Genomic DNA, 554,720 nt, shown 5'->3' on the forward strand with positions numbered 1-554,720 from the left:
TAAATGACATTATGAATTAGCTCACCGAGGGGCACACAAGGGCTGGACTCAGCGAGCTGCTCCATTTGAGGCAAGGTATCCCTTGCTTACAGTGAAAAAGAGAGAAAGAAGTGGCCCCTGAGCCAGCAGAGAAGCAGGGAAGGCTGAGAACTACGGGCAGAACGTGACACTGAGGCTCCTACAAAGCAGACCCACGTTTGGAACAACCACAGCCAGGAGCCGCCGTGACGTCACGGATTGTACCAGAGTTTATTGCAAAGAAATTCACCACAGAATAAAAAGTAAAAATAAAAAAGAACCAAACACAGAACAGATTCCCGCAGCGTTATGAGACGTGTGAGGTAAGCTACCTGTTCACCTCCACCACAGAACAGCTCCAGAGCCTAAACCGAGCCCTAAAGGCCTTTTGTTATTGCGCTAGGATAGTATGGAGGATGAATGCCCCATCCAGCTTCGAAAGGAATTAGAAGCTTTCCAGTTTGCATTGCTAACAAAGTGTTTTCAGGAGCAGGCTGCAGTAGCACAGACCTTGCACCCCGTCCTACAGAGTGCAGCCAGCTGCAGAGAAGCATCACCCCAGGAGCAGTTTGTGCCCAGTGCTCTGAGAGCAGCACCGAGCATACCGACAGCGTGGATATATACAGATACGGCCATCCAGAAACACACACACACACACACACACTCATACCTATAAAACTAAAGAAAAATCAGTACATACAATGTATAAAAACGTATGAATGTGCTCAAAAACGCACAAAACCCGCTTTTATTTTCATACTTCAGAAATGCTCGATGGTTTGTACGCACGGTTCTCACTACTGCTATCCATCCGCTTCATCAGACCGGGACTGGAACTCAGAGGAGATGGTTGCAGGTCCCTCCCATTCCATGCCAGCAGCCCAGGGGATGGGCACAGAGCAGGAGGAAGGCTTCCTGCCATGCATCCTCTGTCATTTGCTCTCCCAAGGATTGGGGGTTGCAAGTGTCCGAATGTTGAGACACCGGATAGGAGCTCGTCGTGTAACACAGTTTTCTGTGCAAAAGGAGTTGAACTGTCAAGACCAATCCTCAAGTACAGTATAAGCCTACAGGCAAGACACAGAATAGAAAGTAGCAGCATATTCAATAGGGGAAAAAAAAAAGTCAGCTGCAATGGGAAACCACAACGGTGGGTTAGGATTTGTCATACAAGTACGATTTCTCATCATTACTAGAAAAATAATTCACATATACACCCCCGTGCAGTGTTTACTTCCTGCCCCTCTAGGCTTGCACCCTTCATAAGGTAATAGGAGAACACTCACAAGGGGCATTCTTTACAAATTCCTTACAATTGATCTCATCTGCTGACTGCTACAGCAAGCCAAGGAGAGGCAGAGGCAAGAGCAGAACGGGTGGGAGGGTAAATTACTTGTGCACTAAGATCCGACTGCAATTGAAAATCAACTGTCCAGATGATTCTGCACTCGCTGTCAAAACTGACAGTGCTCGGCTACAGGTTCAGTGAGGGAGTGAATTAACCTCGTTTTGCAATGTAGAAATTAGCTGGGAGAGTTAACCTGAGGGGAACACTGAAGATCAGATATCAGAGTGAAATAAACTGCTCTATCGATTTCGGTTTGCTAACCACATCATAACCCCTGGTGGGACCTGGATAAACAGTTTGAGGTGTGGGAGGGAAGAAAGAGGAGAGTAGGGTTGGCATTTATAGGATTAGGGTAAGAAACAAGTGTCCAATTAGAATTAAACATTATGTAGAGTGTATGTCAATCAGTGCTTTTAAATGGTATTTGTAGCAACTGTAAAGAAACAAAGTGGAAGGGATGGAGCACACTTACAGCAATTATTGCGAGCAGTAAGAAAAGCAAGAACAATGGTCTGTTATCCAGGCCAGTCTTGTGCCACTTGTTCACCTTCAGGGAGTTAAAGGTTTAAGTGTTTTTCTTCGTCGTTTATGGGATTGTAGTGAACAGGGGATTCATACAGTGAAGGCAGAGCACATCACTCAGTTACCTGCTCCCTGTCTCTTCCCTAAGTACTACCTGATACACACAAGGATTCTGCTGAAGGGAAGCCAGCATTATACAGACCAAATCTCCTTTATGGGCCAGAAACGTACCAGACAACATGAGATTTTGCAGCTAACAACAACAAGTAATTGTCATTGCAAATCCTGGTTTTCTTCCATAAAAAGATAAAGTCGTGTACAGCGTAGATCATTTATCTTCCAGTCCCTGTGGTGTTCTGAAGCAGAGAGGCTGATCAGAACACACCAACGTCTGCAGCTCTCACTCAGTGGCATGAGTTTTAGCTCCTCCGTGTTCCTGCTCTGTAAAACAGAAACCTGCTCCCTTCCTCTGCTGTTCAGCCTCCTCTGTCTTTTCCGAGTGTAGCACTGAAGCAAGAGAGAAAGAGACTGAGCAATGACAGCCCCCACCCTCCTCTTCCGTGGTCTGTTTCCTGGGTCCAGTGGTATCCAGCCAAATCCAAGCAGCTTTTTTTGATGTAGATTCCATTTCCTCTCAGTTTAAGAAACAAAACAAAACAAAACCTCTACCCATACTTTTCCTCTCCTTAGAAATCAAAGGAATTCTCTGCATTCTTTTCCTCAGCCAATGGAAAAAGAAAACAAACAAAGGGTAGTTATACAATCCATATTTACAGGACAAACCGATTAGTGAACAAATAACAACAGCCAAAAAACGAGAGGCACAATCCTAACCTAGAACATAAAAGCAGTGTTCAAAAACAAAGTGGAGATTCCTTCTGAAGTTCCAACCACGGATTAGTGTTTGTCTGTGCAAACAGTTGCTAAAACTATTTCTGACTGGCAGTCAGCTGATTCCTTTATACAATGGTATTGAGAGAACAGTGGCTGTGCCGGCTGCCTGTAAGAGTTTCTGCCGGTGTGTTTTCATTTAGCGGCGTGTCTGGAGGGACAAGAAAGGTGCTGCTGTCAGCAGAGTCTTCCAGCTCCACTGGAGAAGGACCAACTGAGGGAGGAAGGGACCCCTCTGTGAGCTGCGGGGATACATCACAGTTTCCTATTGACGGAGGACCGCTTTGCACAGTCTGAGACAGAACTCCATCTGGAAAGGAAGAAGAAAAGCAGAATCAGAAGGTGACGTGTATCATTCCACATCACCAAATACATTTACTCTCTATGTTTCTGAAAGCTCTGAGTTTTCCCCGGCTTTGAGTTAACCCACAGATACAACGCTGCAAAGGAGGAGAATGATGTCGTGAAAATAAAGCAGTGATACATAAATAAGACTGATTAGTGTGAGTATCTAACTGATCTCCTGAGATATGCTGCTATAAAATCCCAGAGTGGAATGACTCCAGTATGCTAATATCACAGCTGCAAAACTGAAAAGCAGCGGGTGAATCATTAAAAAGTGGTATTTTTGGTCATTTTTTTTTGGCTGTGGGTGGGGGCGAGCGGGGAGTAGGGAAAAGGATGGATGTATTTTGTTCAGAATTTCCTGTACTTGGCATTTGTTCTGTTCCTCGTACCCGTCTGTACAAACCTACCTCCAGAAGAGCGTAGAAGGTATCGGCATGATGGAAACTACATCATCCACCAACTTAAATACTTCAGACTAGTAAGATCTAAGAGCTATGCTGCTTGAAGCATGGATCCCACTTCTAACTTAGGTGATCCACACTTCCCAGGGAGAAGAAACAAAGAAGCTGAATGATGCTTTTAACTCATATCTCTTCCATCATGGAAACAGGACATAGTATTCTAAGATACTTTCCCACCACTATTACTAAAATATATTATTACAGATTGGAAAAAAAAAAACAACAAAATCACCTACCCTCTAACCAAAACTTAAAAAGAAAAGAGAAGTTACTGCCCACGTACCTGGAGTGGAACAAAGGATGCTGTCTGGATTGACAGAAGCCTCATATGGAGGAGGTGGGTCATCTGGATGCTGAATGTCTGGATACTTGTAAGCAGTATAGGGTGGTGGTGGATCATGGAAGTGAAATGCCCCACCTTCCCCATCATCTGAAAGATGTAGTGGAGTAAGGCCAGTACCAAAACCATCCGGACCATAATCAAAACCAGGCATTCTGCGGCCCAAGTTGAAGTGGTGCACTATTTCAAGAGAAGAAAAAGAAAGAAATGAGTTGATAACCGTGTTCTCTTTTTCAGGTTAAGACATATCAACACCTTTTCCACTTTTCACAGCCAAGGAACTTGTGTTTCCTGAAGACCTAGAAAGTCCAAATTACCCATGTGGGTCATCTCATTGCAGCTGCACTACAAGGCCAAAGCCACCTGCTCCCAGGCTGTCTGTCCTGCACCACAGATACACCTGAATCTAAACTCTTCCAATTAAAGAGATCGTTCACACACAGAAGATCCTTCAGATTTGGCCTGCATATAAACTGAATTAAATCGAATATAAACTCTTCTACAGTTGGCTAAAAAGTTACTCCAATGTGAGAGTTATCCTGAAGCAACTTCACACTACACACACGTACAGACCGAGGCCTGTTACCAACACAAGGTACTTACAATTTGCTCCAATCAAAGACTCTATGCGCTCTCTCCGCCTCTGGCGCAACCGATGGACCATGAAGAGCAGCAGAGAGAGGATGAGGAAGGATGAGATGCAGCTCACTATCAGGCGCATTCCACCAGCCATCGAGTCAAACAGACTGTTCCCATCTGTTACATAAAATATGAAAAAAAAAAAGACTGTTACTTATGTTCAGGACTCATTCTTCTTGATGTTCTTTTTGTCAGTAACAGAGAGCAACGCAGAGCGGAGATTCATTAGCCTGATTTAACACTTCTCCACATCTCAAAAATGGGAAAAAAAAAATGATGAATCATTAGGTGATTTATTATCTACATCCAAATGCGCTACTCAACAAAATGCTGAAGGCTTCAAGTGTCTGAAAAAGGGAAAACCAAGAGATCAACATCATCAGCTTGTCCCCATGGTGTGGCTGATGGTCTTGTACTAAAGAAAACAGCAGCCCTGGAAGCCAGGGGAAAGGCCCGAGAACTGGCACAACTACACTGCGTTTCTACACAGCTTCAGAGCACTTAGACTTTGGTCTTTCATCAAACAAGATCTCTGAACATTTTCATGATCACCAAGATGTAGTCATTCAAATTGCATTTGCTGTAGGTAGCACGCTTATCAAAATTAAATGATAGGAACTAAAAATACCTTCAGCAGATGAATCAACACGAAAGCAACCTTTCAGAAACTCAAGAGATTAAGATGAACAGGAATTAGATACTGTCCTAAAATCACAGAAAACAAGTGACAGGACACAAAACAGATCCACAAACTTATACCCTCACTACACAGTTTCACACTGCGAAAGCTGCTGATAGCAAACTAGCACTGATCTGTAACTGCCAGGCACAGGAGAGATTTTACAGTTCAACTAATCACACTTAAGTAGCCCTCAAGTACACAAGCACTCTACACAAAGACAATAGACAAAAATGACTGCACTGGGCTCTTGGCACAGTTTCCTGTTAAGGAGCTCAGAATGAGGAGCACAACAAGGCTGGATGTGGCTCAGCAGCTGCACACCCCAGCCACTAGGATTATACAGGAACATGACCTGCAGCAGGGATGAGCTCTGTCCCCAGCCACTGCAAGGCCAGGTCCCAGTCCCTTTCCTTTCTTGCATCCAGCACAGCTGCAGGAGCTCTCTCTACAATACTTCTCTTTCTACCGACAGCAGCAAAGATCTATCAGAGATTGTTTACAGAAGAACACTAAAACCCTCACTAAACCTGTAAATACTGATTTGTTACAAATGCTAGCAATAGAAAAATACACCATATTTACACACTGTTAGAAGTACAAGGGTTAATGGGTTGTTATTTATCACCTGACAAGTTCTTGGCCCCTGGTATCTCACTTAATAGCACACTATGCATGAAACACCAACACAATACTCTCTCAAACCTGGCTGTGCCACAAAGAAACCTTTACATGGTAGAATTTTTTAGCAGCTCCACTGTCAGGGCTTCAGGTGATGCCATCACACACCAGCAGCAACCACTCAGCACACCATCCTGAACAGCACAGACCTGAGGCTGCTCCTCCTCCATTATATGGCAATGCTGACTCTGTGACCACCAGCAGTTAGTTCCAACAGCTGCCTTACATAAACATGACTTTGGTAAAACATACATGCAATGAAGCGTGATGCAATTTTTTGGCTACAAAACCTGGCACTGCCTCTTCAGGCCAGCTGAAACTGCAAACCCTGCACCTTCTGGGGAGTCCAGGCCTCTTCCATACTGCTCACAGCCTCTGACAGCTCCTACCCCTCAACCTGTTTGGCTGGATAAGCTAATGTCAAATGAAGCCCTAGATTAAAATAAAAGTAAAGAGACAAGACCCAGTTCGCACAGAACAAGACAAGTCATCACTGAGATTTTCAACCTACATACACAGAAATAGATTATTGCATGAAGGCTGTCTCACACTCAGGACAGCAGCAGCATCCAGTAACTGTACCAGTTTAGTCCTAGAGAAGCTTCTGCACCAGCAGTTCCTGCAAGTACTTTGCTTCTTTTAATACTGATTCACAAGTGAAAGTTCCAGGTTTGTACAAACAAGAGCCTCACATCCAAGAAGAGGCAATGGACTTCAATTTCAGCATTAGTACACAGAAGATTTTCCTGCGCTATTTATCTCAACTAAATGAGAAGCATCTTTCAAGATAGTACAGCTGGGATTACTCAGCTTACTCCTACCACTGAAATATTCCCCTACTACCAAGTACTTGAATAACATTCTTTATCCACTTGTAATCGTCACTCACCCACTCACACAACAAGAGCTGATTACCTGCCAACTCAACAGCAAGATTTATTTCCCCCCAGTCTCTCCTTGGGTGAATAATTCACTTACTGTTGATTAGTAGAACAGCTTTCTTTCCTTTGTAACAAAGCTTAGAGAAGATATATGTAAGAACCGGACAAAGACAAATACGTGCTGACTAAAGAAAGTAATTCATTAATTTTTGTCAGCTGGAATAGTCCTTTATAAACACTGAGAAAGAAAACTGGAATGCTTAATTTCAAAATTTCAGTCTTTATCATTAGTTGAAGTCAATTTATTACGGAGGAAGTCAGAGAACTGCTTGATGCTGCTGCTCTCAAAAACGGAGTTACTAAAAAAAAAATAAACCAACAAAAAAACCCACCAGCGGAGCATAATGAAACAGTCTTATTTAGCATCAGCATAGGAAGAAGAGCTTAAGGATCAGAAAGGATGTGGCAAAATACACCCTTTAAATCAGTATTCATGAAATAATTAGGACCCAAAGCACAAGCAGAGATTAAAGAACACGGCACTAGGTTATCCCAGGTCATCTTATCCTGATGCTTTGCTGACACTGATCCTGAGGACAGAGAAAAAAAGTGAAGACAATCTTAATTCTGCTGATAAGAGTGGGAGGAGGACTACTGTTTTTTCCCCACTTTTTCCTCAACCAACTAGCAACACTAGTTAGGAACATCTGTTAAACTCAGCCTTCAGAATGGATGTAAATGACAGCAAGGAGGGGCCAGCTGGCCTTTTATCGTCAACTTGTGCAGATTAGACAGACAAGAACAAATGTGAACTTGGATGCCAATAAGCACTCCTTTTTTGTAATGATTGAAACAGAGGTTTGTGATGGAAAGACCTGACCTGTGTTTTCCACAATGGAAGGATCTGAACAACAGTTTATTGAAGGACTCAGATAAGAAGAGGACCAGGAAATCATAGTGGCTGAGGTTTGAAGGGGTCTCTGGGGATTATCTATCCCGAGCTCCTGCTCAAGCAGCCTGAGTTGGAGCAGGCTGCTCACAACTGTGTCCATTAGGACTTTGAATAGCCTCCCCACGTGATGACTCCACAACAGATCCATTCCAAGGTTTGACTACCTTCACAGTAAGTGGCAAATAAGATCACAATTCCTTTTTGCAAGTTCCTTTTCACAAAAGTAACACCCCAAAACCTACACCCCCAAAGGGCAACTGACAAAGCAGTATTCCTAAGACTTTACTGATCCAGAACAAGAAGCTGCAGTGAGATGCCAAATCCAATAAGTAAGGTTGCATGTCCTCATGGTTGACATTATTTATAGACTATGCAGCCTATGTGAATCCTGCATTCAAACTTCCACATGAATAAATGGTTGTGTCTGGAAAAGGACAATTAATGCCCAAAAGAAAAGTCTTTTCTTTTCATGACAGCTAAGTATCACGAACAACCAAGAAGCTCCACTAGAAATCCATACATCCTCCATGGAGAAGACGAGCTCCTCCTGAAGAAAGTATCAAGGATGACTAATTATTTTCTAGCAAGAGAGTGAAGCTTTTCATATCCTATGATTTGGGATTTTTCCACAGATGGGGATGGTACCCAGCAGTGTGGAAGCATTGGAAGGATGCATAATTTCAAAGCTATACCCAAAGGCAACCAAGATGAGCAGGAATTTCACTTGATAAAACCACAGCAAAGCCTTACCTGGGTCTAAACATGTGAATTTGCAGCACTCTTTAGGATCTTTGCGATACTGCTGACATCCCTGCGGCCGCTCGCACAAAGCAGCCACACACATTTCTGGTTCACCATTATGACATGTGCAGCTCAAGCAGGGATCATCCCCTTTTGGAGTGAAATAGTAGCCTTCGTCAACAATGTTGTCCTTGATATCAACACACGTCTGGCCTAGAACAGAAATGCACATCAATACCCACAACAACACACGTCTGGCCTAGAAAAGAAATGCACATCAATACCCAAGTGTCTGTGAGCCTGCCAGAGGTCCAGCTTGATCTATTACAAAACATGACTTGTAAATGCAAGCAGATCATCAGTTAAAAGCCAAACTTTGGCATTAAAACAACTTTTGAAAGAGTGGGGAAGATAAATGGATTGTCTGGAGATGTGCGGGGATGATTTACTGCTCAAAATTGACAAAGTGAATGTTAAGTATTTAATGGAATTGACACGCTTTCAGGTGTCCTCTTCAGGACACAGAGAAAAGCAAGCAGTCTGAGAAGGACAAGCTTCAATGTCACGTCTCCTGCAACTCCCTCCCAGCCTCCTGGTACCTAAATCAGCTGAATCTTCTCTGGACCAAATCTGCAGATTCAACAGATCAGGCCTAAAAAGGGAGCCAAGCAAAATTAACTCCCTTGCCTTTAGCCGCATTATCATCCCTGCACAGCAAGGCAGCAAGTGGGCTTTAGCCCACTGTCCATTCCTCCACGGACTTAAAAGGGAGGTATCAAAACCAGAGAGAAGCAACACAGACTGCCATGGGGTCCTACAGCTGAATTTGCTTCATTCAAAAATAAACCATAACTACGTGTTTATTCATTTTTAGGTGATGCTGATAATGTAAAAGTGATATTTACTAATAAAAAAACCCCATATCCTAGCTGCTTATCAGTAACTTTTTAATGAAAAGCTACACCATGGCTGACAATCACCCATTATGATGCCCCTATTTAAAGTAAAATCTTACTTATTTTTTTTCCTCCTTTTTAATTTACTGGGCAAAAGTCAGAAAAGATAACAAAGAGATTTCTCCATATTTGTTATACGCGTATTTAAGCACACGAGACAGTTAACACTAAACCAACTTACTCCTTTTGCAGAGGAATGACGATTTCTCATAGCAGTTTTCAGCATACCAGCTGTGTAAACCATGGTGCCGAAGGGTAGGAAAATGGAAACATTGAAGCTGGGCACAAAGAACGTTTTCATTTTCAGACATAGCCGTACCAAAGATAGGGTCAGGGGGTAAAAATACTTCCGAAGAGCCTAGAACAAGATGCATTGGTATAAGCAGCCTGGGGGTAAGCAAAGCTTCAGAAAAGCTTTGTAATGTCACTCATTTCATGCACACCAACACTTTACAGGGCTACTGTCCTCAGCTTTAGCTTCCATTAGCAGCACTCCTCTGGGGGAAGGCAAAGAGTGGGGAGGGAAAGGGTGACTCACACAGAAGAGGCTGCTGTTTTCAAAGAGCCATGCAATTCTGCCATTCTGCAGTGGTAGGAGTGATGTTCTGTTATCTCTACAAATGCTTCCCTCCAGAGTCTCGTGGTGGTTGCCTGCCAGTTTGGATCTTCTAAGGGGAAACGGAGCAGGGACCAGTACACCTTAAGGTGTGCACAAATGCTTGTGGAGCAAGAACCCACACCAACTTTGTACCCATACCACATGCTGCTCATTCAGAGTGTAGTGCTCAACAGAGCTAAACAAAGAACACAGCTGTGATGCTGCTGCACAGAGGTATGTGCTGTCTGGTCCTTTCAACTCATGCAACTAAGTTATTTCTCCCAAACCAGGGCATGAAAAATGTTGTAAAGGCGCTGTACAACTTTAAAATTTTGGCTTCTGACCAGTGCCTTATTGTTACATTAACTGGTTATTTACTGCTAAATCAAATTGGTATTCAAAGTTCTGGAGATTCATGTGAGACCAAGATACAATCATGAACATTAGTCTATGCGATAGGTCTTCAGAAGCCTCCTTTCCAAACCCATGTGCTTAAACATTGACTCCAGCTCCTGCAGTTGTTCAATTAGGCAGTTATGTCATATGATGGTCCTTTCCAACATTTAGTCAGATGACTTTTAATGCAATTAGGCTCCTCCATCATTTTTTGAGGGTTTAAGTTCTGTATTTCCCAAGAGTGGATTAAAATTTTCAAGCTTCAGAACCCTAAATCACTTTGGAAACAGATACTAGAAATTCACTGCCTTACTAAAAGTCCAAGTAAAAGGAACTTAAATAAAACCTTCCAGAAGCTACTGAACACTACTTCGTGCTTTATTTCATATAGGTATTACTTTAGTATATAAATGACTAAATGGCACTGAGAAGGTTTAAATTTATATAATGCATCAAGTAAAATACAACTTATAATATAAACAGGTATCATGATTTTCTGTAATTTATGTCTCCCTGGTCATAAACACTCTGTCGGTAGATGGCAGTGCAGTCAACGTTCTGAAGAGCAAAGGAAGGTCCTTTTGAAGAGAATCAGTTTTTTTTCCTAGGAGTTCATAGGCGAAGCCTACCTGTATAAGCAGTTTTGTCCAGACTAGGAATCACTAACCCTTTAGAGAAAAAGCTGGAACCTCCCCTCGCCATCCCTCTGATGCTGAGAGGCACCTTTATGTGCTTTACTTGAAGGAACTAACAAAAATGTTCCTGCCTGCACGAGAAGGAGCAGTTTCCTCTGAATATTCAATCAAATCCTTTTAGGTAAATGACAAAAGAAATCAATACTTTTGTGCACAGCAGCGCAGTGAAATAGCATCATCAATGGAAAGCTATGCAGGGTTCAACCACTCCTTGTGCATCAAAAGTAGTATTTTTCAACATCCAACTGCTTTCCAGAATTCTGCTCATAATTATGTACCTATACATAATGGACAGTTATTGTTGCAGATTTTCCATTAGCGTAAGTTGTATATGAGAAGAAAACTACCCTGATCCGTCTTCAAACGCTACACTGGAGTTCACAGTGCTGATACTTCAAATACTGTCTTTTCACTTTCCATTTTCCATGACCTATACCAGCACAGCAGCTGGACATTCAGTTCTGCACACAGGAGTTTATATATATAAAGATATTGTGATAAACTAATCACTTAACTGAATTAATTAAAAACAAAAGGTATAAAAACATATTTGCATTTGCAGCAGAGGGGACTGCTTCTTTTGCAACTGAAAAAGGTCAGCCAGTATTCAACACTTCTGTTTCGATACTGTAAAGCAAAGCAGTTTCCCTGCAGCATTTCAAAGTCATCAGTGAAAGAGATTACTTTGTTCCTGCAGAAAATATCCATGCTTTAAGATAGCTTCCATGAACCATTCAGCTCAGTAATAATTGTAGAGGCCTACCTTTGTAAGCTACTTCCCAGTGACCTTCTAGAGAGTGATTTCGGTTGGTGATCACATATTGATATCCAACCCAGAACCTACAAAAAAATTAAATTCTATTCTAAAGATACAAGCCAAAAAACATACTGAGAAATTAAAAAACACCGCACAGAACCTAATGATGCCTTCATAATTAAGAAATAACTTGTTAAACATTCTGATGATCTTTACCTTAAAATCTGAGCTGGTAAGTTTGCAAAGTAAAGAGATAACACTAAATAAAGGCATGTGATAGTTTTCCATGTTCACAAATAGTTTATGATGCCTTCAATTTCCATGCATAAACAACACGCTATTCTGTCATTATGACAGCACTGCAGTATTCTGAACCCAAAAACACTCACAGGCAAAAAATACATAAATAAATGGTTTGCTGTGAAATACCAGAATAAAATATCCCAAGTCACCAAAGCACGGTCCTTACAACTCAGAATGGCACTTTATGCCATTCTCATCTCAAACCTGTAGTCTTTGTCAGAAATACTGATACTTAATGAAAACAAAAACCACGTTGAAAGCTTTAAAGAATTATTATTTCTGTACAATGCAGTGCAGCAGTAAATCAATGTAAAATTCATCTTCCCTGTGGTAGTTCAAGATTACTAATAAGTTGCTGAGACAGCCCGAAAAAAGACTATGGTGAATTGTAGCCTATTAATCTACTAAGGTTATTTAAAACACAAAACCCAGAGATGGCCACTGCCACCTCTCATCATGCTCTTGCAGGGTTATTAACCTGAAATCAGTGCTACTGTTAGATTTGCTAGACAAACATAACTACCAGTAATTATACCCCACAGAAACTGTTCACATGTGAGATCTCTGCTCCCTCCTTCACACTCACCTACGTTGGTCCTTCCTGACAAATGTCTTTTCTTCCAAGTCCCACTCCTGTGCCAGGATAAACCTTAGCTCCTGGTCTGCAGTGAAGGTGGCAAGGGATCCGTTCACTCGCTGACATGTCTGCACGGCGTCCCAGTAGTTCTCCCCATTTAAATAGACTCTGTAACAGCTGGCTGTGCCCTCGTAGTGATGCCACCCTGTTGGGCACTTTCCTAGGAAACATGAAGAATAGAAGGGAAAGCATTCCCCCCACATTAGGATCTTCAAGGTAATACATCCTAGTCAGTTTACGACAATACAATGTGTAATCACTTGCACATGTATACCCAACATACTGCCCATACTTCACCTCACCAGTAGGAGATGCACGCACTACAGATCATGGGCGACTTCCTTTACTAATGTTTTTCATACAGGGATTTCTCATAAATGGACCAAAAAATTCCTAGTGATGTTTCATTGCACTGCCACAGCCTTTAAATTAAGACTGATGATCTACTAAGGAAGCTTTTCCCTGAACAGCTTTAAAACTCAATCAGTTTGATCAATCCAAGTCAAAACAAGCAACAAGAAGCAGGAAGCATAAGCCAGAAGTAGCTAACTTGATGACTGCATCCTTCTATTAGGTGGTTTAGCAACAAGCCCAGATTGCTTTGAAGTTTTCAGCCTTCTTTTAAGGAACAGTCTCAGTAGAATTCACCTGCTCAGCTCAGTCTACCACTGAAGATGATGGGGGTTCTGGGGTGATGGTTGTTTGCCTTGGAAAACTGTCACTGCAAAGTGGGTCTTTAGGAATCAAGAAAGTGATTGTATGAACTGCTGCTTCTGATTTCTCTCAATTCCCTCACAAGGGAATATGCAAGAAAAGCCTTCAGGCATTTGTAGACGAGACAGACCCATGGGCTTTTATAGCTGGCATTCTTGGAGGTGACTGTTAACTAATAAAATCACAGAAGCAAGCTGATGAAATTTAAAACAGACATGAAATATGATATTAGAACTTGCATTTGCAGTATTAATATTGCATGACACCTAAGTAAGGTACTTTAAATTCACAAACTGTTTCACGTTTACTGCAAGCTTAAGGACTCCCTTCAGAAACAGTGATCTTTATCATCAAATCATGACACACATTTAGATTTGAATCCCTTTCAGTGTCCTTCCTCAGTCTCCATTTCTATTTAAGAAGCAATGGGATTGTTTCAGATCTAATGCTCATGCCACTAGGATGGAACTGAATGCAATATCAATCAAACCGCAGATATTGCTGTATTGGTTTCTAAATTGCTTTATTGTTCTCCACAAATGTGACTAACAAGTTAGCTATTGGAATCCACAATGTATCAAAATACCTATTTTAAAAAGCTTCTCCTCTCCTTCCCCCATCCTAAAAAATTATCAACACTGAGGTGAGCTTTTATTTTATTAATCACTTGACTTCTCCAGAATCCTGCCATGCCTTCTTCTCTGTATGTTCCCTTCTTAGCCTGCCCCACCCATTCCTCCAAAGCTCAATCAATGCTGTATCACTCCCAAATCACTGGATGATCCATGGAGCACAAAGAGAACAAGATAAGAGAAAGCATCAAGAAAGACTTAGGATGTTTAGAGCCTGAAGAGATTCGGGGACATCAGTTGCTATGAGCTCTCATTAGCCAGGATGACAGTAGAAGAATATTTCTAAGTATTTAGATAAGGCCAGTACCAAGATGCAGACAGCAACGCTAGCAGCGATGCACAAAAGAGGGCAAGATGTTATTGGAGTGGTATTTTGGAAGATTCCCAACCGATAGATGGAAGTTAGACAGAGAAACCTATTCAGGCACCACACTCTTCCTCGACAGACCTTCTCTTCAGAGATGCAAGTGAAGAATTTCCTCAAGTCCCTCTCTTCCTCAAGAATACTATTCCTCCTAAAAAGGTTACGAAACTCACAACATCTGAGATGCATTTAGTTTATCTAAAAATATCGTCAAAATGACTTCAATCAAAAGCAATTGATTTTGGCTTCCTGTTGCACAAAAACAAAAGTACAGAGGAAGCTGAGTATTTTGCATCTATCAGTCTGCTGTATGAGCCATGCATCATAACAGCACACATATAAATGAAATGTACAAAACCCTTCAAAAGTACTGAACATGAACTAAAAATGGTCAACTTTCTATGCAAGAGAAAACCTATTAATTTTCTTTTAAGAAAAAATTAGTCTGAGTTTTTAAACTAATTAACAGAAAGATGGGCCAGATTTCCCAGGCTGCAACTTACTGCTAAATCGGACAGGCTGTGCCACATTGACGGTGTGAAAGCGGGTCGTCTCCCCTCCTCTCCCTCGATTATGCCTGGAGTCCACATTCTCCTTCCCGTGGTAAGTGCGCTGGTCTCCTGTCAATCCTAAGGACAAGAAGGAACAGTCAGTACCAGTGAAAGACGGAACACAAAGCAGAGCTGATTTTACCGTGCTTTCTCTGGGTTTTAATTCAAGACAAATTTTAATTCAAGACGTGATAAGTAATAGGTAGGTAAGCAAAGATGACAGATCTCTGTAGTAACAGGCTGGCCATTTCACAGGGGACATAACTGAAATACTCACAGCTGAAAAGAACCACCACTACATTACATGAGTCCTGCAAAGATAAATATTTTGGCAGATTTGCAACAACTGCAGTTTTGCACAGATCTTCACACTGGTCCTTTTGGTTGCTGCAGCAAATGCACTATTCCCAGTGCATTTTGTCTGCCCTCGTTTGCAGAACTCCCCTCTCTGCAGCTGCGCACTCAAAGACACAGACAGCTTTTTCAATCTATTTTCCAACATATTCTCTGAGATCTAGGACAAAATTAACATCAGGAAAGGACATCTCTCCTCAGCCAGGAGAACAAGGTGTTTCATTCCTTCTCAACCTTCTAAAGCAAACATTTTCTCATTATTTCTGAAACAAAAAATGAACAGGCCCTAAGCTGGGTGTCAGGGCTTGTGAATGGGCTCGTGAGACAAATGGACTCAGGAGCTCAGCAAAACACAATGCAAGCTGAAATTGCACAGAGGACCAGGGCATTGCAGGAGCAAATGAGCACATGGGTGAGGTGCTGTCACTGCCTCAGCCAGCAAAATTAACAAGTCCAAAGGTGGTACAGCTGGAAGTGTCAGGGGAGAAGCCTTTGAGAAAGACTGAGGTGAACACAAGGTTTAATGTGGAAATAAGGAATTAACCTGAAAACAGATAAATGAAGAATCTGAGAATGTAAGCACCGAAACACCTATTTGTATGTCACCTAATACTACCAGCTGCTATTTGAGCTAACAGAGCATCACAAAGAGCCGTGCAGATGTATTTCTTATAAAAAGAATCAGCTTACTTCCTTTTAAAGCTGATTAGCTCTACGTACCCAGCTACGGTCCCAAATAAAAAGCAGTAACATGCTTCTTTAACAGGTTTATCTGTTTGAAATATGTTAAAAACGACTCAAATCAAACTTTCTCCTTTCAAAGCTTTGAATAGCAAGAGATCCACAGCAATTTGCTGATAATTTAAACACAGTTGGAGGCTGCTTGTTGTGTTACCCAGGTGACAGACCTCGAGAAGATCCACCATCAGACAATGCACTCCTTGGGACAAACTGCTGATGAAAGCCTAGGAAGAGCAGAATAGCTCTGCAATCATCTGGCACCAGCACACTGAGTTTTCCCCATGTTAATGGGATAAGCAAGGGATATTTGATTATCACGTTACCCAAGGAATTACATGCCCATGGAGATCACCCGTTAAGAAATGGCTGTGTGTAATGAACTCACATGGCCTTACAGGAATAAAGTTGTAATCCCAATACTCAATATTAGAACATGCTATTTATCACAGGAAAGGAATTAGTGCCAAGGAATTCAGTTAGCATACACTTCAAAGGGCACAAAATGGTAAAGTAATTCAACAATGTGGACTGATGATTATTTTTATTAAAGGCCTATCTATTTTTAGTTTTAGGATTGGACTGCTGTTAATCCCAGTGTAAATACTGCTGCTGAAACATTATGATCTTCAAAGTGATATTAAGACATTAAAAAAGCAAATATTTAATTAACATTATTTTTAAAGTCTTAATATAATTAACGTAGATTGCTGTATCGAGGATGAACCGAGCTTAGCATGGGAAGCCTTATTTTCCCATGGCATTAAATGGTAACATGTAAAGCAAAGGAACCAAACACAAGAAGCGTTAGTCCCCTTTCTGAAGTGCAAGCAGATGCAACACCATATGGCTGACCCTTCACAGCTAAACAGAACGCCCACAAGTACTTAACAATTTAACTCTGCCAGGAATAAAAGAGGAGTTCACAGGTTTTAATATGCAAGATTAAGAAAGGGTTACTTGGGTTAACATCTTAAGCTGACACAATTTATGGCAGATGCCTTGAAAAACAGCTCCACACCTCACACAAAGTGAGCTCAACCAAACATCAGGCAAGAAGGAGACCATGGCTTCTTCCCCAGTGCTTGCTAACACGATGTGCCCGTACCAGCAGCCCTGCCACTGAAACAAGGCAGAGCTCTGGAGGCACACAGCACCACAAGTCATCCTTCATGCCCAGCGCTGTCAGTTGCTTAATAATTCGGAGCTCTTCAAATATAAAATTGCTCCTATTTGACCTGAATTTCCTGTCTCTGAGAAAAGCAAGATGACAAGTTTTTCCAGGGCAATAAAGAAACACCACGCTAACAAGCCTGCAAATTACTCAGCTGTCTTGAAAAGCAGTTGCAGATTCAGATGGCAAAGGTGTAATTGGACCAGTTTGCTATTGCACTGCTGCAATACGCAACAGAATCATTTTCTGTGCGCTCTGCTGTTCCTGTTCCCTTTGATATCTTTAGAAGGAATAGTGCCATGAGCTAAGCTTTCAGATAACAGCCTAAGCCAGAAGACCACAGCCTATGTTTCATCAGTGTCTGAAAAAGAAAACATGAATTTTTAGTGCTTATGTGCACAGTTAATATTCTGAAAGCTATTAATTTAGGACAGACGAGCTGCTTCCCAAATGCTCTCTTTTCTAGATACTAAAGAAACACATGAGATAGCAGCAATAGCAGTATCTTCCCTAGCCAAGACAATAGCTTTATGTTATGGCTATTCCAGAAAAGGGATTTGCACAGTAGTAAGTGGACAAGGACAGAAATTGGTTCAGGGGAAGACTCATGAGACAGTTTCCCTTTTCCCCTTGCAAAGCACTGCATGCGGGACAGGAACATCCTCCAAAGTGCTTCCAAATGGATCCGGCCATGATTAGCATTCATGCAACTCCTTCCAATTTACAAACAGTCGCTAATTCACTCTAGCATGTTTACAGGCTGAGTAATACACCATCAGGAAAGTTGCTCAACATGTCTGATTACACGACTGTTTTCAGCTGTTTCAAACTTGAAGCTACCTATTTAGAAGGAAAGCTTGCCATGACGGATGGCTCCTACCACATTTTATGGTAGTAAACTAATTCAGATCTCAATCAATACCACTCAGTTTTTCAGAACAAAAGTGAAGAATTTAGAAGAGCAAAGTATTTTGCTTATACTCTACCTTTTAAGTGAACAAGACTTGGCACTTCTGACTGCAAACACAGCCCTGAGAACTCACAGAGAAAGCTCTATCTCATGCACACAAGTTTTGTTATTCCTCTTGGGAGCAGGAGAACACAGAAGGTCAAATGCCACCAGGTTATGTCAAAAACAAATAGGGGCTGGTCCGTTATTCCAAGTTAAGTCGTCCAGTTCTCCACATACATCCACAGAGGTTGCCCTACAGCATTTACCCACAGGAGCCTCCTTAGGTGCAGTGAGGGATGAACATGCCCTCCAGCAGCAGGGAACACTCCTCTTCTGTACCTCTCAGTGTCTCTGTTGCTCAGACCACGTGAAAAGATACAAAAAGCCAAGCAGCACAGAAGGAACGTGTGCTGAGAACACACAAAAGTGAGCTGACAGGAGCTGAGCCAGGACCAGGCTGGAACAGAGGCATGCCAGGCAGCGCTGCAGGGGGGAGCAAACACAGTGCTCAATGGCAAACACCTCTTAGGGGAGCTGGAAGGGAAGCTACAAGCTATCATACAGACCCAAGACTGCTTTGTACAGGAAAAAAAGAGCAGACAAGAGACTGACTGTCAGGAGCCTGAAGTATTAAAAGAAGTATGTGTAGGGTCAGGACTCACGCAGGGGCGAACCCTGGGATTTGGGAAGCTGCGCTGTTTCCCAGAGCTCCTGTGCCACAGCAAACAAGTCACTCCAGCCAAGCACTTCATGAGGACAGATGTATCATTAAGACAGGTCTGGTCTGCAGCTGCAATTAAATGCAACAGAACTTCACTTGAAGCAAAGGGCATGCTGCCTAGCACTAGGCACCCGGGAAGACAGACTTCTAACATTTCCTTTTGGACCCTCAAAACACTAGACCTGGAATCTTTGCATTTCCATCACGAACAGGGAATTCCAGCATATCACTCCATTCACAGTACGTAAAAATGAAATATGAAAACTACCTTGTTCGCTAGGCCTCAAACCTTCTCTCCAATATATTACCTACCGAACCTTTAGAAAGCTTTTAGTTCAATCTCGTAATTCAAGAGGTGAGGGAGCTTCAGGATTAAATCCAATTTCACATCTAAAGACTTGGAAATGTAGTTCAGATGTCCACAGGTCTGGCAGCTCCACTCTTTGCTTTATCAGTAGTGCCAGGCTGGGAAATAGATGAAACAACCCAGCATCCTGCTGTACTGAGCACCAAACCCATGGAGTGCTCTGATAGTAAGGAGCTCAAACACCACAAGGGAAAGGAAAAATGAAGCATCCTGTAGGAGATAGCACAGCTTCAGAAAAGGTGTGCAATTGATCAGGGACTATTTGTCATTATTTAGCCTTTTTAAAAGGTAGGTGGGTAAAGGAGATGTACTAAGAAGCACATAAATGCCAACAATGTAAAGATCTCAGTACAGAGTAGTTCATAATTCATGAACAAACACTTCAATTAAGGAAGGAAATGAAAGACTAACCAACGGAAATGCTTTTCCCAATATATCATTAAGCAAAGAAGCATAGGGTTGGAATACTTTTGGAAGGAGTGTTGAAGCTTCCTGGCCATGAGGTAAACTGAAAGTCAGGTGATAATTTGTGGAATAAAATACACTGTATGAGTTACCTCAGCTGGAAACATCTTCCTTCCCCTAAAACTTTTGGCTGTGTATTTTGTATACATGTGGTCTGACAAAAAAAAAGGTCATTTAATATACTTACTCAGATTGTCTATGAATGAACATCTTATCTCCTCGTATTCTGGAGAAGATGTTAAAAGGAATGATCCTAACAAAGAAGTATTAGGGTATGGGATGTCTCCTGTACTTAAGACAACACACAATCACCGAACAATTTTATTACTGGATCATTCTCTGAATTCAGTAGGAAATTCATTACTAACATGAAAGAAATCAGACTGAAAAACTGTGAATAGTGCCAAATAACTTTCAATGGCCTTATATTAAATCACTGCAAATAGCAAAATGACAAAGTAGTCATTGAAACACACCCTCATCAGAGCCGCAAAAATCTAACTCACCACCAACGATGTTTCCTGAGTTGCTCATGTTGAAGGGTGCCATTTAAAGCCCAAAGGCTGAAAAGTGAAACGCTCTGCAATCAGACTCAGAGCCTTTCCTTGCAAACTTTCTCTTAATGCTTCAGAGAGATTTCATTCCTTTTAATTTGAAGATGTTTTAACTCTCCAAGTTTCACAAGCCCGAGTGGCTTCACTAACTTGTTCTTATAGTGTTTGGTCTGCCTTTATTGAAATTAAGAACCTTAATTACTAAGGATTTAAATTTAGCTGAATCATCTCACAATTACTCATTTGAATCAAAAGGTATTTTCTAAATTTAAAGCTGCATCATCTCTTGTTAATTCAGTGGCCTAAGAAGAAAGTTATCACTCCTGAGCATGATACTGCGCTACTATTATTAGTTGCTTTAGTTTCCCATTCAACGTCTCAGCAGTCGGTCTGTCCTGTGACTGCTTATTTTCCTCAGCCTAAGAAATACATGCTCTTCCAAGCTTAACTTGGCCTCAGCAGAATTACTTAAATTCATTTTGTCCTTCATATTCCAACACACCATTCACATGCACAGCAGCACACACACTAGTCCATACTCTTGGCAGTTCACACAGCATATGCCCTTCAACGCCCATTTCAGCTCACAATGCTATCCCACTGCATTTCTGTCACAGGTATAATAGAGTTTTATGACCTACACCAGTAGTTCCCGTTCCTCTGGTTTGCTGGCTGCCTCCTTGCATTACTGTGCAAATATCTCAGTTCTTGCCACACCCAGCTTGCTGGCTCCTTTAACTTCCAACAGCCTTTTCCACCAATTACTTATCCAATTAATCTTTTCATCAAGAGAAGCACTTTCCTTCTCCATGCTTTCTATCATCTCCCCCCCTAATACACCCTATGTCACTTACTCTCCTCTTTCTTGAGTCTTTGGACTCAAGTTCCTTTCCTTGAGTCTTTGAACTCAACCTGGCCACTCAACAAGGAAGAAGAAACTCTTACAAATACATCAACAGTAAGAGAAGAACTAAGGAGAATCTCCACTCTTTACTGGATGAGGCTGGGAATATGACCACCGTGGATAAGGAAAAGGTGGAGGTTCTGAATGCCTTCGTTATGCTTGCCTTTAAAGGTCAGACCAGTTACCCTCAGGGTACTCCACTCTCAGACCTGGTAGTCTCAGCTGGGGAGCAAACGAAACCCCCCACAGTTCAGGAGGAAACAGTCAGAGACCTACTGCTCCAACTGGACTGCCACAAGTCCATGGGGCCAGATGAGATCCACCCAAGAGTGCTGAGGGAACTGGTGGAGGTGATAGCCAAGCTGCCTTCCATCATCTGTCAGCTCCCCTTGGTGACTGGTGGGGTCCCAGAAGACTGGAGGCTTGCCAATGTGGCTCCCATCTACAAGAAGGGTTGTAAGGAGGACCTGTAGAACTACAGGCCTGTTAGCATGACCTCAGTGCCAGGGAAGGTTATGGAAGCCTTGAAGGAGATCACGCGGCACGTGCAGGACAACTAGGGGATCAGGCCCAGCCAGCACGGGTCGTGCTTGACCAACCTGATCTCCTTCTATGATCATATGACCCATCTGGTGGACAAAGGAAAGGCTGTTGATGCAGTCTACGTAGACTTCAGCAAAGCCTTTGACACTGTCTCCCACAGTATTCTCCTGCAGAAGCTGGCAGCCCGTAGTTTGGATAGGTACACTCTTGGCAGGGTAAGGAACTGTCTGGAGGGCCGGGTCCAGAGAGTGGTGGTGAATGGAGTTAAATCCAGCTGGTGACCAGTCACGAGTGGTGTTCCCCAGGGGTCGGTGCTGGGGCCTGTCCTCTTCATTATCTTTATTGATGACCTGGATGAGGGCATTGAGTGCACCCTCAGTAAGTCTCTGTGTCAGGCCAGACAGTTCAATGAGACCTACACCCCAACCAAAGGCTGAGTCCATCCTTTGAGCAATTGCACTTCTATCACATCCTTGCCCTAGCCTTGCACCAAAACACTCTTCAAAGATCCATCAATGAGTCGTCATGTTCCCACTGCAAACGTCATGCAACAGCTTAAGATTGCTGACTGATACTGCAGGCAATACATCATTTTGTACTGAAGGAATATTTCAGTATCAGTGCTTTTTGAGTAAATCCAAACATTAATATGACTTTCTAACCAAGCTATTGACTTTCATTGACCTCCAGAATTTGTAGATACCCAGCTCTTCATATTTGATCAAAAATAGCAAAGGAAGAGGAAGAATAACAGCACAACTATAAAAGCATCTGCCTTTAAGGACATCCACATCCTGAATAACAGCCTCAAACAGAAGCTGCATTAATGACATGGCTTAATTTTCAGAAACTAGGAAGTTCCTCTCCACACCCCCTGCAAACATACTGCTCATAGGCAGGCGAAGGCACCGAGCACATTCTTTTAATTATTTGTGAGCAACACACAGTGGGGAGAAGACTAACAAGTGTGCAGCTTCAAACACTGAGTGTTACATTTACTTTACTATTTTCACCTAAAAAAAAAAAAACAACTATTTAGAACAGCTTGTTCCTGTAAAATACCGATGTTACTATTTGGTAGCAACTAAAATAGCTTAAAACTCAGAATGATGACAGACAGACTGAATGCTGTGATATGAATGTGATTCTCTACCACACAAATTAAGTACCTCAAAGGCAAAGAGCTTCATAAAACAGTTGTTGAACACAGCTTTGCCATGCTGTAGAGGGAAGAGTTATGAACTGTACCACAGGTAAATTCTAAGCTATGTTATCAGATCACTGCATTACTGTTGTCACGAAATAAATAAATAAGATAGGTCCTTTCACTTTTAAGATACATAGAAAAAGAATCACATTGACCAGTGTGTAAAGAACAAAAATGAGAATGCTCGTATTTGTGATTCTATGTTCACTTATGTTATTATTACTTTTTTTAATAACAAAACTAAAGGCAGCTCACTATCTGGCAGCTTCAGCAGAGAACAGTTGCTGGCAATAGGCCCCTGAGAACATACATGAGCTCATAAAGAGTAAATACAACAGTTTGTTTGGCAGATCAAAGTTCTCCACTTAAGCACATGAAGTGTAATCGGAACAGGTAGCAATAAAATAAGCTCTTTACCTAGTCCAGCAATGTCACTAAGTACAGTCTGAGTGATGCACTCACGCAACCCAAACTGTAATTCAGAACTTAACCTCAGGCTTACATGTCATTTCAGTTTAATTGCAACATGATTTTTCCCTGCGAAGAAAGTCTTTTTCAGACTTGAAACCCTCCTCAGTGCCAGCACACCTACAGGCTGTCAGCACCAAAGTATGATGCAGCCAACTGAAAAAAATGTTTGTAGAGTAAGCCACACAAAAAAACAAGGCGGTGTTGGGATGAGCAGCCTTACCTGGACAGTCAACTTCATCGCTCTCGTCCTCACAGGTGGGCCATCCATCACACTGCCAGGTGGAAGGGATGCACTGGATGGTACCACTCCGACACGCAAACTGCCCTGGGGTGCAGCGGAGCTCTGCAAAAGAAGAAAAGTTGTGGTTTGTTTCAAACGTAATATATTCTCCTAAGTCTAAATCTACAAAAAATTGGTCACCGTGTCATGTATTGCTGAAGTGTAACAGGCTGAAGTTCTGGATAACTCGGTCTGCTAAATGCTGCCTAGCTTCTGATTACTTCCATATTTTCAACTGGATGTTTGCAGATCTAATAGACAGGACGGCCTGCTTCCAGGGCTTGTGAGACAATTCTTACACACAGCATAGTAAAACTTTCCTAATGAAAAATAGACATAAGATCTATCTGGCAGATTTCTGGCTTGTGCAGTCACAGACACTTCAATTCAGCCCTATGAAACACAGAGCTCTGATTTACCAGTTGCTTCTGCCTCACCCACAAAGAATATGGATATCAATGAGAGGTAAGCTTTCAACTTATGAAATACTAACAAGAATACAAATTCATCTTGTTAGAACAACATATTCTCTTAAGTTTCTAAAATAGGTTTTCAAGACAATTACACCATAGTGTGTCTCATTTCTGCTCCTTTCACATACCTGCAGATAAGCTGGTGTCTCTAACACAAGAGAAGGAAGGGAAATCCACAGTAGCAAAGCCTTCCCAAGCCCAGCTCCAGACTGAGAAGTGAGAGCAGTGGGACCCCAAAGCAGTCAAGGGCAGCGTTCCCCACTTGCATCATATGGGGCACTAAGATATCTTGCTCACTTCTCTGAGAACTGAGGTATAATAAAAATATGCTATGGCAGCTTTTAAGCGCTACCATTACACAACAAATTCATAACACAATTTCCTCTCCAATCATTACATACACCAGGACCCACCCAGACATGCACAACTGTCCAACTCAATTTAAAGCCCTATCACAAAAGTATTCATAAAACCATTTCCATATTGCTGAACTTGTTTTCACTTTCAAGCTTAAGCTCTATTGTAGAATTCACAACTATCAGCACATCCTTCAAAAGAAACTGTCACTATCTGCAAACATGCAATGCCTGCTGCAACAACAGCACTGTCTACTTGCCATCATTATTCTGTCAGTCCTAATTAGCATTATAAGAAGTATGATTTTTCAAAGCTTTTTTATGCATATATACCAATTCTATCTATCAAATGTCAGAACCTAATAACTCAGCTTAAATTTGTGTCCCTCAGTATCTTTCAGGAATATCTCACCTTCACTGCTCCATCATGGCACATCCTTCTGCACTGCTATAAGATATTGACAGCCTGCTGTCCTAGAGCACATCCTCTTAACATCTCATCTACTTGGAACACAGTCAGGTCACAAAATCACTGACAACTCCAGCAGACTCCAAGCAGCACAGCTCAATCACAGAATCATAGAGTGGCTTAAGTGGGAAGGGAACATAAAGCCCACCCAGTTCTAACCCCCCCTCAGCTCTGACTGCCCAGGTGCCATCCATGGCCTCAAACACCTCCAGGGATGGGGCATTCCAGCCTCTCCAGGCAGGCCTCATCTCCCCAAGTGAAAAGCTTCCCCTAACATCTAATCTAAATCTCAAACTCCTCCAGTTTAAATTTGTTCCCCCTTATACTATCACTAGGATGACAACTTGTTTTCCCACATTTGTGCAGCATCAGCACGGAACGTCAGGTTTCTTAAAGTTCATTTATGATCATTCTAAGCAATGAGTCTCTGGCAGATGTTTTCCCCATACAAGACTGCTTTCTGCCCAGCTGCAGATCTCCATTACACTACTTGTAAAGAGAACTTCTGGTCTCTGCACAGATCCATACATGCCACCAGTGCTCTAAGTACAATTATACAAAGCTGGGTCAGGTAAATAATGACACTCCTGAAATCACGGGCATTAAAATAGCCACCTACATGCCATAACGTTGTTGCTTCCTGTGTTACAGACACTCCTCTATGAACAATGTGTATACATGGGGTGTACAAACATGTTTATGAAGGCAGGGCCCAGTGCAAAATGAAAAGCTCTGTGTTCTGAAAACGCTGTCAATATCACTTCCTGCGCTCCTAGCCCTGACCCCACATCTCCCTGCATTATTCAAGCACCCAATTCACTGTGAGGTCTCTGGAAGAGTTTCCTCTAAATCACTTTTGCTTCCTTCTATTTGTTGCCTGCTGTGGTTCAACACGAAGACAAACAAGATGCAGTCATTGAGGAAATCCAACCACCTCTCACATTTACCAAATGGGCTCATCCTCCAGCTGGACCTACCTGGCACCTCCTTGGCCACCAATTCCAAAGGCTGGTTCTCTCCAGCCTAAGCCCTTACTGCTGTCAGAGTACCAGGAGCACAGCAGCACTCTGCATCCTGCAACATCCCTGTTCAGGACATGTATTAGTACCAGCAAACAAAAACCACAACACATTGCAACCTTCCAGCTTTCTCAACTTATTTTATTTGGCATTTGTTGGGAAGAAGGGAAGCAAGAGCACAATGGAAACATCAGCACCCATAGTTCTCTACACAGTACAAACTGACAGGCTTTGTATCAGCTCTACAAGCTTAACATACAGCACAGTACTATGTTCCTGTTGAGCAAAGGCCACAAATGCCAATACCAAGTTTTGGGGATGCATCATCAGATAATGCAGTGCACCCACTGGAGTCACTCACCCAAGAGAAGTCCTACCAAAGCTTATGCTTCTACAGAAAACTTTTCTTCCTGTAAAGCTGTTCCCAATTCCGTCCCAAATTCCAGCACAGCTGCACAGGTTTCATGAAGCGAGCACCTTTTCTCCATTATAAAACAATGCAGGAAGTCCTCCCAGGTCCAATTATCCATTTAATCTGAATAACTGAGAATGTTTTCCTTCTGGGGCCTGTGCATAGGCAAGTCCTGGTGCATGGCTCCTGCAGCATACTGCCCTGGGCCCTGTGCTAACTGCAGCCTGTGTTTTCTGCTTCAAATCTTCCAGAGGTGCATTTGGACAAGCATGTCTCCTATTTTCATTTTAAATTGAACTGATTTCTTACTCATCTCTCCCCTTTTCCATGCAGAAAGCACAGGGACAGCCAGTTACTCAACAGAAGTGTTTAACTGAAGGTAAGGCTGAGAGGATCTAAATTCAGAACCCACATTTACTTTTCCACATAGTAAATCTCATTGAGAGCTTCCAATATCAAATCAAGACCGTAACGGGCACAAGAAACAAGCTGATGATTCAATACAAGTTCACCTTGCTAGTTCACATTTCTGAATGAATTCGATGAGGTCGCTTTAAACCAGCAAGCTTCAGATCAAATCGGATGGCATCTGTCCACATTCATTTCAAACTGTGTCAGCTACAGCTTGTCATCCGCCACCACTGCCAGCCCTGAGCGTGGCATGAGGACCTCAACCCAGCTGCCATGAGGACAGCCTGCATGATGGCTTTCAGAATCTAAATTCCAACCAAGACACTGATGTCTACAAGATCCACTGAAAAAGGGAACACCTGAAAGCAGAATCTCCAAGCCAGAAACGTGCCACTGACACACTCCCTCACTTTTAAGCCATGCATTCCTAATGAGGACCCAACACCCATGAGCGGTGCAGGAATCCACAGCCTTGGCAGCTCCCAACTGAAGAGGTGAGCACATCTATGAAGCAATGCAGCAGGGGAGCTACTGCTCTGAACCAAAGTCCAAAAACATACCACTCATTTCAGGAGAAAGCTCTGACACAAAGATTAAACTCTGACTGCAGTCACTGATGACGTGGGACTGAGTTCTTCTGGTTGCTATGACTTAATTTCTCATTAATTTAGAAGTTCATCAGCCAGTAAAGTCTGATACATTAAGATACTCTTTTGGCAGCCAACACTATAGATGGAAGCCAGCTTTTAGTGTTTACACTGCTAGCATTTGAAGCTGTTTCATTCTGAAGACAAAGAAATGCCACTCTTCATCTCCTATGTTAATTGTTCTTGTCTGCTGTGATTCATTTGTATGGAAATTAAAATTTGATTAAATGCACCAAAGCCAGCGTTTAATGTTATTTCTATTGTAAACTATTACTGTAACTGAAAAGACAAGCTCACATTCAAAGTCATGTACTTGAAACTGTAATGAACAATGGAAGCTGTGTGTACTTCACGCACATCGCTTATTTTGCTCAGGTTTCTCAAGACTGGACCTGGCAGATCCTCTGCCATAACATTTGTTTACAGACTGAAGGAAAACAAAACTGCTTCCTGCTTTCTCAATGTCAGAGTTGCTCGTTGCATCAAACCAGATGAATCAACCTGCAGGAAAATATTCTGAAGAGGCAATTACTGTTATTGAAAGCTGATTAAGCAGTAAGGACAACACTACCTACAAGTACTTGGGCCAGGAGCTCTTCTTATTCAGATTTTATTCAACTTGTCCAACAGGTCTTACTTATGTTTTATAAGAGCAAATCTACGCGCTTTAGATCTGTACCTACACGTTCCACTATCATTTTATACACATTTAAGAACAAATATATTAAAATTGAAAATGTTTGGGTTTTTTTTTTCTTATGACTGATTCTGTGTATCCCAATCCACACTAAGCTTTATCAGCACAATTAGTTCATGGCACCTCTCATCAGAGCCGAGTACAATCAGTACCTGTTAACTCCAGCACCTCAAAATCAGAGATCCCAAAGCTCCTTGTTCCTACTAAGTGGTACTGTAAGTGGCAATAAATAAATAATACACATTACAGGCATTCCAATTCTCTGCATGACCTCAGCATGTAGTATCGTGAAGTAATTAAAACTGTGACAGCGCTCCAGCTGAAAACTGTAAATTCTAATGAATAACTAATGAACATTCTGTATTACTCAGGGTTCTGTCACACTGAGTTATGCTAAATGACCTTAAAAATCCATCACAAGATTTCACACTGCGTTCAGGAACGTTAGCAGCCCACTTCCCCTCATCCCCTCCAGACCCATCGATGCTATACCTACACCTGTGTGAGCTTGGAACTGACCCAGTTTCCTCCTGCTCACAAGTGTTGTTCACTCCGATTCATTGTCTGCTCTTTGTCTGCAGGGTAGATTCAATGCCAGTAAGGATTAAAAGAAAAAAAGCACACAAAGCAACACCTTAGGCAGTGCAAGAGACCCGGCACTCAGCCAATGCAACATCGGAACGTCTTGAGTGGGAACCCAGGCCGTGATTCCCTAGACTGAGAAAATACAGACTTTGTGTTTTATCACTGTGGACACTTATTCCTAATACTGACACAGAAAGGGGGGAAAAAAGACGTAATTCTCAGTTCCTCAGTACTGCTAAAACCCAAAAGAAAACAAAGCTTGCTACTTGAACTTTGCTAAAAGACTGTGAATTATGCAATGCAGCACTACAGACTGAAAACTGCTTTATTTTCCTAACAGTGATGATAGCAGCTAAGTAACAGGCTTGCTTTTTATTTTTTTCTTTTTGCCCAAGAAACTGTTATATTATGATAATAAGCAGATTAGCAGAAGGGGAGAGCAAGATACAGCTCTGGCACAAAGTATCACTCGCAACAAAGCCGAAACCACAGGGCCTCAAGAACTTTTAATATGGTTCAGAATTAAAGTCTACGTTTCCATTACCCTAACAACCTCTTTCAGGACTTCAGCTGTTTTATGAAGACTTAATGTTTAGTACAACAGCACCAAGCAACCTATGCCAGTGCAGCACCAAAGCCTGCTCGCACACCCTCTATTTTCCATCCAGCTGGGGTAATTGTGTGGTCTAACTTCCATAGGGCCTTGGCCTGCTGCTCCACCAGCCTGTGTTTGTTGGAATACCCCTTAGAAGAGATGCAGAGCAGCTAAGGATACCCAAGCACTGTGTGCCATTGCCTGGGTGGGAGCTGCCTACCAGAACTACCCACAGGAAGGCAGACATGTCAGATTAGTGCCTCTCCTCCAACCCGCTGCATCCTCAGGATTAGAGAAGAACACAAACTACAAAGCCTTTCTGCAGGAAGAGCTAAGGTACAATACCTACACTTACGCAAAGCCTTATTTTCCTTTAACAAGGCTCACCAGGGAAAGAATCTGTATTCCCTGGGGCAAAATAAACTGTGAGCATTAAAAAAGAAAAAAATCCAGCAAGAAAACAGTTACTGAGAGAAATAAGACTTTACCATAGAGGAACGGAAAACTTCAATCCACAATCCTACATGAACAACATGAGTATTTTCTTTAGATCAAGTTTCAACAAGCAGAGCATTCAGATGACATGTGATAAGATCAATTCAAGAACTATCAGAGCAATCAAGGCTAATTTGTAACCACCCTTAAACTCAAAGTAGGGACTGCCAGACTGCAAAGATACTAGGAAGCAATTCCATTTACTTCCAACAAGACAACACATGTTCCCACCTCGAAGGAAAAACAAAACAAAAGCTAATGTCAGTTTGCCCCAGTACAGGATTCATACCCCCAAACTTACAGCAATCCAAACAAATGCAAAGAAAACACATCATTTCAGGTCAAGAATGCATTAAGGGTTCCTTGCTGCAATAACCTTTAATGCCAAGCAAGTAGGTAACAAAATCTTACCTATGAAGACGGGCATTTTTAATGACACTGCTCCCCAAAAACTAACCCCATTTATTAATTTTAAACCAAAAGAACAGGCTTTTTGCAGAGCCTTCAAAGTTATGGCCTCAATCACCAAGGGAAAACGGGAGATTCTACATACACACGAGCACTATTCAAATGCAACTCACTACAAAAACCTCCAGCTCCTGCTTTGTTTCTCTCTGCATGTCTTGCACAGGACTTGATGCGAGTGTCTAGAACACTTAAAAGCAAAAATTTGATACACAGAAACATTCTGACCTCAGATACTGAAAACACATTCTATCCTTTGCAAAGTAGCTGCTGCAGTAGCTGCTGTGCACCCGGGCAAATGGTCGTGCTTTGAATAGCATTCCATGGCTCCAGCAGAGCCCAGCATGGCAGGAATGCAGTCTGTCTTGGTCACCATCGCATCTGTCCACACCATGTGTGATGCCACATTCCCCCATTCTGCAATAAAACAAGTACCTGGGCAAGGGTTTCTTATATCAAAACATGAGGTTTAATTACCCACATCCCACTTGATTGGGCTCAGGAAGCCACAGATGGGCACTGATACAGTACAGCATCCTTGCACAGCTCCATATTCCCACTTCGCTCACCTCCCCTCTCCAACTCTACGAAAATAGGACCAAAAACCTCAGCAAGCTGAAGGACAGAAAAGCAGGGAACGTCCTAAGTCAGATATTCACATAACTCACCCACATTTCCATGCACTAGTCAATAAACACAGTGGAAACCAAATATAATGCTTAGATCAACCAGATTTAATTTTAATTAACTAGGAAGCTGAATGCTATTTTGTTTAGCTTTACTTAATGAGGCAACTATCAATTCCTATTAAGCTTAAGAAAATTTGTATTTTTCCATAATTTAAATGGTGGGCATCAAACACTGACTATAACTTCCTCAGCAGCTCCATATAATGAATACCATTAAAACATCATTCATCAAATACAGAATGAGAGGACTGACCCTTTAGTGCAAAGCTGAAATTAAACGTTTCACAGGAAACCACAACACGGGGAATGCAGATTCAAGTCTCATCCCAACTCACGTATTTAAGTCACTCAATTGCTGGAGTTCTGCTGCAGCTCATCAATGCCAGCCAAAGGAGCTGAGAGTTCTCATCAACCTCAATGAGTTCTCCACCAACCGCACAGTGAGTGCAATGTATGGGTTTGTGTCTGCCATGCACAGACATTCCAGGATACACAAACCCACCCAGGGCAGCCAACAGCCCCATGGTAGTGCCAGGCACCAACCCACACTTGGCACCGAGGAAGAATTGCTGGCCCTGGCATCAGAACAGTCTTGGAAACTGGCAAACAGTTCCCTATAACTACAGCGTATGGGAAACACATGCACAATACTGTACTTGGGCAGGAATCATATGCTGCAGCTGCAAAACAAGCAACCACCCTGCCAGCCAGCATTACCTAAGGAAGCTGTGTTTGGAGGCTCTGCCACAAGAACCACAAGAAGCTTTCCTCTGGGAGCTGCCTGTGTTCCCCTGCTCCTGTTGGAGCCAGGAAAGTGGGCTGCCCAATTTCTCACACCTTCCAGGCTGGTTTGCCAGCATTCACTGGGGGATTTCACCTCTTTCACTCTCAGTACCTGAAGTTCTGAGCTCTTCAAACCAGCTGTGTCAATCCCCAGCTCTTAAAAAGGTCTGAGGGCCCTCCCACAACCACCGAGCCTGTAGCAGCACTTCTCCACGCCTTGCTCTACTCCTGAACCCACTGTGGGGACACAGAAGTCACGTCTGTCAGAGTCCCCTTCTGCTCTACTGCTTCTGAGAATCCAAGCCATGCACACAAAGCGCTGTCTGCCTGCAGGCCCCTTGCTCCTCCTTACTGCACAGGCACAGCTAGCAGCAAGTCTACACGCACCCCCAGTTTGCTTTACAATTAGGGATGACCAATTTCACAGCATCACAGCTGCTGTTCATACTGTCAGCCTTGCCCCCTCACTGACAGTGGCTGCAAGGAAGAGCTTTTAAATCCAACAGCCTCACTTACAGCAAGAAACAGCAGAACAGCAAGACACTGGGAAAAGAGAACAGTAATATACAGCAGGAGGAGGAATAAAACAACAACTGGTAGATTGAAAAATGAGAGGCTGAGCAGGGGGCAGGCCTGCGTGCAGCAGCGCTGACTGAGGAGATGCAATGAAAACCTTCTGCCTTGCACCAAGCCCTTGCATGGGAGCTCAGCTGAATGCAAACAGCGACTGCAGCTAGCAGCAGCATGGAAGCGAACAAACATTACTCACCGCAGCTTTCTCCAAGGTAAAGACAGGGAACAAAAAGCAAAATCAGAGCTTCTACTTGCTAGATGATGCAATCTCTTTAGGAAAGAGGAACTCTGTCTTGGCCACATTTTATGACTGATCTATTTGGGTCTTCAACTGAACCAAATAATACAACAGAATTAATCAAGAACAAACAAATTCAATCCCAGCATACAAGTTTTACTGGGGGCCTTTTCAGACTCCTAATTAAGGAGCTCTGTTAGGAGCTACACCTTTAGATCAACAAGAAGGAGCTGGCAGTACAAACACCAGTCTCAAGGCCCCAGCACTGCTCCTGGACAACCCTGCAAAGCTCCAGCCATGCACACCAAGCACCACAGCAAGATGTGCCGACTCTAAGCCAAGGCTGTGGGGTGTTCGATCAGACACCTCACAATGGCCTAAACAGATAAGCTACACTCAATTTTTAGGACCCAAACTCAGGTATAACAGAATTAGTTCCTCTAGCCAGCTCTGTGGTGGAGAAAAAAGCTCCAAGAAGAACTCAATTGGCTTTTAGCTGCCTGGTAAATGCTGTAACAAGAAAGCCCAACGACCTACATTGACAAGCCTCTGTACTGAACCACTATTACAAAATCCAATAGAAAGCCTGACCATGTATAAGTGTTTTCCATTAGCAAGCAGCATTATCTTGTTAAATATGAAAACATGCTATTGTCTTCAGCAATGTTCTTACTTAATCCACTAAACAACATTCTCCAGTGTGTCGTGCTGATCACTTCAGACTGTTTAAGTTCCCAATATTACGTAAGGACCCCCAAACCTTCGCTGTGCACTTGTGTAATGGGATGTTGACAGAAACAGGAACTTTCTACACATCCTCAAACTGTACAGCAAAACCAAATTCCTGGTTTCCATCTCCGATGCTTTTTAGACAATAGAAAGAAATGCATGAGCCATGCATAAACCCCATTTAGTTCCAGTCCAGTGTGACCCTGTTAAAACATTGCTGAAATATTTCTTCACATAAAAACAACAGCTCTCAGCCGGCGAGTTCGATAACCTGAAGCAGATGTTGCGAGGCGTCCTAAGAAAGACATGAAGCCCAACCCTAACATGGCAAATAGCTCAAAAAACGAGTGTCTGATCACTGGATACAGCCCAGTTAGTGCATGTTTAAAAGAAATATTCAGGTAGCCGTTCCCTGTACACCCACATAGCTGCAAAGTTCTGACACACTGAGCTCCAGTGCACACGAGTAGCTTCCAAACTTCAGGATAAATGCTCTACTAATAAATAAAATAATAAAAAAGATATTTTCAATAATGCATTAAGGAGGAAGCTTTTCACACAGAGGGTGGTGATGCACTGGAACAGGTTGCCCAAGGAGGCTGTGGATGCCCCATCCCTGGAGGCATTCAAGGCCAGGCTGGATGTGGCTCTGGGTAGCCTGGTCTGGTTGTTGGCAATCCTGCCCATGGCAATGGGGTTGAAAGTACAAGATCTTTGAGGTCCTTTTCAACTCAGGCCATAATACAATTAAAAGGAAGCTACTGATCAAAATAAGCAGTTTGTGGTCAAAAAGCAGGGAAAAGAGAGAAAATTTGGGACAAATTCAAGCTGAGGTATATATGAGGCAAAAAATGACCATTAAAAGCCCAGTGGCTAAGAAAAACGTAGCTGCCCATGGTATCTTCAGGAATCCACATCTCCACAGCCAGGGCTGATGTCACGGCCCGTTGGACGCACCCGAGGTTGTTAGTGATGGTAGCTGTGTAAAGCAGACTTCTGTAATCAACACAGAAAAATTGGCAAAACAAAGAGAAAAGGAAATAGAAATGTTACTCTCCCAGTCTACTAAAAACTATCTCACCCTAAATGCAGGAAAAAAAAAATAAGTCCATGTAAAATCACTGCCTTTCAGCTTGCCTGAAAAGATACTACAGTTGAGGAGGCTTAAAAGAAGGTTTTATTTATCTGAAGAGCACAGCAAGAACACGGATACAAAGCTAGTGTCAAATTAACATGGAAGTACAAAGAGGAGCCTGATTCACTGGGACTGAATTGTGAAGGGACTACACATTCATCTCAGAGTACATAAAGCCTCACATCACTCTGCAGCACTCATTTGATAGCTCCAAGTGCAGATTTAAGTTAAGCAAGCTGCAGGCATCCTTTGTAAACCAGGAAGACAGTTGCTACAATACACAGGTTTAAAGAAGCAGAAAGAAAAACAAACACAACCAGGAAAATAAACTCTAAGTCCAAATGCTATTACAACCCTCCTCTGAGGAAACCCATGCACCTGCCCACAAGAGACAAGGGACACTTCATTGCCATTCTCCCTGTTTAAAATGGGAAATTCAGTTCTATGCACAGTCTGCACACACATGAACGTGATCTCCCATTTGCACATTTTATCTCAGGATAAGCCCCTACGATACTTAAGTTACTCAACAGATGACCTGTTGGAGACAGTACGTGAAGTAAATTAAAAGCAAACCTTGGCAAAGGAAAAGAGGGCACAAAGCAGCCCCTGAGCTGCAGGCTGCCCCTAGGGCACAGGAAGCCATCACCATGGACAGCTCTGGCTGTGGGTAAACAGGATGGGCGTCCCAAAAAGAGCTCCTCAAACAGCACTGAACTCCAGATGCCATCCTGCACAAGGCTGGTTACGCCACAAGGAGGTGAGCTAAGGCTCCTTACTTTACGTGCGGTTCCACATGTAACCATACACATGGTTCAGGCAATGCACGTGGAGCTGCTGTGCAGTAATCCCAATGCTACAGCTTCCAAAACCAGCATTGTACAACCTGAGATGATGACAGCTGGGAGATGTTTACAAACAAAGTATTTCCAGCAGCCTAGCCAGGAGACCACAGATCTTTAAAGTCAATACATTAGTGCAATAGTGAAAAATACTCAAAGAGAAACACTCAAGACAAAGCTTGTCTTTTACCACCAAGCACTGGGTGCTAACAAGAATCTGATACCATACGACAGTAACGCCTGCTCTGACACCATATGAAAAGTACCATTTTCCAACATCTAAAAGGCTGCAATGCTCAATTCCACGCCAGAGAGGTGAGGGTCAATCCTCCTCCCTGGGAGAGGACACAAACCTCTGCTGAGTGCTTCCAACTGGTAGCTCGACCACCCCCAGCACCCAGTGTCAGCCATAAGGAACAGTGCCTGTCATGGAGCTGACAGTGCATCCTGACCAACAGAAAGGCCTTTAGCTGCAAAAACACCAGCTAGGCTAGCAGCTTTTTTGGCTACTTAAGTGCACGTCATAAGCCCTAACATACACACTGCTCTGCCAAAGAAACAAGATAAAACAATGCAAGTCACACACACAGCAGTTTCAACATCCAACTTTGTTATTTCAGTCGGACTGCCTACACTGACCCAATTGTGCTTCAGCTGTACCGAGAACTTGCTTGAACACAGTTCACTAACAGTGTCACGTTTTATTAGTTTGGGTCACCAGAGTTATTTTTAAGGGCAATAACGAGGGGATTTCAAAGTTACGAGAGGAATGCCAACGTTCTCACCATCATACTGACAAAGAGTGAGCAGCAGCCAGGGGGAAGCTCACCGTGCCACAGAAAACAGCTTCCAAACCTGTGGAGGCAGCCTCACATTGGGGCTATAGATCCTCGTGGCTCTGAGCAAATTGAACATCCAAAGAGAAACGAGTGAACAACACAGCTCAAGAAGTCACTTTCTGCCAACAAACACGAATAATTTCTAGAAAGTTAATTGTCTTCATGCTTTAAAGCCCCGTGCCCAGCAGCTACCAAGAAAATCCTGTAGCTCCACCACTTCCCTGCAAGAAGCAAACACACAGAACAGGGGACACAATGTGGTAAGAACTGAGATGCAACAGGGCTTTTCCCTCTTTGAACGATGACTTTGAGAGGCAGTTTGGGGCTCTCCGCATACGTTTCTGTGTCACCAAATGCACAGGGGGCTGCTGCTGGGGCTCAGGCAGGACAGCAGCACCTGACACCCCCGGCACTCCGCTGGATAAAGGGTTACATGCATTTCCAGCGAGGCTTTCAAAGCCTCAGCCACCTGCGGGGCACCGTGGGCCCCACTCCCCTGCAGCGCAGCCCGAAGGTGTGGGCGGGCCTGGCCCCGCAGCCCTACAGCACTACAGCCCTACAGCACTACAGCCCTACAGCACTACAGCCCTACAGCACTACAGCCCTACAGCACTACAGCCCTACAGCACTACAGCCCTACAGCACTACAGCCCTACAGCACTACAGCCCTACAGCACTACAGCCCTACAGCACTACAGCCCTACAGCACTACAGCCCTACAGCACTACAGCCCCACAGCACTACAGCCCTACAGCCCCACAGCCCCACAGCACTACAGCCCTACAGCCCTACAGCACTACAGCACTACAGCACTACAGCACTACAGCACTACAGCCCCACAGCCCTACAGCACTACAGCCCTACAGCACTACAGCCCCGCAGCCGAGGCGCAGCCCAGGCCCGAGGAGCGGTGCAGGCCCCGTGCCCGTGTCCCCCCTCCGCCCCTACCTGGCCGCAGCGGCTCGGTGATGCTCAGCACCAGGAGGAAGAGGAGGAGGAAGGTGCCGCTGTCCGCTTTGGGCACCATTTATCCTCCGTTCATCCTCCCCCGGCGCAGCGCCACAAACCCGCGGGGAGCGAAGCGCGGGGCGACGCTTGGCGGGAGGAGGAGGCGGAGGGACCGCCGCCGGCCGATCCCGTCCGCACCGAGCTCTTCCCCGCCCCGTCCGCCGCCGCCCCCGGGCGGGAGCCAGCGGCCCTGGCTGCGGCGGCGGCTGCGGGCGCGGGGGGCAGAGCGGGGGTCGGGCGGCGCCACGCTGCGGGCCGCTCGCCTGGCTCCGGCGACGCACAAGATGGCGGCCGCGCCTCCCCGCCGCCTTCCCCCGCGCCGCCACGCCCCTCTCCCACCGGCGCGGCTATCGACCAATCAGCGGCGAGGTGGGCAGGGCATAACGTCCTACTCCGGGTGAACCCCGCCCCGGGGCCGGAGGGTGGCGGGCGCGCCGTCGGGGCCTGGAGCGGGCCGGGGGTGTGAGGGGGCTGTGTGAGGACCAGGCTTTGATCCGAGCTGGTGTGGGGTATTTTTCCTAATATTTTATGAAACGGCGGGAAAATCAGGCGTGCAAAGAGCTGAGATTTAATTTAAACACTCAACTCGATGTTTTCCACGTGTAGGTTCCAAGGTCACCAATACGAGGCTTTAAGTGCCCCCTCTGCCATCACAGCACCCCCCTCCCGCACCCCCCTCCTGCTGCCCCTCTCTCTAACTGCACCCGGCCCTTCCCCTTGTGCTGCTCCTGCCCGCGCACAGCCAAAGGAAAGTAGCGCTCAGAGGAAATAAAGCCCAGCCGGTAACAACCCAGGTGGGTTTTCGTCTTGGGTCTGGCTGTATGAGGGGCTATTTTGGCTAAGAGTTGTGGCAGCTCCATTACAGGTATGAAGGGTGCACGACTGCAGGAAGCAGAGCCCTGACATCAAAGCGGTGCTGCAGGAACAGCCTGGCTGCAAAGCCCTTCCCAGAGCCAGCTGTAGAGCATTTCCCTGCCAATAAGTTACAGCTCTGACAAATGCCCTTCAATCCATCAGAACCTGATTTCAGGTTCACTCACTCGAGGGAAGGCACAGGACCAGCACCATCCCGTGCCTCAAGGTAGTTTATGCAATAGGCTTTTAAGCACGGATTGCACAACGCCAGACTAACAATTCTCAGACACAGCTCTATCTGTGCTGTTCCATGAGCCAGCTACAAGCACAGCTCCTCAGAAATTCCAGGATGCATCCGGCCACCATTGCTGAGCACTGAAATGCTCCTGCATGAGCATCACCCATCAAGCAGGGCCTGCGAGTAGAGGCAACCAATGGTTGCATTGGCTTGCACTGAATGAAGCAGAAACTTCAGGAATTAATAATTAGCATGAAGCCATTCTGCAGCAGGGACATGGCTGCAGGCAGAGCAGCGCGGAGCCTTTAGCACAGCCCAGCACTTGCACAGATGTGAGCACCTCAAAGGGACGAGCAGATTGTGGAAACATTGTGAAAGAAATACATTTTACCTAAAAGCTTCAGCGCTGCTTACCCAGGTTGGTCCTTAGGGGATATCACTGAAAACATGGGCACATCAGTAAATAGATGTTCTTTATTTTCATCCATCAGCATCTGAGAATAGGTTACTTGTTTCTTCTTTTTGCCTGAAGAAAAAAACCTGAGCCCTTGGTTACTTTCAGACTTAAAAAAACAAAGCAAAACCTATTCATTCCATGCACTCACGAACCCCAGCGACGCCGTATCGCTCAATTTATTCTCACAAGTTGTGCTATAAAAGTCACTCGGAAAGGTCACAGCCAGGGACAGGTGCTGTGGAAGTGGCAGTGGAAACCACACAGGAGGAAGCTCTCCTCCAAGGCAAACAGGGCACCAAACAGCCTCGGCCCTACAGGAATCCGCAGGCAGTGCTCAAAGAGCTGCATAAATATTTCCATGGATATTCCCTGCAGAGAATGTCATGCGATCGTGGCAAAGCTCCGGACTGCCAAGTGTTACACAGGCTGCCCAGTGTTCCCCAGGCTGCCCTGTGCCCAGGCGTGGTGCAAGCAGTGTACTCAGCTGGCTGTGCCTTCCTGCCAGCAGGGCTCAGCTCACACTCATAGCTCAGTTTGTACTGCAACAACCACAACTCAGAATGGTTAAAACTGCTCTTCATCTTCCTGGCTAATTATAAAAAATAGCCAAAAGTTTCAAAGAAAGGAGGGGGGGGGGGGGGGGGGGGAAGGTGGAATGACAAGCAAAAGTCCCAGTCTGGAGGTCAGAACGTTCGTCAGCATGACATTGGTGGGCTGTGCAGGACTGTCCCTAGCCACTGCGTTGTTCTCATCATGAAGGCTTTGAAGCCATACCCTTGGGAACTGAAAAATTACGTTTGAAAAAGCAGAAACCAACATAAAGCAAAAAGCCCCAGAGACTGATTATACAGGGAAGCAATCAGCGCACATCACCATCCTCCCATCAGTTCTGAAAAAGTGATGTGAGCTTTTCTCAAAGTACAGCAGAAGCTGGCAGTCAAAATGCAACTCAGTGAGTAAGGGTTTAAGAAAATAACAGCTGCCAAGCCCACAGGAAGCAGCCAATCATCAGAGCCATGAAATAGAGAAGCTGAGAGAAAACCAAGGAATGAAAGTTAAGGGAAAGCACCAAGCAAATAGAAATAAACAGTAATTGAATGCAGCCACTGTGAAAACAATACAAACAAACAGGCAGCATCCCTTGCTCCCCAGCACCTTTAGGAGTTCCTTCATGTAGTACTTAATCCTGCGTGCCTCTTGAGATACAACTGTGAACAATGAAACAGCTCCGGAAAGGTTTCAAAACACTCTTGCTGCAATAACAAACTCAGATGCACTGTTGTGCTTGAACATAAAGCCAAGCAGCATGAATTGAGCATTGGTCCATTCAATGAAAGCATCTAAAAAACTTCACCTATCAATAAGTATTTTGAAAACTCATGATAATCAGCAAGAAATGCTTAGATTTCCATCTATTGGGTAAAGAAGGAAACCTTCAGCATTAGAGATTCACAGAATCATTAAGGTTGGAACCACTAATCTTAGTTCACATCAACCCGTCACCACCACCAAACCATGTCCCTTAAATTCAGTTGCTTAAGAAAATTTACCAATAGTTTAATGCCTTCATGAAGGCCTTTCTTGTGAACATCATTATGAATGAATCCTTCTCCATTTTAGCTTGTGGGGGAAAAAAATCTAAAACTGGCAAACCGAAGAGGAAGACACCTCTGAAATATCACTGAAAGGTTTCAGCCTGAGCACACTGCGCTGGAAGTCTCCCATAGCAGTGAAATTAACCTGCTGCAACTGGTTCTAAAGCAATGTGGCCATAAAGATAGTTGACAACAGAATGCCTCAGGACTTCCTGGACTGATTTCTCCCTAAGGAAACAGATGGAACGTTTGCACCATCTATCAAGCATCAAAACATCTGAGATCGTTGCGGTATTAGGAAGGAAACTGTACATCTGTATGGAGCTGGGGGTAAAGCTAGACTTCCTGGAGCACCTCAAGATGACAGAAGGTGTGAAAGAGAACTTTGCTCATTTTAAGTTCCAGCAGTTGGCTTCTGCCACCAAGCATTGCCATGACTTACACTTAGCTAACAGGGACCTGAAATACGGGAATAACCTTCCCAATGAACATTTAAACATCAAGATGTCAGACTTGGCTTTTCCAAACTCTCAGGATGAAAATGGAAGATCTATTTTCAGCAAAACCCTCTGTGGGCACATGCAGTCCTTGAAGGGCTGCATGACATTCCTTGTGACCCCAGGATTCCTGACATCTGGAGCCTGGGTGTCATTCTGTATACAATGGTCTATGTATTAATGCCCTTTAAAGATTCTAATGTCAGCAAAATTATGTGTACTAAGAAATAATACAAGATTGACTTCCCTGCATCAAAATACCTCACCAAGGAGTGTGAAGACCTCGTTTTCTACACGCTTCAGCCCGACATATCTCAGGAGTTGTCTGTAAATGAAGTTTTGAGATACTTATGGTTCCAGACTCCAAAGTCCAAAATCCCTGCCCTCTCTGTCCACTTCACAAGAGGGTGAGTGTTCCCAAAGTCTGCAGAGGAATAGCCTGAACATGATCAGCAAGCCAGACTTCCTTCTGCAGGATGGAAAGGTGAGGAGAAGGAAATGACATTCTCTTAAAAACTGGTCCAGCTTGTGAAAGAATTTCCTTACTGTCAGTGACAGAGCACTAGAACAGTCTGCTCAGAGAGGTGGTGGAGACGCCCTCTCTAGAGATACTCAAGTCTCACTAGGACATGTCCCTGTGCAATCCACTGTAGGGAAACTCCTTTAGCTGGGGGGTTGTACTCTATGATGTCTAGAGGTCCCTTCCAACCCCTACAGTTCTGTGACTCTTTGATATCCTCTCTTCTGCAAAGCATGAGACCAAAAAAGTTTGACAAGGAAGAGTAAAATTCAGTTCAACCTTTTAGGAAGGCTTAACATATTTTATAAATAGACATATTTGTATAGAAATGTATTTAAATGCATGGCCATCTGAAAAAAAAAGAGATATTTTAAAAATTATCACTGCTTTAGCTAACAGTCCAGACTTTTCTTTGCCATTGCAGGAAGCATCCTTACGGTACAGCAGCCCTGTGTAACATATCCATGCAGTCCAAAGGGAAGTTATACCACAGAAAGAGACACTTGTCTTCCATAAAGCACATCACAAGCTATTTCAGCTACATAGTCTAGGTCTGGTCCCAGATCTAATAACTGCTGGCTTCCACTCCGTCAGCTGAATCTAGATACCTCTTACTACTGATAGTTCAAAACATCCATGTTGCAGACAGCTGAGCATGTGCTGTTCACTATTGTCTCGCTGATGACAAGAATATTTAGAAGAAATCAGATGCCTTCCTTCTTTTAGGAAGCTGTAGTAAATTGTCTGTGATTGATGTAGTATCTTGAGATACTGGTGTCTGAGATACTGTCCTAGACTGTGGGGTGGTTGTGGGTGTTTGGGGCCCATTTGCTGGTGTCTTGTAACCAGGAGTTCCTGTGTGGGCTGGAGAAGGAGTATAGCTGGCTCGCAGGGCTTTGTCGGTGTATTTACTTGTAGTCCTGTTTACTAGCCGTTGCAAAGCTGGTGACATCGCTGGGCTTAGTCCTTTTGGAGTGAGGCTGGAATAGAAAAGAGAGTTTTAAAAGATTTTACAGTAAAATTGTTGTGTTTATCAGAAATCCTATCATCAATGCTCCCATGGGAGGACTTGATGTCCACTTCCACCACTGACCCAATCCAGGTGCGCTACTTGGAGTAGCACCAGGCAGAGCAGTAATGCTCACAAGAGGTAGTACCAGGAACAGCCACCATGCACCTTCCCTTGGTAAGCAAGTTTTTTTATGCCTAAAAATATTTAGCTTGACTGCATCTCACCCCGCTTCCAGCACTTTCCCTATTCCTCCCTTTTTGCACATATTGATTTAAACCTCATCAGAAAATACCCATCCCCAATTCCTCCATCACAAAAGAAGTCTCACCTGGCCAAGTTTTCTGTGACTTTTCGAAGTGCCTCCTGCTTCTTTGCTCGGTTTTTAGCTGCCACTTCATTGGCCATTTTGAGTCCTAACCTCTCACGACGTCCAGGCTCCAGGATCTATGAACACATCACACACTTTACTTGCCAAAGCACTAGGTATGAGCACTGTATAAATGAAACAAAACACTTCCAATGGTTGGATTGCAGCTGACAATGATCTAAACTGGGGAGGAGTGGGATCAGCCCACTCTTCTGCTATATAAAAGCAAGAGAGGACACAGAGAGATTTTCAACTTGTCTTTGCAAGTAACAAATATGGTAGAACCAGTTCAGTCAAGGAAGCAGCCATTATATCTGGCATTTCCTCCTGCTGTCTCTCATAGACAAACAATGTCACCTGTGTCTTGCCTAGCTGGGCCCATGGCCAGCCAACTCTCAGGCAAACAAAGGCATTGCTAAACAGCAGGAAAACCAGACAACAACTTTGAAGTCCAACAAAACAGAGGCACAGAAAATTACACTTAAACTAAGAATCTAAGACAAGTCATGTTCAATGATACCAGCAGGAAACAGGCTGCACAGAGGTCCAAGTGCCATTAACAAAGTCAGAGTACCTTTTCAGCCTTTAAGTAATACAGCTGCCTCAGACTTGGGAAATATTATTTCTACCCATTCCTATGTTAAAATCAGGGAAACCAGGCATCCCTTCAGCTTTCTCCAAAAGCTTTGTTTAGGCCTATCATCAAACTACGAGTCTCACTGTCGCCAACTGTGTATTGCACCTCAGATATCTGCACTAAGTAGCTTTTATGTGGAGCCATGTCCATCTCCACCCTCCCAGCAGAACATAGACTATTAGTCTCAAGGACTGGGAATGCAGCCCAGAGATGTGTCACACATCCCGCAGCAATGTTAATCTATTAGTTACTCACTTGTCTTTCCCTTCTTAGTCTATGCCCCTCCACCCCCAAAGAACGACATGTGGACTCCTGTGAAATACCTTGAAGGCTGGTCCAGGTGTGCGATCCACATACGGTGTTTCTGATCCATCTAGACGTAAAGGGGTGGTTTCTATTTCACCCCATGTCATAAAAGGAGACTCATTCACACCTGCAAACAAATTTAGAAAGTCATATTCATGCAAGATATTTAATTATTTGGTCAGCACAAAAAAAGAACCACAAAACTCACCCACAGAGAACCATATTATGAAATGCAGCAAACTCAAGACACAAATGAGCCCTTCTACTGCAGAGGAAATCACAGCCCACGTTGAAAAGTAACATGTTGTTTCCATTACAAAGACATGACCTTAAACACCAGGTACTGCTCGTGGCTGCGTCATCCTCCAGCTTACAAAGCCCAACCTGATCCTCCCATGTGTTTATTTTTCCATTTGGTATGCTTTTACTTAGTCAAACTTTCATTTTCTAATTCTACAAAACCAGTTTTCCCCTTTGATACTGTATGAAAATTCTTTCAATATATGAAACTATTTAAAAGCAAGGAAATGATAGAGGACTTAAAATATGGAATAACCAAATGTCTGTGTCACACAATGACTACACCCTGCCTAACAGCTACAGCCACAGAACAGATCCTAAGATTAAGTCACTGGCTAGAAAATCTGGCTGTCCAGTGTTTGGACAAGGCATTTTCACTGAAGAAAAGAGGTGCATTCCATATGCCACCTACAGGCTTCTCAGAGGAAAAGCCTCACTACATTCACATTTTAAGAGTGATAAAAAAAAGACAGGGAAAACCATGCTGGTGAGAAACAGCTACAGATTCAGATACCACATCTGAACTAGAAGAAAAATAGTCAGGGTGTTCTAACTGAAAGCATCCTGAAGCTAATGCATCTGAACAAAATGAAACTGTAACACATAAGCAGAATCAGATGGAAATAGGAAAACAACGGTAGAAAAATCTCTTACCAGGGGCAGGAGAGGGAGTAGCCACAAATCCATACCCATTCACTTTTGGAGACTCCTGGGGTATCAGCTCTTTCCCATCTGGCCCTACTTTCCCCTGTTTGTACTGAAATAATAAAAGACACTGTCATTCATCATCTTCTAGAGAAAGATGCCAGCCATCTGTATGCAGCATACACACGTCATCAACAATTCTGTTGTTTCAAAGGCCTTTGATCAGAAGCAACAAAATTTACCAACCTGAGCATTGAGGGCTGCTGCTTGCTGGAGCTGTGATTTACTCACAGCTTGGCTAAACGGATCTTTCACAAAACGAGTGTTCCGATGGACAACTTCCCTGGGCTTCTTAAATGTGTCCTCCTCATCAGGTACACCTTGAAATGCAGAAAGTCTTTGTGAAAGGGCTCAGCTACAACACGATATAGCTTTCTATAGCAATCAAGTGATCAATAAAACAAAGCAGTGCTCTTTGAGCAGAAGCAACAAATGACTGAAGATAATAAGTGCTTATGAATAAGATGAAACAAACCAGAAATATTTATGGCTCCTGAAAACAAATGCTTGTGTAATATATTCAGTAATCACGTTTGGTAACAGAACATGATCCAGCTTTGCAATCAGAGGCAATGAAGCAAGATCTCAAGAATGGTGCAGAATGGGTGGAGAAGACTCTAACAGCCGCACATCTCTGAGCTCCACAGAATAAAGAGTGCAGTAACACCAGTAAGAGCTGTCATGTCAGAAGGGGGATAAACACTGTCTGGAGTCAACCCACCTAGACAGATCACTCTCCCAAGAGACGTGTATGCCTTACCTGTTGGGTAATACATGAGGGTGTTTCTAGCTGTGTACTCCCAGGTCTCCAGTCCAGCTTTCACATTCTCCAGAGCTTGCTGCTCTGCTGAAGGAAGTGCCAGGTTTTCATTTCGTCTCTGAAAGGACAAGAGAAAAAAAACATAGGACTGAAAATGTACTCTTGCAGTCTTTTCATCCAGCATATACCACTTGGAACAGCTGAATCATCAGCCCAGCTACAAGTCCTCATATACTTAGCACCTGCAGAGCATGAGCTCCCTCCCTCTGGCAGCTGGCACTTGAGAAACCATTCTGTGCCCATAGGTGAGCTTACAAAACTCTGTATGAGCTCCTGTATTAAATCAAGTGAGCATAACAGACTTCAATTCTCACAAAGGTTACATATATCACTTTGTTACACCTTGTGACAACACTCATGATGATTCAAACAATCTTTGCTTTTCTCCATCTATTAATCAAAATTAAATGGAATGCTTCATTGTGAAAAAAAAAAGGAATAGCAAGATCTATCATATATCTCATACAAAGGCAGTCTACAAGACTGAAGTGAGTTGTCTTGAAAGAATCTATCATTCTAGCCTTACAGAAAATGTATTAACTGATACAAGCAGTGAGAAAAGAGCAAAAGATTTTTTTATACTATTAATCAGAGTGTTTTCAAACTTTTCCATAAGAATACAGCATTTGGCAGAGTCTGAAAACAGATGGTAAGAAGATATACCATTGAATTAAACAGAGAAGAAATACAGTAAAATGGCATTTCCCTCTTGTGTCATTTTGGAAGTGCAGAGAAACACTTGAGCCATTTCCCTACCTGGGCATACTCCTCTTCTGCACTGTACAGCCAAGCATGCTTGACTTTCTCCTTCTCCTTGGCCACTTCCATGATCTGCTCAAATGAAGCATTATCTTCACTCGTGTGTTTTGCTAAGAAGCTGTCCAGATTGGGAAGAGCATCTTTATCATCTTTTTCCGCTTCTCCTAACGAGAGGAGGGAACAAAATTGACAAAGGTTAATACCTTCCTTTCTGTAAGAGACCTATACACAAGTCTTAGTTCCTTCTGTGTGCTATCCCTCAACTGACTCACTAATAATTAAACTTAATGGGGAAAATAAGTGTAAACATGGAAAACGGTACAATAATTTTTTTAGTAAACATAACCAACTTTCAAAGAAATGCTTTCATGGCATTTATAGCTATTCATGTTAAAGGGAAAATGCACAAGTGTCCAGATGCTAACAGACATTTTCAGCATGCCACATGAGTATCTAAGCCTCTGCTACCTTTCCTTACTGATCCTAATTTCAGGTGACATGAGAAAAATTTACTGTTTTCAAAAAAATTCAATGCATGAGGAACTCATAGTGCCTTAAAGAGATCTATAACTGAGAATTCGCTGTTTCAGACTGATTACTTTCACTTATTAGAAGGTTATGAGAAACTGCTTAAACATTGAATAAATACCCCAAATCTTCACCTTCCCAGGAGACAGAGTTCAGAAGCATATTTTCGTGCTGCTGAGAAATTTAGTGACAGAAACATTATTCTCCTACCTTCCTCTGCAGCTCGTGTTCCAGCTCTGGATTTATTCCCCAGAGGGAGACCACCTGGATGCACTTCTGGGGTTTCAAATGTGGCTGGAGTCACATCTGTGACAAAAGGAAAAAGGTCTGCATGGTTACCAGAGCAATGAACTGAACATTTGCCATGACATTCTGCATCACAGTACAGATCATACACCAAACATGAATCGCAGAAGACAAATCACGATTAGAATAAAATCCATTAAAAAGTTGTGAAAAGACTATAAAACACTCGTTTTGAGATGGTGCCATCAACGAACAGCATCTCTCATCTAAGGCATTTTCACAAGAGAGACACAGCTGGACGTATTTGCTGCAGCGGTGTGAGCTTCACAACCACAACACAGCTCAGTGGTGACAACCACTGGATGGGAGGAAAGGAACTCACGGTGTGACATGTGCCACCAGAAAGCTGCTTATAAAACGCTGCCATAGTAATTCCCACACAATGTAAATCCACCGGTATGACATTAGATAAGAGTAGCAACGTTAAATACAAAACTTTTTACCTTAAAAACCAAACAAAAAACAAACAAACAACACACAAATAAGTAAAAAGCTGAAGACCGTTTCTCTTGCATAACCCACGGTATAAAAAATAACTAAGCACAACGTGTTGGGTTGGTTTTGGTAGAAATAGTCTATAATATCAGTTTAAAGATTAAAACAGCCACAGTAGATGGTTCTTACACGGCACAGGGGTGTCCCGCGATGATCTGCCCAAAGAGGAGCCAAATTTAATAGCGATTTGCCTCATTTTCTCCAAGTCACCATTCTCCTCAGCTTCCAGATACTCCTTTTGTGCCCGTAACTTCTCCACGTCGGGAAAGAAATCGCGCTGAATAATGTTCTCTAAGCTCTGCAAACATAAAGCGGTAAGGACGTGTCAGGACCCCTCTGTGCGCCCCGGCCGTTCGGCACAGACCGGGCCGCGAGAGGCCGCGGTAACAGAGAGCGGGCCGACCCGGGCCCGCCGCCCACCTCGATGTAGGCATCCTCATCCAGGATCTTCTTCGGACGCTTCGCGGCCGGTCGGACGGCCTCCCTGCTCCTGACCACGGCGCCGGTCTCGGCGGCAACGGGCACTAAGGCTCCCGGGGAAGGCGCAGGAACAGCCGCCATGACGCCCTGAGCCTCCGCAGCCGCCGTTGCGGACGCGACGCGACGTGACGTCACAATAACGCGACGCGGAGAGTTGGAGCGCCCCTTCCGGGAGAGGCGCAGGGAATGGCGGTCAGCGCGCCCCCTTGCGGACGGGAGGAGCGGAGCGGGCCCGGTGCCCGGGGAACGGCGACACCGGAGTCGTAGCGGAGCCTGGGGGGCACGGGTGGGATTCGGAAGGTCGGTAGGTGTGTGTGTGGTGAAGGACGCGGGTCGGCATTGCTTGGGGCGAGGCACCTCGTCCTGCGGGCCCCAAAGTGATGCTGGAAGCCACGGAGCGCTGAGTGCGGCCTGCAATGGCAGCGTGTTCACAAAGCAGAGGGAACACAAACACCAGCAGCACCAGCCCGGGGCAGCCCGGCCGTGAGTCACACGCATGGCACAGGCACTGACCCCACGCTGCCTTTTGGCTCTGTGCACACTTCAGCATCTCGGGGCCGTGCCATGTGCACAGGGCTCAGCACAGAGCTCAGGTTGAGGAGGAGCCCTGCCTGCATTCACCCATCCCGCTCTCTGAACCGCAGAAGCCCCGGCCCTGCTGCCCCCTCCCGCAGGCTGTTAGCAGCTCTCCTTGGGTGGCTCCGTGCTGCCCTGAAGGACCAGCGCTGAGGCCGATGCTCTCTTCTGGTGCCTCCACTTGGCTCGACGGTTCTTAAACCAGACCTGGAGGGTGTCAAATGAGAAAAGAACATCTGCGTTATGTTGGCTGGGTAGGTGTACCCTTGGGCTGTGCAGAGCAGCTCTGGGATATCATAGAATCATAGGAAGACTTGGTGGGACATCAAAGATCATCTAGTTACAACCCACCAGCTGCAGGCAAGGTTGCCACCACTAAATCAAATTGCCCAAGGCCCCATCCAGCCTGGGCAACCTCCTCCTGGGGTTACAGTGAGCAGTGGGGAGAAAGCTTCACCCAGCACCTCACCTCCACCCTCTCCTCCTTCAGGTGGATGCGGTTGGCCAAGTGCTCCCTGGTGATGACGTCCGGGTATTGATTCTGGTGGAACAGTGTTTCCAAGGCCTGCAGCTGCTCCTCTGTGAATATGGTGCGATGGCGGCGTGTCCGACGCTGGATCTGCTGGAAGGCCTGCAGCTCCCTGGGGCTGCCCTGGGGGCTCTTGCAGCCTCTGACCGCCGAGTGGAGCAGTCGCATGGGCCAAGGGAACCGGCTGTCTGTAAGGAGTGGGACAGTCAGCTCCGTGCAGATGAGCGGCTGAAATACAGTGGCATCAAGCGATGTCTGCATCCGCACTCACTGTGTGGATGGAGTGCAGCTTGTATGGGTGAAAGATGCACAGTCACAGTGCAAGCAGAAGGGCTCAGAGTGTCACTTGGGAAGAAGCATATGGGTGGGGAGCACTAGTGTTGGTTTCTTTGTTCACTTACCAGTGATGCTGTGGACAAGCTCCAGAAAATGACTTGGAAACTTACAGCGTGGCTAGGAGTTGTTTTTCCATCATAACATGGAGTATTTCTGAGCTTTCGGGATGCTTTTGAACCACAGATTAAGGCTTTCTATTTTTTTTTCTTTTATTTTCTTTTGCTAAATGCATCCATTTTGTTCCCACCTTTCCCTGAAAGGACAAGCAAGGCTCCCAAGAGCAGGTGGTGCAAAGGAGCACTGTCAGCATAACCATGGGGCCCATACTGTGCAGAGCTCCCACCCTGAAGTGCCACCCTGTGTGCTTTACCGTAATCCAGCCATGCTTGGTAACAAGGAGCACCTGCTGATTTAAAACCCTGGTGAAGGTGCCAGCTCCCAGAAGCCCTGCTAACAGCAGACCCAGCAACTCCTCATAGAGCACTGTCACCCAGCACACAAACTGCACCGCGCAGAACCCCAGTCACTCACCCAGCCAACCTGGAGGGTCCTGCAGAGGTCGTGTGCCCGTGTGGGAGCAGCAGCAGCAGCTACAAGCCACACCTTCCAGCTCTTCCTCCTCTTCCTCCTCCTCCTCCTGCAGGGCAATGCCCTCCAGCTCGCACAGCCCCTTAGGAGCACAGTCCAGGATGCTCCGGAGGCAGAGTGGGACCAGAACCTGGGGGGTCCTCTCTGCTGGGCTGGCGAGGATGTTCTCAATGCTGAACGAGCACTGCACAGCTGTCCTGCCTGAGCTGGCATCCAGTGTGGGCTCTGCGGACATCCTTGGCTGGGCCAGTGGTGGTAGAAGCTCACACTGAGCAGGGTCTGCTCTCTGCAGGGTCTCGCAGCGTTATGGAGACCTGAAAGCAGAGCAGTGAGGCTGCCCAGAATCCCTGCCTTGTCCCAGAGTTTCAAGTAATGGTCATTCTGGCAGCAGAGTTTTTATTTTATACACACACGCACTTTTCCTCCCTCTAACCTGGCTGCTTTATGCCTAAAGCCACCCTATATATATATAGAGAGAGAGATATAATCCCTTTGGAAAGAAAACCATAAACCCCCTTGTGAATAAAATAAATTCTAACTAATCTTGGCGGCTTTGTGAAGGGTTAGTGTGGATCTAAGATTTAGCTAATCCCACAAAAATGACTCAAGAAGGAAATCTGATTTCTCCATCTCAGGTGTAGATTTGAGGTGGTTATGATCTCCATTGTGCTGGAGCCTCGGGTGCAGGGCAGGGGGAGGACAGCCATCCCCAGCACAGAAATGGACTGGAGGATTAACTCCTTACAAGAAGCAAATTATCCCTTTCTCTGGCCGAATGAAAGCTTTCCCATCAAAAGAGAGCTGTCATATCATACAATATGAGAGAGAAGAGAGCTCAGCTTAATAAGAAGTCATTTTTAATGAGAGCACAGCCTTTGCCTGCACCAGAACTCTGCAAAAGTTGACTTATTTTCTGCAGAAAGCAGAGAAATTGTATTTCCCTCCTTCTTCTTTCCTGCACCTCCACTGCCATAATCAGAACAGTGATGCAGATTTACATCCAGCACACTCTCTGTAGGGATTCAGATTCCTTAATAGATTAGATGATGGTCTCTCACAGCATGTTGGTGGCCTGGCTTGGTGGTACAGTTGAGTGGCACATCTCAGTGGCATGCAAGCACTTCTCTCACAGCTGCCCGTGGGGAGGCATGTTGGACGTGTCCTTGTCCTTTGCTTAAACCCAGAGTCTCTTGCCCTCAGAGCTGTGCAAGCCAAGGTCAGCAGTGAGGCATAGGAAACCCACCTGCTGAATGGTACTGCTCAGTGAGTGCAGGCAGGGCGGTGTGGTGCCAGTGACACAGGAGTGAGAGCTGTGAACCTCCCGCACACCGAATGTCTGTAGTTCTTCTTCCATCCCTCTATAGCTTCTCTTTTGGCTGTTGAATCTGTAACATAAATTATAACCATTCAATACAAAGGGAAAAGTCCCTTGTCTCCTGCTGCTGCCAGCCCCCACCTCCCAGCCCTGGCATGAGGACACTGTGGGGCCAGGTCCTGTTTCCTAAATCAGGCTCATTCTGCTGTACTAATCATATGGCTGAAGCAGATTAATCCCCATTCCCCATCCTTCACAAAGGGCCTTTCCCCGCTCGCTGCCCATCCCTGCCTCCCACCACACTCACACAGCCTATTAGTGCCTCCGCTGATTGCTTTTCTTTTTCATCTCTCCCATACCTTTCAGTTCAGAAAATGGACCGGTAATGCTTCTTTTATCAGAGAATTATGGGATTTAGGATCCAGATCTTACAAAGGAGACTTTTGATACCTGCTGTAATCAATCCCGATCTGCAGACACCTCTCTGCTCCCTGTTACTGGAGAGGAATAAAGGAAGGGATTACCAGTGTTGTGTTTACGGCTGCTGAGGGCGATAGGATCGCGGGGCCATTTCGTATTAGAAAAGGAAGGGAAAATAAAACAAGAAGGACAAAAAAAAATGCAGACAAGGGAGGACAATATAGATATAGATAAGAAGAAAACAGGCTCTTATCATTTCCTTATTGGTTAAGGAGATTCCGAAGCCATTATAGAAGATTAGCAAAAAATAAAATAAAATAAAAAATAATAAAAAAAAAGGTTAATCTGCTTTAACCGTTCGTTTGTCAAAAGTGAATTTATAGGGTTTGAAAATCCTAGGGTGAAACAGGAGAACCCCCCCGTTCCCTGCAGGCAGGGGCTGCAGGCTGGAGTTCCGCCGCTCACCGCTAGGGGGCGCTGCGGCGCGGCTGCGTGTCCGCTTCTCCGCCCGCTCCGCCGCTGGCCGCGCCATGGGTGCCGAGCGGGAGGCGCGGGCCTGCGCCGCGCTGTACGGAGCTGCGGGGCGGTGCGGGCCGAACCCCGCCGCGCTGCGCTGTTTGCGCTGCCTGCAGCAGTTCGCGGGGTGAGCGGGGCCGGGCCGGGCGGCTGGGGATGCGGGTTGGGGTACGGCGCTGCGGGGGGAAGGGAAGCCCCGAGTGGGGGGCTTTGAGCCGGATGGTGGGATGGGGGTGGGAGCTTCTCCCCGCGTTGGCAATGCGGGCTGCGGGTGGGAGAGATGGGAACGTCGCAACCACGTGGAGCTGCGGCGCCCCTTGGCAAGTTCAAGTCGGGTCAGGGTATCCCCACCCCAACAAGCTGGGGCATCCGCAATGCAGCCCCAAAGGAGGCGAGGCACCCCTCGCCCAACCCATCCCCAGCTGCATTAAACTAGGGCACCCCCAGAACAACCCCCCTGCAGCCCGGCTATCCCCACCTCAGCCCCTTTTGAGCTTAGGCTCTCCAGCTCTAACAAGTTGAGATGCACCCATGCTAAGCTGCTTTCCACCAAGGTGCTCCCACACTACATCAGACCGCTGCACCCCACCTCGTCCCCATCCCATTGCAGGAGCGCGGCCAAGCGGTGCCGGGACAAGCACCTGGAGGAGGCCCTGCAGCTGGCACAGACCCTGGGCAAAGAGCTGCAGGTGCTGGGCGAGATGGAGGTGCGGCCACTGCTGCGCTGTGTCCTGGCCTTCCAGCTGGAGGCTGCAGGCAGCTCCAGTGCCTTCCAGAAGCTGGAACAGGTCTGTAATGCTCCCCTACAAGTGATCCTTATGGTGCTGCTGGAGCTAAGTGGGGTCTCTCAGCAGATTGTGACCCAGCTGGCCGTGGGCAAGGAGGCTGTGCTGGCACAGGAGGTGGGCACGCTGCTGGCCGGGCTGGCACTGCACAGAGAGGTGAGAACACCATAGGTGCCACCATGCCCTGAGTGCCCTGCCTTTGGGGGCATAATGGAAGGGAGCTGGTTACAGGAGCTTTGGAAGAGATTTTCCCCCATACATACATTGTGTAGGGTGCGAAGGGTGCCTCTCCTTCTGCCCCCCAGGTGCTGTCCCCTGAGGACCTTCAAGCAGGTCAGTTGCTGCTCTTTGACCCCTTCCCCATCCCTAGGAGGGACAAGGGTGACACTGTCCCTCTGCCTGCAGTGTGCATGTTCATAGAGAAGAGCAGACTGGGCCGGCACTACTGGCAGCAGAACATGGCCTTGCTGCTGCAGCGCCTGGCTCACACCCTGGGCTACGTGTTGCAGGGACAACCAGCACCAAGTGGCACCTGGGGCTGCCTGGCTGTCAAGGTTGGAGCCTGATTTGGGGAACCATGCGTGGTCTCCGGAGGTGAGCAGTGCTGGAGGCCATCCTCACCATCCTCTCCATTCCTCCAGGCCTGCCTCCAGCTCTTCCAAACGCTGCCAAAGGATGTAGCCCCACTGGTATGGAGTGCAGCAGCAAAGAATGAAGCCCTGCAGCACATCCTGGGGCTGCTGCTGGAGGCAGTGGCAGGGAAGGTACATACAGTCCTGCTACTGCATGGGCAGCACTGCCCTCCACTGCTGCTTTTCATGCCCCCAATAGAACGTTACAGCATCAGAGGGATGCTCTGTAGTTGCCCATGTAATGCATAGAGGCTAGAGATGTGCATTTGTTTTCTGTGTCCAGGCCCTGAACAAGGATGTGCGACTGCTGGCAGGCACAGCACTCAGCATGCTGCTGAACACAGCCCCACAGCCTGGGAGTGGGGCCAGCGCTGCACTCACCCTCTTCCAGCTCATGGACAGAGGTGTGTGCTACGCCAGCGCTGGGAAGAGCCTCACCAAAGGAGCTGAAAGGGGACAGGACACTCACCGTCAGTCAGAGTTCTGCCTCAGGGGCCTCCCAGGTGGATGGATAGTGGGGTCTGGGTCTCTGTCCCATTTAATGCAGTCATTTCCCAGCAGGTGCAGGGGAGCTGAGAGTTGGGGAGCTGGCAGTGGAGGCTCACAGCATCCCAGAGTCAGATGGGCTGGAGAGGCTGGTGCTGAGCAGGGGGCTGCTGACATGCTGCCACTCAGACATCCTCTGCTTCCAGCTGGAGGGCAGCACCTGCCAGGTATGAGGGCTTATTCCAGGGTCAGAGCCCCTCACCCAGCAGTAAGAGTCTGGAGTAAAGTCATTCCTAACATAGCAACCTACTCTGCATCACACAGCAAAAGCTGAGCTGCTCTCCCAGCCCTGAGGGCTGCTTGGCAGGCACAGAAAGCTCACATGGATACCAAATTCTCTCCTGTTCTGTACTGAGGTTTTTTTCTCCCTGGAAGTCCCCATCTGTCTGCTTGCTGACCACTGTGCTCCTGCAGGCCTGCTTGCTGCTGGACGTGCTCTTCCCCACTGTGTGCACTCTGAGCAAGGAGCAGAAGGACTGCCATTACCACTGCTTCCAAGGTAGGAGACAAACCTGCTGGTGGGGCTGTCAGTGCTGCTCCTGCCCACAGAATGCCATCCTCCTTGGGCTACTTTGTTTCTGATGGCTCCCTGAGCCCCACAGCCTGGCTGGGCTCAGCACTGGGGCTGTTTGCTTTCAGTCCTGCTGCTGTGGCTGCAGCGTGTTCAGGAGAACCTGCCTGAACTCTGGCACCTGCGGGGCAGCCGCCTCCTGGCTGAGGATGCCAAGCTGCTGCAGGAGCTCACCCAGCTGTTATGGGACAACGCCGAGGCCCCGGTAAGGCTGCAGGGGGCACCCCCAGCACTGTTGCAATGAGATAGTTCATCTCCTGCCATCCCCATCTTCCTAACCCATGGTTGCCATCTAGAAGTCCATGGCCACAGGGTCTCTTCTAAAGCAGGAATTCAGGAAGGGGAAACCACACCAACCTCAGTTTCCATCCTTCCCCAGGTGGAGGGCGTATCCGAGATCATCCAGAGCTCCTTCAAACTCCTGCTGGAGATCTACCACCTGGAGTGCCAGCACTTTGAGGACCAGGAGAGACCTCTCTACCAACAGATGCTGCAGAGGGCAGTCTCAATGCCATGGCAGATCAAGGCCAGATACATGCCCCTGTGTGCCATTGTCCCCTACATGGGCAGCCAGCAGGTAGGGGATGGCAAGGTTGCATCCCTGTTGGTGGTGCAGTGAGTGGAGGTGACTCATCGGGTGCTCATGACCTTTCCCACAGGTGCTGGATGCCTGTCCCATGCTGCCACAGCAGCTCCTGAGCTGCCTGGCCACCAACCACCTGTGCCCCATGGCCACTGAGCTGTACAGGGCCCTGGTGCGGCAGCAGTGCTCGCAGGGGCAGGGCGATGTGCAGGCTGAGCTCTGGGCACAGCACTGGTTGCCACTCCTCAGCCAGGCTCTCCGCTCACCCCTGCCCATCCTGCACAGCAACGCTGCCAACCACCTCCTGCCCTGGACGCTGCGGCAGCTCCCAGCTGTTGGCACACTGCTGGCCGCCCAGTTCAATGGTGCGGACACAGCCGCGCTGCGGGCCTGGGTGTCACTGCTGAGGGTGCAGAGGAGCACATGTGGGGTCATAGCGCTGCGGGACGAGGAGGTAGCACGGCTGCGGTCCTGCCTGAGTGCCCGTGAGGAGGGAGTACGGCTGGCAGCACTGGGGCTGTTGTGCAGCAGCCCCGGGCACAGCTTGGCAGGCATCGAGGAGCGGCTGCTGCGGGAGTTCCTGCCCCTCAACCTCAACTGTCACACCTCCGCCTTCCGGCAGCTGCTGCAGGCAGCTCTGAAGAAGGTGCTGGGGCGGCTGCGGGACGGTGCGCTGGCACGGCTGCGGGGGAAGGACCCCAGGGAGCCGAGGGGCAAGGGAGTGGGACAGCCGGAACAGGCTGTAGGTGAGATGGCCACCATAGTACCTCCACACAGCCCTGGGGGCATGGCAGGCGGGTGGCTATGGTGCTGGGTTCTCCCTTTGCAGACTTTGTGGAGTGGCTGCTGCAGCTTTGTGTGTCCTCGCTCACCCCCTGGGCCAACTACCAGAGGAAGAAGACGGCTCTGCTCCTGCTGATGGCCATTCTGGAGACCTGCACAGACACCTGGAGCCCTGAGAGGAAGAAAGGACAGCCCCCGCGTGAGTAGGGACACCCCAACCAGACCATCCCTGTGCTCTCGGGCTGCTCCTCTGCCCTGTTCCACCATCTTCATCCCCATCCCTGCAGGGACGATGGCCACGCTGTTGGGCCACGCCAGGCAGAGCGGCTGCTGGGACTTCTTTTCCCAGCCCAACCTGCTGGCACTGCTGGGCTGCCTGCAGGACAGCACTAATGAGGTGGGTGCCACCTGCTGCCCTGCTCCCCCCACCCACATCTCCATTCTCACCTCTCCTCCTCCGGCAGATCAGGGACGTGGCCTCGGAGCTGCTCATCCGCTACTTCCCTGCAGCATTCCCTGAGACCCTCAGCCCAGCACTGCTCCAGCTGGCTCAGGATGCCCTCAGCAGCCCCCGCGTGCAGGAGGCTGAAGTCGGAGCAGTGCTTATGAAGACAATCCTGCAGAAGTATGAACATGGGACGGGCAGTGGCAGGGCAACCCCTGGCAGCTCAAGGGGTTGCTTTGGCTCTGGGACAGCCCTGCAAAAGTGGAGCAAGTTAGGGCTGAGGCCTGCACACCATGAGCACACGCCTCTTGCTCCAGGTCAGACAGCAGCACCATGAAGCTCCTGGCCCCGGAGGCCAGCACAGCCCAGACACTGGCAAACCGCAGCCTGTTCTTCACTCAGCACTTGCTGCGGGTCCTGCAGGCCCAGCTTGCCACAGCTCAGCAGAACCTGCTGCAGGCAGCAGCCGTAGCACCAATGCACGGTACGTGCCTGTGTGCTGGAGGAGCTCCGTGTTCACTCTCCAGCCATACATCTTGTTTTGGGAAGCCCAGATTGCCCCAGGCCCTGCTGTAACATGGGACGGGTGTCGTTCAGGTGTGCTTGCAGCCCTGCGGAGGTGCCTGCTACAAGTGCCTGAGGTGGTCACCTGCATGCAAACAGCAGAGTCAGCACAGGGCTGGCAGGAGTTGCTCAGCAGCCTGGTGGGCACTGCAAGGGACATCACCTCCCTGCTGCTGGGGGCTCTGCAGAGCCAGCAGGGGCCAGAAGCTGAGCAGCAAGGTGAGCAAGTCCCTGTTGGGAGCTACCCATACCTCTGTTACAGCTGTCTTGGACTCAGCTGTGAGCTCCAGCAGTCCTCCATACTAGCAGGAGCAACCTTTCACAAGGCTCAAATGAAGCTTCCTTTTGCAGCGGCCGCTCCATCATTTGCAGACATGGGGAATGCAATTGGCTCACTCATTATGCTGGGGAAGGGCCAACAGGAGGACGAGGAGGAATCAGTTCTGCTGTCAGAGGAGCACAGTCTGATACTGACCTGCTGTTGGGTGTCAGTGAAGGTAGGAGCATCTCCCCATGGAATAGCTCAGGTGCTGGGCATCCACTCTCACTGAGGACAGGGGGCAGTGGAGCACTGTGCTTACCTGGAGGTTACTGTAGCTTTTGCCTCTCACCTGGGAAGAAGATGCAGAGACTACAGCTCTCTTCTAAAAGTAACCCTCCCTCCCTCCCTGCTCTTATATAGCTCAGCTGCTTTCCCAGCACTGATAGCCCCCAGCTGGGCAGGAGCTGCGCTGCCCCTACTCACAGCCCCGCAGCTGTGTTGGGCTGCACTGACAGCACCCATCACAGCTTCTTACCTAAAGCCTGCCCAGCAGTGAGCTGGAAAAAGAACATTTCTGCCGTGCAGGGCTTGCAGCAGGCTGAGAAAATGCTGCAAATGCTGGGTGCTCAAAAGCATCTTGGTGGTCATGGGCTGAGCAGTGGTGGTCCTTGCTGGGCAGCCCTGCCACAGCGGGTGTGGGTAGGACAGCAGCATTGGGCAGCTCTGCTGCCTTCTCCACACTCTGGCTCTCCCCAGGAAGTTGGGCTGTTGCTGGGAGGTCTGGCTGAGCTGCTGCTGTCATCCCCTGGTGCAGAGCACCTCCTGCCACTTGCCAGCCTGCAGACAGCTGCAACAGTCTTCCAAGAGATCCTGCTGCGGTGCCGGCACTGGGTAAGCACATGGCCTGCCTGGGGTGAGCTTGGCCTCTCTCCCACCCTTCTGGATCCATCCTGCAGCTCTGGGTGCTGTGGGAGGGTGGAGAGCAGGGAGTCCTGACACCACTCTGCCCTAGGGAGCAGTGGAGGGCTGCAGCATGGGCTTCACCAAGTTCTGTGCTGCTTTGCTGAACCACCCCAACATGGAGCTGCAGGCAATCCCACAGACCATACTGGACCAGGTACTGTGCCTGTTCTTGCTTGTGTTCCACTCATCTCCAGCATCCATATTCTCCAGCCCTGGGGGAAGCACCAGCAGGAGATGCTGCAGAGTGGTGTTAGCTGCTGATCCCCTCCCTGCAGGGAGGCTGCAGGCTCCACCAGGCAAGTTTCCACCGGTCTGGATGGACTTTGTTTCTCAGGGGTTAGAAGCACTGAGCGGGCCCCGGAGCAGCTCGATAACACGCCGTGCTGCTGGCTTCCCCATGCTCTTCCTCTGCATTGTCAGTGGGGAAAACCCAGCCCAGGCACGTCCACTCCTCACCCGCTGTATCCAGATGCTGCTGGACTTGGCCACCGTGGCCCTGCCACAGGACTGGGACCAAACCCTTGACCTCCCACAGGTGACTGCAGTGCACACTGATCCCTTTGCTATTAAAGCCAGTTTGGAAATGGGGTGGTCTACACAGAGCCCCTCAAAGGGATCTGTCTGCGTTGGGTACTGTAGCATGAGGCTGTTGGTGCCTGGTGCAGCACCGCTGAGCTCTACACACTCTCTTCAGGTGTGTGCCCTGCACGTGCTGCAAACATTGGTGCGTGGTGCAGGGCTGGGCACTGCGCTGCTGCAGTATGCTACACCAATGGTGGCCATGGCACTGCGGGGACTGAGCTCACCTTGCTGGGCCATGAGGAATGCAGCCATCCAGCTCTTCAGTAAGTATCCCAACCCTGCTCCACACCCACTGTCCCTGCTAGCAACAACATCAATGCTGGCACCTGCAGCAGTGCCCATGGGGAAATAGCAACCAGAACTGCACCCCACAGCATGGGGACATGTCCCCATCCTTTCTTTGGGTGGATCCCAGTGCTGGAACGTGGCATTACCCTTCAGGGATGTTTGATGTGCCCCCTCCCCACAGGTGCTCTCACCACACGGCTGCTGGGCCAGAAGCAGAGCTGCATTGAGGGCTGCCTTGTGGAGGGGCTGAGCCTGCCCGCGTTCCTGGGGCAGCACCCACAGCTGGGTGCCGTGTTGCTGGCCGAGCTGCAGGCAGCCATGCCAGGGGGACCTCACCTACATCCCGCATTGCATGCTGTCCTCACACTGCTGGCACAGCTGCAGCCTGGCCCCAATGACCCCAGCAGGTAAGGCATAGTGCTGGCAGTAGATACTCTCCCCTTGGCATGTCACCACACTGTGCCCTTTTTACTCCGTAGCCCCTCCACTCACTTCCTGGAGCCACTGCTGGAGCTGGCAGGGAGCCCCATCTATGCCATACGAGCCATGGCTGCCAAAGCACTGATTCCTGTCGTCCCACCACCCCAGCGCCCAGCTCTGCTCCTGCACCTGGCCCAGCAACTTCCTGCACCTGGGGGAGTCCACTCACACAACACGCTGCATGGGCGCCTGCTGCAGATGCAGGCACTGCTGGCCCCCAACCCGGGCACTGAGGGGTAAGTGATCCTGCATTGCTCCATGGCCGTGGTGTCTCCATCTGGGCTCCATGGTGAGGGTGTGTGTCCCCACAGGCTGCCTGCTGAGGCCTTGCACCCTGTGGCCGTGCAGCTGGAGGCCCAGGGCTGGCTGCTCAGCCCTGCTCAGCGCTGCCCTCTTGTCCGTGCCGCCTTCCTCCAGGTGCTCGCCCTCCTGCCCACCTCCCTCAGCCCCAGCTTCACACAGAGCATCTGGGATGCTGTCAGTTCTGAGCTGGGCAACCTCATGCTGGGCAGGGAGCCAGGCTGTGCTGAGCCGCAGGTACTGCTCTTGTTCCCTGCTGTGAAGCTTAGGGCATGGCAGATGGAAGCCCATCTTTGTGCCCATGAGCAGAGCGCTGGGAGGAGGTCTGTGTTTCTTCCAGGTGGGTGCAGCCATCCTCCACCAGACCATGGCCCGCTTTGCTTGCAGCGAGGCAGCCCAACTGGCTGACAGCAAGAGAATCCACACTGTCTGCTCGCTTCTGCAACATCCACACCCTGATGTCCACCTTGCTGTGCTGAGCTGGGTGACCGATGGGAAGAGAGCAGAATGTGGGGAGCTGGAAAGGGCCCTCCGTCTGACAGTGCTGGTACAGTGGAGCTCAAAATCACAGATTCAAAGTGGGACACTAATGCACGGTGGCCCCCCCTTGTCCTTCATTGACCTTTTGGGAGGAGGCACAGCACCCTCAGGTGCTGCTCAGGACAGCATTTCTGAGGGCTTTGCTGATGGGGGGTACTGACCTTGTCCATTCTTTCCCATTGTTGAGCAGGAGAACCTACAGGCAGTGCTGCAAGACAGAGGGAACAAAGAGTTCCTGAGATTGTACCTTGAGGCTTTGATGCATCTTTGCAGAAACTGCCCAGTTTGGTCCCAGGGAGTTTCCCAGAAGCTCCAGGGCTCTGCCTTAGCATGTGTGGAAATGCTGCTACACATGATGGAGACAGAGTGCCCTGGCCCGGAGCTCCTCTCCCAGGCACTATGTGCTGCCAGCCTGCTGCTCACCGTGGGGTAGGGCTGTGGGATCAGAGCCCTGGGCTTTGTGCCTGGATCCTGTGACCTCCAGGTGGTCTGTAATCCAGGAGCTGTGCCTGACCTCTTCCTCTGCCCCACGCAGGTTTGGGGACGAGGACGCCCTGCTGGTGCAGCGGTGGTGCACAGTGCTGGAGACATGTGGCCGACCCGTGGCAGACGAGGTGCTGCGGCTGGCAGCTGCGTGCTCCCTGCAGACAGCAGGCACTGAAGTTCTGCGGCGATGCCGGGGGGCTTCTTGCCCCTGGCTTGTTCCTATGGCACTGCGGTAGGTCCTGAGTGGCTCTGTAGGTGTGCTCCCTCCCACACAGCACCCACTGGGCATGTGGCAATGCTTTCCTTCCTCTGCAGGGTGATAAACATGAGCATTCACCTCCTGCAAGATGAGGACCCCGATGTACGGCACGAAGCTGCAGGCTTTGCAAGCCTTGTGCAGCATGGCCTGGGGCAGCCAGGAGGAGATGGCTGCATCTTCGTGCAGGGCAATGTGGGGCTGCTGAGCCTCCTGCAGCTCCTTCTGGATGAGTTCGGGCATCACCCCGAGACCTTTGGCTCGCTGCTGCAGCACCTACCCCAGTTTGACCTCAGAGCCATTGTGGAGGACCTGGAGGCTGACACGTGAGTGCAGCCCTCTGCAAGGGTTGGGAAGGGGGGGAGCATTGGGTGATTGACAAGAGGTTTTATGTGCCCATTGCTCCCCTGCAGCCCCCCCAGCCTGTACAAGGAGGACGAGCCCAATGTGTTTGTGGAGCCAGCCGCCCTGGCACAGCAGCTGCTGCCCTTCCTGCTGCAGCTAGTGGAGAAAGCTCCCAGTTCTGCCCTGCACTGACTGCAGGCTGCAGGCCCTGGTACACTGCAGGACCTGCACTACTGCCAGCAGCGATGGAGCCATGGTATGGTGGCAGCCCTGGGCTGGGAAACCCATGGTCCCAAGGAGCCTGGTGCTCACTGTACCTTTGCTTGCTCTCCTTGCAGAATCTGCTACCCGCTGCTGGATGAGGGAGCTGGGCTGTGCCGTGCTGCGTGCTGCCCTGGCTGTGCTGCTGGTGAGGGCACAGCTGGTTGCCCATGTGCTCCAGGTGCTGGGTGAGGAGCATGGAGCTGTGCTGGGGTTGGGCTGTGGTGCCCAGAAGCTGGAGCAGGAGCTGGCACTGGTGCAGGGGCTGCTGGCACAGCACGGGCTGGGCCCTGCTCCCCAACAGAGCACTGTGCGGGTGGAGCAGGGAGAAGCACGTGGGGATGGCTGACGGCTGTGAGCACAGAGCGGTGTCACCGAGCCCTGGGTCGGGTCCTGGTTCTGGTGGCCACGACCTGACGTTTTTTGGGTGCTCTCTGCAGCATGGCTGCGGGTACGGTGGTGGAACCCAGGGACAGCAGGATCCGCCCGTTCCCTTTGTGCCTGGATGCAGCAGCACTGCAGCAACAGGCAGGGCACAGCGGCAGCTCTCCGACCCACCGGTACGGCATCGCCGAACCGCTCCTGCGCTGCTCGCTGCGGTCCGGCTGGGAGGATGGGACGTGCACAGGCACTATCCTTGTTACCGTGTTGCCCTTCCACCACCTTTTTTACCCGGTGTTTTAGCTGTGTTTTGTGCCCAGCTCGGGTTTCTATCCCAAATAAAGAGCCCCACAGCAGCTGCGCCGTGGAAGTCTCTCACTGCCCGACCTTGCGGGCTCAGCGCGTCCGTCCGGCCTCCGCGGGGCTCCCTCTGCTCCGCCCCGGTACCGGCCCCGCCCCGGCACGGAACAGGACGCGGCACATCCGCTTCCCTGGGCGGCCCGGCTCGGAGGAAGGTGAGCGCCGGGGGCGGTGGACTCGGGAGCACGGGGAGTGGGGGGACCCTCTGTGCCTGTCCCCGCTGCAGGGCGGTATGAGCGCGGCCAAGCCCAAGCGCATCAAGTTCTCGGACGAGGAGAAATTCCTCATCCTGGAGGAGTTCAGCCTCCGCAAGGACATCCTCATCCCCAAGAGCGGCCGATACCGCAACACGCAGGACCGGCAGCGAGCGTGGGAGGAGATCGCGGCCGCCGTCAACGCGCTGAGCCCGGTGGTGCGGCGCACGGCCGAGGAGATCCGCAAGAAGTGGCATAACATGGTGCTGGACGCGCGCCGGGAGCTGGCCGCCGACAAACACCCGCTGCTCCGACAGCGGCCCCAGGAGCGGCTCTTCCATCACATCTTCGCCCTCTTCAACAAGCCCGGCCCTCCGCCCGCCCCGTCCTTCGGGCTGCCCGCGGCCGCCCCCGAGCTGCTGCCGCACGGCCCCGCTCCGGACCGCTTCCCCGGCTCCGAGGAGAGGCGGCTGCCCGGCACGGAGAGCAGGCTGCAGCCAAACCCCGGACCCGCCGCCCCCCGGGCCGCCCCGCCGCAGGGCGCAGCCCTCGGACCTCCGCCTGGCAACCCCGAGCCGCCCCGCGTCAAGTGCCCGCTGAGCCCCGCGCTGGCGTGGCCGTGCCTCGAAGCCATGGCGAGCCCCGCATCGCTGGGAACGGGCAGCCCTGGGCCCCCAGAACCCCCGCATGATAACGGTGAGCAACCCCCAGTCCGTGCTGGGGCTCCCAATCCCATTCCCAACACCGGAGTGCGGTTCTGTATCCACTCCAGGCAGCGATGCTGCAGTTTGGTGATATCTCCCCTTCTGTCCTCACCACCAGAACCTCTCCCAGCCTTAACACCTTCCCTCACTCCATGCAGGTGGCACAGTGGCCTCAGAGGAGCTGTCAGAAAAGCAGAGGCAGCTGCACACCGAGATCCTGGAGCTGCAGAAGGAGACCCTGCAACTGCAGAAGGAGAAGATCGTGCTGGAAAAGGAGAAGCTCCTCCTGGAAATCCTGAAGCTGCGCAGGGAGTTGGGCACGTGAGGGGCTGTGGGGCGATGCCAGGAGCTCTGTGCTGCTCCTCATGGGGATATCGAACATTCTGGGGCTCACACAGGGACTGCTGGGTGCTGTGGTGTGTGGGGCTGAATAAAGTGAGCAACGTGGGATGCGGGCATGGTGCTGTATGGCAGAGGCGGAGGCCCCGGGTGAAGTCAGCAGAAGGTGGCTTGGGGGGACAAGCAGGCACTGGTGACAGCGATGCTGGTGCCATATGCTCATAGAATTGTTAAGGTTTGAGAAAGACCCCTCTGACCATTGAATCCAACCATTGACCCATCGCCACCATGCCCAATAAACCACATCCCCAAGTGTCACATCTCCATGTTTCTTGAACAGCTCCATGGATGGTGACACCACCATTCCCAGCCTGTTCCAATGCTTTGCTACTCTTTCAGAGAGAAGGATTTTTCCTAACACCCAACCCGAGTGCACTCAGCCCCAGACAACCAACCACAGCCATGCCCTTGCTTTCTGTGCCAGCTTTAATTGCTCTCCTCACACCACACCAAGCAGCCGAGATGCCCTTAAAGGAGCTGGGCTCTGCTCACCTACACAAAGATGAACGCTGGGGGGGGACAGGCACAGCCCTCCTGCAGAGCCTCCCGCACCCATGAGCCCTGGCACCCTGCTATGGAGGTGGCCACCCAAAACGTCCTGTAAGGAAAACCCAGCAAATGTTGTCCTTCTGTAAAAAAACATAGATGCTAAATTATCAGTTTTAATGGGGAGGAGGATGGAATGTCTCTCAGGAGCGCCCTTAGGGGACATTGCATTACCCAAAGGCTATTATCCCTCCCCCCCCAGAATTGCCTACCTGGCTCCTTGCACCCCGTATCCATCACACTGGGGCTGCCCGCGGGCTGTGTCTCCCCAGCACTCGACACACACCTGCCTGTCCCGCTGTAGCCGGCGGCTCCAGGGCTGCCCACGACAGGCAGCTGCCACCTGCGTCAGGCGGAAAAAGCTGCAGGAGATGGGGAGGTGGGAACTGGTTTGGGGAAAAATAACCTCGGTTGGAGTTAAGGGAGATGCTGCAGTGTTTTCTTTATAGGAGCTTCCAGGGGATGGAAAAGGGAATGGGATTGGGGACAGGGTGTGCAAAGGGGTCATGGCCCCATACCTACCTGGGTGGCTCCTCTGACCGCTGCATCCCAGTTCTGCGCCAGGGATCCCTGATGTCTGGGCTGAAGGAATCTGGGAGCAGTTTGGCCACCCCTGGCACAGAGCAGCGATGGTGAGGTGGTGACAGCCACTACAATGCAGGGCTAGGAGGGGGGTCTTGCATTACCTTTGGCAGCCCCACAGGCCGGGTCATCCCCCAGGCATCCACGGCGCTGCTTGAGGTCAGGGCAGGGCTCCCCGCCGTGCCGGGGGGGCACAGTGACTTGGCGGCTGCGATCTTTGCTGCCCACCCCACATGGGGAGCTGCAGCTGCTCCAGGGCCCCCAGGGACCCACTGCACAGCCCACTGCTGAGAACAGAGCAAAGAGATTCAGTAGCATTGGAGAAAAAGGAACAGGAGCAGGGCAGAATCTGTGCACAGCAGGGAGAAGGGGGACCCCATGGCTCAGCCCCACAGCATTGTGTGCTGCTTCTGGAGCCTTTTATTGTCAGGCTCTGCATCGAGCTGAGCTGGGACCTCACTAATCTCTATGGAGATTACGGAGCGCTGACAGGGCCATTGTCCAGCACAGCCCCTGACCCTGTGCAGTGGTGGCAGGCTCGTGGCTCAGTCCTCGGTACCCACGACCCAGAAATCAGCCCTGAAGCTCGCAGTGACAGCACTGCTGCTGCTGTCATGTCCAGCTGCAGAACACACTGCGGGATCCCTCACTGAACAGAGCAAAACTGGGATGGTGTTTGAGACGTGCCCACCTGCAACCCCACAGGCACAGCTCGTCACCTCCCAGAGGAACCTCTGATGGGAACAGCAAAACCCCACCGGCACGAATGGCCCCACCGCCCTCACCCTGCCCCACAGCTCACCGGCACGGCGGCACGCAGCCTGGTAGTCCTGGCAGCAGTCACCTGTCCGCTCACAGTACGAGTCGCAGTAGCAGCGAGTGCGGCGGGCACCGGTGGCCCAGCAGGCGTTGTTCCTGCCTGGGCAGCAGCGATGCCGACAGCCACCCAGCACGTAGCCGGCAGCCAGCAGCCACCCCCCACACAGCAGCAGTCCCTGCATGGCTGTTGCAGTGCTCGGCTGTCCCCCGGGGGGGCGGGAAGGGGGGGACGGGCTGCACCGCACCGCCCCTTGCCTGGACGTGGGGATCAAGAGCCTTTTGTTCTGCTCCGGTGCCCCGGCGCCTGGCTGTACACACGTCCCCATCCCAACCACCTTGCTGAGCTGAGCTGGGTGAGCAATAGAAAGGGAGCAAGGTGCGAGGAGCTGGACAAGCCATTCTAGCTGATGCTACTGGTAATGCCTCCAAGTGGGGCGTTATTGTACCATATTTCCTCTTGTCCCCTTGGGAGGAAGCACAGCTCCATTGCACCTTGTGGGAGTGGGTCCAGAGGAGGGTCACAGAACTGATCCAAGGGATGGAACACCTCCCCTACCAGGAGAGGCTCAGAGAAGGGCTCCAGGGAAAGCTGAGAGTGGCCCTTCGGTATCTAAAGGGGCTGTAAGAAAGAAGGAAGAGATTCATTAGCAGGATCTGTGTGACAGGACAAGGGGAGATGGTTTCAAACTAAAAGAGGGGAGATTCAGGTTGGGTATAAGGAAGTGTTTACAATGAGAGTGATGAGGCACTGCACGAGGCGCCCCATCCCTGCAGACACCCACGGTCAGGGGATGGGGCTGTGAGCACTGATGGAGCTGTGGGTGTCCCTGAGCACTGCAGGCAGTGGGAACAGACGGCTTTGGGGGTCACTTCCAACTCCGACCATTCTATACACATGCGCTCATAGATGCGGAAGAAGCATCTCTCGTCTGTTACCTCTTTGCACCGACAGTCCTCCTTGGTCCTCCAGGCTCCACTACGCACGCGTACGGTCACGGGGTAGTGCCGCTCCGGTGTGTGCAGTACCGCCTTTCATCAGCAGGGGGAGGCAGAGAGCCGTGGAACTGCTGTCATGGGGTTAAGGCTGCAACACGTTTCAATAGGAAACAACGGCACTGCTTGGCTACCTTGACCCCCACATTGCCCTTCTGGTATTGCACACGCAGCAGGTCTTCATTATTCCTGATGAACATCCTTACGAAGTCCATAAAAGAACTGTGTGCAAGCCTTCAAGCAGCACAAAGAGCTTCTTCCAATCTCTTGTCCTGTCTCTCGTACCTGCCGTTCATGCTGGCACACACTGGGCAGCAAACATGCTTTCCCCATGTCACCTTCTGAACAAACCTGGACTGTCTGCATCTATTCTTTATGGTTTTCCTTCCTGATAACCATCTTCACTGCCTCCAGTAAAACTAAGACATGATACCCTGTGCCATTGACTCCATGCTCCTGAACTTTGGAGCAGAAGGGCTTGGAAAATAAGCACATATTTCCTCCTGAGTAACAAACTAACGTATAAGAATTATACTGACTGCCTTCCCAGCTCCCTTCAGCATTTCCTCAATGAGAGATGACCTCTGAAAAGTAGCACTTCCTTCGCTTTGTTTTGCTCCACTAGTTTACAACAAACCTTTGAACAGTGAGAATCCCTATCGTTTATGGACACGTGTTTCTATAAAAGGCTTTTCTCCTTCTGGCACAGAGGCTGTAACAACCAGCTGTCCTGAATCTCCCACACAAAACATGAAACCTGTTGGTGCAGGTGTTTCTTTACCCATTCTCTTCTCCCTCGCTGCCCTTTGGAGTACAGGTGAGTGACTTTCTGATGTTTTTCTGCTTTCCTTCTGACACGATCAGGTGTTCTAGGAGAGAATTAAGGACCCGCATATTATCTCAGGATGGAGGCCAGCAAAAACAGACAGAAATAGCGGCATTTACCTACTTTTCATTCTCTTTCTCTCTCCACCCTACAAAAAGCAAACAGCCCCCTGTTACCTTCACCCCCTCCCAGTACACAAAAGAAAACTCAGTGACACTTTCTTCTCCTTTGGACAGAAAATGCCATTCTTGAAGCTATGGCCATAATTCTTTCTTCCCCTCCTAATCTCATTCACGATGACCTTTGGGAAGTACGTCAGTTGAATTTTGGAATGCAGTTGATTTCTCCTCCCTGATCTGTTACTGCCAGCCCTGCTGCACTTCCACATGCAGGAAATTCCTCCTGCCTCAGTCCCACATCTGTGGTTACTGCTGCTGTGGATCCAACCAGTACTGAGGATAAGCCCCTGCTCCAAAGAGGCAAATACAGATACCACACTCACAGTGTTAGTTCAGCAAGCCACACAGTCTTACACAGTCTGTAACTGTGTTAGTAACCCTCCCCTAATTATATGTTTGTCACAGGTCTCAGTTTTGCTACATTCATGGCCAAATTTGGAATTTCTGATACATAGTGAGGTGATCTCAACTTTATGTGGCATTACTGACACAGTTCACAAAGCGCTGGTCTTGCAGGATTCAGCTATCAAAAGCTTCCACTCCACTGGGTTCCATATTATCAGTGCAGCTTGTCCATCTCACTCACATCCCTCTTCACTATGAAATTCAGCCACTCCTCTCTCAACTTTTTACTACTTTATTTGTTGTATTCAGCAGTTTTTTATGTCACGTCCAATAATAACTTACGGTCTACTCAGCTCTCAGTCAAGGCCTGGCCATTTGTCCACCTACCTAGTTATATTAACAGCTTTGTTATTAAGGTGAAATTCAAATAAAATGCACAGCAGGAAGAAATCTTGACTTTCCATAATCTCCTGTTGGATCACACTTTGTCACTGCTGTTAGTTTCTCATTCATCCAAGAGCACTAGCCTGTTATCATTGATTCCTGTTATCACTGATAAGGAAGAAGTTGTTTACAATGAGGGCAGTGAGGCACTGCACAGGGTGCACAGAGAGGTGCAGGTGCCCCATCCCTGCAGGCAGCCACGGTCAGGGGATGGGGCTGTGAGCACTGATGGAGCTGTGGGTGTCCCTGAGCACTGCAGGCAGTGGGAACAGATGGCTTTGGGGGTCTCTTCCGACTCCAATCATTCTATGGCTCTGTGATGATTCTATGGTAGTCCTACAAGTAACTACTACTAGTGACACTACCTAGATTATGGGGATCAGGCTGTTCTTGAGATCTATCTTTCTACTCGATATAAAAATGCCCATAGAATTGCTGAAATTACATATAAATGCATTTTTCTAAATGAAATGGACTAACATTGACGCACAGTTGATTGCTGCCTTCATCTGACACAAACAGCCTCCCTCATTTCTTTACGGCAGCTCTTTAGATGCTGTTTCAGATGTTGCTGTTTCAGAGAAGAGCTCGATGACATTCCTGACAACGTGCTGTTTGTTTTTCTTCTTTGATTTCTTCTTTAACAAGGAGCTCAAGACTCTTGCTCAAGCCAGTGTGGGAAGCTGCTTGGTACCTGCTCATGCCAGGAGATCTGCCAGTCCTTGGGGACTTGCTGTCCCGATTATAATGAATTTTGTCTTCAGATTTCTCCATACTCAGGATCTCTGATGGGAGGCAAAGACTTTTTGATAGAAAACACAGCCTTTAATACTTCTGTGTTAATGTGCAGGTGAGCCACGACTTTACGTTCCTCTGCCAAAGGGGATATCCTTTCTGATCTTACTTTCTAACAATAGTCTCAAATCAAGACTTGTCAGGATCGAAAAGTTATCTAAATCCCGAAACTTGCAAAGGTTCTGCCAACCTTTACCCTCAAAGATACATTTTGTCTGCATTTCTAGGCAGGATGACTATAGGTCGAGTTACTGTGTGATACAAATAGTTCTCTGTTAAGTTGTTTCCTTACAGTATCACAGCAGTGACACTTTTACAAATGGGTTTCCTTTCTGAATGTTTTGTTGCTAGAAAAAGGGGGAATGGCTTTAAACTAAAAGAGATTGAGATTGGATGTGAGGAAGCAATTCCTCACTCAGAGGGCAGTGAGGCCCTGGCAGTGCTGCCCAGAGCTGTGGGTGCCCCATCCCTGGAGGTGCCCCAGGCCATGGATGGGCGCTGGGCAGCCTGAGCTGGGATTCCCTGATATCCTTATATGTTGTTTTTTCTACAGAAGGTTCTGAGTCAGATTTTAGCGTCCTTCCAATCTGCATAGCAGCATTTGAGGAGATTTGAGTTTTTCAACAGCTGTGTACTTGGAGTTAAGGGAACTGTTGCTTTATCATAGCCAACACAAATTACAGTTTAGATGAGCAAAGAAACTACTTCTTGGCAGACCCCAAACTCACAGCACTGCTTGGAATAGCTCTGCAGTCCTCATACCTCAGTCCTAAAGAGTCATGGATAGGCTTATACTAGGGATGCCAGACAAGAGCCCTATTTGGAAGCAGATGGTTAATTTACAAGCAATGAGCTCTGAGTTTGTTACTAATTTATCTTGTCCCTCCTGTAATTAAATTGTAAATCTAAGGCTTGCAACTTGCATTGTATTTGTGCAGCGCGCAGCAGAATCCCCGCTGCAGTGATAAGTACAAAGTACACATGAATTTTTCCAGTTGATTTTCACTGACACAAGCAAAACATCCATGAGACTTGGAATGACCTGCACATGACAATGGCTCACAGAGTGAAACACAACTGAGACACTCAGAGTTTTCCTGCACTCAACAATGGCTCTGAGAAGTGTTTTTGATATCAACAGATTCAAGCAGCAAGTCATAACCAGTGGCTACGTTGATAAGGACGGAAAAGCCCACTGCCTCTCCCCATTGCTGTATGAAACTGGTTTCATCCCCTTTGAAGTTTCTACAGATGGCGGGCTGACATTTCCGTACTCTGGAACTTGGTTATCAGGTCACTGACTTCAATCTGAGATATCACCCTTTCTTTCCGTATTCTTGCTTCACAAAAACAAGATGATATAAGCTTTTCCCCACTTCCTTAATGGGCTATTTGGCCTCAAAGAAAAGACATTCCCTTCATGGTAATTCCTATTTTGAGAGATGAAATGTTGCTGTGAATGAGTTCTGCTGTTATTCAGCTGCAGCATTAAGTCACAAAAACTCTCGCTCAGAAGTGAAGCTGACCAAAAGTGCTTCCTATTTGGTAGGTATTTATATTGGAAAAGGGCTGTACCTTGCTGTTGTATCCCCAGGACCACACATATCACTAGGGGTTGTATTCTCTCATCTCCAGTTTTCTCTTTTTCTATCATGCATCCTGTTAGAAAACACACAGAGGAAATACTGCTAAATCTTGCTGTAACTGCAACTTTTCATAGCCATGAGAGACAAAAAAATGCCATTAATTATTATTTTGTCATTAAATTCGACATTTTAGGTTTTTTCTTGTGTTCTGTAATGCAGTACATCACAGCAAGGTTTCAGATGGAGAAAAATGCAAGCTGGTCAATGAGACAAAATGGCAGTACTATGGCACTCCTGGCACAGATGGAAACTTAACTCTGACCTGGACACACCAGGCACTTGCAGCATCCCATATCAACATAGAAGTCTGGGGGTACCAGGAAACAGGTAAAGCGACTCTCCTCCTACCTGTGCACAGCAGCCACCAGTGTAACGTTTGCACAGAGCTCTATAATATCATGCATTCACTTCCACTGAAGCTGCAGGAAGAGATCTGCAAGTACAGATAAGTCACGCTTGTAATGGCAGCTTTGCTCTTCAGTTCCACGTGGGTGGAAATATCTAATTTCAGTCGTGTTGTCAGTTAACTCTTCTTTCACAGCATCTAAATGGACTTTCTTCCTCTATATGACAGGTGACAGTTACTCAGAAAACTGGCTTGCTGAATGGAAATATCTTTATACTTTGGCAAGAGAAGCTCCCAATACAGGGACATTTTCTTTCATTCCTGTACCTGCTGAAGCAAAATACAACACTTGGGACTTTGGAATTTTGAGAATTACCCCCAGCACCTATTCTGATGGGCAAAGGCAAGTACATCATGACATTCATTTATCACAGCTACCCTATTATTACTTCTGGTAATCAAATTGCCTTCTCCTTTGATACTTAAAACCAGGACTTGGGCTCTGCTTCTCATGCAAAACATTTAGCAAACACAGCTATAATGTCTACCTTTCAGGCATAGAATGCATCTAAAGATAAGTATGTGATCATTCAGTTACCTACAATCATCATCACAACATAAAACCTAATCACCAACGCAGTATTTAGGATATCTAATAGGACATAAAAGCACTCGTTGCTCATCTTAGATGTTGATGCCCAAACTTTGCTTTTCAGCTATCAGATCTGTTTTATGGCTTTTTTATTTCCCCAGCAACACTCCATCTATCTGGAGCCCAGGACACGCACTGGCCTGGCACCTTGGAGAAGACTTCAGAAATGATCCATCTGCATGGGCAACTGCAAAGTGTATCGAATGGGACAGGAAGGAACAAAAGCTTCCAAACTTCATGGAGGAAATTATAGATTGCCCTTGCACCTTGGCACAGGCAAGAGCTGATACTGGCAGGTTCCATGTAAGTTATTAATCTATCACTTTGGCCTCCTACAGTTCCAAGCTGAAGTTGAGGGACTGCTATACTCTTCCCTACAGCCTTGTTCTCTGCTCCATAACCTTGGAGCAGAGAACCCTGGTACCAAGGTCAACAGGCCAAAAAGTTCCTCCTTCCAACCCTTCTTGTAGATGGGTGTCACATTAACAAGTCTCCATTTGCCTAGGATCTCCATGCTGCTGACAGATGGTAGAAAGCAGCTTAGCAATAATCACCTCCACCAGCTCCCTCAGCATCCTCAGGTAGATCCCACCCAGTCCTGTGGATTCATGTTAGTCCAGGTGGAGTAGCAAGTCACCGTTTCCTCTCTGCCTAGTATACCACAGCTCGCTGCCAACCCCTCTAGCTTATGTTTTGGAGTGCAAATCCACAGCCATAAAACATTATTCCCTATCTCCTGCCTTCTTCCTCCCACTTGACTGGTAACAAGGAGCTGTCAGAAGCTAAAAAAGTCAGTTGCCATGTCATTGACACCTCCAGACAGCACTGACCTGAAGACCAGATGGAATAACTTCCTCACCTACGTACAGTATAAACGACGGCAGTGTGAAACCTACTACTTAAGAATAAAGGTGGCCAGTGTGGCACATTCTCTGACTGTTACACTTACAGCTGAGTTCTCCATTTAGCTCCATCTGTTCTTCAAACTCTGTTCTACCAGAAGACTGCAAAAAGCTGGTGTTAGAACAACCTGCTGATACCATCACATCGCTATTACATTTGCTGTTTCTTCCTGTCTTCCTATGATACCCAGCCCACAGCCACAACCACTTTGTTTAGATTTTACACAGACCTCAGGAGACAAATGGCTGGGAGAGAACATGAAAACAGGAAGGACAAAACGAAAACTCCCTTCAGCATGAGCACTGATCTTTTTCAGACAGATTACGGCTGTGACATCGAAAAGGGAAGTGTATGTACATACCACCCCGGCGCTGTGCACTGCGTAAGGGCCATTCAAGCCAGGTAAAGAACAATATTTGAAGCCACATCTTTTTAATGACTTGTTTCACCTCACAGAGATTGCAGCATCAGAGAAGTCAGAAAGGCCTCTGGAGTCTCAGCAATCAGGTTTAAAGCAATCACTGGTTCTCTCTTGCTTCCTTATTACTCCTCATTGCTGAGGTGAAGTTAATACCTTAGTCTTACTAGACAATTACTTGCACGGTGCCAGATCTTAAGATAAATAAACAAGCAGTAGTATCTAAAAGCAGTTTGATTAGACTTAATTACGCCTTTTTTGTACTGGTTGTTGGTTGTACTTGTTCTCTCAGAATAATGCCAGTAGTGCTATGCACGTGTGGCCTTAAGGCCTGCAGAGCTTCCCTACAGCCTTGGTTAAAGCCCCTTCCCACCCAAACCCTGATCTGATCTATTTCAAGAGAGCAGAAACAAGAATATTTACTGACACACATCTTTTGTGGATGTCAGAGAGCTTGGTAACCAAGACATCTATTCACATCCATATAAAGGCAACCATTAAACATAAACAGACTTCCCAGAGCTGAATGATGACTTTCCTCTTCCTACATTTCTCAACCAGCCCCCAGTACGGAGCAGGACAGCAGTGCTGCTACGACTCCACAGGGACCCAGATCCTCACACAAGACTCCACAGGAGGCAGCACACCTGATCGAGGCCACGACTGGGGAGCACCACCCTTCCTGAAGCCTCCACGGATACCTGCCTTCTCCCACTGGCTGTACGATGTTATCAGCTTCTATTACTGTTGCCTGTGGTCTGCTAATTGTCACTTCTATATGAAAAACAGGCCCTCTAGTGACTGCAGGACGTATCGCCCACCCCGAGCTGGTAAGAGCTTCAGAATTCCATTGTGGAGTACAGAATTCCCATACAGTTTTGGCTTTTAGACACTTGTGTGTGCACTAATGTCAGCTGACAATGCTGAGGGCACAATATCCTCTAGAAAATTACAATGGCAGGTTTCAGTTGATCTGTCAGTGGCAAAATGCACTTTTCTTAACTGCCCTACAAAACTTTTGGCTTGAGCATCCTATTAGCTCCTGGAATCTAAGCAGACGACATTTAGCTAGAGACTTTGGCTTTTTAGTGGACTGTGGGCTTTTCTTGCTCTTATTTCTCATTTTTCTTTCCAAAATAGCATCTGCTTTTGGAGATCCTCATTTCCTCACATTTGATGGTCTGAACTTCACTTTCAAAGGAGAAGGGGAATACACATTGGTAGAATCTGACCTCACATCCCTAAGGGTGCAAGGAAGGACCCAACAGGCACGCTTTCCCAATGGTAAGTTGATAAGAGAGACAGCAGGGATGATAAAAAATAGCTTCTGAGGTTGCTTGATTCACTGCAGTATTTACCCTATCTTCTCTAGTCCTCTTTTTCTCTTCCCCTGCCTGGTTATGGCTAATGTCTCTCTGGGCTGTTCTCCCCTTCACAGGCTGATGAACACCTCACACTGATGTTATTATCAGTAGAAACATAATCCTTTTTCTCAAAGTAATTGTGCGTGTTCTGGCATTCAGCTACTTTATCATACACAGACATTTTATATATCTAGCTGCTGTGTGTTTTCTGTTTGGTTTGTTCTTGCTGTTTCGTTGTCTGTATAATTACCACCTTCCAAATTGAGTTTAGTTGATGAAAGGCATTGGTTTCTTTGTGTCTTTTTCTGAAGGGACCCAGGCTCAGGTGACAGGTCTGTCTGCAGTGGCCATGCAGGAGAACAACTCTGATGTGATTGAAGTACGCTACTCAGAGAATTTGAACCTGGAGGTCCTGTTGAATCAGAAGGTGGTCAACTTCTCTGAGCAAAGTTGGATGGACCTGGAAGGTTAGTCAGAGATATGTTACAGATATCAGCCTTGAAAGCTATTGTATTTCTATGGAACCCCTCTGCAGCTAAAAAAAATCTGCCTGCACTTCTATTTTCAGAACACTTTTGAGAAACAGGCTACAGGTCACTCTAAAAATTAAATGTGGATTAAAACAAAGTACAGACGATACCCCAGATAATTAGATCTTACTATCTGCATTTCTTCAGTTGTTTCCAGACTGAGGCAGAACCAATGGTAGTAAACAGCCAGACGGGACGTGGACTTCAGTGAAAGATATGGGAAGTGTGGAAAAGAATGTGCTTTCCATCCAATCTGTCTTTCTGGCTGTGCCTTTATACAGAAAACCAATTCCTCTTGCCTTCAAGAGCAATTACAGCTACTCTGTGGACAAGATACATATTATACACTAGAGTTACAGGCCACTGATCTCCTTCCAAACAGCTACAGTGGCTGCATCCCCATGGAGAAACTTAACAGGGAGATGTAGTCCAGGTCAGATCATTATATCCCACTACTTCCATGTGCTGCTGGCAGTTAGCATAGCAGTAATACCACCACCACCCAGAAAGAGGCATAGTCATGGGATATGTAGAAGATTGGCATCTCTGCCTCTCCCAGAAAGCCCAAGTAACATAAATGACAGCCTTGACCAACACTTGGTGCCATCCTGAGCTTTTGTGTATTTGTAGAGAAATACAAAGAGTGGGAAATTCTAGAAATGGTACTGAGATGTTTGACTTCAGTGCCCGCTTCATTCATGTCATCTTTCAGTATCTTGCAGAGCAATGATTTCCCTTCTCATCCCATTGAGGATGAAGAGAATTACTCCTTGCTGAGGAAGAGAATTAGTCCTTACTCCTCATCCATGTGCTTTGTGTGATTAGCTATTTTGTCCTCATTCTCTTATCATTTTAGGCCTCTTCCTTCATTCTACAGCTGATCAGAAAATTACAGCGATGTTCTCTTCTGGGTCAGGAGTAGAGATAAGAGGAAGTGAAGGATTTCTGACCCTAACAGTTCTGCTCCCTGAAAAGTTTATGAATCACACACAGGGTCTCTTTGGGGTGATGAATGGTAATACAGAGGATGAGTTTACCTTCAAGAATAAAACAACCATCTCGGTTCATGCGAGTCCCCAGCAGTTGTTTGAGTTTGGAGCTAATTGTAAGTGATTCCTCTGGTTGTCTATTATTACATTTTCTTTACAAATCCAAAGCTGTTTGTGATCTAAAGACCAGAAAATTGTCTGTGCTGAGCAGCCTATTCAGAGTGAGAGATAGATGCTTTACCACTTGGTTTAGCAGGTAACATGCCTAGCCAGCCTGGATAAAGACAGAATCATAATAAATCCTCTTTGTTTTTTATCAAATTTTACCAGCATTTGTATTTTTAACCAATTGATCAAACATTAAACTTAGTGTAAGGTTAAAATGCTGCATGCAAAAAGGAAAACAATCTTGATCTGGAAGGAGGATGTATAAGATAAGACAACATAGACATCTTATAGCTCTGGCTGCACTTATATAGATAAGTACTTGGCTTATATAGATAAGGTTGTGTAGGTCTGTAGGCAATGCTACAAATGAATCTCTCTTTCACTTTGTCTCCCAAGGGGCTGTTGAAAATGGAACTTCTCTCTTTACTTATGACACAGAGATCTTATTGAACGATTACTTTTATGGGGAAAAGCACAACGCCTCCTTTCTGCCAGTGTTCTATCCTTATGAAGACCCTGCTGATCCCTTGGTGGAAGAGATGGTCTCACTCTGTGACTCAGACCCATTCTGCAGATTCGATGTCCTGACAACAAGAAGTCTTCAAGTGGGAAATTTCACAAGACTCTCTCATCAGAATCACAAACAGCTGGTAGAAAGTCTAGAGCCAGGTGAGATGGCATTAAATAAAGCTCCCCTTTCTGCAAGCATCTAAATAGTTATGGCCATCTGAGGAGGCTTTACTCAACAGTAGGTTCATGCATTTGTAAACACTTGCCAGGAAGAATCATCTATTTAACAGAAAAATCTCCAAACAAGTAGGATAGTTGGACAAATATAGAATAAAGATATTTGTTTTTTTTAAACCATTTTCTACTACTGCAGCACCGTGTAGTAGAATTCTTGTCTTCATTTTCTACTACTTCACCTTGTCTCTTAAAGCATTTCAGTTAGCCTAGATATTGTCTTTCTTTGAGTTGCCATGCAAATGCCATTTGAATCACTGTGATTGAGATTCACTAGTCCAAACCCAATATAACCAGATATTTCTCTTTTACTAGTGATTTCTTGTGGCTGGCTGGATCACCCAACTAATGGAAGGAAGGATGGAACTAACTACCTGCTGGGCTCAGCTATCCATTTCACCTGCAACCAGGGCTATGAACTCGTTGGATCAAAAGAAAGAATCTGTCAGGAGACAGGAGCCTGGTCTGGGGACTCACCCTATTGTACCTTAAGATCAGGTCTGTCTTCTTTTAAGCATTACAAACACTGTTAGTCTCAGTATATAATGATGGTGCTTGACAAAAGCAACCACCCTTTTTGGGAAGACATCAGACATGAGACCCCTGCACATCTAGAAAGACTAATATTTATATTTAAATAAGAGGGTGGGGATTGGTTTCTGTCTTTGTTCTGGGTATGTGCCTTTTCCCAGGGCCTAGAGCTGTTTCTGTGTGTTTGAACAAAAGGATCTTTTTCTCAAGTGGACAATCTAAAGTCATTTTCAAACTCAGACTAAGCATGTTAACAGTATTCCAGGCTGCACTAGGAAAAGTATTGCCAGATGGTGTGAGAGCTGCAGTGCTGGGGTAGGTCTGGGCTCCCCGGTACGAGAGATGCATTGCAGAGTTCTGCAAAGGGCCACAAAGATGATGGTGGGATGGAAGTCTCCCTCCTACGAGGAGGGGCAGAAAGAGATAGAACTCCTCAGCCTGGATGAGAGAAGGCTCAGGGGATCCCATCAATATCTACAAACATGTGAAGGAAAGGTGTAAAAAGAGGGTGGAACCAGGCAGTGCCAGGACAAGAGGCAGTGGGAACAAACTGGATCATGGGAGGTTCCCTCTAAGCATCAGGAAACTTATTTGCAGTAATGATGTCTGAGTGCTGGCACAGGCTGCCCAGAAAGGACCATTGAGTCTCCATCATTGGAGATATCCAAAAGCTATCTGGATAAAGTGCTGACCAATCAGCTCAAGGTGATCCTACCCAAGTGGGGTGATTGATCAAGATAACCTCTAGATGTCCCTTCCAATAAACAGCTTCTGATAACAGTGGGCAGACATTGCACCTTTGTCTCTTGCCAAGCTTCCTCTTCAATGCTTGTCAAAGGTTTCTGCTCTCCTTGGTTCCAAAGGACCATGTTATATCAGCACAGAAACTATTAGTCTGTAGCAGTAGAAAAATACTTAAAAAGCAGTAAATAATTATTACCCCTATTGTGTCACTGTGATAAGCTTATCAATTAACCTGGAATATTAGGATTTAACAGCCGTTGGGCTGTCTCTACAGTTTACAGAAAACCACCTACCGTCTTCAGACGGTTTCAACTTGGATTTGTTCTTCTGCCATGTATTCTGCAAGCATCCTCAAGATGGCAATGTTTCAAAGCGCCAGAACGATGCGGGGCTACACGGCACTCCAAAGCACTTTCTGTGTTAATAGTTCCTGAAAACACTCAAATCCGGCCACTTTCTCCATTTCAAGCACCTTCCAAAAACTTGGAAAGCGCGTAACACTAACACAGCAGCAGTGAATTCTTGTCCAACACATTTCGTCATTCACAGTAATAATAGGTCGTTTGTCAAAAGATGGAGAAGAATGAGATCTTTACAAAGTATAGCCAGAACAGTGGCAGAATATTTTGCCAAGTTAAAAGCTAAGATCGTTTTTCCGTTGCTGCCGTCAGCTGCATATGCTTGCTGGATAGGAGCCAGGCAGTCTTAGTAAGCAAACCGGACACTTACGTTCACAGAACTAGGGAGCAAAAAAGGCAGCCCTAAAAGATCAGAAGGAAAAAGTTAAACAGAAGTTATCTGCATTCAGAATAATGGAGATGTGCCATACTCTCGTGGCTAAGCATAGGGCAAGAGGAAATTGTTCCAAGCAAAAAGAGGGGAGATGTAGGCTGGATACAAGGAAGAAGTTGTTCACACTGAGTGCATGAGGCACTTCTCAGGGTGCCCAGTGATGCAGAGGTGCCCCATCCTTCTAGCATTCCTATGGCATGGACATCAGCTTGCTTTTCACTAAATACATTTTATTCTCCAGTCTAATACAGTTGAAATCCAGCACTAATTCTCCTTGTGCCTATTCTGGATTCAGCACAGTTATAGAAGATGCCTTCACAGCATTACAAATTGTTGTCAGTCATGCTGGTTTTCTTTACTGTTTTTCTCTTTACACAGCAACATGCTGCTCTTTTGCCAGCACCCATTTCATTAAGCTCTGTGATAGAGGGCCATCTTCATAGCAGGAAAATGTTAGCAAAATTGATGGCCAATGCTTCCAAACTTCTGGGAGCCTGAATGGGTCACCACTGTCCTTGCAGTGTGGTTTGTGATCGGATTTTTACTTCCACCATTAACTATTAAAACACTTTTTTTAAACGATGACCTCTTCCATGCTGACCAAGAACACAGGACCCAGCTGCCTGTTATTGCCAGCTTCCAAAGGTGATGCTTCTCAATGCTGTGCTCATTGCAGCGCTGCAGCCTTATGGCACATTGGATTCAAAGCCTGTACTACAAATCATGGGGGGGGGGGGGAGGGGAGGGGGCGGTTATTTACTAACATGCTTTCCTCCCCCTAAAAAAAACACCTAGAAAATTTACAAAGAAGGCATGAGGACTCTGAAAACTGGATAGGCAGAGAGACAGAAACAGAAGAAGTATAGGACAGTTACTTTGCAAAATCCACTTCTGTACTTCAGAAACAAATTATGCTTTCAGGCCTGCATGTTGTTACTTCTGAGTTTTGCTTCCTTGAATTAAGGTTTCCATGGATATCCTCTGCTAATAATTACTTCTGCTATGCTTCTAATTACAATCCCACTGCAAGGCTTGCCAGTACCTCAGCAGCCTCTCTTCACAGAATATCTCATGGAGGGAGAAAAAGAAACTGTCCAGCAAAAGAAGAAAGGAGAAGAGTAAAACCAGGAGTAAAATGTGATTGAAAACTGTAACATCTTCACAATACATATTCACATTTATTTTGTTTGTGATAGACAACAATTTGGCAGCGTTAAGTGCAATCTGGTTTTGTCCCTTTTGTTTTCAAACTCTTTGTTTTTAGCTTTCCCTTTCCAAGCTGTGCTCAAATGCAATTCTTTTGGGAAAGGCTGACAGAAATCCCATTAATTGTGTGTACTTTCGTCAGATGAGGATGGAATTGCTGTTATTTCCAGGAGATCTGCTGCAAAACATCCTAAAATCATGAAAAATAGCCTGAGATTTAAAATTGAAAGCTAAGATTTCACTCCAGAGACAAACCATCACCAAGTCAAACTATCTAGGCAGTAGGCTCTCATTGCTTGACAGAGAAGGGATACCTGTGTGAGGTGTTTGTAGGCCAGACAGAAGCTTTTGGGCTTTGTAGAAGAATTGCTGAATGAAGACAAATTGTAAAGCTACCAGACTGGGAAAAGGATGAAAAACTCATAATTCGTTGCATAGAAATATTGCAGATTGATGAAGTCAGTTGCATTTTAACCACCAAACGTCCTCTGTTTGTGTTAGGGCAGCTTTCACAGCCACCTGCCCTAACTGGGAAGTTATGTGAATTATGTGCTCACCCACAATGAGCAGCAAAACACTTATTCTATATATACAATTTAAGACCCTGTAATGATTATGTTCAAAACATATTGATACAAAGACAAATAGCATCTTCCTGATACATTGTTTACTGTTTTTGTTTCAGACATCAAACAAGTAATTCTTCTTGCCTGTATATTTGGAGTTGTGGGTCTCGCGGTTGTGACACGTCTAATTCTCTTATGTAGAAAGGAGAGGTAAGAATTCAAGTGAGCTAAAAGCAAGAAGGAACCTGATAAAGAAATAGCAAGTGTTGTGACCTTCTAAGCCATTTCCATCAATGGCAAAGAAATCAAACATGATCTTCTCCTGCTGCTATATCTTTTTTAAATCCAGGTTGGACATTATGAAGAATGACTTCTCAGAGCAGTCAGGCACTGGCACAGGCCGCCCAGGGGATGGTGGGGTCACTGTCCATGGGGGTGTTTAAGGAAAGGGTGGCTGTAATATTTAAGGCATGACCAGTGGGTGATAACAGCAGTAGGTGGATGGTTGGACTGGGTGATCTTAGAGGTTTTCTCCAACCTTCAGTGATTCTATAATCTGATGATTTAGAATATTGTGTCTTGATGGCTTTTTTGCCCTGCTAGAAAACTATGATGCAAAATCAGAAGTTCATTATCAGGGCAAACAAACATGATTGGTTGATTGAGTGAGAGAATGGGATTTTTCATCAAAATAATGTATTTGTTGAGCAGAAAGGCTGCCTGTGAGAAGTGTTCTGCTTCAAGGCAGGTGATGCCAACAGGTAAACTGGATCTATCCCTGAAGGAACGTATTGCACAGTACTGTAATTCAACACACAACTTTGAACATATTCCCACTTCTAGGGTTGCTTTGAGAACACTTGTGTCCCCTGTGCCACTGGGGCAAAGAGAATTCAAGATGTAACACTTCACTGCCCATTCTTGGAACATCCCTATCAAACAGAAATGCACTCACTGTATAAACTACTGCATTGCAAAGGAAATCTCTGCAACATGTTGTGTTGCTAGTTAATTCCTTCAGACTTTAATTCTTTGCTTTAAAAGTCTGCACATAATTCATACTGTTGGCCAGTTTAACAAAACAAAACATTTTTGGCCCTAAAACCTTCCAACAGATTTGGATCTTCAGAGACTTTTGAAGCAGAACGCACTATGACACCTGTATCTGTCACTGAAAATGCAGCCTATTGATCCTCTGCTCAATCATTAACTGCATCCATCAGCACGCCACAGTGACTACCAAGTTTTGGCCCCTCACCTTTGAGGTCACATAAGCATCACTTTCTATACTTCATATGAAAACAGTCATGCCCCAGATATCTTTTCTGCCCTTTCTGTACAGAAATAATGGATACTCAACACTTGGAGATACCATTAGCCATTGATGTTTTTTTTGCTTATATATACACACACATACACAAAAAACACCTCCTATGTTGATCAAATCTTACATGTTCCAGGTTCTAGGACATAAATGATATAAAGCCCTACTATTACAGCCTTCTATGCTAATCCTGATCTCCAACACTATTTAAATTCCTTCAAACAAACACAAAACCAAGTGAGGGTTACATTTTCAAGCTTTCTCCCTCTGCATTTTCAGTCTAGAAAGGTAAGCTGTGCTTCTCAGTCAATCACATCATGCTCAGAGCAGAGATTTAGGGGAGAAGAATCACAGTACTACAAAGAATTATGCAGTAACATGATGGCAACCATTGTAACAAGCATCGCTTGCACTTATGTTTAACTTTTATACTTTCTGCCTTTTCCTCACAAGACGCAGAGCCAAGCAGAAGCTTGTTTCAAAGGAACCAGCAACATCTCAACAAGAAAGAGCAAAGCTTCCAGACCAGCTTTCGATGAAACACAGAGAAAGCATAGCAGAGGAATAAATGGTCCACAGCAACAAAGACAAAAAAACAACAGTTCCACATAGTATGTTACCATTTAATTTTTGCTTCCAATAGAATGACTGTTCAATCACATGGGAAATACTAACAAGCTCTGTGGGATTGTATAACAGCAGACTCATCCTCCTGTGTATCATAAGGAAAAGATACTGCTTCTGAAAGCAGCAGACTCAAAGTTACGTGTATTGGTTTCTTCTACCAGTCGTATCTCAGACAACAGAACCAAAGTTTTGACAGAATCAGAAGAGTCTGTGGTTTCTCTGCACTTCTCTTCCTCTCACCTGTTACTTACAAGTTACTAAAATGAAAATAATCCTAGCCTACAATACTAACCATTATCAGAGAAACATGCATCTTCTATGGAGCCATTTGCAGCTGATATAGATATGAAGTCTGCTCTAAAAGTAATGCCTCCTGTTTCATGACGCTGGCAGTACAAGACAAGCCTTGGTAATGTAATATAAAGTACAGCAATGACAGCAGAACAACAAAGTCCTATGATGCAGTAAGTGAGGAGCTGCTCAAATTGCAACAGCCATAAGCACAACAACAAAGGAAAGAAGCTGCTTACCTTTAGAAGGCCTCAGGTGTTTAGGGAACCTCAGCAAAACATCCTTACCTCCACCACCAACCCTTAAATGAGATAAGGGAAGGGGTGGAGCCAGGACCCAGGTCACTCAGGTACATTGCATGCAGCTGAGCTCCCCTGGGTTGGCTCTGCCTTCCCACCAGGTGCTCAATCACGGCTTCAGGCTGTGACTCAGCATTTCTGATACAACCTTCCCATCAGCTTCCCACTCCATTCTGTTGCCATGTGATAGATGGCAGTGGAGGGGCAATCTGTGGTGAAGGTGATGTGAAAGACATCTTACCCGCCATCTTTTTCCTTAGGGTCACCGGCACACAGAATGCTTACCAACTATTAACACCATGTTAATAACGAAACTCACACAGCCAGTTCAATGTATCTCCCAAAGTCTGGTCTTCCAGCACTCCTTGGCAAAACCACCTTTGCTCACTTCACACTCTGCTTTCTTCACCAACCACTCCTGCACACAGTTGGTCTATGTGTATATGCCAGTGGAGCAATTTGCTTTCAATTTGGTCTTCTTTTCTGAGCTCTTTCTTTCTTTTTTCTTTTTATTTTCTACCAGGATACTTATTCTTCTTTCTGTTAGAATCACTTGTGTTTTAATTTACTGTATTCCAGATCACCCATTTGCATTGTGCAATTTTCTGCTTGTGGTTTGTGGCCGCTGTTGGCAAATAACAGCAATGGCAATAACAACAGTAGCTAATAAGTAATGAATCATTTTATACTTCTTAATACATGGCCTGAGAGGTTCCTTTCAACTTGTGCTGTTCCCAAATCTGTACATTTTGTCCTCGCCTGTTGAAACAGCCACAATTTCCCAGCAGTTTATGAATGAAAGACCCTAGAAAAGTAAAGCCAAAGAGCTGCAAGAGTTAGTAATTCTTTCACTATCAACAGGGTTTTCACGATGCACAACTGGCTTCCCAAACCCTTTGGGATGTAGGCTGGACTCACAATAAATTAGCAAAAATGCCCCTTTGAGTATTTATTAGGTGACATGGCATATATGAATCCAGTGTTTAAGTATCTTCATTGTCCCCCTGCTTTTAATATATCTCACAACAGCCAAAAGAGATTTCAGCATGTTTTTCACCTTATGGTTATGTACAATGGGAGTTTTCTGCATGCAAAGAATTAGGTGTATCATAGTGTGTATTGATGTAACAGAGAAAGCACTGAAACTGTGTTTGGTGGCTGATACATTCAGAGCAGTAAAATGGATCTCTCCTTTGTAGGTGTCTGAAGGTATCATTACATAGCAAAAGTATGAAGAAGCTGTAAGGACAAGAATGTAATGACAGGGGATTCAAACTAAAAGAAGGGAGATTGAGGTTGGATGTGAGGAAGCAATTCTTCACTCAGAGGGCAGTGAGGCCCTGGCAGTGCTGCCCAGAGCTGTGGGTGCCCCATCCCTGGAGGTCCCCAAGGCCATGGATGGGCCCTGGGCAGCCTGAGCTGGGGAGCAGGCAGCACATGGCAGGGATGGGGCTGGGGGTCTCTGAGATCCCCTCCAACCTCAGCCATTCTGTCATTCTCTGATTTGTGTTAGACAAAACAAGTCTAACTTTTCCCTCATCGCTTTCTGTTTGTTTGCTTGGTTCTTTTTTGCTGTTGGTGTTTGCTTTCTGTTATTTATTTTATAGCTAAGAAATGCTGGCTCTGCTAAAATGCCTCACAACTCAGCGAAGAAACCTTTGCAGAAGTCTGGACTATGGCCTCATTATGTATACCCTTAAGAAATAGCTTTCCTGCCCACATGGAGGTAGAAAAAGAAGAAAAGGAAAGCCACCTGCACTTGTATTCACCATTTTCAAACAGAGACAATGAGCTCTTCCCCCCAGATCTGTGGTCTGTCAGTAGCTGTGTATTTGTCTCTACGTGTGCTACGTTAACATAGACTCACTGAATGACTGGAGTTGGAAGGGACCCCTGCAGGCCGCCTGGTCCCACTGTCTGCAGTGTCAGTGCTCATAGCCCCGTCCCCTGACCTATCCAAACCTCCCCCGTACTATTTAGAGACCATTTCCCCTCGTCCTATCACACAGAACCTGCTGAAGGCTCTGTCCCTTCTTTCTTACAGCCCCTTAGACACTGACACTCTCAGCCTGTCCTCGGAGGGGAGGTGTTCCATCCCTTGCCTCAGTTTTGTGGCCCTCCTCTGCATGTGTCTATGCACTGGAGAAGTCCGTGTTCTCGTCTCTGTGCCTACGTCTGTACTTGTGTGTTTGGAGCTGAGTACTTGTGTATGCCTCCGGCTGAGTACCTGCATAGCCCCGCACACCCTGCGGCCCGCGAAGGGCTGTATAGAGCCATAGCGCAAAGATTACAGCGGGCTTCTCCCCGCCCTCCCCTAAGGGAAGAAAAGATGCTCCGCATCTGCGCGCTCCGTTCTGCTGGCAGGCAGCCCCCGGGACCGCCAGGCTGGCACGGCCTCGGGGCTGCGGGGCTCCGCGGGGAAGGCAAAGGGATACGGGGGGGATGCCGAGAGCTCGGCGCGGCCGGCGGGGCTTTGATTCTGTAACGGAGCCGTGAGGAGTTCGCGGCGAGGAGAGCTCCGCCGAGCCCCTCTAAGGGCGGCACGACCCGAACCCGTCGGTGTCAAACGTAAAAGCGGCCGCGCCGTGGTTCCGCGCCGCAGCGGGGAGCAGCAGGTTGGGATGTTGGTTTCTATCCTTTCCTGTCACATGGCTGGTAATAGGATCCCTCATCTGCCACTCGGCACCTCGCTGGGGCGCACTTACAGGACACATGCTGTAGGGCCTCCGCTTCCCGCACTTCGCGCTCCTCCCGGCCGCCCGCGACCACCTCCGCTCCGGAACGCGGTGCGGCCCGGCGGCCCCGGCCCATGGAGCCGCCCCCTCTCGCCGCCGTCGTGGCCTTTTCGGGACTGGCGCTGAGCTGCTGCCGCGAGCCCGGTCTGTCCGGTGAGTGAGTGACACCCGGCGGGGACGCGGGGGGAGCCGGGCTGAGCGGACGGAGCCGCTCGCAGAACTTCTGGCGGGGCTGAGCGGCGACAGAGCCGCAGTCTGTACCCGAGCTCGGTGGACCCGCGGCTGACACCGAGCTCTGCCGTCCGGCAGCACCTCGCTCTGGGCAGCCCGCTCTGCTGCCAACAGCCAGCCCGGGGCAGCGCGCTGGAGCTCGATGATCTTTAAGGTCCCCTCCAGCCGAAGTCGTTCTGTGATTCTGTGATAGGGTTCGCGATAACATCCCTTCCTTATCGTCAGCTCGGTGCGCGGTGCCAGGTCCGGAGCGGCTGATTAGTACGGTCCCAAGATGTACGGTCCTCCTGGATGTGTTCTGAATGGCTGAATCTTCCTTATTCTGCTCGATACAGAATTTGCACTGCTTCCTCTAGCTACGAATAGACACTTGCTCATCTTCACACACCTAGGATCATAGAATGGTTGGAATTGGAAGGGACCCCCAAAGGCCATCTGTCCCCACTGCCTGCAGTGCTCAGGGACACCCACAGCTCCATCAGTGCTCACAGCCCCATCCCCTGACTGTGGCTGTCTGCAGGGATGGGGCACCTCCACCTCTCTGGGCACCCTGTGCAGTGCCTCACTGCCCACAATGGGAACAGCTTCTTCTTTATCTCCAAGCTAAACTTCCCCTCTTTTAGTCTGAAACCATTTCCCCACATCCTATCAATCCTACCATGTCTGATTATCTCTCCCAGTACCATCACGCTGTGTTTGATGCACTCGTGGTCATCCTTTCTTTATTGAAGAGTGTAATCTTTTTTCCAAACACAACTGTAGACAGAACACACTGTGTAAGCAGCCAAGTTTCACAGCAGCTGCATGTGAGCATGTGGGGGATATATCCCTATAGGAGTGTCTGGTTCATAGGCAGTGTAGAGACCTCTGTGCGCATCCATGCTCTGACTGCATACACCCACAGCCACTAAAGGTGGCAGAAATGCCTGAGCACAAGCAGCTATGGGGAAAAAAAAACACAGTATTACAGTGAGTGAATATGTAGCAAAGATGATGGATCTAGGAAGCACAGCCAGCCACCTTCCAATTCGTATTAATTCAGCCACTGAGATCTGCAGTACTCAAAGCTCAGTTATACCATATTTCTCAGAAATTGAGGAGGTGGTGGTGGTGAATAGGTTGCCTATTAAAGAAATACATTGCCTAATTAAAGGGTTTTCTGAATTTGGTGCTTTTTGTGTGACAAAGAAACTGAGAAGTCTCTGACATGTCACTTTCATAGAAGAAATGTTTTATATACTCAGTGCAATAGGCTGTCACTTCTAGCTTCTGTACTTATAGCCTTCATTTAATTTCCCACTCAGAAGTGTGTTTGATTTCCCCTCTTCCTCTCTGTTATCTTTCTGTTCAGCAGCAGAAGATCTCTATGCCCATGGTTTCCTTCCTTATAGCTGTTGTTTCACCCATCTCTTGCAAACCTTTGTGTAAAGCAGCTCTGCTTTGTGTTCCTTGAGCAGCCATCATGCAAATCATCCAGAAAGCAGTTCTAAGCAGGCCGAGATAGTCACCCTAGGCACTTTGGGGTGATCGTGCTCGTACATGCACAGAGCCTAACTCAAAATCCGGAGTTATGAATGGATTTTGGTAGGGTGGAGCCAACGGAGTGGGAAGGAGGCTGGGATTACACGCTGCCAGCTGCTCATTTTGTCATATCACACCACAGCGGTTGTGCAATTGAGCACTCCCTCCATCTGCACAGTGGCTGAGGCCCACGCTGGTAAAATTTCCGGAGGGATTCGGTCTGCCACACTTGACAGTGGAACAACAGATTTAAAAGTTCACAAAGAAAACAAATGGGTGTATTAAGGAGCAGAAATTCCTCCGGGGCTACATCATGCATTCTTAGTTCCAGTGATAAAGAATCCCAGGACAAGTGTGGTGGTGGAACCGTACCTCTGTCTGCTCCCAGCCTGTGCCAATGGATGCTGAGGATGAGGTTTGACTCAATGTCGTTGGGGCCGCTCTATGCTCTGGACCAACACTAAATGTGACTGTTCTGGAGCAGCTGAGCACCTCTAAAGATGATGTGTGTGTGCCTGTGCGGGATGAGGGATTTTTAAGCTACATACAGAATGTGTCTATACTGCATAGGGGAAACCTGCTCCAGTGCCCTCATGGCATCACAGCAGGCTTTCACTGGCCTTATCCTCCCCAAAATCATTTATTTTCCATCATAACATATTACGGAATAAGGTTTTTTTTTCCTGACCAATCCTCTGAAAATACGCAAATGAACATTTGGTTCAATCAATAAAACTGCATCTTCAAAGAAAACCATTGCGCTACTAAAAATATTTTTAATAATGACCACAGAAGCCATATTTGTCTCTTTGATCTCCTGAAGCTTCTTCTGGTTTTAATCAGCATTCCCACATGCAGAATTGTGGCAGCCTATGATAATAGAATCTCTATTCGCCTATCCATAGGGAAACAAAAACGCTCTCATCTGAGGAAGGTAATTGGGTGCTGTGCCCCTTCCATCCGTGGGCCTCCGTCGCTGCTGGGGTGTCTTGGCATCAGTTAAGTGGTTTCTGTCCTTTCCTCTGTGCCTTACTCTCTCATTGAAGTGTTTCTGCTGTCTAATTATACCCTTTCAATCAAATTAGAGACTGCAGCATCTGGTTAGTGCCTGTAACTGTTGCCATCTGCACCTAGATACAGGGCTTGCGTTTAAGGAGGAGTGCTGCGATTACAGGCTGCAGCAAAAGCAAGGAGAGTAGTATTGGTAGAATGGAAATCACCTGAAGCTCTTCTTAAAGCACAATTAAAATGCGTGCACCAAGCAGCTGAGACACAGTCCTCATCGGACTCGGCCCATGCTCTTATCCACACACATTTGAGGAACCTTTCCTTATTGCTCCAGCCTTACAGAACATTTCAAGTTCTGGCTGTTGCGCTACTGCAGCCAAACATCATATTTCAATGGCAGCCGTTTTCATTTAGCTTTGTTGATTCTTTTATCTGTATATCCCTAAAAGAAAATGCTGCTTCTTGTGAGGATGTTGCTGGTCAGATCTCTCCTGCTCTCCCTACCCAGAGCAAACAAATAGATAAGTAACTTCATCATTATTATCTTTTTTCTGTGAAATAGGAGTGAGTTTGGTACTCTGAATTTTCAGTCTCCCACAAAGCTGTGTACGCACCCCAGGCACACAAGAGCAATCTTACACTATCCTGAATCTCCATCTCTTTTGTCTCCAGTTGGTGCGTCTCTGAGAAATGATGGATTTTCAGGAATACTCAGGGGGCTTAACGTCAGATCAGAGGGTCACAAATAGCTTAGGATGGAGGGGACCAACCCTGGCCATGGGTTGGCTGCCCCCCACCAGCTCAGGCTGCCCAGGGCCCCGTCCATGGCCTTGGAGAGGAAGGATGTTTGAGTGTAGCTGTTTTCTTTGCTTTTCCTCTCATTTGTGCAGAGGAGACTGCAGAGGAAATAAAGATGTTTGTATTATTTCCATCACTCATCATTTGGCACAGAAATGAGCATTTCTCAGATAACTGGACTTGCCATCAAGGACTTCAGAGCTGCAAACCGACACATGGATGTCCATGTTAGAAAATCATTGGAAGCCAGTACAAACTCTGAACCTTCAGTGTTTTATCATCAGTGCTTCATTCAGGATAGCAGTCGGGCTGTTACATTTTGCACTACCTTAATTTTTCAAATGATCTCCGAGCGGTGCCCATGTGGAGTGCAGGCAGCCATGCAGTTCCACAGTAACAAAGGCAGAAATGATCATTGTAAGGTCCCTACATTGAAGAAGAAACTGAGACAGATGGAAAAAATTTCTACTACAGCTGCTGTTTGATCTTCCAAATGTTGATCTGGCTCTAATAAAACTAATTGTGAACCTGTATCTCACACAGAACGCTTGCTCACAGTGGACAACCATCCCAGTTTGTTCTCTGCTTTTTGCTTTCTGGTATTTTCCACTTGGTAGGTACTTCTGTAGACTCAGCAATCACTTAAAGAAGAGTTGTTTTACTGCCATGGTTCTGACTCTGATTACTGCTGTTTGCAGGCATTCCCCCAAAGCAGTAGATGCAGCAGAGCCAGTAGGAGGTTAGTAGAGGGAAGTCATGGTGAACAAAGACAAAGGTACTGAGTGTGCTGAGGGCCCTGCAGTGCTGCTAGGAATTCTATAGGGAACTCTATGAAGTGTAACTCAGTAGATCTCAAGGCAGAAGAAAGTAGGGCTGAGGTTCTTTGTATTGAATGGCGACGCTTACTTGAGATGTTTGTACTTCAGTGCTGTGGCAAAATAACTGTTATTAATCACGGAGCATTTTTAGCTGTTGTCCAAATGAAAATTTCCTACTAGATTGCCTCTTAAAGAAAGAAAGAAAGAAAGAAAGAAAGAAAGAAAGAAAGAAAGAAAGAAAGAAAGAAAGAAAGAAAGAAAGAAAGAAAGAAAGAAAGAAAGAAAGAAAGAAAGAAAGAAAGAAAGAAAGAAAGAAAGAAGAAAAAAAAAAAAGAAGTAGTATTTCATTTGATTTCATTCGGTCACAGCTGCTATATTTCATCATTTAAAATAAAGCTTTGTTGTTTCTTTTCTTCTGGAATAATCAGTGTTTTTCCATGGTATTTCACTCCCTCCTCTAACAAAACTAATGAAGCAGAGGAGCTTCGCCATAACCCAGGTGATACATTTCCCCCTAATCATAGAATCACAGAATGGCCTGGGTTGCACAGGCCCACAGTGTTCATCCAGTTTCAACCCCCTGCTGTGTGCAGGGTCACCAACCAGCAGCCCAGGCTGCCCAGAGCCACATCCAGCCTGGCCTTGAATGCCTGCAGGGATGGGGCATCCACAGCCTCCTTGGGCAACCTGTTCCAGTGTGTCACCACCCTCTGAGTGAAAAGAATGCCTCAGCCCCACACAGGAACAACGCAGGTACTGTTGCAGCCACCTATTATTATCTTGAGAGCAGAATGCTGTAGCTAAGGGGAACAAAGAGAGATCCGGCTGTTCCTTCCACACCACATCCTCAAAGTACTAAAAAAGAAGAAAGGCTGAAGATGAAAACGAAAGGCGGTTGCTGCTGCAAGCTAAAGCACGGGCCAGTCTTAGCAGATCCTGCAGTGGGCCGATGTTAACTTCTGTTCAGTCTGTGTGCCAGATCGCATTCAGGTACTGTAGCATTCCTTACATTGCTGGGGAGATGTTAGGACACATTGCTTCGATTTGGAACTGAAAAGCAAGAAGAGCCGTAGCACTGAACTGACAAAGAGCACCTTTTCTGGCCATGTTTATCCCTCACACAACTGCTTTGTTGTATCATACGTTATTGTGTCCATCCAGCTCATGTTTTCCTCTTCTCTCCTATCAAGTTCTGCTGTTTGTTTTGCTGTGACAGGAAAGCTGTGGCGTTCATTTCAAAGCAGGAGAAGCGCTGAAGGACAGTGGCACCGCCTGTGACTCACAGTGTCTTTTTTCGTATGTTTACACAAATGTTTGTGGTGACTGAAATACTGGAAATTCAGATCTGTGTTTTCAAGGAAATGCACATAGCCCACCCGCCCGGCTAACGAGGCTGGGTTCATTAAAGTGTGGAGAAGTGTTAATCTGAAGCTTGTTTTTTGCTCAATCAGATAACTTTCTATTCAGGAGCACCGCGCCAGGGCCAGGTGCAGCGCTCTCCCTTTCCTTTAGGGCACTGGAGTAGAATATCTCTGCAGCTGTTCCATGAGAATGAATGCTATCAGATAAAAAGAGAGAATGCTGTCAGATAACGTGGAATGCTGCCCAGCCTGCAGTTAGGGACAGACGTTTGTGACTTCCCCCCAGTAATGCTACCCAGCACAGGGATGTGATTACAGCCACCTAAAACAGGATAACATTTTAATTATATCACAGAATAATGTGTTTTAATACTATTTTTAAATAAATTCATGGATGATAAGCATTATCAAACAAGACTTTATGTTCTTTTTGGACAGGTTGCCCAAGGAGGCTGTGGATTCCCCATCCCTGCAGGCATTCAAGGCCAGGCTGGATGTGGCTCTGGGCAGCCTGGTCTGGTCTGGTGGCTGGTGACCCTGCACATAGCAGGGGGTTGAAACTAGATGACCTTTGAGGTCCTTTTCAACCCAGGCCATTCTATGATTCTTTATGGTGATTGTGTCTGGAAGATGAGATCAGAGTAGTTGTACCTCTTCGTTGTAGAGGAGTTGGACTATAGGTGAGCTTTAAAGGTCCCTTCCAACTCAAACTGTGATGATTCTGTTAGAGCTACACAATGGCTGATGTTGGAAGGGATCTCTGGAGGTCATCTTGTTCATCTCCTCACCTCAAGCAGGATCACCTGAAGCAGCTTACTAAGGACCATATTCAGAAGTGTTTTGAATATCTCCAAGGAGAGAGAATCCATCACCTCTCTGGTAGACTTATGCTAGTGATCAGTTACCTTCATAGGGCATCTTTTAATTAAAGAATTTTTCTGAATCAGGATATGAATGTTTGCAAGATTCATATCTACAAAATCTTTCATTTTGCAAGGTACGGATGTTCACAAATGTAGTTAATTTGGAATGAGATCTGGGCAGTGTGCTGATAAGTAGCATACTGATAACATCAAGTACTGCCATGTTTGGAAAATCAGCAAGTTACAAATTCAACCCAACTATTAAAACACAGAGAAAGCAGTAAAAGGTGTGATTTCTATTTTTTCATTCAGAATATGAACTTGATTGTATTAATCACGTTTCAGTCCTAACCAAGGTGTCTTATAAAGTATTGAGTAAAAATCATAGAACCATGGAATGGTTTGAGCTGGAGGGGACTCCCAAAGGCCATCTGGTCCTACAGGGACACCCACAGCTCCATCAGTGCTCACAGCTCCATGCCCTGACCGTGGGTTTCTGCAGGGATGGGGCACCTCCACCTCTCTGGGCACTCTGTGCAGTGCCTCACTGCCCTCAGTGTGAACAACTTCTTCCTTATATCCTGTCTAAGTCTCCCCTCTTTAAATAGTGAAACTGTAATCCCCTTAATAGGTTTTTGGCTCTATGAGAAAATTGAGAGTGCAAACAGCATCCTCAGTTGCCTATACAATGGAGGAAATCTGTTAGTGAAAGGAAACTGGAGCATTGGGGATGGGAGAGAGGGCAAAAGAAGAACAAGTAAACACCAAATCTACATATATTCTTTCTCTTTCCATTTCCATTTCTTCACAGAATGTTATACAGCAAATGGGGCTGATTACCGTGGCACTCAGAACCAGACCTCCCAACATGCAGGGAAGCCTTGTCTCTTTTGGAACGAGACCTTTGAGCACCCTTATAATACTTTGAAATATCCCAATGGGGAAGGAGGGCTTGGTGAGCATAACTACTGCAGGTAAGGACTATCTCATTGCTACCAACATTGCCTCAGTGCAATTTTAAGCAGTTGGCACAAATTAGAAGCACGTCAGAACCATGAGTATCTACAGGTCCTGTTTTATCCTGCAATCAGAGCACCGAATCTTTGGCTCAGCACACAAGTACCATTCGTAGAATAATAGAGAAGTTCTGTCTGAGGCATCACAGCTTCACGTGTGCTGTAACTACAGTGATTGGAACATCCTGTCCACTTCTGTTGTTTTCTTGGCCTGTAAGTTCAATAGGTTAAATATTAGAGGAAAAATAGCATGAAACTCAGGTTCAGTAAGATTTATTTTTACACGCTATTTGAAGATAACAGATTTTTCACTCACTTTCCCTTTTTTTCCCCCTCAGGAACCCTGATGGAGACGTCAGCCCATGGTGCTACATTGCAGAGCACGAGGATGGAATATATTGGAAATATTGTGAGATTCCATCCTGCCGAAGTAAGAGAACCATGTAATTAGTTCAGGCCTGTGTCTGTGCCGAGCGGAGGTTGGCAGTTATACAGCAGTGGGTAGTGATTTTCCAACAGAAACTAGGACAAGGCCAATCAGCTTATTTTCATTTGCAAACTAAGCAATATTTGAAACGGATCTCTGGAGTTAATGACAAGGTTGCTGTGTAGTTGTTCCTCCATTGCTGCTCTCATCATCTCCTCTCAGAATTACTGGCTTACGTTATTTATATTAAAATAGAAGATGGGGAAGCACTCAAAACATATGGAGTACTTCTAGTTTTCCAGATCTGATGAAATACACTGTTAGCTTAACACAGTCTAGAGAAAAATGGAGAGGAAGTGATTAATTAGGTTTTCAGAAAGATGTTTATGCCTCCATCAATTGGAGTTCATTTGTTAAATGGGTAGCGTTAGTTTGGTGTGAATAACACATATCTATGGAATTTCTAGGAAGAAATAGGGGCAGTAGAAGTGGACAGAGGGAAAAGATGAATAATTCAGATAGCTCAGGAGTTATTCATCTGAACATTCCTTCCAGCATCTGATATTACCAATGTATGATACTGCTTAACGTATCCAAAATGCATTTCTCCTTTTATGGTTCATGTCAATACGCTCCCAAATTTTCACTCCAGGATAAATTCTGAAGAATCACATTTTAAACATATTACTCAACATTAACACCCATAACTAAACATTCTATTTAGTTATTAAGACGTATTTTTCTCCTGACTTCTGTGCAAGCATTCTCTATGTCCAAGAGACCGCTTCTGCATACATTGTAAAGTATCAGAGCGGTTGTACTGATGTCAGCATACTTCTGATTGTAGGAAGTACCTTTCAGAAGGACCCCCACAATTAATATATTTGTCTGGGTCCCAAATTAAAGAGTTTGAGACGGATTTTAAGCGAAGTCTGGATGTGTCACCAGCAAAGCAAATTCTCTCCACTTCACTTGTTCTATGCAAGGAATCCTTGTAAAACAAATCTCACTCACTTTCTCTGTGATGGGGGGATGAGGATTTATATTTGGACGCTTACTTGCACAGATAATCCAGATTTATATTTACAGAATACCCTTTTGACCAGTAGCAGCTGTTTTGAGCATTGCACTGAAACTGGATACTAGAAAAAGGAATTATAGCAACAAACTGCACACTACAAGTCCATCCAAGTCTTAATGCAAACTTCATGGCTTACGACATTGTGCCATTAAAAAAAACACACACTTATTCCTTACCTTATTGTCTGCTTTCAGTAAGCACAATGATAAAGCTCAGCCCCATCAAAACTAACAAACCTGTGAACTGCATAATACAAAACTGAGTTTTGCGGTGGAGTAAGAAAGTAATTTTGTAAAGAAAACTCATTTCAATGTTTTGGGGAGTTAAAAAATTGCATCTTGTAAGCAGCCTTTCCATAATTATGTCTGATACTAGAAAAGACATGTATGACTTAGTTACAAACCATACCCACATCACGCCAATATAACACCAACAGCACGAAACTTCTCTGTTCCCTAAAGAGATTTGCATGCAGTGATTCACTGCAACTACAATTAGGAGTCTGTGATTTTATCACACCTCTTATTCACATTAACTTAGCATAGAGTGCTTAATTCAGAAACGCATTCTGCACTTGTAAACGCACTGTATAGAGTTTAGCGATGGTAGATGAGAATGGCTGCCATAGTGCAAAGGACAGCAGTGGTCCCAGTAGGGTGTTCCCAATGGGTAGTGTCCCAATAGGAGCTTAGTCTTTCTTTTCTCCCCTTTCCTTTTCTCAGTGTCTTGCGTGCTGGTGTGGGTATAAACAAGTAAAAGGAGAAAAGGCAGCTTTTGAAGGTCAGAGGAGTTAATCTGCCACAGAAATATTTTTATTATCCATATATATATATATTATATATATTTTATATATATATATATATATATAAAATACACACACATAGGACTGAGAGATACCCTGGGTTGAGGAGTCCTTGGGACATCATCGAGTCCAACATGCTTCCCTAAAGCAGAATCAGATAACACTGTTATGTTTATACCATCTTTGCTGATTAACCTTCAGTAGCAACACAGCAGTGTCTCAGGTTTAGGACCAGCCCATCAGTAGCCATAGGAAGAAGGGATGCAGCAATACCATGTATACATGTATGGTAGTCAACATTTTCTGTGTTGTCTCAGGTCATTTAATCATTTGATGTGGCCCTATCCAAGTACTTCTACCTCTCTGCAGAGCACATAGCCACGAGGTTATATATTTTGTTGACTTAATAACAAAAAATATTTGCTTGGAAATTGCTGCCCAGTTTTGGGTTAGACCCCATGAACAACTGCTTTATTCCAAACCACGTGGCGGATTTTGTTTGTTAGATATGAGAAAGCTGAAAGCTCACTGGGACATGAAGGAGACCAATTGGCTTTAGGATTTTACCCAGCTGCTGTGCTTTATTTAGTTACAAAATGTAGAGTTTTCAAATGGTTGTGTCTGGTTTCTTTGCATGGGAGACACTGAAGGACTAATCTTCTGGAGACATGGCTGATGGTTCTCACCAATAAAGCTATTAAGTAGATGCATGTATTAATATGTGGTTTTAGAAATCCCAAGTCCTCTAGGAGAAGGAGCTAGACTGGAGGCTAGGAACTGTTTTCTGGGCAGTGAAATAATGAGCTTTACAGAAAACTGAGCTCTCTGAGAATTATCTGTCCAGATGTACCCAGCTGGGTGGGGTTGTAAATGGGAATTTCCAAAGGTATGTTAAATCAGGCTGTAACTTGAATTCACACTACTTAGAAGCTTGTTGCTGCGAGGCATATCCAAGCCATAAATCCATGCAAGCGTTTACTGTTGAAAGTACATCATTCTTAGGAAAGAAAATTATTTTATCGACAGTATTTGAAGTAACATGATCTAAGAATTAAAAAAAAAGAAAAAGAAAAAGCAACACATACTTGAATTTGATTCTTCCCAACTTTGTCCTTTCCTTTGCTCTTCTTTCTAGTACTGCAGTCATCCTCAAATGCAGCTCACTGAGAGCTATTCCGAAGGAATGGGTAAAAGATCATCTGTGTTAGAATGGGACAAATAGAAGTTGTGAATGTAGGGAACTGTTTCAGGGGGTTGCACGTGTGGGTAGGTAGAAGGAAATTCACCAACAGGACTTCATGAACGCAATGCAGAACTGCTTTCAGGGCTGCTGTTACAGGATGGCTCAGTTCAGAAAGCATCATCGCACTCCTCTTGGATGCACACAGAAGGACAGAAAAACAGGCACTCACTAAAACAAAGGGAAACAAAGCAAAATATAAACCAAAACTGCGATGATTTTTGGAGGTTCCTACCGACTGAATTCTTCCATTTATTTCCATCTCTATAATTCTTTTCGATTTCTATTTCATTCCAAGTGTGCGAGCAGACATGACAATTAGACAAGGGATAATTTTATGCCCTTTGCACAGAAGCATATCCCACACTGTTTCTCTAGGAGTCATGGCTAAATTCCAGCGATTAGACAAAAAGCCCAGAAACAAAACAAAGCAACTCATGCACTGAAGAAAAAAATCTCTTTTATGACCACCCATAGTGATCAGTGAGCCTTGAAACACTGATAGGACAAGGGGAAACAGTTTCAAATTAAAGAAAGGGAGAGTTAAATTGGATATAAAGAAGAAGATTTTACACTAAGTGTGGTGAGGCACTGCACAGGGTGCCCAGAGAGGTGGAGGTGCCCCATTCCTGGGGACACCCACAGTCAGGGGACGGGGCTGTGAGCACTGATGGAGCTGTGGGTGTCCCTGAGCACTGCAGGCAGTGGGAACAGATGGCTGCAGAGTATTGAAGGTGTATTGCTAAGAGTCTGTGATGCTGTTTCATCACCTGTCATTTATCCCTGGGAAAGTTTGGAAAACATGACATAGAGTAATATTTTTCATGGTGTAAAACCAATACAAGAAAATACAGAGAGCTGCTTAGTAACAGGAGAGTAGATAAAGTGGTCAGTGTCTTGAAGAGAGGTCGGGCAGCGGCACATGCTGCCCAGGGTGGTGGTGGCGTCACCGTCCCTGTAGGTATTCAGTGAATGTGGAGGTGTGGCACTGAGTGACCTGGCTGATGGGCATGGTGGGGCTGGGTTGGTCACAGTGGTCTTAGATGTCTTCTCCAACCTTAACGTTTCTATGACTGTTGTCTGTTATTCTTGCCAGTGCCAGGAAATCTGGGCTGTTACAAGGATCATGGAGAGCCACCGACTTTGACTGGCACCAGTGAGACCTCCAATAAACTCACTATCCAGGCATGCATCAGTTCCTGCCGAAGTCAACAATTTAAGGTGATTTCTTTGACATACATCTACAAAACATTTTAAAAGACTAAACCATGGGTGTCCGACCTTTTGGCATGCCTGGGCTGCACTGAGTGAAGAGGAATTGCCTTGGGCTGCATATATACTGCTCTAGCTGCCTTCTGTTCCATCTTTCTTGCTAGTTTTAAGCAGGATCCTAACGGCTCAGCTTGTGGTGGGACCTCTGACCGCAGACTAATCACCCTTCTCCAAAGCACAGGCGTTCTGCTGCCAGCTTGCTTGTTCCCACAACCTCCTGCTGTTGCACCTTTAAACATGACCCCTCCCTTCCTTATGCATCTTTGTTGTCAAAGTTTGCAGGCATGGAATCAGGTTATGCCTGTTTCTGTGGAAATAACCCTGACTACTGGAGATACGGGGAGGCAGCCAGTACGGAATGCAACAGTGTTTGCTTTGGAGACCATACTCAGCCTTGTGGTGGGGATGGCAGAGTCATTCTTTTTGACAGTAAGTATTGAAACAGGCTGAGTTTTTCTCAAAGGAGAGGCCTCAAACGCTGAGCAAATTAGGGGAAAGGGCTTAAAGGCAATGAGAACTGGTGCTCAGAAAAGCACCTAAATTCAGTAGAACACAAAGCTGCTTTCCACTTCAGCTTAAAATTCCCATCCATGAAATAGCTCTTCAAAGAAGCAGCGACTGACTCATGCTCCAGGGATTGTCTCTTACTTCTCCAGAGCTGGCGCTAACTCTGCTCTCACAAACACTCTGTTTTTCCTAATTAAGCTGGCTATTAAGACATGCTATAACCCAGTTACACAATGCAAAGCAACAGAGAAGAACTGGTCTGGGGAAGGGTGTACAGCAAAGGTACAAACCAGTTATTCTGCTATCACTGATTTCATAATTCCTAATACATGGAAATCTTCCTTCTCACTACTTGATGGCCATTGGGGGTCCCTTCCAATTCAAGCCATTCTTTGAATCTATAACACTACACTCTTTTTAAATTCTCCCCCACTGGAGCTTCATATTGCTTTCCATATTGCACTAGCATGCAGGTTCATACTGTTATATCCACTGTTTCCTTCTGCTCTTGGCCTCCTGAATTCATGACAAGTAGAAGCATCCTCTGTGGCATTTCTTCTTTGAAATGACTGAGGGCTCAGCCAGCTGTTACCCCGAGCACCTGCAGTGTCTTTTCTGGTGAGCAGAAAAAAGAAGCCATTCTGGTAACTGCCACCTGTTTGGTTTTGCTGATTAGCAACACCTGCTCATCTCATTCCTCTTCCCCTCATTCAAGGTCACTGACTTCTAATCTACAGATTATGTCATACCCCCAGAATCTCACTCCTGATACCTGCTGGCTTCCTGAACTCATCAATTCCAAGTCCTTTCTGCACACAAACTCTCTTATCCCTTTTCTGCCTCTTCCCCATCTACAGAGTCCCGTGGGCCTCAGTGTAACATCCAAATGTGGAGGAGAGATAGGGACAATAAAGATGCAATGGCAGGCACTGAAGAGTTCTGTGTCTTTACCCTAAACTTCTTACACACACTCCCGTCTGTAACATTCAGACCCACAACACAGAACTCTTCCAGTTCTGTATGGAACTGGAAGGGGAAGGCTGCCTAGACTGCTGTGTGTGCCCCATCCCTGGAGGCATTTTAGGTTGGATGGGGCCCTGGGCAGCCTGAGCTGGTGTGGGGCAGCCAGCCCACAGTAGGGGTTGGGGCTGGGTGAGCTTTAAGGTCCCCTCCAAACTAAAAGCTATTCTGATTCTCTTATTCTATTTCCATTCCATACAGACAGCTGCTATACTTTGTGGAGCACTAACCATTAGCATTCATATCACCTATTTGAAGAACACCTTGCATTTCAGTTGTTACAAACAGCACAGCCAACTGTGGCAACACCTATAAGCCATTTGTAAAGAGCAAATGATACCCCACTGTCCAGTTTCAATTCTAGCAATACAGTCTATTCAAACAATTCAATCTACTCAACTACATCACCAGCTGTTAGCGTGGAGTGAGTGCCAAACACAGATTCTCTGTGGGCCTTTGTACCTCAGTGGGATCTTTCACATTCTTTAAATTCTCCTTCTTTCATGCACTTTCAGTCCCTCTGTGGGGTCCCTTATAGTGCAGCACTGGTGTGAGGTTTGCTGCTATGACGAGGCCGTGCTCCAGAAAAAAAAGGAGAAGTGTTTTCACTTTATTTTCTGGCAGACATGCTCTGCTTCTTCTCATTCCCCCAGCTCGCTTTTAATTTGCATTTATTAAAGGCCTTGCTCAGAGCCCTGTGAACACTGAAACACTTCAAAATGTGTATTTACTTTCTCCAAGGACTCCATTACAGTGCTTTAAGCTTTCAGTGAGAAGACCTCTATGGGGGAGTGAACATTCTGATTCAAACAGTTCTGTCTGAAATATACTATTTTATATTGAATATTAAAGATACGTATCTATGTATATATAAATACAAACACATGCACCATTCGTGTTGGACAGGACCTATAAAGGCCATCTGGTCCCACTGCCTGTAGTGCACAGGGACACTCACAGCTCCATCAGTGCTCACAGCCCTGATCCCTGACCATGGATGTCTGCAAGGACTCATATATATATATATATACACATATACACACATATACATATATATACACACATGTATGTATATATGCATCAAGTCAGTTGGCTGGCATTAAAGTTCTTCTCTATTCATTGTTGAATAGGTTTGCACTATGACTCTGAACAATCATTAAGGAATATAAAAAGTGTCACTGAGCACATATTTGTACTGAACTTAAAGGATCATATCATAGCAAGTAATCTAATAGATTTGCAATAACTTCATAATAGGCACGTATTCAAGTTACAAGAAGGTTGATCAGTAATCGGAGATCAGGAGAAAGGATGCTTAGAAGGCACATATAAACATTCACAGGGATTGTTAATGAAATGAATTCACATGAGGGCATTATTTAGCTCTGAGAAAAGAAGGCTTGGGGTTGGGTTACTAATGTGGATAAATACCTGATGTGAAGGTGTAAAGATAAAGCCAAACTCTTCTTGTGATACTTCTCTGTCAGAGGAAGAGGCCAGAAGGAACGTATCCCAAGCAAATGCCATGTAATACATTGCTCCCAGTGTTGTGGGAGCTATACAACCTGAGGATCTCATCCTTGGACATTGGAGGAGCAATGCTCAAATGCATAAGACCCACCTGAGTGCATGCCCTAAAGTTTGTGCATTCGAGTTCCACAGAGCAGGAAAGCTGTGTGTGATGGATGTATGGCCTCTGCACTGGTTTCTCTTCTTCTAATTTCTTTTCCCTCTCCTTTTTGTTTCACAGCCCTTATTGGTGCCTGTGGAGGGAATTACACTTCTGCTACAGCTGTGATCTATTCCCCAGATTTTCCTGACACATATGGCACAGGCAAAGTCTGTTACTGGACCATACAAGTCCCGGGAGCATCTCAAATCCTCTTCAGCTTTGTCCTTTTTGAAATCAAAGATGCTACAGACATGGTGGAATTGCTGGACGGCTACACCTATCATGTTCTAGCTCGTTTTAATGGGAAGAATCGGCCTCCCCACACCTTCAACATCTCCTTGGATTTTGTTATCCTGTACTTTTTTTCAGATGAAATCAACCAAGCCCAGGGATTCGCTATCAGATACCGAGGTAAGAGGTTAGCCTTGTTCTTTGTGCATTTCAGTGTGTCATTAAAGCGGTGTGCCTTTGGTTCACCTGAGCTCTTTCCAATGCTGTGCTCCACTTATCTATAAACTCATCAGGAGAAAATACTGCAGAGCCCTTCAGTCCCACTGCTCTGACAGTAGTGGAAACAAAAACTCTTCACCCCTTCTGGGTGTAGCCTAAGTCTGACATCAGATAGAAATGTGCTCCCTGCAGTTCCCTAAATGAACCAGAGAGAAACACATCGCTGTAAAGTACAAAGTAAAGCCCAATTGCATTTGTTGAGAAGTTGCTGATGCAATCACACTGTTGTGTTTTCAGCTGTGAAGGACAACGTGCATCAAAACAAGATCGTAGTGAATCAGACTCTTTCAGAGAAGAGAAATGAACACACAAATTTCAGCATCAACACAGCTCGGTCATCAAAGATACTTTACGTCATCACGACCAGTCCAAGCCATCCCAGCAGCTCCATGCCTGGTAATGTCATCTCCAGTTAAAATGAGATTTGTTTGCTTTGCTTTATTACTTACTTTGTAGAAGTAGCAAAATCAAGTGAGAAGTCAGAGCACTTCAGTAACCATGGAGGTGGCAAAAGGTGCTGAAATAAAAGAGCATGCATTGATAGGGTCTTGAATTAGCTTGGATACTACATGCAGCTCACATATCCCAATGCACAAAAGCTACTTTAGTTCTACAAAGAGGGTTATAGACACAGATGGAGCAGGTGAATGGGCAGGGGAGGCACCACTGAGATGTGCCACATGTCTGGAACTTGCTTTTATGGCATCTTTACATTTGAATTGCAAATAACTCTCCCCTCTCTCCCTTTCTCTCTTTCTTTATTCTTCTTCCCACTTTCTTTTCTGATTTCTTTCCCATTTCTCTTTCTTCTTCCATCTCCTCCTTTCATTTTTCTTTTCTAGAGTGGACAATATACAGCCTCACAGCGCTGCTCATCCTAAGCGTTACAGCCATATTGGCCAAGATATTTCTCCACGTTGCCATGAAGTAAGTATAGAGCAGAGCTGTCCCTGGTGAATTGACATCTCAGCTGTGTACCTGTTGCAGCACACTTCACTTCTCTGCCTCCTGATACTTTCATATTGGTCAGATTCAAAATCAAGTTATGTGATACATATTTATATCCTCAACAGTATACTAAGTACCTGTATGCAATATATACACAATATGCGTGTCTATATATAGACCCATAGAATGGTTGGAGTTGGAAGGGACCCCTAAAGCCATCTGCAGTGCTCAGGGACACCCACAGCTCCATCAGTGCTCACAGCCCCATCCCCTGTGACTGTGGCTGTCTGCAGGGATGGGGCACCTCCACCTCTCTGTGTGACCTGTACCTCACCACCCGTATTAACATCAACTTTCTTGTAATTATATATTGAAAATGCTTAAAAAAATAAAAATCACAAACGTAAGAATTTATATTATGACATGACATAGATTATAACTTTTAACCCAATTAAAAAACTGAGTTTATTACTATCTTTCTATAGCATCATTTGGTCAATAAACAACCAACCAACCCTTCAAACCCTGATATAGTTGCGCTGTATGCAGGGGGAAAAATAAGTGTCACAGATAATAGTGGAACTTGTCAGCATTACCAGTACAAAAATGACATTAACACATTAATAGTAGCAGCTTCCCTTGTACCTTAGCACTGATCTCGAGGTAACGCTTGTTTCCTAGATCCCATCAGATCCCACCTGCAAACGAAATAGAGGATTCCAGTGAAGTTACTGCTGCTGGAGAGATCTGGAGTATATTCTATCGGCCATCCACATCGATATCCATCTTCAAGAAACAGCTGCGAAGCCAACAAGACGATTGCAACCCACTGGTGGGAAACTGAGGTGTCTTTTATTTTACAGGAGCCAATCTTCTTAAAATCCAGGTGATTTGGGAATAACCTGTTTTTTTTTCCTCCCACTTTCATGCTTGCCTTCCAAAAAGTCAATTCCCAAAGTCCTTGGCGTGACTTTGTCTGTCTGCTGTTCTCTTTTGTATACTGGTGGCAATGGATTTAAGTGATGCAATCATTTTCGAATATCTGGAGCTCATCAAATCTGCAGTGTTGTCAATTACTGCGAGAAGAAAGCGTTCCCCTGCCCGTGAAATTAAAACAGAGCCACATTTTTAAGACTAATGCCCTTAATTGCCAAAGAACTAAAACATCGGTGGGGATTTGATCTGCGGAATAACTTCACTTTGATTGCAACAGGCAGCATTAACTATTTTTTCTCTTTGGTAGAAGACGTGTCCACCTACAGTGCTGACTTCTCATCCCACCACTGGGGATCAGCAGTGAGTGTGTCAGCCTCAGCAAGTCCAGCCCTGCGAGATACTTAGGAAAATAAAGGCAGTACAGGTCAAATAAGTTGTTGGGAACGGCTGGCTTCACAAGCAGCTCCTTCAACTGTGTCAGAGAGAAATCAATGAGAGCCACTGAAGTACAGTAAGTCTGGTTAGGACAAAGGGTGTAAATATGAGTTTAAATATACTGATGCTCAATAATGTGGCAGACATGTGAGCATGCAGACACCGTGCAGTGTGTCTGCAAAAGGTAACAGAGGCAAGCAGGAAAACTGTCACTGAGTTTACATTCAGCGTTTGCCCTTCTGTTGTCAACATCAAAAGCTTCTCCCTTCACTGGGACTGTAGATTTCATTGAAAGAAATAGGGCATTTAAAAACCAAACAGTGACTCGTTGTGCCTTGCTGCTCCGAAAGTAATGCCTCCTGTTTCACGGCATTGGCGCACTTGATGTCAGCAGTGGACATTGGTGCTACAGCTGTAGAGACTGAAACACCCCACCAGTATCCCATTCCATTGCTGTGTGACAGATGGCAGCAGGGGGGCACTCTGACAGGATGGTGTCTGACGTGAAAGCATGTATAAAGCAAAGACATATCAATGAATTCTTCCATGCAGAAAAAAATGGCCCCCATCAACATTCATAGAACATTTATGGAGACCCAACAGTGGATGTGAGCACAGAGAGGGGTGGGCGGTGTTTTAGCACAGCAACAGTGGGTCACTTCTGCTGGTGCAGGCTTTTATGTGTATGGCATGCAGGCTCTTGCTCATCATTGGTGAAAATGCATAGTTAATAGTGGTGACTATGTTGAAAAATGGTGCTTTATAGCTGAGAATTTCCTCTGTCGAATAGTGCTATCGTGCTCTCTGTATCTGCTGTAGATTGTATGGAAATAAATAGGAGGCATTACTTTCAGAGCAACCTACATAGATCTAGACTTTGCCTGAACTGAATTAATTCCAGCTCCATTTATGTACCGCAGATGAGTGCCAGAGACAGCTGAACAATTGCACAATAAGTGCTTAATAGAAACAGAACTTCCCTAAGCCAGCAATTATGGAATTGTTTATATCAAAAGTGGAATATCGTGGAAGCAGCTCGTACTTTCTTGCATAAGCTGCTGGAAAGGTTACAGGAAAAGTTAATCACAGCATTGCCAACCATTAAGACAGCAAGAATTGGAAAGTGTGTTGGTTCTCTCTTGTGTGTCATCATGTCGGACTAAAATACATGGGACTATTTCAGGCTTAACAAGACACTGCAAACTGCCTTCACAACAGTCAGTGTTTACGAAGACCTGTAGCAAAACAGTTTGCTTTCTATCTGTGCTTAGCGTGGTTCACTAATGGAAAACAAAGAGAGAGAATAAAATCAGATCCCAAAGAGTTACGCTATGAGCACAGCGTGAGGAAGCTTTGCCTCCTTGTCTTACCAGAAATTCTTCGGCAGCCCAACCTATGCAGTCAAAGGAAAATTCATAAAGCATGTAATTAATGCCAATAACTTGAAAGAACACCCAGAAACCGATTCCTGCTCACTGCAAAAGTAAGGGCAAAAGTAAGTTTTACATCTCTTCATGCTTAGTGGTACGGTTGTATGCGGCCAACGTAAATGGTGCACATTTAAATGGCACTTTATCATGTTTGCTATAAAGGGTTTAGGAGGAGAAGAAAAGCCTGACATGCACAACTGTTATAATCCCACATGATTCAGCACACACAAATGCCTCTGTGACACTGGCAGCTGACAGCTGCCCTGAGTATCACGTTAGCATTTGCAGCATTGACTTCAACAAATAGAAAACAACTGCAGAACAGGAATTTGTTCAGACCTTTACCTGGACGGCCTTCTGAGCTCTTACCTAGCAGTTCCCTCAGTAGGTTGGACAGGCTGCTGATATGGCATGGGCTGCAGCCTCAAATGCTTTGACAACAAAACCATCATGAGGAGCCATCTCACACACAGTCCAGCCCCTGTCCTGGTGCCTTCCTTGCTGTGTTGTGCTGCTATGGTTGGCTACGTGGTGATGCGATACACTGTTAAAAATTACCACTGCTTTTTCTTCCTGAGGTTAGGGTAGAGTAGGGTAGGATAGGATAGCATAGCGTGGGGTAGGATAGGAAGGAAGGAACAAATCGCATAATAGAACAGCAGAATAGAATAGCTCAGTTAGAAGGAACCTGCCAGAGACCATCAAGTCTCCATGGCAGACCAATAGTTAGAGCATGTTGCTGAGGTCATTGAGCAAATACCCCTTGAGCACTGACAGGCACAGTGTTGCCCTCCCCTTTCAAAGACCTTCACATCATTTTTATATTGCAGAGACCAGAACCATATACAGTATCCAAGGTAAGGCCGCATTATGGCTAAACATAGGAGAATCACCTCTTTTGACAGGCTGGCTGTGCTATGTTTAATGCACCCCAGAGTGTGATTTGCCCTCTTGGCTGCTACCATGGCTATGGGGAGAAGCCATAGGACAAAGGGTGCACCAGGAATAGGAGCACTTTGCTGGTACCTCACCATCTTATGAAGCTGCCTACCAACTGCATGCAAAAAGTTATGGGTGTCCCAGCCCTGGATGCATGGTGAGCTGGGACCCTGGGTAGCCTGATGTGGTGGGGGCAGCCAGCCCAAGGATGGGGGTTGGAGCTCAATGATCTCTAAGATCCCCTCCAACCTCAGCCTGACTTGGTTACATCAGTCCAGAGAACATGCGGACCTCTGCTGGTGGCCAGCAGGAGGGGTGGCCTTCCCAGTTCAAAATCTACTTTTAAAACAGTTTGTTGACTGAATGATTTTGTATGTACTTTTGTCTTAATATTTTTTACGTTGGAGAGAAAATAGAGACTATAATTTAAAAAAAAAAAAAAAAAAGTGTGATGTCATAGTAATATATTTCTATATGTATAGGCGATTATTTAATACAGGATATTATGCTTGTATCTTGCTAACGTTTCATAGGAAGATGTTAGTTTACACTCCGAAAAATAAATTTTCTATACATTGTAATCATGGGGGAAAAAAAGATCAGAATGTATTGGTACGTAGGATAGAAGAGCATTAAGAAGAGTAACTCAGACTCTCGGTTTGGAAGCAGTGATGAAACAATTGCTTCAGATGCCCTTTTTGCCTTGGAATCTCGTGTCTAGCTTGTAATTGTATTTGGTTGTTCATCCAATTCTGCTAATTAATGTGCATATACCCTTGGGACCATCCTAACATCCAACATCTTCAGCTATTTTTTCATTTAAACATTAACATCGTCTGACTCGGGGCTTTATAATGCTGCTCATCCAGACAACCCCGCAGCACTGCAGAACGATGGACTCTGTAGCCCAGCATCCCCTGGAAATGGTATAAATATGTGAGTTTCACTGGAAAATGAAGCAGCATCCAGGCCAACACACCAGCAGGCATTGGCTGCCGCTGGGTGAGCACGGCAAGCCGTTCCAGTTTCACCTTCTGCTCACTTCTGAGCCTTCTCAGCCATTGCAAAAGACTGCTAAAGATTTTCTAGTGAACCATTTTACCAGATGGAAGAGTCTACTGCAAAACTCTCACCAAATACCCAATCCAACCAGCCCAACTAGTTCTTAATAGCTCACAGAAACGTATTTCATAACCACCTGATGAAATACGCTTTAATGAGAGTTTCACCTGAATATTATCCTAGACATTTTTGAGTTAACTTACTATTCTGCTAACTTGAGAGTGAAAAGTGGAGCCCTATTCCTACAGCAGCACCCCCGGTCCATACATGTAATGCAGCTCTCAGCTTTACTGAGTGCTCTTTAGGATGAAATTTTGCATTCCAAATCTCAAAGACAATTTACTGTAAATCCAGAGGATATCCCACAAACGACATCAGACTGACAAGAAAAGAACAAATCCTGCTTGCAGTGACTCACCGCTGAAATATGTGCTGTGTCTATATGTGGTCATCCCGCATTCAGCAAATGGCTGTAAGTAACAATTATAAAAAATTAAATACAGTAAATTGCTGCGGGAGGAGCACAGTTTGTGTTGCTGAAGCAAAGAAGAGCATTGCACAGCAGAGACAGAAGCCCAAGAAAACTCTCATTTTCCTTTAGAAACACCGTTGCCACACAGACACTGATCTATTACACAGAGGGGATTACAGTGCTCTACTTTCTTGCCATCCAAGCTACGAGGCTCCTTCTAAGCTTGTTTATTCTGGGAGTATTTGCCTTATTTTTCCTAAGCAAAAGCTTCATTCCCATGAGAGAAATGTATTCTTTACTCTGAATGAGACCCTTTCATATTAAGTAAGTCGCAGAAGCGCAGGGCTTCTCTTTCCCATCAAAGATCTGGTTTCGGGTCTATTATATCCCAGACAAAGAGCTGGGCAGGCTGGCTCCAGCTGTAAGAACGCAGCTACCTTCAAAAGACACCTTCACCACACAAGGAACCCATCAAAACTGAGCACTGCGTTCTGTACAAACAGCTGTGCAAAACATAAACAGCCAATGCTATCTGCCATCCCTCTTAGAATTCAGCAGACACACTCCAAATTGCTACAGCCTAAATGAGACCCTGTGCCAGAAACACCAAGCATTAGAATCATGTACAACCTCATTAAGAAGTAACGCTCTTCTCCTGGGTGAATTCCGGGCTGACTGAATTACAATGCATTGGAACAGGCCTAAATGAGAGGGGGAAGAACCCTAACCCTAGTCCAAAGGATTACCAGGTGGAAACCTTGGTGAGGTGGAAGCAACCAAAGGAGAATGGAATTTGTTTGTATGACTGCAAGGAGAACATGCAACATATAGAGGCAAACTATTTCAACAACAGCATATATATATATGTGCACGCACATGCACAGAGATCATTATCCACTAGCAATCACATCCAAGCCATTTTCCTCTATGTCTTAATAAATGCCTTTGATCATATTATGCCCTCTGTCGACACGATGAGAACAGCACAACGCTGATTTTAACTGCAGTGGAACCAGTGATTTCATGATCCAGAGTATGGACTTGGGTGTAGCTTACCATGTTCAACATGAGCTCCATTTGTTGCATCCATTCGCACCATGATGGCTCAGGCCTCCAAGCAGTCTTAGTTCAGGACAATTAGATTATTTTTATCTGACATTAAGCCACAAATAAGTTTCCTTGCTACAGGAAACATGCAGGTTCCTAAGAGAAACGAGGATGCCTTCCAGCAGGTGTCTGCCAGCTGCCACGTGATTTGAGGCTTCAGAGACTTGTGTGACCCCCTCACACAGCCTTCATTCTACACAGAGGTTCAAGAACCGTCCTGGGGTTATGGACTACCACCCTGCAGTGTCAAGCTTCATTGCATCTCCTTCCCCGTTTCTCACAGCAGAGCACTTAGCCCCATCTTTTCAACAACACGCTTTGGTGCACTATCTCAATCCTCCTCTTTTCCTTCTGGCCCTACACCTTTGCCCTCCCTTCCTTTGTAACCTTTGACATCTAACTTCCACCTCCTCAACAGGGAGACCTGCCAGCTGTGAGCAGGGACCTCAAACAACAGGCACTGAGACTGCTGGGGACACAATTAGGAAGGAGCTAAAAAATCAAGCCTTACACTGAGCATAACGCCCAGTACAAAACTGATTTACTTTGCACACTCCAGTGTGGCACTTACCTGGGAGCTGAATGGTCCTTGCACAGAACGTTACAGGTTGTCTCCAAAGGGGACAAAAAAAACCCCAACACATATAAAACTTCTGCATTTTGTAATCACAGACGTTGTTGTTTGGATCTGTATGTGTGTGCATATCTGTGTCTACCTGTTGTTTAACAAATGGAAAGCACCGCTGTTAAAAACAGCTCACATAGGACTGCACTTGGAGAAGCGCGGCTGTGTCCTTTCCCTCCAAATAAGGACGACTTCCACACGTGTATGCAATAAAACTGTATTTTTTGCGTGGTTTTTGCCTTTTTTTTTTCTTTTTAATACAGACATTTGTACACTTTCTTACAAAACTGCAGGTAACTACAACTTCTCTTAAATCATTTTTGGTCGGCAAGTACTGTAAAATCTTTGTGTGCAATTATCATGTATTTACAGGGCCTCGTGTTAGTGATTTTCAATGATTATTACAATAATGTCACACACTCTCAACATAAAACATGGCTTAAGATAAATATATTAGTAAATAAATATTCTGAGAACATATTTCCATAAATGAAATGTGCTGCTATACATATACAGAATATATACAGGATGCTTTCTAGCTTTTAAAACATTAAAAAAAATGGTAATGAAGGAGAAAGAGCCCTTTGACCATATTACAAATCTTTACAGCAAATTTTATACAAAACAATTTTAAGTGCTATAAGATCATTAAAAAAAAAAAAAACAAAACAAAACACAACATTTTAAATAGTGCCTCATGAGCCAAACACAATGACAACTGTTCATGGAAGTAGTAGAAAGGTATTTTGTTATAAAACCCACCTATCACGGCAGCTGGCCTGTATCTGCACAGACATACCGAGGATGAACCACAACGTTGACTGTGAAGCCAATCACAGAAACCAAGCATAGGGCATCTCTGTAAGGCCTGCAGGGATTGTGGTAGTGGCAGAGATCCCCACAACATGTGAAGGAGGCTGGTACGGGAACACCATGAGCCAGAACATTCAAATACCTTTAGTAGAGCCGTGCTTTGCCACAAGGCGCTGTGCAGTTATGGAGCACAGCACATCTCAGGCGGCCTCACAGTGCCTCGTGAAACACCGAACAAGGTAAATCCAGGTGGCATAGCATGACACGTGCAATGCTTTTCGTTGGAGTGGAGGAAGGAGAAAGGTAAGGCTTCTAAAAAAAAAAGCCTCGTAGAATTGCTTCTCCTAACACATACCACTTACTGCAGTCATTCAGAGAATGAATAAGCTTTCCATAAACTTTATACACAGGAATTACGTTTAATGTAAATTTTGTTTCAGTTTTCTACCCAGGTATTGGTTTGTGTCAGTTCTCTGAACAGCTGGGATTGGGGTGTTTGTTCATGTAGAGAGATCTGATGGGAACTGCTTCCAACAGAATTGGTTTTTTTCCTAATTTATCGAGTACAGAAAGGAAAAGTAAACAAAGCAACCTCATTTGTTTCTTGGTTGTTTGCATTTCATTCAATATTTCCTTTGGGACTATACAGAAAAGAAGTTACCTTTTCTGGTACTCACAATCAGCCCGGTGCTGCCAAGGACATCATGGCTGAAAACGTAACGTGAAGCGTACGACTCTTTTTCATGTCTTTTAAATACCTTCAAAGCATGCTGAACTTCAGAGCAATCTTTGCAGAAGGCTGGCAGTGTGGGCATTAACAAAGTAGTTTCCCTTTAGGAGAATTCCTGCTGTGAATACACCAGGCAGGATGACACTGTGTCCTCAGGCACATGCAGCATGACAGGCAATTAAACCATGCTATGGTAGCCTCTTACTCAGAAGCCGCTGTTTCCACAGGAAACAATTGCTATCAGAAGTGACGACAGACATTATCCCATGATAACAAATGTCCCCACTAGTACAAGAACAAGAACAAAAGTATGTGCCCAGGCTAATGGAGTACAGAGAACTCTCTGTACACAAGACGAAAATGAAGCACAACTGGCTGGGCCCAAGAAACCTTTAAACAGATCAATCTATGGAAGCTTACATCAACCACAGCAACAAAGGAAACAATGACTAAACCAAGTCCTCATTTTCCTGCATGTGCAATGGGTGACAAGCACTGCTTCCCTTAGGCATGCTTGCAGGCTATAAGGGAACAAGACAGATTCTGACCTATTTCCAACATGAGCCAGGCAAGCAACAAGCCCCCTGCAAACCCTATTGTCCTGCGTATACCAGCATTTCCCACAGCCATGAGGGGGGCTACAAGTGCCTATAAAACTTCCTATGGAAGCCGAGATTCACTATCTACAAAGGTTTCACCCTTTCTAAACACTTTCTTCTACCACCTGTTTGGAGGAAGGGTCCCCCCCCTCAACATTCTTCACCAGTCAGAAGATACAATGAGGTCCATGTTTTAGCAGGAGATGGGAATATGAACAACCCGAGCTAACAGTATCCCTACCCCCAATCTGTTAAAACTAATCATGATGGCTGGAGATTCTTCCTAGCCAAATCATCAGAGCAGCATAAAAGGCGGGGAGGGGAGAGGAAGAAAGAGACAGTCTAATCCTTTACCTCTCTCAAAATCACACATATAACTTGCTGGCTACTAGGATTTGCTACTAGGATTAATTGATATCTGAACATCCATTCAGCAGCTGTATCCCTCTGGACTACTTTATTTCAAGGTGCTATCTGGTTTCTAAGGCAGGTGTAGCCCTGAGCTTATCAAAGGCTGGACTCCTTCAAGTAGGAGGTAACAGCGTCTACACATAGCCTGGCTTATTTAACACACCATGTTACCTCTCAGCAGGAGCTGACACGGTCACTTCTAAAAAGAAAATATAAATAACATTTTGTCATTAATATAGAAACGGCAGTAGAGCTCAGAATGCTCCACACCATGTCCCACATGGGCTTTGCACACCAATGGAGGCCTGAAGGCTTCAGGCAAAAGGGAGAAAGAGGATAATCAAGCTGATGTGGACACAGAGGAAGTGGGGGAGGGACTTCTCCACATTACCACTTTTGTGTGTTTGTCAAAGCTTAACAAATTGAAGTCCGTGTGAGTTTGGAGTCTGTGATAAGCTCCACTTCTCCACCTGGTGTCATCTGAACAAATCTAGTCACCAGTCTGGCTTCTCTCCAAGGGATGAGATCCAGCACCTGAATGATAAAGAGAAAAGTTCTGGTTAAAACTAAACAATGCTGCATCTTAAACTCCTGTGTCCATTTGGGTCCCACCAATACAAGAAACACTGGTTGACTGGAGCAAGTTCAGCACAGAGCCAAGGCACTCAGAGGGCTAGAGCACTTGCCCTGTGATAAGAGAGTGAAGAAGTAGGACTTGTTTGCAATTCCAGCTCTATGACTGTCATGGAAATGGAACTGGGGTCTTCAGGAGTGATGCATGGAGGACAAGAGGTAACAGGCTTTCATTGAGACATTCAGATTGGACATAGAAAGAAACTTTTCTCTATGAGAACAGTCAGCCCCTGGAACAGGGGACAGAGAGGTTGTGCAGTCTGCCTATGTCCTTTGGAGGTTGTCAAGATCTGAATGGATAAACTGAGTCTAACCTGAGCAACCGAATGATGTGGTGTCATCTCAGAGCTGACTCTGCTTTGAGCAGGGAGTTGGACTAGATAATGTCTCGAGGAGAGGACCCTCCCAGACTAGGATGTTTCTGTTAACTCATTTAAGCCAAGCAGGCTTTTTTCCCCTTGTGCAAGTCAATGGCAGAGATTTTCTCACATATTCTTCTACAGCAGTTCCAAGTTTTCCACTCTTATTTTTCAGCTCCATCTTGTCAGTCCCCTCCTGCTATTCTGGCCTTGACTACTCTGGTACTATCCATTCAAATGTGTCAAAGATCCCAGACTGGCACAGTGCCCCTGGCTTTGGGGACCTGGTATTAGCAGTAACCACAAAGTATGAGAATGAAAGCTCTTAACTATCATCTATTCCTCTAGCTAAGGCCAAATGAGCTTATGTAATAAAACAATAACACGGCTGGAGGAAGTATTAATTGATTAACTGCTCTTATGCAAAAGTTTACAGTAAGCATTAAGGCTGCACATACCCGAGAAACTGGGATCTTGCATTTCATATGCTACAACTAAAAGGTAGGGAGTAACCAAAAGAAGCAAACTGATTACCTGTGACTTGTGTGGTCGCTGTCAGCTTCTGGGAGTGTGGAGTGGAACTAGGAAAGAGCATTCTGGTTTCCTCTTCCTGAGAGCAGTTCTGACGTAGGAAAGATGTTGCCTCATAGCACACCTCCCTCTCGTCCTGTACCTCTCCTATACCTTGGCAGTGCAGGTAAGTATCTAGCTCAGATGTTCCATCCCAGGAACTACAGCCACCTGTGCGGGTCCCTTGGCACTCTGTAGGTAGAATTAACTCACAGTCTCTGTCTTCAGGAATGATGGGAATGCGTTGACCCAGATCATGTACACCCTTATAACAGCTTGGCAAGGTGTCATCGGGAAGCGTGTACTGCACATTCACTGCATAGTCTTCTGTATAGCAGCCACCACCTCCACTGCCACTGTTGCTACTACAGGCTACCTGCTTCTCTTCATAGAAGCAGCATGGCAACCCTTCGTATTTTACCCTATCTGTCCTATGCAAGTGGTCTGATTTAATACTGTACAAGCCCTGGGTGTTCCCTGACTGTGGTTCTATCCCTGGGCCACACGCCCCCCACAGCGGAGAGCTGAGGAAGAGTGCACTACAGTCAGCTGTCCCATTTCTAGGCTCCAGGGCAGAGTGCTGGAGTTCAAAGCAGCAGGCGCATGCTTGCTCCATAAGCGGCCCTGTTATCTCTGGATTCTTCCAGTTCATTTTAACATCCAAGGCAGCACCAGGAGTGGCCTCAGGTCCTCCCTCTGAGGTAGTGCCATTTGGATCCCTGTGCTCTAGTGAGGAATTACTGCTATAGTTCATATCCATGCTGCAATTAGACAGTTGGTCCCCTGAGGAAGAAGCTGGCACAGGCCGGCAGTCAGCACTCACCAGACTGTGACTGTGAGCTGGAAGCTCATCCTGATGGGGGTCCTCCAAGAGAACAATTGCACCCTTGTTTGTACCACCAGCCTCACCCACTCGGCAAGGGCTTTTACTGCGGTAGATGTATGGGTCATAGTCACTGCTCAAAGAGCTGCGGAAGGTGGAGCAACTCCCATAAACACCTTGGTTGCTGACCTCGGTGCAATCAACCATGGAATCGCTAGAGGAGCAGTGGCACTGACCAGAACTGCTGCTGCTGCTGTCACTCCCAGGGCAGTCAGCTAAATATCCACTGCATACTGAACGATGACCATGATAGCAGCTAAAGCTGGAGGTACTGCCACTCTCCAAGCGAGATGAGGGCACTACATGTACCACAGGAGGGAAAAGCACACTGCTACCAGGCTGAAAGGCACGGGAAGGACCCTTTGAGGAAATGCCAGTTGAAGGCTGTCCATCTTGCTCAGGGTAACTAAGGCCTTGGAAGTAGTAGTGCTGATACATGGTCTCATACTGGGAAAAGCACGCCGCTTTAGAAAAGTTTCGTCCTCCAAACTTGGGTCGTCGGAAGTTGTGAGCTGGAGAATAAGCCCTATGTTCCAGGCTACAGTGGTGTGTGTTTAAAGCATGGTCCAAATGAATAGGCTGATAACTTCGGATATAGGCTGCAGATTGGGCTTGGTAGAGGCTCTGTTCACCATGTCTCTCAACTGTAAGTACTGTGATGGGATTTCCATGAGGGTCCATGCTTGTCCGTGTAGGATACGCTGTTATCTGGTTTGCTCTGTGCACTCGGCCAGGGTAATGGACAGGCAGAATCACCCTCTGCTGCCGGCTGCGTGCTGAGTTGATGGATTCCAGGCAGACTGGGCCTGTGTTTCCCTTCTTCTGTTCTGAAGGAGAGAAATAAGAGTGAAGAAGTAGGAGTATAGTCTTGCAGCTTAAGAGAGAAGCTGGCAGTCATTGCTGTTGTTTTCACTTTGCACATAAGCCTGTATTAATGGAAGACTTTTCCAAACTTACAAAAAAATTAAATTAATATTAAAATAATTCTATTAAATTTATTTGTCTTCATTGTGTTCAAAAGCTGACCAACGCTGCTCTCTGCTGAGCAAGTTAAAAACAGAAGTGAGGCTTGTTATTCCAGGTTATGCAGTTATTTTTCTGCATTTCTAGGGTTGCATTACAATAGAACTATGGGCTTTACAGAGACCTACATACAGGCCTAATTTCTGTTTCATACTGTGAAGCCTGAAGTCCAAAATACACAATACAGCTGAGCATCCCCACCTCACTTGCAGCACTTACCAATGATGTTATGGCGGCAGTGGGGGCAGGTGTGATGCTGCAGTAACCAAGGATCCACACATTTCTTGTGAAATCGGTGAGTGCAGGGAATGACACGCAGCTCCTAAAGGAACACATGGAGGGACATAAAAAGTACTGATGCCTGATGAGTAAATCCTCACACCTTAATCCTAATTGTTTTGCTGTTTTTTTCAACATAGCTGAATTCCTGCTCTAGAAACAGCAAGGAAAAAAACACCACATAAACCCTCTGAAAAAGTGGTCTACAGTCAAGTTAGAACTTCATTGCAAGTAGCCAGCATTTTCAAGGGTGCTTTTACTGTGTTCTGTACCTTAACACCTTGGGTAAATCCATACTAAAGTATTAATCTCCAACACATGAAATGTACTTAGATAAAAATCAATGGAGTCCATTTAAAAATGTCCTTATTTTTTATATGGAAGTTTAAAGCTTTGATTATTGATTGCCTCTGCCTTGAGGGGCCTATTTTCTACTTCATCCTTTCATTGCTTCCTCTGAGTAGAACTACATCAGAGAAGGTAAGTGCTGATATCAACACAGAAATGGTAACCAGGAGGCCAAAACTGGTTCCTGAACCTTGTGGAACTCCCTTCCTTCTATGGTCTCCCATCAATGCAGCTTGAGGGAGGGATCAACCTGCAAAGCGAGACCTCCCGAGCTCTCATTTTACAGTGTGGTGAACAGCTCTTGAGATTTACATTGGTAACTGCAGAATGCAGTTGAGGCTCAGCTGGCTCCTCAATGCAATTTGTCCAGCAAGTGGCACAATCTCAACCAATACACGATGTTAGCTAGCTGTATGTCATAGGGCTGAAATAAGTCAGCTACATTCTCAGCCCATGTTGAAGAAACTATCCTTTACCTCTCCATCAATGTACTTCTCCAAGCAGATGGCACAGTCAGAAGTAGAGCTGCTACTGAGTGTATCCAAAGCACCACAGCTACCTTCCCGGTGTCCTTTGCTTTTGGACTTAAATTTCCTGGTCTCCATTTTTTCCAGTGCTTGCACTGCAAGCCTGTTCATGGAATTCTAGAACATAAGAAGAAGACAAGAGGCAACACCGTTGCATAAGGGACTGTAGTGTAATAGCAGAGAAAACAACACCATATCGAATTAATGTACCTTATCAAATCACAGCAGGCTCAAACTAATGCACAATGCTTTGCATTCCTTATGCATGTGTACCCATGTAGTGAGCAGTATAAAATACAAATTGCAGGGTCCATTAGCTTCTATTTGCTTTCTCTTTCATGCTTGATAAGAAAAAATACCTCATCTAGAATTATCCCATGTCAATACTTCTTTTTTTTACTTCACAACTTTTTCCAATTAAGAATCAAAGGATATTATGCTACTGAAAGAGAGCTGCTGTTTCTTTTAAATCATTATATTTTCACCAGAATACATCAACAGAAGTTTAGATTTCTTTTGGAGCACAGCAATGCTACTGGTACTCGACCTCTGAGCAAACAGAAATACTCTTCCTTCCTAAAGGCTAAATGGTTCAATTCAACACTCAGTGTTTGAATTTAACTGAAGGGACACCAAAGGTCAATGTAGATTTCCTTTAAAGACATTGTCACATCCTTCCAAAAGCCTACACCCATGGATAAAAACCTTTCCCCATAGATGGCTGCTCTAAGTCAGCATACTGTATTCCTAAAGGTTGCAACTTCCAAGACAAAGTAAAAGAAAGTTTTCATTTCATTTCAATTCAGCATTCAGTAAATACACCATCACTGCTCTTACCTGACTACGTCGTTGTTTCAGTTTGATCTTGACAAGAAGAATGAGGCAAACAAGAGACACAACCACAAAGAAGGCCAGGAAAATTCCCATATCAAAGTACTCGGTGGGTTGCTTAAAAATTAGAACAACATTATTATTTTTCCTATCTTTCTATCAGAGTCAAATCTACCATTCCTTTCTCTTTCCTACTTTCTCAGCGGTCATCATCACATATACACACAGAACATGGTAAGTCATTACACTCTGCTCATTAACGAGGATTCTATGGGACAAACCTGAGGTACATTTGTTACTGCAAGTGAATGAAATGGACAGAGTGCCAGCCATGAGATGCCAGATTCACAGCAGCTCTGAACTAATTTTACACAATTTTACACTTAAATCAAACATAGCTGCATGTCCACAGTAAAGTTCATCAGTTTCCTTAGGTCAACAGAATTTCTCATCTGTTAATTCTTATGGGGAGCATCGAAACATCTTTGCGCTCTGCAGTTAGCAAGCACTGCACCAAGTAACAGCAATGCAATGTTTAGATGAAGTTTCTTAAAGTCTCACCCGTGGGGGGCGATGCTGGATCCTTGCTCGTGCCACTTTCTGCTTGTTAACTATGTTCATTAGCTTGACAGCATCAGCACCCTTCACATACACCACTGGTCTCTTCAGAGGGTCTTCTAAGCCCTGGTTCAGCTAGAACAACAACAAAAACCTGCTCAGAAGGCACATTTCAGCACAAGTACTTCTCCCTCTTCTGGAGAATGGAAAGAAGAGTAAATGAACATAAAAGCAAAACCGATTCAAGCACCAGTTGTTCTTCTCTACTACAAACTTAAGTGTTCACTTAGGTCCATTGGCTGAGAATCAAAATGCATGACACACAAATGTCCAGAACTGCATGAGAAGGCAGTCAGTCAAGTACCTCTTATGATCAGTGTATTAAAATAGGTCTTGTCATTCATCTTCTGGCTGTGAGCATTTGCATAAGCTGCTGTCTGTCCTGTAATAGAGCCTACACTGCCAGCTGCTGCACTAACCACTTTCCATTTTATTTGTTCATGCAAATACTCAATAATCAACTAATTTTCCAATTACTGTGGCTAGCTGCACCCAGTCAATTAGCAACAGTCCAGGAAGGAGTGCTGTTGGTAGATGGAAGACACAAGGAGGCAACAACTCAGCTTCTCATGTTCAGAGACAGATGAACAGCTGAGAGTAATTGGAAGTTGCAATACAGAGAAAAGGCAGGAAACAGGATAGATAACATCCCCGTGAGATGGTTTGTGAAAGAATACCAAGGGTGTTCGCAAAAGTAAGTCTGTAGCCTTGATGCACACGCAGACCGCAGCTCCCAAAGCACCTACTGCAAAGCCCACATTCCTCAATCCAACAGATGCTCATTTCATAAGCAAAGCCAGCTTTTTAAATGTAAACACAGATAGCGTCTCTCTCTTTCCCCAGGAAATTCAGGCTGCACTTGAAAATATTCTGCTTCACTTGTTTCTGCTGCAGTTCTCTTAAGACAGAAGAAAACTAAACCAAATGCAGACTGTTTTCATGCTTGTTAAGCTTATTTTCTCTGCTCAGTTAACTTGAAATTGCTTGGCAGGATCTTAAGCTTCTCACAGAAATATTACCTCGCCCATCTAAAGGGAGAAGATGGAACTTATACAGTGATCCCCGGGAAAAAAAGAGAGAAAAATTCTCCTGGTCCATATAATACTTAGGCCAAAATTCAACAGCTGCGAATAAGAAAAAACAGTTATACTTTTTTTTTCGGTAGGAATTTGTTTGAACAAAGTTTGAAGTCCATTTTGCAATCTCAAAAATAACAGCTGCTCAATAATGCTGTTGATTACAAACCGGGCACGGCCAAACTCCTCACATGTAGTGCTGGGCAGAAACATCATTGCCTCGAGGCCACAAATATTTGCCTCGATACCTGGAGTACCAGTATTGGATTCAAGATTCCAGCAAAGGCTAGAAGAAAAATCTAATCCCCCACATTCCTCTCCTTCTATCATTCTCAGCATCTCCATCGCTTCTTGTCTGCCAAAAGGTAAGCAGGAAAACCACAGCACCACAGTAGTCAGAATCTGCATGTCTTAAGGTTGCTGATTTCAGAGGCCCGCCTGCCCTGTGCTGCTGCCTCTGCAGTTCTAAAGGAGTCCAACAGAGGGGGTAATAAAACTAAGCTTCCTCCTTCATACCTGATCAATGGCATCCGGATTTTCAGAAACATCAAAGATGACCGCTGTGGCTCCTCGCTGCACTGCTCTTTTTGCCTGCAATAAGAAAGACAGCATCCTCAGACTTATCCCAAAAGATCACAGACACCTCCAAAATTACTCCTGTTCTTCATTCCAGGACAATGGTTATAACACTGTTAGATTCTGTGTAGTTAAAAATCAATGAGAGTCGTTGCAAACACAAAAGTTACTGAACCAACATGGAATGCACTTAAACTCCACTGTAGCTTCTGCAATCTCTACCTTTTCCCACAAACTCCTTCTTCAACGAACTTTAAAATGAATTCAGATGTGATTAAGATTCTTCAAAGATATAAAATACAATATTTTTATTTCCCCCCCTCTATATCACTTGGAAGCATTACCAAAAACAGCCTACCCTGTGATTTGGGGCGGAGATGCAAGTTCACTAGAATAGAAAATAAAGGCAGACTAGGTTCTTTATGATCTGTAAGAGTCCTTGGCTGTGACAAGCTCTTGGTATCAATCTGTGTACAAAGTGCCTGATTTTTTGGGTCCTCACAGAACACTGCTCTTTCTGGCCACTGGAGGTCAGAACTGCTGCATATAACATTTCACCATCAGGGCTGTTTGAATGTGAAGCTTTTAATCTAATAGCGTCCAAAGCTGGAGTTACCAAACAGTGAGGAGAAAAAAAAGAGAGAGAAAAAAACCAACCCAAAAGACATTAGAGCATATTAAAACTCTCTGGGATACATAAAAGAGTACTTTAACCATCTAGGTTAAGACAGTTATCTGTTTCTGCCACCGTGCCTCTCTACATTTCACTCAAGCGATGCTCAGTGGCTCCATAGAGCAATCATTGCAAGAAGCTTCCCAAATCTACTTCTGCCTTTGCTGGATGCAGACTGCAAACCATTATTCCTCCACTATTTCCTCCAGCATCACAGTTTAAAAACAAGAGGACGCCAGCTCTGCAGAGAGAGTGGCAAAACCCCAAACTTGAGATATAGAGGAAGCATCCAAAAGTTGTGGATTATGAAACATCACACAGTGCTTTCACACAGAATGAGAGGACCTTAAAGATGACCCAGCCCCAATCCCCTGCCATGGGCTGGGTGCTCCCCACCAGCTCAGTGTGCCCAGAGCCCTGTCCAACCTGGTCTTCAATACCTCCAGGGATGGGGCACCCACAGCTCTGGACAGCAGTGCCAGGGTCTCACCACCCACTCAGTACAGGATTTCTCCTTAACATTCAACCCTCATCCTCCCCTCTTTTACTTTAAAACCCTTTGGCCACGTCCTATGAATATCAGACCCTATAAAAAGTCTTTTATTTACTAAGATGACTGCTGGTCAGAACAAAACTGTAAATTTGAGCATCCTCAGGTAATTTTCTTTGTTCTATTTTTCTCCTTCATTTTTATTTTCATACTAACAAAGCCCACCAGGCAGCACACGAGGGAAACCAACACCCAGACGGAGTCTCTTTCTCAGAGCAGCAGGTATTTGTCCTCTTTGAAGTCAGCACACCTGGCTAATCACTAGTAGCTGTTGGGGAGGAAAAGTTAAAAGGAATTTAGTACACATTCTCCACTGAAGAGATGTGGCCCTGAGGTGAAAACTCATCCCTGTTTCCCAGAGAGGTATCTTTTACAAACATGCAGCACACGTAGAACTGTTCGGGGTATTTAGGCTGTTCTTTCAGAATGGTCAGCCAAAAAGTGAGGCACTTTGATCTCTGAAAATATTCTTAAAAAGTATTTGGAGGTCGGTTCAGAAAAGTCCTTCATTTGCAAACACACCAAATGAGCAGTTTACAGCACAGCAACTCGTTAAGTTCCCATGAACAGGATGTAATCTGTATTTTTTTACTCTATATTGCAAAATCAGATGTGAAAGGACAAGGGGGGATAGCTTTAAAAAAGGGGGAGAAGATTGAGGTTATAGATGTTCAGAGGAGGTTTTTTACTCAGAGGGTGGTGAGGTGATGGAACAGTCAGCCCAAAGTAATTGTGGGTGTCCCATCCCTGGAGATGGCCAAGGCTATGGATGGGTCCTGGGCAGCCTGAGCATGGGGATGGAGCTGAGTGACCTTCAAGATTCCCTCCAACCTCAGCCATTCTATGTTAGAAATTAAAAGTATCAACTGGGTTCAAAAATCTGTGCTGGAGACAATAACATTCTTTCCCATGTCTCAATATTAAGCAGTATAATACAACTGGAAAGAACTCCAAGTGATACAACTTGAAACATTTTCTATAAGGCTACTCAACAGTAGTATTGTACCTATCAGGAGGGCTTCCCTTGTCATTCTACCTGAGTTTTTGTCCCTCCCAGCACTTACACGTAGCAAGTTTTATTTAATCTCACTAACACTTGAACACTGAAAATTAATAATGATATGTCACAGCATTATTTTGATTTTCTGGTACCATGAAAGATTGAAACTGGAATTGAGTTGGAAGGGATCTTTAAAGGCCATCTGATCCCTCTCCCCTGCAATGAAGAGGGACACCCACAGTTCTATCAGAGCCCTCCCTGCCCCCTGATGCTGGCTGTCTTTCAGATGGATGAGTGATGGGGCATCCACCACATCTCTGGGCAACCTGTGCCAGGAGGTTCAGAAGGTGGGAGACGGGACAGCAATAACATTCCCACTGTAAGTGAAGAACAGGTTCACGACCACCTGAGGAAACTGAACATCCATAAGTCTATGGGTACCAAAGAAGCACATCCCAGAGTCCTGAGGTTACTGGCTGGATTTCATTTTCCCACCCCATCCCAGCAAGCAGCACACAGCTGTGCCCGCTCCAGTGCTCTGCTGCTCCAGCTCCGCCGCTTGGCGGCAGCCCGGCCTGACCTTCCAGGTTTCGCTGGCAAGAGATCAGAGAGCAGCCACAAACACACCACACAGCCTGCCGCTCCCCCTTCCTCCTCCTCCTCTCCTAAAACTCGTTTTTAAAACCACAGCGCTCTGTTGAGAAGCAAACGAGTGTGAGCAGGCTGAGGCCTGAGCACAGCCGCTTCTATCATCTGCTGTTCTTCTTCCCATAGGTTAGAGGGGGCAAAACGGGTGTCCACCATGCACCCATAGCCCCGAAAACCTCAGGGCTGGGCTGCAGGGACATCCCCACCTTCCTCTGTCCCCAAATTTGTGGGGTAATTAAAGCTGAAATGTCTTTAAAAATACCCTATCTGCTCCCCAACAATCAGGACAGCTCAAAACAATGCAGCCAATACAAGTCCCAATTAAAATGATCCCAGTCTATAACAGGCACATGATTTTTTCATATAAGGCTACTCAACCCTTTAAAGACGACTACTCCCTGAACACATCTTTCTGAGCAAAGTGGCCAAAACCCAGATCAAAAAGACACGCACCAGTTGGGAAAGAAGGAGGGATAGAAGCAGTACCGCTGTCTGCTTCACCTTCACAACACCAAGGTCAAACACAGATTTCCTCAATTCAACCTCCATGCAATTAGCAGAAAGCAGGAAAGATGCCAGGCACAGAACTTTCCGAGATGATTTCTCTTCAGTGGTTTAAAACAAATGACATTTCTGCATCACAGGGTGCTTCCTCTTTTGCAACAAACAATAATAAAAAAGCAAAAATCACACAAAAAAAAAACCATCAACAAGATAATGGCACCTTCAGTAATTTAAACAGTTATTCTTTGTTCATAATGACAGTCACCTTCCAGTTCTTCTTTACATTCAGAGTTCAAAAGCCTAAACTATAGAACAGTGGACTCTGACCTGTTTGCTTGACAAGGCCACCACACAGAAGCACCACCATCTTAACTTTCACTCTTTCTAAAGAGTGCTCCCACATCCTTCTGGTGAGGCACTGCTCAGGGTGCACACAGAGGTGGAGGTGTCCCATCCCTAAAGACACCCATGGTCAGAGGATGGGGCTGTGAGCACTGATGGAGCTGTGGGTGTCCCTGAGCTCTCAGGCAGTGGGATCAGATGACCTTTAAAGGTCCTTTCCAACTCCAACCATTCTATGGGTCTGTGATCCTGACTGATGCTACAGCAAAGTTTTTGCATCCTCTGTGCACATTGGCAGCTGACACATGGAAACACGAAGTTCAATTGTGTGCAAAACCAGCTCATTTAGAGGGTACTATGCACACCTTTTTCTAGGAGCAGGACCGGAGATGACAACAGTTTTCAGGAAGCCCTCAACAGGCAATTCCAAAATTACTTTATCCTCAAGTACAAAGAATAATGAAATCAACATTAACTATAACAATAGGAAGGTGATTTCACTCTGGAAACAGAAATCAGGGTGTACAGCTGAACCTGTTCTTTGGGCAAGGCAATCAATCCTTTGTTTCCTCTATTTTTTGTTATTTAAGTGTGTGCTTGCATAGACATGAGCAGAGTTAAGCTAACTTTCCCATAACAAGCTCAAGCTTCTATTCCATCTGGACCTCAGGAAACAGTTTTTCACTGCACAATTGTCAGAGGTTGCCTGGAGAAGTTAGTTACAGGGTCTCCATCCTTGGAGAAAAGTTGCCAGGTCACTGCTGGGCACCTGGGTGTCCTTGCTTAAGCAGGAGGTGGACCAGATGGCATCCAGGGGTCCCTCCAACCCCAGCCATTCTGTAAGTAGCTCTCTACACAAAAAAGACAAGCCATCCAGCGTCATATTTGACAAGCACAACTTTCTTTCACTGTCTGAAATGCATGGGGATGAAGCAGGTTCTTGGTGCACTGCTTAAAAGGGAGGCTCTCATCCAATATGAGCCGTAACCCAGCCCCAGCTTTGTGCAAACAAGCCAAAGAGAAGACAGAAGCACAGTCAGTGCACTCAGCGGATGCAGATAACAGACTGGTCACGCAGAAGCACAATTAGAGGGGAGGAACAAATCTTTAAAGCTGTGTGAAGGGCAAAAGAACAGGAAGAAGTCCATGCAAAGCATGATAACATTGTGGTTATACAGGTGAAGGAAAACACCTGATGAGGCATGATACATATGTTTAAAGTTTATCTAAGCAATCTGGAGAACAAAGGTAGCAAAGGATGTGTAGAGAATTTCTGCTCTGAAAACTTTGCGGCAATGTATTGTGACGATCACACCAGCAAACACTGTAAGCAGTACTCCAACACAGAACCAGTGATCTGTTTGGGTTGGAAAGGACCTCAAAGATCATCCAGTTCAAACCCATTGCCATAGGCAGACACTTCCCACCAGATCAGGTTGTCCAAAGCCCAATCCAGCCCAGCCTTGGATGAGACATCCACAGCTCCTCTGGGAACCTGTCCCAGAGTGTCATCTTTATTAGAAGAACTTTGTCCTAATATCCAATCTAAATCTACTCTTATAGTTGTAGACTATAATCTTATCCCTTGTCCTGTCACTACATACCCTCATAAAGAGTCTCTCTAGCTTTGGTCACAATGAGGTCTCCTTGGAGCCTTCTCTTTTGTCACAGCCTTTTGTCACAGGAGAGGTAATCCAGCCGTCTGATCTGCGCTAACTTTGTCTCATATACTGATTTTACCTATGTACAGATATAGAATCCATTTCAATTAATATTTTCTATTTTGGTTTCAAGTGCTGTGACTTTTTTCCCCTAAAAACACATGCAAAAAAAAACAAAAAACCCCACCTTAGAGCTGCATAAATACCTCTACTCATCTCGATTAAAGAATTAAAGTGACTAATAGAATTTCATTAGCAGTAATCCTATTTTAGATGTGTATTTTCCAATCTTCACAGCAGTTTCTACTGGGTTATTTTGCTTTGTGTGCGTGACACAGTGCACAACAGGTTAAAAACGCTTGAAGTGTATTTCAGTTAATCATAAACCAGGCACTGAACAATCAAGCAAGGTGGTTGAGTCTTCCCCTCCATAAGTCAAGAAAGAAAACAAGCTGTTAAAATCAAACGTGTTTTGTTCATTAGGGTAACATGAATGGGCTGAAAAGAAAACGTCCAACATGGAAGACAAAGACCCAGGGGTTCTATTAAAAAAAGTCAATTCTGCATTAGAATTTACTCAAACACAAGGCAGATTTCCTCCCCCCCCTCCCATAATTTCCTCCCCATAATTGAATGCTGATTCTAAAACTAAAACCACAGCCTACAGAAGCACCTTTGAATTTGCCTCTGTTCAATCCCTTAAACATCACCAGCCTCTCACTTCAGAGATCCTCTGCTGAAAGACACAGAAACAGAAGGATGCAGAGTGTTTGTTATACGTTTTAAAGGCTTCCTTTAACTGCGAGCACATCACATAGGATTCATCTGTGTTTCTGTAGCATTTTAGTTTGCATGGGGGATCAACAAAAATACACCTTGTTGTTTTTTGTTTGATTTTTAAGCTAATTTCCTAGATAAAACAGACAAACTGATGGGAGGAAAGGATGCTTTGGAAGTATCTGCTTCTTGTATGGAGCCACTTGCTGCTAGTACCTCAGCCTCACAAATATTCTTACATTAACAACGATGTACCTGTCATCCTAGATGAGCCTCTAGAGATGCAATTGCATGAATTTGGTTCTAAAACTCAGTACACTATAAATACAAACTATTAGGGATAGCTATACTATGTACTATGTGAAGGAGTTGATTTATTCTCTCAGATTAGACAATGGCTTAGGTAGTAACTACAGTACAAATGCCAGTAACCTACTTTTAGCAAACACCCTAACTGTTCCATCTGGTGCCCAGTATGTGCTATTAGCTGGGCCTTATTGCACAGCTGTACCAAGTATGAATGGGACTTTTTTCTTTTCCTTCTTGTTCTAAAAGGCATCTTCTTTTGGAGAGGGGGCAGAAAATATGATAATGTTTTCTCTAAGTAAATAGAGTCATCAAGAGAATTGGTTTATACATCCTCATTTAGCAGATAACTGAGCCAGCCTAACCAAACCTGCACTTCTTCCATCAGCTTTTGAGGTTCTCCCCCCCCCTTGTTCTCTCTATGAACCAAGATTTATTGAGCTTCAGGCATATCTTCCACTTTATCCCAGCCCATCAAACCAAGAATTCCACGTCAGAACTCTCCAGACTGTGGACTCAGTGGTCATTAATCTGCCAAAAGAGTGGGATTACACAAGCTACATGAGGTTGAACCCTTTTGTAGCTGATTCTATCATCAGCTGTCTTCGGTCCTCTGAAGGATTCAGCCAGCCTCTCTCAACACAGTGTACTGGTAACATGTAATCAGCACTCAGTAGTGATCCATTTGCTTGTGCCATGACTCCAGGGAACATGATTTTTCATGAGAGGGTCCGGTCTCTTGATTTATTCCTCTGGAGTGGTCAAGGATTTCAGCAATTTTGACTGCAAGAGATGCAGTTTTCATCTTGCATCTTAACAAATTGCATGCCCCATTGTACAGATAGCAGCTACAAGCATGCTGAAGAAGCGGAGAATTGAAAACACAGAAATAACATTTGATTTTCAATGATAGGAATGGCATCACTTAAAACTAGATAATAAGACCCATTTTACTTGAGAAGCACAGAACATCAGCCACAGGCAAAGAAAGATATTCTGCCATAACAGACTGCTGCGCTCTGCTTATCACTGCCAATCTTGCACAGCATTATGTCAAACATACTTTTTAATTACAACAAACTCCCAAACCTCTTTTTCCTCTCAGAGATACAGAGAACATAGACTAATAACATCTGTACAATGCAGGTCATTACTAGCATCCCTCCTACACTGTCAGGCTCTGACATTCACCAAAAGCATCTTGCCCCTTAAGTTACAACCGTAGTTGGAAAGCCAGGCCACTGGGAAGGAGAAAAGGAGGAAAAGTTACAAATTAACCAACTGATGCCTCAGCTCTGTTAATGTACAATTCCCCAGTAACTCCAGAAACACTGAGTTCAGCAGAGCACAAGCAGGATGCCATTTCAAACCTTGCCTTCAAGTGAGGAAAAAAGGAGCTTTCAGATTTCTGTCTCAAAGCAAAAAGCAGACAGTATCAGAACAAGACAGTAAAGCCCCAAAGCATCGCACTAACATAAAACTTCTTCCTGCCTGTAATCCTTAATTTAGCGCCTCTGTCACTTTGAGATTGGTTTTATAATAAGTATCCTACTGATAATGCAATATACAGCATTATGACAATTGCTTTATCAAAGAAGCAATACTGGAAGTGCAAAACTATATAGATATATTTAAAAATACTATCACTATTAAAAAACATGATGTACTTCAGGTATGAAAAGACAACCATATACTCATATGCTATGCAATCACATCTGGCACAGGGTAGGGACTGTTAGGACTGATGGAGCTGTGGGTGTCCCTATGCACTGCAGGCAGTGGGACCAGACAGCCTATGGGGGTCCCTTCCATACCATTCTCTGATTCTATGATTCCAGCATGATCCAGAGATCCATACCACTCAGTGCTAAGAAACTCAGTTAAAACTAAGAAAAAAAACCCAAACAACTAAGAGCCTTTCCTATAAGGGGTTAGGGAGAAATACTGCCATTGGTTCATAGTCTAGACAGAGTGGAAAAAAACACACACACCCCACATGAAAAGGGTATTCATTTAATGCTGAATACAGCCAAGCCTACTGGTTGCAAATCTTTTGTGACACACTGCATTTAAGGGACTCCATTCCGCAAATCCTGTCTTCTGCTACTACAGTCCAAGTGCAGGCCAACCCTCCTTGCTATGAGAGGTCACAGTTGCAGGGAGAAGGGTGAGCACTGGAAAAGAACACTGGAGGAGCGGAAGGTCTTGAACTGTGTAACAGGGGCTCAGCAAGAAGCATTCATGACAACTAACCAACTAATGAATGGTTATTCAGAAATCTTGTTACATTTTATAACCCTTCAGGGCATGAGAATTCCTACAGACAAGCAACCTCCAAAGCATAATAGTCACAAGATGTGTTCATTTTTGAAACTGTGCAGTAACAAAATAACTTTTTCTGATTAGCCACAATGCAAAGATACAGCAAACTAAAACAAATCATACAGTAAAGCACAGAATCAAATTTATCAAGAAAAGCTCATGTAAATTTTGAAGACTATTAGGCAAATATTCATACAATCACGTCACCTTTCTGCCTCCCAAACCTGCCCTTGTATGCCCAGCATCTGCACAGATTTCTAACTCGCTTAAAGCTAACATTCTGGGGTTTGAGTTATGGTTCTTGTGCTCCATGCCACATTTATGAAGATCAGAGTATCTGCACAACTACAGTCATGTTGATATAAGCTGTCACAACTCACACTTGGAACAAGTGCAAGTCCCAGTCAGGTCACATTCAAGTGACTTGAATGTCACTTGAACACAACAAAGTCATGGACTCAAAAAATGATAAATGAATGACTTTTATTCTATTAGCTGCTGTCTAGGAACCAAAACACTCATTCACCTCTACAGCTTCTAGACTACTTCCCTCTGTTTTGTTTATTATCTTAACTGTCTAGCTATTTCATTTGATCTCTTCCTAACCACAGAGACTGAAACGAGCTCTAATAGAACACCAACTTAAAGTTAGAAGTCAGAATGTACACAAAACAAAAGGGAAAAACTGAGTATTATGTTTCAAACTCAAGTGTTTTTTTCTTATCACAAAGCTCTTGAAATCCTTAATTCCTGCAGGAATTCCATCCAGCCTCAGTCAACTCAACAGGGAAATCCAATCTTCCTAAGAAACGTGCTTTATTTTAAGGTGGAAAGTTCTTCTCAATGTAACAATTTGGAGTTGTGGTTCCTGACCCAAAGCTTTAGATAAAAATATTTAAGTATTTTAGGAAGGAGTTTAAACTTCAAACAGAGTCAGCTCAGGTAAAATTATGTCAAGAACAGAGAAAAGACCTAAAGTGTTTGCAGTAGTCTATCAAAGTTATGCCAACACATCTACAGCAACCAGAATACGAAAGGCAGAAGAGCTTTGTGCCCATCAGTAGCATACTGCTATCCTCTAACTGGAAGGCAAGACAAGGTAGAATATGACTATAGCTCACAGAAGTGTTGTAAAGAAATGAAAGCAAGCCTAAGTGCAAAAAAACTGAGTCACTTAAGTCAGTTTGGGTTATGTATCTGTCTTCAAAAGATAGGAATGAAAAGTCAGTATCTTCTGCTTAGTGCTATTGCCTTGTTTGGCCTCATCCTCAAGTAGCTGGCCTTCATCCACAGGCTGAGCTCTACCACGATCAAGGATATTTCAGAGATAACACAATCATCATGTGAGGCGGTAAAGCAGTAGATCCAAAACTCAACAGAAAGAAGCAGCTGTGCTCTTTGTATTACTACAAAGTCACATACGGTCTGTGCAAGTATGGCCAGACAGATCTCATGGAAGCCACAGTGAACTGTCGAGCAGCAGAAGTATTTTCACTTCTACATCTATTAGTGTCAAAATGCTGCAGCAAATTCCCCTGGAGCTTCTGTCACCTCTGTCAGGGAAGAGAATCTGCATCCCCCAGTACAGAATAAGCATGCAATGGCCAGTATGGGACTCCAGTCCCTGAAAGAACAAAGGCTTGTAAAACTCCCTTGGTGTCCAGTAGAATACTGATGGTTCCTCAGTAAGGTCTTCAAACTTGAGCCTTCTTCCTCAGAAAGAATCAGCCTGGGTAATAATCTCAGTGGTAGAAGGATGAATGGCCCACCCCAGTACTCCGGCTTATGTAGCAACCTTTCATGGGTTGGCTAAAGAAAAGATGATATGGACTGTCTTTTAGATAGTGGTTCCTGGTTTAGGATTAGATTAGTTTCAAGGTCTCAAACTGCGGTGGGCCCTTGTTGTTAGTTTGTTGCTTCTTTTTTTAAAAAAAAAAAAAGGAAAAAAAGAATAAAAAAAGGTAGAGGATTCTTATTACAAAGGGAAACTGGAAACTTCTCTCCACACAAGCAGCGACATGGCTGTATTGCTGAGGCCTCAGGGTAAGGATTAAAGAAAAACAAAATAGAAACCCTTCCATCTCTAATTAGGGTCTTCATTTGCCAAAGAGCCATTCCACAGCGGGAGGAATTACATTCAGGCCGTTGCTTGGATAACGTCTCCCAGCAGGTTGGCTCCTCAGAGCAGCCTACTCTGAGCCAACAATTTCTGGTTACTTGGAGGCAAGCAGCCTGCATATTGTTTTAACTGGCCTGGCTTTTGCAGCCAGTTTTGCTGAAAAACAATCTTCTATTCAGAATGCAGAGATAAAAGCTTCACTCGGTTTGAATTTGTCCCCAGTTTCTTTCTCCCTTTCTTTTTTTAAACATGGGAATTATAGGTTCTGGAGTTTGCATTATTTCTCTTGTAGACATCAGTGTTTTTCTCCCTCTGGCCACTTGATTCTTTGCCAGTGAAGGCTGCTGTCTGGAGTCCAGCCATTCATCAGCCCCTACCTCATCATTAACACTGTGGTGCTGGCGGTCACAGCCCATTGCTGGCGACAGGAAATCCTAACTTGCAAGAGGTTAACCACAGCCCATAAACAGCCAGGCTGGCTCATTAGTCCCTTACAGTCAGCTGAAGGGTCCAGACCCTCTGGGAGTTTCAACACTGTTCATGGACTCAAGCATCTATGCATTCTGTGCCCATAGCAAAACAGCTTCACTTCCTTCTCCCCTGAAAAGCTTGCTACTTCAATCTTCTGGCTAAGGTCTATCTTTTTTTTCCTATCCAAAGCCAACCAAGTCATTTGAGTACTTGGAAAAACTCAATGTCTGGGCTTACTAATTAAAACACTGATAAGCCATACTGAGACAGACGCACTAGAATACATATAAGCTTTTGATGTTTTTAATAGATTTAGCTTCATACCCACCATGAGCACATCTAAGGCACTAGCTATGCAGAAGTTGATACACATGCCTAATGGTCTAAAGAGCTCATTTCACAAATACACCCAGTTCTGACCTCCAAGAAATAGCTCACCAGAACTACAAATGGCTTCAGTGCTCCCTATGCTGATGTTGTCCCTTTCATACTTGATTTTTGAGCATGCAGTATGAATTGATACTCTTGAATTGTCATGTTGCTCAAACAGTCACCTCTATATTATATCCACCTAACAATCATGGAGACATGCTTAGAGCAGAAAAAATAGTTTCTGGAAAGTTATCTCAGAAACAGAATGCGAAGCACATTTTGTTCTACCAACCTTTTCTCTTTCTCCCCTTACAAACTTGTGAAAACTTCTGTAAAACAACCCCTCTTATATATGCAATTTCTTTATTACCACTGCTTATTACATCTGCTCATCTTTTAACCTGAGCACTGGAGTCCCTCTGATGCAGCTCTGGTTACATACCCCAGTTCTCCAATTTCTCCCAAAGCCCCCTGTCTCTTATGGACTGAAATTAGGCATGTCACTCATCTATGAAGTCCTACAGAATTCTATTCCCTGCCTCCACGTCTGCTCCCTATTTTCTTCACTTTCCAAGTCATTTATCCGATTCTGCTTGCCAGACATTTGTGCTCATCTCTGCTCCAACATATCTGCACCTGAATGATCATTCACTGCTTCAAGCTCTTTCTGTAGTTCTTCCAATGAACGGGCAACTGTGTGTTTCTCATTATTCCATAGGTAGATTCCGCATGTAAATTAGCACAAAGTCTCTCCCAGTGTTTGAGAGGCTCACAAAGTGTGTAGAATCATGAGGGTCCAAGTACTCAAGACTCGAAACATTTACATGTTACTGTCATTTTTATGTTATTCCTTAGTCTTTACTTAGTCCTTCCTCAGTCTGAATTTCCATTAATTTCACTGAGAGTTCTGACTGAGCAAAGACTCCAGTAACACATGTTGTGCAACAACAGCTGCTTCTTTAGCCGAAGATAAAAGCAGCTGTGTTCCAGTTGGTTGGAAAGGAGCAAGGATGGTGGTGAGGACTGCTGAGGACTCAACTCTAAAAGTGGACGCTTATGTGAAGTAATCAATCCAACAATAGCAAACCTAAGGAGTGCCCAGAGGGGGGAAGCATCAGAGGCAGCCTTTCTTCGTGAATAGCTGTTGCTTTTCATAACAATGCACAGTGAACATGAAAAGGAAGTTAGTAAAATAATGTAATAACATTACTGGCTAATGGAAACAGCCACCCCACAGAACCAAAGACTGACAGATCTACTTCATAACTGCACGACCTGTCCCAGCCCTTGTTTGCCCACTGCTCAGTGTGAGCCCCTCTTTGGCTTTGGCCCAACTCTTTCCCTCTGAATCTTCCACCATACGATCCATACACAACATCAACCTCCCCACTGTCTCAAAAACTTCCTTGCCTCGCTTGTCAGTATCTATCCTCAATCTTTCCCCATCTTTCTCAAAACCACTGCTGAAATTAAGGTGCAAACTAAGCACAGAGGAGACAGTTTAAAGAGTAGAAAAATGAGAAACTTGTGAACTCAAGACTTCAGCTGTAATGATGAGACTACTACTCCATGCCGAGTCCCCATTTTTGCTTCTACAATTTCTCCAAGCTCTCTGCTGCCAAACACGCCTACATACAATATTTTTTCCTTTTTCTTTCCAATTCAAATTCCTTTTTTAGTCTGTTAAAATAGGCTTGGTGTTAAGAATGTGGTCTGTGGAAGATGGAAGGAAAGGCAAGGAGAGAGTAACAAATGCCCTGAGCTTTTGTCAAGTGTGTTTTGCTATAAAGAGATTGTTTTTTCTTATTCAAAAACACACATTTGTCCCTATCAGGAAGATTAAGAAGATTACTTCTGTATCTGTCACTATGAAAAGTTCAAGTCTTCCTGAATAAAGATATTACCCTCTCTTCTGACCTTATCTGCACAATTTAGTTAGAATGCCAGAGATCTTTATGTCTAGATGCTGTTGAGGTCTCATCACAGAGCCAGCACAGGAGAAGAAACAAGGTCAGAAGATGAATGACACCAAAATTATTTGCACAGATAGCAGTATTGCTTCAAATACAATTACAGAAAATGCTTGGTGGTTGTTTAAAATGGATGTTAATCTTTCAGGTGTCCTGGGTATTATGAGCAGGTTGCTGTAAAAGTAATGCCTCCTATTTTTTTCCCATGGAAACAATAGACAAACAGTACAATAGAACTACTTGATCAAGCAAACTCTCAGCTACAAAACACTATTTTTCAACACAGTCACCACCATTAGCTGTGTGTTTTCACCAGCAATGAACATGAACCTGCATGTCTCACTTGTAAGCATCTGTATGGCTGTCTGGAACATGGCAGTCTTCCACATTGCTGTTGCCAGAGCTAATATTATACAGAAACAAAATCTAAGCTTACATAATCCCTGTAATTCTAATTTACACGTAACTGTATGCTTAATTTAAGCTATGAATATCAATGGACAAGTTAATTCATTTAATTTGCCTTCGTTTCATTAGCTCCAAATGAAAAGAATCAAAACCACCTTTTAAAGAATGTGAAGATACTGCTGATCCTTTAGAAATGAGTATGATATAATTCAAAGTTCTTCTTACATGAAAACTAAAAACTATTTGAATCTTCCTTTTTGTCTTTTTGGAAATGGATTTGTAGGAGAAAGTATCTTAGCAAAACTACTGATAGAGTATATGTGGTAGAGTTACTCTATGCACTTGGAACACAACCCACTCTATCCAAAGATTGCCTCATCTGAGAAGGGACTCTCAGTTAGGATTCACACAAGTCATAGTTCACACAACAGAAAAGCAGGATGGAAAGAAATAAAACTGACTGCATTTCTCAGGCTTGATTTTCTGCAGCTAACTGTTACTGCTGCACAAAAAGGTCGGTTTTCAGAAGGATGCTTTTTTGGAGGCATTTTGAAAGGTTATAAGGAAGGACGTGTATCAGCTTATTACTTGCTCATCCAGGTACATTGATTTAACCAGCATGTCTTAGAGCATTTTAAACTCCCATAAAAACACGACTAGCAAATGCATTGCAGAGTCTTCCCTTCTCCCCCCAGGACTTACACCAAAGCTTCGCTAAGGAACATCGTTGTTAGGACAGGGAACTAATCAGAACTGCACCTCAACACAAGCACACTCTCCCAGAGTTAGTGCAGGACTGTCTGAGCTCACAGTGAGGGTTACAATATTCTTGGATAGAAGTATTGCACAAGTTAAATGGAAGCCAGGCAATTAGTTTACATACAAAATGAGAACAAAACTCACACAGGCCCACTTGCTACAGTTTCTCAAGCCTTAGATTATTCTTTATTCAGGAACTGAGCAGCACAGCCCTGTGATTTCACATTGGATTACCTGACAAGAATCTACCTACAAATTTAAACCAACTACTGGACAAAAAAAAATGGTTAGGAGTCACAATTAAATGGCTTAACACAAACTGAACTCATGAGGATTTTGGCCCCAACCTAAGGAGTGCATTCATAATCATGATGTGGCAAAACAAGAGATCCCTCTGATTATTTGTGTCAGTGTATTTGTAAATAACCTCTTAAAACAGAGATGAGTGAATGGACATTAAGGGAACTGTTAGGAATTTCCTTCTATTACAGATCCCTTTGATCTGAAGAAAACAGGAAGCTGTAGTAGTGGGGACATCCTCTCTTTGTTAGCCTCTACTCAGATGCACATCCTCAATTACACATATCCTATTAATATAAAGGAGTCCCTTCAGAAGGCCCTGGAAGAGAAATAAGAAACAAAATCCTTCCTTGGGGACCTTCAAGCCTGCAGAAGGGGAAAGGAGTGCTACTTTTAAGCAAGTCTACCCTATTGTCCTAGTGTCTACACTGTGCTGATACAAAGAAGCAATGGCATTGCTACGTGGTATTTCAGCTTCTTGACCAAAAGTAACAGGGAGGGAGAGACGGTGGGACTGCACATCAGCATACACAGGACACAGGTAGCGTCACACCAGCACAGTGGATACAAACACAGAACAGGTAATTTGTAGGCAATGCTGCTTTTCCCTTCCTCGGGAGTAAAGCTACACCACTGGAGCACATGTGCAAGGCAGGCAGAGGGGAAGGAGTCCCATTGTGCTGTCTGCAGAGAAGACAGGAATTCTAGGAGGGGAAAGGTTCCCTTTGAAGCACATGGCACGAAGAGCTTCCCAGTGACCATGGCAACAGGCTCAGTGGGTTCCCAGCCTGAGAACCAGTTACTACAGCCATGCCTGAAAAACAAAAAAGTCTGAAAGAAGGAAAGAGAGGGGGAGGTGGGGTCGGGTGGGGGAGAAGGACTTGGAGCAGAATTAGCCTGGCAGAAACTGAGCGGCTCCCTGGTAGGCAAATCCAGCCAATAATGCTTGCTGGGTTCACGGGGTTTCCTTTTCATTTCCAATGCTTTCTTCTTCCTCTGTCACTCCCCTCCCAGCCCTATTCAGGAGCTCATGAGATCAGTAAAACCCAGGCCTTTGCTTCGCCTGCATGCAGCATTGCCTCAAACAGGGCTGCACTGTGATCAAAGGCAGCGCTAAATCACGGCTGCCACACACACCTCTTCCCCCATCAGAGCCCAGTTTTCACAGGCACTCTAGCAGAAGATAATTTCCCCCCCCCCCCAAAAGAAAACCCCTCTTGTGCTTTCATTACAACACACACATCTGACAAAGAAGGATGAACAATTCAAAAATCTGCACAGAAATGTACAGAATTTAGTGTGTCCATCTACCAAACCCATTTAGCAAGATGGATAAACTCGAGCAAAGCTACTAAAAAACACAGGCCGGGGTCTTAACTAACAACCACCACAATTAAAGAAAGTCAACAATAGGAACTGCATCTTTGTATCAGACTTGCATACCATGGAATTTAGCACTGCAGACAGCTTTCAAGTATTCTCTACATTCTATTTCACAGCACCTCAAGCTTCCCAGGGGATCTTACTTCAGTTTTGCTTTTACTACTCAACATAAATATATCACTTGTTCTTTCATATATGCATGTATTTTACCACACAAACACATGCAGCACCCTCTTCTACTACCAGACTGCTCAGTACAAAGGTGCACCAGTATTAGTGATACAAGTTCGAATCTGCTCCCTTAAAACAGGCTGGAATTTCACTGAAACAGTATTCCAAGTTAGAGGGGGAAAAAAGGTTGTGCTACATTGAAATGCAACTCAGTACAATCACTTCTTAAGAGATGTTTGTACCATTAGCTAAACCTGCAGTGCATTTTAGACATGCAGATAGTTTCCCATTTCTCTTGAAATGTATTTCTTCTAGAAGTTTAATTTAGAGATACATGGAACAAGTTTTACCTTAAAAATGTCAGGATTATCTTCTGTCTGTTGCACATTCACTGTCCACCTCAAATTACCACTATCACCCTACCCCAAAACTGAGCCAAATTCTAGGCTGAACCCCAGAGACTGTATATGCTTTCCTTCATGCACTTCCAATTACCCCAGACTATGGACACCAAAATACAATATAGCCTTAGTCCTCCAAAATTCTAACCTGAGGAAAAAAAGAGACAGCATTCTACTCTCCTTTTTAAGGTATCTGGTAGCAGCAGCAATGCTATCTGCTGACTTCACCCCATAAAACAAAGAGAAATGGTTTTAAAGGAGTTTAAATTCCAGAGGCCCAAAGATTCCAAAGGGAGATTACAGAGATGAAAATTCCCATTTCTCTGATTGAGATACTAAGATCCACTTCTTGGAAGCAATACCTGTCCTCAACTAGAACAAAGAAGTCTCCTGAAGGGTTGAGGATTCCCCTTCCCAGAAAAAGAACTAAATTAGTACGGCCTCCTGAGAAAACTGTACTTAAGAACAAGCAGTAAGCAGCCAGCTTTCATTTTTACTACTTTTGATCATATTTGATAATAAGCTTTATTTGATTGAGCCAGCACCATGCTGGCCATTCACTGTTTCTACTCAAATACCACTACTGCCAGCTTTTGCAGAGCTTCATTAGGTTCCTATACAGCACAAAAAGGGACATATGCACTCATTTTGCCATCACCACCTCTTAAACGAGAGAGGGCATTATCTTTCCCCGAGGCACGCAATGCAAAAACAAGCAAAACAGGAATACTTCATGCACTACTAGAAGTCTCATTCTACACCATGTTCATTTTTCTCAGAAAGAAATTAACCCTCCCAAGGAATAGTTAAAAAAAAAATCAGTATTTTCCCCAAACTATTCAATCCGTATAGCCCCTTACCTTTCCTAAAACAGTGAGACATGGCTTTGGTTCCAGCTCAGGCTGTTCCAGCTTCACCACTCCTACCCAGCCATATTCATACAGGTCTTCCTCATCATTGCTATTACACAGTCCAAGTGGATGCATCTGAAACAGAATCAGTAAGAAACCATCAGGAAAACAGTGTAATTCAGAGACCACACGCAGATTGCTTTTGAATACCTTAGTTTATAACAAATCCTTATTGAAGTACACCAGAAACACCAACATAAGGCTGCAATTATGAAGAACTCCATATGTTTCTGAAGCATGCTATCAGTTCAAGATCTTAGAATGTCATGTGAGGTCACCATCACCTTGCATGCATCTTTCATCTTGCAAGTGACTCAATGCAAGGACAGCTTGTTGAGTCCTGATTCCATGAGTAACTCAAGCAATTACTATGAAATACAGGAAACACAATGGTAGCACAACACAAAGGTTTCCCTATCACTCATTTTTCAGGACTCATCACCAATATATCTGTACTCAGAGAAAAGATGAGTCTGAGCAATACTAAGCAGAGAGAGCAGAATCCTCTGCCCAACTCCCAGCTCTTCCTACCTCTATTTTTTGTTCTGAGTTGTTATGAGCTGCCTGCATTCTCACACAGATGAGTTTAATTCATTCTGTTTAAAAAGCTTGAGACAGGAACTTTGAAGCCAGCACCCGATGGGGAAACTGCTCAGTACTGACAAAAAGCAAGAAAAGAATCAAGTAGTAGGAGAGCTCTCTCCAAGATTGGTACATATTCCAACATAACCAGGTCCCAAAGGAGCCCATGAAAATCTTTAAGGTCAACAGAAAACTTTAATCTATATTAAAGTCTAACAAAACAGAACTGCTCCTGTATCAGTCACGCTCTGAAACCATAACCCAGCACCTAACCCTAACCCAGAGGTTCCTACTTTAACATCCTTGAAATGAACTTTGGCACTTTCCATGTGTCTGAAAGGGCAGAAGCAAAAGCACTCCTCAGAGGTGCTTTTCTCCAAGGTTACGGTATCTGTATACATTGCTGGGGGTTTAAAATAACTTCAAAAAGGGCCGCACCAATTTTAAGTGGGTTACTGTTACAGAGCAGACAAACAGCAAACTGACAGCAAAGGAGGAACATTTTATGCTGTAACTCAATCACCTCAAAGCAGTCCTGATGATTACAAGACAGCTTTCACCCTTTGTCCTTTTTTCCTGAGTGCCAGGGTGAAACATTATAGTGTTACAAGCCTCCTTAAGAGCAGCTCCAAATCTTTCCACATGCTGCCATGAGATTAGCCTTTCCTGGCCATACAAAAATACTGTCTACCCACTTTAGTCCAGAAATCATCTTGGAAGGACGAGAACAGAAAATTCCTTCTGCAGCCACTTTCCTCTAGAATACTCTTTCCATAACAGCTTCCAAGCTGTGAGCAGACCTTCAGATTGCAGTCACAAAATGCACTCTGCAGTTACACCTCTGAAAGTCAGGACAAGTCCAAAAAGGTTAAAAGAGCCTCACCACCTCTTTTTACAAAACTGGGGCTTCCTTCCCTTTTAGGAGATAGAATGACAATACTGTATGACATCTCCAGCAGGAATACCCCAAACTCCTGAGAACAGACTCCCTGGCTAAAGGCAAAAAGCCACAGATTGCACATAAGTGGACTCTAGCTTCACATCACAGAATTGTTTGAGTTGGAAGGGATCATCTGGTCCAACTTCCCTGCAATGAACTGAGACACCCACAGCTCCATCAGGTGCTCAGAGCCCCATCCAGCCTGACCTTTAGTGTCTCCAGGAATGGGCATCCACCACCTCTCTGGGTAACCTGCTCACCCCCTAAAGAAATAGCAAGAAATACCTCCAAAGAGGCACTCATCTCTTTCTGATTTACCACATACCACATTCACTTTCTCTATGGTTCTGTAGGATAGAACTGCAGGTCTCTTTCTCCTGTTGCATGGAAAAAAATTAGTTGACAGCTTCCAAAAAGTCAGGAAGGTTGGCTGCTCCAATAGCATAGCTTTGCAAACCTCCTGCTTTCCAATCAGAAGGAAAAAAGGAGCAGCTACCCATCCATCCAGAGGAGCTACTTCAGTTGGTATAAACTGTCCAAAAAACAGAAAAATGTGGAAAAGTTCTCTTGCCTCACCAGATCAGCAAAGATGACTGAGACACCACACATGTTCAGAAGACTTGGAAGAGTCTCATGCACATACAGCAGCCTTAAACGTGCATGACAACTATAGCTAGTATTGGTCAAACTACATGTGTCATGCAGAAGGTACCAAGCACTGAGACTGAAGCCCAGAAACTGAATTTCAGAACATGCAGTAAAAAAGCAACTAGAAAAGACAACAGTATGTGTAACTAAAAGAGCTGCCTGTCTGAAAGGTTGCACAAGACTTAAAAGCCAAATGAGAAGTATGAAGGTGGGATGGAAAAACACCACTGAGAATGAGGTATCTCTCAGGTCTCACAGAGTTCCAAGACTTTCTAGCAAATGTGACTTTTAAGCAGCATTTACTGATCACCGTACTGCATTCTGAAATGCCTTGATGAACACCACCAGTCCCTGCTCTTTGAGCCTTGTCCAAAGAACTTAGTTTCTGAGGAAGCTTCTGAAGCCCCCTTGTGCAAGAGCATAAAAAACAGAATCCCAGGAGTGTTTGTGGATAAAGAGGGGAAAAAAAGGAAGCAGAAACTCATCTCTTCAGGACAGAACTAAGGCTATCCATACAGTTGTAGTCACCCTGAGGGGAAAAGAGTTTGAAATTCTTGTCCAGATCCATTAACTGTGCCTACTTAGAACATCCATTTACTCAAACTATAGCAAGGTTGTGTTATGAACTAACAATTAATAGATGAAAGCTGAGTTTGTTTGCTATCCAGAACAAACAGCTGTCAGAAAAGAATCCTCCTTCAGCGTGGCAGTGATGGCTGCTACTGCCACTGATCTCTATGGACAAACAGAACTGAGCATGTAGATTCAACAGCACAGCCCAAACCAGGCACGGAGTTTTTTCAACCTTGTACATCCTAACAGGACATAGAGGACTGAAGCAGGGAGAACAGGGAAATGTATAAACCACCACACACTGGCAAAGTAATCTTGCACATAAGAAACCTCAAACCCAAATGCAAAATCTAGTATAAGCAGTAAGCAAAACTAATAGGGCGCCTCAGGCACTGTGCGGGCAAATATAGAGGACTTACAAGGCTACAAACTCCCAAGCATTCTGTTGCATCACAGTGGAATCTCACCAGAATAATTAACAGAACAAATTACATTATGCCAGCAGTACTCCCTTCAGGAAAGGACAACCGACATTGTCAAAAACATTGTCCTGTTCAATTAAAAACATGTGACCAAGCTATTCCTGGACTATTTGCTCCAGCAAATGTGAAGACTTACAGGACCAGCACAACCCTGTAACCACAAACACATTGAGGGAACTCGTACTAAAGTGCTCAGAATCAGCATTTTTAATCAAGCAGAATGATGAAGTCAGTGTTAGATTGTACAATTTACCCACTTACTAATCTTATGACCAGAGCTTGGGAGTGTGATTCCTGTCCTCAACCTCTAGTAGTATTTTTGTTCCTCCTCTGGGTTCCTCATGTGTTTCAGTAACTCCTCTCATCTGATTGCTTTCATCTGCTCACATTACTCTTTTTAATGCATATTATTTAAACTTCCACTCATCATATTCTTATTCTCCATCAATCTCATCCTAATCTCACAATAAACTACTAATGGCAACTCACTGATCACCTTCCTCAAATCTCAGTCTCTAGCTCGCCTGCCAGTAGCGGATCCTTGGTCTCCCCATTTCAAAAATCTCTTTTTTTTTTTTGCCTAACATTTTTACAACACTTTACAAAAACTGCTGTTCTGTTTCTGTAGGGAATGCACTTCTTAATACATCAACTCACTGACTCCCATTTTACCTACTGCAACCTTCTTCTCTTTGAAGGCACCTACAGTAACTCCTCTGCCTTCCATTCTTGGAGTTGTCCTTACAGTCCATCACTCTGAGCAATCAACTTCCACTCAGGAATTTCTTTGCATAAAATCCTGTGATCCTTTACATCACAGTCCATTACATTTCACTTACATTTCATATTGAGACTCTAACATGTAAAAGCAAAGAAAACTTCCCCCAATTCACTGTAAGTAAGGATCCCAGAGAGCCTAAACAAAGAAAAAGGTGCACTCACCATGCAAAGATCATGACTAACTGCAATCCAAGGCTTTAAGTCCACACGGTACACCATGACAGCAAATGTTTATTGGCTGGCACGTGGTAGGACAGTCACATTCCCACACACCATGGTGATCCCAACCCATCACTTTGGGACCTGTGCTAGCCCCCTCTCCCCCCAAAACCAAACTAGCATGTTTATGCCTTACACAGTTCCAGGAGTCTGCACACAGTATGTTATTGTTGCAAACAGGTTTTGTCCTTTCAGTTCCACTGAAAACACCACAATATGAACAGACCCCGACTCTGTACCTGCCCTGCCAACACATCAGTGCTAAGGAATACAAACAGAAACTGAATAACAAGACCTGGACAGTCCGAAAATCTTCAGCAATATGCCTTTTGAGAATGAGCACTACCTTTCCAAACATAATGAAGAACTCAAAAATAAATTCACTTCCATAAATCCCACAAGCCACAAAAGCTTTCTTTCTGCCACCCCAGTTTGGGCAAAAACTACTGAAATATTGCTGTGTTGTATGCATGCCTTCACTGAGCAGCTGGGTAGCCTTAGATATGACCTCTGTTCCCCACTCAAAAGTCTTCTTGAAATATAGCAGTACAGAAACAAACAAGGAACATACAAAGTTAAAAACATGATCTCTGGATCACATCAACATCAGATCAGCTGATGGAGAAAAGGGCAAAAAAACTCATTTGATCTTTATTTTCAGTACGAATACAGACTAAAAGCAGGGCCTCACAATCCGTCTGGCTTCCAATTAAATTAAACCAAGCTAAACAAGGAGTTCTTCACTCAAATTACCCATTTATTCTTCCAGCTGTTTTGCTAGTTTGGTTTTGGTCTTCCTCCAGAAAGACCTGCCAGTATCTCCTGTGCTTAATTCTCTTCCAGCAATCAGGTGTTTCATCTTCTAACAAGCAAGGGAAGAGATATAAAGCATAGGATATCTTCATTTCCATTTCTTTAGCATTCAGGGAGCTTCCCACACTGGTAACCATCTCTATTCTTTTAAGGCTCTTCTCCTTTTGACCTAGCAGTATATGTCAAAATGCAAAATAAAAGTATTTTCCCTTTAAAAAAATGCATTTAATAACTCATGTATAATGAATTCTCATAGTTTTGTAATCAGAAATGGCACCTCTGCAGGGACTGGGAGAGGGCCTGACATGACTTTTAGCATACACCTCCCATCCTCCAAACACACAGAGGGGAATTTACTCAAAGTGAGAATTTACCAGGACAAGAAAGGGCAAAAGTGAGAGAAGAGGAAATTTAGAATGGCTCACAAATGCACACTGGGAGAAGAAAGAGGAGCACTTTTCAAAGAACCAACCTTACAGCATCTCCCCATCCTTTACTAACATCACTGGACTATTAAAGCCCACATTCATCCTCACCTCAACCTACACACAAAAGCAGTTTTCTTGTTTATTCTGTTTTAAAGACAAACAGAATAGAGATAGACTACTTTATAAGACAAAGAAGCAGTTGAGTAGAGAAGGCTTAATATTTAAAAGACCCTGGGATCCTAACTTGTAAATATCTTATTTCCTTGGTTAGATCAACTTAGACAGCTGGACAGTTGAGCTCTGCAAGTGCCTACTTCAGTGACGGTTCCTAGTATCAATCTTGCCACAAGAAACTACAAGAAATCCCTCTCTTTGTCATTCTCTCATACACAAGAGAAGAGAGAATCCTCCCTTGCACTACTGCTGGGGTAGGATAGGACAGATAGAGACAATGTGGCAGAACAGGTAACACCATCCTGCTCAGCAAGGGAGAAACATGAAGTGGGCTAGCACTTCCTCTGAGCTTCTACAACACATTCTGGAGGCGCTATAAAATAACAGTGGAAAAAGACACCCGTTTCATATCCTCTGCTGGAAGACAAGGTACATTTTGCCTCTTAAAATGGTGGGTAAGCATCTCCTCATCATATCTTCTCATAGAGTCCCAGAGAGATCTTAACTGAAAAACCTCAGCTGCAGACATCTTCCTTTGAAGTGTTTAAGAGGAATCTAAGAGCTTGTGGGCTTGAGCCAGAATATGACAAAGACTAAGGAATCTTCCCACTTTGAAGTCTAAAGAGATCATAGGACACCAGAGAGTAAGGCTAAATGAGAACACCTAACCAAAAGGTCAGGCCCAAGGAGGATCCCAGGTGTCTTTGGGTCACAGACCTGTTTCACTTTAGACATCTGCTCTGTCTGGTTTCCCAGCTGAAATCCAGACCACGGTACAGCAAGTTTACATATTTGCTCTTCACCACTACAGAACTCTAAGACATTGAACAAAAAATTATAATGGACAAGCTAGAAAGACAGCAATAAAACCAAGTAATTGTTTCATATGTGTGAGGAAATTACTAGTGATTTCAAATACCTGCAGTAAAAAAGCAAATTCAAAGAAATATTCTGCATAAACATAAATAATTGAGCTGAACTGAGACTTGAATTCCCTACTGCTTTAGGATCTGAAACAACTGATATACTATATACCATAGCTTTCCCACCTGGAGCTTGCTTGGCACAGGCTCAGCTCCCTCCACATGAGTTCACATTCCTTCACCAGATAGGCTTTTGAAATAGTATGTATGAGGTTTTGCATGTGTACGCTAACAGTAAGTAGTAGGAGCAACATGTAGATCTGCTACTGAGCGAGGTTGGCACAAAGCAGTAACAAAACAAACAACAAATAGGTTTAGCTGTCATTGCAGCACAATTCTCTATTACCTTCCAGGCATCACAGATACCACAAAAGGCCCTGATGACTGGACAAGTGCGAATGCTACACTTACCTGCAGAAAGGAAAAAGGAACATACAAGGAGCTACGGAGCAGTCAGTCTCACTTCAGAGCCTGAGAAAATTATGGAGCATCCTTATGGAAGGTACTTGTAGGTACATAATGGATAAGATGGTGACTAAAAAAAGCGTGCTTGGATTTACCAAAGATAAAAACCACAACTATCTCAATACCTCTTACAATAAAACAACTTGAACCATGGATGAAAAGAGCTGGGTATGCAACCTACCTTGATTTCAGCAAACTGTTTTACTTTGTTCTACTTCACCATCCCTGCCGACAAGCTGCTAAGGCATGGACTAGACAGATGGGACAAAAAATGGTGGAAAACCAGTCAAATTGACTCATAGTCTTCAGTTGCTCAAAGGTGACTAATGGTTTAAGTTGAAGGGGCAGCTGCTCAAAACTGGAGCTCCTTAGGAGTCACTACTAGATCTGGTACTACTCAGTACCCTCATTAACAACTGTTGAGGCAGCAACTGGAGCACAAGGTAAGAGGGTGCATTCTCTGCATGTATATAGCCAGTAGATAAACAATTCTGGCCATTCCACTCTATTTGGCACTTTTTAGATGACACCTGGTATATGTGTCCAGTTTTGGTTCAAGAAGGTCCATTGAGAGGTCATCAAGATGATAAATGGGTGGGAGAACTTGACACATTAAAAGAGTTGAAGGAATTCCATTGTTCATATTAGAGAAGGCTCGGGAAGCTCTGTCTTACAGGTAGCAGTAGAGATGATGGAGGCAATCTTTTCACAAGGGCACATGATGACCAGACAAGAAGCAACAGGCACAAAAATGCTTCAGGGAAAATTATTTTTGGATGAAAACAATTCTTCACTGTAAGAACAAGCAAACACTGAAACAGGCTGCCCAGAGAATTGGTGGAATATTCCTTACCAGAAACATTCAAGATTCAGCTTGACAAGGCCCTGGATAACCTGGGCTAAAGATGTGCATTCAATGGAAAGCTGAATCAGATCATCTCCAGAAACCTCTTTGAACACAGCCTCTTTAAAAACATGTTTTGAGTCTACTCTCTTGTCCTTCAAATTAAGGGAAAAATCATTTACAAAAGCTACAGACTTGTTCTGTGACTTCAGTAAGCTTCTTTCTGATACCTGAAACAATTCAACATACGTATCCCATTAAACAACTGTTCAATAGACAAGGTTCCCACTGCATAGAAGTCTGATTGTATTAAAGTAATTTACTATGCTACCAGACTGAACAAAGAACCACAAATAGAAAGAAAACTCAGTGTATAGTTCCCAATTCTCTGCAAACCTTCAACCCCAATTTACTGGCAACAGGAAGGAGTACATAAAGAATCATAAAACCAACAGAGGGGGTGAGTATGAAAGTTTTAAATACTAAATTAATCTTCAACAATAATTAAATCACAAATGAAGGGAAAGACAGGGAAACTTGGAGAACTGAACCACCACTATTTGGCATCACCAACTCCTTCCCAGCTAGCCAGCGTCAGCTATTTTCAGACCACATACTGAATTGCTAACTAATTGTGCAACTTGGTATAGGAAGCTACATGGAGGAAGCTACATGTATTCCAGGTGGGGAAAGTTGGTTTATTCTATTGATAGACACAGCTTTAACAAGGCAAAAGCAAGAAGACTTCCTCATCCTGTGCTCACAAATCTTAGCTGTACAGAGGAACATTCAGCCTTCAGCACAAGTTTAAAGTTTAGCTGGTAAGATTGTTTCTTTTTTACTTTCAGATGCTTTTTTATTTGTTTACTTTTTGTTTTGAGGGAGAACATCCTGCCAAAACCCAAAGCACCACAAAACGTAACATTATAGGACCTGAACATTCCAGCAGTGCGTTTTTCTTGGCTATCAGTTGTGACCATGTGGTTCGACCCAGTGGTTAGCATTGAGCCCACAAGTGGGTTCCACCAAACTTTCTCTATAGCAGAGCACCAAACATTCCTGAAATCCTCTCACAGTCCACTTTACTCCAGGAAGTATGCCAAGGGAGATGATGAGAAACCCAGTCTGTGCTGTTATTAAATGTTAAAACAGAGATAAGCAGTTGGAAGCACCCACCGTGCACAACAGCTCAGTAAAATCCTACAGCAAACAGGCTGGTATTATACACACAGCCCAATAGACCTTGTGAACACTAGCGGTAAACTCTGAAAAGCAGCCAGATAATTAGGGACCAAGACATGGCACTGACCTAATTGGTCAGCACATATCACCTGAACCTAGAAAGCAACACCATACCTTTGATACAGGGACACCAAACCTGTGACTAACAGACCATGCAAAGTATATGGGAGCAACTAACCTGTTCCACTGCTCTGCTTCAAATTCCTTAAGAGAGGAAGAATGCTGCCAGCAAAAAGACATACCTAGCAGTAGCAGCATGTTCTCAGACATTGCCCTGCCAGAGTTGCTCCATGTCAGAGAGATGCAACACATACATATCTGTGCACAGGCTGTGTGTAATTGCAGCACATATGCATTAGATTTACTGCACAGGCAGAGATCAAGTGTAGCTGAGCATTTTACTGCAACAAATCAGCTAGACAACAAATATCCCAAATGCCTTGTGAGGGAAGATTACAGCCTGTTCTAACAGAAATCTGGACTTGCATTCCTTCAGAGGGTCTTAAATGCTTAATTCTAAGAAGAGATGCAAGTATTTGAGACAAATTTGAGGGCAGATTACTTCTATCAAGAATGTAAGTGCTTTGATTACACCACATTTTCCTATAACAGTACTGACAGAGCTAAGAGGGAACAAAGTCATGATTACAGTATGGTTAACCCCCTTTCAATGTGCAGAGAGATGCTGGCAAAAGATACAGGCACAACACCACTGAAGACGGAAAAAGTAAAATCAGAAGTAAAACAGTATCTTCATAGATCATTTTGGCAAGAGAATGCTGCCAGTAGGTACAAAGGAAAATAAGAGTTCTGGAACTACACAGAACACAGCAGTCCTCAAAAAAATAAACTAAGAACGTTTAAACAGAGTCATAATTGGCTGGGAAAAAGTAGTAGTTCATGAGATGTAAGGTAATCCATTTGTTCCACAGCACTCAGTGGGGACTCAAAACTGCCAGTATCAGATTGGTTTCATTTAATCGCTTAAGTTTAATTTGAAGGCCTCATATGGAGCTTCAAGAATTTCGTAAGCAAATTTTCCCTCACAAAAATAGTGGTATGAAGAGATCCAGCCTAACACTGCACAACAGAATGGGATCTATCTGTTCAATCCCAGAGATTATTCAGTGTCTGGAAAGAACGAATGTCACTATACAGCAGAAAAGAAACAACGACATACAGTTCATCAGAACTGTTTATATGAAGAATCCTGAAAGAAATTCCCAGATACTTGAATAAGGCAGGTTAATGAGCGCTTATGGAACGCATACAAGACAATTTGATCTAAAGAAGCTAATGGTTTTATTCATGAGAGACTTTCGACTCATGTATGGACTGGAAGGGTAACTAGAACAAAAGCTTGTGCTGTTTCACTAGTTGATAATTGCACAACCATCATTTCAGGCTGCACAAGACTCACTTTTCTCCTTCCTTTTCTGCTTGTGTGACCAGAGAAGCTAGAGTTGATTGGTCAGGAAGTCCTGTCTTCTCAATAGCAAGCCTGCTGGTAAGTTTCATCTTGTTCCAGTCAAAAAAAAGGATTAGTTTGTTAAATTCCAACATTAATTAGCCATTCATCTGCATATTCTTACGTCCTACACAGAAACAAAATCCTTCTGCGTATCAGTCCACTTCCCAGTCAAAGCACTTGGAAGACTTGCAAGCAACACAGTTTCTTACTACATACTTTGCACAGACACACCAAGCTGGTGCTGCCTACTACCCAAAGTCCAGGTGCACCAGCAGTTCCTTGAACAGAACAAGGTTTAAGCTTGCAACCTGAACCAAAGTAGGCCACGCATAAGAATAAGCAAATTACATTAAGGTAGTAGGTTCAGGAAAGACATATCAGTGTTTAGTTCCTTGAGAAGCAGCAGAGGGAATACAATCATCCCTGCACTTGCCTCATTAAATCTCACGTTCAGGGAATAATCTGTTACCTTTACTACTTTACATCTTTGATTACTGTTCCTAATTGAGGTGAAAGGAGGCTGGGTTTCCTGAAGAGATGACAGTATTAGGGCATCCATTTCAGAAGTATTCCAGGTAAGGATGAACTAGTCACATGTAGAGATCAAAGACACTCCCTCCAACATCCTGCCCTGATTTTAGGTGCTATGCTGCTTTCAGGCACTCACACTGCATTCATAGGCACACCCAGTTATATTCATTTTTGCTGCTGCATAATGCCCTGCAACATACATCATTCCTGACTTTACTCATCAACATTTGATGGGAGACATCACTACTTCTACTCCAATGAAGGATTTGGTCAGTATTTAGCAATGTTTAGTTGTTTACGCTTCCAAAAGTTGGCACAATCTGTTTGAAACACAGCACAGCCAGGGCTCCGTTCTCTTTCCATTTTGGACCATAACCTTCATTAACAAGGTGATATATTTGCATGGTCACAGAGAACGCATTCACTGAAGCCAGAGGGAGAGAAGCACAGAACATGTAGACACAGGCTGCTTTACAATTAAGAACAATTGTCCTTAAAAATGGGATGTGTGAGTAAAGAAGCTAATAAGAATAGATTCTTACAAGAAGAATGCACTGTCCTCATCATAAAACTAATCAAACTCCCTTCGTCATATATACAAATACCAAACAGGATCCACACGTTTCTGCTAGAAGCTTCTTTCTGTATGCAAGGCAACATTTTAGCCACATACAGAGGTAAAAGCCACAAAGGGAAAAAAAAAAAGTTGAGAATGCAGAAAGAAAAGAGGCTTAAAACGCACAACACCCCCATCCCATCCCCCACCCCTCATGCCAACCTCTCATCTATAATCCAACACATGAGAGACAACAGGCAAACAGCAAGAGGTCATCTTCAAAGGGCTGGTTGCCAAGGGAGGCCAGTGGAAAGAGTGCAGGCATGTCCCCATCAAAGTCCAGCAGCTGCAAGAGAGCCACAGAGGTGCAACTTCCCCTGGGGCTGCAATGAAATTCAGAGATGGAGGACAGCACTGGAGCTGCTCTAGCTAGAAATATCAAATGGGTAGCTTTGCACTTTGCAATAGGGGAAGCACAAAAGAGCTGTGATGTGTGTCCTGCTATCCACCCTGTTTTGCATTTTAGATAGCTGAAATGCTGTTTAGACTCATCAGGACACATAGCAGCAGAAGGGAGAAGCAGGCAGACAGCAATGCGTAGGATGGACTTTCAATTCAAAATTAAGACTTTGACGTACTGATTAGAAGTGAATGAGGTGAAGTTACAGCAGAGAATGTGTAGCCGGCTGTTGTTTTATTACTTCTCATAGAAAATGAGAACATATTTTCAGTTTGAGCTTGGGACAGTGTCTCACAATAAAAAACTACCTTCAAATAATAGCCAAAGCATCACATCACATACAAAATAATCCCATAGTGTTTACCTCCCAGTTCATTTCTAGAATCCACCTCAAAACACAGAAGAGAAACAGAAGATACTTGCTAAAGAACCAACAATACACATTTTAGACAGAGCAGCATGAAGTTTCAGTTGGCACCAACAAACAGTGGCTTGAGTGAAAATGCAAATGGCAGAGTTGCATGGTCTGAACAAATACTCTGGTGTCCAATACAAAGGTCAATGGAAATAGGGGATTTAGTATTTATTAAGTTCTTGATTACCACCTTGATTAAAGTCAGTCTGGAAGAACCACCCAGGAAGCAAAAGATTAGACCTGCAGTCCCTTCAGCCTGTTTACCCCTCTTGATATAAACCTATTCGCACTACATCCACTGACAAGTCTTCCCTCACTCCTCCTGCTATAAATGACCACCCATGCCTCTTCAGACCCCATCTACTGCAGATCCCCATCACCTCTGGACACCCTGTGCCTTTTCCTCACTGCTCTCAGGATAAAGACTTCCTTACATTCGATTTCTCCTCTTTTAGTTTGAAACCATTGCATCTAGCTTTAAATACAGTTAAGTCAGATCCAGTGCCATTACTGATACCACCCTGACCTGTTTAAAATGGAAGCAGAGATGAAGTAAAAGCCTCTGATGCAATTACCTGAGAGGAGGCCCAGGTGTATGCAAAGGAATAGAACTGCCTTTACTCCATGATAGGAAGAACAGATAGGCCTACTCATTGGATCTAATCCTAACGGAAGACAGAGGTAACTGGATTTCTGCCCCAGATAAGTCATTTCCCTGTGAGACTACATAGAAAAAAAAATACTCTTCTTTTCTACTTACTTTCCCATTCACAGTAGAGGGAAAAACAAGTCCCTGCACAGAAAGAAATGGAATACTTTGGAAGGGGGGAAGGGAAAAAAGTTGCGCCCAGCATTATGGCACATAAACATGGCACAAAGAGTTGTTCTGAAAACGGCTTCCAGATTAATAGTACTATTTTCCTATAAAAGAAAATACCTGCTGCCACTGGCTTCTCCAATCCAGATAAAATAATGAATAACTGCACTGTTTTCAGAGCCTATTACATAAGAACTTAGAGAACACTGAGACCTTCTATGTCACCACATGGGAAGGAGCATTTGAGTTTACTGGAAGAAAAATGCCCTTCTTAAGAACAGCCACCTGATGGCAGCCTGTGGCTTTAGTCCTGTCATTCCAAGTGGCAATGGGCAACCATTTTGAATGAGATTAGCTCTATGTTAAACCACTTCTGAAGGACGTTTTGTAGCACGGAGCAAGGAAGGATAACTTTGGAATAAGCTGTTCTTAATTCTAACATAGCAAACTGCTGAAATAGTCACTGCAAACATCGCCATTTAACTGATCATGAAACTTTCCCTTTTCAACCTCCATTTGATCCATTTTGCAGAGCAAACAACCAGACTAGCTGCAATTTTCCTTCTTTCCCCACCTCTTGCTAGATTCCTTCTCCCAGTGGCCATTAATGTAGGCACTAATCTCTTTCAGACTACCCCTTCATTTCCTCTCTTCCACACAAACTCCCTTTAAAACCAGCTCCTGTAGCGCTGGCATACAGCCCACTCTAACAAGTCCAGTAGAGCTTACTGGACTGTGTTTAGTGCTGTGTATCTACAGTTGGCACTCCTCACCACTGAGGTATGCCTCGCTGGAATGGGAAATCAATGGTGTAAGCTCTACTCCAGTCACACAGCACTGTGGGGTGAATGAGCCCTGTCTGTAGGATGTTTCCCTCGCACATCACAAAAACTGGACAGTGTGCAGTGAATGATGTAAGTTACTGTGAGAAAACATAACATTATGGTTAAAGCAGCTGAATTGCTTCCCAAGAGACTGGATTGCTTCCTCTGTCACAGAGTTCCTAATGCAAACTTGGGGAAGTTATAAAAGCAGCCATGGAGGGTGTGCCCAAATAGCCAACCAGCAGAGCATCCTACCTCCAACAATGACCAGTTCCCCCAGTCTAGGAAAAAAAAAAAAAGGTAGAATAGATGCTTCTTAATTAAGGCTACCAATGACTAAAAGATTTCCAGTACTAAGACCTCTCCAAGAGCATTGGGTTTGATACTAAGCAAAATATTTGTGTTCCATAATTTTGCCTAGTTTACTTTGGACAACACTCACGCTTTTATTTTCAACACCATCCTTCAGTAACACAACTTGTCATGTCAGAATTATCCATGATTTTGCTAAAGCCAAGTCTGCTTCATGAATTTCACTCATTAGACTCTGGAAATCCCCACATACTGTAAGGAATAGTTAATAATTGTTCCTTAATCACCATCTCTACATCAGACTTTACGTAAAGTCTTACCTTGTGTCACAAGGCAAGTCATAAGGTGTGATTTGCCAGCTTTTTAAGTTAAGAAGTCTTCCAGTCCAATTTTAGGATGCACTGACTTGAACTGCATGCAACATGCAGACACTTGGAGGCTGAAGTACCCGTGACATGGTTTCACTCTGCTCCTCTTACCTAATGATTCCAACACTACCACATTTTACTCTAGAACTAAACTAACGTAGTACCCGACTTCAAATCCATAGCTCTTACTGCCAGAATTGGCTGCAATTTCAGGCCCAGGAGCTATGAGGTTTTTCTGGCGTTAAGGCATGAGCCCTTTACTCCCACCATTCTTGTTAGCTCACTACAAGCATTCAGCTTGCTATTTCACATGCTCAGACTAAGAAAGGCTTCCTGTGCAAGATCACATCATCTTTCAATAAATAAACATTCTAAATTAGCTTGCTGCGCTGAAACTTAACATTGTGCACTGTGGATACATATATGCTACTACTTGGCTGATAACTCCACTTTCTACACTGCCAATCCAGAAGAAAAAGGCAAAGACTTCCACAACATTTAATACTGCTCATGTCAGGCTTTAAGGATGCGTTTCATCATCAGCCTTAAGTAATATGCTTTTAAGCACATGCATGGAAGGAGAGCTGTTGGAAAGAAATCCTCCCTTTTCCTAGCCTCTGATCACTGCTACAAGAGGTGCCATTAAGTTACCTCCCATAGTATTTTTTTGGACATGCACAAATCTGTTTAGACAGAAACAGGACAACCAGTGAATGCGATCTGCAATCAAACAAAATGAAACGTGTGGATACAGAAGTTTAGCACATTTTCTCTCACATCAATACATTATTTCAGCTTTCTTTAAACAAAGGAAGTGTAAATGATCAGACTCTGCAGTTGACGGCGGTACAGCTCAGCTCCTACATGAACTCCCTCAAGTGGAAGTCTGAGTAAAACCTGTTGAAGATCAAACTCATCTGCTCACTATCATCAGCAGCTTCCTGCTCATTCACAAATACAGGAATGGTTACAATAGGGCAATCGAGACAAAAGATAACTTCACAGAGGAAGATTTTACATCAGCCTAATACTCCTTTGTTCAAAGAGCTCTGAACATTAATAGCAGCTAAAGATGATGCAGCTGCTGCACAGAATTAGAAAGACAGAAAGAACAGCGACTTCCTGGCAACACGTTCTCATCCATAGCTCAAAAAAAAGAAACCTATGAAACTTACCCTGGTCAATAAGAATGAGACAATTCTGGAAATTTACCCTTCTTCCTTTGTGTTAGTGAGCAATTTAACTATGTGCCAACTAAGCTGCTGTTCTAGGCCTCCTGCACTGCAGTGCACCAACTCAGACTCTAAATTTACTCTTCAAAATTAAGTATGATATCATAGAATAAAATAGTTGAAAAGGCTTTCAAAACAGGATCTTGCCATCGCAAAGTCAGATAAGCAATCCATTAAACAACAAAGTGGGGGGAAAAAAATGGATGAAATAGCCATGTAGTGCTCATATGTATTAGCTGATGCTGATAGGTAGTCCTAAGGCACATGCCAGTAGAGCCCAGAAGCATGTGCTGCAGAATTCTCCCCATGTGCTTCCTTTAATCTTATATTCTTTCTTAAGCATCCACAACTAGATTCTGCCAGAGAAAGTCACTGGAGCAGATTAATTTTTAGTCTAACTTGGTATGGCAGTCGTGTTAATTCACGTGGCTGCATGAATCAAAAGGCCACAGATACTGCTGAAAGAAGTGGGAGACCAAACTCAGTAGAGCACACAGGAATGGCTTCAGGAGCACATAGGAATCAGCTTACATATCATATTTTCATCCTAGTGCTCTCTAAAAACAAAACCACAGTGGTTGTTTCCTGCATTTTCTCTTACAGGTAGAAAAATGTCTGTTTTACTGACTGTTCTCTATTACAACAGACCATATCATCACAGTCTCTTAAAAAAAATCACTGAATGTCCCAAGTTGGAGATGACCCACAAGGATGATGGAGTCCAGCCCCCTGCTCCACACAGGACTGCCCAAACCCTATATTTGAGAGCAGTGTCCCAGTGCTTCTTGAGCTCCGGCAGTTCAGGGCTGTGTCCACTGCCCTGGGCAATCTGCTCCATGCCCCCCATCCTCTGGAGCAGACTCTTCCCCTAACCCCCATCTGACCCAACTCCACGCCATCCCTTTGAATCCTGTCACAGGTGAGGCCTCCCCTCAGCCTCCTCTGCTCCACAAGGAACCAAAGGACCACAGCCACATCCACTTGCCCTCCAGACCCCTCACTATTTTTGTTGTCCTCTTTGGATGTTCTCTGAAGTCTTAAACCCTTCTTACATTGTAGTGCCCCAAACTGCACACAGTACTCAAGGTAAGGCTGCACCAGCATAGAACAAGAAATCTCACTGGGATTCCCCAGAAGGAAATATACATTTTTAAGTGGATGCATGAGTTCCTAGAAAGTCACAGCAGCTGCAAGAATTCCCATCCCAGAATTTCTCTCAAGCCTCTCTGTATCATGAGGGGAAGTGCCTGCAGCATGAAGAGAAGTACATGTCAGAGCCCATCTCAGAGCTTTAAGAGATATACAGAAGATACACAGATTTCCTGGTGCCTGAAGGTTTGATAACTGGAAACCAAAAGTGTATTTCAATTGTATTGAAGTTCCTTTGCTAGCATCAAGTATCAAACAGACATCTGTGGAAGAGCATAGAAGTGAAGGTTCAAGGGAAGGAGAGGAAGTTTTGATACCAGCCAGCAGAATGGAGAGACTTCCATATGAGACAACACTAGGAACACCACTATCATCTCAGAGGCTTCACAATAAAGAGGATGCAACACTGTAAGCCAGGACTTGTTATTAAGATAGTAAACTGATTTAGCAGACTATAAACATAGCATTGACCCTGGAAAGAAGCATTAACACCAACAGCCCTCCTTTCCACCATGATAGATTTTTAGACTTAAGGGTGCCACAATTTTGGGCACTAATCTGAATTACTCTGTAAATAATCTCATGGCCACAGGGGAAGGAAAGATGGAGGTTTTGCCAGCTAGAAATAATCACTGTGGTTTCCAGCATCATGCAATCAGTTTTTGGACTAAGATAATACCATTGGATCTTCCTTCTAAAACAATCAGCATGCAAAACAATGTAGAATGGTGAAATAAGTTTTCAGATTCAGAATTTTAACAGCTCTCCAGAGACTCACAAGAGCAGCTCTCTCCCCCCATGGGACACATACAGGCAGTTCACATACACACACTTGAAGCCTACACCAAGAGCAGACGCATCCATGGAGGACTTACAATCCAAGCAGGTGAGCTTGCTTTGCCTGAGTTTCAAACATTTACCAAACCCCAATGCAGCTACACCAACTAAATTAGGTTATGTTTCTGATAATACAGTCTTTGTATCACGCCGCCCACATGGCCACCAAGTTTCTGCATATCAGACTGCACTACTCATCATCCACTGTACTCTGTACAAATATCTCTGGGTGAAAAAACTACCCTACCATGCTCTAGGTCACAAGTCCACAAGATTCCCTTTCTACCCTTCACCTTTACAACCAGAATGGGAGTTCAGAAACAGCCACAGACACAGCATATAACGAGAACTGGAGTTTGTAGAGGAGAAAAATGGGGAACTCATTCCATCCCTACATACCTGTTCCAATGAAGTCACACCTCTCCTTCCTCCTTTCTACATCAACAAAGGGGGAAGCAAACTTCCTTCCTTACTCATACTTTGTGCCTGAACAAGCCTGTGCTGCTTGACATGGAACCAGGCTTATCACCTCCCCTGATTCCACCTTGCCTGTACTACTCTTTTCCAAACAAATCCATAAGTGTTTTAATAGGAGTTTGTGAGAAAACAAGATAGTTTCCATTCTAATAATGAAGGCAGTCTGAACACAAGCATTCCTTCTGTTGCCATTCTCCTACTTGATCCCACATGGACACCACAAGTGGGAGAAAACCACATGCAGGAGCTGCGCACAATAAAAAGTAAAGCTGTGAGTTTGCAGTTATTTCTAAAAGCTTGGGCTCTGTGCTACCCATGGAAAGCTTCTAAAATACTCAGGTATCCGTGCCCTACATCTGTGGCACACGCTTCACCTCTCTAAACAAACAAGGACCGTCTTTGTGTCTTTGTTTAAATCTGAAGGGGGAAAAAAAAAGCACAACACAACCTGTCTCACAGGCTGTGATTACATCAGCAAGAGCTTTCTCATTCTCTATCAATCCTGCCTTACTCAGGCTTTGAAGAGCCTCTGTGTGCTGCTGCCATGCGCTTTGATCTTTCTATTTTATGCCCCAGGGCCAGCACTGATAATATCTGCTTTGCCTGCACAGTTTTGGGCAATGCAGGAGCACCCATTCCTGCCCAAGAGCAGCTTTGTTACCACACTGAAACAGCATGTGCACCCCTGTGGCCCAGAGAGGCAGACAAAAAACACACATCAATGCATGTGTGTCACTATGACAATATTTGGACACTTTTCCTACAGTTAGAAAGTAGAATGTGACAATTTTGCATTAGTCTTTCAGCTACGCACTGCAAAGTCGCTACACCAGCTGTGCATTCTTGCTTCTCTAGACTCCATTTAATTAAAAGGATATTAATTAATAATGTGAAGATTGACCAACTTCTCCCTTGCAGTAAATAAGAGCCATCCTTGGCATCAAATTGAAGCATCCCAATTGCCACAAATCAACAACATGGTAAATGGAATGGAGGTTTTAATTCTTGTCTGTGCAATGCCAGCTAAGATCCACACAGTCAACACAAAAGAATCTATGCAATTCCTCATTCCAACCAGGGATTTACATATGGCATTGGTCTGATAAAACTGAATATCCCCAAAATTCTGTTCTAGGACCATTTACATTCACTTCTGCCATGGCACCGACCCTTACCTTCCCAGAAAATAAACATGTTCAGCATTTATCAGTGATGATTCTGAGTGACAGCTTTGGGAGGATGCCAGATTGCCTGAGATTCTTAGGCCTATATTACAATGTAACTACTCAAATTCTAGGGTAAATAAATGGGAAAGCAAGGTACTACAAGCATAAATAATTCCAAGGAGAGAACCCTTCATGTAACTCAAAAGAGTAGAACAGCTTGACAAATATTCAGCTACTCAATTCTTGATGCTTTTTGCATTCAGAAAAAGAGACAGACAGGAAACTAAAGAGCATCAGGAAACAAAAACAGTGATACTAATAACAGCCAACTGTCAGACCCTTATGAGTAAATAATAAGGGATGGGATTAAGGGCAGTTGAGAAATCCAAGTAGAAATTTGGAGATGTGACATGGAGCTCTACCACCCGCCCAGCAGGAACAGATCCAAAACATCATCTCATGATGGTAAGCAACGTGTACACACAGCTTACAAACTCACTTACATGAGGGGCAGGGAATAGTTAAAGAGATTCAAATAGGAAGTAAATGTAAAGCAATTTTCCCATTTGCCCCCCCTGCCTCTCCCCAAAAATGCTCAAAGATGCACCAAAGAATTCCCCTCCGTTCCTGAAGTAGGCTGACATCTGATAAACTGCTGATTTAGAACTAATGAAAACAAAGCCCTTTCCTGTAGTGAAAAAGCAGACTGGAGGTTTCCCAACACAGAACAAAGTCAGGCATTATAATGTCACCTTCTTATTAGTTGGTGGGTAAACTGCTCTTAATCACCTTTATTGGCAGCAATCACTGAAGGAAGTTTATTTTCCACAGTTTAATATAGTGGTGTCAGTTCTCTCTTATTCAAACCTTCCCCCAAAGAAGCATACAAATATTTTCCATAACCAGTTACTAGTGTGCCAAGTATTACCCTAAAAAAACCAGAGTCACCACATTTTGCCTGGTTTCACTGCTGGCAAGTGCACCAGAGTCATCTCGCATCAGGTTTCATCTATGAAAACATTTGCTTTGAACCATATCAGGCAGTTTGATTCATAGTTATGTAGTCTGCTGTATGCAACAGAAGGCTTCCTATTGTACAGTGCTCCTCAGAAGCACAGTGACCTCTATCCAGCCTGGTTGCAGAACTCTCACCATCCCACCAGTAGTTCCACTGCAAGTTCATCGTGTCCCAAACGTGGCACCAGGAATGAGATTTTGCAGGTTCAAGCAATTCAGAAACAAGACCCCTGAAAGCTCTTCCTGGCACATACACACAATAAAGGAGTTGGACCTCCTTCCCACCGCTCAGTGGAGGTGAATCTTTCTTACCACAAACAGCAGTTTGCATTTCACTACCAGACCAAGTCTCAGGCAGCCAAGAAGCATTCAATAGGGGCCCTGTATTTCTCCCATCTTTATGAGAAAGGATATTTTTTTAATCTATAGTTCTTGCAACCTGTTCCAATCCAAGAATTTTCCAACAATAGTATTTAAAGAGTTTCAAAAATAAAGTCTTCCCACCAAGACTGTAAAGGGAAGAGAGAAAGCAGCCCTGACCTTCCCTGCCATCTCACACAGCAGTTGCAGGCACAGCTGCCTATTGCAGCTAAGCCCACTACAAACTGCTAGCTGCAACCCCATTCCAGGTTTTACCCTTAGCCGCTCCTCCCAGTACTTCAAAGGAAAAGTATTTTTGTACAGCCCAGCAAGGAGTGTAAACTGCCCAGCTGCTTCCAAAAGCAAGATGATTTAACCCTTCAGTCACCAGTAAGCCACACACTCCCTAGAGGATGTGTAAAGAAGAGGGGGAAAAAAAGGTACCGGGAGTCTAGAAATTAAATGTGTTAGATTAACAACTCAAATGAAAAGTGACATAGCAGTAATTATCTTCTCATTGTTCCTCTTTCTTGCTTTGATGGGGGAGAAGTAGAAAAACTTTAAAAATAAGTTTGTTAGTTATAAAGATTTTTTCTGTAACACATCAGAATTCAGCTTAAATGGCTGCAAGACACCATTACTCCCAATCACATAAACAATCAGCTATAAATACCCAAATACCCTCTCAAATTGGACCCTCCAAAGACCCAACATTCAGTACTTCAGTACAAATACCAGCAGATGAAATTACCTCTTGGCCTCCCACTCGTTCTCACAGTGGCAAGAAGCAGAAGGGTGCACTTTTGTTACAAAAAAACCTCAAACAACTGAAAGCGTTAAAGCTGCCTGGATGCCTTTATGGTGGGAGGCAACTGGAAAGATAGGAGGACACGAGATGATCCCATCTTCTAATAAGAGGAACATCAGTAAGATGTTTTGTGTTTGAGGTTGCTCCCAAAGTCTGAGTTCCTATGCTTTGCAATTACTTCCCTATTACATGGAACACGTAACAGTTTATCTCACCCCTCTACTTCTCATGTGCCCTTGGATTTTGATTTTTGTTTCATGACTGTGGACCATCTTGGCCTTCACACACCAGCACTTGGAACTACTCTTCCATCCACATACAAACCCAGAGAGGTATTCATCCTTATGAGAACAGGTGATGGGTAAACTCTGGTCTCCAAAAAACCCCTCTGTATGACATTAGTGCATACATTCATGCACCTCAGTTAAATCTGCAAAACCTATTAGGATTTACAAGATCCAAACTTGTCTTTGGTTAAGAAACAGAGGTTGTCTACTACATACGAAACTCTGGCTTATGATGAGGACATCGACACCACTTGTCCTGTTACATTTTTATTCTACACACTGGTTTTTGTTCTTGAGCTCAGATGCCATGAATATCTATACAATGTCACAGGCAAACCAAAGCATAGCTTTTCCCATAGCTGTGTTGTGGTAAAGGAGTTCATTTGGACTGTACTGCATACCTATACAGTAGGCAAACCTTTCCTCTGAAGGTGACATGAGCACCCCATACTGTAGCACAAGCCCTACTGGTGCACTGTGGGGCTGCACTACCTCCAGGGATAAGATGGAGCAGTGATCAGCACACAGCAGTTGTTTCTCATCACCCAGATGCAATGCTGTTCACCCCCAAGAATATTTTTACTAGCTGTTCAGAACTTGACAAAGTTAGAGAGCATACCAGTTAGCTTCCCACATTGCCTTCTGTCTGATGGTATAAAAATTTCCCCTTTATCCCCCCAACCTTTCTTTACAGCAGCCTAACCTTGTTGGAACACAGTCCCCAAACTCTTATGAGCAGGACAGAACCATTATTGGAGAAGTCAGGGGTACATGTGTGGAAAGCAATAAAACACTGAGGGGTGTGTGCACGTTAACTGTACACACCTTTGGCGTGCTAAGGAATGAGGTATAGTTGAGTGCCTTTGTCCAAGACCTACATTTTCTGACTGGCAGCAAAGTCAGGAAACCTGTTCCTAAAACTATTAAGAATCTTAAACATTCAGCCCATTAGCTGCCTCCTCAACTTTAGTCTTCCATAACACTTCAGGATCTGGCTCAGGTAACCACAGTAGAAAGATGATTAGCAGGCACTGCTCTCCACAGACGTAGGTTCTCATGTCTTATGAATGCAGAGGACATCTTCAGATACCCCTCTCTGCAGGTTATCCAACCCCTCCCCATGCTCTAGAAGTAGAAGCCTGTCAACGGACACTGAACAATGTTTCCACCCCTCTGGCTTCCCAAGAGGAACACTGAGCACAGACACCTCTCTAACTCTACAACTTAACAGATGAATCAGTGTAAAGAGGAGCAAACAAGAACAAAGTCTGAAAACAGACAGCTTCTAATCATCAGACCTAACGGCTTACTCTCAGTTTGTCAAAGTCCCTCCAACTCCATGTTCTACAGAGGTAAATATGTGATGCAGCCATTTTTCAGCCTCATTTTCACTGTGGAGTGTGCCTGTAAGTGAGACACTGCCACTCTTGTTCTTCACAAAGGTATAGAATTACAGAGTTCCTGCCAGAAACATCCCCTTCCTTCATAGGTATGGCTTTGTATTCCAGGTTTGCACTCACTAGCTGGCAACTGAGCAGTTTACTCTATTTTACTGTACCCTTTCCCCCTATTTCATGGTCGGGCATACTTCAACTTAAAGCAACTGAAATGCTACAGTCCAAGTGGATTCTATATATAACACAACAGCATTCACTGCTATACATACTATAAAAGATCTTTCAGAAGGTACAGGACAAATTCAAGGGGAAAAGGACCATGAAGAGCTATTAAACTCCTGAACTACAACTCCAATACAAAGACTCGAGTCTTGCACTTTATATGGAACAAAGTCACAGCTCCATCATTCTTGCGCACAGAGAACTGAAATAGGGGAGGAAATGGGAGGACAGTCCTTCAAAGTTTCCACCTGTCCAGCAAGAAAGGAGTCTCATGCTGAGCTCTTAAGAATAAGCAAATACAATGGCAATACAATGACAACGTCTATCATAAACATGCTAGTCCTCAAATTTCAGCCATGCATATATCAGTTTAAATTCCTGAAGCCAAAGCAGTATTATTTAACTGCCAGTTCTGTATTTCTTATCATTGTTTTTGGTCACTCACACTAAAGTATAGAGGGACACATAAGCATAAGAACTGCAAATCCATTTATGACAAGGAAGGGTTATCAATTTAGAAGTTTGTACGATGAACTCCTTACTTGACTGTAGGTTGGAAAGTTACACGTCAGGTAATTCTATACAAATATGAAATTGGCTAAAGAGCATTCCTAGTATTTGGGGGCTAAGACAAATACAGAAGAACATCAGTCACAGGAAATGTGGATGTCACACAGTAACGTCTGAGGCTGAATGCCAGTCACAGCACTGAAGACAGATTCTCACATTCCAAGCTTTACCAGAGCTGATCTAGCAAATAGGCCAGAATCAAAACTATTTGACAGGTTAACATGAGATCACCATTACCTGGAAGCAGTATGAAGTTCACACTGACAGCTTATATGAATGGATAAGTTACTATGGGGGCAAATGAAAGAAGTCAAACATCTCAATTGCAACTAAAACTAAAGTTGCTGACAAACTTGAAGCAAGCAAATCTATGATATCTAGTACAAAACTACCAGAAGGTAGAAGTCCTCTATGCTAACAGATAGGTGCACTGACAACTGGATATGTAGGAAATCCCTTCTTTTTCTGTATGTGAAATATTGGAACACTGCAAATATTCCATCTATGAACTAATCATGAAGGATAGCTCTAATTACTTTGTAAGCATCATGCACAGGGCTGCCAAGAGCATCAAGGTTCCAGAACTCCTTAGCATTTCCCATCAGTGTCCTTTTAGACCTCCTCCTCCACAATGGATCAGAGATAAGACACCATACTAAAAACACCATTAGGAAGCATTACAGGCAAGAAATTTCTCCTCTTCTCAATTCTCGCTACACGCTTATGGCCAGATAAAAACAAAGGCAAATAGCTTGTATCAGGTACACCCTGCTCAAGATTAAAACCATCTCCTTTCAAAACAAACCAGAGCTTCTCCCTTTGAATGCAAAGATCAACTACATGAAGAATTCTGCACTACAGGTTTATCATCTTCTTCCTCCTGTTTCCTACTCTACTGGTCATGGGAAACACTTGCAAATACCTTTCTAGAGATCTACAAGTTTAAAATGAAGCATAAGATATCTGATTCCTTGAAGTTGCTCCCCAAATATACTATTGTCTGCCCTAATACACCTTGTATCCAGAATTTAAGTTCAAGCTTAGATCCTCTCAAATAAACAGACTGCCCTATACAGAAACACTCCTACGTGTGCTGAAAAATAAACAGAAATAAGCCATTTATGCTGCCTACTCACTCACAGAGGGGAACGATAAAGACTGCCATCATACCGAAACAAATCATTTCAGATCTTGTGCACAAATTTGATGAACATTTAATGTTCCAAAAGAAGACAGGCAGAAACACACTGTTTATTCACCCTGCAAAGATGGGCTCTGCAGCAGAACATCCCCTCACGTACCATAGCATCCACTAATCTATAATTATTACTGCACAACAGGACTCTTATGGTTTTGTTATCTATTTAAGTTAAGGCAAAGACATCTACCACAATTCCATTCAAGAAAGCCCTCCAACATGGGCTATTTTCCTTTATATAGTTCACTTTTAAATGTATTTTAAAAGCAGATTATTCAAATAGTCCAAATTTCCATCTTCTCCAGTTCTCCCATACCAGTGCAGATGGCCAGACAAGTCATCTGGAAGGATTTCGTTTTGATTTATTAATGTAAGCTTTATTTTCACACCATGTCACAACCAGAAGAAACCTAAGGCTGCAATACTCCCACAATCCAAACAGACAGTGTAACACACACATATGGGCAGAACCTTTATTTCTGAAGTCATGTTCTCAGCTCATATGACAGGATTCAGCTCCTCATACTGCTCTCATGTCAGGTTTGCTGTTCGTCACCCAAACATGCTAATTTTTGCCTTTCTAAAAGGGTTATTAAGATAGTTTGAGGACACAGCAGTGTTTGCAGACCTGCATAGAAGCTGATTAGAAACAATGCATGTAAATTCAGAGAGCTTTTCCAGAGCGCTAACAGCTCCATCTCTTACCTGATGTTAACTCAAAGTACCAAACAGGACTCAGAAGAAGAAACCAAGGTACAGCTCTGCTGCAGAAGGTCACATCTGATTTTTTTCTTCCTCATATACTAATCACTATTACAAACCCATCACCTCCTTTTCCTCAGCATTCTATACCACTCGGTTTAATCAGTTTCCACTCCTTTATAAACCTTACCCATCAAGAGCTGGATATTCTGCTGTGTTAGGTGTTGGCGTTCAGGACAGAACAGAGGCAGTTCACTGATGGCATCCTTAAGGGCTGCAAGCACAGATGGAGCTGCAGGTATCCCTGTGCACTGCAAGGAGTGATACTAGTTGGCCTTTGGGAATTCCTTCCAAATCAAGCCATTCTATGATTCCTTTAAATAGGCAGCACACACTCACCCATAACAAAGCAGACCATGGGTTTAGTTTTGACCCAATCTGCTCATCTTCCAATAATTCCCCTAGCTCACCATCATTACATATGCTGCCATCTTCTATATCCTCCCAGCACAAAAGCACAGTGAGATCAATACAGTGGCAGCAAAGCTTGCTTATGATTGTTTGACATCAGTAGGGTCTCCACCATCAGTCACAACCCGTAGCATTTCAAAACACGATAATTCTGGGTCCCCACAGAGCAACAACATACTTTAGAGCTGGCATAAGTATTTCTGAGATGCTACTCAAACAAATGGGCATTGTTGTTCTTTTCTCACATGGGGGGGTAAAAGAGCATCATAGAATGGTTGGAGTTGGAAGGGACCCCCAAAGGCCATCAGTTCCCACTGCCTGCAGTGCTCAGGGACACCCACAGCTCCATCAGTGCTCACAGCCCTGTACCCTGACTGTGGGTATCTGTAGGGATGGGGCACCCGCACCTCTCTGTGCACCCTGTGCAGTGCCTCACTGCCCTCAGTGTAAAAACTTGTTACGCCTAATCTCCCCTCTTCTAGTTTGATTTAATTTATATACTCATTTGTTTGTCCCTAAGGCAACACATCAGAAAATACCAAGACAGCAAGTATCTGATAGCCTGTTGACCTGCATGTGATGAGGGAATCATGCAAAAATAAAGCTATACTAATGAATAAAAATACTAAATATGAATAGCTTAAGCAGAGCAGATCAAATGCAAGGGGGTCAAAAGCTTGATACAATTTTGCTTTAAAAGCAGTTCAAATTTTAATACATTTAAGTTACAGAAAAAAGCTTTTTATATGCAAACATGCTTTTCAAACAGTGTTTCTCTAGTCATAGGAGATGCTCAATATCCTTCATCACATGGAAGTAACCCCTTCCAAAGTTGAAAAATTTTCCAAAGTCCATTCCTTCTCTAAACATAGGTTGAGCAACATTTGTCAAGTGCAGCACATGCTGTTGAGCTCACTTAAAAGAGTACAACCATCCGAGTAACCTGAGAAGACTATAAAGCTGTAGACTCAATGGCTCAGCCACAATGGCTCCAGCAACTGCCTGCATATGTGTTTATCAATGACTTCAGACCATAAAACATCACTGAAAAATATATTCACTTGGGAAGCAGAGCTGGAAACTGGAGAAACAATTGAACAGTAAAAGCACAGTTCTCATTTGTGCCATAACTAAGCATGGATGCTGACAAGATCAAGGTCTCTGCTACAAGCTCTGTAATAATCCTTCCCTGACAGAACTTCTTTACCATGAAAGCTGCACCTTGAGACATCGTGGTCACATTCACAACACTCCTCAACAGAACACTTCATTGGCATAAGGGTTTATTTAAGTCCATCCAGCCCTTGAACACTTGATTATGATCTCAAATCACAGGAAAAGGGCAGGAAAGAAGCAAGGAAAAGACTTAAACACAGAATCCCATTCCTTATCCTACCCTTTGTATCATGGATATCATGTGTCAGAAGCCCTAAGAGCATCTGTGCCCTTTCAGCATCTTCTCCTTGGTCTTGATGGGTTCAGGCAAGGTTGCTCAGCCACAAGGAGGAAGCAGCAGCCCCTGAACAAGGGTGAGGAGATCTGTCTTAGCAACAGAACACTAAGAATGAGAAAACATTTGACTAACTGCAGCATGTCACGCAGGTGCCATACACAGGTTCCATTTTGTTCCCTTGGAATTCTGTAATTCCTTTTGACTGCAATAATCCCATATGCTAGAGGCAAGAGGGGAACTCACTAAGGCATATCCTCACATCAGTATCAGCTTTCTATTACAGCTTCACCAGATTTCCACAAAAACCAAACTAAAACTGATATGCAATCTTCAGATAAACCCTTCTCAGAGACAAAACCATTGTTTTAATGCTATCAAAATTCTCCTGTCTCAAAAGGATGCTGCAAAAAAATATATATATATATATTCAATGAAGTCAGTTACATCCATCAACACAAGCACCAAAATTGTATTGCAGCAGCCACGCAATTTAGATGATTTCACATCAGCTTTAGCAGAATGTAAACAACACCAGCTTCTCAAAGACACTACACAGCTTCTTCACATTCTAATCAGCTCCTCTTGAAACCATACTAATTTTCCATAGTTTTAGATTCCATAAGCAGCTTTTTCTTTTTTCTCCTACAAGACACAGTACCAAGATCGTCTTCTAGCACAGTTCTGTTTGTTGGTGTATTTTAGAAGCTCCACGTTAAGTCACAGGTCCCTATTTCCCTGCAGAATTGCCCTAACAAGAGAAACATTACTCTGAGCAAACTATTTGCATCAAATAGGCACACACGCAGTGGGGCTAATCAATCACTTCTCCTGCAGTCACTCCCTGTCACTATTTAGCTATGCAGACAGTGACATAATTGAAATCAATTGCTGAACTAGAATAGGCTGTACCAACAAAGCATCTACAGCAGGAATGTCTATATTCACAAACATTTTCCAGTGTAGGACATGCACGAAAAGTTACCATTACTAAAAAGGCTGAATTTTTACGTGAGAAATTTACTGCTTGGATAACTGAGCTCCCAGTTAAGCATAATGGAACAAGTTACAATTACACAGCCATATGACACAAAACATACAGAACTTTGCAAAACAAACCCAACACAGAGAACAAAGCAGAACAAACTAGAGAGATCTGCCTCAACTGTTGGCATCCACATGGAAAACTCTAGGAAATAAAACACTACTGTTTTGCTTTCCCTTCCAACTCAGGATACTCTATAATTCTGTGATTCTATTCTATGACTCCATGCCCCAGTTGACCATGATAAAGCTTTCTCTGGAAGGAGAAAGAATGATAAAGCAGTCCAGAAGAGATCCACAACAGAAAGTTGGGAAGGTAAAGTAGAACAGCAACATAGTAGGAAAAAATAGGAGGAAAGTAGTTTACTGAAATAGCTAGCCTGAGAAACACTTTCATATGACATGGACACTTCCTCTTCTGGCACAATCAAGGGAAAGATTCCAACCACAATCATGCCTTTCTAAGATACCAAAACTACTGAAAGTGGCAAAAACTCCACATCACTGTTTTTGGAAGGGCCTACAGTGCCAGCTCTGACAGAGCCCACCTCCTGGTGCTGGAAGGGCAACGGGGCAGAGATGGCATGCCTGGTAAGCTGCCCAGGCAAAGAAAGGTATAAAGAAGGAAGTAGAACTCTTAGCTGATAGTTGACCCACTGAGCACTCTTACATTAGGATTTCCACCCAAGTATGAACAGAGTTCCACATAAGCAAAACCATCTGAGTGGAATAGTTCTTCCAAAAAAGAAAATTCCACCTAAAACTTTTCTTTCCCCCCCCATAATTTCTGATCAGCTCCCACTGAGAGCTTAACCTCAAATTTTCAGTTCCTCTTTAAGCCACAAAGTGACTTGAAAGCTCTCACTCTCCTTATTTCTGTTGGAGTAGGTCCAGAGGGCCATGAAGATGATCAAAGGGCTGGAGCACCTCTCCTGGGCAGAAAGGCTGAGGGAGTTGGGCTGTTCAGCCTGCAGGAGAAAAAGCTCCAGGGAAACCTCACTGCAGCCTTCCAGTACTTAAAGGGAGCTCATAAACACAAGGGGAGCAACTTTCTACTCAGCCAGATAGTGAAAGGACGAGGGAGTGGCTTTAAACTAAAGAAGGGGAAATAGAGGTTGGATGTCTGGAAGAAATTCCTCACTCAGAGGACAGTGACGCCCTGGCAATGCTGCCCAGAGCTGTGGGTGCCACAGGCTATGGATGGGCCCTCCAGGGCAGCCAGCACACAGCAGGCAGAGATGGGAGATCTGTATGCTCCCCTCCAACCTCTACGATTCTCTGGGACGCGTGTGTGTCTTCCTGAGAGGGCCCTCTGACTTGAACCCATCTCAGGTCTGAGACCCTGGAGACACAAGAAAGCTGTCAGATGATGGGAAAATGTTGCATGCTAACCACACTTTAAGTTCAGCTTCACTGTATCAGTCTCTTCCACAATGTTGCTAGCTGTATTTGGGCTGAAATAAGGAGCTAAGACACAGTAACCAGACTACTCCCCAAACTGCAGAAACCAGAAGGGAAATCAAGCAGCTCCTCCCCCACTTAAACTGTATTTTTGTAACACAAAACCTCTCAGACAACTGCAAATCCAAAAGGGACCCAAGAGTAAACAGAGAGAATCAAAGTTTGTTGTATGAGGAGGAACTTCTGCTCCAGTTGAAAAGAACATATACTGCAGTGATCTGAAGCTTCCTATAAATATTCGAGCACATCAAAGCCGGTCCTGTTAAATTAAAAATGCTGTCACACAGATAGGAACTAGCCTCTAGCACTGCCAGCTTCAACATGTGAGCCTCTGATCTGAGAAGCAGAGGCTCAGCTCTTCAAGAAATTTTATTCACCATAAGAAAAAAAAAAAAAGCAAACCAGCAGTTGAGTTTAATAAGGATATTAAATACCTTATGAGTGAGCTAATTAGAGCTTAACTCTTTCAGGACATTTCAGACCTGACAAGGACAGTAGCTTCTTCCCATATTGCTTGCACAGTTGGAATGTCTCTCTAGGCTCCAGGCACACTTTTATCCAAGATGTGGCAAAAGAAACCACTTGCACGGTTTTTAAAGACAGATTTTCTTAGCTTCATCCTTGTGCAACTTCAATTTAATCATACCACATGCATCGCAGACACACGAGCAAAGATATCGGCTGACTGCTCCACATCAGAGATCTTTGCTTAATGTTGAAGCAGTCTGAAAGACTTCAAGACTTCTGAATCTTCCCATTGTTGTCTGAAGATGACAAGAGGGATAGATGAAAGGAAACCCCTATCTTTAACTTCTTTTATTTAGGGAGACAGCTCCCAGAGGCAACTGAATATATACAAAATACATATGGTTGAGAAGTTTATCCCAGTGTGCCACAGCAGTCCTGTCATTTCACTACAGAAATCTCTGTAAACTCCCAATGTCAAAATATACAGATACACTAGAAAGAAAACCATGGTGGGGAAGGAGGAGCTCTGGCAACACAGCTTTCACAAATAACAGAAGACGAATAAGATCTCACCTTGAGAATTTTTTGTTAGCTACTCCACAATGTCTTCTCAATGCAGTTCAGGGATGAAAAGATATTATCTTCAAAACAGGCAGAACACTGCCAACTAGCAGACTGGGGATACCTTGCCTCTGAGTGAAAACAGCTCTCTAACCCTTGGCTCCTATTAACTACTGAACTCACCAGCACTGCCTGGCTCCACTTTACAAGTTCACCTCAGCCTTGCTACACACCACACAGGATGACTGCCAGCTTGGCACCCATCAGGTGTTCATCTCCCCTTCATCAGAGCATGAAAGGCAGAAGCCCTCTAAAGCAGACGCTAAGCAATACAAAACAAGAGAGGGTAAGCTGGACCCTTGTAAAATGCAACACTAGGATGCAAACCTATATTGTTTTCATGCTACAGCACACACACCATCTAAGGGCCTTAGACACTTCCTGAAGAGCACTGCTACACTGCGCATCCTAACCTCTATCCTTACCTCCAAAGGCAGCAAAGAGGTAAAACTTCATTGGAGAAGGAACAGAGCACTGCTCTGCATAACTGGCACATTATATATTTTATCTAGGACTTACAGATTCCATTACTATTATGGTAAGACCTATCTAGGGCTGAATTGAAGCTGCCACCGTGTAGCCAGGCTCAAATAAGAGAAGTCTATAAGTCCTCAAGGACAGTCTGTGCAGAAAATAAGTCACAGCCTTTAAAATAGATTCTTCCCCACTAACTACAGACTTCCAAGAGAACTGACCCATTCGTGTATAAAAAGGAACAGAACAGTTCCTATAGCTCCAAGTCGCTCCTCCAAATGCATGCTTTGCTTTGTTTAAGGTTGGAAGCTTTCAGTTCCAATGGTGAATTTGTTGAAAAGTTAGATTAGCAACTCTTCTATACCAGGGGAGGCAGAGTGAGAAATAGAGAAGGATTTCTCCCACCCAAAATTACTACTCTTTTTTCTTTGTTTTACAGCAGTTAAGCATCAAAAGGCTCAAATTAGGAAAACAGATGTTGGCAGAAACTATGCAAACTAGGGTCTTTCCTGAATTAAAAGCAATTTTTTTTCCCCCCAAACACTACAATCAGAAACATTTGAAAGTTGCTTACCAAGCACACGCAATAAATTCACAGCAGGAGGCACATACTTGCAACATTCGTGCCTGTACAGCTAATTAAACAGTTGCACTCCAACCATGACTGCTGACTCTCAAATATGTCCCTTAGTTCCTCACCTCCTCACTGAGGCTTCAGCTTGCTGGGTTAATGATGATGATGCAAAATAAAACAGCTGAAGCTCCAGAAAACAAACAGAAAGATGAAGCTGCCAGCAGCATTAGAAAACAATGAAAATCTTTACATCAGTGTACAGAGCAACATGTGTCTGGGAAGCCTAGAGAGTCTGCATATATTAAGCTGCATATTTAAGGGCGTACTTGTGTCTGGAACATAACAGGCACCTAATCAACCTTTGTAAACTGGTTTTTCATCTTAAAGCCAAATGCAACAACAGAAGTCTTTTAAAGAAGCATGAAAAGGAAATAAAGAATGATAGCAGCTCATCACCATGAAGAGACACTCCAAGGCACTACAACCCTTTTTTCTGAGCACTGCTACTCAATCCCAACATAAACATAGCTCCGCCAGTGGTGTGAGTGCAGTAAAGTACCAATTTTGATGGTCTCTACTGGATATAAAACAAAAGCAATCACTTTCCTGGTCATGTCTGGTTCAAGTATCAAATAGTCAACAATTCCTTCATTTATTTTTCAATCTCATGTTGTTGTAGCAATTTCAAAACATGTCTTTGTCTAAAAAGAAAAAACCAATCTCTTCTTCCTTCAATCTTCTTTAATGTGAAAGGCTCTTCCTTCAAGTCAGGAAGCACAAGAAACAAGGCCAGACACTCTCATTCACTCTATTTCCATATGCAGGCACAACCACCTCTGATCTGACCACACTTGCATAGTAAAGTGTAGATGTCCAAAAGAAGAGATAATATGTTCAAGTTAAATATTAACACTTCCTAAATGGAACACTTTTAATGTATTAAGTATTAATGCAAATACATGCACCGCATCCATAGCTGGGTAAAGAACTCTTACACAGAGGACATAAGAGCGCTGCCTCCAGATGTCACCTCTCCTTAACCAAGAAGATGCTGCCCTCTTGAAAGCATTCACACTTTGAAAAACTTTGCTTGTGAAAGCTATTTTGGTCCAGAAGGGCCTCACTTTGAAGCACCAAAACAAGGACTGGAAGACTGTAATAAAAAAAGGGAGCATTTTTAAATACATTCTCCACCACAAGATGTTATAAACTGGAAGAAAATTACTACTTATGCTAATCAATGGTTTTATACAACTACTCAAGACTTTCCTATAAGATCTGTTTAGAGCAAAGCTGCCTACACCTACATTTCATTCTTATCAAGTTCTGCCACACCAAATCACGACCTCTACCTGTTTCAACCAGATCCATTTCTGAAGCCCTTCATGAACAAAGTGATTAAAACAAAGTTACCCCATCCCATAATCGCATCCACCAACGGTGTGCTCAGAGTGAGTGTGTGCCAGTCCTACCCACGGGGCACAGCTGGCCACAAGCACTGGTAACACAGCAAAGCAGACTGTAATTATATCTAAGCCATTATATTCACATAGATCCAGCCTTAACATAAATACAAGTAAATGAAAAACTTCTCCAAACAGCTCCAAGTTTAACAATTTTTGAGTCTCTCCTCTGGGATTTTTTTTCCCCCCCAGTGCCACCTCTTGAATGAGCAACAGGAGCACCTAGAAGGCAGCATTCTGCTAAGGGTAAGGCTTACGACTGCATCAACCTTCAAGTCTGTGAAAATCTTTCACTAAACTATGTGAAAAAGTTATCTCAACTGCCACAGATGACCTTCTACAGATAAAAGCAAGGGATAAAGCGGGGAAGCAAACAAAACTTGCACTAGCTGGACTCGATTCAAGACCTAGACTTTTAAGTTTACTTCCTTAGCAATCTTTATTCTCATTCTTCTAATAAGGACACATCAGTGCTTTCTGCTCTGTTACACCTTTTCCTCCATACTTGGATACCTTTTACCTCATTTTCCTCATGCTGTGTCTCCTGCATTGCCCTCAAGGGACAGCCCCAGCCTTGAGTGCTGTCACAGCCCTGGTAGGAGTCCATCCAGCATTGCCCACAGACAATACTACAGACATTGGAGTTTCCTCTTGAAACAGCAGTTCCTCAATGAATTTTGTACCCCTGCAGTAACATCTAGAAACATGCAACTTCTATTGCCTTAGATCCATTTAGAAAGGGTTCACACAGGTGTCTTCGTGCTCCAATACCTCACGTACTGCAGGCCTACAGCTTTTAACTTACCATCCCCTCAAACTCTGCATTAATTTTGGCTTTATACCACGTTCATCTTCTTCACAAGAGATGACAGACATAGGAAATCATTAAATGCCAGGAGAACAATGTGCTCACAGAAATTTTAAGCAGTCCAGCGTCCTGTTCCAGAACCATCTCTGCCCTCCCTCCCCCCAGGGATGGGACACCCACAGCTCTGGGCAGCCTGTGCTTCCACTGCCAGCCCAGAGGCATCTAGGATATTAAAATACTGAATAAGTGATAAAAGTGAAAGAACCTTATTTGTAATACTGTGTTCAGAAGCCCAAAATAACAGCCAACCTCCTACAAATTAAGTGACATAACTAGACTGGAGCTCACCAGGTTAAGACAAAAGCATAAGACCTAGGCAAAACACTTTGATGGGCTGCCTTCTACACATGCTCCCAACACACCTGTAGCTACTCATTCCATTAGCAGAAAAAACCCTCCTTCTCACAGTACAGATCCTATCAGGTAGCAGTAGAGCATGGCACTTGGGCAGACCTCTCACATAAGACAAAGCAAACAGGTTCCAGGTCTGTCTTTCTGTGTATCAGAATGGACCCACACAGTGAATGCTCAACAACCTTTCCCCCATCCCATTCTGAGCACCCACGGGGTGCCACATCTCAGTGTCTTCCCAGCACCCAAGCGTTGCATTCCAAGAACACAACACCAATGCAGACCAAAGACAGGTACCAGGAATTCAGTTCTACCAGAGAAATATCACCCCAGTGTCCTTCACATCATTACTGGATGCCTGGGCACTGTATTTAAGGTATGGGAAATGACAGAAAACCAGTCACAGGTGTCTTCATTGTTTAAGAGAGTAACTAGCAAAGAAAACATCCAAAATGGTGACTCAATGCCACAAATAATTCCACTTCCTGACTTTGAATGGCCTTCAGGCACAAGAAGAAACTCAACCTGCCTGCTCACAAAGCAACAGCATCAAATAAAATACCAAATTCTCTACTCTCAAGGGACACAAACGTTCCCTTGACTCAGTCTCCTCTGATTACTGCCAGACATCTACATATCCACACAGTTATTTCCAGTTGCTGCTTTCAGCTCCCTTAGAAACTCTGCCAGTACTTCAGAGCACAGAGCCTACCTGACAATTTAGCTATTTTTGCTTTTTGAGGAAACAGAAGAAAGATTCAAAGTCCCTCAAGTAAATAAGGGGTGGGAGGCAGACTGAAGGAGGGCACACATTCACATAGTGCTGCAGTCCAACTCCAAGCTTCCCCATCTTCTGGGACAGCAGGAAGATGAAAACATGGGCATTGCCACAAGAAACAGCTGCGAGAAGATTAAGTGTTCAAATTCTGCTTTCCTCCTGGAGCTGTAAACAAACAACATAAAAAACTCAATGTGCTTGTTCTCCCCACATTGTTACCTTCTGAGCACAGAAGGTATACACAACTGGAGACTATTACTTAAGCCACGTATCACTCCTGTTCATATATAGAGTTCATTACTTTCCTACTGAAGCTTCCAAGCAGAAACAAAACCACCAAAACCTGAACTTCTATCACACAAAGAAAACTAAGAACAGTATTCCAAAACCTTTCCCCATGATGTTCCTCTTAAAAATAGTACACATTGGTGCTCAGGTCACAAAAAAAGCAAAATCACTTCCAACAGATTCTTAGTGATACCGGGCAAACTGTGCACCACAGATAGATCAACAGTCTGATATAGAAAGAAGACCTAAACTCACCCACCTCATGAAGAGGATCTCTGGCCATACAGAACTCCATCCTCAGAAGTAGCCCAGGAAACACTCTGCCTCAGTAGCTGGCCCTTATATGAGCCCAGGGAGGCTCCACCCTGGGTCCACCCCTCTGCTCACTGTGGAGCACAGGTGCAAGCAATGTGCCTGTGCTCCCTGGGCCAGCTGCATCTCTTCACCAGGTGCTTCATCACCACTTCAAGCTCTGACCTAACAGTTCCCCTACAACTGGCAACCCAGATCAGGCTGCCCAGGGCCACATCCAGCCTGGCTTTGGGCATCTCTAAGTGGAAATGGTTTCAAACTTAAAGATGGGAGATTTAGATTGGATATGAGGAGGAAGTTTGTGCAGTGAAGGAAGTGAGGCATCACACAGGGTGCCCAGAGAGGTGGAGGTGCCCCATCCCTGCAGACACCCACAGTCAGGGGATGGGGCTGTGAGCACTGATGGAGCTGTGGGTGTCCCTGAGCACTGCAGGCAGTGGGAACTGATGGCCTTTGGAGGTCCCTTCCTGCTCAAACAATTCTGTCCTAAGAGGCCTGCCAAGTATAAATAGAATTAAGGTAATTCCTCTCTAAGCAAAAGAGACACTGCTACTCACATCAGCGATGCTGCTCTAGCACTGTAAGTCTGTGGTCATGTAGTACCTACTTCATTACAGAACTACATTTGAGCTTTTAGACCGAGTGCTCCAAGAAGTCTCAACCAGAAGGAGCTTGTTGGTCATCATCTGTTTTAATGCAAAATTTCATTGCAGTGGTTTCAACAAAGTCTCGTTTTCCCAATTGCTCTCTAAGAGGAAGAGTTTGACTCCCAGCCTCAGCCATTGTAGCACCAGGACACAGCCCCAGGAAGCACACTGTATGCCAGCATGCCATCACCAACGGGGCAGCCAGGCCTTCGGGCAGCTGACACAGCAACCTGGGGATGAGTTTGCTGAATACAAACCGTGGCCACATTAAAGAACACAGAGGAACACTTCATCTCTTTGAAGAGTTACTCTGGTAAACACTTGACCCTAAGAAGACTTGGTCATCACAACATGAGAAACAATGTAACAGCGTACCACTGCTGGATAGGAATCTGACCAAGAACCAGATGGAGACTGAATGGATGAGCTATCAAAAGCTGAAGGTTCTCTGTTTCTTAAGTTGTTTTTCGTTGTTATTGTTGTTCGAAAACTTTCAACACTAATGAGTAATTGATGATATTAACATAAACAAAAGTAAGTCTCTGTATAGTCCCAAAACCACAGTTCCTTTGATTCATTCTCTACTGTGTGGCTAATTTTCAGGAATTTCTAATATTTCACTTCAGTGAAAAAGGCATTTTAGTTCTGAAAGTTGCTGTGTGCACTGACAAAGTGACTGGGGCCAAGAGAAGCTCATTGAACTGATGGAAGCACCACTGGCTGAAGTGCTCCTAGAGTCATCAGCTGCAAAATCCCTCACTAAATTTCACAGTGATCTTTAAATGGTGACCCAAACCAATACATTCCGATGGGTTTACACAGCTTTGGTGAAAAGCCACAGCAAGGAAACCATCATCAAGGAATCATCACAGAATGGTTTGCTTGGAAGGGACCCCTGAGGGCATCCGGTCCCACTGCCTGCAGTGCAAAGGGACACCCACAGCTCCATCAGGTGCTCAGAGCCCCAAGTATGCCACCAATGAACAGCATCTGTTCTGTCCTTAATACTAACACAGCAACATGTCAGGCTCTTGATTTCCCCATAGACACACGGTGTTGAGTGAAACATGAATGATTTGACAATGGACCAAAAGGACAGAGAATGTCAGTATCAGTTTCAGCTCCTTCAAGCGTTACCTTTGAAACAATGTCAGAAACATAAATTAATTGTTGCATCCCTTTTTTCCTCTGGAAGAATAAACAAGAATGCTCCCCAGCAGCTTGTCCTCACAACTCTTTTGCCTGCAAGTGAATTTTTACGAGAAAGCCTCCCAGCAGAAACTCTGAAAGAACATGCAAAAAAAAACTGGTATTCTTTAGTTTAAAAGAGAGGGGGGAAAAAAAGTCTTATTTTGAGCATCTCTTTTCATGGCTTTAGAGCTTTACTAGTTGTCTTTAGAGCTGAAGAGGCACTAGAATTTTCTTTGAACATGGATATGGAGACAGAAGGAGACACTTTTTAGGAGGGTCAGTTGTGATGGCACAAAGGGAAATGGTTCCTAATGAAAAGATGGGAGATTTAGATTGGGTATAAGGAAGAAGCTGTTCACACTGAGGGCAGTGAGGCACTGCTCAGGGTGCCCAGAGAGGTGTAGGTGCCCCATCCCTGCAGACACCCACAGTCAGGGGATGGGGCTGTGAGCACTGATGGAGCTGTGGGTGTCCCTGAGCACTGCAGGCAGTGGGAACAGATGGCCTTTGGGGGTCACTTCCAACTCCAACCATTCCACAAATGTACAAATGTATACACATAGGTATGTATGTGTGCATATACAAAACTCAAGCCAACAAACGCCACAGCCGTTAAAGAAATAAGGGTTGCTATTGGCAGCTGCTTAACAATCAAACTTATTAAAACACCATTTAAGTCATTTTTCTTTACTTAGCCGAAGGGGGAAAAAAATAAAGTCAACAATTTACCAGCGACTACAAAGAAATTAGATAAGCACTTCAGGAGTTTCAAACAAAGCAAAGAGTAGCTGCATTCAGATAAAAACCGAACTTATTTCTCCGATGGGAAGTCAAGAGGAACTTCAATGAGGAGACGAGATCCGGGCGCAGCAGTAACAGGTAGGCTGAGCGCAGCGCCAGACCTGCAGGGGGAACCGACGGCGAGCAGCGCGGCGCCTCGTGCGCTCCGATCTGCACGCCCCGCGCGGCGCACGGCAGGCGCTGCTCCGACGGCGGCCCCGGACCGGGCGGCCCCGCACCATCCCCGCCCCCCCCCGGCTGCCGTCGCCGCTCCCGGCGTGGCCTCGCACCCCGGTTCCCCGCGTGCCCGGGGCTCCGCGGCCCGGCGTGCCGTCAGCCGGGACTCGCCGCAAGGTGCGGGCCCGGCTCTGCGGAGCGCCCCGCGGCCTTTGTGCGCGCATCTGTCACCGCGGCGCCCCGAGCCCCCAGGCCGCGCGCCGCACGTGGGGCCCGGCCCGGCCCGGCGCGGGCTTTGTGCCGCCAGGTGACGGCGGACGGCGCCGCGGAGCCATCTTGGGGCCGGCGCCCCCCCCCCCCCCCTTTTCCCTTCCCCTTCCCCTCCTTCCCCTCCCCGTGGCGCTCACCTGCACGATCTCGCCCTCGGCGCTCAGCGTGGCCCCCGCGCGGGAGAAGCGGCCCTGCAGCCCCGTGGTGTAGGTGGTGTAGTCGCCGCTGGGGCTGGACTCGAAGAGCACCACCTCCACGAACGCCGTCTCCTTGCCCAGCGCCGCGCCCGGCGCCGCGGCCAGCAGCAGCCCGAGCAGCAGAGGCGGCGGAACGGCCGGCCCCGCGCCGGCCCCGCAGCCCCTCATCGCGCGCCGGGGGGGAGCGGCGCTCCGCCGCCTCGCATCGCTCCCGAGCGGCTCCAGCTCCGGGGCCGGGCTCCCGGGCGGCTCAGCGCCCCATGGCAGCCGCCCTCCCGCCGCGCCGCGCCCCGCTCCTCGCCGCCGCCGCCGGCCCCGCGCTCCCCGTCCCTCGGCCCGGCTACTCCCCGCCCCGCCGAGCCGCTTCCCTTTCATCTGCTCCACGTGACGGCCACCGCGGGGTTATCTCCGCCCTCCGCGCGTCTCTGACCCGCTCCGTCCCTCCCTCTGCACACACACACACGCACACACACACACACACGCGCGCGCGCACACACACGCACGCACAAACACACGCACATACACACACGCACACACACACACACATACACACACACATGCACAAACACACACACACGCACACGTACGCACATGCACAAACACACACACGCACGCACGGCCCCGCGGAGCCCAGCGGTTCGGCCCTGCCCGGCCCCGCGTCCGTCGGCCCAGTGGGCCCCGCCGCTGCCGGGAAGGCCCTGGCGGGAGGCGGCTCCCACGCGGGCCGGGCCTGCGGGGTCGGGGCGTGACTGCGGCCTCGGCGCTTTGTGGCGCCCGCCCGGGCCCTGCGCGGTGCCGGAGCTGTCGGCCCGCCCGGCCCCGCTGCCCGTCGCGAGGTGACAGAGGCGGCGGCGCCGGCCTTTGGGGATGCCCCGGAGAGTCAGGCACGAAGCCCTGGGCACGACGGCTGCTGCTGGTGCGCGTCTTGCACCAGCTGTGGGCCTTTGTAACCCACGTACACATGGCACCGATTGTCTCTGCAGGAGAGACGCTGCTCTTCTGCATCCGTGGATGGCGTTAATCCAACACTTGCCGTTTCCCCGGCATTGCTAGCGATCCAGCACGTTCCTCAGCTGTGTGTAGGGCAGGAATCACAGGATGGCTGAGGTTGGAGAGGAGCTTACAGACTCCCCGGCCCCACTCCTGCCGTGTGGCAGATCCCCCCCAGCTCAGGCTGCCCAGAGCCCATCCATGGCCTCGGGCACCTACAGCGATGGGGCACCCACAGCTCTGGGCAGCACTGCCAGGGCCTCACTGCCCACTGAGTGAAGAATTGCTTCCTTGCATCTAACCTTAGACTCTTAGTTTAAAGCCATTCCTTCATGTCCTGTCACTATCAAACCATAAGATGCTTCCCACTTGTAAGCATCCTTCAAGTACTGGAAGGCCACAGTGAGGTCTCACAGAGCTTTTTCTCCTCCAGGCTGAACAACCCAACTCCCACAGCCTTTCTGCACAGGAGAGGTGCTCCAGCCCTGGGAGTATTGATCAGCACCTTGAACTCAGTATTCTCTGAGCTTATGAGACAGTATAATGGGACCTTTAGCAGGACACAGCCACATTAGCTTAAATCAGCTAAGGTTTCTCTGTTGAGTATGAATTTGGTACAGTGGATCAAACGTGGCCAAACTTACCAAATGCACAGAAAGACAGCTGGGAGAGGCATCGCTGCAGTGCTGGGGCCTGGTCACAACAGAGAAGGCAATAACAAACAGATGTGGTCAAAATGATCTTTAGAATATTATGAAATCACGTTCCAGTGGAGCGCTATAAATGACCATCTAGTGCACTGAATAAAAGCATCTTTCCTGCAAACTGCATCCCCTTGGGTTTTCTTTATCTGCGTATCAATGGCTGGTATTGGGGTAACATACAGTTTGATACATCATGACCAACATGAAGAGGTTAAACGAGGAGAACTCTGGAAGTCTTCTCCCAGAGCCTTGTAATCTGTAGCAAAAGGTGAGATGGATGCAGGGGTAATTGTTACTATGATGAGTGGGTTGCTGTTACCTCCTCTGTGGAGTCTTAAGCAGGGTATTGTATCCCACAGAACATATTTGGGATAGTTCAGTTCTCCAGCACCGTCATTATGGTCTTCCTGTATGCCAGCTTCCCTGTGCCAATGGGTAGATCTGTGCCTGGGGCCTTTCCTATAGCCTGGGAGCTCCTGGCTTTGCTGGTGAAAGGAAGAAGAAGAGCACAGGAAGCCATCAGCTGCTGAAGGACAACCACCTCATCCCCCAAACTGCTGCTTCCTGCATCAAAATTGGACTTGGTTTATCGTGGTTTTGAGATCAAGTCACCATTAAGAATAACTGGGTTTTTGTATCCTGGCATTCATCTGACCCATTTATGGCACTGTAACATTTCACAGACCTCTCTTCTATTTTCTTTTCTTTTTATTTGAGTTGGTTCTAATTTCCAATAACTGGAAGGTTTTTAAGCCCTGTGTGTCAGGTTTGAGATTCTCTCTTTTTCTTCATGCCAACATAATCAGATTCTTTCAATTAATGTCCTATTAGTAAACGTCAACAGATAAGTCATAAGCTGTAGGTCAAGGCATCCCAGGTGTCCTTAAGACTTCAGTAGGCATCTATGAACACTAGAGATACATTGTTTCCTTCCCCCCCCTCCTTCTGCTTCATCTTTACAAATCACACAAATACTGCACCACTGAGAGATTAGTGAGATTTCAGATTTAAATATACATATACAAAAATGGGGTGTGTTTAGATTGAATAGCTCAAAAGAAATCTTGCACCTTGTCTGCTTGTACTGAGAAAGTCTTCTGTTACCTGGGTACACTTTTGCCTTCATGGGAGGATCCCACTGTAGATAAATTAATCATGAAGTACAGTGAAAAATGATAGATAGATAGATAGATAGAAGATAGATAGATAGATAGATAGATAGATAGATAGATAGATAGACAGACAGACAAGATAGATAGATAGATAGATAGATAGATAGATAGATAGATAGACAAGATAGATAGACAGACAAGATAGATAGACAAGATAGATAGATAGATAGATAGATAGATAGATAGACAGACAGACAAGATAGATAGATAGATAGATAGATAGATAGATAGATAGATAGACAAGATAGATAGATAGACAGACAAGATAGATAGATAGATAGATAGATAGATAGATAGATAGATAGACAGACAGATAGAACCCCTGCTTCTGTTTATAATTAAACAGACTTCCAAAACTACCCATAGCTGTGGTCTGCAGGCACAGCAACACTGCCTTTGCTGTAGCCCCACAGTCACATAGCGAGGAGTGACATGAGGCACTGAGTCTCAGGTCACAAAGTTCCCCCAACTTGGGCAGAAATCCAAGCAGGAGGTTGCAGGAAAAGAATGGACTGTCTAACACTAAAGCAATCAAATATTTCTAACTGGCTTTCTTCCCAGCTAGCAGCATTATGGCTCCCAGTTCAGTTTGCCATAATACTTCAGTTATGTTTCCTTTTTTTTTTCCCCCCACATAGCAAACTGAGGCCTGGGATCTGACACACAGAAGCCTCAAGCATTTATAACTGCAGCTGAGGTCAATAAGAGCTTTGATTTGAGCATAATGAAATGAGATATAATGCCAAATGGTCTGAAAAAGAATGCCCTGAGAAGAGGGCAACCAACACCAGTGGATGCTTTTGACACTAAACTTCCTACATCTCATTTCCCATGCAAACAATTAGGTATTATAGAACCCTCCTCCCACACTGATTGAAAACAACGTCAATGAAGTGCCCACATACCCCTGTGCTGAATGTTAGAGAAAAACTCAAGACTGAGAACGGGGCTGGAATATTGTGTAGGAAATGCAGCTCTGCATATCAGGCAAGAGGAAAACCCAGCACCAAGCAGTCCTCACACTGTGACCACCAGCTATTCTCACTACTGAACCGGGCAGGAATCCTTCTTCCCTGGTCTTGCTGTCTCTACACTTGAAAACACACTTGGCTGGGGATGTCTGAGAGCTGCCTTCTGCCAAATCTGTGCAGCCAACCGCAAATACAGCAAATGGGAGAACCCCTTCTAGAGCCTCTTTTAGCCTCATTTCATAATGAAATTAAACATATGCTATCTGCCTGCCAGCCCTGTCACTCTTCCGAACACATCAGCTAATTTTAACAAAGCTTAAGGGCAGAACAGTGGTCTTAAGACTGTACATTCTTGCAAATGTTGTGAAAATAAGAGGCTGCTGCCTCTGGGTACTGCAGCAGCTCTCACCAGGGTGTGCAGGAGACATGGGAAGCAAACGTGCCTAACAAACCAACCCTCTTCAATTCCATTGCCCAAAGAAGAGTCTGTTATTGATATTACTCTTTTTAGACGAAATAATCAATCTGAGTGCATCTCATTTAATTAACACCAAGCTTGTGTAACTGTATTTGCATGTTAAGGGGCTGTGACTAGGAAAGGACATAAGTAAATGTGAGTGCATGTAAACAGAACTGCATCCCTCGCTGGGGGGGCAGGGGGTGGTGCTCAGCTGTTACACATTCTGCACCACAGTAGCCAGAAAAAAAAAGTATGTGTGCAACAGCAGATTGGCCACAGCATATGTTGTCTTTTGCTTGGTAGGGATGTTTAAGGAATGTGAAACGTAGGGAAGGGGAAAAGTCAGGTTGTGCAGCAGGCAGGCGATGAGGGCAGGGCCCCAGCGATTTTAAGAGCAAATATATTGAAAGCAAAGGAAAACATGGCCTTTTCTCAAAGAAATGAAGAAGTTCATCCATGAGTGTGGATTAAAAGTTTACTTTGGTTACTGTGAGTTCTGAATTTCCATCTGATTCTCTCCAGCATCAGCCAAACTTTGTGTAGGGCATGGTTCAGTCATTCACTTTGCAAAGAAAACAGAAAACACACACAAAGGATCTGCTCGGATACGTGATGTAAGAAAAAGATGGCTCTTACTCCTATGATTTATAATTCAAAGTGATCTGGTAACACCAAATAACGCAGCACGGCACATTTCAATGGGAAATCCAGTTACAACGGAGACGGCGACCTGTCACTGCAGAAACCAGTGGCTGTCTCCCCCCACTGGTGAGCGATGACCTTTTCGTTTTGGGGCTGCAAGTCGAGAGTATTTGCGGGTAACACTGAACCCATATGGAAGGTATGAGATTGGTTTTCCCCATTAACTACTGGGCATACATCACGGAGAGGAGAGGAGAGGAGAGGAGAGGAGAGGAGAGGAGAGGAGAGGAGAGGAGAGGAGAGGAGAGGAGAGGAGAGGAGAGGAGAGGAGAGGAGAGGAGAGGAGAGGAGAGGAGAGGAGAGGAGAGGAGAGGAGAGGAGAGGAGAGGAGAGGAGAGGAGAGGAGAGGAGAGGAGAGGAGAGGAGAGGAGAGGAGAGGAGAGGAGACTCGTTGACTTAACATCTTCCTCCTACATTGCAGATATTCGTTTAGTATTTAGTTTGGAATTCTGGGCTGTTCTGACTCTCAAATTTAAGAAGCAGTTGGTGTTTCAGAGGGTCCCCCCGTGTATATTAAACAACATCGTAGACAAATGTGGGACATGCCATCATAATGCTATGCAGCATGGTGACATCTACCTTAGCTCAAAATGGCTATCAGAAGCAATTGAACACCAGCAGCAGTGGATAGAGCTTCTGATGACCAGAGAGGCATCCTGGACTCTTATCTGAGCGAGAAGGTTGTTTTTCATTGAAGTAATCCTTAAACGAAACTCCTGACCCCTCTCTCCCATCGCACCGCCTCCGGCCGTGGCTGCACCGCAGCAGAGCAGCCAGCAGATGTCCTCCCGTACCCGAGGAGCGGCTCTGCCTGCCGGCGAAAGCCGCAAGAAGGTGCGACAGGAGCCAAGATTTCTCCAGAGACATTCGTTCCGATTAAAGATGTCTCCACGGCCTTTCAATTTATGCACTCAGATGTCACGGCAAACTCCTGTCTGATGCACAGAACAAGCTGACATGAGAGTTGTGAGACAGGACAGATATACACCGTGTAGTGACCCTGCAGGGCCCACATCAACATGCAGAAACAGCAGCACCTTGAAGCAAAAAAAGAGAAAAGAGCACTAAGAAGTAAACTAAAGTTCTGTGAGAAGTAGAATCATAGAATAGACTCACAGAATGGTATGGAAGGGACCCCCAAAGGCTGTCTGGTCGCACTGCCTGCAGTGCACAGGGACACCCACAGCTCCATCAGTGCTCACAGCCCCATCCCCAACAAAACAAGAAAGCTGTCAGGACTCTCAGAGCCTCTGAATTTGTAGGGAAATCCTAAATCCCAGTGAGTGAAGCCTAAGGAATAGCAGAAGCTGTTTCCTTTCAGAAACAGGCATTGCCCCAGTGCTAGGCTTTACCAGTAGGAGGCAGCCATCAGGTTTTACTGAGCGCAGTTGTTTACCTCCCGGAGCATTTTCCAAGAAGAGGCTCCAGTTCTGATTCCGGATGTGCAAACAGGAGAATTTACTGTAACAGGAGCTTTTAGGCGTGTGAGATTTCAACAGTTGGCTGCTCTCCTCAGAGCTCACTCAGCACATCAAATATTTGCTGAGAATCCAGAACACAAGCTACTCAATGGGACAGCGGGGCGACAACAAGTTCCCTCTGTCTTGTATTGCCCAAACTCATTCTGCAGCATTCCCCTCAAGCTGCACTCATAGTATCCATCTCAAGAGAGTGCTCTGCTTTTTCCTTTGACCTGTAACAAGCACCACAAATGTATAATTACACATCCATGTAAATAGGTGGACACAATTCCTCTCAAGCAACAGCGCTTCTAAAGAGCACCCCCAGCACACAGTTCTGTCCTTTTCTTGGGCCAAGAGCTTAATCAAATCTGCAAAGATGTTGAAATGAGGCACCTTCCAGTAACAGTGCTACCCCAGCAAACCTAGGCATAGGGCTGAAGTCTTCCCTGCCCAGCTGACAACAAACTCAGCAATCAGGTTAGCAGTCTCCTTTAGAAACACAGTGGTGATTTTTCACCTGAAGACGGAGAGGACTCATATCTTGAGAGATACACTCTCCATCTCAGCATGTTGATGAAATGTACGAATAAGTAAAGTGAACAGAACGATAATTACAGACGTTACAAGTTTGGAATAACCTTGCTTTAGGCTGCAGAACAGTTTCCTTTCTCTTTAATCAGCTAGTGATACAGATCTGGGAATATGCCAGCTGTTGACATGAGCTGGAGGCCCTAGGCCACTTTCCAAGTGTTTCTAGACACACGCTGGGCAAACATGCTCTTTCTCAGACTATGTCTATTAATTAAATTATCTTTTCTTTGTACATTCTCATTTTCTCTACCTCCCCTGTACCCCCTTTTTTCACATGCAGATAACATTCGGCTCGTATTTCTTTCCCTATCTGATGTTACACAAGGGGAAAGCCTCTCCACCTTTGTTAAACAGAACTATTTCCTTTGCTAGGTTGGCCACCTGGAACATACCACATAAAAGCTGTTGGCAGGAACTAATGTTGTTTCTGGCAGGACAGCCAACAGTATCCTCATTGGCACATCCTCAGATCGTGGTGATGAACTACAGATCTAAAGAGAGGCAGTAAGGAAGAAGGGGCAGACCCTCCTTAGCAGGATCTGTGTGATAGCGGAAGGGGAAATGGTTTCAAACTAAAAGAAGGGAGGTTTAGATTGGATATAAGGAAGAAGTTGTTCACACTGAGGGCAGTGAGGCACTGCACAGGGTGCACAGAGAGGTGGAGGTGCCCCATCCCTGCAGGCACCCACAGTCAGGGGATGGGGCTGTGAGCACTGATGGAGCTGTGGGTGTCCCTGAGCACTGCAGGCAGTGGGAACTGATGGCCTTTGGGGGTCCCTTCTGACTCAAACCATTCTTTGATATTTATGCAAGGTTATACAAGAAGTTCTCTGAAGTAATCGCTGACACGGGGCTCACAGGCTTAAATGCAATAACTGAAGAAAAAAAAAAGAATAGAAATATAAGAAGAGGAACGTGTAAACAGCAGGTTGGCAAAGCAAAAGAAAACCAAAAAGGCAGAAGTCAGCGCTCTGAAATCACAGAACGGCTGAGGTTGGAGGGGACTTCAAAGATGGCCATCCATCAAAGATGGACATCCAAAGATGCTCCACAGCTCGGGCTGCCCAGGGCCCATCCATGGCCTCGGGCACCTCCAGGGACCCATAGCTCTGGGCAGCCCGGGAATGCCGGCAATGGCAGGGCGGCAATGGTAGGGCGGCAATAGCAGGGCAGCAATGGCAGGGCGGCAATGGCAGGGCGGCAATGGCAGGACGGCAATGGCAAGGCGGCAATGGCAGCCATGACAGCCCCGCACCGCCCTCAAGGCCCGCCACGTGCCAACCCTTCCCCCACAGTCTGATGCAATCCGCCCCAGCCTTGCTCCCTCCTGCAGCCAATCGCGGCCCGCGAGGTGCCGTACGTCACTCCGTCTCGACCAATCAGAAAGAGACACGACCGTAGAAATCCGGGCGGGGCCGCCGTGCCGGCACTGTGTGGCGGCGGCTGTCGGTGCGGTTGTCCCGGTTATGGCGGAGCTGCGTGGAGCTCCGCGGCTGCTCCTTTTCCCGGGCGATGCGGCCGAATCCGCTCCCGGCCGCCGCCTGTCCGTCGTGCTGCCCGCGGGGGCGGCTCCCAGCCCCCCAGAGGCTCCGCCGCCGGCCCGCAAGCGGCAGCGCCTCACCCACCTGAGCCCTGAGGAGAAGGCTCTGCGCAGGTGAGGGGGGGGCGGCGGCGTTGGGCCGAGCAGGGAGGGCCGCGGGGCCTCCGGTTGTGCCCATATTGTGCCCATATTGTGCCCATATTGTGCCCCGTAGGAAGCTGAAGAACCGAGTGGCAGCTCAGAGCGCCCGGGACAGGAAGAAGGCGCGGATGACGGAGCTGGAGCAGCAGGTGGTGGAGCTGGAGGAGGAGGTGAGCGCCGGGCCGGGCCGCGCGGGGCGCCTGTGGGATGCGATCTGACCGCGCTCCGGTCTCCACAGAACCAACGGCTATTGAGGGAGAACCAGCGGCTGAGGGAACAGACCGGCAGCCTCTCCATGGAGAACCAGGAGCTCCGTTGCCGCCTGGGTTTGGACACTTTGAAGACAGAGCCGGAGTGCGAGTCGATGGTGAGTGCCCGCAGCCCGCGGCGGGGCAGAGTCTGGCTGTGCCGCTCCCTGAGGTCGTCGTGGGGCGGAGCGCGGCGCTTTGGGGCCGCTGTGTGCTGAGCAGGCGCTGTGAGCAGTGAGTAACCCGGCAGCGGGCGTGGGTGTTGCTCTCATACAGGAACATAAGGTGGTTGAAGTTGGTGGGGTCTGTAAAGATCATCCAGTCTCACCTCTGCCGTGGGCTGGTGGCCCTTCCTGGCTCAGGCTGCCCAGAGCTCATCCGTGGCCTTGGGCCCCTCCAGGAATGGGGCACTCACAGCTTGTCTGTGCTTCTATGCTCTGGGGTGGGGAGGAAGAAAGAGCTGTTAACAGTCAATTATGCATGTTTCAAAAGAACAGGGAAAGTGGTGAGCAAGGTGGATTTCCAGGGGTGGGGAAGCTTGAGCTGACATAGAAAGAAGTCTTGCCTCATCAGATATCGTACAGCCAGTAGAGAATCTAATGGTGGAGTTGTTTGCAGAAGTGCTGTCCTGCCTGCCAGAACACTTGTGGCTGATGGGGCTTTTTTTCCTTGTACAGGTTGTGAAGGAATCCAAGGTGGATGACATCAGGTTGGTGACCGGGTCCGCTGAGTCCGCAGCACTCAGACTACGTGTTCCTCTGCAGCAGGTACAGGCCCAGCTGTCACCATTTCTGACAACCTCCACATGGATTCTGATGCCTGTGACTCTTCAGATTCTGAGGTGAGCATCTGCTCCTGTCCTAAATAGTCTAAAGACTTCAAAACGTTCTAATATAAGTCTTATCTTCAGCTTGTTTATTAAGCTTTGGAATGCCTTCCTTGTGACTTAAGGTCTAATGGATACCCCATGTGTTCAGGAGGTGTTAATGCAACTTCAACAAGTTCAATTTCTGTCGTCTTAAAAATGTTGCCTGGACAGTCTTCTGGCTTATACAGCAGAAGCATATGAATGCTGGCTACATACTGTAATTTTACTCTTATTAAAAACAGGTTTGGTTATTGATGACTACACTTGGAGCCACAGTTGGAGCTTCAAGACAAGTTGTGAATTGTTTCCTATCCTGAAGACTTTGAAAGCTTACATACTTTTTGGTCATGGGCAAGTCTGCTTATGACTGGTTCTTGTCCTTGTTCTCTAGAGCCAGTAGGTACTGTGGTGTTGGCATGTAAAGGGTCTAAGGTACTAGGATCTATTAACATGCAGTCAGTGTGGAGTTTGATCTACTAGCCTTAAGAGAGTTAATGAATGAAGTAGTTTTGATCAATGACTATCTTACCAGTATCAATAACTGACAGTTGCTCTTGGTAAAACTGCAGTTGTGTGGTGATGTTAGCTTATCTTTGCTTTCAGGTGAAGGTGGACTTGCGCCACAATAAATGTGTTGTTACAGTAGTAGGTCGTCTTTCTAAAACAGTATTTTATTCTGCAGTCTGATCTCCTGTTCGGCTTTCTGGACAGTCTGGACCCAGAAATATTTCTCAAATGTGCTGATTCAGAATCATCCAGCCTGGAAAAGCTGGAGGAAGAGATGTGTGGAGAAACAAATTCCATACCGACCTCCCCCTCTCCCTCTCTGGGGTCCCCATCAGCTAAGCTGGAGGCCATTAATGAACTCATAAGGTTTGATCACGTGTACACAAAACCCTTAATACTGGAGTTTCCTGTTAAAGTGCACAATGAAACCAATATGCTTGTGAAAATTGAGGGAGTGTCTCTCTCTCCACCTGAAGACGAAGCTATTGCTGAGGTCCCAGTGTCTGTGAAAGAGGAACCTGTAGACAGCTTAATGCCTGAGCTGGGTATCTCTCATCTGCTTCCCTGTCACCATAGCTTTGCAGCCTCAAGCTCTCTGCTGGATGCTGGTAGTGACTCTGGATATGAAGGATCCCTGTCACCCTTCAGTGACATGCCCTCTCCTCTTGACACTGACTGTACCTGGGAGGATAGCTTTGCCAATGAACTTTTTCCTCAGCTGATCAGTGTCTAACTTGGTAGTGTTAACTGTCCCTGGTTATCTCCTGGCAGGGTAACATGATGTATATATACACACCTTTTCAGTGGGTGGAGAGGAGTGGAATTGAAACTAGATGATCATTGTGGTCCTTTTCAACCCAGGCCATTCTATGATTCTATTCAGAGAAGTGTTGCTTGTTTCTTCCTATAAATGCTGGTAGATGTAGTGATGGCCATTCATTTCTACTGGTAAGAGGGGAAAAAAGGTTGTTTTTTATCCCCCGCCGCTCCCATTCAGCATTCTCTCTTAGGAGAGAAGAAAATTAATTTCTCAATAACTTGGCGATTTGGAATGAACCTGAAAATCAAAGTACTCTCAACACTGAAAGCTTTATTGGGATATCTGTGTTTAGACAGCTGGTTTACAACTGAAGTCTGTGCATTTTACAGATGTACTGTATAAATGCCTGTTTTCTGTTGGCTATGTAGAGTTGCTTTCTCAGTTTTTATTTAACTATGTTGATGCAATTAAAGTGCAATGCAGCTCACTTCTTGCCTTGTTTGTCAGTAAAGGGGGGGGAGGGAATATCTGGACTTCTGAAAGCTTTGAATTCTGTGTTTCTGTGTGGTGGGTCTTCCTGTGCTTTGTATGTCAGGGCAGCACATGTGCCTGTAGCTGCTCTTCTGATTGATCTCTGGAGGGTTAGAGCTGTGCTGACTTATGGTGCTAGTGAGTATGCATGGGATGAACTGTAAGGGTTGGGTAAAATGAAGAAAAGGGGTTAATCCTCAGTGCTTGCTGTTAAAAACAGCTTCAACTGCTACTGCAGAACACTGCAGGTGTGACTGACCAATTAAAGTAGCAACACTGCCACCCAGTGATGTGGACATAGATTGCCTGCTTTCAGTGTATCCACTTACCTCAAAGATGGAAACACAGCTCAGAGAGCAACAAACAGTAGGTCTTAAATTAGGTCTTAAAGAACTTGGTGTCTCCTGATTGCATTTGCATTGCATTTGGAAATGGGCTGTTGAAATTCACACCCAGAATGCGTTAAAACACAGCAGCCAGAAGCGGAGTACTATTGATGCCCTTTTGTTCCCTCTTTTTCATCTTTACAGTTGTAGATGTTTCACAGCGTGGCCTATCAAGGCTCACTGTCAGTGTGGGTTCTGATACAAGTTGGTGCTATTTACTGCACACATTTCATGTAGGGTATCTGGAAGCTTCATAGAGCTCAGGACTTTCACTAGCACTAACACCTACCAGATGTGAGCTTAGCAAGCTTGTATCTGGAATACCTGGTTACCACACTGCTCTTATACAGTCTGTAGTATTAAGGATGAATTGCACCATCTAAAAATACTTCAGAAAATTTATTGAAAAACTCACATACAAATGGTGATTTGGCCCCAAGAGAAGACAGACCAGAATCAGATCGTCCATATTTCAAAATAAAACTCTCCTAATACTGCATCATGTTTCTCTCTTCCTTGCAAACAGAGTTAAGAAAGTCTCTTAAGGAAGGCAACAACAAACCACTCTCTTACAAATACAGAAGTGTGGAAACAGCTGGTAGTTTGTCCTCACCAATTTCAGGAGTACGATTTTGCTCAGTCCTTCCAGGTAACTGGTTCCTACTTTATCCACACTCGAAGCACTTCAGCCCTGTTCTCTCCTCCTAACAGCTTAAATAAGTTAGACACACTTTAAAATAAATCTAAAGCAAATGCACTGGATGCAGCTCTTCCCCATCTCATGGTCTTTGTCAATAGATGGTTCTTTCAGATGGCAGAATAACAGAAGTCAGTATTAATTTAATGAACAATTTGTCATTCAGTGTTTTGAGTAGGGAGGAAACTGGATTTAACTTTTTGGCCTCTCAGAGTTTTCTGTACCCTATGCCAAAATGGAAGTGTTGCTGAGATGGTTTCATCACAGTTTTGGATTTGTTACCCTCCTTTCTCCATTAATTCAGCATCAGAGCTATCAGTTGAATCAGTCCCAATCTTAAGCTTCCACTACAATCTCGCAACCTTAAAAATAAATATTTAGAGGCACCTCGTTTTCTACCCGCAATGACTACAGCCTGCCCCGAACTGCATTACCTTATGCACAAGCCATGTAGCAGCAGGTCAAAGGCTGTACAATTTAAGCAAGTTCAACAGTATAATAATACATAAAAAATGCTACACGTTACATGCAAGAGATTCGTAACAGACTCTGAAATAGATATAAGAGCAAGAAAAAAGCTGCACACGCTCTCCAAAGTCCCAGAGTGGTACTTAGATACCAGTTTTCAGCATAATACCTATTCAAATGTTGGAATGTTTTTAGTGAAGCTCTGAAATATTTTAGCCAGAAACAGCAAATGTCAGAACACCTCCAACAATCAGAGCGAGATATACACAGGACTTAACTAACAGGGATAACTTTCAAAGCAAGCTGCTGTTCTAAGCCAAAGAAGAATGAGTGCAAAACCAGAAGTTGAAAATCAAACTGGCAACTGTGAGTTATTTAAGCATTTAAAAAGCCCACACAGAATATCAATTATCTGCTCACAGGATGGATACATTTTCTTATGCAGACAGCTGCATTAGTGAGGTCAGTTTCTCTGGAAAAGGCCAAGGACTTGAGAGCGGAAGATGATATTCTCTGCCTTGTTTAAGTATAACAGAATTAGTGTGCATGGAAAAAAGCTACGAGCTATAGCGCACTGAGGATTCCTTAACACCCTAAGCACAATACATAACTATTTTGGCATATGAACTATGTGGCATCATGTTAATGGCATGTTCTAGCTTAGCCCATAAATCTAGGTTTCCTCATACAAACAACAAACATCTTCACCATCAGTGTCAGCGGTCTCAAAGTTGGGGACTTAATTACCTTGGTGTTCAGCATTTGACCCCTGTCACTCCAGAAAATCAGCTCCCTCTTACCTGATCTTGAGCAGAATTAAAGGATATTTCTTATTTAATCAAGTTATGCTGTCCTTAACTGACTTGCCAGCTCAGCGCTTATAAAAATCACATCACGATGTCAAACGTGCATCATTTGGCTTGGGAACCACTTCACTTTGTGCCGTTTGGGGAGGAGGAGCATTAAAAACCCACATTTATGAGACCATAAGCCAGAGAAGACTATAGTTAATAGATACCTTCCTAGTCAGTAGCTAGTTTTACTTCCCACAATGCAAAAGAGTTCTGCTCAGTCATAACCTTCCTTGCCAAGCTGCAGAACGTATCACTGCAGTATTGGAGTTTACATCAAGTAAGATGAAACAGCAATCGTGTGAAGAGCTGTATTTTTACAGGGGTGACTTTCCTGTCTCTGACTAGACTCAGGAGCATGTCTTGCTTTCAATACCATCCTCTAATGTGAATAAAACTGACCAAGCATAGTATATGCACCAGTCTAAATGGCTCAGTAAGTGAAAAGCGTGGCTTAAGCCACCATAACATTCAGTTAATTGGATTTTAAACCTTTCTGGGGGCATTAGGAGGATATTTCATCATTAACAAAGATGGAAAAGCTGCTTCCTTGTTCCAAAGGCCTCTGGGTCGCCTTCTCAGTAAAAATGAGAATGTTTAACAGACCAGAATTGTATTTTTATAACGTTTCCCCAAGTTGTCTCTGGCCAACCCACGTTCTTACAGTCACTACTAGGAGAACAAAAAAAACAACCAAACTTCAGATTCACACAAACCAGAAGAAGGAATAAAAATAACAACAACAAAAAAAAACCCATCACAAGGTGTCACCACTTTCAGTCTACAACTTGGCATCTACAGCTCCATTTCTTCTTCTACACATCCAGAGATTCCCACACTGGCATATGGATCTGGAGACATGGCAGTCTGTTGGGATTCAGGGAATGTTTCAGTCTGTGGGTCAAAAGCAGCTCCTGGTGTTGTCTGCTTAGCTTGACACCCTTCAGTACTCTGCTGCCTGAAATTCTTAACAGGCTTCAGTTTATCTGTGAGAAATTCAGGAAGTGGTTTCCAAAGCACCAGCTCCATAGAAGGACGGCTCCTAGAAGGGATGGAGTGTCAGTTAGTTTAAAGTTCTGCAATCACATCTGCTAAATGTAGAACACCAGCGAGAATCTTCATCCACTGTGCTAGCCTGGAACTATATTCCAGGATGGAACTACATTCCAGGATGGAACTACATTCCAGGATGGAACTATATTCCAGGATGCACATTCCAACTTTTTGCCTATTCAATTTTCTTTAACCAGTTCCATTACTTGCAGTTCTAACCCTGTGTGTTCCTCCTGTTCCACCAAACTCAACGAGCACTGTTGGTCACACTTGAGGACCTTCTTTGGGGAACCCACGTACATAACAATGAGGACATAACCGTTTATTCAAAGTATTTCACCCTGTACAAATCAGGGTATAGAACAGACAGCTTGATGGCTGCTGCAGTTACACTTCATTCTATTTTACATCAGGATAGTTCTTCCTGCTTTTGACCAGGTGAGCGGTCTGTTACACAACGCTGGTTGCATCATGCACTAATGAAGGACATCTCCACAAACACGAGACTGTGTCTCTCATTTCGTTTGCATGTGTTAGCTACATAGCACCAGGATTTCCTCCAGAACTTACATAGACTCTATTATTTTCTTTGTCAGGACTTCACCAAAATCCCTCTTCATCCCTTTCTTAAGGGTATCTGACAGGATAAGAGTGGGCAGATTGCTAACATTTCCATCAGCATGAACTTCCTCATCTTCATCAATTATCCTAGGAACGGAGGGGGAAGAGGGAAATAAACACTATTGAGCATACTTTTAACAGGCACATCCACTGCAGACTACAGTTCTAACCACGTGCACTGCACTGTACAGTGCAGATATCTGGCCTAGGCTGGGGTACCAGAAGCAGCGGGGCCAGGTTCTCATGAGTCTCTCTTGGGCCAACATACCCTAAGAACGACTGCAACCATAGAAGCCACTTGAGCGGCTTCTGGTACCTGAGCTAGCTTCGTTATCTTTGTATCATCCAGCAGTGCACAACGACACCAAGAAAACATAAACCACATTCACTTCTGGGGACGGCATATAATTCAGTCCTATGACAACAGTGAGTTTGTAACCCAGCAACTTTGGCTGCTCAGCTCCCCATCTGTTAATTCTGAGAATGAATGAAAAGCTACTGAATTTATTTCTTAATCTTGAAAGACTTTGCATCAATCTTTGTAATCTCTCACATCATACTTCGTAATGCAGGTATAGCCAAATGAAGATAAACGTCTGCTCTTATTTACCCATGGAAAAACACACCCTTTCATGCATCATATGTTAAGTACTCAACTAAAAATGAAATGGTTTTTAAATGTATATGTCTTCTTTGCAGCAGTCACTGTAGAGTATTTTGGAACACCAGTTCAGCTGCAGTCAATTGCTACATACACATGACATCCCCCAAAGTCCTTGAAAGACAAGAATACACACTACATTTATTACATGACTGTCGAGGACTGACAAGAGCCACCCCATTTCCAACTCCCAAACCACCTGATTGTTAACAAGATGAACCTCAGGATTACATATGCGGAAAGAGATCTCTGATTCATGCTATTCTTTACACTCACAAATTCGTACCTATCCCGAGCATTTTGAGGTATTAATCATAGAACAAGCTGGGGAGAAGAAAAAGCTGAGCTCAATTCCAAATAGATAATGGAAGTTAAAAATGTGAGCTCTGGATATATGCAAAAGAAACTCAAGACCCAGTATAGCACATTGATGCTGTGTGATGACTTTGAGGAGACTGTTACTTATTCAGCATCTCTTGTTCTTGCATCCTCAAGTTCAGATCACATTATCGATCACAACACTCACAAAACCATAGGCAGCTTACAGAGGGAGCACTCACACAGAAGGTTCATCCCAGACTCAGCAGTTTTACCCCTTAATACCCACCAAAACAAGGTAAAGCTTAGCAAAGCCAGTCCAGTCAATCCCTACATTTACCTGTCCTCAATTTCCTGAAGCTTCCTGCGAGCAACCTCGCATTGCTGCTCCCCCATTGTCTGCTCCATTTCTTCACAGGGGATTTCTAACATGGCAGTTTCAGGCCGGCTGCCACCATATTGACTTGTTGCTACCTCCCCAGCTGCCTGCTGACCTGCACACAGAATCCACTCTTCAGTGCTGGGATTCAAAGGGCAGTTTTTGGTTCCTGTCAGTCTCTTCTTCTTCACGGGACAACTAGGAAACAAAACAAGTTTACAATTGACCAAAGAGAAACGTGGTTTTCTACAGGACAGAGTATTAAAGGCACGTACACTTCACCCAGCTTGACAAACTGCAGGAAGGAGACCTCTACAAAATAATACATCAACACTGCTCTTACTAAATCGTGGGTACCCTATGCAAGAAAGTCAGTACTGTGCAATTAACGAGGAAACCTCAATGGGTTTGGGCTTCTGTGCAACCTGGGGGAAGGATTCCACACTGAAACAATGGAAGAAGTTCCCTTCCTGTGCATTTTGTAGATAAGATGCACTCAAATACTTATGGAAATTATTATATATATATTTTTTCAGGATATAAAACACAAATTCAATTTACCCTTCTGACTCTTCTTCTAGCTTATGCTTCTTTCCACATCGAACAGAGACGCTGCAAAATAGAGAGAAATAGTTACTGGCTGGTACTAACTTCAGCCTCAGTACGTCATCTCATGGCAACACGCTCAAATGGAATGTAACCAAACAGCAAAATCTGACTGAATTGTTTAAGTATTCACATAAAAAAAACCTGTGTTCGTATGTTTCAAAAAGCAATTTGATTTTTAAAAGGCATCGGAGCTTTGAGAACTTATCAGAAGGCTCAAAAATTGGGCACACGAGAAGCTCGTGATGTTTAATAGAACCAAGAGCAAGGTGCTGCAGTTGGGTTGTGGCAATCCCAGATACATGTCTAGACTGGGAGAAGACACAGAGAGCAGCCTGGAGAAGACAAGGCTACAGGGAGAGCTCACAGCAGCCTTCCAGTACCTGCAGGGCGCTCACAAGCAGGAGAGGAGTGACTTTTTGCATGGTTTGATAGTGACAGGACGTGGAGGAATGGCTTTAAACTAAAAGAGAGGAGACTGAGGTTGGATGTGAGGAAGCAATTCCTCACTCAGAGGGCAGTGAGGCCCCGGCAGTGCTGCCCAGAGCTGTGGGTGCCCCATCCCTGGAGGTCCCCAAGGCCATGGATGGGCCCTGGGCAGCCTGAGCTGGTGGCAGCCAGCACATGGCAGGGGTGGGGGATCCTGAGCTCCGCTCCAACCTCAGCCATTCTGTGAATCTATGATCAAGGTCTCCGTAAAATCGCTCGCATTTCTTCAGTTTTTGAAGGCTTCTTCATCCCTCAGCAACGACCTCAAGGCAGCAAAGCAAGCAATGCAGTGCTGACGTGCAGACAGACAACACGGGACAGGCACAAAACAAACCACGACCGCTCCGGGAACCAGAGCGGATCCGTGTAGGCCGACGCGGCCGTTCCGCACTCACCGGCTGTGGTTCTGCTGCGGGTGCGGCGCGGGCGTGAAGGATCCCACGGGGGGCACGGCCACGCCTTCGTTGTAACTCCCGAGCGCGGCCAACGAGGCGATGTCAAAGCCGCCGGGCGGGCACACGCCGGAAGAGCCGTAGCCGCCGTCGCTGCCGTTCCCCACCATCTGCACGCAGCCCACGGCGTCCCCGGGCAGGACGGGGCGGTCAGGAGCGGCGGCCTGCGGGAACTCCAGCGCGGGAGCCGCGGGGATGCCCTGACAGGACCTGCCCAGCGCCGCCATCCCTCCCGCCGGGCCGAAGCGGGCCGTCAGCACCGCGCTCCCTCTGGAGGCCCCCCCCCGCCCTCAGCGCGGCCCGCGGCGCTTCCCCGACACCCTCAGCCCGAGTCGCGGCCCGGCCGGCCCTACGCGCACCCCGAGCGGCAGCCGGGCCCGTTCGTCACCGCCGGAACGCTCACCGCCGGGCCGGGCCGCGCAGCGCCCGAAGTCGGACGGCACCGCCAGAGCCCCGCCGGCTTCCAGGCCTTTCGCCCCGCTCGGAGAAGGCGGGCGGAGCACGCCGGGAGCTGTAGTTCCGCGGCCGCCGCGGGGCGCGACGGGAGATGTAGTGCTGGGGCGGCCGGCGCCGCGGCTGTGGAGGTGCCGGCGCGGCTATGGGGCAGAGCGCGGCCGCTCGCTGCGCTGCTCGAGCCCCGTCCGAGCCATGTCCGCCTGGAGGCCCGGGCTCGGTCTCGGTCCCGGTCCCGGAGCGGCGGGGCAGAGCCGCAGTGCGCCTGACGCGGCTGATCCCCGCGGGGCGGACCGCAGCCCGATCCCGGTCAGCTGAGGGCCGAGCGGCGCTGCGGGCGGCGGGCAGGGATGGCTGCGGAGCGGCAGGTAACGCTGTGGGGGGCTGCTGGGAGCCGAACGGCGCAGCTGGCGGGTGGCTGTGCGGTGTTTTCTGCTCTGCTCTAAGCTGCTGCCGAACGTGTCACTGGGAGCTGTTACTGTCATGCAGGGAGCTTTTACTGTCAGCTTCTTCTTGGGCTCTGTGAGGCTTTATGAGCGTTGGACCTCAGGGCAGTGAGGCAGCGCTGCCCAGAGCTGTGGTGCTCCATCCCTGCGGGTGCCCGAGGCCATGGATGGACCCTGGGCAGCCTGAGCTGGGGGCAGCAGCACATGGTAGGGGGGGGGATCCCTGAGCTCCCCTCCAAATTCAGCTACTCTGATTTCCATCTTAAAAAGGGCTGAGAAGGATCCCCCGGGCTGGAGATGGAGCACAAACATCTGTGTGTTTTCCTGCAATAATAACTCGATTTCTTTGGCACCTTTTATCCCCGTAGTGTAGTTTACTAATTTTTGCAAAGGAAATCTAATTCAGCCTATGCTGTGAATGGAGTCCCAGCCCCTGCTGAGCGCACCCAGCAAGGTAAGCGGAGCTCTGTGGCCTCACAGGTGGGTCCTGCAGGTCTGTGGCTCCTTAACAGTGCTGCTCGGTTGTGAAACTCCCTGATTTTCCATGGTTGATTAGTTGGAACGCTCCTTAAGCATCACGAGTTCAAGAACTCGTGAAATACATGAGGCTGTTGTCTGTGGCCTAAGAAATCCAGGCCCAAACTGCGACACATGTGACACAGCATATGGGGGGAATGAGCAGGCTGATGAGGGCAGGAGGAAGAATGGAGGTGTCATAGCAAAACAAAGGGTAGATGGTTCGGGTCAGTGACCCTGGGCTCTTTTCCTGACCCCCTGCAGTGTTTTCACTTCCTGATGTGTAGCTCTCACTCTGGAACCAGAGGCTGAAAAGAGCAAGAGGGGCTTGGGGGGAAGGAATGGGCCTGGAGCGTGTCATAGTGGATGTTATATGTAGGGGTTGCTGAGCTCTGATGAGCTGCATGATCAATACATCCATCTGGTACATTGAGTGTAACCAAACAGGGAGCAGAAGGTATTGTAATGGTGTGTCCTGTAACCCTCTGTGGCTTAGGTGCCCTGTTAGGGCTTCCTGCTAGTAATGTGTACACTGTGAGTCCTGATTGCTCTGAGCAGAGCGTGGAGTGCATCACAAGAACTCTCACCCAGCTGCTTGGCAGATGAGGAGTGTGAGGTGTGGGTAAAGGAAGGCCTTGTGCAGAGAAGTGGGTCAGTAGGGAACCAAATCTCTCTGCTGCTCTTATGGCTGCACTGCTGCATTTTTGTAGTTGTTGCTTGGGATTATGCTGCTTCTTGTTTGTTCTACGCGTGCTTTGATGGCTGTGGTTCTATTATGCGGGTTAAAACCATGGCTTTAGCAGGCATAGGAAATCATTGCCAGGGTTGTCTTGACTTTGGACTGTTTTAGACTTGAAGTTATGCATGAAACTTCATTTTATTGCTGGAAGAAGATGAAATGGGAATGGAGAGATTACAGTTCTCAGCAAGAAGTTGTGAGATGTGACCAGCGTCGCTTCGTCTCTGTTTTGTTTGTACTCAAGTGGAAGTTAACCACGGGCTGTTACCGGTTCCCCTTCAGATATTTCTGACGTTGGGGTCCTTGGTCTTATTTTACTCATTCCAAACTGTTCTGCGAGGGCTGGTTCAAAAATCAGCACCTCTGAAGTGAGGCAGAGGGCACACACAACTGCGGCCAACATCAGTGTGAAATGGTTTCTCCTACGGCAGAGGTTGTTTTCTAACCAAATAACTTTCATGGTCCAAAAAGTCAGCGATTACCTCAGTGATTTTTCTCCTAGGTGTTACACACACCTGAGTTCAAGGACATGCCTGTGTTCATACCTAACCCTCTTGTTCCCTAGTTTCCCAGCTGGACCTTGTTTCTGGCTGTTTGCTCGGTGGGAATTGGAGGGACCTTTCAGTATGGATATAACGTTTCCATTATCAATGCCCCCACTCAGGTAAAGTATTCTGCCTTGTGATAATTCAGCTACCCTGTGTAACTGCTTTAAGAATAATTAACAGAATAAAACAAAGAACATCTTCCAGTCAGCCAGGAACGCTGCATCTTCTATTGCATCTATCAGCTGTCAGAGAACATCCTGCTTGTTAGCTCCCAGAGTGGGATTTTAGGGCTGACTCCTAATAGCTAGATGGAATGCTGTACTTACACCGTGCTTTCTCTCCTGCAGCACATACACAAGTTCTTAAATGAAACCTGGGCCAGTCGTTATCACGTGGAACTCAATCCCAATCTGCTGACTTTTCTTTGGTCGGTCATTGCTTCTATCTTTTCACTCGGTGGCCTGTGTGGAGCCCTTATTGGAGGCAGCATGGCAATTCAGCTGGGCAGGTGAGCTACAGGGACAGGCACAGACAGAGCACGTTCTCTTTTCCTACTTTCTTCCTAGGAGTACTTCCAAGAATATGGCAGTGCTGTGTGAGAACACCTTTCCCATAAGTGTACATCTGTGCCCTGTACTAATGGTAAGGACGTTCCATATAAACACAGTGAATAAACAAAGCCATGTTCCTACCTTGCTGTATAGGGAATTGTTAATCACAGCCTGAACCTCTGATTAATCAGCTGAGGCAAGTGTCGGGTCAGCTGTGGGAGCACAGGTGAGAGTCATTTAGCTGTATTCCCAGAAGAGGTGGAGCTTGACTTTGCCTCCTCTAGACCTCATTTAAGGGCTGACCACCATTAAGGCAGCATCTCTTGGAGACTGCTCCCTGGTGGAGATTGCCTCAGTGTTTCCCAGTCAAGTTATCCATATCGGTGAGTTTTTTCCTATAATAACCTTTTGGATATCTGTTATCATCTTTGTTACCATCTTTGTATCATTCCACCTTACACTTGCCATGGCTGTTTTTAGATGTGAGCGAACAGTTATATCAGATTCCCAGCAAGAAACTTGTTCCTCCAGTCCAAAGCCCGTTTGTATTACCAAAAAATAAAGTGTTTGTTGAAAAAGTGTTATTGATTATCCTTTATTTTTTCCCCCCTTCAGGAAAGGAGCTCTTCTGATGAATAACATTATAGCCATACTGGCTGCCATTTTAATGGGGATCAGTTTTCCAACAGGATTGTTTGAGTTGCTGATTGTTGGAAGGTTTTTGATTGGTATCAATTCAGGTAAGGGATTTCCTGTCCCTGCTGTCAGTAAGCTGTTGTGTACGATGGCTTAACGTTACCGGTGAGCCTTTAGGTGTTACAATACAATAGATATTACAATATATGCTGCTTTGTAGATTTGGTCTGAAAGACGTTGTGTGGTTTAATTTGGACTCTGAAGGCTGATAAATTCACAGAAAAAGTCCCATTTCCTACACGTTTCAGTTCAGTGCTGCATTTCAAAGCAAAACCTAGAAAGTGAAAAAGTCTTGAGTCCTGTAAGCAGCGATGGAGCACCTGGTGGGAAGGCAGGGCCAACCCAGGGGAGCTCAGGTGCATGCAATGTACCTGAGTGATCAGATGGGGTGGAGTCAGGATCCACCACTACTCAGCCTTCATCCAAAGGCTGGCAGTGGAGGTGAGGGAATTTCTTACTGGAGATCCTTGCCTACCTGAGGCCTTCCAAAGGTAAGCAGCTCTTCATTTCTGTGTCTGTTGCATTTGGGCTTGTGCTCATTTCCTGCAGCCAAAGACTTTGCTGCCCTGCTGTTGTCATGGTGCTTTCCATCTCATGGTATTACTCCTGTTTGTAACAGCATGAAGAACCATACCTTTGGTGTGGTTGTAGTTATCTAGAATAAGGTAATATTTCATTAATGGCATTGTTGTTCAATAATCAGAGTCTGGTAAAGGAACGAGTGTCCTTGAGCACAGAAATCCAGGGTTAAGTGCCCAATATCATATGATATATGAAGAGCTGCCACGATACACTTTGTAGGAAAATGTTTCTCCTTTGACTTGCAGGTGTTGGGCTCTGTGTGCAACCTTTGTACCTTGGGGAGGTTGCCCCGAAACATCTCCGAGGAGGCATGGCCATGGGTAGCTCCATCTTTCTGACCGGGGGCATTCTGACAGGACAAATAGTTGGTCTGAGGTTAGTAATACATGGACTTTTTCTACCTCTTATTACTTGTGCGTAAGGAATTGCAATTCCTTGCAGCTTCCTGAAGGATCCTCGCTGTAGCACTTCTGAATCAACTTATATAGAAGGCGTAACAGAAAAACCTACTTCTGCCACTTTATTCTTAAAACTCCAAACTGTCTGTACTATTTATTCTCAGTTTACAAACATCAAACAGAACGGCGCCGGTAAATGGGCACAGTTATGCCAAGTATGTGTTTTTGCTGGAGACAGTGGATTATAGCTAAATGCATTTGACAGGACTTGAGGGAGGGCCTCTGAAGTAGCACTGCTGCTGGTTTTGTGCCTTGTGAGAACTGATGAGGTTGCTGGGGACTTCGTACAGTTGGTTCCTGAAAAACTATAGATGAAAAGCTTCTGTCATGAAGTCTGCCACAGGCTTCCTCCTGTCCTAATGACTCACAGCACCTTAATCTGCTTCATCTTTTCTTTCCTCTTCTCCCCATTCTACTACCTGAGGTCCTTAGAAGTTCTTTTTTCCTTATTCTGTCTTCCGAAGTAACTAATTGTGCTGATGACTTTAGGTGTGAAGTGCTATAAAATAGAATGTAAACTTAGGCTGCCTAATCTGAGGTCAGTGCTTAAAATGCAAAATGCTTTCTATTGGATAAGTTTATATTGCCCATCATTCCTCATCCTGTTGATTCGAAGGGCTCCAATTTTAGCAATTCCTTTCTATGTAAATACACCTCATTAGATCAGCTCTGAATGGGAGGTGGGGTCAGGTGAGTGGCTGCTTTCCTTTCAGAGGCAAATGATTATATCACTCTCAAAAGCAGTTGGGAGTTCCAGCGTTAACCTCGAGGTGAATTTCTTTGCTTTTGCATTCCTGTATTGTTAGAAAACGCTGCTGCAGCAGATCTGAAGCTAATTCTTAGAGTCAGCACAGCAATAAGCAGCAAGAAAGCAGCACTGCTTGTTTCTTCCTGACTGAAGCCTGATTTTAGAGTGGGTGGGAAATGCTTTGCAAACCTCTTTCTGTTGAGGTTCACATGATGTAGGTAACAGGTTACAAGAAGCATTTATTGAAGGGCAAACGTCTTGCTTTCTCCCCACATCTCTCCCAGGGAACTATTAGGTGCAGAAGCATATTGGCCTCTTTTGCTCTCCAGCAGCTGTGTTCCAGCATTTGCCCAACTTTTGTTCCTGCCTTGGTTTCCTGAAAGTCCCAGATATCTTCTTATTGATAGAGGTGATGAGCTGAGCTGTGCCAAAGGTAACTCGCAGTGGTTCTTTCTCTGCATCCTCAGAAGGTTCTGACGAGCACGTTGGGTTCCAGATTTCACTTTTCTCTTTATCAGCACAACGTAGTTACACAGCCTTTGGTCTTGCATTCAAATGACTTCAGGTAATATTTTGCTTTAGAAGAATCGGGTTTTCTTCCCTGCCATCCACTAAATGCATCCCAATGGCAAAATTAAAGACATGGGTGTAACAAAAGGTGTGATGTTTGTCTGGAATGTAAGCGGAAGACTCTAAACTGCTTTGAATGTCCTCCAGTGAAACAGCTGTTCAGCAGTTTGCAGCCCAGGTATAAAACAGCTCCAAACAGTTTGTGTGGGGAATGTTTCAGGGTCAGATATTTGACTTAAATAAAAGGAATGCCTCTTGAATCTGATCCACCATGGCAAGACACACGTAAAGAGGGTATCCTTCATTCTAGAAAACCAGTGTAGTGGAAATGTTCAGTCATGGCCTGAAGCAGTGATGGAGCACCTGGTGGGAAGGCAGGGCCAGCCCAGGGGAGCTCAGGTGTATGCAGTGCACCTGGGTGACCAGAAGGGCTGAAGCAAGGATCCACCCCTTCCCAGCCCTCACTTAAGAGTTGGCAGTGAAGGTGAGGGCATCTCTTACTGGAGATCCCTGCCTACATGAGCCCTTCCAAAGGTAAACAGCTCTTTCATTTCATTTTTTGTATCCATGGCTGCTGCCTCTGGGCTCGTTCTATTTGCTGTAGCCAAAGATTTGCCACCCTGCTATTGTCATCCCATCACAGCCAGCAAGCAAAAAGCCATGAAGCAAATCAGTGGTTTTTTTCTTCCTAAAGTAGAAAACGTTTGTATTTCAGCAATGGTTGGGTCCTTGTGGAAAGAGATGAGTTTCCAGTGACTGTGGAATAGGTAAAACTCAGTGTCGTGTTCTGTTTTTAGCTTTGAAGCGACTTCATGGTTCTTCACAGTATCAAAGGGAGATGGAAGACATCCAGCGGGAATGCTTTGCCTTGGATGGGGAGAAACCCAAGAAGCCCTGGCAGCTCTTCACTGATCGTGCCGTGCGATGGCAGCTCGTTACTGTTGTTGTGATGACTATGGGCCAGCAGCTCAGTGGGATAAATGCTGTAAGTCACAATATAGAATAGATTCAGATGTATGATTTGTTTCTTGCTGACTGTTTACCTACTGGAAATGCCTGATTCTGCTTTTTTTTCCCCTTTCTGTTGTAGATTTATTTCTATGCAACTTATGTTTTTGAGCAAGCTGGGATCTCAGCGGAAAAAATCCCCTACGTGACTCTTGGCACTGGCACTTGTGAATGCCTCACAGCACTCACCTGTGTATGCAACAATTCCTTCTGCCTTCTAGTACAGACCATAACAATTTAATGTTGGTAAATACGAGCTCAGTATGGTAACAAAACATCTCTTGTCCATAGGGTTTACTTATAGACCGCGTGGGAAGAAGATACCTCATCCTTGGGGGATACCTCCTTATGACCCTCTGGAGTGTTGTTCTGACGTTCTCTTTGACTTACCAGGTGTTCAGTAGGACTCATTTTTGTTCTGTGATGTTACTAACAGGGAGTGTGACTCTGTGATGCTAGAAGGTGGGAGCTGTGCTGTGCTGAATGGCACCATAGAAAAGGTGAAGATGCCTGCATCTATAGTAATTCTAGCGCTTCTTTACTGCACCACTGGACTTTATGTACACATAAACAACACAGTGAGAGAAAATCTGTTTACTCTGAGAGCTCCAAGACAATTCGGTAACGCACAGGGTCATTCTGAAGTGCTGAAATAAGCACTGACAAAATGTTGAACTAATAATGATAATTTTCCATGCTGATGCTGTTTTTTGCCTCAGAGGATTGATGATAAATCTTGGAAGTATTGGAAGACATCTGGTAAGATCTGAGAATGCAATATTGACTTTCAATTAAGCAGTCCTGTTAAATATAGAGGTCTTAAGCATCTGTGAATGACTGGTCTTACTTGAAATAAAATAGCTGAGGAAGGTGTAACTTAAGCCCGAATTTTAAACTAGATTATTAGAGTACGAACTAAAGCTTTTCATTCTCTTCTGTTCCAGGATCTGCACTCCTGGGTGCCTTACGTGAGCATGATGTCTGTGTTTGCCTTCATACTGAGCTTTGGGCTGGGACCAGGTATCACCCATTAAGGGATGTTATAAAATGTTCAGCTGCCTCTTGGGGGGTGTAAGGAGGAAAGTGAGCAACTCTGCTGTGTAAACCAGCAGCATTTACCTAAGGCTGCTGAGGCTCTCATTAAGGAATGCAAGTCATAGAGTCTCATCAGAATGAATAGCATCACACAGCCTGAAACTGAAGCTCAGGCTGTGTTCTTGTCAGGGCCAGCTGTGTGCCAGGTGGGGCTCTTAGTTCTGTCCTTCCATTCAGGCAAAGCATAGAAGCAAGATAAAACCTGTTACACCTTTAAAGGGACCTTTGGTGCCTGAGCAGTCCTATGGAAACAGGCCCACTTGAGAAGATGCTTACTGTGTGGGCAGAGACTGACAAACATGCCATTAAAAATGACAGCTTCGTGCCACTGGAAGCACTTTGTGAACTGCCATGTGCCACAATCACCTTGTGTTGTCCCAAATGTGCTCCCCCAGGTGGCATAACCAACACGCTGACGGCTGAGATCTTCGTGCAGTCCTCGCGTCCTGCTGCCTGCATGATTGGAGGGGCTGTGAGCTGGATTAGTTTCTTCACCATTGGAATGCTTTTCCCTTTCATAGTGGTAAGTTGACATACTTTGTTTTCTCCGGATTGCTTCACCTCCCACTGAACTCTAAGGTTCCATCCAGCTGCTTAGTGGGAGAAAGTGAGACTTGCACACTGGGTGCACAAAAACCCTCAACTGAGTGTAACCGATACACTGTTTTGTTACTGTTTGTTAAGACCTAAACAATTTGTAAGTAAAAAGGAATGCATGAGGGGTACAGATTTAAGTCTGTGTTGTCTGGGAGCCTTCTGAGCTTCAGGCCATCAGGTTATCATGCAAAACAATTGGGGCTCTTTGTTTTCTGAAGCCCACCGTTGCACATGAAGCACGTTGCAATCATAAATGCCGTTGACTTGCAGAAAGGCCTGAAGCAGTACTGCTTTGTGGTGTTCCTACTGGAGTGCTCCGCAGTCGCTGCTTTCATCTTCCTGGTAATTCCTGAGACGAAGAACAAATCTTTTCTGGAGATCAAGAAGGAGTTTCACAAACTGAACTTTGGAAGGAGAAGCAAAGAAAAGGAAACGGAACTGAATGAAAGAAGCCAACTCCACAATGAGTATTAGAGAAGTATTTTCCCAGCTATAAGAGAAGGACCTTAATGAGAATTACAAATGCTGTCCTCTGAATTAGCACTGTAATGCTGTGAGCAAGTAGTTTATTGCTTCCTCCTGCTAACTGAGTTGAAGCTTAAGTAAACACAAGTATGCTGTTAAGGCTGCTGGTAGAACGTATGATACAGAAGGCCCAGCAGCTCCCTTTGGACAGGCACTGCTTTAGTAGCTCTTTTAGTTCTAAGCTCCTTCCTCAGATCCAAGCATCTGTTAGTGCTTTACAGAAGAATATATGGCTCATAGTCTGAGGTGTTCAACCCAAACACAAACAGACCCACTGCAAAGCTGCTGTTTGAAGTATTATACTGGGCATGTGAACTTGAAGTCTGCAGTTGCTGTATCTTAATATAACTAATCTCAGTGTAAGGTTTAAGGACATCAGATCCCTACTGGTCCTCCTGCACAGACACAGGCAGCCCATCTCAGTGATCGGGGCAGCGTGACACTGATGTGATTTATCTTTATCAGGTTATCTTGAGCGATAGTGAAGTTTATTAGAAAGCTTTGTTTCCTAGAATGGCATAATAAAGCAGTTCCTGCTCTTGGAGTTGTGCGTTTTGTTTTCCCCCCCAGCCTCGTGTCTTAATACTTCAAACTGTCCAACAGGGCTTTAAAGCTTCTGCTCATTTCTGAAGGATGTTTCAACATGATGAAATCAACATCTCCAAAAGCACAAAGGAGCAGCAAGGACTGATGATGATAATAACAGTAAGAAAAGAAAACCAAAATGATTTCACCTTCAAAGATGTTTCCAAGGTAGCTGGGTAGGATGCCCGTACCAGGAGCTGGATGAGCTTTCCCTTTCATCTCCAATGTTGCACCAGGGCTTTTCCTCAACAGAAAGGAAACTCTATGGACTTTAGTAGTAAAAAATCATCACTGCACACTTTGAGCACAGCCAGAACTCCATAAGGGTGGTAACCTCAGGCATGTGGTGCAGCTTTTCCTGGCTGCTTTGTTTTCCTTCTGTGAGAATTAAAGCTCGTACCAGAGGTGTAGGAGGCAAACACCACTTGTCTGTGTTTGGTTAGTAAATTAGTTTAATAAGAGTTACATTAATTCTTAATGGGAAAGGAGAAGCTGTCAGGAAGGGATCTTCTTGTTCTTTAGTTTGTCCTCTAGGTTTGCAAAGTACTTCATTTTGGCGAGAAGCTTCTTAGCTTCCTGAAGGTCATCTGCAAGGAAATTAAAAGAAGCAGAGGATTATTTACGAGGGCACAACTGTCATTTTCAAGGTGAATCTGAAGGTGCCAGCAGCTATTTAATAAAACAATTACCTCTTTCAAAAGCTGCGGTCACCTCTTTGGTCAGTTCTTCTTGTCTGTCTGTAAAACAAATGATCTTGTTCAGCTTTTGTTCCATGTTTGTATTGGAATGTATTGTATGTAAAGACTGCAGTGCGGTCTTTTGGAAGACGAGAGCTCCCTGTGTTAGCACTGCCACACAGGGAGCTGTTTTGCAGGCAGAATGGGTGCAGTTATATTGCACCTGTGTTCTACAAGGTACGGGGGTGGAAAATTCACTCGGTACGAGACCAGCAGACCGCGGCCCACCTTTAATTAACGTTTCTATTTCCCCGAGGATCTCGTCGTTCTTCGGCTCTGCCAATTTCTCATTGATTTCCATGATTTCCATGAGAAACTCCGAATCCGCATCGCAGTCTGTCTCCTGCGCCGGCTCCACACCGCGCAGCTCCAGCTGGAGGGAAATAAAACAGCTATTTGGAAACGTGGATATCGGCTCTTTCAATGTGAGCGCTGAGCGGCTGCAGGGCCCCAAGCTGTGTGTGTGGATCTGCCCATCCCGGCACTCACCAGGTAGAGGCCGCGGCTCAGCGGGTGCAGCAGCGTCTGGTAGGCCTTGTTGATGAGGGAGGAGTGCTGCTCCGAGAAGTGCTGCTCCTTCTGCCAACGAGCGGTAACAGCGACGCGTCAGCGAGCGGCGCCCACAGAGCGGACCCTGCAGACACTCACGGTCAGGGGGCGCGTCTCGCTCCGTGCCGCGGTCGGTCACTCACCGCCGGTCTGCGGCCGAAGCGGTCGGGGTGCAGCGCGCGCTGGAGGCTCCGGAACCGCCGCTGCAGCCGCTGCGCGTCGACGCGGAAGGAGCGGTCACTGCGGGCGACACAAGGCGGCGTGAGGAGCGCGGCCCGCACCGCCCGAGTGCGGCCCGCCGGCACTCACCACTCCATGAGGCGGAAGAGGTCGGGCCGAGGCGCCGGCGGCTGCAGGGCCCGGCAGCGGGGGCAGAAGTGCGGGACCGCGTCGACGCCGGAGAGGGCGCCGCCGCAGCTCCAGCACCGCGGGGACGGGGCGGAGCCGGGCCCGACGCAGCGCGGCCGCGGGGCCGACTCGGAGACACGGAGCGCCCGCCGCGCCGGCCCGAACCGCATCCGCAGCGCCGCCTGCATCCCCGCCGCGCATCGCTCCGCACTACGGATCCCGGCGGCCCCGCGCGGCGCCGCTCCGCCATTGGCCGCTGTCGGAGCGCGGCGCGTGCGCACTGCGGCCGGAGGCGGCGGGACGGGCGGTCCGAGCCGCGGCGCGCGTGGAGCCGTGCGGGGCCGGAGCTGCCGCGGGTGCCGGCGGTGCTCGCCATGTCCCGAGAGAACGGGAGCGACCCGCAGCGCTCCCAGGGCACGCAGCCGTCACAGGGCGGCACCAGCTCCTCCTCCGGCGCCTCGCAGGGCGCCAGCCAGTCCTCCTCCAGCTCCGGCACGCTCAGCTCTCTGGACACCGTTCCTACGCAGGAGCTGCCTTCCATTCCCGAGGACCCGGAACCCGACGAGCTCGTTCCCCAGCCGTGGGGTCGGCTCTTCGCGCTCGGAAAAGGTTTCAGCAATTGGGGTACGTCAGTGCCGTGCCGGCCTCCCGTCCTGATGGGGTCACGGCATGGCTGAGGTTGGAGGGGAGCTCGGGGATCTCCCAGCCCTGCCGTGTGCGGGCTGCCCCCAGCTCAGGCTGCCCGTCTCGTTCTGTAGAGCAGTAGTTAGTAACTGCCTGCCGTGCTGTTCTCTCTCCAACGCACTGCAGACTGTGTCCATGACGAGTACTGGTTCGGAAGGGACAAAAGCTGTGATTACAGTTTTTCTAAGCTCGGATTATCTGAGACTGGATTTTACCAGAACTACAGCAAGAAGCACTTCCGAATATTCAGGGTAGGTGCTAAGAAGGTTATTTCTTTTGCTGTGTGTTGCCATAATTGAGAAAGGTGAACCTTTGCTGGGATCTTAACACAAAGATTGCCATGTTCTGCATGACTCCTTTAACCAGTTGCTGAGCGATGTTCCCTCTCCAGGTTTATGAAGTACTTCATTGAGCCAACGCTGCTGTCATCCCTTTTTTCCCCATTGCTGTCATTCTGATTTCTTTTTTCTTCCTGTTAGGAAAGAGGACCAAAAAATTCCCACGTTGCCTACATTGAAGACCACAGCGCCAATGGGACGTTCATTAACAGGGAGCTCATTGGGAAGGGGAAGAGGCTTCCGCTGACTCACAACTCGGAAATCGCCCTGTCTATTCAGACTAACAAGGGTAAAATGCACCACGAGGCACGTGGGCTCTTTTGGTGTCAACCAGGAGGTTCTCTGTGCACTGACCTGGATCTTGTTTTGTGAATCGCTGTGTTTGGTGCAGACCCAAGGTCTCACTTCTCAGCAATGAGATTTCCTGCCTAATGCATCATTGGTGTCATTAGCAGCATCAGCTGATGGGGTTTTTGTTTTGTTTTGTGTTAGTTTTTTTATTCTTGCTTTCCTTGCTATTTATGTGCTGTTTCCAGCAGGCAGCATTTGCTTAGTTGTGTTGTTGACTGTCAACAGCTTGGGAAGTGTTGTTGTAAGCATTTTGAAGTAACAGGAGGATGCTCTCCACCCATCTCCCAGTGTTTGTCTTTTCTGATCTCACGGTGGACGACCAGTTGGTGTTTCCTAGAGAGTTCCGAGAGAAATACATCATGTCCAAGACGTTGGGAAGGTAAGAATCCTTCTTTCAGGAGCAGCACCCTTCATTTTGTTACTGTTTTCGGTACCTTGTGCTACCTGAGCACACTTTAATGAAGATGAAACACAAATGAGACATGGTCTCATTATCTATTGCTTGGAATACCCCAGAATCACAGGAGGGTTATCAGAGATGCTTTAAAGCAATCGGTGGTGATTTCTCAGTTAATTGCTCAAGATTTGAAACTATCTTGTTTGTTTTTATCCTTCTTACAACTCTGTTTCTATTTTCTTCACATGCAAGAATGTCGATGTATGTTTGTAATTGGTTGAAAGTGGGGTCTGACACCATTTGGTGCTTAAATACTATTGAATGTTTTCTGAGGTAGTTTTGTCCATCTGTTATATTGAGAGAGCTGGAAAGCTGCAGCCTCTGATTGCATGTAGTGTTAATGAGGCGAGAGCCTCCTGTTCACGTCAGCATGCTGCTTAGGCCGAGTTGGGAAGGTATCTGTAAGCATTAACACAGCTGTGCTTTCATGCTAGCGGTGCCTGTGGAGAAGTCAAACTGGCATTTGAGAAGAGCACTTGTAATAAAGTTGCAGTAAAGATAATCAACAAGCGGAAGTTTATGGCCAGTGGTGTTAGAGAGGCAGTAAGTACCTTTGCTTCTGTCTTTTGGCCATCTTGCAGCTGTCTTCAGATACGGGCAGCCTTTATCTCTTACCCAGTTCTCTCCAATTAAAGGGGGTTTTCTGACTTCATGTTTTCTGTGTGTGATTTCTCAATGGCATTTGATCTTACAGAGTACATATAACTGCGTAGCAAATGCTTGCTTTTATCCTTTGACCGAACTCTTAGGACTGCTTATCGATGCCGTATATACAAATGAGGGGGAGTGGGGAAGCCTCATGGGGTGTCATCTCCTAAAAGACATCAGCAAGTTACATTACAGGGAGGTCTGACCGGAGGCCTATAAGCTCAGCTAATTGTGTTGTATGTTCCATCATAACACTTGGTATGGTACAAAGCCTGGGGAGGGCTTTCCACGTGTCTGCTTTCATAGCTGCTGGAGAAAGAGGAAGCATGGCTGCAATGTAACAGATATTCAAACAACTTCAGATGGATCAGTGCCATTTTATGTAAAGATACAGGATGAATCTGCTGGCCAAGATGAATTTTTTTAAGTTGGAACTTAATTTCTGAAGCATCTTATCCTAGAATATTGCTGTGGGACTCCATGTGGTATTTCATTCTTTTCACAGAGCCCGGCTTTTAATATCAACACAGAAATAGAGATTTTGAAGAAAATAGATCACGTGAGTGTCCCTGTACATTTGTATTCATTTTGCTCTTCTGCTTTGCTGACTTAGCATAGTAATGATTGAAGTCTTGAATAACTCAGATGTACATTTGGGAAGGTGCTTTGCAGAGGAGGTTCCAACCTCAACCATCACTGCAGGAGAAATCTCTCCTTGATGCAGGCTTTGTACAAACTGCCAGATAACCAACATTAGGCTCCACCAGCAGGTTTCTGAGTTGGATCTTTATCCCTCCAGCTCCCCTCAACCTTTTATTTTCCTTTTGTTAAGCAGAAAGCTTGCACAGATTAATGGGCTCTTGCGTATTGGGGTTGTGGAAACTGATGAGTGGAAAAAGGGTGAATGTTGAGCTGTAGTGGTGGCAAGAATTCAGTGCTTTTTGTACAGGGGGTGAAGTATAGGGGAGAAGACAACAGGCTGAATTCAAGTGTTTGCCAAAGCCTGTTGGTTATGTAAGTGCTAATTTAGCTGCCATGGGGAAACGATACCAAAATAGGAAATTCAAGATGGTACGCGGTCGGTAACATTAGTTTTTACAAGTGATTCAGCTTTTCAGTGTGTCCATCTGTGTTCCCTCTTTATTAGCCTTGCTTGATCAAGATCAAAAACTTCTTTGAAGCGGAGGATTACTACATTGTTTTGGAACTGTAAGTAACTGCTTTGAAAGTAAAGGCATGAAGTATCTTTCATAGCTATAAGGGATGTAAATAGTTCTGAATTCTGTTGTACGTGTGTTTGCTTCTTTTCCTTTTGCTGGCTTCAAGTGCTGGCTGAAGCCTGTGAAAAATCAGGAGTTGGGATAATCAGGGGAGTGATCACTTCTATACATTGAAGGCAATGAGTGCCTTGAGTAAACACCCACTGTGCTGCTGTTGTGGGTTGGCTCTGCTTTGATTTTGAGCTGATAAGAGGATGTAAATCAGAAATCCTGTAACTTCTTCCAGTGAAGACTTCTGAAGATTAGGCCTTAAGTCAGCAATGTGCGGGCAGTGTTCAGGGCATTGCTCTTTCATTTTCAGAATTGAAATATATTTTGGAGGCAAAAGAAATAATGTTGGTCTTGGTTTTGTGTAATGAGATGAAACTTTTGGAAGTAATATCTTGACTCGTTACCTACATCTGTTTTAGGATGGAAGGAGGAGAGTTGTATGACAGAGTGTCAAGGCCAATCAAGATGAAAGAAGCTACCTGCAAGTTGTACTTTTATCAGATGCTGCTGGCTGTGAAGGTATATATAATCATGAATTCTATCAAGGAAAACACAGTGATGCATTTGCGTGTCAATTAGATGATTTTCTTTTGTTGTTTTTTGTCACTTCTGAAACTTATTCAGGTAATCAGTGCAGTGCTATTAACAAGTAATTGTAACAAGATTCTGTACTTCAGTACAGCCAAATAGCATCCAAACTCTTACTTCAAAAAACAACCACCAGAGACTGAGGCAATAATACAGACTGTGCTCACTAAGGCAGGATTATCACATGAGGCTTCCAGTAGCATGTGAGCAAAGAGTTTCCAGTGCAGTAGCCTTCAAACAAATGGTGCTTAAGTGCTGTACTGTGCTTCCTGATGGAGCATTCTGGTCTTTGCAAACTGAAGTGTGAGCTGCTTTGGCTTTAAAAAAGGTCATGAGCTGTGTAGCTTTAGATGCATACATGTCTCTTGAATAGCAATTTGAAAAACTGGAAATCTTAAAGAAGGATAATCGTCTGCTTTTCTTCGTCTATGAATATTTGTGTATATCTAGTATCTTCATGACAATGGAATCATACACCGGGATCTGAAGCCAGAGAATGTGCTGCTTTCATCCTGTGAAGAGACGTGTCTGATAAAGGCAAGGAAACTTACATTTCTACTGTTCATGTAGAGATTTGGGAGTACTCCTTTCTGTGCTTCATTATTGAGTTAACCATAGCATACGCGCACAAAATAGAGTTACTCATACAAGCTATAAAGTAACCTTTGAGGCTTTTCATGTGTTCATCTGTGAGATGACTGAGAAACTTTATTGTTTAACATTAAATCGAGTACAACTTTAAATGGGGAGACATCTTTAAAAATGAAATCTGTGCTTGCGAATTTCAGAAAGCATTTTCCCAAATATCCATGCTGTATGATGACAGCTATATGTGTTCTTTTTCAGAGAGCATTAAGTAGATGTGCACATCAAAATGATTTGTTCAAGTATGCAAAAATACCTTTATTCTGAGGTTGCCCGTTCACATCAGATTTGAGAATACTTTGTGCTAGTTTGAAGTCTGACCCTCTGTCATATTTCTCCCTACTCATATTCTCCTCAATTACTGCTTACTGACTTTAATTATGTTTGAGGTATATTCTGTTCGTAGTCTTGTACTGGAACCGTGCCTTGGAAAGAAGAGACTTAATGTTACCTCCTATTGTGTACTGACGATATGGTATGTTCTAGTACAATCAGTCCTAATATGTAATGTGGTGTTACAATTTTTACATACAAGATTACAGATTTTGGACAATCCAAGATTCTTGGAGAAACTTCTCTTATGAAAACATTATGTGGTACTCCCACGTATCTTGCTCCTGAGGTTCTAAATTCACTTGGGACCGCTGGATACAGCCGAGCTGTGGACTGCTGGAGTTTAGGAGTTATTCTTTTTGTATGGTAAGATACTGCTTAGATGCCTTGGGTTTTCACTGAGATACGTGGCTCAAGATGTGGCAACTTCAGTATATTTAGTAGGAAATGAGAGTGTGTTTAAAAATCTATACATGTAAAATGACACTGTGTGACAAAACCTGTGTTGTTTGTTTTCTTCTCTTATATAGCTTGTGTGGATATCCACCATTTAGTGAGCAAAATACTCAGCTATCTCTGAAAGACCAAATCACTCGTGGAGAATACACATTCATCTCAAAAGAATGGAAACACGTATCCAACACGGGTATGACTCCTTAATATAGATAGCAGAACGTCTAGATCTTTTCTTTTGTTGTAGTTTCTGTTTTCTTTCAACTTCTTCTCAGTTTTCATTTCTGTGGTACACTGCATGTTGATATGGTTGCATTTTTTAAGTCGCTGATTGCTTAACTCTTATTATCTTAGCTCTGGATCTTGTGAAGAAGCTGCTGGTAGTGGATCCAAGCAAACGTTTTACAATAGAGGAAGCTTTAGAGCATCCCTGGCTTCAGGTAGGAATTGAGTCTATTAAGTACAGCCAAGCTGGTTGTTCTGGAGATAATTTCTTGATATAAATTCAAAGGCCATTCAATAACCTGAATTTCATGAGGTTTTGCTTTTGCAAAGAAGCAGGGAAACTGTGACTGCCCTGGTCACCAAAGATCTCTATGTACCCAATCCTGCGTCTGTGGAGAATGCCGTAAAAGGTGATGAGAAATGAGAGCTTCAATTCTGCAGCATCTTGGGAATACCAGCAGTTACCTTAAGTCAGAGCTTCAGTGCACTGGTTTGTAGGCTGCCCCTGTCAGCAGCCAGAAGAGACCTGCCATGTTGTGCTTCTCTTGGGCAGGTGCTGCTGCCTGCCAGCTGGCCAGACTGTTTCTGCTGGCTGTTGTAAGACTGCAGGGATCCTGATGCCTATTTGTAGGGAAGTAAGAAGCAGGGAGCATACTGTATGTCTGCGAGTTGTTCATTTCTTTTGCTGGCATTGTGAATGACATATGGGAAAAAAGAGCCATCAGATCCCAATCTGTAGAATGACATTAGCCCAGATGCTAATAGTCACAACTTTCCTGTTGAACAGCTTGAAACCAGAGGGAACGTTTTGAAGAGATCACTGCTATGAGCAAGATGACCACGCAGTACCTAGTTTTGTGCCAAGGACTTTCTTGCAGTGTACAGAGCAAACCTGCTTCTTTGCTGTCCCATCAAATGCTCTCTCTGCAGCACGGAGATTCTCATTTTTTTCCTGTTCTTCTTATTTTCAATTCTTGCAAAGGCAGCTAGGCCCTGCTGTTCTTCATTGTTCTTGTTTTCTTCGCCACTGGCCCTGACAAGTCTTTGTTAGCTCTTACCCCCTCCCATGGTATGTGTGTTTTCTCAGTTCCATGTTCTTTTTCTACTGTTGCTGCTACTGTTCCTAGTCTTGTAGCCTTGCTTGATGCTGTTTGGTGCCTTTTTCCACCATAAACACCTCATTGCTTATTTTCTGCATCGAATTAGACTTCTCCTTTGTCTGCCTTTGACAACGGAGAGTCACGAGTACACCACAGGTACTCCACCTTGTCATGAGTACACTGCAGGTAAGTTTTATCCTTCCAAATCATATAGTTCTGCCAGAAAAAGGAATGATATATTCCTGTCTTCTCCAAAGTAACCACACTATGCTTAATTTTATGTCTGTTCAATTTTCTCTTTATTACCTCATCTAGCTGTAGAGGTCCTTGTTCATTGCAAGGGAGTTGGACTGTGAACTCTGTAGCTAAACCAACTCATAGAACTGTATCTCCTGTGACTTCATATGTCATCTGCATAGGCTGAAGCAAGGGAGAATTGCTCACATCAGCAGCTGGTAGTTACCGAGACAGAATATCCAGTTGGGTAATTGTTTGTAGGCCAGTAACTTGTCTCAATTATACTGCTGGGTATCCAGAAATACTTGTTTCCTGGCTTTTATTACTCTAGTTTTGCACATAATTTCTGCAGTGGGTTAATTGGCTTTAGCTTCTTACATTTTGATTATAATGCCTAGTAGGGTAAGTTAGTGACAAACCACGATATACTGATTTTAAGAATCACTGAATGTGCACTGTGGGAAAGAGTAAGTATATGACAGTGATTTACACAGGTTAAGGCTGAGATCTGTCAGAATGTGAAATGAAGCTGTTAGCACCTTGACTATATATATATCTTTAGGGGCAGCTCTTACTGCTGTGTTTGATTTTGAAGACAGGACAAGAAGTTTTATAAAGCATGTTACCTGCAAATCTGTATGTCACCTAGCATTCCGATGTCACTCTTTAAGCTGTTTCTCTTCATGGGCTGTTATTAAAAATGTCAGTTTTTTATAGGTGATATACTGCCTGCTTTGAGAGCTCAACATACAGTATGTTCAATTCTAAATACCACAAACTTTGAGTACTACCACCAGTAAAGCTTCTTGAGTCTTAGGATCACAAGTAGTGAGAAGGAGCTACTGGCTCCCCACTCCCTCTTGTGTTGTTCTGTAAGTATTACCTCCAAAGTCTAGTATGAAAACACGCACAAGATGCATACTTAATGTGTACAGCATGTCAGCCCCCTCTAGCGATCCAGTGTCCACTAGAGAATGTTTCAGTTCTTGTAAGCACACACGTTCTCCAAACAAAATGTAAATTTTACAGCTCAACTAAATAAAATAAAATAAAAAATGATGTTATGTAATTGGAAAACGTGACACTGGAAAAAAGACAAGTCCAAATTCTATCTGAAATAAATTGTATGTTCACATTGAAGCCTCTGTAGTGCTAAAGAACATATTTAAACCAAAAAAGGAGATACTGCAGTACTCTGTAGCTTAGAATAAGAACCCGTTTCCCCTGCCTTCCACCCAAAAAAGTGTTACAATTTTTGGAACCCACAGGAGTCATAGATGGCCATTACTTCTCTTGTACCTCTGCCAGTGAATGTCTCATTCACTTTTCCCCGAGTTTCCCAATCTTTGCTGTGATAATAGAACAAAGTTATTACAGAACTTGTTATATTCAGGTAGTTGTTAAGAATAAATGTCTGTTTTTGGTTCTAGATCAGTTGTTCAGCTGGTGAACCTACAGTCACTGTTCAAAGCTCAGCCAAAGGAAATGATCTAAGTTAAAATCACTATGAGCAGCATACTTCAGGTAGTCCCAGGAAAGGTTTCAAGACCTGATTTCAACTTTGGAAGTCTGATTTAGGGTTTGCAGGTAATCCATAGTAACCCATTCTAATAGAATTCCCGCAGAAGTTGCTGAAACTAGAGAACGAGGTTTTATTTTCAGAAGAGGAAGTATACTGTGTCAACTAAATGCCTTTTGCATGTGGAATTCCTTTTTCCCTCAGGTGTAGACCAAGGGCACCTCAGTCCCTGGCAGCTGAACCAGAATGAATCTATGTGCTACCTTTTTCTCTTGAAACACATTTGGCTTTCTGTTAAACGATAGCTTTTCCTAACTAATGGTCTGTGCTTTCCTACCTCGTGCTGTCCTTTCCTCTACTAATGCTCCTGCAGCCAGGCTTCCTTATGCAGAAGTGTGGCTAATAACATCCCTATGTCCACTTCTTTCCATTAGTAGCAGCTTCTGGCTTACCACTTCTGGTAGAGAATAAACCATATTATCCAGTAAACTTGTTACGGTAGGGAACAGTGTAGCAATATGAATGGCCTATGGATAATAAATATTTGTTAACAATCATTTGGGTTTTTAACAGTGAAACCTTCCATTGACAAGCTCTAATATGCTCTGTAGACTTAAGGTAGAGGTAATGGTGGGGTATTTTAAAAGTAAAAGTTGTTACTGTCATTTTAATATAGATGTTTTAGCTGGTTCTTCTCTACTTAGTGTATAGAATAGATTGTTTGGGAAGAAGATGGTGGGTTGGAGATGTGATTAAAAACTACATGTTGAGATGATGCTAAGCTGGTGGAAATGAAAATATTGTTAGAAACGTAAGGCTATAAAGCAAAATACTTGTTTTTCAAGAGCAAGGAGCTTGAATTTGATGAAAGCAAAGTGCCAACTCCTGATGAGGCCTCTCCTGATGAAAGTGACCAGTGAATTATCTGCACAAACTCCTAGCCCTGCGTGTTTTGCTGTTTCAGTACTGTTAGACTTCATTGTATGGAATTATCATTTCAGCTTTTGATTGACTGGTATTAGCTAGGTAGTTATAGAGGGAAATAATGTATTTGTTGTATGTAAGCCACCTGATGAAAATTCTCTTCTGGGGCAGATTAGGATGATGTTTATTTTGGGGGCAAATGGGAGGAGTGAAGGGAGGTTGGATCAAAGTTTACAGTAGCTGTTAAACATCCTTGAGAGTGTTTGTTCTAGAAATTTCTGTCTGTTAGGGCGTTATTTGTCAGAAATTGCACATTCCAAATTTTCCGTGGGGAATAAAGCTGATGTTTCAAAGGACCAAAGTCCTGATGGTGTGTAACCTACTTGCTGCAAAAATAGTGTCTCCTCATTCCTTTTCTCAGCTGTGTTAAGGATAAATTCACCACTTTCTTCACTGGGCCTGATGTTGGAAACCTTAGAGAAGGAATTGTGACACTGTGCAGTGTTGTACAGCTACCTGGAGCAGTCATTTCATATCCTTTCTCCTAGCATTACATGTTTTATTTTTCTAACGGTGAGGAGAAAAGTTATGTCCTTTTCTTTTATTTGTTCCACAATTGCTGGTCCACCTTAAACATTCCTCATAGTAATTAAGGCTGAGGGTTTGTTTTGTTTTGTTTTTTAACAGGATGAGGACATGAAAAATACATTTCAACAGCTACTTGCTCAGACAGGTGCCACTATGAATCCACCACAAACATCAAAAATGGTATGAATGACGGATTATGTGGAGATTAATACTTGGTGCCTACGCTAGATTTAAAAGTAAACCATAATAAGAAAATGTAATCCTGATAATTTAGTATAGAAGTGTACATTATGCCTTTATGTAGTAGTCTATTAATTCTTTCCTGCATTCTTGGTAGGAGTTTACTTTTGTGCTTTGGCAAGATACTTTGAACGTAAAGAAACTGTCTTGAAGACTTTAAAGGACTATCCGTATATTTAAAGTTCTATACGTGAACATGTATGTTTTGATGGATTTAAGTCATGAACGTTTAATATTCAAAGGAAAATTCTCGTGGCAGTGTAACTTAGAAGTGGTATTGTGACATAGACAGCAATTAGCATTGTTTTAAACAGCAGTCAAAGTGGGGAGCAGCTGAGACAGGAAAGGGAATAAGGGCAGTGTCTTACATGAGAAGGATCACTTACCATTAGATCACTGGAGAGAAACACTCGTTAGTCATGCTGCTGTTTCAGTTACAGGAGGGAGACTTTATCCAACATCTGTAATTCTGTAGTAGACAAAACAGTCAGGCTCTGTCTTACCTGATTAATGTAGCCATCCTGCTGCATCTTTCTTTTAGCCGATTGCTATGAGAAAACGTCTCCGTGAAAATGAGGATGAATCTGTCTCTTCGAAGCGTGCTGCTCCTTCTACGTCATTTCAGAAAATGAGGTGAAAAAAGGGACTTTTTTGTTAATTATTGCTTTATTTTATGGAGAGCAGAGTTTTTATTTTTAAAAATCTTATTGATGGAATAATGGTTGAAGATACAATTGATAAATAAAAATGACTTTATACAAATGAAGTAACTGCTGTGTATGCATGGGAATTTACATCAATAGTCATTCTGAAGTTCATCCATCTGTTTGATTCATGAGGAATTTCAGATGTTTCTTCTTGAATGAAGTTATGAAAAACCTTGAGGCTAATTTCATTGCCATCTACACTTCTGCACTCTTCTGTTCCAGTTTCTAGCTTAGGCTTAAAGGTATTGCTTAGTCCTCCCACATGGAACACAAAGTTTGAGCTTTTGCCTCAACCATAGCATTACCTGGCTCAAAATGATGTCCGTGACCTCCTCAGGAAACTTAGAAAGAGAAATCCACTATGAGGAGGGCTATGGTTAGAATAATTGCAGTCCTTAAGGTGCCTGTACCTGCTAACTGTTCTCTTCTTGAAAAGTGTGCACTGTTTTTATTTACCTGAGGATGGACTGAATAAGAAACGTGGTAACCATCTTCCTTACATCATTGGATAAGCTCCTGTAAGAGAAGAACAAGGAATTAAACTATGGAACAATTTTAAATGTTCTTGTCTGTTAAGTGGAAAAGTTTTTGGACTGTATGCCAATTGCCAGAGGATATGAATTTAATTATTTAGTAAGAGGGAACGATTTAATAACTTTGGCCTAAAACCATGCATGTTATGATTAGAGGCATTTACTGTAAATGGATTAGGAAAGAATAAAGCCTAATCCATTACAAAACAAAGCACTGTCAAGTATAAATTAAGATAAGACACAAGGCAAGTTTTACCCTGTTGCAGAGATCATATGCGTTATGAGATACTTGCATCTATCATTGTGAATGATGAGGAGGCAGTAATAGCATAAACACTTTGCATGCTCGTTTCATGAGGGCCTGCAGCAGAAGTGCCATCACAGTCTGAAGCAGTGATGGAGCACCTGGTAGGAAGGCAGGGCCAACCCAGGGGAGTTCAGGTGCATGTAATGTGCCTTAGTGACTGGAAGGGGTGGGACCAGGATCCAACCCTTCTCAGACCTCATTTAAGGGCTGGCAGTGGAGGTGTGGGTATCTTGCTGGAGAACCCTGCCTACCTGAAGTCTTGCAGAGGTAAGAAGCTTTTCTTCCTTTGTTTTTGTGTCTTTGGTTGCTGCATTTGGGATTGTTCTCATTTGCTATTAGTGCTGTACTTTCCATTGTATTATAGTATTACAAGGCCGTAAAAAAATGACCCAAGGAATAGAACACCTGCCCTGGCTGGGGAAGGAGCTGAGGATGGGCTTTCAGTATCTAAAGCAGCTGTAAGAAAGGACAGACCCTTTAGCAGAATACATTCTGATAGGACAAGGGGAAATGGTGTCAAACTAAAAGAGGGGAGATTTAGATTGGATATAAGGAAGTTTTACACTAAGGGCAGTGGCACACGTTTCCCAGAGAAGCGGTGGTGCAATCCCTGCAGGACAAGGCTGTGAGCACTGATGGAGCTGTGTGTGTCCCTGTGCACCGCAGATAGTGGGCACGGACGGCCCTCGGTGGTCCCTTCCAACTCCAGCCATTCCATTTCTTTCAACTGGCAGAGCCTGCAGCATTTGGAAGTCTCTGGGTTAGGTGCTGGTTCCTAAGTCTGATGAGCGCATGTTCCTGTGCTTGGTGAGAATAGCGTCATGGTTCGCAGGTAACTGTCCCTGAATCCTGACTAGGTGTGATGTGGAATACCACTCATCCTCACAACACTGCTGGGGCTTCTGCTGCCTTGAGGAGACGGTTTTCTGCCTTCATGGCAGTACAGCGACTTTCGGTCTAGGTTCTTTGTGAGGATGGAGCTCGGAATTACGCACATCGTGGCTGTGGGCCGCCCGCCCGCTTACTTACCTTCGGCTCCGGCGGACTCGGCGTGGGACGAGCGGGGCTCCAGCTCCGGCCGGGCGCGGGGCAGGACGTCCGGCCTCGGCGCCGTCGGGCGGGGGGCGGCCGGGGTCCGAGCGGAGCCCAGCCCCGGGGGCGGGGCCGGGGGGCAGTGCGGTTTCCTCAGAGCCGGGGCCCGGAACGTGGCGCCGCGGGCCGGGCGGGCGGAGCGGGATCGGTCCGGCGAGGGGCGGCGGCGGCGGCAGCCCCCAGAGGCGGCGGCGTCGGAGGAGGGGCCGGAGCGCGATGGAGCAACAGGCGGCGCCGCCCGCCCCGCCGGGGGCCGCAGCGGGGGGCCGGGGGCGGCGGCGGCGGGAGCGGGACGCGGAGCCTCCCCGGGTGAGTGGCGGCGGGGCGGCCCTCGGGCCGGGCGGTTCGCTTCCCGCCCGTTCGGCCTCCCGGGGGGCGTCGGGAGAAGTTGCGGCGCTCGGGCGGGCCGCGTCCCCAGGCCGGATCCCGCGGGGGGAGCGCAGGCCCCGCGGAGGTGAGGAGCGGGGCAGGGCGGGGCGGCTCCCCTGGCGGGCCGCGGACGTGCCGAGGGAGCGCGGCTCCGGGGCGGCGGCCTCGGGCACGACCGCGGGTCTCTGTCGGGGCGGTCCGCTTTTCTTCCCGGGACTTTGTGAGGGACTGAGAGCGGCCCGCTTCCCGCCCCTCGCCTGCCCCGCCGTGTCGGGAGCGGAGTGCGCGGAGCGGAGTGCCTGAGCTTTTTCTCACGTGCGGACCGTTATTTCTCCGTGCGTGGTTTTGCTCATAGCTCGTTGGGGCGTGCTTCTGTGCGGAGGACAGCACGAGTAGCAGCGTGACATACACAGATAGCACCGTGGGCTCCAGGATAAGCAAAAAACGGATCTATTTTGTTAAAAGTGTGAAGTATCTTTTTGGTGTGTCAGACACGTTCCTGTAGCACAGCGGATCATAGAATCATAGAATGGTTTGAGTTGGAAGGGACCCCTGAAGGCCGTCTGGTCCCATAGGGACACCCACAGCTCCATCAGTGCTCACAGCCCCATGCTCTGACTGTGGGTGTCTGCAGGGATAGGGCACCTCCACCTCTCTGGGCACCCTGTGCAGTGCCTCACTGCCCTCGGTGTAAAAACTTGGTTGTTTGCAGTCTGATCTCACCTTTTAGTTTGAAACTATTTCCCTATCGCGTGCTGAAGGGCCTGCCCCTTTTGTACAGCAACTATAGATGTCGAGAGACTGCTCTCAGCTCTCCCCAGAGCTGCCTTCTCTCCATGCTGCACAGCCTGCTGTCAGTGTCATCGATGAAGGTGTTTAAGAGCACTGGAACCTGTTCTGACCCCTGAGGGACACTGCTTGTCTCTGATCTCCATCTGAACATCGAGCCATTAACCACTGCTCTCTGGGCACAGTCTCACAACCGCTTCCTCATCCATTCACCAGCCTGTCCATTAAACTCATATATTTCCAATTTGAAGAGAAGGGTGTTATGGAGGACTGCGTCAAAGGGCTTAGCGAACTCCAGATAGGTGACGCAGATCTTACTGCACTGCTGGAACTGAAAATGCAGCTGTTCTCATGCAGGCTGTCCCTCTACCCAACATCCCAGCTGTGGAATTGTCAGCAGTTTGCTTTTAAGAGCAATGCTACTGACGGAATTTAGAATCTGGAGACCTGTTGGGTGTGTTTTTGGATGACAGCACATGTCAGTGGTGTAATTCTGTTTTTACTCTGAAATACAGAGTGGTGATTAAAGATGGGATATATTATCCTCACCTGCAGCCCATGTTCTGGTAGTTTGATGTCGCAGCAACATGAACAACCAGTGTTGCTGGTTGTCCCCAGTAAGCCTGTAGCTGGTGTGTCTGGGTTTCTATGGCAAGTTGTCCTTCCTCTTCTTCATTAGGAGCAGTTCATGTTTGTCCTTGATGTCTTTCACTTCTAGTGGAGATATTACACCATCTTAGGCGACGCCGTCGCTTTTGTGCTTTCTTCTGAAGCTGAGCAGGTGTTAATGAAATCTTTTATAGCTGCTTTGAAAATTGCTTTTTCATAAGCGTAGCTTAAATAGTGAAAAGCTTGTAGGTTTGAAAATCACTTTACTTCTTTAGTCTGACATAAAGGCACAGATGTGTGCTTTGTGAGAAGTTGTAGTTCCGTACGTGATTGTGACAGCATCATTTATGGTTGTTACGGCTCATACTCTGTACTGTCTAAACCTCAGTGTTCTAGAGATGAAATCCATTACTGTAACAGTATCAATCTGTGCATATACTAGTGCTACATATATCAGTCATGCCTTGTTTTCTGTCTTCTTACAGTATTTTGGCATCTTAACCCTCTCTTGACTGAAGCTGAAAACCTCTTGCTTGTCTGTTGCATATTCTTTCTTCCTTGCCTAGATACCAGCCTTTCAGCATGTTCGTACACAGTTCACAGAATCACAGCATGATTGGGTTGGAGGAGACCTTACAGCCTCCCAAGCTCTACCTGTTGCCTATCAGCTCAGGCTGCCTGGGTCCCATCTGTGGCTCTGAGCACCTGCAGGAATGGGGCACTCACAGCTCCGGGCTGCCTGTGTCTGGGCCTCAGTGCTCTCAAGGTGATGAATTTCCTCCTAATTTCTCATCTAAATCTCCTTTCTTCTTAGTTTAAAGCAATTCTCCCTTGTCCTGGCACATCAGACCATGTAAAAAGTCAGTTTCCACGTTATTTATAAGCTCCAGGTCCCTCTGGATGACGTCTCTCCCTTCTGTCATATCAGCTGTACCGCTCAGCTTGGTGCCATCTGCAGACTTGCTGGGGGTGTACCTGGTCTCATTGTCAGTGTCACTGATACAGATGGTAGGGTGCTGGTCCAAAGGCAGAGCCATGGAGATACCACTTGTACCGCATCCACCTGGACGAGGAGTTGCTCACCACAACCTCCTGCTGTGGCTGTCCAACCAATTCCTAACCCACATCAGAGGCCTTGCAGAGGTGCCTTACTTTTATGTGACATTGATCAGTCTTACCTTGTCAGCTGATGCAAACTGTCCTCTCTTTAGGTCTCATGATAAAGGTTATACAGTCTTTTGAAGGGATTATTACTCAGGTTAAAATGCTCTGTACTCTTTATTAACAGTGAGAGTTTTGGTAACTCTATATTGGATTTTTTTTTGCCTGTAGTGCCTATGAAGTATCAGTTATTAGTTACAATGAAATTAAATGAATCAGTTCTCCATGGAAGGCGCTGTGTCTCTGTGTAGCTACTGGAGCCTTCCCAGGCACTTACCAGCCCTGTGTCCCTGCAGCACGTCCAGCCACCTGTGGCCTCCTGGTGACAAGCTATTATTCTCAGACATTCCCTAATCTATGGATTCAGCATCTCCTAACATGTAATACTTGCTAAATCTTCATGTCCTGTCCTTGCAGCTTCTCAGCTCATAGGAAACTGACCACATGGTGACGTACACTTACAGATGTGAGTTATTGCACTGATTGGTGTAAAGAGACGTGTTCTGCTCAGATCCTTGTGCTACTGCTGCAAGTAGAGAGTTCTCCTGCTTGTACTTGAACTTGGTTGAAGAGCAGATAAGTGTGTGGGTGCCTTTGGAGATGAACTACATATTGAGCTAATTTTCACAGATGCAGAAATTTGCTTTTTATGGTGTTATTCCCAATAATAAATAAATACAAAGTTCAAGCTACGTACTATCCAGAATACTATATAAGGGGCAACTGCACAAATGAAAGGAAGGAAAATTGGGGTTAGTTCTGCTGTAGGGGGAAGAAATGCAATGGAGATTTGGGGTGAATAGGGTGGATACCAGGAAAAATATTTTCATGATGAAATCATGAACCAATTGAATGGAATTGCCCAGGGCAAGCCTGGAGTCACCTTGAGTAGAAACAGTTTGACAAGGACCTGTCAGAAAAATTTGATTAGGAAGGAAAAGGTCGTAAGGAAGGTATCGCTGGTTTCAAATGTAATGCTTTTGTTGTTATTGTTTGACTTGGAAAAAAAAGATAGACTATTTTTGATGCTTAAGCCAGAATGCCAATTTGCAGTTTGCTTCCCCTTCCACCTAAAAATATGACACAGCTGACTCTGGTAATGTATTTAAGCCCTGTGATTGTGTTGTGGTAACAACATGTGATATTCTTAACCTTTTTCTGTCTGCTGAACTGAAAATGGATAATACCAGTTTCAACTGTAGCAGTGTCTGATCCTTTCATGACTGTTTCCAGGCACGTTAGTTTTCTGTATGTACGTGTTGCCAAGTACAGTTACTGCACAATTTACAAGGGTCTTTTTGTCAGAGTTGTACAGAGGTATTGCTGCTGAGTTTTTTGGGCTCTGTGAGAGACAGTAGGGAATACATGACAAAAGCAGTTATTGACTGCTAATGGCTGGTTGAGGAAAATAAGGAATGTTGAAAATGAAGCATGGAATCAACAGAACTAGAACTTTACATCAATAGAGTTTTTAAATTAAAAGTGTTAAGCCCATTTTTCCTTATCTTTTGCTTGAATTCAGCAGTTCAGGAAGTGGCTCTGCAATGTTGGCTGTTGGTAATATAAACTGTGTGTCCTGCTAATTTCTGTGAGTATGCCTAAACCTCATTGTTCTTCTCTGAGCAATTTACAGCCTGCAGTTGGCTGGCTGTAGAGGTTTGTGAGCCGATGTGCCGGTGTCAGTTCTTTGGTTCAAGGAGAATTTATACATTCTTCTACTGTCTGTGTGCACGCGTGCTTCTCTGTGATCTATTGGACTTTGGATATACCAGCATCATCTCATCGTTCATGCCTGCTATGCATTCTGGTTATCTTCTTTACCTTGAGACTGTGGTGGGCATTGTAGAATCCAGTAATGTAGGTGAGCATAAAATGCTTGTGAAAATGTGGACTTCAGAATACTAAACCAGACAGGTTATGCGTGAAAAAAGCAGCGTCTGGAAGATAACATTCATACAGAACATAAGAATGTGATTCTGAATTTAGAATTTATTATACATTAATGCTGATGGCGTCAGTTTCTGCTATGGGGTCTCATATTTTGATATTTTTCTTCTGTTTGTTGTTTGCTTGTTTTTTTTGTTAGCGTTCTTATCATTATCATTAGTGTGTAATTCCTCCTTTCTCCCACAGATTTCTTTCTTTGGAACAAAAACTGTTGGAAGAAGAAGTCCTGACAGCCCCATGTTGAGCAAAGCTGAATTCGTTGAGAAAGTTCGACAGAGCAACCAGGCTTGCCACGATGGTGACTTCCATACAGCAATTGTGTTGTACAATGAGGCTCTGGGAGTTGATCCTCAGAACTGCATTCTGTACAGTAACCGGTCAGCAGCCTACATGAAAATCCAGCAGTACGACAAGGCCCTGGATGATGCCATCAAAGCAAGACTTCTAAATCCTAAGTGGCCAAAGGTAGGAAAGTATATTACTATGTCAAGAGGAACTCCATCAGGATTATTTCTCACACTAATAACGTAGACCACTGCAAATATTTCTGGGTTAACAGCTGCTTTTACTAAAAGCTCTAGATGATAATCTTTTTGTGTTCAGGAGTTGTTTAACTTGAATTTCCTGCTGGATATTGAACTCTTTTTGTGTGAGGTGCAATACTGTCTCACTACTTTAAATGAGCATCGTTTCTGAGTTGTGAAGACCAGTCATCTTTTAACAGTTAGCTAAAAGTTGCATCCAGGAGCATTTTGTTGCAATGTAGCATGGAGGTCATTATTACTAATGGAGCAATGAAATCTTTACAGTAGTGTTCAAAGAGGTTTTGTGTATGATGGATAAATGTTTTAATAAACGCGCACCTTGGCATACTTGGCACGGTCTGATCTGACTGTGCAAGGAAACGTTTTGTAAGGAGTAGATGGTGTTGATTACCTGTTCCTTCCGGGATTGTTTCCCACTGGCTGATTTTGATTGCTTCAGTGACTGGCTGTTGACTAGCTCAGGGCCTGCCCTCTACATGCTAATCCATTTTAATAGAATGTACTCCAGATTGCATTTTCCTGTCTGTTGCTCACATAGACTTACCAGTCACTTTAGTTAACGATGCAATTTAAGACCAGATTTATCACCAACTTCCTCTCCTCTATTTTTTTTTTTTATAAAATGATATTCTTTCTAGTTAGAACCGTTCCTAGATAAATGTGTATGGTTTGAGGATTCAGTCCTGTGAAAGCTTCTACTTTTTTCTGCAGCTCTGGAGACATCACCTTACTAAGTGAGGCACATGTCTGCCTCAGAAGGAATGACAGGGTTTGCAATATATGAACATGTTTAAAGACAAAGCAGGAATGTTATCTTTTCATCAGTACAATCTATTCACAGCATCACTTTTGTCTCAGCCTTTGGTCATGGGCATGCTGTGACAGCTTGTCTGCTAGGCAGGGCTTCCTGTGGCGGTTCCCTTACCGGCAGAGAGAGAATCCAGCAGGGACTTTAATTTGATGGATACTTCTGAAGGAGAAGAGACTGACATGCTCCCCCCCCAGTCTTTTGGTCAAAATTGGATATCTCATTTGTGGAATATTTGAAGTCTGAAATGTAGTTTTACACCAGAAAACTGCTTTAAATGTGTTACTGAAAGTGTTTCCTAAAGCTCTGCCTGCTCACAGTCACAAAAAGAAGAGCATGGCCCAGGGAAAGAGCTTCAGAGCTGAAATACTGTGTCTGTTGGTGAGAGTTTCCTGTTTAAAGAATATTCACTGTAATTCTGTTTCCATACAATACCAGTAAGGACAAGGAAAGTGTCTAGAAAGATCAGGTGAATGTTGTGATAGAAGTGCACCCCTGCTCATGTGGAAACCCACAGCCATCAGCTAAGCTCTGCTAATTTCTGGGGCTGTTACCTGAGACAGGGCAGTTCTGTCTGGTTGCAGCACAGCAGCTGCAGCATTTGTCTTAGCGTTACTAACAGGCAATGCAAAATATAAACACTGATGAACTGTGATTACCCCTGTGAGATGACGCTTTGTCTGCTGGAATTCTGCATCTCTCTAAAATGAATTATATTTTACAGATATTTTAATGTGTGGGGTTTGGGATTTTTTTTTTGTGCTTTTCTCCGGAACTGCTGCTTAGGCAGAGGGATTTGATGTTTGCAGTAGCTGGAGCTCTTGTGCAACTCTCCTTCCTTTATGGAAAAGTCACAGAGGAGTCTTTGTTTCTTTTTTTGTTTAGTTAAAGAACAGAAATACAAATGAGCTTTCTGGCTGAAATTGAAAACAACTTTTGGTCAGATGAAGCAGAGGTGATGTTGTGTGCTCCTGAGTTTGCTGGTTTGGTTTTGTTTGTTTGGTTTTTTTTAATCCATCTTCCTACTTTACTGGTAAACAAATGGGGTGGCTTCCCTTTCTTCCACATACAGCTCCTCTCCTCTGAGACTGCTTTGTGAAATGCCACTCTTCTGTGTTTTGGTGGTAACAGAAGGAATGCTAGGTAACATTGGTGCGCTTCCTCAACTGTTTCTGATTACTGAGAGCAGTTCTTACCCAGCTGAAGTGCTTTGGAAGTCACAGCAAAGATGAGAGATCCTGGGAAGGAGGCAGTTAAATCTGTGTGGTACGTTTTCCTCATTTAAACGCAGTTTGTTTTAAGCCATGTGTTTGTGTTTTTATTACACAGTTCTCAGTTTAAAAAAAAAAAAAAAAAAAAAGTAAAGTAAAATGTACTTTGAGGATTTCTTAACTACTCTGATGTGTTTTGAGCACAGAAATTTCAGGTTGGATTGGATATAGAAAATAGATGATGGTGTTTGTAAGGTTCTTGGAGATCTTGGTGTAGGATTGGTATCCATGCTCACTTGATGGTGGTGTCCCTTCTTAGCAGCTGGACTTCCTGGGCACAGCTTGTCAGTGGGAAGCAGCAGGAGGGCACTGGCTGAAGTTGAAAAGTTTTGTTGCATATTTCAATATCAAAATCTCCTTTATAATTGTTTTAAAAATCTATTTGGATGTACCTGGGAGAGTTTGAAGTTTATGCATCTAAAAACCCTTTCCATATTGCTGATTAGCCAGAAGAGGGAGCTTAACAGGTCTGGTTTGTAATTTCTTTGGAAAATCCTGAGATTTAAATACTGAACTTTTTACTTAGGCAGCAGAAAAATGAATGATTTTTGTAACCAGGTTTTCTGAGATTAAAGTTACTGGATGTGTGCTTCTTTATCATCCTTTATCTTGATATATGTTTTGTTATGTAAAAATATATTGATTTTATTTTTGTCACCAGCATCCACAGTGCTCATGGGGAATATCACAGCTGAGATCTTGCATGTGTTTGGAATAAATGTATTCCCGCTCTGTAATCAAGCCAGTGCATTAAGCTGATCCATACTTCAGAGGATGGTAAACAAAAAACAGAAAGCATTATGAACTAAAGCTGTGAAATGAGACAGCACAGAAAGCAGGAAGGTGCTTGTTCTTGCTTTCAAACACAGTTATGCATCACTCTGGATTTTCATACAGCTTTTATTTCTATTCAGGGCCCTGAGTTAATTCAAGCTTTGGTGCTTCTCCACTTCCCGTCCTCCTAAGGTATTATTTGTGAGGTCATGGCAATAGGAATTGGTTTAGAATACTGTGTAGTCTGGGCAGTGTTTCTCTAATGTGATGTAACTTTGCTTCCTGTTGTTCTGCACCATTGGGACACCCTGTGCTGTATGCCCCGATGAGCTCTTAGAGGTATATACTCCCATTACAATCATCTTCTGAACTTAATAGAAAACAAGAGGCTGTGTTACAAAAAGCTGTGCATGGAAGTCTTTCTTTTAACAGAGCTCCCCTTTAAATCAGTCTTTTAAACATTAGTTGTTTATTAATAAGTAAGTATATTTATACAAATACATCTGCTTATCTACTGTGACTTTAAACTAAACATGGGTAATGAGTATATGATTACAGTACGAAATACTCTGATCTGCAACAGATCAGAGTAACTTAGTGTGGGTCTCATTAGGTGGCTTTGGTGTGTTTTTTTTTCCACCACCACGTGAAACTAACGTTTGCAGGGTTTGTTTGGCAGGATGGCTCATCAGTTCTGCTATTCAAAATATTTTGTGTAACTGTCATTGAGAAGTTCAAAGATAAAAGGGTGTTTCAGGAATTAAATTATATTTTGGGAATACCCTACAGGCAAATCAGATCAGGCTCATTTAGCTCTTTTGATTTCCTGCCAAGCAGTTCTCTTTGTTTTGCTGTTGATCTGGCTCCTAATAAAGTTCTATTCAGTTGTGCAGGCTTGCGTGGCTGTGAAGAGAATCCTTGGCATAGTGAGCAAAAATGAGGGATGCATTCTACAAATGATGTCTGAACAGTCTCTTGGTTCTTGCTGATGTTTTGGATGCAGGTTTTGTTTGGTTTTTGTCCTCAAATTACTGGAAAAATATACTGTGGCTTAAATGGTTTAAATTTGGGTCTAATTCTACGTTTAAGTGTAGGTTTCAGTAACTGTTGCAGACTCATGCCTCAGATATGGAGAAATAGCTGGTCCCAGTGCGATGAGCTCATGGCTGTGAGGTAAGCAGCCTTCCCAGCAGGGGAGAAAAGCATCTACCTAGGGAACTACAGCTTGAGGGCAGAGCTGATAATCACTTTGACTGCTAGGAGAAACGGGTCCTTTCAGAAGTGGAAACAGTTTGAGCAGGTCCTTGACAACAGCTTGATTTATTCTAGTATACAAAAAAACACAAATGGAAAACAAGCAAATGGAAAACCCAAACTCTTCCTGAACATCATACAAAAAAAAATATATATATAAAAAAAATGAAGAAAGTTAATTGAATGTTGAGCAAACTAAAAAACATTAAGATTTCCTTAGTTCTAATGCCTAACCATGCAATTTTGCTGCCTTTTCTAGCCTGTGTTAGCTAGTCATGGTTAACTTCTATATGGCTTTGAGGTGCTTGGCAAATGTTTTGTACTGCTCTAATTCAAAAATGCTGAGGCAGTGCTTCCCAGCCTGTCCTCAGGTACTCTGAGGGGAAAATCTCTGCTCTTGAGTGGTAATCAGCAGTTAGGTTGTTCCTCCAAACAGTGGCATTTTTTCCATGTCATACTGTTTTTGAGTTGCTACACCTTTTAGAGAAAAGGTGAGAACTCTGAAGACTTTAGCTGATGCAAAAGGAGTGCTCCACACGTGTGTAAACTAAAAGAAACTAGAATGAATGACTCCCGTTTTACATCAGTGCACGTTTCTCTTACTGATCTTTGTCCATTTCTTCTGCTTCGTTTAAAAACGTGCAGATGATGAAGAAATCTGAAAGGCAGAACAGAAAGGGGAGGGGATTTTGAGCCACGAGGCCTTTGGGTACGAAATGCCAGGAGGGTTTTAGATGTTGTTGTGTAACTGTGAGGGAATTCAGTCAAATAGCTTGCATGGGTATTAATTCACTCCAGCTGTTAATTGTGTGATCAGACTTGTTAAGAGAGCAAAGGGACATTTGCTTGTCCTCTTGTACTTCTGACTGCTTGCATATCTTTAGAAACTTACCCACATGTGCTGTAGTAATCCATAACAACCTAAAATTTTCTCCAAGAATTGCAAGTAAAATGCCCATCCTCCCTTGTGTGTAGAACTTCTAAGAAAAGAATGTGACTTGACCACATAATGTTTCTCATGAATAGGCCTCTTGTTTTTAATTTGATGAGCAAGGAACTTTCCAGTCCTGTTCTCCTGCTTACAATCTGTCCTTAATTTACAGAAAGATGCATTCCAGTTTTTCAAGCATAAAACTGTTGAGCAGATTTTTTTGGCTTTAGTAGTACTCGATGTGTTACGTTATCCTGAGACTTGTGCATTTGTTGCTGTCTTTCCATGTCACAGAATCACAGCAGAATTGAAGCTGGAAGGGGCCCCAGGAGGTCATCCAGTCCTGCCCCTACTGCTTGAAGGCAGGTCCAGCTACCGCAAGTTGTCCAGGACCTTGCCCAGTTGCGTTCTGAATATCTCTAAGGATGGTGTCTCTGCAGCTTGTCTGGGCAACCTGCTCCAGTATTTGAACAGCTTCACACACACACAAAAAAGGTCTTAAATAGAGTTCCTCACGTTGAAGTTTGTACCTGTTGCATCTGGCCCATTGCTTGGTACCACTGATAAAAGCCTGGTTCCATTTCTTTATTGTTGGGTGTTCATAAACATTAGTAAGGTTCAGTCTTCTACTGTACTTGCATGACCATGAGGCCTGTCCCTCAGTCATCTTTGAGGCCTTTTTACCAGATGTGGTTCTGTTTGTCTCTCTTTCTTGTACCCAGAATTGGTCACAGCATTCTGCCTAAGTTCTTATATACTTTATATAGATTTACTTGTTAGGGTTTTTGTAGTTGCAGTGCTTTCTTGCCATCCTTTTCCCTTCTCCTTTTTGAGCAATCCATTTTTTGCTAATTACATTAAAGCATTTGTACTTGTGGGTTTGTTGTTTTTTTTTACTTTATGTCCTTGTTCGGATGTATGTCCAAATTAATCAAGCATGGCTTTTACTGTTACTATCAACTTTCAGTTATCTCAACTTTCTTCTTTCCCATTCCTCCCATTCTTAGTGCTGCTTTTCGATGATCCTCTTGAATATAATGGCAAGTTTGTGTGCCCTTTATAATAGGGTATGTGTGTGTGTATATATATATAATATATATATATAATTTTTTTTTCTGGCATTTTATATAACATTCAATGTTCTCCCTGTCTGTTGGGTAGGCAGGGTAGTTCTTTGCCTCTTTACTTCCAATTGGTAAAATAAGAATGTATCTGTTGTGTTGTTTAGCCGCCCTTGTGGTAGAGCCAGCCCTGTTGCATCCACCTAACATGCTAGCACGGATCTGAAGGCAGTGACTGCAGGAAGCTGCATGACTGCACTCCTGTTGCCCACACTGAAATATCTGCCCTTGAGCTTTAGATCACATGGATGTGGCCGTATTGCTTTAGGTTCTGGACCTAGGACAAGTGGACAGGTGGAGAGTCTGTGAAGTATGTTTAGTATGGGGCCTATGTTCTGGTCACTAGATTGTCCTTTTCTGCATCAATTCTATTTTTTTTTTCCTAATTAGATAGTTTAATAATGAGTATCATGTAGTAGTAAAACTGCAATGCACAAAGCACACATGAGAGGGCACTCCTTGCATATGTAGTAATGCCTCTAGGATCTCACATTTTTGGGCATTTCTAAGATATGTTTATTTTCCAAAGTATATGCTATTCATAAAGCTTTTTATTTTTCCTTGCCTTGGATCTGGATGTGGCCAGTATGTACATGTATGCACTGGTAAACTGGGCTTCCTGAAGTTGTAACATGTGGCAGTAATGCATGAGGAGTGGAAGGGGATCACCTGTGTCTTATGCATGCTTTTTAAAATGGTTTTCTTTAAAATTTACATTAGGTGTACACACTTATTTTTCTTTGTGGTGTCCCTCAGCCCTCTTATTATAATTTATTGCTACTTTTTAGTGTATTTATGCTATTTCCTACTGTGATTAATCAAGTCACAGAAAGCTGCACCTCAGATTTTTATTTATTCTTTTTCCAGTGGTGGATAAATGTGTTTTGCAGGCTACCATCCTACATTTATAGTGACTCTCTGGATTTGTGATGCAGCTGTGACCATCTGAAAGGATTTAAGCAGCACTAGGAAGTCTCATTTAGATACCATGGATTAAAAGGGCTGCAGTGTGACTTCTTATTTTTTAAGAGCGGCTGGTAGGTGGTTGTCTGGCAGTAAAGAACAGGAGGGTGCTCAGTCTGGGTAGTTATGAAATAGACAAGAATGACCTTGGAAATCTGCATTTCTTGTTTGGGTTTACAGTCTGATTGCATCATGGCATATTTTGAACTGGTTGAGTCCTCATCACAGATCTGCTACCCCGACCACTCTCTGAGGAAATTAAATGAAATGGAGAATTTGGGGAAAGAAGTAGCCAAGAAAAAACCCTAAAAATTGAGAAAGCAGGAAATCATCTTGACTGATGAATCAGAAGAAAGCACTAAGTACATATACGGTGTGTACAGGGTGGCTCTCTGAGCCAAGATGAAGAAAACCCAAATAATTGGCAATGGGGCTTGCTGAGAACTACTTAATGACTGAAGGCATTGTGTGGTCTAACGATTTTGACTTCATGGCCTTTCAGCACACCAGGGTTTTGTTCAGGAAACTATTCCTGCTGTCTTGCTTCCCTGTAGCTAAGTAGGGTGTACTGTGTTTGTGATAATGCAAAGGTAGGGAAGGCAGCACAGGGATAACTGCTGCATTAAGCTTAGGCGCTGTCTGACTCAAAAGCACAGCGATGGTTCAAATGAATTAGTGAAGAAATTTTCGTCTCAATTCTTATTATTTCTGTAAATACATTTTTATTTTTTTTATTTATTTTTTCCCCCCACTCAAAATGACTGCTTCCTCTGCCCCAACCCCGAGAGAACTTAGGTCTCAGTCCCTAGTGTGAACTTCTATACAAAGCAGGTCATGTCTTCCTCTGGCCACAAATGTCTTTGTGCATGTTTTCTCCTTTGCTTCAAAGGGAAGGTGATAAAGCCCCTTCTGCTGTGTGGAACAGCAGCAATAAATTATTAAGCATTTGGCTATTATCCACCAGTAGAGAATTTACCCCTGAAGTTAGATAAGTAAATAAACAAAATTGAGCAATACTGTGCTTTCTTTCGTATAGTTAATATATATTCCGGTTTGCTTTTGTTGTCTGAATGTGTTAGTTTTGAAGTCTTGTCTTCTTTCCCTTCACTTTTGAATACCAAATTTGCCTCCTGAAGTCAACTGAATCTCTCTAGAAGTTACGAGAGAACTACTATAAGACCCTAAATATGAAGTACAAGATTTGAAAGCTGTGCAGTACAGTTATTTTTATAATTTCTTATGGCTTTTCCAGAAGTTGGCGCTGGTATGCAGATTCCTGTATTGCTTCTCTCATTCTAAAGCTGTTGTCTTGGGTCCAGCTTAAAAAAAAAATAATAAGAGAACTTGAATGTTGGTGTGCAACAAAATGTAGAATAAAAGCATCCTTTTTGTTAGTGTTCCAGTATATTAACATATCCTCATCACACTGAGTGTTTGATGGATTTTCTTATGCTTGAGCATTAGGCATAAGTAAGAGTCATGGTTAATGTACTTGATGGGCCTGTAAAATTTACTATATTTTTTTGTTTGATATAGCTAATAAAGCCAAGTAATCCTGGATGCTAACAGAATGTTCTTTGAAACCTTTGTTAAATGAACCTCATCTCATATGGGAGATGGAAAGGAACCTTCCTGAAACATTGCATTAAATAATTCATAATCTTCCATCATTCAGAGTGAAAAAGGAGATTTCCTTTTTTTGCCGTGGGTTATGCAGCTTCTGTTTTAGTCACTGCTGCCTGTTTGCAGGCTTTTTTCCTTCACAAACAAAATGCAAAAAATAATGGCAGAAGGGAAATGTGGAGTATTATAGAAAAGATTTAGGCAATGTAATTTTTCTTTAAACCCGTGTGCTTACAAGCATTAAGCACATATCCAGGTTATCTGTCTGTCGATGCTTCTGTGCAAAAGGGGAGGGTAAAGGATGCTTGTTGTCTGGTCTTTTGTCTGTGTTTATTGGTTCCTTTCAACTGGCAGCAATGAAAAAATCTTCAGACATATCTTCTGTATATCTTAGGAGTCAGTAGTTATTTCCTTGTTTCAGACTCTTACTTGCTTCATTTCCCATAATCCTTTGGTAAAATTGCTTTCTCTTGACTCATTTCTATGTTCATTTGAAATGCACATCCAGTTTTGGAGAAGGAATGGTATGTGCAATGTGCTGCAAGTTTGTTGTTAATCCTAGTGTTGTTAGAGTACAGTCTTGGGCTGATCTGTGCTGTGTTCCATTGGAGTACAGACCTTGTGGTCAATGTTACTGTAAGTAATGGGAACTAGCTTTCTTCTTTATTAATCTGTGTTATTCTTTTACCTCTTGTTCTGCTGTATGTTCCAATAATTCTGTTTATGCACATTTCAGCTGAACTTAATATATCTGCAGCGAGTGTTTATACCCATATCATTTTGCTTAAAATTGTTGCTTGGCATTAAGTGCCCAGTATATCTCAAGTTCTGAATACCTTTTGTTGCTGACCTTGCTTGTGCTGCCTTCTGATGTGTAGCTAAACTTTTGCTGTTTCTTTCTGTCTTAAAATGAAGTCGTAAAACAAAGTAGAAGACAAACGCAATGGGTTTTGCTTTCATAGTGCGTGCAGAGCTTGTCTGCTTCAAAAGCAGTCCTTCATGATTATTCTAACTGAAGACAGTAGGCCTTTCTGTGATCACAGCAAAACTAGGCAGATCACTGAGAGGTACTTTTAAAATCCTGCTGAGAACATGGGAAGTATGACTGCCAATGCTAACATCAGTTTGATCTAAGCTCCTCTTACAGGATTCATTTTGTCATCTTTTATTTTTATTCTCTTTTGAAAAGAATAAATACTGGTAATAACAAGAGCAGCTTTTTAAGGACTGTTGAGGGTGGTCAGTGGAGGACAGAATAAGCCTGCTTTTGTCTCTTTGAATCTGTGGTTTCCTTTGGATAAAGCTGAGCAATGGTGAGTGTCAGCTCTTCTGTCAGAAGTGCCACGCGGGATCAGACTGAAGGTCTGTGTAATGGAATTAGAGTACAACATTTAAATGATGCCTGCTATGAGGTGCTGAAGGAAACAGGATGTGCTGGGTGAGCCTTTCCATGGCAAGCATTTCTTCCTGAACACTGTCAAAGAGATTCAGGGACCTTCTGACCTGAAGGTTTCATTTGAACTGTTGCGTTTTTGTTATCAGAGATGGACTTCTCTTCAAGAAGTTAATTTTTTTAGTCCATTTGTTCCATGGAACCGTAAGAGTTTAATATTTTTTTCTAAGTGTTGCATGAGGGAAAAAAAACACCAAAAACACCTTGAATTTGGTGTTATTGCTGTTATCATGATGACTACCTTCAGATTGTGTTTTGCTGGACAGCTCCCCTGTGAATTGAATGGCGTATCAGCAGGGTTCTGCCTGCATCACTCACTGGACTTCTGGAATGCTTCAGAACAGCAATTCTGGACAATTTCTCTTTCTCTTTCATTTTCTCTTTAGATAGATATTTAGGACTTGGAAAACAGAGAACTGTATTTGGTCAGTGAATGCTTAGTGAGCTTTGAAGAGAAAGCTTGCCATAACCTAAAGTTGTTAGTGATGAAATTTTGTTATGAAAAATCAAGGACATTTTAAAACACTGGCATTGCTGCTCACATTTTATGGATGGAGAGACAGAGATTTGCTGTAGGCCATCCAGCTGGCTTCTGGCAGGCCTGAGAATAGGATCTAAAACTCATTAGTCTCACTGTGTACTCAGCCTGTGAATTTCTAAAATCAGATGGTGTATTCACGCCAAGATTTCAGATGGCTTGAACTGTCCATTTGCAGCATGGAATTTGTATTTCAAGGCTGTGAAATAATGAGCTGGAAAACAATGGGAAATTAGCTCTGTATGTTTTAATTTTCCTGGATTGCAGGTTTCTAGGGCTTAGAATCAGACAGCTTTTAACAAAAAATAACATTTGAAATAAAGTGTAAACGTGTGCCTGAAACACTGCGACACCTTGTACAGGACAGTTCTATTCAAGATAAGAGTAATAAAAAATAGAATAACATCTAATTTTCTGGCAACTAGGATAGAAAACATGAAGGATATTGTTGTTCCTTCATGTCGTCTCAAGGCAGTTTGTAAATGTAACCTTTAGTGTTCAGCTAGCACGCAACAATGCTTATAAGCTTCTTGATTGTCTTCAATTTTTCATTACTTGTGCATCCTTTTTTTGCCTTTGATAGCTCTCCAGTAGTGAGCCATACTGCCCTTGGAAGCTTGTGTTGCTAATTGCAATTTGCCTGAATGGCTTTTTCCCTGAATCCTCTCCCTTGCCTTTGGAGATGCGTGTTGGCTCTGACTGGTTCACATCTTTGCTAGGAAGGTACAGCAGTAGTTTGACTCCAGAGAGTTGGAATGTGCCACATGCTGGTGTTTATTTTGTGTTGATATGTGTCACTGTTACCTTTGTTACCAGTGCATTCAAGGAAATTACACACTCGTGAGTGCAGCAGATATGAAATGCATGTATAAAAAAGAAATCGGCTGTTTGTATGATTCCATTCACTCCCGTGCTTGTTCTGCTTTGTCTCACACCTGAGGTGCTTTCAGGAATGGTACTGATTCTGAAGTCTGGCTGTGGAGGAGCAGTAAGAATTGGAGCTATTAGTTAATGATCCAGAGCAGCAAGCCAGCTTTGGCTCAGACGCATCCATTGTCTCTTACACTCCTACACAGTTTCTCCTCTGAAATGTTTCTCTTTTTGTTCCTCCTGTCTCATCACATAAACTAGACCCATCAAAAAAAGCACCAAAAAACAACAGACCACCTCTCTGAAGTGCCAACAATAAAGATTGCTGTTAATGCTCAAAGCTATTAATTAAAGTGATTAATCATTGATGGATATTTAATAGCGTTTGTATATATGATGCTTGTGGTGTTGGTTTTAGTGCTTAATAAAATAGGAAAATTAAAAATTAGTATCAAATAACTATCTGCATTTAACCGATTAAAAATTCACTGTAACTTCTATGAATTCATGTTTAATAAAATCATACCATAGAACAGAAAGTAATTTGTGTAGAGCAGGTTACAAACGTACATTTTGTTGACCTGAGAAAGGAAGGCAGCTTTTCCAGTAAGGCAAGTCCAGTGGGCTTGTTGCTCTATGGACTGAGGCCTGTGTAGGGATTTGGGTACTTGTTCTGTTCAAGTTCTTGCATATTATCACACTAGAAGAACATGTTTATGTTTTGCCTCAGGTGCCTAAGAGAAAACATACATATGACTATGGAATCCAAAAACCCCAGTGGTCCATGGGGTAATTTTGCTACCTAGTTCTTTGCCCTTTGTGAACACCTCAGTTCTTCAGTGTCTGGGTGAAGCCCCAGCTGCTCCTGCTGGGTGGAAAGCAAATCACAAGTGGGGCCACTGTATGTCTTAGGCCCTGGCTCTTCTTCCATGGGACACTATAGAATTGAACTGGCTGCGCACCTGGAATGTTGTGTAGCCTGCACTGTCAGTCCAAGACTGTGTTTGAGGAGCCCACTGTGTAGGTGAGGTACACACTGTGTAGGTGAGGGCTGTGTGGGAACTTAATCTTCTATCTTTTAATCAGGTGGCAACGATAAGAATGGAAAATCACACACTCTTTGCAATCAGGAAGCACAAGCGCTTTATCACAGGCATTATGCAGGAACCAGATGCAACAAATTGTTAATCTTGGAGTATTTCCCAACAGCCAAAACATTTGAACAATATCTAACAGGTTTTTATTTTACTTGCAAACAATTGCAGGATATGAATATTTCTCTAGTGACTGGAGAAAGCTAAATTGATAGTTAAGAAGTTGAGAAAATACCCCAAACAATTGGCTTTTAAAACCAAAGCACCCTCCCAGTCTCTTTCCCTGTCAGAATTGACCTTATTTTTTTAATCCTCCCCCCTTCCACCCAAAATAATGATAAAAATAACGGAACTATTTGCTTTTTAGATGTGTTACAAACTGAAGGATCTCAGGATGGAGCCGGTGGGGTTTGCAGCTCTGGGGGAGATGCTGAGAAGCTTCAGTAAGGTGTAGGAGTAGTTTCAATAATAAAAAGTGGTATAGGTAGGCCTCTATCAGAAATTACCATGTGGGAACTATTTACGCTCCCGCAGTGCCTTTACTGCACGCATAACATGTTTAATAGCAAAGAGCCCTCTACTACATGTTTGCTGGCCTTTTAAAAACTGGAAAGCATTGGAGGACAATTAGGAAATTTCTGTTATTCACACCACTGCAAAACCCAGTCCTCTGTGCACTTCTTGTCTATGCTACATGCTTACTGTAACATGCAGTACCAAAAGCAAATGCAGATACTTTGCTTCTGCATGAAGAGCTCAGTGGTTGGAGCAAGCTGCTCTGCCTAAGATCTGTAGGAAATTCTAGCATCAAAATGTTTTAATTTGGCTGAGCTCTCTGCATTCAATATACTGGCTGTTGTGATGGAGGAGTATATGGATGGTTTATTCTGGTGTCCATTAGTTTAGTATTTGAGATTTGTTCTGGACAAAAAAACGCCTTGGCTACTGGTCAGGCTTGTCATGTCACTTCTGTAAAGCCATCTGTAGGTTCTCTTAGGCTGCTTGTTTGTTGTCTGGCTAGCAGTAAATGGATTTGATTTGACCCAACTGATCTGGAACCCTCTGACTTGACAGTGCTCTTAAATGAGTTCTGTGCTTGTTCTACCACAGACTTGTTGGTGTTTACTGTGTTTTTATGGTTCACCTTGCTAAGCGAATTCTGAAGTAACTGTCAGTTAAATTAAAGGAATTATCACAATTAGCTGATGCCTGATGCAGCAGTTGGAGTTTGGTAGCCTTTTACTTAGGCAGAAAGTAGGAAAAGAATTGTGTTTTCATTTAGAAAAAGCCTTTTGACTTGAAATCATCAAATGCCTTCAGTTTTCTACTAGATTTTCTGGAACATTAGACTGGTATCTGGAAACACTTTGGTGGCCAGCAGAGGAGATTTCAACAGAATCACTGTATCTAGAAATGCAAGGAGTATCTTGGGAAAGATGGATTTATGGACCGCTGTTGCTTTGAGCCAGCATGCTTATTAATTTGTGATACAGCTAGGTCCTAGCTATTGTTGTGTTTCTGTGGGTAACCTCTGGGTGACCCCTGACTGATGAGTTGGCTATGTTGCACGTTAAAACTATTTTGCACGAGAGGGAATCTGAATTCTTTGTTTTGAAACTTGAATCTGTTGCAATTTTTCTCCACTTTGCGAATAGCTTTAGAACTGGCAATTAAGCCTCAAGTGTGGAATCAGACCTGGAAGCTGTGTTTTCATCTCTGTTAGACATGAAAGATACAGCAGTAGAGTAGAGATGGTCGGTGGTGCCTCTGTTGCTACCTTGGCAGCTCTGTGTCCCACAGGGAGTAAAGTCCCTGTTAGCATCCCTTGCTTGAGCATTGCAAATGCTACAGTGTCCTACCTTTGTAGTATATGAGAACCTCACATTCAGGCAAGTGATCTCTGGCTTCTTATTGTCCTTTGGTCTCACCTTTACGTTAGCTTTGTTCACATGCTTTATTAGAACTAATACAAAAGTTTCCTCAATTACCTACAGCTGCTGTCTTCTTTTCACAACAATCAGACCACGAGGACTGTTGCCTTCTATATATCAGTCTGAGAGCTCTGACAGACTTGAAAGGCCAAACTCATTTCCTTGATCTAGTGATGGGATTTCTCCTCCTCCTCCTTTGACCGAGGTCAGGGCTCATGCATGGTCTGTTTCTGACATAGGAAATAAGTGCCTTAGGGACAAGGCAGCATCCTGATGGTTCGTGCTAGTTTGTCTATGTGCTCTTGCTTACAGGCAGCTTTATGGAATGACATTATGATTTTGATTGTCTTTTGATATGTGCTTTTCCTCTTTCTTGTTTCTCTTTTGTGTGTGTGTGTGCAAGTGTCTGTGTGAACCCATACATGTATTGTTTATCTTTAACGTGTGCAGAAATTATTTGAGATAAAACAGGAATGCAAGTGGTGAATGCTGGGTTTACAAGTCCTTTGAGTGATCTTGATTTTATGGATTATGACAGCAAAATACAAACCTCCCAAATAATACATTGCACGCAATTTCTACACACTCATATGTGTACTCTCTACACAGTAGGTGATATACTGACTTGTACTGTGAGTCTGGAGGATGTGTTGTTGTTCAGGTAAGTCTTCAAACATAACGGAAGTGCTGCTGGAAGTGAAGTAGGAGAACAGGTATTTTCCTGCTTAAGGTGCTGCTGATATCTTCCTCCTAGCAAAGTAATTACCTATTGCTTCTCTGTTTCTGGTTGTGATGAACTGTTTACCTTGACCTATGTTGTAGCTTAAAAATAAAACATACATAAAACAAATAACTGAGGTAGTGACTGAATATCAGTGCAGTGATTACCTTTCATGTCCTGTGTGATAAATACAGTGTTTTTTCCATACACATGAATTATGTGGTGGGATATGCTTGCTAACCCGGGATATTGTAGAAGCCTGTAGGCGTAATTGGGTTCCACCGTTAATTTGCTAAATTCAGAGATGAGAGGACCATCAAGGAACACGATGTATAATCTTCCAAATGCATTTTAGGAAGTCTCAAAAATTTCGTTGCTGGGGTCTGGATGAGTGCATTGGGAAATACTGCTTTGTGCTTGCTTTGATTTGTAAGCATCTTGATGTCAGAGCTGAGGTATGAACGAGATGGGCAAACTCACTCTGCAGCAGTTCTTGTCTTCAGGGCTCCTGACTTCACAGATATGTATGTATATCTTGGCCTTGTGGGGGCCTCTGATGTTGGAATGTCTTCTCCTTTCCTTTAAAAGGGTTTGAGGGATTTATGTATGAGCAAACACAGACATTTTCAGAGAACAGAACTATTTTTCTTCTTATTTGCTCTATGAGGTAAATACATTTAGGTGGGCTCTCACTTCTGAGGCAGTGTACTGAGTATTGCTGCAAAAGGAGCTATCAGTCTAACCTTCAGAGAACGATGAATCTGTACTGCATTGCCTGCTGTTACCCATAGCAGTGAGGATCAGCCATGGCTTTATGGGGAAAATGCAGATTTTCCAGTCTTCAGGTGGATGAAGAGTTAAAAACACACTGTGAGTAAAAGGAAAAGCATGTTGCGTTCACAGAAATTATGGCCTTCTGCAAAGAGAAAATGTTTACAGGCAGGATATAATAAATTCAAGTTAGAAATGATTAGAAAGTGTAGATGGGAGATAGAATGGGTATGAGTAGGAGAGAACACCGCAACCGGTAAGACATTAAAGATGGTTTTGCAAGGGGAAAACCTTTGGGGTGGAAAGTCCAGTCCATTTTCCCTATGGGGATTCTGGGGCTCTGTTTTGGTGGTCTGTACAGTAGAGGCTGAGCTTGGCAAACTGAAGAGTGCATGATGTCATTGGATGCATAACATATGCACTGAGAGCTAGTAAATGCTGTTCACACTGCGGTGCGCTGCCAGATGTGTGTGCTGGAATGCACTTTGAGAAATGGAAAAGCCATCTTTATAAAGATACCAAGAGATGAAGTAAGAATGTCCTGTACAGAGCCTGGTTGAAGCCGCAGCGCCTGCCAAGTGCAGCCGCACCGCTGAGTTTTCCCTCCTGAGCTCTGGGTTCTGCTGCTGGGAGCAGTCTGTGCAGAGGGCCTTATTCAGCATTTCTCTGTAGTTTGGAGATGGGCTCTGAGAAGCTCCCATTCTATCCAGAAAACATATTTGGAATCTGCTGCTGTGAGTTGATTTGCAGCAGGTGAGCATCAGGGTACCTACTCACTGCTGTTTCTACCTTTCTTTACTCTGTTCTGAATGGTTACAGCAGCTTCTGGTGCGGCTGCTGCTGTATTCCTATGGCACTCATCTTGCTGCAGATTAAGGTGCCTCCAGGGAGTATCTGAGTCTCTTACCCAGCAGCACTTCACATGCAATAAGAGCAGAGGTAGCTTTACATTTTTCTGTACTGTGGAGTGAAAATAAATGTTCCACTAAATGCTGAGGTCAACTCTTTGTCTAAATCACAGCATGTTACCTGGTTGTTGGTATATAGAGGTAAATTTCCCTTCTCCTTCCCTTTGCTCTGAGAGATTAAAGTGAGGAGGGAAGCTGCTGGAAGGCACTGAAAGAGAACGCCTACAGATAACCAGGAGCTTCTTATCCCAATGGGACAAGCAGAGTACATTTCAAGCTTAGGAGATTTTTTTCTTTTTAGTATATTTGTGTTATTTTTTGATGTTTACTGATGACTTTTTCAGGCTAAAATGATCACTAGTAGCTGACTGTGATGTAATCTTTCTGATATTTTCGATGAGAGTACAAACAACGGGTACCCTGTAATAGTTGCACATGCAGACTGCAACTGTGGAGTCTGTGGAACTGTGCTATTTCTGAAGGGCCTGCTTATGGTGTGCTCTGATCATTGCCTCAGAGGAACATTGAATCTGTATCTTGCTGGGAGATTTGCATTTCATACTTTCTGAGTAGAAGTCATGGTAACTAAGGAGGTAAATTGTGATCTCTGTAACTTTAAAGTGGAATAGCATGGTCCTGGGAATAGCACTGTGCTCAGACAGACCCAGCCATACTCCCAGACTTCAGACTCCAACATATAAACTTTAACAAGTGTTATTAGGAAGGTGTCCTCTTTCTCATGCACAAGACAAATAGTTTGTTGTGTTCTTCATTCTATAGAACAGAGATCTATCAGAGGTATGTCTCTAGTCTGATGGGACTCATTTTGCTTGTTACATTGGAAGGATTGGGACCAATTTAATTAAACGTCTGGTTTAGTAAGTCATGCTGTCAGATTTAGGGAACAACTTGTATAATCTGGGATGTGGTTCTTGTAGCAGCTCAACAGCCAGGGCACTTCTATTTTTATTTAGACTGCAGTGATTTAGAACAATTTATTATAAAACTTATTTAGTTTTGGGAATTTCAAGTCTTGCTTACTGGGCCTGAGTCTTTATACAGTTTCACAACTGCACAATGAATTAGAAGGGTTTTTTTAATTGGAAGGTTAATAATAAGGTATGAGCTTATTGGCAGCACTTTATGTAGGTGGTGATACTCCCAGAGTTGGGTTGCAAAAGGGAAGGCTGGATGGCATTCCAGGTGGTTTGTGAAAGTGAGCTGTGCACTCATGTAGAACAGAGGGAATATTAGCTAACTAATTTCTTCTCTCTTTTGTCTTTCATCCTTCATCTTTTTCTTTTGCCTTAATATAGAACACACACACAAGACAACACATGCGGAATTGGAATTTGTGATCTGTAGAGTTTTCTCCACCTTTCTTGGACCTTAATAGCTAGTGAAGCTTTTAGTTCATTCTTTCCCTTTCTTGGATTTACTTGTACTGGTCAGGTAATTCCTTCTCATATCTGGTCCTTTAGAATTTCATATTCAGTAAGTGCTGTCAGAGCTCTTGCCTGTCCGAGTTCCTTCCCATGGTCTTTTCTCCATGTATAATCCCCTTATTACATTTTCAGTTCTAAGTGTGTTTTCTGTGCTGCATCTCAGTTATCAGTAACTTGCTGTCAGAGCGCTCATAAAGTGCAATAGGAGAGCAATCGTGAAGCTGCCTTACAAGAATAATAAAATATGGCTGTTATCATCCTCTTCATGGTGGGATTTATAGTGAAAGACTAAAATGGTTTGTTCTGCAGCCATGTTGCATTATACACAAGCTGGGTTTACTTTTTATTCTTCTGTTTTGGTACCCGACTTGCTCTGCAGTTGGTTCTGCAATAGAATGTAAAGGTGCAGTTCATTTGCACTAGCAGAATTCTTGGTGCTAACATGCTGATGTACTAATTAACATGTCTAGGAAATCAATTTTTCAAAACTAACCATTCATTTACATCTCATGATGACTTTGTTCAGCAGTTCTTTGTGGCAAACAAAGCCTTAGTTTATCTGCATGCTAATGCTGAAGTTGTATGAGCCTGGAATGGTGAGTCATTAACACAGTTACTTTTATCTAATGATGTGATTATGAGAATCTAAGGAAGCTGTGTATGAAATTTAACATTTAATGGGCTTGCTAAAATCTAACACTGGATGGAAATGTGGCCATGTTTCCCATCCCTGATGTGCTGCTTTTAGAACAAAAAAATTCTTCTTAGTTAGGCCCAGTTTTATGAAGCCTGAGAGCATAAACTATATATATAGATAAATACACAGGGTTTTTTATGTATTGATTTTTGATGTCCAGACTTGCTTTAAAATTCAGCCCATAAACTTAGCAAATACAAGAAATTATCGATCCTTTCGAGTCTAGTGACTAAGCTGTACTTGTAGTGCCATGATTTGAAAAGACCACATCCAACCATTGATCTGTATTACAATGAGCACTATATTTATCATGGTACAAACTCTGTGGTTTGTTTTAACATAAAGATTAAAAGGAAAGTTTCAGGTTGGCTGAATACCTGAGGAAATTGGTAATGCATTATATAGATTTAGACTCACAGGTCACTGGTTTGGAACTGTGTGTGTCTGTGGAAAAATTGCTAGTTGCTTGGTAGAATGGAGTTGCTCGTCTGTTTGTATGATGTTGCCATGGGGGTGACTTCGTTTTAGTTGGCATTAAGCAGCTCTGGCTGATAGTCAAAGCAGAGGGTGTGCATGAGATGGGTTGTGGGGCCTGGACTCTTTGAGTTCTGCCATGGCCACAAGGGCCTTCGTTCTGAGGGTTTCAGACATCTCAGCACTGATGTTTCTGGGAAGCATATGGAATGACTTGGTTTTGCTTGCCTGCTGTATGCATGTGCAGTGAGTTCCTATTTCAGGAATGCTCATTTGTAATCTCACTTTTAAAGAAGTGCAAAATGTGTGCTAGAGAAACAGGGAGTAAAGATGAGCGAGTGTGAGTCTTCAAGACTGCAGTTGTAATTTTGGGTTTGCTGTGGAGCAAAATCAAACATTTATTTAGAGCCTCCTCTAAATAAATATTTAGTAAGAAAAGAGGCTGATTGCAGAAACAATTGTGGAGGAATCTTCTGTTTATATAATCTGTTAAATGAGTGGTTTAAATATTTTTTTTTCTTTAAAATGTATTCTCTCTATATATTTTAACATCACTAACCACTTACGTAGATGCAGCTTGATTATTTTCTTAGTTTTATTTCTTGCAAATAGCTTGCCTCACACTTCTCTTACCAGGCTTGCATGGAAGTTGCTACCTGGTTGGCTCCTACTCTTCCCCCCACAGTAGAAAAACTGTGATGCCCCTCAAAGTCTTGTGCTCTGCAGTGCTGGATGCTTAAAAACCAGATGTTAAGTCACCCAGCTATGTTCATTGGCATTTTTAGGCTGGAGTTGTCTTTGTCCTTTAGCTGACCTAGTTATTCTTCAGGGCTCTCACAGCTTATGGTGAGAAATGTTTCAAGTCAGGTTCTGAACAGATGTGTGATGTAGGAGGGTGCTGGCCTGTCCACTATGAAACAAAACCAACTGCATCTTGCCCCGCTCACTGAGTATTCCAGTTCTGATTTTAGTGAGCTTTTCTATGCCTATGGCTCAACGTGGTGAAGTGCACTGGGCTGTATACATCCACTCATCTGATAGGAGCACTCCTGTAAAGAACAGGTCCCGTGAGCATTGGAGTGCACCACAACCCATAGGATTTGACATCTGCACATTGTTTGCTCCTTGTGGACAGATCCGGGCTGACAGTGGTGCCAGTAGTGAGGGCAATATAAGTTAAAGCTCTATCTGCATGTGCTTCTCCAGCAGCACAAATCTGAGATGTAGACCCTCAGTGTGCAGTCCCTGCTGTGGTGGTTCCAGTGATGCTTTACAGCACGTCACTGTTTCATGCTTTAAGAATGGTTATCTCAGCCATGGCAGTGGAAGTTGTTCTTCACATTAACGGTAGCCTAAAGAAATAGCTGCCCTTTGATCATCCTTCTGAAGATAGATCTGAATTTTTTCTGAGAGCTTGTTGGCTGCGTATCTGCAGACACTTTGTCATTGTATAGAAGTTTATTCCTTTCTTTCTCATGGTGGTGTTAACAGAGAAAAGGGCTGCTGTACAGCTCCAGCATACTGTGGCTTGGTGAAAAGATGATACTGAATATGGATGAATTGTCACATTTCTTATTCATGAATTTCCCAACTGAAAATGTGAACAGACACAAACGAAATTCCTCTTCCATATTTTACACAAAAGTTCAGCAGTAGAACTGTCTATCATTGTAAATCATAGGAGAAGACTCCTTAGAGAGCTGTAAGTGCTGTTTCTGACTGCTGCAGGATTTTTTTGTGAAAATCTCAGGGCTCAGAGCAGAATAGGTGTTATAACATATTGCCATTTCCACTGCATAAGAAGTGAATTTTGGAATTGACAAAACAGATCCTTTGCAATACAATAGCTTTATTGTGTAGCCTTTTCAGAGGAAAATGAAAAAGAATTTTAAATTAAACATTGCATTTCTGTAAGGTTCTGTGGTCCGAGAAGCAGGACAAGCACAGTGTGCAGTGTGGCAAAGCTCTGTTACTTCCCCAGAAAAGGTATTAATCAAAGCAGTTTGTGTTGCATTTGTACATTTAGGTGACTGACCAGTTATTAGACGATATTTGACATGTATAGTTATGAGATGGATTGTTTAAGGAACTGGTGGGCTCTGTCTGCCTTCTGTCACCCTTTCCCTTGATGGCAAACTCTTCCCACCAGCAATGGAGGCCCACAGGCTCATTCTTCTTCAGTTTCCTTGGTCCTTCCCTTCTCTCTCAAGGTGTGTGAGCACTGCGCAGTCTCTGGGATTACATGCTGGCACTTGAGCTCATTTCTTTAATTTCATTTTTCCATTTCTTCTCATCGTTTTCAGGTGTGTAGAACGCAGCTCTGGGAGCAGTGCCTGTGTAAACGTGTTGATTTAAAACTGTAATTGGAAGTTTTCACATTTGGAACAGTGTTAGGGGTTGGATGGCTGTTGTGATCTTCTGTTTTATTGGTGGATCTATGCTTTCCCAGTGCTGGTGTGTCTCTAAAGTTACTACAGCCATCTGCTTTGCTGTTGGGTGTTTCTACACAGACACAGGATCCCCCCAGTAGGTGCCAGAGCAACTGAGCTTGAGAGTGGGAAGATGGTATCTTAATTGAAAAGGGTTTTGTTCAGTCTTGCAGCTGCTGAATGCAAAAAGGCAGGCAAAACAAGGCAAACGCCATTTATTGCAGTATGTTTCTAGCCACTGTAGTTTGAGTTTAAAGCATAAAGAGCAGCTTCTTGTAGTGAGATGGATGAAAAATGACTGGAACAATAAAGATGCGGAGTCCCAGTACAGAGTAACTAATGAAAGCCTGCTCAGACAGAGCCCGAAGAGTTCAATGCAGATGTTTCAGGTGCTTAGATGAAATACAGACAAACTGCAACCTCCAGAGTTCCCATAGAGCGATCCATGTAACTACAGAAGAGCGGGCTTTTCTGCTTTAGTCATGCCTGCTTTTATCCTTAAATAGATATTTTCCAATAAGTGGTAACAGTTGAAGCTGCTGCTGGCTAGAAGGCCCATCCCGTGTGGCTGGGGTTGCCTGGCAACCAGAGAGTTGTGAGGGCAGGAGGGACCACAGCACTGGTACCTGGTGCTGCTGCCCTGTGCTCTTCCTTTCCATATGTCCTGCAGCTTCTGTGTTTGTGGCTGAAGGAGTGAGAACTAAAATGTGAGTTGAGCTCATACGTAAATATATTCACACACATGTACATGTATATTTTATTTAACCATTTAAACTTGGACCGCAGGGACATTTCACAAAGCTGGGGGCTTCAAACGGTCAGGGTACTTTAACAGTTTTGGCTATGGAGATCTTCTCCTGCCTTGTCCACTCTGAAACAGTAACGCAGACCTGAGCAGAAGCCCCATGTGTGAGGACAAGCTGTACTTGAGAAGCCTTTTGTTCAGCTTACCAGTGGTGCTAAAGAAACAGCTCATTTCCTTGACTTCTTGTGACCAGCCTCCTTCTTCTCTCAGGTGTTTGTTTTTAGTGTTCTGTACTCAGAGCCCCTTACAGTCCGCACAGCGTACAGCCAGAAGTGTCTCTGGGTCATAGAGGTGTCAGGGAAACAACAAACTGAAGTCAGCAAGAGGTACACAGGAATCTCAGTTTTAAGGACGATGGTGCAGTCTGGGCTTCCTGGATAGAATCTGAATGCTGCATCTTCAGTTATGAAATGTACTTCGATATTGACTGCTCATCTGGGAATAATAGCAGTGACTCAGTGTGAATCTGCTCCAGTTACCAGGTGTTGGGACTTACAAGGCCATCCTTCCCTAGTTTCAATTAGTACCTTTTGAGTATGCCCAGATAGTAGTACTCTCCTTCTGTTGTCCCTTCCTGGCTATGGAGCATTGTGGATCTTTAGAAGTGCTATTCCAGAAGACTGGGGAAGTGCTTCTTGTACAGTCGCTTTTACCACTAGTAAATAATAAATAACATGTCATGTAAAATAAAGCAAAGTTTTTCAAACTCAAGCTGCATTCTTTTGGAATCTGCACAAATCTCCTTGAGAAGGAGCAGGAGGCTGAGCCTTCTGCTGGAAGGTGCCAAGCTCTCTAAACGCAACAGGTGTTGCAGATGATTGCAGGACATTGTGGTAACCTCAGTCCTTGCAGAGACAGGTGGATCAGGTGCCTGACTGTTGTGATGTGAAGCAAGCAGTAGATAGCTACCAGTGCTTCATTTCGCTCTTTGAATTTCTCACTTGGGACAGCAGATGGTGATGGAAGTCAGCAAGGGAAAATTTGGAGAAGGGCGCATAGCAAGGAGGATCTATTGTGGTAAATCTTTTACCCTCTGTATTACTTTGACCCACATCTTGATCAAATTACACTTGTCTCCATGGCAGCAGTAGTTGTGCTTGCTATGGAAAGAGGGAAGTGGGAGCCCTAATGAGAAGCAGGTCCCAAACATGTTTTCTTTTCTGCTCGTAATCACACAGTGACCCAGCTGAAGCCAGTAACAGTCGCAATTAGCAGCTAGAAAGCAACCATCTTCCTTGGTAAGACAGTGAAAATTTGGGATGTATTTCCAATGAGCTGTAGAAGCATTTTACCTAAGTGTTATGTTGTGCCTGTAAAGTAGTTACGTAGTAACCTCCTGGAAGAGCAAAGTATCTCTTTTGATGAAAACAGTCGCTGGCCACAAAATCTCTTCTTGTGACTGAACCCTTCATGCCAGGCTGTGCTTTTGAAGATCACAGTGCCGTACCACGTGAGTTATTACTATTTTTTCTGTGTTTTGTTGCTATTTGTCCTTCCTGCAGAATGGTTATTCTGTTAATGTTAGGCTCCCTCTATTTGAGGGTGAAATTCTTCCTGGTTCTTCATGTGGAAACCTGTAAATCATTTTTGTTTTCTGTATGTGTCACCTTTGTTGAAGTTTTAGACACTGCATGTCCTGGGTTTGCCTGGGATGGTGCTTATGTTCTCTGTGGCAGGTTGGATGGTGCTTTGTGTCAGGTGTGTGACCAAGCAGTGATGACAACACAGTGGTGTTGCAGTTGAATCATGGCTGTGCAGCATCAAGGCCCTCTCTGTTTCCTTGCAACATCTCTATCTATTATGTATAGCTGTGCATACATGAATGCCTAAATTCATAGCTGAGATGCTAGAGAGCCTCCTGCTATGCTGTGAAAGGACAGATGATGAAATGGCAGTATGCTGTTCTCTTTCTTTGCAGCATGAGGTATGGAGTGGAGCTCTTGTCATGAATCCCACAGGGTGGCTTAGGGTGTGTATTACTGTTTCTTTCTCAGCAGAGGGAATGGATGGAGTTGTATCGCAGGACTCAGACTATTAATTAAGAGAGCAGTCTAATCTTAGGGCAGAAGCCCCAAATAAGGTAGAAATGCTTTTTGTTCCCTGTGACCAGCATGCAAGGCATCTGTGCACTGGTCCATTCCTTGCAGGTTCTAGATCAGGTATCAGCACTTGGGAGCAATCTTGTATCACAAGATTATCCTTAACGTTGTATTAACCTTTCTGGTCACTTCATGGAGCTAATGAATGGCTTGTATTTAGGGACAGGCAGCTCCTGCCCCCAGCTGGTGTGGCAGTTCCATTTCTCTCCATTGCCCCTCCAGCCTTGAGAATCGTGTTGCCGGTTACAAATGCCGTAGGCTTTCTCCTTATCTTCAGTTCATTTCAGTTCTGCGTTGCTTTAAATGAGATCATACTACTGCTCTCTAATTAGTGTTAAGCAACTAATTTTTCTCAGCTTCCTTTCTGTCAGCAGTGGAATTTTCCAGATAAGCATATCCTTATATTTCAAAGCCCTGTCCTTTCTTTTTTCCAGCCTGGATTATAGCCTTATGAAAAGAGCTTTTTCTGCTTGGCTAAACAAAGTATTTTCCAAAGCGATTTTCAGTCTTTTGAAGAGTGTCAGCTGCTGAGACACAAACCCTAGTAACCTAATAATGAAGATGATCCACGCTACTGCTGCGTGGCATACAACAATCAATCTTTATTATCAGGAGAGCAGAGCCAAATGCTATAGGCCAGTAGCAAAATGCAACGGGAACAAATGTAGATGGAGCAGAATATGAAAAGCTGATTCAAACTGAACTTTGTAGGAGCTGGAATTGCTTTCCTAGCCTATTGTGTTCTTGCCCTGTGCTGTTCACCCTCTGCTACGTGAACTGTGATAATGCTGGTTGGCACCGGCCCCTTTAGTTCAACTTCTTACATATTGCTCTCGTATATAAAGAAAGCAATGGCAGACTGAGCACAAAGCACCTCTAGGGTGGGAGTGGGAAATATCAGATGAAGTTGTTCCTCTAACCCCTTATGTACCTGGTGGATGCTGTCTGATTGAGCTGCTTGCTGAGCTGTAGACTGACACAGTACATTGAAATCTTGTGTGCTTTTAGCATACCGTGCAGGCTGCTCACCAAGCTGTCTGCAGTGGGACTCCTTCCTACTTGTAGTATCGATATTAATTTGAAAATGACACTTTTTTCCCCCCCCCCATTGTTTTTATCTTTGAATTATAAGAATGAGATCTAATAACGGAGATGACTTAATTATACACAGCTTTATTCTTCTAAGGATGCTGAATAGCTTAAAAGAGGAACAGGTGTTGGTACAGTGTACTGGACTGTTAGATCAATGGTCTCAGTTCTGAAGATACCAGGGAAGGGGAGAAAAGACAGTACTGGTGTGCAGAGGTGTTTTGCTTAGTGGCTTTGTGCTAACCAGGTGGAATGCTCTTAGGCTTAAATATCAGACGGGGTCGAATGTGGTTATTCGTTGCTGCTGTATATTTGGAAAACTGCTAATCCATAGGTATGGATTGTTGGCGAGAAGGAGTTTGTAGTGCTGTTTCTGACAGTGTCAGCTCTGTGAATGAGGTATAGTCCTACATAGGAAGTGGTGACATGAGGCTCTATGGGTGCAGGCGCTGTCTTGAACCAGGGATGCTGGGGGTGAGGGGGGAGGAAACATTTATTCTGCGTATTTTGTGCGACTTTGGAAACAGTGCCAACATTTATTTTATAATGGAAGGGGGAAAATTGTTTCAATATAATGGGAATGCCAATTGCCGGAGTACGAGTTAAGCTTGGGAGTCCACATGCTCCGTCCCTTCTGGGGCAGATGTGCCGGCACTGCTCCTGCTTTCTGTCCTGGTAATTATGTGTACTCAGAAGTCTCACCAGCCTCCTGTTGGCGCTGTCAAAACAGCCCTTTTTGCAATCTGCCCGTGAATTAAATGAAGCTTTTTTCTGACAGCATCACGGCAGATGACATTGTCTGGTTCTGGGCACTTACTCCCTTTTACTCAGTTACCGCCTGCGCCGTTTACGGCGCTCCCCGGAGCTGCCGATGCTAAGCTCTCTAATGTACGGGATGGGATGAGCGGCTGTGTGAGCCGTTCCGTGCCGCCCTAGCAGCTCGCCGTGCCGCCTCGGTGCGTGGCCGCGGGCCTCGAGGCTCGGGCGCCGCCTGCCGCGTTCCTGCGGGGCCGGGGCGGGGCTCGGGGCCGGGGGCGGTGCGCGCGGGGCCGCCTCCGTGTGCGCGGCGGAGCGGTGGGCGGCGCCGGGCCGGGCCGGGCTCTCGCCCCACACGCGGCGCAGCGCTGGGCGGCCGCGCGACGCGCCCGGGCTCTGCGGGGCCGCGGGCGTCAGCGGTGCCGGCGGGGCTGGGCCCGCTCCTATGGCCCGCGCGGCGCGGGCGGCTGCTCTCCCGCGGGCCTGGCGGCGGGGCCGGGCAGCATGAGCGGGGGCTGCGGCCCCGCTGCGCTCGTCGCCGGCACCCGAGCGCGACCTTGATGCTCCCTGTCCCTGCTCTACAAATATGATGAAATGGCAGCCCCGGAAGAAGGTGAGTGGCGAGGCGGCTCCGGGGACGGAGCCCCGCCGCGAACCCCCGGCCCTTCCCTTTCCTTCCCCCGTCCCATCCGCTCTTTTCCCCGCGGCGCTGCCCCGTCCGCCCGCGCCGCTTCTGTCCCGCCGGCCCCGCCCCGGGCTGCCCCCGCTCCCCGCACCGCCTCGTGCCAGCGGAGCTGGGACTGCGGGGCCGTAAATCTCCTTTTCGGGCTGTTTCCTAATATGGCTGCTTTTTTGGAGCAGAGTTCGTAGGGCTCGGTCAGCGGCCGTGGCACACCGCGACGGGCGCCGTGCGGAGGGTCTCGCTGTCGGCGCGCTGCGTTTGCAATGCGCTGCGGCCGATCGGCGGCTCCCGGACTCGGTGCGGAGTGGCTTTCAGGCGCACTTGGCACCGCTTTTTATTGACATTCTTTTAAGGGAAAACCTAGCGAAGTGAATGTGCGCTGCCGCCCCTCCTCAGCTCTGACCCCTGCTCCTGGCAGCTGTGTGCTATTAAATATTTTCTATGTTTTTTTTTTTTGTTGTTTTTCTTTTTTTCCTCTTGAAAAAACCTGCTCGAACCAGCAGGATTCCTTCTTTCTTTGAAGCACGACGTGTGATACTGTGTTTTACATCAGGGAAGAAAATAGAAATCATATGTGAAATGCATGAGAGCATCTCTGGTGTTAGTGCTGGGCACTGGAAGTAGCGGTGCTGTGGTGCATCCTGAGCAGAGCCGCCCCGCGTCGCAGTGCCTCACCTCCATCCCGCTGCCCTGAAGCTTTGTTCTTTGGTTTGTTTCTAGCAGACAGTTTCTTGTAGCGAGAGAGAGGAGTTCTTGTTGCGAGTCATTGTGTCTTCAGCAGGATAAATAGATTAAGGGTGAGCTCCGCTGGGGCTCCAGTGCTATTTCGGAGCTTCTCTGTATCTTCCTTCAAATTAGTTTTAAGATGTCCACAAGCTATAGATTTTTATGTGTCTGTTTTTACTGTTTTCAACTGAATGTGCACTCGCTCTGTGGTTATGGCTATGGAAACCCCCCCAGGCCATAGTTACAGCAGTATCGGCTGAACCGCTGCAGTATTTGTCTTGGCTGCTGGCTGGGCTCCTCGACTCTGGAAGATTCCGTTTCGGGTGTCAGGATTCACTCTGCAGCGTTGGCTCACTGAGTGCTGAAGTCACTGTGTCAGATGGGACTTTTTTTCTTCCACGTTGTTGGTGTCCACATGAATTGGATTTGGGGCAGCCCTGTTTGATCGTGCGGAGTTCTCAGCTGATAGCTCAGATCCGTCTCAGCTACGGAGCATCTTATTAGTCTGAGAGCAAAATAATTCCTTCTCCCGCTGCAATGTGACGGAAACTTTGTTCATGTTGGAATAGGTTCTGTTTTCAGGCGCAGTGCTGTACCAATAAAATCTCAGCAGAGATGGAGTTCTTGTCACTGCTGCCAACAGGCTCACGTGAGCGCAGCCGGGGTTTCTGCTGGCCCGGCCTTTGTAGTGCTGCAGTCATGTGCTGTACGGAGCAGTTTCAGGAAAATGACTCACGCAAACCACTCAGCAACAGCCCTGCTGTTCCATTTGTTAATAGGGAGATCAATGCCGTTGTCACAAAATGAGAAAGCAGGTTTGGGAGCTGGTGTTCCTGCAGCCCTTGGTCATGTATGTATGGTATTGTATGGCTGCTGGTCCCTTCTGCCGAGTGACTTCAGGAGGCTCTTTTTCTCCTGCTGGAGTATCCAAACAGGAGTTGTCAGTGTACAAGCTGTGTGTGCTGCTGTACTGAACCAGGACTTTGATTTATTAGATGAACACTCACGTTCTTTTGCTTTCCCCCCATTGTTTTTCTTTCTTTCTTTTTCCATGAAGTGTTTAAGGTGCTTTGTTCATTGAAGAGTTTTTGTGTTTACAGTCATTAAAACGTGCTTCATTGGGGTTGTGTGCAATTTACTCATCCTGGGTAAAGCTGAACTCCTTTGTTTGGTGGTATCCATAGGCAGCTGTCAGCTGTGGTGCATAGGCCGTGCTGGTGCCTTCAGCTGACAGGTGAGGGTGCCGTGTGCTGCCCTGCAGTGCTGTGTCCTCTGCTCCCCATGCAGTGCAGGGCCGTGCTCAGCACTCACTGCAGGGTGCTGTCCCCAGGGCTGGCCTCTGCCCACCCCATCCACTGGGCTTTGCAGAAATCGTTTGCAGCTCAGTTATGACTGAATGGGACAAAGCTGAAATCACTGACTGACCACTTCAGCTGTGAGCTTTGTGAACAAGCCAATACATTGTCAATAGCAGCATAGTGATCAACAGCCTACCCCTTTGTTACAGATCTGTGTTATTTGCTTCCACCTTGGATCTGTAGTATCATATAATTTGAGAGCTACACTGGGATTTTAAATACATGCCTAAGAATGCACCAGCATACTGTGTTTTTGGTCACTGACCCTTTTAAACAGTATGTTGATAGGATCCAAAAGCTCACACTTCATTTTTGAGCTTTCCTTTTAGGCTGCCCTTGCACACCACAAGTGGCTCTGTCTGTCCACTGCCTGCCTTAGCCTGGCCATGCACATCCACCTTTGCCTGATGGGGAGGAGCTCTTTACTCCCCGTGTGGCTCAGAGTTTTCTATGAGACAATCTCTGTTTGCTTCTCTAGAAACAGCAGAATTTCTTTTGCAGCCTTATTCTTGTCAGTATTTGTGTCTGCGTGGTGTATCTTGTAGAGGCACTGCTGGGAAAACACACTGAATGCAGTCTGTATCGTATCGCTTGTAAACTGTCACAGGTTGTGGAATTCTTTTCCAAGAGGAACTGACTGAGCTGATTCCCCATCAATTGTTGTGCAGCAATAACCTCTTCCCACTGTGCTGTGTGGTGGAATGAGAGTTACTCTGTAAAACAGAAGAAAAGGACTGAGAAATGCTTGTAAGACACAATAATTTCTGCAGAGGAGCATGAGCTGAGCTGACCCCAAAGGTCCTTTCTGTGCAGATGAGTGAGTTGCAGGCAATATGGGCATCAGCCGTATGAGGATTTACTGAGGGAGCAAGTGCTCTGGTCTTCATGGGTTTGCCTTTGTAGCTCAGGGATTCTGCTCGTGCCAGGTGAAAATGACTGGATGTTTTTCCTTTTTTCTTTCAGTTTTGAAGGAAAAGAAGCGTTAGGAAGGAGGCAGGAAGGTCTGCTCTCAGCTTTACCTGAGCTGTAGGAGGCTGTAGAGGAAAGTGAACCAGGCTCCTCTTCTATGTGGCTTGTAGACAATTAAGAAGCAGTGGATGACAGTTAATATACTGGAGATTCTGATTAGGTACAATGGAAGAACTTGGGGAGAACCCTAACCCTGTATACTGCAGTGAGGAGTGGGTAGAAAACAGTCGGTCAGTGCTAGGACCCGCTTGCAAAGTGTCTCTGTTAATGTAGGCATAGCCAAGCGCAGCAGAGAAACCTGTGCAGTCCTGGTCAGCTTTGCCTCACTCCTTGCACTTTATGATGGGACTTGATGCTCGATTTGTAACTGTAGGGCATTTCAGGTTGAATATTAGGAGAAATCTCCTAAAGAGTGTTTGGGTGCTGCACTGGCTGTCCTGGGAGGTGATGGGGTCGCCATTCCTGCAGGTGTTCAAGAGCTGTGGAGATGTGGCACCAAGGGTCATGTGCAGTGCTGGTGGTAGGTGGGCTGGATGATCCTTTGTCAACCTTAATGGTTGTATGATTATCTGTTTGTTTGAGTTTTTTTTTTAGTATAGGATAGCATTTCTGTCTTCCCTTAAAAGCCTTTGTCTCATAGATGGAATCAAATGGCATGATGCCTGTTTGGTTCTGCAGGCACTTCCCATAGTGTGAATAGAACAGCACAGGCATGAAGCTGTGAGGAGACAGCCTCACAAAACATCACTTTCTCCTTTGCTATCCACTTTCCTTTTGTCATCTTTACTGCTTGTGTTTTAGAATCATCCAGATCATTGGCTTCTACCTATATATCAACGTTGGGAGGCTTTCAAAGTGGTAAATGCTGCCCTTTGCTAATGCTATTTAGCATTAAAATAATTCTGTTGGCTAACGCTGCCTTGTAGCTTGATTTTCCTTTGATACAGCTTGTGAGTGTGGTTTATTCTTCTGTGTGCTCTTCTAAAAGTCTATATCTCTTAGGTTTTCATAATGTAATTTTAGGTCATTGGAGATCAACAATTTATTCTTATTATCAGAGATCGATCTGTATTCTGACAGAACAGAACTGTGGGTTAGTGGGTGCAATGACAACAAGCGATTCACCATGAAACAATTCCTCCTGTATTTCCTAAATAGAGCATTTGGTAGGAACACCCTTTTATAAGGGCTGCACTGAAGAGTTTCAGAGTACTAGATAATTACTTGTAATTATGGAAATTTCTGCAAGGGAAATTGTCTTAATTTGTTCCCGTTAAGGAATGGAATTGCTCTAGATGCAGCATTTGAATCCTTTTAGGAGATTAATGCAGTCTCCCTACATTACCCTCAGTAGTCCCGGTAACCTGCTGGTACGTCTAAAATCACCCTTTTAATCCTGCTCATCCATTTGAATTTCTGTGAAAATGTAGTTTGTTTTAGAGGGAGAAGTCATTAAGGTGCAGAAACAGGGCCTATCTTTAGCTGTACTCTGATCTCTAAGAAGCAACACGCTTCTGGCTGTAGGCACAGCACAAAGTGACCACAGCTCCTCCTTCAGGTAGATACTGATGTGTCCTTTAAAAGAGAAGAGTCTGAAGCAGGATCCTGAGTCTGCTGGGCATAAGCAAGTAGGGCTGCGACAGTGCCGTAGGAATCAAGGCTTGAGTTAAATCTGGTTGGGGTTCAGTACTGGGGTTGTAGCTGCCCTGGAGATGCTGCCAAGGACTCAGGGAAGGCTCTGTACCTGGGGATGCAGTGTTGTATCCAGACCGGCTGCTTGCATTGCTATAAGCCACAGAGCTAGTGATAGCAATGCAGAAACCACTTGTGTTTGGTGCAGTAGTGACCAGTATAGATTTGGGCTGTCTCCATGCAGGCAGCGAAGGGTCTTTGCTTCTCTTCTGTAAAAGAGCAGATCTAGTGCAGAAATGCTCAGTGTAGCCGTCCTGGATCTTGCTTGGATGGAGAGCTGTATTGGCTTCACCCTGGGTGTGCAACTTGCTTGGAGAGGGCAGGTCCTTTAGACTGGGTTCTGTGATGTAAGGGTGGGTGAGCAGTCCTTAGAGATAATCTAGCTGTGCTGGGGCTTCTCTGACAGCTCTGATACAAGACCTGAATAAAATCGAGTACTGTGAGGAACTGGCTGTGGGAATCTGCCTCCTTCTCAAATTAATTCTGATGCTATGTATTCATAGAAGAGCATGCCAAAACACATTGTGTACTAAACTGCCATCAGAGCAATAAAACAGCAGTCTGATCTCATGGTAAGCTAAGCAATTTTTCTTTCTTTTTTACCTTGTCATTATCTTCAGTTACTCTCAGCTTCTACCCTGCCAGGAGACGAATATCAGCTGAACATCAGCTTGTGTACCTTGCAACCCAGGACCAGAAGGGAAGGCAATTACAACGTTAATTCTTCCAAATATCTGTGTTTCTATGGTCATCTTGCTGTCTTGTGACTTCCTTCAGCAAACACTAGTAGTGCAGAATAGCCACACACCTCCCATTGAGATGACGGCAAGGAGCTGGCAGTTCTGCCTTCTCTTAAAACGGAATTGCACCTAGCCAGCCATGAACTAACCTCCATAAAACATTCTACTATTTTTACTCTTAAGTGGCAGGAAGAAGGGACTTAGGAGGCTGATACATAAAATATCCAGCTGTGTTATTCATGTTAATTAGGACTTTGCAGACTGTTAGGAGTTGGCACCATCCCATTTTCCATTTAAATGTTAATCTGTTATGGTTGGAGAGCTTTTTCCTGAATTTTTGTGTTGTGAATCTTAGAACTTCCTCAGATGGAGACCCATACCTGGTGTGTCTGCATAGTGAAACCCCACTGCCAGGCTGCCAAAATCTGAAGCACGTACCATAGCATCCTCACTCCCAGACTTGCTGCATTCTTGGCATGTCCCTGGTACCTTTCTGCCTGTGGGAGTTCTGGTTTCCTAATTACACCTGTGAAGTACTGAGAGACTATAAAGCCAGGAGTTCTGGCATAGCAGGGAATTTCTTAGCCCCGAGTACTGCTATTGTTAAATGATGTTACAGTGGCAGGACTTTGAAAAGTAACAGACGTTGGAAATACCGCTTCCATTGTTGCCATGTTATCATCCCAGTGAGCTTTGGTTGGTCAGAGTCCCGAGCTCGGCCAGCCAGGACTTCTCATAGCAGACAGTTCTGTGTTGAGAAAAGCAGTTTTCCTTTAAAATTCAGCCTTTTCTTTTACTACTTTGCAAAATAAATGCCCACTGTTGGAACCAGCGGTTAGTGAATTAGATTAGACACTCCTATGCCCTCTCATTGGCTTCTGGGCCTGCACAGAGCTCTTGCTATAATGTGGTTGCTATTGTAGCTGACATTTGTGAAAATAGAAAAAAAGAGATTTGTCATTATGCTCAACATTTCAATGTCAATTCTATTGAATTTGGTCTATTTATTCAAAAGAATCACTGAAGAATTGTGTTACAGGAAATTCCTCGCTATCTCCAATTTCCTTTGGACGTCAGTAACAAATTGTATTATCAGAGAGGTTTTTATTCTCCTAGGGAGGCTTTAAGATAGTACCCAAGGAGATGGGAGAACAAAAAAAAAATGTCTGGAATTCTGTTTGTTTATAGATATTTATAGATGTTGATGGGATCCCACAAGCCTTCTCTCATCCAAACTGAGGAGTTCGAGCTCTTTCAGCCTTTCCTGGTGGGAGAGAGGCTTCCATCCCTCTTTGTGGTCCTTTGCAGGTCTCTGTAGTTCATCTGTTGTTCTGGGAGCCCAGACCTGCCCCAGCACTGTAGCTGTGGCTTCTGCAGCGCTGAGCAGAGGAGCAGCCAGCTCTGTCCCCTTTCTGGCAGCACTGCCAGCATCACATGAATGCGAATGTCAATTGCAAACAATAGCTTTGCCTCTAGGCAGTGCCTGAAGGGATACCACTTCTGCTTATGTCATAAATAAAGCCATGAAAGCCTCAGCGATGGCACAAAACGATGTTGCACTGAGTACTCAATACCTCAGAGAAACATACCCAGCTATGAACCCTATGCAGAGGGGAACTCTAGGCTGTGGTACCCAACAATACATTAACGCTTGTGCATCCATCAACAGTCATGGAGAGAACCCCTGATGCTGGGATCCATGTTGGCAGAGCTGCTGCTTTCAGAAGGTTTGGGGCTGGACTTTGTTGTAGAAGGAGCTGAGAAAAGGTTTGGAAGTAACATTGAACTCCTGTCTGGGATGTCTGAGATCGGATCGTTGCAGGAAGGAAGCAAATGTCTTTTCAGGAAGTGAAACAGCTCCTGCAGCCAAGCATTCCCATCCAGCTCCTGTTTCCTTCAGTATGCCAGCAGTTATTAGCAGCACAATAAAGAATAGATTTTGCAGGTTGTATGAAAGGCAGATTGAGCTGTAGGGTATTTTGCACTTATTAAGAAATGTGCTTGAATGTGAGCCAAACGTTGTCATTTCCCTTTTCATCTATTAAAAAGATACATTAACACTGTCAATCAGCAAGCTTCAGAGGTTAGGCAAATACAGTCAGCATCTGCCAATAAAATCTAAGATTTAACACATCTCAGTATCAAAGTCACATTAGAGGGAGAAAATCGCTGTACAGGCACAGGCCCCAGCTGTGCTTCAGCTTTGACTATGAATGAGTACCTGATACTTTGAAACTGGAATGTTTCCATTGTTAAAAACAAAGTGTGACCCCTCCTGCAGTGGTTGGGAAGGAAGCCTCGTGCTTGCTTGTCGTGCCTTCTTTCTGTTGTAATGAATGTTGTTAAGACCAGCTATTAGAATGAGCAAAATCTTTCAGCATTAGGTCACTGTGTCGCACATCTTACTGCAGCTGGTTGTGTGACGATGTGGGTTGTTGGTTGTTTCTTTTAAATACAGATGTCTTTTTTTTATATGTTTTCCTTAATTCCGTGTTGCGTGTAGCTGGCAGGAATTAAAAGCGTTTTGTGGGGCCTGCGTGTTGTTTTCCTCACTAACCAGCAGTGTTCCCTGAGCGCTTTGTAGCCCAGCAGCCCAACCTAAAACTCATTTGAGCTTCTGGAGAAACTCCTATCGTCTTCAGTACCCGATGCCCTAGTGATGTTATACCAGCACTGCTGGAGAACATCAGTGTTAAATCACGTTCTGTTTCTGACAACAGCTTAAGCTTAAGGTCTTGTCCTGTTTTGCCTTCGCTGTCTTTTAGGAAGAGAATTGAGATTTTTATTTTGGATTTTATGTATTTATGTGTGTGCTTTTTTTTATAAGTAGACTCTTAGAGAAATCCAGGATCAATAGAAAGTGAAGGTTTTCTTGTTCGACATTGCTCTTTAAAAAGCAGAAGTCTCATGAGTTTTATGGTAATTAAAACTCTACAGTTTAGAGGCTTAAAAGAGATCACTCGCGTTTTGTTACAGAGCAGTGACTGAGCTTGGGGAGGAAAACAATCTGACAGTTCAGAGGATGGAGGCTCTGGGACAAGAAGGGTCTGAATGGTGATCTCAGTTCATTTCCAAGGTAGTTACTGTTTGATACATCTGCCAATCAGACTCCAACCTGATGCTGAGGAAATAGACAAGGTTTAATTCGTTTGAAAAAGCAACAAGTTACTCTTCTTTGTCTGCCAGTTCACTTGTTACTGCATCAAGGATAGGAAGCTCTTGCACTGTTGCTTTTATGTGGGAGTGTTTTGTGAAGCCAGTGATCTCCATACTGATACATTGATGCAAATTTCCTACCCGCTAATTAAGAGCTGGAGTAATTGTGGTTGTATGGGTGGTGCTGAATGTGACTGTGGTGAGCTGGTGAGGAGCTATGCTCTTCTGAGGGTGTTTCTGCTTTGGCTCTGAAGCTGGGTTGTTTTATTTGTCCTGCTTGGAGGATAGGCATCATCTTCTGAAATAAAAACTGTAAACGTTTTCCAGCACTCTGAGTTACAAGCACTTCGGCTGTTTTAAATGTAAATGGTGTAGGATTATGTACTTGATTTGTTATAACTTCCTAATTCCACCTACCTCAGCACTTTCTTGGCGGTTAATTGCATCATGGCTTAGAGAAGCGTTCCACAAATTGCTGGAGGCAGCTTTGCTGAGCTCCAACGTGCTTCCTTTGGTTACATTGCAATCCCAGCACTCTGGGATCATTAGTAAGGAGGCTCTTAGTGGCCCACAGCATTGTTCCTCTAAGTCCCCTGTGCTGAAGGCTTGTTGTTCTTGAGCACGGGAGTGTGCAGTGGTTTGAGGGAACAGACTGTGCTTTGCTGGGTACGGAAAGCTGTATTCCCAACCATCAGTGCAAACACCCAGTCTGAAAGGCTGACAGACACTGCTGTGATGGGCACTGAGGGAGCGAATGTGACTGGGCCAGATTGTCATCTGCTCCCCAGCGAAGTGGAAGAGCTCTCCCTGGGAAGTTAATGATGGCAGCTGCATCAAACTGACGTGGTAGAGGAGCCAGCTGGTGCTGGGGACAGCCATGTGCTTCATTAGTCGGGTGACTAATAAGCAGTTTTTGTAAGCAGAGATCTAGTAAATGATGCTTAAGTAAAGAAGGAAGGCGTGGTAATCCTGCTTGAAAAGGCAGTCTTCCTTACAGTTCCTTTATAGAACAGTCTAATGCTGCAGTCTAATAACTAGAAATTAGCTTTTCTGTTTCTTCTTCAAGACGCAGGAGAAGGACTGGCAGAGGAGGAATGCTTTTGGGGACCCCCTGTTACAGATCAAGAGTCTTGGCAGCAAAGGTTCATATGATCTGTTTCACCTGAGACAAGATCTTGATGCTGTCATGGCTGTAACTTGCTGGTTGCAACTGTGCTTAAGTTTGAGACCCCCGTGCAGGCTGGACCCCTGTCATCTTATTTTCTCCTTGGAAACATTGTTTCTCAATGGAAACATTGGCAACTGCTGTGCCTTCTACATGGTTCTTTTTGTAGTAAGCTTGGCTGTCCTTCTCAAAAGTTGGTTGCAGAATCGGTTGCAGATGCTACCTTGTCAGGACTGACAGCTCTTTAGCTTGCTTTCGCATTATTTCTTCCTATTCCAGTTCTGCTGTTAGGAAAACCATCTGTGATAAGTCTCAAAGTAAGTACTTAAGAGTTCCTGGTTGGTTCTGTATGTGGCTTTAAAAGCAGGAAATGATAAACACTGAATGTTAAGAGTTACTGCAGCCCGGCGAGTTGCTCTGTGTAGTAGGTTGGCTGATGCGAGTAATGCTTCAGAGGAAGATTGGACTGAAAGATGCAGATGGGCCGCGTGTCTGTCCGCTGGAGAAGACACGTCTCCTGGGGGATCATTAACATTCTTTCCAATTATTATCACAATATGCAGCAAATCGTTAAGTGTGATAGCTGAATGGCAGGCATATACACAGATTGGGCTGATTGAATTTAGATTTGTGACTAAAACTTCATGAATAGTTGTTACAATACATGCACAAAGTGGAATTTGCCGCTCCAAGTGCTGATTTATTATTCTTTCGCCCAATTTTGGTGGCTTTTTGCCTGATTTTGTTGCCTCTTAATAGCTCAGATTTTCCTCCAAGGTCCTGCTCACCGCAGTGGTTGCGGTCGTTCTGTTGCTGTGATGGTCTGTGGACTCCCCCCTTATTTAGGGAGGAGGTACATGGCTTCTGATGTGGCAGGACAGCTGCAGTTCAGGTGTAGTCTTCATGCAGAGCCTTTGGCAGCAAGAATTAGTCTGCTGTTTGCTTAAAGCATCTAATGACTCGAGGCATAAAAGATTGATTAACTGCCAGGTACAGCGTTTACTTCTTAAATAGGTGAATGGATTTTCTATTTTTAATCTTATTGCATTAATCATCTTAACATTGACTGATTAATGTTTTTGTTCCAATAAACAGCTAAAATTAGGCTTCACTCCATAATAGATACTTGTGTTACCTATGTTAATCTGCACTCTTTGTGCAGACTTCTGTTTCACTGTAGCATGAGTGGCCCTAGATCTTGCAGATACCTCCAAACCAATGTTAGCAGAAATGCCTTCTGCCATTTGTACAACATGCCATAGCAGTAATTGTCTTAATGTCAAGCTCTATCCTGGTTGTTATCTGGGTTTTGGATTTGATTGTTATCAAAGGAAGACAGGGGGGTGTCCGTGCTCCCTGTAGGCAGCACTGAAGCTGTTGACTTGTGCGGAAGGTCATTTAGAGCCACCATCAAACCACTAGTCCCAGAGCCACCTGAACCTGCTAAGAAGTCCTTGCCCTGGGTTTTCTGATTGCAGCCCTGCAGTTGGCTTTTCTGCACTGGGTCCTCAGCTGACCAGAGTGGTGTGAGGCACTGAGGCTCAGTAACAAGATTTGTTATGGACCGAATTCGACAGAGCTTTTCATTTCTATTTATCTCCAGTCTCTCATTTAGACACAAAGCGGAGTGAGCCAGACTTGCTGCAGCTGGAATGCTTGTTGTTTAGTCTCCCGGCCCTGCCATCATCAGACCCATAATTTCTCAGGCAGCAGTTTCATTGCAGTCTTGGCTGCCATGGAGACGCATCACCAGCGGCCATTAAAGCAGTGCTGAGATGGCGGCTCCTGCTGCTGTGATTCCGATTGTTTTGCTTCTGTCAGCACTTCTCTGCTCCGATTCCTGCTTTGAAGAATTCTATCTTCTCTGCGCTCATAGTGCAGTGTTTGTGCCCTTCTGGGCATACAGCTTATGGATGCACTGCTCTGCGACCCAACAGAAGCTTGCTCCCTGTTCCTTCCATCCCTTTTAATCACTGAAATGCAGCAGTGTGAGATGTTTCCACCATCTGGCTTTTGCATCAGGTTTCTCCTGGCTCTCACTTGCAGTGTGCCAGGGCAGGAGATCAGTGTCCTGCCCCAGGAGTGGTGGTGTGTGCAGGAGGTGGAGCTGTGAGGGGTGACTGGAGGGGTTGGGGTCATTTTGGGATGAGTCGGGGCTCAGCGTGATCCCTCTGCGTACAGTGGGAAGTTGTGTAAAACAGAGCCCGTGGGTTATGATGAAGGCACTTTCCTGTGGTATTGAGAAGGAGAGAGAGTTCAGGTTTTGCTGTAGTTTAAGAGGATATGGAGCCAGCACTTACGGCATTCCAATCAATGAGAGATTAATGTAGCGCAGCTAGAAGAACTCTTAAGTCAGAGGAGGAATACGGAGCAAAGCTGGAATCCTTTGTCTGATGGCTTTGTGTTTTCATGTGTTTTGTACCAGCACAGCTTTGGTGTTCCTGTGTGATCTGGGAACTTGTTAAGCTGCCAGACACCCAGCACGACGTGGCATGCTGGGAGCTGACTGCCACAGGCAGTGCTTGGACACAGCCATGAGCAGCGCTCCGGTGATGCTGACTTCCCTGCAGACTGTAGTTTCATGGTAACCAAATATGTACTGTTAGTCCTCCTGCAGGATGTTCCACTTCAGTGATGCTTTCTGTGCCAAAAGGGCCGGTACAGATGTTTTTGGAGCTGTGCGTTCATTAGGTCAGTGAACCAGATGCAGGCTTTGTGCATCTCTGTGACCTGGGTCACTTCCCTGTGAGATGGGTGGCAGAAATACCTTGCTGTTCAACTCTTCATTCCATTAAAGCGTGCTTGCCTTTCCTGGAAACATGCTGTGATGCCTCTCAGTTTGTTGGTTATTGTACATTTAAATTAGTCATGGGGAAAAAGCATTCCATGTCCTAGGAGTCCAGCTGACCTTTTCCAATTGGGCAGCCTGGCACTGAAATGAGGAGAGCCTCGTGCCCTTCTCTCCCTCTTTGTAGCCCAGTGACAGTGTGTGGTGTCCCCAGACACCTGCAGGTTTCTGCCAGATCTTCCCTTATCCTGAGGTTTGCTGCATCAGGATCAACTTCTGCTGGTTAATGGTCTCGAGGCTTTTGTGTCTGACCACCTCTTTGAAGCCATCAGGGCTTATATGCTGCTTCTTTGTTCTGTTCTCAGGTTTTTTTTTGTGCCAAAGAGAAACAAAAGCAGCCATGACTTCATCTGGTTCTGTTCCTTAATGAATTTCATTCCTTTTCCCTGTATCCTGTTTAGCTGTGCACTTTGTCTGGTATTATTCTTCCTTCTCATTTCCACTCTGCCTGATACAACCTTTTGGTGATGGCAGTGAAGTTCAGGACTGGCCAGGGCAGTTGGGAGCTGCATGTCCTGCCTGCTGTTCTGTGGCAGGTCAGGAGAAGAGGCAGAAGCTGGAGCATCTGCAGCGTGGCTGTAATAAAAACGTGTGAAAGTAGCATATGGAACACAAATTTGTTCTTAATTTGTACAAGGGAGTTGTCTGCAGATCCTCTGTCTCGGGGGCAGTAGGGGGAGAAATTAAAAACAAAACAAATAAACAGGAAAAACAAAAAAACAAAAAAAAACCCCCAAACTGGTCTATTTGGTGCACCTCTCCTGGGCAGAAAGGCTGAGGGAGCTGGGCTGCTCAGCCTGGAAAAGAGAAGGGTCTGGGGAGAGCTCACTGCTGCTCCCAGTACTTGCAGGGTGCTTACAAGTAGGAGGGGAGTGATTTTTAACATGGTCTGATAGTGACAGGACATGGGGGGGGCTTTAAAGTAAAGGAGGGGAGATTGAGGTTGGATGTGAGGAGGCAATTCTTCACTCAGAGGGCAGTGAGGCCCTGGCAGTGCTGCCCAGAGCTGTTGGTACCCCATCCCTGGAGGTCCCCAAGGCCATGGATGGGCCCTGGGCAGCCCGAGCTGGGGGGCAGCCAGCACATGGCAGGGATGGGGCTGGGGGGTCTGTAAGCTCCCCTCCAAACTCAGCTGTGAATCCATGATTCTAGAAAATAGAAAAAGGAATATTAAACCACGAAGGTGTGTTTTTGTTATATGTGCTTCCTGTGCGCTCTATCAAGCTCAACGTACAGAAGCTGATTGTAGGAGGCAAGCACTAGTCTTCCTTCTGCTTCAGCTGTCCCAACCCGCTGTACACTAACACACGTTTTCTGTCAGCTACCCTATTTAAATAGTGAAATAAAGAAAAGTTGGGTTTTAACTCAATTAACACCAAGCCTGTGAATGTGGAAACTCTTCAGGGCTGTCCTTGAGCTACTGCATCAGTCGGGCATTGGTGGCCCCCTGAGGCTCTCCTGCTGACAGCACTCTTTGGTTTCCACTATTGTGCAAAAACGAGTGGAAATATTAATAGCATCATCTCCTTTCTGGGCTGCCAGGTGCGTTATCAGGACGAGCAGGGCTTGTATCGCTCGCCGCTGAAATGCTGCAAGTCGATGGTTTCCATTTTCTATTGTGTTTGCTTTCTGCTTCTGGTATCTGGTGTTCATGAGACAATTCCGTCTTTGTGTCGGTGTCATGGTTTAATGCGTGGCTGCTGGTGACAGCAGTGCGTGTGGAGCTTGTGAAGTCTCTGCGAATGAGTTTGCTCGCATCTGCGTGAACAACCGAAGCCAAAGGCTCTCCTTTCTGAGGATTAGAATCACATCATTACTGGAGGGAGTTCAGAGAAGAGTGAAAAAAGTGATTAGGGGCCTGGAGGGACTGATGTATGAGGAAAGATCAAAGCAGCTAAATTTGTATCATTTGGATAACTGACAGCAGACGAGGAACATGAAAGTCTGAGATTATTGAGTGTGTATTAACAGGGGTAGGTTGGGGAGAGCTTGTTTAGGCTTGGGATGCTGTGGGGGGAATGGGAATACATTAGCGAGGGGGAAGCAGCCATTGGAGTTGGGGCAGTATTCAAACAATGAGGGTAATGAATTGTCTGTTGCTCTGAAGAGTTTTTTAAAGCTTGTTGTTTTAAGCTACTGCTTTTTGTTTTACTGACAAACAGAAATGAAATGCTTCAGATAGAGGTAGAAGCCTAACCCTGAGATTGGCAGGAGAATCGCTGTTGGGCTGTGTGTTCCTTTGGCCCCAGGGGCCTTTGGGTTAGGTGGGACTTGCCGAGCAGAGCAGCAGGGACACGGTGAGAAGCAGGCCTTTCCCTGGCCCTCCCGTCAGGATTAACATAATCTGGCTGATAGGGGTCATCTGTCTGTACCGTTTGTTCTTCTGCAGTTATCTGGGATTTCAGAAAATAAGTACTGCACAGGGTCACTAGCCGTGTCACTTTGATGCAGAGGTTTGGACTGCAGCCTAGTTATGAAAGTGGGATCTAGGACTTTCTGAATAAGCAATTGCATGCTGTTTTCCAAGACTCTGCTTTAAAAATACTCCCTTCTACCAGGCATCCTCTTCTCTTGCATCTCATGGCAGTTAGATTCTTACTTCTCCTGTAGTCTCATAAGATAGTATAGAAATAATGTTCTGTCCACCTTTGTGCTAGTTCTCAATCCTGCTTTTTTTTCTTTTCCCTTTATGTTTCTGGGTACTTTCCAATTCCATCAGCTGAGCGTCACTGACACACACCCAACTGTGGCTGCAGAGAACAGGTTGTGAACCTTTCTTTTGGCTCACAGTTATGGTGAAGTGCTGTGGAGTGTGTACCTTGGGGAGGCAAGTTGCCTTTCCTTGGAGGAGCCGTGCAGTTCAATGACTTGCCATTTAGGCTGCTCTTTTCATGCAAACAACTAACAGCTTGTGTTTCTGTGCTAACAGAGTGTATTTCTAACGTAACCAACAGCACTGAAGAGAACTCAATGCTGAGCATCCCTATGAGCTGAATCGAGTCCTTTCACTGAGGTGATTTCATGTAGGCTCTGCTGTTACAGAAATGAGATGTGCCTCATTATAGTGTCAGGCTAAGCCCTGCTTCATGTTCTGTCCCACGATCAGCAGGTTGTCTCCAGAAGCAGAGCTGAGTTCTGCTGCAGTAGTGACTCATTTGGAAGGAATACCTCTTGGTAGTTAGAGGCAGCGTGAAGCCGTGTCTGATGCAGGCAGCAGGTGGGCTGTTCAGTGTCTAATTGCCTCTGGGAGACTAGAGCCAGCAAAGCCCTTCTGGTTAATCTGTGATGCATGAAGTACAGGCCTTCCTATGAGAGCAAGAGGGATTTTCAGAGGAGAGTTGGCTTTGAATGACTGAGTTATCTCTAAGGGATGGTGGAGTCCCTGCTTAGTGCTTCTTTAAAAACCCTTCTAAGGGTATTTGAAGGAAAGGTGATGGTTGTCCCTGGGGATCACACGGTGATGGACCGAAGGTTGGTTATGATGAAGTGTATGACAATAAAAAGAGATGCATGTATGTCAGAGTTCTGTGATGCTGGCAGGCTGACTGCTGTGTGGGTTTGAACAGCATTTGTGCAGAACTGTGCCCATTGTTGTCTTGCAGTGTTCAGCACTGCTGTGCCTTTTTGCTCTTTGAGGAAATGGGAGGCTTCCTTCATAAACCTATACTCAGTCCACAGGCAGGAAGAGCTCAGGAGCAATGAGGTAAATGGTGCAGCTCTGCTGATGGCACACTCTCATCACCTCTCTGACTCATTGGAAGGTACAGTTTTTGGTGTCTTCTCACCCCCACTGCATACGTGTGTCTGATGTGAAGGGAGTACATAGCAGGTTGTGTAAGGAGTGCCTGACATATGCATGTAGGGTGTGTATTTAATAGGGAAAATGCATTCCCTTGCTATTGTGTATTTCAGAATAGAGGCTTATTGATTCAGGTGCTTGAAACGGTGATGCTTTCAAGATGAATTTCCTTTGGGAGCAGTAGTGTGAAAGGGTAAAGGGGAAATGATTAAAATTTAAACCTTGAGACGCTGTTGAATTATGTTGTCATTTTTTTAAATGAGACTGTATAGCTGAAGGAGGAAACATTTTGGTCGATTCCAGTCTGTTTTTAACTACTACATCCCCGTTTAGGGTAGATCAGTGATAAGAGGCTGTGGAGTTGAATGCCCTGTATGGCACAAAAATGACTGCTGTCTGTTGTGTATAGAGGAGATGCTCTCATTGAGGATATGGTGGCTGTCGGCTGCTTCTACTCTGGATCACTATACCAAATCTCTGGTTGCTTTTCAAACACGCAGTCAGAAATTGATGTGTCAGCATGATTGTTTGATAGCTTCTTCTCTCAGCTTTCCATCCCCCCCAAAGAAAATTCTATTGTGTGAGAAGTCGTACTGACCAAAAAGAACAAGCTGTTGCTGACCCTGAGCGTGCAGTATGAGCACACCCTTGGATACACAGCTGTTGGGTAAGGGAACGTGCAGAGATGATCCTGACTTCTTGCTGAACGTGGGAAACTGTCACTGTTTCTGTCCATCTGCTTCTTGTTGTTTGTCTGTGCCACGTGCATACAGACACAGTAGCTTGGAATTTCCTGTGTGACGGAGGAGGAGACAACAAATATTTGTATTTATAATGCTATAAAGAGACATCCTGTTTTGTTCATGTTTGTCTTTGGCTCCATAGTCCTTGCTGGATGAGAGAGCGTTGTACCTAAATCAGAGTCTGAAAAGTAGAAGGGACTATTAAGGTCAGGTGCAGAGAACTGAAAACAGGGAGTATACAAAACCTGAAGGAACCTCCTCAGCAGCATTAGAAATTGTTAGGTCCTCAGCGGGAGTTGTGACACATCATCGGAAGGAGCTGTTATCCTTCTCCCTTGGTTGTCAGTGGAGGGGCCGAAGGCACACAGCTTGGCAGGAAGATTCATGGCTCTTGTGTGACAGCAGAGTAGTACGAATTCTCTTCAGTTATTTTGCTTGTTCAGAGTGTTTCGGTGCTTTCATGCATTTGCTCTGTTTCTGTGCCAAAATTTTTGACCTGTAGAACAGAGCTTTGAGAAGTTAATGTGTATCTGGGCTGAGAGATACCAGCTCGTTCACAGCTCCATCAACTTTTCATAGTCTTGATTCCAACGGGAGCAAAAAGAGTACAAAATACATTTTTAAAACACATTGATGCTTAGTTACCCTGTCTCTTTCATGTTTAACTTAGCTTTTTCCTTCATCTAGTTCCTGGGTACGTAGCAGGAGCCAAAAAGTCACTTTAAGTCGTATTATATGATTGTCTTTTTTGCCTGTGAGGCTGTTAAAGTGGAAGGAGCCTGACTGAGATGTATAACCTGTGACTGTATTTGCTGTGAAGTGTAACTTTGGAAGTAAATCTCTGCAAGGGGATTGAGTTACTGTGACTTCTCGTGCGGTATAAACAGTGTTCCTTTAAATTTACATCAAGCAGAGCTGCCATTGCTTACCAATCTAATGGAAGCTATGGTAATTGCTTTTGTAGGTTCCATTTATAGATCAGACTTCTATGACTAAATTTAATTACTTACAGCTGAACTCAGTCAAAGTAGTCAGCTCAAAGTAACCTCTGCCATGCTGCGGTGCAAGCAGCATGTTCTCAGAAAAAGGTATTTCCCAATTGTTCTGTATTTCAAATAAGAGTTCTCTCTTTTGTGTATTGATGGTACAGTTAACTGAAGAATATACCTCTACGGAATCCTCCCAGCTAACGCTATGAACCGCAATGACAGGCTGCTTTCTCCCGTGACTGATGATAAGGAATGCGGTATGGAGCTGGTTACCCCAGGGAATATATGACATTATGTAAGTTCACAGTGCTCATGAAAGACATTTTCCTTTTTGGATGCTTAGCAAGGTTCAGCTACCAAAAGCAAAGAGCCTGTCTCATAGACAAGTGACAGTGAAGTCCCAGGTGTGTTCAGTGAGGAAGAAAGAATGGAGCATCTGGTCATCGTTGCTGATTTCATTTTTCACCTTTCTCTCTTTTTCATATAAACGGTAGAGATGTTTCTTTAATAAAACTAACAGAAAACATCGATTATCATCAAAGCCAAGTGTGCTCTGTATTAAATATATTTTTTCTTCACATAATCTGATGTTTCACAAAATTAATGTAAGCACGGGTGGAAAGGGACATTCATCAGTGAGTGCTTGTCCTTCCTGTGGGAATGCTGCAGCTCCCAGCTCTGCTCCAGAGACACTGCCCTTTCTTCCCAGAGAGGTGCTCAGGGGAATAGCTCAGCTAGGAAGGATTCTTCTGTCATTTAAAGGATGAACTGGGAGGTAATTACTTATGTCACCAGGTCAGTCGGTATTGATGTGGGCTGCGTCAGCTCTGTTAGATGTGGATCAGTCTTTGGTGGTTGAGAATTGATTTAAATCCTGCCAGCTTTGCAGTGTTTGGTGTGTAGCTGCCTGTGAATTTATATTATCTACAACAGATTTCCAGGGCAGTCTCAGTTGTGCTGTTTGGTCCTATTGCACGTTTGGCAACCCCAGTCCTCCTCTCTCCCATCTTCAGAAGCACCCTGCTTCTTTCTTCTCATTTTTTCTCTTTTTTCTCCTCTTTCTTTCCTCTCCCTTTTTTCCCCTTTCTACTGCTTGCAGGGTCCGGCGCTCATCGTTACATCTGAGAAATCCCAAGAGGTATCCAGGGCAACAAAATTAGTCTGAGTCGATTCATGTGTAGGATGAAAAGCAAAAGACCAGTAACTAATTTATAGAGCTCAAATCTTCCATCATACTTTTTTCAGTATCCTATTCCTCTCCATGCTCCAAGAACTTAGAATTCTCGAAGGTAGTGATGAAAGTTATTTAATTAAGCATGAGGTCTGTATCCTGAATAAAGGATTTGTTTGCAGAAAAGCCACTGCTGAAAATACATGGTACTAAAATGCAAACAAATCATGCTTTTAGCTCACAGGACTGTGCTTGGGCTGTCGGCTTTGGTTTAATGCCACAGTGCTTCGAGGATTTTATGAATATTCCCAGAAATAGGAGCAGAAATCAAAGGTGTTGTGATGCAGTGAGGACATGGGTGAGTACTGTGTGTATAGGAGAAGGTGTTCCTGGTGGCTTTTTTGCTTGTCAGGTGTGGACTGCATTTTCTTGATACAGTATAGCATAGCATGGGAGAAAAACTCTATTACAAGGCAAAATATGTCCTTTATTTGTAGCACTGTGGGCACCGTGACATTTTCAGTTTCTTGTCATAGTTTGGTAGCACTCTGCTCCAGGTTTACATACGTCGGCATCATTAATTTGTGGGGCTTTCCTGCAAGCCAGCTCCCTTAATGATCAGATGAGGAAGATGGGCTAAGTCCTGCAATTAGCCGGCTCTTCAGAGCTGCCATGTGTAGTGCTGTAAGGGTAAGGTGAAGTCAGCTGATGTATCGTGTTGGATCTCATGTTCTGCCACAATCCATTTAAAATTGTCTCAGCACTTAAAAAGTAAGATCGAAATGGAGAAATGTGGAGAGCTTGTAGAGCCTTAAGTTGTTAAGCTTTAATATCTTTGAGAAAGTAACAACAATAAGCACGTTTGAAGGGATTAGATAGGATTTTTGAGAGAAAGCAATTGATTTAGGGACACATGCTCCTTTATTTAAAGCAGGATAATGCCTTCTGGCTGGGTTGTGCTGCAAGAAAGGGTTAAGTGTATTTTTTGTAGAGTCATTAAGGCTAGGAAAGACCTCAAAGACCACACAGTCCAACTATCCACCCAGCTCCAATACTGCTCACTCACCACATCCCAGAGTACTGCACCCACCCTTTCCTTAAACACCCCCAGGGATGGTGAGCCCACCACTCCCTGGGCAGCCTGTGCCTGACTGCGTTGCTGAGAAGACATTCTTCCTAATATCCAACCTGAGATATTTTGGAGCTGTTCTGTGTGTTTGTCCCTTAGTGTCTAAATGCTGTACTTACTTGTCTACAAGGATGAAAGGTACTAACAGGGAGTTCACAGAGCAGCAGAGCTGACTATGTTCAGGCTACAGTCCAAAGCTGTAGTGATGCTTAGTGATGGAGTCTGCACGTATGCATTGTTAGAAGCATAAATGAGAGGGGATGGGGGAAGAGCGTGACAGAGTTGGAGTGGAAGAGATGAATTATTAAGTGAAGAATTATTAAACTGGTGAAATGTGGGTGAAAACAGGCTTGGGGCGGCTCCTCTGTGTGAGGAATTGTACAGCTTATTAAAAGCATGACCATAGCTGATTTGGGATTTACCTGTTGCAGCCCCCTGCAGTATGACACCTGCTGCGGAGTCAGTCCAAATACCCTTTGAATAACAAAGCAGAGAAGTTCAACGCAGTTGAAATGAAGCAGATGCGTAGCAGGGAAATAATTTAAAATGTACTGCTTTCATGCTATCTCTTGACCCTTTCAGGGCAGTTCAATAAAATCTGGTAGTTTCTATAGCAACTACTAAATTACTTGGTGCTTCAGAGGTCTGGGATAAAGGAGGCGAATCAATGTAAGGAAACTCAGGGTCGGTGTTTCTCCCCTTTGTGTTACAAGAGTAATGATCTGGCAGAACTCACTACGTGTGACGCTCATCCTGAAGAATTTTTCCCACGTTCACCTTAGCCAAACAGATTTATATATTTAGTATTTCCACAGGCTGGATTTTCCTCCCGTCCCCATCGTTGGCTTTGTCCTCCTTGGCAGGCGGTGCTGACTGAGCGCAGTCGGGGTGACTGCAGGCTGGGAGGCAGCAGTCCTGCACAACTGCACCCGTGTGGGGAGAGGGAGCTACACCTGCTGGTGTTGCCAGAAGCGACTGCCAGTAAAAGTTTGGTGTAGGAATGGCGGTCAGGAAAAGTCCTTTTGAGTGCTCAGAGAGAAGTGGCTGAGCTGCAGCTCTGTGTGGTTCAGAGCATCCCTCCAAACATCCGGGTGCTCCGTTTTAATGTGCTCCTCAACTTAGTTGATTTGGCCTTCCTAGGGGGTAACAGTACATTCTACTGTCAATTAAGAAACAAGTTGTGACTGTTTCATAGATCCACATATGCTGGTTGCATTCTTGAGCAGGAAGTTTTAGTTCAGCCACTAATTGTCTGGTCATTCAGAAGTGATTATGTTCTCTGATGCACACTGGACTTGAGAAAATAGAGACTTGTTTGATGCCAAAGTTGTCGTTTTGATGTTGTTTTGTTGGGGGCCTTTCAAGAACTGCCCATTGCTGAGCTGAGAATCCTGGGTCCTTCCTGCAGTGCTGCTCATTTGCTCTGTGCATGCTTGCTGTGCTGTGTGCCAGGCCAAAAGTCGTACGTGCATTTTTAGAACTGAAATGAAAAACGCATGAAGTGACTTGGTGATGTGAACGGAGATGGTGGAGCTCGTGAGGATTAGAAACGCTTGGCTGATTTTCTTTGAAAGGCAGACTCTCAGGGAATGTCCTCTGTACTGTGTCATGAGATTGCTTCTAGTGCTCATCCCTCACTGCTGAATAGTTCAAATCTGCCTGCAACAAGCAGGAGCAGAATCGGAACTCCTGAGATGAGGAAAGTATGCATGGTCTTATGATTGCGCTTACCCTGTTCCTAACCTGACTGCTAACTGAACTAAACCATACTGTGCTGGGGCTTGGCTGGCAATGAATTCTGCAGAATCCTTGTCTCCCACTTTCCTGTCTCCTAGAGAGATGGAACCATTGTGTGTCTGAGCTGAAGCTCACAAGCTGGACTGGACACAAGGATTCATTAATAACTGCTCTTCTCTCAGAGTTCAAATGTGTCGTATCAGATTTGGGAACAGAAACAGAAATCCTCATGCAGAGTTTGAGATTCAAAGAGAACCCAATGGTCTGCTACGAACATTAAAATAAAAAATCAGGCAATTGTCTTCCCCTGCCTGTGGCTTAGAAATACCGACGTGTGGAGCAATAAACTATCCACGGCATCGGCTCTGTGGCCAACGTAAGAATTCCACACAAAGGGACTGCATTAAACATGTGTGTTTCATTTGCTTTGTGTCAGAAATATTTGTTGCTAAAACCAGTCCAGGTGAGTGACTGTGGTTTTTGAAGGAACTGCAGTTACCTTCTGTCGTAATGCTGAAAGGGAAATAGCTTCCTTTCACTGGAGCTTTTCTCCCTTGGATTTTCCATGTAACTAAGAACAAAATCACTTGTCTTTTTATTATAGCTGAACCTTGCCAGAGTAGCTAGTCTTTTCGGTGACTTCATTACTTTTCCTACATAGTTGCATGATTTTAACCATATGAAAAACTGCAAGATTCAGTATTCAGCATAGGTAAACATCTCTGTAAGTGGGCAGTATCCTCAAACGTCTGCTGATGTTACTAAGCAATCTGCAGACAAGGAGACCTTCATTTTCCATCCTGTTCTTGGATGGCTAGCTAATATGGCTGTTAAAGACATGAGCACAGTCGGGGTGTCAGAGTTTAAAGCTGAAATCACAAAGTAGCACTGTTTTGTTGAATGGGAGATGGCTCAATCTAGCTCCAAATCGGTGGCATGCAAGTTATTGTCTCTGTCTTCCAGATGTATTAATTTTTGCTAAATCTTTTTTAATCTCAGTTTACTGCATTAAATCATAGAGTGGTTTGGAAAGAAACCTTAAAGATCATCCATTTCCACTTTACTAGATCAGGTTGCTCAAAATCCCATCAGCCTGACCCTGGAAACTCCAATGTGGAGAAATATTTGCATTTCCACAACAATCTTAGGTGGTTTTCAGAATGAATGCAGTCAAAGAGAAGGTGAAAATGAGTTGATCTACTAAGAATAGAAGGAGGCAAGACATGGAGCAGTTTTAGAGACAGTAAAACCAAAAGGGTCTGATCTTCTGGGCAAGAGAAAGAGCACCTGCGTTTGATGAAGTGTGGAGGTAGCTCTGGGGCAGAGCCAGGACCCACCTGCCCAGTGGGAGAGGAGCAGGGTCACTAATGCATCCTGCTGGGCTTGGGGATGTCAGAGGAAGGCAGTGGCAGAGAGGTTGGCTGTCTTTGGGCAAGGTCTTCTGTTGGCAGCTTCCTTCTTGGCAGCCTGAGTGCCTCCAAGGGAGCAATAGTGATTGTAGTAATGTTCTTTGTTCTGTTAGTTTAGGTACCACTGCATAAGAGCAGAGACCTCTGCAATATCTCGATGGTGCATACTGTGAGTCTGAAAGATGGCTGTGTCTCTATTTTTGTATGGCAGTGCTGCTTGAGTGCACTGTCCTGTGGCTTGTGTGCTGCTGGAGCTAATTGCCCCCCTGGCTGTAAAGCTAGCTGTAGCTGTGTGCTGCACTGTTGCTGGAGGTGCAGATGTGCTACTGATGCTGTCTGTTGGAGCTGCTGGCCCGGAAGGCACAGACAACAACAATCATAGCATTATTTATTCATACATTCAGACTTCTGGATTATGGTCATCTTCAGTAGTCTCAGTGCACATCATTGCACAATGCTAGTTTTACTAGCTGCCTAACTGCCGGCTAAAGATCTACTGTCTTAACTGTGAATCCAGATCACCTATATCAATAAGAGCTGCATTTGCTGACAGGGACCTTTGAGATGTCCCTGACTGTCTTTGCAGTGAATGCCAAGCCTTATGACAGTGAGCTGACCATATGCTATAATGTCTCATTTCTGGTTTTTGTTGTGGGTTTTCAGTGTGATCCACCTAAACTTGCTCAGACTGCCAGTCTGCAACGTGGAGAAATGCTGAAGAGGAGGGGCGGTCATTTAGGCTGCTGCTCAGATGAGTAATTCAAAGTGAGGTAATGAAACTGCGTGCTGAATTGTTTGGGTGGATGTTGTCTTCTTTACGACATGGTTTTTATTTTTCCCCGTTCCTTCTTTGCACTGCTTTTCATTTGCTTTTCTTTTTGAGAATACAAATAGTAGCATATGTTTGTATATACTCGAGTTCTGCTAAGTTTCTCAACACATTAAATGTTGCTAGGATTGTGTGCAGATGTACACTTGAAGATACATCTCAAATGTTTATGCAGTATAAATCATAGTTCAGACATGAAATTAAATGAATAATGTTAGAAACAATCTTGCCACTGCCCCAGACTTAACCAAGAAGCACCTTACAGGCGCCATGTAATCAATTTATTCTTCTATTATATTGCCAGCCATGCTGTTATTGGTTATTGCTGGGATTGGTGTTAGAGCTGAGCAGCACAAAAGGTGGCTTAACTTTTCTTTTGTAACTCTTAAAACAAGTTGTATAGCCAGAAACAGAGCAAAACATTGTCCCTGCTGAGCTGCAGGGGAATTCTGGGTGGTGCTGTACTCATCTCTGTGTCTGCCAACCTGAAACACTGTGCTGCATTTGTGCGTTAGTGGATTGCTTGATGTTTGTCTAGAGCACTTCCTTCCAGTCCAGAATGGTTCTTACTGTTGGATAAGATTTAAGAGCTGTAGGAAGGAGGTAAAGGTAGAAAGATGGTTTGCACGTGCTGTTGTTAGGGGTTTGAGATGCTCTCTGAAGAGGAGGCTCTCGATTGCATATTGTGTTTCCAGAGCAAGCCTGGAATAAGCAGGAAAGGAGCAATGCTGCTATGTGGAGAGCTGTGCTGTTGATTTTTGTGCTAACCAAAGTAAGTGATAATTGGATTCAGTTACTGATGAATATATTTAGCTACAAGGTATGGTTTGTAGCTTGTGGTAGCAATGGTAATGGGAGGATGGTTGGACAGGATGATCTTATAGGTCCTTTCCAACCTTGTGATTCTATGATTCTGTTTATACCCTGTGGGAAACTGATTTGTGCACCATCCCCCACTGGAGGAAGTGGAAGCATAAATTCCTAAGAGAAATTAAAGGCTCCTTTGGTAAAATAAGGTGTGATACTTTTCCCGCCCCCCATTGCTGCTTGTCCCTGTAGACAAGATGGGACCTAGAGGAAATTTCCACTGTCAAGTAGTTTTTTCGTTAGAGTTGTCTTGGAAATGGGAAGAATATGAAGAATCTGTGCTGCAGAAACAGTGTATTTGTTAGATCTTTTCTTGTTAATTTGGGGCAGGCCATGGGGTGGTTCAGGTGCCAGCTGAGTGTACTGAACTGGGAGGAAAATTGTCTCGGTGCAGCTTTAACTGTGAAAGCAGGAGTTGAATGCATGTGGACTGCAAGCAGTATTTATACATGTGCTGCATGTGTTCTGAATTAAAGCACATTCTTCCCTCTCCCCACATTCCTGAAATCCCACAGCAGAGATTTGTCCCGTATTTCTCTCTAAAAATTTGGCTGTAAAGCACTTACAATGGGAGAGGAGAGATTCAACCTGGTGCCTGGCCCCAAGAAGCCATAGTGACTGTTCCCGTGTTTTGCTCCTTTTCTTCAGTCGTGTGCACTGTATTCATTAGATGTTTGCTTTGCTTGCCCGGAGGCTGTGGGGAGCAGCCCCCCACGGGGTGGTTGGTGCATCCCACGTGGAAGCATTCTGCAGGCTCAACACAGGCTGGTGAAATGCATTGGAGATTATTCGTGCTATTTTTCAGTGTCATCTGCTGATCTGGCAAAGTGAGGGAGCATTGTGGGAGAAGTATTTCTAAACATTTGCCTTTTCTATCCAGACAGTTGGTTGTCCAGGGCCTGAAGCTGATGTGAACAGAAAGGTGTTTTGAGTTTCCTCCCATGTGTACAATGAGAGTCTTTGTCTAAGACAGATATATATATTTTTTCAAGTTTTTGTTGTGTTTATTTGACAGCTGTTTTCTGCTCCAAGCTCTTGTGATACCATTCCAGTTTTGTTCTACCATCTCCGTTACCCAGTCACAAGTCAGCCAGCAGCTGCTTATGAAAGTGAGTCACTCTCAGAGCTCGAGGTTTGATGACAAAATGACCACATAAATCCTAGTGAGGCGGGTTGGGCACAGAGCAGGCGGTGCTGTGGTATTGCCTGCAGCCTCTGCAAGGACCACCTACAGAAAGTGAGGGGTTGGGCAGAGCAAAGAGGATGAAGGGTGGAGCTGCAGGAGCCCATGGTGCCCCGAGAGGAGCCTGTCTGGCTCCCACACGAGGCTTGCAGGGCACACAGCATTCATCCTGAGCCATGTTGTGAGCAGCATGAGCAAGATGGGTTGCCCAGCCTTGGTGATGAAAGCCCTGATAGTCTTTGCCACCACACTGTGGGCAGCGTGGATCACTTGTTGTGTATGTTGTTCCCAGTTCATCATGTTCTTACAGGCATTGCCATGCTTCAGAGACGAATTTAGGGTTCCTGGTTTTCTAACTGTGACCTTAGATGGCCATGTGGCAGCGTGCTTGGATGTGCCTGCTGATGTCCCAGTTCTAACTGTTGAAGAGTATTTATTATCAGCACCATATCCTGTCCAGCCGAAAGAATAAATGGGCTTCTTTTAGAGAAATACTTGTACCCTGGTACTAAATCTTCTTCCAGAAAGATGAGCTCATGCTACAGACTTACACGAGACCGTGGTAAGATGGGACCGAACTCCTGCAGCTGCTTTTTCTCTCTAACTCTTGTAAGCATCGCATAGGTGACACGCTAAGGAGCTGAATGATTTATTGCCATAGGTTCTGCAGAGAAAAGTGGTATGAGCCCAAAGGGTTGTACCAGAGACTGCTCCAGCTGCCAGTACGGTATGAAAGCCTGCGTCCCTGGTCCGAACAATTAAAATATAGTTTGATCCTTATCTGGTAAGAAAAACACTGGATTATCTGGGTTACACTGACTGGAATTGCTTTTGTTTAGCAGAATTTTGGGACATGTAGGGGAAAGACAAGAAATTCCATTCATACTCACAAATGTCATTTCTTGTTACGGCATTTTTATTGTTATTGTTTGTTTTCTATTAACTATCAGGTGATTACTGTTGTTCTGCCTAGAACAGCTTTTGAGTTCAGAACCCTCTTAATGTCAGTCATTTTAGTGATTGCATTTGCATTCTGATCCCATTTCGGATTGCACCTGTACATTTGATATTTGGGTTCAGTGACATTCGATGAGACGAGGATCAAAAGGCTCACAGGCATTTTTGTATTTACAAAACTGGAGGGTCAGATTAGGAAGGTCTTCTTTCATGTTCTTCTCTTGTTAATAAACTTTTCTTAAAGCCAAAGGAGGAAAAAAAAAACCCACAAAATTTATACTCTTACCATGAAAGTGTGACGTGTCCTTTTCAGCATGGGGCAAAGAGGCGGCTCTGAAAAAATGCAAAGGGAGTCCCATCTGAAGGAGGAGGAAGGAGCTGTTAACTTCTCAGTGGGCCCTGAGCTGGATCTCTGCAACTTCAGGTCTCTGACGTTCTGTACATTGGCTTGCTGTTTGAGCAGCCTTCATTATGGGGCCAGTTTACTGCATGGCTTTGAAGCATCAGCTGCCAAATACATTCTGCGACTTAATGAGAATGATTTATTTTTGTTTCCAGAGTATTGGGAGTGTTTTCAATATTATTATGGATAGAAAGCGCTAATTATTCCCTCCTTGTTCTCTTTCCCAGACTATCTCCACTTGGCTGTATGAAGTGTGTGTATTGTCTGAGCTGCTGGTAGTTGCCCAGCTGACTGAAAAATGTCCATAAGAGGCTGTGATACGGCCTGGCTTATCCAAGCAGAAGGTCAATAGGCGTATTCACTTTCTCTTACATTAACAATCTCCCATGCTTAGTATCAGTGACTTGATAAGATCAGCTCTTTGCTAAAGCTGCCTTTTACCTTTTAATCCTCTTCCCTTCCCCGCAGGCTCCTGCTGGTTGTGCCTTCCTCTCTCACTGTTCACCAACAGATGTGCAGCATCAAGTGTGGGCTCGCCATGCAGTGCCAGCCCCTGGCACGGCAGTGAGAGTCTGCAGGTGAACGGCTCAGTGTGCTTGCTCATGGTGGCACCAAGCACCAGGGATATCAGCTGTGTTTGAGAGGATGAACCCAGTGCCAGATTTCAGCCGCGAGCAGAACTTTGGCTATGTTTGAGTTACTGTACAGGCTCTCAGATTATCCTTGCAGGTGTGTCAGAAAGATAGGCACAGAAAGAAATGTTTAGGTTTGGTTTCACCTTACTGTAGATCAGAATGAGTAATTTTAGTGTTGAAATATAGGCCACCGAAGGAGATTACCTATAATGTTAGTTTTCCCGTGTTAGTCCGGTGATTTCCTTGCTGATCCAGCATGAAGGAGAAGGAGTGAGATGTAGAAAGAAATTTAAACTTTGTTATATGTTATTTACATTCCTCTTCTGCCTACTGTCTGTCTGAATGTGAAAGTGGAATGCTGTGTGTTAATATATGGGACCCAAGAAGGAACATGCATGAAGTGTAGATCATCCTTCCTGTTCTCAGCTGGTCTTTGTGTGTGTGTGTGTGTGTGTGTGTGTGTGTGTGTATCTGGATGTTTTGCTGTTTGCATTCAGACTGAAGATAACAGCCCTGTTAAGTGCTTATCTTAGGAGGCTGTAGAAAGATGTCAGTTATTGGTGCATGCCTTATTAATTGTGAAAGCGCGTGAACAGTTATTGGTTCTGCTGCTTCCTTCTTTATCCAGGCTGTCTGCAGTAAAGTGAAACAAAAAATCTCAAGGATTTCCAAGTGAAATTGCTGAAACAAAGAAATTCTGTGCTATGTGGATAATGTAATTCATGGATTCATGCATTAAGTTTTAAGCCTAGCTTTCTAAAGATCTGAGCTTTATGGGATTACTCCACTAGTCCTATTAGAATTGTTTCTTAATTTGTTGACCGATTAAAAGGCATGTTGAGAAGTCAATCTGCTTTGTTACCGTTTGTTGGTTTTTGTTACTATTTTGTCAGCTTTGTTAGCACTGAGTAAATATGAGCTCCTCTGAATGCTTCTTGTAACAGCACAAAGTAATCGTTACCTATTTTCTGGAGGCAGGGATGTGCAGGGAGGGAGGGAATTGGAAGCACAGTGAGGCAGCTGTGGGGAGGATCTGCTTCCCCAAATGATCCTAGAAGTGGGGAGCAACTGGGCAACCAACCCTTAGCAGGAAGCCATCGCATGGGCTGAAGAGCTCTTCTGTTCTGTGGGGTGGTTGTGTCTGTACCTTTACCCTGTTCCCCAGACCTCTTGGGTTGGGCAATGAGGTTCTTCTGCTTCTGTCAAGGATTTTTGGTGTAATTGGTCTGGTGCTACTTAAACAAAATGTGTCTCTACCAGGAAATCTCATTATAAAATGAGGATAATCAGGAAATACAAGCTGTCCATGGGACTGTTATTCTTTCCATCTACCTGTAATCTGTTAACTTCACATCTGCAGGAGCCCTTGGCCTGCCTGGAGGCACACAGGTGACTGGATTTCATTGTATCATCCTAGTAACAGGAGCTAGAGACGGGGGACTTCTAGGTAGTATTGGATGCTGTACCTGTAAGCTGAAGTGGGTGATGCACCTGAGCTATGGGCCTGGCAGGAGAAGTCCTGGCTGATAACTGCTTACACATCTGTACTTGTCTGCTGTTGGAGGCTGGGACTGTGCTGCAGGTGGTGTGAGATGCAGTGTGACCTGGGGCATACGGAGGAGATTTGACTCTGAACAGGAGCTCTAATACAGACAATTGACAAATGCCTAGTTTGCCTTCCATGCCTACCTATATAAACCAGTATTTTTAGCAATAATCAGCGCTCCTGTATGTTGCTCTGTATGTGACTTTTAGTGTGTCACATTTGTCTTCTGCTGGCCATGAGGCAGGTCTGTGAAAGAGAGAATTCAGGGTAATGGAATTTGCATACTCAGAAGTCATTGCAAACGTCCATGAGCTTTGAATCGTTAACATAATGTATTCAAATACAATCTAGCTGTCAAAAGAAAATGTGAAAGCCCTTCTAGAAAGGTGAGAGGCCAGGAACAGCCTGAGCACTCATGCAAGTTTTGCAAGCTGCAGCACTGATCTGTAATTGGAGGTAATTTGTGTATTCTGTAGGAAACAAGCATTAATTTGCTTAGTGATCTTTTTGTTTAGTGTGTATAAGTAGGCACTGGCTCATGGACATACGTTTTCATGCAGTTCTGCTAGGTCTTGATGGTCCTTCTGCATAGATATCTCTAGCTGCTCTGAGTCTTCTATGTGTGTTTCCTGGTTGTGAAGTGGTTTTGGAGCTCTGCAGCAGTACATCAGCAGCAGACCTCAATGCAGCTGTTCATAAAGCAGAGTTTGTTACCCACTGCTGTGGCTGGTGCCGTTTTCCCTTTGAAATGGGTAGCTGGGGTAGAAGTTTGTGAGGTGTGATCTGATGTAACAGTGCAGGGAGTGGGAAAAATGTCTTTGTATCATGTTGAGGATGCAGGGAGCCGCAGTCAGAAAGCACCTGCTGTTGTTTGTCATGTCCATAGCTAAACATCATCCTCTTGTTGCTTTAATCTTCTTGAAAGGAATCAATCAGCTTTTCTCACCCGGGATCTCTGGTAAATTAATATGATTTTTAGCATAGAGCAAACGCTTGTGATCTTCACGTAGTGTGATTAGATTGGTGAAGTGTGGGAAGGTTCTGTCTGTGTCAGGGCTGGAAAGCTGCGTGGTGTCTCGTTCCTTCAGCTGCAGCCCTGGCTCCCTGCCCTTCCTTTCCCTTTCCTCTTCCAGAGGGTGATTCTCTCTGTTTCCTGTTAGCAGATTTCTTCCCTTGATACGGTATCTTCATTCCAATGCTAAAATAACTTGTGAATGCTTCTTTTGGAGAGGAAATAGACGCTGTGAATGCTGTTTATTTATTTTGTTAAGGGACTCTGGGGAGCACAGTGTTATGCAGAGGGTTCTGCATAAGCTGGAAACTGGAAGAGAGCGGAGCAAAGGGTTGTTTTTTGCAGGAGCAAAATTGGCCAAGATCTTCATTTGATTAAGATGAATAGGCTCTTCTTTGGGGGAGGCTCTTGTTTGTATTCACACACAAACAATGTTCTGGGCTGAACTGACATTCTGCTTTGTGTTTCTGATGTACCTATACAGGTAGGATGCATTATGAGAGAAGAGGTGGCAGGCTTCTGTCTTTCTGTAAAGCACGAGATGTGCGGCTCGCCTACATGCAAGATGAAGCTCCCTTGCTGGCTGCTGTGTATTTGTGCCCTCATCCCTGATAATTGGATTAGGCAGGCATATTTGTCTTGGGTCTGTGAAACCAGCCTTGTTGGCCTGAAAGGCCCCCATCAGAGACATGCTGCATCAACCTGCCTCTGTGATGAAGCAGTGTAGAAAGTAATTAAATGATAATTCTGGGGAAAAAAGGACTTAAGAGCGCACACCATGATTGAGGTGACAGCGTGCTTTGCTTGGAGAGCTCATGATGATGGCTGCTGCACATTTATTACTTCTTTGTATTTTCTTTGATTTAAAGCATAATGCTAGTAATCTAATTAACATTGAATTGGTTTCCAGTACAGTAGCTTGTTTGGTTCAATAAGAACACATTTATACTAAAGGTTAATGAAAAGAATTTTACTTTCATTGAATTCATTAAAAATGGTTCTACAATCAACGCTCGCTAATGGAAATAGGATTAAATATTCATGTCTATAAATTTCTCTTGTCATTTCTGATTTTCCTTGATCTCTGCCTCCACGGGTTGGATCCTGAAAGTGTCTGCAAGCCCTAATGAAATAGCAGTTTGGATATTAGTTGAAGAGTTATCCTGTTTAAGTAAGAAGACCTGCCCGTGTGTGCATTGGATGTACAGGTTTCTGGTGCAGGTGGGGACAGGTAATAACTGCCATTTCTTCCCTCTGTGTTTGCAGGCATACTTCCGACAGGGCGTAGCCCTTCAGTACCTGGGACGCCATGCAGATGCACTGGCAGCGTTTGCATCGGGGCTGGCGCAGGATCCCAAAAGCCTGCAGCTTCTGGTTGGCATGGTCGAGGCTGCCATGAAGTCTCCCATGCGAGGTAAGTGCAGATGGAGAGACGTGTGCTCCTGTGGCCCTGGCTTTGTTTGCACTTGAAACAGTTTCCCACAATGCTCTGTTGCTTGGCCATTGGGTACACTGAGAGTCTTAAATGCTTAGGGCCAGAGTTTGCCCAGAAGAGCGTTCAAGCAGCTTTTCCACAGTAATAATGTTTTTCAAAACACAATGTTCCAGAAGGCAAAAATCTGTTCTGCCCGTTCACTTGTATTTGGGAAGAACATTGACATAACGTGGAGCTCGAGGTGGTATTAGCTGTAGACTGTTTTGCTTCTCTTTCATAATTGTCCCCGTTTTAGAGGGAGGTGGGAGTATCCTCTTTATTCCATTTCTCTGTTGCTGTGTTTCTTTTGCAAGCTCTTTGTTGTTGTGTCCTAGCTGTATTTCCTGAGGGGGAGCGTGACAATTCCCATCCTCAGCAGTGCATCCCCAGGGCTTGGGGGTCAAGAAGTGCTGAAATGAAAAAATATTCCCTTTAGTGTTTCATTTTTTTACAGTGTTGTTTTTTTTTTCCCATCCTTTAAAATGAATTCGTTTAGTATTTTCCATCCTGCGTAGCAGTTAATGTGTGAAGCTAATTTCATTTGGTACCCAAAGGTACTGTGGCTGCTGCTTAGAATGCAGGTGACACAGTATTTCTGTCTAAGCATCTCCAGATTTAACTGGGTGATCTTACTGTCCCGCCATAGTGCAGCTGTATATCTATATTGCTGCTCCCTACTGTGCTTCTTGGTGTTGATGCTTGCCAGTTGTTATCTTCCCACTGAGTATTTTGGCAGATTTTAAATTAGCTCTGCTTATAAAGTATTAGTTTTAATTTGAGTGTGTATGTACGCTGTACTCCTGTAATGAATATTCAGGATCTTGGTCCCACTAGGCTACGCATTGTGTGTGCAAGCACGTATTTGTTACGTTTCATTCTGGCCCCCTTTACAAGAGCTTGCTGCCTTGGAGGGACACCTGTTCAGGTGTTATGGGGTAAAACCTGTCGCTTCTAATTTGAACCCACTGGATGATTGATTATTTGGAGCTATTGTGAGACTGATGTGAGTGTTTTCTTCCTGAGGAATAAGAGGGGCAGCTGTGAAGGCAAGAGTTATAAGTACTAGTGATGTGCTAAAGATTATTAAATGCAGGCCCTCAGGGATTCAGGAAGCATAGGCTCATGATATGTAGAGGAAGCTCAAACTCCCTTCCACAGTGAGTGATCGGAGTTGTTACATCTTTTACCTGGTTGTGTCTTTTCCTTCACCATTCACTGCAAGAGATGTGATGGCCTCCATGTCTGCCCTTCCATTACCATGCTTGCTCTCCCCATCCCACTTGACTTCATAGTTGCCAACAGCTTCCCTCTCTCTCCCTATGTTTGCCCGCATTACCTAGCTAGAATCGTAAGCTCAGGAGCTGAATTCGTACCTGCTCTTGCATTGTCATGGCTGTTAACTGGGCCCTTTCAGTAATAGTTAATTTTGTGTCCTGGTAGCACATTACAGGATTTCTGTCCTCTTATGTCTGCATTTAATCCTAGAATCTGGATTGCATTTGTTGCAAGTGTTAAGTATCTGTTGTTTTTTTTATATGCATAGTGAATATAGAGAGGCAGAGCTGATGAAAACAGGAAGCAAATGGAGTACTGTAGAATGAGACTGATAGGAGTTCTTGTACTGTCTTCCTGGAGTATTTCCTGCAGGAAAAGCACCAACGTGCTTGTTGATCCGACCTGTTCTGTTGTGCTTGTACTGGGTATTACATGATGTATTTGAGCTCTGAATTCCTGTAATAAATTCTGGTTTGATTTGGGCACTTTGGCTCTTAATTCATTGTGTCATTTGATTACCAGAAAGGAGGATGAAGTGTTAGGCTGATTTCTGGATGCAAATAACTTAGTTTGTTGAGTAACTCTTCTTCCATTCTTGTATTTTAGAGTCCCTGGAGCCAACCTATCAACAACTGCAGAAGATGAAGCTGGACAAGAGCCCTTTTGTTGTGGTGTCTGTGATTGGCCAGGAACTTCTGACTGCAGGCCATCATGGGGCCTCTGTGGTTGTACTGGAAGCTGCCCTGAAGATTGGCACTTGCAGCCTAAAGCTGCGGGGATCGGTGTTCTCTGCGCTGAGCAGTGCTTATTGGTCCCTTGGGAACACAGAGAAAAGCACCGGATACATGCAGCAGGACTTGGACGTAGCCAAGACTTTAGGTAGAGTTCTCATCTCATTCATTCGAGTGCTGGATTGGTGCAGATGGAAGAGATCGATAGCTGTGTGAACAGCCAGAATCTCTGTATAACACTCAGGTTTCCGTGGTGTATCACTAGCTGCTAAATCAAATGTAAAATTTGAGTGTGCGGAGTACAGCTTGTGCAGCCTCCATGTGTGAAGATGTTGATGATCAGTGAACATGCTAAGGTTTTACAGGGTTCTCTACTGTCTTGTGTATGGGGATAGATCTTACCTTCTGTGGAGAAGTGCTCAAAACCTTAAATGAGTCTTAAGTGAAACAGTCTTTTTTTTTCATTCTTTTCTTTTCCCCCAAAATTAGATAGAAAAAGGCAGCCAGGCTGAGTTTCTGAGGCTCAGAAGGCAGCAATAGATGCACTTTGTTTCTGAGCTGAGCTGCAGAAATGCTTTCTGGAGAAAACTGGCATGCTCTTTATTTCTTTTTAGCTCAAACCATTCACTTGTTTCCACACAGAGATTGCTAATGTTGAACAAAGAATAAACATGGAAGAATGGGAGCTGCCAGGTGTTAGGCCAAAGAGGAAATCCACATAATTCTAAAAATAGATTGAGGGTTATTGTAGAAGTTTTTGAAGGTCAGGGAAGAGGATGAGGCTTGGCTGCACAGTAAAAATGAGGACGAATTTGTTCTGATCTTGGCTCTCACATTGGAGATTCACTACACAGTGTGTTCTGGTCTTTCTGCTCGATTCTTCTGGTGACTCTTTGTTTGCTAACCTTACTTTTGTTTGCATTTGACTCAGGTGACCAGACGGGAGAATGCCGAGCTCATGGCAATCTGGGCTCCGCATTCTTCTCCAAAGGAAATTATCGGGAGGCCCTTACTAACCACAGACATCAGCTGGTGCTCGCCATGAAACTCAAGGACAGAGAGGTAGGAAGATTATGAAATGGACCGTACTCTGAATCAGTGCTGTATGATTTTCTAAAAAAGATGCAATCCTGTCTGGAAGCCTTGTATGTCTGCTTTGCTATTCAGAGAACTTTTAAGCTCTGTAATTCCTTTTCCCAGCCTCTCACTTGCCTTTTTTTAGTGGAAATGATGTGTTCTGTTAGATATGGTATGTGTGTTCAGGTGGCATGAGACTTGGTTGGCACTTGTCTGTTCCTCCATTGACTAGGGGGGGCTTATCTACGTGACTGAGCAAGTCTCTCTCCCTGCACACTGCCCATAGTCTGCAGGTAAAGACTTGCTGAGTAGGCATCAATACAACATCTCTGCTGTCGAGCGCTGGCTGTCATCAGCTCTCACTTTCCATGAGGTGTGTATGCTACTGATTTGAGCTCTGTTCGGGTGCATCTTGTGTTGTGTCTTTTCCAGGCAAGTAATGAGCTGGGTCTCTGCCCTGAAAATTCATAGTCTGCGTAAAATGTGGTTTGTTTAAAAAGTACTGAGAAGAAAAATAATCCATGCAAACCTTGAAATACAGCGTCGTGTAAAGTGTAGGTGTTGTTTGGACTGAATCTGATTTGTCTTTACCGTTTACCATTCAGCTCTCTAAGTGTTATGTTGGGCTTCCTGCCAGTCCAGAGAAGCATGGACTGAAGAGTCCGTCCCAAGAGATTTCCACTGAAGGGTCACTATAAGGACAGAGCCATAATTTTAGTGCAGATTACAGAAACAAGAGATTTCTTTTCCTCCTCCAGTGGATTCCCCTCTGCTGGGAGTGGGAAAGCAGCGAGCGTGTGGGTTGCGTGGCAGACGAGGAGTGGCTGGAAGCAGCAGGGCAGGTGTGAATGCTCACTACATGTGAGTGGTTCTGGGGAGACAGAAAACTGGGGAACAGGTTTGCCATTGAAGACCTATTGAGAAAATCAAGTAGTTCAGTGCTTTGCTGAAGTTTTCTTTTGCAGTTTAAACAGCAATTAAACTTTGTCATGCTGCATCTTTCTGTAGTTTCTGAAAGGACTGACTGGGGGTGGGACCTGCTATAGGCATTTCTGTGGTTATTCTACCAGCTGGAAAACCTCATGAATCACTCCTGATCTCCCTATTTCTGTTCATATAAGACAGAGAAGCTGTTGCTCATCATTGTTTTTCTTGGTTAGGAGTCTCTGTTCTTGCTAAGAGTCGAATCTGTGTAGCCGTTCCTACTCGGCGGTGTTTCTCAAAGCAGCAGACACCCCTCCCCCAGTGCTGGGGAGGGGGCTGAGGAAGGAAATTGCAGGAAGCTGCCGGGAATTGCTGAGAGCACAGCAGCCTGCCTGCACTGAGACCCTGAAGTGGCCCAGGGAAGCACGTGCTGATCTGTTCCGCTGACTTCAGGCTGCTGATCTAAACAGATCCCAACAGTCGATCTGGGAGGAATCCAGATAATGAAGCCTAATCATGATAGGTCTTAGTTTATAAACTGACACATCTGGGTACGTAATTAACAGTTATTGACAACAAATGACTGCTTGGTTTAGAAAGAAAGCTGAGCTTCTTGGATTTCCTGTAAGGATGTAACCACAGGAAATTAATTTGGCGCTTTCTTATGACATCATTTTGACCACAGAGCTTCCTCTGAACAGAAAGCTGTTTTTCTTGGCCTCCTTTGCAGACATTTTTATAATGCAAATACTATAAAGTTGCAGTAGTGCTGATGTGAATTCCACCAGAAGGGAATTTGGTGTGCAACTGAAATGAGGTAATTGTTTTACCTCAGAATTGTCCAGAGAATTGGCTTAAAAGGTAAAAAATGTTCCTTTGTATGTGAGACTGCTGTCCTCAGAGGGAGCGTTGGGTTCTGAGGCTGCAGAAGCAAATGGCTGTACCAGAGGCTTCTGCTGGGTCAAGTAACCCATAAACTCAGGAGGAATTTGTAGAGGGTCTGGCTGTAACGTTCAGGTGTCTTCTCTTCCACACATGCCTTCAGAAAGGCAGCTTTGTCACCTGAGTGGGGAATCATCTCAGCTGCTCAGATGGACTGAAGGTTTATCTTTCTTTCTCCGTGACATGGAGAGTCTGCAAAGCTCCTTGAACAAGCACCATGTCATCCCAAGCACAATACCTGTGTGCAGATATGTCATCCTCTCTTTACAGCCACAATGTGGAGGGAAAGTTCAGGCTGGCTTCTGACATTTGGAATGAGGGCAAGAATTAAATTAAAAGTGGAACTCGTAGGTTGAGATAAAACTATTTACTAAGATAAAGAAGAGGGAAATGATAATAGTTATCACTTTACATGTATGTATATGAATGTATATAACAAGTGCACAAGCAACTGCTCACCACCCTCTGACCAGTGCCCAGCTAGTGCCATGAGCAGCAGAAGAGAAGAGAAATAACTCCCACCTCCTTCACAACTCCTACTGCATGATGGCATATGATATGGAATATCCCTTTGGCCAGTTTAGGTGAGCTGTCCTAATTCTGTTCCCTCCTATCTCCTCGCTGAGAATAACCTTGGTTCTGTTTCGTGCTGCCTGGCAGCAACTATAAACATCAGTGTGTTATCGACATTGGTTTTCTCCTAGAACCAGAAACACAGCATCATACCAGGTACTGCAAACAAAACTCCATCCCGACTGAAGCTAAGGCAGTAGTCTGTATCTGTCTATGAAGATGAAATAGAGCAGATTTCAGTATGGGCTGTCTTGGCCTGCTGCAGGCTCTGAGGTTGTCCTCAAGTTGAGAATCCCAGTGAAGTCTGTGCTGTTGCTCTTACAATGTTCTCTCCTGTACTGGCTGAAGCAAAGCTGCTGTGCATGTGTCTGTCCACACTTCAGACATGCCACTTGGCAGCTGTTACTTTACAGCACCCAGGTAAATCGTGTAAGGTTTGATGACACCTTCCTAAAGGTGCACAGCTTGTTAGAGCACTGATGGCCATCATGGCCATAGCTCTGTTTGTGCGTGTTAGGGAGCACATCTTTGGGCATTAGCTTCAATTAAGACCTACCCAGTTGATGTGCTGTGATGGAAATGCAACGCTGTTGGGCTGGTGGGGCCCTGTTGGTATAGGCTTTTCTTTTTCTTGTTCAGTGTTATAGTTTAACCATTTCTATCCTGCAATACTGACATGCAGTCCAATGCAGGGGTCCGAACTCATAAACAAGGACAAAAAGATGTGCTTTCTAAGCCAGCCCTCTGTTGTGGAATGGAATGTTGACTTTGTTTCCTTACTGCTAGAATGTGCATGGGTAAAGAGATAAAGCTGTATCCTACAGCATTCCTGTGACATGTTTCATATTTTGTATTATAAAAATGTCAGTGCACATTGTCTGTTCATTAATGTGCCAAAGAAAGTACATACTGGCAGATTGGGCTGTTGCCCTTTTTTCCAGTTTTTACACAGCACGCATGAAAGGGCAGGGAGTTTTACACTGAGAGATACCCTAAACCAGCAGCCAGGGTAGTCTTTGTGTGGGAGGAAGAGTGACAGATTGTATTAAGAGGGAAGACCAGAGTTATGCTGTTTTAGCTCATCGTCTTTACATGTCACAGAAGCTGGCTGCGAGGAGCATAAGAAGCTTGAAGGCGGGGAGGTTTTCCTCAGAGACAGCTAAAGCCTGCGGTTATATTTGTACAGTACTTCTATCAGAAGAGTTATTTTTCTGCGCCAAAGGAGATGCAATAGGGAAAGACTTGAAGCTGAATGTATTTAGGCTAGAAATAAGATCAAAAGTTGTAATGGTGAAGGTAATCAGATGTTGGCAGACTTTGTATCGCTTGGAGACATTAAGTCAGAACTAGTTGTCTGTTCAGTGTGCACTTGCACAGAACAAAGCTGTGACCTTATTAAAGAAACCACTGTTAAATGTTGTAGTCTAAGCTATCTGGAAGCTGCAATGAGGTCACCTCTGCTCTATGGTACCAAGTTGGAAATCACTGAAGATTAAATATCCAGGGCAGGTTTCACCTGTGACAGTATGGCAAAGTACCAATAACTGACAATAGCTCTACTTAAAATGAGGAGTGAGACAAACTGCTGATGCTTCCTGGGGAGACTGTGGGCAGAAGATTGGATTCAGTAATTGTTTTAAAGTCCAGGTAGAAGATAAACTGCAATCAATTCCCATGTCATTGTAGAAAACGTTTTATATGTTTGGCAGGATGGAGCAGGGTTGCAGAGCAAGGTAATTAATTAATTAATGAAGCTATTATTTAGTGTGACTTAGGGTTGAACTTGACATTAAACTTAGAATGATCATCTCCCAGGAAAACATAGGTGGTACATTTAATCTCTTAGACCACCTGTTACCTGATCAATGCAAGATTATTAGAAATGAGGAGGAGTGTTACAGGGTCATTTGTCATTTTAGCACCTAAAGATGCAAGAGAAGCCATGCCCTTCACATCACACATTACAGAAGTAGATTCCTTCTTTGGACTCATTAACCTGCCTCCTTAGCAGTGGGCATTGGGGTGTGCTGGTGGTGAGTACTCAGTCTGACCATGCAGGTGTTGTTTTCACACAGAGTTTAGGCTTGTGCTGTTGTCTGCTTCCCTGCAAAGGCAGAAGGAAGCTCAGAGTTCATTTCACTACCTTGTGGTAAAGCAATCTGTAATGCCTTGCCACTGTTGGTATTTATAAGATAGCTAATGCGTGTTAGTTATCTTGTGGTACAAACCTGGCCATTTTTAGTAACAGAGATGCAGCTTGTTGTGCCTCTACTATATTTATGAAGTAAATAATTTGTTTTAAACACTGAGTAACATGGTTGAGTTGGAGCCAGCAATGGTTGCAGTGGCTCTTTCTAATGACAATCCCTGTGTTCACTCCAAGTAATTTGATGAGGAAAACTACTGCTTCAGAAGATTTTTGAAGCTGTGAGGACAGATAAGCAACAACTAATGGGGAAAGGGAGCTGTGGGTCCAGGTGTTCATGCTGAGCTGTAGGGCCCTGCCTCAGCCTCCGTGCTCATGCCCTCGTGCTGTATGTGAGCTCTGCCCTGCAGAGGCCACCAACACCACAAAGTCCCCACAGCGTGATGGCTCTGCTCACTCTTGGGCAGTCAGACGCCTTCTATTACAGCCCTGCATTTAAAAATAGCAGAGCAATGAGGCAAAATCATAAAGTAACCATAATAAAATTAATGCTTGTGTGAAAGTGCATTGCCAGCGCCGAGCTTTTGGGAAGTGCAGCGTTGCCAGCAAGCTGCTGGGTGCTGGCAGCTCCTGTGCGGTGTGTTCTGAGCTGAGCAGGCCATTCAGGAAAGAGGTTTCTGAAGGTTTCCCCCACCTCCCCTCTGATGAGGGCAGCTGTTTCTGGAAGGACTGCCCTCCTGTCACCAGCCACGTGCTTCTATGGCTGTTTCTAAATGGTGAGGAATTGTGGGGACCCTGCAGTCTGCTGGAAGAGAGCAGCTTGAGTGCCATGAAGGTTTATGTGATCTTAAGAACTGAAGAGCGAGAGTGATTGTGTTGCAAGTCAAACTGTTGGGCTGTGGTTCTCGCTGCAGAAGCTATTTGCTTTGTAGTGTGCCTCAGAACGGCATAAAACATCAATGAATCATTGCTTGAGAAACCTTGGATTGCTTCGACATTTAAAAAGTGCATTAATACACACAGCTATGGCTGTGCAGCCATCTCCAGAAAGCATTCGTTGCCCTGAGGGGATTTGTGCCCTTCAGAGCAATCCTTTTTGTCCATCTGTTACTGACAGAACCTTTCAAATTAAGTGCTTCCAATTCACTGGAAGGAGTTCTTAAAACACTACTTTTCTTCGAGAGAATATCTGAATGTCTTGAGCAGCGTGTGGTGGGATGCCCAGTTTTGTCCTTTGCTGATCTCGTTTGAGTCTTCCCAAACAGTCTGAAAAATGAAACAAGGAGGTGCTTCCTAATTCACCGAGAGCGCTGCTGTGGAGCTGGCAGAGATGAGAGCCCTTTGCTGGCATTGGAGAATTGTTATGATAGAAGGCTGTCAGCAATTACAGGCTGCCGTGCAACAGGGAAGTGTTAAGCTCTGGAGGAGGAGAGTTACTGAAAGACGATTGATGTGACAGACATCGTCTGCCTGCATTCAGTTGGGAATGTGTAGATTGTGCAACTGTCTGAACATCCTTTGTGTGCAGCCCAGCTGCTGGTGGTTAGGTAGGTTTGAAATTGTAGTAGCTTTTCCCAGTCCCCTTTAAAGCATGTCCGAGCCAGCAATGAAACTCAGCATAAAGCTTCCTACATTTTGTAAACTACAGCTACTTACTGTCAGGCTGTGAGAGTCAAAGATCAGATTTCACTTTCTTATTTCCAGAAGGAGATGGAGTAGGAAAGATAGATCATTTCTTTCTACTGAAATCTGTGAAGTACGTAAAGCCAGGATTTTCTGTCTCTTCCTAAAGGGAACAAAATGTTTTCCAGGTGTCCTTCCTGTCATGCTCTGTCTGTAGAAGCCACATCTTTACTAAATAGTAAAGCTGCAAGTATTTAATCTTTTGTCTGAACAGTATGTGTGTGTTATGGCACAGAGCAGAGGGATGGGTGCATTTTTTTGTGTTCTTTTCTCATCATTTTAGAAATGCTCTGCTGAGTTAGATAAGGAAGAAGACTAGAATACAGTGTGAGTTACAAATGACATAACTGTCCGTAGGAGAAACTGTCTTCATTCTTCCTACAGTACAAATGTGGGAGCTCCTGTGGCTGTGTGCCTTGCCCACAGTGTTCTCTAAGCTACTCTGCACTGGGAAGGTCATGCAAAGGCTGTGCTTTTGCTGTATCATAAACTGGTCCACTTTGCTGCTGTGAGCTGAAGACTTCCAACAAATGTGTCAGGGTGTATCAGCTCTATCATGTGAGCAAGGTGTGCTTGCCCCAGCAGGACTTCTTTCTGATGGAGAGGTGTGAGAACTTACCTGACGTGTGGGATGCCTCTCCAGCTGCCCGTCCACGTTCCTTCTTGCTCCAGGATGGTTTCTGTACTGGCAGCCACAGGGAGGGCAGCTGGCAGAGATGAAATTGTGTGCTTGTGCTTCAGTTGCAGAGGTCCTGTGCTTGCAGTTGTGTTGTACGTTTGGCTGGAAGCATGGATCTATGCAACCGTTGCTCTCTAGAGTAAAGATCATAGAGCATGTCAGTGTTGGGTGAGCTCATCAGAACATGTGTGGCTGATTAGTCCTGGGCCAGGTTCTCCTGCTGGTTGCCTTGTCAAGAGCACAGAGTCATTCTGCAGGTGTGTAGACATCCTCCAGCTTTGCAGTGCTGCAGCCTGACACTGGAGCTGGAGCAAAGCTCGTGCTTGGTAGTAAGCACAGCTTTCCCTCACTGTAGTGATGCTGCTTTGCCTCTCTGGCTGGGCTGTGGGCAGCTGGCACTTCCCAGCACGTGACTGCTGTGCCACATCCGTTTGATGTCTGTGAGATCCTTTTCCTGCTGCCCTGCTGTTACCCTGGTCTGTCACTGCAGCTTTCCCTGGAGCAAACTGAGCGGCTTCACAGGGAGCTGATTTTCCAGCTGTGGAACAATGTCCTTGGTCCTGTTGCAGAGATGCTTGTCTACTGTGAGAGGAAGTTGTGTTGTGTTTTTGGAGCATGCAGGGGTCTGATTTTTCCCTTCAGGGCTGGCACATCTGGCATCCTGGTACATGCCAGGCCGCAAGAGATATCTGTGGCTGCTGAGGATATACGTGTTTGGCAATAACTGTCCACAGTGGGTGATGGGGGTCATTTTCTGACTTAATGCTGGTAACAGCTTCCATGCCTGTACCCAGAAAGGCTGCCTAGCTAGCATATAGCATGCAGAAGAGCACTGGTTTCTATTCACATTCATTTTTGGGTGACTTGCAGCTGATTCAGATTGCTCTAATAGCTACCTGGCACTTGTGTCTATAGCTGTGAGCTGTAGTGAACTGCTGCCAAAATTGTCTTGTTCTGCATGCTACATCTGATATTTATGTGGAACAAAAGGTCATAATTCACTAAAAAGGGGCTGTGGGGAAATAAAGCAGAAACATTGTCCTTCTGTGTCCAGAAGGGGTGATGAACCTTCCTGTCCCTTATCTGTGCTGGCAGGAGAGAAATTGCACAGAGGGTGGTGGAAGGCTGTTTGTCATTACTGATTTAATCCCTGCAATTGCATCTGAACTGTCTGTCTTCTGTTGCATGGCAGCGCACCATACTGTACCTTCTGTTAGCTTGGCATGGTTCAGGCCACCCTGGAACGCTCGAAGACAGCTGCTAATGGCAGACAGACTGGAGTCCTGTAGCCCATCTTTTCTGCAGGTATTGTGATGGGCTGGGCTATTCCTACCCTATTCCGCTTTCCATGCACAGCCTGTGGTTAATGCGAAGGAAACATTGCTAGGGCATGCCATTTTCCTCACACCTGTTGAGAGTTTTTAAGGGAATATGAGAAATTGTGCAGTGAGGCGAACGCTTTCTTGGTGGGCTGACATGTGCTTGCAAATCTCACTTGTGATTTCTGTAGCACGTCCTTGGGAAAACAGACAGCACACCCGGACTGTCCATGCTGCATGGTGCAGCAGAATCTTTCCTGTCCACCTGTTCTTTCTAAGCAGTATCTTAACTACTGCCAGGAGAACCCTTCTGTTTCCCCTTCTGCTCATGTCTGCTCATTAGTCACTTGGGCGCAGACCAGTGGTCTGGGTGCAGCTCCTATTCCACACAGCATTTAGCTTGGAATGGGTTATCATTCATAGCAGGAGTCCTTTTCCATTGAAATCATATAGCTTTCAGCTGCTCTATAAGACAGTTTCCCTTAGGGCCAGTGTTTTTTTTCTTTCTCATTACAAATCCTGAAGGGATCATCACTTTGTTGCACAGTGTCTCTGCCCTGTGGCATTCACGTTGGACACAGCCATGTAAAAAGGTGGTCTGTCCCTGGTAAACTTTTTAGTAAGGACGAATCTGAAAACCTTGTAATTGCAGTTATTGTTTGGTAACAGTCTGGAAAATGAGAACAGGATATAAATACCTCACAAAGGAAACCTAGAAAGAGTCATCAGGCTAAAGCAAGTTGTCAGGTATGAAAACATTGAGTAGGATGTTAGAAATGGGTGGAGGTGACAGTAGGAAAATTCGTGGTTGATGGCAGAGCTGTGCAAAAAAAAACAACCAAGCAGCAGAGAAGGTACTTAAGCATTCCTTTGCTTCTCTATCTTCTGTCTCATTTTCCCTTCTGCAGTGAAGCCACTGCTTCAAAGTAATTTATTACACAGTCGTCTGCCACAGAGAAGTGAGTTATCTGCTGCCTGTAGCAGCGTGGACAGGGAAGGCTGCGTTGATAATATACTTTGTTCCTTTTAGTTTCATCACATCTGACTGGAGTTCCAGAAGTAAGGAACAGGTCAAGATGGGCTTTAATTGATAATCTCGATTAATAATTGATGTAGGCACTGCTCATAAGATTGTTGGAATTACAAGTTTAGGGTTGTGACCATTGCTACTGAAACTGTGACATTTTGCAAGAGATAAATGTTGGATGGATGTATTGCAGAGGTGGGAACGTTGCAAAAATGTCTTCCTATTTTTTGTTTAACAAACAAACGAGAGAAGCGCCTTGTCATAAAGGCCAAACATCAAGAAACAGAATGGGTGACTGTGGCATGTCCATATACATAAACATTTTCACTGCATGGGATTACTTCTTAGCTCTTGTTTCTCCATTATGCCTTCCATCTTTCTCTGGGGTCTTTTAAGGGATCTTCTGAGCCCTGAATGTACTTTCAAGAAATTGAAACAAGCTGTTTTTCGATTCAACCTCTGCATGAGAAGCAGCTTTCCAAATCCCATGACACTTTACACAGGATTTACAAACAACAGAATGGTTGGTTGGGCTGCTAACCACTCAAGCAAAAGACTGTTCCTACTCCCTGCTGTCCAGAGAGCTACAAGACCAGCGTTGGTTCCTGGGAAGTCAGTGCAAAATTGTCTGCAATTCATGTCCTTGCAATTCATGAATTGGATTTTTGCAAGAAGAAAGGACCATGTTTTCTTTTCTTTCTTTCCTTTCTTTTGCATCTGAGCCCTCTCTGAAACCTTCTTGCTGATCTCAAGCTGGTTTTAATATGCATTTTTGTTAGTACTGAGGAGAAAAAGCTACCTGAGCAGGTATCAGGCTGGCAAGTCCTCCACTGTTCAGTCCCAGCACTGCTATTGTAAGTGGTATGGCCTAGATGCATGCCTGGCTTCCTGATGGCTGCAAAGGGGGGAAGGAGCCAACAGGACTTCCAGGACCAGCTAGAAAGCTGAGCTGCAGGAGAGTGGGGCTCTGCAGTGCATCCCAGTACACCCACCTGCTCATTAGTGCACGCAGACTCACTGTGGCTTAATTGGTGATGTGTCTGTGGTTGATTTTTGTTTGTTTGTTTTAAATGTGTTATATAAGATAAATGTCCTTTGCACAAGACAGGGGGACAGAGCTGAGCAGATGGGGGCAGGGCTGGCTGCTAAGGGTCTAAAGAGTCAGTAGAGTGAGGAGGGAGTGGGGCAGATCAGTTCTCCAGATTTCCTAACATGACAGCAGCTTTATTTTTACCCCTGCTGCCCTTGAAGTCTCAGGTTCCACATATGCTGTGATTTTTAGCTTAATGAGAACTTGTGAGAGATTGGACTCGGTCTGCAGAATGATTATATGTCTTCCTGAATACTTTTTACAGCATTGTTAATTCACTCAAGTTCAGTTTTGTTCTGGCGCAGATGTTTGGCTCTGTTGAGTGTACAGAATCACAGGCATGTTCTTTTTCCAGTTCCTGTTGTTCCCTTATGTTCTTCTACTTCAAACAGCTGCTCTTTGAGAGGCATTAATTAACTACTGGGACTCAGAATCTGACCTGTGATGCAGGTATAGGTACCAGTCTTGAAACCTTCAAGTGCAGTGCTTGCCTTTGCCTGGCTGTTCGCAGCTTCTTGTTGCAGCTGGCAGCCCTGCTTGGTTAGGAACCTGGGGTGAATTCCCACGTACCCTGGAGGACAGCTTCTTACATGATGGCTTTCTCACTCCATGTCAGAACCAAATTCTTTGCTGCAACAAGGAAGACTCGAGTACCAGCTGTTGGGAAAATGCTTCCCATATGAGTTCATCTGAGGGCACTGGTGTTACGTTACATCTTAGACTGAAAAACTTGCCTAGGTGAGAGGGTGAGTTCAGTGATGTGAGCAGCACAGTGTTCGAGTACTGAGCAGTTGGATTTGTATAACAGAACATAAATTAATTGCCTTTTTCTTGCGTTGTTTTTATCTTTTAGAAGGTCAGCTTGACAAGGTTCACAAGGGTTTGTCCAGTTCAAATGGCTGCTGCTATTAAGCAGAATGAGGGGAAATCTGACCGGGACAGGAAATTTGGGAATGTACTCAAAGCCATGTGCTTTGTTTTGTCTCATTTTCAGACTCAAAAGGGAAATGTAATACTTCCTGAGGATCTCCTTTAAATGTCCCTACTTGACCCTCACTGTACATGCATTTTAGCTGAGAGAAAGTCAGCTTTCTGATTTCATTTGCCTCTCATGGAGTGTGAAAAACCAAGCATCCTCCTGTGGCCAGTACCCTGGTTATGGTAAAAGAAATGGTGTGGGATCCTCATGTAAGGTGTGCACCTCAGAGGGATCCGTGCTTCTGGGGTTTTCAGAAGATTGATCTCAGATATAACTTTCCTATATTGAGTTTCTCTCTAAAATGATATCCAACTTTGTGAGCAGAAGTCATGTCAGGATTGACCCCTGCTCATGAAGGATTGCTTTGCAGAGGCGCTTTGCAAAGGGCAAGGTTTCCTTGGAGGCTCCTGTGCAGGAAGAGGAGCATGCAGGGTCAGCTACATGTCACATGTCTGAGTGATTTCATCCAGTGATGGCGGAGATGCTAAGACTTTGCTTTTGGCATCTGTTGTAGAAATAGGTGAGAGGGACTGCTGTTGTTTTCCTCTGTGATGCTGTTACTTGCTAGGAAGTCTGGATTCTATAGCACTGCTTCTGCTTATTGCTGGTCTCCGCTGCAGTGCTTGCATTTGCAGTTATGGGGAATGAAATAGATTTTTAGACTGTGAAAATGGTGGTTTCCATGTGAAAAGACTGAAACCTTCTACAAATAAATTGATCTTGACGGAGCTATTGATTGCAGTTTCTTTTTGTTTTGTTTTCAGGAAATAACTACCACAGCAAAGATGTTCCTTTCTGTGTACAGATAGTGTACAGGAGGGGAATATTGCCTGCTGCTTCCTCCTTGTTTTCAAAAGCATGCTGCACAGAGAAGGCTGAATTGGTTCTGACACATAGGCCTTTGCCTTTGAAGGAGGAGGGGATGGGTGGCTTTGAATGTTGTGGGTATGGGTACAAATATCAGCTGTCCCCAGGGGGCTACCTGTGGAATTTTGCTCAGTTCTAAGTAATTTATAGAAGGAACTTAATAGTAGTGGGGGATAAAATGCAATTTACAGCCACTGGAGCATTCTGTTATGTCCCAAACTTCCTGTTAGGTTACTGTCCTGCCTGTGTGCACTGCAGTCAGCCAGTCTGTATTTATAAAACAAACAGAATATGTGTGCTTACATCCTTACACAGTATTATGTTACCATTAGCCAACCTTAGTGCGTCCTACACTCCCACACAGAAAACATTTTTATTAGGTGTCAGCTTCACGTCCACACTAGATCAGTGCACACCCATTTCTGTCCCTCAGCTGGGTATGGTCCCGTTGTCTCTGGTGCGTCTTAATGCATCTCTACTTCAGGATCCAGCCTGGCTTGTCAGGGGTGATGTAAAGAGGAAAAATGGGAATGGATTAAAACTTCATGTCCCTGCAGGCTGTTATTAGCTGTGAACAGAGGTGTATGTTCACGTTCCTGTGCTTTTAAACTCCAGGGGTCATCAGCTGCCTTTTCAGCCAAACTGGGCTCCCTGGAGCCCCTGCCATAACAGGTGAGCTGGTGGGTGCTGTGGTCGGGCTCTCAGTGCACATTTGTTTCTCTTCTTCTGCTTTGAAAGTTCAGTCTCTGATCAGTGCTGTTTGGTGTCTCTTTTGGGGGGTTAGGGCTACCAGGCAGAACATCTTTACGTTGCTCGCTTTAGGATTATTATGCAGCATTCATGTTTAAGGAGGCTGTGCAATTAATCAAAGAATTGTTTAAATGTAACATAACTGGGACATGATCATTTTCTGGCATGGGTGAAATATCTCAGAAACACACCTCGCAGTCACCGGAGCCTTATTAGTTATCATTTTGTGATGCACATCTGCTTAACATCAGATTCTTTACCTTATTCAGCTGAAAAACCCGACTTTTGCTCCCAGGAAAAAGAGAGCAATTTGAAACCCTTTTCTGAACTCCCTTCTGTGCCTCAGCTCAGTGGCAGAAGAATCTGCTTTCTATTAAAGTGATAAATTGCATAATTGAAGGTGTAAGCATCCCCCACTGTAAAATTTGTCTTTGTCAGATACACAAAGCATTGATTTTCTTTGTTTGCTGATGCAGAACCCCACTGGTATGAAGCTGTAGGCTCCCTTCGCTCTGCCACCAAGCAGCAATCCTTACTAGCACAGCTGGAGCATGCTGTACATGCACCCCTAATGCCAACTTGCTTCTCCCACCACTGTGTTCTGATGCTTATGCCAGCACCTCTGGGAATATCTCTACCCTACTGGCCAGCGTGTGAGCCACTTAAAGTTCCCAGTGGATGCTGTTATGTAGAACATTTTATTAAGTATGCAGTGATGAATTCATCTTCCTGAGCTGTATTACTAACCCCCTGAAGTGTTAGTCGTTGGTGTCCTCCAGCAGATGTAATCAACAGATTGCTCCCAAGCACTGCTTTAATGTTGAGCTCTGCACTCATTTCACTGATCACCCCCGAGAGCACACGGAGCATTGATATCTGTCTTGCTGGAGGAGGGATGCTGCAGCCAGCCCACGGGAAGCAAAAGGTGACAGACTCTGCTCATGCAGGGTGGAGTGGCTGAAGGAGTGCCTCCCTTGGAACACTCAGGTCAGCTAACGGCCACAGAATAAAGCATTGGGAGGAATGCTGCATTAAAGGGCAGAGGCAGCCTTCCTGCATCTGTGTGCATGAGCGATTCCTTCCCGTGTGTGGTATGAGAAGTCCCTGCATCTGGCGAGTTTCTCTTCTGCACAGAAAGTCTGAGATCTGCAGCTCTCCATGGATGCCTTTTCCCTAGCTGTAAGACATTAACATCATCTGAACCTCTGTTTAGCTGGCCCTGAGCCATGGCCCATCTTGTTCGGCAATCTCCATGTGTAAATGTCCTTTTTTGTTGTTGTTGTTTTAATTTAGCAGCACCAGTAGAGAACAGTTTGACTCTTTGTATATCCAGAAGAAGCATTGCTGTTCATTTCCCTGTTGCACCAAGTGCTCCTGGTGGTGTCTGCCTGTCTGCCGGAGTTAATTGGGGTTGCTAGGTCAGTTCTCCCTGGGGTTGCGTTGTGCTGGGATTTAGCTGTGCCCTGAGTAGCCCGGCAGTTTGCTCTGTGCACTGAGGAGTGTGTTGCTCACCAGCAAAAAGTCAGAGGAACCCTGTGCACCTCGAGGCCTGTGCAGGGCTTTGTGTAATGTTTTGGTTTTGGGGAAAAAAAAATATCAGCCGGCAGCTCTTCTGTTATAATTAAGCTGCCTGAAAGGGCGCCTCTGGGAAAACAGATGCAGCTTGGCTGTTTGTGAGCTGGCCAAGAGGGAGCTTCCCTATGGTGTTGTATCTCCTGACTTAGATGCTGTGTTTAATAGCTAATCTGTCACCTCGGGTTCTTGTATGAGAAAAGATGAACCCCTGTTAATTTGAATCAGCATGTTGTGTTTACAGCTCCTCGGTCTGGAAACATTGCTCTATTGATGCTGCTGGGAGTGCATAGCCAAAGATAGGAAGAGGGTGAGAGTGTGTCTTCATTGGCAGCACCAGGTTATTTCATCTTAATTTGTATGGACAATGTCCTGAGATGCTGTACCAACATCTCAGGTGGAAGGGTGGACTGAGGCTTTCCTGCACTCACATGCTTGGACAAGGTGAGAGTGGTCTCTGTGCAGCCTCACCTTGACTGTTCCTTACTGAAAGCGTTTGGAAAGATGGCTATTGTGGAACTGGGTCACAGCAGCAGCTGGGTTGCAAAGTAAATGCATATGCAGGGGACTGCAGAGCACTCAGGGTCAGGGCTTTGGAGTGAGCAGCCGTGCTGAGGTAGCAAACAGGCACTGAGCAGCAGGAATGTGTCCGTGCTCTTAACTTCTTGCCCTGCTGTCAGCCCTGTGTACGTGCAGGCAAGCCTGTGTCCTGCTAGGTGCAGCAAACAACGCTCTGTTTCTCAAATGATTTGTCTTGTTGGATACAGCTGTTTCTCAGTGGTAAGAAGTCAGGTTTCCAAATAGCTGCATTTATTTAAGGTATTCCCAGAGGACAGGGGCTCCAGCTGCTGAAGTCCTGTTGTCTGTGCAGCAGTCCCAAGGTTGTTGGGGCTGAGTAACAAGCAGTGCTTTGAAGGACCCTGTTTTACCGCACAGTAAAGACTGTTCTTGGGTGCATGGTGTGATTGGCCAAACAGATGTGAAGATGTTAGCGAGTGTCTGCTGCCTACTGGTTTTGCATGATGAGCAACAAAGGCCTTCTCTCTGCTGAGTGCTGGCTGCAGATGTGCAAGTTTCCTGCAGCTGTATTCGGGGGCTGTTCAGTCTGAAAAGAAGAGAGCAGGGAGTCCTCCTGTGGGCTCAGCACGCCTTGTGGTTCCTCCACGTCACACATCCTGCTGCTGGTCTCTGTGCACGGTGCTCTTTGGCACCAGCCTGCAGGGTGCGAGGAGTCTGTTGTGCTGACATGATCTCACTGTGTGCAGGGGGAGCAGGGCAAGCGTTTGTCTGCTCTCGCTTTCTCTGTTTCTTTCAGGGGTCTCTGCATCTTTGCAGTGCTGCCCTTCCCCTTTGCCCAGGTATGCGCACACACCGTGTATTTCAGAGAACAGAGAGAATCTCAGCACTGCTCCTTCTCCATTGCTGCTGCCTCCACCTGTGCTTCCCTGATGCATGTAGAACTGCAGAGAACAGATTTCCAGCTGGTAGTCACAAGTTTTCTTCAGAATGGCCCTTTGTGGCTGATTTCTGGGACCGAGGCCATCAGACTTGTTTTTATGAGGACTTGTACTTACTTCTTCTCTTTTATCCCTGCAGGCAGCATCCGCAGCACTGAGCAGTCTGGGCCATGTGTACACAGCCATCGGGGACTACCCAAACGCACTGGCGAGCCACAAGCAGTGTGTCCTCCTTGCAAAGCAATCCAAAGATGAGCTGTCTGAGGCACGGGAGCTGGGCAACATGGGAGCAGTGTACATTGCAATGGGGGATTTTGAAAATGCAGTGCAGTGCCATGAACAACATCTTAAGATCGCCAAGGATCTGGGAAATAAGAGAGAGGAAGCCCGAGCTTACAGCAACCTGGGCAGTGCTTACCACTACCGGAGGAACTTCGACAAAGCCATGTCCTACCACAACTATGTGCTGGAGTTGGCCCAAGAGCTGGCTGAGAAATCCATTGAGATGCGAGCTTATGCCGGCTTGGGCCATGCAGCTAGATGCATGCAGGACCTGGAGAGGGCTAAGCAGTACCATGAGGAGCAGTTACACATCGCCGAGAGCCTGCAGGACCGAGCTGCTGAAGGCAGAGCCTCCTCCAATTTAGGTAAGGCCCTGATGTGGAGCAGAGTTGGTCAAGTAATGCAGTGACTGTTGGAGCTGCTGCCAGGACCTGGGAGGCTCTGTGTGCTATCTTCTTAGTTATACCAACTCCACCAGAGTATCTTCATAAAATAAACAGGCACTTGGCAGACTGTGTGCCGATGTAACGTGTCCCACGTTAAATTATTCAGCTGCTCAGGAGGCACCAGAAAGCACAAGGTCATGACAGAAGGCAATTGAGAAGGTGCAGTGCTTTTGAAGAGCTATTGAAGTGTCAGAAAGAAACATAAATTTTGCACTAAGGCAAGAAGTGCTTTATTTTCCAGCCATTACTTTCGGAGCTCGTCAGCTTCCTACATTCTGTCTTGGGAGACACGTGGATCAAATCCTAACTACGTTTGTGTTCAGAATGTACACATTATAATAATAGAGTGTAGAATAATATGCTCTTCTAAGGACGGCCATCAGTATCTTACTGGCAGGCTGAGGAGGGTTGAATCAAAGTGAAGTCCATTCCTCCTCTTTCACAGCGCCAGATGTGGAAGCGAACAAAGATATGTTTGCATCTCTGGCTGTGCTGCTGTCATTACAGCTGTTGCTGGGATGAGTTCTGACTGCACAGCTCAGTTGGGTGTTGGTGGCTGTGGGGAGTGGCAGAACAGGGCTGCTGTGGGTATAACAAAACATGTGTTTGCTGGCAGCCCCTTTATCTCAGCTCTTGGAGGCCTCCCCATGCTGTAAATTAGCTTCTGTTTCTTCCTGGCAGTTGGCACTTGGTTCGTTTGTAGATGCTAATTTTACTCCGATGTTATCAGCAGCAGGTAATTGAAAAGGGCTTGATGAATTACTTAATTTCTCATAATAGCTGACTCTTTGAGAGCTGAATGAAGAAGATAAGGTGAACTGTAGAAAATGCATCAGCCCCAGCTTTGTGATTACTATTGCGCATTAACTTCTTAACACAAATTAGGGAAAATGTGTGAGACAGAATAGGTTTGAGGCACAAGTACCTGTGAGGTGTTTAACCTTACAGAGCCCTGAGCATTGCCGGTGTTTCTGTTAGTGGGACAGAGCAGGCAGGAGGCCTGGGCTGGATAAAGCTTTGCATCTGGATTCCCCTAATTTCTGGGCGAGGGCTTTGCCAAATGTAAGGTAAGTGCTTTTGCCAAGCACAAACCACACCCCCCATCTCTGCTGCCATTGTGGGGTTGGTCCTGAGCAGATGTGGAGTCACAGCTGTGTTCAGCTATGAGCTCCTCAGAATGGGAACGGGCCTGTTCTGAACAGCAAACCTCCCAAGTTCAGAAGGGATTTCGTGTGCCTCCTCTCCAAGCACAGCTTTCTGGAGAATTGCCACAGTTCCTTCTGAGCAAATCCAGAAAATTAAGGCAATGAAGTCTTGGAAAATGGAAGCAGTCTCATGGTTTTGGTTTTCCTCCTTATGTCTGTTTGGTGAACGGTCTTGGGCTGCCTGAGCTGTCTCCCATCTTTGTAAGCCATCTGGCAGACTACATCCATCACTAGAGGAAAGAGCTTCATTCAGGTTCAGTGATGTTCCTTCAGCTGCGTCCGTGCTCGGTATAGTCCGGCTCTGTTACTCAGCACCATGAAAAATAAAATCACAGGTACAGAAATGGTGAGAGGAGGTGGGCTCAGCAGTTCACTGCCAGTGCTGAATCCACAACAGTGGTTTTGCTTTATCCCAGAACAAAACTAAGTGCTACCACAGAAGGAAGCAACTTGCTCTTGTTCCTTAATTCTCTTGCTGCGCTGCTGGCTTGAAACCAGTGTAGTCAGGACTAGAAAGTTCATCTTAGTGTGATTATTGTTCTTACAGTAGCTTTGGATTTAGCAATAGTTTCAGCACGCAATTCCAGACATTTTTGTTTAAAAAATATATATATATTTTTGGTGCAGCAGAGAATGTTTTTCTTCTTTGGATTTAGGCCTAAGTATAACTGTAGGTTGGTATGCTGACTCAGCCGCTCTCCACTCTGTATTAAAATAGTTTTCCTAGCTTCTGAGTACAGGATCTCACGTTTCAGCTGTTATTTGCCTATTTTTCTATGTCCTCTCTACCGGAGTTAAGTTGCACTGCATAAAGAGAGCACGCAGTTCTTGTAGAGAAACTCTGTTGTTGAAATGCATCCAGTACCAATTAAAAAGTCGAGTCTTAATTGTCTTCTTCATCTAATGCACATGCAAAACAAAGCCTCATCAAAATAACCACGCTGACAGGCAAAAAAAATAAGTATCTAAATGTGTGTTTCCAAGCCAGAATGTTAGAGTTGGCCTCTTTGCTGAAGCAACAGAATTTTCTGTTTGCATTTCACTGATTTAGATGGAAAGCTCTCTTAAGTGCACTATCTAATGCTGAGCGAGTAGGACCCAGAATATAACATAGCCCAGCTGCTGCAGTGCTCTGTGGGGAGATGTAATGCACTCTGTGACTCGGTAAGCAGAAGGTAATGGACTGAGGGCGAGTCACAAGTTATCAAGCCCTTCACAACAAGGAGATTTGGAGTTTAACCAGAAGTCTGAGATTGTCAACCTTTGCAAAGCAGATGGTGTTTCCCAATGCCAGGGCTTCGTGCAGAGAGCTGGCTTTTCAGCTTCTGCAGCACTTAATGGTCCTGTTGTGATGCAGAGAGGACACTTCAGATTGTTAATAAAACACCGTGTAAAGTCTGTCCCCAGGTGCTTAACATCTCTTTGTAGTTATGAGTGAACTTCAGTGCCTCTCTTTCATGTCCTTGCTGCTTAGTGTTGGATGGCCTGCCTGCATTAAGGTAGGGGCGATGTGCCTCATTTTATCTCTAGGACCTTACTTTATTTGTAAGTAAAGGAGATTATAGAAAATTTGGTCTAGTTGTGCTAATAATCATTTCAAATCCTCAAGCACTCTGTGGGGGAAAGTAGAAGTGTTTTCTTCTCCATCTTGGCAGTAAAGAGGCCGACTAAAACATTCAGAAGGCATCGTCCCCCATCCATCTATTTTCTGTTGAGAAGTGCACAAAGGAATGGATTTGGTAGGTGATGTTTTTGGAGTCTGGATCAGAAGCTTTCCTTGCTGGGCCATCCTTTGCATTTAATTGCCCCTGGAAAATAACGGAGATGTACCAGAAGGTGATGTGGGGTGTCTTTGCCATGTTCGTCTTTTTCCAATAGCAACTTCAGTGTTTCAGATTCCTCTGACTGGGGAGAATTAAGGCTGTTGCTGTTTAATTCTCACTGTGACACACTTGGGATTAATAATGCAGGGTGATGCATAAGGAAGTGATCTTTGAATGTGCTTTCAATAATTGCTGTTGAGTTCACTCACCTCCTACAGGAGGCACTTCAGTCAAGGATGCTGGTGATTTTGTGGTTTGGTGTTGTGTTTGGGAAGGTGGCCTAAGAGCACATGGTCTGTGTGCTGTGCAGCACCACGGCAGGGCAAGCAGCAGTGCAGAGATGAGCATTGTGTTGTCATGGCAGTGCATGCCTTAACAAGGGATGTATGCCCAAGTACGTGGTGTAGTTCCTTGGCCCATGCATGATCACTGCTGAGCCCAGTCACTCTCCCAGAGAAGCTGCCAAAGCTCCGAGTTACCAGGGGAATTGAAAAGAAGTGGGAGATGCATCCCGGGGTGTTGAATTCAATCTCCTGTTATCACACACACCATGTAATACTAATACCACGATCCATGAACAAAGCAAGTTCAGCACTTATGGTCAAAAACAGGAATTGCTTTTGTCTTTCCTTACTGAAAATGCAACAGTTCACCTGGTAGTTTCTCCTCTTGTTTCCAAGTGATGATTCCCTACCCTTATAGTAGAAGTTCTTGCTGTTCTTCAAGTTCATATCTTTGCATATCTTACTGTTGAATTTCATTACCCTATTCTTGTTACTGTGATGCACAGCATTCCTATCGTTCCTAATGTGAGCAGTGCTTCTTCTCTGAGTTTCAGTACATTTCACTCTAGCTTACACTTCCTTTGGGCCCAAGGCACCTCTCAAAGAGTTTCATAAAGTTTATCCTCTTCTCTGCTTTCTATCTTAAATAAGAAGTATCTCATCATAGGATGGGTTACCTGGACCAGCACTGTGCCGGCCACAGGCTGCCAAAAGCCAAGCTGTAAAGCAGCTGTGGCAATGAGAGCTGCTGCAGAAGGGTTACCACGATGTAGTGTTTTTATTGAACCTGTTTTTGTTATTTTTCAGGCATCATTCACCAGATGAAAGGTGACTATGACACTGCTCTGCGGCTGCACAAAACACATCTGTCTATAGCCCAGGAGCTCAGTGATTACGCAGCCCAGGGCCGGGCCTATGGTAACATGGGCAATGCTTATAATGCTCTGGGTGTGTATGACCAGGCTGTCAAGTACCATCGGCAGGAGCTGCAGATCTCTATGGAAGTTAACGACCGGGCCTCTCAAGCGTCTACACATGGGAACTTGGCAGTCGCCTATCAAGCACTGGGTGCCCACGATCGTGCCCTGCAACACTACCAAAACCATCTCAACATTGCCCGGGAGCTGCGAGACATCCAGAGTGAAGCACGAGCCCTCAGCAATTTGGGTAACTTCCACTGCTCACGAGGAGAGTATGTGCAGGCAGCCCCTTACTATGAGCAGTACCTGAGGCTGTCCCCAGAGCTGCAGGACATGGAAGGGGAGGGAAAAGTTTGCCATAATCTTGGTTATGCCCATTACTGCCTCGGGAACTACGAAGAGGCTGTTAAGTACTATGAGCAGGACCTTGCGTTAGCAAAGGATCTCCACGACAAGCTGAGCCAAGCCAAAGCGTATTGCAACTTGGGCCTGGCCTTCAAAGCCTTGATGGACTTCAGCAAAGCAGAGGAGTGTCAGAAGTACCTGTTGTCCCTGGCCCAGTCTCTGAACAATTCCCAGGCCAAATTCCGAGCTCTGGGGAACTTGGGGGATATTTCTGTCTGTAAAAAAGACGTAAACGGTGCAATAAAATTTTATGAGCAACAGTTGAGCTTAGCCCATCATGTTAAAGACAGGAGACTGGAAGCCAGTGCCTATGCAGCTCTGGGCTCTGCATACAGAATGATACAGAAGTGTGACAAGGCTTTAGGTTACCATACACAGGAGCTGGAGGTGTACCAGGAGCTGGGAGATATGCCAGGAGAATGCAGAGCACACGGTCACCTTGCTGCAGTGTACATGTCTCTTGGGAAGTACACCATGGCCTTCAAGTGCTACGAAGAGCAACTGGAGCTTGGGCAGAAGTTGAAGGACCCCAGCATAGAAGCCCAAGTCTATGGCAACATGGGCATTACCAAGATGAACATGAACGTCATGGAGGAAGCGATTGGCTACTTTGAGCAGCAGCTGGCCATGCTGCAGCAGCTCAGTGGAAATGAGTCTGTGTTAGATCGGGGCCGAGCATATGGGAACCTGGGGGATTGTTACGAAGCTCTGGGGGATTTTGAGGAAGCGATAAAGTATTATGAACAGTACCTGTCTGTCGCACAAAGCTTGAACCGCATGCAAGATCAGGCAAAGGCCTACCGAGGTCTGGGCAACGGGCACAGGTGAGGATTGCTGCATGTTCGAACAACAGACAGTGGAATGCAGTGCTTTGGAGTACCCAGAAAGGCATCTTTGTGTCAGGGAAGTGTGGGTACACCAGCGGAGAGGAGGATGAGCTGCATCTAAAATGTGAGCAGGCAGACTATGGGTGCATGCCAGCATGGGACAAAGAGTGGGGAAAGAGTGTGTGTAATTAGGGAGTGTTTGGGAATGCACAGGTGGGAACGGGAGTAGTCCTGAGGGTGAGGAAGTGGGAGATGCAGGCTGTGGGGCTGAAGCGTGCATGCAGACAAGGGTGAAAAGAGAAGCCTGGCCAGCAGGTGGAGGCTGTGTAAGTGTGGCAGAGAGCAGTACAGGCTGGCGTCTAGGTGAGTACAAATGGCTGCACTGTGTTATCAAAGGGATGTGTTTGTGTGGCCATTGTATACATGCATAGGGTTATGGTGTTGGACCAGGTAGCAAGGTCCTCTGGATGCTGGGAAGGAAATGGTTTGGTCAGTGCTGCTGGCTCAGATAATAGGGCTGAGGTTGCTCAGTCCTTTGAACAAGAGGTTTGCAGGATAGCAGAGGAAGGATGTTGATTCAAAAGTGCTGGGCACGACTCCTGAGGGAGAAACATTTGTCTCTACCTGAAAAATGTGAGATGACCTTGAGAGGAAATGACAGAGTGTTCTAGTTCAAGAAAATATTGGCAAAATAAATGCTGTTTTCTTCCTTTGTAGAGCTATGGGAAGTTTGCAGCAGGCTCTGGTATGCTTTGAGAAGAGGCTTGTGGTGGCACACGAGCTAGGGGAGGCATTTAACAAAGCCCAGGCCTATGGTGAGCTGGGGAGCCTTCACAGCCAGCTGGGGAACTACGAGCAAGCCATCTCGTGCCTGGAACGCCAGCTGAACATTGCACGTGAGATGAAGGACCGTGCTCTGGAGAGTGATGCTGCCTGCGGTCTTGGTGGGGTCTACCAGCAGATGGGAGAGTACGACACAGCCCTGCAGTATCACCAGCTGGACTTGCAGATTGCAGAAGAAACCAACAACCCTACGTGCCAAGGCCGAGCCTATGGGAACTTGGGCCTGACCTATGAGTCCTTGGGCACCTATGAAAGGGCAGTAGTGTATCAGGAGCAGCATCTCAGCATTGCAGCACAAATGAATGATCTTGTAGCCAAGACTGTGTCCTACAGCAGTCTGGGGAGGACACATCATGCCTTGCAGAACTACTCTCAGGCTGTGATGTACCTGCAGGAAGGTAAGAGGCTGAACTGTCCAACACACCATTTTGTTATACATAAGAGTTTGTCTGCTCCATCTCCTGGTGTGATGTGAATTCCTGAAAAACCTAGAAATAATGGTTGCTGCTGAGCTGTGTGGATGTGGCCAGGGCTTCCCATCTCTAGTCTGTGGGAAATGTTATGTGTATGAGAGGAGACATCCTTGCTGGCAGCTGAGCCCGTGGAGGTGAGAGACTTGGAGTATAATAGAAGGGAGCAGACAAGAAGGTGCTACTGGAAGTGAAACAAGCTCCAAGTTGCTTACACCAGGATCCTGCCCTCCTCCAAGCCATATGGAGCCTATCAGGAGGCTAGGAAAGCTGTTGGGAAACAAGCAAGAGTTGTGGCAAGAGGCCGCTTCTCTGGCAACATTTGGTAGCATAATGTGATTTTGATTAAGTGACTGTTAAGGTTTAAGTCAGATTTCCTGGTAGGACCGTAGTGAGTGTGTATCAGGGCACTTAACTTTAACTTCACCTGGGGTTGGGTCTTGGTCCATGGGAATGTCTGCCTTGCTTAAGCACGTCTTGTGCTGGTGTTGAGTGGAGTGCAAACAGCTGCTGTGCAACACTTCCACAGCTGACATCTCACTGCTCTGCATTGCTGCTGTCTGCCTGCCTTGGGCACCATGGAGGCATAGACCTAACCTGAGCCAGCAGTTCCCAGCAGCAGAGGCAGGAGAAATACTCCACCTGGCTGCCAAAGTGACTTCTCCCCCAAGGCTCCCTCTCACTCTGACTCCTTTTCAGGACTGAGGCTGGCGGAGCAGCTGGGACGCAGAGAAGATGAAGCCAAAATCCGCCACGGCCTTGGCCTCTCCCTCTGGGCAAGTGGGAACCTGGAGGAGTCTCAGCACCAGGTATTCTGTGGTCTGTCCTGTGCTTGCAGGCTTTTGTCCTCTGAGCTCAGTGGGTCACTTCTGTCCCTGGGGGTGGAATTGTCTGATGCATCCCGAGGCAAGGTGTGCCATGCACTCAGTACTCTCAGGCCCCTGTGCCTTCATCCCAGGTCACCTGCCCTCTGTTAGGGATGCTGACCCCCTGAGGGGCTGCCTGGGGGTCTGGTGGCCTTGGATCTTGCTCTCCCACTGGTGCTGTCTGTTGTATCTGTCAGGGTGTCACCGTGGCTGTTTTCCCTCCCAGCTCTACCGGGCCTCGGCGCTGTTTGAAACCATCCGCCATGAGGTGCAGCTGAGTACAGATTACAAGCTGTCACTCTTCGACCTGCAGACATCTTCCTACCAGGCCCTGCAGCGAGTACTTGTCAGCCTCGGTAAGAGATACCATCAGCTGAACTCCAGTCTCATGCAGAGCTGGACTAAAGGTGCAGGGAGGCAGATCATAATCCAGCCTTCACTTATCATCTGTCTGATGCAGCACAGCACTGCGTTTATTTGCCAGGACAAGAAAAGGTGTTTCCTGCTGTGGATTTCAGGCACCTATGGTTTCTCTTCCATGCTTTCTCCATTCATTCTCTGTTCTCTGATAAATTTCCCCATATATCATGTTAGCTTTTGCAACCAAGATGATCTGTGGGACTGCATACCAGCGTAGTGACTGCTCCTTCCAGACATAAGTGCTGCTATATGTTTCTGCAGGTTTTTGTTCTGATTGAGATAGCAGCTGTTTCTGTTTCTGTACCATGCGCTGCAAACCGTGTTGATATCACATTTGAGAGATGACTTTGTCTTTTCAGGTCACCACGATGAAGCTTTGGCAGTAGCAGAGAGGGGACGAACAAGGGCATTTGCAGACCTGCTTGTGGAACGCCAGACTGGGCAGCAGGACTCTGATCCCTATTCTCCAGTGACCATTGACCAGGTCTTGGAGACAGTAAATAGCCAGAGAGGACTTGTTCTCTACTACTCACTAGCTGCAGGTTACCTGTACAGCTGGCTGCTGGCTCCTGGGGCAGGTGAGGTGCTTTTTGAAGATGACAGCCTATGAACAAACCTTATAAAATGAAAATTGTACCATTTGGAGCTAGGAATGAATCTGGTACCACAAATTCTAGAACCCAGGAGCTGGAAACAGTGGCATAACCACAGCAATAATGACGTGGAGGTGCTTACTCAGGATTTTGACATTGACCTGGGAATGGAAATGTTTCAGATGTTTAATATTTCCATTTTCCTATCCCAGTCTGAATGTTTTTCCCACCTGGCAGTGCAGAGCAGTAATGAGATTCCAAATCTGTTGGCTCTATGAGAATCTTCTATGCATAAGAACGCCTACTTTAATTATATTCCTGTGCTTTAGCCTTTCAAAAGCTTTTGACATTTATCCACTGAAGTGAATTGCAGCAAACATAAGGGTGTCCCCGCTTCCTGATACGCCATTGAACTGCCTGATCCTCTGAATTCCACTTCAATAAATGTGGAAATGCTTATCATGGAGAAGCAAGGAGGATTAATTTGAAGAGGGCTGCTTTTTTTTGCAGGCAGCTGTTTTTCATTATCTAATAAAGTGATTACTAAATTTTCGTGAGTTCTTTCTGGATATAATTTAATAATTGCAGTCTTTCACCAGAACAAAGCTAAAGAGATGAAAAGCTTTATTTAGATTGCATCAAAAATGCTTTGGGAAGGTAAGCAGACATTTATATATGACTGCTTTCAGATGGAATGGCAGTGATTGGAAAACACTTCTCTTGGGGCTGTTTTGCAGTATTGCCTTTGTAAGTTTAGGATCATCCTGCTATGCCCCCAGTCACCAACTGGCCCTTTAGTTCTGTATTTTGCTGAATAAAATGCCAGTAATTGTATAGTGTTGGAATCAAGCAGTGTATAATAAATCTACACGTATCAGAAGTACACCAGCCTCACAGCTGGTTTTCTCCTTGCCCAGCTGGTCCTGTAGAAGGGCAGCTGCACTGTCCAGTACATGGATTTGTGACTACTGCATTGAACACACTGTCAGGTGTAAGGAAGGAGAGGGACAGCAATGCTTTAAACTCCAGCACGCAGATTTCCTCCTGAACAGTTTTGCTGGGGAGCTCTTCAGTAGTGATTCCACCCCTAATCTTATTAGTACTGGCAGAAAGTGGCAGCCCAGGATCCTCTTATCCCACTGAAACTGTGTCCTTACAGCCTCTTCACTAATTCTCTGTTTCTACAGAAGGAGCTGCTTTAGCATTATTCCCCCACTCTTGCTAATTGATCTTTGCTGTCAATGCAAACAGGGCATCCAGAGCCTCCTTTTCACTGTTGATCGCAGTCTGTGGTACTGTAGAATTAATTGTATCAGGAAAATTATGCCAGTCTAAGGGGAGGAAGGCTTTATCTGGAGTAGTAGCTGAATTCTTACCAAAACAGCAATTGTTCTTTGTATTATTTATTCACTGTGAAATGTTAACTTACAACATTCTATTATGTTTTAACCTGCCTTTTCCTTTCTTTGTGTATAGCATACTTTTGTGCATAAAAGTGAGGGGAAAAGCCTTTTTGTGACTGCTGTAGTAATAATATTTTTGCTCAGAATTTGAGCCTGGTGTGTTCAATATATGTGATCAGAGGATACTACGAGGCATTTTTCAAGGACAGCTATTGAAATGGGACTTGGGCTGGTAGATGCATCCATGAAAGGTCTATTTTATAATTTATGTAAGATTGCTGCAAAAGCAAATGCATTCTGAATACCGCATAAAAGCACTCCTCTGCCTTTGTGCCTTTGAGCTATCATCTGCAAAGTACAAAACTAGATTTTAAAAGCCAAGTTGGAATACAGGAGGGCTGGAAATGCTCTGTGGAGACGCAGTACAGAGTTGCTTTGCCCCAGTGGTACTGCAAATGGAAAGTGTTGGAGACTGTGCCACTTTCCTGGACAGCTGCTGGCTGTGCTCTGCTTCCCCTGCAGAAATCATCTCACAATTCCTGTTCCTTGCAGGTATTCTGAAGTTCCACGAGTATTATCTGGGTGACAGCTTGACAGAAAATGCCGGGGACTTCCATGAAGCCAACAGCATGACCCTGCAAACAGTAACAAATTCTGCACTGGAACAGTACATCTCAAGTGTGCGAGAGGCTCTGGGGGTGGATTCCTACTATACCCGGTAAGCTGGAGAAAGCACTTAAAGCCATGATTCTTGCTCTCTCAGCAGGAGGCACTTTGTATCATTCTCAGCTAATGGACTGAGAAGTCTGAGAATTGAGAGCTGCAGTAGAGGTGATTTTTTGTTACAGTGGCAACAAAATTCCATGTATCAGTCTTCTTAAAAACATTAGGTCCTTATTTTTCCTCACCTTACATTAGAAATTTGCCCAGGAAACTGCTCGTCTCTTGCTACACCAATCACTTGTGGGTTTCTACAGCCCTTTGTTACCACTAAAATTCACTTAATCTCATGAAAACTAATTTGTACCGTCCCCAAGTCTTCACACAGTGACAGAAGAAAGACAACCCAAATCTTTGTGACACCAGAACAGTAGAGCCCAGCAGTCTGCAATCCATGTCGTTTTCTTGAGAGATACAAATGGCAGAATGCAAGCAGATTTATGGCTGTATTTGCCCTGGATAAGTGGCAGAGGAGAAGGAAATTAAACCAATCCCCAAAACAGAGAAACCTAAAATAAACCATGCATCAGTATCCCAGACAAGAATGGGAAGTTGATTGGTATGAGAAAGACAGAAGAGATGTCTGAATTGAGATGGACAACGTGTATCTAGAAGAAAACGTATCTGAACCATTTTCTCTGCTTGGTTGCCTTGTTCTCCAAGGAGGGAGGAAATGTCAAAGTGATCTGTGTGGCTTATGTAGCTTTGCAGCTAGGAGATGGATAAAGGAGTTTTGTTCCTTTGTGTTATCTGCACAGTGATTTTTCTCATCCTTTCTGTTTGTTCTAGTGCTGTGTGTAAATGTTTTTGTGACCACAGCACTGACTATCCTGAAGTGATGGTACAAGATACAAAATTGTTTGAAAAAGTATATTCTACTATTCCGAAAGCTTCTGGAGAATGTGGTTTTTGCTTCTGTCTCTCTGAGTGTTGGAGTCTGGAGGATATTGCCATTGGGGAAGGATAAGCTGTACTGATTCAGTAAAAGGAGGGTTTCAGGAATGCAGGATTGTGCTCATGTGGACTTTTGTGTTAGTGAGATACAGTCAGTATCTATAATGCAGAGTTTGAGCATGAGCAGGTGAGCTGCTGCTGTTGCTAGCAAAATGGTGGCTCTGGCACAGGGAGCTGTTGGGTTAAAGTTAAGCTCTGACCCTCTCTGTCCTCAGCGCAGTGTGAGGTTGCTGTTTACTGAAGTCATGCAGCAACCTCACAAGGAAATTGTTTGGGTTGTGTCAGCTGAGTTCTGTAAACAAGACCAACTGCTGAGATGAATTTGTGGACAACTCCTAGTATTGAGACAGTCTGAAACCAGAAGCAGTATTAACTGCCTGTATTCATACCCTTATTGTAGGTACTGTTGCAGCACGGTGGCGTGTCTTCCCATTTTTTGCTCCTGGAAAGGAAGGGATGCAGTCATGGTATGAGTCATCAGGATTTTGCTCTGGTGGTTTTAGGTTCTACAGTGCAGCCTTGGCTTTGTGCTGAAAAGCGTTCATCACTGCTGGTCTAATTAAGCCGACAAGTAACACGTACCTGCAAAAAATGAAGTGCGAGGGAGTTTTATGCCTGCTTGAACTTGTGCTGGGACAGATGTCTTTCTCTTCTAGGAGAGCTTGTGGCCAGCTCTTTTGGGTTCATGAACTCAAGATTTTTGCCTCTTTTAAGAGCTCAAAACATTCACTGTAATACCTAAAACCGTGCCAGGACTCAAGACTGTGCATGCCTGCAGCTGGAAGAAGAACATGCAGGACACAGCTGTTGAAAGCCTTTTCTTCCTCTCCACTTTCTTTCTTCCCTCCTCTGGCTGTTGTTCAGCTGCCCAGTGCCAGTGCTCAAGTGACTGGCTTTTGTCAGGGCTTGTTCGCTCAGGTTATGAGATCACATTGACCTGGAAGTATATTTATAAGATATCCCATGGTCCGTACAGCAACAAATGGAGTTGCCTGTGCTGAGTTGTACCTTAATTTGATTTATGTGCTTATTATTGGAAAACGTGTCCTTGCAGAAAGGCTGCAATATGTCAGGAACCCACTGAAAGGAAAGAGAAGTGAGATGCAGGACAGCTTAAACAGGCAGAAAAGCAGGTTTAGCTGAAGTGTACAAATTCCAAGGCTGGCAATGCACCAGATGATGTGCAATTTATTTATTTAATTAAAGGAGGGAGTTGTTAAAAAACATATGTACAGTAGTGTGTTTGCTTCCTATCTTTACAAAGAAAAGCCTGCTATCATTGGTTTTGACGGAGACGATAATTTAGGTGTTAACATCAGGAAATGCAGAAGTTAGAAGTTTTGCTCTCTGTTGCTGCTGTCCTGCTGTCATGTCACCATGGAGTCTTTTTTTTTTTATTTTATTTTTTTTTCTATTTTGTTTGTCTCTGTTTCTTTCTCTGTTTGTATAATAGGAGCATCAACACAGCTGTCTTTTGTATATTGAGCTTTGCCAGTGTAAGGAACAAGCAGAACTTGGAGTTGTTGTGGAAAGGATGCACTAATGCATGTTCTTAGGCAATTCAAGGGCCAAATTTGACGTTTCCTGCAAATCTCAGCTTTTCTGTATTGTTCTGTAGCTTCAGAAATCATTTCCTGTTGCTGGGCTTGAGGATTTGCGTCCTGTATTTCTACCACTGTGTATAATGCAGGGACAATTTGACTTCAGTGTCTGGTTGAGGTTGCCTGAAATCCATTTTCTCTCAAACTGACTGAGCATTTGTCACAATACTGTTGTTCTTTCCTGCACCAGTGACTCCTTCACCCTGCTGTTCCCTCTGCAGAGCCTGTGCAAGCAGTGAGACTGAGAGTGAAGCTGGAGATATCATGGACCAGCAGTTTGAGGAGATGAATAACAAGCTGAACTCAATGACTGATCCAACTGGCTTCCTGAGGATGGTCAGCAGGAACAACTTGTTGAACAGGTGAGAATGTAGCACTGCATTTGGAGATCAGCAAGGAGAATGAGTTGCCTTGGTATGACCTCAGAGTGCAGCTGATGACACTGGTGGTCTTGCTTATTCCCCTGTGCTTCAAGGACACAAAACAGCAGACCATGATGGCTGCAGTAACCATATGAATATGTCTTCACAGTACTGATTCTTGTGGAACATTAAGTATCTATCTTGTAAATAAGATCCACATCTTAGGATGTGCAGTGGTCACTTTCTCTCCTTCTGAGCAGAGGCATTTCCCTTCAGTCTTTTATCTTCTTCATTTGGTGCACTGTGTGGATTTCTCCCTTTCTCGGAGAGCCTTTTATCTCATTCCTGATGGGATTGGGAATGTCTTGTGCTGCACATTTGTCCAGCCTGGGACAGTTACTCACCAGGCACTCCACACATAGGTGACCAGTTGGGTCTTGGTTCTGTTCTACAGGCTCAAGTCTTACATGTGAAAGATAGAGAAGCCCTGCTAGCCCCTGGAAAGGCACAGATTCTTATTGCTTCCTTCTTTAAAAGTAGAACTTTTCAATAGAAAGGAGGTAGAACAGCAACTGAAAGCATCACTGTGCTTTCTTCTGAGACAGAGTGCCACCCACAGAGACCTTAGACAGGACTGTGTATTTCAGCTAGAAACCCAATAGAAGAGCATAGAAGAAGTGGCATCTTCATTACATTTCCAGATGGTAGTGATAGCTTACGGTAACAGCCAGTGAGGGCTTGTCAGCAGTTGTTAACTGGCATCTCTGTCCTGAGGGGCAGCCACGTCTAATTTTCTTTTCTCCTGGACAAGTTCTTTTTCTGACCGGCTGAACACCTGCAGAGGAACTCTGTTTTTATCCCTTCTGTGTGAGAACTGTGGAACAATTGAGCTCTTTGCTTATACACTTCTTGTGGAAGTACTTGTTTCTGCGGGTTGTAACTGTTGTACTAATTAGCACTAGCTGTGCAGTCTCCACTCATTTTCTACCTCTTACAGGGTGCTCAGGTTTCAGTCTTTTACAACGCTGCTGTTGAGGGCAAGCATTCAAAATAAAAATTGAAAACAGAAAATTTCCAGTGTCACCACTCCCATAATGGAGAGATGCTACATGATGCAACCCAGGGTTTCTGGCTAGGTCTGTGCTCCAGCATGGATTATATGAGCACAGGGGGGTACCCCAGGCCTTTCTCAGCTGGAAAAGAAACAAACAATCAGCCTGCAGTGCAGTGAGCAGTCACTGGAGCCTGTGAGCTGTAGTAACAGCATCACATGAGACTGGGAGCATCTTGTTGCTGCCAACAACTGGCCTGCTTTAATTCCCACAGTCTATGTGTGTATCTGTTCATGCTGCTGCAGTGGTAGTGAGCTATCAGTACTTCCTAATTCAGGGTCAGACAGACCCTCCAGGGGTATGCATGCCCCACTGATGATGAAGGTCTGCGTAGAAGAGAGGTTAAGAGAAATAAAGGGAACAGGCTGCATTTCTGTGCCCTGGCATAGAGCTTTGATGAGAAACAGTGAGCTCTCTGAGTCAGCAACAGAGTTGAATAGTTAGCAAAGTATAAACTGAGATCTTCCAGCTTCAGTCTCCTGTTCCCTTCTGTTGTGTAGTTGTTTTTCTGCCAGCTAATACTACCATGAGGTCATGCAGCTGGAGGTCAGTGCTGAGTGAATTGTTGCTGCTGTGGTGTTTCAGATGGTGGTAAGTAACACTGTGGTTCACAAACAGTGCTTGAAGGTATGGGCTCTGTTTGCCTTGGCTTCTGTGCTGCAGGGCACAAAGAGGAACAGGGCCTGCTTGGAGCCAAGAGTAAGAGTTTGCCTTTCCCACTGCCAAGGCAGGCCTTGCATTCCTTATGTGGGGCCTGAATGCAGTGCTCACATGTTTTGGATCCTCAAGGGAGTTTTCATGGCATGAGGCCAGCGTGAGTTCTTTCACGCACAGGAATTGCACGTGCTGTTAAGGACCCATGTCAAAATGAGGCCCTAAGAGATGCTGGAACTATTTGGAGCCATCCAGACTTCATTTCTGGTGATGAGCAGGTGGCTGAAAGAAACCCTTTGGTTTGGGTGAGTGCCCTCTGGCTGCTGTCATCGGGTAACCAGGTGATTCTGGCTTTTAAGTAGAAAGTAATATGATTATTATTCTTTTTATTTTGGCAACTCCGCTTAGAAAAGAAAGAATAGTTGGGTTTGGCAGTTTAAGTTAAGGACCTTCTGAAAACAAGTGGACTTCAGAGGAGAAAGGGGCACTGCAGGGACACTGCTGTGATCTCGGTGTCTCTGCCTGAGCTGCTGATGCCACTGATAGAGCACTGATGTGCAGCAGCTGCTGGGTGTTGGAGACAACTGTGGCTGCTTGAAAGCATCCATGGAGAGCTCATATCTGAATGCTTTTGGAGCTTCCCACTGCTTGGTATCGTGGCTGTGTCAAGATTCTGAATTTGAACGTGGTGTTGCATCTCTCGGAAAGCCTTTTTGAGACAGGCTTGCCAGGTCTGGATGTCCATTTGTCCCAAGGCTGACAGACCGCTGCAGCAGTTAAGTCTTATATTCAACCCTCCTGAATGGCTCTACAAGGTCATGAGTGGTATTTATCTTGACCAGAGCCCTAACAAGTGCCAAGACAAGAGCAGGCCTTTGCTGACTGCAGTATAAACTGCTGCCTCCAGCCCTAGTGCAGCCACATTCACTCTCTACAAGCAGAGCCAGCTCCTCAGAGGCTTACAGGCCAAATTAGTCTGAGCTCAAGGCTTGTGTGATGAGGGTTTTCTCTTCCATTCTCTGAGATTCTCAAGGGATCACTGCTTTGTTCCTGTGTCTCCAAGATAAAGGGAGGAAGCAGCATTAACACTGACATGCAGGCATTCCTGAGCCCCAGTTTGTTGTTTGCTTTGCTTGCTGCAAATCACCATTGCCTTGTACAAGGGGTTGTAAATAAGCAGCACTGTGCAGGCTCCGAATGAGACATATTTATTGTTCCAGATATCAGGGGAGGGAACACAGCAAGAGCAAGGTAGAAGTGCTCAGCCCTGCAGCTTTGCAGCATCCCAAAAGCCAGTGCTGGGGCTTTGTAGGAGTGTTTGCCTGAAAAATTATTAAGTCTCTTTCATTACATTGAAATCACTGGGATGTGGGCCCTGTACGGGTCCCTGGAGAGCTGCTCTTTTGGGAGGAAAGGGAGAGAGGGCTCCAGGTTCAGTCTGCCTGCTGCAAAAGATGTCTGTCAGCCTCCTACTATGGTTTTTCTCACTCTCCTTTGTGTACACACACAAAGGATGTGAAAGATTTATGACACTCCTTTGGTTTTCTTTTAATAAAAAGTCCTGTTTGAGCGGTGAAGGGATAAATCCGGATTTTCTTGGCTGTGCAAATAAGGTGAAGGGGGCTTTACTCATTAGAGCAATCAAGCTCCTATCCTCTGCAATAAATTAGTCTGTGAAAATGGCTTAACATGGAAGACGAGGCTTTGAGTGCCACCTGCTGGCACATGGCTGCACTCTGGGAAGGATGGAGCTGTTGGGCTTGGACCAGGGCTCTTCTTGCTGTCTGGTTCCTGGATAAGCAACAGAATATCTCTGCCATTCCCTGCTGCTATATCATATGGAACATAGTGGAGGAACGTGCCGTAAGCACAGGGGTCAGGGCACTGGGAATGCACAGGATCCACAGCATCAGACAATCACAGAATCAGTGAGACTGGAAGGGACGTTTGGAGATCATCCGGTCCAACCTCCAGGTTGGGATAACACAGTTTTTATTTCCTGATTAAATTCTAAAGCCTGTGCTTGTTATTCTTGAAACAACGGTGCTCTGCAAGGCGTGCTCAGCTCAGTCAGCTCTGCAGAGGGATTTAGGGGGGAGAACACAGTGCTGCAAGAGGTAAAACTGAGGAACAGAGACAAGGGGAGTTCTCCAAGGAGAGCAGCTGCAGCTCAGGGACTGGTGAGCATTGGTTGGTGGGTGGGAAGCACTTGTGTTGTGCATCACTTGATCTGTAAATATATGTATATATAAAAACACAATTACTATATTTTTCTTCCTTTCCTGTCTTAATAAATAGTTTTTATCTTAAGAGTTCTACTTAGTTTTCTTTTTTTTTCCAATTCTCTCCCCTATCCCACTGGAGTAGAGCAATGAGTGAATAGCTGTGTGGTGCTTTGCTGCCATTAAACCACAGCATGCCTAATGTGCTGATGAGGTGTGAGGGGTTAGTTGTGAGTCCGGGAAGCTGTAGCTGCTTTCCTGTCATATACATTGGCAAAAGCACATGGCACTGGAAAGCATCTGAAAGCTGGAACAGCGCTGTGCGCCTTGGAGACTAGGAAAGGAAGGAGGCTTTCTCTGTGCAGCAGCATCAGAGCATGTTCAAGGCTGGGGTTACAAAGAATATCAGATGCTTTTGGCCCCATGGGGACAGTGAGGCCCTCATGGGTGGCCTTTTATGCCAGGGATATTGTTTTTGTTACTGGACAGCCCCAGTGGTGACTCTGGTTGCACTTCAGGCCTTGTAGTACTATTACTGTAAAACATCTCATTTCCCTCCCTTCCTCTTTTTTAAAGGCCCACCTGTTAAAACTTTCTGGAAAATTATCCTTTTCATATGAAATGGTTGTTTGTGGCATTATGCCAAGGATAACCTTTCTGGGGAGCTCAGCTGCTGGATTAGACAGACCAGATTGGGGCAACTTCATTTCCTCCTTGGGGCCATAACTTTTTGTGCCCACACCATCTCAGGCTCCTTAGAGTGGCTGGTGTTTGTTGGTGCCTGGCAGCCAGGTGGAGGTGCTGGGGGAACTTGTGCCATTGCTGTCATTGTGCATTGTGGTGTGAAGCTGAATGGGAGAATAAAGCCATGGTGTGAAGCATCTCACAGTGCTCAGTCCTCTGCTTGGACAGACTGGGACTGGCTCTTTGGCGGTGTTCTGAAGTCAGTACAACCTACAGTGGACCTCAGGTCTCTGAAACTAACCTCTCGCTTGCCTTTATCCCACAGGAGCAGTCAGAGCATGACCAGTCTGTTCAGCAGTACCGTGTCTCCTGTCAAGGATGGAACATCTTCTCTTCCAAGGAGGCAGGCTTCCTTCACCAAACCCCCGCTCCGAGCGCTCTACGACTTACTGATAGGACCCATGGAAGGAGTAAGCTTCTAGATGTAGAGATTTGCTTACAGAAACTCCCTGTCACTTGGGAAAGCTGAAATGGCCAGCCTAGGGGTGGTTATAAAGCATGACACCTTCAGCTTGGTCTTCCCAAGTGAGACTGAATATACTGGGAGAGGGAAACAAAGGACCACTACTAGTCAGCTGCCAAAGTGTAACGCTTTTGATGAAGGAAGTGCGTCCCTGATTGCTAATCCTAATTGGCAAACTTGGCAGACTCACTGAGGAACAAATAGATCAGGAAGAGTGAAAAACTGTTATAAGTATGGGAAAAAAAAACCCATGCAAACTGAAAATTCTGCTGGGTGTGTGTATCTCTGGCTCAGATTCTCTGATTCTGTTGCCAACAGAATTGGAACAGTAGGTAAAATGGAGTATTTATTAAATATATATATATATTAAAAAGCAAACAAACATTTCTGGAAAACAATAACTCCCTGGTAGGAAGCTACTGCTTGTCAGCTTGGGCTCTGCAAAAAGTGGCAAGGCTGAATGGGAGCTGGTGGATTCAGCTGCAGAGCACGCGTCCTGGTTCAGCACAGACAGCCGGTGCTGGGCAAGCATCCCTTGGGGCTGCTGGTGTTGTAAACAGCGTGTCAGGCTGGAGCGGACATGGTTCACAGGATGGCTCCTGAGGCTGCTGTGTGTCAGGGATGGTCCTGCATCCTCGTCTCCAGTCTGTGAGCAGGACAAGCTCCAGAGCTGGAAAGAGGGAAGGAGGAACAGCAAGAGGTCAACAACTGTTCTTAATTCCTTTAAAATGAAGTTTTTCTCATCCTTCAGCAATTTTATTCCCCCTTCAAAAGCCAAAAAGCCATTGCAAGCACCTCACTGTCTTTCTTCAGCTTCCTACTGTTTGACGCTCTCTATTGTAGCTGACGTGTTTTTTGGCATTTCTGACTCACTCCCAACTCCCTTTGGAGGAAACCACCAGATTGAAACTTGTGTTTCTTAATGATGTTCATTCATCTTTGCTGCTGCTTGAGAGCTGAAGCTTGAGACCAATTGCAAATTCCTGTTATTCTCTCATTGGTTGTGAGATGGGGTCAGTGTATCTCAAGTTAATCCTCAGCTATCAGTGTATCATTGTGCAGTCTGGAAGTCTGCTCCAGATGGACCCTGAGCAAAGTGGAGGGAGAAATTGTGTTAGGACCAGGGTGTATAGTGATACAAGTAGCAAAATTCACCCTCAAACTGCACAATAGTCATTTATTTTCTGTTGGATGGTGATTATTCAGTGTGTGCACTTCAGGATTTTCTGATGTTACTCATTCATGCCGTGTTTTAAAAGTTTGTGTTTCCATTTGTGGTAGTAGTTCACTGCTGACAGCAAAGAAGATTATTCTGTTTTCTCTTAAATGGGGGCTGAGCTGAAATAACTTTGCTTTAAAGCTGGGATTTCAAACGGATTAACATCTGATAAATAGCAGAAGAGCGTTAGAACATGAGTGATATCTCTTCCAAAAAGAATCTAACTAGATCCACAGAAGTTTTGTGGGGTTATTATTCATGAAATGCTGCTTGTTTGAAAATATGCTTCCTGTTCTGTTGAAGCCCCTGGATTTCCAGATCAGAAGCACCCGAGTAGCTGTTTTTCTGATGTCAAAAGAGATAGTTGGTGCATCTGATGGAGTTTAAATCATTTAAAGTTAAAATTCTCATAAGAACGACAGTTCTACATGTTAGATCCTTCTCTTCATCCTGCATTGCACTTTGCAAAGTGGTCTCGTCTCTGGGAACACGGAGCAGCCTAAAGGGGAACAGAGCAGCACAGGCTGAACTGATTAGCTGCAAAGCTGTCAGAAGGAGGACCGACTCTCAGCCAAGCCTGGGCTGAAGCTTTCATCTTCAAAGCAGTAATTTATTTACCAGGACTAAATAACGCTGCTGCTCTGCCTTAGAGGTGTACGATTGCCTAGAAATGTAATGACAGTTTGCGTCAAAATCCTCAAGACATCTTTGGACCGTACTAATTCTATGTCTTTGTTTTTCAGGGCTTGATGCATTCCAGTGGGCCCGTTGGCCGTCACCGCCAGCTGATCTTGGTTCTGGAGGGAGAACTGTACCTCATTCCTTTTGCTCTCCTGAAGGGCAGTTCCTCCAATGAGTACCTCTACGAGCGCTTCAGCCTCATTGCAGTACCATCCATCCAGTCGCTGAATCCCAGCTCCAAGGTCTGGCACTGCGTTTTAAAACCTCCCTCTCACAGAACCTCTCTCCCGAGGTGTAAGTTCCTATGCATGCAGGAATAGCAGCAGCTCTGTCCTCCTACACAATAGAAATGGCAAATGTGCCACCTTCCTGCGGCACTCCCAGGGCAGACGAGCATGTCGGACACACGAGGTGCAAAGTATTCTGTATAGTTTCTGCAGTCAAAGTAAGTCAAAGCCAGCACCACTGGCAAATCTCACCAAAATATCTTCATGCTGATGCGTGGCAAACACTGTCAGCTTTTCTAAGGCCTGTGTCTCCAGGGAAAATATCTTAAGTCACTTTTCTTGCTGAGCAGTGTTAACGCTGCGTGTCTTGCCCTGTACTGGGTTAAATGCAGTCACTGAAACAGCAAAAGGGTCTGCATATCTTCTTTGTTACTGATGTTGAGAGTAAGGGTTTCTGGTCACTCTCAGGCCCCAGTAATCAGTTGCACACAGCACGATGCTGTTGGCAGTGGACATGCTGATCTTTGAAATACAGATGCTAGAAACCAGGTAGCAGTAAGTGTTTACAAATAATCCTCCCTTAAAGTGGGAAGCTGGGATCTTCTTTATATGTTCAGCTCTCCTACAGCCCTCCAGGATGAACTGGGCTAAATATATTCTTTTCTATTTTAATCTATTTATTGACCCAAGAAGTGAGGATAGAAATCTTGACTGTCCTAAAGCAGAAATACCCTTTGGAATATTTAAATGGAAAAAAACTAATGAAATACAGAGCTTTTTAAATAATTACAACATCCAGACTGCTGTTTAGAACCAAGGAGACAGATTGCTTTACTAGCAACACCTCAACAGACAGATCTCTGAACCCCATTTTTGCCTTCTTTTTCTCTTTATATAGTCCCATGGGAAGAAGAATACTTCTGTTTACTCCAGTTCTACCTCAATGGCAGCTGTCATAGGAAATCCCAAGCTCCCTTCAGCAGTTATGGATAGGTGGCTGTGGGGACCTATGCCCTCTGCAGAAGAGGAAGCGTATATGGTATCGGAGCTACTTGGCTGCCAACCCTTAGTTGGCAGTGCAGCGACAAAAGAGAGAGTCATGAGTGCCCTCACTCAGGCAGAGTGTGTCCATTTTGCAACCCACGTCTCCTGGAAGCTTGCTGCTTTGGTCCTGACGCCCAACACTGACAGCAATCCAGCCAGCAGCAAGAGTTCATTTGGGAACCCCTACACAATTCCAGAATCCCTTCGCATGCAGGATGATGCCAGTGATGTGGAGAGCATCTCGGACTGTCCTCCTCTCCAGGAGTTTCTGCTGACTGCAGCTGATGTCCTGGATCTGCGGCTTCCTGTAAAATTAGTGGTTCTTGGCTCTTACCAAGAATCCAACAGCAAAGTCACTGCTGATGGAGTCATTGGCTTGACAAGAGCATTCCTGGCTGCTGGGGCTCAGTGTGTCCTAGTGTCCCTCTGGCCTGTTCCAGTGGCTGCTTCCAAAATGTTTGTACATGCCTTCTATTCCTCCCTCTTAAATGGGATGAAAGCCAGCGCAGCTCTTGGTGAAGCAATGAAGACTGTACAGAGCAGCAAGCAGTTCTCCCATCCATCCAACTGGGCAGGTAGGAGGAATCTGTCTTTTGATAATCTGTGGTTTTTAGAAAGGGTTTTTATGCCAGAGAGTTTGAATTAAGTAAGAACTGATGATAGCAGGTAGCTGGGAGCAGCGTGTTCCCTGTGCTCACACAGAACTCAGCCCGTGTTTCAGGCCCTAATTCCGAGCATGGCTGAATGTCAGTGTCAGGGAGAAACACTGGTACTTCACTGTTCACTAAGTGGGCTGTGGACTTGATACAAGGTAAAGCAATTGCAAGGTGAAGTGTGTTTCATCACAATTGTTCCATGACTACAAAGAAATAATGTGCAATACAATCACTCATTCAGCATGTGTGTGAGATCTGTAGGGGGACATTTAACTGAAAGACAGTGTTATTCCATTTGTTTGAGCAGGAAAACAGTATTGATTTAATAGATGACAAGAAGCATCCAGAAGCTTTCTGGAGGTTCATTCTATAGAACCATTACATTTCATTAGTCTGAGCAGGCAGAAGTTACCTGCTCCTGTTTTGCATGTTTTCAGTAACAAACAGAGGTTCTCAGTCTTGTCTCATTTCGGTCTCAGTCTGACTCTTCTGAACCCTGCAGGCTTCATGCTTATTGGGAGTGATATGAAGCTGAACAGCCCCTCTTCACTGGTAGGACAGGCCCTGACTGAGATTCTGCAGCATCCTGAAAGGGCACGGGATGCTCTGCGTGTCCTGCTCCATCTGGTAAGGGAGGCAGTACTGCAGCACCCAGCAGGCATGGGAGGGGGGCTTGCAGGTCTGTCATAGTGAGATGAGTCTTTGAATGAAGAATGGGATGAGAAACACCCTGATGTGTAATAGCTCCCATTTGGATATGAACCTTCAACCCTTCTTTCATACCGTAAGTTGGTATCTTGCTAAATCAGTCAGTGTAAAAAGAATGGGACACCTGAAGGAGACTCCAGAGTGGATATGAAGTCCTCTGTTGTGTCATGACAAGAATCTTTCCCAGTCCCATCTGGTTCACATAAGCTGTTGAATTGGGTTTGTGCTTTAAAAATGAGATTATCATTGAGGTTAATTGTTTTGACAAGGAAAATCACTATGGAGATTGCAAGAAAGCAGTCATGGGAGTGCAGATCTAGTGCCTGAGGTCTGTGGGCAGACTTGGAGATGAGAGGTACTTCTGTTCCCACATGTGCCAGTCTCCTGCTGTGGGGAGCGCCAGGATGGAGGCCAAGGTGTCAGATGATGAGGATACTTATTCATGACTTGTAGTGCTTTTTTGTCTTTTTTTCTTTCCAGTATGTCTCCTGTAGCCCCACAGGAATGTGGAGTATCCATGAGATGATGGAAACTCATGAACATTGCTAGTCATTCCACTTACTGGGTTTTGTGGCCACTTCCCTCTTGTTACTCCTTACCATGTAGCTCTGCATGCTCTTGCCTGGTAATGAACAGTGTACTTAAGAGACTGGAACCTGAGAGTGAGTCATCTGGAGCAGACAGATGCCACTGCCCGCCTATTGGAAATGGTCACAATCAGGCTGGTTCTTAGTTCCTGTGGCATTCATTCACCCAGTGTCCCGGAGCACAGTGGTACTTGTCACAGTGATTTTAAACCTGTGGGTGCTGAGTTACTGGAGCCTCTGTTTTCAAGGGCACTTAGTCTTCTATGTACGACAGGTTCATCACCAGTCTAGCTGTCCCTCAGCGTGTTGTTCCTGCCTCTTTACTGTGTAAAACAATTTGGTTAGTAAAAATCATTTCTATAGTAAGCTAACGCTGTATTTTCCTCACAGGTGGAAAAATCGTTGCAGCGAATCCAGAATGGGCAGCACAACTCCATGTATACTTCCCAGCAAAGCGTGGAGAATAAAGTTGGAGGTATTCCAGGCTGGCAGGCACTGCTCACAGCAGTGGGGTTTCGCTTGGACCCTCCAGCCAGCGGCCTGCCAGCAGCAGTGTTCTTCCCCACCTCTGACCCTGGTGAACGACTGCAGCAGTGCAGCAGCACCATACAGTCCCTCCTAGGTAAGCAGCAGACCAGCTGCAGGCTCTGTTCTCTTACGACCTAGCAGACATCTGCCTTTTCCTGCCTTTCTTTGGTGTAAGTCTGCAGAATGGTGCTGCTGGTCTGGGTTTCTACAATAATGAAATGAAAGCATTTAACAGAATAGAGGTTCTAGAAGTAAACGTTAACTGAAACTGTTGTAGATTGCAATCATTTACTCCTGGGTCCAGTATTGTTGTAGATTGGAATCATTTACTCCCGGGTCTAGTATCTGAGCAGTATGATATCTCTTCCTTTTTTCTACAATCAGATGCAAAGCTGTGAAAAAAAATGATTTTCTGGAAATTGCTTCTGTTTCCAGAATGATTCAGATGGGGAGAGAGGTTGTAGGAATTAGCTGAAGTTGCGTTCTGTTCAGGTTGCTGCATCCCTAGCGGACAATAAACAGGTATTGAACAATCTGTTTCTGCTGGTGTTTTTCAGGTTTGCCTAACCCTGCACTTCAGGCACTTTGTAAACTTATCACAGCTTCAGAAACAGGAGAGCAGCTCATCAACAGGGTAAGTCGGAGGTTTTTCTCCAGTACCAGTTTCCAAATGGTTCATTCCAGGTCAGTAAACTCAGAAGTGCACAGAGTGGTTTATGCTGTAGTTTATCAGCTACAGAGACTGAAATTCTATATTTCCCTCTTTGTGTGAATGAAAGCGTGTGTCCAGAAAAGAAAAAGGTGGGCGTATGACTGGGCTGCATGGCCTTGGATCTCACAGCTCAGGGACGGAAGTGAAAACATAATATACATACTACAGTGAGGGAGAAGCAAAATGTTGATGCTAGGGTCTTAGAACTTACTGAGCCAATGCTTTTTCTGGTTTGAGTGCTCGTAGCTCTGCTGCAAGAGTTCACCTAATTTAAGAGAGATGTAATGCCAACCTGTGGCCATGGCACTCCCCCACACCTCAGCCCTCCCCACCTCCTTCACACTCTTCCCTCTTCCCTGTCTTTGTATCATTACCTAGAAGAACCTCACCTCACTCTGTGCCACCTGCCTGGCTAGCTTTCCCTTACATGTTTCTTACTGTTCCAGTTGCTCCTCTAATGAGGTTTATCTTGTGTTCATTTGCTTGCTTGAGTAAATGAACACACTACACATCGTGAACAGGTGAACAGCATACTTTATTTCACCCTTTCCCCATGCAAAGATATTATAGGGAAGTAGCATGGAAAGTAGCTGGGATTACCTCCGTGTGGTTTTATAGCGCTCCCAATCACACTGTGGCGTTGAGTCTGTCTGCACAAAATGCAAAATAACAGCTCCAGCTTTGCAGTTATCCATTAAGAAGTTGCTTTGTGGGTCAGTTAGCCTATGTCTGCCTCAAGGAAATAGTTTCTTGTCACAAGTTACAGCAGCACAAGGAATATTTCTAATGGCTTGTCTTTGTGGTGTTTTGTTTTCTTGCCTTGGCTCGTTTGTTAGTGCCCAAGACTTCTGTTGTCAAGTATCAGGGTTATTTTTTCCTCCTTACCACCAGAGGGAGGTTTGCTGTAAGTGGGATGTGATGAGGACAACATTCCAGTAAGTCTGTATGTTTGACTGTCCATGAGATTACTTCATGGTTGTCTTCTTGCCTCAGACGATTAAACCACTCAGGGGAGAATATTCAGACTGGCAGGAGTATTGCATTGTTTCTGCATATTTTCTTGAGTAGCCCAACCCATAGGCAGAATTTCCTTTTGCACAAGAGCCTCCCTAGCTTTAAGATCAGGGTTTTTCAGCTGAACTCTCACAACTTCTGCTGTTACTTGCTGTCCTTGCCTCCTCCTTCTCAGCAGTTCGGTTGGTGAGCAGCAAAGGTGCAGCTAAAGGAGCCCAAAAGGAGAAAAGACTTTGCACAGAACTGGAGCATGAACACTGTCAGTTCAGTTGATAGGTGTTGCTTTTATCTCTTTCCAGTAAGGGTGACTGGAGTTGTAAGGGAGCAGGTGCTCTTGCTGGTAGTGAAACAGTGAGGTGGGCAGTCTGATCTCTTGCTCTGAATGGCAAGTGTTGATTGTTTACAAACTGGAAGGCAGGAGCCACAAAAGTACCAACTCTGATGCTGCTACATATACAAGGAATATATAGGGCTTGATTACTGTTTTACATGCCAATAATGTATACCAGATAAAAGAAGGGTCTTTTCTATGTTCAGCCTTCTGCCAGAATGTGGGTTGGTCTGGGTATCTGCCTGCCTTCTGTCTGAACTGATGGCAATTTGCTGGGCAATCCCAGGTTCCAGCTGCCTCTTCCTACACTGCTGGGCTCCTGATTCACAGCTCAAGTTGTTTCCATTGCTCCCTTCTTTCTCAAAATAGAGCATCCTGCAGTCAGGATGCTGGTTTGCATGTGGATGTGTCGCTGCACTGCAGGGCTCCCTGTCACAGGCATTTTGTAGCACAGAGTAACCTGTGTTCTTTTCTCCTCTCTTTTCCTTCCTTGTTATCCGCTGCCTGAAGGCTGTTAAAAATGTGGTGGGAATGGTGAGTATATTACATGCACAGAGGAATGACACTGCTGTGCAGGATTAATGCCATTTCCCTGAGCTGCAGGGTACCATCTTCACCCTGCTTTCAGGCCTGGAATTTGATTAATGTGGAAAAAGACTGCGTAAGCAGTTGTGGGTTGGTCCTGAGGTTAGCTGGTCCCCAGTTAATGATTTTCCATCCTTCCTGCTCCAGCTGTGTTTTTGAATTAGATGAGGTCCTGGCACCTTAATTTGTGTCAGATCTTCATAAATACGTTTTTTTTTTTTTCTCAACTTTGTTACTCCCGTCCCTTGGGCAGTGTTGAGTAAATTCACTCCTGGGAAGCCATGGAGATATTAGGAAAGTCTTCCATAGCTTCATGTGACTCATTCTGTGCCCAGCTAAATGCTGAGAATGAGTTTTCTGGGCTTCATTTAAGGAGTATCACTCAGTCGTGGTACGGGCATCAGCAGATGTCTGTGAGCAGCCCCTTTGCTTTCACTTCCCCTGTGTTCCTGCTGTGCTTCCTCCGTGCTCAGTTTCCACTGACTACACCCCCAGCCCTCCCCCTTGTTCTGTCCCTTGATGTGCTGCTGTTCAAGTGTGTCTATAATTGCTGTCCCTGGACTGTTCTCTCTGCTCAGATCTTCCATCTCACTGTTCTGTTCAGGAGCAGCAGCTGAATGTAAGAGTGTCTCAGTGAGGGGCTGTCAGCAGTGCGTTTCCTTAGGTGTGACTGTCAGAAAAGCAGTGATTTGATTTGTAAGGAATGGATAACGTTTGCTTTATTTTCAGCTACATCAAGTCCTGGTTCAACTTCAGGCAGGCGAGAAGGAACAGGATTTCTCCTCTGCACCAATCCAGGTTTCTATCAGCGTCCAACTCTGGAGGCTCCCTGGCTGTCATGAGTTTCTGGCAGCTCTAGGTAGGAAAACACTTCTTTCCTTATCTTTCTGAAGCTACTGCTGGTGTCTCATATAGCAGCTTGAAGTAGTGATGAGCCTCACAGCTGTAGATTTGTTTGTCTGGGTTCTCTTTGGACTCTGCATCTCTGGATGTGGTCCTTGATTGCTCAGTACTGTGTGGCCAATTAACATGCACCAAGCTCTCATTTACTGGTTGGTCACTGATAAACAGGTTTTTCTGTCGTGTACCAGAACATCTCCTGAGTTCAGCAGATGGTGGATTTCAGAGTTCACAGCAAATTGGTGCTGTTGTAATTTCAGAATCTGGTTCTCCAGTTGTTCATATTGCATACTTGCTTCTGACTAACTACCTGAAGAGAACCAGTCATTCTTTTGGCTGGGCAATCTGTCCAATAGGCCAGAATGATAGTATGTACCAGGATCTTCTGACTTGGACCAGCAAAGGCTTTTGGGGAAGGGCATTGGAGGGAAGAGGCAACGCTGTGGAAGGAGATATCCAAGAAGACTGTTGGAAGAGCTCACAAAAGCCAGGCATCATTTATCTCACACTTTTCTGCCTCCTGCTTCCCAGGCCTTTTTGATAAACTCCATGGTCTCTGTTCTTCAGGGTCGCTCCTGTGGAAAAAAAAAATGGATTAATGAATGAATGCTACAGGCATGTGGGGCTTTGCCCTGAGGTGCATTTAGTCCCATCATTCCCTGATTATTCCATATAATTTGCAGTTAAAATACCAAGCAGTGTGTTTTGTCTGTCAGTTTGGACTGGTGTGCTTTGTGTATGTACAGATGTTCACAGCCCAACTCCATAGTGCTCCCATGAAAGTGTGCTAAATAGTAATAAAAGCAAACCAGTAAAATGTGTATTGCAGGTAAAGAGATGTTGTTCCAGAGAACTGCAGAATTTAATGTCTCTGTTCTATGTGTGTTTCAAACAAGATGATGCTTGTTTAGAGCATAGGATCTTTTTACAAGTTGTGGCTTTTTGCTCCTTATTCTGCTACAGGTTTTGACCTTTGTGAAGTGGGACAAGAGGAGGTGATTCTGAAAACTGGGAAGCAAGCTAATAGGAGGACCATGCACTTTGCTCTACAGTCCTTGCTGGCACTTTTTGGTAAAGCTACTTAGTGTAGTTTTTGCTCATACACTGTCTGATGATTTGATCAGAATCACTTACATTGAAATCTCACACTCGTTCCTTTTGCCGACATCACACATCCATCATCATACATGTATGCCATGCATCATTTAACAAGTGCAGCAGGCGTTTTTTTAATGTTAAAAGCAACATTCAGATCTGCCTGAAGACAAAGTTAGGAGCAAACAGGAGCAGCTGGAATATTTTGAGATATAAAATCCTAATCAATCGGTGAATTCCCAAAGTTTTCCCTCAGGATGTTTGGTGTGAGGCCCTAGTCCATGCATTTCCTGACCTGTGCTAGTTGTTTTTCTTACCTAAGCAATAGGTCGTTTGGTTTGTTGTTGTTGTGTTTGTTGGTTTTGTTAATTAGTGTATCTCATATCATCATAGTTCTGATAAGAACCTTGCCTGGTTTAGTTTACTATTACTGTGTATCTAAGGGCACACTTGTACTGTTTTTAAATTCTTTTTTAGATTCTACAGAGCTGCCGAAGCGCCTTAGCCTGGACAGTTCCTCATCACTTGAGTCTCTGGCTTCTGCTCAGTCTATTTCCAACCCTGTACCACAGTACCAGAACCCACCGTTCTCTCCTACTTGTCCAGATGGCATCGCATCGGATGCCATTTCTGTGTATAGCCTGAGCTCCATTGCCTCTTCCATGAGTTTTGTTTCCAAGCCAGAGAGCGTGCTGGATGGTGTGGGACACAGAGGGCACCAGGACTATGAGAGGCCCAAGAACATCTATCCACATAGGTCTGCAGTGCAGAGCCAGTTGTCTCCACAAACCAGCGTGGTAGCCAGCAAAGATGAAGAAGAATATGAAGGTTTTTCTATAATCAGCAACGAGCCTTTGGCCAGTTACCAGGAAAACATAAAAACGAGATTTTCCCCCGACCACAAGCAGGCCAAAGCTGGTCAAACTGGTGGTGTTAAAGAGCCTGTCAATTCCAAAGGGAGCATAAGCACTCCAAATTCTCCTGTTAAAATGACTCTTATTCCCAGCCCAAACTCACCGTTCCAAAAAGTTGGAAAACTTGCAAGTTCTGATACTGGGGAATCTGACCAGTCTAGTACTGAGACCGACAGCACTGTCAAATCCCAAGAAGACAGTAATCCAAAGCTTGATCCTCAAGAGTTGGCCCAGAAAATCCTGGAGGAAACTCAGAGTCACCTCATTGCTGTTGAACGTCTTCAGAGAAGCAGCAGTCAAATAAGTAAGAGCAAAAATTCAGATGATGCAGTTTCCACCCCGGCAGGTATGTCTGCATTCAAATCATCAGAGACCAGTGCGTTCAGCAGGCCAGTCAGCTCGAGTCAGAAAAATCAGTCTTCACCTCTTGCAATTAAACCAAAGCCTCCAACAAGGAGTTCATCCCTTCAGAAAGTGAGTTCTGGCTATAATAGCCCCACAGCATCGGAGATGTCAAACAAAGATGGCACGGGCCAGTACAGCGGGCAGCCATCTCCAAGTTGTGATTCACATGGGTCCTTAACTGAGCAGCCACACTTTAAGCTCAAGTACCCCAGCTCTCCTTACAGCGCTCATATTTCTAAATCACCTAGAAATATCTCCCCAAGCTCAGGGCATCAGTCTCCTGCTGGCAGCACTCCATCGCCAGCTCTTTCTTACTCATCCACCGGCTCTGCTCGCTCTAGTCCAGCTGATGCTCCAGACATAGACAAACTAAAAATGGCTGCCATTGATGAAAAAGTGCAAGCGATTCACAACTTAAAGATGTTCTGGCAGAACAGCCCCCAGCACTCCAGTGGCCCAATAAAGATTCTCCGAGGAGCACCTGGTACAATGACTTCTAAGAAAGATGTCCTCAGCTTGCTAAATTTATCTCCACGGCACAGCAAAGAAGAGAGTGCAGAAAAGCTGGAACTGAAGGACCTTTCTATTGAGCAACACCTTGCTTCTCCACAGAAGAACCCTCCGAATGGACACAGACACCCTGAAACTACAAATGCAGTGACATCAGCTCACCCTCCATCTTCCAGTAGCACTGCGGGGACTGTACGCCCCATGAGGCTCCCATCTGGGAACGGTTATAAATTCTTGTCACCAGGAAGATTTTTTCCTTCCTCCAAATGTTGAAATGTCTCGAGTAACAACTGATGACTTCAAGTCTGGTTAAAGTATTTGCTTCTGCCCACTTGCCTTTATCGATACAGAACCACAGAATATTATCTAAGAAGCCATGGTCGTACCTTTGTCAATATACAGAAATGCAACAGATTGGCCCTCGCTGTTCCTGTGTAGGAACATGGGCCTCACACAGATGGGTTTTAGTTTCTGTTACCAGGTCTTTGGCCAGACTTGCTTCACAGGTTCTATGTAGCATTCTGTTTTTGCTGCAGCCAGTCCAGCGAATCTCTTTCTGTTCATAAAATGCTAGATTTTAAGCCACCACGTTGTATTTTTTATCCTCGCAGGAAGTTTTACAGCTGGCTTTTTATACAGAAATTATACATATCAGGGATTGGAGAGAGATGAGAGGAGGCAGAACTTCCATAAAGCATGCACGGGTTTCTGCCTGCAGCAGTGCAAGCCATTCCTCTGGTTGGTTGAAAGGCTGGCAGAGAGGAGGAGATAACACACCTCTAGGCATCTCCAGTAAGTGCTTAGCAAAACACAAGGAGTTGCTGACACTGCGACTGCATAGCAGTTCTCTTTTCATTGATAAATACAGTGACACAAAGACGAGAGGAGAGAGATGCCCCTTTCTAAACCCTGCATCCCAGGTAACTTCGTCTGGAGAGAAACCTCTCAGGTGACTTTCTGCTGGTTGATCTGCTCCCCAAGAATGTTTTGGGTATAGTGGGGAAAGGTGAGCCTCAGTGTGAGGTAGTGAGTCTGTGCCAGAGAGGTGAGCTCTGTGTTAATCAATGCTCTGATCTTTCTGGCACACAATGTTATCACAATGAAATCTTCGTCTTGGCAAGTACTGGGGCAGTACAGGTGTCTTCTGTCTGCTGAGTGTGTAAAGAAAAGGGTTACGGACACTGAGGCTCATAAAGTTGTTTTGTAGTTCCACATTGGCAGGAATGTGACATCAGTGTATGCGGTTTAGAAGTTACCCAGCCCAGTAAATCCTTCTCTGACCCTACTAAATGTTTACTAGTAGCTCAAGATGAGCACATCTGCAGGACCTTCCCCTGCTGTGGAAACAGGTTTCTTCAGGAGCAAGTACACCGGTGTCCACAGGCAGGATATGTTTGTGTCATTGGTAGGACACACGCATGAGGGAACGTGCAGACCAGCTGTATGCAGAACCTGTGCACCTTCTGATCTGTGGAGAAAAGAGAGCACCCCAGGGGTGATGTGGGAAAGACAGGAAGCTTTCCTAGGCTAGATGGCATTGAGGTGCTGTCAATCAAGTTGGAGGCTATTCTTTCTTTTAAGTGGCCATTAAATGTAGTGACGTAATCAGAATCAAAGTGATAATTTACATGCACTGAAAACTGTGGACATGAACTCAGCCACACTGTGCACTTAGATCCAAGCAGAGTATTTCACAGGCCGCGTGCTATGAAGTCGGAGCACTGGATCACCAAGGCTTTTGGTTTCTATTATGCACTCCCAACATTTGTCAAGTGATTGAAGGCTCATCACTTCACCTCTCTGTGCCTCATCTTCCCTGTCTATCTACATGGGGATAGTAATATTTACTTACCTACCTCACGGAGGTGTTGTGAGGCTTATTAATTAGGCCCTGAGTTTTAGAGGGATCTTAAGCCGACTTTCAGTCTTGCAGCTGACTACCTGAATGGTGAGTGCAGACAGATCTCCAAGCTGGTTAGGGGATCGTTGCTTATGCAGGTAATTGTTGCACTTATATCACGTCTGGATGCTCTTCTTGAAAATGTGGACCTGAGTATTTGTGACCTCGGGGGGATCTCGGGAGAAAAGAGTGATAGCAGGACAGAGGATTCAATTCTGATACCATGATGTAAAATTACTTAGGTTCTACTTAATCATGGCGCACGTATGACATGCTTGCTATGAGTATATTCTGGAAGCCACTGATGTTAGGAGAATGATTTCCTTTTTGCTATTGCGAGAGATTAACATAAGCTCTAATCAGACACATCAGACTGTGTAGTTACAGTCAGCTAACGAGAGATGGATGGTCACAAGTTTCAGTGCAAGAAAGACAAAAAGAGTAGTTCTTCATTTACTCGTATTATGCAATGTAGCAAAAGAAAAAAAAAACCAAGTTGACTAAATGCATTCAGTTTGTGCGATTCAAGTTACTTGTCTGTATACTGCATCTGTCTGAGATGGTGTGGTGCTAGATACTGTCTTTCCATCACTAGGTGGGGTACTTTGGAATAGAGGGCCAAAATGAGTCAGTACAGCTCCAGCACGTCAGGTCGGTGGTGACTGCTGATGGTGCAGCTTGCCGTGGTCACACAACTGCTGAGGGACTCGGTGTGACTTGCTCTGTTTCTGACCAGCATAACTTCAAACGACATCCCAGGAACACCCAGGATGGAAGTGGGCAGCTTTTTATGTATAGCAACAGCAAATACTCCCTGTAGTGCTGCATAACATGCTGAAAATAAGCCTCTTTACTGTAGTTTACATCCGTAGCTAAAGGCTCTTTATTCTGTGGAAATTCTATCTTGTCATTTTGGTACAACCCTTTTTCGTGCTGCCAGTCGGTTTCGTACTGGCTTCAAGTTTTCAGAAAGAACTAACTCGGGGTGGGGGGGGTGATGGTTCTTCTGTTGGTGGTTTATTTTCTAAGGGGAGGGGTGTGTTAGAAGCAGGGAGGGGTCGGATGTTCAGTGTTTGGGAAATCGGTGTTGTATAAATACGGAAGTTGGGTGTCACTAGAACAAGTCTCTTGAGAAGTTGATTTCCATGGACTTGGCACAGGGCACTTCCATTGGCTTCACGAGAGCCGTCAACATGCATGCTTGCTTATGTCCGGGAGACACTTCACACACCTTGTGCCTCACTCCTCCACCCCCAACTGAGAAACAACCCCTTTGTGAGGAAAAAAACAACCAGTTTGATCAGGTTTGCCCAATACGTGGAGAAATTCAGGAAATGAAAATAACATGATATTCTCTGTTTGGTATTAGAATTCCTTCTGTGGCGTTTAAATGCATTTGTCGTTGTTGTATTTGTGCATGGTACAAGTGACAACACTGCTTAATACAGTGAGCAATAAGAGTTAGGTATTACCCACTTTCACACTCAACCTGCCACATGCAACAATTCCCTGGGGCCGTGGAATGTACTTTAGTTTGGTTTCATCCCATGTGTTTTACTGTGAGATACTTGATATTTTATTGGCTATCTGCGGCTGAAACTAAAGGGGAACAGTAAACAACCTCACGGAACAAGATCCCGTTTAATTTGGTTTTGTTGGTTAGCCTGAACCCTGGCCTGCTACTGGTTTTCCTTCTTTTTAGTCATACCCTATTTAAGTAAGGCAAAAAAATGACTGAAGGGTGCTATAGCTGTGCACGCCAGTCTTGGCCACGCTTCCTCTCGTTAGGTCAAACTTGTTCTGTGACCGTCTCTTTCACGTTGCAGAACAGAACCATGTGCACAGAAGATCTGTGAATCTGATAGAAAACACTGGTAGTTTCAGGCTAGGCGATAATAATGGATTTGAGCAGTTCTGGGTTCATTGCATTGCCGTGCAGTCCGGAAAGGCTGCAAATGTGTATGGAAAGCTTCGCCCCATGGTTGCAGAACTCTTCAGAAGAGCATTGAAGATGGTAACTCAGAGGACTGTCAGCAAAGACTCTTCCAAGCAGCAGCCCTTTAGCACTTGCTCTCCATGTATGCAGTGTTAGCCACGTTTGGCCTATACGGACATTTTTGTAAATTAAAACTCTGTTTCCAGACAGCATTAAACTTTTTATATTATGAAATTTACCATGTAAAAAGATTTTCATATTTTTTATTGAAATTGCTAAGGCATTTGGCCTTCTTCCTTTGTGATTTCAGTGTCTATTAAAGCATGAGTTCTCTCAGTTCTCTGGTCTCTCGCTCTAGGACAGCATTGCTAACAACCTTGTTGACACACAGCTCCCTGTCCTGGCAGCCAGGACAACCGTCCTCAACTTCTGCTGTGCAAACGAGGGGTCTTTTTAGAAGAACTTTTTAGCAGAACGTCATTTTCCTCTGCAAAATGATGACTGGAAATTGCTTTTCCTTTTCCTAGTAGGTGATGGGAGCATCAGCCATTTGCTCACTGTTATTTTCTACCCAGCACCAAAAGGACACGTAGGCTTGGAAGGAGCGTCAAGAATCACCTCGTCCCATCGTTGCTCCGTGGGAGGACCAAGTGCCAAAGGTACGATCTATATATTTACACCACACCTTTTGCCAGTTAGAACACGCTTACTGAAATCTTTGCTCCTAGTTCATTGTATCAAAGTGTTAAACAGCTGCTGTTAAAAACGGTTCTATCATAGAAGGACAAGGAGGGGCCTGGGAAGATGTGTCAGAGCAAGAGCAGAGCCCACAAGGGGCCGGAGTCCAAACAGATCTTGGATAGCAGGACACCAGCAAATAGAGGAGCTGTGCTGCTAAGCACACCGTGCACCAGCAGAGCCCATAGTGCAGCTGCATTTGCAGGCCTGCAGCGATCTGCACGCACGGGATGCAGACGATACCATAGCGTGGGACGATCTGGGTATAAACAAAGAGAAGAAGGGGTTTGGGTGCAGCATGGCTGAGCAAACAAGGATTAACGTGTCCATATGGCAAAGGACCGCAGCCCTTCTCCTGCCGGGCCGGGGCGGGACGGCGCGCTGTGATTGGCTGCCGGCGGGTGAGGTGGAGGCGCCGCCGTGAGTCACGTGCCCTCGGCTTGGTGGCGGCGGGCGCATGCGCTCCACGCATCGCGCCTGCGTTCACCGTTGTGGACCGGAAGTAGGAGCGCACGGCCCGCTGGGGGAGGGGCTTCCTCCGGAAGCGCGCCGTGCAGAATGGGCAGGCGCCGCCGGTCGCGCGTGCGCAGTACGGAGCGGTGCGGGGAAGATGGTGCTGATCAAGGAGTTGTAAGTGCGGGAGGAGGCAGCGCTTCGAGCCGCGCGGGGATGAACGGCGGCCGGGGAGCCGAGCCGAACCGAGCCGAACCGAACCGAACCGAACCGTGCCGATCGGCTGCGGCCGGGTGGGGCCGATGCGCGCTGGGCCTCCCTCGGCTCTGCCGCGCCGGAAGCGTCCGGCCCAACCCAGCGCAGGGCCGCGATCTCCTCAGTGTGAGCTCCTCAGTGTGAGCTCCTCAGTGTGAGCTCCTCAGTGAAAGCTTTGAGGCCCCGGAGGCGGCTGTTTTAAGCCGTGCTGATGCTCCTTCCTGACCGTGTTTATTACAGCTCACGTCTGTCGCTGAGACCTAATAGTTGGTTGTACTGATTTTTCCTTTTTTTTTTTTTCCCTCTTTCAGCCGAGTGGTTTTGCCGTGTTCGGTACAAGAGGTATGTCCTCATCTGACCTGTTGTGGCTCTGGGGGGAGGGATGGGAAGATGGCGACGTGTTCTTTAAGTCTGACTGCCCTGGATCCAAACGTTTCCTGCGCCGTGCGGCTGGGCTGTGCATCAGGTACGGTGTGTGTGTGAGCCTCCAGGCAGAGCTAAACCTGTTGCAGGTCAGTGAATTTGAAAGGAGGCAGATCCCTGCAGTGTTCAGTTGTTTCTGAGCCACCCCGTGGCTTACGAGCCAGAGAAGAACATTGTGCAGCTGTGCCCTGCAGGAGAATTTTCCTGCTGATGGAGGCATTCAGTGACCCCAAAGCTTTTCCTGAAGGCAAAGGTAGGAACAGTCTTCTGAGATCTGAAGGCAGCTGTTTAAATGGTCCCCGTGAGGGTGGAACCTGATTAGTTAAAAGTATTCATCTGGTGCTGGAATTCAATCGTTTCCAAACCTCGTTAACAGAAAAACTGTATTACTTTTATTTCATTAAGAAGAATTTCTGTGCTTTGCTTTTAATATGGGACAAATGAAGGGTAACGGATGCAGTGTGCCGTAACATCGTGTTGCGTTGAGGTGAAGGAAGAGGTGCTTAGAGGTGTGTTTTGCCCCATAGTCACGCTGTCAGAAATGCTTCTTTTCTTTTTCTTCCCTAATTTCATTGTGCTCCTACTGCCGGTTCTACGCATTGACCATTTCCTCTAACTTCAATATTGAAATTTCACTTTTCTTGACTTCCCAGTATCAAGTTGGTCAGCTTTATTCGGTGGCAGAAGCCAGCAAAAATGAAACAGGAGGCGGCGAAGGAATTCAAGTCTTAATAAACGAGCCTTATGAAAAAGACGATGAGAAGGGACAGTATACTCACAAAATCTATCATTTAAAGAGGTGAGGAGAGCAGATGTTGGTCGGGACCAGCTCCGTTAACGTCTTTGCAGTTACCTGCATAAATCACATCAATTCTTGTTTTTCACAGTAAAGTTCCTGGTTTCGTAAGAATGATTGCTCCAGAAGGCTCCCTGGTGTTCCACGAGAAGGCCTGGAATGCATATCCTTACTGTAGAACAAGTAGGTAACGGCTTGTGTCTCGTGCTGTCAGTGTTTAGGGGTGGTCTTAAATGGTTTAGGAGAAGAGTGGCTGCCATCAAGTAGAAAGTTCGTGTTGTATTTTAACGTTGTGTTTCTGAGATCTCCTGTTTTGAAGTGGTCTGCTATTGAAAAGCAGCCTTAAGAGTGCAGTGTCATTAATGCCAGACTAACCCCGCACTCCTTGAGTGTAGAACAGAAGCTGTTAGAAACCAAGTAATTTCTGTACATCCTTCTAGTCTGTTTGAATGAGGTGACTGCTTGATTGAAATATTCCTAACTGTGGCAGCTTTAAGATAGGCTCTGTTCTGTTCTTATTGAATAGTTGGAAGCACTATTATAGTAAGCTTCCTAATTTAAGGCTGGTAAGTTTGTGTTCTGCTGCAGCGTGCTGACTGCATGCACCAAAATCTTTTGGACTAACACTTTGATGTAGTCATTGTATGCAAGGCTTTTCAGAAACAATCATATCTGATAACGCTTTTGTTTCTTTTTCAATTTCATCCCGCATGTTTCCAATGACCAGTTGTGACGGTGAGTGTTTGAATTGCTCTCAGTGCTGCGCTGCATTGCTCTGAACTGCGTGTTATTTGTTAGGAATGCTACAGCTGACTCCAGCAAGCCAGTCTCAGCCACGTACCTGTGGGTACCTGTGCCTTGTGGGGGTTCCTGGCACAGGACAACTCGTTGCTTTGTCACTACTTGGCTATAATTGGGGAGAACTGTAATTTGGCAAAGAAATGCTCTCATTTTTTACATGAACTCTTGTATCTTTGCTTACTGCTACGGCTCTGTAACGTCTGTCTTGTTAAGGCATGCCAAGAATAGGAGGCTAAGTCAGCTTTTTCTATAGTCTCGAATGTGGGAAGAGCAGTGAAATAATCAGTCCCTGAAATCTTTTTTTTCCTGTAATGTGAAATACTGCCTCAGTTAAGATGGGTTCACTGAGAAGTGGGCTGGACCATTTTAGCTGTGGTGTTGGGGTTTTTGCTGTTTAAAATGTGTGGTAAGGAGGTCAGCAAGCCTTCATTATCCCATGTATCCATTTTGGTAGTCGGTTTGAGGAAGCTTGTATGTTTAATGTTAAATTCCCCTATCTGTTTGCACGCAGACTTGATTTAGATCCTCACCCCGAGGGTACAGCATAAGGTGCTGCAAACACATTGCTGAACTGTTGGCTTCTTTCCCTGCAATGTGTGTGCTCACTGATGTCTGCTTTCCTAGTTCTGAAGTTAGAAGTGTTCTGTGCAAGGCTTTAGATATACTGTTTGGTAGTAACTAGACCTTGGCGGTCATCATTGTGCTATACGTTAACATCTGCTCTTTGTTAGCTGTCACCTCAACCTCTCGGAATGGTCTCATTAATGAAACTGTATAGAATTTTGTCATCTTTGTTGCAGTATTCATTTAAAATGCTGTGAATGTACAATTTCAGAGCTGAGGAAGGGGGATACTGAGTGACAGCACTCTTACTTCTATTTGTCTGCACCAATCTGGGCTTACCAGTAGGGCTGCTTTCAATGGAGTACTTGGTGCTGTAGCTGATTTCTTGCTCTTAGAATCACTAAGGTTGGAAGAGACCTCCGAGATCACTCCATGCAGCCGCCCCATTCCCACCAGTGCTGCCCACTTCGAGGCAGGTTCTCATTGTACCTTTTGTGTGCAGAAGGGGCTGTTTATAGTTTAAATAGAATGTCTGCTAGTCAAGACTTAGCTTTATTGCTTTATGCAAATGTGAATTTACACATATGTAAAATATACCTACGCTGTCTAACTAGAAGTTAAGGGTGAGCATAATGAAACTCATGTTTTTTGTTTTAATTCTTATAGAATGAATACATGAAAGATGACTTCTTCATAAAGATTGAGACCTGGCACAAACCCGATCTGGGGACGTCAGAGAACGTGAGTTGGGATTTGAATACCTAACATTAGTCATATTTTCCTAGTGCTTTCAGCCAAATAAAGTCTTCCATATCCAGTAATGGCGGATAATCACCGTATAACGTTCAAAGTCCAACCAGTTATCTACATAGAAAGTGTTACTCACATCCATCTGCAGTGGTTGGGGTTTTCATCTGGAGAGCTACAAAAACAAGAGGAATTGTCGTTATTTTTTAGTGCTGAGGTCAGTGCAGGTGCATATCCCATGCATTCATCTGAAACACAGGCTAACTGTATGAAGGCCAGAAAAAAATAGACAAACTGCATAAGGTTTGCAGCTTTGTCAGGTGATGGCATCAAAACCATTCCTTTTTCTTTTGCAGGTGCACAATTTAGATCCAAACACGTGGAAGAGTGTTGAAGTCGTCCATATTGACATTGCAGATAGGACTCAAGTAGAACCAGGAGTAAGTAAATGAACGGGCTGATGTTGGGGTACGGTCATAACGTGCTGCTCATTCTGTCAGTGCTTTCTGTTTGTTGTGAATGAGCTGGAAGTGGTATGGGTTTTATCCAACAGATAAAATGATCTCAAATTGAATAATTCTTTCCTGTGTTTCATGTTTAGGAATTGTGTTTATGATTTTAAATTGTTGAGTGTGACTCTTAGTTACACAGTGAAAACGTGTGAAAGTCAGTGGATTGTTGGCACAGCTGGAGTTTTTATTTCCAGCTGTAGATAAAGTAATTGATTAGATGGAGCAGGCATCCGTGTGCTCATCTCAGTGTGTGAAGCCAAGAGCAAGAACCTACCCGAGCTGTCCTGCATGAGAGAGAGCAATATTTCCACCAAGCACCTGTTGTGCTTCTGCTGCTACTTTTTGATTAGAAATTCCTTTTCGCCCCCACCCCCATCCTTCACTGTGGTTCAGTCAATCTCAAGTGGAACCATCAGGCTTTGCCTCTGAAAACTGGACTTCAGCTTTAAACTTCTTTTATCAGAACCATTCTCAAGAAATGAACTTCTCACCTCTTCTGAAAGCCGTGAGGATGCTCTTCTTGATTCCTCCTTATTGCTTGATTTGGTGAACATAAGCATCCTGGATACAGCCAGAAATCTCTCTTTAGGAGACTGTGATCCTTTTCCTGAGTGTTTAAAGTTGAATATCTTGATATAAGAAGGAAAAAAAATTAGGAGAGATTTTATCAGCCATGGCACAGGGTTCAGTGCAGTTGTATGCCGAAGAGGAGCGTGTGGAGTGGTGGAAGCTGGCTGCTGGATGAAGAAGAGAGGGTGGCAAAGTTTAGTGCTAGGAAAACACGCTTTAGTCTTCTCTTTTCAATTGTTCTTTGCACAGAAAATATGTTGATGCCTTAAATCTGGTAGTGTTTAATTTCACTGAAGTAAATACCCAAAGAGATGCATTATCTGCCACGGTGGGATTTCGCTTGTAGGGCAGCATTTCAGCCTGTGATAGTGAGTTGGTTAACAAAACAGACTGACAATTCAGAGGAACAGAATGGGAACTGTGTGATTGATCTGAGTAAGATACGTTGATTTTACATGCTGGTTTACACAACTTTAGAGGGCATCTTCACTGTAAAGTGCTTGTCCTAATTACTCACTTACACCAACACTGGCCTGTTTGTGTCCACGTGATAATTTTGTGTTGGTTTTGTGCAAGCAGCTGTTCTTGAAACTATTTGTTGTTTTCCAAAAATAAATACTTGGTTATTTTACACTGTGGGGAGAGGACTCCTTTGTAGGGAAGTAAAGGAAGGAGGGAAGAGGCCACAGTGGTTTGTGAATGGGAAAGCCATGTTTCATAAACTGCTGTTTCTATTGCTAACATAAGTGTATAACCTGCACTGCTGCTTAACGGATGTTTAACGGGTGTGTGAAAATACACCCTTTGGAGAACCTCCCTGTAAACCACATTAAATATGTCTTACCTATTTTAATGCAGCGAGGAATTGTTTTGCTGCCCCTTGTTCTTTCAGGCATTCCTTATGACCTTAGAACTGACCTGGCAGGTGAATGTATTATTATTAGTTTTCCTTGATCTTACATGTTTGCTCTGTTTGGAGTACTGTTAGGGAACAGCACTGCTTATGCTCTATGCCCTCTTGCAGTGCTGTGTGCCGTGGCCTGCCTTTATGTTGCAGTTTCCTTTGTACTGAAGACTGACAGATGGTGGTATGCTAAAAGAAGCCGTACTTTTGGCTCAGGACCAAGATCCATCTAACCCAGTATCCTGTTAGTGGCCAGTAACAGTTACATGTGGAAGGATAAGGCACTTGGGAAGCCTAGAATACAAAAAGCTGAAAGGTTGCCTATCTATGGAAAGATCACTTTGTGTTTAAAGGACTTCCAGAACCTGTGGTTACATCTGGTCCTTTGGTAGGAACTTCCATCCCCACAAACACATCTAGTCTGTTTTGAAGCTGTTTACAATGCTGACCTTCGTATTACTGCGAGTTCAGTGCAGTGTTGGTTGGTACAGAGACAGCAGCACACACCTGCCTCATTCAGTTCGTTCTGTGTGGGGAAAACAGAATTCCCTTTTGATACTTTCTGCAGAATTCTTCTTACAGATTTTGACCCTGCTTCCATTGTCCCCCCCCACCTCCTCTCCATCACATCCCTCTCAGGTCTGCTGGCTCTCCGTCCATCTTCACATGGAAACCATTTCATATGTGGAAGTCTTTGAAACTATTTTCATTATCCTTGCTTTTTTTCCCTCTCTTTTGAATATTTGATCTACAGAATATCAGAACTATAAATGTGGAATGGTTTAATACAGAGTCTCAGGTCACCTCTTAGATTTCTATGTTCTCTTCCTTTTGTAGTGGGTCCTAACTCCATTTTTGGCCATAGCAAAGTGCTTTTAGGTTCAGGTTCACAGTAGAACCCATCATTGTGTGGGTATCCTTGGGTCTGACTTCCACCACCTGATTCAGATTTACGTTTCCATTTCATCCCTTAGACATTCCATTTTGCAGAGTGCTGACTTTGAGTATCACGTCACTGTTTTGTTAGATGAACTTTTATCTGCATGTAGGTCCTACTGGGAGTTCCCCATGGGCTGGCATCCTTCTCACGCCACTTATTTGCCCCCTTTCTTCAACAGCTCACTGTTGGCCAGCAGAGAAGTCTCCTAGACCCAGACTGGTAGTCTCTTCTGTTGTGAAAGTCTGAGCTTTCTGGCCTTTGTTTTATTTATGTGTTTATTTTTTGTCAGAAAGAACCCAATTGTGCTCCTTTGGATAACAGGATGACGGAAGGAAGCAAGCTGCACTTTTTAAAATACAATTTTGGTAAAAGTTTGGATAAATAAACTCAAGATGTGCCCTTGCATTCAGTGATTGAACCTCGGCCAAAGCATTGTGGTGTGACAATTACTTCAGTTTCAGAACTGCAATCAGCAGAAATACAAAAAGCAGTGCGTTTCTTAAAGGTACTAATGACATGCATATGCTAACTTGTGCTTGTCTAAGTATGTATAGAAATAATTTGGCCAACATCTGTGGCTTTCTTCAGGTATGGATTTAACCCTGGCCTCTTAATCGTCTCCAGCGAACAATCAAAGTCGCTTTATGTGGTTTGTATATAAAAATCACTTCCCGGGAGAATAAGACTTTTTAAAGAGTAAGCAGAATTGAACACTCAGCTCACATCACAGGAGTCTACGTTTTTGGAAGCAATTTGTATGAAAGTGGAGCACAGTGAAAACAAAGAAATTGAAGTCAGATTTATGGCTGTTTCTGTACAGTGAAGAAGTTGTTAGATGTCTTCTTCTAGGTCGTACTGGATCATTTTATTGCATGAAACAGTGTTCTAAAAGTCCAATTTTGTGTAGGGCAGCCAGAGTATTTAATGCGTGCACTAAGAGCAAGAGATATGGGTGTCTGTGCACTGGCAGGGGGGTTGGAACTTGATGATCCTTGGGGTCCCTTCCAACCCAAGCCATGCTATGATTCTGTGATCCCCCTGGCTTTGCATCTTCAGTAAGTCTAATATCATACAGGAAACTTTCTTTTGGAGTCTGTAAAAGAATTCTAAAAGTTTCTTAAGTGAAAGAACTGTTTTTCTTTTTTCTGAAAGCAAAGCAGATCTGCCCCTGTTTGGACTTGATTTGTGGTGTGATAGGCTTTATAAAGTTCATTATTGGCAGTCCAGAAGTGTAGTATCGTGTGTTGTATTGGTAACAGTCTTGCTACGTCTTGTCTGCATCATACACCTCTTAGGTTATCTAAGAAGGAAATGTTTATTTTGAAGAAGTAAGGGAGTGCTCAGTCAACTTCAGTGTGGTTTCTGGGGCTTCAGGCTTGTTTCATTTTGGTGCTCAGGTGAGGCAGGTGTGTGAGCATATGGGCTGCTGCTGGTGCTCAACTGGTGGGTGGTCACTGGATGAGAAGGAAAAGAGGAGCCACCACCTGGTGATGTTATTCCCACTACCCTGATGCATCCTGGAGTCACTTTTAGCCTTGGTAGGCAATGAACTGTGAAGAAACACCTGAATTGAGGGTTTGTTGCAATTATTACTTTATTGGTCGTGGTTCAGTCAAAGTCTCTATTGCGGTTTGTTGCATTCATGCGTGCTGAATTGCGGGTTTAAGCAGGAAGTACATATGAAACAACATCTTATCTATTTCTTCAGAAAGGATTTTTACTTCTCTGTGCTCTTACTCAGCTGCGTCGTGCTTGCCTGACTTGTTTTCAGGAGAGCTTCGGGGCTTTTTAGCTGTAATATTTCTTCCAACTGCTGCCTGTTTTTCTTCCTAAGAAGGACTTGTTGCTGTCAGGAGTTAAGCACTTGCTGCACAAGATATTTTCCTTAAACTTTGCAAAGAACTGTTGTTTATTTGTACTCTGGCTCCAGTCCAGTCGACTTGCTTGCATTGCTGGTAGGGTTTGTGTGTTGTGAGTTCCTACAGCGCTCTCTTGTCCCACGTATTCAAGCGTGTATATGTTGTAGTTTTTAATGTGTTCATTGTATGTCTTTCACCTTGTTGACTGCGGTGAGGTTTATGCTGTTGGTCCCTCATGCCCTCAAATGCAGTGTGGGAGTGTGGGCTCTCCCTTGGAAGACTCAGACACTTGCACGAGGAAATGGGGCTTCATCTATTGCTTTACCTACGACAGATTAAAATACAGCAGCTCTTGTGTTCAATGATTCCGTTTAATACATCACCATCCCAAACCAAGCTGCAGTGCTTCCACAAGGAATTAGCAAACAAACAAAGTGATGGTTAGGAAATTGTTGATGTGTTGCAATAGTTTGATGCCTTTTTTTGGTATCTTCTGTTCTGGTGTTTGAGTGGGGTTGTTGACAGGCAGAAATAACCAGTATTTTAGAACAGGAAATGTATTCATGTAACCCTAAATATATTTCTTACTGGTGATTTACCTGTAGAGAAAAGCTCCTTTGGTGTTTGTTTTTTTCCAGGCAGGGATTGTTTAAATAATACCTATATATAGGCATAAGGTGAAGCCTTCAAAATGTGCTGTGGACCTGAGGATCGGAGCAGATTGCAGCTGTCTTCACTCACAGTGTCTGGAAACCACTAATGGGATGAGAAGTCTGCAGCTGGTGGCAAGCAGTGTGGCTGTGCCCCTGTGCTCACCTTGTTGGCTCCTAAAGGAGCTGGAGTGCTAACGAGGCCAGCAGGCTCGTGCCCTGTGCTGTGCTGTGCTTTGCAGCTGTAATTGGGAGTTAGGGCTCTGTTCTGTATGCCATGCATGTTGTACGTGAGGGAATACTGCTCTTTTTGATGCTCGTAAAAAGGATGTGCCTTATTCCAGTAAAATCAGAAATGAGTGGGGCTTTCCTAAATCACAAACGTTGCTGTCATTCTGGGGTGGGCCTGCATACACGTGTTGCTGGATTGTCAATGTTAACATGCAATGCTTGTTCTGAATCCTCAAATTACTCCTGTGTGGTGGATAAAGAATTCTCTTAGTACCTGTGGGAGTGCCCTGCTAAAGCTGCCTGGCTATTATTCGGGCTCATTGTATAAATATATTGTTTCAATTTAGAGGGAAGAATAGAAGAAAATGCTGTTTTGTGGTCACGATGAAAATATATCCACTAACAGTGCGGTTGAAGGTCTTCTGAATCGTGCTTCTAGGAAAGCCGAACCATTTCTATATATTTAAGTGATCTGAACATCTATTAGTGCTTTCTAAATCCATTAACTGGTGGGTGTAGTAGTTTTCTTAGGCACATGTTTCCCATACGTCCTGTAAACCATTTAGTCCTGAGTACGAGGTCTGGGGGTTTCTAACCTGTCCTAATTCCCAAATAAATGTCTCTCTGAAATAATCACTTCCATCCCCCTCATCAGTAAAAGGAAACTATTCCATACACTGCGAGCATTTCTCATCTCTCAGCTCTGTTGCTGATGGCTTTGTATGCTGCGTATGACTGACCTGGTAAGTAGTGATGCCCATTCTGTAATGCAGTGCCAGAGGAGCTGTTGCCTTGTGCTCACTCTGTGCCTTGGCCAGCAGTGTGCCTTGCAGGCTGGGGTCAGCCAGGTCCTGACGTCTCAAGTTAGTTCGCTCATGTCTTCTTCACTCTCTGCTCTGATTGATAGCTCAGAAGTGGACAAGTGTTGCGGTTTGGGAAAAAGTCAGCATTCTGATTTCAGTGTTATTCCTTTCCCTACCAAAAACTGTTTATGAACCTGAAAGGATGGTGCCTATGGCACACAGTGCCCAGCACAGGGAAATTGGGACTGAGGAGGGGTCTTGGGGTGCTGTTCTGCTGTAAATACATCAGGAGCAGCACTGGTGATGGGCAGCAAGCAAGCAGGTGTGATGGAGTTTTCCACTCCAATTTAAACCAGACTAAAAACCTGTTCCACTCACTGCTCCCAGCTATGGGGTGGATCAGTTTGGTTGCCATGAGCAGGAGCTTTGTTGTGGCTGTTTCTTTCTGACGCTCAGGGCTGTTTGTTTTTCTATTATAGGACTACAAAGCTGATGAAGACCCTGCGTTATTCCAGTCAGTTAAGACTAAGAGGGGACCTTTGGGGCCAAACTGGAAGGTAATAAGAACTGATTTTGCAGCCATATAAAGTGTCATCAGCATAGAAAAAAACAGTTTGCCTGTTCCATAGAGACCAGCATTAGTGGTGTTAGTGCTAGAACAGAGGGCATACATTTAATGTTTCTGTTCTTGTGCATTCAGTTTAAGTTCCAGATGTATTAGTAAGCAAAGTTACTGTCTGCTGCTTGGTCAGTATCAATACTAAATCAAAGCAGTGCAAATTAAATTGGGGGAATGTTATCTGTACTCAGGGCTGACCTGTGAATAAATACGCTATGATGAATTACATGCTGGTTCCAGACACTGAGTTTTCCTCCTTTTACAGCTGTTTGTAAAAAACCAAACAAGTAATTCCCCTCTGTCCTTGGATCACACAGCCCCACATGGGCCTTTCCCACACCAGCCTTGTGCTCTTTCCCTCAGGAGGAAGCAACCAACATCTCAAGCAGAATACAGACCTGTGTTCTTCCCATAGTACTGCTTGTTATTCACATGCAGAGGTTTGGGTTAAGTTGCTTCCCTATCTCCCCCTTAATCTTCCTCTTTTACAAGGCTTGGAGTAGCCTAACATGCTGTGAAGCAAAAATAGGACTCATTTACTTCTGATATGTAAATTTGGCTGCATGAATTATAGGAAAAACAGTGTCTGTGATCTTATGGGAGCTTCCAACCTGTTTGGAAGTAGAAGCCATGGTAAGAAAATAGGAATAGGCAGTCATGGCGGATGTCCCCTGCATTTCCCTGCAGTTAATTCTGCTGGGGACCCTTCTTTTCCACAGAGTACTGCAGCTCTAGTTTCCTGCTAACCATCTCTGAAGTGGAGCTTTTATTGCCTACCTGTTGCCCACTGATGGGAGGTGCTTCCCTATCTCTAGCAACAGCCAGGAAGTCTGTAATTCACTCAAAAATGAATATGCAAATTATGCCACGCAGCTAGAAATGATGTCTGTGTATGAGTAAGAACACACCCTTCTGCCATCATCTTCAGGAAGGTGAGGGAGAGAGGAATAGGGCAGAGCATGCCACGGTTTGATTCCTTTCTGTAGTATATGGACAAAGCAGAGCCAGATTGAGTTTGTTTTGTGTTTTGGTGAGAAGTGAAGCTCAGGGGTGACGGTGTGATTTTTATGATCTGCATGTTTTTCTGGTTGCGTTTTCCACCATTCTGCTGAGAAAATTGATACAGCTCACGTTAGAATTGCTTTCGGGTAATAGCCCCAGAAGTAGAAAATAATTTGGCACTAGCTGTTGTAATTAAGCTTCATTGTCCTCTCAGGAAGTATATTGCAGTGGAAGTGATGGAATCAATGCTAAAACTTAGAATATATATTTGCAGCATTAATGGAATTGTCTTATAGATATATAAGGTAGCTGTAGATGTAATTCAGTTGTTTGTTAATCCCTGTTACTCTTTCTTGAGATTAGTGCAGTCATTTACTAAGATGTAGAGTAATATTAAATGAGTTTCACTGAGATCAGTCCTAAAAAAGAACCTTTCCAATTATCCCTAAACAGAAGGAGCTGGCAACTGATGAAGAGTGCCCTAAAATGTGTGCTTACAAGTTGGTGACGATTAAATTTAAATGGTGGGGACTGCAGAACAAAGTGGAAAACCTTATACAGAAGGTAAGTGCTCCATGTTCAGAGTAAAGAACTGCAATTGCTGTGCTGGTGTGTGGCAGGATGCAGACCTACTATGTGATGTTTTCTTATCCTCTTAAAGCAAGAAAAAAGGATATTTACCAACTTCCATCGCCAGCTGTTCTGTTGGATTGACAAGTGGATCGATCTGACTATGGAAGACATCAGGAGGATGGAGGATGAGACTCAAAAGGAGCTGGAAGCGGTGAGTGCGCCTTCTGGCTGCTGTTTGTGTGCTATCTGTAGTGAAGCCATTTAGTGTTTGGGTACTCAAGCATATTACGTTTTACCCACTCCCTTGTGTGCATTTGGGCAATTGCTGATGAGCATTTTAGCCCCTCTAGTGGCTCTCCTGTGCAGACCCGTGCACTTCTGCATGCTCCGCTGTGGCAGGCTGGAAGTGGCTGTAAGGTAAACGTTCCTGATGTCACTAAATCTGGGATGCCTGCATTGCCTATCTATTTACCTGTGCTCTCACGCTCATTGCTCAAAATCACCTTTCAGTATTTATTTATTTTTTACCGCTTCTCAGAGCCATCACTGATTCCTTATTGTCTTGCTTTGGTTCATTTGTAATCATTAGACCTGGTTACTTTTCCTCTCGAAGCACGTTGTGCAACGTTCATGTACAGATCACATGACAGCAGCAGCGCTCATCCTCGATAGCTCAGCAAAACTGAGAATCGTACTTGCAGAAAGGAAGCCAGCAAAATTAACAGGCTTATCAATGCACGTGCTTCAGTGGCTGTGAGGATCAGGTATATATAGTTTAATCCATCTTTGGACTGATGTCTGGAAGGAAATCCATCCGTTGGCTACGTTCAGTCTGCTTTCTTTTAAGAGGTAGAGGAGCATCATAGACTGAGCCAGAAGCCTTTTCCAGTCTGTTTCCAGAGCATGGCCTTTGACGTGAGCCTTTCACACTTTTTAGTCCTCCAGTTTGTGGAGCCCATTCTGTTCCCTTCCTGTTTTGCTCGTTACTTTATGTCCAAAACCTCTTCACCTTGTTGCTTTCTTTCTTGTCTTGTCTTGGTGCTGTCAAGACACGATGTACCTTCATCTATCACTTGGTTTTTTTGCATGGATTTCAGCTGCTGGCCATATTTAAACAGACTGTCTCATTGTTTTGGCTCACTGTCGACAGTGGTTTTGGAAGTGCTTTTTGTGGTGGGAGCTTAGCACGTCTTTTCTTTTAGAATCAAAACTAGCTGTAATTCTTCTGTCCCCACTTGGTGTTTGGTTTTTATCAGCAGTGTGGAAATTTGGGGATTTGGAAGAGGTGTTTTTTTCGCTGTTGGTGCTAATCGGTAGGTGATGTGAGGCGGTAAAACCACCTTTTCATGTCGCTGGAGGGATAGTCTGCCCTGGCAGCTCCTGTTGTAGATCTGGGAAGAATGAGTCCACCCACTGTTGCAAACACTGCACTCTCTCATTGGCACCGGGGGTATTTCTGACTATGGAAAGGTGTTCTCTCAGTTCACACGGATTTCCTATCCTTGTTTTTAAATGTCAAACCTACTTACTTACTGTTTCTTGTTCTGCAAAGCGGTGCAGTTAGTTTGTTCCAGGTAGCTCACCACAAGATGTGAAGTGTGTTGCTTTTTGCAAGAGTCACATTTTCACGCTGCTAACACAGCTTTTCTGCGTGTGTTGTGAGAGGAATGGGCACCTTCTGCTGAAATACTTCGCTTTTTTCCTAACTGTTTAAATAGAAGTTTGTTTAAATAGGTGGCCTGGACTACTGGGAAGTGTAGAGGTAGAGTGTCTTATATAGTGACTAGAGTATCTTCATGCTTCCTTCCCTGCAGAGAAATAGCTTTGACACTGCTCTGTTATGCAGTGTGACAGTGCTTAAGCAGAGACAAGTGCAAGAAGCAAGCGTGGTGACGTTGGCAGCATTGCATTTCCACAGCATACATTGCTGTCTTTCACTGTTCCCTCTCTCTCCAACACCCTTTCTTCATTCTACTTTCAGTTGCTCTTTCCCTTTAGATTTTGTGGATGTTTCAGGTCTTTTGTTGGTCCCTTTCTTCATCTTCAGTCACTATTTATTGTCAGGATCTCAGCTTTGTTACTTTTTTGTTGCTCTGTGACTCCTCACCTGTGTTCCTCCAGAGTTTCTCAATGCCAGCCCATCTTTCTCATCTATTTTTTTTCTATCACGTAGTGGTTTATGCATCTGACTCCTGGAGGTGAGGAGCACCTGTGGCTCATTACATACACATCAGCTAATCACTGCATAGTAGGAGAACATAGGAGAGCATCTGACCCTGCCAAAAGCGCTGTGGTACACCTTGTGTCCTTAAGCATTTCCAACAGGGTGGCTCTGAGGCATCATAGGCTGATAAAAATCTAAGGAGCATCATTTACAGCTGCTGTGTGGTTCCCAGACATCCCTCACCCCAACAAACCTGCTCTGTGTACCCGGCCTCCCAAAGCCTTCAGCTAAAGCTGGGTTTGGTTTTGGTCCTGACCAGGGAAAGTAGCCTTGGCCATGACGATTGTGACTTCTCTCTTACTAACCAACAGCATGAGAGGTTCTTTACATGGTAGCTCACAGTTTTATTTTACGTTTAGATGCGTAAGAAGGGTTCCGTTCGAGGCACATTGGCTGCTGACGTCTAGAGGAGTTCTCTGTAGGTTCTGAGGCAAATCAAGCTGTGTAAGTCAACTGCTGGATGGAAAAGGAGACTGATATATGTATGGGAATTGCTGGCAGAACGATACCAGATAATGCTCCTGGGCCTTGAGCTCCTTCCTGTTTGAGAACCTTGATGTGATCAACAGCTGGAGGAGACGTTTTATGTCCAGGGGACATGAGAGACCTTCTCTGCACACAACCACTGTAAAAACAGCCACAGGTGCTTGGTCTGTTGGCAGAATGCCTTACACCCTGGCCATAGAACCTGCATGACCCGTTGTCATCACTGTGCTGGCTCTGAGATCTGAAGCCTGCAAATAATTTCCTGGGCACATCCTGCAGGACTCACTATCCTGTGATATGTGGACTTAATCCACGTTATCGAGGGAAACTTTGGCCTGTCGCCTTTAAAGCACGTTAACTTCTTAAAATCCAGTTCCACGTGGACATTTACAAATACTAAACTGCATAGAAATGGCTACTGCAGAAAGAAGCATTTCCTGAGATTGGCAAAGTTCTGAGTATTTGTGTCTATTCATGCTGGTATTTCCCACTGTGACTGCTGAAGTGCCACAGGTGCCATCCCAGTGGCACAGCAGCTGTAAAGTCTGCTGTTCTGTGTGAGGGCCCTGAGACACCTTGCATTGCTTTGCTCTGAATTGCTCGGTCTTGGTGATGCTGTGTCTGCCCTGCCCTGTCGTAATTGGAGGTTAATTAAGTTACCTGTTTGACACTTGATGTTTCAAGGAGCTTTTAATGCTTATCTGTGTGTTTTCTTTCTCCGCAGTTACGTAATCAAGGCCAAGTCAGAGGAACAAGTGCTGCCAATGATGAATGATGATGGATTTAACCGTCACATGCAGTGTTGCATTACAAACGTGTGTGTGGATGCATGATTATTTGTATATAATTATATATACGCACATGCATACTGAAGGGGGTTGTTACAGTGTCTCCAGGGTACCACTATACCTGTCCTCAGCAAAGATGCAAAGGAAACTGCTTTCATTATGTATACCTGAAGCAAATAAAAATCAACTGAGTAGAGTCATTTAAAGGTTGAATTAACGGCAGAATTCTATTAACTGGTATGTTTCATGAATGTCAATACTGGACCAATTTTTGCCCTATTTTTTCCACCTCCCCCCCTCCCCGTTCTGAGTCACTCTGCTACACCTCGGCCCCGTCCCATTGTAAAGAGATGGATTCAAATAAGTTAACTTCAATTTTGTGTCTTCCCCGTGTGGATAATTTTTGCAATAGGAACAATGAATGTATTTATAGCTATTTATTGCCGGGTGGTCGTTATCCTCTAGTCAAATCCGAACGAAGTCGCTCACAGTGGAAATTGGAAGACTTAAGTTTGACCCAACCCTTACCCACCGGTCACAAAGCAAAAACAAAAAGGGGTTTTATTGGACTTTTGTACATTGAGACGCAAATGGGTTTTTTTTCTTCATTAAAATTGGCAAGATTAAGGAAAAACGGCTTGTGATTTCTAAACTGCTTGCGGTTTGAAACTCTCCAGAAGCAGCTTTCTAGAGCAAGAAGATACATCGAGTACCTCTTCAACACGCTGTGCCAGCAGAGGCAGAGACCTCCTCTAACCTAATACTGATAATGAAAGTGCTGTTTTCCAGAGGTTCCCTTTGGAAGTTATGCAAATTGTCTTGATTTCACACACATCACACAATGGAATAGAACGGTGATTTTTTTAGCTCTTTTCATGTTGAAAATACACTTTAAAAAAAAAAAAAAAAAAGAAATGTATACTTTCAGGTATGATGAAAGTTTAAATTGTAGCATCTTAACGTGTTTCTCTGATGTTTGTCCGTAGATACTCGAGAAGCAGTGTAATAAATAAAGACAGCCGGCGATAGCTCTCACATAGGAAAACATCTTCAGCGTTTGTTCAGATATGGAGGTAGAGCATCTCATCGACATGTAGTACCAGAATGCTCGCTAGATCAGAAGCCAACTGTTTTAGAAACACTAGTTAGGTAACGTTCTATTGCTGCCTGATTTCCTCCCGGTACCCCCAGTAACCTCGGTAGGACCAGCCTTGCTTAAGCTTCCATCTTTATAATATCACTTCCATTCTGTTTTGAACCGTTCTTTTTTACTCTGCTTACTGAAGGAGCGATCCGATTTCTCCTCCGTGTCAGTGACAAAATCTGCCTGAACTTGAAGCCAGGTGAGCACACCTTCTGCTGCCAGGGTTGGGCAGCTCTCCTGGGTGCTTTCATCCTCCCTGCTGCAAAGTGTGGGGGGTTCTTTGCTTTCCTTCTCTGGATGAGCAGTTCAATGGATATTTGTGACAGCAGGAGGTTGGTTTTGTAAATAGATGTACATGCACACACTTAACAGCTCTGCTGCAGGGAGGGCTGTTGCAAGCCTGGAAACTGAAGGGCTCCTTTCTCTTTCCAGTGGTAGAATACGAGCCTTGCTATCACGTATGGGACTCGTAACACAAACAGAGGGAAATGGGCCCTACAAGTTCAGAAATATGGAACTAGTTGTGAAAATCCGAGAGAATCTTGTAGTGAATGTAAAATGTTTAGTTTACTTTGGCAGACTTTGGTGTGACCTACAGCAAAACTCAATGACATTTCAATAAATTTGATGATAAAACGCTTTGTCTCTTGTCTTAGGTATTAGCAGTTGTGGTTTGCTCGTGAGCTGGTGCTTAGCTGTATTGGGCTGTGTAGGAAGGTAGGAGTCATCTATGGATGTACTATGGTGTTGTGAGCTCAAATGTGTGCTTGAACATTAGCAGCAGTGGGGCAAAGGTTGGATCAGGTGTTTGGTTTGGGGTTCTGAACAAAGTAACTCCCAGCTGGAACCTTGTGGCCATTTGGAGCATGGAGAAGGTGGTTTTCTTCCTCTGTGCATTATGAATGTCTGTTTCAGTGTGCCAGGCTAAGCAATTTGCAGACACTTCCATGTGATCTGCTTGGAACTGAGCAGTGCTGTGGTTGTGGCTGTCTCCCTGTGTTACAGGTGCTGCTAATCCTGTATCCTATCCCTGCAAGGAAAGCATGGTCCCGCTGTGCAGACAGAATGGCCATCAGTGTAAAAGCTTCTTATATCCAACCTCATTCTCCCCTCTTTGAAGCCATTTCCCCTTGTCCTATCACAGCAGACACATGCGGCATGGCCGAGCCCTGTATGCCAGGCAGGCTGTGTGCCAACAGGGAAGCAGCTTTGACTCTGGGTGGGTTTCTGCTGCTGAGGTAGTTCCTTCTGCTGCTATAAATCGAAACTTGTGCGGCTCCTTTTTGTCAATGCAAAATTGAATTTTCTCTCTCTTTTTTTTTTTTTCTGTTGGTTTTTTTTGTTGTTGTTGTTTTGTTTTTACTGCTCAGCTTGTTGAAGTTCCAGATGGCAAACCAACGTGAAGCAGCGCAAGTGCAACATGGTTTCGTTCTAATGGGTATGTAAACACGATATTTATTCACTGCAGTAGACTGCTGTGAACCATATTCGGCAGTAACCTTTCCAACCCATCGCTTGGCTGCATGTTAAGAGCGTGGTCTGAATGGACTCATGCAAGGACTGTGTGTGTTTCATTGGGAGCAACAGGGAAGCACAGAAGCTTTTTGCTGATACAACATTATGAAAGAGGGATGTATGAAGATAACGTGCTGCTCGGTGAAGGTATTGCTATTTTTCATGTGATTTATCCCCAAGTTTTTGACTGATTTACACCGATGAAGGCGGCATGCCATGCTTTGTGCTGCGACTTCCCCTCTTTGTGTGTATTTGTGTTGGGAGGTGGAGCAGGCGGTGCTCGGACTGCTCCGATTTTAAGGCTGCACCATAAACTTTATCACAATAGAAATGTAAATAGCATTCAGTCAGTTAGAGGGTCTTCCTATTTCTTGAGGAGCCAGGAAATGCCAGCTCGCAGAAGTTTCTAATTGCTAGAAAACATATTCAAGCCCTTTCAGCCATGGATTTTAAAACAAATATCACCTGGGGACTTCAGCACTTCTGAATGCTCAGAGCTGACACTGAACCATGGCCCTTATTAGAGGATCATAGAATGGCCTGGGTTGAAAAGGACCACAATGATCATCTAATTTCAACCCCCTGCTGTGTGCAGGGTCACCAGCCACCAGCCCAGGCTGCCCAGAGCCACATCCAGCCTGGCCTTGAATGCCTGCAGGGATGGGGCACCCACAGCCTCCTTGGGCAACCTGTTCCAGTGCATCACCACCCTCTGGGTGAAAAGCTTCCTCCTAAGATCCAACCTAAACCTCCCCTGTCTCAGTTTAAGACCATCCTTCCTTGTCCTATCACTATCTATCCTTGTAAACAGCCGTTCCCCCTCCTGTTTATACACTCCCTTCACTCCATACACAACGAGGTCCTGGGAATTCCACTGAGTGAGGAAAAGCAGCAGCACCTTTACACAGTCCTCAGATTCAAAGCAAGCCTTATCTGTAACGACTTTACCTTGCAGTGTTTGTGTTGGGCAATTAGCTGCAGCACGCATTTACTCTTGCTTTCTAATTGGTAGGTAACAGCATCTCCTAAAGTTAATGTTAGCTCGAGCAAATGATGATTGATTGTGAAGGTTCAAGCCATCCTGTTGATCACTCAAGTATTCCTATGCTGCTACTGGCCATGTCCCGGGGTAATCCATGCCCTGGGATCATCCCTGACCTTCGGTGTCCCCAGGGATGGGGCACCACCACCCCTAACAAGGAATGCTATGACCGGGAGGTGCCCCATCCCCATCTGCAGCGCAATGAGGAGAACCAAACTCTGCCAATAAGTGAAGTCCCTGAAAAAGCCCGGAAGCAAAACGACTATAATTAAAACCTGACAGCAACGAGTTCATAAAGAAGTAAACGAAGAGGCGGGCTTTCTGTAAATGATGATCTAAAAAGCGTTCTGGGTTCTGAGACCTCATTTGGAATGGATTCATTAAGTAATATTTGAATCATTTAACAGTTTGAACTCTGCAGCGCTGTTAATATCTACGGGGGATTTTTTTTTTTCCCCCGGTAACAAAGAGGTCTTTGTTCCCCTTCTGTGCTCGGGCTGCGCCTTGGATATGAGTGGGAAACCCGATAGCCTGACATTGCTCGAAGTCTGGGAGCACAATGTGAGTCGTCTGCAGCCGGGATTAAATCGGCCCTTTTGTCCATGTGATCCCGGAGCTCCTGTGGGATGGCAAGGAGATGTTTAACCCCTTGTGCTGGTGATGGGCAGCCCGGTTTGTGCCACCTGTACCCAGAGGGGCTGTGGGACAGAAGGGACAAATGCTGTAGCAGGGTTTGTATTGATAGGACAATGGGAAATGGTTTCAAACTCGAAGAGGGGAGATTTGGGCTGGATAGAAGGAGGAATTTTTTACACTGAGGGCAGCGAGGCACTGCACAGGGTGCACAGAGAGGTGGAGGTGCCCCATCCCTGCAGACACCCACAGTCAGGGGATGGGGCTGTGAGCACTGATGGAGCTGTGGGTGTCCCTGAGCACTGCAGGCAGTGGGAACTGATGGCCTTTGGGGGTCCCTTCCAACTCCAACCATTCTATGAAGTGGCAGAGGAGAAGAACTTGCAGACGCGGCATAAAACAGCACCCGATGTGTGTATGTATAAGGAAAGCACCCAGGTGAGCGCTCTGTGAACCAAATGCTCGGGGAAAATTAAGTCATCAGGACTTCACGAAATAGCCTCTGCTTTTTCCCTTTCACAATAGTTGGGTTTATAAGATGATGAAAAATGAATTAACTGCGGTGGTTTTCTGGCATCGCCCACCGTGAGCCCGACTTTCCAGATGCTCAGAGCTCATTCCTGCTCCACCACGCTGCCATAAATCCCACCTGCTTCGGGTTTAAGAAAACAGCAGAACAAAGTCAATCCTACAAACTCCACCATGAAAATACCGAGGAGAGTTAAATAGCGATTATCCATATAGAGAGGTGCTATTTTTTATTGATGTCTCACCGAGTTACTTTAGGAAATATAAAACCCTTACGGTTCCTGCAGCCTAACTAATCCTTTGGGGTGTTTATGTGAGCTAATTCGTTGGGTTTGGGGTTTATTTTTCAACACAATCAGATGTGTAGAATCACGGAGCCATAGGATGGCTGGAGTTGGAAGGGACCCCCAAAGCCGGCTGTTCCCACTGCCTGCAGTGCTCAGGGACACCCACAGCTCCGTCAGTGCTCACAGCCCCGTCCAGCTGAAAATGTATCGTCCTTTCTAACGTTTATCCCTCAGCCTTTCAGCAGTCACACTGATACACCTGAAGGCTGATCTCAGCCGAACGCTGCCTTATAGAGCTGAGGTGTGAGCGGCGCAGGAAAGCGAGCCGTGCCTCTGCTAGATGGAACAGCTTAAAAGCCCTCTTGCTAACGGCAAGCCGAAGTTTTCCAGCATATGGGCTTGTTTTGTACAGTTATGTGTGGTTTTGCCTTCGATTCTCCGTGGTAATGAGCCCACACAGTTGATTGCTGCAGGGAGAGAGAGAGGAGAAAAAAAATGGTCCTGAATAGGTTTGCTGAATAATTATGAACTGAGCTGAACTCTTACATTTGCTTACTAATTGTATGCTCCGCGATGTTTTATGTATGATGCATTCATTTGGTTAAAAAGGGGATTTTTTTTTCCCCCTTCTTTTGCTGAGCAGCCACTTTTCTCGCTGCAAGTCGGACTGGCACCGTGGAAAGGGCTGAATTCAGGGCTGATGAATTGATGGCGTTTGAATTGTTCTTTTTTTTTCTCTTCTTGTTGTTGTGTGTTTTTTTTCCCCCTCCCCTCAATCAAACCCGCTATTTGGTTTGCAGAGCTTGCAATATGAAACCCCAAATCACGCCATTGTCTTGAAAGTCGAAATCAATGAATCCTCTCCACTTCGGATTTGGCAGCGGCGACGGCTATTGTGAATTTAGAAAAGAATCCCCTGCAGCTACCGCTATTTCAATAACGCCTTTCCCTCCTTCCCCCCCAAGATGGCCAAAACCCAAAGACCGAAAGTAAAAACGCTGTTTGTAAGATAGATTTCTCCCTGCTTGCTGCGGTGTAGGAGATGTTTCCCCATTACGGTGCCGTGGCTGCAGTGACAGCCTCAGGGCTCTGCTGCTGGGCACAGACAGGAGCTCAAGGTGCTGGAACACTTGGGGTGTTCAGCCCATGGAACGAGGGAGTCTCCATCCCACGTGTGTGTCTGTTCTCCTTTGCAGCTCTTCTGACAGACAGCGCTTCTTCCACCTGAGGAACAAATGGATGCAGCATCTACCTGCAGGAGTAACAGGGTGAGCCGTTTTCATCACCTAAAAATCTCTTTGCCAAAGGATTTGGTCTCTTATGTAGAAGCTGATGTGTGTGAATTGTTGCAGGATGAGCCTCTGAGGCAACAGCCCTGGAGTTGGAGCAGAGCTCTGATGGCACATCGGCCTGAGGTTGCATGGCAGCGGTGGGAGCTCCGGGCAGTGGGAACACAGTGCTGGTAGCAGTGAGTTTGCTCCTTCCACAGCCACACCATACAGCTCTCCTCACACCCACGGTGCAGAACCCAGGCCGTGGCTGTGTATAAACGTGATAACAAAGCTGAGATAAAAAGGGTCAGCCCCAAATGGAATCCAATGTGATTACAGCAGCAATTAGCATCCGGTGCTACTCCTGACAGGTACATCATCCAGTGGGCAGCCTTGGTGAGAAACTCCTTTGTGCCACCCTGGCACACACACTGGCAGTGGCTCTGTGCACTGGTGTTGTTGTCATTTACAGTGCTCTCCGTGCTCTGCTGCATTTCAGGTTTTCATAGACCCACAGAATGGTTTGAGTTGGAAGGACCCCTGAAGGCCAGCTGGTTCCATTTCCTGCAGCGCACAGAGACACCCCCAGCTCCACCAGTGCTCAGAGCCCCCTCAATCTCGATTTCTCCCCTTTACTTAAAAACAAAAACAAATCTCTATTTAAGTTTAAACACCGCCGTGGCCAGAGAAAGATTAATCGGTGAACATTTCCATTAACATTAAGTATTAGAACAAGTGCGCTCCGTCTGCCCTAAAGGCAGATCCAGAACTGCCCCCACCCCATCTCGGGAGCCCCGCACCGCTCCCCGACGGCTCCGCTCGGCCCTTCCCGGAGTGCTGCGCCGCGAGGCCGCCAGGGGGCGCTGCGCCCGTTCGCAAGACGCGCTCCGACGGCGCGCACGCAAGCGCAGAGGGCCGAGAAGGAGCGAGCAGCGCCCGCAGAGTCCCGTGTCGGGGTGGTGGTGGTGGTGGTGGTGGTGATAGTGGTGGTCGTGGTGGGGTCGGGCCCTGCGGGAGCATCAGGACCGCGGGATCCGAACCGCTTTATCAGCCCCCTCCCCGTCGCGGATGGAACTTCGCGTCTCCCCTTTGTGCCGCCGCCGGCCCCGAACAGTCCCGTCCCTCCGCTAAGTAATAATTTCCACGTCCGATTCCATTTCTTCTCCCGTTCTGAAATCTCCCAGCCATCAGCGAGGAGGATAGTTCACATGAAAACTAATTACACAAAATCAATATTTAATCACAGCGCGGCATCCTGATCCTGCAGGAAAAAAAAATCCCTTTAAAACTCGGCTGCCACACACCAACACTGCTGGGCCGCTTATTTATAGAGCTCTTATTTATAGATCTCTCCCCTCTCTCTTTCTTTTCCTTTTGCTGCGAGTAATTTCATTTTCTTCCTCTCGTTACTTTTTCTTCCCTACGAACACGTGCGATCTGCGAGCTCCGCAGCCGCCGCTTCCCTCCCCAGCCTCCCCCGGATCCGAGCGCTGTTCTCACCCCGGGGGCGCCGCGCTCGGACCGCTCCGCTCCCGCCGCCCCGTCCCGAGCCGGGCCGCCTCTCCCTATCTCAGCCCTTACCGGGAGGGCTCCGACCGCGCACGGCCGGCTCGGCGGCACCTCCCGGGCTCGGGGCTCCCGAATCCCGCCGCTCCGCTCGGCGCCCCGACGGCCGGGTCGGGAGGGCGACACCCCGCTCGGCTTCCCCCCGCTGCGCCCCCCGAGTCACCGCGGGGCAACGGCGGGAGGGGCGGCGAGGCGGCGCGGCGGAGCCACCTTAACGGCGAGCCCCGCCCCGGGCCGCGCGGCGCTCATTGGCGCAGCCCCGATGGCTGAAATTCATCGCTGAAATGCAAAACTTGTTGCTGCTCCGCCAGCGCCGGCTGAGAGCTGGGAGCTGCGCGCGAGGGGAGCGCCGCGGAGCCCTCCGAGCGCCCGCACGCAGCGCCCGGCCCGGCCCCGCCGCCGCCGCCCCCGGAGCCCCGCAGGTCCGGCGGACGGCGATGAGGCGCGCGGCTCCCGGGCGCCGGAGGAGCCTATGAGCGGCGGCGCGGCGCCCCGTCGGCTCCCGGGCAGCGCAGCGCCGGGCGGCAGCGAGCGGAGAGGCGCGGGGTGAGGCGCAGGGCCGGGGCGCGGCGCGATGTGAGCCGGGGCGGCCCGGGGAGGGGGGGGCAGCGGGGCGGCCGTGCGCTTGTGAGCCGCGGCACAGGGATGTTCGGGCTGGAGCAGTTCGAGCCGCAGATGAGCAGCCGGAGCGGCGGGCAGGGTGAGCGCGGCTTCGGGCAGCCCGGACTGAGCATGAGCGCGCACTTCAAGGCGCCGGCCTTCGGCGGCGGCGGCGGCGGCCCGGCGGCCGCGGTGGACCCGGCCCTGGGCGCGCTGGGCGAGCCGCCCCTCCTCGGCATGAACATGAGCCTGCCCGGCGACGGCTACGGCTTCCCGGGCCGCGGCCCCGCCGAGCTGCACGGCGCCGGCATGCAGCCTCCCGTGCACGGCTTCTTCGGCGGGCAGCAGCCGCACGGCGGCCACGGCGGCGCGCAGCACCCGCACCAACACCAGCACCAGCACCAGCCGCACTTCGGCGGCAACTTCGGGCCCGACCCCGGCGCCTCCTGCGCGCACGGCGGCCGCCTCCTGGGCTACAACGGCGCGCTGGGCGGGCAGACGGCGTTCGCCGACGGCTACGAGCACATGGCCGAGAGCCAGGGCGCAGAGGGCTTCGGACAGCAACGCGCCGGGAACCTGCCCGACTTCCAGCAGCACAGCGCCGGCGCCTCCGGACACGCCGTGCCGGCGCCCTGCCTGCCCCTCGACCAGTCCCCCAACCGCGCCGCCTCTTTCCACGGGCTGCCGGCGGCCGGCTCGTCCGAGCCCCACGGCCTGGAGCAGCGGCGGCTCCCCGCGCAGGACTCGCTGGAATACAATTACCCCGGCGACGGCCCCGCCGCGCACTTCGAGCTGCCGGTCTTCTCGCCGTCGGAGCCCGAGGGGCAGCTGCCGCACTACGGCGGCGGGCGGCAGGTGCCGGCGGGCGGCGGCTTCGCGGGGACGGCGCTACCCCGGGCGCCGGGCATGGCCGTGGCCAAGGCACAGCCCCCTCCGCCGCCGCAGCAGCAGCAACAGCAGCACGGCGTTTTCTTCGAGCGCTTCGGGGCAGCGCGGAAGATGCCCGGCAGCCTGGAGCCGGGGCCCGGCAGCAGACACCCGCTGATGCAGCAGCAGCAGCCGCCGGGCTTGCTGGCCAGACAGAACTCGTGCCCGCCGGCCATCCCTAGGCAACAGCAAACGGAAGCCAACGCTCCCAACCCCAACTTGCAGGACAATGGGCCGATAATGCAGAACCAGCACGCACAGTTTGAATACCCTATTCACAGACTGGAGAACAGGAATATGCATCCCTACGCCGACCCCGTGTTTAATATGCAGCACCCTCCTCCGCAACAGCCACCAAATCAAAGACTGCAGCACTTCGATGCCCCCTACGTGAGCGTCGCCAAGCGGCCGCGTTTCGACTTCCCGGGCAACCCCGGCGTCGAGCGCTGCGCCTCCTGGGCCGGCGGCATGCACGGCCCGCCCATGGAGAGCCACCTCTCCCCGAGCGCCTACCCGGGGCTGCCGGGCGACTTCACCCCGCCGGCTCCCGACGCCTTCGGGGGCCCGTTACCGCACGGCGGCCCCGAGCACCTGGCGCAGCGCCAGAACGCGGCCCTGGTGATGAAGCAGATGGCCTCGCGCAGCCAGCAGCGCCTGCGGCCGCCCAGCCTGCAGCAGTTGGGGCACCACGGCGAGGTGGGTCCGCCCGGCTCCCTGCCGCCGCCCGGCTTCGAACGCGAGGCCGCCGCCGCCGCCCGCGGCTTCGACGCCCCGGCGCCGCACCTGGCGCCCGACGGCACGTGGTTCGCGGGGCCGCCGCCGCCGCCCGGGGAGCTGCTGCCGCGGCGCATGGCCGGGCCGGGGCTGCCGGCCGAGGCGGCCCCCCACGAGCTGGGCCTGCAGCCGGGCGGTGCTGCCGTGCTGTTCCGGCCGGGCGCCGGCGCGCTGGGCCTGCAGGAGCCGCTGCGGATGGCGGGCGAAGGTCCGGCGCAGGCTCTGCCCTCGCCCGGCGTCCACCCGCCCTTCGCGCCCGCCGTGGGCGGCCTCTCGCAGCTGCAGTCCCCGGGCGGCGGCGTGGCCCTTCCCAGCGCTCCGGCCGAGCGCCGCGGCCCCGCCGACTTCGCGGCCCAGCCCGGCTTCCCCTTCGCGGCGGCGGCGCGGCAGCCCCCCGCGCACGGGAGCGCGCCCGCCCTCAGCGCCTCGCCCGGCGCCTTCCCGCCGCCCCCGACCGAGTTTCCCCCGCCGCCGCCGCCGCGGCCCGCGGCCAGCAAGCTGGGAGCGCTGTCGCTGGGCTCCTTCAGCAAGCCGGCCGCTAAGGACAACGTCTTCGGACAGAGCTGCCTGGCCGCCCTCTCCACCGCCTGCCAGAACATGATCGCCAGCCTGGGCGCCCCCAACCTCAACGTCACCTTCAACAAGAAGAGCCCGGCCGAGGCCAAGCGCAAGCTGAGCCAGGCCGAGCCCGACCCGCCGCCGCCCGCCGCCCCGGACTACTTCCCGGCGGGGCCGACGGCGGGCGGGGGCGCGGGCAAGGCCGCTCCGCTGCTGCCCGCCGAGAGCAGCCTGTCGCCCGGCTTCGCGCTGGAGCCGGCGGCCGGCGGCGAGGGGAAGGCGGGCGGCGGGCGGGGGCGGGGCCGCCGGAAACGGGACAGCGGGCACGTCAGCCCCGGCACCTTCTTCGAGAAGTTCTCGGCCGCGGAGGGCGGCGGGGCGGGCGTCAGCCCGGGGCAACCGGCGCCTCCGGCCGCGGGGGGTCCGCCGGGGGCCTCGGGCGCGGAGCGCGGCGGGGGCACGCCCCACGATAAGCCCCTGACGTCGCCCTCCTGGGGCAAGGGCGGCGAGCTGCTGCTGGGCGAGCAGCCCGATCTCATGTCCTCGCTCGACAGCGGCATCCAGAGCGTGACCAAGTCGGACGGCAGCTCCCCGCACGTGGACTTTGCCGACGAGGTCAGCACCAGCTACGGCAACGAAGACGAGGTGTCCTCCAGCTCCGACAACGCCGGCCCCAAGCCCACGCGCAGCCCGCTGCTGGGCGGCTCGCCCAAGCTGCCCCGCGGGGAGCACGCCCTGCTCAACGGACAGAAGCCCCTGGCCCTCGGCCTCCTCAATACATCTACCTCGACCCCCGACAGCTACGGGCTCAGCAGCACGGCGGGCGCGCACCCTGGCACGCCGGGCATGGAGCAGGTGCGGACCCCAACCAGCACCTCGGCCCAGGACGAGATCCACCCCCTGGAGATCCTGCAGGCGCAGATCCAGCTCCAGCGGCAGCAGTTCAGCATCTCGGAAGACCAACCCTTGGGGCTGAAGAGCAAAAAGGGGGAGTGCGCGGGGCAGAATGGGGACAGTGACCTGAGTGGGTGTTGCTCGGAGGGTGTCAAGAACGCCATGAGCACCATCGACCTGGACTCCCTGATGGCGGAGCACAACTCCACCTGGTACCTGCCCGGTGAGAAGGCCCTGATGGAGGGGCAGGAGGAGGACAAGCCCATGGCGCCGTGGGAGAAGCCCAAGCCCACAAACCCCAGCAAAGAAGGTATCTGCTGTTCTGCGCGCGTCCTGGCCCACGGGGAAAGGGGGGGAGGGCACTGTGGGCTGCTGTTGGGGTTACTAGGCACGTACCAACCTCACCCTGCCCCACAGCGTGGCCGCAGTGCTGGAGGCAAAGTGGCAATGGCCCAGCGGGGCCCTGGGTTGTGGTTCTGAGCTTAGTGGGCACCTGCAGAGCGCTGAGGTGAGGGGGCTCAGCCAGGCGCTGGGGGGGGGGGGCTTAGAGGCTCCTTGCTGCTGTGCTTTGCAGCTGCTTCCTCTGAGAGATCTGCCCAAGCCACGGGAACATGCATTTGTTAGTGATCCCGCTTCACATTCAGGTATTTTCATGCACGTGCTCAGAGCCGGCTAGCAGGGCAACGCTTTTGGCCTTTATTTCTTTAGTAGGAAGGAAATTGAAGTTGGGGTTTTGGGGTCCGCTGGTGTAAAACTTGCTTAGCTGGCAGATGTTTCATTCTGGCATTCGGTGTCATTTTTGGATCCATCCCCGTGCCCACAGGGCAGCGTAATTCTCCGAGCTCTGAAAAAAAAAGAGATTTCAAGGGAGAACTCCCCGTGATAAAGGCTGGTTGAGATAAAGGCGATTACAGATTCAATTGGTTTCTGTTCTGTCGTCTCACGGCCGTATTTGAGAGCCGCCTGCCCGCCGTGGGGACGTTACAATAGGCACACGTGTGTGAGGGCAGTTGTGAGATGTGCCACAAGTACACGTGTGTGATTTATACGCTAGAAATGCATTATTTCAGCCCAGGAAAGTTGGCTGTTGTGGCACGACGGCGTAGTTTGGGATTGTTTTTGTTAGGCTAGGTCTTACAGACTGACTTTGTGCTCGGTGATCTCACTAAGAAAGGCGTTGGGAAATGAGATGGAGCTCAGGTGCTTTGGGCACCATCAGTTCCCCGCTCCCAGTTCTGGTCGGTGCTCCAGCTTAGGCTTTCTGAAGCGTGAATCCTCGCCCCCACTGTTTGTCTCTTTGTTCATGGTTAATGCCCAGCTCAGGAGACTCTCATTTGAAGCGGGAGTGTTTAGCATGCACAGCAGACTGTAGGAAGCCCATCAGCATTCTCCGTGCTTCACTCAGGCAAGGACATAAATTGGTTTGTTTGGGGGCCTTTCTTTTCCATTTTTAAATGGAGTTGCACACAGCATCCTTCCTGGCCCCTTCTCTTTTATTGTTTCTTGTACACAACATCTCGATCTGACTGGATCAATAGCTAGTTAGCACAAATCACAGCTCCTGTCAGTTCCACCTTGGCAGACTCGGCACACAGACGCGCTCGCCCTCCCTCCGTCATCCATCCCCTCACACACACGTACAGCCGTGAACACACCGCCTTGTGCTTAAGAACAGATTGCCAAAGGAGAATTTATTCCATACACCCTAATTCCATATACATATATATATATAAAACAACAACAAAACAGCAGCAAACAGTCTGCATGGTTATTGAAAGTGCAGTTTGGCTTAAAATTCAGCGTGTTTTCGTGTGTGTGTGTGGTGTGGAGTGTTGCCTTCTTTCACGGCACTCCTACGTGCGCTCGGATCACCACTATTCTTAGTAACATCTTGAGCAATACGTCCCTGGTCGCGATAAGCACAGCGCTGCTGTTGGAACAGCTCATCACTCAGAAGGAAACCATTCCGTCAGGGTTCCTAAATAAGGATGGGTTTGGGTATTCCAGGGGCAGAACGCAGCCAGTTCTTACAGCAGTGATCAGAGGCACTGTTTGGTTTCACCCTTTGGTCCCTGCGAGGGTTCAAATGGCCAAACTCAGGGATAGCAGCAGAGAATATTCTGTAACTGTTATCCTCTGGTATACAGTTCCTTGTGCTAACACACAATGTAGCAGGGGAGAGAATACGTTCTTTGCATGAATGTGACGGTGAAATCTGTGTTAGTTCTCCTTAGGAGCAGGGATAGGGGGAGGTGGACACGGCGATGCACGGGGCTGACTGCAGTGCTGGGCTCTGCGCTTGTGTGTGGTGGGGGGGGAGGACGAGGGCTTTGGTTCCACCGTGGCTCTCCCAGGGCTCTTTGTGATTGAGAAGCTCCCTAAAACTCAACAAGACCAGGAGCACAGGCGGGTGATACCCGGATTTCTGGGGGGAGACAACTTGTAGGAGTTGTTTGCATTCCTTGTGATTCAACTCTTTTTTTCACACTCGTGCCGGTAGTGAAATAATCAGCTAATTATCTGGCAGTTCTGTGCTAGTTGTGAGATTTAAAGGTAGATGAGGACAGGTAATGGTATTTCGGACTGCAGTTCACACGCACTCGTGTTGTTTAGTAGCGACCTTTAGTCAGGAATTCTCTCTGTAGTTTCTTGTATCACCACCTCTTTGGTGAGGGCCGATCGCTCCTTCCCCTGTCTGTAACATCACGCTCTGCTCTGCCGTGCAGCTACAGCAGGGAGAGAAACATCACAGTGCTCAGCCTGGAGAGCTCCCGTTGACTTCCAGTAGCGTGGCTCTAGCTGACGAAGAGCAACTCGATCCAATTCACGTGAAAACCAGCTCTAGTTTAGAAGCTTTTTGCTTTGCTTGCTTTCACTGAAGCACAGCGATTTCCCTTCAGTGCGGTGTTGATTGCTATTCTCTCCAGGATCCCATTCACTGAGTTCCACTGGGCTCTCGGTTTTCATTTTTAATTGACATTAGGAAGGTCCCGTGCTGCCTGTGCCAGGTGAGGACATCCACGTGTAACCCACAGCTGTGCAGGCACTGATAGCAAAAATCAAAGCGCAGTCCCATAGCTCCACAGCCGTTGTGCCATGCTGGGTGCAGCAATGCTTTGTGCTTCATCCTTCAGTTACTGTTCATATTTCATCATAACGCCCAACCTGTCATTTGTGGGAACCAGGAGGGTACAACTCTTGGTGCAGCAGTGGGTGATGCCTGTAAGTTACTACCAAACGTATTCACAAAGGATGAATTTGGTCCCGCTCAGGCGCTGGGAGCCTTTGTTTTCTTTCTTTTCCTGGTGTGTGCTTTTGTTGTCAGCTCTGCTAAATTTGGAGAGGTTTTTTTCTGGGGGGATGAGGTTTGTTTGCTGAGGCTGAGCGTGTCAGATACCTTGTGGGGTGTTTCACGTGCTGAAATAGCGTGTGGAGCAGTGTACGGTTTGGTGCCGTTGTAAAGATTGCTGGAAGTGAGTTCATTGACTGCGCTCGGTGCACTCGGCGGTGATGGATGCGTGTTTCCTGATGCTGCTTTGTTTGCCTGAAAGAGAAGGGGAGAGTTTGCAATATTGCTATAGCTGCTATAATGCAGTACTTAATGCATCTGTGTGTGGATCTGTTGGCGTTTCAGTTCCTCCCGTGGCCGCTCCGTTTGCCTTTCCATCCACAGACCTGCAGCTGTGTCAGAATTAACTCTCAGCAGCAGCGTGCTCTGCACCTTTGTACTTTCTTTTAACAAAGTCTTACATAGACAAATTCATTTGTGGGATAACAGGGGTGTGTAAATGGCAAAATATCTGTATGTGGCCATGTGAAATTTGAATACCAGGCAAACTGCTGTATGTTTTTAGTCCCTCACGTCACATATATTTGTATTAAAAGTGGCAGAAAAACGTGGAGCCAGCCCTACAGTGAATCTTCAGGTGGCCCGACTTGTATGCTGCTTTCCATACAAGATTTCCCCAGACTGAACAGTTTAATGGCTCGTTCCTTGAGCACGCTTAGGAAAAGTGACCGTTCACGTTGTGCTTTGTGGGATTCTGCCCGTTTTGGTTACCAGGCGCATAGCACTGCCTCTGTCCTTGTGCCTTTTTGTTCCACATTAAAAATCCGAGTCCCCAAAAGCAGCCACGTTTCACCTGTAAACGCACGCCTATATATTGGGGGGCATATTTAAGGCTGAGGTGGGTGTTCTGAAGCACAGCGTTCCTCGTTTCGTTTGTCGGAGGGGTGTTTTTAAGAGGGAGCTCCTGTTGGTGAGCTGTGTGCTTTGCTTCTGCACTTTTCCCCACGAGTTTTGGTGTGGAGATACCCTATGGTATTCCTTCCAGGAATTCAAGGTCCACCCTGGCTTTCCCCATCTTGGATTTTTCAGCTTTTAACATGTAAAGCAGGTTTTTTTTTCCTCTATTTTGCACATAAGACAGCTGGCTTCTAGAAAAATACCCTCATTCTTTGCTTTTCCTTTGCAAAAACTTCTCTTTCGGTTGATGCCATTAAAGCAGCACTGATTATTAAGGCATTACTAATGACTGGGGGCCCTTTTTAACGCAAAGGCTTTTTTTTTTTTGGTACAAATTTATTACATTTAATGGATGATGTGCTGATGCTTCAGAGCCACATCCCAGGATGTATATGTGTGTGTGTGTGTCACTTGTAGCTCCCAAAGGTGCTCCCTGTCTGTGTGCTCAGCTCGTGCTGGGTGTCTGTCATTGCATAAGCCTGGTGCATTTGGCTTTAATTTTATCAAACCTATCTGTGCCTGCTTAGTATTTGAGCTTAATAACTCAGTGCGTGACACTGCACCGTCCAGATTTTTATTAGCTTTTGAGGTTTGTCTGAAGGAGCTTTTTTCAGTTTGGGAAGCTGCAGTTTGGTTGTGTTGAAGTGCTGCCTCCATAGGTTTCTGCATTACAATAAATACGGTTTATTTGAGAGCACACATGGAAACAACACACGTGTGAACTGTGAGGAGAAATGCTGGTCCTTTGCAGAACATTGTACTGGAGGCTGTGTGCAGCCTTTCTCTATCAGCCACATTGCCCAACCTCTGGGATCTCTCTTTTTGGAGCCTTTAAAAGCGGGATGTGAACACTGAGGCGCTGCCTTTTCTTCTCTTAACTCTCTTAGCTTCAGTTCTGTGCCTTCAGCACTTGGTGTTCTCCATCACAGAGGAGCTTTTAATCAGAGAGCGGTTGTGAGTGCTTGGTTGGGTTTTTTTTTGGTGTAACAAAATACACATTTGTAAAGTTAAGTCTGCATCTCATTAATTAGTATTCGCCAAATATTAGGGAGCATTTGTATTGCTAATAGAAAGATCATCCCGAGGCTGAGGAAGAGCAGTTAATTGAAAAAGCGGCCATTTGGAAAGGGAGGAAAAACCTTCATCCCCTCATTAAGTTGGTTTAAGATCGTGGATTTTAATCTGTGGTGTGAAGCAGATACGTACCAAAACGGGGGTGGCCACATCCTTCCTCCCCTCAACACTCTCCCAAAATGCAGTTTAAAAAGGAATGGCACAACCATTTATTATTATTATTATTATTATTATTATTATTATTATTATTATTATTATTATTATTATTATTATTATTATTATTATTTTCCTTTGAATATATACCCTGAAATACCCTGAAACCATTTTGCTATGAAGATGCGAATGGATCTGTTCGCATAGGAAATGGAGGCTGGGCCGGGGTTATTTGCTGGTCAGGATTTGAGCATCTCTTTCTTAGGAAAACCTTTCCATTTTATCTTTCTCTCCCCCTTTCCCAACACCTTCCTCCACTGTGACATTTTGAAGCCTTTCGCTGAGCGCAGTCACAGAGACAAGGGGTGACAATGGGTGGAAGACAGCATACAACCAGGGATGCAAATGCAGCCCCACGAGGGTCTGTCCCCTGGGAGCTCCTCTCTGTCACCCAGTGCTGGAGGTGACGCTCTGATTGTCTGCAGGGTTATAGCAGGCTGAGTGCTGTGAGTGCTGCCGGCCCTTGGCTAGATGGCACAGTTGGTCAAGTCATTATGCTTATGGATGCTTGAGTTTGCATTCCATTTAGATCGTGGTGGAGTCTGTATTAAGGTCCCACTCTCTAGCTCTCCTCTCCTGGAAAAAAAAAGACAGCAATTGCGGCGCTTTGACGGAGCGTGCGAGTGCAGTAAGCTGGATGCATTCCTCTACCCGAGCAACAGAAAAAGAAACTGAAGCGATGGGGAAATATTTATCACCTCCTGCAGAAATCCAAGGGAAGAAGAATCTCGTGGCTGTGTTCTTTTGCTTCTCTCTTCTTAGGGGAAGGAGCAGACCGTCCCCAAGCAATGCATGCACGTTGGTTCAGCTATTGGCAGTTTAACAGTGGTGTGACCCCTCTGTTGTTCTGATGTGAGCTCCTGGTCCTGATGCAATGCTGCCACAAGCAGGGCATCCCTCATGTCTCCAGGACACCTGGATAACTTCTTGCATTTAATGCTGTAGGTGTTTTGAGTCTGACTCGTTTGCATTGGTAGATTTTATTCACTCTGCAATGTTACACTGGAAAAGTTTGGGGTTTTTTTTTGCCCAGTTTGAAGAATAGCCCAAATTTCAGGCCAAAAGCCGTTTTAAAAGCATGATAATAATAATAGAAATGTGCCTATTGTTTGTATTCCACCCCCCCCCCCACAGGGAATTCCACTGTAATCACAATGAAAATTACCCCAATCTATGAGGCAATAATTCTGATACACTTCAAAAATAGTATTGTCATATAAAGTGCACAACAGCTGTTATTTTATGGTGGAACAGATTTTATTGTCGCTGGGTACTGGGTCAAACACTTGTAACACACCCTTGATTTGAACAAACCAGAAGCACTGAGTGCGTTTTTGAAGATAAAATGGGTATGATTTTTTCTCTTCTGCTTGTTGTTGGATGCTGCAGTTCCCTTCTCTACCTCTAAATGTAAGCACATGCTTTTCTTTGTACGCTGTTCCATTCCCAGCTGCTCTCTGGACAAGCCCTCGATTTTAGAGGCAGAGCAAAACTGTTTCAATCACAGTTAAAATGTCACGTTATCAAGTTTGAGGTAGGGGCACAACCAAAGAAAAGAGAGCCTGTCGGGTGACTTCTTCCTCCTTGTTCTTTTTTAGTGCTTTCAGTCAGTGGGATGTTTTGTGCCATCTTATCCTTATTATTTGTGGTAGCTGCCTGCGAAATGGGTTTGAATTCAGATGGCTCTGAAGTGGTGCAGGGGTGCAGGGGTAGCTGTCAGAAGGAAAGCTGCAGCAGTAAGCTCAGCTTTTTGCTTTAAACTCTGTGCGTGCACAGTAGGACACTATATGAGATGATAAAGCAGTGTGCTCTGTGGATGTACCACGGTCCTGAAATTACTTGAGCTGAGGTACGTACGAGAAATGGAGGAATTAATTTGCTTTTGGGTACAGCACTGCTCCGGGCTGCAGGGCAGCTGTGGGCTCTGAGCTCCCTGACAAGGGCTGCCTTGCTGCTGCTGCAGCGCTGTGAATCTCAGTTGTATGGGCTGACAAACGTTGCTTTTTTTTGTGCTGGGTTTTTTTTTTTTCCTCCTTTAACAAGGCAATGAAGTTTTACTCAAATAATGACCCAAATCCTTTTGTATTTTTGAGTAATATTTTTTTCTAGGCCACTTTTGTGTGATTCTCAAGTCTGTGTTATGGAACAAAACAGATTAAATCTCATCCTCGAATCAGACAAATATGAACTCCAGGAGCTGGGAAAACATACAGTTGGAAAGACTGTGATATAATTAAGTTTTTATGTCTACCTATTAAGTGTAATGAAGGGTTGGTTGCTGGCCTTAAATATGGAAAGTGCTTTACTGTAAAGCTTAAAACAGGAGTAGGTTCCTGTAATTACAGCATTGTAGTAAGAAGTACGGCGAGGTAAAGGGAACAACAACTATTCATTGTCCGATAGTCTTTACGTTGCTGCTGCGCTTACAGCTATATCTGTTCCGAAGAATAAAATGATTTGTTGTACCGATTTTCAGGAATAAGCTAAAGAAGTCAGCACAGGAAAAGAAGAGGTGAAGAGTATTAAATGAGCGACGCTCAGAAAACGCACTGCTTTAACTTCTTTTGTGAGCCCTGATTTGGAGAATGGTTGTGTATGAAATACAAAGCCAGCACGCTGTCTCGTTTGCTATTGGAGTTTCAGACATTTGGTTCGAAAATTTAGAATTTGGAAAACTTTACATTTTCTATCCTCCCTTAATTCTATCAGGTGGAGCAAACCTCACCCAGGTGTGGTCCAGGCAGCTCTGAGTCTGCTTTCACTTTGCCTTGAGCTCATTGCCTTCAGCTGATGGCAGCGCAGCAGGAAAACCTGGATCCCCGATCCCCGTGTGTTAATGGTTGGGAATGACTGCTTAGATTATATCTGGTTTCAGGTTGTATGGAACTCTTGGTAGTGAGAAGTGAGCTTTTGTTGAAGATGATGGGATGTTTTTTTAATTGTATGTACTGCTAATAACTGTTGTTATAGCTCTGAATATTCCCGTGCAGTCATTCAGTGATAGCACAGAACCATTTTATATATGATTGACTGCGTTGAAGAGGAGCTGGTTTTGCTTCATACACAGGAGAGGGAAAAGACCAAACCTTTTCTTCTCCATTAGAAACAAACCTAACCCACATCCTTTTTTCCTCTCGTTGGCAAAAATTTGGCTTACGTTACATTTTTTGGAGGCTTTTCCCCCTCTGCTCTTGCTCCCATCCTACAGGACTTACTTGATTTGCCTTTTGCCCTCCTTTTGTGGAGCTTCTCTCAGAACCTGCTTTTGGGGGGGGCTGTGCTTTAATCATTTCTAAAGATGGCTCCCGCTTTCCACAGTGGTCTGGCCCAAATAGAAATGTGAAAAGTTCCCATTACTGAGCTGTAAAAGAATACTGTAAATGGATTATGCAGAGAAAACCATTTAGATAAAAATGCAATTTTCCCTTTCACACACACTGCTAAGAATTAATAGCACATTCTTTCTAAATGGGTACTTCTGTATTATATTTTCACCTTAATGAAATTCTTTCCAAAACAGGAGTGTTTCATTTAAAATTTTAGAGCAAAATTGATCTGTCTTTAATCCTCAGTGCTTCCCCCCCCACCCCTCCTGCTGAAAAGGTCTTTGCAGGCCACCTTGGAACCTTCTGGAAAATACCTGGTGGGTTTGAGGTGTGTGCTTCAGACAGTGTCACAGTTTGCCTTTGCTGTTCCTTCTGTAGGATGTGTGCTTTGGGCTATCTCTTGCCCACATCCCCATTTTGCATTCCCAACGTGTTGCTCAATGAGATGTTTGCAAGAAGCGGAGCTGCCCCACCGTGCTGTGCCTCAGCAATCCAGGCTGGAGAACCTACAGCGTGGGGGAGTAACACAGAGCTAATTTGGGGAGGCAGGAGTTTCTTTCCATCTGCGGTGTTGGTATTTCTGCTTTCTTTTTTAGAGCAATTATATCACAAGCAGGACCCAATGCGTCGCTGTCACCGACTCTGGCTTCGTGCAGTCATGGGTCATTAGCTTGTATGTGTGAAAGCCAAGGTATTTTTTCTTCCTTCTGGCAGCTTTTCCTTGGATTAGAAGGAATAGCTCTGTGATGTGAGTGAGTAATGGCGATTCTCCCATTGATACAGGTGTGTGTGCAACACGCGCGCGTGTTTGTGTTATAGCAGTCTTTCCAGCAATACAATAATATTATAAACAGCAAGTTGCAAGCAATGGCAAATCAAGGCATGCGATCAAGTTTTTTAACTGTTTCCTTTTAATAAAAGGGTTCTAATGGTGAGAACAAAACTCTGTGGTAGGCATAGGGAAAACACTCTTGAAGACGATCTTAAGCACGTGACTTAGATGAGCCTGCTATCCACACAGCCAAAGTATGCATGCCCTGTCACCATGTATGTGCATGTGGGGACTTTTTGTCTTTTTTGGTGCTTTATAGGAAGGAAGTTTGTGTTTGCTGCGGGGGCAAAGGAAGTCCTCACTCCTTCTCCTTTGCATTCGTTGAAACTTGTTCTTTGCCATCCAAAGAAGCACCGTGGGTTGCTCTTTCTCTAGTTACTGTTCCGTGCATCGTGTTCACACAGAAACAAACTGCGCCGATAGGTTCTTCCTGCTCCCAGTGGTGTGCAAACTTCTGGGAGATGGATCCCAACATTCTTCAGTTCGTTATTCAAAATGTGTTCTCAGGCTTCCCCAGCAAATAGTGATGGGTTTGCACGCTTTAACTTTGGAAGCCTGTGTGATTTTCAGTGCGTGTCGGTGTGTTACCGCTGTGATTTAGCGCTGTTTTGTTTCCTTTCTGACTTTCTCCTAACTAACACTGTGCTTAGTATGAATTCTGGTTTGGAAAGGCGTATTTTTAGTCTCACAGCAGTCTCCTGATAATCTTCTGATTAAAGAAGAGAAAAATACTACAGTCCTTATTTCGGGGCTTACATAACAGCTCTTTCTTCAATCACCAAATTTCCTTCTTTGTGATTCACTGTTTGTGAATCACAGTAGTTCAGCCAGCATTGCACATCGTGGCTCTTACAGCCAAATATGCCATTCCTTGGAAGTAAAACTTCCGAACATTGAAAGATTTTGGTGTAGCTGTTTGTGATGTGTGACTTTTGTACTGGTGGAGCGTTGGCTCTGTGAGTGTCTGTGTAAAAGGGAATGCTAAAAAGGCCACGAATGTGATAGCACAAAGTGGCTCTTGCTGACAAATACTGTTGACTGGTCAGTGTGCTTTCTCATTTCTGATAGTCAAAGCGTGTGGAGTGTATAGCGTTACACCGAGCACTATTTCTTGTTATTGCATAGAAGTGCTCTGGATTCCTGATGGATTCTGAAGCCCCGTTTTGCTGCAGGGCAGAACCACATGCAAATGCAGAGGTCCTGGTTATCTGCACTGCAGCACTATCTCTGCCCCTGCTCCCGAGGTGCAAAAAAAATAGCATTAAACCTGAGTGGTGTTGTGCAGCCATCTTATTGTCAGCAACTTGGTGTCTTAGGAGGAAAATGAAATGGAACTGGCCAAGCTGTGGGCTGCGCTGAGGCTTCTGTGTTGGCTGGTCGTGGTGCCCTAAGAGTAACGTGTCTGTCATCAGAAGGGTTTGCTGCCCTTTGGTGAATGGTTAACCATTTATAGAATGCCGCTCCATCCCACTCCATACGTAAGTATGAATTTCTTACGCATCACTTTTTTTTTTCTTTCTTTTTTAATTTCTTTTTTGATGCTAATTACACCTGGCAGGCACCCTGATACTAAGTTATGCATTTAAGCATTGGTTGTTACAAAAATATCTTGCTGGCCATTGTTTCAATTAAAAATATATATACAATTACCCTTCTCATCTTCAAAGTCGCTGCTGCTACAGTCGTTTTCTCTTTGAATGTCAGGATTCTGTCTTTGATTATATACAGGATTGTCTCTTGTCATTGCATAACCATCTTTGTGCGTGTGGATACATGGAGTCGTTTTGCAGTTCGTCGCAGCTCCTTCCCAATCCTGGTGCTTCTTTAAGGAAGCAACGTTGTGTTTAAGAATATAGTCAACAAGAAAATAACAGGTTTTGATTTTATATTTTCCTGGGATTATTTTTTCTTGTTAAACCCTACGGAATATAGAACTTCCGTTCAGAATTAGAATGTGTGCTTTGGAAATAACCCTTTCTCCCACTTCTCACTTAAGATCGTATCCGAAATCGTTCCTTCAGAATTTTCTCCTTCTTTCCTTTTGCTGCTTTGGCAATTTACAGCACACATAAAAAGAATAAAGGGCTGTAATTTCACCACCTGTTTATTCAGCTTCTGGAAAGTTTTTTGGGGGGGATTTGGAAATCTAGACGGTGCTCGCTGTGTTACTAAATGAATGTGAAACACAACAGCTTTCCGTTTTCTGAACTGCTCTTCTCTGAAGCCGGGCAAGCCTCAGAAAAGTCGTATTGGAGAATTAAACGGGGGGAGGATAGGAGGTTAAAAAGGCAATAACACTCATCTTGATGGTTATTGGGAAGCAGGAAAAAGAGGAAAGGCTGAATGCTGACGGCCAGCTTGTAAAGAATACATGTGAAAACGACAGCCCGTTTGGAAGCAGGAGGAGGTCGGTGCTGTGCTGGGAGCGCCGCGCGGCTCCGCGTTCAGCATCACTGCCCCGCTGTGTGCCGGGCTGGGAGGATGCAGCGCGGGAGTGCTGGAGGCACGGCTCCAACTGCTCTGCTCCAGCGAGCTAAGAGTGGGTTGGTTGCTTTGCTTGCTTGGTTTCAAGGTGTCTGTCTGGCCTCAGGGCTGAGCGCGCTGCTGCTAGACGCTGCCTGCCCTGCTCCCTGCGGATAGAATCAAAGGGCAGGGGCTTGCTGAGACGGTGGCTCTCCAGAAGGGCCTCCCAGAGCAAAACGAAGGCACGCAGACAGGAGATGGGGTCCTGTGTTTTGGCTGTGCATGGATAAAATTGTGGTCTGTGTGCGTGTGAATGTTCTTCCACTGTGGAATGATGTTGATGCCGCTACGGTGATGGGGAAACAGAGCAACGATGGGGTCGTGGGGCTGCACCAACACAGAACAGATCCCTCCTTTAGAAGGTGGTTTTGCTCTTGATGGCCAACCCAAAGCCCGGGTGGTTGCGGGCCTCTCTGCTATCCTTCCGTGCACACTCACAGCAGGGTGTTATAAAAACGCATTGCTTAATGTGTGTATTGCTTCAGAGGGTTAAATACAACTAATTCAGAAGCTAACCTCTCCGTTCAGGTTTGCCAATTTTGTTTCATTTTGATAGAATTCTTTGCAGTGGAGTTTGTAAATCCTAGCTGTGTTTTTTGAACGGGCGCTTTGTTCCCTTGTGTTCTGTAAGAAAAGGCCTAAAAAGGACTCACTGTATCTTTAAACGTGTGGATCCTCAAACCTCCCTAGGAAGGGGAAGGGGGAAGGGACCCTTTCAGGATTAATTAAACAGAGATGTCTTGCCGTATACTTCAGGGTTTTACTGATAAATGCCAGCCCCTCACCCAGGTCTGGTGGCTGTTATTATTTAATCACAGCTATTAAAAGAAATCCGAGAAATCTCTCCTTTCTCCTCCTCCCGCATTCCATTTATCTGTCCTCCCAACCTGTTTGTTTGTGTATGGTTAAGTTTTCTGTGCCAGTGAGAAGCAGAGTGGAAATGTCAGGGGTCAGGCTGCAGGCAGGCAGGGGAGCAGTCAGCCCGGCTTCAGCTGCAGTCTTTGACTTTCTGAGAAATCTGAGATATGTTCCAGGCAAGATTAACTCTTTCCAGCACAGCTGCCTTGCTGCTGCTGGCCTGAGGAATATGGATCAAGATGGGCACGTTAAGAAATTGGGTTCGGTTTCTGTCATGCATATGTCCTCCTAGTCTAATTGGTGATGGGTGCTACTGCTTTCATTTCATTCACCCTCTTATCTAAGACGAGCAGGCTTAAAATTTCATCTGTCTTGGCAGCTGTGCATCTGGAAGATGTGGCTGCATGGATACAACCTCTGGGAAGGATGGAGGATGGAATAATTTATTGCAGTGCTGCTATGGGTACCTATTTCTCAGTGCATTTTCTAGGAAACAAAGCATTCATCCACCAGGGCACAATGCTTCTGTTTGGAGACACGTTTTTGGTTAGCAGCGTGGCTTGGAGCTTGCCACTCAAAAGATGTCTAAAACACAATCTGAATGCTCTTACCTTCAGAATAACCAGTTCTGACATTGGCAGATTAACCTAGTGTCTCACATGCTTTAAGATGCATGTAGTGCAGGGTGTTAAACACACGGCAGCCCTGGCTTTTGGCAAAGCTGGATAAGGGTTTTGGTGGTGTGATTCATGTGGCACCACCTGCATCTCACCCTGCCCGTGCAAATGGAACGTGTGAGTCAGCTGTGGGGTGGAGATTATTTGTTGCCTTATGGTAGTGAACTGGGGTGCTTAAAACCTTGCCTGCTTTGACAGAGCGACAAAGTACAAGCAGTGCCCTTCTTGAGATAGTTGTAAAGACTGGAGGTAGCAATGTCTTCATTTTTGGCTTTATTTCTGTAGCAAGGTGTTTCTTTGGAGCTTGCATGTGTTGAAGCAGTGGGCCCCCCTGCAGCAAGCAGGATGTGTGGGGGGTGTGATGTAGGAGCGCTCAGCCCGGTGTGAGCAAAATCCTCTCACAAAGGGATCTCGGTCTTGCTGCTTTGCTTCTGATCTTATGAGGGTGTTTCTGAGCTTTAAATTTCTAGCAGACCGTGCTCATGGGAAGGTTGTTTGCTGTTCTCTAATCAGCACGCACCCAGATGATGATTCTGTGCAACTTAACTACTTTTTATAAGGGTGAACGGTTGTCCACAGCAAATTCCCCTGTTTTAGCTTACATGAGTTGAGTAACGCTATCATTTGTGTCTGGAAGAATGAGGCCATTTGTGCTAGCGTTCCTCTCTGACTGGCTCCTGCCATGCCCGGAGCACACCAGGCTGAGGGATGTGTCTGTTGTCTCCTTCACTGCTTGTGCTATGCCTCTGCAAGTCCGCAGCTCGGCAAGTATGGGTAAAGCAGTCACTGCTTTCTCTACGTGTGCTTATAGAGGAGCATTCCATGCTGGTATCACTTCATGCTATTTGCATATTGTATCTGCTTTAAATTTATCTTCCTCTGCCACTCCTTTGTTAACTCAGTTGAAAAGTGCTGCTTGGCTGAGCCTTCAGGAGAGAGAGTGGCTGAGTGTGGAGGGTTTTGTTCTGGGCACTGGGTGAGCAAGGGAAGCCTGGGAGCTCCCTTCTGGTGGGACAGCTGTGCTTCTGTAGTGTATGTAAAAGGAAGGGCTCTGCAGTTAGTATCATCTTCCTAACATCAGGATATCTGTTTATCTCTGTGATAATAGATCCCAGATTAGCCCCCATAAGACGTCTTGAAATAAATTTCAGGGATTGTGAATACTGTAAAGGAACTGATGAGTCCAGGCGTGAGCCACTGATTGAACACCTGGGGAAAGGACCCAGTCAGCCCTGGGAGCACAGGTGAAGGCAATTTAGCCGTGTGACCAGGAGTGGAGCTTGGCTGCACCTCTCTTAGACCTTATTGAAGGGCTGACTGCTCACTGGGGAAGGATCTCTTTATGGAGGTTCCTCCTTGGCAAAGCTTTCCCCTGTGAGCCTGGAATCTTCTGATACAGGTGAGCAATCTTCTTCCCTTCCTTTATAGCGCCTTCCTATGGTGCCAGTTCTTCTGTCATCACATCCGGGTTAACAGAAGTCTTCACAAATAGCTGCAGATGCATATGGGACAGAAATGAACTGTAATTTGTCATCTGCTAATCCTATACAGACTCGCCATCATTGCTAGGTATGCATCTTGCTTTAGTGTGTCAGCACTCGTGTGGTTTGGTGCTGCTCTGTCCTGTCCCTTGTCCCTGCTTTTCCTGTACAGTCACTAAGTGGTAGTTGGCGTTTCTAGAGTTCTTGTCCCTGATTGCTCTGAAGCAGAGCCTGCACAGCTGCTAGCGTGGAGTGGAAAGTTAATTGTCTGTCATCGTTTCATTTTCCAGTGATATTGAAATTGTTGTGGTTCATAAATCACACGAGCATGCGGCTAGAAAGGAAATATGGGCCCATACTTTTAGCTTTAGGTTTGGAGATGAGAACACATCAGCACTGCGTTGTACTGGCCCGTTCTGTTGGGTTACAGACCTTTGAAACTTTATAGAGTTAATTTTCAGTTGAAAAGCAGTGAAAGTCTGTCTGTACGTGACTTTGTTCCTCCAACAGCTATTTGCTCCTGATTTGCTGCTATTCTGAGACTTTCATGAAGACTCTTCATGGTGATGTGACAACTGGAAGAAAAAGATGAGCTCATCCTAATAGTAGCATTTAGAGACTTACCTAAGTAAGCCAGGTTTCTTTGTGTTGTGTTGTTTGAAGATGTATTTCCCTCAGTGCCGTTCCTCCTTCCCATGGCTGCTTGTTTCTTCTATCTGATGATGTATTTTATTGTTTTTCCTCGAGATAAATTTAACTTTAAAACATGCTGTTCAACCAGGCCCTGATCCTCAGTCAGATACGTGACCTCCAGCTGAATCAACGTCCCTTTCTGCTGTTTTGTGGGATGTTTCTGAATGCACCAAATCTATTATTTGGCGACAACATTTCCATCTCTTTTTGCAGCCAAAACCCAATTTGCAGTATACCAGAATTTGAGATTTTCTTATTGCAGAAAGGACCCAGCAAGCACTTAGCAGTGCATTATGCAACCACAGCATCAGGTATCAGTCTGATTTACAAGCACCTAAATGTTTTCCTGCAGAGATTTTGGCCCTTGTTGAACAAATTCAAGTTTTCTGATGTCTGCTTTTTTTCTTTTTTTTTTTTTTCCTGTTAGGCTTCTTAGCAATTGTTCACAGATTACTAGAAATTAGCAAATCACAATTGGAAAAGCATTGCTTTTTAGGGTGGTACTTCTGTGCCTTCTGCATTCATTGGGGTGGACTAAGGAGCATTCATCTCTAGCGTGGCTCTCTCCAGGCTCTTAGGATGAGACCCAGGCTTTGTTTCTTTAGGTTTCTGATCCTTTTCTTTGGAAACTGCTTGAACTCCTTTTGATTTTAGTGAAGCCATTTCCCAAGGTCTCCTCATATAAGCCTTCCAAGACCAATAAACTGCAATTGGAGGTATCCTAAAGGGCAGTGAGATGTATTTCAGGGTAATGCTCTAAACGAATTAAATGAAATAGCTAAAGATGCTGGATGCTGTTTATTCTACCTTACTGTAAGCTTTTGGTAAACTGCAGCTGTATTTTCACAAATATTCTTGAGCTCATGTGGCTTAACCCAGAGTGTTAATGTACGTTATCACCACTTCTTGGTGTGCAAGAGCCTCAGATGTGTGAGACCCCTGGGAGTGATTGACTTTGCCTGTGGCACTTTTGTATTATGGGCTCTCGTAATTGTGAATTATAGATACGGCAGAAGCACTTGCAGGAGATGCAGGCAGAACTGGGGAGAAGATGGGAGGAACTGATGGATGAACTTTCAGCAGCCAGGAGGGCTTGAGGTGCTCCTGCCCTGGCAGCTAAGCTGGATGCAGATGTGACTTTGGGATACGAGGCTGCTGCTCCTATTGATTTCTTTGGGAACAAGATGACTACATAAGTAACAGGCTTCAACCAAACGTATCCAAACCTTCTTCTCACGAGAGACTGATAACGTTTCAGAGACAAATTCTTTTTTTTCCACTAGGCTAACAAGTACTCATTTAATTTGCATCCTGAAACTAAACGACCACAAACAGAGTTCTTTGAAGGGAATCTTCTTCTTTCATTCTGTTTTCATTTGAGGAAAAACAGAGATTTCCATGTTATAATTTGCGGGGCTGAAAAATCCTACTTAGTGTTGTCGTTTCTATTTTTTTCTCAGCAATTATGTAGGCTCTTGCACAAATCTGATGAGGGAAAGCTGGAATTTACATGTTTCTTCCTCTGTTTCACTCTCTGCGTAATCACCATCTATTCATTGCCTTTACAAACTCCATTAATACACCCACTTTCCTTGCTAGTGCGAGCGGGCATTTTAATGCTGTTTTTGTGGGCCTGTTCTGTGTGTTGAAACTCCCATTGGTCTGAAGGTGATGTTGCCACTTTGGACCTCAAGAAGAAATGAGCTACAGCAAAGCTTAATACAGCGGTAGGACTGGTTTAGAATGAGTTGGCTGCTTGAGTAAATATTGCTCGTTCTGTTACCATCCTCTGGCTAAGATTCATATCAGTGGTGATGGTGCAGCCAGCAGACCCAACCTTAGGCTGTTTCTTGTCAATTGATGTGCTTTGAGAAGTGCCATCGCAATGGGGTAATGCAACTTGCAGGTCAATAAAACCTGATTTCCAGCCATAGGTGGAGTTCAGAGCATTTCTATGACTGATGGTGAACCCCCCCCAGAGCTTTGGCTGCTGGTGGCCAGTTGTGCTGTGCAGGGCTGGGGGTGTTAGTCACCATTCATCCTCTCGCTTCCTTATTAAATGCCAAGGTGGCTATTTAAGGCAGATCATTTAGGTACAGTTTATTTCAGTTTGGGTCTATCCAAAAATAATACTAAACAACATCAAGGCGTTGGGTTTAGTTACATGAGTGTGCACCGAACAGTTCCATCTGACCTCAGTGTGGGTAGAAAATGCCACTTTGAAATTGATATTAAAAAAAACCCTTTTATTTGCTCCTGCATTCTGACTCTGAAGAGGTGGATTTCACGTGGTCTGGCGCTGTGCGTAAAGCTGCCACGTGATAATTTGCGTGCACATGAAATACATTTGAAAGTATTGGATGCAAGATCCAGCTTTTCCTTGCTCGTCATGGATGTGTGGGTTGTTATCTTTGGTGAAAATAGGTTCAGAGCATTTAGTTAGTGCGAGTGAGCGATGTACGCCAACAGCAGAGGAAACATGGGATCAGTCAGCCAATATTCACTCCTACTGTGGAGTTCTCCTCTTCATGTTGCATATGGGATGTAGGGGTGGAGAGAGACGTGGCTGAAAAAGCTGCTGTCCTTTGGACCGTTCAGAGAAGCTGTTTGTAATCTGTTTTCCTGATACTGGGTCTGAATGTAAATGTAATGGGCAGGAGGGAGGATTTAAGCCATTGAGTCCTTACTGAGCTGAACAGAAGTGCAAGGTGTGGTTGCCTTTTCTGACAGCTATCATTGAGAAGTGTGTACAGGTTTCTGTTTCATTGCTGAGCCTATTTGGTCCCAGTGCCGAGTATTGAGCCATGTCACTGATGGTTGCTGGGCACTTTGGGAAGACATGACTTTACTGAAAGTTTGCTTGCCAAAAGGAGGTGAAGAATGCACTGGTACCTGTCAGGTATTCACCCTGCCTTGGAGCTCATAGAAGTCTCTTCTGAATGGCAGTCTTTCCTGACCAACAAGTGTTTTATCGGCTTAGAGAACAGAATCTGCTTCCTCACCAATGCACTTTGTTCTGCATACCTCCTCAAAATGAGTCACAAAGAAAGCCTCTACTGGCATTTCAAACCGGGAGGGAAGGATAGGGTGACTTTCTGCTTTGTCATCAGTTCAGGCCACTTGGTAAATAATCCAGAACTCCCAGTGGATTCACTGGCCTCCAAATGGTAGCACAGAAACGTCAGGAGAGCTGAATCAGCTGCAATGGGACATGTTACAATTTCATGACTTCCACTTGTTTTATCTTGGAACTGCCTATAAACGGTTTGACTGCTGGTGGCAGTTGGTTTGCTTTGCTTTTTTTAGCTTCTCATACCATGCAGGGCTGAGGACAGCACGGCATTGGTGGCAGTGCTGGGAGGTGGACCAGTTGTTCAGAAGCCGTGCAGTTGGATTAGCATAGGCCACAGGTGAAAGTTGGGCTGTCACAGCTCAGCTTTCACTTGCTGCTACATAGCAGTGGTTTGTCTGCTCTGGGGAAGGCAGGACGAGCCTTGCAGAAAGCAGTACTGCAACAGCGTGGCTCCTGATGGGGTTTGCTTTGCAAGAATGGTCTTTTATTACACGTGAGCTAAAATCCTCTTCAGCAGCCTCTTCAAAATGGGGGGCAGTCAGAACTTAACTTCCCTGTGTGGTTTGCTTGTGTTGCAGTGAAGCTGGCATGAGCATGAATGTGTTAAAGTGGAAAGAGGAACTGGTGGCTGCCAAAAGAGAGGAAGGATATCAGTTAAAAACAGTGAACTGTACCCCTGTCCCTCCTTCCCACCCATGCCATACAACAGGGAACAGAAGCTGGTATTATCCCAAGGCATATTACATATTATCTCCAGAACTTCTGGCTTCCCCACGCTTGATACAGAGCTTGTATTTCTTCTCAGAGAGCCATATAGTTGGAAATAACTAATATAATAATAGTTTCCAGATAAATAAATAGGTGTAGACAGTTTCATACTTTGCTGTAAAACCATGGGCAGCATGTTGCTCTCTTACAGGGAAATTCTGTTTTTTCCCCTTCTCTTTTTCTCCCAGCTAGGTAGAGAACGCACGTGTTTTTGGATCTGTGATGTCTTTCTCCTCGTCCATACATCATTTGTTCTCTATCTTCAAAGTCATGTTGCATATAAAACGAGTGCTTCCATTTCCACTGATTGGGTTGGTATTTTTTCTACTTAGTGGTGTTTGTACCAGTTCTTTCCAGACACCTGCATGTGTCTACAATCAGAGCATCTTTCAGAGGCTATCCATCCCCAGCTAGGTGTTGTAGCTTCGGGGGAGGAAGCTGCAGTTGGACTACAACCCTGCAGCCATCAGGGAGAGGAGTATCAGCAAACCCTTCCTTAATGCAGCCGTGGGTTTGGGTTGCCGCCATGTTGTGGTATGCTCATCCTTCCATTGGTGAAAATCCGTGTGTGAAAGGAAGCTAGGGCAGAAAACAGACCAATATGTATTCACAGCAGGTACTCTGTGTCTCCTGTTATCTAAATTCTGTGCAAGCAGTGAGCCCTGATACAGCTCCATGCCAGCTCTGAGACCACTTAAAGCAAAATAAACATCTTTGCAGCATGGTCTGATACATGCTCCCTTTAGAGTCGCAGGCACCTCCAATTAATCATGCTGCCTATGCAGGAAGAGGCTTTAAGAATCAGAGAACATCGCTAGACTTGATGGTCTGATGGAGAGGTGGGCAGCGACTCTACATTAAGGGTAAGTGGGCTGTGCTCCCAGCCGAGTGAGCAGTGGCAGCCACCCCTTGCCTTGCCTCTCCTGCTCGATGAGCAATGTCTTGTCTATGTGCTGCAAAATCACAAGCTTTAACGAGCAAAGCTCTTGGTTCCGGCTTGCAGGATGTATTGGTGCTGTGGGGCAGTGCTCCGAGCTGTGCACACGTTTTTTGACTAAACAGCCTTCCCTCCTTTGTGAGAAAAGGCTTTTATATTATAGCTCAGCTGGCAGATCCCTGCCATAAATCTATGGGCTGACCAAGCCAAATGACTTCTTGAAATGTTAATGAATGAGATGTGACTGGTACTCTGGAGTTGGAGTGTCTGTGCATAGAATTCCTGGTCAGCAGAGGGGAATCACCTGCTCCCTGTTTCAAGTGTGGTCCTCATTAAGTGTCGTTGGCCCCAGCTGTGCATCTTAATAACCTTGTGTGCTTTTGGTTTTTGCTTTAATTCTGGTTATCTTGAGGAGCATTGTATCTTTAAGTGTTTTATGGGCTTTGAAAATGGCACCAATTACACAAAATAAGTGAAGGGCTAAAATAAGATTTCAGTCATAGGGCAAGTTAGGCTTTCCATTGAGTGCCAGCAGAGTGCTTAGTGCTGCACAGAGCCCAGAGCCAGTCTCTGCCCCAAGAAATGGGAGGTTAGAATAGACAGATCTGACCCAGTGCTGGGCTGTGGGGTGCCAGAGGGGGAGGGAGCCGAGCTGTGCAGCCTTTATGGAGACTCATTTGTGTTGGTGAACAAATGCACTGCGAGCTCAAGAAAATACCTTTGTCTAAGATTTAGTCCGTTCCGTGTTGGAGGGGGGAGGAGATGGTTCGTTTGTTTATAAACAGAAAGGAAATGGTTGTGTTTAAAAATATCATTTCAGGAGTGAATTAATCTATGGAGACTCGGTCCACTGTGCAGAGACATGAAATGTTTTCAGTCCTTATTTTTCTTGAAAACTGAAAAAGATGATTCTGTAGTGTGTACAGATGCAGAGCTATGTGCCTGAACCAATATGTCAAACTGTCATGTGGGAGATTTGGTGAAAAACATCTTGTCCTAGGGGAATAATTTTAAACACTATATGTAGGTTTGCTGCCTCATAAGAGATCATTACTCAAATCTATTCCCTCTTATGGTAGCTTGGCCTCTGCTTAACGGGCTCAGAGTGAACAGAAGCCCATTAATGCATCCTTTAAGAGCGGTTATCGGGTGGTAGAGGGGAAGCTGATCTCCGATCGGGGAATATAGTGTTTTTGGCCAAACCATCTGATTTAGCCTTAACTAGATGAGTGGCAATCCAGAAGCTTTACGCCTGGCTGCTCATTGAGGGCGGCGGCGTCCGGGCCCACGCTGCGTTGGGCGGCTGGGACTGTGGGCAGCGCCGAGCCGCGGCTGAGGCTTTGTCAGAGCTGGTGAGGATGTGTAAGGGACAAGCCCTACGGCACGTGGCCGTTCCAGGGATCTTCACCTCCTGTTTGTCACTTTAATCTCGCAGAGACGCTGAAATGTAGAGTGGAACCCATTGCAAACCAGACCTTTACCAGACTGTAATTGCACACTCTTGCTCCCTGCTTGTCACTGTCTCTTGTTTCTTTTGTTGTTGTTGGCTTTGGCAAAAATTAGAGAAATGACAGGAGCGGCACCTGAAGAGTAGCATCACTCCTGTTGCCTGTGTAGCATCTGCAGTTGCCTTGGCTACTGGCTATCCCTTCCTCGAGTAATCTCATCTCTCATGAGATGATGCGTGTAATGCATTTTAGCATTGTAGGTGAACTCGCTCTTAATGGGATTAGCTTACCTAAGTCAGGACACATCGGAGGTTGTAGTGTTCGGTGGGGTTGTCACAGTTAAGGGGATGTGTTGATGTTTAAAAAATGCAGATGAAGATGCTACCTGATGGAAGAGATGCTGGGAGCAGCTTATCATGGGCTAAGGAGGGAGTGAGAAGGAATGGAAGTATGTATACGTGATGCCTTTAAGACTGAGAAGTGTCAGGCTCTAATCTCAGTAAAGGGAAATGTGTTATTCCTGTGCTGGCACAAAAAAACCTGTCTGCAGTGTTTCCATTGAATTTTTTTTTGTTAAGAACTGCTTGTCTTCCTCCCTGTGTCTTTACTAACGGTGCATGTGACAGCAGCAGCCTTCCTAGTTGGGCTCCATCGTGTGTCCATTACCATTCCTTCATTAATACCCAGTAAACAAACAAACAGCAACCTTTTCTGAATGCATGCATGCCTTTGCAAAATAGAGCAGGACGAAAGAGCAGCTTTCTAAATGTGGAAGGTCGTAGTGCGAGGGTAGGGGGGCACAGGGGAAAGCTGGGTGAGTCTTTTTACAGTGCTGTGTTTCTGTTTGTTTGTTTTAGGGCTTAAAGACTGAGATGTGTTTGTGTGGGCAAAGCCTGTTTGAAAGCTTGGATAGCTTCTGCCCAAAAGCGAGCTCAATATTAAAGTCGAAACTTTTAAAGGCACTTAGGAATGTGAAACTGTCTGTGCATGCTTGTGCCTCTGTAAAGCATAGGAGTGTGGTGTTTCTGTTGTAACTGGTTGATGCAGTCCTTACACTTGATTTTTGTGTGGTGTAACAGATGAATCCCACAAAACTATTCAGAGAACACTTTGGTATATTTACATAGATCCTACAGTTTGAACTGCAGTAAACCGATTTGCTACAATACTGGCAGAAAGCAGTCGTGTAAGGGGTGTGAAAGTGACCAAGGTTAATTAAGTTCAGTGTTCAATGCAATGAATGTTTGCAAGTATTTTTTGCCATAGTCACCCAGCTCTTCCAGATGTTGTAGCTGGGTCTTAGAAATGCCTGTGTGCAAGCTGAGCTAATAATATTAATCAAACCTTGTGTTAACTTTCAGGGCATTCAGTGATTATTGCAGGAATTTTCTCTGCTGTGAGCAATTTTGCACAGTGGGCTGGGATACATGGCCATGGGGGCTCTTTTCCTTTTTGTCTTCCTCTGAAATACAGAGCATGGGTTGTTGCTATGCACAGGGTAATGGGGAGGATGGAGTATTATAATCAAGATAAAAGGAAGCAATTGTTTCCAGTGCTAGAAGTTTAAGCTTGATACTTGCAGTGACTGAATGTAGGACTGCTGTAGCTCTTCTCCATTGCTCTGAGTGACTGTGAGTGCCATCCCAGGATGGTGAATGGGTGCAGCTGGGTGGGTTTTGCTCCTCCGTAGACTGAGGGAGCCGCCAACCACACAGACATGTAGGGTAATGCTCTAGAAGAGTCTGGCTGTGGACAGAGGAGTTTAATAATAAGAATAAATGGAAAACAAGGAGGTAATTTATGGTGGTGGACTTAACAGCCACCATTGCATAAAGAAATCATGGAAGCTGCTGCTACCAGGACTTGCACTTATCAGAGCTTTCTGCTGGGAGGATACGGTGATGATTGAGCTGTTTCCAGATGCCTTTCAGTCTTTGGACACTTGATTGCTTTTGCACTTATGCCTTTCATGTGAATGTGGTGTACACTGTTATAACTTTCATCTCTATTTCAACATTTGCTAGCAAGATGAACCATTTTCAAGTGGCACACGCTGTCCTGCGGTCATAGAATCACAGAGTGGCTTAAGGAGGGTGGTGGCTCTCACTACAAGGGCATTGCTTTTAATAATAACGCTTCCAGCTTTCTACTCACAGTTGCTAATAGAGGTAGTTGTGCAAATTGTTTAAACGTAATTTGTTTAAAAATCCCTTGCTTTCAATTAGGCGTACTTCATGACTGGCAGTGATTTATCTGAAACTTGCAATTGCAAGGCAGTGAAGTGATGACACCATCTTGCTTTATCCAACTAATTTGAACCTGCTGAGTCCCATCGGTCTCAGCTAACAGCACCCCTCAGGACTGGGTGCTGTGATGTTGCTGGTTTGAATGCGGCAGAGAAGCAGTGAGGAAAGCTGGTAAAACAGCTCTGCTGGGAGAACGTACTGTTTTGGATGAGCATCAGGCAGTTCTTGTGCTTAAGAACATGATGGTCAGGTAGATCAGAGCAACTTTCATTTATTAATACAAAGGGTTTCTTCAGAAAAGCATCTCAGCTTTGCCAAGACAGAAATGTTGGAAAGAAATAATCTGGTGAGAACGTTTTACACCGTGTTGGCTTTGAGCCTTCATGCAAGCCCTCATTGCCTTCCTTTTTGTATTTTCTGTGCTCTTAGCAATAGACCAAGACAGAATGAGCCCTTACACAGTGATGCTGATCTAGATGCCATGTGGGGGACTATGGCAATATATTTGACTGATCTACAAGTAAACAAGTGTATATTTTATTCCTCATGTGCTTTTGGTATAAGAGCTGCCTTGTTTGGTTATTGACTGAGAAGCTAGTGCTCTCTGGGTGCTGGTGGTGACCAGGTGAGGCACAGTGCCTGCTTTGGGGATGTGCTTTCTCTGCCATTGCAGTTGATGTCCCTGTGCTCTCAGCTGAAGGGCTGGTCTCTTGCATCCTACGGTAAATGCTCGTTGCTAAACCACCGCAGATATCCTTGGGCCTCCTGTGACAGCAGTTTGCAAGTAGCACTCTTTCCTCTTTTTCTGCAGCAGAGGAAGAAAGCTGCTGTCACAAAGACTAATCTCAAGGCGCTGGCTTTTCCTGTACCGAGACCAGCATGTCCTGTATGTTCAGGGAGACCTAAGAATAAAAAAAAAAACAAAACTGAGTATTGTACATAATGAACAACTACAAATGAAAAGGACGTTTTCCTTTCTCAGTTCCCCGCAGTATTTATTTAGGGTGGTTTGTTTTGTTTTGTTTCTCTTTGCTGTGCGTTTTCTCCGAAGTGGCATCACAATCACAGCCTGGGATTCGCTCATCTCTGTTAACAACATACCAAGGAGTCCTCGCCCTGCACAGGGCTGCCTTGCCTGCAGGATGTGAGCACACCAGCTCTGCTGCAGTGTGTCAGCGGTGTGTGAAGGGCCATGGCTGGAGCACAGCCTCGGGGAGGTGGGGATGTTGTTGTTCTGTAGAGAGGCAGCATCAGGCAGTGTGGGAAAGGAGGGGGGGAGCAGGTAAGAAGAGCAGAAGTCGGTGTGTGAGCAAAGGATGCGCTGAGGCAGCCTTTGGGATCCGTGTGTTTGGTTATTGCATGGGGAGCTGCTCGTGCTCCAGCTCTGCTGGTTGGTACAGTGCATTGATCAAAACTGATGAAGTCCAAAGCCAACTCCAGGACACAGAGCCTAGAAAACACCTCTGAGCTGCTGCTTTTTGTTACAGCAGTAATTGAGAATGTTGTACTGAAATGTGAACCCTGAACACTGCTGTGCTGAGCTGAGGTGTGTAACAACAGCTTTATAGTTCATTTCTCTGTGTGGTGCTGTGATACAGTTTTGAATAAGAACGTTTCTGACATCCTATAATTGAGTACCTAAAGCAATTTCCAGTTGAAATCAGGGACTTCCAGACTAGTTTAAGATTATCTTCTAAGAATGAATGTGATATTGGTACAGTGGAGCACCGCGGAGCTGTGGGGTTTCTGTCCAGTATCTGGTACAGCAGTGGGTGAAGTGGAACAGCCATGGCTCACCCCGTGTGTGCACTAAAGCCACGCTGCTTAGGTCTGGGGAGCTCTGAAAGGGCAATGTGAAGAAAAGTCTTAATGAGGTTAAACATTCACAGGCATTTGTTGGCGTATGTGCTGTGTTTCAGCATCATCTTCACCCCGGCTGTATTCTCTGGGTCTATCAGAGCAGAACTGTGGGGTCTGTTCGTGTTGCTCTTCATCCCCTGAGTGAATGTGAATGCAATGGTGAAATAGAGAAAATGCAGACTTCCTGTCAGGACGCTGTCTCTGGCCCCGACTCGGGCTGTTGCTCTGTTTACTGGCAGCGTTTGCTCCCACAGAAGCCTTCCCGGCAGGGGCTGCTGGCATGGCTCAGACACCCCCACAGCAGCCGAGGTGCTCCTGGGACTGTTATCTTCAAGAGCATTTTCTTTTGCCATCACGCTGGTGTGGCCTGGAAGGAGGGAACAGGCTGCCCTGTGCCACCCAGCCACCAGCAAGCATGGTGTGTCCCGCTTGGAGGGCTGTGGGAAGGACCCCATGGAAGGGTGCACAGGGAAACGTGCAGGTTTTACAAGGCGAGGGCTGAAATCTGGGGTATTTTGTTTTGTGTGTGATGATGTGACTAAGAGCAGTGGAGGAGAAATCGAGATTAGATGGATTTCAGTGATGAAGAGGGTGCTGTCATGTTATCCCACTAAGAGAGGTAAACAGGGAATCCCGTTCTATAGGAGATGGCAGAGATCAACTTGGAGTGCCGGGATCTGATGGGTGACGCTGGGGTGTGCAATAGAACCTGCATATCTAGCTGTGCAAGTCCGGAACATTTGGACACGCTGAATGCTCGCTTGAAGTGGTGCATGCAACAGAGAGAGTCGGGCAAGGAATTCCATGGGGACGCGGTGTGGGGATGGGCAGGGAGCGGGGCCATCCTGCTTGCCTTGGGATGCTGTCACTGCGTTCCGTGAGCGCCTTGCATTGCGTGGTTCTCATAACGCTCTCTCTCTGTGAACCCTTTTCTAGCCCACGACCTTCCCCCGAGCAAGACGTCGGCTGCGGCGCAGACTGGCAGCCACTTGCAGTGCCTCTCGGTGCACTGCACGGACGACGTGGGTGAGGCGAAGGGCCGGACTGCGGTGCCGACATGGAGGTCCCTGCACTCGGACATCTCCAACAGATTTGGGACTTTTGTGGCTGCCCTGACTTGAACAAAAGAAATTATTATTATTATTATAATTATTTTTTTTTTTTTTTCCCCTCTTTTTAATTTCAAAGGGCCGCTACTGCTAGGTGGACTATTTTTCTAGGTTGGTACCTGCTTAGTGGCATATGGACTGGAAAGGGTTAATTTAAAGTAAACCTCAACTTTTTTTTAATCTTCTGCCACAGTATGTTACCAGTGTTAACCCTTCTGCAGTTAGCACACTTTTGCTTAAGATTTTCCTGCTAGACCACTTTTTTTTTTCCCCCCCCATTATTCTGTAATCTTGGCATACATTTATAGATGAAGCCTTTTTCCTTTTTCATCTCAGCGTATGTCCAAGTCACGTATGTCATAATAAGACAAAGATGCTACTTCTCCTCCTCCTCCTTTCCTTCTTCATTGCTTTCTTTTTTTGTTGTTTTTCTTTTGTTTTGCTCAGTGCTTATTACGATGGTTAATCCTGAAGAGCAGCAGTTCAGGAATAAATGCCGGTTAAATGAATTTGTCATCATTATGTTATGTATTGACACCCAGCTTTTGCCAGTCACTTACATACCAAGCGATTAATGTTCTCTTGAACATTCAGGCAGTGATCCTCAGAAAATGAAGGTTTGTTATGAATAATACTCAGCCTTGCACCTCCCTCCCTCATTTGCTCCCCATCTCTCTGTGAGGTGAGGACAGGGGTTTGTTTGTTTGCCTTTGTGAAACGCAGATACGGAGCTCTGTCATGACCGGGCTGGTTCAGGCATGGCCTGGGAAGGTACACAGATGGTTCCCTAAATAGCTCTAACAGGAAGTTTACCTAATAACGAATAGTCATTATCTCCTCTACCAAACACCCAGGTTGCTGCAGCGTTTTCTTCCTCTGCCTCTTTGAGAAGCAAGGGGTGCACGAGCTCCCAGGCTTGCTGCTTTCCTGGTGCTGTTCCCAAAGCTGTCATTTTATAACTGCTGGAGATAAAAAAAACAATCCCCCAAAGGTACTGAGCCCCTTCTGTGTTGCTCATACCCTGCAGAGCAGAATCCTGGCCCAGTGAGTGTGCTGTGCTGTGGGGCTGGGCTGCAGCAGTGCCCTCTGTGAGGTTGGGCCTGGGCCCAGCATCCAGCTGGTGTTCCTAAAGCCACTGCAAGGCTGCACTGCAGCACAGCTCCCATTTGTTCCCCATTTTAGCTGAAGGAAGATGCTGTTGATCAGAGGTGTGATGCTCTTGTCTGTGGGAGACACCCTAGTTCCTATGGCAGCTGTCCCAGTGGGTGGATGGTTGGAGACAGCCTACACCAAGGGCTGTGTGCCCACGGTCAGCGCTTCCTGATCTGCCAGGACAGGGAGACCCCAGGTTAGACCCTTCCAAACTTTGGTTGGGCTCCATTTTTTGCCATGCATGTGAAGAACGCTGTTATTAGATGAACACAATAAAAGGAAAACCACGCTTTCCTGGTCTCAGTAGATAATACTCATTGGAGAAGAAAGCTGGAAGCAAACCAGATAAAAACACAAATGACACGATGATCTGACACTCCTGTGGCTTTACGTAACGCTGTCTATTATTTGTGTATCCTCTGTTTACAGGGAGTGTGAGCAGTCCCACCCTTGCTCAGGCCAGCCTGGCTTCCTCTGCTCCCCAAAGCCCGGTAGCATCGCTGGGCAATGACGTTTTTGCTATGAAATAAGAGTCAGCTTCTCTAGGGTTATTTATTGCTTCTCTCATGAATTCACAAAACGTGTCCCTTCTCAAGGGATGGAATTTGAAGATTGCTTTGTATTTTTTGATGATTGTGCCGGGCCTTTAATTATTTTGAAGTCTGGCTCTCAGTAGACATCAATGGGGAGGAAATTCTGCCTACAATGCTAATGGCCACAGCACTGTCTGAAACTCTCACTCTTGATCATATACGGCTTCAGAACGATTCACAGTGTTTTAGAAGGCAGGATTTCTTGTTGTTTGAATGTGCTCTAATTAACCATGCATGGATTGATTTCCCATTATGGTTGTGGTCAGTGACTTTAGTTTTGGAAAGAAAACGGAAGGTTTGGGACCTTGATTTTTAACATTACTTTTCAATGAAGCAGGAGCTGTCACTAGGGTGAGGATTTTTGCCTATCCTGAAGCAATTGATTGGAGCCACCTCACACGCACTTGGTTTGGAACCAAAAGATGCCATGTTTTGTGCCTTTTGTAGGTGTATGCTACTGAAAGTTTGGAGCCTTTCCCCGGACCTGCAATAAAATACCTCCAGGTTGAATATCAGTTATCACTGACCACTCTGGAAGATGTTTCTTTGCCTGTGATTTGTTCGTTCTCAGTTCACCAAAATACATGCTTAACTTTAAATGCAGTCTAGCAAATCACTTAAGGATATGCTGAACCGAGTGGGACTTCTGTACTCAGTGAAGCGTGGGGTGAGTGCTTTGGTGGATTAGGGCCTCAGTTCTCATCTTTTCATTTCAGCTTATACTTGTTCAAGCTAGGTGTGTCTTGGAGTAGACCCAGCAAAGCACATGCCTGGACATATGATACCGTCTTTCAGCACTTACAGCTGAAAATTTAGGAAGAGTTCATGGTTTGATGGCATTCCTGTACCATCGCTCAGGCCTGATGGCTTGCTTCTTTGTTTTTAGTTTTTCCTGCTGCATTCAGAAGAACAGGTTTTTCAGGCTTCCTCAGGTCAGGGATGCACACCCTGTGCTACCAGGAAGAGACCTTTCATTGAATGCGGCATAAAATGCTTCAAATCTCTTTTTAAAGAGAAATCCTCCCGTAAGTAGAAATGCATTGATTTCATTGATCTTCAGCATCCTTCCTTTCTGTTTGACTCTCTGCAGCTCTGTTTCTATCCTGGAGTTGTTCTCATTCCTTGGGGATGTATTTTTCCACTTGGTTGTAGGAATACAAATTGGAAATGAGCCCATAAAAGCAGCAGAGTTCGGAGGGCTTTAAATCATAAGAGATGAGGAGAGGATGGGGTCTCTGCACTGGGGCTGTTCCATCAGCCCGCTGGGGCTGTGCAATGGAAGCAGCAGGCAAATAGGATTTGCAGGTAGTGAGGAGTTAGAAGGAGTGGTCAGCCTTTCTCTGGGCCTTACTGTCCGTATTGCTTTGCTAAATAACATGGTTACGTGCAATCCTATTGCTAACCTTCTGTACATTCAGTCTTGCTAAACTGATGTTACCAACAAAGCAAAAGGAGGAGGTGGCGGCTCTACTGGGGCAGATGTGAGCAATGCCAGTGCTGATATGCACTCCTATGGTTTTCTTCTTGCCAAAGATCAGATCAGAATCGGTACATATGCTGACCAGGATGACGATAACTTCATGCCTGTAGCCTGGTGTGTTTGGTACAGACAGCACATGCTGGAGCTTTGATAACAAAGCTTGTTTTGCCTGCGGTAATTTTACTGTTCTCATTTTCACCATTAATTTGACACTGAATGCACTCTTTTTATTTAAATTGACATATAGAAAATATCAACATAGCTCAAAGAATGGTCTCATATTTAAGAGGGCTGCTCTGAAACCAATGCCTCCAGTTTTATGATGTTGGGCCACCAGAGGTGGAAGTTGGTACGGCAGCGGAGGTTGGACCTTCCACCAATATACCCTGTTAGTTCTGCTGCTGTGTGACAGATGGCAGCAGAGGGGCAGTCTGACAAATGACGTCTGACATGAAAGTGCATATGAAGCAAAGCTGTGGAATGGTATTCCTCCATGTGGAAAAAATGGCCCCCACTGACGCTTGTTGAACGTTTATGGCCATGGTATCTGTTGTAGTTTCCATGGGAATAAATAGGAGGTGTTACTTTCAGAGCAGCCTTTGTATTCTGAATAGCCTTTCCTGCACAGACCTGTGCTGTAGGAGCTGCTTGAGTTGGAAGGTTGGAAGCTGCCTGTCGTCTGGTTCTTGGCCTTGGGTTCTCCATTTCCTCCTGGCCCTGTCTGCTGATCCTTTTTGGTATATGTTAAAAGAAAAGCTGTACTTAAAGAGTGGTAGCAAACTGAGAAATACATCTTTTGCATTTTGATAGCGAGGAGTGATGTCTTTTGTCCAAAAAAAAAAAAGGACTGAATAGGCCTTATTTATTAAATACTCCCACAGATTTTCTCCAGATTCTTTTTTTTTCATGGGGTTAATAGATTCTCTGCTATTCTAGTTCAGTTGTTAGAGCCTCAGCGGTGAAGGGCTTAAGCTCATTATTTAGTTATGGGGAATTCCATCAAAAAGATAAGGTGTGTTTGGGTAGGAGGGAATGAACATAGAAAATATCGGGGCCATTTTGAGGGCCCTTTCTTGGGTACTGCTTTCAGACGTGGTCGTTCTGAGGCTGGTTGGCCCTTCCAGTGCAAGAGATCAGCCTGATAGCTTCCAGGCACCACCAGCAAGGCCAAATGTTGACATGTTCCTTAAAGAAAGGAGGCATGACATGACCACAGGTCACGGGAGGCTGAAGAGTGGCGTGTTGGCTCCACTTATGGGAAGGACGGAGGTGGATGGGGAAAACAGACAAAAAACCCCAGAATTGATACATTTGGATGATGGGTTTTTTTTTAAGCTGCAGTGTGAGGTTGTCTGAAATGCTAGATTCACAGCTGTTCGATGGATGGTGTATAAGAGCATAACCCATTTTTATAGAATTGTTTCTCCTTTATTGCTTAAGGCTAATGGAGGAAATAGTCTAATTTTGTCTTAGAAATTCTCTATTAAAATTGTTGGTTTGAGTCCATCCGCTCATAGATTCTGACTGATGAAACTGCAGGCTGTGATTTCCGGCAGTTATAACTTTATCACTATTCACTACCCAAGAATATTACAGCTTTAAAACAGCCTTAAGCAAAAGGATGGGATTTCTTTAGACCGAATTTGGTTCGTGGAAAAGAGAAAAAAATAAAATCAAATGAAATCAAAACACTGGTAATCCGTACTGCATAGCAAACTCTTCTGAAAGATGTTATTGCACATGTAAAATAAGGAAACTTGACTCTGCTGTGTGTTAGGCAATCCTGTACTCTTTATTTTTCTTCTTTTTTTGTTTTCTTTTTCTTTTGTTTTGGGTTTCTTGTTCAATTCATTTCTTCAATGCTTGGTTGGAAGACTGTGACAACAGCTCATGAAATTGAGTGTTCTTTTTCTTTTATTTTTTTTTTAAATATGTAAAGTGCAGTCTTCTGTATTCATGCATATTGTACATATCTGTATATGTTTTACTGAGCAACTAAATAACAATAAATATGATGTTAATGGTGGCTATTGTATATGTCATGCCATGTTCTTTAATTTTTGCAGCAAGTCCTGTTTCCCTTAGGATGTGAAGGATGGAAATGATGCTGTTCACATGTAGGTAAATGCTGGGCCTTGTGATGGTTGGGACAAATCTTGGCAGGATGAGGGAGATCCCCTCTAACAATTGGCTTCCCTCAGTGCTACGGCTTCACCCAGAGCCAGGTTACTGCAACAAGGTGCAGTTTTCTTAGAGTCAGAATGGTCTGGGTTGGAAGGGACCATTGAGATCATCCAGTTCCAACCCCCTGCTGTAGGCAGGGACATCTCCCACTAGAATTACCCAGGTTGGAAAAGACCACAAAGATCATCAACAGGTTGCTCACAGCCCCATCCAGCCTGGCCTTGTAACTGCAGGGAGGGAGCATCCCTTGTCCAAGTGTTTGCTAGGCTTTCCTGACTCTGTTTCTACATGTATTGAAGCTTCTTCCTTCCCTGTTGTCAGCCGGGAGCTGAATCCTTAACAGAACTTCTCCAGGCAAGATTTTGAGTTAAGTTCTGTGAGTAAAAAGTAAACAGGCTACAGCTCTAACTGAGAGCCCAAAAATCCCTTCATCTCTCAGTTATTCCAATTTCAGACTCTTAATCCTTTCATATTCCTGAGAGTTTTTCAAAGAATCCTTTAGGATTCTGTCAGGAAAAATGCCTTATGAGAAAGCTGTAACCTGGGCAGCTGGGCAATGTCAGAACACGTTTCTGAACCGAAGAACCAGCTTTTGCTTATCTTTCATGCTCAGAGGAAGCAGAAGAGATGTTCAGCTTCATCTGGTTGTTTTTTTCCATTCTAACGTTGCATTCAGTGTGAGCTGAGGGGCAGAAAGCTGTGCAGTGTTGCATTTTGCTGTGTGATGGAACGATGAGCTGATGCATCTCCCGGAGCCCCATGTGCAGATCCCGTGCCTTCTCAGCAGTGCTGTGTGCTGAATGAGGGATCTGCTAACTCACACGTAATGCATCAAAATGCAAACAGTGTGCACCAGCTGTATTCCATACGATCCCTCTGCGTTCTTTTGCGATGCTGAGAGCACAAATGGAAAACTAAAAGAAACTTCTGAGACCCTTTTCAAGTCAGTTAGGGGTGGAAGCTTCACGTTCAAACGGTGCTCTTTGGGTTCTTGAAGGGGCAGAGCAACGTGTGAAAGAGAGGTGTGTGCTAATGGATGGGCACAAACTGGCTGCTCCCCAGTTCCTCCACCCAGTGCTGCCCATACACCTTGGCAGCTTGTGCTGTGACCTTTGTGGATGCTGTCGAGGTTTTGCTTTTCCCCAGTGCTTGCTTTGGTGCTGAGATGAGGTCCTCCTCTGTGTCAGCATTAGGCAGGGACTTCTACTTGTTCAGTACATAAAGGCAAGTATTTGCTTGGAGGGTGTTCACAGTCTGTGCTCCCCGAGTTGTTCCTTATGCTGAGAGCTGAAGTCTGGCTGCAGTGTGTCTCCTTTCCCAAGACATTTAACTGATTTAATTATGTCCTTTGAGTTACTTTCTGCATGAGGCTTTGGGATTCTTGTCACGGAGGAGACCCCATAAATATGCATTGTATGTTCTGCAGTCAGGGATCTGTCCGGAGCGCAGCTGGATCCAGTATGTTGTGATCCCCCACCCCTCTGTCACCTGCAGGCTGTGGAGCTGAGGGTGGGAGGGGGCTGTTGTGGCCATGAGGAACTAAAAGGTGTCAGCTGAAGGAGCTCTCGTGTGTAAATGCTGGTGGCTTTGAGCACACACGTCTGATCTGGAGTGGATGCAATGTGGGGATGTGCATTTCAGCCCTCTTTAGTGAGCTGGTGCAGGATTGTGCTGCCTAATTCAAAGCTCTGACCAACACTGGAAAGTGAGAAATTGCTGGGGGTGCCTCAGCATTTCAGTTTAGCACCAAAATCCATATTGCTAGCCACCAACCCCAGCCTCTGTCTGCTGGGAGTGGGATCACAGGCACCACTGGGCTGTGCTGGGTGCAGCTGTGGCTCATGGGTGTCACCACCTGTGAAACCAGCTCAGGGAAACACATGCTCTGGCCAACAGCATCCTACATATCAGTAGCAAATGTTACTGGTTCACATCCATCCATCCCTGGAGGTGCCCAAGGCCATGGGCAGCTTGAACTAGTGGGGGGCACCCAGCCTATGGCAGGGGTTGGAGCTGGGTGGGCTTTAAGGTCCAATCCAACCTCAGCTACTCTGATTCTATGAAGCTGTTGAATTGATAGTCTGCGTTTAATGTTGATATAGGCTGGATTTCGGATGACAATGTTAGCACATTAATTTCAGCCTCCCTGAAGGATACTGAAAATGGTGTTAGGAGGACCCATGTCCTTCTGGAGCCCCGGAGGGTTTGTTGCCCATTGGAGTTAACTGGCAGCAGTGCTGAGCTTCGGAGGTGGGAATTTCTCTCCATTTCTTTTTATTCTCTGTGAAATGCCCCTCTCTCCCTTCCCCCTTTCTTCCCCTCACCCCTTTTCTCTTTATAAAGCTGGAATTCTTCCAGACTCTGCTCTGGGCTCGCAAGAAAACTTTACTGTGTAAATTTGCTCTTTGTGTTGGGAGCCCTTTGTTTAAACAGCATTGTGAGCTTGCTGGGGAGGGATGGAAAGAGGGGGGAGCCGGGAGGAAGAATTTGAAAAGCCCTGACCCCTGATGAATAAAATCCAGCACATTAACACATTCTTCAATAAATTCATGATTGCAGATAAGGTGGGAGTCCCCAGGGCCGGGCTTTTCATTAACCCCCTGCTGGCTAACCCAAACAGACTGCGGGTTTTGTTAGCCACCAGGACAAGCAGAGCCCTTTTGTGGTGGAGGGGCCGAGCGTGCGTGGGGAGATCTCCTATAGGAAGCCAGGTTACAAAATGGGACTCTATTTCAGAACAAACTCCTTTTGGTTAGTTTGATGAGATTACAGAAGGGAAAAGGCTTTAACAAGGGGCTTATTGAAGCTAAGTAACTGTTCTGAATACAGTGAGGACCAGGGCAGAAAACATATGATTCTTGGTAAATAGGAGCTCCTACAGTACGGCTGGGTGCACTGCGGGTGTGGGGGACCTGGGAATGGCTGCATGCACTGTGCAGTGCCAACCACATCTCATGTGTGCAACAGGATTGAACCTCAGCTCATCCTTCTGGTGTGTGATGGGAAGGTGTGCTCGGAAATGCTTTGCTTTGAGGTGTCTGCATGGGGCAGGTCCTCTGGATCGTTTATTGGAACATTTGTGCTTTGAAAGGGTCTGAATTTGGTGTTGCTCCCACAGCTCAGTGTGCCATGCAACTTGGAAGCCAATAGCTCTCCCAACAGCGCCGTGAGCACACGCAGCAGGGGCTGCCCTTCCGCCTGCTTTAAACTACTTAAACGTTCACAGTTAATAGAGAGGCACGTACCATAATTGTAATTAAACCAGATGATTTCAGTGCAGGAGCCCCCAGGTCCCTCTCACACTGCAGTGGGATCAGCCCTGCCTGGCAGCGCAGTGACCCTGCAGTGTGCCAACAGCCTCTGAAATGTGTTTGCTTTGTGCACCCCATGCACCTTATTGGTGCTGTGCTCACAAGGAAGGGCAGCCTGCTGTGCTGAGGGGTGAATGCTGATCCTGTGCATTGTAATGTTTTACCATTGCTCCATTTTGCTGGAAGAGGAAGCAGTCTAAAATCCTGCTCGTGTCCAATGGGTGGGTGGGAGCAGTGGGCTCTGACCCCACGGGTCACTGCCTTGTGGCAGGAGCACGGTGTGACCCAGGGGCAGCACAGGTAACCTCTGGCCTGACAGCTTGGGCATCTCATCTCAATCCAAGCTGCTCAGCAGTGTCCTTTTACTCTGTGATTTACAGAGTAAGGACCAGGCTGGGGGCCGTGAGGGGCTGGCTTGTGCCTGCAGTGCTTTGAAGGATGTTTGTGTTCGGTGGGCTGATGCGTATCGAATGCAAGCCAGCTCCCACTGCCGGCACTGCCAGCCCCATGGTGCTGCCCTTTGATGGATAGAGCCTCCCCTCTCCGAATTTCTGATTTCACACTGATGCACAAACATTCTTTGGCAACTTGAGCCCATTGTATTACAGCAGTTAAATTCCTTAAGCATGTGTCCCTGAGAACGCAGCGGTGATATTTATTGCAGGAGTATCAATGTGGTAGCAACGCTGTCGGTATCTGGCCGTGGCTGTGGTTGCACAGTCCCACAAGACTTTGAGATGGGAACAAAACACCTTCAGGCTGCAGATTGGCCGTGCCTCAAGCAGCACAGGGCCAAGGAAGTGCTGCAGGTCCCTGAGTGTTCTGATGGCCGTCTGTGCCTGCAGCACCACTCCCAGCTGCACAGCTGTATGTGCCAGTGAGGAGTCCTTGTGCCCTATGTGTGCAACAAAGCAACACTTGCATGGCCCAGAGGCACTCTGATGTCCTGCTTGCAGCGTGTTGTAAGGCTTGGCTTCTGGACCTGAGAATGCCTGCTGGGTCTGGCAGCAGCCTGGGGAAGAAAGGTCCCAGGAAAGGAAGCCGCTTTGGCAAATGCAGGGATTTAATTGTTCTTTGCTAAGTGGGAGAGCTGGAGCAGGGCAGCATTGCTGGGATCTGTAACAATTCTGTGTCTGATCCGCAAGCCTTTGCTTCAGAAACTGCGTGATGTAGTCACTTGTGAGTTAAGATCTAGTTTCAAATGTCTGAAGTTATTATTGATGCTTGAAAAGGTTACATCTGCAACTCATTTTCTATGTCATTGACGTTCTTTTCTGACAAATAATTTCAGAAATATGCAGCAAAATGTTTTGGCCTACAAATGCTGCAGCTCACCAAGTGTGCAGACCACATCTTTTACACATTCTGTAAGAAGAAACTTAACTCCTCATGTGCTCTCACTGCTCTGCGTGCCTCGGCACTAAGTGCAGGCTGCCAGCAGCTCTCCTGCACAGCCCGTCCTCACTGATGCTGGGAGGCACAGGGGTCCCAACTCCACTGATGGCCAGAGCCCAGCATCCTATAGCCTGTGGCAACGGTGCGCTGAGCTGGCACATCCCTCATGGCATGATGAAAACCCAAGGGAATAAAACAGGTAGGTGACACATCGCCTCTTTTGTTCTAAAGCAACTTGTTTTGGGAAAGGAGTACTCTTGGGTGGCAGTTCTCAATAGGTTTGTGTGCATCTAGGCTTCACAGTACAGGTGTTGCCTTGAATAGTTCTGGGCATCGTGGAAGCAACAGAGCATGCTGCCTCACTGCAGAGCCTAAAGGAGATGTGTGGTGCACGGTTGCTCCATAGGGCTAGCCTGCTGCTGAGGGGCCCAGCAGAGCAGAGCCCACCCATGCTCTGTACATGGTCCCAGCACCCACCCTTGATCTGTGCATGATCCCAGCACCCACTTGTGCTCCACGCATGGTCCTAGCATGCTGCTTGTGGCTGTATCTGCCTGCCCTGCTGCAGGGATCACCGGAGCACTCCTGGCAGCCCCACAGCTGTAGAGGGAAGTGCTTTCCCTGGGCTTTGCAGCTGCTGTCACAACGTGGCAATGATTTCAGGGAGACATAATCCAGATTGTTTGAATGAGAAAGCAGCAAGTGACCTTGGCTTTCTGGTTAATGCCCAGGTGTATGAAGGGGAAATAATAGAGAGTTGCCTCCTAGGAATCATCATCAAAGCCAAGCATCATTCAAGTAATTTGCTTTGGAAAGCGGAACTTGTCTTTTTATTTACCAAGTGCTGCTGATGTCCAAGATAACATTTATATCAGATGGAAGCTTTTAAAGTACCGCTCAGACAGGGCTGCTGACCTCCTTCTGCTCTTATTAAATGCTATGCGTTTGGCACACTCTCTTCTGTGATCTAAATTACCAGCCTGGCTGAGAAAGGTGCTGCCATGAGCACTGCTGAGGTTAGATGTCATCCGAGCATCCCTGCTTGATGTGCGTGTGCAGGCAGTGCTCAGCGGGAACGTGCCTATTGGGATGAAAGCTGTAGCTTAACCTATGGGCGGTTTGAAATCACCACATTGTAGAGCGGTATCCAGAGTGAAGATGGGACTCCGCAGGAACGCTTCCCTTTCCCCAGCTTGCCTTTGTTGTCGCTGCTTTGGTGAATATTAAGAGGGGTTGCTGACCCTTGCAAGCCTGCGACCTCTGTATCTGAAAGGCTGGTGGAGCAGAGCTTCTTCTCAACCTCACTGAGCCACTCTTTCACCGCCACCCGCCTTTCTTTGCCAGCATGATGCTATGGAAATGCAAGCGATGGAAATGCCCCTGAGAGCCGCCACCCTCGGTGCAGATTTGGTCCCCACTCCCACGTGTTGCTGGGGGTTGGCAGGCAGTCTGCCTTGCATCCTGCATAGGACCCGCTGGGGCTGATAAGGAGGGCCGAAGAGCACAGAGGGAGCTTATCTGGGAGGAATGTGGGAGGTGCACAACTGAAGGCTGCACGTTGATGTAAGGAAATTGCGTGTGCGAGCCTGCAGTGACTCACCTAAATGCCTTGCCTGCACAGCGTTACTGTGTGCCATTGCACTCTGCAGGCGCAGCTGCCTGTCCATCATTTGCCATCTCACCGCCTGGCTCTTGCATCATGAGGACAGTACTTAGAATAGCATCGTTAATTTCAGAGAAGGAAAAGCAGGGGATCACATTTGCACTTTACCACGTCTTCCTGGGGAGCAAGAGCAGGAACTCTTGTTCTTGTTCCCTTACTGAAGCCATTTTTTGGGGCTAGAACTTATTGTTTTAGATCAGGGTCGCTGTCCCTGGAGGTGTTAAAGGAATGTGGGGATGTGGCACTGAGAGATATGGTTAGTGGGCACGATGGGGTTGGAATCAGTGATTTTAGAGGGTTTTCTTTTTGTTGTTTTTTTTTTTTCCAGCCTTAATGATTCTATGATTCTCTGACTTTCTTTTCCCTCATATTTTGTGCCTGCCATCTGTGCCACCTTGCAGTGCTTAAGGAAGGAGAAGAGAGAGCAGGATTTTAACTCAAGTGACAGTATTTTGCTCTCATATGTGGTACAGTGATGGCTCGTTCCAGACTTTCAAACTGCAGAGACGTAGCAACCTTCTAGTTGATTGCCCATGACTCATTCCTGTGAAGGCATCTCTGCTCTGCACAGAAAATAACTACTCTGGTTCAGCCTTCTGAAACGAACCAGGAACTTCCCACGTGGAAAGCAGGTCAGTGCAAGTATGAAAAGGTGGGACTGAGTCTGTGTTGCTCCAAATTAGACCTGATATCTTGTGTCAGAGCCAGCCTGTCCTGCTCTGCCCCTCCACCTCCACCGCTGTCTCCACAAATGAAGGAGCAATGTGTGACTCTGGCTCACCTCCTCCTCAACAGCCGCTGAAATCTTAGATGCTACTGATACGGCCCTACAGAACCACTGCAGAACCCTCTGCTTTAACGCTTAATTATTTCTTTTAATGTTTTATGAGAAGGTGCTCAGTGAGGCGAGACAACAGCTTTAAGAACCGGGCATCTTTTGGTTGACGCAGCCAATGTGAGCCCCTGAAGTCCTCTTTCATGGTGCTGAGAGAGCATAATGCAAAGGTAGATTGTAATGTAAGGAGGGTACTCTGTCTCTCTCGTATGTATCAGAACATCATAGAATGGCTTAAGTTGGAGGGGACCTTAAATCACCTAGATCCAACCCCCTGCCATGTCCCTTGGCTGCTCATCCCTCTGTATTCCCACTCCTCATCTGTCCTGTAGTTTCTATGAGGCTTCTCTTTCCCAGTGGTTTTCCCTTGTCTCTGCTGTCAGTGAAACACGCAGGCACTGAGGGCTGGGGCTGGGCAGTGCTGCTGTCTCTCCTGGGGCTGGTTGAATTGCTCTGCAGAATCCAGCTGCATTACCCTGTTCTGGCTGGGCTCACCTTCCCCAGTCTGGGTAAGCACTAACCCTAGTGCTCCATCAGCCCTTTGAACCAGGCAGTGTTTGGGTTGCTTGTAAACGGGTGAGCTGCTCATCCTCAGCACTGCTGGCCTCAGCATACAAGCTGTATGGGAGATTGGTAATCACAGCCTGAACCTCTGATTAATCAGCTGAAGCAAGTATGGGGTCAGCTGTGGGAGCACAGGTGAGAGTGATGTAGCTGTGCTCCCGGAAGGGGTGGAGCTCGACTCCATCCCCTCTGAGACCTCATTTAAGGGCTGTTTCCCACTGAAGCAGCATCTCTTGGAGATTGCTCACCAGTGAGGACTGCCCCAGCTTCTTCAGCCAAGGCACCACCACTGGTGAGTTTTCCTTTACTTATACTTTCTGTACATTTGCTACCATCTGTATATTAATAACCAATACACAAGCGTTACTGGGTTCAGCAGGGCCAGGATGTTTGTTCTGGTGCTGTGCTGTGGGGACATCCTCTGCCCATCACTCATGTATCCATAAACCAGTGGTTTCCAAGATCCCTAGCAGATGAACAGACAGCACTTCCTTGCAGGAGGGTGTGACCTTTCCAATTTGCAGGCATGTGTGTTGGAGGAAGGGAATTAATTAAAGTGACTTGATAGATTTCTTGCTTGGATGTAATACGAACTGTATCCTCGGAGTGAGAGGATTCGTGATCTGCTGGTGGGCTGTGCTCAGAATCACAGTTCATTTCCCTCTGTTGTCGAAGGTCTAAATGAGCTTTCTAGCTGTAATGAGATCGATGTGCACAAGGCTCTGATAGAGCTAATCACAACGAGCCTTCTCCCACCAGAGCAAATGGTGTGAAACTGAGCACTGAGTTTGGGGTCACTACAGCATCATCTGCCCCTGTGGGTGCTGCTGAACCCCAGAGGGCCATGGGGCAGGGGGTGCATAATGAGGAACGTGGATACTTTTGCCCTTGGTTTCAAATTGAACTTTTCTGGAACAGATTGCCCAGAGCTGTGGGTGGAGCTGTGCACCTGGAGGTGCCCGAGGCCATGGATGGGCCCTGGGCAGCCTGAGCTGGGGGGGGCAGCCAGCACACGGCAGGGGTAGGGCTGGGGGGGCTTTAATGTCCTCTCTAAGCTCAGCCATTGTATGATTTACTTTTTAGAACTAATAGCAGCATTTCCCTGCTATTCTCAGGATACCTGCGCTCTGTGCTTGAAAGTGAGGTTTTCTGTTATATTTTTCTCAATCAGATAATGGAAAATGCTGTTTCTACCTCAGGTCAGCTCAGCGCTCGTGGGAAGATCATTAATTCCAAGCTATAACCACAGCTAAAAAATATATTGCTCCTTAGACCTCCGCTTCATTGCCCAAATAACAAATGGCAACGCAGAGGCGTGCAGCAGGGTGACTGTGCCGAGGTGGGATGCAAACCTGCTTGCTCAGCTGGGTTCCAGCAGCAGCAGCAGAGCTGTGGGAACGCAGCCTGTGGTCTAACAGAACCGACACGACCTTGCCACCTCTTCCTTAATCAGATGCTTTACTTGAAGTTGTTTCCTTGGCTGTTTTCATGCTGTCCCCTCCTCGGCTCTGCTGCAGCAACACAGAGCGTGGGGGCACAGCACTCTGCGTGTGTGGATTTGGATTGTGGTCAGCGTGATTTGCATTTGTAATGGCAAGATCGATAGAGCCTTTTTGTAAATTGGTGATGGGAAGCATAATGAACGCTGTTAGGGATTTAGTTAATGGTGTTGGTTAAGAATCCTAAATAACCTAATTTGTGATGTGGCTTTGAACTGCAGTTTTGGCTCGATCAGCTGGAGGCAGCAACCTAGACGGTGTCATTTGGTTATAGATGGAAATAAGCAACTGCGTGTGAAGTGTATGTGTGTGATGCTGCCTGCACAGGGGGTATGGAGATGATTGACATGCTGGAGTGTGTCCAGAGAAGAGCCACAATATTGACCCAAGGGATGGAACAGCTCCCCTATAAGGATGGGCTGAGAGCTGGGGCTGTGCAGCATGGAGAGGAGAAGGCTCCAGGGACAGAGGAAAGTGATCTTCCAGTTTGTAAGGGGGCTGTAAGAAAGAAGGGAAGGACTGCTCTCAGGATCTGTTGTAACAGGACAAGAGGAAATGGTTTCAAACTAAAAGAGGAGAGATTTAGATTGGATGCAAGGAAGAAGTTGTTCACACTGTGAGGCACTGCTCAGGGTGCCCAGAGAGGTGGAGGTGCCCCATCCCTGCAGGCACCCACAGTCAGGGGATGGGGCTGTGAGCACTGATGGAGCTGTGGGTGTCCCTGAGCACTGCAGGCAGTGGGGACAGATGGCCTTTGGGGGTCCCTTTCAATTTCAACCATTCTGTGATTTGGAGCCTTCAAGCAATGAACAGAAACCTTTCCTTTATGTTGTGCATGCTGTAAACAGTGCTTCTGGTTGGTGCTGGCCCCGTAGCAAGCAATGTTTGCAAGAGGCCTTGGGGTGCTTGTGCAGTGCAAAGCACAGTCCAGGCTGCATGAGCTGCTACTGCAAGTGAGCAGGGAGCAGTGAGCCTGGCCAGCGGGTGGAAGGACTTGGTGTGGCAGGCTGCCTATGGATCATGCGTGCAGCCCACAGTTGTTGAAAATTAGCTTCCTAGCATTGCTGGATTAGGAAATATTTGTGGCTTACTTCAATGATTATGCAGTAAGTCGCTTGAACTGAACTTTAACATGTGTAAAGACAGAGCTAGGAAAGACCCTGCAGGTGCTTGTGGACTCCTGAAGCGTCTCCATGCTGGGACTGTTTCCGAGTCCCCATTGCTGCCCATGGAGCTGGTGCCCTAGGGGGGGGGTCTCCTTCTCCTCTCACTCTCTGCAGTACCTGGCTTGGGGCTGTGAAGGTTTCAAACTGGGACATGCAGGGACCAGGGCCTGTGCCCTCCCTTTGAGCACCCTGAGGTTCCTTCCATGTGCACACTTGTGCTGCTGTTGTGGATGTGGGAAGGAAAGCCAGAGTGTGCTGCTCCTCTTGCTGGGTTACAGCAGTGCCTCTTGCCCTGCTCTGCAGGGAGGCACCTGCCCGCCTGGGCTGCGGGGTGAGCAGCAGTGGTGCCAGCACAGCATCCCCATGCTTCTGCCTGCTTGGTGACTCTGTGTCCAGCTCTGTACATGGCTCAGCTTCTGGGCCTGCAGCTGTCTCCTGCTGTGCCCCACAGTTTATTGGTGCCATGGCTCAGCTCTGCTTCCCCATAGGGGGCAGGCAGCACAGTGGTGGGCCTTTGCCCATCTCTCACCCATTCTTTTGAAGCACGGTGGGGGGCAGCCCTCGTTGCCTCCATGCAGCCGCCTGCTGGGGCTGGATGTGACATCTGGCTGGTGCTGCGAGGCCACCAGGACTGCCCAGCTCTTTCTCTGCAGCTCATTCTCCTGGGGCACAAATTCCAACTCTTAAAGTGCTTCATAAACTGCGTAACAATGGCTTAAAAGAAGTCAGGGAACACAGTGGCATCCCAGGGAGGTGGCAGAGAGCTGGAGGAGGAGAACCTGCAAGATGAGAGGGCACAGGAGCTGTCTGCAAGAAAGGGAGCTGGCTTCAGGGTCTCTGAGTGGGTGCCACTATCCTGTTATCCTGCTCATTGCGAACTGATCACGTTTAGCAGAGCTCTTGATGCCAGCAGTTCATAATCCTGGAGCAGGCAGGGAAGCAGAACCTGGGGTTTTGATTTATTTGCATGCTGCAAACCAGAGGGAAGGAATGTATTTGCGTGTGCTTTCTGGCTGAAGCAGGATAGGGACATTGGGGAATAAATAATGTGATGACACCAGGACTTATACGCTTGTTCAGCTGCATTGATTGCATTCAAAGGGTCTCACAGTTCTATCGATCTGGGTCTTTCTTCTACCTGCAGAGCTGGGGGAGCAGGAGGGCCAGTCCCCAATGTGTGAGTGTCTGTATGACGTTATAGCCCGGCATCGTGCTGCTTTACAAACAGCTGTTCAGCAGCTCAAGGGTATTTGCTCAGGTGCCGGTGCAGGGGAAGCGTATCCCCAAAGGGCCATGCAGTTAATCCTTGCTAGCTGCCCGTTATGGATGGGAGAGCAAGAACCTCCATATCTGTTTATATACTTTAATTACTCCATTGTAAACAAGGCAATGCACAAGCTGAACTAGCAATAAATAATAAAAAACACCCCCACCCCCAGCCTGGCCTTTCCCACCAGCTCCTCTCCTGCTGCAGCACCCTGCCCCTATAACGAGGCAGGCTGTGATCCCAGCACTCCCCAACCCTCCTGGCTGACCACGGGCTCTGCAAGCCAACCTTGTTAAAATGAATCACATTTGGCATATCTCCCCGTGGTGCCTCTCCTGATAAAAGTGGTCCCAGCTCGCACGCTCTATTTTTTGTTTTGTTTCTGGATGTGACAATTTTCTCTATACAAAACCCTCTTTTGTCATTTTGAAGGAGAGATTATGGGGGGGGGAAACAAGAGCCCGCCTTTTTTTATTTCCATCTTGTGCTTTCTCATGGCTCCACAGACGGCATTGTTCGTGGCCAAGGAACAATGAAATGTTTCTGTTCCCATATCTGATGTGATTAAAGGAGCTGCGGAGCAGAAGTTACACTGAAGATTATAATGAACAGAGGAGACTTTGCTACTCGATGAGAAGCACAAGGGAAGATTCCGGCCCTGGACTTGCTTCCTGTAAAGGAAATTCCTCTTTTTTTTCTGATCTGCAAAGCAGTCTGAGGTTGTTCCCTTGAAGGAGGCTGTAAGTGGGCAAAGTGCCTTCCTCATGCCCAGGAGAGCGCTGTGTCAGCCTGGGAGCAGTCCCACCATGCTGGGCTACGATGGGAAGAGTGCACAGAGGTCCTATTTTGTGCCTTAGAAAGAAAGAAAGGGGTAAAAAAAAAAAAGCAACACATAAGGAGCGATGGCCCCTTTAGGAGGATGAGGAAGTTGCATGTAAAGATTTTGCAATGGAGCACAGAGGCTGCATGCAGGGAGCTCTGCCCCAGGGGTGCTGCCATGGGGTCTGCCAGGCTGCTGGGTGCCTGCAGTTGCTCTGCAGGGGATGGCTCCACTTGCCCCCCCTTCCCTGAGCTCCTGCTGCAGCCTCCCTTCTGTCTGCTGAGGGACGTGGGCCTTCACATCCTCTCTCTCCATTTTCCTGCTGTTTGCTTTATCATGTCTTTTGTTCTTGATATGTAAAATGGCACTTTGTAGACCCACCCCCCTGAAGCATTTGGGGCATGCTGGATAGTTGGACTTGCTTTTGTTTCAGTGCTCAAAGCTGTGAAAGAAGAGCTGCTCAGGTCTTCCTTCAGTGACTGGTGTGTCCTCCCATGGAATCAGTCATCCTGGTGCTGGCAGGAGAAGGACATGCTTGGTGTTGTGGTTGTGTTTCTGCAGGAAGCAGCACTCTGTTTGCTCTATGCATTTGCTTTCCCTCCTTACAACTGCTCTGTGGGCTCTTGCACCAAGACCAGAAGGTTCATAAATCATCGGTTGGCTGTGCAATCATCATCTAGTGCTGTGCAACCAGAACAGGAGGGGTTCTGTCCCGAGGGCCATGGGCTCATTGTAGGTGAAGAGGGACACGCTGGGCTGCAGCACGTGAAGGCATTACTGCAATGATGAGACACAGCTGTGCTGAGCTCTGCCTGGTTCTCACATGGTAAAAAGGCTGCATTGGCTGCAGCACTGGGGCAGTGTGTTCACCCTGGAAGGAGAAAGAAAACTATCCTAAACTAATAATAATGATGTGGCAAGGTCTTTCTGCAACGCATTGGGCTTTGCAGTGTCATGGGAGGGGTTAATCCAGGCTGGAGATGAGGAGGGCTGGCACTGCTGAACAGCACTGTGAGCTGTGATGCAGCCAGAGTTGTACAAGGAAGGGAAAGAGCTTTGCTATCCACAAGGTGAGGTAGGAAAACAATGAATCAAAGACATAGGTATTTCATAAAGCATTTGGCAGGAGGCAGCCCTTGGATTACTAGAAATAATGTGATATATTAGCCCTTGATTTGGCAGACTCTGCCTTATACTAAAGAGGAGGAGAGTGTAAATTGTGATGATTTGTGTAGAGTTTCTGACATTATCTTGGCAAAAAAAGGGCCATCTCTACAGATAAATGCACATGATCAAAATCGTGCATGTGAATTTTTATGCGCTCTCTTCTTCCATCATTGGAAGGGTCCTGGGTGGACATAGGAGACCTATATTGAAGGAAGCTTTGCAAAGAATTCCACTCATGCTCTCAGGGGGAAGGTCCCTGCATGGTCATACCTACAGTTCCCATTACCAAACTCCTTGTGTCTGATCCTTAAGGAAATTATTCTGCCAGGACCAATTCCTGGGGGTCTGAATGGCCCCAGCCCAGAACTCGTGGGTGGGAGAGGAGCTCTGCCCAACAGCACAAAGACTGCAGACCTGGGGAGGCTGAGGTGTGCAGAGCAGCACTGGGGCTTCTAGGTTTGTGCTGGCATTGCAGGGAGCGTGAGTTGTGGGGCAGCATCACCCTGCTGGGTGCCTGGCTCAGGTACTGGGCTGCCTGCTGTAAGGTGTCTGTCAAGGAGGAAAAGCAGATCCTCAGCCTCCCCGGTTCTGACTTAGAGCTTCAGCTGGCTGAGTGAAAATGAGTGAGAACATTTGTGCTCCCTTTTTTTTTTCCCCTACTGATAAACGTGTTTTTTTTTCCCCCCTACTGTTGTTGCTTAACGCTCGCTCTGCATACAAATGCACACCACTCCTTTCACCCAACCCATCAGAAATCCTGGCAGGCTCCTGGGCAGGGGATGGGATGTACTGTTAAAGTCATCGCTCCAAAATCAGCCTGCTTCATATTTGGGCCTCTGAGTCAAAGGGTTTCAATTTACACGTCTGATGTTAAACTCCAATTTGTGGTGCCACAGGGCTCCAGGTCCTGTGTTCTATCTGCTCAAACTCAGGCTCCGCTTTGGGTGCGTCCAGCTTCATGTAACCCAGCAAAATCAACAGTTGAATATCAGATGACTGAGTAATTTCTATGGCACAGGTACTGACAGTGGGAATTCAGCCTTTAAATTATGATAATAAATTTTCCCTGCGTGCCACTGCTCGGGGTGGGCTGATGATTTCATTGGGCAGAGTAGAGTTGCTCAGCTGATTAATCAGGGAGAGAAAGCTGCTGTCAGGTGCAGCACAGCATCCACACACTTGGCAGTGCTGGTAACCCCTGATCCTGGTGCATGTCTCCAGTGCCTGGGTAGAGAGCATGGATGCAGTAAGGTAAGAGATCTGAATTCCTATGTCCAGAGGTGAGTCAGTTCTCTGGTGCTGTTCTAAGTGATAACAAAGTCTTTGAACAGTTTATAATTTGGAATTATTGAAGGGTGAACACGTGCCTATTGCTTCCTGTACTAGAAAAAGAACAGCTTTGTCCATTGTGTTCTCTGCTGAGCTCACGCGTGCCTTTGTGTAAATGAGGAAATACAGAGAGCACTGTGGGCTGAGGGTCAGGTGGGGAAGTGTGATGCTTGGACCTGATCTCAGCCCAGGGCTGCTGAGGGAGTGCTCAGCACCTCACCTTTAGGAGTGGCCTCGGTGCTGCTTGCTATTCTGAGCTGATTTTGGTGTGACCTGAGATGGGGAACAAAGAGAGGTGTGCTAGGTGTGGGCTTTATGGGGTACCTCATCCCTGACTCAAATCTCCAGGAAGAAAAAGCAGCAGCTGGGGAGCAGGATGTTCTCTCATGCCCAACCAGGCTGTGCTCAGCTGGGGGAACTGCAGGCACCAGGTGTGGATGGCATCAGTGCCATTGTCCTGTTCACAGGAGCATCACACCAGGGTTCCTTCTGGGCTGAAAAACACAGGTAGGCCATAAGCTGCTGAACCGTGGGAGGGGTTTATGAGCCAGACATGCAAGAATAGTTGAAAGTTAGAGAAAATGTATTTATTACAACACTTTTCATGGGCAAGTTATCATTTTGTCAAACTTTATTAGAGAAAGTAATTAATGGGCTGTAAAAGGTGCTAGTGCGTAGCCAGTAAAAGACCTAGTCCTGTGCAAATTGGCAGTTCATAGATTTATGGTTCCTTCTTTCCCCATTTATTAATATGGAGAATGCACATGAAGCGTGTTATATAGGAGGGCTGGCGAGCCATTGTGTCTGCGGGTGGGAGTCATGCTCCTGGGGTCCAGCAGCGAGGGTAGGGGTCCCTCCTATCCTTTGTCCCCAGCTGTCCCAGGGGCAGGGAAAGGTGTGTGCCCCAACTGCAGCATGTGCTGTGTGGGGACACAAGGCAGCACCTGGCACTGCATCATGTGTGGGGTGCAAGAGCAGAGAGCTGAACGCTGGGCTGCACACAACTTCTTGTTATGGGATTGTATGTCTGTTGCTCCTCGTTTTGAGAGTGTAGGGTTACTTGGCAGCTTGTTCCATTTAATTATGCTGGAGGAAAAGGAATCGATCATTCAAAGTGAAGTTCTGGTAAAGCAGCTTCAGGGACTTCATGATCAGTTGTGAGCATCAGAAGAAAGCAGGAGATCTGCCCCTGCTCCTGCCATGTGCTCATTGGCATTGTATCCTGGCTGCACCCGGTGCTGCCCTCCCAGCAATGCAGCTCTCATTTCTTTGGAACCTCTCAGGTAACTGAACTCAAAGCCCTGAATGCTTGCTAAGTTCACTTACAGTTTGGTAGCACCTGTGCCTGATAAACCCTATGGGTGCAGAGGGTGTGTGTATGGGAGCACCCCTGCAGAAGACAGATAGGGCAGAGCCTGGTGTCGGGGACTCTTGGGATAGAGGGCAGCAGCTGCCAGCCCTGCTCCTTGCTGCCAACCCCTTAGAGGCTCACGGGATCACACTGTGCGTGGCTGTTTCTATTCTGTGCTCTTGGCCGTGGTACAGCTCCATCTGCCCCTTCAGCATGGGGACCTTTCCTTCCAGAATGGCTGAGTGCTACCCTGGCCAGAGGTCTCTCTCTCCTTGGCCTGGTCTGCTCCTGTCCCAGCACAGCATGTGGTGTCTTGTTTTCTCCCGGGGATTACGTTAATACCATTGATTGGTTTGTTTTAAATAGTGCTGGCTGCTAGGTCACTATTAGTGGATGCTGATGCATAATTTATTGATAGCAGTATTGGCTGCCTGGTAGAGGGGCATTGACTTCCACCTGTTAACCCTTCACCTGCCCACATGACCTCTTGTCATTTCTGCAGTCTCATGATGCCCAGCTTTTTCCAGGCTGCAGAGGGTGATTTATTTTCCACAAGCTCCTTTTTTACCTCCTTTGGTAGAGGAGACAGGCAGGTCTGTGTTACTGACTTCCTTAACAGCCAGGAAAAGAGTGTGTGGTTAAGTGGCTGGGATGGAAGCAGAGCACATGTTAGTACCCGTGGCTGGCACTGGTTGCCTCTGTCCTCGTGTCCCCGCTTTGCAGAGTGCTCCCCATGTCCCATCTGACCTGCTCTGACACTTGTGGGTTTGCTTACAGAGACGCACTTGGAAAAGTAGCTTTGTCTGTTGTGAGCCTTGGCTCGGGGAGTGAGCTTTTGCTGCTTCCCTCTAGAGAGCTGAGCCCAGCTGTTCTGTACTGAGGGATGCTGCCAGTCAGCGTGCAGTGGGGTTAGAGCCTCTGCTCCAGCCTGGAGCTGGCAGTTTGCATGAAACCTATTGGCACAGGTCAGGCTGCTGGCAGAGAGCAGTGCTGCATCAGGAAGCTGTTGGCCAGGGCCAAGGAGAGCCTGATGTTTAAAAGATCAGAAACATGAAACCAGAACTAGCCAGTGAAAACAAGGGATTTTGCTCAGGCTCCACAATTGCTGCCTGCTGCTCTGCTTCTGCTATTATCACACTTCCTACAGTGCCAGGAGCTAATCCAGGCTTCCCTCTGTGCTGGACTTTCAGCTGCGTCGAGCTGCAGAGCCTGCAACCAGCGTGCCGCTTGCTGGCCAGTCCCTCGCTCTGCGGACCAGGCCTGGTGCCACTGGTGACCTGGTGTGTGCCATGGCAGTGCCTTTCCATTGCCCTGGAGACCTCTGCTCCAGTGTGGCAGAGCAAGCAGTAGACCTGGGTGTTTGCTTACTGACCCTACGTCACAGTGGCTCTGTGGTCATGGGAGAGCAGCACCTCTGCAGATGTGGCTTGCAAGAAGCAGTGTGGGAGGTGAGGCAGGCACACATCTGAAATCCCAAGTTTTCTGGGACTTGATGTCTCCTACCAAGAACCCGTAGTCCTGAAACCTTACTTTGAATTCTGCTCCAGCTTTCAAATCAGGCAAACAGCCTATATGGAATTAAATGGGTTATTGGAGGAGAACCATCGGGGATGAATGTCCCTCATTTCCTAGAAGTCATTTTCTACCCTAACACACAGCAGTGCGTCCTGTTGCTGTCTTTGTCTATGCTAGAGAGAACCTACCCAGCTCCCAAAGAGGAGGAATGAGCCTTGCAGCATCAGCCCCCTGGAATGGGAGCTGCTCTGGTGATACAGTGTACCTGGGTTGATGATGCTTTGGTGATGTGTGTCTTACCTGGTTAATGTCCCTTGCAAACTGGGCCAGGTCTCTCTGCTGTAGACAAGCAGGGTGTTTATTTGTGAAACCGTTGTGAAAGAGAGTGTTTGAGCCCTTCTAAGACCAAGCACAGACTGTGGGGTGCTGGTTGCTGACTGCTGCTTTATGGGGGTGCCTTCCCATTCAAATCAGTTTCATGCCTTCTTCTACCAATTGTGCTGTGCCTAAAGCCCCTCCGAATGGGTGCTCGTGTCCTGGCAGAGCCCAGGAGGTGTCTTCCAGCCAAATGGCCATGGTTTTTCACTTGTCTGTGGAGGCGAGGAAACAGTTGACTACTTTCCCTGCAAGCTATGGTCAAATGTCTTTTATCTGCTATTATCCTGGTTTTCTTTGCAATGCTTACATTCATGCAGATCCTCATTTCTATGTCCCTTGCTTCTGCTGCCAGCATGGCAAAAGTCTTACAGGCACCTCTCCAAGCACGTCCTTGTCTTGTGTTGATCAATAGGCTGCTGGGTGTGCTGTTAGCTGTAGCTGTGCTGCTGTCAGTGGGACCCACCCATGCCCACCCTCTGCAATGGAAGGAAGGCAACCAGATGTTCCTTGTGGGCTCAGGAGACTGGAACAGGGAAACAAAGCTTGGCCAGCATTCATGTTTCATACTGCTGGTGTGCTTTACTGGGCCAAAGAATGCTGCTCAAGCACAGTGTAATTAAGGGCCTTACAGCACTATTGTGCTAGGACTTTGCTAAACAGGCCCAGAGTAATCCTCTTGTGAGTCCAACAGGAACCGTACGCATGTCTCCTACACCAGACTTTGGCTTTAGGTGGGGATTTGTGTGTTGATGAGATGTTGGGATATGGCTGCGTGGATGTGAGCTTCCTCTGAAGACCATTAGCACCCTGGTCAGCCAGGCAAAACGCTCCAAGTGTTTTCACTCCAACTCTTATGGTTTCTGGTGCTCCCAGCCAGGAGGAGGGAAAGGAGGACATGAAAACGAGTGGCCTTTAACATCATCTGGATCCGAGCTGTGGAAAAAAGCACTTGCAGGTCTTTGTGCCGTAAACCCAAACTGGTTTCTGTCGTCTTTTCTGTAGGTTCTAAACATTTTGGAGAAGTAGGGAGGGAGAAATCAATGAAGTCGGGTGGCAGTTTTACAACTGGAAAGATGTGAAGTAAGTCTCTTTCAATGGCAGAGCAGCAGGTGGCCATTGCTCCTGGTGTGTATCTCGGTGAAGCAATGAAGCTCTGCAGAGCAGCAGTGGAAGGAGCATCATGCAGAGGGTTGGGTAGGGCATTAACCCCTTGCCCAGCTGGTTTTCCTGGCCCCATTCCCAGCTTGTGAAAGGAAGATTTACGTTTATTTTGTTTTTCAAATTGTTCCCATTCTCCGGGAAAGTTCATTTTATGCCCTTCCAAGGTTTTGATGGGGGGTTTTTCCTTCGTGCTGGCTCAGGCTCCCTTCTGTGCTCAGCTGGGAGTGTGCCCGGGGCAGCAGCACTTCTCTGTGCGGTGCTGTGGGGTGGGCGCTCCCATCTGTAGGGCTTCAGTCCATGGCGTTTGTGCGGCTGGTCTGGGGACGTGCGAACTGCAAAGGACTGTGCTGGGCTGGGTTTGCTGCGAGCTGCCACAGGCCCCTTCTTTGTGTCCACATAGGGCTTCCTTTGGAGGCACTCAGGAGGGAGCGTGCTTTGGGTTTTTGTCTGTCCCCACTTAAACCTCCGGGCTGGCGTTCAGGCTCGGTGTCAGGCTGGGGACTCCTTTAGCACACGGTGTTTGTTCTCAGCAGAGCCTTGAGCAGCTGTTTTCCTTGGACGTGTTCCCTAGATCAAGAGTTAGCACATGCTTGCCATGAGATCTATTTGGTAAGTGGGCTGAGAATGGAGATGATCTTGAACTAGTTTGGCTTGCATCTGAGGAGCAGAACAGGCTCGGGTTAGTATTTGTATGATATTTTGGAGCTGGAGGCTGCTGTTAGGCTCATCTGTACAACTCCAGTTGAGACGGTTGTGACGTGAACACAGACATGCACGTGTCCAGTTGCTGCTGTCCGTGTGTGGGTGACCTCTGTACAGTGGACGGGGAGGAGAAACTAAAGAAATTCAGTCGTTCATTGAAGTGGGAAAACGAGTCAGCGTCTAATGTGTACTCGGATCCTTATACACAGAGCTGGCTCACGCATCCCATAGGAACAAACTTCTGTGCCAGCCATCACTGATCCATCACCTGCAGTGGTTCCTGGGCTTGGGATGCAGCAGCCATGCTGACCACTGGGCTCTGCTCACTCCGTGTCTTTGTCCCCTGGAAGCACAGCTGCAGATTGCTGGGCATGTTCCTCATCTGCCTGCAGGCACAGAGAAAATCCAGCCGCAGGAGTTGTGAGATTTGTGCCCACGCAGCTCTTGGTGTGTTCACCCTCTCCAGCAGCAAGGATTGGGCATCCCATGCAGCACTGCATGGCCTGGGATCTGTGGGTGAGTGCAGCAGTCAGCACTCCAGCAGGGAGATAACGTGGGGATGGATACGTGCTGTCCTTACCATGTGCTACTCGTATGGAAGAATAATCCATAAATCAAGATATTACAAGGTTATTTAGCAATTCTTCAACTGTTATACACGTGTCAACAACAAATAAAAGAAGCATTTGATAGCATTAGTCCATGTGCCAGGAAATCCTCCTGGTTCCTTCCCTTACCTAGGGAAGGGGAGACCTCAGGCTATTTGGATTAGCACACTGTGCTGCGATGCTCCTGCACAGGCAGCTCTTTCCTGCGAAGCACTGCCAAGAATTTGCTTGTCACAGAGATGTGTAATGCGATTGCACTGGAAAAATACATGCAAATGTTTTGCCTCAGCTTTTATTTTTTAGTTTTCTTTTTTTGCCTTTTATGTTTTTATTTTTATTTTTTTTTTCTAGAGGGGAAGAGATCTTGATTAAACAGTAATTAGGAGTGTTTTGGACAACACAAGGCAGCCTCTCTCCCAGGTGCTTAATAAGTGCCAAGACTGTGTTGAGTGAATTGTTTACTTAGCGTAGTGATAGGAGGCAGTTATTGCCATGCTTAGCAGAACCACAGCTTTGTGTACGGGTAACCCTGGGCAGCTCCATGGCAGAGGAGCTCTGTGCCACCACTGCCCTGTGTCCTAAGCCACATCAGGGAGCCAAGAAGTGGGCAGAGCCTCTGTGTGGCTCCAGGGCACAGCACTGGTGGCCCAGCCCTGGGTGGGCAATGCTGCTGAGGCGCTGGGCAAAGGGTTTTGTGCAGCGCTGGGGCTGAAGGATGGAGGAAGCAGCTCGTCTTAGAGTGCTGCTATTTTGTTTTATTCTTTTTTTTTTTCAAAGATGCATTGATAGATTTTTGGATGATGCTCCAGCATAAAAAAAATAAATAAAATAATAAAAAAAAAAAATCAATGTCCCAGTGATTGTACCAGGAAGGGCAGTCGATTGGTGAAAAAGCTGCAGCAGGCATATTGGGAAATGGATTTTTTTCTGCCCTCCAGACATTAGCTTGAAATTCTTTGAAACGAGGAGAAAACAATCTGTGTCAGAAATGAAAAATTAAGGAGGTTAATGTGATGCCTTTTCCACTTTGAATTTCTCTGAATTCCAGGATGTCCTTGGATGCTGGTGGGAGCAGAGTGAGGGAACTTTACCAGTCCTGCCCTGCTGTCTGTGGGCTGTCCTGCATCCCTGTCCCTGGTGGGACAGACACATGGACATGTGAATGGACACAGGGAAGGACAAACAGACACACGGCTGCCAGGTGTGGGTTGGGGAGGTGGTGCCCAGGGAGGTGTCTCACCCGTTGTGCAAGACTGTCCTTGTCAGTGTTTGCTGGGGACAGGCTGGGGTGAGGGGTGTGTTTCTGGTGAGCTGGCTCCAGGGTGTTGCAATCAGTGGATGTCTTTTGAGATCGGCTGCTTGATCGAGGTCATTTGCTCAACAGTGTTAACGAGCAATAATTTCTAAGAGGGGGGGATCAGTGTGAAGTATTCGGGCAGGGGGCTGCTTCCTGTGCCTGGTACGCTCCCTGCCTTTCCATAAGGACATATATACAGGCGTGCACATCTGCACACACACACATTCTCTATGCCTCCTCCCATGGTGGCTGCTCAGCTGCTGGGAACGGTGCTCCGAGAGCACAGGGTGGGAAATTTTGTGCCGTTGTTTTTTCTGCCTCGGGTAATTGTCTGTGCTTCAGCCTTTCTAAACAAAATGTCTCTGTGGGGACCACTTTTCCCAGTCCCTTGGGTGGTCTTTTTATGCAGGTTTTTATCCACTCTGTGGTAGGCTACAGGCAGCTCTCCAGAGAGCTGGAAAAACCTCTGCCTGCTTTACCCTATTGCAGAGGGGAAAAAATGAACACCCCAAAGCTTTGGCTGGAGGAAATTTGTACATTATCTAGGAGCGGGCCCTGCAGCACATGCTGACAGCTTACAGCATCCTGCCTGGCTGGCACCAGGGCTCTGTTTTGCTGGCTGTGCATTACCTGTTGGCTGACGATGTTTACTTCAAATGCATTTTTCATTTGGAATTATTGCACAGGGTGCATTGTGAATCAAGTGGGCAGCAGCACACGAAGCCAACTCACTGCCATTCCTTCTCTGAACCTCGGCCTTGCTGTGCTTGCGTGGTCAGAAGTTGGGATGTAACGAAGTTAGTGGGTTTGGGACTTTTATAGCATGGTGTTTCACTGCGTTATCGTGGCTGATTGGTGCAGCATCCAAAACTGAAATGGTTATGAAAGGGAAATGGGCAAGTTTTTGGAAGCATAGTTAATTTGTGGTTATTGATGGTGATGGTTTGGCTCTGTAAATCTCTCAATAGGTAACTGCAAGGCAGGATCTTCCTATCCTGGGAAAAAGAGCACTCTCCTTGGTCCAGTTTCTCACATTTTGGTGGTGCTGGCTGGAAAACCTTCTGCCTGCCCCAGAGCAGAGGCTGGGCCAGGAGCAAGGAGCAGAGCTGCCTTACCTGGTGCGGCCGAGCCACCCGGGTGTGAGATGGGGCACATTATGTTTATAACGCGGATCTAATTACGAGAAGATGTGTGTTTCCTCATCTTCACTGTCATTATTTATTGCATCAACTAGGCAGCAGAGACAGTGGCCACTTGTTCCATCTGCGTGATTCCATCATTCGATTCATTTCTTTTTATTTCAGCTTTGCAGAAGTGGAGAGGAAAATCAGTGAAGTTAACTGTGAGGTAGCAGGGAATAGCGAAGGACATATGGGTATGTAAGGGAAGCAGATGGCCTATCTGACTAAACCACATCATATAAGTTTATGAGTCAGGCAGGTGCTCTTTCCTGCTGTTTTATAGTGATGTCTTAAGGATTTCCCTTTTGATATACGAGGGCAAATCGTCAGCCGAGCCCTTCTCTATCAGAGGCTAATCCAAAAGTAAATCACTCTAAAGCAGCAGGAGAGAGGTCTTGCAAGGCACCCACTATAGAGATATTCTTTTGTTATAAATCATCAGAGTCATGTTCTTAAGAGATTATGCTGGAAAAAGCAAACAATATAAAAAGGTCAAATACAAATAGTAAAAATGAAATAGTTTGTTGCCTTGCTCTGTCTGCTCATGGTGGAGAGACCACTCGGCAGCGAGAGGCACTGCTCTGTGGGCTGAATGAGCTGCTGGGCTGGGACACAGGGCTGGGCTGCATGGGCTGTCCCATCACACCTTGAATTTTCAGAACACAAAGATGTTCTCTTGGCCCAGAACGTTATTTATAAAGCAATGAGAATGGAAGAGATGGAGAGCCTACCTTGGAAATATTTCTCAGAAATAACCCAGTGGATCTGAATTAATTTTTCAAATCGATACGTTGTCAGCCTGATGTATTTGCCATGAAAAATTGGGGTCTGATCAGTTAACCCTTGGCAAATTTATAAGTGGCTAAACCCGAGGCATTTAGTTAGATGTCTCAGACAGCCCTATTAATGAACAGGGGTGGTGCAGGGGCTGCATGCAGCTCAGGCTGGGATGGGCTCAGGTGGTGTGGGTTGGAGACAAGAGAACGCTCCTGAGAGCTTCCTTTTTCCTTTTAGAAGAAACAAACCCAAAAAGCCTCCTAGGAAACGAGATGCAGAAGGTCAAGTTAATGAAGCAAGACTGCACCGCTGAGCACTGAAAAGTTAAAATATGCAAAACTTAACCTCAGGTGCACAACTCTGACTCTGCCCCCTTGTGCATATTCATTAAAATACAGTCTCTAATTACATGTCGTAAGCTGGCTGAGCTGCGTGTGTCCTTAAGTGCAGAAGTGAGGACTGTGCTCTGCTGTACATGTAGTACTGGTGGTTGTCAGCACGAGGCCGAGGCTGGCGGACCCAACACTGCTGCTGCTGCTCCAGCCTGACATGTGATGTGCCTGACCACGCAGCCACACACTGCTCTGCCCTTCTGGTAAGCCCACAGATTAGATCTGACTTCTGCACCACCAGTGTGCTGGTACCTATTGATAGAGATGCTGCTTGCACCCATCTAACGCCCACAGGCACTCGTTTTCCTCATTTTGATTTGCTATAAAACTGTGTTAGGGGCAAATTTCAAAGGGAATTCCATGGATGTAAGTAGGGATGGTGGAGGGCTGTACCCCATCACTGGCCTGCCTACAAGAGAATTTTTTTCTATATCCATACAAAACATAGTTAATGACTGAGTGAACAATCAGTGCTAATTGCTCATAGCTGTAGAGCTTTGTTAGTGTGTGTCGGTTGGGTTTTATCCTCATGTGTCTCCTTCAGCTGTCCCTGTAGAAGGCTAATAAATTACAGCTCCAACAGTTGCGTGTGCGGGTGATGTGTGCAACCAGCTCAGGAGCTTACTGGTGTGACAAAGAGGCTTCTCTTTGGGCAAGTTAGGAGTAAGTTATTATGGCTTCCACTACACAGAGAGCTGCATTGAAAATAAGAACAGGAGCGTTGGTGCTTTCCTTGCAGGAGTGCCTGAATAAGGCCTTGCTCAGAGCAGATTGCTGTGCTTGCTTCTCTGGTCCTTCTGGGACCAGCAATAAATGGGTTAATGGTGCTGGCATCTTGTTTTTTTTAGTTGGGCCTCTTCCTGGTTGACTTCAAACTGTGTGCTAGTTACAGCCAATTGCATGGACTCCAATTAAGGAGAGAGGTGGGTGATTCAGCCATTTCTGAGGACAGCTTTTAGATGTCTAATTCTAATTAGCTGAGAGGAACATCACCAGACACATGAAGTGTTGGCTCTTCAATGATAAGAAGTGAGCAGGTTCTGGGTTCTGTCTTCAGGGCTTCCAGGCTGCCACGTGTCCTGCATCAGCTCATATCCAGGGTGCTTTTGAAACCAATGCGTGGTGAAGGAATACAATGAAAACTTGGATGCTGGCGTATGGGGTGGAAGAAGTGCAGCAGTGCAAGCTGTGTTAGCTCCAGGATCGCCGATTGAGATGTTAACTTTTAGAAAGTGTAATCAAATACCTGTCTGAAAAAAAAAATGGTCTAAAAGATCCAAATTTCCCCTTATTTTTGTTATTTTGAAACCTTTCTCAAGGTCTGCATCACTCCTGCTGTCGGCCTCTTGTTGGTATCTGACCCATCATACACTGCACGTCTCTTGAGACCCATAGCAGTGCCTTCTCCACTACCTGGTGCTGAGCTGAGTGCTGAACCTCCATGTCTTTGCTGGGGAGCACCTGAGCTCCAGCAGTGTTTAAAAGCAGGAAGAGATCAGATAGATAAAACACTCATTGTTGACACACAAAGTCAACACTCCTAGGAAAGAGTTAATAGTGCTCTGTCCGCAGATGTCCTGATGGAGTGAAGGCAAGCAATGATATTTTATATCATTTTGATATCCGGTCTAAATTAGGCCTGAGGGAAAGACTGTGGCCTATTTAACCCAGCATCTGTCAGTTATCATTATTTTCAGCCAACTTTAGTAGTTTCAAGTACACAATTTATATTTGGGGGGAGGAGAGGAAACGAGGCTCATAGGAGCTGAGTTTGGCTACTGTTGTTCTTGCTGGAAGAGTTTGCAGCAGCCCTTTTGAAGTTGTTGCATGAAAGAAGAAATGAGGAATAGCAAATGTTGCTGAAACTGGCCTACAGTCACTGAGAGCAGCACGGACAATAGCACAAGGAAGGGTGTTAGAAGTTGTTTTCAATTGTTAGTCTAGATCAGAACTGCAGTATTTGGTTAATAGTGTTGCAAGAAAAAGGGAGCGGGCTGGCAATGGGATACAACTGTGCAAAAGGCCAACGTGCACTTGGGTGGGGAGTTCTCAGTAAGGATGCAGCTATGCTAATATCAGCCCAGGAGATGAGGAAGCCCATGGGCAGGCTCCCAGCCCCCAGGTGGTTGGTTCTCAGTGCCCACCCGGTGTGCAGATGTAGGGTTTCTGGAGCAGAGCAGAGCCAGGTGAGTCACTGCTATGTGCTGCTGCCTGTCTGGCTGCAGGGGGAGGGAGTGCTCAGGGTAGGAGCCTTATTGTAATTACCTGGAGCTTCTCTTGGTGGTTACCAGCAAACAGCATATTTCTGTCATGTTTTAGAGTGGCTGCTTGATTATTAATCTGCATGTGGAGCGTGTAGCACATTGCAAAGGGGACTCCTTCCTGCCTCGTGCAGATGCTGCAGGCGGTGGTCAGGCAGCTGAGCCATCTTTGTACCTGCTGCCATTGGAACCCAGGCAGAAACCCTGAGCTTATGATCACTAATGCAGTTTTCCTTTATTTCCTCACACTTCCTTGTGGAGTGAGGGAACTTAAGAGCCTACCCATGTCATAAATCCTCAGCCAAGTTAACCCATGACATTGTGGCATCTTGCTTGGGTGAAGGAAGCACAGATTTAGTGGCCATGGAGAAGCTCAAACCTTCTCCTTACAGCAGCTTCTCCCCGCGTGCTGTGCTGTAGGCACCTGGTTTGTGACACGTTGGGTTGTACCCAGCGGGTTTTGTTGAAATGGAGACTAGAATTTGAAACCTGTGGTACAGCAGCACCTTTCTGTGCTTTCACTTTCTGTAGCAGCTCAAAGTAGAAATTATAAATCGCTGGTGAATGCGGCACTGCCTTCTGTAATGGAGACCGGAATTTAAAGGTGACGTCAAGCTGCTGCTCGCCCTTCCAGTGATTCTGTAAGAAAAATGACTTGAAATTCTCTAGGAACTGAAGCATTTTCCTTTGTCCATCAAGGAGCCCCAAAGTCCTGTGCCTGGGAGATGGCATGTGTTTGGGTATGCAAGGTGATATGTTTGTTAAGTACTGATAGGTAGAAACTTGGTGAAGTAGCAGTTGAGATCAGGAACTTCAGGAAATGGAATCAGTAAATGAGAGTACTTGGCAAGTAGGGAAAGGTTTGTGTTTTATTCCAGGTAGAGTGGAGCCTGGGAGAAGGACAGACCTTTTCAGGGACTGGACAGTGTGAGCAGCACTGAACTGTTTGAGTCAGAAGGGACCCTTATAGGGCGTCTGGTCCCACTGCCTGCAGTGCACAGGGACAACCTCAGCTCTGTCGCTGTGGGCTGTGAGCCCATCCTGTGTGGTGCTCATGGCACGACCTGCAGCCAGGCCAGGCTGGGAGCGGTTGGCAGCAGCGGGTTGGCTGTTCCAGCATGCACAGCAGCTCTGGGGTTTCGAGGTGTGCCTGACCCTTCTTATGCAATCTGCTAAAATGCCACGTTGTGTAATGCTGTTGTATAATCAGGGTGCAGGCAGGCCGCAGGATTTCGGCATCCAGGCGGTGCTTTCTGCTGAGCGCTCCCTCCCCTGCAGCACAGAGGGAATCAGTCCCAGGGACTTCCCATTTGCCTCACCATACACCGGTGTGCTGCTGGGCACCAGGACACGCTGCTGGCTCTGTGTGTTGGGTTTTTTTCTGTTTGGAAAGACCGTCAGTGATACCAGCTACCATCTGGAGGCTTTGTGTCAAGATGATGGGTGCTGTTAAGGGCAGATGATGACTTTCCATGTGCCACTGACCCAACTCTTCCTCTTCGCATGCAGGTTGGCAGTTGAGTTGTCTCTGCTGCCTGCCAGTGCCTTACCAGAAGCCTGGGGTGCAAGTCTGGCCCTGCTTTGAGGAAGCACGAAGGTGTTGTCTGGGGGCTCCTTTGAAAATCCAGGAAAGGAGCAGGGACAATTGACCAGAGCTTGATGGCAGTGAGTGTGCCTGCTAGCAGCTCCTGTGTGGTTTATGCCTTGGGTTATACATCCCTCACCCCCTTTGGGCTTCATGACCTGCCACTGATGTGGCAGTGCAGGGCTACAGATGATCAGGGTGTTTAGGTATACTAAACGCATTTCTTCTTACAGAGGCCTCATGCTTTATTTATGCACTTTCTTTGCAGAGACCTGTTATAATATATAAACACATTCTGTCCAGCGCATGGCAGTAAACAACCCAATGACCTGAGATCACACCTCCGTTCCTTGCAGTCTCAGACCTGGCAGCTGGAGCTACATGTGCCTTGAGAGAGGCAGAGGGGCCGTGCAGGCGGGTAGGAAATGAGTAATGGTGACTCATCAGTGCTGGGGGAAGGTGGTGGGTGCTGTTGGGCTGCGGTGATGGTGGCTGTGAGAGCCATTCCTTGGTGTACATCACTGAGTAGAGGGGTTGTCCTTGGGCTTGGGGTGGTTGGCACAAGCAGCTGATTCCTGCTCCTGCACTTAGCATCGCCTTTCCAGGAGAGGAGCTGATATGGGAATCCTGGTCCTTTGCGAGATGTGCTTCAGTCGGTGAGCATGCATGCTAATGGGGACCGACTTTGCAGGAGTTTCCTCACTCTCTGCCCTCATGCTTCCAGCCAACATCACCATGGGCACCACGCTACCTTTACAAAGCTGTCTCGCAGAGAGAATGCCAGGTCTTCCACAGCACAGGCATCTCAAAGGGGTGCTTGAAATGAGCTCAGAGGGGAAATGTATCCAACTGCCTCTAATCACACTCCAGTGACAATGGCACGATTTGGAACATGGCAAACAGGCTTTGAATGTCAGTGCATTGTTCATAGTGAGATATGTGTCATGTTGCATTAGCTCAGGCCGACAGCTACCAGTGGGAAAATATTTCTGCGAGTTCTTCGGAGTGCCCCCACCTCCTACAGGCAGCGACTTGTGCTGTTGTGGTGGCAGCAGAACTGCCTGGCCACGCTGGGAAGCAAAGAGACCATCTGGTGCTGTGCATGCAGAGTCAGCCGAGTGCTGTGTCCGAAGGGCAGGTGTGCCTTGTGACGGTTCTACTCATGAAGTAGATGTCTGGCTGCTTAGGAGATGAAGCCCAGTTTTATTTCTTGGTAACTTTTGCTCAGGAGGCAGAGAGATGGGGTGAGCCGTGCCCAGATGGAAGGTGGCAGCTGGCAGTACTGCGAGCAGGGGAAGCCCTCTTGTTGCTGTCTGCAAGCTATGGAAGCCAGAAGCTTGGGGTGTGCTTTGGTGAGCATGCGGAACAGCGCAGAGCACAGCCAGCCTTGTGAGTGCGAGCAGCCCCAAGGCACCGTGCAGCAGTGTGAGGGTGGAGCAAGCACAAGGTCCTGCACAGCGAGAAGACAGTAGCTGTCTCATGTGGAGGCTGCAGTGCTCTGCACAGAGCCTGCTTTGCAGGGCTGAAAAGCCTTTTGGAGACGTCCTGCATGCCCCTTCTCTAGGAGTGAGTCTCCAGCTCTCCTTTCCCAGAGGCAGAGCTTGGCCAGGCAGCTCACTATGCAGCCTGTGTGCCATGCGGTGCTCGCAGCTCCTGCCTGCTCCCATTACTTTGTTATTCCAGCATCAGCTTTTCTGAGTGCTTCTCTATTTTCTTCCAATGTCAAGAAGGTGAGGGGGTCAAACGCTAATGCAGTATTTCTTTCCTTTCATAAAATGTACCTAGCAGATGAGGAGTGTCAACACCGATTTGTTTTTCAAGTGTTTCTGCAGGATTATTTTCTTGTTAAAAGTGACAAGGAGGTGCAGAACTGTTGGCCTTTAGCCAGAGATGTCATCTCGTCTTCGCAGAGGTGAGCGGGCACAAGATGACAGAGCACTATTTTTTTTTTTTTGTGGGAAAGATGAAAAGCTGATCCCAGTTTAATCATTTCCTTGAAAAGCAAAAGGTGAAGGCGCTCCCCAGTCTTTTTCCAGTTCTCTGTAATGAGAGGCTGGAGAGAAGAGCTGGCAATTAAGCCGTAGTTAGTGCAAGACGGGTTCCCTGATACGTATTGTTGCAGACCTGCTTTCTGTACTGATGTAACTGGCCTGAGCGTGGCTCTCCATCTGTAGCCTTTTCATATTCCATTGCGTCTCCTGTCAGCCAAATCCGACGGTGCCTTTAGCAAAAGGAAGGTGCTCCTGTCGCAGCCACAGCACAGAGCAGCTGGGGAGACCTGTCCTGGCTCCTGTACTCCCAGCCCAGCTGAGGAAGGGACCCTGTGCCCAGTGCTGCTGGTGGGAGCCTTGGCATGCAGTGCACGTCCTGCACTGGGCAGCAAGGAGCCATTAAACGCTGCGCTCCAGTCTTTCACTGCCGATGCTTTCTGGCAGTTAAGGAGACTAATAAATGACTCGCCACTTGACGTAATCATTAAAGGGTCTCTGATGCCATTAAAATCCTCTCCTCTCCCGCCTCCATGGGGGCCTTGAGTGACCCTCCAGGAGAGGGAATGTTGCTGATTAACGATGCCTTCTGCTGGGTCGCTGGTGGGATGGAGGCACAGGAATGGGGCTGGAGCACATCCAGAGGGCTGGTGGTGCAGAAGCATTGATGCCCAGAGCTCTGCAATTGAGCAGTTGTGATGGCAATAAGAGAGCAGCAATAGACTGACAGCGCATCGTTGAGGCACAGGTGAGTGGTGGACTCAGATATCACTGGAAGATGTTTGCTTCTTTAAATTCTCCCATTCTTTTTCAGATGGTCGGGCAGGTCAGGCTTGCTTCAGTTTGGTCAGGCTAAGGCAAAGAAACGAACAGTTTGAAAAGATTTCCACCACAATACTTTTGTTCACAGTCTGTACTTTTTCTTCTAGCAAAGTGCTGCCAGAGCCTCGCAGCCACGTCGTGCCTCTGCAGCAGGGTGATGAGAATAACCTCACGTGGCAGAGCTTGGTGTTCCTGTCATAGCTTTGTGCAGGTTTCCCAAGCCCTGCAATAAGGGTACTTAGGTTTTTAGCTCCTCTTTTCCTTGCAGAACTTGTGTTCCTTGGGGCAGGAGAAGCAGATCCTCCTGAGCCCAACTGTGCCTGCATGGGAATGCTGCCCCACGATGCTGCTCCTGAAACCTGTTCCTTTACAGTGTAAATAATAATCATGATAAAACTTCCTTAGCTTTTCACACAGGGAAAGAAAAACAACATTGGAAAAATGAATAAACTGGAGCCAGCATCTGAAATGATCCCTGCAGGGAGATGTCAGCCAGCAAAAGCAGACAGAGCAGGGTGGAAGTGGGGGGGTGATCGGGGTATTCTTCTGTCATTGCTCCAAGTTCAGAAACCCAACAACTTTGGAGGAAGTTGTAGTTAAAGAAGTAATAAAAAGGCAACTGACTGGCATGGAAGCAACATCAGTGGAATTAATCTATGCAAAGAACAAAGGGAGCAAGGCTCAGGCTGTGCAAGAGAGGCTCTTTGGTGGGGGAGGTCAGGGTGCTTCCATCTGTGCTGGTGGAAAGGTGAGCAGAAAAACAGCAGAGATGGGTCTGGCCTTGTCCAGAGCTAAATGAGCAGAAGTAAGGAATCTAGATCCAGCTTCCCGTGAGTCCTGGCTTTGCTAACGGTGATATCATACCCCGCTTCTCACAGCTTCTGTGATCTCAGAGTAAAGGATTAAAAAATAATAATAATGAAAAGAAATCAAGATAATTCTTTTGTTTGGACAAAAAGGGGAAAATAAAACAACCAACAACCCCCAAAAAACCCCACCCCAAAACCCCTAAGAGCCCTGAAGTGACCTTTGATTCTAAGTGAAGGAACAGGCATGCTGATGGCTTTTTCAGATACGGAGGCTCTCAGCAAAGCAACCCAAGCTCCAGACAGCACTCCTCTATGGGACTGCTGCCGGCAGCGCACACTTGGCCCTATTGTCTATGGGCTTGTATGGACTAGTCGGTGGGAAATGAGGCATTTCCTTTTTGCAGCTTGCTCGCATGGAGTGCAGGAGGTCAGATCCTGCTCTACCTTACGCCTCAGCGTTGTGCTATGGCTTCTGCCTGCTTTACACCAGTGTGAGTGGGATCAGACTCTGCGCTCAGGTGCCGGAGAGCTTTGACCTTCTGGGTCTTTTGGGGCATCGTAAGTTAAATGTCCTGATTACCCTGCACTGTAAATCCAACGTTTTAATTCTTTCCATATGTGAGATCCAGTCTAATAAGCCAAGGTTTAAGACCATGCAATCTATTTGGAATAACCATATGGATTAGGAGTCAGACTGTGCTTTTCTGCTTCTTGTATTTATACTAATGTAGAGACATTTGCTAATGTGCATGTAGCTCATGCTGGTATCCATTTTTTGAAAAATATTACACCAAATGGCTTGCATTAAAATGTTTGAGAAGCAGTACAACTGTGAAAGTTTCTTTCCCTCGCTCACAGAGAGACGCACAACTGTGAAATGAGGCGTCTGCAGGCAGCGCCGTGCCTGGCTCTCCCCACAGCTTTATCTGCAGGGCTGGTGGAGCTCAGTGTTGATGATGAGGCTCACAGACATCCTCAGGTGGCTGGTTACCCAGAGCCCATCCCCACTGCTGCTCCCTATGCCTTGCTTGTGTAGGGTGGCCATTGTCCCTGGGAGGTCCCTGCTGCCCTGCTCTGCCTGTCCCCTGCTCTTGTGTGATGTATGTGGAGCACAGAGCTCCCCAGCTTGCTGCTAGCTCTTGCTTTCCCACTCAGCATTCCCACTGTTTCCCGAGCAGCATTTCTACCTCTCGTCCATGTTTCACCCCTTGCATCTGCTTTTTTGTTAATGAAATGGTTGTTTTGTTACATTCCTGCAGCTGGCAGTATGAGGGCACTGTGCAAGAGGATACGCTGAAGACATCCAGATGAGCATCCCCAGACTGAGGACGAGCTCTCAGGTGTGTTGCTGGCTTTGTTGGCTGTTTGTTGGCTTTGCTTCTGTTCTGAACAAGGGCAGCTTTGGCTCCTGCAGAATCAGGGAGCAGTGGTGTGGGGGGAACACCTTCCCCTAGGGGTAACAGAGGGGACATACTGATGCTGAAACAAGAAGAGCCCTCCCTCAGTTCTCTGGAGTGACCAACGCCAGATAACTTCCCTTCTCCTCAAGGTATTTCTTGTAAAGATGCGTTTCAACTAAAGGAGGAAGCTGAATTACTTTTCCCAGGGTAGCAAAAGCATCTGGGCTGGGATTATAAAGCAGTCAGCTTGTTATGGAAGCCAGAGTCAGGACCTGGGGTCTGAACGAGCGTTGGAAAGCATTTCCAAGTGGGAGTTGCACTCTGCCATCCGTCATTTGTTCAGACGGAGAAGAGGGAGTCAGTGTGAGACATGGCAACTTCTTCCTCCCTGTCTCCAGCATTAATCTAAATGCCAAAAAGCAGACCTTGTGGAATGCACCAGCATTATTGAAAGCACTAGCCTCTAATTCCATATGGCATGAAAATATCCCCCAGGTAGTGTTTAACAGACACCCAGCACTGTCTCACAGCTTGTAGGTTAATGCAGCCAGCTTGGCTGTTTATTCATGCCGGTATTAGGCCATATTGAGGAGCCGTTGTGTTAGGCTGCCTAAGGTGACAAGAGAGCCCAGGGAGAGAAGAGCGCGGCGGAGACGATCCAAACGCTGTGCTGGAAATTGTTTATTGAAAGGAAAGGATCATATTACACTCAATTTTTGCTGAGTTTATCTTGGTTTTTATCAGATTACACGCGGGATAACTCATCAATATTGTGATCCTGCTGACATGTAAGTGAGCCGCTGCATAATTCATGGCTGCTGCAGAGCTCCGGCAATGGGAGGCACATATTTAATTAGGCACTTCACCATTGCACTCTTTTGGAGCAGCTCTGGGGTTGAGCCCATGGAGGCGGATGCTGCAGCACCTGGGCACTCTGCAGCAGAGGGGCTGTGCTGCACCTGGCTCCTCCCCAGTGGGCACGTTTGCAACAGGTTCCTTGCAGCAACAGTGCTGAGTTCAGAGCAGAGCCCCGAGTCATTAAATAACACTGTAATAGGCAGAGAAAGTGCAAAGAAAACTCAGTAATAGCCTGTTAATTTTTTAATGCCTTTATTGAGTAAGAGACAAAGTAACTAATTTCCTTCCCTGCGCTGAACAGTTCAATGAATGAGCTCTACAAAGTTTGGAGCAGGTCAGGATACCAGAGCTCTGATTCCTCTGCTTTGTATTGGAGTACAGGCAATATTTGCAATGCTTTCCTCCCCTGGGCAATAAAGGAATATTATGTCCTCTGTCTTCCTCACTGCCGATTGCTATCTGCCCTCGTGAGGCTGCATCTCAGTGCTCCAGAAAGCATTTGTTATATTTGTAAAGCGGGTTGAGCTATGTCATAGAATCCTATCATAGAACAGCTTAGGTTGGAGGAGATCCTGAAAGGTTCCTGTGGATCAAGGTCTGGTGAATGGAGGAAGAGGAAATAGGGGCGTTACCTTCTGCATGATGTACAGCTGATGGGACGGGCATATTTTGACCTACTCTGCAATGTTGTTGGGTTAAGGCATCATTGGCCATGTGCTGGTTCATCAGGAGATGGGGCATCTTAAAATTGTCCATATTGCATGCAGTGTTGTGGTGGGAACTGGTTTGATCTCAACACCTTTCCGCAGCAATGATGTTCAGCGCTGAATAACACATCCAAGGCTTTGTGTGTGCCTTCCCTTCTTTCACAGGCTATTCAAGAATGGATCAGGGATAGTGAGATTTTTTTCCCCCCCATTTTTGTGGTGCTCTCCTCCATTAATTTCCTGGTTGTAGTACATTACTCATGGATAATTAAGAGTGAGCTATTAATACAACATTTAATATTCAAGTGCAGTGAAGAGGATAGAACAATAAGTCAAAGAATCATATACTACAAGACATTTTGGTTTGGTGATGAAATTTTTTTGCTGGCTTTGGCTATCAGAGCATAGTGCTGCTTTCATTTAAGTATGGTCCTGAGAACTTCATTTATTGATAGAATACAAATAGGACACTAAATCAGGGGAAGTGAATTTGAATTGCTGGCCATATATACAATTACAAATGAAATTGGCTACTTCTATCTAGTGTATCTTAAGTTAGGAGAATTATGTTAGAGATGGCTAAAGAGAGCTTAGAGTGTCTTAAAATTAATGAGATTGAAGTCTGTCTAGGAGAAGAAATTAATGCTAAAATGCAGCTCTAGCATTAGAGACTGCTTTAAAGAAGTGCTTGTGCTTTGCTCAGATGGAGAAATGCTGGGTTTGTAGGCTGTGCACCAGTGTCAAATAAATATGTTTCAGCCTTTAGTGCATCCGTTTGCCCCATCATCTCCACCCAGTGGGGATGAGTTCATTGCCTGGAATAGAGAGGAGGGGGAGGCTTGCAGCCCAACTCTCAGTGTATGGCTGGGAGCAGTGCCCATGACAAAGCACAGTGTGGGGTTTTCCAGCTTTCTACCTCTCCAGGTTCTGCTCCTGTGATACAGTGGTTTTGATTGCTGTGTCTGCAGAGCTGTGCTTTTCAAGGTAGGCTTTCAGGCTGCTACTTCTTCATAACGACGTGCCAAAAAGAGGAGTGTGCTGCTTTTCTGCTTGTGCCACAGACACAGGGGTGTGCTTTGGAGATGAGGATGTCCACACGCAAGCCCTGTGCAGCAGTGGTGGCAGTGCACACCTGGCTGTGCATCACTGTCTCCTGGGTGGGAGACACAAGTGGGCTCTAGAGGAGGTGGGGTGAGCAATGCAATGCACTGTAAGACAGTGCAACCCTAACTCTAACCCTAACATGCAGCCAGGAAGGTAGGAGCCTCAGCACAGCCGTGTCCAGCCTTGTGTAGCCCCAGCTGGGTGAGAGCAACGCTGAGGCTGTGGTGGGAGGTGGCTCTCCAGGCTGTGCTCTGGGTATGTAAGGGTGTCAACAAGTCAAGCACATGTAAAGGTTGCCATTGCAAGCAAGTAATTGTATGAGTTAGCATGTAGCCAGCTGTGATATTGTTATTTGTATCCAGTCCATTTGCACACTGCAAGAACGTGAGTCCATGCCTCTGGACTAGCTGTGTTGTGGTGCCTGGTTCAGCTGCATCACCAGACCAGATGTTTCCCTTTGGCATAAGGGGTTTGCAGCAGGAAGAGGGTGGCTCTTCTGGCTCTTGTGTGTAGAGTTCCCCATCCAATTTTGCATATAGGAATGTCCCAGCGTGGGGTGTCTGATGGTGAGGACGGATGCACCCAATCGTACCCACTTACATGTGCAAACACCACACGTATGTAAACACTCGCACGTTTTTTTGTTTGATGAGCTGAATAATTGGTTGTTTACAGATCGGAAAGGGTAAGTGTGCTTCTGACCTTTCTGCAGGAGGGTTGTTTATAGTTAATAATGATGCTGCTAACTACGCCCCTTCTGTTAATGGGGCTGTTCTCTCCTACTGGCAACCTCTGTGCTAGCTGAATCCTAAATACTAGGTCCCTAATCTCTGTAAGGATTAAAAAAGAAAGGATCCCAACCATTCTGAAATGGGGGATGTAATTAAGCATAGGCACGATATTGATTCCCAATTAAGCAGCAACAAAACAAATTATTTGCTGGTATAATAAAAATGTTGTCAGAGTGTGTTGACAGTATTTAGGCAGAAAGCTTTCCCCAGCCCATTGTGTACACACATTTATATGTGTCATACAAATAGCTGCATTTGTCAGGAGAGCCGCCCACTGTAAAATTGTGTTTGCATCTTTGGGAATGAGGCTGTGTGGAGCAGCACTGCTTTGCTGTAGTTTCTCCATTTCTTGAGGCTGAAGCGATGTGAGCACGTGTGCGAAGCTGAGAGCAGGAATCTGGGGGAGGGGAAGGGCTTCAGCAAACATTTCCTTACCAAAACAGCCCTGACCTTTGCGGTGCTGGAGCTGTCTGATACAACAGGCTGAATCTTTCCAGACAAGAGCTCCAACCTGAAATGCTTCAGAGCAGAATTGATGGCTGCCGCTTTGGCCCCAGTGTTTACATCCAGCGCTCGCTTGGCCGCTGATGCGAGGGAAGGAGAGGGGCTCATTTTGGTCATGAATGAGAAGGTCTGCTTTGCCGTGCTGGGGACTGAACGTTGTTAATTGAAGCTGAGCAAGGAGTGTGTTTGCTGTTCCTACAGCTGGCGGCATGGGGAGCCACTCTGAACGGGCGGCCGGCGGGAGGAGATGCTGCTGTTTGTGTGTCCTGTGGTGAATAAAATTAATCAGCTCTTTATGTCTGAATGACAGCCCAGGGACTGTACTCGTGCTGTAGCTCGGTGTGGAGTGGCTTCATCCCAGTGCAGGTCCTCTGGGGCCTGGAGCTTTCGATTCATTAGTTGTCAGGCTTGTAGGTGGATTCTGCATTAGGCCTTTAATTTAGTGTATTGCCATGGGCTACTGACCACATGACACTCCTCAAATGTGAGCAAATCTAACGAGGATCCGGGACTGCTCTTTAATTTGGTGAGAATAACAGAGTGAATAGGGGCCCAGAGACTGTTAATCATAAAGCAAAACTAGTTGAAACCAGGTCAGTTGGTGCTGATTTTCAATGTAGTGTGAATGGAGAAGTCAGTGATGGAGTTGGAGCCGTGGCTTTGGAACATGGCCCCAGTGCCAGGCTTAGCCCTTGTCCCTGATACTGGGGACACTGGTGGGTGGTGTCCCCTCTTATGGGAAGCATTGTCAGCCCCAGCCACCAGTAGGAGCATGCTGTTGTTCCCGTGCCCTGTTGTCTTACCTTGCTTACTCCTCATGCTAAGCACCATCCGGTCCCTACGGTTAGATTTGTTTCATACAATAAACAAAGTCACGCTGCTCTCCTGCTGGCTGTTCCTGGACGAGGTGTTACTCCCCTCTGCATGAATCACACGGATTTATTGCCTTATACTGGAGTGGTGCCTGAGCTCGGCTGGTTTCTTTAAATCTTTTTTGGAGAAGGGTGAGCTTCGGGAGAGGGGGCACAGAAATCCTCTGTAGTAATTCCTGTTGACTGCAGTGACCAGTGAGGCAGAACTGATCAACTGCAGGCTTCCCTGCTGCTGAACTCTGCCAACAAAGTGCTTACATCTGCTTTTACGCTAATGGGAACTTTATGGACTGGTTTCCCCCCACAAGGAGCGAATTCCAGCAAGGTCAAAATCCAGAAAGTTGCCACTTGACACCAGCAGTGAAGCCCTGAGCCAGTTGGATGAGACAAGGTTGGACAGAGGATCTTCTGGGGGCATGAGAGCTAACATTATCACATGCAACTGATAGGCTGGAGCCCTCCCAAATGCTCTTGCTGCCATCCCACTCCTGGGCTGCATGGCCCCTGGCTTAGTCCCTGTGACTGCTATGGGGAGCAGAGGACTTTCTGTGGCCTGATTTGGGAGCAGCAGGCTCTGCAGTAACCTGCCAGCTACCAGCCCTGCAGGGCTTTTCCTGTGTGGGCATTCCCAATAGCACATCATGGGGCACACAGGGGAGAGCTGCCCTGAGCCCAAGGATACTTGGCGAAATGGATAAGCACAGTAGAGGGAGGCTTTGGGTACAGAGCTGTTGTGCGCCCTGACTTTGGGGTGCTGCTTGCTGTATGCTACAGGCTGTGATGCTGGAAGGCTTGCTGTGGATGTGGACCTCCTAGGTCCAATTTGCACATGGTATCTTGGAGCAGGAGCTCACAGCAGGAGGATGGCACAGGGGCAGCTGTCAGGCAGCCTGCCTGTTATCTATGCACAGAGCCACAAACGTTTGTGCTGTGGGTGTGTTGGATACCAAAAGTGTGCAATGATTGCTTTAAGAGTATGTATCTTTTTGAGCTTAATGAATGACCATTAAGCATTAATGTTTATTAAGGTGATGAATATTTTAATTTGTGTGGAAGAGAGTTTACAGAAATGGAACTTGCATCTACATGAGAGTCACCGTTCATTTTTCAGGAAATATAATCAGTCCAGACAAGGCGTGCTGAGTTGTGGCCCGCAGAATGTGATAGATTATGGACGGTCTCTGATTAGCTGTCTCTTTTTTAATCTAACATCGCAGAGGCCTAATTGCTTTGACTTTGACTGAAGAAGAGATGGTTCCCTTAGTGGTGCCCGTGGAGCTGTGTGCCCTGGGCATGGCCTCTCCCATGCCAGGACGTGCACCCCAGGGTGCTCACCCAGGCCTTGCTGTGGCTCTGTGCCACATGGGGTGCCGGTCTCATCGTTCCTAAACCCACAGCATTAGGAGCAGGGTGAGCTGAGCCTCAGCCATGCATTGTCCCCCCTCTCCTCCCACTGCACTCTGCAGTGACGGCTGCTTTCCATCCAAGGGAGAGGCGATTTCAGAGCAGGCAGCAGTGAATGAATTCTGTTTTTCTCAAGCATTTAGTGTTGCTTTCAGTTTGCTTTGATGATGCCTTCTCACAACTAGTGTAAACAGACTGCGCAACAGGGAGCACTCACATGTGTACAAGAAGCTGCACATGAAAGGCAGAGGCATCTTGAAAGCCATAATAACGCTCTGAGTGCCAGTTAAAGGATTTGTCACTAAGAGCACTTTACAGATAGAAAGAACTTATTAACTAGTGTGACTAACAGCTTGCAAGGTTTAATTGATGTGTGTTTGCTGTCCTTTTATATCTCTCCCCCTTGTCTTCCTCTTGGCACTGGCTCCAGCAGCAGCCTCTGAGATTGTTGAAGAGGTACCAGCATGAAAGCCAGGGCCATGCCCTGCTTGCTTGGTTGGGCTGGGGCTGCTCTGATCCCTGGAGCTGCTCCACACCATCCTGTTCCCAGCCGGGAGCTGAGGCCAGGCTTATTTTCTTGCTTCGGGTTCTGTTATTCCTCCCTAAGTGACGTTGAGTTTTTGAAGATAAAGCTTTTCAATGCATGAATAGTATGGATAATTAATGTTTCTGCCAGACAGACCACTCATCTCAAGATTGATTGACTATTAAGGTCATAACGCAGCAGCCACCCACACGCAGCAAACAGTCTAATGTTAGACTTCAGCTTAAGCTGAGAGTTGGTCAGCTGTCCACGGTCACAGTGGGGGCTTCCAGTCATCTGTCAGTGAGTGATTGATTGATGTGGACACCTTCCAATCTTATTCTGATTATTCTCAGCAGCTTGCCTGGTGGCCATTTTTCAGGAGTTGGCAGCATTCAGACCTCCAAGACTCAATGCAGTGACTGCGTGGGGGTTAACCCCTTCCTTTGATCTGAAATGTCTTTGTTATGGCAGGGAAGGCAGCACATGAAGGAGGGGCTGCGTTTATGAGCCCTGCTTACAGAAAGCACTGGGAAGCTCCCTGCGACCTCATGCAAGAGCCATGCTTTGACTTTCAGACATTTCTAATTAACTTGGCCTGAGTAAAGCTGCAAACAGAAGATCTGCGGCAAATCCATCTGGAAGAGAGCAGATGCAGTGCTTTGTATCCCCACTCCTTATCAGGCTGTCTTCTGTGGGTAGTGTAATGTGCCACAGAATAAACTGTGCATCAACACCATGGCAAATAGCTCCGTAGCTCAGGTGGGATTGAGTTTGGTCTTCAAAGGGGGGAAAAAACGTGTATGTAATTGTTCTGGTATGAGAAAGAGCTCTGCTCATAAGGATAGCTCCTGGTTCCGTGCTTTGAGCCCACTGGGAGAAAGCCTGTGTGCCTTCTGTATGTGCTTGTGAAGATGACTTAAATACAGCTGTAATATTTCATGTATGTGTTGTATATATGCACATGCATGTCATTCGGAAAGTGAAATTGCAATTATGTATGCTCTATGGTGTATATTTACAACATATAAGCATATTGTAGGTGTTGGGTTTTTTTTTTTGGTAGCAGAAATGTAATGGAGATTTCCATTTTCCAGTGCTATTTAGTTTAACTCTTTTTGAAGGTGCTGCCACCTGGTTTGTTCATCTTCTCCTTCCCTTCCCATCCTGGGCTTTAACATTCATAACGTACCCTAAGAATCCTGCCATGGGGAAACATCAAGAGCCCTTTCTCCTCCAAGAGTGATATTTTTATGTAACTCAAGTGCACCATTGCATTTTTATGGCACAATCTAAATGCCGTAACTTAGCAGAACTGGCTATTGTGCACAACAAGAGAGCTGTGCTGGGTACTGGTGCATTGGTATGCATTCATCAGGATCCCAGCACAGCCTCGAGGCCCTTCTCGGGCCATAGCAACTGGCTGCACTCTGGTGTTTCTTGTCATGGAAGATGCTGCTCTGGGATGATGGTCCAGAGCCCCTGGACGCCAGCATCTCTGCAGACACAGACTTTGAACCCCCACCAAGCTGCTGTTAGCCAATCTTCCTTAACTCCTGTTGAGTTTTGCTAACCCGCTCTGCTCTCTATCCATTACAGGTTGCGATTCGATCCAGAGCCATGTGGACACCCTCCCAGCTGGCATCCCCAGGCAGCACCATGCTGCCCTTGGTACTGACTGCCTCCTGGACTCCAAGGACCAGCTTCTGGCTCACAGCTGGGCAGGCTCCCACTCAGAGCTGCTGCACTGGGTAGGCTCACTGGCAGCAGCACTCACCTGCACCTAAGTGAGTACACGAGGCCCAGATGCCTGCTAGACCTGTTTGGCCCTTGCAGGAGGCAGGATGGACAAGAGTGTCAGCCTTTGTCTACAGGCAGGTGCATTGTGGTCGCACTGATGGAGAGAGCGAGGGAGGGTGTGTACAGGTTTGGAGGGAGAATAGTGAGGGTGTGTTCCACGCTGAGAGGGCTGATTCAGTTGCATAGATGCCACCAGCCTGCTGCTTTCACAGAGATTGCCTCCCAGAGGTGTTCTCTGGAGAGAGGATGCACAGTGATGGAGAAGCTGACCATCCCTTCCTGAGGTCAGGACTCTCTCCTTATCCAGCAGTGGTGCAGATGGAGTGGCAGTGGCAGCAACGTTCTCCCTGGAAGTGGGTTCATTTTGTCACATAGAAATGTGTTGCCTTTCTTTCTGGGGCCTGCCAGGGGTCACCCCTGCTTGGTGCAGCACATGATCTCAGGCATTTTCTGTAAAAGCTCTCTGCTATCATCAGCATTAACAGCTGGGAGATGCAAAGTGCTCTGGGATTGCCACCAAGTGTAGTGGAAGAGTGGGAGCTGATAAATCTGTGTGTGAACGTGCTCAATTCAAGGCTAAGCTTTCCATTAAGTCACATAAATCTGACAAAGAATTTAAATGACCACGGAAAGCAAAGCGGTCTCCTGCCCTAACCAAAAAGCCTGAGGCCATGCAGATTCTCCTCCCAGTCTGTGCAGATCAGCTCCCAGTGGTGCTGGGTTGGTGGGTGAGGATCTGGTGGCAGCGTGGTTGTCCTTGGAGCCCATCTCGTGCTGTTCCCATTGCCATTCCTTGTGAATGCTGTGTGTTTGCCAGAGGGCTGCAAGTGAGGGCTGCCACGTGGTGTGTTCCATCACATCCACACATCTTGGTGTCCCCACGGTGTGAGCTTGGCTGGTGTGGCCTTGGGGCTCTTCCTGAGGCAGCGCAGGTCTAAAAACACTGATGAAAAGCTGATTAATCCTTGTAAGCGAGCAGCGATAGCTTCTCTCCAGAACTGAAGAGATTACCACTGATTTGTCATCCTGATTGTTTCAAAGAGAGGTGCAATTAGTTGCTCTAATTTAGCTTCGCTGCTCGCTGAGTGGCATGACAACTGAGATGTAATCAGGAGCTCCACACACAACGCAGCCACCGATGGGTGCAGCTGTGCCTGCCACCATTTCGCACGCTGAGGGTGGGCCCAAAATGGTGGAGCACTGCGTGCTCATACCCCTCCAACTGCGTCAGGCAAAGTGTGTGTGCTCTACTTTGAGGCCAGCAGGGCTTCCTATGGAGCAAGCTCTAAGCCACGGGGTTGTGGCTGAGCTCCCTGGAGGATGCTGAGCACACCTTTACCAGGTGCAATATAAATTAATACTAGCTACCGGAGAGGGTGCACGTTTTGCTCAAGGCCCTTTCTGAGACCAGTTGTTGGTTTGGAAGTGGAGCTGAGTTGCCAAGGGATGCATGGGGCACCCCATGGGCTGGCACTCCCACTCTAGGCAGAGGGGAGGGAATGCAGTGGTTCTATGTCCAGCAAAACAAAAGAATTCAAACTGAGCAAAATAATAAAGATGATGCTTTAAAAACAAAAATGGCCTCTGGCTGTTTCTTGGTTTGAAGCTGTCTCTTTTTTTTCCCTTCCCTCTCCCTGAGAAGAAAGCATTTTGTTTGCAGAGAGAGCTGGCTGTGCTCGCCAACCCATGGCTGTGCGCAGGACCCTGGCTAAGGGTGCTGCAGCTGCTGGACTCGTGTTCCCTGTGTCACCCCAAGGTCGTGCATTGCCCCAGCCCCTCCACTTGGCTGTCAGCTGTTGTGCACCACAGGGCGGGCAGCACTGTCCCTCCTTTTCCCAGTAGAGGTGACACATTGAGGGGACATGGTGGCAGCTCCTGCTCTGTGCCCAGATCCTGGTGCCAGGTGCACCAAGCCACACAAGTGCCAGCAATGGGGACATGTTCCTGTTATCTTCCCCGGCCCAGTCAAGGTTGGCCCTTTTGACCTGCCTGAGGGGACACACTGGCATGGAGATCACGAGGACATTTAAAAGTGTTCCTGCTCCCCTCTGCTAAATATAAGCCCCAGTAGGAAGCCTACCTCTCACTGGTTTTATGTTTCTTGCCTCTGCCTCTGTGCTCCCTGTGCCTGGCAGCAGGCCCAGCTGTCTCAAAGCCTAAGATGAAAATACCCTTGCAAATCCCACTCATAAAAATACCTGCTGTATTCCCAAAACATGCCTGAGATAGCTTCCAGAGAGGATGGGGAGCTAAAATAAGATGCATGAGCTCAGAGCCCCATTTTCCACTGGCCCCGGCGCTCCTGTGGCTGCAGCACATGGAGCTATGGACTGAAATGGAAGTGCTGCAGCACAAGGTGGCTGTTAGCTGCAACTGTGTGGGCAGCATGAGTGCTGCTGCCTCCGGGATCCTCCTGTGTACTGGCAAGCATGCGGGGTGCTGGCTGTGGGCTACTGACTATAGGGTTTTACTATCAGGGCATTTTTGGGTACTGCATAGTGCTGCTCCAAGCTCTTGTGAGATTCTTATTCCCTAAGGAAAACCTCTGAGCAACAGAGCACAGAGGGAGAGAACCCTCCTGGGTTTGGTGCAGGACATGAGCAGTATAGGGCAGGGTGTGGGGTCGTGCAGCCTGGCACCCCTGCCATAACATTATTGCTGGGTGCCTCTGGGATGCTCTGCGTTATTTGGCAGGGCAAATGCTTTCCTATCTCTTTGGACAATTACTTTCTGAATCTCATTTAACACCGGGATGGATGGCAATATTCAAAGTTAACCACTCCACTTGCATTGCCTTATATGTCAGCAAGTGCTACTTAATGATCTGTGAATGGAGGGAATGCTGGGAATGGGACGGACTGCGAGTGAAATATCTATCCGGAGTCTATAAATAATGCAGCCTCTTTTACGCTTTGCACGGTTTGGAGCTTCATGGGAGGAGCATCTCCCTGCTCTGACTGGAAGAGCCTGCAAGTGATTTGGGGATGAAACAAAGGCGATGAAATGCAAGGAGAGGAACCATTCAGTTTCTGAAATACCTCGTATATGTGCATCATGTGGCCAGCTCTTTGGCCCACAAACATCAAGGCTTGTCTCTAATACAGCCAAGCACTGAGTGACCATGAAAGCACCCAAAGGAGCCCAGGGATGGCAGCTCTGAGGCTCCCAATGCACAGGGAGTATCTGGTCAGGAACGGGTCAAATGGGTTCCGTTAATTACGGGATACATTTCTGCCATAAACAAATATTCTGTCATTGCTCTGCATCTCTTCCATAATGTACTGTGCACGGCACTTGAGATGACATCTGTGTAATTAATAACTGCAGAGCAGGGAACGAGCTGGTGGTGCACCAGAACCACAATGATTGGGAGCTCTCAGCCCGGTGTTATCTGCTGCTGAGCAGGTGGAGCAGCCGCGGTGTGGGGCTCACTGCTGGGCCGTGCCTGGCTTTTATTTTTAACACCCTGCTCCCAGGCGGTGACAAGGCTTCGCTAAGTGAGGTAATAGCCAATTGATTTTGTTCCGTTTTGCAGCGGGCAGTAATAAATCACACGGCTTGTCAGGGGGTGTTTCATGTTTTCAGTGAGAGTGTGCCAGCAATTAACCATCAGAAAGCTCTTGTGGCTCTGCTCTTGAGGACGTGGCTGCGGCCTGAAACTCAGGAATGCGAGGCCCTTCACCACCAACACAGAGAGGCCGTGGTGGAGATTTACGGGGGGGGGTGTTATTTCCAGGCTCTGAGGAGGACAGAGTGCTCATTGATGGATGAGCTGCAGCAGCACCGCCCTGCAGAGAGGGGGCACGGGAAGGTCCCAGTCCCCAACCCTGGCCCTTTATGTAGGGATGTGGTGGGATACGTCAGGGACTCAATGCAGGGGTAGGGGACGTGGGTGTTTGGCAGCTGCTGGGGCAGGAATCCCCTCTCCCATCAACTGCCTTGAACCCTATTGTGCTGGCATGGCCCTGTGTGCTGTGCTGGATGTGGAGCAGAGAAAGCAGGACAAAGACTGCAACCCAAAGTCCACCTTCATGTCAGCTCTGCTTTACTCGGTGCTCTGAATAAGGTCCATCTGCCTGGGTACCAACAGTGGCAGTGGGCACTGCTGGCAGTTGCTGCATCCTGGCACAGCACTGTAGCGCAGTGCTCTGGTGTGGTGCTCCAACTGGGCTCTGCACTACAGGCACCAGATAGCACAGCTGCAGCCCAGCTAAGAGAGGAGCACAATTACAGCCCCATCTCAGGGCACTGATGCCACCCAGTTCAGGCTGCAGAGCTCACCTTACTGCTGCACCCTCTCTATGTTCCAGTGAGTGATGCTGGGGCCATCACCATCCTGCCTGGGTCCTCAGCTTGGGTTGAGGAATGCACAGATAGTGGTGAGCAGCTGGCTAAGAGGGGTCCTTGCAGCTTGCTCCCTTCCCCCCCAAACTCTGTCTTGATGATTCCCAGATGGTAGTCGCTCTGCTTTTATTTCCCCTAACCTTTGTTGCTCTGGAAAGGCAGAGCACAGAATCAGAGATAGAGGACGGGGTGAGGGCAGCGGTGGGGAGGGTCGGGACCCAGGGGAATAATGCTGATTTCAAAGCCGGGCCTTTCATTGCTTCATTTGCATTTGGAAATAAGGAGTGACTGCTTTGCATTCAGGGCTGGAAGGCAGCCAGGCCCGGGAGGGAATAAATGGGAGCAAGTGGTCAATTGATCCCCAATCAGAATGAGGAAATTATCTGTAGGGTTACCGCTCTCCTGCTTTGTGTCATGGGGCACTTTGGCTATAAAAGAGCCCTTTCCCGAAGGTTGTTGGCTTCCCACATCAGCCGAGGTCCTCCCGTAACTATCCAGCACTACCAGGGCTGAGAACAATGAGCTGAAGCTGCTTGTGCCACTTCAAAGCCTGAATAAAGCAGAAACTTTTGAAAGGATGTTGCTTAGCTCACCTTGATCTCCTCTGCTATCCCACTGGGTGCTGCCACCGTGCGCGTCCTCCAGCTGCCTGTTATGTGCAATTACTTTTATTTTTCAGGGGCTTGAGATATAATAAATTAGTTAATATTTTATTTGGCGATGACGCCTTTCCTCTTCTTGAAGCAAATGGAAGAGCGATGTTAAGAGGAGAACATTAATTCCTCAGGTTTTTTGTCCCCTAACTCCCACCAACACCTCCACTGAAGTCACCGTGCAGCCTTATGCTCTGTGATTCTGTCCTGTAGGGGCACAGGACCACGTGTGCATGGCACTGCCCTGTGTGGGCCCCCTGTCCTGCTCTGCTGGCAGTGCCCCAGCCATGACCGGGCTGCTTGCCCACTGAGACCAGTTTCCCCATTGGCACCGGCTGCTTCCACTCTGTGGCTCTGTGGGAGGTGCCGTCTTGCTGGTCCCGACACCCCGCAGCGCTGTGAGGAAAGGAGCTGGATGTTTTCATGGAAAAAAAAAAAAGAACAGCTGAAATTTCATGGGTTGGATATGGGTTAAAATTCCAGATTTGACGCTTTTGTCACGGAGCTTTGGCCAGCAAAAAAGCCGTGGAGAGATCCCAGCGAGTGCCAGTGAGTGCCGCGCTGTGCCCGCTCCTGCCAGGGCTGCACTCATCTTACAGGGGTTGTTCCATATCCCCGGGGCTGCTGTGCCAGTAGCAAGCCTGTACCCCATGGTGTCTCCTGGTCCCCCACAGGAGTGGTGCTGTGGTGCTGTGCAGTGCTCAGGGGGCTCCCTAGGAATGCACTCGTGGATGGGAAAGGCAGTCCTCCCTCCCAGAAAGCTCCCAACATTTTTGTGATTTCATGGGAACTTTAGGAAAGCGGGATGCCTTGCACACAGCCTGGAGGAGAGGAGCACGGTTCACAGGGTTTGATGGGAGAGCAGCATTTCATGGGCCCCTGGACATGCCATGAGCCAGGTACTGTGCTTGGAGTGGCACCTGGCTGCAGGGAGGACGTGTGGCTCGTGGTGAAGGTGCTGCACATGTTGGAGGGGATAGAGTGGTGTGGGAGCCCGAAAGCAAACAGGTGGCAAAGGACAGGTGAAGCTGTTTAGATGGCTGGCAATGCTGGATGTGAAGGCACTATGATACAGCCTGATCACATTCCTGCCTGTTACACCTTCTGTGGTTTTGTTTTTCTTTTATACCCGCTTCCAGTTTCTTTTTTTTCCCCCACCTTTGCCTTTCATTTTCCAGCAGCCCAAAGTGTCATCTTTGCTCTGTGATTAATACAAGCTGTGACCTGCAGCCTGGAGCATCACATTGCTGGGGGCCGCACAGGAGCCAGCAGCAGGTAACACACCATCTCCTGCTGCAGAAGCCCATTCTCTTGCAGGCTTCGGGGTGGAAAAAATTCCGTCTCCACTTGGACTCCATTTGTTGCCACAGTGTGAGACTGATTAGGGGTGACACAGCTCACATGAAGCCAGGTAATGCCTCATGCGGCAGCAAGTGACCCAGAAACATCCTGGAAAAGTGCAGCGAAGGAAATCGCTGCTCACAGTAAGTCAGGATGTGCATCTCAGATGAGAGCCAAGGGTGTGCTGTGTCCCAAGCTGATGTCTGGAGCTGCCCTGAGCCCACCGCCCTCAGTCAGCAGCTCGGGGTGAGGATGGCTCTGCAAACATTTGCCACGCAGCTCGGAGGAGCTGCTGAAAAGCAGCACTTGCAATGCTTTGAGATAGGGCTGTGAATCATCGCCGCACATGTCTTGTTTCTATAAAAAGCAACTGAGGACAGATTTGAAATTGTCAGCGTCTTTTCTTTTGCCTGGATAAAATCAAAGATGTTTCCAATCTCTGCTGTCTGCTCTAGAAAAGACCGGACCTGGATGCTTTATCTCTGAACAATGCAGTGTAAAATGAGGGCACTGTGTAAACCGTATGTGAGAAAGCGCGGCTGCAAGAACTGCACATCTCTGCTCTTCTTTGCTTCCTGTGACTGCTGCACTGACACCAACGCACTGTGTGCCTTTCCTCTGCTTCCCCACCTGCTCTTCTCACGTGAACTCGGGCTCCTGCAGCATAAGGTGCTGTGCAGGACTCTGCTAATGAAAACTTGTGTGGAGCGTATCCGGAGATGGGCAGAGGAGCTGTGAGGGTTCTGGAGCACAGCCTGAGGGAATGGGGTGGTTCAACCTGGAGGAGGTTCAGAGGAGACTTTATCACTCACTACAACACCCTGAAAGGAGGTTGTGGTGGTGGGATTGGCCTCTGCTCCCAGGTAACAGCAATAGGACAAGAGGTAACAGCCTCACATTGTGCCAAGGGAGGTTCAGGTGGGGTATTGGGGCGAATTTCTTCCCCAAAAGTGCAGTCAGGCACCGACACAGATTGCCCAGAGCATGGGGAGGGTCACTGTTCACTTTACCTGGAGGTCTATAAGGAAAGGCTGTGTGTGGCATTTAGGGACACAGTCTAGCGGACAATATTGGCAGTGGTTGGACTGGGTGATCTTAGAAGTCTTTTTTTCAACCTTAACGACCCTCTGATTCCAACAAACAAGTAGCAGGACCTGGGCTGCTCAACAAGTCTGGGCTGGAAGCCTATTAGATAGCACACGGACAGTACTTAAAGTCAAAATCAATACCGGCTCTTCAGAACACATGGAGGGTTCTTCTCAGGTTGGTGCTCCTTTTAAAACGATAACAAAAAGGAACATTTAACGCTCGGAAGTGCTTCTTTCCTTCATTCCATTATTTCTCGCTGATGCTGCGCTGCGCACAAACACGCGGCTCTAAAACGCTCCGAGCGAGGGCTGCAGCCTCAGCTCCTGCTACAGATTCCGTGGGACATATCAACATCTTCCCATTAGGAAGTGATGACAAACCAGTCCATTTGGGGTGATTAATTGACATCTTAAATTAATCACGAGCACTCGTCTTAATGCTGTGACTCAAGATATTAACTGTTCTACCAGTCGCATGAGAAAGAACAGAGACCATTACAAAGCGCATTTGTCAAGCAGTCCCTTACACAGCCATTGTGGTGGCTGAAAAAAGGTCAAGTGACTTTGTTATTGTTAAGTAGAGTGCAGACTGAAACTCCTAATTCCTTACTATGTGTTTAATGTGCCAGTTAAGTAGTGGTAATTGGCAGCAGCTGTGCCCTGGAACCAATGGTTTCTTACTGGAGGAGGAAGCCCTAATGTGCTAAATGGGGCAGGAGCGCTTTCGGGAGGGAGCGTTCAGAAGGCAGGAGCTGAGGAAGGGGCAGTAACCCCAAAGGAGCCACGGGGGCTGCGGATAGGAGGCGACAGCGGACCCGGTAGCAGCAGGTAGGTAAGAGATTCTATGTTAATTTGAAAATCAGTGGACAAATCAAAGCGTAACGGGTGTGGAAATGAATATAATGGAGGTAGTTGTGCTTATGTTGTCGGCGTTCCTGCGTGGCTGGGGTCAGTGCTGTTTGCTGTCTGACCTGCCGCTGGTTGGAGGTGCTTCGGCAGCTTGCATCGTGTGCTTGGTGCAGGAACCCGCGTTGCTGTTTGGGATCTCTATTGGGATGAGGCCTCGGTGGGCAGAGGGCTTGTGGAGAGATTTGTGGTTCGGTTCGGTCTTTTCTATTGTTGGTAGAAGTTGTTCTGGTGGCAGTCCTGTGCAGCGTGCAGCCTGGGTGCTCACTAGGGGTGTCGGTGAGCATGGAGGTTCTCTCCTCCAGCCTCGTTGTGTCTCGCTGCACAGGTGTGTGATGTGACCACGCGAATGGTATCACTGCAGAAGAGGCGCTGCAGGCATGGGTGTGCTCATGGGCCAGCTGCTTGCTCTGGGCTGACCGACTCGAATCCTGACCCGCTGTGAGGAGGCTGCCAGCTACTGCTGGGTTGCGCTGGCTCACCTTGGTGGTTGCATAAAGCTTTCAGCCCTGTTTCCAAGCCTACAAAGTTTGCATAGCTTTGAATAAACAACGGTTGTTGAGGTGTGAGTGGGGTGCGAGCAAAACCTTCCTACTTGCCTCCCGGGACTCTGCAGCTTCCTGCTCCAAAGCCCCGGGAGCAGAGATACACAGCAGAGATAAGCGGTGGGCTGGGGACGTTGTGCAAGCTGTGTGCATCCGAGCTGTTCCTGCTTGTTAAGGCGTGGGCAGGGATGGTTCTGGCTGCATCCGAGCTGCTTTACCCTGGACTCAGACCTTGAATAAACCTGGTCCTCATAATGGGGGATTTTGGGGGGAAGGAAAGGCTTTCCTGGGGAAATGTGGTGAGTCGAAGTCCTTGAAGGCCTTAGCTGAGGGTCCTAAAGTGTTATGGTGTTATCATTAATAAAGACAGCATTTAAAGTGAAGTAACTGACAGGCACAATAGAACAGGAGCCACTTTAATATTCTTCATTTCGTTCGGTGCTTACGATCCCTGTCAGTCTCTGGTGAGGAACAAGGAGAATTTATGATGAAAAATCAAAGATGTTCATGAAAATCAAGGATGGGATCAGTGGGCTGACGGATGAATGGCACACGAGTGCCTGTTGCCACCAAGGCGCTCCTGGGCAGGGGACGGGAAGGAGCTCCCTGCTCAGAACTGTGCTGCTCCCCCTTCCCACTCTGCCTTTGTTCTCAGCACACGGCTGTGTCTGGGGACTCTACATCGTGCACAGCCCCTTGAGTTGAAGGGACCCCCGAAGGGCATCTGGTCCCACTGCCTGCAGTGCACAAGGACGCTCACAGCCCCGTCCCCCGACCTTGGGTGTGTCTGCAGGGATGGGGCTCCTCCACCTCTCTGGGCACGCTGTGCTGCTGCCTCAGCACCCTTCAAACAAAGGTGTTCCTTGGCCACGTTTGGAAGATTTCTTTGGCGAACTCCAGCAGTGGCACCGTGTGCTGCTCACCGGGGTCGGGCTGTGAGCTCGCAGCTAATGAGCAGACCCGCAAAGTTCATCAATAATGGATCTGGTGGCGGCAGCTGATTGCCGGCTCGCAGCGGGTGGGAGCGGGGTGCTAAATCAGTCTGATTGATTGTTGACCACTCCGGTTTTTCCAGAGGTAATTTAAAGCAATTAAAATGCCTCCCTCCGAAATTAACAAGGTAAATAATGCCCCTGCGGAGCTGCGCACGGTAGGGGTTCTGTCCGGGGGGGGGGGGGGGGGGTTGGGGAGGAGGGGGCACATCCAGACCTGGGACAAAGACCCCACCGGGGCTGTGAGCCTTGAGGCTCTGCACATGGTGTAGCACTGCCTGCATCCCGGTCTCTCCTTTTGGTAGGGATTGTGCCCAGCCCTTCTGCTGCAGCTCCCGTGTGTTAATTGCACAGTCTATCAATCCTTCTGCTGCGGTGGTATAAATAGAGGCTACTTCACCCATGAAGGGTGATTATCTTTTATGAGTGTGAAAGATCTATAACTGTCGAGGTGAGGTGGGTAGGAAGTGAGGAGAGAAAGGGTGTCACTGTTATGGGTCAGGCAGTTTGGTGTATAGGCAGTGCTTGCTTTGGTTACAAAGTGTACTTTTTAGCCTAAGTTGCAGCAGTGGAGGTGAGATGAAGATACATTTGCAATTGCCAAATCTTTTGTCAGGGTTTTCTTTTTTAATGAGTGGTGCAACCCAGAGACCCTCAGAGCTGCTGCTGGATGCGTGCGGGGCTGTCAGAGCTGTGTGTGCTGTTGCCAACAATTATTGGCAAGGATGAAATACAGGAAAAGTGAAATTTCATCAAAAGTCTCTGATGAGCACCTCGAGAGCTTGCTGAGAGTGGCAGCTACTACTATATGTGTGTACATGATATATTTTATGTGGGCTGCTCCAGAAGTAATGCCTCTTGTTTTATGATATTGCTCTATGGTGGCAGAGGTAAATGGTGGTGGTTGGACTTTCCCACTAATATCCCGTTCCATTCTGTTGCTGTGTGACAGATGGCAGCAGAGGGGCACTCTGACTGGATGGTGTCTGGTGTGGGAGTGTGTATAAAGTGAGGGTGTGGACTGGAATTCCTTCATGCAGGGGGGGAAAAATGGCCTTCGTTGACATTCACTGATGCTTGGTCAACGTTTATGGAGCCTAGCAGTGTATGTGAGCATGGTGAGAGGGCTGGATGATGTTTCAGCTGTGATCACAGTGGTCACCTCCACTGGTGTAGGTTTTGTGAGTATGGCATGCAGGCTCTTGTTCATAGCTGGCAAAAGATGCACTGCTAATGGTGTTTATGTTGAAAAATCATTTTATAGCTGAGAGTATGTTCTATCAAGTAGTTACTCTGCTCATTCTGCCTATTATATGGAGATATATAGGAGGCAATACTTTCAGAGCAAGCTATGTAGTTGCAGTCTGTGACAGTTCCTCTTCACTCAGTGTGTCTCAGGCACACCAGAAGACTGGACACCCATGAGGCTCTGTGGCTTAAGAGAGGCTGCCAGCTGATCCCTTCAGAACGATTCCCATAGCCTTCCTTTCCCCAGGCTCCATACCCAGCTTCCCCTGCAGCCCCCCCATGCACATTGGGGGCCAGTGGGATGCTCATGCCATGGGGCCAGTGCTGCTGCTGGGTCATGCTACTGTGTGCTGCCTGTCAGAATCCACACTTGGACCAGGGTGGGAAATGTCTGGTCTATTTCATGTCAAAGGCTTTGTTTATCTCAGCTCTTTGGCAATATTTATGCGAATGCATGATTAGTTTGTAAACTAGCAAACACCTCCTTAGCCAAACACTCCTGCCTGGCTTTCAAGGACTGTGAGCAGCCGTGCACTTCAGCATGCACCTCTCCTGCTGTGGGCTGTTAATTGCAGTGATTTGTAAGTGTTTGAGTTCCTAGACAGAAGTGCAGCTCTCTCCTTCTGAACACTGGGAATGTCACTGATCTCTGCTGTGCAGGGGACAGGTTTTGTCACAGCTTTGCTTTGTGGGGGTTACTTTGAAGGCTTTGGAAGTTATTTGAGGCTCTGTCTCTCTGAGGTCTCCAGTATATCTCATTTATCTGTAAGAGTCACGGCTGTAAAGTAAATCCTCTGTCCAATGGAAGAGAGGTTTGATGTAATGCTGTTTATTTGGAGTAATCTATGGAAAGCCAAAGCATGTTGTATTTTAAGAGCAGTTTGGTGAATTCAAGATGCACTGTCCCATCTGCTTGAGCTCGGATCCTGAATTAAAGGGAAGGAAGCATAATTTGTCAGGCTTTTGCATAACTGCTGTGTTGCCATTAAAAGAATATGATCTTACAAAAGAGGTAGGATGCGAAATCCAATGGAGTAATTAAGCTAGTCATCTAATTGAAAGTTCAATGATTTATTGAGCCATAAACCCCAATTCTTCCCATTTACTGACCAGGACCTGCCATGTATGCATTGCCTGATGGGTTCTCATTTCCAGCTGGGCAATATGTGTTAAAATGTCACCAAGGAAGGCATCCTTCATAATGGGCAAGTGATTAGCTGCATGTGAAGCATACAGCCCAGTCCCACTGCTTCTGGGAGCACTGTGGCCCTACCAGGCAGCCCTGTGGGAGTGCTGCTGCCAGAAGGCATTTCCAGCCAACAAATAGAATCTTGGAACTGTTTGAGTTGGAAGGGGTCCTTGAAAACCATATGGTCCTGCTGCCTGCACAGGGGCACTCACAGCTCCATCAGTGCTCATAGCCCCCATCCCTGACCTTGGGTGTCCCCAGGGACGAGGCACCACCTCTCTGGGGTGTTTCTAGTTTGGGGATTCCTGAGCTGGATGTAGAGATGTCTGAGACTGTTGTGCTGGGTGCTGTTTGCCTGGAGGGGTGGATGCAGAAGGTTGTGCTCTGTTATGCAGACTCACCTACAGATGTCAGAATCCCAACAGAGTTGGCCCAATGAATGGGAAGAAAGGAAAAAGTAAGAAAACCGAAGCAGAGCATCTCGTGATGGCAGTATTTGTCTTTCAGGCAGATGTGGGTTGTGAGTTGCAGGATTTTGGTGTTCTGCCTTGATCATAAGTAGAATGAATGCATAAAACCTCATGACATCTTCAGCCTCTGGTTAATGCAGTGCTTCTGGAAGGCTTCTCTTTCTATTTCTTTTTCCTATCAATTAGGAATTTCTTAGCCCATCTTTTTTCTTTTTTAACCTGTACCGATTGCCTTAATTGACTTCCGCCTTAATTGGTAACAAATCATTTGCACGGAGCTCTTGTAATTCATTTCAATCCATCAGCCCAGGCTTCCCGTGGGTCCACAGCTGAGCGGGTGCCAGCCATGTTCTGGGGAGAGTGGTGGTGACCTTGGGGGTAGGGATGGAGTGGGGAGCAGTGGTGGGAAGTGACACCTCCAAACCAAGATGAATGCTTCTCTGCAAGGTATTTTGGCCTGAGGAGCTCAACAGAGGGCAAGCTGTTAAGACCAAAAGCCTGTGTCATGCTGGCGAGAAGGTGTTGTGATGTAGGGGTACCTTCTGGCACTTCCTTGAATCCATGCTCCCAACTGCTTGGTTGGTCTCTAGTTAGTGCTGCATTGGTGGCAGAGCTCAGCACTGGCATTGCTGCTTCCCTTGTTGTTGAAGTCACACCTGGAGCCCAACATCTTTAAATAATGGTGAGAAGATAATGCAACATATGCCAGAATCAGGCGTGAAATCCTGATGCGAGCTGTAAGTCAAAGAAAAAAGGTTGTTCAACACCACTCCCTTTGATGTACTTGTGGGGTGTGTAATTAGCTGTAACCAAATTATTATTTGATCTTCTATGTAGAAAAATCTCAATTTGTTTTTGTATGTGTACTTAAGATTATACTTACAGCACTCCTTTGTGTGAGTCGCTTTGTTGCAAGCTACGGCGGACCTCCTGGAGCACTCTGACACACCTGGCCCTTCCCATGTGCAAATGGGAGGATGCTCTCCTGTGTTGGTGGTGTGCAAAGTTCTGAGTGGGGAAGCTGTGCTTCTGCTGTTGTGTTCCCAGTGAGAAGTATTCTGGCTGGGAAGAACTGAGTCTCCAATGCACCCCTTGGTGTTTGTGCAACCAGCTGCAGGAGAGATACTTCTAGGCCATGAAGTGAATGGAACCCAGCTTGTTCTCTGTGCCTGGGCTCTTCTCATTCTCAATATTGTTGGCTTCTCCACTGTTTTCTCATTTATCCCATTCCTGCAGCAACTCCTGAGCTGTCCGTACCCTGTAGGCAGAATTGAGTCACTGTAAGGGAGTTCACAGCAGGATGAGAAGTGTTTGATGCTCTCCATCTTGTGGAGCTCTCAGCCTCCAGCAGCGCTGATGTTCCTTGTTGCAGATTGCTGCCAGTGCATCCAGCTCCCTTGGAAAATGCTTTGAAATGCTTCCTGAATGGTTTCAGGAAGGAGCTCCCTGATGAGAGGAGCAGTCAGAACTTGCTTCTCTTGCACCCAGCAGCCTCATGCCAAAGCATGGATGACCTCTGAAGGAGAGGGTGGACAGTCCCTATGGTCATGGGGATGCCTTGAGATACCAAAACAAATACATGCTAGGAGCAGTGTTGCAGCCCTGCTGCTACGAGGTGGTGGTTAGTCCAGAAACAGAGTGATGGTCTCTTGAAAGGCAAAATGTGGGATGCTGGAGTGTCACTCCCTTCCCAGGATGTTCTAGAGCTGCTGCTGGGCTTGGTGTGGTGGCACATCCTTGAGGGGACTCGATTAGCAGAGGTGGCTGTGGGCTTTGTGTAGGGTGCCATGACTCCCCACTAACAGCCACGTATTACATCCTGCTACCTCCTTTCCAAAGCAGAGGAGGAAAGCCCAGCGCCTTCCTATTTGCAAGACAATCACTGCATGTGCTCTTAAAGCTTTCCTGCTTCAGCAGCACTTTAAATCCATGAGATAATCAAAGTTTGACTTGGCTGGGTTACAAGGGCCATTTCCTCTCTGATTAGCCCTGTTTTCACTCACCTTCCTTTCATTTCCATCCATATCTCTGGTCATGGGAGTCTCCCTCGGAGACTTTTCTGTAGGCAGCTTGGGGAAATGTGGATGGAGCACACAACTTGAGCAATAATCAGTATTTATCGTCACCATCCTGCTATGCATTTGGAAGGTTTCAAAGCGTTGCCACTTTTCCCTTGGTGCAGTGGGAAGTGCTCTCCAGGAACACTCCCTGGGGCTCGGGGATTAAAACTACTCTGGTTTAAAAGAAGGAGCACAATGATTTAGGAGTTGAGGAGAGCCTCTGACTGCTGATGAAGTGCTGAGTTCTCCCTTGCTGATGCCCCTGAAGGAGGCTGGGATGGGTTGGGATAGTGATAGACATGTACCTGGGATGCCAGCTGCTCCCCTGCAAGCTGCACCACATGGCCCTGCTTGCAGAAGGGTAGCTTGGTTAGAGCTGCTGTCTGCACTGGGGTAGTGTCTCACTGCAGGACATTATGGCTCCAGCTGATGCTGGAGATAGTGTGCGGACTGCTTGCTCCCCATTCCTGCTGCTGATGGGCAGCCAAGGAGATTCATGGAGCCGATTCAAGTGTTTGGGAGGGGAAGATCTCTTGTTCTCCTCCTGTCATAGAAACTGCATGGAAATCTCCCAGAATTGAATGCACTAAGCCACCTGGGTGAGAACCAATGGTGTGAGGGGTAGGGATGAGCTTTGGCTGTATGGCAAGCAGGGAGGCTGTGGCCATGGTTTGCTGTGGCCTTGGGAGCAGTAGGATGGTGGATGCTACTGATGGTATCAGGGCCTGTAAGAAAGAACTTGTGATAAGGCAAGGCCTGACCTGATCTTGTGCCCAGCGCTTTAAATGAGAAAGGAGCAAACCTGCTTGCTGGTGTGGGAAACCTTGGCCAGCTTCCTTGTTTAGTTTTCCCACAGCCCTGTGCTTCCTGCTTGCCCTCGCTATGGAAGTACTGAGATAGCATCGGCTTGGCTGTGCTGATGGGATTTGGTCCGGGGTGGGAGCAGGATGTGCTCAGCATCCCCCAGAGCTCCCGTGGGGCTGGGATCCCTGTGAGGATGGGAGGAGTTGGGGAGATTGGGGCCGATCTGCGGCCCATATCTCAGTGAGGGTCAGATCAGGGCTAGGTGATAGATATGGGCCAGAAAGGCACAGGGTACCTGGGGGTGGGGAGGGAGGGTGGCTGCTGCTCTGCACGCAGGAGTTCATTTTCCAGATGATGCACCGTGTCCTCTGGGGGGAGGGAGTGCGAGTGCCTCCGGCTGATGGAGATTACTGGAGGGGAAAAGGGTGGACTCTGGGTCTGGCTCTTCCTCCCCCTCCCTAGGTCACCGGCTGTAAATTGGCGCAGCCTTTCTGGGCATAAGGAAAAATACCGGTAGCCTGCCAAGCAAAACAATAGGTCTTTCCAGTGTTGAGCCATGTCCAGACAGTCTGGGCCGGTATCCAGCTCCGGGTTGGCTCTTGCCGAAGCCTCCCTTTGCTTAGTGCTTTAATAGGAGGGAAAGGAGAAGCAGTGAAGAGTAATGAAATGGAGGAATGTCTGTGACATTTTTCTAAAAAGGAAAAATGTGGAGTTTCCAGTCAAACCGAAAGACTTATTGGGTTCGCTGGGAGGCTAAGTCCAGCTCCTCAGGACAAACTGCTAGATAAGGAAAACAATTTAGTCCCGAGTAATATTCACTTCAGGATGGTGTGAGCTCTGCCAGAAACTGTTTTGACTGCGCTGCTTTCATTGATTTTTATGTTTTGTTTTTTTTTTTTTCCTTTCCAGTTCTCTAGCAAACCTGGCCCTGATGGCCCCTTCAGGGAGAGCTGGGGAGGGCTCTGTGCCTGGAGCTGCTGGTGGCCCCATAGGCAGGTGACGCCCCATACACCAGCCCAGCCTGGTGATGCAGGGGTACAAAACATGAGGGAGGTGGTCTGCCCCTGGGTTTGAGCCCTGCTCCCACCAGCCCAATCTGGCAATAGCAAGGCATGGCTTGCAGTGAGTTGTGTCTGTGGCAAGGCTGTTTCTTCCTTTGTTGTTGCTTTACTTGGGTGCTTCTTTCTTGCCAGCACTTGTATTTGCATATCGTTTTCTTGCTGGCTAATGGATGTGCATTAGAAACACTCTGCAAACAAGATGTGGGTGTAGGTAAGAGGCAGCACACTGTGCGGCAGCATTGGTCCCCTGATAGCCTCTGTCCCTTTTACCAGGCAGGCACTGGAGACTCTGATTACTCCATTCCCCTCACTTCTTCCCTCAGTCAGCACTGGTTCTGATAGAAAACAGCATGAGAAGTGGTGCCTGTAGCCCAGGAGGGCTGAATTGTCCATAAAACCTAGCTGTGTGGGGCTGTGCCCCAACTGCCCCCAACCTCAGGTGATTTGGGATCCACTTCTCTGCTTTTTACAGTTGTCCCTTCCTGGCTTTGGTCACCGTCTGGGTTTGTTCAGTGTTCAGTGGAGCTCCCCAGTATGTGACTGGATTTGGAAAACTATTTCTCTATAAACCTGCTTGTGTGTGATTGATTCACAAGTCGTCAGGATGGTGAAGTTCTCAGTGTTTCCAGAGCCTGGGCTGTATACATTAGTAGAGCATCTACCTTTTTCAGCACAGGGAAGTGATCTCTGTGCCTTCCATCCATGCATCTCAGATGGAGGATGGGGGATACCTGCGGTTGGGTCCCACCTTGCCCAGAGGTGTCTCAGTGGTGCAGCAGCAGAGCGTTGTGAATCCACAGCCCCCATCTGCTGGAGGGCCAGGGATGAAGATATAAGCGTGACAATGCTCCCTCTGAGGGCAATTACTCTCAACAGGCAACAGCTATAGCACAGATTCTGGCACCTCAGCCCCTGCTCTTCCTCCCCAGGTTGCTCAGAGAGTTTGTCTGCGGCAGAGCTGAACTCCCTTGTTGGAAGCCCGTGTAGCCTCAGTGATAGCTACAGGGATCTCATCAAGCAGGAATTTCTTGGCAGGGGATAGGACCTGTCTGCCATATGGTTTCCATGTTCGGAGCAGAAGGTGATCTGTGGAAGGGGGTGGGGTGTGTGGGGGGGAAAGGGACTTCTGTGGTTGATTTTCACTTGAGACTAATTGTTTGGTGCAGCTCTGGGGAGGGACTGGGGACAGTGCTGACCCTCAGTGTGCTGAAACCTCCCCGGGCGTCTCACACCGGAGCTCTTTTGTGGAGTATTTTTATCATCAGGAGACCTTTATGTTTTGACAGCTCAGATATCTGCTTGAAGGGTTAGACAATAAAAAGCAAAACCGGCCAGAGTGCAGAATGCACAAATACTTGTCACATCCTGCCCTGCTGCACGAGGAGCTCGTATGCTGACAGCACATCATACAAGGTGGGGGTTGGCTGGTTGGTGGTGGGGAATGGTCTTCTTGGGGCTGCCTGCCTTTGAGAAACCTGTTTTTTTTTTTTCCCTTTCATTCTCCCCCACCCCAGAATGTGAAAACTGGGTAAAGCCAGCTTTGTAGCATCCTATTCTCCAGCCTGAGGGCATGGAGTGCAGTTTGCAGACTGTTATTAGAGGGTGTTGGGCACCTCTCACCTTTCTCTTAAGAGTAGTGATAACCCATTAAGGCATGATCCCAGGGGTGTGACAATATTTCCTAAGAGGACTATCTAAATAGGTGAAAAAATCCGATCTGCCCTCCTGAAGTGTTGCAGTGAAATACTGAAGATGTGAGCTGGGGCTGCAGCTCCTATAATGCTCTCAGGGTGTTGGAGGTATGAGAAGTGCTTGGTTTAGAATCATAGGGCTGTTTGATATGAAGGGACCCCCAAAGGCTGTCTGTTCCCACTGCCTGCAGTGCTCAGGGACACCCACAGCTCCATCAGTGCTCACAGCCCTGTCCCCTGACTGTGGGTGTCTCCAGGGATGGGGCACCTCCACCTCTCTGGGCTGCTGTCTCACTGCCCTTACTGTAAGAAATCAAAATGGTCTTCCTTATATTCAATCAGAATCTTCTTTCTCTTAGTTTTAAACTAAGAGAAAGTGCCATGAGCGTCAGCACAGAGAGCAGCTTTGTTCCCTGGGAGGGGCAGTGGGTGCTGCACTCAGAGGAGGATGCAGCTCCTCAGCAGTGGATGGAGGCATGGCCATGGAGTGCTGGGGGAGCATGGTGAGCATGGGGGTGTCAGCTGGCAGCGAGGGCCTGAGCTCAGCAATGTGCTCCTCTGCCCAAGTTCAAATTCATTCTGCTCTGGGAGGGCCTGGTCTGCACTCTGCAGCTTCCAACTGGCAGCAACAAAGACATATAACTGTCTGAGCAGATGCAGAAGAAAAGTCTCTCTGTCCTGAGAGACAAAGACACTCGCTCCTCCTCAACAAATATTTAGGCCGTGGCTGTTGCCAGAAGCATCGCAAGCGTCCAGGACACGTTTGCAGCAGAGCTCTGCCCCACAGTGTCCTCGGGCAGCTCAGAGCCTTGGTGTGGCTGCCTTGCTTCTATCCCAACAGCAACTTCTGCTGATCAGAAGTACTGCAGGACAGCCAAATAAACTGCAGTCGGCGCGTTTGAATTCTTTTGACGTCTTCGTAGCTTCTCTGTTTGGGGGGAGAGGAGGGGAAGAAAGGCACGGAGTGTTTTTAAAACACGAAATGTAACATCAAAACAGTAAAAAGTAGATCAGAATGTTCTGTCTTGAGGTTCAAACAATGCCCTGGAAATTTCCAACTCTTTTTTCCTGTTTGTCTCACCGGCCTCCTTTGTGCCCTTCTGTGCAGCTCTTCGGTTGGGTTTTCCTGCTCGTGGACATCGATCTGGAGGCACTTAGCAAAAGAATTATATATATGTTATCTCTCCAAAAAGTTTCTTTCGTGCGCTCTGGCAAAGTGGAAACATTCTCGCAGCTTCCATCGGATCCCTGTGGCCCATGTTGGGGGCCGGTTGGGAGGGAGGCACCCGCTGGGCTGCTCTCATTAGGCAGCCTTGGGTTGCTGCCAGCTCCACGGCAGTAGTTCATGACGGAGACCCAGAACCTCTCCTGACTCGGGGTCAGGCTGAAGCCGAGCTCCCTCCTCCTGCTCTCGTTCTGGCAGGCAGATTCCATCACTGCGCAAATATTTTGGCAATGGGCGATAATGGGAAAGGAAATGCAGAGAAGTCCAGTCTGTGTGGAATTCTCTGAACGAGGACGCTCCAAGAAAAGCAAGCTGGCGCGTGGTGGGCTCCGGGCCCTCCCAGCCCCAGGAACAATGGCTTTTCCCTTATCGTCTGGTGGAGAGCCTTGCCTCTCGCTCCCTGGTGTTTATTACCTAGGAAATGCAGCAGTGTGTGTGATTTGTAACAACGGGCTGCTCTTTATGGAAGTGTTTTATGCTCTAAGTGGTTACAGCAGTGTGGGATGGTGTGTGTATTTTGGTATCTATAAACAAAGCAGCTCAAGAATGCCTTGATACCAAAGGTTGTTTTTGGCTTTTGATCAAATTCTTAATGTCTAGGGGGGTTTTTCTTCTTCTTTTTATTTTTTGCATTGCTTTTCTTTTCCTTCTTCCCTGGAAAAGGAGATCGGTTGGTGAAATGAGCAAAATAAAAGCAAATGAAATGATCCGACTTCTTACTCCTTCCATTCTTTGGAGCAAAGAGGGGGCAATCTTGGGGGTCTTTGCAAGCCACGTGCTGGGCAGCTTGAGCAGCAAGGGGAGCTTCTTTGAGTGTGGATCTTGTGGCCCTGGTGAGTGTGGGGGTTGTGCCCCCATGCAGTACCACTATCACTTAACTGGGGAGCAGTGGGGAGAGCCCAAATCCACCCCAGAGATGCAGGGGTGTCCCCACCACTTGTATTCTATCTTGATGCCTGTGGAGCTATGAGACAGTAATGCTCTTTCCCTAGCTCGAGGAGCTGGATTCCTGCGTTTTGTACTATTTTTTGGTATTCATTTCAGTTTTTATCATTTTAAGGTTCATGCGTTTCTAATTGTTATGAATACCATGCGAAAATTAATAGCTCTATGGTTGGTTTATTGCGTTTAGGAAAATTATGTGCGCGCGATGTTTGCCAAGAAAAGACGCAGCGGAGACTTTAATCACGTAAAGATGATAATTTAGTTGTTACACTTGTTGGAATTACGGGATTAATTCCTTAAAAGTTTGTAAACTGGAGGAGAAATGCAAAGTGTGAATGTAGTTCTGCAGGCCAATGGATGGGCAGTCATGGCTTGGGTACAAGTGGCGCTTCACTTCTGTATTAATGCGGGATGTGCGTGGGGAATGTCATCACTCAGTGTCCTGTAAAGAGCTTAAAGTTTCCATGCACCATCCTGTGTCAAGGTGTCATTTCACACTTGCTGGAGGAAAATCCAGCCCTACGCTCAGCATTGATTCTGTGGAGCGTTTTGTAGCCGATTGTTGGGAAGGAGAAATGTTAAAAGAAGTCTTGTTTACTGGAGATGATGATGTGGCAAAATAACTCAACAACAGCCAGTTCTCAGGAGTTTATGACAAAGATCATGAATATGTTTTATAAATGTGCGGCAATTTGAGTGGACTCAATTCTGGCTGAATTTAAATAATATGGCTTTGTGCAGCAAAGCCTAAATCAAATGGCTATAATTTATGCTGAAATGTACTACAGGATGCATTTATTCACAAGTATGTGCTGATTGTAGCATTGTGCTTGATTTATGGCGTTTTACTTTTTTTTTTCCATATGAAAATCCTTACCAAAAATAATATTTAGTATCTCCTTATATTTACCAAGTCCCAGCAGCTTTCTAGGCACGGTAGCAAAGGGCTGCTTATCGCCCTCCCTGGAGTGGAGTTGATGTGGGTTGTGACAGAGGGCTGGCCCTGTGCTGGGGTGCCCACCCACTGTTGGTGGGATGCCCATCCATTGTTCCTTGCCTTGGACAGAGGGTCCTGGCAGTGTGCTGTAGTGTGGGGCTCTGGCATTTGGTGCTGCATGGAGAGGCTGAAGCCCACGGTCACCAGCTCTGTAGCCTTCCTGTGGCTCTGAACTCAAAGGATTCATATCTGTGAGCTCTTTTCCAACATGCTAGTGGGCTGAGTTGCTGCTGCTTCTTACATCTTTGCCAGTTTCCTCTACACCAGACTGCTCTGTGATGCTTGTGGTTCCCACTGTGTGACTGTAGGGCCCCTGTCAGGTCTCATGGCAGGACCAGGAGACCCTCATGCCCCATCCATCTTTCTTGTTCAGTGTCTGGGTGCTGCTCAGGAATCAGAATGAGGCTGGAATGGACAGTGAGTGACAAGCAGGTGTTTCCCAACTTGAGAGATCTTGACCTTGTATTTCTTGAGTTCCTATAGCTGACTTTGTGCATATGCAGTCTTTTAATTGTGTGACAATACCCCTTGGCACAATTAAGCTAGGAATCTCCATTGGTCATCACTTCTAAGCTGAATGTTGGCCCCTGAGCACCCTTCTCTGTGTGCTATTTTTGGGAAGGCACAGAAGAGGTTACTAAAGGCAACTGAATGGAAAGGTTTGGGTAACCTTCCTGGGCTTGTAGGATTACTAAGACAAAGTGTCCTATCTCCTGCTCTGCTAAAACAAATTGTAATTCAGAGACTAAGGGAAAGTTGTATTTAAAGCATTCGAAATCCCCAAATAAATCACTTCATCTCATAATAGGTCCCAAACCAACCCGGGATTGTGCACATCCATTAGGAGAGAGTAAAGATCCAGCCCGACTTTCTGGGTTAAATTCAGTTGTGCTGAAAGTTTATCAGTGATTTATTCTGCGGAGTGACTCCATTTGTAATTCTCCTTCCTGAAAGTTTCAGCACCATTGTTTTTAATGATAAGAAGTTGTTGTAGCAACCTCTGTCCCCAAACACTTGGAAATTCTTGTTTAAATAAACATACAACTTGCAAGCAACATGCAGCTTCAATGTGTATCTTATTAAGAGCTGGCAGGACTGGAGGCTCCCAGCTTTCTTGCCAATGTTTGGAATACAGTAGCGTTTTTACTCTATAGTAATAAATTTCTGTGGAATGGAAGGCCATAATATTTGCCGTTTTTAGGGCAAACTCTGCCTAGTTGGGTGGAGAGATGGAAAATATTCCTAATAGATAGGAGCCCAAACAAAGCAGGTAAATACTTGGGTTGTTAACGTTGCGTCTGCCCCACGTGGGGCTTAGGCACTCACCCTTGTTTTGGAGGAGGGAAGGAGGCATTGCACAGCGTTTCCAAGAGAGGCCTCGTGCTGAAGCATCTTAACAGTGACCGACTTGAAACCAGCTTAAAAGCAGACTGGGAATTTGCCCTCCTGAGCCCACATCCTGCAGCTGCTGGCCCTTGTGCTGCCTGCAGAGCTCCGTGGCTGAGCTCAGGCTGCCTGTAGGTAGGAGTTTTCTAATTAGTTCCCTATGAATTAAAGGCTTCTGATGTTACAATGTGAAAATTGGCTGGCAAGTCTGACTGCTGTTATCCAGAGTTTGCAGAATTAAACTCTGAATTCTGAAACAACTTCTTCATTAATAATTTTGATTTTCCGGGCGTTACACAGAAATGCTGTCGATTAATGGAAGTGTGATGTGTTCTCATTTCAAGTTATCAAGCAGTAATTTCAGGTGGTCCGCCCTCTGTGGGGGCTGCAGCTCCTGGCTGTGGGGAACCCTGTGTTGTCTGTGCTGGGGGCTGCAGCCAAGGCTAAGGTGGGTGTTGTTGTATGTAGGTCCAGTGCTGCAGTGGTTTGCCCAACATCCCTTCTTCTCCGTGCTGCTGGGGCAGCTCGTTAGCGGGCTGAGACATTACCTGCTTCATTCATAACTCAGGGAGAGTTCAAGTGGGCAGGAAGCTGGCCTTCTGCCTGGGAGAATTTGTCACAAGATTAGAGAATTAATGAGAAAATACAATATATTAAAGAATGAGAGATTTTGCTAACCTCTTACCTTGTCTTAGCCTTAATGGCCTTTAAAAATCATAAGATGCAATGAATTACCATTGATTTTTCTCAATACCTTTTATTTCTGCAGAAGCCAGCTGAACCGTGGTGAGAGGTGATGGTTGAAAGAGAATGGGAAGATCAGTGGGGTGGGCTGGGATCACAGTGTTATGCCCAGGGCTCCCTGCTGGGCTGTAGCATTGGTGGCATCATTGGCAGGTGCTGTTGTTGGGGTCATGGGGATTAGAGAATCATTGATGATCTCTAGAGGTCCCTTCCAACCCCTATGATCCTGTGATGCTGGAAGAGAGCTCTGTGATCACCAAGTCCAACCCATTTTCACTTTCCCTTCTAGGAAGGTGTAGCAACATCACCCCCATACTCAATTCACATGTGTATACCCCAGGGGTTAGGGACCAACTCCTAAATGTTCATAGCTTCTTGTATCTTTCCTGGTATCACAGAATGGCCTGGGTTGGATGGTACCTCAAGGATCATGAATCTCCAACCCTCCTGCCAGGCAGGGCTGCCAACCTCCCCATTACTAGACCAGGTTGCCCAGAGCCCCATCCAACCTGGCCTTGAACACCTCCAGGGATGGAGCATCCACAACCTCTCTAGGCAGCCTGTTCCAACACCTCACCCTTCCCTTTTGGGGATGGGACCTTTCTGGAGACAGATAGCAGGATGAAATCCTCCCTGGACTGTTAACAATAACTGTGCATTCTCTAAGGTGCAGTGAGAACATTCCAGTGGAGAAGAACTTGTGCCAGAGTTTGCAAATCATGAGGGTGAGCTGCACTGTGGGAGGTTCATCAGCTGGCAGTTAGAAAGGAAAAGCATTAAAACAAAGCTACTGTGAATGTAACCCAAAGCTCCTTTTCCTCTGAGGGTTTATGTTTGGTTGGTACACGACAAAGCCATAGTGGTGATGGGGCAGGAATGTGATGCTGGGTGGAGGTCTGCTGCCAACATGTTGTGGGGCTGTGGGTAGTGCAGTGGGAGCTGAGGAAAGGCACTGAGCTGATGTGGAGATGCGGATGATGAGAGATGTTGCTAGAAGCTTAGACAGAAGTCCTCTGTACAGGCATGGGATTTGTATCAGGGACTGACACAGAAAAGCCCTCAGGTCTGATCTCCTGCTGAACACAGGCCAGGTGAGCGTGAGGATCCCTGTGGCCTTAAATGTATGATCTGTTATCAGAAAACACCTGGCAGCCTGACTGGCATCACTGGGAAGAGATGGGGGCAGCAGCGGTTCTGAGATGAAGCTCTATTCCCACTGCTGTGCACAGGGGTAGCTCCAGGCTAAGAGTAACCTCAGTGTGCTAACCTCTCACAGAGGCACATGCTCTGCCCTGAGCGTGGCTTTGTGAGCACCAAACAGAGCAGGGTAACCCTGCAATTCTAGTCCCAGCCAATGTGAAATGGTGGCTGCCTGCATAGGGGCTTGTGGATGGGGAGAGCCCATGGCAGTGTGCCTGGAGACTTCGTTGTGGGACCAGTGGGGTGGCCAGCAACACCCCCAGAGTCCCGTTGCTTGCTATGCTGTGTGCCTCCCCACATCAAGCTGCCTTTCCTGCTAGGTATTCATGGCTGCTGCTGGGAAGCCTCAGTCATAATGGGATCATTTTCCTGCAAGCTGTTCAGAAGACATCACCCAGCCAGTCATATTTCTGTGCAGCATCTGTCAGGCTTCTGCACTCCAGCAAGCTTCAGACAGGACCATTTATAGTTTCAATAATGCTTTGTTCAAAGACAGGTTATGATAACTTCCATCTCTCTGTTTTGCAGATATGATGTAATTTGAACATGCCTATGGAAGTTTGAATGAAGGAATTGTCTTGTGTATATGATGAATATTCTAATTGAGAATAATATTCAATAAAGGCCAAGACAGGTGCTTTCTCCTTCTTGGGATTCCTAATTGCTGATGTGTGACCAGAATTTGTATGTCCTCTTAAACATCTTTCCAGTGGTTTCCTGGATTTATTACTGTTCTATACTACTGAACATTTGCATAAAAAGAATTTAAATTACCCTTTGCATTGGTGTTTGATGTAAGGCAGATCCTGCTGCCACATGCAAACTCTGTGTACAAGGAAGGCACCAGTCAGAGGGCAACTTGCATTTTACTTTGGCTTCCAGGGGTTTGGAGTTGTCCTGATGCGGTGGTACTGTCAGTATCATTTCTGGCTTGCTTGGCTAGTTAGATGGCTACAGAAATCCATGGTCCCCAGATTAGTTGCCAGGGACAAATGGAAGTGTTTTAGCACGGGAAAAGGGTTTTGGACCTTTATAAGGAGATTTAGAGCCCTGGCTAAGTGGTGCTGCCTGCCTTGGGTGCAGCAGGAGAGGCAGACCCCATCTGGACTTCCATCCTGCAAGGTGTTAACCCAGAAACCTGTGTCCTACAAGCACCTATCTCAGGTGGAAAACTGCAACTGACATTAGTGTATAATATAATGGATACTGCCCATGACTTCTGTGGCTTTTTGTCTCCTTCTGTTAGTGCCTGTTTGTAGGGAAATGTCACTGTGAAAGGGACAGCAGGGAGGGTCAGACATCGCCTCCCCTCCTCCTGGTGGTGGTCACCCAGGCAGCCCCAGCACACTGACTGTGTTGCTGTTTGGCTGAGTTGTATAACTGCATGGGGTCTGAGCTGCTTGTTCTCTTGGTGTCTTGGCCTCTTCTTTCCCCATCCTCTGGGCTTCTCTCATTTTTCTGGCTGTTTTCCTCATTTGTGAGCCTCTGTTTAGTAGTTTTTCCCCACACTCTCCCAGCTCACCCAGCAGTTCTGCTGACTGTGCAGGAGAGGTCCCCCACCAGACCACCTGGGTAACAGGAAACACTCTCAGGCTCTGGATTAACTGAAAGCCTATACTTAGTTCCCCCTTGACTTCTCCATTTCTATCTCCTGCTGTGCTTTTGGGCCTTCAGTCCTAGCAGCTGTCATCCCACTGTCACTTGAAAGAGACTGGAGGTGAGCTGGGAGCACTGTGGGCCACGGAGTGTGGCTTCCTCTAGAAAGCCTGGGATGTGCATTCAGGTGCTTATCCCACTCCAGTGTGAATGCTGCCCTGTCACTGTATTGGAGCTGCAGGAGTGAACCTCTTTTCCTATGCAGCAGAGCAGTGTTGGGAATCACCTTTGTGTCTGCACTGTGGGGCTGCTTGCACTGCAGGGACTGGGCACCACCACCTCTTAGGCACCGGCATGCGTTGCCCACATTGCTGTCCATGTAAAAACTTATTCCTTATATCCAATCTAAATCTCCCCTCCTTTAGTTTGAAGCCATTTCCCCTAGTCCTGTCACAACAGACCCTGCTAAATTGTCTGTCCCTTCTTCCTTACAGTCCCTTTAGATACTGAAAGGCTGATCTCAGCTTTCCTTGGAGGCTTCTCTCCATGCTGCACAGCCCCAGCTCTCAGCCTATTCTCACAGGGGAGGTGTTCCATCCCTTGGGGCATTTCTGTGGCTCTCCCTCTGGCTGCACCCCAGGTTGTTATAACCCAGGTGTAATTCTTGTGCCTTGCCCCGATGGGAGAAGTGTGGAAAAGTGAGCAGGGAATGGGGAGCCAGCAGTAAGACCACGAGCGTGGCACTTGGGGACATCAGTGGAACCCAACAGCTTTATTTTGTGATGGAGAAAAGCATCTGTATGTGAAACCCTGCTCTCCACTTGTCCTCGCTGAGCACCTGGCCTGCAGGACTGTGCTGGGGTGTGTGCCTGACTGCAGCCCCAGAGATAAGTTAATGAGTGGTAATTAAAGCATCTGAAGGAAGGAGTAGGATTTCTTGATGGTGTATACACTAAAAAGAGGTGAAGCCCAGCTCGAACCAACCACAATGTGCTGCTGTCCTGCCAGAAGTGTGAGGGCCGGGGGTGCCAAGCAGCTTGGTGAGAGGAGATGGCCCTCTTTCCCATTCATGTATTTTGTATTATAAAATGACTGTGGTTGTCATAGCAACATAAAGGGAGCAGATCTCATTACCGAGGCCTGGCCACATTATTTTCTCCAAGGAATTTCTTCTTTTCATTATTTTTCTCCAAAGGTCAGTTATCCTCTGAGGCAGGGCGGGAGATTCTGCGAAAGGTGAAGCATATTCATGGCAGAATTCCCCTGGTGGAATTTACAATCATTTTGCTTTTTTTTTTTTCTTTTTTTTTTTCTTTTTTTTCCTTATACTTGCAGAAAGATTTCTTTTAGTGTAACATTTTCTTTTAACCCTTTCCGTGTGCCGTCTGCCTTACACTGCACATCAAACCAGCAGGTGACTGCGAGGTTTTGCATAGGCCTGTATTGATGCTTGGTCAATGTTTATGGAGACCCAACAGTGGATGTGAGCAAAGTGAGGGACTGGGTGGGTTCAGCTGTGGTGGCAACGGTTGTGGGTTACCTCCACTGGTGCAGGTTTTGGGGGGTTCATCATGTAGGCTCTTGTTCATCGCTGGTGTAGATGCAGAGCTAATGGTGTTGTCTATGTTGAAAAATAGCGTGGTCTTAGAGGTCTATCTGGCTACAAAAGTCTTACGCAAGTAGTTAAGTTTCATATCCTGCTGTCGTTTGAGATTTGATTGACCATGGGGAAGCTAAAGAGCCCTAATATAGCACTGAAAGACCACAGAAATGTCTTTCCTTCATTTATTGTGCCTTTGGCAAACAGGAAGCACCAGGGTCTGGTGGTGTTAGGGGCACCGTCCTTATAATCTTCTGAAATGGCGTCCTTGGAGCTGCCATGAGCATATTACAGTTGCAGGGAATTGCTCTTCTGTGAGGTGGGAAGGAGCTGGGCAGTTCTGCCCTATGGGGGGGATGCTGGGGCATCGTACCACTGACCCACTCCAAAGGGCTCTTTTAAACATTAATGAATGCTAATGAATCCCCTTAGCTGTAAAAATAATTATGCCCGGCCATTTTACAGCACTTTTCATCAACAGTGCTGATAGTAATTTAGCATATATGTCAATATTGTGTGCAGCAGAGGCAAAGCCATTACCATGGCTGGTGCAAGTAGATTTGTGGGGACTTCGATTTAGATGTCCATTTTCTGTAAATCACATTTTGCATTGGAAATGAGTGTTTGCCTATGCAAATGAATAGGCATCTAAGTGGCCGAGCGCCTGCTACAATCTACTTTGCATGTTCACTTACGGTAATTGAGCTTGTTGAGCAGCATCATGCGAGTTTGTGCGCAGTGAACACGGCGTGCTCTTTATGATGGCGGAGGAAACCCAGCTGAAGCAAAATGTGCCTTGATTTCCAAATGGTTTAGAAAGCTTTAGGTGCTGTTAAAAAGATGAGTAGAGAGCCATACAGTGTGGCAGTGAGCTCTTCTCCCAGTGTGTGAGAGCACAATGCCATGCAAAGCTGGGGTTGGTGATGAGCACACACATCCCGCTGCACATCGTGACAAAGGGGTTGATCTGCCAGGTGATGCTGCTGTGTGGTGTTTCACATTGGATTCATCACGGGCTGAGCTGCTACTTAATTTTAATTGCATGCTGCAGCAGGTAGATGGTGTCATATCACATGCACTTCAGAGAGAAGAGAGCGCTTGGAATATATTATGAACACAGGTTATTATTGGCCTTTTAACTGTGCATTTAGTGGTGGTAGATGTAATGCTTTTAGCTTGCACTCCTGTTTATTAATTAATAAAGGGCCCTGATCTAGCATTACTTATATCCTCCTGCGTCTCTAGCTTTAGAGGCTGCTCTCATTGGAAACCATATGCAGTCCAACTGCTCTGCAAGCAACCCGCCTGCAGCTCTGACCTCCCTTCGGGTGTATGCAGCCCAGTTGTCCCAAAGCCCTGCTGTGGGGGCCTGTGGTTCTGGGTCCTCCCCCATGGGGACAGGTGCTGTTGGCATCCCTTCAGCAGCACACCTCTCCCACCTTAGCTTTGCTTGGACTTGACCTGAGCACGTGGGGACAGGCCAGCACTAGGGGGTGCAGGGCTGGGGGTTGCCCCTATCCCATCCTTCTCCTGAGGGTCAGAAAACCACAGCTGAAGGTATGCTGGGGCTGCTGGATCTGCCTCATTTGATTGCTTACGTGTGGATCCAGCCCAGCGGATTAGCATTCCTCCGAGGTGCAGCAAACATTAAGCAGATGTATCAATAGTCAGAATATTTCTCTCTCTCTTTTTTTTTTTACATAGATGTTGAAGGTTTGTTTTCATTAAGTATTCTGGAAACGTTGCTCTTTGTGCCTGACTATTTGGGTTATGGAGCATGCTGCAAGCTCTGAAATTTGCTTTTTTTATTTAAGTTTTTTCCTGACTTGAAAGGCTGGTTTTTATAACAGGTCAATTTCAGACCATTTGATATTGATATATGAAGATCCTCAGGGATTATTGTAATGCATTTTTCATCCTGCTGTGATAGTATCATATAAGGAAAATGGGACTGACTGTTAAGTACAAATTGAAAAAGACATGGTCATTTAAGATAACTCCTTATCTGTATACAAGGAAATGGTATCAGGGAAATAGACCACCAGTTGACAGAAATAAATTTTGCCTCGGGCTCCTCCTTCTCTCCCACAGCTGCTCAGGCTCTCCTGCCCATTCCTTGATTCAATTACACCGCAGCCTCTTCTCGGTGCCACGTGGGTGCTGTGTGGTGCCACGTCCCACCAGGGTACCTGTTGGGCTGTGATTACTGCGGGATGAGCCCACACAGAGGGCACCTCTGAGCCTATGTGCTCACATCTGTATGCGCCGGAGCAAGCAGAGGAACTCAGCGGTTTCTTAAGTCAAGTGAGAGCTGTTTGTTTTTATAGCCCTTATAAAAAAAAAAGAAGATAGGAAACAAACTCAATAAGCCAAGTCACACTTGATCCCGGTCATATTTTGTTTTATTCCTGGCATTTTATCTCAATGCGCTCTATTTTAATAAGCTTTAAATTAGCAGTTGGGGCCGCGGGTTGCTGCCTGCTGCTGTGTGCTGGAGCATCCTCCTGACAGAGAGCTGCGAAATGCATTTGAATTTATCATCATTTTGGAGCCTGAACAGGAAAAGTGGCTTTTTTTTTGTTGTTGTTTTTTGTTTTTTAACAGATCCTGTGAGGTAATCACAGTGTGGTGACATATGCTGCTGTTCCCTATACAGCTCGGTACTGAAGTGTGCCTCTCCTCCTCGGTGATTATTGTATCACGTTTGGGCTCTGAGCGTTGTGACCATTAGTAGAATGAGGGTGATTACAATTTGGCATAAGGCACTGCAGTCAGAAGCCAATGTTTAGAGACAGTGGTATAAGAGAAGTCTCATAATTGGAGCTGCAGGGGGCTCATTTGCCAGAGTGTCTGCAGCTGGCACTGAGTCCCTCTTGGCGCAGCACCTAGTGGAGCTGCACTTTGGCCCTTACCTTGCTTCGTGCTGAGCCTGTGATTGAAGTATGACCACTCAGCCCTGCCCCAGCTCCTGAGCAGTAGCAGTACAGCCTGCCTTCCTGTCCATGCCCACACAGCAGCGTTCTAATACTGTCTGTTCATTGCAATCACTGCTGCCTGTGCTTGAGATGGGTCTGGGTGAGAATCAGCACTGATTTAGTGCAGCCAAACAGTGAATCCCTGTGCTGCTGCATGGAGTTCCAGCCTGACCTCCCAGGACTTTAGGACATCGCGCCTCCTTCTCTTGGATTCCACTCTGTGTTACCCTGAGGCAGTCAGCCTCTATTGCATTTTGTGATAATCTTCTTTTTACTGTTTCCTTGTTGAACTTGTGTTTCCACGTTCTGCTTCCCAGAGGTCCCTTCCAACTCCTATAACTCTGTTGTTTTGTGATTCTGTGACAGCCCCTCAGCACTACGGCTTCTTGTCTGAGGCAGAGCAAGCACTGTGAGTTGGTACCGTGTGAGGACAGTTGAGATGGAAATACAGATGGCACAAAGGATCAGGGCACATCAAGGCATCCTTGACAGCTGGGAAAGCCCTTGGAAACTTCCAGTCAAACAGGGGTTTGTAGCAGTGGAGCAGGAACCACTTTTACCTCCCAGCAGCTGTGGATGCCAAGGCTTCCCCTAGCCCAGGAGATGCCATCTGTGCTGGCAAGCTGAGGTCACCCACTGTGACCTGTGGTGCCTGGGCAGAGGCTGCATGCTGGTTGCAGCTGTTCCCACTGCTTGTGTGCCATAGAGGGCATGGGGTGCTCTGGGTGGGGTCACCTGTGCTGTGCCCATGTCCCTGTGCCGTAACCCAAACGTCAGCCTGAAACAAAAGTGTTTGCAAGGGATCAACCTGCCTCCTTCTTTGGGGGCTGCTTAAGACTGTGCAAGGAGATAAGCAAATTATATGGTCTTAAATATCAGTGGGATCTGTGATTCTCAGGACAGCCACCAAGGCGAGGCTAACAAGGGCACTTTAAACACCAAGCCAGGCATTTCTGCTCTAGAGATCCTTGTCTCAGGCCTTCCCCTGGGAGAGGAGCAGCCAGCAGGTTTGTTAAAGAACAGTGGGGTTTGTTGGCTCTTTGGGTTTATTTGACTTTTATTTAAAAGAAAAAGTTTTTCAAATTGTTTTGTGCTATTGCTGAGGAAGTGGAACGTTTTGTCCCTGCTTGGCCCCCCCAGCTCACAAAGTGCTGTGGTGGGAATGGTTCTGTGTAGGGCACAGGCTATGGGACAGGGTTGGGGGAGGGGGGTATGGGGATGGCAGCAGCTGCACCTCTCCCCAGTGCACTGGGGCACAGGGGGAGCACACTGGGATGGGTCTATTGATTTATCAGCTGTTTCTCCGGGCTGGCAGGAAGGATAATCCTCATTAACGCACCCATTATTGCTGCTGCTGCTCCTTGGGAAAGAGTTCTGATTTAATTCTGGCTGTTGAAAAGAAAAGTGCTTTTGAATTAGTAATGTTTATCTAACACGGAAAACTCCAGGTCACCTGAGAGAGTTCAGGAGAGATGTCTTGTGTTTGGAGGAAGGAGGAAAAATTGTTTTCCCAGCTGCTGTGCTGCAGGGGCAGGCCCATTGCAAAGGGAGGGGTCCTGCTGCAGCCCGACTCATCCTTGGGCTCCAGCAGAGGGTTCTGCAGCTGGAGGCAGACCCGCAGCTTGGCTGAACAGGGAGAAAGGTGAAGGATGAACCTAGCTCCCAGACAGCTGCAAATCCGAGGGAAAATGGTCTCCGAGTACTTTAGTTAAACCTGTAATTAAGAGATCACCACTTGCTATGAAATCTGCACTTCATCTGGAGTCTCCAGATCAGAGTGTTTTCCTCGGCAGAGACAAAAGCAGGACACGTCCTACTGACATGTGCATGTTTACACCTGATCTTTCTAATTCCTGTGTGCTGTGAGGTGACGCTGACCAGACACAGGCAGTCAGGCAGTGTTTGTTGGCTCAGCTGTGGGTGCTGCATTTCTTTTCTCCCCACAGCAGGACTTGGAAGTCTTTGCGCCTAATCAACTGCAGCTCTATGTTTATGGAGCAAAGCATTAGCAGCTGGTAACAGAGCACTGCAAATAGGGGTTGCGTGTGCCAGCGAGCTTCGGAAAACCTATTGGGCTCACTGCTGGCAGACTGGCTGGTGTTCTGTGTGGGTACAGGGTGGCGTGAGGCTGTGAGCTTCCTGGGGACCTGGCATCCTGACAGGCATGGAGTTTGCATTGCAAGAGCTGTAGAGCTGGCATCCCATAGGGCATGGAGCTGGAATCCCAGTGGATATAGAGTTGGCATCCCGAGGGGTGTCTGGGCATGGTGATCCATCCTGATGTGTATGGAGTTTGCATCCTAAAAGGGTATGGAGCTGGCATCTTTAGGGGCATAGAGTCGTACCCTAAGCTTGCTGTACTTGTTTGCCCAACTTGGTTCTGTGGCAAAAAGCAGACAGCTCTCCCCTGCTCCCCACTGCAGGACTGAGCGTGATCCGGGTGATTTTCAGAGGGCTGAAGGATATTCTCTCCAGCAGACTCATCAATACTTTTAATTAGCTTTTTTTCCCCTGCTTCCATTCCCTTCATAGATATCAGGCTCTTAACAGATTTGAGTATGTTTTGAACTGCCATACTCAATGCCATTTAAATCACTTCTCAAGGGCACTGGGCCAGGGATGTGCAGTGGCAGTTTAAAAGGATTAGAGGCCTTTGTTTTTTCACAAGTGGTTCAATTTACAAAAGATCAGGGTTCAAGACCTGCACACTATAAAGTGACTTAAAGCCATGAAATCTATTTCTCACTAATTCTAGATTACTCTCTACTTAGGAGCCCAGGGTGCCGAAAATGGTGGTTTTTGTTAAAATGATATGAAATCCTAATGCAAGTCCTTTTAACTGCTGTTGCACAGTATACAGTGTCATGCAAATTCTGGACCTATGCGAGCAATTATGTCGCAATGAACATGATCATTTTGATTAAACCAACACAAGCTTTCAAAGATTTTTTTATTTAAACTAGATAAGCGTAAAACTTTGTCATTTAGCTTCTCCTCTTGGGCATACGCACAATGCATTAAACACCCCACGTATCTCTTTTGTAAGGCCTGAGCATTAATTGCCCGCTGCTCATTCAAGCAAAGCCCCCTTTGAGGTAAATGGGATTTCGTCTGAATAAAGACTGCAGAATTGGACCTCTTGTCTGTCGGGGAGAGATAGGAGACCTATCGGTATCTGAGGATCTCCTGCTCCAAGGAAGAGGGACTTTGTGGTTAAAAAAGTTTTATCTTACTCAGCATCTCCTCGCCATTTGAAATGGAGAGAGCCCAGTTGGCCCAGGCGGTCATGAATAAAGAACAGTGGGAGAAAGTGGGTCAGCCTGGCAAGAAGGTACGAGCTTGCCCCACTGTTGTTCTCTCAGCCATTAGCTTCACAAGAGAATCCTTTTTCCTCACTGGACGACTGTACTTTTATTTTTCTAAAGCAGTATCCCTCTGACAACCGCAAAGGAATACTGCATCTGCAAGTGAATGGTGCCTGCGAAGAGACAACACGAAATTTTTAAAAAGCATGGTAATAAACGCTATTCAAAAAAAACACAATCTCTGAAAAACACGGCCTATTGAAATGACAAGCCGAAAATCATTTGCTAAGCACTGAAATGGCCCCTTTTGTCACCCCAATCCTTCTGTTGACAGTTACCTTTCAATCCTACAATTGTGCAGTAAGTACTGATTTTTATTCAATGTTCTATTCACCCTGCGTATTAATGAAAAGGAGGGGGAAAAAAAAACTTGTAAGAATAGCCTTTAATAGGCTGATAGACAAGGCTCCCCTATTCTCCCGCTAGAGCTCCTCTTATCAGCTTCTCACAGTATTGCTTGCTCGCTCAATTCTTTCCCTTTTCTAAACTTTGCTCACCCATCTGGGCTTTTTCTCAACTGAGATGGAAACATTTTTATTTCCAAAGTCTCCCTGACCTTTTCTTCTCCCCAAGACGGAGCGTTAAGGCAAAGCAGCAGCCCCAGCCGAGGCTTTCTGTAGGCTCAGAGCACAGTGAGTGAGCTCTTGGCCCACCAGCAGCGGGTGCCCACCTGCACGGGGCTGGCTGGGGGTCACTGCTCTCGCTTGGTCTTGCAGGTTGTTGTCCTTAATGTGCTGCCATTCTTGGCCCAAATCTGTGATTTCCGTGCTGTTATCGCAGTTAGAAGGTGTAAAATGAAGGATGCTGCCTTTGCTAGAGGGTATCCAGTCGTAATTCTTAGAATGCTGCAGATGTTGCAATGGGTGGCTTTGCACAAACTTAGCAATTGTACTTCTTGCAATTAGAACTCAACTTTGTGTCATTGAATCATTGAATTGTGAATGGCTGAGGATGGAGGGGGCCTTAAAGATCACCCGGTTCCAACCCCCTGCTGTGGGCTGGTTGCCTTCCACTAGATGAGCCTGTCTAGGGCTCATCTATGGCATTGGGCACCTCCAGGGCTTCCATGTCCCTGATGGCAGAATCATTCAGCTGGCACGAGGCTGGTTCCACGGCCACCACTACTGTGTCAGGAGCTTGCATGGCGTGGTAACCCTTAGGGTGAGCCCATGGGGCCCTGAGGGCCACCACATCCACAGAGCAGTGGGGCTGTGTGACACTGGGCTGTATGACTTGGCTGTGCTGCACTGCAGTGAGTGTGGGGCCCAGTCCTGAGCCCCTCTGCCCCCTTGGCTCACAGGGTTGCAGTCCCATTGCTGAGCCATGGTGCATGGCTGCTGCTGCGTCCCAGCTGCGCCGCATCCCCCTGCGCTGGGGGGGGGAGAAACCTCCTCCTTCCTCGCATTCCCCTCTCATGCAGTTTTTCTTTCCAGTAGGGAAATTCAGCGCATAACTATCCAGGATTGCAAAAATGTAAACAATCTGTGTTACATGTCTTCAAATTACAGCCCTGCTGCTCTACACATGTGCAGCTAATAGAAGCCCTCTGTAACAACAGGGCTGGGTCCAGGCGGGTGCCAGCTCCTGCCCACTGCTATTGGGGTCCTCGTGCTTCTCTCTCATGGCCAAGGGCAGGCAGCGCTGGCCGAGCCACCTGACAAATGTTAAATAGAAGTCTACTTAGAGGTTGTTTGAATAGAGGAAATTGTTTTACATTGTGATGCAATATTTCCACACCGGGGTCTCATTTATGCGGCATATTAAAGTCAACACACTGCACATCTATCTCCATAAGGAGCCAGGCCCATTATCCCCAGTTACTTTTAAGCAGTCTTTTGCTTAGTTCTGATGTGCCTGCCAGTGCCATATATCACAGGGAACTCAGTTCTTTAAACTGCAGCTCATGATTGATAGTTTAACCTTTTTCTCGGAGGTTAATTCGATATATGCTGGTGTAAACTATAAACCAAAGCTCCAGCCTGTTGGGAGGAGGTAATCTACATGGCACTCTATGAGATTTCAGGTGCTGCAGTAATTACACCATCTCCTCCTCCTGCCCGTGCCCCTTTTGCTGCCTGCAGGCCTGTGTGCTGTTCAGAGCCCTGCTCTGGGTGCCACCCGTGGTCCTGCACTGCTGCTGGGAGCTCCTTAGCTCAAGCAGATGTTGGTATGGCCAAGATTGTGCTTGCTGCTCTAGGTCACCCCAGTGCCCTGGGCTGGCAACCAATTCCCTTACCACAGCTTCAGCTTCTCTATGTTTCTTTATTTTGTCTTCTTCTGCTCCATGCGGTGGTTTCCTCCCTCAGCCAGCAGGCAGGGAGCTAGCAGGGATGTGCTGCCTGCCCATCTCTCTTTGTCTTGTTGTCAATAGAGCCCGTGGCAGGGAAACATGTTATGGGGGCGTGGACCAGACAACTGTGGATGCTGCACTCTGGCACATGTCTTGGGTGATGCACAGCAAAGGGTGAGGGTTGGCCATCAGGGAGGACCATGCAGGGAGCTGCAGACTGCCTTCAGGGCTGTGGGAATCCCTCTGGCTTTGTGAGTTTGGGGGAAGGAGAAGAGCTGAGCAAGAGGGGTCGGGGGACAGCTGCAACTTGTGGGATAGGGGAGGACTGTGCTCCAGGCAGAGCGCCAGGATTTGTGTTTGCAGTTTTTCATACAGCTGGCCTGCCTGCAGCATCTCCACAAAGAAGGGGGGGGGGAACCATCAGTGCCAGAGCAGCCTGACCACAGAGTATCAGGGTCTGCAGATGGCAGCTCTTCCCTTGGCTTCATGTGTCTTTGGGACTGTGTCCCCAATGGGTCATTATTTCCATAGGAAACAACTATTTCTACTCAAGATCAATAAGAAATAGGGGAGTGGAAGGGGGAAGGAAGAATTTTAAAGGCTTGGTTTCGTTTAATCTTTTTTCTTTGCAGGACGCTCCCTTTGGTAACAATAGGAATTCGATTACTGCCAGAGCAGACTCCTTAATTAGACCCCACAAAACGAACAGTAACGTGTCTCTGGGCTGAAATTCTCCCTTTCTGGAGCTTGCAGAAAGGAGGGAGTTTCTAACTCATAATTGCATCTGAATGCAAATGGCTGTGCCAATGTGAATATATTAAAAGCAGCAGCGTCAGCAATCACTGTGGAAAAAAAAAAATACATACAAATGAGGCACTAGCTTATTGCTCCATTTGGATGCTGTGAAATGGCACCTTATTGTGTTATTATAAGATTTCTTGCTTAGTTAACAGAAAACGCTTACAATTAAGTCTGAACTCATTTAGTGCTCAGACTAATTCACATTAGAGAAGGGATGTGACCCCGGCTCTGGTTGCCTTTTGCTGTGCTTGAGGGTGGTGGGTCTTGTGGGCCAGGGGCAGACTTCTGTCCTGAGCCCCATCCTGGTGTGCTCAGCCCCAGGGCTGGCATCTGAGCTGTGGTTGGATGCTTTAGATATAGATGGAAAAGGAGAGGAGCGGTGTGAGGCTGTGATGGCAACAGCACTTCTTTGCTCTGACACCACCGACGGAAGCCTCTCCCGGCCACGGAAGTATAAACACTTCTCTTGTACAAATAGTAATTGTAGAAAGAGGCCTGTGGATAAATTATTATCGTGACCCTCATTCTGGCGTGAAAAACTTTCGCTGGCTGCTGAGCAAAAAGTCAAAATTTGCATTTAAATAGAAAACGTTCGGCAACGTGTGACACGCGGGGACCTGTGCTGCTGGGGTCCCTGGGATGTGGTGAGAACACGGTGGGTGGTGGCACAACCGTGCCAGGCAGTGGAGCTGAGGGCTGCTGGCTCTGATGAGAAGGGCTGCACACTTGATTGCATCCCTGCTCAGCCTGGCCAAGGGCGGCAGTCGGTGCTGACTGCCCCTGACCGCCCTTTTGGGTTGGGGTCGCACGTGCAAGGTCAGTGTGTGGTGAGAAGTTGGGATGCTGCTCCAGGGCAGGACCTGTGCTCCTGGAGAGTTGCCTTCCAGCCCCGTGGTCAGATTGTGGTGACTCAGAGGATTTTATTGATGCCCACAAGGCAGGCTAAGGCACTGTCTGGGGTTTCGGAGCAGAGTAAAGCCACTGGAGCTGGCAGAGCTTCTGCTTCACATGGATTTTATGGTTGGAAGAGGGACTTGGATGAAAGCCTGGTGTGGAATTGCGCGTCCAGGTCAGGCTGCACACAGGAGCTGGGGTTCTGCTAGACCCCCATCTCCTCCTGTGCAGCCTGGAGAGGGCACCCAGCTGCTGCGTGTGTGGCTCTGGCTGGAGCTGCTGGGAGCTGAGCCCACACCACGTGTGAACAGCTCGTGCCGAGGGATGCACTGCTGACACACTCAGCCGGCAGCTGGCCAAGGCAGCAGGGGCCGTGCACCAGAGAAGTGCAAAGCATTTTAGGAGTATATAAATGAATTAAGGCCCTTTTAAAGGTTAACAAGGTCCACTCTGTCTGTCATTAAAGTAACTTCATGCATTTAAATTTAAAGAGTCAAACCGATTAGCAATAAAAATGTTGTATGAACTGCATTTTATTGGATTCCGGTCAAGACAGAATTGGTTAAATGTATGATGTCTAATAGATTTTTCTGCTTTTTCCCTTGGTTTTGAACACAACCCGTTCTTCCCATACCCAATGGAAGCCAATGGTGCCCATAGCGGGGCACTGCGGCAGGGACTCTTCCAATGTTCCTTCCCACCTCATGGCTGAGAGGGCAGTAAAGGAAAATCATCTGCACAAGGGACCCAAAAAGCTGATACAGCAAGTTCCAGGCCTCAGTAAAAATTACAGGATTACAGCACATCTTGTGCCAGTAATAAGTACCATGTGAATCGGGATGTCTGCGTAATTGCTGGCTGTTGGATGGCCAAGCAGCCATTGGAGCGTGCTGCAAAAGAATCCGTTCAGAGGAGATGTAGATGGTACCTGATTAGTTAAATTGCCAGCACCTGCTCTTTTTATTTATTTATTTGTCTTATTGCAAACATAAACGTGAAGAGTTTCAAACAGTTTCGAGAAGTGTTTGATGCATCTGGTATGGGGTTTGGTACGGTATGGTATGGATGCATCAGTTTGGGGTTGATAACCTCTGGTAGTGAGAGGGCTGTGCTGTGCTGTGTGTGCTGGAGCAAGCCTCCAACTGGGCTTGTTTAATTTCTGGAGATGCCAAGGGAAGAGCTTGTGCAGGAGAGACCTGCGGGGACTTTCTGCAGGGAGCAGTGGAAGGGACAAGTGAAGAAGGGAGCAATGTGATGCCCTGATCAGAGGTCCCAGCAGTGCTTTCTTCCCCCAGAGCCCCGCAGTTAGCAAACAGTGCAGGACCCCACAGATAATCAACATTAGTATTGCATGAATGTCAAACATCCAGTGGGCTGAAAGAGCCTGAACGTGCTGTGCTGGCCAGGACAGTGCTGTGGCTGGGCCAGGTAGGGGATGGCATCTCTGCTCTCAGCAGTGTTGCTCTTGGTACTGTTGTCATGGCATGTCCCTACTGGTGGTGTCATGACACCGGTGCTCCCTGGCACCTTGGTGGCACCACCCAAGCTTTGTTCCTAAGGGCAGGGCCGAAGCTGATTCATTCAGGGCTGACTTTGGGTGTCAGAAGGGCTGAGCAAGGGCAGCTCTGGTCCCTTGCGTGAGCTCTTGCAGGCTCTGCAGGGTGCAGCCCCCCTGCTTTACTCCCCAACTCTCACCCATCTCTTTTTGTGCTTAGTCAGAGCCCTGAGCCCTCCCAGTCTCCTGTCACAGCCCGTCCCTGTCTTAGTCTGCTGGATCCCATCCCATGAGCCACGATTTCAGGTGAAATACCAGAGCAGAGCATCAGTCAGTTCAGATATGAATTTTGCATGACACACCGTCCAGGAGTGATGGCCATTTTGGGCATTGTCATTACTCAGCAAGGCACCGTTTCTGTGACAGGTCAGGGCTGCAAGCACTTATTACAGACAGGTCAGTGTGGATGTGGGGCAGCCCATGCTCGGCTGGGGGTACGTGGGGCAATGCCAGGATAGATGTGAGTAGAGCTGCCTCTCCTCAATGCACTTTCTCTTTGTTGCCGGAATAGCCAGCAATAAGCCTGGGAGGAATCATGGGCTGGGGAATTAAAACCTGTTCAGTGCTGATCGCTGATCAGAATGAAAAATTAGTGGGGGAAGTGGAGGAGGGAGCGGGGTTAACTCTCGGTGGAGCTGTGCACATGGCTGCAGCTCCCTGCACCCCTGAGATGTTGTGGAAACCAGATGTTGAGGAGCAGAAACAAGGGGGGGGGGGGGGGAGCGGTATGTGTGTGTGGGGCTGGTATCTGTTCATAATTACTCTTGATTTTGTGCGATGACATTGAGATTGTAGGCAAACATGAAAGAACACTTGTGGGGACAGCAGCATTCATGCTGGCCAATGGATTAATCCAGCATGACTGACGTGCTCAGGGTGGGAAGGCGCACATGGAAGTGTTTTGCTGGGTTTGATGTTGTGCAGGCACAGGGTCCCCACGCCCAGAGCCTGGGCACTGTGCTTTGAGCCTCTGCATGAAGTGCCCATAGAGCTGTGCTGGGAGTTGTCTGCTCTGCTGTGTTCCCATTGTGCTGTGCCAGGGGGTGCCAAAAAGTTGGAAGAGACCCTTAAAGGTCTTCTTGTCCAACTCCCCTGCAGTGATCAGGAATAACAACGAGGTGCTCTGAGATTTGTCCAACTTGACCTTTGGTATGTCCAGGGGTGGGGCAGCCATCACATCTCTACAAGGTCTGTGAGTCCTTGGTACATGAGACTGCTCCAGAGGAGGAAGCAGCATGCCTGCCCTTGCCAAGTGCATTAGATCTCTGCAGCCAGTGGAAATGGGCACCTGTTGGCATTGCCTTCAGGAGATGGGTATGCAGGGCCAGAGCTGTGCCCCTGCACAGGGAACAGGCTGTTGGAGGCACCAGTGCAAACTGGCAGAGCTGGCTCCCTCTAGCTCAGCAGCTGGAGGTCAGGGCCAGGCAGAGCTGGAATGGCTTTACAGGATACCAGCAAGGTAGTGTGGTCTGGGGCCTTCGTCCCTTTGGATACAAGGGAAAATTCAGCTCATTGCAATGAGGAATTAGCCAGGTCTGTCAGGATTGGGAAAGCCTCTCACTGCCTCCTGTGGCATTGTTAAATATGAATTTATCCAAGTTTCTTCATGCTTTGAGGAAGCAATAAAGATAAGGAGTGGTCATACAAGCACTGCATTCTCCAGCTTCAGTAATAGCATCTTGTGTCAACAGCTGGAATGCATTCTTCATAGAAACTTATAATTTCCATTCAAAAAATGGGTGCGCAGAAACAGCCCAGCATAAATCTGCCCATGAGGTCCATGTCCCCATGTGGCAAAAGCACATTCAGAGCCTGAGTTTGGAGGCCTCTGAGCCTGGGCAGCCCCAGCACACAGGGTTGCAGGGAGGAAGGCTCAGCTGTGCAGCCATAGGGCAGATCTCAGGGAACCTCAAACCAAAGCAATTCACTGACTCTAACAGAGCATCAGTGGTTAAAATGTAAGGCTCAACCACATGTTTCAGTTAAATTGGAGCAATTAACAAGTAATCAGATTAACAAAGTACTGTATTCTGGATAAAAGGATTTTTCCTTTAGTAATTGCCCTGTGGCATGCACAAAGTAAAAAGCCTGCAATTTAGGAAATGGGATCAGAACTCGGGCTGGGAGCTGGTGCTGTCTCTGACCACAGCACTGTGAGATGCAGGTAGAGGCAGCCAGTGCTTCCTTTCCTTGGGGAGGAATCTGACTGGGTTTGGCCCTGGGAGCTTTAGCTGAACTTGCTCTGAAGGAGAATCACAGAATGGCTGAGGTTGGAGGGATCCTTAAAGGTGACTCAGCCCCACCGCTGCTGTGTGCTGGTTGCCCCCCAGCTCAGGCTGCCTAGTGCCCATCCATGGCCTTGGGCACCTCCAGGGATGGGAAACCCCCAGTGTCTCAGTGCAATGGACTGGGCCAGCCTTGAGCCCTGTTCCAGTGAGGTTTCACCCGGCATGTGAGTTCAGTTGCTCACACCTTGGAGAGGGTCCTCTGTGGGCAGTGCATGGAGCCAGGTGCAGGCAGCATGGTTGAGCTCTGCTGTGATGGAGGGAAGGCATTCCCATTGCTCACTGAGCCACCAGCTGAGTGGGTTCACTTCAGACCTGGAGGGAGACTGTTGCAATTTCTAATTTGTGAAACAGTGGAAAAAGGAGTGTGTGAACAGAGAAGCCCAGAAGAGCAGATGGGCAGTGAGCTACCCAGCCTCACAAGCAGATTCCAGACGCTTCTGGGATTCCTTGCACCAGCAGGGTTTTTTTTTAGCTCTTTGGCATCCTTCCTTCCTCAACCTTCATGTTTTGTAGATACAGCCCTTCTGGGTGAGTGTTGGGGGAAGCACAGTGCGGTGCTTTGCATCTGACCAGTGATGCTAGCAATTGCCAGACTCTCCAACACGGTCACAGATTGAAATCATAGACTCATAGAATGGCCTGGGTTGAAAAGGACCAAAATGATTATCTGGTTTTGACCCCCCTGCTGTGTGTAGGGTCACCAGCCACCAGACCAGGCTGCCCAGAGCCACATCCAGCCTGGCCCTGAATGCCTCCAGGGATGGGGCATCCACAGCCTCCTTGGGCAACCTGTTCCAGTGCGTCACCACCCCCTGTGTGAAAAACTTCCTCCTAATACCTAAACCTCTTGTTTAAAACCATTCCTGCTTGTCCTACCATTGCTTTGCTTCTTCCTCTTCCTTCGCACCACCATCGTGAGCCCTGTTCTTAATCATATTGGGTCAGACTGAGCCACAGCCTGTGGTTTGGCCACGTGCTCCTTTAACTCTGTGGGCTGAGAAGGGATCACCACCGCTCTCAGGCTTGGGCAGAGCTCTGAGCCCCACGAGCAGGAAGGCACCCCTGCAAACAAAAGCAGCCCTAGGGCAGCACTGCACTGAGGGTTCAGAGCCAATGGGGGCTCTGTGGGAAGGACCACGAGCTCTGCATTGCTGAATGCTTATAGCATTCATGGGCAGTTAGAAGATTAAACCCTAACCCTGGTGTGTGTGCAGGCGTGGCTGGGCCAGCCTGGGATGGATGCGCTCCAGAGCAGTAATGCTCAGTGCGGAATTGTTTTCTCTAGGCTGGGATTATCGTAATGATCTGGGTAGCTCGCCGCAGCTCCAATCCTATTACTCCATTAGCATGGGCGTTATAAGGTGACACTCTGCATCTGCTTGACAAAATGCAGCTTCGGTCTTTGCGCCGAGCGTTTTAACTGAAAGGAATTTAGTTTTCACTCGGAGAGGATTCTCTGTTATTATTGGCTTATAGCTGCTCAGAAATAAACAGCAATAAATACTCTGCCAATTTACTTTCAGAATGTTCTCATTTAAAACACGCCATGCAGAAAAATATTAACAAAATAAACTCCTGGCTTATAAAAGGCTAAAGAGAGCTTTTTTTTTTTTTTTTTTTTTTTTTTTTTGCTTTGGAGTGTCAATGTTTGTAGAAGTATTTTCTAAAGAAGCTGCAATTTGAATTAAGCAGCCATTGGTAACATGTTCTCTCAGGGCGAGCCATTGAAGATTGCTGTGTATGTTTGCTGTGTGCTCGCAGTTGTGAAGGCTAATAGCAAACTTGGCAGTAGAGAGGGGAGGGGTGGTGGAATAGTGCTGCATTTTGAAGTCAGGGGAAAGCAGTGAGCGGCTGGGCTTGGGGAATGTGCGCACCATGCTGCTATGTGCACAGAAAGACCCTTTTGGTTCCTTTGAGCCGTCCTCCGGGAGCCATCTCCTTTTACATCTCTCCATTATTTAGGGAACATTTGCAACCTGGGTCTCCCAGCTCCCAGGTATCGGTGTGCAAGCTAAGAAGAACCCCGACGATGTGACACTGAGCGTAACAGAGCGGCATTGTTCTTGTAATGAGCCCCAGCTCTTGGATGGAAGACACAATGCTTACACAATTACATTAGGATGGGGTAGGATTGCATTAGTTAATGGAGATGACCTCCAAAGAGGAATGCTCTTCTCTTATTAATTTAAGATAATTACATTAAGTTCCCTTCTCCATCTCAGTATATGAGTCTTTTTCCACGGTCTACAGCATGGCAATTCCCATGTCATGCTTGTAGGTTCTTGGCCATTGACTGTTGCTGGCACACACAGAGGTTTACCCCCCTGCAAGAGGGAGTGCTCCAGGCCCACATTGCCAGCCTCTCCCCTCACCAGCTCCGGTGTGCTTTATCCATAAGGAAAAATAACATCAGAAAAGCATGTTTTATCTAGACCAAATTCTCCATCACAAGGCATTCACCTGGGAAGGGCACACAAAAGCTGCTCTGTAAGTCAGGTGCCTGTGACCATGCTATTTTTCCTGACGGGAAGACCTTCAGATGTAGAGACAAACCCTGTTCCATTATACCCCTTACTGAACTTGGCATGCATTAGTCCAGTGCCAGCCGGGAGGTGCTAACATGATAAAGTGTGAAAGCCTGAAATAAAGCTTAACACAGAGTTTGGAATGGAGTTGTTCAGCATTATTGGCTTGTAAATTGTTCCTGTGATGAGATTTAGTAAAAGACTGAAGAGGTCCTTTGGCAGTGGGAGAGTATTTATGATGCTTTTGTACTCTTACACGACCGCTTTCTTGTTGTGCTGTGTTTGTGGCTGCCCTGCAGGCTGCGTCCTTGTTTATTAGTGCTTTATGTATGCAGGTGCCAGGGAGCTTTGGGGCTTTTCCAGTGCTCCTGTCTTCAGGCGCTCTACCACAGAAGTGGGAGTGCTCACGAGGACTGAAAAGCACAGTGCTGTCCCCACATGTGAGAATTTCTGGATGAACCAGTCTACAAAAGGTGGGAGGTCTTCCTCTAGAGAATACTACTATACACAGTGCCTGGGTTGGCACAGGCGCAGCAGCGCTGCCCGCTTCTCTGTGTGAGCTTTCCAAGGCAGGAAGCAGGACCTGTGTCTGAGTGCCGACTGACACACTTTTCAGGAAAGATTGTGCCCCTGGGATTGCTGGGATAAGCACTGGAGCAGGTTGCAGCGTTTATGCAGTGGTCACGTCAGGCCAAGTGGGACATGCTGCCCCTGCTGACGGCCGGGCTCCTTGCCATTGGGAATCTCACATTTGAGTTGAGGCACACTTGGGACTCCCCTATTTGTACTGACAACAGAATGAAAGCTGAGCTAAAGCCTAGTGATGTGCACGAGCAGCAGCCCTGCAGGGCTGGTAGGGGATGGCTGGAGGCTGACAGCAGGACTGTGCCTGCTGGCAGTGTGTGCTGGCACATGGGGACAACCCACTTGCTGCAAACTATGCTTCAGTCCCACCCTGCTGCAGCCTTCCCATGGGTTTATGTCAGCCTGAGCTGGAGTTTTAGATGCTCTGATGCAGAATGGTGCATCCCATCAGAGAGCCATGAAAATCCCCACATTGCACTGCTGCCTCTGTGGGAGATGTTGTATGGTGTCCTCCCATCCTTGGCACTGGCAGGGTGGGAATTATGTACTGTCACTGGGTTCGTATTAAAGGTGATGGATCTTACTGTAATCCTTAGAGCCTACGTAAAAAGATACTCTCCTGACATCTATAAAACATGCCAGGATTTGCAATTAAAATACCTGGGTGGTGACTGCGTGCCCACAACCAGCTTTCCCTCCCTCTTTAGAGCAGCTCCATGTAAACTCTGTTTTGCAATAGTTGTTTAATTAACAAACCACCTTCAAAGGCATATATTTAGAACCAAGGGCTTCCCCCCCATGACTGCTCTCTGAGAGTTTGAATGATTTCAGTTGCTTTGGCGAGTGTTCCCTGGGTTGTAATGATCTGATCGTTTCTGTGTGGACTTTGTGTGCTCAAGCATTAAGGTTCACAGCTCTGCCACCTGTGGTCACCCCACAGCTATGGGGGCAGCAGCTCCTCCACCAGTCCCTGCAGGCTGGGAGCAGTGGTCTGCCATCACCCACCCATATCGGATGGGTGCTTCCCATCCCATCTCCAGTGCTCAGAAAGCTGTAAACCAACAGCTCTAGAACCATTTTCCATTACAAATGCCATCCACTGGGGCTCAGGTTGGGGGCAGCCACTGGGAGAACCCAATAGCAAAGCCCCTCACTCACTGTCCAGCCTGGAACTGTACTGTTTGGGTGTTGCCCTGGGAGGGAAGAGGAAACAGGAGGAGCTGAAATAAGCTCAGAAATGCTCCTCTGACCCTCCTTGCACACCCACTTTAAGGGATCTTGACTGGAGCTGAGTGGCTGAGGCTGCAGATCCATTTTTCTGCTGCTTCTGTGCTATGTCTGCAGAGCAAGGCAGCCCTCTTGGGCACTTTGAGTGGGGGTTGACATGGTGCTGCTCCTGTACCTGGCATTCAAAGAGACCTTGGAACATCACATTTCAGTGTGAGGTTCCCCTTGATATTCCCTAAAGAATTTTAAAGAATGTATTTTAAATCAAGAGCAAAGTCTGTGAGAGTAGATGGGACAGGGATGGGGACAGAGATGGTCCTGATGTGGCTTCGAGAGCATCGCAGCCTTCCTGTACTGGAAGGGAACTTACAAGCAGGATGGGGACCAACTTTGTACATGATCTGATAGTGACAGGACGTGGGGGAATGACTTTAAAGTAAAAGAGGGGAGAATGAGGTTGGAATGTCAGGAAGCAATTCCTCACTCAGAGGGCAGTGAGGCTCTGGCAGTGCTGCCCAGAGCTGTGGGTGCTCCATCCCCGGGGGTGCCCAGGGCCATAGATGGGCCCTGGGCATCCCAGGCTGGGGGGCAGCCAGCACATGGCAGGGGTGGGGCTGGGAGGATCTCTATGATCCCCTCCAATTTCAGTGATTCTATGATTGGCTGGGGGGGGGTGGTGGTTGTGTTGGGGATCAAGCATACTCCAGTCAAGGCTTTGCTGCAAATGCTGCTCACCAAAGCAACAAAGGGGAGTGAGAAAGCATAGACATGTAGCAAACACCTAAACTTGAACATGGCACTCTGCTTACTGGGGTTGCACTTGTCTCTGGTGTTAATTTCAATCAGCATAGCAGTGTTTTTGGGGCAGAGGCAGAAAACAGTGCTTTGCTGCACAGTGTGCACCTCGTGCATTTTCTCCCCATGTGAAATACCGCAGGATTTCTACAGCCCTTGTTGGGACTTAAGATAAAGTCAGCAAGGAGGAAAACATGCTTGCAACAGGAATGGGATTCAGATTCAGGTGAGGGGCTGCCAGGTCGCACCTCCCCCAGCAAAGTTCAGGCCCAGTAAGCTCTGGGAGTTTGCTTTGGTTTGCGTTGTGCTGGGGAAAGGGTCCCTGGCAATGCCCAGGAAAGTGTTCTGAGCTCCTTTCTGCAGGTAGAGCCCTGTAACATTATCATCTGCTGTAATTTGAAAAGAGGACCCTGTCCCTGTGGCACACAAAGAGCAGCTTGATGCGCTGTGAACAAAGCCTCTTAAAAGATAAAGAGCAAAATGCAGGCAAGGAGAGCACGGCTGGCAGGCAGACAGAAGCTGGCCGGTATAGGCCAAATTCTTTAGGAGTTGAGTTTCCGTTTGGGCTCAGCTTTCCCGCGGATTCTATACACCTAAAGAAAACAAACCGTAATCCTATCTGGGGCCCAGCACTCTATTTATTTCACCTGGTGAAAAGATCTTGCCAATTCCTCCATACTGAAAACCAGCAGCTGCCCAGCAAGAGATGTTGGCCGTAAGTGTGTTCTGCATTACAGTAAATCTGATCTGAAAATCTAAACGCGATCTTACGAGGACGTCTTTGCACTCTTACTGTGCGGGACATTCCTGCAGGTTCCCCTCCTGTTTTGCTGTGTGATTTGGATTGCTGTTTGCTGCTGTTCCACAGCCCCCGGTAATCCCGTTATACAAGACGTAATCCGCAGATTACACGCGGGGAAAGCACAGCCTCCATCTCCTGCTCTCAGCCGCATGGATTGCTCTGTGTTAGGAAGGGAAGGGGCCAGAGGAGCCTGCTGGCCTCCTGCAGACCATTCTATTCGATCACCCAGAAAGTGGGCTCTGTCCTCTCCCTTTGCTTCTTGTGATGCTCCTTGCAATGCAGGGTTCTGGGGAGCCGCAGTAGGGGCACAGCAATGCGTGGCCATGGGGAGGTCCCCCCGCCAGTGAAACGGGCACAAAACAAGAACCGTTGTGTTCCTAGCGAGTGAGGAGACAAAAAGCCAAGCATTTTCCACTCGCATTTCTCTTTCCTGCATTTTGTTACTGATACCTCCCCATGGGCATTGGAGCTCTGACAGACGAGCTCTGCAATGGATTAAAGGGTTACTGTGCTCAGCTGTCAGAGGTTGCTGTCCCTTTCCTGGGGATGGTGCAACAAGATACGTGCTGTGCCCTGGCCCCACTCCCCACAGCCAGGCTCAAGCCCCAGCCGTGTTGGAACAGAATGGAACTGGTGCTTGGTAGCAAGTTCAGCCCCTTCCCTTTGGGCTGGGCTCACCCCGAGTTCAGTGTGTGCCTTTAGATCTCAATGGGGACAGCCCTGAGATCTGCTGCCAGCACTGCTGCCTGGGCACAGATGGAAGTCGTTGATCTGCCAGGAGGGCCCTAATGCACAGACCACAGCGGGTCAGTGCTCATGGCCACCAATGCCTGTCTTCCCCCAGTGGCACCTAAGTCATATCCTCCTTGCACACTGAGGCTCCTTGTCCTTCTGCATCCCCATGTAATTATTACTGCTTAGGAAATAAAGACCTTAAGTATCTCTAGTATTATCACAATAATTTCAGGCTTTCCTTGGAGACGAACGCTGCTGACAACATCTCCGTAGTTGCTTCCCAGGCTGATATGTAACACAAGTATGCAGGGAAGGATGCTGTGGAGATACAATCAGCATTTCCACAATGCATTAATTCTCAGATGCCACTAAAGTGAAAAGGCCATTTTTCAGATCTCACCAGTAACTGTGACAGCAGTCTGTGCTTGGGTTCAGCTGGGGGGGCTCACAACCAGCTGTGGCCCTTCAGCCCCTGGGCACAGCAGATCAGAGTTCTCCTGGGGAGGGCTCAGGTCCTGAAGGGTGCCCAGGGGGCACCGTGCATGTTGGTGGGTGAGATGCTGGCCCTGGGGGAGCATACAAATGCTATACATGACCTTTTTGGGGGCATAATTTATTCTTTATGTTGTTTGACTGAGACTCTGTAGGTATGAAAAGAGGTGAGCGCTTGCACTAAGCAGCTCTACTCGATGCTATCCTGAGGATAATGGAGCTTAGCAGGTATTATTTTAATAACAGGAGTCTCCGATACTGAGAAACCAAAATAAATGGTCGGATGTGAAGGCTTCATCTGTTCTTACAAGGCTTAGAGGTGGATTTCTGATAGAATCATAGAATCTCAGAACCATTTGTGTTCGAAGGGACTCCCAGTGGCCACTCGGTGAGGGGAACAAGGACACCCACAGCCCCATCCCCAGACCTTGGGTGTCCCCAGGGATGGAGCACCACCACCTCTCTGGGAAGGTTTGCTTCCTGAGCCTACAGTGAGGTTGCACAGCTTCCTTGCTCCTGGTGAACCACAGGGAGCAGCCACCTCCTCTGGGCTGGGTGCTGGGGAGGTGCTGGTGGTGCTGCTCAGGAGGTTCAGAGCTCATGGGGCAGCTTTGGTCCCTGCCCTGCGCAGAGGAGCTGGAGATGCAGAGCTAATGCACATTGTCACACAACGTTTCCAGATTAAACAATCAGTGTCACGGCCAAGTGAAGCCTTTTGGAGAAGGAGGCACAGCTCTCCAGCTGTTTAAATCTTGATGGTTCTCAAATAACAAGATTAGGCAATTGTAGGCTACAGGAAGGATACCAGTAATTACTGCCTGATTGGTAAAAGCTGTAATTAAAGTGTAGAGCATTTCAAACTCTTGGCACACCAGTCCGGCCTGCTCCAAGTAGCCATCCCTCCATTTGGTTCCTATTTATTTTCCTTTCCAACTACAACTCCTCTGTACTTGGCAGCTGGTGGCTGCTGCTGGATGTGGGCATGGTGGGCAGTTCTCTCAGGGTGCTCTGGGCAGCCTGGTCTGGTGGTTGGTGACCCTGCCCATGGCAGGGGGGGTTGAAACTAGATGTTCATTATGGTCTTTTTTAACCCAAGCCATTCTATGATTCTATGGCAGCCTGGTCTGGCTCCCAGGCTGAACTTGCTGCTAGATCTGCCATCTCCAGACAGTAATGCTCAATGTGCTGTCTCCCTTTGGACAAGCTTTCCCTCCCCTCATTGTGCTGGCTGCTGTGGTGTCCCTGTAAAGCCCAGGGGAAAGAGGAGGGCAGCAGGGAGTGGTTCCTTCCCTATAGTGCCGTCCCCATGCGCTGCAATGAGGCGATGCCTGGGAATGCTGCCCAGAACATGAGGAGAGGAATCTGTGAGATCCCAAGTGCTCAGATGCTCGTAGGTTTGCTCATCTTCTATCTTTGGTGGTTCAGTTTATGTTTGAAAATGTAAAAAGGGCCTCCTACGTTCATGATGTCACTGTTGTATAAAAATATCGACCATGGTATTTTCAAAACATCTCCCTCCCAGCACTAACGACATCCAGCCGCCGTCCCCAGGCCTGGAACAGTGCAAGACAATGAGGAGTGCTGCTGTCCCTCCACACTAAATGGATGTTGACTACAATAAGGGCACGTTGTCTACCAGATGATGGTTAATAGCAGTCCCTTAAACTGGTGGAGTTAAACTCCGCTGTGATTGAAGGCAGCTGCTGGGATTGATGCACACTCTGCTTTGCTAAATGCACTACAGCTAAGTGATTAGTGTTTTCCAAAGGGAGCCATCGATCACCTCTGGTGCTTGTTTGCTCTCTGGCAGATGAGCAGGGCTTCTTGGTGGGTGCAGGACAGCAGTGGGTGCTGCAGGTTGTGCCCCGTGGCTTGGCTTGGGACCTTGGTGCATGTGCTGCTCACTTGCAGGCTGCAGTCTGAGTGGTGCTATGGGAAGAGCTGCTTGTTGTTAGTTCTGAAGAGTGGTGAAACTCCCCCCATTTGGCCAAAAGCTGTCATTCGTTGTGGCTTCTCCTGCACAGAGGGAAGAGATGGTTGATGTAAGGACTTAGAAATGCTCCCTGGTTCTCCCACCAGGGACTCTTAGCCAAGCACTGCAGCCTGAGGATCTGCACTCTTTCTCCTTGGCTGCTGCAGCTGAACCTCTCCAGATGGAGCTGGCTGTGCCGCTCTTCTGAACTGCCCGCTAAGCAGAAGCTGGATGCTCCCTGCTAAAAACAAGAAGTCCTTCTAGAGGGATGCAAGAGGAAGGGGTGAGGGGAAGAGTACCACTCCATCTTTCTTAGGTTATATGCACAGGATCAACGGGATGACAGTGCTGTGCAGCACAGAGGGGACACGGCGGGACTGCTGTGTGAGCACAGAGTTACAGCCGTGTCAAGGATATATTTGGCTTGCTTGCTTTTTCAATGGAGGTTTGCTTGGACGGTAGCTCACATCCACCAGGCTGAAAGGAAGTGCTTCAGCCTCCCCAGGAATGGTCCCGGAGTGGCTAGTTAGCAGAGGTGGAATTAGTCTCTTGGTGGCTCAGTTGTTTCTGATTAACTTAAATATATACACCCAGTCCAAGCTGCTCAGCATAACCAAATTTGTGACCTGCATCAATTCCTGTGTGGTCCTGGGCATGGAGGCTGCCAGGTGGCGTCCCGATCTCTGCATGGCACTGGCATGGAACAGCCCCGAGCTGCTGGCATTGCCCCAGAGGCACCGAAAGGGTTCTGAGCAATGCACGGTGCTCGCAAGGGATGGGTGTGCATTCTTCCCCCCCCCCCAGGATCATATTTTCTCATGCCAATACTTGCAGCTCTCCTTGGGAAAGCTGCCGACAGCCGGCAGCGAGGAGGAGGGCGCCGCATAATGGTTCAATGCCATACAGCGACCCCTATAGTTAAGGTTACATGAGAATTTCTATAGGCTAAAAATGTTCCCAAACATTCACCTGCTGGGCTTAAATTTTCCATGCTTGTTGTTTGCCTGAAGGTGAATTGTTTTCAAGCTTGAGAAAAATTCCTTTGGCTCTGTCTAAGTTATGGGAGAAGAGAAAATACTCTCTTCCCACTGGAAAATCTTTAGCTGTTTTCTTTTTTTTTTTTTTTTTTTTTTTTTTTCCCTTTTTCCTCCTTCTTCTTCAGACGGGACTACAGAGAAAAGTCTGGAGTCTGAAAAGCCTCAGAGCTTGGCCTGGGCTGAGCCTTTATCCAAGCCAAGTACCTCCATTGGAAGATTAAAGTGAAGGAAAAATAAAGTGTGTGTGTGGGGGGAGGATAAGAAAATGGGAGACTGGGCAGAAGATGCTGGGGGAGGGAGTTGATCTGTTGGAGCATGTTCTGCATTTCTCTGATTTCTCCCTCCCTTGGAGCTGCTGCAGCCCTGTGAGCTCTGAAGCTGCAGCAGCAGTGGGAGCATTGGGGCTGGAGGTGTGATGGGATGCAGCTTTGTGCGCTTTGCTCTGAGCTCAGCATGCTGAGTCTCCTCCTGCCAGCAACTTGCCATGCTGCCAGGCATCCGGAGGAGCCATCAAACACTGGGAGCTTCCCTCCTCTCTTAAGACATTGCAGTTAATTGGGGGAAAAGCTCAGATTCTAACGAGCATCCTGCGAATCCTTGTGCTAAGAAATAGAGGTGGCTTCCTGCTCGTAAGCAAGTTGCAAGCAGGATCTTTGTTGGTGAGATACTGAGGTTGGTATTGAAAGAAATCACCCAAGGAGGTTGTGGATGCCCCATCCCTGCAGGCATTCAAGGCCAGGCTGGATGTGGCTCTGGGCAGCCTGGTCTGCTGGTTGGTGACCCTGCACATAGCAGGGTGATTAAAACTAGATAACCATTGTGGTCCTTTTCAACCCAGGCCATTCTATGAGTCTATGATAAGTATGGAAAAGGTGTATTTTATACTGACTTTCTCCTCTGTGTAGTGCTCATAAAGAGATATAATTTGCTGGTTAATTTTGAGCAGAAAATTAGGAAACCAAATGTCAGGTTGAGATAATGAGTCTTATATTAATCCTTTTCTTTGCAGGTTGGTAAACTGGACTGGGTAGAAAACCATCTATTTCAATGTACACATTTTTATATGTCGGGTTTTTTTTTGTTCTTTGGAAGGAAATGCAAACGATGCCTTTGTGAACAGGAGATCTGCTGCACTGGCTCTGGCATTCCATGCTTTTTAATGCACTTAGCTCAGCTCTCCCAGCTGTTCTTAACATCACAGATAATGGCACAACATCTGAGCATCCTCTCTCCCCACGCAGAAGCTCTGAGCAGGACAGTGCCTGCTCTCAGGGCTGGCGATCCCCTCTTGAAGTGGTTTGAGGTGGAACAGAATGCGTTTGTGCTGAGAACAGCAGAGGGATTTTAGTCACTTTCTGAAATGGGGAAAATTGCCTCATTTTTCAGCCCTTGGCCCGCGATCCCACACTTCCCAAGCTCAATGTAGGGATTAGTTCATACTTTTTTGGTGTTTTTGGCTTGAAATGAACGCTCCCAGCCAGCGGATAGATAATTCCACTTGTGCCGATCCCCCGGGGCACATGCAGGGCTGCAGAAACAGGAAATAGGAAACGTATTACATACCTTTTCCCCTCGACGTTATTTTCATAATGCATGGAAAATAGCGGAGCTCTGAATTATTTGAAATTGTAGAGTTATTTCATATTTATTTTTTTCCAGAAACAATCTCTCTTTTCAGGGCTGCCCGACGGTGCAGACCAGCAGCCTGGGGGGCAGCTCCAGCCCCATTGGGCTCAGAGCCTGAGTTCTCATCAAGCAGAGTGGTGGGATGCAGTCCTTAACATGGACCAGCAGGGCAAAGCCAACCCTTGGACCCTCCTCAGTCTGGCTCAGTACAAGGTTCCCAAATCAGTTTTCATAGCAAAACCAATGCTGAGCAGCCTGCAGAGGCATTTTCCTACCTGGTTATATCCACACTTCTTTTCCTTTGCTGCTATGCTGGGGCAGGCTGTGTGTTTGGAGGTGGCACTGCGTGCTGCAGGCTGAGGATGAGAGTGGCAGCATTTCAGTTTGTTGAGCTGCTGTAATGATTGCAATGAGCCCAGTGGATTCGTGGTTTGCCCTCGCTCCGACAGAAATAAAATCAGATGGCATTTGCAAACTATATACAAAGCAAAAAGCTAGAGAAAAGAATTAATGAAAGGCTCATTATCTCAATCTGATGTTTTGGTTTCTAATTTTCTTCTCAAAAAACAACCTCCCAGATGTGACAGTCCATCTCATTGTTGTTTGGCCTATGGAGGGGGGTTTAGCTGGCGCGTGCTGGGACTTGGACAGTTTCTTATTAGCAAGGGAAAGTTGGGATTGAAAAAGCCTCGATTCAGCGTATGTATTCTGGGGTGTCAGATGCTCCTAAGTGCCTTACATGGTGCCAATCCATTCTGCATCTCTCTAATTTTCAGGGCTTTCAGCACTTTCTGGCGAGCAAAGCCTGTGGATAACCCGAGTAAATGACTTTTTCCATGAATAGAGATTGGCCAGGGAAAGCTGAGTGATAAACAGAATAATCCTTTTTGTGCTTTTCCCTGCTCCAATCTTCTTTGCACACCAAATAAACACTCTCAAGCTGCTTAGAGCAAAATCTCTAATAGGCTGCGGTGCTTGGGCTGTGCAGGGCTTGGCTCTGTGTCAGATGGAGGGACAGGACAGTGGGATAAAGTCCCAAGATTTTGGGGGGAATTAGTTTACATACCCCCAAGCATAGTGTATTTTGGCACTCGGTCCGCATTACAATATAATCCACCAGCTCTCAAAATAACCTCAGCTTCCAAAATGGCTTTTTTTGCTCATTTCTTTGGGTTTTCCCAGTACTGTCAGAACATTTCTCTAGGAGAGCACGGGTGGGCTCCTACCCCCAGCAGCACCAGCAACCTGCAGGCTCATTGGGCTCAGCGTTTCAGCCCTGAACTTTCTTCTCCTGCCCAAGACTGACACAATCTTGTGCTTCACTAAGCACCCTGTATGCCTGGCTTCTGCAAGAGTGCTGCCTTTCAGTCGTGTATTAAAGGCTGTGCAGAAATAACTTATGTAAAAATAGAGCATTTCTCACTTACACAGGCAGCGAAGTGAACAAATGAGCGAACTCTTTGACTGAAGCTCGGGCCAGCCCTAGGAACAGGTGGTAGCTCTTATTGTTGAGTAAAAGGGTGATTTTGCAAGTAATGAGGTAAATTGCTCAGCGCGGCACCTCTTCAAGGAAACACCCTCTTAAATGCATGGAGAAAATGTAGAGTGTGCTGAGAAGCAGCTACGCAGCTCACGCTAATGTGCATTAAAGCAAGCAGAATCTTTTCTTATATATCCCCCATGAAGCTCTGCTAGAACTGAACTATCTACAAAAGTTCTATGTTTGGCTAAAAAAAAAGGAGAAAAAGGATCTATCGTTTCTGGTAAATAATCCATATTGACATTAATAATAATAATAATAATAATAAAAATAGATGATATAAAATCGAAAAAGAAAAGTTTTGATCAATGCTACCTACATTAAATGAAGCCTAACAGAGCGTGTTTGTTCTGTGGCTCCTTGGTAGGAAAACACAGCCAGGAAACTTGTGGAAATGTTAACGTGTTTACGAGTTGCAGGGAGACTGACCTTTCTATTTGCTCTCCGTTCACAAACAGCTCAGTTCTGCTGCTGGCATGCATTGCCTGGTAGGAGGCAGGGCCATCAAGCAGAAGGGGACACCACCACCATCTCCACCACTCACCATCACCACCACCACCATCACCACCACCACCACAACCATCACTACTACTGTCACCAACACCAGCACCAACATTGCCATCACCCCATCCCCCACAGCCATTGCAGATTGTGTGGTGTGCCAAGTGAGGAGCACCCCATCCCCCAGGGTACATGGAACAGCTGCCTGAGCGTGGCATGAGTGTGGTGCTCTGTGGAAACCTCCTGCTCCTTGAGGCAGTGCCACTTGGTTAAGTGGGGTGGCTTCAAGGGAAGTTACGCACAAATGCTTCTCTTGCTGCCTGGACATCCAGAAGTCCTCAGGAACCCAGCGTTGTGAATGTGGGTGAAAAAAAGGTACCCTGCCCCTGCAGATCAATGCTGCCTTTCTTCTGGGGATGGCTTCCTGCAGTCTTTCAGCATAGCCTATCACTTGTTGGGTTTAGCCTCTGTTAGGTGGTTCATATCCGAGCCTTGCGTGTGGTTTAGTGTCGAGAAGGAAGGAAGGGAGATGAATGGTGCCTCTGCTCCTGCAGGATTTAACAAACGTTGTGCTGAGGGCTGCCCTGAGTTATCCATTTCTGCAAGAAACAGTGTCTTGCTGCATTGTGCCTGGAGCCCGCTAATTAGCTGTAAGTGATATAATGTGACTGGGATTTCAGCTCAAGCATGAATGACCTATTCCTGACTCGCCGTGGCACTTGGCATGAGCACTGCCCACGGACAATGCATGCTGGGAGGCATCCCCTGCTGCTCCATGTCTGCAGCCTGCCCGACTGGCATCCAGCCTGACCTCACAGGCGATTTGTTGCTGTGTCCCTTGTTCCTGTGATCCTGATGCTATGAGCACTGAGCGTGAGATTCCTGCTCCAGGCTGGCACTGGTTGCTGGCTCTGGGACCAGGAATAGCCTGTGGCAGTGAGCTTGGTCCAGCAGGGAGGATCTCAGATCTCAGTGAATCTGCTCCGAGCCCCTGTTCTGTATGGCTGCTCAGGATCACCCAGCCTGGATGTGCTGGAGGTGCGGGCATTGCTGATGCCAGCTGTGCTCTGGTATTGCTACAGCGCAGACTTCCACCCTCCAAAACATAGGGCTACAAACATGCACCTGGCAAACCCCACCACTTCAAATTGGAAGTGCAGTTTCAGGTCTGAGTGCCAGCAATGGACAAACAACGGGTTGTGCACAAAAACGAATGGGCACGTGACGATGATTGGATGAACTTTCTTTTAAAAAGCTGGATGCCCACAGATGCACAATGAGATTTTCCCACGACGTAAACATTCATTTCTGTGCCAGGTTTTGGTTTCTGCTGCGTACTACAAAAGCAACCTAATTGCAGTTATAAATACCGAGTAGCAAATCCTCTTACCAGAGAGAAGCTGCAGCTTCCAAATCTGCCACTCTGCTCACACCATTCATTTCCAAGCCATCTATCCAGAGCAACATAACCTACTTGGCCAACAGTTCCTTGCTGTGGGAATGATACCTAGCAGGCATCAGATGAGCACGAAGGGGCTGCACTGAGTTCTGGTTGGTGAGGATCACTGGGGCTGTGTACCTTGCAGAGCTGATGGCTGACAGAGTGCCAGCACCAGGGATGCACTGCCTGGCTGGCAAAACCCATCCTCTTTGATGATGCAGAAATCATTTCACTTGTTGGAGCAGTGAATGTTACTGATTATTAATTGGAAGAGGGTCTCCAGGGGCTGTGTGTGTGTGGGACTACTGAGTGCTTTGCAATTCCAGCATGAAATGAGTTACTCTGCGGCATTAAAATGAGAACAGCTCTTGCTAGCATCTGTAGCAAGTAATTGAATTGTTACTGTGTGGCACCAGTCCCTTCCCTTGTGCTCGGGGTTGACACACAGGCACCCTTAGCAGCAAGACATAAAATCCAGCTATCAGCCAAAGTTACTCCGCCTTGCCAGGGTGCTCAGAATTCATCAGCTGTGCTGGAAGGGGTGGGGTTGGCTTTGGTTGGTGCTGTGCATGCTGAAGGGGCTGCAGGGAGTGCTGCCAATGTGCTGGGCACGGCCATTGAGCACTGCCTGTATGTGGGGACGTGGTGTGGGATCGCCTGTCCATGCTTGGCTGTGGGAGAGCTTGTCCTGTAAAAGAGACTGCCTCTTTAAGGAGCACCTTTCCTTCCCATGCAAGGAAGATAAAGTGAGATCGATAAACCAATGGTGACTTTTAAAATGTGGGGAGAGGTCACAGCAGGAGAGATGAGCTGATCCTCCCACCATGCGTTGGAGCCTGCACTGCTCCTGCAGAACCTGCTGCTGCCATGGATGGAGTGCTGGGGGAACCTCCCAGCCCACACTGCACACACAGCCTTTGTTTTCTGGGGAGATAAAAAAAAGCTGAGGGCTGGAGAATTAAATGCCCTGATGAAGGGCACCTGCTGGATTCGTGGTCCTGCCACCCGCCATGCCAATGATGTATTGCAATAACACATCACGGGAGCAGCGGCATTTGGTGAAGTATGGCTGCCATCGATCACCGATGCGGTGCAGCGTGCACCATCCATCAGCTGAGCTCTGCTCAGCGGCACCGTGGCACCGGAGTGTGGGACAGGGCAGTGCCATGGGAGCATCCCTGTCCTGGAGCTGCTCTGTAGGGCATCATGTCCCTGCAGAATTATAGACCTTGAGGTGTGTGTTTGTTGCTGATCCCCCACCCCCCTGCACTATTGGCTCCTGCACCAAGGAGCAACCGGTGCAAGGATTTAAGTTGTCTTTGTCCCCAGTGATGCAAATTACAGCTCCTTGGCCCTGGGCTTTTCAGGCAGAGAGGCCAGGAGAGAAAGGGGCCTTTTGAGAGCTCGCAGCAATTTGCCCGCTGAATAGGAGCTGCTGTTTCTGTAACACGAGTTGTTCGCACACATGCAGTCATGTCCTGTTCGGGGCTTATGTCATGCAATGGAGGGGCTCCAGCGAGGGCCTGGCCCATGGAGAGGAGCTCTGAAAACTGTGGCGGGGCCGGCAGTGAGCTGGACTTTTCCAGGCCCTGCAGAGATGTTTATTTATAACTCCCACCGTCTGGCAGTGGCCGTGCCAATCACAACACGCCACGGGTTTTCCAACGGGCTGGGAGAGCACCTCTCAAAGAGGGTTTTTGAGGGGGGCCCGGGACATTTGATAGGAGGTAAGCTGTAAAATTAGTTGCAGAGCAGCGGGTTGTCTCCTTCCCAGCACGCTTGGCTGGCGGCGGTGCTGGTGTTAACCCCTCGCACCCCCAGGGCTGCTGTCTCTGCCTGGCTCTGCTGTTCTCTCCTATGGCTGCCACCCACTGCCCTGAGGGAGATGCAGGCTGTGCTGCAGGGCTTGAGGCGCATGGGTGAGGCCTTCGTGGGGCTCCTTACCTATGCATGGTGAAGGCAACTGCAGCCAATGGCTTCACAAAGGACAGAGAAGGGACCTGGTGAGAGGGAAAGCATCTTCAAACCTCAGTATTTGCAGAGCACGAGAGCTGTTCCTTCAAGTTTAGTTGTTTTCTGTTGAATGATAATGAATCACTGGGAACTTGGAACCATTTTAAGGATGAATAAATGACACCGCCTGAGCTCCGTGTTTATCTACTATTCCGCTACCAGAACGATTTCATAGCGGAGCTATCAATGAATTTAATTTACATAATGTTTTATCATATACTTCAATATTTCAAACACACTTCATTAGGCACCGCCACCAGCAGTTAACGTGCTCTCTTATAGTTCCTGCAAACTTTGCTTGCGAAATGTAGCCTCTCCCACTATTGGTGGTGCTTTGAAAGAGAAGGAGAGAAGAGAGTGCGGCACGGGCTGTGCTTTCTGTGAGCACACACAAAGCTGCTGCTTAAGGAGTTAGGTTTGCCTTCTCTCTGAGCTGCTGTGGATGATCTGAAGGGGGTTGTCCTGTACCTCCAGCTCCGCTGTATAATGGAGCCTGGCGTTGTGCTGTAGGGCTCTGCCTTCCCCCTGTGTGCACATGTGAGCGTGAGTGCCACGTTCTCAGTGGTGCCTTCTTCCATAATTTATAGCTTGGATAACATAAAGGTTATTTTAAAAAATAAAACAACCTCCTCTACATAGATCAGATTTGCTGTATCATCCCATATGCACCTTTGCAAACTCCGGTATTACCCACAGGGGTCTGATCTGCATGTCACATTAGGCAGATGGAATATTTTATTTATTCCACCCGGGCTGTAATAGGGAATCTAAACTGTTTGCAGCAACGCTTTTGTGTTCGTACAGAGTAGCACAGGATGCTTTGGCCCTCCTTTGTGTGTGTGTGAGCCCCCAAATGCACGGGGTTCTTGAGAGTGTGGGGTTCAGAGCAGCTGCATTTCTCAGTGCATTTCTCACTGACATCCAGCAATGTCAGCACTGCCAAAGGAGTACAGTTTTTAACCAGCAGATCCTCTATTTCTTCGTCAAGCGCTGCCTTTTGCTTTGAACGAGCCTTTGATATTTGGTTTGTTGTTTGTTTTGCAATAACCCGAATTTCACAATTTTGCCTGTTAAAAGCCATTGGAGTGGGTGGAAATGAAGAAACTTTGACCATTGATCAGTGCTAGTTAAACAGCATGTTCTTGCCTGTTAGGAGCTTGTCAGAAGAGTGTATTAAAGATTCAGCTGCGCTCTGATAAGAATCATGAAGGATGTATATGTTTGCATTGTTTTTGGCAAGAAACATCCAAATGATCTGTATTTATTATATAAAATTGATTTTTTTTGGCATACATACTATTTTTCATGGATTTTGGCCTCATACCAACACAAACAGGGTGATCTTGAGCAAAACCATGCATTTTTAAGCCTTTATTTAGAGAATTTCCAAAAGAATCCACGGTCATGAATGTATCTGTGAGCATGCTCTTGCTACAGGCAGCAGATATGGTGGAAAGCCACATTACCAGCATGGCTGTGAGGTGTGGTGGCTGTTGGAAGGGCTCTACCCAAACTTAGGGAGCTTAGAGCATGGGCCCATCCCTGAGCATTTCTTAATCCTATATCCATCAATTCTTGTGCAGATGGAGCCCCAACACTGATCGAGTCCTTTTGTTCCAAACTACTGCAAAAATCTGAGGAATATCTGGACGTGGCACAAATGAACCCATCTGCTGCCTTCAGCTCAGGAGAGCAGCAGCCCCATAGATCTCCTTATTCACAACCCTGAGTTTAAACCCTGCGGGTTGGAACCGTGGTTCCAAAGCAGGGCAAACAGCTGGGCCACAGTTTGGTGCAGCCACACTGATGTGGGAGTCAGCCCTGAAACCTCAGCAGAGTTCACTCTTCTTAAGCAGAGCCTGCAGCCCAGCAGCCCAGCTCCCTCAGCACGAGTGCTATTTTGGTTCCACAGGTGGTGATAGTGTATTCCTCCTTAGGCTCCATTTCCTCGTGCAGCTGAGTACAATGTAAATACCATCTCAGTTGTCATTTGGAAGGAAAGGAGTGGGATGAGTGGAATTGGCAGCAAAATCACAGGCTGAGATTTCACTCGTGGTATTGATCATAGGCGTAATACACTCTCCTGGTAATGTCAGCCTTGTTCCTCCAGCTCTAGAAAGCTGCTGAGGACACAGAGTTTGTCAGGGGGAAGAAAAAAAACAACCCAAAACAACAAGGTTTGAATGTTGGTGGAGAGACACTGCAGGACAGGAGGCGGCTGCCCAGCACAACAGCAGGACACGAAGTAATAGGCAGACAGCGAGTCAACAACCAGCACTGGCAGAGCTGCCTGGGGAGCAGCTGCAGCTCAGAGCCTTATTCATAACTTTCCTGAACTTCTGTGGAGGGGATGAACCAAGCAGCATTGCTGCACAGTGCCCTGCTCAGATCCCACCCCTTCCCTCCTGCTCTATTCTGACCAGGTTTCACACGGAGGCTCAGTGCTGCTGCCCCACATTCTGCTTCCCCAAGCAGCACCTCTGCATTTCATACACATCCAAATCGAGCTTCTTGGATTTGCTGGTCCCTTGCAAGGACAGAGAGGTAGTTTGCAGATCATTGGTTTGAGGGGTTTGCTTGTCTAGGACATCAAACAGCAAAAGAGGCACATAATGTGGGTACAGCTGCTGCCGTGCACAGCCAAGGTTCCAGTTAAAGTCTGCATCCCTTAGCAGGAAGGGGTGCTCCATGAAAACACAGTGCTGCTTAAAAACGTGTGGCACACGGTCTGTCGTGAGCCTTGCTTTTAGCTATCAATAGATCAGGGCTTTCTTATCAGCGTGAGAGCACTGTGTGCACTTGGAATGAAGACAGCCATCTAAGCAGAGATAAGGCGGAGGCTCGTTGCAGATGTGGCAGTGCAGGAGGGTGTCGGGGTGGCGTGGAGGTCCCGCAGCCTCAATCTGTTCTGTAGATAACCCTTCTCTCGGAATTTGTTATGATAAAAATGTAATTTGTGTGTCTTGAAAAACTCTGTTGAACCTGGAAAGCAGCCCTCCTGGAGGCTCAGAGCTCTCGCCTTTCAGAACATTGTTTGCAGAGATAAAAATATTTCTGCCACACTTGTCACATGTATTTGAAAAACATATTAATCATTTAAACAAATATTAGCTCCGAAAGCCTATAAATACGTTCACTGGGAGGAATATACCCTTTGTTGTATTATTACAATGAAAAATATGCTAATATAGTTGCCTAATTGCTTGTGTTTGAATAACCTCTTTTGTGACAATAAATGTTTGTGGCAGCATCATTCAAACACGAAATGGAGAGGCTGGTGCCAGCGAGGACTGCGTGTGTCTCTGCAGCCGCTCTCAGTGCAGGAGAAGAAGTGTCACCAGCATTGCCCCCGCTATGAGCGAGGCAGTGACCCCCCCCTGTGTTGTTTGGTCACTGCGGGGCTGCATGAGAACGATGTCAACCTCACAAAGCACCCTTTATTCCACTGCTTCCCACAGCTTCTGCTCTGCGGAGATAAGGATCGGGGCTCTCTGGTTACAACCGGGGCTCTCTGAGTTATCTGAGCAACTTAAAGGGGCGAATGTCTCCTGGAGGTGGAGTGACTTGGGGTGAGTTGGGAGAGCATTGTCTGCGAGTTGTGTGGTTATTGAATGCCTCACGTCCCCCTCCCCTGTGCTGTGTTGCATTACCTGGGCTGATGGCTGTGTCTGATGTCATGGAAAATCCTTGCTCACAGCACACAGGTGGGGTTGGGGCTGGCTGTGAGCCATTGCACACTGCTTGGTCCCCAGTGGGCTGCTGCAGCCCTTTCAGCCACCTGCCCAAATGCCACCCGCTGTGGCTGGCTGACCCTGCAGGGATACCCCTTCTGCCACTCCTGTCACCAGTGACACCAAATGAGGAAAGAGTTAAGCATAACAGCACTTAAGGAAAATATTGTAACATCCTCTTGAAATTCCCATCAAACTCAATTAGCGGGGCAATGATATACCTAAACAACTGGAATGGGGTGACTTTTTATGCTTTGCTGGATGGCTTCCAAGTTGATAATTAAATTGTGCTGGGCTGGGAGATAAGTGGCTACGAGTGTCTCTCGTGCGGAGGCTCCAGAGGCCGATGGCCACGTGACCTACAGCCCCCAGTGTCTGCTGCATGTGGCCATGGGGCCCTACCCCACACAGCAGGACCCTCTCAGTGTTCCTGGGGTGCAGAGGGCTTCCTATGGTGCCAGGCTGAGGGCTCAGATTGGTGGCTTCCAGGGGATGTCAGTTGATGGTGGCAATGTGGGGGCATTGAAGTGCTTGGTCCCACTGTTGCCCCATTGCCCTGTCCTGCTTTGGCATCGAGGTTCAGCTCTGCACTGAGAGCGTTGCCTGAACTCATGTCTCAACTCACGCATTTGGGTAAGTCAGCCATGGAATTATCCTATAATGTGGAAATCATACAATTTCTCTCTGATCTTCCCCAAGCTTAGCATTTCATCTCGCTTATACTAAATGCAGCATGACTAAGTAGGCAAGAAAGGGATTTGAGCCCTTTTGTTACTTAAAATGTGAATTAGACGTTCCTGAGGGAAGTTTGTGTCGCATTTGCAAGTTAAAAGTGCATCCATTATCGGTACACGGACCCCTTCCAGCACGGTGGTGAAGGAGGAGCAGAGCAGGTGGCTTTGGGGACACAGTGCCTGTGGGCACTGCATGGCACTGCTCCTAGCTCAAGGGCTCTCAGCAGCACAGGTGAGGGCTGAGCTGCCACTTCATTCCCATAGCACTGCTCTGTTCTGAGGGCACTTCACCGCCGGGTCTGTAATGAGGGTCTGAGCACTAATCAGTGGTTAGAGCAATCTGCTGCCACTCCTACCCTCCCTCATTTTCTCTTGGCTAGAAATTGGATGAGTGTGATGCGTAGTGGCACTCTAACTTGCAGTGTAAATTGCACTGCTGTGCATTGCAAAAGGTCAAGCTGAACGACTTGATGAAATGGATTGACCTACTGAACAGCACTTCAGTCTATTTAAGGACAACCGATTGCGGCAAGACCGAATGGAAGAGCTGAGCTAGATGGGCACAAGAAAATACTGCTGGGTTAAGCAGGATGGGGTGCACCAGAGCAGTGGTACTGAGGGGCAGTGCAGGCTTCTGCAGAGCAGGAGCCTTCACACCTGAGCATTGCTTCCAGCAGCTGTGGGCCCAGGCAGCATCCATGGCTGTGCAACTGTACAGTGTTTGCATATGATGTTGTATGGGAACTGTTGAGTCCCGGCCTGAAGCACTGATTGAGCACCTGAGGAAAGGGCTGGGTCAGCCCTGGGAGCACAGGTGAAGGCAATTCATGTCCGTGATTGGAAGAAGTGGAGCCTGGCTGCACCTCTCTTGGGCTTCATTGAAGGGCTGACTGTCCCTGGGAAAGGAGCTCTGATTGTAGATCTTTCCTTGGTGGAGTTTCCTTTGCAAGCTTAGGTCTTCAGAGACAGGTGAGTGCTTTTCTTTTGTAACAGCCTTCTATCGTGCTTGTTCCCTTGTCATTACATCTCCTGCAACACCATTCCGTGGCACTGATTTTTCTGATTGTTACTGATGTATTCATAATCTTGCATCGGATCTTCTTGTAGGACTTCATCTTAAGCTAGGAGCCAGAAGTAGTGCTGGATAATTTAGTGGATAGTCGTGATGGTTTGAACAGCAGATGCTCACAGCGCTATGTGGTGAAGTACTAACTGATGTGCTAGGATATAATTGTGGGAGTTGTTCTAAAATAACAAATTTAAACTCAGAAACTGAAGCCCATTTGTGCTTAACTCGCTGCTGTTTTTTGCTTGCAGAAGTATGTGAGCTATCAGTGTGAATGTTTAAGTTGTGCTGTGCATAACTGCAAAAACGATGGTAAAGCAAGAGCTCCACTCAAAGTGTTTTAGGTTGATTCCTGATGCGGTTTCCCCATAGGATTGCCGTTGGGCTGCTCTATCAGCAGCTCTTTCTGGTTGCAGCTGTAATTAAAGCACAGTGGTGGGCTGTGCTGCAGAGGGGGCAGTTATGAGTATTTTCTCAGGTACGGTCTCAGCTAGAAAACACAGAGCTTTGTGTTCTGTTTATGATCAAAAATTGAGCACCCACAAGCTGTGATATCCATGGCATCACAGCACTGCTGTGTTTTGTCCTCACATCGGCACCAGAGCCCCTCTTCTCTTCTTCACTGAGTGTCAGCTCTCATTTGTGGTCTGGTCTTTGGTGATGACAACTCTAGATAAATTGTTCTATTGCCCGATTGACCTGCTTACAAGTACTTTGCCCTGATGTTTTGCTTGTATTGTATCCCTCCTGCAGGGAGGGATAGGGATAGGGATGTTCCTTTGGAGCTCAGCTTTGGGAGCAGCTGAAGGACTGTGCCGTCCCTCCAGTTGAGCTGCGATGCTCTGTGGCCTTTGGGAAGAATCCCAGCTGCTGGGAATGACAACTTTCCTCAACAGGGTGAGCTGGGAGCTCTTTCCAGTTCCAAACACTCCTCCTCAAGATGAAAAAGGTTAAAGAAATGCAGCTGCTGTCAGAGCTTGGAGGCTGAGCTGCAGGGTGGGATGGAGGCTCCCCAGGATGGGAGGGAGATGGGAAACACTTCATCTGCCCTTCAGGTCAGTGCTGCAGGACTGTTGTCCCCAGGCAAGCAGGGTGTGAGAATCATACAATCACAGAATGGCTTAGATTGGAGGGAACCTTAAAGCCCACCCAGTTCCAACCCCTCTCTGTGGGCTGGTTACCCCCCCACCAGATCAAGCAGTGTGGGGCACTGAGACTGTGTTCCATCCAAGGAGAATCACTCCTCTCACATCCCCAAGCAGCTCTGCATGGGGAGCCTGATTTCCTTCTGAGAGTAAGCAGAGAACCAATGGTGTGCAGAAGCTTAAACCAACATTGATTTTCATGGCATCTCTTTAAACCTGATCTAGATACAGTTGCACAGGGCACTCCTGGGACAGAACTGCTGCCACCTAATTGATTTTGATTTTATTTTCACTGCAGCAGTGTAATTATGAAAGCCAGCCATAATTATTGAAACACAACTAGAAGTATTTCATTATTAAAATACCCCCATGACTTATTATTAATTCATTAAATAAATTTGGATTATATCCCTCAATAATTAATGCACTGAAGTTTATTCTGTGAACTTTTCCTTTTATTAGTAATGTGGCAGTTGTTGGTAGTAAAGGGGGGAGGAAAAAAGAAACCCTTGGAAATAGCAGAACAAAATAAACAACTCATGAAACAAAGTGAGGCTGAAGGGCTTCACTCCAGTTTGAGGTCAGTCCTGCAGGAAGGAGTGCAGCTGAACTTGATGGTCTTTCATCTCTGTATATACAGTTGGGAAACGCTTCTCGAGTATCATCTTGATAGCTCCGTGCTTGTCTCTGTACACTATGAGCAAGGTGATGGTGGGATAGGGTAGGATGGGGTGGAATGGGGTGTGATGCAGTTGGATAGCATGGAGTTGGATGGGGAAGAATGTGGCTGGATAGGGCTGGAGTTCCACATGTTTTGGAGCCTTTTGTATTCAGCCCACCGTGGCTGTTGGTCCCATGGGGTTTTGTACTGTTTGTGCTTGCAGGGGATGGGTCCATAGAACTCAGCTTGGCTGAGGCTTGCATGTTCTATCTGATGTGTGTTTATACCAAAAAACCAGACAAATCCATTCACTGAAAAAACCCACGTGTTGATTTGGAGGCTGTATTCCTACCGCAGAGCATAAGCTGAGAAAGGGGGAGAAAGAGATTTCATCGAAATAGTTGTTATCATGTTGTTACGGCAACCAGAGTTTGAAAAGTAAACAGGTTTCCTGGAAGGGCTGTCCCTCCAGAAGTGGTCTGTTGGGAATAGCTTCAGAAAGGGGGAGAAAGAGTCCCAGCTGCTCATGCTGCCACCCGCTCACCATGAGGCCTCAGCAGCAGTTGAGGTGGTACCATGTGGCCCTTGGTGAAGCATGAGGAATGGGAGGGAAGACCACCTGACTTAGCTTGATGGAGTGACTGAAATAAGTGGGATAGATGTGTGTAGGTGTCTGTATGGTTCTGTCTGAATTGTGTTGCTGATGTGAGTCAAAGGAAAAGATGCTGAGGGTGGTGATGCATTGGAACGGGATGCCCAAGGAGGCTGTGGATGCCCCGTCCCTGGAGGCATTTAAGGCCAGGCTGGATGTGGCTCTGGGCAGCCTGGTCTGGTGGTTGGTGACCCTACACATAGCAGGGGAATTGAAACCAGATGATCATTGTGGTCCTTTTCAACCCAGACCATTCTATTATTAAATGCTCGTGTTTAGGGATCCTTTGGAATATTTATTGTGCTGTTTCCTAAAGAATTAGACTGCTCATTTGAAGAGCTTGGCTGGATGTGCTGCTGTCTGGTGGTTAGGTCTGCATGTGAGTGGCTGGGTTTGCTCACACACAACGTGCTCTACCACACACTGGACCTACCCAACCCAGCAGGCTTGCACCAGGCACGCAAGTGGTGCAGCAAACTATTCCAGTGCATTGTTTCCACATTTTAAAGGGACATGCTGCAAAGCTCTGTCACAGCAGCCAGAAGGATGTTCATACCTTTGTCCATTTTTCTTAGGAACTGCTGTCTGGGCTAAGATGAAGCTGATAAGGACACATATCCCTGAGCACAGCCGCCTCAAGGCTTTTTCTGGGGAATTGAAATGCCACTCTGGGAGGCAGCTGACACACAGGGTCAGCTCCAGCACCCACTCCTCTCATCACATTCCCTGCTTCCCACATTGCCTCACCCTCAGCACCTCCCTCAGACTCTCCTCCCTCCTGAAGCAGCCCCGACCCCCTCCCCATCTCCCTGGCACCAATGCCTGTGTGTGTATGTGCCCATGGCTGGGGCAGCTAGGAGGGTGGGACACAGTGCAAGGATTAAACCTGCTTTTGGCCAACAAGGAGAACCCTTGTTAACAGCTGATAGCAGAACAACTGGTGATTTTTCCAGCTCCCTCACACTGGCTTTACTTTGTAGTTTAATTATCAAAATATGCCACACAACGTCTCAGTGAGTCCCTCCTGAATGCTCCTCTTCCAGCATCCCGCGATTCGCCACGACCTCGGAGGGTAAAGCACTTAAGTTGCCCTTGAAGACAAAAAGAGAAAGTCTTGTTTGAGGTGAAGTCAGTATCTATCCAATTTTCAGCTGCCGTCACATCGAAATGAGAAATCTGAGGCAGAGCCAGGCACAAATAGCTGATAACAGACTTTCAGGTGCACCTCTTCACTTATCACTTCTGGGGTCACCTCTGTTTCTAAAGACTTGTTTTCCTTAAAAAAAAGATTGCTTAGGACACTTAACAGTGTGGTGTTGCGATAACAAAACCCTGCGAGGCTTTAGTTTTATGCCTGGGCTCCTTGTGCCGCTGTTCCCCTATTTGTTTCTGAAATGATTTCATGCAGCAGAGCTGTGGGAGCAGAAGGCAGTGCTCTCCTTGTCCCCAGCTGTGAGTTCTGCTCTGCTTGGGATGGGACAGAGCCCTCCGAGGGAGTAGTGATGGAGTTAGGAACAGAGAGAAACAGGGCTTGTTTTGAAGCAGGGTGCACAGCACATACGGAGCGACGTATGCAGACTGGTGCACAGATTTGTTTAGCAAACAATAACCTGTGTTTTGTGCATGAATAAATAATTAACCTGGTTTAAAAGAAGGGAGAAAGTAATAATTTTGCTATCTGCAGACCTCCTCTTCCCTGTCTGCTGTGCACAAACGGTGTCCTCACACCCATGTTAGTGTGTCTTGTGATATGTGGGACTCTGCAGATGGGAATGGGAGCACAGCATGAGGGTAGGGGCTGTGAGCTCAGCACACCCCATGCAGAGACTTCTTCTGTGTATGAGGAGAGCCCTCTGTGCCCTCATAGAAGTTGGTTACTGCCCCCTCACATCAGCACTGCTGCTCCGTGTGTTCCTCTCTACCTGGAGCTCAGGAGTGACTGTAGTGCTCAAAAGGCTCCCAGCTCCCTCTAAGGTTTGTGTCACCCCCAAGTCTTCTGCTCTTCCACCTGCTCAGGCTCTTGATTCCCTGAGGCTTTGCACTTTGGATCTTCTATGCTGGGGATGCTTCAGGTTGGATGCAGGGGACTGGGTTGAGTGCAATGGGTTGAGCTGAATGCAGTGGGTTGGATGTAGAGGTTTTCACTCTCATTTCCCTGCCCTTGTATTGAGGGGATGACAGAAGCCCTGGGAATTCAGCAGCAGGAGGCCAGGGAAAAGCAACTCCTCATGCAGGGAAGCTGGCAGTTAGCACAGCCATTGCACCCAGAGCAGGACCAGCAGGATATAAACTCAGGCAGTGAGGACATGTGGGTTCCGAATGCAAAGGAATAGCTGTGTGTCCCTGTGGAAGCCCCAAGTGCCTGATAGCTACTGTGCAGTGTGGGTCAAAAGAGGAAGTGTTCTCCTGTAGTCTCTCCAGAGCTGTTTCTGCTCTCCCTCTTGTTGGTGGGGCTTAAGGACACTGTGGAGACCTTCATTCTGGCTTGCTATCACTGATACCCTGTGGTCTGTGGGTGTATTTAGGAGGTCTTGTGCATGCTGCTGCTCTGCTATTGTTCTTTGCTGCTTGCAGAAGTGTTTCTCTTCAGTACCAGGAAATAAGTGCAACAAATTCCCCCCCCAGATCCTAAATTTGTCTGGGCTGAAAGGAAAAGAGAAAATGGAAGTGCTCAGGATTTATCCTGCACAGAGCTGAAAATGATCTTCCTTGGAAAAGGAAAGGAAGAACTCTCAGGTGTTCCTGTGCCACTGCTATTTCCTCCTTATTTTTCAGACACATTTGGCTCCCCAACACCTGTGGTTGGGGGGGGGAAACCATGCAGTTGTGGTCACTGGGGTGTCCTGAGCAGCCCCAGGCAAAGCTGCTGCTTTCCCCCATTCCTGCATTTCCAGGGCCAAAAATGAGGCGGAGAAAAGGACCCTCCATATGTGCCTTGCCAAACACTCACAGATGCAAGCCCAGATGGCAGCTCCCACTCTGCAGTACCTTCTCCCTGTTCTTTTTATGGTGTTGGGAGCCTTCTTTGGTATCAGATGCCGAGTATGTGTTTGCTGTTTATGTGCAGGGAGGCTGGAGCTCCTGTTTCAGTGTGGGGAAGGGAACGGAAGAGCAATCATTTGTGCTGATTGCTAATTTGAATCAACTTTTTAGTTGCAACCCTGGCAGGTTTACCTTTGAATATCAAGCAAGGGCATGGCATGTCAGCTCGTCTTTGTTTTGTTGTAGTGCTGCCCTATGGTCTGGGAGGTTTGATGCTGTGCCATGCCATGCCATACAGTGCCATACTGTGCTGTGTTATACTATGCCCTGCCGTGCCATTCTGTACCATGCTGTGCCGTGTCACACCGTGCCATACTGTGTTGTGTCTGATGGGTGAGGGATGCACTTGCGCCAGAGCAACGTCACCTTGTGCCGGCTGGCGTCAGCCTGGGGACATCTGTGTGCCCCCCACCAGCCCCAAAGGAGAGGAATACCTGTCAGCGTGCCAGCCCCTCAGATGCCTCTTTCTTATAGAGAGGATTTTGGGATAAAAGGTTCTGTCTAATTTATTCCATCAGTGTAACAGTTAAGCATTCAATTGCGATATTGGAAACAGCTTTATAAAAGAAAACCATTGGAAAACCGGAGCTGACTGCACAGTTCTGTGGCTCTTTGCAGTCCCTCTGTTTCATCCCTCCCTCCCATGTGCTGCTCATTGGGCCCCACTATCACATAATAGAACCACAGAATGGTTTGAGTTGGAAGGGACCTCCAGAGGCCATCTGGTCCCATTCCCTGCAGTGCACAGGGATGCCCACAGCTCCATCGGTGCTCACAGCCCCATCCCTGACCTTGGGTGTCTGCAGGGATGGGGCACAATCGCCTCTCTGATTCTCTCCCATACTCCATGGTGGTTCCAATTCTAACCCTGGTGCCCCAAGAACCCTCAGGAGGGAAAAATAGGATGTGTTTGAATCGGGTTGAAGCCCTGAGCAACCCCAGCAAAGTTGAAGAGCAGCAGAGCACTGTGATGGGGCGATGGGGCTATGCTGTGCCTGCTGGCTGTAGCCTGCTGTTGATAGGCACTGACTTTCCAGAGCACCAAATTCATCCAATTTAAATAAACAAATCCTGAAAATAAGGGTTTGTAATTGAAATGCTGAGAGATTCTTATCGATAGCATCTGAGGGTGCCGTGCTGTAATAAGCAGCCCTTCTCGGATGCTAGGAGTTATTGAGGTTGCTCCATATCTATGACAGTTTAATCAGATCTTGAAAATCAGGGACATTATATTTTGCACCTGCTCATGGAAAAAAAATGAATGATGTGGCTCCCCATCACGGATCTTTTATGCACAAGGCAGGCTACCGAGAGTACATAATTCAGAGGGGAAATGGAATTACACCATGAATGAAGACTAAGCCCACAGTGTGGTTGAATGTCATAGCGGGTGGAAGAGGAACATCTCTTCTTTCTTCGTACCTGGCCATGACAAATGAGATGCAGGTGAAATTTATGAAGGTTCTTCCAGGGAAGGGAGGGGGCTGAGAGCACCGGGAGGTTTTTACAAGAGTATTTTGGAGAGAAACCAGCCCTAGCTGGAATGATCAGAACACAGGGACGGATGCATTTGCTTTTCTTCTCCTTTTGTTATCTGGGTATGTGTGAATGTACTTGCTTGCTTAATCTGTGCATTTACTTATCCTATTGCCGGTACTTAAAATGCATGAAAAACATACAGCCAGGAGGTTTAAATACAAATCCGTTCACTTATAAGTGGCCTTAACATCTATGAAAGGTTCCAAGTCCTTAGACAAGAAGCAAAATAACGGATTTACTTTTGATATCTAAAACACCACCCAGAGGTGAGGAGTGAATTCAGCAGAAATCGGAACAGATTTACTTTCATTTTCCTCTGCAAGCACGAAAGCAGAGGTGTCAAAGAGAGTTCATCACTGGAGTGTGTTCATTATCTGTCCCACCTCAGCTGTGGGAGGCTGAGCTGGAGAGCCATTACCCACAGACAGCCCCTCAGAGCCCCTTGTGGGGTGTTTGCATCCCCACAGTTCCTCCTCTGCAGTTTACTTATTGCAGCCACACTTGATTGCGTAGAGCTCAGCCATGCAGTCACCAGAAGGCAATAAACGTTTCCCCACCGTTCCCACAGTCAGCCATTAGAAGCTGGCATCGTTTTCTTTGATTAATCAGTGAACTAAACAGCCAATAATGTTGTTCTTAAGGAAGTATTTTAGAGGAGCCCGTTGTGTCCAGCAGTGCTTTGGAGACTGTTCCAAAGGGCTGTGTGATCTCAGGATGAATGCAGAAGGCTCATCTGGAACGATCCCTTTGTGACCTACCATAGGGGTTTTGCTGTAGCAGGGGGGGTTGGATCTGATGATCTCTAGAGGTCCTTTCCAGTCCTTACAGTTCTGTGGTTCTATGAAGATGCCGTGCAATGATAACACAGTGAGAGGCTCTCTTCTAGCAGGAGCTTTGTTGGTGCAGATTTAGAGCTATTGTCAATCCAGAGAGAATGAGAAGTGTTTTCCCTGTTGGCACTTGGGTCACTTCTGACCCAGCTTGGGTGGTGTGCTTACTTGATAACCTACTCCAGACAACCAAAAAGAAGAAAACATCAGCACCCCCACTGCTGGCTGCTTAGCTGTAGGCACTGCAATGTGGGGCTGAGGACAGAGAATCTTGTGGGCTGCTGTACAAACAGGAGTGGTTCAGCAGCTGCAACAAGTGTGTTGTGCCTCCCTGACCCCAATGTGCCCCACAGCAGCAGTGTGGTGGGACCTTTCCCCACAGAGAAGTACCTTTCTCACCTGAAGCCCATTGGAATTGCTTTCTCAACTGCATCCACCCGTCCCACACTGGCCTTTTAGTTCTCTGAAAGCCTTTCCATTCCTTTTCTGCCTTTCTGAAATAGCACTCACTTCTGCTGGCATTTCCCCAGCTGCAAAAATCCTCTTGCTGCAGGGCTGTGGCACCTAGGGATGCTGTGTTCCCTGCAGGCAAAAGCCTCCTCCTCTGCAGCAGCCTCCAGGCCCAGCAGGATTCTGGTGGCACAGCTTTTCCCTTACTGAAGAGATGTGATTGCTCTTGGATAGGGCCTCCTCTCAAGAACTTGTCACAGGGGAGAACTCCACTTTGAAGTTTTTAATCCTGCTCCTCCCTCAGAACGAGCTCCCCAGGACGAAGCTCCGTGCTTTACAAAACTCAAATACTTAAAAGAGGAAAGCCTTACATATTCATGGAGAGTCTTGCTTGGGTTTTGAGGAAGCATCATGAAACAGAAAGTGCTCCAGGAAACCGCCACGGACATGCGGCTTTCACACTCAGCTGGGTGCAGCCATCCAACATCTGCAGCAAACCTGCAACCACAGGCTCTGGTTTCCCTTTCTGCTCTGGGCTATTTGTGCAGAGGGGTTGGAGGTTTCCTTCCTATTGTGATTGCTCTGTGTCCTGCTCAGTGCCCAGCACCCTCCATCGCTGCTCTGAGTTCTGGATCAAAAAGCACCAATTGTGAAAAGAGGCCCCTAAAGCAAACAAAGAAAGACTTCCCCCCATTGCCATCTGCCTCTGCAGGTGAGAACTGCCCAGGAGGGGAATGGGATCGCTGGCACTGTGCAGAAGGGTTGGACACATGCATCGGTCACAGTGCAGAGCAGGGGAGTCACATCTGCCGCCTGCAGTGGTCCCTTCTCTTGCATGCGTTAGTACGGGCATGTTCGGTAAGCAGATTCATTAATCTTGTCTGCGAATGTTACTTTAAATCCAGGTGGTACAGCATAAGAGACAGTTTAGAAATTATGTAGCTTTCTGACTGATGAGCTCCTTTACTGTTGCCATCATTCCCCTAATAATTATGCCCATGCACAGCTCTGCGTTTGATTGTGCTGGAAGATGGATTCACGTTTCCTGCAGGCACGCTGGATGAAATGACTTCCGTTTGAAAGCTCTGTTTGCAAAGTTCCCTTTGTTCCTGCTGTGAAATTCCTGCGTCGAGCAGAGCCTGTTCTGCTCAGAGACGCTCCTGAACACCATCTGGGTGGGTTCCCTGGGCTGCCTTCAGATTGTGCTCAGGATGCAGTCGGTGCTTGTCATTCAGGCTGATGTATAGGCTAAGAAAACAGCGCCGAGAATAACGTTTTGGTTTAGGCTGTCAAAGAAAGAAAGGAAGGAAGGAGAAACTCGTTTTGAGAGCCGAGCTGTGGGCACTCACTCCATCTATTGCCTTTCTTTTTTTTAACACTTGCTCTCTGGACACCGCTCTGGTTGCCAACCTCAGACACGGTGCTGATGGAGACCTGGCTTAGAGGCTGCCCAGGTGTCCTATTGAAACTGTGCCAGGCTGAAGAAATGCACCCTTGCAAACAAAGCCACTGATATGTGTGGTAAAGCAGAGCAGAAACACAGGTGCAAATGAAACACCTTTCTATCCCTCACTCTCCTTGTGCTCAGGCTCTGAGTGCAAAGCTGCATTCAGGAACGGTGGCAATTAGATGAGCTGGCTACAGTGCAGTTGTGAGTGTGGCAGAAAGAAAACAAAGCTTGTGGAGTACTTGTTGTGCAGGGCTAAAGGCACCACTGAGTATTTCAGGAAGAATATCAGCTTATACATCCTTATTGACTTTCCCAGCACTCAGCAGTCAATGGGAAAGTGGGATCTGCTGGGATGCACTGTGCTCAGGTTTGTCCATGTTCTGTGCTTGACAGGGGTATGAAGTGAAGGAGTCCTCCATGAAGACTGGATTGACTTCAGAATCCCAGTGCGCTTTGTGCCTCATGAGGCTTCCCCTGTGCTGCTTTTGCCCATGGGAAGAGCTGGGTGGTGCCCACTGCAGGAGGAATTTCTGGGTGAACTGGGAAATTTTGAGACGAGCAGGACATTATTATGCGTGCTCATATAGTCATCACCAATTAGCATTGTAAAGCGTTCGGTGAGACAAGGCTCCGGGACCCTGATTTAGAATTAATTTCTTCAGCGGAGCTTTGAGTCCAAGTTAATCACTGTTGGATTTGGGATTACCGTGCTTGTAGGAAAGGCTGCTAAAACCACCACTTTTGTCATGATCCAGCAGCTCACGGGGCTTAACTCCTCACCGAAGGGAAATGTGCATGTCAGAGAGTTCTGTGATCCCCACGGGCCATTGGAGCTGCTCCTTCGCTATGGCAGAAGAAGGAAGGCCCTCACACGCTCTCTCATTTTAAAAATGATTAAATTGAAGTTGCACTTAAATTCAAATCACCCATTCAAATTAACAATTCTAATGTTCCTGATCTATTGATCTGTTGGCTAAGACCATTTGGAACAGACTGTAATTAAACCACAAAAGCCCGGACACCAGCAATGCTGAGGGAAAAGCACAATAGCTAGGAGAGATTCACGCCAACCCACCCTTAACCCATTAAACCCCCCTTTTTTTTCCTAGGAAAAAGCTTGTCCCATGCCCATTCTTAGCAGAGCATTGAGGTTAGTGAGGCAGCTCCCATCAAGGCCAAAGGATGGCACACCAAGCTTGGGGCGCTCAAGCCATTCCCAGCAGCACAGAGTCAGGTCCTGTGTTGGCCTCTCAATGTGCAGGAGTGAGACCTTTTGGCTTCCACTGGGAGAACTGGGATGGTGAGGCTTTGATTTGGGTTTGCTGCTCTCAGTCTCACACTGGGAATTGCTGCTGAGCCCACGTGCTCCATAGCAGCCATGTGTCCTTACCGCCTCTGTTGGTTGGGCTTGGGCAAACACCTGCACAGATATTTCTGTCGAGATGGAAACCTGAACCCGGAATGATTATCAGTTAAAAAAAAAAAAGGGTTTACTCCTCCGTTTTGATTTTAATTACAAAAAAGGTTAGCATTTTTCGTACAATTTAAACAGAAATGAGACAGGAAAAGGTCAAAACACAAGGGGCCTGGAACATCTCTAATCCCTTAATGGAGAGCAATACGGGGCTCTAATATTTGAACAATCAACATAGACTTTTGTTATGAAGACCAACAAGCGATGGAAGAAGGTAAGAGGCTTTTAGATCTATTAGAAAACTGGTGTGCTGGGAACGGGGGGAAATGATGATGGGAAAATTAAAATTCAGCTCCAGCAGAAGGTTGCAGTGTTCAACTTGCAGCTCAGTGCATCGATCTGTTCCAGCATTTGACTTTCAACCATGACAAAACTGTGGGCAAATTAATTGTTCTCCAGGATATTAGGCATCAGAGTCTATTAATCCTCTCTGGAGTCGGATGCTCCATGAATACTAATGAAAGCTGAGAGCTGCAGTCATGTCTTTCCCAGTCTGACTCAATGCTATCGCTGCTGCTGCTTCCATGGGGGGCAGGGGAGGGAGGGAAGCCCTGAGTGCTAGTCAGCCATTTGCTGCTTTTATTCAGATTTAAGGCTGATTACAATTGGAAAGAATAGCGTAATATGGCAAATCCTCCTCTCCAAGCTGGGGAGGGTCTGAAAATCAGAAAGCGAGAGGCAGCCTTGTGTGTTTTCCATGAGGAAAAAGTGAAAGGCATAAGTTATTTATGCAAATTCTAGGTTTGAACTCAGACGTGTTTTAAGGAAGATCTCAAGAAATCATTTCTTAATTACACATCACACTTACTTTGCCCTCATCCAGATATATATATATATATATTTTTTTTTTTCCCAGGGCTAAAACCTGTGCAAGGTATACTTCATATCTAGTTATTGTTTGACAAACATAGGAGATTTCTTTCAGCTCTTTATTTCCCTTTAAAAAAGTCCTCCCCCTCTCTCCCCCAAACCTCCCAGTACTCTACAGGGAAAGGAGCCCTGCTCCTGGAACCTCTGCAGATTAATACTTAGCACTAATCTGCATATTGCTATAAAGTAGATGGAGGCTGCAGGAAGGGGATATTGAAGATGTTTTACCTTCACTAATGCTGCACATTTAAGTAATCCTCTGGAATTCCAGCATAGCTTTAATCGTCCAAACCGAAGTCAGGACCATATCTGTATAATTAATCCACAGAGCATAACGTTGCCTGGTGAAAGCGAATACTCTTCCAAATATTTGGCCAGCTCGTATAACAGGGCTCATCCAACGTGCTATTCCAACTTCTCATTTTGTTTTAGAATCAGGTTGCACTAAAGCAGCAAAGTAAAAAGCATCAATACTGGGTTTGGAACAAGGAGCTTCCATTGATGAGCTTGTGTTATATTCTCATCTTAAATGCATGGAAGTTCCCAGTGGATCAAGATGAGAATATATTATATTCACCGTACTGTATCCTTTTGTCTTCTCTTTTCCCTTATGCTTGCAGACAATGCTGTATTTACAGCTTGGGAAAAGCTGAAATGCATTTGCAGCAAAAGAGCAGGGCTGAAAAATTTGGGTAAGGAGCAAAGCCCAACCAGACTGGCAGGCAGTTTGGTTTTCAACAGGTTAACGGGCAATGCATGAGTCAACATAGAGTGCTTGCCTCTGAAGTGCACAGCCATTGAAGAGCTGCTCTGGTTCTTAGGGCCATTTTCCATCCTGAGAGCCCATGGTTCTGCCCAGCACAGGTGTGGTGTGCATTATGGAGGCACTTGTTTTGCCTGGGTTGAGAATACTGCAATGCAAAGAGAGTGGGGCGATTAGCCTGGGCTCTAACTGTGAAGATATTTATGTCTGTGCAAACACAGCACGCGCCTTCCGCATGATTTGGAGCTAAATGCGGTGTTACTTAATTAATGCATATGTAACACACAAGGCTATTACACCTATTAGAGCTGTTGGACAATTAAAATTCCAGTGGTCCTTGCTATGACGGTAGACCATGACAAAGGGTTGGAATACTTCTCCACCCATGAATAACTGGTGAGGGCTGAGCTGGGCTTTCTGGGGTACTGTTGGCTTTCCCAGCACCACATTGCTATGTTCCCTGTGCCTCTGGGTCATTGTCTTCCAAATTGAGTTGAAGCATCACTTGCTGTAGTCAGATAGAGTCCACAGCTTAGGTATGTGGGTGTAGGTGTAACTGTGTGGTTGGGCTCTCATGGGGCAGTTCTAAAGTCTTCACCTGTTACCCCCTAAAGCCCTGCAGAGGGTGAACTTGCACTTGAAGTGCTCTAGGAAGCAACCACAGAAAGCTTCTTTTTCCTTTGTGGTGCAGTTGTCAAATTGAGAGAGCAGCTTTTGCTCCATCCCAGCTCCTCATGCTACCAGATGGACATGGATGTGGCTGGTGTCTCACCCTGGGAGCAGGAATGGCCATATGCTGAGACTGGGTAAGAACTGGGCACCTTTGGGAGCACTGGGAGCCAGTGCCCAGCGGTGGTGGCGTGCAAACCTCTATCCCTGCTCTGCATTACCCAGGCCCTGCATTCCATTTTGGAAAAGCTGACTTCAAATGAAAGAGCCCTTTGAAAAATCACGGGGTATTTTATTCATGATTAGGTTTTGTCCAAAGTCTTTTGACAAGAAAATAGGTGATCCAGCTCAGAGAGCTTTTCTTTTCTGGTACATAAGAAACCCATTACACATCTTTTTTTTTAAAAAAAAACAAAAACTTTCTTATTCTCTTTGAGCAAGTGTGGCCAGCTGTAAGAGGAGCAAACTCTGTCTCCAAATGGCTTTAATACAAAACAGGCCCAGCAGACTCCTTGTGCATTGTTTAACCGTTGCTTCGGTTTCCCCACTTCTCCTTGGCTGCATCAGGTACTTACCATTTAGAGGCATAAGTTTCTAATGTTTAAAATGTAGCACATTGTTTCAGTTAATGTAATTATCCTCTTTCCCCCACCCTGGTTTTATCTCTGTTCTCCCAGCAGCGGGCTGGCTGTGATGCTGGCCCTGGGTTTTGGGCAGCCCGTGCGGCAGCTCAGAATGCAAACCGCACAGCTGAAATAAGGCAGCACATCCTATACCCCAAGTTAGCACTTTTTGTTGACCACGTGCCTTACGACCCGGACACAACTCCTGGCAGTGATGCAGAAGCTGCCCTGACCACACACGTTCCTGGTGGGAACCCCAGGGACAACTTGTCTGGCTGTTTCCAGCTCCTGCTGCAAGGCAGCAAGCACGCCACGACAAGTAATGGATGGTGAGCTGTGTTGCAAGAAAAATCCCAAATGCATGAAGGAAAATCTGTGCCCAACATAGAATTTCTTAGTGTTTATTACAAAGACTGGGTAGTACTGTTCAATCTGAGCCCACACCACAGGGCCAGAGAGGAAGAATGGCTGCAGTGAGCCCTGCAGAGCATCCCCGGTGCCACTTAGCACTGTGTCCTAAAGGCACAGGAGGATGCTGGGCTCTTTGCGTTCTGCTGGTGTCCTTTCTGAGGCTCACAGGAGGCACTGAATTACAGTGCTGATGTGTGTGTTCCTTCTCTCCTTCTCCTGCCCTGTAAGCAGTTTACAGCATGGGTTACCTTGTTTTACGGCGTGTGCAGTGCCTGATGCAAGGGGATTGATCTCTTATCGATGCCACAGGCATTTGTCTAATAGAAGTGAATAGAAATCAAATACTAACAGAGAAAATACAGCTGGGTCTGGAGTGCTATTGATGCCGGGCTCTGCAGGAGCTGTCGCTCTGGCGCAGTCCTGCTTTTCCTCATACGTTCCACAAGTGGAAAAGGTAACAGGCACTCATACAATCTGTGCTGCATAACCACACCTCTGTGCAGCACAGGTTTGCACCAGCTCTCTTCATAATCCCTTTACAGTGTTCATGCTGTTCTCACCAGTGGAAAAAAGACATTGCCAGTTTGCTTTCCCAGTGGCAGACACAAGAGAAGGTTTAATTACAGAGAAAATATCTGCGTATGAAGTTCTTAGAATTTTCATGTTTGGAAGAAAAAGAAGCCTGAAGGAGAAGTGCTCAGAAGGAGATCCTCTGTGCTTGTGAGTGCAGATATAGGGCTACGGTAAGGGGCGTCTCAGCCCTGCTGGAGTTGGAAGAAGTACATGCACCATTGAAGATGAATGCGTCCTTCAAAATGATATGAATAAACATGAAATCATACAAATCATATGTACTAAGAATAATGTTTGTGCTGCTGGAGCAGGAGCAGGAGGTGGTATGGCATTCCCTGATGGCTTTGACAAGAGTCGGAGGGTTGCGATGGACAGTGGACACAGGCACAGTTCCCTGACCTTGCGACAAAGAGCCAATTCATTTGGTGGATGTATAGAGAAGTATTAGCGAGTAGGAGTAGTGAAATGATTTTATAGCACAGTAAACTTGTGCTGCACTGCTGAGATGGGCACTAGGATATTGCCCACGGTTCTGGTGTCAGCGTTTTTAAGGGGATGTGGAGGGTGTCATAGAAAGCCACAAAATTGTTTATGAGATGAAGAAAATGAGCTACAGAAAAAGAGACTATGAGCTCACGTGAGGTCAGGAAGAAGAGTGAACGCCTTCCTTACATCCTGAAACACCTTCTTGGGGAGAAAGCACCAGGAGCTGAGGGCGTCAGGTCTGCAGAAGGGTGGAATGGGAGCCAAAGGCTACAGGCAGAAGCGAGACGTGCACCGTGGAAATGAGACTCAGGCTGCTGGGAGGGAGCGGAATGACTGCCTGGAAAAAAACTGCCCATAAAGTTGTGTATTTTCCATCTCCTCACACTTCCAAGACAGGCACCTCGGCCCTCGGGGGGCTAGGTGTGAGCAATGCGAGTTGTTGGGGGAAAAGAGCCCAGATAAAGGGCCAGAGCTGGAGGAGTCGGGGCGCACGATGGGATGGCTCCTGCCATCTGCGGGCAGCGTGACGCGGGGCTGGGGCCATGCTCCGGGGGGAGCCGGCCTTATTATTCCCATTGATGTTGCTTCACAAAGTGTTTCATAACTTCCTGAAGAAACAAAAGCGCGAACCCATCTGCATGAATTTAAAGTGGCAGCTTCAAAGCCAGCGCAGCTCACCCAGCGCGGCAGCCAAACGCTGTGATCGAGTCCTGCTGCTCGCAGCCTCCCAGGGCCTCGCTGCTGAACCGCCACCGCGTTCAAAACCAGCAGAGGAACGGATGGGGAGAAAAACAACAACAACAACAACACAGAGCTTGGAGATATTAGCGCTTTCCGACAGGTTTGAAAACAAACACAAGGTGGAAAAAAAAAAGAAAGCAAGCAAAGAGAAAAGAAGCAGCTCCTTGAAACGAAGCACTTAAAAGTCCTCCTTTGGGGCTTGGAGGAAATCTCTGTGATTTCCGATGTTTTGAGAAAAGCTGCAACTTAGTTGACAAAAAAAAAAAAAAAAAAAAAAAAGAAGAAAAAAAAGAAAGAAAAGCTTTTTATTTCCCCACCACAAGCAAACAAATGCCCTACTTCCTCCTGCGTTTCCTCCTGTGTGCTCCCTCTGCTGTGTTCTTGCTGTATCCTGCCCTACTGTGAGGGGTGATCCTGCCCCCAGCTCTCTGTGCCCATGGCCCTTGTCTCATGGCTGGTTGGTTCACTTTGGCCATGCAGAGGATCTTGGAGAGCCTCACTGAATGTCTGCTGATGGTGGCTTGATTTCATTTTGGGTCTACTTGGACTCTAACAAAGCAGCAAATTGCTTCCCGTAGTTGTTTTATTTATGGGGTGATTTGCATCGTGAAGACAAGTTGGTCTATCCATAACGGTAGACCAATTAAGGTCACTTGTCCCCTCCTCTCTTTCTGGGGTCTCATCTCTCACTTGTACATTGATGATGCATGGTGACTGATGGGCTGGGGGAGTCAGCTCTGCCTCTGAGCTGATTCTCAAATACATTCCCTTAGCTTGGGTCAGGCTGCAGTCATGTTTGGGCTGTGCTGTGTTCTTCAGAAGGAAAGGGCTGTTTGCAGCACCCGCGGTGAGAGTGATTTAGCAAATAAGCGAGGTGCAGTCGTTCTCTCAGAAGGAAAGTAGAAGGCAAAATAGCAGATTCATATTTCATCGTGAAATCTGTCAGGTTAATTCATTACCAAGTACAGGTTGCTCTACAATGGAAAAATTAAGCCCGACTCGGGTTAAAAACACCAAACATGTTCTCCTGTGCTTTCTTCTTCTGGTGCTCAGAGCTGCAATTCTCAGCCTTCCTAGGGCAGTGCACACTCACACCTTCATTTATTCCACCTCAACAAACATCTGACGATATCCATAGGAAACTTGTACTTTAAAGTGGAAACATTCCCCATCTACCTCCTGGGGAAGGTTTTTCTTTTCTCTGAGTAAGTATTTGATCCTGTAGGTGTGAAAAATGGGAGCAAGGCTTGCAGTCCTCCATGGGCAGAACTCTGAGATCAACAGAACTTGCTCCCCGTGTGAGATCTGAATGTTCGAATCATCATGCAATAAATCTCCACATTCTCAGCACTGCAAGCAGCACAAAAGGAAGCGAATCATCTGCTCCTGCTTCAGAGACACCTGAAACACACCGCAGGAACCCTGAGCAGGCTTCATCACCCACAGACCCTAAGCTGATACTCAGCCATGTCAGGGGATGCCTGTGGCTGCTGCATGGACTGGAGTTCATCCAAGGAAATCTCATATTATCCCCTTGCAAAAAGTAGGGAGAAACCCCTGGTCAGATCTGGGCACACTCAGCCCCCTCACCAGTGAATCCCAGCAGTAACAGCTGGTGTGTAGTGGAGAACACCTGGGGAATATCTGTTTGAAGCTTGCTGCCTACGGCCATCCCAAAGGTCCAAAGAGGTGTCCAGAAAGCTCTTGTTTTCCAGAGCCTTTCTTGCCTGTGGTGCCCATGGCTGCTATAGGACGTGAATTCCCCATGGAGGCTTATACCCTCCAGTCTCCCTGCCCATCCTCTTCTGTCTTCATGACAACAACACAAAATTCCCACCATTAGGTATAGATGTTTCTTTGACCAAAGTTCACCGTTTTTACCCTTGGGCAGGGCAGGTATAGGATGCAGGGGGTGCCCCATTCCCCATCTGTCCCTGCTCTAGGGACACTCTCAGGCACTTTCCAAGCACAGGGGTTTTGTAGCCCAAAGTCCACTCTGTTGCTCTGTCTCCGTGCCATGATGGAGGAGGAGCGCAAGGCAGTTTTGCATAGAGGATTTTGTTCACAGCCTTCATCCCAGAAATCTATGGAAATGCAGGTCTGAGGTGAAGGCAGGCCACCAGTCCAGAGCTTTATTTTCACTACATTATGTGCCCAAGCCTCCACTGCAGGTAGCGTGGGCAGCTCTGAGTAATCCTGAGTGGCTGTATCTGGCAGATACACTCACCCTTCCCTGTGATTGCGGAGGGAATCTTCTTCGTGCCTGAAACAATGCAGCCTTCCCTTTTGGAGTTATTTGTTTGCACATGTTCACGGGGAAACAGTTTTAAATATGGTAATAATGAACATCCAATCAGTTACCATAGTGTTCGGGGATATAGTCGCGGCAGTCAATCTGCAATCGCGAATCTGCATATTTATGCAGTTTCATTAATTATGTATTATGCAGCATTAATCCCAATAATATGTGTACGCTTGTTCAGTAGAACAGAGAGAAAAGACCAGCCTGGCAGAAGAATTAATCAGAGAGCCATTCACAGATCCCGCTTTGCTTTAGGTTGCAATTACAAGTATTTTGACTTAAAAGGTTTTGCATTAAAAAATTAATTTTGCCAGATTTTGAGGTCCCCACGTAGCCACAAAAATTCAAGTTAAGCTATGAAAAATGGCTCCTCCATGTCTTCTGGTAGCAATCACAGCCGAGCATAGGAGGGGCTTTTAAGAGGGATTCCTGTCAAACAGTCTGTTAATTATCTCGGCTATAAGAAGAAACCACATTTCCTGGGGCAGGGACTGGTTTATTCGCTCCGTGCTTGTGCAGCACCTGCATAGCGGTGCCTGAGCCTACTGCCTAGTGTTGGGGTGTGGTAACCAACACACATAACGACTTGTAGCCAAATGAGGTTAGGTCTGTAATTGTCGCATCCCCCATTCTGTCCAAGAGAGAGCATGATGTGGACCCAAGAGCCGCTGCCATTGTATCTTACAGCAATCCTACCCTCTTCAAACACAGCTCTGCGTTATGTCTCAGTGCATAAGAGGATTCGCTGGTGGCTTCTGTAAATGGGAGAAGTTCAGGCAGCGTGCAGGAAGGGAAGAGGGGCCAAACTTTGTAGGGACACTGCTGAGGTGGGAAGGTTGGCAGAGGCAAGGATGCACATGGTTGGGGTGCACACGATGCTCCAGAGACCCAGCACTATTTACCCTGGTGCTAGTGACCGATGCATAATGCATGAGCAATGTGTACGACTGATGTAATAAAAAAATATAGGCAGGACATTTAGCTAGGAAAAAATGCAGAAAGGCAATTCCTCACACTGTCGTAATTTGTGACATTGGCTTCAATTTGTTTTCATTAGCGGTTTGCTAATGCATTTATTAGCCATTACATACGTACGGCAAAATGATGAGGTTTCCATATCTATATATGCAGATATAATATGTCTGGCACATCTATCGATAGAGCGGGTAAATATGAGGCTCCTTCTCATTATCCCCGCGAGGCTTTGCTGGGTTATTTTTTTGGACTTTAATAGAAAGACCACCCACTTTTTCCAGTGTATTTTATTTCCTATATGTGGATAGCTGGTAGATTGCAAGAACACAGGATTCTTTAAAACAGGCAGAAATACACCAAGAGCTTCAGGCTCTGACAAACTCTTTAGAAAATAGGGTGATTTGGGTCCAGCTGTGTAAATGTTTTCAGTTTCGCTGCTGAGGCCCTGAGTTTGATTTTGTGCCAAGACAAGCCTTGCTCGAGTTGTTTTTGGCAAAGCCTCCTGGCTGAGGAATGTCAGCATCACTTTCAAAATATGATGGTTTGTAATTTGGACCACAGAATGAAAACTGAGCTTCTGGTACATTTTGCCATCATCTAATTACCAGGTCCCCAATTACAGTCAAGGAACAGTCTCTGTAGCTTGGCGCATGGGAAGGTTATTCCCATTGTAGGAGATCTCTGCATATACATTTCCCTGAATGCATTCCTGAGGTGTTAACAGCTTCTCAGACCGGCCAGCACTCTTCTCCCAAAGAGCTGATGGGCATTGGCATGGGCTGCCCAGGAAGGTGCTGTGGTCACCATCCCTGGAGCTGTTCAAGAACCATGAGCCCAAAGGCGTCTATCATAGAATCACAGAATGGCCTGGGTTGAAAAGAATCATAAGGATCATCTAGTTTCACCCTCCCTGCCATGGGTAGGGTTGCCAACCACTAGACCAGGTTGCCCAGCGCCACATCGGTGGAGGGCTCCCTCTGTCACTGCGTCCCAGGCAGCTTGCTCTGGCTGAGGGTGTCTATTGCTGCCTTTAGTGCTGTGTTTCTCTGTGTTTGAGGGTGATGAAAGCAGGAGGTGTTGAAGGCCTTTGAAAACCAGACTGATGGTATCATGGAGGTCGGATGCTTTAAAATGGAAGTGCCCAGAACTAAAAGACAGTTTTGGTTATCTGGCCTGTAACGTCTGCATGGTTCTGCATCCTTCTCCACACACTGGAGTGAATAATATTAACCTCTCTTGCCAGAGGGCAGAACAGCTCAATCACTGCTTACAGAGCGCTTTGGAGATGAAGTGGATGAGCTGAGAATTATTTTTTATGATCAAGGCGGGTGCTTGGCAGGGATCTGCTGGCATCTGCAGCTTGGACCCAATGGTCCTTCAGCAACTCCCCTGCAGCAGTCTCCCCAGGCACAATTCCCCTTCTTCCCAATGGCTGATGACCTTGAACACTTGACTTGCAGCAGGCACAGCGCTTGATAGATAATGGCCACAGAAAGGAAAGCTATCCTCTGCTTGCCCTGAGTAATCGCCGAAGACAAATTTGGGTGCATCATCATTACACACGCCTCCTGCTAATGCAGCTTAAGTGCTAATTCTTGTACCTATTCCATTGTAACAGCAAGAGGTTTATCTTTAATTGGGTTTCATGCTCTAGATGTTTCGATGACAAAGGTTTGAACAGGTGAGGCATGCCTTATGAGAGCTGAATACATAGCTGTGTAGGATTGAGTGTAGTTGCCCACTGCCCCATTCCAAACATTATGAAAGAAAAACTGAGCAGTATCTTGGTTTCCAGGTATCTTTTCTGGGCCTGAGCTTCCAGCACAGGAGGGATGCAGAGCTGTTGGAGTGGTTCATAGGAGGGCCACTGTAGTGGAAATGCTAAGTCACAGCCTGAAGCAGCGATTGAGCACCTGGTGGGAAGGCAGGGCCAACCCAGGGGAGCTCAGGTGCATGCAATGTACCTGAGTGATCAAAGGGAGTGAAGCAAGCATTCAGCCCTTCCCAGCCCTCATTTAAGGGTTGGCAGTGGAGGCAAAGGGGTATCTTGTTGGAGATGCTTGCCTGTCAGAAGCCTTCTAAAGGTAACCAACTTTACCTCTCCTTCCTTTGTTTTTTGCATCTGTGATTACTGCTTTTGGGTTTGTTCTCATTTGCTGCAGCTAAAGACTTTGCCGCCCCACTGTTACTCCTGTGCTTTCCATTACATTATAGTGTTATAATGAAGTTGCTCAGAGGGCTGAAGAGCATCTATGCAGAAAGGCTGAGGGAGGTTCAGCCTTGAGAAGAGAAAGTTTAAAGGAGGATAAGAGTGACTCTTCACACAGTTTGATACTGACAGGACAAAGGGGATGGCTTTAAACTAAATGAGGGGAGTTTGAGGTTGGTTGTTAAGAAGCAACTCCTCGCTCAGAGGGCAGTGAGGTCCTGGCAGCGCTGCCCAGAGCTGTGGGTGCTCTATCATCACTGGAGGTGCCCAAGGCCATGGATGGGCCCTGGGCAGCCTGAGCTGGGGGGTAGCCAGCACACAGTGGGGGTGGGTGGTATGTACGATCTCCTCCAGTCTCAGCCATTCTGTGATTTGTTTGGTAGCACAATGACTCCAGTTTGCATGGAGATGATAGGATATGTAAATGTGAAGTTTGGCTTTCACTCATAGCAACATCAGCTCTTCTCATGACCAGTTCTTGGTGTACAATCTATAAACTCTGGGTTGTGGTGAACCATTGGCTGCATGGAGTCAGGATCTGCCCAGAGCTGGAGTGCAGGAGCACTGCCTGCACAGCTGGGCTGCCTGTGCTGCACTGAATCACCCCAAGTGTCAGTAATGTACTTCCCCCTCATCGCTAACACGTTTTTAAAATGTTAATATAGAGTAAATGACTTTTCTTTTTATACTTCTTAGAATAAGATTTCTCGCTCCGAGATGGTGTTTCTGGCTGTCGTTACTATGTCTCTCCTTTATTATAGTCTATATTAGATGGACTGTGGAGATCTCATACAGATTTTATAGGAACTATTTTATTTATAAGAATTTTCCTAGTGTCAGATGGATCTGACACTTCTGGAGTCCCCTTTCTCACTCCCAGCAGAAATGTAGAGCTCCTGCTCACACCCCAGCCATGAGTCTGAGCATCCCTTGAGCAGGAGCATGCAGCAGCACTGGTCCTTTGCTCAGTGATACATCCATGTGCATACAGTTATTAGGAGCTGACCCTTCCTGTAGGGCCAGTGTTCCGGACAAGGGGCTGCTCCTGCTGCCCTCATTCCTGTGTGTGGTATTGCAGCTCTTATATTTATTTATTACTGCTAGTTCCTAAGGTATGAGATCTCTGCCCCTGCAGGTGAAACAGGCCATTGATTTGACCACGGGTAAAATGCCCTCTTACATCCAAACTGCAGACCTGGGGAATGCTCAGACACCTTGTGTTCCTCAGGGCCATCTTGCACCCGAGGAGCTGTGGTGGTTGCCTCTCTTGTATGGCAGCTGTAAGTGAAGGGTTCTTCTGAGCTGCCTGCTGAGGATGAAATCCTGGGCCTAGGCAAGAGAAATTTACAGAGGGAAAGCACACTGCATTCCCTTGTGTTGGCATTTGCATATCACATTAAGGAGAACAAGACAAGCAAAGCACAACAATGAATCGCCTGGGCCAGGGAGTTGTGCTTTGTTCCCATCCCAGGCAGCTGATTCTTTTTGTGAAGAAAAGCTAAGAGCCCTGTGAAGTTTTGTTTGGGTTTGGCTCTTGCCACCCTCCTATGGTGGTGTGCTGGTGGTGAGCCTTTCAGAGCTCTCTTTTGAAGTTTGGTGTTTGCCTTTTTTCCTCTCTCTCCTCATGTGAGGTGGAAGCGGGTGGACTTGGTGCCCCTGCTGGTCCCATGGGCAGGCAGGCAGCAGTGGCCCTGGCATGGTGCTGGTGTCTTACCTGAGGGCTGTTTCCTATGGAGAGGCATCAGATCAGCTGCTGCTTTGCGTGCAGGCAGCATCCCCATTGCTAGAGACAGTTTGCTGTTTCTGCCTTTTAGCTGGCACATCTTCCCCCAAACATCAGCTGGTTTTCGGCTACAGCACCTCGGAGCAAGTAAGGACACTGCCTTGGGAGATGTTACAGTGAGATAGCAAATGAGACTGAAATTGGAGTGTTTGCAACCAGCACAGAATGTTTAGGAGAATTCAGACCAGCAGAGCCTTTAATTCAGGCTGAGATTTTCTCTGCTTGAGGTTATTGGATGTGCCTGAGTTCTCTGCAGAAAGCAGATCATTCATCCTGTGAAATCCTTCCCCCCCCCTCCTTTCCCACCTCTTCAGTATAGGTGAGAAGAGCACAGAGACACATGCGTTGTACCTGTGCTATTAATGTGCTTTGGCTACAGAATTACACCCAGCGTTGTGGGGTGCTCGGGAGAAGCCTGCTTGTAACAGGTAATGGTTTATCCAGTGACAGAGCAATGCATCCCTGGAATGGCATCCCTCCCCCAGGATTAGCGTCTGAATGTGCTCAGATCCATCAGGGCCGTGAAAGTGCCCTTGCTCAGTAACCGAGAGGCAAATATGTGAGAAATAGGATTGCTTCTATAAATAGCAATGGGCTCATGAGAACATTGTTTATCGTGGCGGTGGGTGGTGTGAAGGCTGCCCTCCTCTTTCCAGCAATGGAGAAATAATGCTATCCTGCTCCCGGCCCATTTATAGCAAATGGAAAAGATAAATGCATTCGGTGGGAATTTTGAATTCCAGGAAGACTTATTCATTGTTTTTAGTCCTCTCTTGCTTTTCTAGCGAGGACTGTAAATCACCCATCAATCATACCCCATAAGCTCCCTCGTGTCTCCCATCTAAGTGCTTACAGAAATGCCCACTGCACCAAACCTCCATTGTATTTGGATCCTTCTGACTGGAAGAGCACATCTCTGCTCTCAGTCTCCTCTTTCTGGGGGGAAAAAAACCCAGCAGTTTCTTGCCCCACTTTTGGGTGACTCTGTAGACACTTCCCATGGACACACTGTTATGTTTTCTGCTAAAGCATATCAACATCTTCAGTGAACTCCAGTTGTCAGCCAAAGCCCCGAACAGTTATGTGCACGCTGAATTTTAAGTGCCAGAGTCAACAGTGTTAATCACACGCTTAGAATGAAGCACACCCATAAGTCTTCAGGATCAAGGTCTTAAGCTATAAGATCCTTGGAGCTGAGGGTCTTCCATTGTGTTGAGTAGAGTTTGGCATTCAAATAAAAAACATCATTAAGAACTGCCCCAACTGTTCAGTAATATCCTGGTCACTGAGGAAACACAGTCATTGGGTATTATCATAGAATGGCCTGGATTGGAAAGCACCACAATGATAATCTAGTTTTAACCCCCCTGCTATGTGCAAGGTTGCCAACCACCAGACCAGGCTGCCCAGAGCCACATCCAGCCTGGCCTTGAATGCCTGCGGGGATGGGGCATCTGCAGCCTCCTTGGGCAAGCAGTTCTGGTGTGTCGCCACCCTTTGTGTGAGGTAGAGGGGCAGGAAGGGTTACGTGCCTGCTTGTGCCCTCTCAGCAGTGCCATCATGTTCAGTGCCACTGCTGCACTCTCCTGGCCCCTCTGCCTGCTGCCTGGCTTCCTTGATGCTTGCTGTATGGTAGATGAATTAAGTTATCCTTTCCGGTAAGTGCATTTCTCAGTCACATTGTTCGCCAAAGGAGCTGTGAAATCCTAGCAGCATTTCCTCTTGTGCATAATGTCACATTTCCCAAGCTCTTCTCCCTCTTGCCTCCCTTCTATCAGTCTTGTGTGCAGAGCTGAATATGCCCACGAGCTAAGGCACAAAATATGCATGATATGCTCCATCATGTAGGACCGAATCATTTGCTCCCTCTATAAATCTATAGCCAAATCACTTTGTTTCCACATAAGAATCTCATGCTGTGTAAAACTAAAGGAGGAAATAATAATGTGTCTGTTGAGATGTTTATCTCCATCGTTTGTAGCTCTACCAGCTCCTTGGCTTTTAATGAGGGAAGGAAAAAGCGGTCCTCCCCTCCTGTAGCAAGGGTTTTGCAGAAGGAAATGCAAATGTGTTCCCCTCCCTTAGTTTGCCATGTTGCTGTAAAACAGCAAACTTAATAAATCCCGCGCAATTGGGCACAAGTCTTGTTTCCTTAAAAGCGATGTTCTCTATAATTGTCTATGACACAACATGCTACATATTAGTTATTTTTCCCTTAGTAGATCATCAGAGCACAGTGAAGCATTGCAGCTGAGGTAATTGAATGTCTTCTTTAAAACAATATGCTGCAAAAAGTCTCCTGACAAGTTCCAGAGTCGTATTTCAAACGAATCATTCTATGGACCGGGGGGGAGTTTATCTCTAGGAGGGAGGGGGCATTTGGGGCTGTAAGCTGCTGTTTCTGCACTCGCTTTTGGGGTGGCCAATTGCTCCTTATCCTCTGCTTAATGGCAGTGATGGGTGGGTGGCCACTGCTGCAGTGCTCTGTGGAGGTTTCGAGCCAGTGCTGATTCAGATGAAGTTTGGACACCATGTCATGGCCCTTGTAGCGACAACAGCTCCAGGAATGAGCAAAAATGAATGAGAGAGCAGTGCTAGGCCTTTTGGTTTAGAAACACAGGCTCATGGAATCATTCAGGTTGGAAAAGCCCTCTCAGATCCTCAGGTCCAACATCAGCCCACCCCCACCATGCCCACTGTCCACATATCCACATTCCACGAACACCTCTGGGGATGAAGACCCAGGGCAGCCTGTGCCGATGCCTCACTGCTCTTTTAGAGAAGAGTTTGTTCCTGATATCCAATCTAAGCATCCCCTGGTGCAACTTAAGGCCATTATCTGACACTTTGCCCTGTGCTCATTCCTGCTTCTGTGTGCTGGTACCAGTGTAGTTTTGTGTGCACGAGAAGCTGTTTTCACTCTTTAATGTGTGACATTTCTCTGGAAGGAATTTCAAAGGGCTTTCTTTGCGCGAGGTGTTAAAACAAGCTTTTGAATACAACTGAAACTGAGAGTACTGATGTAAAGTGAGCGCTTAAAGATGTACGTGTACCTTTAATTAGTCCAAGAACAGCGATGATGTGAACTGTGAAGACACATTTGTTCAAATGAATGCAGGACAAAGACGTATCTTAAAATTTTGATGTGATAAAAAGGCTGCTTTAACATAAAGGTTCCCTATAGGGTTGTTTTTTTTTGGATTATTTTTTCTCTTAAGCGCATCAAAACTTCTAGGAAATGATCGTTCATTTTCTTTCTATTTCTTCTTCTTTTTTGCTTCAGTCCGTTCAGTTCTTTGGTTTTGATGACTGTGTCTGAGTTGGATGTGAAAGGTTGAGAACGTCATGAGAAGATATGGGCTGCAAAGTTGTTCCATGTACATCCCAGTGAGAGGTGCTGCACTCCCTGCAGCGCCCATCCAGCTGTACCCCAGCCCTGACCACAGTGCTGCTGCTGTTGCAGCAATAGGGCAAACAGGGAACAAATTAGGTTTTCTTGGCTTGTTCAGTGTTAATTGATCCCTTGCCTCGTCTCAGAGCAGCCCTGTGCAGGCAGAGGGGTGTGTGATGATGTGGGTACCTTGCATGTGCTGGTCTGGCTGAGCCGGCCTGCTTTGCTCACCTCCATCATTATTTTTATTTGCTGTTTGCTAATCCTGTTAACGGAATGGGGAAAAAAAAAAAGAAAAGACTCAATCACTTGAACTCCAATGACTTGTTAATAATTGATGTATTGACAAGAGCAGGCTGCCTGATGACCTTAAACAACCACCCAAATCCTGTGTCGAACTGTTTGACCTTTTAAGCCAGTTCAGATTCTTCCTGCAGAAGAAACCGGTGTCCGCTTTGATTTAGTGCAGGAAAATCCCCCTTAACCTTCAGGTGCCAGTGAGGATGTGTTTAATTTACAGTAAAGCCAAGTCACGATCAGCAGGAGAATGAAAGTCCTTTTGTGGTGGGAAGTTATTACCACTCCTTCCACAGTGATGATCTCTCCAGCTCAACAAACCAATATCTCTTTAATTATTGAGAAGAATGCTTCTGCAGGAGGATGTGTGTCTGCTGAAAGGTTGGCCATAGACTCGTCTTCTGCAAGATGTGAGTGTGGGGCTGAGCAGCAGGATGTGTGCTCCCCAGGCTGCTGAGGAGTCTCCTCCGTGAAGGGATTGCTGCATTCTCATGCATGTCCTGGGCAGCAGCTGCTGTGTTTGGTTTGCCCTTACAAAGGATGGAGGGATGGAGTGACCATGGGATATGTGGATGGGTGTGTGGATGGATGGAGGAATGGAGGGAGAGAGGGATGGGTAATGCCTGGGGGCACTAGGGAACCTTGCTATTGGCACCTGGCAGGGCACTGTGGCACTTTTCCATACAGGTATGAGAACTTCTTGATCTTCAGTACTCACAGGTCTCTCTGGCTGCAGGCAAAAACTGAATACGTAGCATTGTATTATTAAACCGTGGCAGCTGTGTCCAGGGGAAGCTGAGCCTTTCTGCAGTGCTGGGGCAGTGGCTGTGTGAGCTGTGTAGCTCTCAGGAGAAGCTGGGAGGTTTGGGTTCTGCCTTTGTTCAGATCCAACCTCTCAGTTTCCCAGGTGTCACTTTTCTGAGCTCAGCTGATACCTTTCTTGCTGGGAAAGGGTTGCACTGGGATCCTGCTTTCTGTGGTCATCAGGAGATCACCATCAAATCGTTACATCACCATTAAATAATCAGAGAGATCAGAAGCTCAGTTCCTTGGGATGCAGCCCAGGAGAGAGCAAGTGCCAGGGCTCTGAGCAAGGCAACCACCTTCCTCAGTGCCTAGCCAGTGCTGGGACGTGGTCACCTTTCCCTTGAGTGCTTTGCAATGCAGTGTGGTGCTTCGCAGTGTTCGCTCTGCTCTCTGAGGGCTTCCAGCTGGCGCCATGCAACAGTGGCCCTGCTGTGGTCAAGCCCCTTGCTATGCTTCCTCAGCCGTGCCAGCGGGGAGGCAGGCTGCTCTGCAATTATCAGTAGGAAAATTTGAGACTTCACCAGGCTGCTTAATTAAGCCCCCATGTGGCCTCTTGGAGATTCATCACACGGTGCTGAAAATCGTTCCCACCACCCTTGTGCCTCTGGGAAGGGCAAGGAACGCCAGAGGAGCCTTTGTTTGGGATTTTTGAGCCTCGGTGTCTCAGCAGGGCCCTGGGGCTGCAGAGCTGCCCCGGTGTTTTGCAGAGCTGTGCCATACGCAGACAGTGGGGGTGTGGGGACAGCCCAGTCCGGCAGGAGGGATGCTGATTTATTCTGACGGGAACTGGTTTGCTCAGCCCTTGTAGCAACAGCTCTCATCGCCCCTTTTGTCCCCGCCTTGAGGTAATGCCAAGGAGCGGGCGTGCTGCGCCGCAGCCCAACACACGCCTGCCTTTTCTCCTATAACCCACTGCTGTGAGCCAGAGCTGGATCCTGGGGGAAGCAGAGCACCAAGCCGGGTTCTGCATGGCGTGTGGGGTGTGGGGCTGGGGTTGCAGGGCTGGGGCTGTGGGAGCTGTGCCGTGGCCATGCTGTGCCGTGCAGCTGCCCTGCACCCCACCGACAATCGCTGCATTGTCTGCAGGGGCTGCTGAGCCCGACCTGGCCGCGAGGCTGGAGGCCGCCTGGCAGCAGGGGAAGCTGGGGAAAGCTGCTTTGTGGAACTGAGAAACTCCTCCACCACTGAGCCTGCTCGCTCATTTACATACTCCTAGTTTAATTCTCCTAGGGTATGCAAATATATGCAAACAGCAATCCAGAGAGAGTCAGAAATAGCACAGAACATTAAAATCACCCTACTTGAATATTGTTTTATGCAAACGATGTACGCACGCAGTGTGTAGCTGATTTAAATAGAAGCAATGTCAGCATGGCAGTTATTTACCCTTCCAATGATCTTAGCAATTTTTTTTATTAAACTTATATAAAATATATTGAACAGGCACCAAGAGCACAGAGAGTATTTTAATGTTAGCCTTAACTAACACTAAGAAAAGGGCAAACTTTTCCAGCTGTCTATGCACAAAGGGCACTTAAGTGCTATTTTTCATCATTCCCCATTTGCATGAATGATATGCAATTTGTAAACCCGAGCGCTGCTGGTATTGATTATCCGAGCGCCATTTCTGGCACCTCCGAGGCACAGCAGAGTGGGGAAGTGCAGATGCATGCGGCTTTGACGCACACGCGGTGCAGGCACACTGCTCTGCCCAGGAAGGTTTGCTGTGAGGGGGTGAGCGGGGGCATGCGTGCAGCTGGTTCTGCCCCACTGCCTTCAGTGGGGTTTCATATGAGGCTGACGGCAGCGGGATCCTGTTATGCTTTCCGAGTTCCCTAAAAGCTCCCATCTGTGGGAAGGCAGAGGGCTGTTACGGGTTTGCTGCGGGGAGGAGCGAAGTGAAACCTCCCCAGGGATTAGGGAGGGCAGTGTAGGAGATTACAGCATCCTCCGAAAATGTGCTTGCTGCAGAGGGTTTGTGCAGGGCCGGCCGGGCGCCAGCAGGCAAAGAAGTGAGGCTGGGGCTCTCTGTGCTGCTGGGGCCTTCTGTGCAGATTGGCACCCATGGCCGTGCACGCTGCACACTGTGCCACTGACCCTACGGTGGCCCTGGGTTGTGACGTGGTGCCTTTGGTCCTGCATGAGGTACAGCTCCTGCTTTTCTTTGGTTAATGAACCTCAGGAATAATAAGCAAAGCAGCTTAGAGGCATGACGTGGTGCTCATCGTCCACACCATGGGGCATAGGGAGCCCTGTGGCTGGTGGCCGTGGGCATGGGGCCACGGTGCTGCTGACACGCTGTCAAACGAGACATCGTCAGGCATGCACTCAGCATCTGACTGTGGAGTAAATGAACACAGAAAGAGGGAATGAGAGTGAGTGAGAGGGAGGGAGCGGGAGCACAGCGCTGCACAGATGGCTCTATACATCATGCGACAGACACTATTTGTACTCTATCATGTGCATGTCATAGAGCTTATCTTCCCGGCCCCGCCGAGGTGCAAGGCGAGCGGTGAGACGGAGCTTCTCCTAATTACACATCAGGGTGTGACGGATGGGCCTGGCATGGAGCCTTATGGACACTCATGGTGCCACTGGACTGGGGGATCCCTGCCCAGGGACATCCTGCCCAGGGGGGCACAATGTTTGTGTGCCATATCATTCTTTCTGTTAAAGATGTGCCGGAGGTTTCATTTCTGCTTCTAAAGCTGCAACTCCGCGGAGGCTGCGAGACATTGAATTTTTAAATACACTTTGAACAAAAAGGCTCTGAAGGCACTGAGTGAAATATCACGCCACTGTGCCAGGCTGAAGGGGAGCATGTTGCAGCAGGCAGTGCTGGGCTGGAAGTCACATCACATTACTACTGCGTGTCAACTGCTCCTAAGCCCGGCAGCACCGCGTGCAGGAATGGTGCTGGGGATGGGGCACGGAGCTTGGGGTGGCGCTCAGGAGCTGCAGCACAGAGCATGGCTGGCACTAGATGTGGCCTCCGGGGATGGGGATGATGGGAGAGCCCACAGCAAGGAGCTGTGCTGCTCTCTGCTGCGAATGTCACTGCCTACATGCAAGCAGCCCGACTGTGATGTCTGCAAGGGCAGGGGAATGCTGCTGGCTGTGTCAAGCATTGCTATGTCTTGCATTGCTGTGTTGCACAGTGCCTGTCTCACTGCTTTCATGCTTCCTTTTTGTCCAGGCCATTGGTATATGCTGGCCTCCAATGTGTGCATACACCAGAACTGGACAACAGTGGATACTGGGAGCAGTATGTAAGTACACACTGCACTGCAGCTTGGCTGGGTCTGTTAGAGCACACCAGAACCGAACAGTTCAGTTCTCACATGAAAGGTTTGGATGCAAAAGATGTCTTTTCTGTGGTACCTTGGGTGTTGAATGGCATTCTGGGGTAGAATAAGTGCATGGATGGTGCTGAAAAAAAGCTGAAAAGAAAAAAAAAAAGCATGAGGATTTTCATGGTTGCAGCAGAATTACCACTGGTGTTACTGCTGGGACTCCTCACATCACACTGCAGATTGCTGCCTTTGTTGCCAGCAAGGTGGGGAACCCTCTGCATGGAAAGCTGCCATCTGGGCACTGTGGTCCCGTATTGGGAGTCAGCAGGGAGAAGTGGGCACCTCTTCTTGGTGCACATAAATGTGATGGGGACTGCACGGTGTGTACCCCAACATGTGTTGGCAAATGGCACGGAGCAGGGGTGATCCCAGCATCGGGGACAAGTGGAGGCTCTCTGGGCGCCCAACAACAACAGCGATCGGTGTAGATGTTGGCGTTTTTATCACTCGAAGGCTTTGGAGTGGCTTTCAACTGGGACCTTGTGTTTATTCAGAGAGATCCTCACTGCTGTGACCTTCCTGAACTGCCACATTCCTTTTAATTATGATTGGCATCTCATAGAAATGCGGGCCCGTGATTGGCAGCTGAAGCAACTTTCTTCCTTCCCACAATTCTTCAGGTTCCTTCCCATCAATAGACATAATGTTGGCTACTTTTCTGGGATAAATAGCAACCTTTGCCCCCCTCCTTTATTTGGCAAACGCTCAACACTTCATTCTTTTCAGAAAGCCCCTTGGAATGCAGCTGAGAAGGGCCTCAGCAGCTCTGCCCTCCTCCTCCTCTCCTCCTCCTCCTCCTCCTCCTCTCCTCCGTGCTCCTCACCGCCCGGCCCCAGCCGGAGACTTTTGTGCAAGAGCAAACAAAGGCTCATTGGCAACACTTCTGGATTTCATTTCAAAATACATTTGTCACTCTGGAATAAAATAAACCGATTTTTCTGCTGTTTTCTTTCTTCTTTCTTTTTCTTTCTTTCTTTTTATTTTTCTTTTTTGCTTGACTCCTCCCTCCCAAGTTCCCCTGCAAGGAGCTCTGTTGAACAAATACAGTGCAAAGGGTAAATCAGAGAGCAGCGCTCAGGGCTGGCTCTCCTCATGCTGGGTACCACAGCCTTGCAGACCCAGGGGCTCAACAGGAGCTGCTCGAGGGACTTTTCCCAAACCACCCAAGTGATGTAAAAGCCCAAATCATGGTCTGAGAGTTCTGTGGTTCACAGGGCTGTAATCATCACTTGGCAATGGCAGTGAGATGACCCTCTGGTTGGGGTCCCACGGGCAGTGCCACTGCGCTGTCCCCTCCTGCACCGCTAGCTGCTGTTTGATGATGGAATGAAACTTCAGCCCAGCTCCTGAGAGCTCCTTGTGCCGAACAATAGGCGGTTACAAAAGGATTTGAGAAATGATGAGGAGAGTACTCGAAGGTTGCATTTTAAAAGAATCAAGGAGGCTCCAGGCGGCAGGGATTGCTGTGCGCACAGTGCAGGCGCTCACACTTTCCCATCGGCTCCAACCTGGAGAGGGCTTGAAGGGGAGATGAGAGGCCCAAGCACTGTCTGTCTTCTGCAGGAGCTGAGGGGTGATGCTCAGCATCACCCATACAAGCAATGCAGGCAGCCCGTGGCCAGGCTGGGGCTGGGAGCACGCTGTGCCATGAGCCGCGATTTCCTCTGCAATAGAAAAGGGGAGATTTCAAAAGCACGTTTCTCTCTCTCTCTCTCTCTCTCTCTTTTTCTTTTTTTGTTTTTATGCTTTTATCTATTTTTATTCGGAGCTGTTTCTCAGCACAGGAATTACTGAACGTTTTACAAATGACTGACACGAGCGGTAAACAATTTTTCCTTCAGAGTTCTTCTGTCATGTAAAAGCAACTTCTGATTTCATAAAGTAAATTTTGGGGTTTCTTTTTCTTTTTCCACCTTATAAAAGAAGAGACATTTTATGAGTTTTCTCCCTCTCCATTTTGGAAATGCAGGACAACCTTACAAAAGCTCTGTTAGCATTCAGTAGGTGCTTTGCAGCCTCTTGATGAGATGGCTGTAGAAAGTTAGCAAGATTCACAAACGCTTGTTATTATGCCTTTTCTTTCTCTCTTTTACCAGCTCTTGATAACTGTTTTCTGGTAAACACACATTCTTTTTTTCTTCTTCCCCTCCCCACAAAGTTTTGCTTCTCTTCAGAGCATCTGGGCTGATTCTGTGTCTAAATGCTGTGATTTATGGGAGTAGAGGAAGCGATGCTGGTTTGCAGCCAGTGCTGGGTGCCCGGTGCCCTGGCTTACAGCAGGGGCTGTGCTTGCCCTGTCTCCTTACCATGGGGCACATGCTGCAGGTGTGAGCACACTAGAGAGGAAAACCAAGGTGCAGATGTGTGCTGGTGTGTTATCAGTGGCAATGCATCTTCCCCCTGCTGCTATTTGCAGCATGCAGGAACTGTGTGGAGCCGCTGCTCCTGGGGCACAAAGGGTCTCTTGCATAACCTTGTCCTCTTCCTCCATAGCAAGGTTTGCTCCCAGACCTCGCAGCACTGTACTCAAACAAACCCAGCCCAGCTGTTCCTGGTCAGGGTGAGGTCTGCCTGTAGCGGAAGCCTGGTGGTGTCCATCTCATCCACAGAGACTGCCAACCGTGGGGATTTACAATGCAATAAATTGTGCTAATGGATGGCAAACATGGGGGAGGTGACCTGGGATTTGGTTTCCTGTGGCAAACAAGAGTTCTGTGCGTATCTACAGTGAGCTGCTGTCAGGTTGGTGAAGCCCAGCAGAGAGGGCTGGGATTGGGATAACCGTGCCATGTGCACTGCACCCTGTGCTGCCATTCCCTCTTACCCCCTGCACCTCCCAGATCAGCCCCACACCCAGCTCTGTGGCACGTGGGTGTTAATACGAGCACTGCTGCTATCTGCCCAGATCCAGCTGTGCCCACGGTGGCCCAACCAGGGGCAGGGGTGAGGATGGAACCTTCCCTCAGGCAGGAGCCCTTCGTGCAGCTTTGAGGAATGTCATTATCCCACACTTCTGTCAGATTGGGTTGAAATCTGCCAAGAGATTAAGAAGTTATCACAGCAGACATGTAGCCAGATACCGACAGGTATGGACAGTCCGATCGCCTAAATTGCATTTCATTAGAAAACGAAGCTAAAACCAAGCTGGATCTTACTGTCCTCTTCTCACAGCTCTTGTTTTGCTTCCCCTTCCCACGTCTGTGCTCGCTGGACAGACTGGTCTAATTGCTTCCAACTCTTTTCTGGACTCCTTCCAACTCAGCTCCTTCCCCACAGGCTCAGAATACCCAGCACTGCAGGGTGGGTGAAGCCAGGGGACACAGCCAGTGGGCTGCAAGGGGAAAGAAGGATGGGCAGCAGGGTGGGAACGCAGAAATGTTGCTCAGGTGTTTATAGATGAGAGAAAAAGGGTGAATGCCTGCATGCAGCTTGGTGCTGAAGGATATAGGATCAGGCAGAGTGAATAAGAAGATGCACAGAACTGCTGTCCCAGCTCCAGAAATGCTGGGGCTGGTTTGCCATGGCTGATGCTGCAGAGAAACCACACACTGCAAGGTCCTGGTGTCAGGAAGGAGAATGGGACCGATGGAATTTGTTTAATGAAAGAATTTTTTTGCAAAGGGACAGAGACTGAATAGAGCAAAGGTGATGCTGGCCCTTGGTGATCCCTGCACACATGTGTGGGATGGCTCCCGTGACCCCTTTTGTTAAGCATCTCTCAGGGTGAAACTGTAGAGAGCAGTAGGCTACAGAAAGCAGATGAGGAAGAGGATGGTTTGTTCACCAACGTGGCCAGCAGCTCTAGCCTGGCTGTGCTCCCTTTGGGCACTGCTTAACACAGAGGTACAAATGCTTGTCATCCCACAAAGCTTGTTACTGGAGCTAGGTCACAACAGATGGATGCAGACGGATGGGGAGAGGAGGAAACAACAAGGCAGCACCAGCAGCGTGATGCACACTCACTAAAGCACAGCAGCAGCCGAGCTTGCGAGACAGTGGAGAATTTCAGGGAACATTTTGGTTCTTCTGGGATGCTCACAGGTGGTTCGTCTACAGCATGACAGCCAGCATGAGACAGCACACTTGTTTGGAAACCCTGCAAGTGGATGATGAGGGGAGCGGTGCTCACCTGATGCCAGCACTGGGTGCACTGTGGGGCCACAGTCTTCACCAGCAGGAAGGGGAGTGTGGAGCCAGCCCAGCTCTGCAAAGACATGTCATCATTCTGTAGGTTGCCCATGAAAACCTCTGGGGCCAATGGGGAATGCTCTGACCATGGCTGGCTGTGCAGCTGGGGGCACTGTGCACCATACACCATGCATCATGCACCAAACACAGTGCACCGTGCACCCAGGTCTAAGCTGAGCTGTGTCCCTACGTGTTTGGCTCAGCACTAGGCTTTCCAAGGGACAAACTTGTTGGACATCAGAGAAGCTGAAGCTTGGAAACAGCCATGCCCTGATGCCTAGCCATGCAGTCCTCACCCAGCAACACTTAGTGTCCCAGCTGCAGGTGCATGGCTGGGGCTGGGCTGTGGCAGAGCTCTGCAAGGCTCGGTGCTGTGGCCACCAACAGCCATGCAGCAGTGAGCCCTTGTAGCCAGAGGCAGAGGCACAGGCAGCACGCCTTGATGTGCTGTATATTAAGCGGAGTGGCAGCTGCGATATTGCCATCTAAAACTAAGTACAAAATTTACAGCAGTAAATTCTTCTCTCTTCAGGGTGGTTAATTATCTTAATTACTTTTATTATCTTTTATCTTTTAAGATCCTAAATTGCTTATTTCTGCTTGTGTTGCCAAAGGGGGTTGCATATTTTTTACTGGCACACGCTGTGCAGTGGCACCGATATGTGTGCCTGCCTGGTACACTTTAAAAGAACTTTGATTTATATAAGACTTCTCCTTGGGATTTTAATTGTACTAAATAGGGAAAACAAAGTTCAATGAAATATTGACTGACTGCAGAGCTGACAAGTGGCTCTCTGCTTTTCTTTGCCGCAGGGATGGAGCCGCTTGTACCACCCATGGGGAGGGGATCAGACCCGCACTGCATCCGATGGCACCAGAGGGCATGGCAGCCTCCATCCCACCACCTCTGAGGGAACTGCTTCCCTCCCTCCTTCCCGCTCTCCTTGTTTACACAGCTTTCCTCCTGTTCCTTTTTTGGGGAAGAAACCTTCACAAGAGCTGCCTCAGCCCCTGGGGAGCAGCCACTGTGGGGCCAAGCAGAACACAGCCCTGCTCCAAGGAGAGTGAGTAGGAAGGAGGGAGGAAAGGCATCCCCACCGTCCAAAGGGACCCCGCTAACCACTCCCAGGTGCTTCCCCGCAGAGCTTCAGGTTTCCTACCCTTCCACTCTCAGTGCCACACATAGGGAACCCAAGGGAGTGCTGAAGTACCTCACCTGGTGGCATTCGGGATGGAGAGCTTTTCATGTGCAAAACAAAAAGGGGGGAGTGCCTGCTGAATGCCACACACCCTTGGTGAAGAGGGCAGCTCCGTGCTCTGAAAAACTGTAGCAAGAAAGGCAGAGAGGGATGGAGAGAGTCTTCCCTTCTCATTAGAGCCCATTAGTCTGTGGCATCTTTGGCGGTGATGACGGGGAGCTCCCTGTCACTTGAGCAGAGTTGTGGATGTAATTACTCCAAGAAATGTGTAATCCTGCACCTTACACATATTTTTTTCTGTCTCCCTTGCCCCTGTCTTTTAATAGCAAACAGCAACAGAAACGTTGCAGCCTGCTCAGCTTCCTCCTGCTCTACCTCCCTGCCCGCTTGCTGTCAGTTAAAATTTATGCTTTGGTTTCGGTGCAATTTTTAGTTGGGAAGTATTGTCCTCCTGCCCTGTGCCATAAATAACTGCATGCATCTGCCTCCCACTCGTGCTGCCCACTTCTAGGTGGTGGCCAGGCTGGTCCAAGTGCTGCTAGCTCCCTTCTGTCTGTCTGCCTTACATGACACCACTGGGCACTGTCAGTGGTGGCACTGCCCCTGAGCCTCAGTGCCACCGGTGCTACTCCTGTGCTGTAACCCTTCTGACACTTCGCCGTTGTTTCATGTTGTAAATAGTGGTGTCTTGGTTTCTTTAGCCTTCTGCTTACTTTTCTTCTGTTAGAGAGCAAGCACAAAGGCCAGGGAGGTGAAAGGAAGAGGACCCATTATTTCCCCCAGCAGCAAGGAGTGATGGTGCTGCAGCACCTCCCCTTGGCCCCGTGATCCCAGCAGCCCATAGCCCTGCTCAGCCTGGCTGGCTCACTGCTCTCAGGCCTCAGCCCACAGCTGAGTTCCCTGGGGCTGTGGTGCTTTTCCCAGACATCCCCATCTTGGAGATGGGCAGCTCTGACACAGGCAGCCGCAGCGCTGCAGCCAGCCCACTGCAGGGCAGCAGCAATTCAGGCATTCAAGCACCTCTATGGCTGTAAGCACAGCTCTTACAGCAGCTCCTTTGGCATTTGGCAATGGGTAAAATGTCAGCATGTGACTGCTGCACTGGGCATCTCTGGCTGGGTGCTGTTCTGCATGGATCCTCGTGCTGCATCCAGAGTGAAGGGGATGATCCCAGCTCTGAGCCCTTCAGTGCATTGTTGCTCCACCCTGGGAACACAGTGCTTTGCACAAGGCAAAGGAGCAATTGCTTCCAACATGTCTTGAATGTTGCTTGCCAGGTAGAAGAGGACTATCTGTCCTTTCTTCTACCCAAACCCTCAGCTTGAATTTTGCACATCCTGAAGAATGGAAGAGTTTCAGAATGACCCTTTTGACACTGCAGCTGTTTTCCTTTGGCTCCCAGAGCGCTGAGCACCTGAAAGTTCCCTTTGGCCCCAGTGCAGTGAGAGGTGGCTTTCCCTTCCCAGCACACAGCGATGCCCATCGGTACCTACCATTTATTTGAAATCACCAACTTTTCAACAGGAAATAACAGCGGGGAAAACAAAATGGGCCCAGGTCGACTTCCACGTTTTCAAGTATCCCATGTCTGCGAGGCAGTGCATTTTAAAAAGGCACATAATTAGCAGGCTGCTTCCTCGTCTGTATTCCTCTCGTCTGCCTGCCCACATAAACATTCGGCACACAGCACTTCCAGACACTTTTTAATAGAATCGCTTAAAACAATTAATTACCAGAGTTTTCATTCAAGCTGCAGTGGAAAAGATACGCCGGCAATAAAAGGCATTTATTCGTTGGTTTCTGGAGGCCTGTTTGTTATTAACATGTAAATTAAATCATCACAGATGTTCCATTTTTAATCTGGGGATGTGAAGTGCAGGGCTAACCGCGGCCCAAACAGCCTGATTTTATTACACACACATTCATTAGGAACCAGCAGTATTATTGGATATCATTTTTCTTTGATGCATTTTTTAAACCAATTATCGGTATAATTTGTTCATTTCCCTCCCTATTTGTTTTTCTCATGCCATTTGTGTCAGGATTCTCCAATCAAGGGCGATGGCTGCTGCTCCTTGTGGCCTTCCTATGCTGCTTTCTGCTGGGCACGTGGAACTGCTCTGACCTGAGTAGGGCAGAGGAGGGAAGGAAGAGCTTTACCATGCACCGGCAGCAGCGAGCGTGGGTGTGCAGCGCTGCAGAAACCTCATCCCAAGCAGTGCACCGTTGGCATCGTTAGGAGCAGGGCACTGCCATCATCAGCACTGCTGCCTCCAGCTGCTGAAGTCTGCTCTTCAGGAAAACCAGGTGGAGCAAAGAAATGGCAGGCCCAGAAGGGAGGGGAGCGTTCAGCAGCTCTCTGTGCATGCTCTCCGTGCAGGCTGTCCATGCATGCTCTCTGTGCATGCTCTCCATGCAGGATGCCCATGCAGCACACTCTCCTGCCTCCCCTCCAGGCCACTGTGTGTGGTTCACAGCAGCAGAGGAGCCTTGGTAGCCCCGGGAGACATTCTTGACATGCAAACAGTTTCAGACTGCACACAGCCCAACATTGCTGCAGTGAATCTGGTCCGGGGATACTTCTGGTGCAAAAGCCTTAACGAGAAAATACTCTTTGCCTCTCCCATTGCATGTGGGATGGCTGACATTATGCAGGGCTGGGAAGAAGGATGGCTGCAATGAGGCTCCTCCTTTGGGTGAGAGTCCTTCTCCCATCAGGAAACCATAAAGCACTGCACAATCTCAGCCTAATTAGCAATCACAGTTTTCTTTCTTATTTTTGTTAGTTTGTTCTGGGTTCTGCAAACAAAACTCCCATCAGATCTGTGCATGGAACAAGCATTGTTTCACTTCATTTGCCACAGGGGAAGCAAAAATCTCTTTGGAAGAGGGACAGGAAAATGATTTCATCAGCCCCAAAAGGTGCTCGGTCCTGTGAGAGCTGCCCTATGTGTGCAGACCTCACACCTCAGAACAGGCTCGACAGATCTCTGCTGGGTGCTACAAAAAGCATTTCCTGGTGGCAACAAAGGACACCTTGGTGGTTAGACTGAGACAGAAATGATGGATGTGCCAAACAACTGCTCCTTGACCAACACAACTCACAGACACATCAAGACAATTTAAATGCAGTGAAAACCATTAATGACAACAGCTGTAAAAGCCAATGGGAGAGGGGCTGAGGAAACGAGCAGTCATTTGTACACAAATGTGGGGTGGTTTGAGAGAGGGTCTATGTATGGGAGATTGGTAATCACAGCCTGAACCTCTGATTAATCAGCTGAGGCAAGTGTGGGGTCAGCTGTGGGAGCACAGGTAAGAGTGATGTAGCTGTGCTCCTGGAAGGGGTGGAGCTCAACTCTATCCCCTCTGAGACCTCATTTAAGGGCTGACTCCCACTGAGACAGCATCTCTTGCAGATTGCTTTCCAGTGAGGAGCACCCCAGCTTCTTCAGTCAAGGCACCACCACTGGTGAGTTTCCCTTTGCTTATTACTTCTGTATGTTTGTTACCATCTTTGCTACCATCTGTATATTAACAACCAATACAGTCTATTAAGAAGTTTGCACAAAAAGTGAGGCCCAGTGAGTGCTGCTAAGAGGTAATGAGGAATAATTCACAGAAAGCACTGGCTGGAAATGGATTCTTTGCAACAACAAGAAAAAAACAGATATAACTCAATATATCCTCTGTCACTTTTTGACTTGGTGGAGGGCTGAAGAGGAGGTTCAAGCCATGAGCTGGAAGCTGTAGCAGGAGCCAAAGCCATGATGGTACAGATGGGGTGATGTCGGAGAGTCATCTTCGTCTGAGCGAAAACAAGCTTTGTGAAACTGTGCAGTCCATAAATATTTAATTGGAACCTGGAATAATTTTCTAAAGTGAAAAGACAGTTTTCCTACCCAAAGAAACGAACATTTCATCCTGGCATGATGCTCCTGCGAACACAAGGCATTTTTCTGAGGAAACAGGTAAATTGCTACTGGGATCCAATTCACAGGGATCCTTGAAAAAACAACAGAAAACAGACGAAACCAAAACAACCACCGAGAAGCTGAAGAAAACAGGAATATCTCCACTATAAAGTAGTGTTTTTCCTGCCTGCCCCAGCCCTGCAGCCTCCTGTGTGTCTCATTTCACACTGTGCTTTGGGATAGTATTGAAGGGGGGATGTTTGGGGTCAGTGTGCAGAGGGCCAAGACTGTCCCTTGTCCATGTGTTCACTTCTTCCCTGGAGGTTGCAATCATCCCCATGCAGCAACACCCAACTGCAAGGGACCCTTGCTCAGCACTGCCCTATCCCACCCATCCCATTTTCTCCATCCCATCCATCCATCTGTCCATCCCATCTGCCTGTCCCAATGCACCCAGAGCCCCCATCCCATGGCTCGGGCTGCTCCATTTCATGGCAGCCCAATGTCCTTGCCCTGATAGCTACGAGAGCAGATGAGCTGGGAGCCTTGCAGTGACCAAAAAAGTCTCAAAAACACTTTCATGCTAAAAATCCCATATTTGACAGAAGCGTGAGATACCTTGAGGCCTTCTATTGATTACCTGGGAGCAGAAGTGCACCAGCGCTTTGAGCTGTCACAGTTCCAGGCATTTCTGAAAACGATAGAAGACTGGAACAAAAACACAACTAAGGCTCCTGACACAGTGTGTTAAGCAATAAAACATGTTTAATTGTGTTGTCTTAAGGCTATAACCACTCGCTGGCTGAAGGTCATTCACTACCCATACTGCAAGTGGAAAGAGGTGCTCTGACAGGTGGGATCCAGATGGGAAACAGATACCTATGAGATTACAGTGTGAATGACACTGAGATGCCAGTGGTGCTGTAGCTAAAGGAAGCAGGATGAGCAGCAGGCAGGACACTGCCTGGCTGATGGATCTATAAAGGGGATGTTATACAGACAGAAGACAAGATGGGATTCAACCAGGTATCCTCTGGGGCCATCTCACCACTGTATGGCATCACTGCATTGCCACGTGTTGCCTCCTGCCCCAGCAGTGCAGGACCTGGGTGCACCAAGTACAGAGCACCCACTGTCCCCAAGCCATGGGGCCAGGCAGGCTCTGCTAGGAGCCCCTCCTTAATGAAGTGATCCAAGCTACCATTTTGTTTGCATGACTCTGGAGTCCCATCCTTTGGATTGCAGTAGAGCTGTCCAGAAAAGGCAGACCTGCGTAAGGAAGACACTCTGATAGAAGGGAAAAAAGGCAAACATGAGGGAAAGGCTGGAAATTGGTCCCTAGTCTGATCCTTGAGGCAGAGGACAACTTGGAGTGGCCCATGGACCTGGTGAGAGGCAGCAGCTTGACACTTGCCAGGGCTGCATCCTTGTCTGAAGATGGAGGATCTGTCTTGTGAGACTTGCAGTTTTAGAAACCAAACTGAAGAGCGGGGGCAGGACATGGACAACACATGAAGGAGCGGTTTGTAGTTGGTATTGCTTTTTATCTGGTACATACCAGCTGGTGGGGACCAGAGAGCTGCAGGAGGGAGAGAGCATGAAGCCATCCCAGAGCATGAACTCAACCCTTCTTCAGCACAATATATATACACACCATATATGAGTGCCTGTTCTGATCCAAAGGGATTCCATTGTCCATGGTGGGAGACATCGCGGCCTTAAAGTGAGAATTTGGGAAGAGATTCCAGATGTTCCTAGCCTAGATACTGTCTGGTCCACTGGATGGCATGTGCAGATCTACCCTTCTGAGCTAACTTCTGCATTATGGGGCTCCTGCATATGGAAAAGGTTTGAGGTGTCTCATGTTTAATGAGAAACAGAAAAGATTAGCTTGTAGCAAGGTATTTAATTATTGGGATATTTCTGCTCCGGCTGCATCCTTTGCCTCTCCATGCGGGAAGTGCCAAATTACATGTCACCTCGGAGGGCATATTTTCTGTAGTTTTCAGGGCTCCTACAATGGCAGCCTCATGAATATTTACTGAACTGCTCAGATATGCAGCAGTGGGAACAAATAAAAAAAAAGCTGGTATTTGCATCACCCACAGACACTAACAAACCGTGTGGCTCTGGTAGGGAGAAGATGGGAGATTGCTGTTGCCTTTCCAGAGGGGTAGAGAAAACAGCTTCTCGTATAATGAGATTGACTTTTAAATTGAAAGTGTTACTGGTTGTGCCGCACTTCATACTTCCATGCTGTGCACTTACTCCCTAGGCTCTAACATTAAGACATCTTATGTACAAGCTGGGAGGATTCAATTAGAGTTTCTGTTATTAATCAATCAATTAAGCCACAATCTTTGGTAGATACATTTAGATACTCCTAAAGAGGGGAAGTGGGGGCATTACGAGCCTTTGGTCTGCCAGCTTCTTTGGCTGGAGGCTGGTAGGTGCTGCCAGCTGCTGGAGCCATGTGTCCCAAGGCTGCAGGGGGATGCTGGAACTGGGCTCTGCACCTGCCAGTGCCTGATCCTAATGGCCACCAACTCAGCAAGAAGCCTGACCTGCCACTTGTGCTCCCTAACCGACATGAGGCAGTGTCATGGGATAGCTTCAGAGCCTCCTGGGTTTCCCTGGGAGCTTTCTCATCCATTCAAAGCAAGTTCCTCAGTGTGAGCAGGG

At 46.4% G+C, this 554,720-nt stretch overlaps 17 protein-coding genes, 3 long non-coding RNA genes and 1 pseudogene across 33 annotated transcripts; 13 read left to right on the forward strand and 8 right to left on the reverse strand.

Moving 5' to 3' along the window:
• Window positions 1-225: 225 nt before the first annotated feature.
• Window positions 226-37,450, reverse strand: DGCR2 (DiGeorge syndrome critical region gene 2). Of its 2 annotated transcripts, none has more exons than XM_072351102.1 (10): window positions 37,235-37,450; window positions 23,775-23,897; window positions 15,057-15,182; window positions 12,793-13,003; window positions 11,910-11,986; window positions 9,639-9,815; window positions 8,511-8,714; window positions 4,532-4,684; window positions 3,872-4,108; window positions 226-3,089 (listed from the first exon to the last, which is right to left on the reverse strand). In XM_072351102.1, exons 1-10 carry the CDS (start codon window positions 37,311-37,313, stop codon window positions 2,848-2,850), a joined length of 1,629 nt encoding a protein of 542 aa, XP_072207203.1. In that variant the 5' UTR covers window positions 37,314-37,450; the 3' UTR covers window positions 226-2,847. The 2 variants fall into 2 exon arrangements, with proteins under 2 accessions (XP_072207203.1, XP_072207202.1); XM_072351101.1 differs by having other exon boundaries at window positions 12,793-13,010; window positions 15,055-15,182.
• A 128-nt stretch (window positions 37,451-37,578) lies between these two features.
• Window positions 37,579-41,438, forward strand: LOC140259764 (testis-specific serine/threonine-protein kinase 2-like; annotated as a pseudogene).
• Window positions 38,845-48,371, reverse strand: ESS2 (ess-2 splicing factor homolog). The gene is made up of 10 exons (XM_072351274.1): window positions 48,112-48,371; window positions 47,821-47,989; window positions 47,101-47,196; window positions 46,360-46,526; window positions 45,544-45,661; window positions 44,970-45,103; window positions 44,733-44,835; window positions 43,796-43,905; window positions 42,797-42,912; window positions 38,845-42,436 (listed from the first exon to the last, which is right to left on the reverse strand). Exons 1-10 carry the CDS (start codon window positions 48,250-48,252, stop codon window positions 42,151-42,153), a joined length of 1,440 nt encoding a protein of 479 aa, XP_072207375.1. The 5' UTR covers window positions 48,253-48,371; the 3' UTR covers window positions 38,845-42,150.
• On the forward strand, window positions 48,332-50,747 carry LOC140259713 (uncharacterized). The gene is made up of 2 exons (XR_011905429.1): window positions 48,332-48,471; window positions 49,238-50,747. It is a non-coding gene; the product is annotated as an uncharacterized lncRNA (long non-coding RNA).
• Window positions 48,754-50,435, reverse strand: GSC2 (goosecoid homeobox 2). The gene is made up of 3 exons (XM_072351275.1): window positions 50,144-50,435; window positions 49,217-49,464; window positions 48,754-48,954 (listed from the first exon to the last, which is right to left on the reverse strand). The coding sequence occupies exons 1-3, from the start codon at window positions 50,433-50,435 to the stop codon at window positions 48,850-48,852; spliced, it is 645 nt and encodes a 214-aa protein (XP_072207376.1). The 3' UTR covers window positions 48,754-48,849.
• Window positions 50,748-52,445: 1,698 nt separating the features above from the next.
• On the forward strand, window positions 52,446-62,337 carry LOC140259739 (tRNA (32-2'-O)-methyltransferase regulator THADA-like). Its single transcript, XM_072351337.1, has 31 exons — window positions 52,446-52,578; window positions 53,062-53,239; window positions 53,306-53,392; window positions 53,542-53,569; window positions 53,642-53,790; window positions 53,878-54,000; window positions 54,152-54,338; window positions 54,427-54,581; window positions 54,829-54,913; window positions 55,054-55,190; window positions 55,365-55,562; window positions 55,645-56,314; window positions 56,398-56,550; window positions 56,639-56,748; window positions 56,816-56,976; window positions 57,114-57,280; window positions 57,394-57,579; window positions 57,712-57,857; window positions 58,379-58,513; window positions 58,635-58,739; window positions 58,920-59,120; window positions 59,280-59,430; window positions 59,637-59,862; window positions 59,935-60,171; window positions 60,247-60,472; window positions 60,576-60,782; window positions 60,966-61,204; window positions 61,311-61,493; window positions 61,577-61,843; window positions 61,931-62,118; window positions 62,201-62,337. Exons 1-30 carry the CDS (start codon window positions 52,466-52,468, stop codon window positions 62,052-62,054), a joined length of 5,334 nt encoding a protein of 1,777 aa, XP_072207438.1. The 5' UTR covers window positions 52,446-52,465; the 3' UTR covers window positions 62,055-62,118; window positions 62,201-62,337.
• Window positions 56,402-57,702, reverse strand: LOC140259741 (uncharacterized). Its single transcript, XR_011905437.1, has 3 exons — window positions 57,612-57,702; window positions 56,799-56,968; window positions 56,402-56,523 (listed from the first exon to the last, which is right to left on the reverse strand). It is a non-coding gene; the product is annotated as an uncharacterized lncRNA (long non-coding RNA).
• Window positions 62,338-62,628: 291 nt separating the features above from the next.
• LOC140259740 (uncharacterized) lies at window positions 62,629-64,394 on the forward strand. Its single transcript, XM_072351338.1, has 2 exons — window positions 62,629-63,754; window positions 63,921-64,394. Exons 1-2 carry the CDS (start codon window positions 62,629-62,631, stop codon window positions 64,085-64,087), a joined length of 1,293 nt encoding a protein of 430 aa, XP_072207439.1. The 3' UTR covers window positions 64,088-64,394.
• Window positions 64,395-64,572: 178 nt separating this feature from the next.
• Window positions 64,573-66,309, reverse strand: LOC140259760 (somatomedin-B and thrombospondin type-1 domain-containing protein-like). The gene is made up of 5 exons (XM_072351365.1): window positions 66,092-66,309; window positions 65,394-65,576; window positions 65,230-65,320; window positions 64,920-65,093; window positions 64,573-64,759 (listed from the first exon to the last, which is right to left on the reverse strand). The coding sequence occupies exons 1-5, from the start codon at window positions 66,288-66,290 to the stop codon at window positions 64,654-64,656; spliced, it is 753 nt and encodes a 250-aa protein (XP_072207466.1). The 5' UTR covers window positions 66,291-66,309; the 3' UTR covers window positions 64,573-64,653.
• A 741-nt stretch (window positions 66,310-67,050) lies between these two features.
• Window positions 67,051-83,181, forward strand: SUSD2 (sushi domain containing 2). The gene is made up of 15 exons (XM_072351371.1): window positions 67,051-67,918; window positions 69,544-69,745; window positions 70,832-70,983; window positions 71,496-71,663; window positions 71,911-72,085; window positions 72,436-72,637; window positions 73,554-73,639; window positions 74,217-74,485; window positions 74,796-74,939; window positions 75,331-75,486; window positions 76,406-76,654; window positions 77,103-77,375; window positions 77,766-77,948; window positions 81,409-81,499; window positions 83,067-83,181. The coding sequence occupies exons 1-15, from the start codon at window positions 67,852-67,854 to the stop codon at window positions 83,179-83,181; spliced, it is 2,532 nt and encodes an 843-aa protein (XP_072207472.1). The 5' UTR covers window positions 67,051-67,851.
• A 3,360-nt stretch (window positions 83,182-86,541) lies between these two features.
• Window positions 86,542-106,247, forward strand: KREMEN1 (kringle containing transmembrane protein 1). The gene is made up of 9 exons (XM_072351143.1): window positions 86,542-86,718; window positions 93,977-94,139; window positions 94,520-94,611; window positions 98,828-98,952; window positions 99,279-99,432; window positions 102,281-102,613; window positions 102,950-103,108; window positions 103,555-103,639; window positions 104,342-106,247. The coding sequence occupies exons 1-9, from the start codon at window positions 86,640-86,642 to the stop codon at window positions 104,502-104,504; spliced, it is 1,353 nt and encodes a 450-aa protein (XP_072207244.1). The 5' UTR covers window positions 86,542-86,639; the 3' UTR covers window positions 104,505-106,247.
• Window positions 106,248-110,874: 4,627 nt separating this feature from the next.
• On the reverse strand, window positions 110,875-179,679 carry ZNRF3 (zinc and ring finger 3). 2 transcript variants are annotated; one of them, XM_072351351.1, is made up of 9 exons: window positions 179,105-179,679; window positions 138,940-139,065; window positions 120,883-120,957; window positions 119,234-119,365; window positions 118,679-118,789; window positions 117,791-117,958; window positions 116,907-117,009; window positions 114,746-116,491; window positions 110,875-113,753 (listed from the first exon to the last, which is right to left on the reverse strand). In XM_072351351.1, exons 1-9 carry the CDS (start codon window positions 179,537-179,539, stop codon window positions 113,710-113,712), a joined length of 2,940 nt encoding a protein of 979 aa, XP_072207452.1. In that variant the 5' UTR covers window positions 179,540-179,679; the 3' UTR covers window positions 110,875-113,709. The 2 variants fall into 2 exon arrangements, with proteins under 2 accessions (XP_072207452.1, XP_072207453.1); XM_072351352.1 differs by lacking the exon at window positions 179,105-179,679 and adding an exon at window positions 175,850-175,895.
• Window positions 179,680-187,628: 7,949 nt separating this feature from the next.
• Window positions 187,629-190,768, forward strand: XBP1 (X-box binding protein 1). The gene is made up of 5 exons (XM_072351009.1): window positions 187,629-187,871; window positions 187,972-188,068; window positions 188,137-188,265; window positions 188,824-188,987; window positions 189,697-190,768. The coding sequence occupies exons 1-5, from the start codon at window positions 187,684-187,686 to the stop codon at window positions 189,884-189,886; spliced, it is 768 nt and encodes a 255-aa protein (XP_072207110.1). The 5' UTR covers window positions 187,629-187,683; the 3' UTR covers window positions 189,887-190,768.
• An 814-nt stretch (window positions 190,769-191,582) lies between these two features.
• CCDC117 (coiled-coil domain containing 117) lies at window positions 191,583-198,270 on the reverse strand. Of its 4 annotated transcripts, none has more exons than XM_072350907.1 (6): window positions 198,197-198,270; window positions 197,737-197,903; window positions 196,808-196,858; window positions 196,208-196,444; window positions 194,838-194,975; window positions 191,583-194,256 (listed from the first exon to the last, which is right to left on the reverse strand). In XM_072350907.1, the coding sequence occupies exons 2-6, from the start codon at window positions 197,901-197,903 to the stop codon at window positions 194,010-194,012; spliced, it is 840 nt and encodes a 279-aa protein (XP_072207008.1). In that variant the 5' UTR covers window positions 198,197-198,270; the 3' UTR covers window positions 191,583-194,009. The 4 variants fall into 4 exon arrangements, with proteins under 4 accessions (XP_072207008.1, XP_072207007.1, XP_072207006.1 ...); XM_072350906.1 differs by having other exon boundaries at window positions 198,153-198,265; XM_072350905.1 differs by lacking the exon at window positions 198,197-198,270 and having other exon boundaries at window positions 197,737-198,026.
• Window positions 198,271-198,364: 94 nt separating this feature from the next.
• LOC140259496 (solute carrier family 2, facilitated glucose transporter member 11-like) lies at window positions 198,365-208,251 on the forward strand. Of its 6 annotated transcripts, XM_072350898.1 has the most exons (13): window positions 198,567-198,614; window positions 199,061-199,146; window positions 200,513-200,611; window positions 200,843-201,003; window positions 201,662-201,786; window positions 202,570-202,699; window positions 203,815-203,963; window positions 204,898-205,085; window positions 205,191-205,301; window positions 205,400-205,501; window positions 206,053-206,128; window positions 206,599-206,726; window positions 207,071-208,251. In XM_072350898.1, exons 2-13 carry the CDS (start codon window positions 199,111-199,113, stop codon window positions 207,272-207,274), a joined length of 1,509 nt encoding a protein of 502 aa, XP_072206999.1. In that variant the 5' UTR covers window positions 198,567-198,614; window positions 199,061-199,110; the 3' UTR covers window positions 207,275-208,251. The 6 variants fall into 6 exon arrangements, with proteins under 6 accessions (XP_072207004.1, XP_072207001.1, XP_072207003.1 ...); XM_072350900.1 differs by lacking the exon at window positions 199,061-199,146 and having other exon boundaries at window positions 198,456-198,614; XM_072350902.1 differs by lacking the exons at window positions 199,061-199,146; window positions 200,513-200,611 and having other exon boundaries at window positions 198,456-198,614.
• Window positions 208,252-208,324: 73 nt separating this feature from the next.
• Window positions 208,325-209,772, reverse strand: HSCB (HscB mitochondrial iron-sulfur cluster cochaperone). The gene is made up of 6 exons (XM_072350909.1): window positions 209,506-209,772; window positions 209,340-209,436; window positions 209,137-209,226; window positions 208,876-209,020; window positions 208,600-208,647; window positions 208,325-208,497 (listed from the first exon to the last, which is right to left on the reverse strand). Exons 1-6 carry the CDS (start codon window positions 209,730-209,732, stop codon window positions 208,406-208,408), a joined length of 699 nt encoding a protein of 232 aa, XP_072207010.1. The 5' UTR covers window positions 209,733-209,772; the 3' UTR covers window positions 208,325-208,405.
• Window positions 209,773-209,814: 42 nt separating this feature from the next.
• CHEK2 (checkpoint kinase 2) lies at window positions 209,815-220,867 on the forward strand. The gene is made up of 14 exons (XM_072350897.1): window positions 209,815-210,168; window positions 210,355-210,479; window positions 210,708-210,855; window positions 211,206-211,296; window positions 211,809-211,917; window positions 212,528-212,581; window positions 213,170-213,231; window positions 213,713-213,812; window positions 214,332-214,418; window positions 215,062-215,225; window positions 215,390-215,505; window positions 215,667-215,752; window positions 220,005-220,085; window positions 220,687-220,867. The coding sequence occupies exons 1-14, from the start codon at window positions 209,919-209,921 to the stop codon at window positions 220,780-220,782; spliced, it is 1,569 nt and encodes a 522-aa protein (XP_072206998.1). The 5' UTR covers window positions 209,815-209,918; the 3' UTR covers window positions 220,783-220,867.
• A 2,006-nt stretch (window positions 220,868-222,873) lies between these two features.
• On the forward strand, window positions 222,874-343,240 carry TTC28 (tetratricopeptide repeat domain 28). Of its 3 annotated transcripts, XM_072350894.1 has the most exons (23): window positions 222,874-223,093; window positions 227,846-228,124; window positions 288,041-288,188; window positions 290,130-290,402; window positions 291,186-291,316; window positions 307,479-307,986; window positions 312,187-313,528; window positions 314,249-314,772; window positions 315,544-315,653; window positions 315,937-316,066; window positions 316,490-316,708; window positions 318,679-318,844; window positions 321,623-321,763; window positions 326,761-326,905; window positions 328,921-329,100; window positions 329,984-330,704; window positions 331,288-331,412; window positions 332,471-332,702; window positions 333,166-333,242; window positions 335,176-335,199; window positions 335,980-336,109; window positions 337,114-337,221; window positions 337,723-343,240. In XM_072350894.1, the coding sequence occupies exons 1-23, from the start codon at window positions 223,001-223,003 to the stop codon at window positions 339,345-339,347; spliced, it is 7,431 nt and encodes a 2,476-aa protein (XP_072206995.1). In that variant the 5' UTR covers window positions 222,874-223,000; the 3' UTR covers window positions 339,348-343,240. The 3 variants fall into 3 exon arrangements, with proteins under 3 accessions (XP_072206995.1, XP_072206996.1, XP_072206997.1); XM_072350895.1 differs by lacking the exon at window positions 335,176-335,199; XM_072350896.1 differs by lacking the exons at window positions 222,874-223,093; window positions 227,846-228,124 and adding an exon at window positions 255,402-255,642.
• Window positions 343,241-344,179: 939 nt separating this feature from the next.
• On the forward strand, window positions 344,180-361,623 carry PITPNB (phosphatidylinositol transfer protein beta). Its single transcript, XM_072351129.1, has 11 exons — window positions 344,180-344,278; window positions 344,668-344,698; window positions 345,433-345,578; window positions 345,667-345,758; window positions 346,303-346,310; window positions 347,607-347,681; window positions 348,044-348,127; window positions 354,636-354,713; window positions 356,231-356,341; window positions 356,439-356,561; window positions 359,785-361,623. The coding sequence occupies exons 1-11, from the start codon at window positions 344,259-344,261 to the stop codon at window positions 359,833-359,835; spliced, it is 819 nt and encodes a 272-aa protein (XP_072207230.1). The 5' UTR covers window positions 344,180-344,258; the 3' UTR covers window positions 359,836-361,623.
• Window positions 361,624-368,164: 6,541 nt separating this feature from the next.
• On the forward strand, window positions 368,165-447,519 carry LOC140259465 (uncharacterized). 2 transcript variants are annotated; one of them, XR_011905408.1, is made up of 3 exons: window positions 368,165-368,380; window positions 437,463-437,543; window positions 445,966-447,519. It is a non-coding gene; the product is annotated as an uncharacterized lncRNA (long non-coding RNA). The 2 variants fall into 2 exon arrangements; XR_011905407.1 differs by lacking the exon at window positions 368,165-368,380 and adding an exon at window positions 435,182-435,320.
• MN1 (MN1 proto-oncogene, transcriptional regulator) lies at window positions 368,384-404,211 on the forward strand. Its single transcript, XM_072350832.1, has 2 exons — window positions 368,384-371,897; window positions 398,779-404,211. Exons 1-2 carry the CDS (start codon window positions 368,480-368,482, stop codon window positions 398,961-398,963), a joined length of 3,603 nt encoding a protein of 1,200 aa, XP_072206933.1. The 5' UTR covers window positions 368,384-368,479; the 3' UTR covers window positions 398,964-404,211.
• Window positions 447,520-554,720: the final 107,201 nt, after the last annotated feature.

The sequence above is a fragment of the Excalfactoria chinensis genome, chromosome 16 (assembly GCF_039878825.1).
Source record: "Excalfactoria chinensis isolate bCotChi1 chromosome 16, bCotChi1.hap2, whole genome shotgun sequence".
Classification (NCBI taxonomy): Eukaryota; Metazoa; Chordata; class Aves; order Galliformes; family Phasianidae; genus Excalfactoria; species Excalfactoria chinensis.

Coding starts and splice junctions, on each gene's coding strand:
- ESS2 (XM_072351274.1), bottom strand. CDS start 48,252: ATGGCGGCTGTTCCTGCGCCTTCCCCGGGAGCCTTAGTGCCCGTTGCC. Junction 45,104..45,543: donor CCTCATGTATTACCCAACAG/GTAAGGCATACA, acceptor CTGCATTTCAAG/GTGTACCTGATGAGGAGGAC. Junction 44,836..44,969: donor CAGCAGCCCTCAATGCTCAG/GTTGGTAAATTT, acceptor TTATTATTTCAG/TACAAACAGGGGAAAGTAGG.
- LOC140259760 (XM_072351365.1), bottom strand. CDS start 66,290: ATGCAGGGACTGCTGCTGTGTGGGGGGTGGCTGCTGGCTGCCGGCTAC. Junction 65,577..66,091: donor GGCTGCGTGCCGCCGTGCCG/GTGAGCTGTGGG, acceptor CTCTGTTCTCAG/CAGTGGGCTGTGCAGTGGGT. Junction 65,321..65,393: donor GGCCTGTGGGGCTGCCAAAG/GTAATGCAAGAC, acceptor GCTCTGTGCCAG/GGGTGGCCAAACTGCTCCCA.
- PITPNB (XM_072351129.1), top strand. CDS start 344,259: ATGGTGCTGATCAAGGAGTT. Junction 344,699..345,432: donor TGCCGTGTTCGGTACAAGAG/GTATGTCCTCAT, acceptor TTGACTTCCCAG/TATCAAGTTGGTCAGCTTTA. Junction 345,579..345,666: donor AAAATCTATCATTTAAAGAG/GTGAGGAGAGCA, acceptor TGTTTTTCACAG/TAAAGTTCCTGGTTTCGTAA.
- LOC140259740 (XM_072351338.1), top strand. CDS start 62,629: ATGCAGCAGCACTGCAGCAACAGGCAGGGCACAGCGGCAGCTCTCCGA. Junction 63,755..63,920: donor AGAACCCCCGCATGATAACG/GTGAGCAACCCC, acceptor CACTCCATGCAG/GTGGCACAGTGGCCTCAGAG.
- MN1 (XM_072350832.1), top strand. CDS start 368,480: ATGTTCGGGCTGGAGCAGTTCGAGCCGCAGATGAGCAGCCGGAGCGGC. Junction 371,898..398,778: donor CACAAACCCCAGCAAAGAAG/GTATCTGCTGTT, acceptor ACCCTTTTCTAG/CCCACGACCTTCCCCCGAGC.
- LOC140259739 (XM_072351337.1), top strand. CDS start 52,466: ATGGGTGCCGAGCGGGAGGCGCGGGCCTGCGCCGCGCTGTACGGAGCT. Junction 54,001..54,151: donor TGGAGGCAGTGGCAGGGAAG/GTACATACAGTC, acceptor TTCTGTGTCCAG/GCCCTGAACAAGGATGTGCG. Junction 58,740..58,919: donor CACAGACCATACTGGACCAG/GTACTGTGCCTG, acceptor TTTGTTTCTCAG/GGGTTAGAAGCACTGAGCGG.
- KREMEN1 (XM_072351143.1), top strand. CDS start 86,640: ATGGAGCCGCCCCCTCTCGCCGCCGTCGTGGCCTTTTCGGGACTGGCG. Junction 86,719..93,976: donor CCGCGAGCCCGGTCTGTCCG/GTGAGTGAGTGA, acceptor ATTTCTTCACAG/AATGTTATACAGCAAATGGG. Junction 102,614..102,949: donor ATTCGCTATCAGATACCGAG/GTAAGAGGTTAG, acceptor TTGTGTTTTCAG/CTGTGAAGGACAACGTGCAT.
- DGCR2 (XM_072351101.1), bottom strand. CDS start 37,313: ATGGTGCCCAAAGCGGACAGCGGCACCTTCCTCCTCCTCTTCCTCCTG. Junction 23,898..37,234: donor CACCGAGCCGCTGCGGCCAG/GTAGGGGCGGAG, acceptor CTTCTTTTGCAG/AGCTCCGCTGCACCCCAGGG. Junction 4,685..8,510: donor ATTCACATGTTTAGACCCAG/GTAAGGCTTTGC, acceptor TTTATGTAACAG/ATGGGAACAGTCTGTTTGAC.
- GSC2 (XM_072351275.1), bottom strand. CDS start 50,435: ATGTCCGCAGAGCCCACACTGGATGCCAGCTCAGGCAGGACAGCTGTG. Junction 49,465..50,143: donor GGACCCTCCAGGTTGGCTGG/GTGAGTGACTGG, acceptor CACTCCTTACAG/ACAGCCGGTTCCCTTGGCCC. Junction 48,955..49,216: donor TGAAGGAGGAGAGGGTGGAG/GTGAGGTGCTGG, acceptor GACACCCTCCAG/GTCTGGTTTAAGAACCGTCG.
- XBP1 (XM_072351009.1), top strand. CDS start 187,684: ATGGCGGAGCTGCGTGGAGCTCCGCGGCTGCTCCTTTTCCCGGGCGAT. Junction 188,266..188,823: donor AGCCGGAGTGCGAGTCGATG/GTGAGTGCCCGC, acceptor TTCCTTGTACAG/GTTGTGAAGGAATCCAAGGT. Junction 188,988..189,696: donor GTGACTCTTCAGATTCTGAG/GTGAGCATCTGC, acceptor TTTATTCTGCAG/TCTGATCTCCTGTTCGGCTT.
- LOC140259496 (XM_072350898.1), top strand. CDS start 199,111: ATGGAGTCCCAGCCCCTGCTGAGCGCACCCAGCAAG. Junction 205,086..205,190: donor AGCTCAGTGGGATAAATGCT/GTAAGTCACAAT, acceptor TTTCTGTTGTAG/ATTTATTTCTATGCAACTTA. Junction 205,502..206,052: donor CGTTCTCTTTGACTTACCAG/GTGTTCAGTAGG, acceptor CTTCTGTTCCAG/GATCTGCACTCCTGGGTGCC.
- ZNRF3 (XM_072351351.1), bottom strand. CDS start 179,539: ATGAAAGGGAAGCGGCTCGGCGGGGCGGGGAGTAGCCGGGCCGAGGGA. Junction 119,366..120,882: donor ATCCGGATGCCATTGATCAG/GTATGAAGGAGG, acceptor TTGTTGTTCTAG/CTGAACCAGGGCTTAGAAGA. Junction 113,754..114,745: donor AGCGACCACACAAGTCACAG/GTAATCAGTTTG, acceptor TTTATCATTCAG/GTGCTGGATCTCATCCCTTG.
- SUSD2 (XM_072351371.1), top strand. CDS start 67,852: ATGAAACCTGTTGGTGCAGGTGTTTCTTTACCCATTCTCTTCTCCCTC. Junction 77,376..77,765: donor GGTAGAAAGTCTAGAGCCAG/GTGAGATGGCAT, acceptor CTCTTTTACTAG/TGATTTCTTGTGGCTGGCTG. Junction 77,949..81,408: donor CTATTGTACCTTAAGATCAG/GTCTGTCTTCTT, acceptor TTTTTGTTTCAG/ACATCAAACAAGTAATTCTT.
- HSCB (XM_072350909.1), bottom strand. CDS start 209,732: ATGCAGGCGGCGCTGCGGATGCGGTTCGGGCCGGCGCGGCGGGCGCTC. Junction 209,021..209,136: donor TGAGCCGCGGCCTCTACCTG/GTGAGTGCCGGG, acceptor ATTTCCCTCCAG/CTGGAGCTGCGCGGTGTGGA. Junction 208,648..208,875: donor AATAGAAACGTTAATTAAAG/GTGGGCCGCGGT, acceptor TTTGTTTTACAG/ACAGACAAGAAGAACTGACC.
- CHEK2 (XM_072350897.1), top strand. CDS start 209,919: ATGTCCCGAGAGAACGGGAGCGACCCGCAGCGCTCCCAGGGCACGCAG. Junction 210,856..211,205: donor GTCTATTCAGACTAACAAGG/GTAAAATGCACC, acceptor CCCATCTCCCAG/TGTTTGTCTTTTCTGATCTC. Junction 213,232..213,712: donor TACTACATTGTTTTGGAACT/GTAAGTAACTGC, acceptor CATCTGTTTTAG/GATGGAAGGAGGAGAGTTGT.
- TTC28 (XM_072350894.1), top strand. CDS start 223,001: ATGGAGCAACAGGCGGCGCCGCCCGCCCCGCCGGGGGCCGCAGCGGGG. Junction 318,845..321,622: donor GTGGATTCCTACTATACCCG/GTAAGCTGGAGA, acceptor TTCCCTCTGCAG/AGCCTGTGCAAGCAGTGAGA. Junction 326,906..328,920: donor TGATAGGACCCATGGAAGGA/GTAAGCTTCTAG, acceptor TTTGTTTTTCAG/GGCTTGATGCATTCCAGTGG.
- CCDC117 (XM_072350905.1), bottom strand. CDS start 198,020: ATGGCGGCGCTGGGCAGGTCCTGTCAGGGCATCCCCGCGGCTCCCGCG. Junction 194,976..196,207: donor CTTCAGGAAATTGAGGACAG/GTAAATGTAGGG, acceptor CTCCGTTCCTAG/GATAATTGATGAAGATGAGG. Junction 194,257..194,837: donor AAGAAAATAATAGAGTCTAT/GTAAGTTCTGGA, acceptor CATCCCTTCTAG/GAGCCGTCCTTCTATGGAGC.